The sequence below is a fragment of the Excalfactoria chinensis genome, chromosome 22, assembly GCF_039878825.1.
Source record: "Excalfactoria chinensis isolate bCotChi1 chromosome 22, bCotChi1.hap2, whole genome shotgun sequence".
Taxonomy (NCBI): Eukaryota; Metazoa; Chordata; class Aves; order Galliformes; family Phasianidae; genus Excalfactoria; species Excalfactoria chinensis.
The window spans coordinates 1,618,574-2,097,974 of record NC_092846.1 but is presented as its reverse complement, the minus strand read 5'-3'; the positions used below and the strand labels follow the sequence as shown (position 1 = coordinate 2,097,974).

Below are 479,401 nucleotides of genomic sequence, written 5' to 3'. Positions count from 1 at the left end.
CCAAGGCTCTGCAGTGCTGGGTGCCCATCTATGGGGTTGGAGCAGAGGAGGGGAAACCCATTCTGTGGGGTTCTTGGGGATGAGGTGGAGCAGTGGGGGCCGCTTTGTGTCCAGGTGTCCCTGCCCCCCCCCCACCAGCGCTGTCCCCCACCCCCCCTGTTGACTTTTCTCCCCTCCAAGTCCTTTCTCTGGATGGTCATGATGTGCAGCTTGAGGCTGGGGACTCAGCACGGCCATAGGGCTGCATTAATACATACTGCCAGGTCAGGCACTGTGGGGGTTTAGGAGGGAGTGAGGACCCGGGGGGGGGGTGGCACTGAGTGTGGGGGGGTAGCATGCTGTGCAGTGCTGGGACACAGCTGCTGTTTACCCACAGCAACATCAGCAGTTTTTTTCTCTGTCCTTAAAGGTCGGGATGCTCTGAGTTCGGGGGATGTATGAGATGAAGAGCAGCCCCCAAAACTCCCCTCCCTGATCCCAATGCAGCACATACTGATTTCAGGCTTTGCTGACCCCACACAGCAGCCTTCCCCAGCTCTCAGCTTTGGCTCTGCCCCCAAACACAAAGCAGACCCCCCCCCCCCCCATCCCCATTGGGTTAACCCCCACCCCTGAGCTTTGCATGGGGGTTAGGTGACCTAAATAATAATGGGGGAAAGATTGCAGCAGCGTTGGCTTCCCCACCTGACGCTGTGATCCTCCCCACCAGGAGCTGGCAGGCACTCAGCAATTAAGAGCAGCAGATTGATCTGCAGTGATCTAATGAAGCACTGAGCTGTGGATGCACCCGTTTATTTCTTGGGGTTTGCCCTGCTCTGGGCTGGGTGCTCACCCTGATGCCCCGTCCCCACATCCTCTGCATCCCATCCGTGCCATCCACACAACGGGACGGGCTTTGTGCTGCACAAGGGAAGCATCTGTATGTTTTCCAGCCCTCCTGCACTGCCCCCAAAGCAGCAGCATCCCAACACATGCACAGCCAGCACAGCACAGCCCGTGCTGACCCTACAGCTCTGCTTTGCTCCCCCTGCACCTCTGCCCCATTCCCCTGAGCTCTGGTTGAGCCCCAGCTACCAACATGCGGCTGCACCATCCGTCAGCCCCCCTGACTTCCAAAGCCAGCTCAGAAATGGCTCTTTCTGCATAAAACCCGTTACCCGCAGCGGCCGATTTGCTCCGAGTCTGGCAGGGTCAGCAAGGGGCAGGGCTGCAAACGTTAATTAATTGCACTCTGCAAAGCAGCCTGGCCGTGCAGGGGGTGTCATTAGGGACTTCACCGCTGCTGCTTGAGGATTGTGGCGCTGAGCTCCTGCGTTGTATGAGGGTGGGGGGGAGGGATTTGGTTTGGGGCTGCATTCCTGCGGTCCCAATGTCACCTGCTGGGCCGGCACCCACCTCGCTGCCCCTCCACCTGGCAGCAGGACGTGGCATTTCCCGAGGGCGGAGAGCTGCGTGCGTGCGGAGCGGAACTGCTGGAGAAGGGCGATGCGGAGCCGCGGAGCCTCGGGGGGGATCGTGTGCTGATGCTCTTACAGCGCTGCCGCCGCCGTGACTCATCCCGGCCCGCCGAGGATGCGCCTGGATAAGGAGGAAAAGAGAAGCACAAGGAGAGAGAATAATCGCTCTGCTCATAAGGCACCTCGGCTACGGAGAGGGAAAAAAGTCCCCCTGCTGCCTGCCCATGGATCCAGCCCCACGGCCACGTGCTGCCAGCCCTGGGCCTGGTCCCCCAGTGCCACCACCCCTCCCGGAGCAGCATCCAGAGCCTGACCCCTCTGTGTGAAGACTCTCTTCCCAGTGCCCAACCTCAGTCTCCCCCGGTGCGATTGGAGGCTGTTCATCCAGGTGATGGGCTGGTAGAGCTGTCCTATATCCATGGGTATCACTCCTGTATCAATGGGTACCACCCCTACACCCATGGGTACCACCCTTATATCCATGAGTACCACCCTAATATCCATGGGTACCACCCTAATATCCATGGGTACCACCCTTATATCCATGAGTACCACCCTAGTATCCATGGGTACCACCCCTACACCCATAGGTGCCACTCCTACACCTGTGGATACCCCCTTATATCCATGGGTGCCACCCTTACATCCATGGTTATCACTCTTGCACCTATAGATACCACTCCTAAGCCTGTGGGTTCCCATGGCTCACCCGTGTTGCTGGATGCACTGGAGCTACAAGAAGGGCTTTGCACGATGCAATGCAGCCTCCCCAAACTGCTGCTGCTGTTAAAGCCAGCCGGGTCTGCAGGTGCTCCATATTTGTTTCCAAACACAAATCACAGCCAAACACTGCCACGCTCTGCCTTCTCCCAACCACAACCCCATCGGTGTGGGGAGAACAGCTGCAGGCACATGAATAAATAAAGGGGAGAGTCTGGAGAGTGGGGTGGGAAATGGGATGGGAACGGAGAGCAGCGGGGATGGATCTGGGTTAGTGCTGACCTGAATTCCCCACATCAAAGCCCGCATCCCCTCCTTCCCCGGGGGAGGTGGGTGCGTGGGTTGAGGCTGTGGGGACCGAGGAGCCACAGCTGAGCATCCTCGTGTCTGGGCATTGAGGTGGGGAGGCAAAAAGAGAAGGGAATGCTTTGTATGCCTTCCCCTGTGAGCAGGAGAGGGGTGACCCGAGGGTCCCAATGCTGGGGGGCAGTGCTCACACCTACAAGTTCCATGTGCAGCCACAGGGAGACAGACACACGGCTGTGGTGGTGCCCTTTGGAAGCCGTGCCTCTGTCCCCCCTGGATGTCTCGCTGCCCGATGACTCACTCCATGTGAATGCTGCAACGCATGGAAGCAGTGCTGGGGGGGGGGGGGGGTGAAGAAGGGAGGGGGAGCATCCCCGGCTGCAGCTCCCCAAATCAGGGCGGCCGCTGCCAGTGTGCAATCAGAGCTCCATTGTCAGCCTGAGGGGGGGCTGAAAATACCAAAAATAAGCGACAATCAGAGAAAAACAAATCTCCCATAGGGACTGATGGGTGTGCGATGCTGGCAGTGCCTGCGAGCCGAGCGCTGGCCCCGCACCCGTCCCTGCTGTGGGGCCAGGCACGATGATGGGAGGAAGGGGGGGGGGGGGAAGGTTTGATACTCCTTCTCTGAAGCAACCACCTTCGTTTCAGGCTGTTTTTCATGGGGCGGGCTGGCACTGCCACCAGGAGGTGAGAACATCTTGGGGACACCGGCAATATCGGTGACCTCACCACTATCTGCAGCACCAATGCACCGGGCAGGGGTTCCCCATGCAACCCCCCGACGAGGGGTAACGCTGCCCAAAGCCACCGAGCGAGGCAGGGAAGGAGCTCAGCTGCTTTGGACTCCCCTGACGCCGGGCTTTGTTCTCTCCCAGCAGCTGCCCCGAGAGGTAGGAGAGCACTCAGAGCTGTTGACGTAGGAAAACAAACGGCGGAGCTCAGCCCGTGTTCCTCTTCAGGGCTGAGTGCCGGTGCTGCCGGTGCGGGAAGGGCTCAGCGTGTGCGGTGCTCCTCAATAGCTCCCCTGCAAACCTCAAAGCATCCCGAGAGCTGCGGGCTGTGGGGTGATGTGCTGCTCCTACCCCACGTCCGACCCACAAGCAGCAGAGCTCTGGGGGGAGCAAATATCCCCACCTAAAGGAATTGCACCCGCAGCTGGGCAGTGTGGGCTGCCTCCATCCCGCCGACCTCTGGGCTTCCTTACACCCCACGAGAGGAGAATAAGTCCCCCAGCACAACCCACTGGGTTCCCAGACCTGTTGGAGCCCCGATCCCATTTGCAGACCCGATCCCATTCAGAGCTTCCACACCATTTGGAGCCCCGTTCCCATGGGCATCACCGATCCCATCTCGGAGCCCCCAGCTTCCCTGTTGGGACAGGGGCTGTTTGCCTCCCCCCGTTCCTTCTCCCCTCCTTCCTGCCCCCTCCTCCCTTCCCTCCCCGCCTTCTTCCAAACAAAAGCAGACCGGATCAGTATCGCAGTGTGCACCGAACCCGATGTTCCCCAGCACTGAGACCCCCCCCGGAATGGTCGGGGTCCCTCAGTGGCTCCGGGGAAAGGCGGCAGGGAGTGGGATGGGGCAACAGGGAGCGGGCGTGGGGGCTCGGTAGGAAGAGTGGGAGATGCAGCAGGAACCGGGGGAGGTCCGGAAGGGTGGAGATGCCGTAGGAACCGGGGTCGGGGGCAACAGGGACACACTGTGGGGGTGCAGCAGGGATCGAGGTGGGGGCGGCAGGGACGGGGATGGAGCAGGGACCGTGGGGAAGGGTGGGCTGCGGCAGAGGGCAATAAGGACCGCGGAGATTCGTGCTGGGAGGGGTCTGGGATGCAGGTAGGGACCGGGGGGGGGTGCGGGAGGAGGCGACAGAAGGAGGCAGGGCCGCCCCCGGCCCCACGTGGCTCGGGGCACACGGCGGCCCTATAAGGAGACTGCGGGAGGCGGCGGAGCCGGGCGGGAGCGGGACTCGAACCCTCAGCGTTGGGTCTGCGCGGTGCGGGAGCGGCGGGGCATGGAGCTGAACACGGAGCTGCCCACGGAGCCGCCCGCGGCGTGGGATAACAGCACCGCGTGGGATGCCCTGCCCGGAGCCAGCGGCAATGAGACGGGGCCGCCGCGGGCCAAAAACGCCACGTCCATCCTCATCGCCATCGTCATCACCGCGCTGTACTCGGTGGTGTGCGTGGTGGGGCTGCTGGGCAACGTGTTGGTGATGTACGGCATCGTGCGGTGAGAAGGGGGCACGGGGCTGCGGGCGGGCGTGCAACGCGGTGAGCGTGCAGTGGGTGCGAGCGTGCAAAGGGTGCAAGAGTGCATGGGGATGTGAGTGTGCGCTGTGCTCGCTGTGCTTGAGGTGACCACAGGAGTGCGGGTGGGTGTGCACAGGGCACGGTGAGCCCGACAGGAGCGCTGAGCTGGGTGTGATGCAGCCACGTGTGAGCACACAGGTGTGTGTGGGGCGTGCAGGTAAGAGGGGACACAGAGAAAGCACAGGCTGTGCATGTGTGAAGCAACACAGCACTGCAGGACATGTTGTATGGGGGTCCCGTTCCCCTCCTTCCTGCGGGTACCCTGTAGGATCCCCTTGCTGCCCTTCATGGCTGGGGGGGACCACAGAGGGCCATGCATGTCCCACCCTGTTCATACAGAACAAGGCAGCTCTGTGGCCCACAGGAGCCCTGCCAGCAGCTGGGGGTTGTATGGGATTCCCCGTTTTGTCCCACTTTCCCCCCATTCCCAGCACTTCCATTGCACTGGGTCAGCGGTGTGACCTTCCTACCTGGCTCCTGGGGCCCTCAGAATGGGTGGTGAGAGAGGGAACAGCATGCAAAGCCAATGCCAAAGCTCAGAGGAGGGACGGCAGCTGCCTGGGCTTCGGTGCAGCATCACCTGAAGAACAAAGGCAGCTCCTTCCTGCAGCCCCGTGCCGGGCAGGGGAGCACAGACACAGCACCAGCAGGGGTTTCTCACCCACACAAAGCAGTCAAACAGCCGACCCTGGGGAGAAAACAAAGCAGAACTGTAGGGGAAACACCCAGTGAGGGATACACACCGTTTGACCCCTCCAGCTGCTTCAGCACGGCGAGCAAGGACGGCATTTTGAGATCGAAAAAGCCTGAATGTGGCAAACAGCATCCGAGTCAGCAAACTCAGACGGTCCGTCTGCTGCCCGTGCTTAACAAACGAGCACACAGCCATGGATTCTGGACCCCCACTTCCTGACCCAGATGCTGTATCTCTGATGGGGGGGGGGGGGGGATGTGCACTGTCCTCTGAGCCCCTCTGATGGTTCTTGGAGGGCTTCTCTGGGGTTTGTTGTACGAGGTGGGGGCTCAGCCTCCTGAAAGTGAAGGTCTCCAAGCTTTGGGCGTCTGTGTGCATTTGGCAGGAAGCAGGCTAAGGACGGAGCAGTTCGCTACATGGGTGGGTTGATCTGTGTTGGGTAGGTTTTGCAGGGGGAAAGCTGCATGGGATGGGGCTGTCAGTGGGGCTGTAAGCACAGTCTGGGTCCAGACCCCTCTGCAGGGGAGTTTGTGGCTGGGATGCACCAGCAGGGCTCAGGGAAATGGGGACATAGGGACACATGGACATGGGGACACAGGGATATGGAGACACAGGGACATGGGGACCCCATTCCCCAGTGTGCTGTGGGTGCTGGTGAGTGAGCCCATGCAGGACCCTTTGCACAGCCCAACACCTCCATCCCTCCTCCCTGGAGTCCATCCAACCCAAAACCCAAAGCCCAGAGCAGCCAAAAGGGGAGCCCAGAACCAGAACCCAGCCACCCCCCCAACAGATCACACCTTCTGCAGTGTTTAAGCCCCCCCTGCAAGCACTGGTGGCACTGGCAGTTTGGAAGGGGGGCTCACCACACTGGACCCCCGCATTGGGCTGAACCCTGTGCTGAATCCTTCCCAACACCCTCCAGAGGAGGGGGCACATCTGGCAGTGGATGCAGAAGTGCTTACCCAGCACTGCACGGCCCGAGTCACCCATTTGTCCCCTTTGTGCAAAAAGCAGAGATCAAAGAAGTGTGAATCTACCTGGAATGGCTATTTTTAACTTGGGTGAGCCAGAACAAAAACTGACAGCAAACAGAAACCCCTCCGGTTTTTGTTTAACCCTGAATTGTGCGTTCGCCAAAGAGCGATGGAAAGGGAAATCTCAAATTCATGTTGTGCTTAAAGAGCAAATCCAAGTCAAATGTTCTCCCCCCATCCCCCCAAGGCAACGGGTTGCAGCAGGAATGTGCTCAGTGCTGTGCAGAGCCCCATTTCTGCAGCTCCATCAGCACAACCCGGGGCTGCACCCCCCCCGGTGGGGTCTCATGACGGATGGTGGGCAAAGCCAAAGGAAATGCAGCCCCACCTCACCCCAATTTGCTCTGTGCATGATGGAGTCCTTCCCTAAGCTGAGCCCCAACAGCCCCAGGGTCATCTCCCCACAAGCCCCAGAGCCAAATCCATCATCCACAGTGCAGTACCCTCCCCCATTTCTCAGCCTGACCCCTGTGGATGCTGCAAGCAGCTTTATGCACACACATAAATGCTTTGCTAAGCAATTAGGGTGCACCTCAATGAGCTGGGGGCTGCAGAGGATGCCCCGAGGTGTGGGGTTGCCTGGGAAGGAGCACATAGAGGGGACAGAGCTGCAAGCACAGCCCTGACCCCAGCACCCCACAAACAACCCGGGGGTCCCCCCGAGCACTGTGACCTTGGGGACCTTCAGCTCTCAGCACCTGGTCCAGGCACTGCTCCTATCGCAATGTGATGAGGACCAGAGCTGGCGTGCCAGCAGCAGAGCCATTGTCCCTGTGATCCTTTGCCATGCAGGGGGCCAGGCTTCTCCAAAGGCTCCCGTGGAGCAGCTCTGGCCGTGCTGGTGGTGCTGCTCCCAGCTGGTCTGTTTCCGGGGTAATCGATCCAATTTCTGCAAGGAAACTCGACAGGGAAGCAGGCTGGATAATCACGATTTACTGGGTGGAAAATCAGATAGAGGAGGTTTCAGGAGGTAAAGGACATCGTGCAGCTGATTCGGGGAAATGGAGTAAATCGATTTAATTGGAAAAGAGACTTATTTGAAAAGCTCTTCAGAGTTGCTTTGATCTCCAAGGGGAGGAAGGCAGATGAATGAGGGTTGTTTCCCTGGCCAGGAGCGTAGGAGAAGCTCCTTTGGCTTCACTCAACACAGCAGCAAGTCTCCGGCCCTTCCCCAGATGGGCACATCCAATCATTACAGTTGGAAAAGACCACTAAGATCATCCAGTCCAACCTCAACCCATCCCCACCATCCCCACTCATAGAACCATGGAGTCATCCAGGTTGGAAAAGACCCCCAAGATCCCCACACTGACCACCCCCCTCAGTGCCACGTTTGCGCAGCGATTCTCTCCACCCTCCTTCATATTCAATAGGAATTCAAACCAGAAGCATTTCTGGTTCCCAGAGCATCCGCCAGCCCCCACCTCTGCCCTCCCCTTCAGGTACACCAAGATGAAGACAGCCACCAACATCTACATCTTCAACCTGGCGCTGGCCGACGCGTTGGCCACCAGCACGCTGCCCTTCCAGAGTGCCAAGTACCTGATGGAGACCTGGCCATTTGGGGAGCTGCTCTGCAAGCTCGTGCTCTCCATCGACTACTACAACATGTTCACCAGCATCTTCACCCTCACCATGATGAGCGTGGACCGCTACGTGGCCGTGTGTCACCCGGTCAAGGCGCTGGATTTCCGCACGCCGGCCAAGGCCAAAATCATCAACGTCTGCATCTGGGTGCTCTCCTCCATCATCGGGGTGCCCATCATGGTCATGGCGGTCACCAAGTCAAAAGGCAAGTGGGCTTCTGTGGAAAGGTCCCATCTGTGCTTCCTGGGGTCATCCCGCTGAGCCACTTGGTCCTGTACCATGTTTGTGCTCCTCGGTGCTCAGCTCTTTGTGATGCCCGTGGTGGAAAACCGGCATGGTGCTACTTTCCATTTTGGTTGTAGAGGTTGGGAACAGTCCCGGGTGTTCACTCCTGAGCTGTGAATCAGGTGCCAGTGCCCAGTGCTTGGGGTATAATGGGTATACTGGGTATATAATGAAGTCCGCAGCTGGCCCATGCCCATCTCTGCAGCTCCTGTTTGCTGGCTGCTGGGAGTGGAAGGTGTCATAGGGACGTGCCCACCACAAGGGCTGGGATGCTGCAGAAAGCTCTGCAGGGAACGATCCCCAGTTTGATGGCACCTCCCGCATCCTACAAAGCTCCATGGGAATCTGCAAGGAGGTGGCACTTGGGCATCCATCTCCTGGTGGTTGTAGCACGGATGGAGACGCTCTGCCACCATGGAGCAGAAACATTCAGCTCCCAGCAGACACCCCATCTGCTCTCCCTGTTTTAATCCGTCTCCTGTCTCTCTTGCAGCAGATGGAACGGTGCTGTGCACGCTGCAGTTCCCCGACCCTCCCATCTACTGGGACACGGTGACCAAAATCTGCGTCTTCATCTTCGCCTTCATGGTTCCCATCCTGGTCATCACCATCTGCTACGGGCTGATGATCCTACGCCTGAAGAGCGTCCGTCTGCTCTCGGGCTCCAAGGAGAAGGACCGCAACCTGCGGCGCATCACCCGCATGGTGCTGGTGGTGGTGGCAGCCTTCATCATCTGCTGGACGCCCATCCATATCTTCGTCATCGTCTGGACGCTGGTGGACATCGACAAGAAGAACCCTTACGTGGTGGCCAGCCTGCACTTCTGCATCGCTCTGGGTTACACCAACAGCAGCCTCAACCCCGTCCTTTATGCTTTCCTGGATGAGAACTTCAAGAGGTGTTTCCGGGAGTTCTGCCTGCCCTTCCGAACCCGCGTGGAGCAGAACAGCTTCTCCCGAGGACGGAACACCACGCGGGAGCGCATCTCCACCTGCGCCCCATCGGACGGCCAAGGCCAGCCTGCATGACTAGGCGTGGGAGAGCAGCGGGGAGCTGGGGATGAGCCACGTTCAGAGGTCACCCAGGAGACCAGCACCGAGCTGTAGCCCCGCTGGGACTGAGCACAAACTGACTGCAAAGAGAGTTTTCTTCTTGGTGGGGACTCGCTGAGCCACAAGAGGACGCTCATTGCGTGCGCAGGGTTTGGGTTGTCTTTCTGCTCATGGAAAACCCCGTCGGTGAGCAGTGGTTTATTGGAGGCCTGCAGGCCAGCTCTGGCCCCAGAGAGGACTTTTGAGTTGATGCTCTTGTTGTGCTATTGGGATCTCACCGGCAACTCTGCCCATGGGTGCAAAGCTGGCAATGCAGGCACAGCATTCCCATCCCAGTCCCATGGCGACGCTGCATTCCTGCATTCCACAGGGCAGCAGGTACTGCTCCCATCTATCTGCTGCAGAGACATCCAGCCCGAGGAAGATCTCATTACTGAGCAATTGGTGGGGACTTGAGGAGTTTCTCGCAGCACTAACACGATTATGGAGGCGCATCCATCCCTCGTCCTCTCCAGCACTGTCAGCTTATGCACTCACAGCCACGTGAGGCAGAGCCCAGTGCAGGGTTGGGGTTTTGTGCTCGGCACCACGCAGATGGATGCCCCGTTCCTCAGCAGCACCTCGATGAGAGCTCTCTAGTCTCACAGCAGACATCAGCCCCAGGGCTCTGCACTGCATTACTGCTGCTAAATGGGGACAGATGCGTCCCTGGTGCCGCTCGCTGACCTTCTGTCCCCTCCACCTCCTGCAGCAGCTCTGTGCCCACGAGGTCACACAGCCCACGGAGGATGGGGCTGGGAAGGAGCACTAATGGCCTTTATTGGACAAATTGATGGCTCTGGAGGAAGCAGGCGGGCAAGCGGGTGCACCTGGGGCGCGTGGGCTGGAAGGAGAGGCTGCCTCCTGGCTCTGGTTTCTTTCCAGTTGCATCAATTGAGCCTAATGAAGGTCATTACCTCTCCACACCAGCCTTACCTTGCTGCAGAGCTGCCGGGGATTGCAGCCTGCCCCTCTGCAAGGCAGAGCTGATGAGGCAGCCGAGACCGATTCCTTCTTCAAAGGGCCAAATGGGGTTGAAATTCCCATTGGGATCTCAAATCAAGGACCATTGGGGCACTGCAATGCTTTGTCTGCATGTGCCTCCCACTGGGCTGGGTGTCAGTCCCATGAGGAGTTTGGGGTGTCCTACAGGGTTGGGATGTCCCTGTATGATTGGACTGTCCTTGTATGGTTGGGCTGTCCCTGTAGGGTTGGGGTGTCTCTGGAGGGTTGGGGAACCCTACAGGGCTGGGATGTCCCTGTAGGGTTGAGATGTCCATGCAGGATTGGGATGTTCCTTTAGGATTGGGGCATCCCTGTGTGTTTGGGATGTATCTGTGAGATTGGGCTGTCCCTGTAGGGTTAGAATGTTCCTGAAGGATTAGGGTGTCCTACAGGATTGGGATGCCCTGTGGGGTTGGGGTGTAGTCCTGTGTTAGGACGAGTGTGTATCTGCAGGGTTAGAATATCCCTATAGGATTGGGGTATCATGTGGGATTGTAATATCTCTGTAGGGTTGGGGTATCCCTGTAGAATTAGGATGTCTTGTTGGGTTGGGGTGTCCTGGTGTGGTTGGGGTGTCTCTGAAGGATTGGGATGTCCCACGGGGTTGGGATGTCTCTGTAGGTTTGGGATGCCCTGTGGGTTTGGAGACATAAGACTGGGGTGACATAAGACTGGGGTGACCCTGCAGGGTTAGAATATCCCTATAGGATCGGCATGTTCCTGAAGTGTTGGGATGTCCCTGTAGAGCTGGGATGTCCTGTAGGGTCGGGGTGTCCCAGTGTGGTTGAGGTGCCCTGGGATCTGAGTACAGCAGCACAAGGGACACAGGGAGGTGACCCCACCACCGCAGCTCCATCCATGAGGACCGTTTCCCACCCCACGGGGCCCTGCTGCTCTCTCAGCCTGCAGGAAAACGTGCTGCAATGCCCTTAAAGTGGGTTAAAAGGCTCTGGGTCATTATTTTTTAAAGTCACCCACGCTCTGGCAGAGCTGGAGCCCAGGATGCAGACAGAGGAGCAACAGAAAGCAGAGGAAAAACTTAACCCTCCTTCCACCCAACTCAGGATGCTCACGGGGAGGGCACTCTGCACGCTCACCCATAGATATGTGTACGTGGCTCTATCTATAGGCAGACCCCACGTCCCCATCCCCTCCGTTGTGTCCCAGGGATGGCAATGGGACCCCGCAGCCCCCAGCCCTCATCACTCGGTGGCATTGCTGTACAGGAGCTGCACCTTCTGGGAAAGAAAAGAGAGTCAGGAGCTTCCAGCGCTGCTGCCATTCCCCAAAGCTGAAAACGAGAAGGGATGCTCTGGGACGGGGGTTGGGGGGGGGGTGGAGGGGGTCTGCGCCCCCTGGGGCTGCCATTTGGGGGCAGCGCAGGGATCCCAGCGCTGAGCGCACTGAAGCGATGGCACCGATGGGTCCGGTCCCTCCGTGCTCGTTATTGCAGCGGCGCAGCATCCAGCCCCGACCCGAGTAATCTAAATGCAAATGAGGATTTAACGCAGAAGCGGATGGGAAGGGGCCGTCGGAGCCGGCAACTCTCCTCGCGTCGGGGCTTTTTTCAAGCCTTTATCTCTTTCTGCCACCTTAGTGGGCGCAGTGATGGGGAGCAGCAGAGCCCGGCGGTCCCGGAGCGCTGTGGGGGGGTCGGGGGGGTCGTTGCTGGAGGAGCAGAGCGGAGCGATGCAGCGATGCCCCGGCACTGAACGGCGCTTCCCCGCAGCCCGCGTGCAGCCAGAAGGCAGTTCCAGGGACCGGCGTTTGCAACCCGAGGAGCCGTTTGCTATTAGAACGCTTCCCTTTTTCGCCTTTCTGTTGATGGATCCATTAAATAACGAGCCCTCGTGCAGCACGCTTCATTCTGATAAGTGTGATCGATGACGCGGCCGCCGGGTTCTTTGTCTGCAGCAATGCCTTAATTGCATTATTACGCACATGGCCACGACTTGGTGTGGATGCAGAGCTCCCCCCCCCACACCCCGAGCAGCCCAGGATGCATTTCAGCTCTCAGAGACGCTCCTGGCTTCACTTAGGAACCCAACTCATCGTGAATAATGACTGAGGCTTTCCATTTTGTCTCCTTTCCCAGCTGCAAACCCCGCACAGCTCCAATGCGCAACAGCACGGCCGTGTGCTGGATGTGATGGCTGCGTTCCCCCCACGCAGGGGGCTGATGGAGGTGATGCTGGATGTGCCCTGAGCGCCCTCCACCAACGCTAAAAGCCCACGGTGCAAAGGATGAACGTTTCTGCCTGTTATTGAGGGCAAACCCCAGCCGTGCACCAAACCCAGACCCCATTGCTGCTATGGGGATGGGCTCATCCCCACTCCATCCTACCCCAGTGCCCAAATTCCTCCTCCTCCATCCCCTTGCACACAGCAGAGCCGCGTTAATGAGACGTTTCCCTTACCTCAATTACGCTGTTTTCCTTCACATCCCTTCCCCAAATCCCACACAGCGTCCCATTGAAGTGTCACTCCTGCTCCCAAGACAACGCGAGTTGATTCATCGCTGCTGATAAATTTAAACTCTTTTATTCGTGCTATTGTTCTCCCCATCCGTGTTTTTCCTCTCTTTCTCAATAAAGCCCCCTCACTCTGACAAGTGCTGCAGGCTCCTCACTGACTGGGGGACGTTCCCTCCCCAGGAACAGGATGGGGATTGCTGGGGTTTGTTCCCAAATGGCTGCAGTTTGGCCCCAAACAGGGGCTCGGGGTTGTCCAAAGTGATGAACTCAAGGCCTCACCTTAAGAACACTTTCCAACTTGTCAAGAGGATGGCACCTTCATGGAGGCATTATCCAATATGGGAGGCATTCACACCACCAAGGAATGCATCAGGAATCCAAACACAGACTTACTGGCGACTTAACCCAACCTAACCCAACCCCAACCCAAATCCTGCCAACCATTCCAATCCCACCCAACCCCAATTGCCTCCCATTCCAACCCAAATTCCATTCAACCCCATCCCAATCCCACCCCCAACCCAAATCCCATCTGATCCCATCCCAATTCCAACCCCAACCCATTCAGACTCCAACCCATCCCAACCCTAAGCCCCATCCCAGTCTCACCCCTAACCCATCCCCAACCTAAATCCCACCCAAACTCAATCCCAACCTCAACCTCATCCCATCGAACCCAAATCCCATTCATCCCCATCCCAATCTCACCCCTAACCCATCCCCAACCTAAATCCCACCCAAACTTAATCCCAACCTCAACCTCATCCCATCGAACCCAAATCCCATTCAACCCCATCCCGATCCCAACCCCAAAACCCACCTCGACCTCCAACCTAAATCTCATCCCATCCCAATCCCAACTCAAATCCCATCTGACCTAATCCCAACCCCATCCCAACCCCCCAGACTGGAGCTCCCTCCTTCCACACACCCTCCTTCCCAGCGCAGCCCCCGAAGGATCCCCACGTCTCCCTCGATTACCTCCCTCCACATCTCTGAGCTATAAATAGGGGCAGCCAGGCGACGCGGGCAGACGCACATGGGAAGGATCCACCCCAACCCTGTGTCACAGCAGTGTTAGCGGGCACAGAGAAGGGCTGCAAAGCACAAAGCGTGTGCGTGTTGAGGGGGGGGGAAGGTTGCTATTTTTTGCTGGAAGGGGTATAAAAATAACAGCTCTGTTTTTGGAAATGAGCCCATCCTCAGGAATCAGGCCCAAGAAAAGGAGCTGCTCCCCCCACCAGGTCATGCTGGGTGATGGAGGAGCACTGAATGGAGGGTGATGGTCTCCAGGTGCAGCGTTAGGTTGGGGTGAGCCCGTGCTGATGGTGATCTGCAGGGAATGGGCTCCTTGCTGGGCAATAAGGGATGATGTCTGGGTCCAGACACCAACCTGCTCTGTGCTGGTGGGAGACGAGCAGCAGAGCTTCATGCTCAGCACTAATTGCACCTCCGAGCTTGTCCCTACCAGCCTAAAACATGCAGAGCAAAGGGCTGTGGGCAGCAAACCCCAACCAAACCCCTACTCCAAGCCAGAGCCTCATTAAGGAACCTGCTCCCTAACACCAAACAAACACCTCCACGATGCAACCCGTCAGCTTCAACACTCAACTCCAGGCTCTTCCATTCTGCCTGAGCTCCCAGCGGCGACAGGGACAGCACAGGGTGAGCAGGACCCCATGGAGACCCTCCCCATCTCATTGCCACCCCCAGCACTCCTCCCACTGCTGCCACCCTGCGGCCGAACCCCACAGCTGCACACACACACCGCATCACTCAGCACTGTGACCCCCAGAGCAGCCCATCCTGCTCAGCACAGAGGGAAGGCCAGCACTTATCAAAACTCTTATTTATTCCAAACACCTCGAGATTATCTTTTCCCCCTCCCACCCCCCCCCGACCCTTCCCTCTCTTCTTCAATCAACCAAAATACTTTACATTTGCTTTAAAAAAGAAATCCAGCATCGGCTGCTGTACAGCTCCCAGCCTCCTGACCAGCCCCAAGCACACACAGCTTCCAATTCCACCCCCCCCACACCCCCTACTATTGCTATAACTTAATGTATAAAATCCATCCTCGCAGCACCTCCCTTCCCAGTGCAGGTACCTGGAAGGCAACACAGAAACAGAAGACGGGGCACCTGAGAAGACACGGCTCTGGGAGCCCTCGGCCTTTCCCCGCTGTGGTTTGGGGCTGGGAAGCAGCTGCCCGAGTTGGGGCTGATGGCAGGAGGAGGCACCCGTGGGCTCCACGATCCCACTGGGCCCCAATGGAGCCATCAGCTCCGTGCCTTGTCCTTGACCAGCAGGGCTGTGTGTTGGCCTCCACTGGACACAGCCAGGACCAGGCGGTTCTCCAGTTGTTTCCCTGTCATCTCCACGGGGCTCCAGACGTCCTCCTCTTCGCCGGTGCCCAGCTGGTGGTTGGTGCCCATTCCCCATGCGAATGCCCGTCCTGCAAAGGAGGTGATGTGAGTTTGGGCAAGGGGGGTAACCAAAGGCTTCCAGAGGGGTAGGTTGGGTAGGGGGGAGAGGAGGAAGGAGGCATCTGGGCCTCCCACAGAACGCTGTTTTATTGCATGGGCTGCCTTAAAGCCAGCGCTTTGCCCCCAAGGAGCAATGCAAACACACCAACGTGCTGCCTGTCCTCACACCAAATCCTTCCTGCAGCTGCAGGCACTGCATACAGCCCACAAGGAGCTCCCATGGCAGTAAGGCCATGGCTCAGTTCTCTGAGCAGCCCCACTGGGCTCTGCCCATAAAAACACATTGAGCAGCTGCTGCCCCTGGGCTGGGGGCTGCCTGGGGGCAGAGCTGAGTCCCAGCCCAGTGTGTGATGGAGCTCTGGGAAGGGATGGGCTGGGAGAGGTAGAAGGCCCCCAGCACTCACCATCACTGCTGACAGCATAGCCCACCGATGCACCGCACGCGACAGAAGAGATGCTGGGGAGGTCTGGGATGACGGTGGGTGTGCTCTTCTCCTCTGCCCCTTCCCCAAGGCCCAGCCGGCCGTACTCAGCCCTGCCCAGGCTGTAGGCTTTACCTGGGGAACGACAGAGAGCAGGAGTGGTGGAGTGAGGAGGGCAGGAACCACAGGAGGCTGGAGGGCTGCGGCCAGATCCTTCCTGCCCCAGGTCTGGCAGCCCCTCCATCCCACTTGTACTCACCCTCTGAGTCCACGCAGATGGTGTGGTGCTGCCCACCAGAGAACCCGATCCAGGACTTGGTGGAGTTCTTAAAGGATGTCAGGTTCTGTGGGGAGAAGCAGGGCTCGGTGTCCTGGGTCCCTGCAGGGTGAGATGCACAAAGCCCAGCATATAAGGCACGGGCACCGAGCCATCCTCACAGCGCTGACCCCACTCACACAGCCCAGCAACTGAAGGGGCTGGGAACCAAACCCAGAACCTCAAGTGTGATTTCCAGATCCCTTATGTCCTGCAATGGGCACTGGGGATGCATAGTGGGCTCAGGGCCTTCTGGAGCCCCACCAAAGGAGGGAGAACTGCAGGGATGCAAATGAAACTCACCCAGCTGGTGGTAGTTGGAGAGGCCGAACCCATAGATGTGTCCTTCCCGTGTGATGGCAAAGGTGAAGTAAGCCCCACAGAAAGCATCTTGGAAGCGCATCTTGCCTTTGCCTCTGACAGGGACACGTTGGGGGACCAGCAGGCGCTCTGGGGACAAGAAACAAGGCATCATAAGAGAGCTTCCTCTGCCCAGAGCCCATTGACACACAGCCTGCTCGCTGCAGCCCCCAGTGTTTCTGAGCACCAAAACCACTCACGCAGCCCCTTCCGTCCTCCTCGGTTGGAAAAGAGCGCAGGCACCCTGCCCAGCTGGCCCTGCTCGCCGCAGCCACACGTGAACAGCTCGCCATCCACCGTCAGCATCACCAAGTGGTCGTTCCCTGCAAGGAGAAGCAGGAGCTGAGCGCTGCAGTCACCCCCCAGAGCCCACCAAGGGGACACCCCACGTCCCAGGTCCCATCTGTCCAAGCTTTGCAGGATTCTGTGGCCTCTGGATCACTGGACACACCTACGATCTCCTCCTGATGGAGGTTCCCCATTGGAAGCTTTCACTGCGTGGTTCAGAGGAAGCCCCCAACCTCACCTGGATCCTGGGCAAACTCCCTGGTTGCTCTGTTTGGCTTCCCCACATCTAGACAGGGTGAGTGCCCTGACCCCGTGCTGTGCCAGGGCAGGAACTGCAAAGCGTTCTCAACCAACCGGGAAGCTAAACTGTATAGAATAACTCCTAACTAACAGTAAAACATGTTAATAATCCACCCTATCTGAGTTTAAACCACCACAGGGGCTAGAGCAGACACAGAAGCCCATCGTTTCACCCAGCTCAGCACAGCTAAATAGGGAAGGAACTCTCCGGACCTTCGCCCCTCACCCAAGGCAGAACAGCCTCCCCCGTGTGAGCCCTTTGCTGACCTGAGGCAATCTTAACAACGGGTACATTGAGCTGAAGCAGTGCAGGTATGGTGCTCTTCTTCATGGGCTCCAGCAGCCCGATCACCCCGTTGTTATCCTGGGTGGAAAAGAGACGATGGGTGCACACATATGAGTCGCTGATGTCATCCAGCAACCAGCAGCACAGCTTCCAACACACACACAGCCAACGTACCCGGAACGAACCCCAGATGAAAACCCTGCCGTCGTCCGTCAGCGCGGCCGTGTGGCTGTCCCCTGCAGAGACCTGCACCACGTTCTCCTGCAGCTCCACGGCTCCAGGGCTGCACTCTGAGCCTTCCTCCGAGGTGTCTCGCCCGAGGGCGCCTTCGTCATTGCAGCCGAAGGTGTAGATCTATAAAGAGAGGGATGTGGTTATGATGGGACACGGGAACACCAAAGGATGCACGCGAAGCCAAGGAACCCACCAGGCTGAATAACCTCCAAGGTCCAAAGCATCACAGAGACCATCCAGGTGCTCTGGGGAGGGAGGCTGCAGCCCCACACGTGCAGAGCGAGGCATGATTCAAGCCCTGCTCCTGGACACAGCCGAGCTCCCTATGCTTGCAGGGGACCCTCAGCCCCCCACCCAGCTCCCCAGTGGCCCCCATAGCGCACTCACTCTGCCCGTCTCGCTGAGGCACACGGTGTGCATCCCTCCTGCCTCCACCTGCACCATCAGCTCCGGCAGCTGCACCAGGGCCGGCTTCTTCCTCTCCATCACCTCCTGCCCCAGGCCCAGCTGCCCGACGTCCCCCTGACCCAATACGAGCACCAGGCCGGGCTGAGTGCGATGAGACGGGTGGCTGACTGAGGGCAGAAAGGACAGATGGAGCCGGAGGGGAAAATGGAAGAGGGATGATGAGGAACCTGCCACGGGGTTGGTGTTACCTTTGAGCTTCTTCCTTTCGGGAGATGGCTCCAACGCGAGGCTTTTCTTGGCAGCACGTTTCGCAGACATGTCGGATGGGATCTGAGCAATGAAAGCTGCTCTGTTCAGGCCTTGCCCAGCCGGCAGGGCAGCTGTTGCTCGGCTATCCTGGAGACAAACCCTGCTTGTCCCCAGCCCGGCTCTCACTGTGTTACAGCACCGCGGCTGGAATCAGCCTCCGATCTCCACTCCAGCCTTAAGAGAACACACATCACTGCTTCACCTTATATCCCACCCTGCAGAAACACACCCGGCATCCCAACCAGCCCCACCACTGCACGGCTCGGGAGGTGGAAGCTCCATTGGGGCAGCCTGCACCCCGTTCTCATCCAGCATCCCATTCCCATCCCGCACCCCGTTCCCATCCCGCACCCCGTTCCCGTCCAGCACCCCGTTCTCATCCAGCACCTCGTTCCCATCCAAGCACCCCGTTCCCGTCCCGCACCCCGTTCCCATCCCGCACCCCGTTCCCATCCAACACCCCGCACGTCCCGTGGCTGTATGTTTCCAGCCCCGCTGTCCCCACCCCGCAGAACTTAGCCCAGACTCCGCAGGCTCCGCTCCCAGCCCCGTAACCCGCGTGTGGCCGCGGATTCGAACTTCCCGCTCGCCCTCCCCCCACCCCAAACTCCAGCACTTCCCCACCCCACGTGGTGCCGCGCAGGCCCGGCCTTCTCCGAGCACGAGCGGACGGTCCGAGCGGCTCCGGGAGCGTCACGGCCACGCGGAGCCCCCCCCCTTCCCCTCCTTCCTCCGACCCCCTCCCCCAGCCCCTCTCCGTGCCCCCCCCGCCCCCTTAGAGCCGCGCACCCACCTCCGCCGCTCCGCCGCCGCTCCCGGCCCCGAGCATGCGCGGAAGCACGGCGGGCGGCACAGCGCCCCCTGGCGGCGACGGGATCCGGGACCGCCTCCTCGGGACACGGGAGCGTCCCTCCCATCCCGGGGCAGCTGGGGGGGGATCTCAGCATAGAGGAGCCTAAAAAGCCCCCAGACCCCGCGCTAAGACGCTCAGTGCCCGGCCGGTACTCGCACTTGATCGCCCCTTCCCCCCCCCGGCCGATACAGCGCTCCATAGGGGTCGGTTCCCCTTCACCCCCCTCCAAGCGGTTTCCCATTTAAAGCCCACCGCATCCCCCCCCCCATTACAGTACCACAGCCGGGCTGCTCCCCGAGCCACGTGTGGAAACCTTCCCATCAAACAAAGCTACTTACGGTCCGGTTCCGGACGTTCAATGGTCCAATAAAAAGCAGCCAACGGGTATAAAAGCAGCCGTTAAGTCCTTCACTTAACAGAGGGAAACAAGGCCTAAGTACGCTTACCACGAATCGCTTGTTATCCTTAGAACAGGCCCAACAACCCCCCCCTAAACCCCCCATGGCCCACTCAGCCCCACAGCAAGCAGCACTGCTTGCAAAGGGCACCGAACCAGCACTTACCGGGACCAGAACACAGGTAGCATTAAACACGGCACAGCCATGAGCTCCCAGTACCAGCCCCCATCATCTCCTAAGGAGGGGGGTGGGCAACCCAACCACACGGAGCCCAAAACAACCGCTTATTCAGGAGCCCCCAGAGCATAGGAAATAACCACACAGCAGCAGCGTTTTCAAGTCATTTATTTGGCAGGCACTGATAAAAACACATTAGAAATGCAGATCTCCCCATGTGGACACACAGCACAACATCCCCCCCAGCTGCAGCCCCTCATCACTGCTCCTTCCTCAGCCTCCTGGTTGGCTGGAGGAGCACACAGGCGTTGCTTAAAGATCTGCTGGTCCCAGCTGGTTTAACGAGGCACCCACCTCACACCAACCCCAAGTGCAATGAGAGGCACCTCTGGATCAGCGCCGCTTGGGAGGCCACGGAGCAGGAAGGGACACGAAGCTCATGGCCTGACAGCCCTGAACAGCCCCTTCCACGCTGCTTTAAACTCCATTGAGCAGCCTGGATGTCACACCTCACATCCAGCCACCTCTGGCCACTCACGCTGTGCTCAGTGCTGTGCTCAGTGCATACTCACCTCACTGCACAGACTCAGCTGCTGCCGTTCAAACTCCGGATCTCCAGCGTCTGCACCGACAAAAGCATCAAGAAAACTTCATTACTTTAAAGCCCCAAATGGGTTTTACACCTTTTTACACGGCAAGAAGCACACGATTTGTTCGGCTATCCCATTAGAGATGTGTTCATCGGTTACAGCACAGCCACGTGCTCCCATTGCATACCTACCCCCCCCCCAGCATTCCACCCCACAGCGCTATGGGGCTGACCCACAGCAAACCCCCCTTAACAACGTGCCCCATGGCTGCTCAGTACGGATGTTTCCTGCATGGTTTATCTCCTCTGTCACTGCCCGAGGGGCTCAGAGAAGCAGTAGGAATATGCAGGCTGCAGACACGAGGCCCGGCTTGTTCTCCAACGATGTGGAAGGGGAATATACGTCTCGGGCCCGAAGGCCTACGCTCCCGTGCGCCACGCGGACAGAGCCGAGAGAGAGCTACTTCTCCGGATGCCCTCGTTGGGTTGAGGCTGTTTTCATGTCCCCCCCTCTCCTCCCCAGCCCCGTTTCCATCCACATAAGCGGAGCGCAGCGATACTCACAGCGGCAACAGGCGGGGTTAGGCCGCAGGGCAGCACGACCAGCCGGCCTAGGGGAGAAGAACGCTTGTGAGGGCCAGCTGAGCCAGGAGTGCGGGCCCTCCCAGCCAGCATAGCCGCCACAGCGCACAATGAAGCAGAAAATAGGCTGAACATAACAAAGAAAAGCCAGGCCAGCCTAGGCCGCACCCCGCCCCACCTCCCCCTCCCGCTGACCTGCACACGCCGCCGCCCGCCGCCTGAAGAGAGCGAGCACCGCGCGGCGCCGCTATTTATAGAGCGGGAGGGGGCGGGGCCTAACCGCGCAGGCGCGACGAGCGCAACGCAGAGGGCCGTGTGCAGAGCGCGGGGATTGGCTGCGCGGCGGAAGCGAGCGTGCGCGTGCGCAGTGGGAAGGCGGGAACGGCGGTTGCGTTCCTGAGGCGGCTCCACACACGCGCACAAAGATGGCGTCCGAAACGGAACCGAACCGGCTGTTTAAACAAACAATAAAAAACCAAACTCCTAAAATACTTTTATTCAATAATTAAAATCTGTTTGAGGAGACAGATATACAACGCGAATGATTGTAGTCTACAGCCGTACTGTACACGGGGAAGCTGTGAGGGCCGCGGCCTACCGTAGGCCTTGGCACCGTGAGGCCCTGCCCGGCCCAGGCCTTCCCCTTCCCACGGGCCTGCAGCGCTGCGATCCTCCCTTCATGCCCAGTGCCGTCAGGTGGGTTTGTGTTGTGCACGGTAACAACGATTTTAAGGTCACTTTTTGAAAGCTCCCGCCCACACAGTGATAAACCATCAAGTTTCCAGTAGGTTTTTTGTTTTTTTTTGCTTGTAAAAAATGAGACAAGGCAAATATTCAACCCTGATTTGGGAGAGTAAAAAGAAACAACCAAACGTCTGAGAGGAAGCTGCAATCAAAAAGCACTGACTGCTATCACAGCTTCCCCAACTCAAAGAGTTCTTAAAAGGCAACAGTCATTTCCCGGTTCTGTGAGCACAATTACCTCAATAAGATCCATTCGCATCACAGCGAGTGTGAGAGAGTGGGGAGGGAACGTTTCCTACCTCTGTGTTTTCTTTTTTTGTAGATTTTTCTCTTTTTTTTTACAAAACAAAACCAAAAAGACTCAGCATATGTTAATTTCTATACAATTCCCTTCCAGGACAACAAACCGTTGGTCAGTAGTGATTCAGGACATGAAAAGATAACGACAGACGGAAGCAAAGCCATAAAACAACGAGGCTGATGTCAGTTGTCTGCCAGGACAGTGTCTGCACGGGGCTCTGCACCCAGCAAATCTATACACGTGCCCTCCTAGAACATCTGCCCTCCGTTCCTCGGCTCAACGGCACCAGAGCTGCCAGCTGGTTTTTCTCCTCTTGCTAAGGAGGAGGAAACAAAAGGGTTGCTCCCAATACGTGCAGCTGAGAACTGGGCCTGGCACAACAGGAAGGGAGCTGGGGGAGGAACCGTTTGCTTGTGTGTGCACGGTCTGGCAGGGATGCTGGAGCCAGAAGAGAGGCGTATTGCTGAGCTGCACGAGGTATAGTGTTCAGTTCCAGCCTGATGGCACTCGAGACGTGTTTGTTCCAGTGAAATGCTACATTCAGACAGGATCCCCCTTTCCCTGGCTGAAAGCCCTTTTCTGGATACGTTTTGAAGGCAAATGTTGGAAGAGTCGAGGTTGTGCCCTCGCTGTATTGCCCAGGTGAGGGATGCAGAGAACTTCCAGTCCTCTTGGGTCTCTTGTTCCCTCTTGGAAGATTATGGTCGGTGGTACCTAAAAGCCAAGTGAAAAAGCCAAGTGTCATCCTTGGAACTTGGGTTAAGCACTGATTGAAGGCATTACAGACTGCTAAAAAAGCTGTTACATCCAAAGTTTTCATCTGCCTTACAAAGCTCTTGGGCTCTGCTAACACAGCTCAGCCATGGGGGGGGCACGATGCACATATTACTTCTATCTTTTTCCTAGATAAGCTGGGCATATGGAGCCTAAAAGCAGAATCTCAGCATTCCACAGTCCTTGAGGAGGTGCAGCACACCCTGCTAAGGTTGGTACTATAGGCGCTGTAATGGTATGTGCTCACTCACCGTGTGAACTGCTTGCTCTCCTCATGGACTTCCATTTCACAGCTCTTAAACTCGTTTAGCTCCTTCCTGATGGCAGCCTGAAAGAGAAGAGTGAGAGCTGTTATCTCCTGTTATCTCCTATCCCCCATTTTAAGTGAGCTTCAGACATGGCAGGGAGGTGGCTGTGGCTCCAGCATTCCTGCTCTGGGCTGACCTGTATCACCTTTTGCTGGTAAAGTGAAGAGTTACAGCAGATCTTAAACATAAGCCTGAATCCCTCAGCATCTTTTTGGTAGAGGAAGGAGCTCAGATTGCAGCAGCCACTCCCACCTTTCGCAGTCACTTCACACCAGGCTGTTTAACCTGCTCCACCTCCTCTGCAACCAGGGCTGGGCAGTCCCCATACCAGCCAGGGAAGGTGAGAACAGGTATCTTCCCTGCCAGCTTGTCTAAGCCTCCTTCAGACTGTGAGGAACCATTCTCCTCCAACCAACACCCCATACCCTGCATCCTCTTATATCATCACTCAGAAGCCACTACAGGGCAGACGTGAGGCTCTGTGTCCCCTTGGAGGGGACAGGAAGCAGGGCTGAGTCCAGCACACAAGGACGAAGGTGAACTGGTGGTAGAAGGTGGGGGTGCCAGAGGTGGAAAGAATGGAACAATTCACCTTGGCTCTCACCCTTTTGTCTGGGACATCTGCTCTAACTGCCCTTCCCCGGGGCCAGGGCACTCCCCATTACCTTATCAGCAGGTGTAAGCTTTGTCCATGGCTTATCTGCTCTCCGGTCATAGTCTTGAGCATCAGTTACTTCCACATACTCGTTGAACCTCAGGATCTTCCTGGCCTGCAGCTCTGCTACTGTAGGCCTTTGGCTAAGCTGAAGACAAGAATGAAAATAGTTTGTTTGCCTTGTCCCCAGAGCAGCTCAGGACCAGTCACACCATGCACAGCAAAGAGCAGCTCCCTCACTGGTCCTGGGCCACAGAACTGAGCTCCTGCTCACTGTGACACTGGCATTCATGGGAAGCTTTTCCCCAGCAATGAGTAACAGCAGTGTGTAACCTAGGCACCATAGCTAAAGCAGCTCTGCACAACTTCTCTCCAGCTGTTGTTACTTTGGAAATGGATTTCGAGGAGCCTGATGTGAACATCACAGCCACTGAATGATGGTTCTATGGGCAGGCCTGCATCCCTTTCAAGTACCAGGTGCCAAATTTAGTTCTCATCTAGCTTGTTACACTTGATGCCAGCTCAAATCTGTCAGCGCCAAACCTGCTTGTGGTGCCAAGAGCTCTGACAACCCACATTCCAAAGTCACCGCGGTCAGAGGGCGCTGGGGACAATTACACAACAGCCTCGTGACTTCAGCCCCAGCCAGGCACCTCACGGCCACCACCAACCCCGACAGCTCTGCCAGATGGCCATCGCAGCACGAGAGCCAGCAGTACCTTTCTGGTCAGCCTGCGTTTGATCTCTCGCTTCTCAGCCTGACGGTCAGCTTCGTTTTTCGCTGCCAAGTGGAAAAACAAACAAACAAAGGTTGTTTTCCTGTTAGCATCACAGGCTTTGAAAAGTGCCTTCCGTCAATACCTTTCCTCAGCAGCAGCCCACTCAATGAGAGTGGTCTGGTGGGCCTTGACACAGCGTGAATGAGTCATTCTCTCCAGCTCTCTGTGTATTTAAGATTAATGGCCGTACCCTCAGAACCACTCTGCAGATTACTCCTCCCCAAAGCTATTATAGGAAGAGTTTTGAAGAGAAATGCAGTGCAGATAAATATGTAAAGCTTCCTGAACCGACGTTTCCCTTTCCCCAATATGTTTATTTAAAGCTTTTGCAGTAGAAGGTATGGCCAAGAGAAACAGCGCTCACTGAACAATGAACTTTTTGGATCATGAAGTACAATGCTGTAATGTCTGGGCCACAAAGACAAGTCCGGTCCAAACAAAAGCTTTGCTGTGCCATTTCAGAGCAGTCTTAACCAACCTGCACACCTTTCCCTGAGGTGTCAGGCAGAGGATGGGCAGCCCTTCCATAACGGGATGCTTTGAACTGGACTGTGTGCTATCCCTGCTACGGCTTTAGTACAGCGATGTAAGCAAAGCGCAGACCTCCATGGCTACGTTTCAAGCAAACTCCATGTACACTTGGACTAAAATGTCAGATGCAAAACAAGGCAGCTTTTATTTTACCACTCGGAGCCACTAGGGCTGTGCTACTCACGCTGAAGTATGTTCCTCTGCTCCAGTTCTTCTGCTGTGGGCCTCTGACTCAGTCGCCTAAAGAAAAGCATGACAAGTGCATAATGTGTTATCTGCTCATCCATCAGCAGGGGACAAAGACCACCAGCCACTGCTGTCCTGCTTTGGGCTCAACTCCCCTCCACTCCAACAGCAGGTCACTCACAGGTCTAAACCAGGAAGGTGCTGTGGCCTCTCAGAAGCTTAGGGACAACTTCTCAGTGCAGACAGACAGAGGCTAGAATATCAACAGCCCAAGCATCAGCACGCAGCCTGCAGCTGTTCACATCTTTATATGTCAACTGTATTTTACAGTATTTAGCAGTAATATTACTGTAGTCCTTGAGATTCTCCGCTCCCAATGCATTTAACATCTGTAAACAGCCCTGTTAGGAGACATTGCTCAACTGCTCTGCTCCAGGTGAGACTTCCAGCCTTGGTAGCTGAGGGAAAAGCAACACTGAGCCTCCAGCCCTGACCCAGAAGCACTGCCCAACCACCTGCCATGCTCCAACAGAGGCTGCTAAGACAAGCAGCAGCTTGTGCCCATGGTTCACACACACAGCACCCTCCTCCATTCCTCATACCTGATCAGCGTCGTCCCGATCTGCTGCCGAATTTCATTCCACTCCTCTTTGCTTTTCCGAGGGAAGACAATCTTTTCTTCCTGCACTGTGGTGGTGTTCCCCAGCTTTATAGCTAGCGTGTCTTTCCTCTTCACTTTGTTAGCCAGCGTGCCTGCGGAGTGGGAGAGAGGTAGGATGGGACTGAAGACTGCAGTGCCTGAGAGCAGTGAAGGGAGCCACTGGCAGTTGTGCTCCCCCTAAGGCTTGCTTTCCCAGCTTGCTACAGCTCCCAACTTGCTGGGTCTGATCACTACAGCAACAGCCAGCATCCCTGTGCAATGCCCCTCCAGCTGAAGGGGTGGGACAGCACAGGTCACCTGCAGCTAGATGGGGATCAGCAACCTGCAGCTGGTGTGGGAGCATCTTGTCAGATGAGCGTACAGGTTTGGCTGCCACAGGCTTTGAAAAGGTAGGAGAGAGGACACGTGATGCATCATGAAACCAAGAGCCAGCTGCTTTGAAGCACTGTGTGAACTGCTCTTTGATACTGAGCTTAATACAGCCAGGCACGAGCTCAGCAGAGGAAAAAAAAAAGGACAGCTGCAATGTCAAAGCCTTACTGTTATGGCTTTCATCTTCTTCCTCATCCTCCTCATCATCTTTGTACAGGATGGGCCCCTCCGAGTCAGAGTCACTCATCCCTTCCTCTCCCTCCTGCTCCTCCGGCAAGACCTGGGGTACCAGCATTGGGATGACGGTGATGGACGGCACGTCCCCGATATACACACGTGGGCCTGAATTCTGCTCCTCTTCCTGGACCTCCTCTTCCTCTTCCTCATCGTCTGGACTAACGAGAAGCACACTATTACATTTCTTAGCATGCCCCACTGGTAATGCCCTGTTGACTCCACTCAAGCCCAAGAAGCTGAGCAGGAGGAGCAGCTCCAGCCTTGCAATCCCCCACCATCCCCTCTCCCACAGCACAGAGTAGAGGCCAGCAGCACTGCAGAAAAACAGCCCTCTCAATACCCAGCCCAGGGACTTTCGAGTTCAACTCTGTTATAACACAGGACTTCTCCCACTTCTGTTTGGCAAAAGGAAAGACTAAATAAGCCACAAAATGGATTAAATCCAGGACCCTGTTTTGTCTTAGTGCAATTAAAGACAGGCCAGATTCCTGGCATCAGCCTACGCTTGTACTCTGGAATACATTTCCCTTTGTGAAATTCCAGAATCAGGGTTAATTTCATGAGAAGATGTATCAGGTTCCTAAGAGACCGAAATGGATTCAGCCAACAGGCAAAATGGCTGCGAACGAAGCAGCCAGCCCAGCACACAGGCTCTCACCATCACAGCCCCATGGTGAGAGCAGTGTGCCTTGCTGTGAACCATCACCATGCAACAGAGCTACTCACACTTTCAGCATCTCGATGGTGACCGGCAGGGACCTCGTCCTGCCCAGCGTGCCGTTGTCCTCCCCGAAGCCATCGTTCTCAAAGAGCAGAGAGTGAGCTCGATGGGAGCCCTCGGCAGGGGGGGTGACGGGCAGGGGACTGGCCAGGGCCTGCTGGATCCGGATGTGCAAAGGGATCTGGGGCAGCCGGGGCAGCCCAGGAGGTTCGCCAAAGCCTTGCTCTGCCGTCCGCTTCGACACCTCCAGGGACCTGAAGTCTTTGGGAGGAGGGGGGGCCTCCTTGGGCAGGTCCAGGGAGCGGGGGGCATCCAAGATAGGGGTGGAGTTGGGCAGGGGCATGCGTGGAGGCTCCGGAGGGATGTGTGTGGGCAGCGGTGGGGATGGTGAGGGCGGTGGGTACGTGGGTGCCATGTGCATCGGCAGCAGTGTGGGACGGCTCGCTGTCACTGTCCGGTCACCTGGGGGCTTGGAGGGGAGGGCTGCCTCCGGTGGGTTGGTAGGCAGGAGGCCTCTCTTCGGTGGGAGAGGAGGGGAAGGCTTGGACAAGCCTGTGCCACTGTTTATTGCTTGAGAAAGTTCCGCTGAAAACAAAAGAAACACAAAGGGTGTTTTTGCTTTGCTAGCGTGGAACAAGCACAGCAAAGCACTCGGGTGCCAGAAATGAGCAGATTGCAAGCCTCTAGTTTGTCCTTGCAGCAAAGGTGAGAGTTGGGAGAGCAGCCAGAATCAAGAAGGCTGGGAGAGGTCTGGACATCCTGCTGCTTCGGGGAAAACAGCAGCAGCCCTCCAGTGACAGCAGATGGAGCTCGACCTGATCCAGCTCTGCCTCAGCCAAGGTACGCAGAGCACTTTGCGGCTGTATTCACAGTGCTGTTTGCAAAGGGATCTGAGACAACCACGGCACCACAGGCTCCACCTGTGTTAACACAACCTTCGCACATTCAACAGCTTCGGGGAAATCTCACCTGAAGGCAACAGTCAGCAGAACTGCGGGCAGCAAAGCGCTCTCCTCCTGTCCCCTCACCTGCCAGACCCAGCCCAGGAGTACCATGCCACCTGCAGGTGACACGTCGGAGCGGTGGCCCTAAGAAGGGGCTGGAGGAACCACAAGAGGGTGCTGCGAGCAGGGAGCGCTGCGCCGAGATAAGGCTGCATAGCTGCAGAGAGGTGAGCACATTTTTGGGATGTTTTGCATTTTTAGACTTTCCTCTTGTAGATTAAGAGTCAGATTGTGCAAAACACCGAGTGCCTTCAGCTCCCATCAGCCTCAGCTCAGTGGGTTTCAGGATCCCCTCAGCAGTGCTCCAGGCTTGGTGGGACCAGGCTCCAGTCTCTCTTAGGAAGGGAAAGACTGGTTTTGAAAGGGATGGAGCGGTTGGCAGAAGGAAGAGGAGATGGAGAAGGGTCAGGTGCCACTCAAAGCATCCCCTCCATGAGCAGAGCCCCCTGTATCGACCGACACAGCTGCTGCCCCAGCCCTAAGCCTTGCTTTCAGCTCCTGCATGCCTGGAGTCACAGCGTGCATCAGAGACCAGCAGAGAGCTCTCAAAGCCAATTCTACTGCTGCTGTTGATCCACAGCAACATAACAAGGCTTGCACTGCAGTGACAGCACACACGCTGCAGTTCCTGCCCATGATGCAGGGAATGCACAGCCCTGCAGAGAGCTGCAAGACCTCTCTGCATCTGCATTTGCACCCAGGGCCAGTTGCTCCCCTCCTTGCCTCTGCAGCCCATGTGTGGGAGAGGGCTGGGGCTGAGCACAGGTTTGACAGACTGCTGTCTTCAGCCACATTTTTTGTACCACAAGAACCTCCTGCAATTAGCACCGGGGCATTTCAAATACCACCTCTGATGTGTGCAAGCAGCTTAAAGAAAACAAGAAAGTATTTCATCAAGCGCTCAGGCAAGGTCAGACTAATCAAGCTGGTCTGGCATACAGGAGTGTTTAATACCATACCAAGGTTGCTTGCAAAACCTGCTAGAGCAAGAAGCCCCAAACAGAACAGAGGGATGCAGCCCGTGCTCTGAGCAGTGGCTCAGGCTACTTGACATGAGGCAGGCTCCCAGCATTGCCTCCCCAACCACACCTGGGTAACGCCTCCAGTTTCTGTGATAGCAGTGCAGATGTGTCTCACTGATTGGCCCAGGAGCCTCCCTGCTAACCTGCACTAGCTGACCCAACCCAAAGGTCAGCAGGGCTCTGACACACAGCAGCTTATCGCTCAGATTGAAGTTGTCTCATCCCAGCAGTGCTGGCTGCACCTCTAAGGCCTATAAAACTCCTGAACAGAGCAGGACCTTGCTCTGCTTTAAGAAGCCCTCCCCAAATCATCTCCTTGGAAAGCTGAAGAATTAAAGAGCTCAAAGTGTGAAGATTCAGCTCGAATTGCACAAGAGCACTCAATGGTGGGACAGGACACAAGACTCGTGACTGACATAGCAATACCCTGTCACAGACCTTAAAGGAGGAGCCTGAGTATAACCATTAAGTTTGAACCACCCCAGCCAGCACCTGGCACACCAGCTATAGCACACACTGCTCAGCGTGCAGTGGATTTTCTTTTCATTGATGCTAAAAGCATTGATTCTCATCGACTACAGCCCTGCACAGCACAGATCTCACATGCCATCCACCACTCCCAGCTGTCCACAGATGAATCCCAGCCCTGAGTGAAGCATCAGTATTTAAAGACAATCTTAAAACGCCCTCTCCTTGCACCACCCCAAAGCAGGCAGGGATTCCCTCCTGCAGGTAATGCTGGAGGAGTGCATGTTTGACACACTGGATGTCTTATGGCAGGATGCTCTGGTAATGACACTGCTCCAGCACATGTGTTAAACCCTTTCAAGTTCAGGCTGGGCTGTTTTGGGAAAAAACTGCCCGACATTCACGATAAATCATCCTCTGCACCATAATAAAACACATTCCCTCACAAAAGGAAGAGATTCTCAGAGGGAGGGCTTGAGAACGCCCACTGCAGCAGCTTCAGAAGCACTTACCTATCACGGAGCTGCTGTTCCTGTTGGTGGGTTTGGGTGGGGGGACAGGCGGCTGTTTGGCAGGGGCTGTGCTGGTTGTACTCGTAGGAGCAGTAGTGTTGGCACTGGTGAGAACAGGGGGCAGAGTCCTGGGGGCTGGGGAGGGGGCAGCTGTGGAAATGACTGTCTTTGTCACAGCGGGGGCTGCGGTGGAGGGCTCAGTTTTTGCAGTGCTGCTGGCAGGTGGGGGATCCTTTCCCTGCGGTTCATTTGCCTCCTGGGAAGTGGAGGGAGGTCTTTTGGGGGGAAGCAGAGGCTGGCGGGGAATGTGTGGCTCCTGAGGTGGCTCTGATTCAGAACCAGGCTGGCTGCTGGACGAACCTGCAAAGACATTTGGTGTAAGAGACCAGAAAGCAGCGAGGAGGTGAGAAGAATCAGATGAGAATTCATAGGCAGCACTATAAGAATCCTACTTGGCATACAGCTGGTTTCTTACCGTGTCTTTTCTTCGGTTCCTCAACCAGAACAGACTTCCTAAGGCTGGAGGACTTTGTGGCCTCCTCTTCCTGGCTGTGCAGGTTACCGACCCCAGGACCACCGATGGGCACCGTGTGGCCATTCTTCAGTGCAGACGGATTCACCTTGTCTGGCTCTTCACCATCTGCAAGGGGTGGGAGGAGAGAAGCAAACAGAAAACATTCAGAAAGCACAAGATAGAGGAGACACATCCGAGGTGAGCTGGTACTGATCTGCACTGATTGCTCCCTGGTTTCAGGAACAGCAGATCTTCAGTCTGCCTTCTGCACAGGAGAGCACAGCAACAGCAACTGGAGCTTGAGCTGAGGGCTCTTTGTTTCATTAGCAGCAAGCAGAATGGTGCAGTACTGCACCCCATCAAGCAGGGCTTTCTTCAGCCTTTAATCTCCCACCTTATTTAGAAAGAGTGCTACCACATTTAAAAACCAATGGACTAAGAAGCTGCAATCACTGTTTGCTTCCAGCAGCTTCCACACCAACTCACCTCAGGAGTAATCACACATTCTGTGCTGCAGTCCAAAATCCAACACGAGCCAAGACACCCACTGTACATCAAACAACAGATGCTGACAGTACCTTCACATGTGCTGAAGCACCTCTATTTTCTTTATGATTCCAGCCCTCAATTCAGCACAAAGATCACGTTTTGCTCTATGCAAAACATCCCACATCCACTCTAATGGGGCTGCGCCTGTTGTGGCTGTTGGATGCCTGTCTGGCTGTTGTACTGGGGGATGTGGGTCAGTGGGGAAATGGTGGCAGCAGGTTGGATGGGATGATCTTGGAGGTCCTTTCTGACCTTGTTGCTTCTGTGATTCTACGACTGCTTTCCTCCTCAAGAAAAATTGAGTCAAAATGGGTCTGATTATAAATCCTTGGCATTTTTCAGCCCGCCATCTCTCAGACAATTACAGTTCAGCATTAAGTGCCTGCCAGGTGTCAGACCTCGCTTGTGCTGTTGTTCCAACTTCTGACTGATTCCCCGGACCTCCTCTCCTTCCCCACACCGAGGTGTTATGCGGGAGCTGAACACAAAGCACCGAGCTGAAAGCTCTCCAGGTTTCCTTTTCTGCAACCAAACAGCATTGGTTCCTGCAAGGAGATGCAGAGCAGCCCTGCCCTGAAATGCAGGAAGCGCAGATGGCAGCAAGAGGGAGTTTCCTCCTCAGCCAGGGCTGAAACTCAAGAGATGAGCTGCAGCTTTTTATAGCAGCAATTGCCTCTGGCAAGCTGAAGCTTTCAGCAGGGGAAGCAGACCAGCAGGATCTTGCTTCCCCTTAGTCATTCACACCTGGCATGCCCTTCTCAGGCAGAGCAGGGTGTTCCTGCTGCCCTTCTCACACCATTTCACCCCAGACTCCAATTCCAAGGCCACCACCAGGCTCAGCAGCACAGGTTTCCTCCCCAGAGGTTTCTGGATTGTTTTTTGTCACTACCAACTTACCTAAGAAAATTAACCAACCTCCTAAGAGCAGGTTTTGAACCAGCAATTAGAATAACCTGCCTCCATCATCATATGACTGCCCCGGTGTCTTAAAATCATCATGGAAGTGAGGGATTAAGATAATGTGCTTTCTAATCTAACCCTCCTGACAATATCGGTCGCTCCCTCGTACCTTGGGTTTGTGCTTTATTCAGATCATAATCATCTTCTGTTTCTTAAGCCTGATCAGATGACTGAAAGCAGAAAGAACCCCCCCCCCACAGCCACGCTCCTGTTCCACCCTCACAGTTTGGAGGACCTCTCTTCCACCACCACTGGCTGGAAGTTTGTTGCACAAAGCCTTTGATCTCTCTTCCAGTTTCACCCCATGACCTCACATGCTTTTGCACCGCAGTGAGTCCTTCCTGCAGCCCATCACTTACACCCTCGTGTTGCTGTAGGTGGCTTCTATTACAGGGCAGCTGCAAGCAACCCTGTTGGTTTTAACTCCAGCATTCAGCAGCTTCGACTGGAAACCTCTTTTTCACTTCCACTTTGTATCTTCCTTATAAGAACCCTGACATTTGCATTAGGTTAACTCTACAGCATGGCTTTCGAGGTAGTTATAACTGCTCTACTCCACAGCCCACATTGCCACCCAAAGCAATGCCCAACACCCCCCAGCACTGCCAGGTGGAATCCCAACAGTGTGGCCCCAACTCAGCCACTGAGGACAACAGAAAGCAGGGAAAGCTTCTCTGAGGGCAGGGAAAGCTTAGCTGTGATCAGCTGTAATACCACACCATGAAGGTTCCCATCTTCAGCCCCTGGAGGAAACTCCCCTACCCATGTGGCTCACAGACATCAGATGGTTTCTTTTTCCAGGCCTGGAGCCTTCAAATCTGAACTGTGAGGTTTGCATCTCCCGCAATGGATGGAGGGCAGCTTGGAGCAGACTCAGAACAAACCAGAGAGGGTGAGCCTGTTGTGTGGGGGGCTTGGAGCAGGACAGGCACGAGAGGGATGGGGGGACACAAGGGCCAGCCCTGCCCTCCCCATCAGCAGCAGGACAGGTGCTGCACCCTCCTATCTGAGCACACTGCCTTCCTTACCAGGACAGTCAGATGAGAGAGAGTATTTGAAAGGGTAAGACAGACAGGAACCACAACCAGCAAAGAGCCCTTAAATTCATCTCCCGGAAGGGCGGAAGGGTGAGGTTTTGCCAGAGGAAGGTGAGCTACACAGAACACAGACAGGTGAGGATAGGTTTGTTTGTAGACTCACCCTGCTCAGGGTCTTCCAATAGAACCCCTCTTTTTACCAGCTCCTCTCTTGGCTTTCGCATTGAAATCTTTCGTTCTAAAACTGGTGTTAAATTGAAAAAAAAAAGAAAGAAAAAAAAATAGCACTCAGAAAGCAGGGCAGGATGGGAGGTCAAAAAGATACGTGGGGTTTTTTTTTTAGAGGGATCAATCCTGCAGAGGAAATAAAAGGGCTTCGGATTTCATTGTATGGCACAGATGGATGAGAGGGCGGAGGGACCTCCTGCTCAGGCCTGAGCGATCCCTCCCTCCCCACGGCAGCCTGGGGAGGTTCCTTCCAGGAAGGAATTTGTTTGTCTGAAACTCCAGCTCCATGGCAAGGTGTTCCGGAGAGATTGCAGGTGCCGGCTCACCACCGATTCCTGCTCTGCTTCTCACACGTGCCAGCCCTCAGGCCTCCTCACTAGCTGCAGGTCTCCCAGGTGGAAGAAGGGACCCCACCCCCCACCCCCCGTTTACCTTCTGAAGTCTCTTTAAATTTATCACTGCTTTTCTTTTTCCTCCACTTCCAAGGTTTGAAGATCTTGCCGAAGCCTGAGAACTTGCTTTTCCTCTTGGTAGGAGGCGTGGTGTCACCCGATTCCAGCACGTCGACCCCCATCCCCGCATCACTCGGGGGGTGATCCACCTCTTCAGCTGCAGGGAGAGGAGCACAGCAGTTACCCAAGGCTGCATGCGGCTGCTGCCAGCTCCCAGCCCTCGTGCACAGGGAAACGGCGACGCGCTCATGCAAAGAAGGTAGTGAGGTTCCATGCCTTCATGTAACCATCAGCGATTGGCGTTAGCTCGGGGAGATAAAGGGGTTTCCCAACTTAACAGCACCAGGGTGACTGACAGGCAGCTTCCTAACAAAACAAGGACTTGTGTCTGTCAGCAGCCTGACAGCTTCGCCCCAGGAGCACGCATTGCTTTGCTGCGGTTGCAAACCTGGTGCGATACACACACAACAACACAAGCACGGGTACCTCGAAGCCCATCTCTATCAGCACACAGTAAAGCCAGCAGCCCCACTGCACCAGCTGCCGGTGCTGGGACTGAGCCTTGCTGCTTCTTCCTCTAGAAACACAGCCAGCACTGCTGGCCAAAAGCAGCAGCTCCACAGGAAAGCAGCACAATGCAGCCTGTGCTCCACCTACGGTGCTCGAAGTCTCTGGAGAGCACCACGAGAAGGACACACAGGCGGGAAGGGATGCACACAAAGGAAAAGCCCAACGCTCTGCAGCAGAAAGCTCCTAAAGAAACAACCTGCAAAGCAGAACCAGAGCACAAAACCCTGCGCTGGCGGCTGTTAATGGGGTGTCTGATGCACCATAAGGGACTGCTTGCAATCAGCAGAACCCAGCGCTGCCTGCAGCGAACATCACAGTGCACACAAGCAAAGTGAAGCCAGCTGGTGGCCTCAGTTTGCAAAGTGAGAACCCCAGAGCTTCAGCACTGCAGGAGCACCACACTCCATCCAGGAGCACTTGTGGTTTGCAGAACAGACTGGGTCTGACTGCACTTCTGCATCTCATTTCAGAGCCTTCCAGCCAAATGCTCTGCAGTTTCCAAGCCTTTTGGGATCACAAAAGCCCTTTCAGTCGGTCTCAGGCAAAGCCTGCATGGCGTGCTGCAGAAAAGACAACACCCCCTGGGCCACATGGTGAGGTCAGCCAAGAATCCCTTCTCCCAGGGCTAAAAGATTGGGAAAGGAATTGTAGGGGAAAGCCGTGCTGCATGCAGGACAAAGAGCTAGAAACGGATCTGTTGTATCACATAAATATCCAGCACGGAGATATGAAAAGGCAGCTCCCTGTCAGCGCAGGGAAGAGCAGGCCAAGGACAGGAAAGAAACCAGGAAAGCCCCAGTGCTGACGTCTGTTGGAGCCCTATGTGCAGCTCAATGTGGGATCTGGGGCCCTAGAGGAGACCCTACGCACACCATGCTACAAGCACAGCTGAAATGAAGGTGGGGAACAGAGGAGCAGCATGAGGAAAAGCAGAGTGAATTTCAACACTGGGATCCAGATCCCGTGTGAGCAGCACAGCATTGAACCAAACGGCGGAGCAGAAGAGGAAATCCAGCCCAGGATGCAGGTTGGCAAGGAAGGGCTCCACTGCTGTGCGGACTGGAGGGGAAAAAGGACCTTCAGAGCCGACTGCGACCATTTCAGACTTCACCTACAGCACTCAATGCTGCCCAGGTTCCTCTCCTCCAGCTCCACATTTCCCGCAGTGACAGCTGAGGGCACCTGGGGGAGAACTTTTCTTTTTCTCTGCTTTTTTTCTCCTCTTTTATGATGTTTTTTTTTCTTTTTTTCCCAGCTGGCCCCTTTCAGAGCTCACTCAGAGGTGGTAATAAACCAACGCCAGCCAACTCTTACTCAAAGAAAGATGACCAATGCATCGCCTGAACTGAGCCTTAAGAGAGAATCGAGGTGGAAAGCAGCACGCACGATGTCAGCCCCAATCCAGGATGTTCTGCAGCTCCACCCTAAGATTTTCCTGCTGGGACAGAGGGTGGGAAGAAGGAAGGACACAAAAAACGCACCCAGGAAACCAAGAGGAACCATCCAGATGCTAAGAGGCCCAAATACCATCCATATGGTTGCTGAGCATACAGCCTATGCCACAGAGCTCCCCAAAGTGCAGGAGACCCACGCAGCAACAGCACCAGGAGCAGCTGCACTGAGGGAAAAAGCCCCTGAGTAAGTTTAATCCCAAGGGAGGAACCTGCTGCTGGACTGAATGCCAGCTCAGGGTGGAGCTTCGTGCCAGGTGAATACAACAGCCAGGTTTTGCTGTGATGTTCAGCACTGATATCCAACACCTTGGCTCTGGCCTGCCTGCCACCAGCTGCTGGGGTTGCATTCAGAACCAGCTCTCAAACAACATGAAAACAGGGGTTTTTGGTGTTTTGTGCTCTGTGCCTAACAGCAGCAATGCATGAGGAGCAGAGGGGCAAACACTGCCGGTGTAAGATCACAACCATTGTTACGGCACCTCCAGCCCATGGGGTGACACAGATGCCCCCCAAACCATCCTCCTAACTCTATAGGGATGCATTCTGCCCCATGCCAGGCTTCCAAGAGGACCCACAACCCACCATCCCTTCCACTCTTCCTTCTACCATCCCTTAATTACCACGCGGACACGGGCGTTTAAAATAGTCTGTTATGATGCAATTATGAATTAACATTCGCTGCTAATTAGCAGGCAGATCAGCTGCTGTAGGTGTGCTTTTAGTGATCTGCCTGTTAAACACCCTCATTGTTCAGTGATTGCTCACCGCAGTGCTCACGCTGCCCTGCAAAAGGACTTTTGTGCCAACCACAGCCCATTTCCAGCTCAAATTCCCACCAAGAGCTGCAAAGGGACGTGGTGGGCCTGGCTCTGCTCAGCACCCGGGCTGAAAGAACCTGCCCTACCGCCGTCCCAGGCTGGTAAACCTGTTTTACATTTCTTACAAAGGTTAAATGAGGTCTTGGAGGGTGAAGCTGGCAGCCCTCATTAGAAGGTCAAGAGCTTTCCAATAAGCGGGTCTCAGTGTGTCCCCGTGCTGCAGAACAACCCGGGTTAGCCTTTCTGCAACAGCTACATGGAAGCGCCCATTGCAGGAACACAGCCCTGGAGCTGGGGGAGCCCCCTGGGCACCCCCATCCTGTGCAGGAAAACCTTGGAGTAAAGTCTGTTGCAGTGATGCATCAGGCCCAGCACTGCCAAGGAGGGGACTGGGCGCTGCTCTCAGCCATAGGTGGTGCAGTGTGGGGCAGGGGTTGGGCCTGGTGGGCCACAAGAGGTCCCTTCCAAGCTGGGGAAGCCTGTGGTTCCACGCCTGCCCCAGCCCATGGCTCACAGACCAGCAGCTCCCACCTGCCCATCCAAAAACAACCTGCCCACATCCTCCCCCACCAGCAGACCCAGCAGGTGGATGGGAGCTGTCCAAACAGCGGATTGGGGTTAACCCAAACACTGAGACTGAAGCAAGCTCAGGATCCATCACAAAACCTGGCATTGCTGCAGCTTTCTGCCTCTTCCTGCATCCCTGGGCCGTGCCAACACGGAGGGATGCAGCTCTCAGGCATGGAGCGGTCCAAGGGCTGCCCAGTGCCAACCCCCCCCTGCACACTGCTACACGCTTGTGCTCCACTCCTGCAATTAAAATGTCATTGGAGGAAAGCTCTCCTCCTGCTGCACCCCAAGCTAGGTGTGAGCTGTTGTGCAAGGCTGCTCTGCTGCAATGCTTATCCTGGGAAGCCGTGTCAGCGGGAGCAGCTGGAGCCTCACAGGTGGGCTGCAACACGTCATGGTCAGCAAGGTGCCAGCCATTCCCAAAGCTGCCATCGGGCTCAGGGCAGTGAAACCATTGAGGAGAGTGAAGCGTTTCCTCCTGCCATGGCACACACAGGCAGCTCTCACCAGGCTGCAGTGGCAGAGCTGTGATCTGCAGGGCAGTTGGGAATGCTGTGTTGTTCACGTGGGACACAACAGCAAGCAGTGATGGGGCCAGCCTTTAGGAAACATGTACGATGAGCTGATGGCCTCACCACCATCCCAGCCAGAAGGAGATGCTGCAAACAGGCAGAGCTGATCCTCACCTTTCAAATCAAGCCCCAGAAGAGCCTTTGGCACAGAGCAGGGCACAGAGCAGAGCCCAGCACAAGGCACAGCACCAAACAGGGGCTGCCCCTCTGCAGCTGGTGGAGAACAACCACAATCAGAACCAAGCTGTGCTGAAGGGCAGCCACTGCAGAGCGGGTCCTGGTGGGTGTTCAGACTGCTGTAACTTGGGACACACACCTCCACAAGCAGCACGGCCACGGAGGAGTTGGTGTTCTCAGCTGCCGCACCACGACATGAGCCGAAAATCACTTCAAGACCTGAACAAAGCATGTCTGAAGGATGGCAGGAAAACAAAGCATCGCTAACCAGATTCATCCCAAACATCCCAGGGGGAAGCTGCTCATTTCAGGAGCAAAGTGGCACAATCCTCCTTCAAGGAGGAAGGGTCAGCAAGGCCTGGGACAGGGCTGCAGGATGAAGCTGCTAGGAGGAGGCTGAGAACATGCTGCTTTCCTTCCCCAAACAGAGCCCTGAGCTGCTCTGCCCCCATCCATCCCAGCAGACACTTGTGATGGAAACGCTGCTAAGGCTGAAGAATAAAGAAGCTCTTTGGCTAAACGATGCTAGCTTCCTGAAAAGCTTTGTGCCCACTGCCTGAATGGCCCAGGGAAGAGGAGAACCCCAGCCTTAAAGCACTACAGTCACAGTCACGGAGCAGCCTCAGGCAATGCAGCAGCCGAGGGTTGGGGCATTGCTGATCACTGAACCCCACAGCACAGCTTTCCTTCCAACAGCACCCTGCCAGAAGGAACACAGGAACCACCTCCTTGTGCTCACAGCAGGAGCAGCTTTGGGCAGCCCACAAGCAGCAGCAGAACCCCCAACCTACAGTCCCATACCAGGAGACCCCCTTCACCTGAGAACCACCAATACTCCGGTGTTTGGGGGAGGGAAAAAGAGCAGATGGGGCTCCTAACGGCCCCCAGACCCAAGGGGATGCTGTTAGCAGCTCCTGACAGCACGGAGGAGGCTGAAGTCCTATTTCTCCCTTCCATTCTCCCTCAGCACCACTTATTTTTAGCAGCTCTTGAACACGACCGGCCGGAGCGACCCGGGGGTGGCAAAGAAAAAAGGCACCGGTTTCATCTGAGCCCTAAACAGCACTTGGGAGGTTCAAAGTTACAACAGCAAAAAAGAAAAAAACTAAGTCCCTTGGGGGCGAGAAGGGGGAATTTGGCCGTTTCAGTACAAATATCAGCAAATTCCACGTTAGGGATCAAAGGGAGGAAGCAGCTCAGTGCGAGGTGACAGCATCGTCCTCAGTTCTGTGCATCACAGCCCTCCGGTGAGGCTGACAGGCATCCACGTCGGACAGCAACCCCCGTCCACCAAATCTCATCCCCTCAAACTCGGAGATGCAGAAATCAGCAGGCAGCCGTCGAGGCCCTTCTCCCCCCAGCACTGCTGCAGCTGCCCCCCAAGGGCTAGGAGAGCCCGCACTGAAGGAAGCAGCCCTGCAAAGCCCCTGGGGTCCATTCCCAGCGTGACACTGGGGGAGTTTCAGCACAGCACAAGCACTGGGCAAACCCTAAGCCATGCAGGTAAGGGACGAGCCATCCCAAACACAGCGCCTGCAGCCCAGCGCTGGGGAACAGAACGGAAGGAAGCGGAGCTATTGCTGCGGGCTCTTCCCAGCCCCACGTTCCCCAGCGCCCGGTGTCCCGTCCCACCTGCAGCCTGCCTGCCTGCCCCGCATCTCCGCTGTTCCCTCTCCCTCCATTACTCACCCACAGCAGCTGGATGGACCGGTCTGGAGAAGCGCGGCTGCCCCATGAGATCCCGTCCGAAGCCGCTCTCCGGGAGGCGGCGGAAAGAGAAAGGAAGGAACCCAAACCCTGGGAGAGCACCGGGGTCCTCCCAATGGGTCACTGCACACCCGGGGGGTCCAACGCGGCGTGAGCGGAGCTGCCGGAGGAGAAGCAGCCACAGGGAGGCCCGTGGGCCACGCGGGTCCTGCTCCCCGTTCCCCAGGCACTTGATTCTCATAAATAGGCGCCCATGCCAGCTCCCCTGGCGCAGGAATGCCTGTCATTCCAGAGCTGCGCTGGCTGGGGCTGAAGCTCAGGAAGGGGAGGAGACAGCCACGCTCCAGCCACTGAGCTGCACAACCCAAAGCATCAACACCCCTCGCTCCTTCCTCACCGGGAGCATGGAGAGCTGAGGGCTTCACTACAGCACAAACCCAAACCGACCCACGTTAAGTGATAAAGCTTGGCACCCTGAGCAATGGAGAGACTGCGCTGCTCTGAGTTTAAAGGGGATCTCATAAGGAGCGCCGGAGCTGTGACCTACAGCTGGGAGCAAGCAGAGTAACCCAAAGGAGCACCTGACCCACGTGAGGGGTGGGAGCTGGTTCCAAAATGAAGAAGGAAGGGGACAGCTGTGACATCCGACATCTCCACCTCAGTGACAAACACACCCGGCAAACACCGGCGCCTTCAGCCCCTGTGCTGCCATGCAATGTGCCGGCACACAGCGCCCTGCTGAAGCACAGCTGCGACCACACGGGAGGCCCCACAACTGGTGGCCCCACACCTCCAACCAGCAGCGGGGCAGCAGCAGCAGGTGGGGGAGCGATGGATCAGCTCACACCGGGTGGGCGGACCAGCAAATTCCACCATGCAGAGCTGAAGCGACGCTCCCAGCACGGCTGCTCTTCTCACCCACCCACCTCCGGCCCCATCTCTGTGCTCAGATAGCAGCCCGATGAGGACAGATGGACTCTCTCCGTCTCATTTCAGGGCTCTTTGCTTTGACACAAAGGAAGAAAAGCCATTTTAGGGCCATTTAAATCCACGGCCAGCTGGTGAAGGTCCACAGAGCTCAAAGAATGGAGGCTGGATGCCTTCTCCAAACTGCATCAGCTGCACACCCTGGGAGGAGGTGGGAAGAACCTCCTTGCTGCAGGGCTGTACCCTCACTCTGTAGCTGCCTGACTTCCAGAGAGCATCAGTGCATTCTATGCTGCATTTGTAGCGACTGAGGAGCACACAAAGCTGACACAGGACAGCCTGCTGAAGCACAGCAGCGTATCAACACCCATCCTTACTTCTGCCTCAGTAAAACACCATCAGGTTTCAATGGGAGGTTTAAAGCACTGTTTCCATTCGCAGTGGGGCGGCCCACAAGCTGGTGCAGCCACAGAGATTCGGTGCTTCAATGACTCTCAGGGCTGTGAGTGCACAGAAGCAGGCAGCAAACCACGGCCACATCCCTGCATCACCAATGAGGTCTCATGAAGCATCAGCGAGACTTCGCCAGTGCTGCTCACTGATGCTTGCAGAGCTGTGATGCTCAAGGAGCAAAGACCTGCAGACCTGCAGCTTTGGTTTGAGCTTTAGACACTCAAGAGAGCAGCTGCAACTCTTCTTTCACAGGGAAGAACACCAGGAGGAGGACAGCAGAGCACAGAACAGCAGAAATTCGACCCAAAAAGCAACGTCAGCTTTTAATGTGGACACCTGCCTCAGCACGGCATGGGAGCAGCCCACTGCTCCCCATTTAGTACAGGACACATCAGTGGCTGCCCATAGACAGAACCACGCAGGGCCTGCACAGCTCAGCCCGCAGCCAAGCACATCCAGGTGAAAGAAGAGCCACGCTTGGAGCAAGGATACATCACGTAGGTGCTCCCCTCTGAAGTTTCCTTTCCTGCCCACCCAGAGCAGCAGCCCATTAACCCAGCAGTGCAGCACTCCCGCTCTGCCCATACCCACTGCAGGAGGAACTCTTCCTGATTGTTTCACTTTAAAAATCGAACGAAACCCGTAATGAGCACAAGTATTATTAGCTGCTCTAATAGAGACACTGTTGTTCACACTGCAGTTCGCACCCGACGTGAAACACCGCATTCATCTCCAGTGACTCAGGCACTGACGTCCCATGATTCAGCCATGGGCACATTAAGGACTCTTGCATTATCCCACCCCTGCAGACGGAGCCGGTGGTGTGAGCCCAGTGATACTGGGCGTTTTCCTTCCCAACCCATCAGCAGTCACTGCAGGAAGCCCAAAAATGCTCCTGTTTGAAACACCAACGGGAATTCCCAATGCCCACGGGAGCATCTCACCGGGGCTGAAAGGAGGAGAAGTGGGGACAGCCAACTCTGGATGCCCTCCTTCACAATCTGCTCAATCTCAGCAGGTTGGCAGAGCGAGGAATGAGAATGGAAACAACACGTTGCTGCCCACAGAGGTGACCATTCCTGTGCTGGGAAGGAGATGTGGAGGAGTTCTCCATTACAGCCCGATGATTTGGGCTCAAAGGTCACAATCCAACAACGTGACGCTCTTCCTTTCCCCTCATGCAGCATTAAAGCCATCCCGGAGTGGAAACGGAAGCGTGTTTATTTATAAGCCAGCTGGCACTGCATTGTTCGGGTCCTGCATGCTTTGATGGAAGCTGCTGCGTTGGATGAGGCAGAGCAGTGAGGTAAGTGCTCCCAAGCCGTGTGATTTCCTCCGTGCTTCCTGAGACGTTTCCAAATGGGAAACTCCCATGTTGCAGAGCATTCCCATCCCCTCGGCCCCACCGGTGGGTCAGCGAGGTGGCCATGGGGCTGGCACACCAGGCAGTGTCCTGATGCGCTCCGTGCCAAGGATGGTCCATCCCACAGCCAACGTGGTTCTACACTGCCCAGCAGCTAAGCTAGACCAAGAAGAAGCTCAGCCAGAATCCTCACGGTGCAGAGGAACAAAAGGAGCACCCACCTGTCCCAGGGAGCAGGGAGATGGACAAGGATGCGAGCTCAAAGCCTTGATTCCCAATGGAAGACGTGGGAATTGCAATGGGAGCACACGTTGGCCAGCACTGAAAACACACCTTCAATGCCTCCTCATCGTTCACCCTAATTACTTACCACATATGCTAAATATTTTCCTGTTTACAGATGAGGGAATGCTAAGGAATGCAGTCCTGGAAATTAAAGATTCGGTCCCATCTCTGCTAACTCGAGGGCTGTAGTGATTCATGGCCAGGCTGTCCTTCAGCAAGGGAACCTCCAAAGCCAACAAATGGCGTTTTGGAGCACCTTGAAGCAGCACAAACAGGAGCCAAAGGAAGCACAGACACAGGACGCATTCCAGCAAAGCATCAGGCATCAGCAAAGCAACAGCGTATTCCCAACAGCAAAGCACTCGGAGGCGAGATGCCCATCTGTCACTTGCAGCTATATTATTAGGAAAATGTCCAGCAAAAAACATAGAGGACATTACATTAATTATCCCGTTGCTTAGGGAGGAAATGGCATTTAGCTTAATTTTACCCATTAAAACAACCCTCTCCCTCAGACAACAAAAACAAAGGGAAGAACCTACACCAACCAACATCACCCAAGGCTTCCTATTGCAAAGACAGGCAGAATGCTGCAGCTCCAGTGCAAACACAGCATATCCCCCTCCTATCAGGGGTTGCATGGGGTCTGCTCTGGTTCAACGCCTCCCACACTGACCCAGATGAATGCACACACTCAGCTGGTTGCCCTCCTGGGCAAACCCAATGCACTCAGCATGCCCTGCTCCAACACCTCATGGCTTTACATGGATGTTATGGCAAGCAACCGAGCCCCCTGGCAAAGGGTCACCTGTAAAGCAATGGGATGGGGTAGGCCCTGTAAAGCACTGCAGGCTGCAGATGGACAGGAGGGAGCTCAGCTCACACTCATCACAAGACTCGCCATCCCAAAGCTCTTCTCCTACCCCTAATCCTTGCAGACGTGCCAGAGAGCAGGGCAGGAGGATCACCATCAGCCTCCTTTCCTCCTCTTAACCTACGGTAGAAGCCTCAGAAAGCAAACTCACCCCTCATCCCCCAAAACCCAAACAGCAGCACGGCGTTTCAGCACATCCTCCGCCTCACAGGGCTCGCTGCAGGCACCAAGAAGCCCAGTTACCCTTCAACACCTCCAAGCCACGCTCCAAAGTCACATTTTTCCCCCCAGTTACCAACAGGCAGCACCGGTGCCTGAGCATCCCACCGCCCCTCGCTTGGCTCTGCCCTGGGAGGCTCACAAAAGCCCCATGGTTCTGCTTCTGGGGAACACCCAACAGCCACCGCACCTGCTCTGCCCTCGTTATCCACCGGGCCAGAAACTCCTCATTAAAATGCAAGGCGAGTTTGGCACACAATCTCAGCTTCTGATCATCTCGAACTGATTCAGTTTGGAAGAGAAAACCAAGTTTCCTGCCACGGTGAAGGAACTGGAGGGCACAGCGGGCACTTTTGGCTTCGGTCCCTTTGAGCCAACAAGAAAAGAAAGCACTGATGTTGTTTTGCACCCATGCAGCTCAGAGCTCTGGTACAGCTGGCGTTGCTTCCTAACACAGCAGCAATGGGCGCAGAAGCTCCCTCTGAGCACAGCGTGCCTCTGCAAGGCGCCTGTAACGACAGGCCTGACCTCCGACTTGCACCAATCTGCCTTCACGAAACAACGCGGATAAATATTTGCAGCACACAACAAGACAGCTCGGAGAGGAACCATTCCAGTTTATCAACTTTGTGATTCACGTTGATACAAGCTTTGTTCTCCATTGAAGCACCCAGATAACGCGTAGGGAGTTCAGTCCCATAGGGCTCCCAGGGGCTGCTCATGGCTCAGAGCTACGGATCACCCCCCCCTTGCTCAGCCCTTTTGAACCTGTTTGCCCAGAGGTGAAGCTGGATGTGAGCTCTGTGTGCACAGCCCCACGGCCTCAGCTTTGTGCCAGCACAAGGCAGGGCTGGCAGCACGGAGCAGCCGTGAGCGTGTTACACACAGCCCAGCTCTGGTCCCCAAACCCAACGCTGGCCATGCGTCATCTTTGACTCACAGCACTGCACAGACAATGCCATGGCAATTGTTTACAGCGTCAAGGACATTGCATAGAATTAAAGGAAACGGCCCAGGATTAGATAATACCAACAGCCCGGGAGGCACAGCTCGTCATCACCTTGCAGCAAGCCCCCACTGCAAGCAGGACCCCTCACACTCCTGATGCTGCTGTCGGGGGCCAACACGGCCATCCAAAACAGCAGCCAATAATCCCAAGCAGAGACCACCAAGCAGCACTCCTGCACCGCAGGTGGGACAGGAGGATAAATGCAAACAGGGCTGTTTGCCACGGCCCACTGGGAACGCCTTTGGTACAGCCCAGCTCCAAGTGCAGCCTGAGCCACCAGCCCTGCAAATATTTGCTCACCTTCTCAACTCGTGCAGCGTTAAGAGTTACAGCACGCTGCTATGCCAGCTATGTGAGATGGGGAGCTCGCAGCCAGGCAGGCTTAGTCATTAGGGCCAGTTTACTCATTAGGGCCAGTTTACTCATTAGGGCCTTCCTCTCCTCGCTGCTGGATCATCCTGTGCTCTCCTGCACTGAAGGTCGATCAGTGCTGATCAATGCAGAGCAGACAGGGGATGCCGGGGGTGCCACTCGCTGCAATAATCCCATTACAGAGCTATCCGGAGCAAGCAGTTTCCTCCATATTTGCAAGATAACGGGATTAAGCTTCGTGTTCAACATCATTTCAGCCTAATAATTGCAGCATTGCTTCCTTAGGCCCTGCTGCCACAGACTCAACAGGGGATTCCCACCGCCCCAAACAGCCCCAGCTTTGAAAGCCCTTCATTAGCAGCGGCATCTTAAGTTCATTACTTGGAGACATTTTCCATCCCTCCCCAAGGTGAAATGTAACTCACCCCCCTGCAACACAGACAGCTCAGACAGAGCCAGCTGCCGCGTTCCTTACAAGAAAGCACACGCTGCATCCCCCAAAACCTCCCCTTAATATCTCTGCCCCCCCCCAGCTCCTCGCAGCCCCGATTCCCCCATGATTTCCCCCATTATTCCAAGTACCGCCCGCAGTTCCGCCGGCCGCCTCCCGCCCGACTCACGCTCGCCCCCTGGCGGCCGCACCGCAGCACTGCAGCGCCCAGCCGGGAGGAACGGCGCTGTGCCATCCGCAATAGGCAGAACGGAGCTTCTCATTTGTAACGCACAGAGGAACGAAACATCCCCATAACCCAGCTGGTAAATCCTTTAGAAAGCCAGCAAGGACAGCCAGGATGGAGGCCCGCTTTTCCCAAGCTTTCCTCATTAACCTGTGGTTATCATCTGGCCCACACCTGCTCGAAGCCACCACCAGAAAGCAGAGACAGGCTCCTTCCCAATGCTGAGCCAAGAGCAGCTTTATTCAGCCAATCCCACCTGCAAGGGCAGCAGCATCAGAGACAGCATCCCACCCCATAGGGCCGGGTTTGCCATTCACCATAGGAAATGCTGCTGCGTGACCCAAAAAGCACTAAGAAATGCTGCTGCGTGACCCAAAAAGCACTAACAGTGTTGGCTTGGTTTAAATGGAGCCCTCATACCTTTGCTTCCAAGCAGGCTTCTCTCCCAGCCCCAGCAAGATCCAGTACTGAAATCAGGTGGCAAATTACAGCAACCAGCATTGCAGAGGGTGATGTGAGCCTCAGGCCTCCAGCAGTGCCCTACTTACCCAGCGAGTCGGCCCGGATTGATTACACGTCCTACATGGCCTTATCTCTCAATACAAGGAAACCGTTCAGCTCAATCTGAGCACTGCAGCAGGTGCAACACCTCTTGCTCAGTGCCAGCCTCCGCCCCTACCTGGCTCCTGCCAGCCCATCACGCCAGGTATCCCATTCCCACACACCCACAGTGCAACCAGCGGAGCACGACGAGCTCTGCTCTCCTCCAAGCAGAGAAAGCTGCACAAACGAAGCACCCACAGCTTCACAACAGCCCGGTAATGGGGTGCTGCAGTGCCAAGGTCACCTGCAGAGCAGTGCAGGCATCCCATGAACCGCCCCACGCACCATGGGAACGGCAAGCTGAAGAACAAAAGAGCATCAGGATTGTGTCCCAAAGGGTTCTGCTAGCCTGCCAAGTGCACTCACCTACTTACAGTAATGCTTTCAGGCAGGTTAGCCAGCGTTCTGTGCTGCACCTCATTTAAAAGTCAAATGGTCCCAAATGAGATCAGCACAACCCTGCGGTAAACGCGTCTCAGGCACGGTCAGGTTTGGCCTCTCTCTTAGCATAGCACACTCCAGCCGTAATTAAACCTTTAATCTCAGGCACTTTGGCCACTTTGGCTCTTGTATTGTATGCACAAAACAGTTATACTGCTGTATATGTAATATATGGCATCTCACGAGGGAACTGCGGCTCGTGCCTTCCTGGAGGACAAACCCACCCTGCAGGGCATTACCCAAAGGAGCAGTGTGGCTGTGCTTTGAACCAGAGGTGACCTGCAAACCCATCTCTACCTGCACGTGTGATGATCAAGCACTCATTTCCCAAACTCCGGAGCATCTGCTGGCATTTGTTCAGCCATGCATCCTGCTGGGAGCGAGGAGCAATGCTGATGCACAGCAGCACTCCCAGCTCCAGCCCCTTCCTCTCCTCAGGCTCCATTTGGAGCCCCAGTGTCCAAAAGCAGCAGATCCACACCACACTGGTTTCCTTACGAGGCTCCCAGCCCAGCAGAGATGCTGAAACAAACTGCTGCTTTGTCTACACAGAGCTTAAGAACTCGAGCAGCATTTCCTATCTTCGGTTGGAAAAGAACTGGCAGAAAAAGCAGCCCAGCAGGAGACGAAGGGGATGAAAGTCGGTCTTGAATAAAGAACGAGCTGCAGAATATTCCTCCAGCATCCATAAACTCTGAATGTCCTCCTAGAATGGCACGTGCAAGAGAAGCTGCTCACGTTTCCCAGTTCTCTCAGCAGCTGCCTTCAGTCCCAGTGCCACCAATACAACTCCTAAGTGGAGCAGTGAAGGCTGAAGGAGAGCAAAGTCTTCCTTGGAGGACGGCACGGAGCCTTCTGGACCAGCAAGCTGCTTGTTGTGGAGCTCTAGGCCTGCGTCCTCATTAGATCACTGCATCCCTTCCATGAAGGGCTGTGATAGTTTGTGCCACCCTGAGAAAGGAGCAGCCCCTGGGAGAGGGCAGAGCCCGAATCACTGCCAGCTCACAGCACCATCACACAGCACAGCTGGCACTGAAAGAACCCGGCTTTGCTCAGTCCATCCATCCCAGAGAACAGCAGCCCTGCCATGCAGCTGTGGCTGCAACACACGCACGTCCAGCTGGAACCACCTACAGACGCTCACTCAGGGCCACAGCCCAAGAAGCTGCTCCGTGCTCTCCTCTGCGCTTGGAAAAACAACTCAGGGGAGAATTGAGAGCAAATTTTCAGCCGCATACCTGCTCTAAAATGTGCACCAACAAGCTTTGAAGCCTCCCTGCAGCCTCACGGAGACCGCGCTTCTTCCACCAGCCCTGGGGGGCGAGCAGGAATTAAAGTCTGAAGCCAACAGCACGCTTCATTTTTAATTATCCGGGGCATCCAGCCAAGAGGAGCTCCCCCACCCACTGTGGGCAGCGAAGCCTGACAGCTAAAAAGGATTTCTGCTTGACTGTGCAGTCCCAGTGGCCATTCGAAGCACACCAGCTCTGAACACGCGCCAACGTGGTTAAAACAAAAGCCAGCCATGCAGCATTGGGAGGGCGGTTAATATACAACCAGGTTAAGGACAGCATCAGAAAGCACCAGGCTCTGCAGGAGCAAAGGGCACGGGCTTCAGCTCCTGCACGTAGCTCTGCCTTACCTCATCTCCAGCCCCAGTGCCCGGAGCAACCCCGGAGTCCTGAGCTTAGCAGCACCTGCAGAACGAGCGTCCTTAAAAGCAAAGTAATTAAAAATATATATACAGCAATAAGAGACTCGTTTGTTCGCTCTGCTCTGAGCACGGGGCTCTCAGCTCCCAGCATGAAGGACACAAAGCTTCACTGTCAGCTCTGAGCGTGCAAAGATTGAGCCCAGGTTCTCCATCCTGAAAGGGAAGCGGTTCTACTTCAGCTGATGAGACGTAAGCAGAGCGTAAGGCCTTTCACATCCCAGGCCCCTGCACTGCTCCCATCAGCAGGCAGAGCTCCCGGCAGGCTCCAGCACAGCAACACACAGAGCAAGGAGGGATGTGAAGCTTTGTGACACGAACGCAGCCAGCCACGGGCAGCCCCAGCAGAGCCCTCAGTGCTGCTCGAAGCCACAAAGGCTGGAGGGATGGAACAACTCGCTCTGCTGCTGCCTGCACCCCAGGGCTGAGCAGGGAGCTGCCATCTGCACAGCCACCGCTGCCACCTCCCCAGGAAGGCTTCACCCAGGATCAGTTTGCCACAAGCAAACCGGAGGGGAAACACCACCGCCAATTAAACGGGCACCTTGCACGCCAGCAATTAGAGGGCACAGCAGACATGCTTGCCACCAGGATTATAAGCCTGATGTGTCTTCAGCAATGCGCACTTGGCTCCCTCTAAGCAGGATGCTGGGTTCCAGCCGAGCAGCTCTGCACGAAGGCAAAACCTGGCACCCCGAGCACACCTCACTGCTGTCACACACATCGCTCCTGCAGCTGGAAGGATGGCATCACCTGATTGCACTGCAACAGTCTGGAAATCACATCTGTGCTCACAGAGCTGCACAAGGTGGGAGTCATTGGCTGCCACAGCATGGTCTGAAGTTGCCTAGGGGGATGATGGGCTGCCCACCATGCGAGAACCACCTCAGCAGGGGTGGAAAAAAGGGTAATGGAAAACACAGTGCCTTTCATGGCCCTTCTTGGCATGTGGCTGGAATGCTCATTCAAGAACACTGAGCCAAAAACCTGCCAGTTTTAAAGGAAACCAAATTCTTGCATTGGTTAAAGCTGAAAGGAAGGAGTTTGCTCGCCTCGGGGCAAGCGGTAAGTAGTGCCTCAAGCAAGAGCTTTAAAGCCAAATCCCAATTAAAAACTTCACATCTTCTGCAAGACACAGCAGCCCAGGGAAAGAAATACAGCAAAATCAGGAGCTACCAGGAGCTGATTCCTCCTCCTGACTTGTCATTGCCTTGCTCCAATCACACCAGCCCAACACTCCTCCCTATTAAGAAAGGGGATGCTGCTTGTTTCCAGGAGCCTGGGATATTCAAGAGACCAATTGCTTCTTGCAGGGAAGGGAGATTTCAGAAGAGATCCATCGGTTCCGGCCCACACCATTGGAGCAGCTGATGCAAACCATCCCCTTTGCTAATCATCCACCTCCAATTAAAGGCTCAAAATGACAAGGTTCACTGCAGCGCTTACCCAAGGAAGAAGGAACAGGTTCACAGCCTACAGTGCAGCACCAAGTACTCACCAGTGCTCTCCTCCATTCCTGCCCACCACTGATGGTCTGAGCGACTCCTATAGAAACAGGAAACAAAAGTGACACACACATTAGAATTCCAAGTGTGACCAAACCCGCATTTGATTTCACTTCCTCACCAGCACCACGCAGCTGTTGTGCATAGAACACAGGGCACAGATCCTCCCCGGGACACCCAGACAAGAGTGTGGCACCATCCCTCTGCCTCGGAGATGCACCCATGGGGAGGAAAAGCAAGACAAAGCACTCACAGAGCTTTGGTTCTTCACGTCTGCAGCTCCACCAGGACCCACATGCAAAGGGAACGGCACGTGCATAGAGAGCAATGAGAGCAGCACAAGGAGGAACTGGGGTCGTGGTAGGAAGCTCAGCTGTTATCTGAGGGACAGTTCTGAAATGAGCTGTGAGAGGAACTGGGTTTGGGGGAATGGGGACACGCCTGGACACCAACAGCTGCAGGACACCCAGATAGGGAGAACGCCTCAATAAAGACATCAATGCTCAGAGCATGGCTGGGAACCACAGCCTGTAAGCAGCTGAGCAAGGGGAAGAGTGTGATCTGTGAGGACTCTGCGCAGCAAATCACCACCCTGGCTCTCATTTCAGAGGCAGCTCATCTTGGAGTCACTGGAGAAACACCCCGAGAACCCCCCCCTTTAATCCACGAACGCTGCTAAAACACACACATGTTTCAGGGGTGTGATTTTGGCACGTGCATTCAATCAGACCTGCTCTAAATGCTTACACGAGCAAAGACACCACGTGCAAAAGCCACGAGTGCTCCTTGTTGAAGGCCGAGAGCTCCATGCATCTCCAGGCACCAACACAGCACCTGCACACAAACCCCCCTCAGCAGCCCCACGGCACGTCTGCAGCTCACACCTTTTGGGAAGGGGAAGCACAGGAGAAGCAAAAGCAGACACCTCAAAACCTACTTTGTCCTCAGCAGAGATGACAGCAGCCCTTGCTGCTCCCCAAAGCCACCGGGGAGTTTGGCTTAATTTGCCTTTCAAGGGCATTCCTGCACAGTGCCGAGCTCTGCATGTTAGCAGGGCTGTGCTTGTGCCTGGAATACTGATGCTGGCAGCGTGCTCAGGGCCAGGCAGCAGCTGTGTGCAGAAAGGACATGTGTCACCGGGGTACAGTGTCACCATGGTACAGCACGGCTGGAAGCATCTCCACCCCAACCAGGAGGGATCCCTCCAGCACAAGGCTAAACCCCAGCACCCAGTTATTAACCTGGTTAGCACAGAGCGAGCAACATCAACGCTGCTGCTGTTCCCAAAGCAGGCACGTGCATCCCTGCCATGCTGGGAAAGCTCTCAGCAAGGCAATGGGTGCTGCAGTGCACACCGTGCTGCAGTGCTAGCTAGCCAGGAGCTGCTGATTTTGCAGCCACTCTGCAACAGACAAGGACAACCTGCCCTATAGGATGGGGACTCACTGCCATCCATCCCCCCTGCAGCCAGCAGGTGTGCAGGCCTGGGAAAACCCAGATGTCACCCCTGCCTCCAGCACAGCACACACTGCAGGTCCATCACATATCCTTGTATGATCCCTCTGCCATGTGCCAGCACTGCCCTGGGATGCTCACAACCCTCTGCTGTGCCACCACCCAACTCCTTGCTGCTGCCATCCCAGCCTCGGCTTGTGAGTCCAAACGCTGCTTTTTGCCCTTTCTTTTTCCAGCTTTCTGTACCAATCTAAGAACACATCTTTGTTTTCCACTGGCCCCGCTCTGCTCTCGTGATGAGGTGATGGCTTTTTTCCAGCTCTGCAGCAGAAATGAGGCACTGCCACGCTGCATTCTCACGCTGCATTGGATCCTCCATATGCCATCAGCTGCCTTTGCAGTGCAGCACATTGGCTGTGCCACTCTGCCCTCATGCAGGTTCTGATCTCAGGCTGCTCCTCTCTGCTCCAGCACCAAACAGCATCTTTCAAAAGACCGAGGGATGCTTCCAAGTCCAGCCAGAAGCAAAGCAGTGTGGGGCCTGTTTCCATTCCCAGCTGTGACGCCCCCAGCTGCCCTCTGCCAGCCCAGCTCCTGTCCCTGTTCCCAACACGTCCCTGACAGCATGGCAAGGCTCTCCTGCAGTGAGCCAGAAGCGTGCCTTTCCCCCTGCCTTAGGAAAGAAGCACAGAGGGGAGAGCCAGAATGCCCCTAGAATGGTCCCAAACTACACCCGCTGTGTCCCCATAGCAGGGCAGAGGGTTAACCCACACCCAGCAGCCCAAGGAACAGAATCCAGCACTGATAAATCACCCACAGAATGAAAGAAAACAACACGGGGCCCAGAGCAGCTCAGAGCTGAGTTGCAGATAAGAGTTTAAACCCCACAAGGGAAACCTGCCTGGGCTGCAGTCGCTGCAGTGTGCTTTGCTCACATCCTTCACTTATCACCCTTCCATCAGCGTTTGCTGCACCACGATGGACATCCCATTGCCTCCACCCAGGACATTGCTTGCAGCTCTGCAGCTGCTGGGATGGATGGGTTTTGTGTTAGAAGGGATGAACACAGAGCTGCAAACGACAACAGCGCGTGCAATTAGCGCAGCCAACAACCCAGGTGGGAGAAACCCTCATAGAGCAGCTAAGGGAAGCAGCAGCTCCTTGCTGCAGATACAGCATTTGATAATGGACTCCCTGAGGAAGCAGCAGATATCTGCTCTGTGCTGTGGCAGCTGCCTGCGGGTGGCACAACGATCCAACACCGCCAGCATGGAGCTGGGGAGCCTTTTAGATGGGAGGAAGACATACATGAGTGATTGCAGGGGGCTGAACCAGGTGACTCCTTTGAAGAGATCAGAGATGAAGCAAAGCAAAAGACGAAGGGGGAAAACAACACCAGGGATGACGCCTGATAGAATTAAAAGAGGATGTTAATGAGGGTCTGGTCATCCATAGAACGAGAACACAGCACTTTATCAACACATACACATCACCAAGGTGTGTGGTAATGAATTGAGATAGCAAAGAGTGCAATTCCCTGTTGCTACCCCAACAAACCGACCTGCCCACCCCCCTGCAGGCAGCACAGCACCAACACAACCCCACCATGTTTTGGAATGACAAATTCCCCCATAGAGAAAAGCCCAACCCTTTGCTGTTCCCATTGCAGCACGTGAAGCACTGATGCTGTGCCCACCTGGACCCAACCTGCACTGCTGGGCCTTCCGTGGGGGCTTCAACACGAGCGGATGGTGCTGCAAGCCCTGCCTTTCTGCTCAGCTCTCCCCTGTTGCACCGCTGCGTCCTTGGATGTGAGAGCAGGTTTGCTGACCCCCCCCCTTCCTCCCCCCCCAGCAGATCAAAGCCGGTGCTCTGCTTGGCACACACAGCCCCCTGATAGGTGCCAGCACCACTTACAGACGTACCCATTTCCCCTCCTCCCCCCAAAGTGGTGATCCCAGCCAGCAGCACACTGAAAGGTTCCTATCCAAGCCCTGCAGGACCCCAATCCACAGCGATCCATAGGAACCAGAACCAAAGGGAAAGCACTGCACCTTCTCAAGCTCCAGAGGCAGCTCTGTGTCCACCCCAGGAGGCAGAACCCCGGAGCTGCCTCCATTGGGAACGCAGGGCTATTTGCTGGGAGCTGTGGCTCTCCATCCCCTGGGAGGGGGCAGAGCTCAGGGCGCTCAGCTGCAGCACTTCCATTGCTCCTCCTACATGTTTGCAACCGAAGGGAACCAAGCAACCACTTCTTCTCCTGGCTCTCTGTCACTGAGGCTCCCCTGCAGGCTGGGTTAGCTCTGGGTATGGGCTATCTTACTGCAGAAAGAGCTAGCTGGGGGGGGGCTTTTATCACAGCCTTAACACACGAGGTCTGTGCCCTATACCTGTGCATGCACAGCAAAGAGCTGCGACAGGAACCAAAGCCCCCCACTTCTCTGCTGCCTTGCAGCAACATCACACTAATGAATGTGGACAGCACGAGCTTTGTGATGCATCCACCTGGGTGAGCCAAAGCAAGGAGCAGCTTCCCATAAGAATCAAGAATCCATAGCAATATGGGAGCATCCATAGCAATATGGGAGCATCCATAGCAATATGGGAGCATCCATAGCAATATGGGAGCAGGAGACACAGCCCAAAGCCAGGCCCAAGGAACCCCAATGCCTTGCTTAGAAGGAAGCAGAGCCATGGGATCCATGAGCCCTTCCACAGCCAGCCCAGGGCAGTAGCAGCTGGCTTCAGTCCAGTCCAGTTCCTCAATCTGCTGGCCACGTGGCCATGAGCAAACACTTGCTCAGTGTATGAGAAGGGAGTGAATGCACACGGGGCTCCTCCAGCACACGTAGTGCTTTGGAGGTGTTGTACAGAGCTGAAGGGAGCACCAGCTGCAGCCACATGGGGGTTACCAGGCATGAAGGGCTCTGCTTCCCCATCCCACAGCCTCACCTCACCCTGAGCTGCCCTAAGATCCCCCAGCATCCAACATTTGGGCTTCCTTCCTCACGTTTATAGGATGATTTCAGGTCTACTTCCAAACTGCTATTTAAAGCAGTGCCAACAAACAGCAGCCCAGCTCCCTGCAACCCCCACAGCCCGGCATTCCAGTTCTACCAGTTCCCTCTGCCCCTCGTTGCTCCCATTTCCCTGAGAACCAGCAGCTCTGTGAGCCGTTCCATTGCACTCCACCTGCACAAGGAGAAGCATTTCCAAGCTGCAGCTCCCATCGATGACACAGACAGATGGGCGCAGGGGGCAGCTCTGCTCCAAGCACTGCCTTTGTGCTGCAGGGCCAAGGGTGCAGAGCAGAGCAGAGCACAGCCTGCCTGCACAACAGCTGTGCTGCCAAGGGACTGCAGCACCAACTGCAGCCACCAGAACTGCTCCAGCCCACTCACAGACCAACTAAACTCACAACCTGAATCTCAACATGCAATGGTGCACCAACGCTGCAGCAGCTGCTGTGCAGTCTCTGCCTTTCTTGCACTCCTGCTCCAGGAAGGAAGCAATCCTTTCCCAAAGGAAGCAATAGCCTGGAGAGTGGGCAATAAAGCACTCAAGCAAGGAGCCCACCTGGGGCAGGTCTGGCTCTCAGCACCATGCAAGCAGTGCCTGACTGCCCACCTTCCATCTGCCAGCACCACCAAGGCAGAAAAGCAATGCAGAAGGTGATCCCTGCCATGCCATCCCACCCCACAAAACCCAGCTGATCTGCCCAAGAGGCAGCAGGGCACTGAAGGAAGCTGCCTGCCAAGCAGCTGCAAATACTCTGCCCCAAAGGGCTGCTTTGAACACAACTGAACAGCAACTGCAATGCAGTGCAGCCCTTTCCAGCTGGTAATTGCTTCTGAAGGCAGAGCTTGTGGAGGACACCAAACTGAGGAGCCTTTGCTGTGACAGCGCTGCAGCAGCAGAGCTTTAGGAGAGCTCACACCTTCTCCAAAGCAACTGCAGGGCTGTTTGCTTGGCAGGGCAGCCACCCCGAGGTGCTAACGCTGCTCTCCAGCACCGATGTGGTGCTCTGAGGTCAGGCACACACTGTGCTCTGACAGGGTGTGAGAGCAAGAAGACAGGAGGCTGGAAAGGCACGGAGCTGCTGTGCTATCTCCGTCATGCAAATGAAACCCCTCGCTGCTGGCACTGAGATGGGAGGTTAGGATGGCTGCTGCAAAGTCACCTTGGGAGCACCAAAGAGGGATTGCAGTGAGGTGGGGGGTCGAAGCAGCTTTGCTGTGGCCAACAGAAGGCAAAGCCCACCAGGGTGAGCAGCAGGGAGCGCTGGAAGGACGCAGCACCATCCATCCATCCTTGTGTGATCACACAGCTCTGCTGTCCTACCTGGCAATGGGAAGGCAGGGAGCTCACACCCACGTGAGGAATCCTTCTCCTTAGATAAGCAGGGCAGTAAAACAAGCAAACAAGCCGTCACGCTCGTGCTGAGCTGCCACAATAAGCAGCAGCCCCTCTGTCTGCAGGAATACCTGATGTGTATCACACTGAGCCGTGTCATCACAGGCTTCGGATGCTGGAGGTGCAGCACTCCATCCTCCTGCTTTCCTGACCCGATGCACTCACATCACTCTCTCCCCATGGGTGGCCACGCATGGAGTTTGCCAATCCAGGCACCTCTCTCCATCACCAGAAAAGAAAACAGCCCAATATTGACCAGACAAGCAAAACAGGACAAGAACAGCAGCAAAACCCGCTGCTGGTGATGCTGGGTGTCAGGCTCAGTTAGCAGCTATGAGTCTCCCGTGTTGGTTCTCTATCAGCCTTCCTCCCTGCATGCTGAACAGGTAACCAAAAAGCAGATGGCCTCGAGCCACGGCTAATTGCTGAACTGCTGCAAAACAGCACAAGCCCAGACAGCCTGACAGCACTCATTGACAGCACCACCCCTGAGGTGGATGTTGCTCTGAGATGGTGCAGCTGAGCAGAGAAACGGCCTTTAACGATGCCCGCAATCTCCTCAGAGCCTTCTGGGGTCGGTTTTGGCTTTTCTTGGGGGAAGGTTGATAATGAAGGAGCTGTGTGGTCACAATGGGTTTGGAATACAAGGTTAAATCAATTAGGAAACCTACGACCTGGCTCAGCTGCACGGCGCAGCCTGGAGCAGGATGCTCTCAGGGCCAAATAGATGGAGCCCACAGCTGTGCCACTTCTCTCCTGCCTCTCATCAGAGATCTAAGGGACGACGACTCAGCTTCTCATTAGTTGTCCTCTAACAGCATCATACAAGCACCATCCAGGGGAACAACAGGCCAGCAGGAAATGACACCACGCAACAGATGGACTGCACTGAACATCCCAGCGACCTCACAAACACGCTCAGCCAACCCCTCCTTGCACTGATCACTGTTTGCTCCGGGTCCCTGCAGCACAAAGGCAGCTGGAAGCGCACGGCTCTGTCACTGTGCCACCAGCAGTGCTGCAGTGCATCAGCTCATGGTGACACATTGCCCATCACCAGCTCTGAACCGTGCAGCAGCTCCTGGCTGCTCTGCCATCAGCACACTGCGAGCACGGAGCTCACCTGCTTCCTGCCCTCCAACGGACTGGGAAAAGCAGACCTTGTTTCCAGGACACCCGTTTGGAACCTCTGCCAACCCCTAAGCACGGCTCTAACACAGCCGCCTCACCTTCACACAGCCAACACGTTCACAACGAGCCTCAATCCGGGGCCATCAGCCCTCCCGTTGTGAATTAAACACCATCAGGGATGGGAGGCTGAAGTTGGAGGGCTGATAAGTGGGGCAGCAGCAGCAGAGCAGCACCTTCACGTTATTAAGGCCCTCCTACATCCCTGCACGGCCACCTCGATGGGAACCAGCGTGTGACAGCAGCACCAGCACGGCTCCATCCCCGTCAATGCGAGGGGCGAATCCGGAGAGCAATAGGAGCTCAGGGCGATACAAAAGGCCGAACGGGCGGGAGGAGCCGGCGGACAAAGCGCGGCCCGAGAGCCGCTGTGAGGGGAGGAGGGGGACGGAGCGGGGGCCGGGCACGGCGCTCGGGCCCACCTCGCCGCCCCACAACCCCACACAGCCCCATAACCCCACTCAGCCCCACAGCCCCGCTCCTCGCCCGGCTCCCAGCTCACACCGCGCACTCCCGGCCCTCACCTGCTGCCCGCGGCCGCCGGCTGAGCTCCGCCGCTCCCCAGGGCCGGCCCCGACGGAAGCCGGGTGGCACGCAAAGCATACCGGGAGCTGTAGTCCACTTCCGGGTAAGACCACGCCCCCACCGGTTAAGCCACGCCCCCACCGGTTAGGCCACGCCCCGCTCCTACGTTAGGCCACGCCCCTCATTTGCGTTAGGTCACGCCCCCTCATGGATCACACCACGCCCCCTGCGTTAGGCCACGCCCCCTGTATGCATGAGGCCACGCCCCCCCCGCCCGGTTAGGTTCCGCCTTCAAGGCGATTTTAAGCCACGCCCCCCAAATAGGCCACGCCCCCTGGTGGTTGGGGTCAGGGGATGGGAGCCGGGGGTTGAATGGGGGCTTGTGAAGGGGCTGTGGGCTAAAGGGAGCTGCGGGTTGGGGTGAGGGTGGGCTGGGGGTGCTTGGGGGGGGCTGTGGGGTCCGGAGGGGTTTTGTGTCCCGGGGTTCAGCGGGTCCGCGCTGGGGATGGGGGCGCTGTCCGTGTCCAGCGAGTGTCGCTGCCGGCCCAGCAAAGCCCCGATCCTCGGGGAGCAGCGCAGCCCCCATGGCGACCCCCCCCCCCAACCCCCCCAACTGCCCACCGTTCCCTCACCCCCATCATCCCCATCATCCCCCTCCTTCAGGACCCCCATTCCTGTAATCCAATACGATCCCTCAATACAAACCCTAACCCCCCCCCCCCTTTGGGACCCCCATTGCTCCCCCCCATTGCTCCCCCCCATTGCTCCCCCACGTTACCCCAGCAACACGCAGCCCCCCCCCCACTCTCAGGGCTTCCCCTGCACCCACAGAGCTCGTGCAGCTGCTCGGTGCCCCCCCCAGCCCTTATCTGCAGCTCCCAGGGGCTGCTGGGTGCTGATAAGCACTGGGTGCTGCTGCACACTGACCCCCACCCCATAGCACAACATAGAGGGGGGGGGGGGGGAAGGTAAAAGAACAACACGAGCCATCCCATAATAATAAAAAAGAATGTATTCCTTTCCTCATATGAGGGCTGCAGTGAAGCCCCAGTGGGGGCTCCGGGCCCACGTAGGAGTCCAAACAACAACCAGAAATAAGTTAAAGTGGAGCTGGGACGCAGCAGGAACAAACTCAGGGTGGTGCTGCAGCAATTGGGGGGGGGGGCTTCCCCATGGCTCCCCCAGTGACCCGCACTGAGGGGAAAGGCACATGGGGGGGGGGGGGGGGGTGAGCATGGAGACCCCATATCCCAGCCCAGCAGCGCTCCAAGGGAACCCCCCCAGGCAGTGTGCTGTGCAATAAAGTGCAGCAGGGGATGGGGGGGGTCTTGGGGGTCCCTTGTGCTGCAGGGGGGTCACAGTTGCCCTCCTAACAGCCCCCAACACCCCCCCCTTTGCTTTGGAGTGATAAGCAGGGATAGAAGTGCTGCCCTTCTCTTGGCACTGAGCTCCACAGTTCCAAAGGGAGATGGCGGGGGAGGGCAGCAACCCCCCCTTGTCCTCAATAAAGGGACTTAATGGTTGAGAGCTGAGGGAGCACAGCTGCAGCACCAAGCATCCATGGGGGGGGGGGGGCTCGGGCTCAAGGCACTTCCAGTCCCCAATTGCAGGGGGGTGCAAAGGGGACACCAACAGCTCTGTGCCCTCTGCAGGAGGACAAACCTGAGGGTCAGGATGGGGCCGGGGGGGGGGAGGCACAGCAGCATCATTGCTAAGGTCACAACAGGGACAGGGGCTGAGCTCCACGAGGCTCCCCCCACACAAGGCACACGGCAGCCCCGCTTCCACCACCCCACAGAGGCACGTTGGGGGCACTCAGAGACCCCCCCCTTATCCCAGGATAAGAGGCACAGATACCCCATCTCATATCTCTACATCCATAAGGCAGGAGGCGACATCCCAACACAGTCCTCACAACGTCGGCTCCCCACGGCCCCCAGCATCCCCCACCCAGCAGGAGGAGGATTTGGGGGGGGGGGAGCAGGGGGCTGTCAGGTCATGTAGCGTGTGACGGCGCGCAGGGCGTACAGCAGGGCAGCCTGCAGCCGGGCCTCCAGCAGCAGCAGGTTGACATGGACCTATAGCAGGATAGTAGGGTCAGGGCATGGAGGAGGGGGGAAATGGAGGGGAAATGGAGGGGAAATGGAGGGGAAATGGAGGGGAAATGGAGGGGAAATGGAGGGGAAATGGAGGGGAAATGGAGGGGAAATGGAGGGGAAATGGAGGGGAAATGGAGGGGAAATGGAGGGGAAATGGAGGGGAAATGGAGGGGAAATGGAGGGGAAATGGAGGGGAAATGGAGGGGAAATGGAGGGGAAATGGAGGGGAAATGGAGGGGAAATGGAGGGGAAATGGAGGGGAAATGGAGGGGAAATGGAGGGGAAATGGAGGGGAAATGGAGGGGAAATGGAGGGGAAATGGAGGGGAAATGGAGGGGAAATGGAGGGGAAATGGAGGGGAAATGGAGGGGAAATGGAGGGGAAATGGAGGGGAAATGGAGGGGAAATGGAGGGGAAATGGAGGGGAAATGGAGGGGAAATGGAGGGGAAATGGAGGGGAAATGGAGGGGAAATGGAGGGGAAATGGAGGGGAAATGGAGGGGAAAAGGACCTTTTCTGAGTGCTTGAAGTGCCTCCAGAACTGCGCATACATCCTCTTGGTGGTCTTCTCCGGGTAGCAGGCCACTGTCTTGATGTACACCTTCAGGCTGCGCTCCAGCAGCTGGTTCACCTCTCCATAGTCATAGTCATCGTAGCTGGGGGGTGATGAAGCCAACACATCAGCCCTATGCCACGAGCCCTGCCCGTCGGGACACCCATATCCAGACCCTCATCCCTTCAGCTGAACCCAGGGGCTGCTGTAGGGGTTGGGGAGGCACAGCAGGGACCCACCGGATGCCGAAGACGCAATGCACGTAGTTCCAGATGGCGCGGCGCAGCATGGAGGTGTCGACCCCGCAGTGCATGGCGATGGTGTTGTAGGTCAGGTTATAAACCACCTGGAACTTCTCATCCAGCAGCTGCCCCACGTCGGGGTACAGCCGGTTGATGAGGGAGAAGCCGTGATCCTCCCACGTGTAATCCTACAAGGAGAAGGGGGTGGGGAAGATGCTCACCCCTCCATCCCCAACCTGCCCCAGCTACCGGCCCTGCTGCTTTGGCTGCAGCCCATTCCCAGCCCTCAGCCCCTATTGTCGGTGCTTGGGGGGAGCGGGACCCACCTGAGCACGGAAGGTGGGGGGTGCCTGCTCGCCGCGCCGCGTGAAGTCCTTGTAGCCAAACTCGGGGTCCTCCACGAAGCACAGCAAGCCGGACTGCAGGGCATGGTCTGTCACATCTGCAAGGCATGGCTGTGAGCACCGGGATGGGGCCGTCCCATGGCCCAGCAATGGGGACCACCGCCCCCTTTAGGGACACCAACACCCCCCCCCTTCTTACCCGATGGGGCCACCAACAAACTCTCTGTCTTCTCCATCTCGAAGCGCGTGGCCATCTCCTCCTGGGTGACGCCCTCCTCCTCCCTCTGGCTGTCCCGCAGCAGCTGCATCCTCTCCATCAGTGCCTCCACCTCACGCACAGCATCCCTGCCCTGCAGAAAGGGGGGGGAGCAGGCTCAGTGCTACTGGGGGGCTGCAAGCACTGTGTGTCCCCCCCCCCCGACCCCCATAAACCCCCATACAAGGGGCCTGCCCACGCTCCATCCCTTGGGTGTTATGGGGAGACCCCAGCAGGATGGCACCCCCCCCCTCTTACCCCTGAGCACCCTGTGCTGTCCTCGGCTGTGGGGCTGCTGTCGCTGTGGGGTGAGGGGGGTCTGCAGCCCTGCCCCCCATCCTGCCCTGCCTCGGGGTTGATGCCGCAGCCAAACACAAAGGAGGCAAGATAATGGTAATGGGTGAGCAGCACCAGCGCCTGCACCAGCTCCGCCAGCGACCAGCTGTGCTCCCCTGTCTTCAGCAGTGCCTGCAGGGGGGAGATAGGGGGACACAACCGGGGTCAGGCCCTGTGCCCCCCCCATACATCATGTGCTCCCAGCCACTTTCCTTCCCCATCCACCCACCCGACTTATGGCCCCCAAAGGGTTAAATCCAAGGAGCGATGTGGCCCCCAGGACCACCAACTCCCCCCTCCCCATTTCAACCACGACTGCATTTCGGGGTCTCCCACCTCAATGTGCTCCTTGGTGATGAGCCAGGGCCGGTGTGCCAGCAGCTTGTTGATCTCATTCAGGTTCCTGAGCTTCTGTGGGGCACAGTGCAGCCCCTGCAGCCACGCCGGGTTGCCCCCCGCCTGCAGGAACTCCCCCATGTGCAGCCCCACCAGGTAGGTGCACTGATGCCGGGCTGCAGCCTGTAGGGACACCTGGGATCAGCCCCAACCCCAATACGAGCCTTTGGAGAAGCCACACAGGGACCCCCCCCCAACCCACCCCCACCACCCAGAGGGGTTTCTCTTGGGGCAGCGCTCAGACAAGGGGGGCTCTGCATCCCAACATCAGCCCTCAGGCTGTAAAGGGCACCGGGTACCCCATAAGTGACCCCAAAGTGGCTCTTGGGGGACGGCATCAACCCACTCCGGGGGGTCCCACGCTCACCATGATGGCGATGTAGTGGCGTTTGTGGTAGGGGAGGGGTCCGTCCATGCGCAGCAGGAGATACTGAGTCTTCCAGAAGCTGCTCAGGTACTGGGGGTGCAGCCCCATCACCATCGTGATGTTGTCCACGCGACCAGCAGAGACGAAGGCTTCGATCAGCTGCCGCCGGCTGCTCTCAATGCCCTCCTGCAGGATCTGGACCCCACAGCTTCCATTTAGGGCCGCCTCCCCCAAAGGATGCTCCCCCCCGAGCCCCTCTCACCCAAAAGGATACTCTCCCAGCCCCCATATAGGGACACTTACCCCAAAAGATGCCCCTCCAGCCCCCATTTAAAGCCATCACCCCAACCCCCATATAGGGCCATTCACCCCAAAAGATGCCCCTCCAGCCCCCATTTAAAGCCCATCACCCCAACCCCCATATAGGGCCATTCACCCCAAAAGATGCCCCTCCAGCCCCCATTTAAAGCCCATCACCCCAACCCCCATATAGGGCCATTCACCCCAAAGGATGCCCCTCCAGCCCCTATTTAAGGCCGCTCACCCCAAAGGCTGTGCCCAGCCGCCCTCCTGCTGCCCGGAATGGGCACCTCCGACCGTGCCCACCGCCTGGCCCCCCATCCTCACGGGGTGAATTGGGATCAGGGGACCCCATGGCAGCCCCCCGCAGCCCGCTCAGCACCGGCTTGTTTATGCAGTGGGAAGGAGCCGACGCTCAGCACTAACCCCCCCCTGGTGACGGAAGCACAGCGCTATCTCTGCCCGAGGAGGAACCATCTGTGTCGGCACCCGGCGCTGCGATAGGGCTGCAGGGATCCCCGGCTTTGGGGTGGGAGGGAGCCACGGCCCCAGTCCTACACGGGGAAGCACCGTTTGGACAAGCAGAGACTCCCTACCCCAGCATCCCACCCCCCTTCCAGCCGGGTACCACCGCTAAGAGCCCCCACCCCTATTAGCTCCGTATCCCCTCCACGCACGGGGGTCGCAGCGGTGGCCCCCTCTTTTCTTACCTCCTCCACAGGGATGAAGGCGCTGGGCCCCCTCCCCAGCTGTGGGGGCACCGGGATCCTTCTGTCCTATAGGGAGAAAAGAGCAGCGGTGTCAGCGCCGGGATGGGGCTGACGTGGGGCTGTTACCGGATGGTGACTCAGGGCCGTGGGATGAGACGAGCCGGACGGACCCCCCCCCCATCCCCGCCCCCTCCCCAGCCGGAGCCATCGGCGGCGGGTGTTGCATCAGGATGATGAAATCACAGCCGGGTGTTGCTGGGAGGTGACAGCGGGACGGGAAGAGCCCCAACCTGCACGGCTGTGCAACCACAGCCCTCCCTGCAGTGCTGGAACACAGGGATGCAGCAGAGCCTGAACCCCCCCCCCAACACCCCCATCCTATTATTGCACCGGTGGGAGACACGCACAGCACTGCTGCTGCATTGGGGGGAGCACCCTGACCCCAGCAATAGGGACAGGCTGCGCTTCACCACCTCCTGCAACCAGAGGATGCAATGGGACACCTCGCACAGCACACATCCACACCTCGTGGGGATGGGAAGGGTGGGATTCAACCCATGCAGAGACCCCACAGCCCTGGGTGGGATCCCTGCAACACCACCCCAAAAAGCACAGCTGTGTCCTTCAGCCCATTGACACAAAGCTCCCCCCCCCCAGCAGCACATTCACCTGTAGGATGTGGGACATGGCACAGCAGGACAGCACGTGTGTCCCCCAGCAGCATCAGCACCCAGACCCAGCACTGCTCTGCCAGCTGAGCCCACAGCACTGCAGCAGGACGGGGGGGGGACGGCACCCATCCCAAATAGGACGATGGGATTAAGGGGGGGGTGACACGGGGCAGCCAGGTGGCAGCTGTCAGTGCGGCCACGCGCTCCCAGCGTGATGGGCAGTGAGTCACCACGGGCAGCACAGCCCTATGGGCACCCCAACCCCATGGGCACCCTATGGGCACCCCAACCCTATGGGCACCCAACCCCATGGGCACCCAACCCTATGGGCACCCCAACCCCATGGGCACCCTATGGGCACCCTATGGGCACCCCAACCCCATGGGCACCCTATGGGCACCCCATGGGCACCCCAACCCCATGGGCACCCCAACCCCATGGGCACCCTATGGGCACCCTATGGGCACGGCCCCGAGAGCATGGAGAGCTCCTGCCCTGAGTCACGGCGGAAGCAGCAGTGTGGGGTGACAGCAGGGTGAGTGACAGCAGGGTGACAGCAGGGCCAGGCTCGTGCCGTGGGTGCTGAGCTCTGATTCACAGCAGCCAAACCAGGCTCAGCTCAAAGCAACAGAGAAGCCCCCATAACACAAAGCTGCAGCCCCTGAAAGCAGCCGGGACTGAGCGCAGCCCTGTGACAGCTCAGGGTGACCTTTGGAGGTGGCGTTTTATTCATTGCTGTCATGTTTTGCTGTGGGAAGCAATGCTGCTCTTAACCCACACCGTGCTGCTGTGGGGCTCAGTCTGCAGGTGGGGAAACTGAGGCACAGTGGGGATGCACTGAGCCCAAAGCACATGGCCGGGCTGTAAGGGGGACGGGGGGGGCTCAGCCTCAAATAGAGAGCTTGGGGAAGGAGTTAATGCCTGCAGAGCAGTGCCAAGCTCTGCCCCGTGCTGCTGCCAGGGCTCGGTCAGGTGTTGGAAAATCACTCCCGATAAGGAGAGCTGAAACAAATGCCCTGCAAAGACCCTCTGAAAACCATCCCACAGCTCCGGGATGGGGGCTCAGCTCAGCCCCATTGATTGCTGCCCCCACATACAAACAGAGGGGACTCCCAGATGTGGGGGAGATGCAGCAGGAGGGCTCTGCGGGGCTGTGTGGGCACCCCAGGACTCCCTCAGCTCTGTGGGACCATCCCCAGCCCTTTGAGCTGCCCCAGGCCTCACATGGGACCTGGAGGGCTGCTGCCCTACAACTGTATGGCCGCCCAGACCTGCCGGGATGGGGACTGAGCTGTGGGGGGACTCAGCTCAGAGTCACATCAGGCAAAGCAGCCCGACCTCAGCACCCCGCGGGGTGGGATGCAGCCCCGGGCAGCACACGGACATCCCACCGCCGCCATCCCAGCCTCAGTTTCCCCTCCAGCCCCCCCCAAACAAACCCCAAACCAGGGGGTCCGAAGGGCGCTGCGGACCCCACGCAGCCACCCACCATCCCCTATAGGTGCGGACCGCCCCGTTCGTCACAGCGGGCGCTTCCCATACAACCGACCCCTCGGCCCAACGACCCCCAGAGACACACCGGGAGGAGCCCAAACCCCAAACCCTAAAGCCCCGCACGACCCCACGGTGCCCCCCTCCTACCTCCTCGCCCTGCAAAGCCCCGCATCCCAAACGCTCCTCCAGCCCCGAAGGGCAGCATTGAGAGCCGGCCACCAGCATGGCACCGCGATGGGGGCAGAGTGAGGGCGGCTATAGGGCGCTCATAGCCACAACAGCGCGATCCGGGGCCGCTTTTGGGACCGCAGCGCTTTTTAGGGCCGTACCGCTCCTTTCTATAGGGCCGCCGGAGCTCCCTTTCATAGAGGGTGTGAATGGCGCAGGCCACGCCCCCTCCCGTCGTCTCCACCAATGATATCGAGGGGGCGTGAACGACGCCCGCCCGCCAGCCAATCAGCGATGAGCTTCGCGGGGCATGCTGAGAGTTGTAGTTAGTTTCGCTCCTCTCGCAGCCCCCCCCCAAATCCCACAGCTGATAATGGGGGGCTGCAACAGAGAACGGGACCGGCCGAAATAACAGCAAAGCCCTTCAAAAACGGCATAAGAAATCACGAAATCACGGCACTAACAGCCCCCCCCAGCAGCCCTGCTCACAACCTGCTGCTCCTTGACGGCTCCAACACGGCAAAGTCCAGCCAGCAGCTCCGGCTGCACAAACAGCTCCGGCTTTGCCTGGTAACAAACCCACCCCCCCCCCCTTCCTCCTCCTCCTCCTCCTCCTCCTCCCGCTGCCAATTAGCGGCGATGCAGCCCGGCTCGTTGGCGACCTGCCGGCCTCGGGAGGGGTGAGATGCTCCTTTATTATCACGGAGCATTGGGGGGCTGCAAAGAGCTGGTTGGGGCTGTGGAGTTTGGGGGTGGGAATCCGTCAGTGCAAAGGGGGGATTTAGGGACCAAAATGGGACCCGGTTCAGCTCTGCTGGGTGCAGCAGCAACAGCTCGTTGAGCAGCTGGGGGCTGGGATGCGGCGTCATTAACGGGCTGAGCAATTAGGGGCTGTGCAGGGCTGGATGCAGCCCAGGGCACTCCTGATCCCCACCCCATTGATGGAGCTGTGGGGTGCCCAAAGTTCCCTTTCCTCTCCCCCAGCACTGAGCAGCTGGGATCCCAGCCCTCCCCAATTGAGCCCCCTCCATCCCCAGCCCTAAACCTGCCGGATGGAAGCAAGGAAGGGAACACACAGAGAGAGGCTGCAGCCCTGGGTGACCCCATGCTGGGAGTGTTTGGGTTTGCCCCATGTGGCGGAAGGGGGGGTTCCTCTTCTTCCCCCTCCCCAAAGCCCTGGGCATGGGCTGGAGCGCATTGGGCACACAGCAGGCAGGGCTCAGCTGTGCTGCCAAGCAGTTAAGCTGAAAATCCCCCCTCTAAGGGCCACGAGGGCTGCAGCAGGAGGCAGCTCCCCCAGCGCTGGGCCGTGCTGTGTGCTGTTGGTGCTGTGCCGTGTGCTGTTGGTGCTGTGCACTCACTCAGCAATAAGGAGCCGCACATCGTTCCCCATCTGCTCTGCAGCTCCGGGTCAGGCGAACCCGGCCTTCCCTGCAACCTCAGCACTTTTCCTGCTCTGTTTGTGCTTCTCCTTCCCACGCAGCAGCCGGTGTGGGCTGGCAGCAGCTTCACCCCCTTAAGAGCAGCCTGGCAAAGCAAGCTGCCCTGTGGGTATATCTGCCCTGTGGGTATCTCTGCCCATGGGGGCTCCTTCCCCAGGACCCCAGACAACACGCAGGGCTCCCTCACTGCCCACCCCACGAGCTGCTGTGGAGCACCCAGGCAGGGTTTGATCCTGCTTTCTCATTAAAGCACCTGAGAGCAAACAGGGGGTGGGCTGAGCTGCTGCCCTCCGGGACCCCAAGGATGGGGAGGGCAGAAATGGGGCTGTTTGAGGAGCAGGGGAGCAGCGCAGGAGCACAGAGGGGACCTCAACCAAAACACAGTGCTCAGCCCTGCAGCAGCACAAGGATTAACACGGGGAGCCTTTGGACTCGTGCAGCTTCCTTTGGGAGGAGGCAAAGGGCAGTGAGTTGCCTCCCTGGGTCAGGAGCAACCCAACTTGCTGATGCTTTAAAGGTGCTTTAAGACACAAACCTGCTGCCCCCAGGACATGCCACAAAAGCCAACGCTCCCAGCAATTAGACAAGGAGCGTGTTTGGGGTTAATTACTGGCTGGGGAAGGCAGTTCACTTCTGCAGCGGGTTGACTTCTGCTGCAGGTACGTGTTGTCAGGCTGCACAACTGTTTATTCATTCCCGAATACGAGCTGCAGATCCTCGCCGAGGGGCCTGCAAGGTTGCCAAGGTTGGTTTGCTGCAAGCAACTACTTGAAAAGCAAACAAACAGCACCCAGCCTCTGGGTTACACCTGCAGAAATGCTTTGCAAGAGGTTTTTCATCGAGCCCTGAAGCTCCACCTCCAGCTGCACAGCTCAGCACTGCTGGAACTGCAGCCCTTGGGGCTCCCAGGTCTCTGGGGTAGGGCTGCTGAATGCCTGCTCAGCTGAGACCGGGCTCAAATGGAGCAGCACCGCTCCACAAGTCTCCTTTCTACCCCCTGTTTCAGCTGGCAGAGATCAGTACGTAACACCCTTTTCAACCCTCTTTTCCTCAGGCTTTGAAACAGAAACGGAACAACCTCGGCCCCAGATAATAAAGATACACGTGCAGATACCCTTCTGCAAGCATTCCCAGTGCTTCAGAAGGAGCAGATGAAGGCAGGAGCCACCGGTTGCTCAGCACGGCGTTGCTGGGCATTGCACACGTTGGCCCTTTGAAAGCCTCTGCTGGAGGTGCAGAGCTGGGGGCACGGAGGCTGCAAGCACCGAGCCTTGGGTAAACTGAGCTCTTATCTGCCTCCCTGCCTGCTATAAACGGGGCTAAGTGGGCAGGCTCAAGGATACGGGCAGGTTTGCGCTGCGCTCAGCAGAGATAAGGTGAAGCCCTACTGGCACACTTCTGCCGAGCTGCCTGGTATGGAAACAAGCCCAGGTTGCTCCTCGTGCTCACACCCAGCAAAGCTGGGCTGAAAAACATGAGGAAAGTGGGAAAAGAACCACGGAAACAGCTCAAGGATTCCTGAGAGAGGAGAAGAGCCTGTATCCAACCTTGCCACCTGCCTTGCTATGAAGATGCACCCATAGGGCTGAGGAGGGGGGTGGCATCCACAGCCTCCCCAGGCAGTTCACATCTGTTTCCTATGGAGTCTGTGCTCTGTCTCTGTTGCTGTGGTTGTGGTCTGACAGCAGCAGTTCGGTCCTGGGAAGGGGGATGTAATATAACCAAGTAGCACCTCAGGTCAGTGCTTTGCTTGAAGGCAAAGAGAACATCAGACACACAGCTGGGCATCATGGAAAACGCTTTAACATCTGTCAGAGTTTGGTACAAATCAAAGCATCCCTTTTGAAAATCTCCCTTATTACAAACATACAAAGGAAACGAGGTGGTTGTTACTACAAATCAGCCACTACTCAACTTCTCTTTGTCACCACGAAAAAACAAACCCCAAACAACAGAAAACCTCAATGGAACTCACAGGGCCTCCCTTCCCCAAGCAGGGTCTGTTTGTGGAGGGAAGCAGAAAGAAAAGCAGAGTCCCCCCCCCGTTTAAAAACCAATCCCACCCATGCACCTCAGCTTCTAAAAACGAGTGTAGTATAAAATCAGGTGAGGGTTTGGCAGCTGTTGCTCTCTGGCAAAGCCTAACAACCCTTCTGGGTTTTGTTTTCCCCCTTTTCCCTCACCTCAGAAATCTCTTGGAAAAGAAAACAGAGAACCAACCCACCCCCCCCCCCTTTTCCTCCCTCCCCCCCCCCCTAAAGATGTGGCAGTGTCTGATGCTGCAGCGCGTGCTCCCCCCGCGGCGGAAGCCAAACACCATCAAAAAGTGCCTTTGAGTCAAATCAGCTTCAGGAACGACAAAGAGCAGGAATCAAACCCTGGCACCAAGTCTGGTCCAAAGCTGAATTAAAAAAGCCTGGCAGAGCAAGCAGCCCTGCTTCTCCTTTTCGCTACCTGCCCTCAGTGCTGCTCCACACTAAAGGGGGTCACCCCCTCCTCCTCCGAGCCCTGAGCTGTTTCTTGACGCCCTGCATTGAGCTGGGATGTCAGGGAGCAATCTGCTGCTTCCTCCCATTGCCAAGTGCTTCTTTGCCCCCACCCTGAGGTGCCCGGGGAGCTCCCACCCCTTCAGGTCTCAGCAAAAGGGGCTGTGGGCTCTGCTCGCCCCATCTCTGAGAAGCACTGGGAGCTTTCGTAGCCCTTTTATTCTGCTGGCTTTGGGTTGGCAGTGAGAAACGTCCCCAGAGAGCCCCCAGAAATGCTTCCTGCCTTGGGACGCTGCCTCGGTAAGCACTTCCCTAGAGCCAAGCTGGCCTCTGCTTCTACAGCTGGAAGGGAGGGCAGGGGAAGGAGGGGGGAGAGGGTGAACTCAGTGCAGGGTCTGAGGGAGGGCAGCAAACAGCCGAGCCTCGAACCGTCCTGATGTAAAGAGATGGAGTAAAAGCTCAGTCACATCGAGCCCCACAGGCCACAAAGCAACCGTGGCACCAGGGGATGAGGTGGGTCTGGGGAGGTATCGTTACCCTCTGGCTCATGACCCAAAAGCTACCGTAACAAAACCCCAAACCAAGCAGTCGAGTGTGTCAAGCAGACATCAGAAAAATAAAAGAAGGAAAAGAAAGAAAAAAAACACACAAAATTCCTCCCTCCTCCCCCCTCCCCAAGATAAATACAACAGCCCCCATCTTGGAAGCGTTCTCAAAAGGATGGACGAACCGTTCTCAGCAGTGGCACAAGCTTCCAGGCAGAGCTGTAGGGCTGGTGATGCATCGGCTTCCTTTCCAAGAGGGAACAGTTCAGAGAGATCAAGCTCCCAGCACACAGCTCCTGTCTCATCTGCAGAACGACTGGCCATGGCTATCGCCTCACAGCAGCAGGTCTGAAACCAGCAAGCAGTCTGTAATGCAGCAGGTTCCTGTTTGCTAATACAAAGAGTTGGCAGTGGTAGTTAACTGGTCAGTTCTTCCAGTCAGCAGTACTTTGAGGTGGGGGGATATTTGGGGTGCCTGGGACCTCTCCCCACGGATCGCCATGATACAGCACAGAATTCAGAGAGCAGACACACTCAAGCATGCTGTCAAAAGGCAACACACCCCAGGCGTTTCCATCGAGTCCACAGCAGTGGGGTAGTGACAACACTGAGGTTTTGGCTTCCAGCGATCAGGCGGGTCTCCTAGACTCCTTGGCTAATGCTGGGGAAAGCTCCCACACTGTGGGGTTTGGTTTTAAGGGGAGGTTATTGCTCCCGACTTCTCAGGCTTTTTGCCCTTGGATAGGGCAGCTGCTTGCTTCAGGAGTTCTCTGTTCTTGGCCTGAAAACACAGTGAAAATGGGTGTTTAATGGAAGGGATCACCGTCAGTTCTCGGGGTCCAAGCAACGCCTGGACAGAACTGCTGGCAGGGGAGGAAGGAGGGAAGTGCTGCTGTGCGGCACCACAGCACGCATCGAGAAGCTCACTGCTACCACTCCGAATGGGCCCTTCCCACCCCTTCCCCCTCACATCCCCCTGCTGTAACTGAGACGTGGGCTGGACCTTAACAGCTTCCATAGAGAGATGTGACAAAGGCGCCGAGCCAGCCAAGGACACTGACCAAGGTCAGCAGGGCTGCCTTTCCTTCCTTCCCTTCCCACCAGCCGCTGCGCTTTGGCACAACAAGAAGCGGTGGAGAAAAGCTGAGAGTGACTCAAGCTCCCACCTTGACTCTCATCTCAGCAAGTCAAAGGCAAACGTCTCCTATCTCACACACTCACCCACATCCAGAGGGTGAGGAGGAAGAGCTCACCCTGTTCTCCAGTTTTATTTCACCCTCAGCTTCTTGAGGTGCTGCCAATGTCCTACCGGGATTCAGCGCTGAGTGCATCCCCACAGGGAGCCTTCCGAACACACCACAGCACCAAAACACCACTCTCTTGTTTGAAACAAATCCCAAACGATGGCAGTTCACAAACAAGGCTCTGCAGCCTCTCTGACCAAACCTCACCAACCTGAGCTCACCCACCTGCAGCCTACACGGTACATATATGCTATTTCAGCAGGAAAAGGGGAGAACCCATGCAAAACCAGAGACAGCCCTTCTGCACTGGTTTGATTGGACATGCAAACGTTATTAGAGCAATTAAACCCTCAGCTCCAGTGCTGCGTGTGGTAAAGCAGCTTCTTTTGCCTCCTACGTGCTGGAAGAACACAGCCCCCATTGCTTCCCTCCCTCAGCACCCCCCATGAAAAATAAACCAGGACAAAATAAACCATGAGCACATTCAAGAAGTGAATGATGTGAACACTCTGAGGCACCTCCAGCACAACAAGAGGATTCGAACTTTTATTTTGGAATCAGTCAGGAAAGTTTCCAGAGCCTCAGTCAATAGCAGCTGAAATAGAACATTCAGACAGCAGAAAGGAGGAGGTCAGGGCAGTCCCACCGAGCTAAAGACAGGACAGCACCGTGGGGACAGACATGCAAACCCCTCTCCAGCCAGCAGAGCAGGGTGGCAAACCCGCTTGTGGATCTGATGCTTCCTCTTTCTGTTCAGAACTGAGCATGTTTAAAGCTGTTGGAAGGTGTCTGACAGCCTTCAAGACAGATATGCTCTTATAACTGCAGCAAAGGCAGCATCAGGACATATTCCTCCCATACACAGGGTGACCAGCATGCCCTGCCTTGGAAACACTTAGGAAAAGTGTTCAGAACAGCGTGCCATCCTTTGCAGGTCACCCAAAGATCTGAGATAGGAGCAGCTCTAGGCTGAAGCAGGCAGCAAAGGACCAAGGAAGCAGAACACAGAGCCAAGGCTTTGGCTGCCATCAGTCCCTGAATCCCCTCCCAGCCCCCTGCACACCACGCAGCCATGCTAGCTTTCAGACAGGCTCCACGGTGTGCACTGTGATGGGTGCCAGCTTCCTGACAAAAACTGTCGCCTCCAAAACCTGTCGTCTTCTCTAATAATTAACTTGGGTGTGTGCTGATGGAGGAGGGGCTGTTTTCTCAGCAGGAGCATAAGCCTTTTGTCTTATCCCCTCCCACCTCTCATTGCTAGGGCTTTAGATCATTATAAACCCCGGGGTAATTAAAGGGGTGCAAAGTTCATTTCTAAGTCTGACTTCTTCCCCGTAACCAGCTCCCCTTTGACCCCATCTCTTCAGTGCCTCGCAGTGTATTCATGCTGATAGTCTGTCTAGTGTTTCCATGGCCGTGACAAGAATCCTGCTCTCCCTGTTCCCTCCAGCTCAGGGACTTCTTTATTTGGACTACAGATAGAGCGCTGAAGAAACCGCCAGTTGTTTCTCGATCTTTGTTCCCTTTGGTTACTGGTCACATAAATCACACTGAGAGCTACGTGGTGTGAGGAGCTGACAAAGGTTCTGCAGTCTGGAGGAACAGGTTTAAACCTGATTTTGGCAATAAGTCAAAGGAGTTTGACAGTTCTCATCTAGCCCGTAGGGGGAACAGCGCAGCGCTTTACAATGCAGTATAAGGCTGAGCCCAAGTAGAGAGCAAGAAGGATGTAAGTAGGGGGTAAAAGGCACTGCAGCCTGGTGTAGAGCTGGGGGATGGCTTGCCAGGCAGAGCAGAGGCTGGAGGACAGGGCTGAGGAGCATTAGCAGAGCAGTGTGTGCAAAGGCTCACGGTTTGTTCCCGTCAGGAGTGTCCTCAGTCACTCCTGGGTGCAGCACAGCTCAGCAAATTAAAACAAAAATGCTGTCACCTGTAACTGCTCCATGACCTCCTTGTGCGTCTTCTCCATTTGGTTCATCTTTGCTCTCATCTGTGACTCCTGGTACTGCAAGTCAGCCTTCAGCTCCGTGATCTGCAGGCACACCAACAAAGAGTGCATGAGATACAACAAGTGGCTGCTCTCAACCTACACGGACTCAAAAAGTGCCTCTACAGAATCTGCCTGAGACTGGATGAGTTTGGAAACACATTGAGGTAGCAGGGGGAGAGCAACAGGACCAACAGGGCACAGGGCAGCACAGAAGCACCCAGGGTGCTGCTCTTGTTCTGCACAGAGCTGTAGGTTTTCTCTGGGTCTTGTCCCCACGTGGAGGTTTGAGAGAGTGGCTGGAAAATGACCCTTTATGAAACGTTTCCCTCAGGTGGGTCCTGAAAGCCTCTTCAGCTTTGGAAGAGAAGGCAGAATGGAAGCAGCCAGAAAGCCTTCTGCTGACTACAGTATGAAAAGCCAGACTTGGTTTGAGTGTGATCTGTGTGAACATGCCAGCTGTCAGCGTGCTGGGGGTGGGGGAAGCAAGCCAAGGGCTGTACCTTCTTTTCCTTCTCCAAAATCATCTGATCTTTCTGGTGCAGCATCTTCTTTAAAGTAGCCACCTCCTCCTTCAGCTGGGCAATGATAACGAAGTGGTCAGTGCCAGGAGAGTCCAGGGCGAGGTCTGGAGAAAAACTGCAGCAAAGAACAGGGAATAGCTCTCATCACAACCCCTTCTCTTCAATAAGGCAGAGGGATTCCCACACAGACTGCACTCAAAGTAAGAAAGGGAACTGCTCCAGGACACACATTGTGCCCTGCAAGCGTGGTCTGGAGGTGTTACCTGCACCCCTGCCCTGAATGCCACGGGGAGTTTGGGAAGTGCTTACAAAGACAGGCAACAGTGTGATAAACTGAGCTGTATTCTTGCACAATCAGCAGGGACACGGGGCTGCTATGGTGCACACCAGTTGGCACCTGCAGCAATCAAATGGTAATGATCTATTTTCAAACCAAAGAGCTGAGGACAGCAATCAGAGAGCTCATGAAACGTTATGCAATCACTTAGGAACTCTCTTAGCTCACAGGCAGTCCTTGGATGTCCAGCAATACTTCTCACTCAATGTAAACAAACACGTTGGCAAGGAGGGAACACAAAAGAGAAACAAACAACCTCCAAGTTCAACAAACAAAGCCAAAGCAGACACCTAGATTAAAGTCAGCGCTGTCCTCAGCAGGGGGAAAGGGAAAAAGACACGCTGGACTTTTGTATTTTGATCCCTCCGTGATACAGCAATGTAGGAAGAAGCCTCGTTACCACTGCAGAGCAGACAGGACTCTCTCCAGGAAGACAGAAATAGCTGAGGATCTGCTCAGAGACAGCCTAGGCTAAACTTAAGCAACAGCTGAAAACCCATCTGGATGTAAATCACCCTGCAAAGGTAATCCGCACATCTCCCAGCCAGACACCCAGCCATCAGGGCAGCCATCCACAGCCTCGCACTACAGCTGCATTTCAGATCGTAAGATATGATAAGCTGCAGCCACAGGCCCAGAGAGCTCACCTGATCTCTGCCTACCTTTTGTTCCCCACCGCTGTAATGGTGAGCTTGATTTTTATCTCCTGGCACTAAAAGGGCAGCGCGCTCCCAGCCCCACACACTTGAACATTGCCATGTATAAAAACATAACAGTCATAAAAGCGACAACAAAGTTCCACCTAGAAGGTTACATAAAGTCTGCCCCGTTATCAGACGGCACCACTGCTGCAAACAGCCCGGGATACCTGAATGCTGACATCTTCTGAAAGCCTGCAGAGATCAACACACGTCCTGTAGCTCACATTCAGCACTAAAACTGGGAGCTGCAGCATCTGGAGGAAGGCACTGCAGGTCTGAAGGCAAACACAGCTCCCCCAGTGCTGCCTCCCAAGCACCCCCAGGCTCCCAATCCCCAGCTATACAGCAGGACGGAGCACTGGTTACTCACACAGAGGTTTCCTCCAGCATCTGGAAAGAATCCATTTTCTAATTAAAAGCACAGCCTACACTGATTGGATTGGAAAGCAAGAATGTAGCAGAAAAACCTCTTTCCATCACTGTGCTGAGGGTTTACAGAGGGGAACTAAACATGGGCAGCAGCTTCACCAACCTGAAAGCCACAGCTCAGTTCTGCAGCACTGAGAGAAAGCTTAGCAAGGGGAAAGCCAGAGCTGGGGAGAGCTGTCTGCAGGGGACGGCTTGCTTTGTACAGCTGCAGCATGCTGACAGCAGAGCCCATTAGGATGTTGCAGGTCTCTGGGTTTGCTATTGGCTCGTCACACTGCAGCTCTTGAGCGCAGATGTCCATATGTGCAGGCGGCACCTCTGTTTTGAAACCATGCCTGAGTGCGGCTCCCTGAAAGCAGAGGCTCTGTGACACGATGGTGGGTGCTCCAGTGCACCCACCATCTAACAGTAGCTTTCATGTCCCACTCAGTGCAAAGGGAGAAAAAGGAGGATTGGGGGGGAGAAGCAGCCTGCACAGAGGGCAGAAAACCCTCAGCTCTTCCTCAATGAATTCTTCCAGCCCAAAACAAACTCTGGCTTGCACCAATCCCTTGCCCAGGCAAGCTTCCCTGCTGCCATGTCCTGGGGTGATGCAGAGTGCTGGGAAGTGCTCACGTTTCCCTGAGCAGCTCAGGCAGGAACAGTTCACTCCTGGGCAGCTTCTATTGCAACAACAGAGCTATGGAGTGAGAGTGGCCCTGCCACCCAGTGGAGAGAAGGGACAGGAAGGCCACCAGCCTCCTGCAGAGGAGGAGGAAAAATGCCAAAGGCTCATCTCTCCCCTCCTTTAACTATCAGATTAAACATTAAACCGACCGACCGACCCCAGACACATTCTCTCTGTAAGTAGACTCCTGGAGATCAGGGTTGCAGCCCTTTAGGATTGGTTGGAGGGATGTGTGCTCTCCACATGTGAGCAGCCTAAAATTCATGCCTCTAATTAAAGCAAATTGATGAGCTCCCATTGCTTTCGTTGGAGACGGAGTTAAAAATGGAGCCCTTCCAAAGACACCTGCCTCTTTCCATTGAGTGGAATAGGAAGCAAACTGGCTGCCTTACCCTCAACACCTGTTAAATGAATGAAATTAGGCAAAATAAATGCCAAGATTAAAGGTTCTGCTATTCAAGGGGCACAATGCAAGCTGACCAAAGCAGCATCCAGATTTCACCAATGACAAAAATACACTCAGTTCTCAAAAGTCCATTCAGGAATCAGCACAATGGGCTGCAGGTGAAGTTGGGGTGCTCGTGCACATATGGGGAGTGCAGGGCTGAAGGGCATGGGCACAACAGTGAGGTTTATAAGGTAGGATCTGCTGGGAGCTGCACCCAGAGCTGCTGTTGGAGAGCTGCTATGAGCGAGGCAGGGCTGCTGCTAACTCACAGCCCACCCAGAATCACACAAAGCCACCCATTAAACAACTGCTGGAGAATGCTCAGCCCCCTGAACGCTGGCAATGAGAGCATCTTCTACTCAGAAACATGGGAACACAAATACATAGAGCTCAGAAGGACACAGAACAGAAATTCCCATTGCATCCACAAAAGAGCAACAATCTGGGGTAAGCTGGACCTTGCTGAGGCCGTTACCACAGCTGAGAGCCCAGGAATGCCCAGATTTGGTCTGGCTGAAGGCTGCACCAGGTTGGCTGGAGCCAGAAGCTGAGGCACACTGTAAGAACGGTGCTGTAACAAAGCCAGCCCTGAGCTCCATACCCAGCCTGCAGCTCCAAGAGGGCTGTGGGGTGGAAGCCCTCACAGAAAATGGTGCAGGGATGGGGGCTGCTGGGGGCTTCGTTCTCTGCAGCTCCACAAGCATAGTCAAGCACCATTATTATTCCACTCGAGAAATAAAGCCAGGGGTCTATTTAAGGCAGCTGCAGCATTTTCCACAGCATGTTGCTGGAGCTCTTTAGGAGTTGCTAAAATTACCCACAGTTTGTTACTGGGATTCATCAAGAAAAGTCTGTGGCAAGGAGCACAGCCTTGGCAGAAGCCGCGCTGACAGCATCTGACACAAGCAAATAGAAATAAAGGCATTTGGTTCTTCTAATTCATGCTCCTGATTGCAAACAAACGACTGAGCAACTGATGACAGAGCACAGGACTTTCTGCTCCCTGGATATTTTCAAGCCAGCAGTGGATTTGTCTCACCCCAGGCTTTAGCAAGCAGGTGAAATCACCTGGTCCTGTCCTACAGCCCGCACTGCAGCCTCAGGAGGGGAGCAGGGGGATAACAGGGCTCCAGTCCCTCCTCCAGCATGAAAAGCAGTCAGATGAATTCTCTGAACGCTTCATGCTCAATGTGGAGCTCCTAAGCCACAGTTAACTCTGATTGTTTTTTTTCTTCCAACTTTTAACTGAAAATTCTGTTCAGGTGATAAATGGTCTCGCAGATTGCTCAGCGGGAACCACTGCCTCATAAAATTACTCTATATCACATAACAGCATTTCGTATATTAACAGACATTGACTAGATATCAACAGGAGAGACGTAATGTGTGACTGTGGAGAAAAGATCTCCAGTTACCAGTGGTTTAACAGACCCCTTGGCACTGAGAAGCCTGCACCACGCTCCCATCTCACTGCTGTTTGGAAGCAGATCCATTCAGAGGGACAGTTTCCATGTGTGAGACAGTTCCCAGGACGGGAGGGCAACAGGGGGGGAGAAAACAACAGGTGATCTCACTTCAGGATGTCAGTGCCTTGAGAAACAGGACAATGGTGGGCACCGAGACTCTGTTGGGAAGCAGCCCACTGCGCCAACGTGGACGGGGCACTCTGGATAGGGGGGCAAAGCATCTCGGGAGAGGAAGGAACGCTGAGAATCAGAGAGGAAAGGGAGGAATGAAAATATGCATGTACAAGACCATAAAATAAAATAAAAAATAAAATCCATCTCAATTTCCTGTTTCTGCTAGTGCCTCCCATTCTGCTGCACGTGCAGTCAGCAACTACAGCACAAACTGTGACAGCAGAATGGGATTGGCTGCTTTCAAGCAAAGCCTGATTGCTTGTCCCACCCCCAGAAGGCAGGAGGGGAAGTAGGAGGTGGGCTCTGATCCTCTCCTCTGAGGCCATCTCTCCTCTGAGAGCCCAGAAAGCACAAAAACCACACAGCTCAACTGTACGGTGCAGCCAACAGCCAGCCCTGCCCTGCAGCTGCAGCGAAAGATACAGTTGATCGGGTTGCAGTTTTTGTGTCTGCTGGGGAGCTCAGCCAACAAGCAGCTTCTGTTCTAACAGGTACAGGCACTGGGTATTATTTTCCTTTCCAAAGCTGTCTAAGCGCTCACTAACTCTGGCCTGTCAGATTCTGGAAGCTGCTAAAGCAGCCCCTTGACATCCCAGAGCCCAAGATCCTGCTCTAAGCATCAAGTTTCCCACTGTTCACACAGAACTCTTCTATAAAACTTAGCAAGCAAGACCACCCGCCCACCCACAATCTCCCCAGATAACAGGCTCACCTGTCACCATTGGCAGATATGGCATCAAACTTGGCTTTCTTCTTTGGGATTTCATTCTGAATAGAAGAGGTGGATAAGGTTTTCTGGCTAGAAAAACAAGGAAACGGTATGTCAGAGCCTGAATGACTTGCAGTCAGAGACAGAGGAGCAAATACAATTCCCACCCACTTTCAGCCTATTAAAATGAGATTTCTTAGTGCAAGAAAAAACAAATATCGCTCCTTGAAGAGCAGCTGAAGACTAAAAATAAACAGAAAACAACGCGTCGGTGCAATCAGCAGGCAGGTGAGGAACTCATGCTTAATATCTGTATTTCAATTACAACCCAGCTTAGCTTGAATTGTATACAAGGTGAATCACTGAGAACCGTCAGGTCACAAGTCTGCACCACAGTTGTTTACAAAGGAGTGAGGCCTGACTCAGCCACATTCACCCCAACAGCAGCCAACTGCCAAACTGCTGCTGGTGGCCAAGGTGCTGCTCCCTGTTACTTTGAGGCCAGGCATTCTCTTTGCTCACCCCAGAGAAAAGCCCTACACAACATTACAGCCTGTGCAGGCTACCTGTTATAATGGCTGCTGCTGCTGAGCCTGCTGTACTGTTCCTTCTCTTGCAGGCTGGCTCGGGAGGAGCTGCTCAGGTGCTTGCACTGCTCTTTGGTCTTCTGTAGGACCCGTTTGTAGGACAGTGTGCATAACCAGCAGAGCAGCTTTCCATCCACCTGGAGGGCATGAAAGAGAGACATTTTTGTCTTGCTTCCTGCCCGCAAACAAAGCAGAGAAGACAAGAAGCACCTTCAGGCTTGAAGATCACATACAAACGAGCAGCAATTCAAAAAGGATCCCTTGAGTGCTTAGAAAGCCACTTGGCGTGGCTGGTGCAACGCACTCATTAACAGCAGCTAACTCATCCTAACTTCAGTCTCATTCAAGCTTTGCTTACAGACTGTCTTACAACATCCAGAACATCAGCAGGACAGTCTAACTCCTCTGGGATTTCTGTCCAAGGAAAGCCAGGGAATGGCAGACGACAGGGCAGTCACTGGAGTGCACAAGAGCCACAGTTTCTGCTCAAGGACCATCAGCAGCGGGACAGGATTCCAAACAAACAGTAGATCTTTATGGCCTGCGGAAAGCAGGCTTTGGAAATACACAAGCAAGAAGCTCTGATGTTGTTTAAATAAAGGATGTGCAGGAGCCACAGGACAGTTGTGGAGGAACACGCTTCCAGCACCTCAGGCTACAGCAGCAATACTGCTCCTGCTCCTCCACCCTGCAGGCACTTTGCTCAGAGGCCCCTCCTCCTCTGCCCCCTCACCTGCCCTCATGCCAAATTCAAGAGATCTTTCTCAGAAGATCTGGCAATGGAACAAAGGGGCACAAGGGCTAAACAGCTCCAAAATACGGCTCCCAGAGCACAACTCAACTCCAAAAAGCATTTTACAGTCAAGAGGCATCCCCTTTAGAAACACCACACATCTGTGAAAGGAGGGAAGAAGCACTGTGATCAGCCCCTTTACCTTTTCAGCCTCCTTTAGCAGAGATACTGACCTTCTTTCTGTCATCCTTCCTGTCAAAGGCACACTGCTGCTTGCACTGCTCACAGGAGTGTGGAGGTCCATACTTCTTTTCTGAGTTTGTGCAACGCTGACACTTGTTGCCAATAAACGCTGCGATGATGTTGCAGTACTGGCAAGGTTTTGGCTTAAAGAGACAAGACAGACCAATATAGCAGTGCCTTCTGATGACATTATTGGCAGTGCTTTTTCCCCTTCCCCCCAGCTCTTCTAAACGTCTATCTCCCTATACCAAGCTAAGTGTAACACTGATCCAGGAGACATAACTGCATGCAGACCCCAGGTCTCTAGCCAAGTTTATTTAGGTACAACAACCTACGCCCTTTATCAAGGGTTAGGAAATCTTCAGAAATATCACCAAAACAGAAACAATCAAAATCTCTGCCTCAGATTTCACACAAGCAGGAGAACAGATCTATCACTGCTCCCAGTAAGCAACCTCAGTTTGTACGACCACGCTCTTGTTTCAGTTGGATATGGAATGGTTCGTTTCGTGACCTAAAATGATGCACAGCTGCTCTTCTCCATACTAAAAGGTAAAAGCTTCATGCTTGAGAGATCTGCATATATTGATCAATCATGCTATTACAACAGAGCCAGCCCATAAACTGCTTTGGAACTCAGAAGCATAAAGGTGAGAAAGATGAAAGCAGAAGAGGCTGGTGAGCCCCACTCACTTACTGTGCCATAGAGCTTCACATTCTGAGCACACTTCTTGCATATTGTGTTGGTTTTGCTGTGAAGAAGAAGGACAGACCACGTCATTAACACCTCCCCAAAGAAAACCACATCTCTGTGGTTAGGATCCCAGGCTCCCCCAGGCTCTCTAGTGGCAAGACTGCATTCATCTTCACTAGGGACCCTGATACCAAAGTGCATTTCCTGTTCCCTTCTGGTTGAGGATAATCTGGCAAAAAGTGGAGGTATCTTTTAATGAAGGCATTCCCACATGACGTCAGTTTTTTGTCCTGACAAATGCATGTGTCTGATCACTGCCTAATTGGCAGCAGGCATGATTCAGCACTGGTGACAGCCTTACTTCTGGAGGAGGTCTGTGCTCGATTACAAGGTTAAGGCAGGTCAGGCACAGAGGTATATTTGCCTAACAAACACAGGAAAGAACAGCCCCACGCAATGTCTGCACAAGTTATGCTCATCAGCTCCTGGGTTCACCTACCCTTCCTCTGTAATCTACACGACTTGCAGAAGGCAGGATCACGGCTAAAGGAAGCACATCCGATGATTTTTAGATACCAGAATCAGGTAGGAGAAAACTCAGGGGAAGATTCCCCTCAGATCCTTCATTGGAAGATGTTGGTGAGCGCTGACCAAACCCAAAACCAAGCAATAGGTGCAAATCTAAGGACACTGCACAGGCACACTGACTCGCCCAGCAGACGTTTAAGGCCAAAGGTCTCCCACAACAACAATCAGGCTCAGCCATTAAAGGTGTGGAAACATTACGGTTCACCAGGTGCATCCGTCCTAAGGAAACCATCAGCCTGCCCAGCACAGCAGTCATTTACCTTTCCTGCTGGAATTCAGTCCTGCAGTAAGTGCATTTAACAATGGGATGTGCAATCCGGCACTCCTGCAATAATACAGCAGTCTGTGAGGTGCAGTGCTTCTCCCATGTGCTGTTTCCCCGATCCCCAGCTCTCCTGCTGACCTCCACTCCCCCCCCACACACACACTCACACTCATCAAACTCACAACGGTTCCTCCCTGTACAGTCACTCTGCTCTTAGAAGGGCTGAGAGCAGAGGAAGGGTGACAGGAATGCCATGTGTCACGGCTGACCCAGAAGTAAACCGTGCTTTGTAACAAGGGCTATTTGTGCCCAACGCCCACAGACAAGGGTCACAGCTGGCCTCACCTCTGGTGCAGAACACTCAGTCCTATCAGTCATTCACCTCCCTGCTCTCCAAAGCTTCCTGTGCCCAGAATGCCTCCAGCCCAGCTCTCTCCCCTCCCCAGCACGCTCAGGAGGTTCCTCTCCACCTGCCTGCATTGCCCCATTTCCATCACCCACCCCGGGCTGCTCCATTTCCTGTTCTCCCCCTTCTCAATCTCATCGCTGATCTCGTTCTTCCCCACTCAGGTTGCCCCCCAAGACTGATCTCCCCCTTCAAGATACCACAAAAGCTGCCCCTAAATGTACCCACGCTCCCCTCAAACACCCTGAGACCACCCAGCTGCCCCACACCTCCCCTCTTGCTATGAGCCACCCTCACAAGAAGCCCTTCTGATGTCCCCAGGTCTTCTGACTCAATGCACAGCCCCTCATAATCCCCCAACACTACACCCCCCCCCAAGCCCCTCAGGCTCTCCCAACTGCCCCCTCACCCCTATCATCCCCCAAATGCCCCCAGGACCCCATCCCTGAAGCCCCCCCCCCCCCACCACCACCACCTTCCATTCACTCCCCAAGACCCCTCAGTTTACCTCAGCACCTCCTCTCTGCTTCAATACCCTCCCACTTTACCTCGGGACCCTCAGACCTTTAGACCCCAATTTACCTCAGGAAACCCCCTTCAACTCAGGGACCCCCCTCTGCTCCTTCAGAGGTGCCTCTTTATCCTCAGGACCCCCAATTCACCCCAAGACCCCCAATTCACCCCAGGACCCCCCCCAGTTCACTCCAGGATCTCCCAATTCACCCCAAGACCCCCAATTCACCCCAGGACCCCCAATTCACCCCAGGACCTCCCCCCAAATTCACCTCAGGACCCTCAATTCACCTCAGGGCCCCCCAGTTCACTGCAGGACCTCCCAATTCACCCCAGGACCCCCCAATTCACCATAAGACCCCCCCCAATTCACCTCAGGGCCCCCCAGTTCACCCCAGGACCCCCCAGTTCACCCCAGGACCCCCCAATTCACCCCCATTTCCCTCTCAGCGCCCCCTCCACCAAAAATCCCACCCACTTTAAGTCAGGACCCCCCTTTTCCTTCAGCACTCTCCGACTCCACCTTACAGGCCTCCCCTCATCCCTACCCACACCCCATTTTACCTCAGGATCCCCCTTTACCTCACCCCCCCTCCCCAGCAGGCCTTCCCTCAGAGGCCTTTACCTCCGTGACCCCCCGTGACCCTCCGCAGTCCCTCCCCGCACCCTCAGCCGCTCCCCCCGCTGCCGGCCGCCCCCCGGACCTTGCAGAGCTGCTGGCCCTGGCTGAGCGCTTCGAAGGGGAAGCGCTGGTGGCACTTGGTGCAGGCGTACAGCGCCGCCATCCCGCCGCCGCGCTGACAGGCGCAACCCAAACCGCCGCGGCCGCCCGCCTGCTAGCTCCGCCCCCCCACCGACCGTCCCGCACCTCTAATTGGCTGCCTTCCGCATCGCTCACAAAGAGACGATTTTTCATTGGTTCGCGCAGACGCCGTTCTAGAAACGGGGCGGGGCGGAGCCGCCTGCTCCCCTCCCTCCGCCCTTTCCCTTCCGCGGGCGTTGGGCGGAGGAGCGATGACGTCACGCGGGGCGCGTTCCTGTGATGTAACCGCCGCGGGGGCGCGCGCGGGGCGACGGGGAGGTCGCGCGAGAACGCGCCGGGCGGGGGCGGCCCAGAAGGCATTGCGCGGGGTTGGAGTGGGGGGGGAGGGGGAACCGGAAGCGGAAGTGGGGCGGGTTGGGGCTGGGGGTAGAGGCAGGGGAGGGCATGGATGGGCTCAGGGCTGTGTGTGGGCCGGGCTGGGCCGGCTGTGCGGGAACGGCAGGAGATGGATGGGCTGAGTGCGGGAGATGGGCCTGGACAGATATCAGTGAGGGCAGGGAACAGGGCCTGGTTCTCTACATGGATCTGGGCCTGTCCAAAGGTGAAGGCAGGGCCAAGACTCGAGCAAAGGCTTTGGCTTGGGCTGGAAGATGGAGAAAGGCATCGCCAAGCCAGGAGAAGGCACAGGGAAAGTCTAGCTGTCCTGTGGGAGGGATAATGGGGGCTGGAGGAAGGAGAGCAGGAGGCTGCAGGGTTGCTCAGGCTGAAGGCACAGCCAGGAGGTGGCTGATGGATGCCAGAGTGCAGCACAGCTGTGCATGAAGGCTCAGAACTGGAGGATAAGGAAGGGAGAGCGGGCAGGAGGTCTGCAGCAAAAGGGGAACTGCCTCCCAGTTGTTTCCTTTTTCGCTCCAGCTGGTGGTTGCTGTGAGGGCAGTTGCAGGTTTGCAAGCTCCGGGCGCAGCCGAGGCGAGCTGTGATCTGCAGGGCTGGATCTCCTCACGTTTTGGGGCAGGATAAGCCGTGCAAATTGCAGCTGGCTGTGTTTGCACCGCGGGTTGGTCGGGTGCTGCAGTTTGCAGCTCACGCTGTTGGGAAAACTGCCTCCATTTTGCTTCGGGTGTGAGGTTGGGCTGCAGAGAGAGGTGAGGGAGAACCATCCGCTGTTTGCACAGCGGGTAATTGCTCGGCTTTTTAAATGGAGCCTTTGTCATCGTTACAGTGTGACATTCCCAGGTGCCGTGAAGGCGCAGCCTTGTTTGTTTGGGCAGGCAGCAAGGGAATTGAAGCACTTCGGAGTTAAAAGTTCACTCTGCAAACCCAAGACAAAGCAGCAACCGCCGCTGGTTGTGCTCATGATGGCACAGCGCTGTGTCTGCATTGCCTGTCATTCCTGAGTTCTCAAACCATTGGGCTATCGGGGTTACCTCGAAACCTTTGGGAACCTTTTATTTCCCCACCTTTCGGGTTGGGTTTTTAGTCTGTGCAGTGGATGGCGGAGTATTCCCAGCCGTGGTTTGTGTGAGTGGTGGAGCTGAAATCCGAGATGCTCACCGCAGTGCTCAGCCTTTCCAGAGAAGGACCGGGGGAGTGTCTTGGGTTTTTAGTAAGGCTGCGTGGGTGTGCATATTAAACTGAAATTCTGCTGTGCTTGGCTACCTCGGGGACTGGTTCTAATCACCGGGCAAATATGCTGTGTGTAGGAGAAAGGCTTAATTTCGTGAAATTTGTTGCATTGTGCATGGATGGTGATTGGGAAATAGCGGTGGGTGAGAGCAGAAGGCAGAGCTTGGCAGAGGCGGTGGGTAGAGTTAAAACAAAAAGCCTTCCTGGTTGCTCAGGGGGTTGGGATGCACCGAGAACGGTTTGGTAGGGAAATAGAGTTGGAGGTTGGAGGACTTCTGGTTTGATGGCACACCTGGAAAACGTAAACGCCGCGAGGAGTTTGTTACAAGGAATGAAACCTCCACAAAGTCCTGGGAGAGGGAAAAGGGGGGTGGGTTGCGAATCTCTGGAGCTGAGCAAGAGGAGCTGTTTCGTTTCAGAACAACAAAGCTGCCATGAGCAGTCGCCAAGGGAAGGACGTTTGGCTGAGGAAGAGCGTTTGCAAAGCTGCTACTGAGGGAAGTGTAAGAAGAAACGTTTCGAAAGCCGCTGCCTCAGTGATTTTCCAGGGTAGCCTCGTTAGCAACAAAGCAGCTTGGAGCAAACTATCTTGCAGAGGTCATGTGACCATTTAGGTCTTTCTGGACGCGATCACTCGTGCCCCAAAATCGTTGTGGTTTCTATGATGAAGAAGCAAGCTTTTCAGCCCCGCATCGTCCTCTTTGTCATCGTAAAGGCTGTGCAACGCATGTCCTCCTGTCCACAGAGCGACCCGAGGAACCCTGACCCCAAACTGGGAGTTCACGACAGCCCCGCTCGGATGGAGGCATCTGGGAGCCAAGGAATTGCCAAACCCGCTTTGATCCAGCTGCTGTTCTCCGGCTCTGCCTGTGGTTCTCTGTAAATCACTCACAGATAATATTTCCATGTGCTGGCTCTCTCCGTGTCCCCCTGCTTTCTGAATAATTACCTTGTTTTGTGCGAACCCACCAGAGGTTTTTCACAGATAATTCATCCGGCGCTGAAAGGCAGCCAGCTTTGGGGCTGGAGTCAGTTTTGTGGCCACCTGGCATTGCTGCACTGAGCTCAGTGTCGGAGCACAGCTGTCTCTAGAGGGAAATGCAACATCCAGCAGAGCCCAGGGCAGGGCGCGAAGCAAACCCAGCTGAAATCCCCGCCGCCCTTCCTCAGGGGATGGTTTACCTTGGCAAATGCAGCCTGCCCCGAGTTTCTGGACGTGTGGACAGATTGATCCTGCAGATCTGGATGCTCTCACCCGCAGAATGCACATTTTGCTGGAACAAAACGCCTCGGGGTGGGGGGTGGGGTGTTGTTGGAGGGCTGCACTGTCTCATCTCGCTCCATGTCTCAGCCAGCACAGAGCTCGGAGCATGTGGGTCAGAGCCCAGCATGGAGCCAGGGTTGTCCCCCCCCCCCCCCTCAGGTTTATGTCCTCATCATGGGGACGCTGCGGTGGCACAGGGCCTGGGGTCACAGAGGGGCAGCCAGGAGGCTGCCAGCCCTGCTGGAATCACACCACAAAGTCCTGCTCTGCTTCTTCTGGCTTGGCAGAGTGGAAACAGTCCTTGCCGAGATGAGTGGAGAAGCTCAGAGCCCTCTGCTCCCCATCCGTGCACACTCACGTGGCCGGGCACGTGAGGACCCCCCCGTGCCAAAGAACAGCCCCTCACCCCCAAATCACACCTTGTGCTTCTTCAGCAGTGCCGTTACAGGCAGCAGGTAATGATGTGGGGCTGGGATGGGGGAGGGAGGGAGTGCTCGCTGCCTTCTGTTTCACCATCCAGTACCAAATCTGGGGCGTTTCCCCCCCCCCCCAGAACCACTCTGGGCTGGCAGTTCTGCAGCTGTTCTTCTCAGACATCTCCATCCCTGAATCCTTTTCCAAAGAAAACAAGCCGACCTTAATTGAAAGTCCCATCCCTGCTCAACAACCCCCGCTTGGAGCCTCTGCTGTCCCCAGTGCCACAAATGCAAACTATTCTGCTCCTGATAAATGCTTCTGGGGGTGCACAGCCTGCAGCTCCCGGAGCCTCCTGCGTGTTCAGCAGCAAATTCACAGCATCACCCATCCAAAGGGAGCCTGAAAGTCACGGTTCCCTGAAAGTCAAAGCGTGTTTTATTGACTGCAGCCAAGAGAATGAAAGATCTGGAGACCCCGGACTCCCACGGAATAAACCACATTATTCCTGCACGGTGATCGTTTCTCTCCCAGACGTGAATTCGAGTCAGCACCCCTGCTGGGAATGATTAAAGACCACTTCAGAAATCAGTGCAGCAAATTGTAAAATAAGCAGGTGAAGAAGGGAAGGAAAACAAGAAAATATTATGACCTGCCACCCTCAATCGGGAGCAATCAGGGAAGGAAGCTGCTCCACGGTGCTGCTCCGTGGTGAGGGAACACAGCAACCCCCCCCCAGCTGTTTGCTGGGCACAATGAGGGTGTAGCTGTGGGGCAGGGCTGCTCTCTGCCACCACAGCCTGTTTTGGGGAGGATGCAGCCCATATATACACACACAGATACAGGGGGATGCTGTCAGGTGAGGAGCACACCCAGCAGGACGGATGGGATCACTTCTCTATGGATGTTTATTGCTGTATTGATAAAATACCTCAACAGAGCATGGGCTGCCCTCCTGGTAGTGCTGCCCTCCTCCACCCCACAGCCAACTTGTAGGGCCTGTGTCCCTCTGCTATCCCTTCACCTGCTTACAGGGACACAGTGGGGACAGTGCCTGCATGGGGCTGTCCCATCAGGCCAGGATGGGGAAGGAGGCAGCAGTGGCCACACCGCAGTTGTTGTCCTTCATGGCCATGAGGATGTAGCCGTCATTGCCCCAATAGGTGGACCAGGAGTTCTTGATGAGCCAGTAGCTCTTGCCATGCAGGACACCATAGCCCACAGCCAGCACTGCATGGTCCAGCTCTGATGTCTCATTGCCTGGGAGGAGAACAGAAAAGAGACATCCCCATCTCCACCCATTGCCACCCATCAACTGACCTCCATCATCCCCATCTCCATCCATCCTCTCCACTGGGTGCCCCAACCCCCCTCACCACAGTGGGGCTCCTCGTAGACCCCATTGGCGTAGAAGGTGAAGGACTTGTGTGAGGCATCAATGTTGACAGCTATGGGGCCGTGCTTGAACAGGGCAGCTTTCAGAGCTTCAGCATTGCCTGGCTCCACGGTGACGTAGCCGGCGAGTGGGGCCACCAGCTCCGACTGGTTGTAGTGGCAGTAGCCATTCTGGGAGGGGACATTGAGGTGACTTCATGGTCTAGGGCAGGTTTGTAGGGGATCCAACCCACCCCAGGTAACCAAACCAAAGGGGAGCATCCATCCACCAACAAAGAGATGATGGCAGCTTCGGAGGAGTCTATTCCTGCATCCCATAATGTTGGTGGGGAGGATGAGGTGTGTGCACCCCCAGCACCCTCACCTGCCCCAGGTAGGGCCCATAGGACTCGGTGCTGGCGATGCCGCCGTGCTTCTTGATCCACTCGTAGGCTCTCCACTCCTCACCCCCATCACACGCGTAGTTCCCAAAGCCCCAGGAGCAGTCAATGAGGACTTGCTGGGACAGCGGGGTCAGCACGCCGGTCTGTGGGGGGACACATTGTAGGGACATGGACGGGAACTCTCTGACCACCCCAAAGCGTTGGGTCCCCGCTCCCACCTTGAGGAAGAGGGCCCCCTCCATGGCACCCGTGGTGGCGAAGCTCCAGCAGGACCCGCAGACAGCCTGGTCCTTCACGGGGGTCACCGCGCCTGGGGACAGCGGGGCAACCAATGGGGTGTGAAGGGGAACTGAGGCAGGAGGTGAGGGCTGCCCATGCTCCCAGCAGGGCCGGGTCCCTCCTCACCATACAGCCTCCAGTCCAGGCTCTCGGGCAGGACGAGGCCGGCATAGAGCTGCATGGAGAAGGGCAGCCCATGGTTGGGGTCCCCGCTCCGGCGCCGTCCCCGCATTGCAGCCATCTCCTGTGGCGTGCGGTCAGCCAGGTGGTTCAGTGCCAGCGAGTAGGAGAGCGCGGCACGGTTCTTGGAGTGCACAAACCTGGCCATGGGGAGAGATGCTGTGGGTTCAGAGGAGCCCCACTGAGCCCCCAGCTCTACCCCACTGCCCCATACACACCGCATGTTGTGGATGAAGGTGTGCTTGCGGTGCTCGTGCTCCTCCTCGCTGCTGTAGCGCTTCCCAAACCTCTCCTTATAGTGGTGGAAGAGGCGGTGGTGGACGTGCTCTGTGTGCAGGGTGGTCCCCACAAACTCCTGCATGGGGTTGGCCACGATGCGGTGCTCGGGGCCAGCTGTGGGCCACTGCTCACACTGCACACCTATGGGGCACAGAGCGGGGCTGCGGCCTCCAGGCATGGACAGCAGCTCCTGACCCCACAGCAGGGTGTATGGCACCTGCAGGCCATGGGGTACCCACCCTATATAGGGGTCTGCATGCAGGGTCTACGCCTAGTGCCCACCCCATACTAGGGGTCTGAATGCAGGATTTGCATCTGCAAGCAGAGCTGGAACATCCCTGCAGTGCACCAGAATGGGGTTCCCCAACACTAGGATCACTACAGTTATCATTTGCACTAAACCTATTGACCCAGATTAGGGAATGCATGCAACTTAAAGCAAGTTAAAGAGGAGGACACAGAGCTGCCTTCCATGCAGGCACATCCCCGGGAGGGCTTTGGGGTGGCAGCAGCTGCTCACCGTGTGGGAGCTGGAAGATGCTGGAGGCGAAGCGGTGCCCGAAGGCGCTGTACTCGATCTCGTATTTGTCATAGTGGGAGCCCAGCAGGCTGTTGTAGCCCTGCACCTCGTAGTGCAGAGGCACGGGGCCGTGTGCCGAGCTGCCCACCCGCAGCGTGTAGATGTTCTTCTTATGGCCCCAATAGGAGACGTTCTGCCACACGGCGCACTGCTGCCCATGGAACTGCTCCTCCCGCACCCACTGGGCATGGAATGGCAGCAACACCGCGCTGCCACCGCATCCCCAGCTGTGCACTGTGCCCACAGAGTGCCAGGCCTGGACCTGGCCTCTCATGTACCCCATTCCCAACCACTTCTGCCCTGTCTCTGGGAGCTCTGGTGGGAACCACCGTGTCCCTCTCTGTCCCATCCCCTCCCCTGTCTCACTCCCCATCCCCATGGCCGGGGCTCACCCTGAAGTGCTCCAGGTTGGGGAAGACGCTCTGTGGGGTGATGAGGTCCCCGTCGGTGCCGTTGATGCGGAAGCACTTGCGGACGTTCACCTCCGTCTCCGTGGTCTCCGGTGTCACCTTGAAACTGGCACCAAAAGGTCCCATGGAGCCGAACTGGAAGGTGACCACTTGGCCTGGGGATGGCACAGCACCAGGTTCCAGCCATGGTGCTGCCATTGGGGTGGCTCCATGGGGAGCAGAGGAGTGGGGTGGCTATGAGCTCTCTGCACCCACCGCCGTAGTACTCGATGCGGCTCTTCCCCCCGCTGAGGTTGTACCAGGCTTCAAAAGGCTCCCTGATCTCAGCATAGGGCAGGCTGATGGCTCCTGTGGGCAGCCCGCGGTGTCACCCCACCGATCCCACCCACAGCAGCCATGCACTAAGCAGCACCCAGAGGTGCCAGACCCCCCAGCAGTACCTTTGACATGGTAGACGTCTCCGAACGTGGGTCTCTCTGGAGGAGCTTTGCTCTCTGCTCCTGGAAGGATAAAAGGGAAGCGATAATTTTTAAAGCCCTTTAAAACGCTGCTTGCCCACCTCTCCAAGGGCAGGGCTGGCAGCTGAGCTGGTCCCTGGCTCAATGCCTGCATAAAACCCCAGGAAGAGGGGACAGAATTGGGGGAGGGGATGCAGAGGAGGACTCCCACCCTGCCCATCCAGGACAGAGGATTCTGAAGCTGGGGGGCAGTAGGGAAGGGGTCCCCACTCCTCCCTGGCCATGGGGACAGAGCAGAAGCTCAGCAGCACCCGGGGGGCATTTCCCCATGAAGAGGGCACAGCCATCACCCCCCTCCCCAGAACTGGGCACTCACCCAGCAGCACTGCAGCCCCGAGCACCAACAACCACCTCCAACCCTCCATCCTGCATCCACCCACCCTACCCACTGCCCTGCTTAAATAGGACCACTGGGTGGGCAGGGAGCTGAAAGCAGCCAACAGGCACAGCCCTCCCAGAGCCAGGATGGGACCATGTTGGGGGGGTGGGGGTGGAGTGTGTGGCTTTGGGTTGCCCCACCATGAGCACCTGGGGGTTGGGGGTTCCCCTGTGCTCCCTCCCAAGGCTCTGCTGCCTGTAGCTTGCAGCAGCACTTACAGCAGTGCAGGAGCTGCAGGTAAACCTCGTCAGCTGCACCAGGAGAGCAAGAAAGCCAAGTCCCCCCCAGGTGCTCCCACCCTCCTGGTAGAACATCCCCACTGAAGCCATGGGGACTTCATGTTCCTGCATCCCTCTGGATAAGCCAGCAGCACAAACCCAGGCTCTGCAGTTATGGGAGTTAATTGGGGGGAAAAAAACAAAGAGAAAAAAGAAAAGGAGGAAAATATAGATGACAACTCAGGAGCTACATGGGAAAGAAGGACCCAGCAAGGAGTGCAGCACAGTCCCTGCGGCGGTGGCCTTCACCCCTCCTGCCTGCAGCACATCCAGCTGGAACCCTGCCCAAGGTGACAGCGAACCCCAAACAAGGCAGATAGGAGCTGGGTGCAGGAGGGCTGCATGCGCTGCTGGGGACATGTGTGGGTCGTGCCCCCCGTGCTGCGGCGTTCCCCAAATGCCACAGCCCTATAAGAACAAAGGCTTGCCCTTTGCAACCGTCTGAGGGTAAAGCAGAGACCCCCGCAGAGCAGAGCAGCCCCCCAGGGTGCAGAGAAACACAGTGCTGCCCTGAGTGCCACCACCTCGCTGAGCCCCAGCGCAGCCCAGGCACTGGGGCAGAGGGTGGCTGCTCCCCCCGTGCATCAAGAATGTCTCAGCTCAGCAGAAATCCTGGAGTTGTTTGTGCTCCACCTCGAGACCGGGCTGCAGGAGCCTCACCCTGAGCAGCTGAGGAGCTGCAAACACCACTTGTCCCATCCCCAGGAGAGCCCTGAAGTCCCACAGGGCTGGGAACAAGGAACTGCGATGATCCAGGCAGCCACTAACTGAATCCCTCCCATAGAAACCAAATGGTGTTTATCCAGGGTCTTTATTGGCAAGCCCATGGCTGCTTCTCCAGCACCCCACTGTCCTGTCCCACCACGTCCCCATCTTCATCCTCCACCAGGAGGTCCCACCGAAGGTTATGATCCAGGGATGTGTGCTGGGAGCACCGTCAAAGGCTCTGCTCTGTTTTAGGCCAGGATGGGGTAGGTGGCCTCGGTGGCCACACCGCAGTTGTTGTCCTTCATGGCCATGAGGATGTAGCCGTCATTGCCCCAGTAGGTGGACCAGGAGTTCTTGATGAGCCAGTAGGTCTCTCCCTGCAGGACGCCGTAGCCCACAGCCAGCACTGCGTGGTCCAGCTGTCCTGTCTTGTTTGCTGCAGGGACAACAAGGGAAATGGTCTTCTGGGGAGAGCAGCCCTGGGGATGCTGTCACGTATGTGATCTATGATCACAGAGCCATTAAGGTTGGAAAGACCTCCACTAGCCCCAAGTCTGACCCCAACGCATCCCCCCTAACCATGCCCTCAGTGCCATATCTCCATGGTTCTGGAGTGGTAGTCACCACCTTCCCGAGCAGCCTGTGCCAATACCCGACCATTCCTTTTGAGTATAAATTTCTCCTAATACCCAACCTGGCCTTCCCATATGGGGCTGCTCACCTCCTCCAGCCCTGCCAAAGCCACTCAACAACATAATGGGGGACCTGGGAGTCTTGGCATCACTTCGAGAACCCCAATCCCTTCATGCCACCCCACTCACCGCACTTGGGCTCATAGTAGATCCCATTGGAATAGAAGGAGAAGGTCTTGTGTGAGGCATCGATGCTGACAGCCACGGGGCCGTGCTTGTAGATGGCAGTTTTGACTGCTGTGATGTTGCCCGAGGTGACGTTGACGTAGCCCGTGATCTTGCCCAGCATCTCAGACTGGTTGTAGTGGCACAAGCCGTTCTGCAGCACCAGGGGAGGCTGCATCACCAGGGGGCACCCACATCCCCTTGCTGTGCCCCTGGCTGCCCCCTTCTCTGATGCAGGGATGGATGCGGGGTTGGGGCTGTGCCAGCATCTCCGCTCCATCCCCTCCTGCCTCCTGCAGGGACCCTGTCCCAGACACTGCACCCAGCCCCCTCGCTCTGCCCTGTCCCTGTCCCCAGGCAGCCCTGCTCCATCCCTGTGCCGCGGGGATGCAACACTCCCATGGGCGGAGGAGCATCGTCCCTGTTTTGCAAGAAGAGAAACTGAGGCAGTGATGAAACCTGGCTGAGCCGCAGGGCTTGGCTTCAGACTGCATGGAACCATGGGGACTCTCGTGTCCTGGGGCAGTTTCCCCATCACCAGAACCTGTGAGCATCTGATGGGGACCATCCCCAAGCAGGGCTCACAAGGCACATCCCCAATGGCAGGGAACCCAACAGGGGTGTGGGACCACCCTCACCTGCCCCTTGTAGGTGCCATAGGACTCGGTGCTGGCGATGCCGCCGTGCTTCTTGATCCACTCGTAGGCTCTCCACTCCTCACCCCCATCACACGCGTAGTTCCCAAAGCCCCAGGAGCAGTCGATGAGGACTTGCTGGGACAGCGGGGTCAGCACGCCGGTCTGTGGGGGGACACACTGTAGGGACAGGAACCCACTGACCACCCCAAAGCGTTGGGTCCCCGCTCCCACCTTGAGGAAGAGGGCCCCCTCCATGGCGCCCGTGGTGGCGAAGCTCCAGCAGGACCCGCAGACAGCCTGGTCCTTCACGGGGGTCACCGCGCCTGGGGACAGCGGGGCAACCAATGGGGTGTGAAGGGGAACTGAGGCAGGAGGTGAGGGCTGCCCATGCTCCCAGCAGGGCCGGGTCCCTCCTCACCGTACATCCTCCAGTCCAGGCTCTCGGGCAGGATGATCCCAGTGTAGTGCTCAGCAGGGAAGGGCAGCCCATGGTTGGGGTCCCCGCTCTGGCGCCGTCCCCGCATTGCAGCCATCTCCTGTGGCGTGCGGTCGGCCAGGTGGTTCAGTGCCAGCGAGTAGGAGAGCGCGGCACGGTTCTTGGAGTGCACAAACCTGGCCACGGGGGTGGTACCACTCAGCCCCCAGTAGGGTGGGGGTCTCCCCTATGGGTTCCCCCTTTACCCGTACCTCATGTTGTGCACAAAGATGTGCTGCCGGTGCTCCATCTCCCGTGCTGAGCCATACTGCTTCCCGAAGCGCCGGCGGTAGTGATGGAACACCTCGTGTGCCCACGGTTGGTGCCTCCCCACCAGGTCCTCCATGGGGTTGGCCAGCACACGGTGCTCTGCCACGCTCCCTGGCAGCAGCCCGCATTTCTTTGTCTCTGGGGTATGATGAGGTGACACCGTCAGCCCAAGTTCTCCCCAGCACTGAGGTGGGGTCCCAACCCCACTCACCATTCACCGGGATGTCAAAGACGGACGGAGGGAAGCTGTTGTCGAAGTCAGTGTAGGAGATCTCATACTTGTCATAGTGGGAGCCCAGCAGGCTGTTGTAGCCATGCATCTCGTAGTGCACCGGGGCCACCCCGCAGCTGGAGTTGGTCACCCACAGCGTGTAGACGTTCTTCTTCTGCTGCCAGTGGGTGACATTCTGCCACACGGCGCAGTACCGGCCCTGGTAGTACTCCTCACGTAGGAACTGGGGTATGGGGGTGAGTGTTTGGGGTGCCATTGGGGTTCTGCATGGACCCCAAAGCGCATGACTCCCCCGGCACCCAACATCGCTTTGGGTATCCATCATGGCTTTAAACACCCAGCATTGCTATGGGTATCCATCATGGCTTTGGGCACCCAACACTGCTATGGGTATCCATCATGGCTTTGGGCACCCAGCATTGCTTTGGGTATCCATCATGGCCTTGGGCACCCAAAGCTTCTTTGGGCACCCAATATTGCTATGGGTATCCATCATGGCTTTAGACACCCAACATTGCTTTGGGTATCCATCATGGCCTTGGGCACCCAACATCGCTTTGGGTATCCATCATGGCCTTGGGCACCCAGCATTGCTTTGGGTATCCATCATGGCCTTGGGCACCCAAAGCTTCTTTGGGCACCCAATATTGCTATGGGTATCCATCATGGCTTTGGGCACCCAACAGTGCTATGGGTATCCATCATGACTTTGGGCACCCAACACTGCTATGGGTATCCATCATGGCTTTGAGTGCCCAACAACACTTCGTGCACCCATCATTGCTTTGGGGACCTAACACTGCTTTGGGCACCCAACCTTGCTATGGGTATCCATGATCACTTTGGGCACCCAACGTTGCCTCTGGCACCCAGCCCATGCCAGCCTCCTGGGACAGATCCAGCAGCCATGCCCGTCACGTTCCCCACACGGGATGTTGTTGGTGCTGCCCCAGAGCCTGCGGACATCAGGAGCAGAACTGCCGTGCAGCAACTTGCCTGAGCCATCCCGAGACGCCGGCATTTGTGTGGGCTGCGGCACGTCCCAGCATTGCTCAGGATTGGGAAAGGACTCGGGAGTCCGGCCCCGATGCAGGTGGGGAAATGACCCTCCCTGTGCCCGTGGGTGCAGGACGTGCTGCAGCCTGCCCAGCACCCTGCAGGAGTCGGTGCGCCGTGCAGCTCCCATCCCGAGGGATGCTCCAGGCAGCGGCTCCAGGCTGCAGCACGTCCCACCCCTCACCTTGAAGCCATCCAAGCTGGGGAAGACACTCTGAGCTTTGACCACGTCCTCTTTGGAGCCGGGCAGCTGGAAGCATTTCCGGGTGTTCACCTCCTTCTCGGTGGTCTCGGGGGTGATCTTGTAGCGCATCCCATAGGGCTTCACCCCGGCCAGCTGGTATGTGATCACCTGCCCTGCACCAAGCAGGGGAAACTGAGGCACGGCAGTCCCACCTCAGCCTTCTGCACAGGGACAGGCACAGCATGGCGTGGACTGTTGCACCCAGAGCACTTACCCCCATAGTACTGGATCCGGCTCTTGTTCCCTGTCAGGTTGTACCAAGCTTCAAAGGGCTCCTCAATTTCAGCGTAGGGCAGACTGATAACCCCTGCAGGACACCCAGCTCAGCCCCAGCACCCAGCATCCCACCCCAAGCCCTGACTGCACTGCATGCATCAGAGGATGCAGAGGGTCTTGCAGCCAAATCCAGCTGCAGATCCCTGCAGTCCCCCCCCCCCCAACACACACAGTGACCTGCCCCATTTGGCTCAGCTCTGAGCACCCTCCTCTCCCCCCATGGCGCTGTGGGTCCTGCTGTGGGGCTGTTACCTCGCACGTGGTAGATGGAGCCAAAGTCGGGGTGTGGATGGGAGAGTGCATCATCGTGCCCTGCAAGGCAGAGTGGTGGGGTGAGCACAGCCTGTGGGGCTGCTGGAGCCACGCTTGGGGCTTGAGGCTTGTGCAACCCCACACCAACATGCCCCATTGCCTTCCCCTTCACAACACCTCCAGGACCTGGCAAGGCTCTGTTGCTGCTGCACCCAAACTCGGGGGCTCCCCACTGTGCCCTGGGCAAACAGTGCTGGAGCTGTGGGGAGCAGTGATGGAGCCAGGGGGCGCAGTCCCTCTCAGAGGGGTACAGACCCTTCCACCCTCCCCTTTGCCCTCCCTTTGCTTCCGGCAGCAACCTGCCTGCCTCTCTGCAAAACAGGGAACCAGCTGGAGTTGCAGCAGCCTGCCTCAGTGCAGCCCTATTTTCACACTTCCCCCTTACCGAAGCACTTTGCCACCCCACAGCCCTTAAGGGCTTTGAATATAGGAAACCCCACAAAGCATGCAGGAAAACCCTTTCTCCCCTCCCAGCAATGAGGAGATGCCACCCCCGGCTCCCACCCATGGGTGTCCCCAAAGGGCACCGACTCACCCCGCATGGAGCTGCCGAGCACGGCGGCCACGACCCAGCCCAGCACACCCATCATCACAGCTCCTCATAGGGATGAGCTCGGCTTTAAGCCCAAACCTGGGCCCTCCCCAGGGGAGGGAAGGAACCAACATCATGTGGTGCACGGGACCTGCTGGCAGCAGGGTATTGTGTGCTGGGATTGCTGCTGGCAGCAGGGTGCTGTGTGCTGGGATTGCTGCACCATGCTGGGGGTGGGCGGCACAGCCAAAAGGTGGTGCAGCTGGGGGAACAGAGAGCACTGGGGTCCCCTCTGGCATCCCAAGTGGCTTGCAGGGATGGGGGCTGTGGGGCAGAGGGAAATGCTGGACCCTATGGTTTGGGAACTGGGCTGGAAGGGGGAAAACTGAGGTACCAGTCAGCATGTGGAGTGCAGAAGCCTCTCACCTCCCCGTGTCCCTACCAGCCTCCAAGGGCTCTGAGGTCCCCATGTGCTGCTGGGACCCCCTCAGAGCTGCCTCGTCTCCCTGTGCTGGCAGCACTTACCCTGCACCAGAGCACCAGAGCTCCTTCATGGGTGTTAGGAGAGCACCTGGGGCTGCAATGTGGTGCCTGGGTGCGTTCATGGTGCTGCAGGGGACCACTGTGAGCAGCCACCATCCTGCAGGGCTTCGTCCCCACTTGGGGCTGAGCCCCTCAGGACAGCAGTGATGGGGCCACGTCCCCATCCCAGTGGTGGTCAGTGAGAACAGGAAGAGCTCTGGGGCTGGACTTGGTGTCACACAAGAAAGCAGCCACCCTGCAGAGGTTACTGTGAGAGGGGGGGGGAGGGAGAGAGGAGGGAGAGCAGGAGGAAGGCTCTGGAGGGACAGCGAAGGGCCTCCATCCTGCAAAGCAGCCCAAGTGGGATGCAGCAGCTCAGGGCTGAAGCTCCATCCCCTCCCCATGCACCATCAGCCCTTGGAAGCACGGCCCCATGGCAGGAAACTGCGGCGGGGGTAAAAATACCGGCAGCCCCTTGCTGAGATCGGCCCGTCCTTGGGGTCAGGCCCAGGCAGAGCTGCACTCCAACCACAGAGGCTATTTATTTCTAGCCGGGCAGGTTCTGCTTTTAGCAAGCAGCCTCCCTCTGGGTCAGCTCTGCACCCCATCGGGACCCCATAGATGCAGGGGTCAGATTGCCGAAGCTCTGAGCTGTCTCTGTAAGGAGCATCCCAAGCTCAGAACCCTCATGGAGAGCCTGGGCTGGGTGAGGGGTGTGGGGATGTGGATGGGATGCGGGGGTCCCAGCAGGGTGTGTGGGACTGGGTTGGGTGTGGGGTCCCTGCAGGGTGTGTGGGACTGGGTTGGGTGTGGGGTCCCTGCAGGGTGTGGAGGTCTCAGCCGAGGTTTGTGCTGTTGTAGGGTTGATGCCAAACGTTGGGTTCCTCCCACCGGCACCTTCATCCCATAGATAACGATCCGCTGCACGACCCACAGGGGACTTTTTATCCCACCCCATGGTCCCGGTGTCCCCACGCTGTCCCCTGCCCCGAGGGTCTCAACCCCCCGGCCCCACACACGCCTCCTTTGGGTTGGAAGCGGGAGGGCGACCATCCCACCCTATACTCCCTATAAGCATTAAGCAGACCCCGAGCAGCGTGGGCCAGCCCGGTGCCACCACCCCGTGTCCCCCCGTGTCCCCCCGCGCCTTACGGACCGGCGCCGCTCAGTTCTAACGAAGCATCATCTCGGGGAAGGGGGGGTGGGGGCGAGGGGAGGGGAGGGATGAGGAGGGGAGGGGAAGCTCCGCGAGGCGGATAGAGCCGCTCAGAGGCAACGGGGGAACCGCACGCACCGCTCCGCCTCTCCCCGCACTGTGCCCCGCAGCGCTGTGCCCGGCCCCGGTGTGGGGAGGGGGGCCGGGTCGGGGCGCAGCTCCGGGGGGCTCCATGCGAAGAGGGCTGACGGTAAGAGGGGGGAGAGGGGTGAGGGGGGGGGGGAGGCAGGTGGGGGGCACGGCTGCTTCTATTTGAAGGGGGGGTTCCGTATCTTTTTGTGCTTTAGGGGGAGGCTGTGAGCTGCCCCCCACCCACCCGGTGAGAGGTGGGGGCTTTGTTGTCATTGGGGGGTGTGTGTGTGTTGGGGGGGGTCATTGCTCCCGTGGTCCTGCGGTGAGGATGGAGGTGTGTGTGTGTGTGTGTGTGTGTGTGTGTGTGTGTGTGTGCAGGAGACCCCCGGCTGCTGCTGTCTGTGGGGGGGGGGGATGGTCAGCCCCATCTCACCCATCCGCATTGATCGGCCGCGGGACAGCCGTGCAGGGGAGGGGGCACGGGGGGGACCCCTCCAATGTGGGGGCGTCCGCACCCCCCAAACAGCCCCGCAGTGCTGCGCGCTCCATCCTGCCCTCCCCCCCCCCCCCCCCATAGCCGGGCTGGGAGCAGTGTGTGCACGCAGCCCTCACACGTACGGTGCCCCCCCCCGCGCCCCCCATCCCGCGGTGTGTCCCGGGCAGGAACTGGCCGCTTCCTGCCCGCACAATTCCCTCCCCGCCCGGCTCCTCCCGGGACATTGTATTTGCAGCCCTGGCAGGGCCTTCCCCCCCCCCCCCCTGCAGCCCCCTCGGATCCGGGAATTGCTCTTCTTCCAGCGGAAATCCTGCTCTCATTGCCAGCCGTGGGGCTGGGAGGTGGGGGCACAGCTGTGCCACAGGCATCACCTTTGGGGTGGGGGGCGAAAGGGAACCCCCAGCTATGGGGCAGGGCAGGTGGGTCTGCTCAGGGCCAAACGCTTTGGGGGTGGTTTGTCTCATTGCCTTTTGCCCCAGGGTATTTGTATTGGGTGGGGGGCAATGCAATGCAATGCAATGCAATGCAATGCAATGCAATGCAATGCAATGCCCCATTGCTTCCTGGGGAGCACACACTGTGTGGTCAGCAGCCCCCACAGCCCCCACATAGGGGTGGGCAGGAGAAAGGACTTCTTGGATGCTTTTTGGCTGGAGAACATCGCATGCAACCATGTCCCCATCCGTGCCGCACATTGTCCCCATTCAGGTGTCACCATAACCCCACTGGAGTGCCACCCTGTCCCCACTGGGGTACCACCCTGTCCCCATTGGGGTACCACCACGTCTCCATCCCCATCACCCCACTGGGATGGCCACTCTTGGGCCATGGCTCTCATGCTGTTGCATCCTGGCTGCATCCCACCCTGCCATCTCTGTTGCTGTCCCCACATCCTCTCATCCCCCCCCTTCCTCCACATCCACCTGCTGTGCCGGTCCCACAGCTGGGATTGGGGCTGTGAGCTGTGAGGTCCAGCCCTGTGGGTGCTGTATGTGCTGCAGTGTTGGTTCCTCTTCTCCAGGCCGGGCTGCAGCACATTGCCCAGCACCTCTGGGGCTGTAGGGCCGTGCAGAAGGACGTGAGAGTTTGGGGTATGGGGGTGTCATGCAGCTTGGGGTGCTCAGCCCCGCTGGGGTCCCTGCTCTATTTCCCACCCCAAAGCCTGGATCGGTGCCGACCAGGAGGTTCCCTTGGAGGCTGCAGCTCCTTCCCCTTCCTCCCCTCCTCCTCCTCATTGCTGCACTCACCAGCCGCTTCCTCCTGCCCCAGTCGAGGTGCTTGTGGGGCTGACGTGGTTCCTCCTGCTGCTGCCCACACGTTCCCAAGGGCTGAGGCTGCCACTCCGAGCCCCTTTGGCCCCATTCTCTCTCCCAGTCATGGCTCAGCCCTTCGTGTTGGTCACCACAACGTCCCCAAGGCTCACCCCCCGCTGTGGGTCCCCCCTACTCAGGATACACCACAATCCCACAGCTCTGAGCTCAAACCATGGGGCCGGGGCTGGCGCAGCACCCTGTGTGTGCCTCTGCTGCTGGTGGCTGTCACTGCCAGAACCTCCCCGTGCCATCAGGCCCTGGAAATCAGAGCAGATGGATGGGATGCGGTGACGATGCTGGACCCGCGGCGCTGGGGGTGACAGAGGGCACAACGCTGGCAGCACGGTGGCAATGGGGCAGGTGGGGCCACCGGGAAGGGCTCGGTGGCCATCTGCTATAGGGCTGGGTGCCAGCACAAGGCTGTGGGGCGCAGGGATGAGCGCATCCCCTCCCCAATGATGGTACCGGAGAGCTGAGCTTTGGGGTGGGTGCAATGCTGTGGGGCAGCCCTGTGAGCGCAGGGGTTTGGGGGTAGGGGAGGAAGGAGGTGGGTGCTTTCCTGGTAGTTTGCCTTTGCTGACCCCAGATTCTGTCAGTTCAGCACAGCCATGGAGTGAAATGGGAAGCTGCTGTGAAGGGGTGGCTGCTTCCCATGGCGGGGTTAGTGAGAGCTGGGGGTGCAGATGTCCTCGGTGACATCTTTGCTGCTACGTGGCTCTGGATGGAGAAGCAGGGCCACAAGCACAGACAGTGAGCAGAGCCCTTCCTCCTGCAGCCACCTGACCCATGGCAGCTCTGGGGGCAGAACTGGGGGCTCTGGCTCACCCTGCCCCGCTCCCTCTGGCCCCTCTGCTCGGGTGGGGGTGGTCTCTTTGTTGGGGACACGACGGGATGTGGTTTCAGCACACGTAGAAGTGCTTCAGCTCCCGCAGGGCCGTTGCAGCGACCTTTCAGCCCTTGCAGGAGGATTGCATCCTGTGCAGGGCTCCTGGAGACGCAGCAAAGCCCTTGTGAGCTTTTGCAGCCTACAGGAGGTTTTATACCCCATGTCAGGTCCTGGTAACCCACACGGGGGTGTTTTAGGCTGTGGAGGGGTGTTTCAGCTCATGGGGGGGTACAGGAGTCCATGCATTGTTGCAGCACATGCGATGTTGTTGCAGCCCATGCAATGGTGCTGAAGCCCTTGCACAGACATTGCAGCCAGTGTGGGGGTATTTCAGCCCATGCAGGGTTGGGTTAGGCTATGCAGGGGCACTGCAGCCCCCAAAAGGGGTATTGCAGCCCCCCATTCATGGGCATTGCAGCCCCACACACAGGGCTCTGCCCCCCACCTGGTGCCTCCCCCAATGTCTGCAGGTGCCTCCCCTCCTCCCCGAGCTGACATGGAGCAGCTGAAGTGACCCGAGGAGCTTCACAGTGAGTGGAGGCACCCATGGGTGCTGGGGGGGGACACGAAGCCCCCCACCAGGGCTGGGCAGGGGTTGTGGGATCTATGGGGGACACAGCATTGCAACCTTCTGCCCCCACAGGCCGTGCCAGGATGGGCTGTGTGCACTGCAAGGAGAAGATATCCGGCAAGGGGCAGGGGGGGAGCGGCACGGGGAGCCCTGCACACCCCCCCTCACAGTACGACCCCGACCCCACGCAGCTCAGCGGTGCCTTCACCCACATCCCCGACTTCAACAACTTCCACGCTGCGGCCGTGCCTTCCCCTGCGCCCTTCTCAGGGCCGGGCTTCTACCCCTGCAACACGCTGCAGGCACACAGCAGTATCACAGGTCAGTGCGGTGTATGGGGGGGGTGGGCTGCACCCATGGGTGCCGGGTGGGCTCATCCATATCCCCCCTCCCCCCCTTACTGTGTCCCATAGGTGGGGGTGTGACGCTTTTCATCGCCCTGTACGACTATGAGGCCAGGACGGAGGATGACCTGAGCTTCCAGAAAGGGGAGAAATTCCACATCATCAACAACACGTGAGCTCCCAGCACGTGTCACGAGTTGGCCGCTCTCAGCAGAGCAGGGTTCTTGGGGGGGGGGGTTGTGCTGTGTGTAGGGAAGGGATGCACAGGGCAGGTTTGTCTGTCCATCCCTCCTCCTCACTCCTGTTCCTCCTGTCCCAGTGAGGGTGACTGGTGGGAGGCACGGTCGCTGAGCTCAGGTGCCACCGGTTACATCCCCAGCAACTACGTGGCCCCCGTGGACTCCATCCAGGCAGAGGAGTGAGTATGGGGGGCAGTGGGGGGGGGTGGGCGATGGAGATGTGGGGCTGTGGGGCTGGTAAGGGGAACTGGAGCCCCCGTGGGTGACAACAGCCCCCGGCAGGTGGTACTTTGGGAAGATCGGGCGCAAGGATGCGGAGCGGCAGCTCCTGTGCCACGGCAACTGCAGGGGAACCTTCCTCATCCGTGAGAGCGAGACAACAAAAGGTATGGGGACGGCAATGGGGCCCAATGGGGCCGGGCCTGCGTCCCCCCCCGCCCCATTCCTGACCCCTGCCCCTGTGTAGGTGCTTACTCCCTGTCCATCCGGGACTGGGATGAGGCCAAGGGTGACCACGTGAAGCACTATAAGATCCGCAAGTTGGACAGCGGGGGGTACTACATCACCACACGGGCACAGTTCGACAGCATCCAGCAGCTGGTGCAGCACTACATCGGTATATGGAGGTGGGGAGGGGTGGGAGGGGGGAGGGGGGATGGGACCCCCAGCTGGTTTGTTAACTGGGTGTAACTGGAGAAGGAAGGGGGACCCCCAGGTGTGCCCAGTCCTCTGTTGGGAAGGAGCACCCGACCTCTCCGGAGCAGGTAAATGGCCCCCGGGTCTGGGTTGGGTGTCGTTGGGGCTGGTGGGGATGCAGGGCTGGTCCTGCTTGGGGGGAGCACCCCACGTGCATCACAGGGCTGAGTGCAGCTCTATGGGGGTGGGGGGAGATGGCACGGACCCCCCCCACATCCCCTCCTTGCTGACACCTGCCCCCTCGGTGCGCAGAGCGGGCGGCCGGGCTGTGCTGCCGCCTGGCTGTGCCGTGCCCCAAAGGGACCCCCAAGCTGGCCGACCTGTCGGTCAAAACCAAAGACGTGTGGGAGATCCCCCGCGAGTCCCTGCAGCTGCTGCAGAAGTTGGGCAACGGGCAGTTCGGGGAAGTGTGGATGGGTAGGGCCTGCGTTCCCCCCGCTCGGTCTGCATGCTGCCTTCATCCCATGGCATCCCCCTCCCTCCCTCCCTCCTTCCCTTCCCCCCTCCCTGCGCCCCTGCAGAGTACAATGATGGGTTGTGCCATCTGCTAACCCGCCCGTGCCCCGCTATGAAGCCTCAGACCCTGGGATTAGCTAAGGACGCCTGGGAGATAGAGCGGGAGTCCATCAGCCTGGACAAGAAGCTCGGCATGGGATGTTTCGGAGACGTGTGGATGGGTAAGGGGGGGGCTGGGGGCAGGCAGAGCCCGGTGCCAAGGCAGGAAGCATCACAGGGACCAGTTGGTGCCCACCATAGGGGAGACCCCAGCATCGCTGCGGTGTGGATGGATGGGGAATGGGGTAAGGCTGTTAGCTGAGCCCGTGGGGTGCCTTGTGTGGAAGTGAGGAAGACTCCTGGCCCTGGGTTGGGTATGATGATATCACGGACCTTTCTTGCCCTGCCCCGATGCCCTCCAGTCATCCATCCATGCATCCATCCATGCATCCATCCATGCATCCATCCATGCATCCATTCATCCACCCATGCAACCATGCATGCCCCCATGCACTGCTGCATCCTTGCACCCCTCTGTCCTGGCCCAATCAGGGCCAGCTGTCCCCAGGGCTCCAGGTGACCCCATGTCCCCAACTCAGGGACGTGGAATGGCACCACCAAGGTGGCAGTGAAGACGCTGAAGCCGGGCACCATGTCCCCCGAGGCCTTCCTGGAGGAGGCTCAGATCATGAAGCGGCTGCGGCACGACAAGCTGGTGCAGCTCTATGCTGTGGTGTCGGAGGAACCCATCTACATTGTCACCGAGTTCATGAGCCAAGGTGAGGGACGACGGCACCTGCAGAGCTGCTCTCCCATGGGCATCACCCAGCACGGCTGAGGTGTGCAGGGACCTGGTCCAAGGGCTGCGTCCCTATAGGGGTGGGCACCCCCAGGGGGGGACACGGCACTCCCAATGCCACCCTCTGCCCACAGGCAGCTTGCTGGACTTCCTAAAGGATGGGGATGGCCGCTACTTGAAGCTGCCCCAGCTGGTGGACATGGCTGCACAGGTACTGGGGGAAGGGCTGTTGTGGGGTGGGGGGGACCCATAGGAGCAGGAGGGGTCCTCAAGGCCTTCCCCACCTGCAGATAGCAGCAGGCATGGCTTACATTGAGCGGATGAACTACATCCACCGGGACCTGCGTGCTGCCAACATCCTGGTGGGTGACAACCTGGTGTGCAAGATTGCTGACTTCGGCCTTGCCCGCCTCATCGAGGACAACGAGTACACGGCGCGCCAGGGTGAGCCCCATGGATGTGCTGCTGGGCTGGGGATGGCTGTCCTGTCCCCACTGTGCTGTGTGATACCCCAGACCTACAGCTGGTCACCCCTGGTGCTGTGTGCCTTCGTTGATGGGTTCTGTGGATGATGGGTAGTGATGGGTACCTGAAATGATGGGTATCCAAAGCTACGGGTGCCCCAAGTGGTGGGTAGTCCAAGTGATGAGTAGTCCAGTTTATGGGTACCCCAAGTAACCTGGGTTACAGGTACCCTGGGTTATGGATATCCCAAGTGATGGGCTGTCCAAGTTTCAGGTGCCCTGTGTTGCAGGTAGCCCAGTTTGTGGGTACCCCAAGTGATGGGTATCTTAAGCGTACACCAAGTTATGGGTACTGTAGGTTATGGGAACTATGGATGATGGGAGCCCCAAGTGAAGGGTACCCAAAATGATGGGTACACCTCAAGTGAGTGGCACCCTGTGTTGCAGGTACCTTGGGTTATGGATATCCCAAGTGATGGGTTGCCCAAGCGTTGGGTATCCTGGGTTATGGGGTCCTTAAATTATGGGTACACCAAGTGATTGGTGCCCTGCGTTATGGGTACCCCACATTATGGTTATCCCAAGTGATGGGTTGCCCAAGCGTTGGGTACCCTGGGTTATGGGGTCCTTAAATTATGGGTACACCAAGTGATTGGTGCCCTGCGTTATGGGTACCCCACATTATGGTTACTCCAAGTGATGGGTTGCCCAAGAGATGGACACCTCAGGTTATGGGAACCCTATGTGAAGGGTATACCATGGGTTATGGGAACCCTCTGGGTACCCAGCCAGGACTCATCTGCCTCCCATCACCTCCGCAGGTGCCAAATTCCCCATTAAATGGACAGCCCCGGAGGCAGCCCTCTTTGGGAAGTTCACCATCAAGTCCGACGTCTGGTCCTTCGGCATCTTGCTGACCGAGCTGGTGACCAAAGGCCGAGTGCCCTACCCAGGTACAGCCCCCCCTCCCCATCCACACCCCAACGTGCCTCACTTCTCCCAGCGCTTCTCACTGATGGCAATGGGGTGTCCCATGTTTGGCAGGGATGAACAACAGGGAGGTGCTGGAGCAGGTGGAGCGGGGTTACCGCATGCAGTGCCCGGGCGGCTGCCCCCCATCCCTGCACGATGTGATGATGCAGTGCTGGAAGCGGGAGCCTGAGGAGCGTCCCACCTTTGAGTACCTTCAGTCCTTCCTCGAGGATTATTTCACAGCCACTGAGCCCCAGTACCAGCCTGGGGACAACCAGTGACCCCACGCTGGGAGGGCTTGGGGAGGAGGGGGGCAACCCTCCCCTTTCTGCAGGGGGTTTGTTGCTCTCATTACCTGCATCCCCTGTGAGTGCCTTTGGGGCTGTGCAGGGGGTGTCCCTGGGGGGCTTTGCACAAGGATTTAGGGGGCTGCGCCGTGCCCAGCTGTGCCCCCCACCCCCAGCACCTCTCTCCTTGCCTTCACACCCAGCTTTGAACCTGAGAAGTGCTTTGGATGGGGGAGGAATGTGCCCCCCCCCCATAGCATACAGGTGTCCTAAGGGTGCCCCCCTCCCCGTGCCAGCCCCATCTCATTGCCCAGCTCAGCTCTGTGCAGCTGGGGGGATTCAGACCCCAAATCCTGGGGAAGGTCATCTCACCCCCTCCCAGTATTGTCTTTAATTTATAACCCCATCTCCCCCTCAGGGACCCCTATATTGGGGGGGGGCTTGGGGGTGGGGGGATGGTGCTCCTTGCCTCACCCACCGCTTTTTTCTCCTCTCCTTAAAGCAGAACCAAAATCCTGAAAGCCATAAAACTGCACTGAAGGGACATAAGGGGGGGCTGGGGGGACCCAGGGCAGGTCTGTCTCAGGGGCTGTTTCTTGTTGGCCCCATTGCCTTATATGGGAACAGGGAGGAAGGGAGCATGGGGCAGGTTCACCCCCATAGTGCCTACAGGGGCTCATCTCAACCCCCCTCCCCCTTCCAAATCCCTGCAGCGAGCATTAACTGGGGTGGGGGGGGGAAGGATGGAGTGGGAACACGGGGCACAAAGTGAATGTGATGGCACTGAGGGGGGTTGGGGGCCTTTCTCATGGCCAGGAGCCCCCCTACCATATGGGGCAGAGCTGTTCACTCAGGCTGTGCCCCCCCCCCTCCCGGTGGGGGTCTGGAGGGGGGGGGGATGGGAAGGTTTTGTTGTTAATTTTTTTTTTATATAGAAAATTCAATCTGTAAATAGAGAGAAATAAAACCTTTCTAACAAGCGTTTTGGGGGGGGCTGGGTCCTTCTGGCCCTACCTGTGTGAGGGTAGAGGGGGGGTCTTGTGTGCGAGCCTGGGGAGGAAGGGGTTAATTTCCCCTGCAGCTCAGCCCCCCTTCCCACTCTCCCCCCCCCCCCCAGGGCCCAGCTGTGGCCGCTAATGAATTCCCCAGCACTGATGGAAGGGGCCTTGTGCCCAGCCCCACATGGGGGGCTCAGGGTTGGGGGTTGGGGACGTGCTGCCATCTCTATGCGCCTCTCATCTCCTGGGTCACTGCTTTGCACCCAACGGGGATGTCTGCACCCTGCGGGCATTGCAGTGCCTCCATCACCACCCCCCCCCCCTGCTGCCTGCTCTGCCCCCCGGCTCTCACTGCACTGTGCACTCGTGATGCCATGCATGCAAGCTGCCTGGCCCCGGGCTGAGCGTGCAAAGCGGAGTCGGTGCACACACGTGTGTGCAAGGAGCAATCCTGCCTTACCTCTGTGCACGCACCTGCACGTGTCTGCATGCTTGCACACCCTGCTGCACGTGCACGCACACCCACCATCCCCAAACTGCTTGCTGGGAGCAAACCCCACACCCAGAGGATGTGTCCCTCGTCCCCATAGTGACAGCTGGGTTGTCCTTTTCTACTCCCACGGGGGGCTGATGCACCCCTACATGAGCAAGGTGCCCACAACACAGTGCTGGGTGGAGCCCATCTGCAGCTCAGCCCTAACAGAAGAAGCCTCATTTGGCGGTGAAGGGGTTAAAGGGTGCAGCGTGGCCCAGCATGGCTGCAGGCTGTGGGGGGGGGCATCGATCTGATGTTAATGCCATGCTCCATCGACCGGAGAGCGGTGGGTGGAGGGACAGACACCAGCCCCGAGGTGGGGAGAGCAGAGCGCAGCATCCAGATGGGGGCTACGAAGTGGCCCCTCCTGGCTGGCCGGATCCCTGCAGCATCTTCTGGAGGGGAAGGAAAAGAGCTCGGCATCACCTCCTGTCCTTACATCCCACGGAAGCATGGCATGGTGTCTCCCTGGACCCCCATCTCCCCCTACACCTCCTGGATGTGCCGCCCTGCCCCAGGAGGGGGTGAGGGGGTGTTGGGTTGGACTAGGGCTGCCCACACTGTGCCAAGCGCCAGGCGCAGGTGTGAGACCACTGCAGATGGCCAACAATGCAGGCCTGGCACAACGGAGCCGCAGTGCTGCCACCAACCCCCACCGTGGGGACCCTCACCCAAAGCTGCCACCACTGAGAGCTGCTGGGAAGGACCATCCCCACCCGGCACAGTGCTGGGGGTGGGGGGTGGCTTTGTCCCCTCGGGGCTGTGCTGCCCAGGGCTGGCAGCATTCAGTGCTCCTGGGTCGTGGAGCAGATCCGCGTCCCCATGGCGGTGATGACCAGACAACAGTGGAGAGCGGCCAAGAACGCAACGCAAGGCTTGGCCGGGTGCACCAGAGCTGCTCCAGCCCTATGGAAGCCGTGCCCATAGGGGAAACCGAGGCACGGAGGGACCCATCTGCAGTCACCCCACGGCTCAGCAGCAGGCGTTGGGAGGGGACGTGTTTTTCCATGGATGGAGTGGATGAACAGCCACGCACCGGCCTGTGACCGCAGCTGGGGAGCACGCCAGGCTGTGCACAGCTGCTCGCCTCCTGCCTGCGTTAATGACGTGGCCTCCTTGTCCCCACCTCTCCCCACAGCTTCAGCTCTCCAGCCCCACGGCCCCATTGATGGGGAGGGATTGGGGCTGGGAGGGGGGATTTGGGGAGCCAAGCAGAGCGTGGGGATGTTCGGGGCTGCGGGGTGTCGCGGTGGGAGCTGTGCTCAGCCGGGTGACGCTCAGCAATGTTGGCAGCTGAGCCAAAGCCGGGGTGGTTTTGCTGCCTGGGGAACGCCCTGCTCTGCCATTTCGGGGCTGGTTGAGTCTCTTCCGCTGTGGTGAAGGGGGCAAAACCAGGACGGCCCCACAGCTGGAAGCCCCCAGCCTCAACTGGGGCTGCAGGACCTGCACTGCTCCCCAAAGGCAGCTCACACAGCCCTGCAAGCCCCTCTCACCGCCCCCTCTTGCCCCCACCTCGCTGTCCCCAAACCTCCCCCGACCCTCAGGGCCCCTCCGCGGCGATCTGAAGCTGGTTTTGGGGGTCCCAAGCGCTGCCACCAACCACAAACCAAAAGGGGGGGAGGGGGTGGGCGGTGGAACAACGTGTCACCCACCGCCCCGATGTTTAAAGGGTTGGGGAGGGGGCTCGGAAAGCGGGACAGCCGCCCACCGCCACGACACGAGGACACCCCCACGGCTCGGGGACAGCGGTGGCCCCGCGCGGCTCAGCAGCCGCTAGATGGTAGCGTAAGCCCAAGGCACCGCTGCTGACACAGCACTGTCTGCGGGAGGGACAGCGCGTCCGGGTGACCCGGCTGGCCCTGGGGAGCCGCCTCCTCCCTCCCCCACTCCGCCGCCAGGAGGGGCCACGAGGGCTGCGACACGAGCTGCCGGCGCTGCTCTCCTCCCCGACGACCCCCCAGCACGGCCCGCATCCGCGGTTCTGGACCCCTCTCCACCCCCCCCCCCTCCCGCATCCTCTCACCTCCCAGCCCGACTCAAACCGCAGACCCCGGGGTGACCCACCCGGATGCACATGAGGGGTGCTGCCCCCCTTCCTCGCCCCCCCTCAAGATCCGGGCAGATCCCACCCGTGGGGACCCCCCTCCTCCCCCCCCTCCACTCCCAGCCCAGCGAGGGCTCCGTGCCAGACTGATATCTATATATATTTTATGATAACTATAGAGATGCACTTCAAACCTGACAAAGGACTTTGACAGTTTTAAGCATCTCTTTGATTAATACATGACCTTTTAATGCTTGGGATTAAATGAATAAATCTTTTACATTCTAACCCATCCTCTCTTGCAACGGAATGTTTTCCCTGCGACCTTCTGTGCAAAGCAGCTGACACGACCCTCCGTCCCAATGCATGTGCAGGGCAGGTGCAGCAGTATATATAGGGGTAGGTACAGCAGTATATATAGGGGTAGGTACTGCAGTATATATAGGGGTAGCAGTATATATAGGGGTAGGTACAGCAGTTTATATAGGGGTAGGTGCAGCAGTTTATATAGGGGTAGCAGTATATATAGGGGTAGGTACAGCAGTATATATAGGGGTAGGTGCAGCAGTTTATATAGGGGTAGGTACAGCAGTATATATAGGTGTAGGTACAGCAGTATATATAGGGGTAGCAGTATATATAGGGGTAGGTACAGCAGTATATAATAGGGGTAGGTACAGCAGTATATATAGGGGTTTTTACAGCAGTATATATAGGGGTAGGTACAGCAGTATATATAGGGGTAGGTACAGCAGTTTATATAGGGGTAGGTACAGCAGTATATATAGGGGTAGGTACTGCAGTATATATAGGGGTAGGTGCAGCAGTTTATATAGGGGTAGGTACAGCAGTATATATAGGGGTAGGTACAGCAGTATATATAGGGGTAGGTACAGCAGTATATATAGGGGTAGGTGCAGCAGTTTATATAGGGGTAGATACAGCAGTATATATAGGGGTAGGTACAGCAGTATATATAGGGGTTTTACAGCAGTATATATAGGGGTAGCAGTATATATAGGGGTAGGTACAGCAGTATATATAGGGGTAGGTACAGCAGTATATATAGGGGTAGGTGCAGCAGTTTATATAGGGGTAGGTACAGCAGTATATATAGGGGTAGGTACAGCAGTATATATAGGGGTAGGTACAGCAGTATATATAGGGGTAGGTGCAGCAGTTTATATAGGGGTAGGTACAGCAGTATATATAGGGGTAGGTACAGCAGTATATATAGGGGTTTTACAGCAGTATATATAGGGGTAGCAGTATATATAGGGGTAGGTACAGCAGTATATATAGGGGTAGGTACAGCAGTATATATAGGGGCAGGTGCAGCAGTATATATAGGGGTAGGTACATCAGTATATATAGGGGTATGTTCAGCAGTATATATAGGGGTTTTTACAGCAGTATATATAGGGGTAGGTGCAGCAGTATATATACGGGTAGGTACCGCAGTATATATAGGGGTAGGTACATCAGTATATATAGGGGTAGGTACTGCAGTATATATGGGTCAGGTGCAGCAAGATATAAAGGGCAGGTATAGCAATAGATGGCCTGGAGATATTCACACGGTGCAAAAGCCGGCGAGGTGAGGACGGAGGGATCCTCCTCGTGTCGGAATCAGCCCTAAAAATAGCAAGAAAATTCAAAGCTGACATTCAGGGCGAGGGGACGAGGAAGCCTGCAAAGTTGCTCACTCAGCCACCAGCGATTGCAGCGATCCTGTCTGCGTGTGCAGATTCCTTTGCTGACCGGGCTGGAGTGCAGGCAGGGCTGCTCCTCTCCGCGTGGTTTCCAGGAGGTGGGAGCGATGCGTGCGGGTCTCTGTCCTCTCTCTGTCCCCCATCCCTGTTTCCCTCCCCCCTCCATCCCGTTTGAGGCTCTGGGATGGAGCTGATGGATTTGGGGCTGTGATAATTCCGACCCCAGCAGCTGACCCCCCCTCCCCCCCTGCCCGGCTTTGGGGTCATTGCACGCTGCAAAGCCCGACCCTGAAGGAAGAGGGCTGCTGTGCAGTTGGGTGCTGCGTCTCTCCCTGCACCCATGTGTTATTCTGGCTGTGACTCACGTGTTATTAGCAGCCAGGCTGGATTCCCAATTCCCTGGAGTTAACCCTTTGCTTGTCACTCACACAAACAGTGTCACAACAAACAGAGGCGGCGTTATCTGCTTTAACGAGATCGAATCTACCGGGCTCTGGGAACGTCAGTGCTGGAGGGGAAGCGATGGGGAGATGCTTGGGAAGGAATGGTGGTGTGTTGGTACAGCTGCCCGGGGGTGTGCAGGGGGGTCATTGGCCCTTGGGGTGCTCCAGGACCGTGGATGTGGCACTTAGAGTGGTACTGGTGGGGATGGGTTGGGGTTGGACCTGCTGGTCTTGGAGGTCTTTTCCAACCTCAATGATTCTGTGCTTTTCAGGAGTTAGGAAACAGCGGGGAAGTTTCCCGCACCGTCAGAGCCTTGGGACAGCATCCAAGTTAAATCATAATAATAATAATAATAAATAATAATGACAATAATAACGATCATCCTTAGGAGATTTTTAAACTAAGGGGGGAAAAAAAAAGGGTGCGCTCATGGGGCAGATGCGCACAACGCGTTGTGCGAGTGCAACCCAGGAGAGGGCAGCAATGCCCCATACATCCCGCTGGGGGGGGGGGGGGGAGGGGGGGAAATCCCGGGGGTGCAAAGCACCCGAAGGGGGGGATCACCCGCCCACCCACCACCCCCCCACCGCTTAGAACCCCCCTCCCAAAATCGAGCGCAAAAACCGCGCACCCATTTGCGCCCTTCCCCGCCTCCTTCTGCGCGCTTCGCAGCAACGGGGAGGAGAAAAGCGAGGCGGGGGGAGGAAAGGAAGGAGGGAAGGAGCTGAAGGGGGGGGGGGGGAGAGGAAGGACTACAAGGCCCGGCATGCCCCGGCGGTGCTGCGCGGCTCCCCGGGGTGCCGGATGCTGGCCGTGCCGCTGACAGCGGAGCGGAGCGCGGTCCCCGCCGCGCACGGAGAGGGCAGGGCGCGCCGAGCCGCCGGCTGCGCTCCCCCCGTTCCCAGCCACAAAGCCGGGAGCGGCAGAAGGCAAGAGCGAGGGAGGAGGAGGAGGAGGTGGAGGAGGAGGAGGAGGAGGAGGAGGAAGGGGGGAGGCAGCGGCAAGCAGGGCTCTGCTGCGCTGTGTCTTTCTTTGCTTTCCGCAGGCGGCTGAGCGGCGGAGGCGCAGAGGGGAGGTCGGTTCCCCTCCGCCTCGCGCTCCGCTGCCTTTTGTGTGTGTGCGAGGCGAAGGGGGGGGGGAGGTTTGAAGGGGGGGGGGGGGAAGAGAGAGGAGAAAAGGAGGAAAAAAAAAGCGGAGGAAAAAGAAAAAAAGAAAAAGCGAAAAAGCCGAACGCAACGGGGAGAGAAAAGCCAGGAAAAATCACATCGAGAGGGGTGGAGGGGGGGGGAGAGGAGAGGGAAGGAGGAAAGCAGAGAGGAGAGAGCAGGCAGGGGGACGGAGGAGGGGGCGGGCTGCAGGAGAGGAGTTGCCTTGGGGAGAATGTGAGCAGGAGGCGCTGGAAATGCTCTCGTTGAAGGTGGCGAGCGGTGCCGAGAGCTCCGGGAGTCCCGCGGGCGGTCAGGACGCAGCCCCGGCGGACGGCGCGGGGCTCGGGGCGCTGCAACCGACGGGTGAGTTACCCCTTTGTGCGGGGCTGGGGCGGGGGTCGGGGCGGGAGGGGGCGGGAGGGAGGGGGTGTGGGTGTGTGCGTGTGTGTCTGGGGTGGCGGTGGGGGGGGGGGGGGCGCCCCGCTTTGGGGCGAGGGGAGGGGGGTGGGAGGAGGGCAACCCCCCCCTCCCCCCCCAAGCGTCGTCCCCTTCGTCGAAGTTGCGCGGCGAGTTGGTGCCACGGCGCGGAGTTTAATGGCACTTGGGGAGGGGAGGGGGGGCCCCCCGCGAGCCCCCCGCCGTGCGCCGTGCCATTGCCATGAGTTCAGCCTGTTCCCCCACCCCCCCCCACCGCCTCCCCCCCCGGGCTGCGAGCGCTGAGTGACAGCTGTCAGAGCCGGCTCCGTCCGCTAGAAGGCGGAACGGAACATGTCAACAAAATTTGGGGTTATCCTCGCAGCCCGGGGGGGCGTGCGGAGCTCCCCCCCCCCCCCCTCCGACCGCCCCGACCCCCGCGGCTGAACCGCCCCCGGTTGCAGCAGCGCGGGGAGCTGCGGGATGGCACCGGGGCGGGGGGGGGTTGGGGGGTGGACGAGGGGAGGGGGGTCCCCATCCCCGTTGCCAACTCGCGTGGCGCGCCGTGCCTTCGCTTTGCACTTGTGCCGCCCCAAAACGTCGTCGGGCGTCGGATGCTCGGAACCTCCCCGCCGCCTTCCAGCTCGGAGCCCCTCGGTGTGCGGCGTGGGGACGGCAGGACCTCGGGGAGACCCGGGGCTGCGACCACCCCATCGGGTCACCCCTCTGCCGACCCCCAAAAGCTCCCCGGGAAGGAGGTGTGGGGAGAGGGGGGCAGGTGGAGGCACCCCCGGGTCGCTGCTTGTTTACTCGCCGTGGGAGGAACTGGCCCCGGCCGCGACCAGGTGGCCTTGTGCATAAAGCCACTTGGCCGGTTGCTGTGAGAACAGCAACCAAAAGCCACAGGCTGAGCTCATTGTGTGCTGGTGCGAGCCCCGGCGCGCTGTGGAGTCACTCCAGATTTATCCTGGCGTGACAGAGAGCAGAAGCGAGCCCCGAGGGCGCGGGCATGCATCCTGCCCGGCTGGGGGGGTTATGGGGTGCCTGGCCAAAGCGGGGCCCCCCGGCCCTTCGTGTCCCCCCCCCCAGGTGTCCCCTTACACTGTTGCTCTCAGGAATGTGCAGGGGAGGTGCTGCTGGTGCTGCTGGTGCTGGTGGTGATGGTGGTGCTGGTGGGGAGGGGAGGAAGGGGAGGAAAGGGGGGGGGGGGGTAGGAGGGGGGGGCTGGAGAAGGGATGGCGCGGCGCCAAATTCCGCTCTGCCATGTCTCTGTAACCTGAATAGGGCCAACTCCATCCCCGCTCTGAGTCCCCCCGTGGCTCCGCCGCGCTCCGATGCAGTTGGGAGGGAGGTGGCATGCTGTTAAACCCCCCCCTACACACACACACACCTCCTGCTTTCCCCCCCCACCCCCGGGTCCTAGCCCTAAAGCTGTGCTGGGGGGGGGGGGGAGAGGCTGTGGGCTGGCACGGCGTTGGGGACGGGGGAGCCAAGGACACGCCGGGAGCGGGCGGCCGGAGGAGGAGAAGAGATGGAAGCCTATGGAAGGTTATAGGGAGCCTGGGGGGGCCGCGCTGCCCTGCCCTCCTTAGAGCAGGCTGCAGGGACCTGGGGCGGGCTATTTCTGCTGAGATCCCGAGGAAAGCTCTGGGAGAATTGTGGGCTTCTATAAATAGTGTGTGTCAGCCGAGTGGAAACAGGGCCTTGAAATGCTCCTGCTATTCTCCCGAGTGCTTGGAACCAGCTCTTGGTAAACAGGGCAGCGCTGGGGAGGGCTGTTTCCTACTTCCGGGCTCGCGACGGGAGTGTTTTGGGGGGAGCAGGAGGAACAAGGGGGGGGGTTTGGCACGGCGATGGAGCTGGGCTCCCCACGGGGCCGGCCGGTGGCTGCAGGGCTATGGCGGGGCTGTCTGGATGTGGGGCAGCCCCTGGTTGTGTTGAGACCCCCCCCCCGTCCCCTCCCCAGCATTGGAGCTGTGGTGTGTTGCATAGTGCTGGGGGGCTGCAGGTGCCATCGGGGTGGGCTCGGCTCTTTGGGGGATGCTCTGTAAGGTCATGGTGGCTGTGCTGGCTCCGTCCCTTGGGGTGCAGCCCCTGTGTGAGCGCAGGGTGCTGTGCATCGTGGTGGGCGCCGTGTTTGGCTCTTCCTCATGTAGGTTGGTGTTAGTGCTGCTGCACCTGGGATCAGTGGGACGCTGCCTTGCACCATGCCTGGTGCAGCACGTGGGTTGCAGGGCAGGCATTGCATCCCTGTTGCACTCTTCTACTAGAGGCCCCATCCCACCGGAGCCTTTGCATGCAGAAGGGGTCTGGGGAGGTTCACCCAGCTGCAGGGCTGCATCCCATCGTGGTTGAAGCCCCTCTGTGCACAGCAGCTCAACTGTGTGCAGGGCTTTGCTCCTGCTGCTCATCCCTAGGCACTGCATGGGGACCCCGCTGTGCTGGTGCATCACACCTGGTGTGCGTCCCTGCAAGCCAGCATTTCCCTCGCTCTGCAAAAGGTGTCAGAAATCCCATAGCAGGAAAACAGCCGGGCTGCTGCTGGGTGCCGGCCCTGAGTTTCTGATGCTGCGCACAGCGGTGCTGGGGGGGCAGCTCAGCATCACAGAGTGGTGCAGCTGGACCTGACCGCCTGGGTTCGGGGCGAAGAGCAAAGCAAGCAGCGCCGCGTGGGTGGGAAGGGGCGAGCTGAGCTGAGTCCGTTTTGCTCTCTGCTTTGCTTCTTTTCTTCTTCTTTTTTTTTTTCCCCTTTAATTTTTTTTTATTTTTTTTTATTTTTTTTTTCTTTATTTCCCTCTCTGTGGGTTGAGCGTTGGGGCGACAGACAGGGAAAGTCTGAGCAATGGTCTCCGCGCTGGTGCTGTCTTCAATCACCGCGTCCCAGAATCCCTCGCTCTGGGCCTTCTAGGCACAAGGGCTTACAGCGAAAATCGGCAGCTGCAGCTGCGAGTGAAAGCACAAGAGCCCGGCTGGGTCTTTGGCATCGGCAGGAGAGCAAAAAGCTGGGGGAGGCGGGGAAGGAGCGGGGGGAGAGCAATGTGCCCTGTGGTTTTTTTCCAGCCCTGCCACCGAGGGGTTGTGTTTCAGAGCGACGGTTCCCGGGCACGGGAGGGGGGTGCGCGGCGATGCCTCCGGGGAGCTCATTAAATCTGCTTTTTCCCCCACCCCCCCACATACACACACACAACCCCCTCCGTGCTGTGCCTCACCGGCCGAGGATGTGGCGGGGAGAGACGTGCCGGGTGGAACAGCACCGTGAGCCCGCTGCCCGGTGGGGACACTTACTGGCCCGGGCAGGAACGCTGCCCTGGGGGCTCACCTGTTGGAGCACGTAGGGCGGGTGTGTGCCAGCAGGGCCGTGACAAAGGCAGCCGTGTGCTGAGGATTCCCTTTGCAGTGGGGTGAAGCCTACGGGGACACCGGAGTGACTTGAGGGCTTGGGGGGAACCGTGGGGCGGCAGGAGGGGTCGGCGTATGGGGCTGGCGTGTAGATCACAGGGAGCGAGGTGGGTGACAGCGGGGACACGGAGCTGCGGTGGAGAGCATGGGGACCCCCGCTCCCACCCTGCACAGGCGTGAGGGCTGCGGCGGCCTGGCGAGGCGGGAAGTCGAAATGTGGTATTGATCCTCGCGGAGGGAGAGCTGAGTGGTTCTGGCATCCGCCAGCCCCAACCTCTGCCCTTCCCGCGGCTCAACGAGCTCCAGGCCGGCAGCAGCATCCCTTCCCTGCGCCGCCACCCCCGGGGCCCCGAGCCCTGCGCACGCTCCTCGCCTCCTGCTGACTTCAGCGCATCGGCTTGGGCTCGGCGCCTGTAAATTCCTCGCAAAACCTGGGCCTAAAATATCTGGAGGAGGAGGACGGAGCGCCTTGGGCGAGGGAGATGAGATCTTCAGCTGCGGGAGAGAGGGAGGCAGCTCCGGGCTCCTCCAGCTGCCGGCCCCCGGGAATTCGCCGGGAATAAATCTCACCCGGAATAAATCTCACCCGACCTACTCGGTGGTTGGGGTTGGGATGAGGAGCCGGGGGCACCCGGGGCGGTGGCATGGGAGAGAGCTGAGGAAGGACAATAATGAAATAATAAACGCCGAGAGGGAGGTGCTGGGCGGGAGCCGTGTGAGAACCAGTTTGCGAGGTCCAGATTGGCAGCAGATCCTGAACCAGGAGGAGCCGAGCATCCATACGGCCCCTGCCGAGATCAGACGAGACGACAGCGGCTTGGTTTGGGGGAAGAAATTGGAGGCGGGGGAAGCTTTTTTGCTGAAATGAAATTTGAACCCCGAAGTGGGAGGGAAGTGGAGGTGGGGGGCACGGCTTTCTCCACATGGTTATTACTGCTGTTTTCCACCCAGCTGAAAGGAGAATGTAGCTTAATATGGACCCGTGGGGAGGAGAAGCGGTCGGGAGCAGAGATTTGTCAGAAGGGAGCTGGGAAGCGGCGTGCAGAGCGTAGAGGTGAGAGCGGCCGGCGGCGTGCCCCGAGGTGATGGCTGCCTGGCCACGGGCACGGGGCTGACACAGGGCACCATTGTTGGCAGGGACCAGCTGTGGCCTCCCCAGAGCTGTTGCCCTCAGCACAGAGCTCGGGGTGTTGGCGGGAATGGAAGTGGTTGTCATGGTGGTGTGAGGGCCTGGTTGCGGCCTGGTTGGGGTGTTTGAGGCCTGTGTGGGGCCTGGTTGAGGCCTTCAGGACCTGGTTGGGGCATGGTTAAGGGCTGTCAGAGCCTGGCTGTGGCATTTGGGGCCTGTTTGGGGCCTTCAGGTCCTAGTTGAGGTGCGGTCAAGTCCTGGTCAAGGCCAGGTTAGGGCCTGGTTGAGGCCTAATTGAGGCGTGGTCAAGGCCTGGTCAAGGCCTAGTTGAAGCCTAGTTGAGGCCTAGTTGAGGTGTGCTCAAGGCCTAGTTGAGGCCTGGTTGAGGTGTGCTCAAGGCCTGGTTGAGGCCTAGTTGAAGCGTGCTCAAGGCCTGGTCGAGGCCTAGTTGAGGCCTAGTTGAGGCGGGCTCAAGGCCTGGTCAAGGCCTAGTTGAGGCGGGCTCAAGGCCTATTTGAGGCCTAGTTGAGGAGGACTCAAGGCTTGGCCAGGGCCTGGCCAGGGCAGTGGGTGGATGCTGTGGGTAATTGCAGGTGAACCTGTATGAGGAAAGGGTTGAGTGAAAGCGATGGCAGCAGGGTGAGTTCACCTCTCTGGGTAGCCCCTCTTGCCTGTTAGTTTCCCCGGCGTGCTGCTGTCCCCATGTCGCCTCAGCCAGCCCCGCCATTGCTGCCCCTATTTTGCTGCTCTCGTTGCACAGAGCTGCTGGCTGCTGGCGTCAGCCCCTGCATTGCTGCAGCTGCTGGCTGTACCTCAGGCCATGGCGGTGCTTGGGGATGCCCCAGGGTGCTGCAAGCACTGGGACTGGGAGATGAGGAGGAGGAGGAAAAGGAGGAGGTGTGTGGTGGGGGGCTGTGGCCATGATGGGCAGTCCTTGGCGTTGTCTGAGCCCTCTGTGCTAGCCCCATGGTGAGGGGCAACCCAGGTCATGTGGTCCCCCCAGGCCCAGCTGGGGAAGAAGAGAACACCCTGGCATTTGCTCCCCATCCCCCACATTCCCACCTCAACTCCTCTCTGATGCTTCAAACACAGAGATGCCCTAAAGGCAGCAGAAGCACCTTAGCAAGTGCACACTAAATATTTGAACACGCATGGGTGGGTTTGGGTTTGCCGCTGCTCTTGCCCTTCCCCAGTTGTGACCCTGTTGCTGGGAGTGGTGTGTGCTCCTCCAGAGCCTACAGATTTGGGGTACCCATGGGTAACAGGCTTCTCCTGTTTCAAGGCAGGATGTGATATTTGCTTGGCAGCTCCTGCTCTCAGTTATTATGTCTGCTCCAACAGAACCAGCATGGTACTGCTGTGCCACCATGATTGCCATTGCATCCACTGTGAGCCACGCCGATGCCGCTCACCTCCCCAGAATCACAGCCAGACCCTCATCCTTCATCCCCACACCCTTCTCTTCCTCCCTGCAGCAGCAAAGCACCCTGCAGCTGGGCCCAGAGCCCATCGGGAAGGGGGAAAGCTGTGCTCCCCTCCCCTCCCCGGCATTCCTCGGGAGTGAAACACAAGAGCTGGCAGGGCACTCGCGCTTTCTCTGGCCTCCGCTCCTCCAGTTCCTGAACAAAGCCTCCTGCCTCTCCCGGGAGCTTGAAACAGGAGAGGTGGTTGCTGCCTGGACAGGAAAGGCGAGCTGTCCCCTTCTGTGTTGTGTCAGGAGACAGGAGATGGGATGTGGGTGGGTGGTGGTGGGCACGATCCTTGCAGTCTCTGTACCACCCTGCAGCATCACTCCAATGCTCCACCAAGCAGCTAAAGCCCACTGTTCCAGTGACCTCCTCCTCACCAATGTGGGTGACGGTTGAAGGACTGGCCAAAGGCTTTCCCATTCCCTTTGGAACAGGACGCACATGATATTGCTATGGAAACTGAGTCCTGGATGGGACCAGTTCAGACCCAGAAGGAACCACTTTAACCCCACAGAGGACTGATTTATCCCCACTCCAGTCCCAGCTTGGTCCAGGCTCCCGCTTGCTGTGCTGGTAATGTAGGTTGGAGCATCCATGCCAGCTTCACTCCCATGAGGCAGGTGATGGATCCAGCAGTTGAGTCCCCATCCACCTTCCCAAAAGTCCGACCCCTTCCTGCAGAACAAAGCTCTCCCTCCCCACCGCCCCCGGTGAAACAGGCCCCTGTCGGAGCGCAGTCCCCGACAGTGAAGGTTATTTTAATGGATGCATTACTTTAAACGAACCCTCCACCATCTGTTCCACCCCCTAATTACGCATGCAAAAAAAGCCCATCTCACAGCCAGCGCAGGAGAAAGTAAAGATATAAGTGATTTAAATGCATGTATCCCCAGCTCCGCTAGCAGCTGGGATGGGCTGCGCTCCCCTCCTTCCTCCTGGCTGCCAGGCAAATGGTGCAAGTTGCAGGGAAGGAGGCAGAGGGATGGCTCTCCTGGGTTTGGTGGCGGTCGCTGCAGATGAGGAGGAGGAGGAGGAAGGGGAAGAGGATGGAGGCTCTGATGCTGGCAGAGGTAGGGGTGGGAGTTTGTCAGCAGGCTCCCCCCCAGCAACCCCTACAGGTTGTCCGAACCTATGTGGAGGTGGAGGCTCAGCCTTCAAAACTGAGGGGGCTCGTGGCTGTCGTGGAGGTTGGTGTGTAACTGGGGGGATGCTGCAGCCTGGCTGTGTTTGGTGACGTCTTGTGTGAGTGCAGGGTCCTGCAGTGTAGGGTTGGGCTGTGTGCAGTCCCCATGTGTGATGTTGAGGTCTGTGTCCCACCAGAGCCTCAGCTGGGGACATAAGGGTGACAATGGGATAGCACTGGGGTGACAGCAGGGCCAAGTCCCCGGCTCCGTGCCCCATGGTGGGGCTCATCCTCACAGTCCTCGGATTCTGCCTGTGCTTGGAGGGGATGCTGAGGAGCACAGCAGGGGTGGCTGGGGTGTGCTCAGCACCTGCATGGTGCCTTTTCCCACCATAGTTGCATTGCACGAGCTGTCCCAACATCCATGGCCCCAGAGTGCCCCCAGGCAATGCTCAGATCTTGTGTTCCGTTCCTCAGCGCTGCAGGGAAGCAGAGGATGAGTGCAAAGGGGTGATCAAGAAGCCTCCAACAAGGCAGAACCATCAATATCTGGGAGAAAAAACCATAAATGTAGGTCAGCCTCCTGGTGATGGGGTCCAGGCATGGCGTCAAAGGTGGCCACAGCCATCACATCCCCGTGGCTATCCTGAGGGTGACCCAGTCTCCCTCATTCCCAACACAAACCCTCTCTGGCGATGGGTGGCCCCGAGGGACATCCTTGGGGACAGGGACACAGCCACAGAGCAGTGCTGCCACATCCTGGGTGCCGTCTCCCCTCTCCCTCCATCTCCTTCTCTCCGTGTCTGACTGCAGCAGATGCGCCAGCTCTGCAGGAAGAGGGAATTAAGTTGGGCTGGAGGAATTTTAAAGATTGCTGCAGGCCTGAGGGTCTTAGATACCCCTGTGGAGATGGGCAGTCATGCAGAATTAATCCTATCGGCAGCCTGGCTCGCCTTCAGCCGGTGCAGATCTCCAGGAGAGCGCAAGGGAGCGCGGGGGGCGATGCTGGGGGCAGCTGGGTGAGCACCGGCGCCTCTCGGCGTCGATGGGAAATTAATAATGAAAAATTAAAGCCCGAACTCAGCCTTCCCGCGGCCCAGAGGTGGGACTGGAAGGGGGGAGGAGGAAGCAAGCGAATGCTGCTAGGCTTATGGAAGACCTGTTTGCTGTAGTATATGGAGCTTGATGGCACGAGCGGGATGATGCTGGGGTCACATCCTGATCTGGGGGGCTGCGTGGGGCTACGCGGGGCTGGCTGGGCTCTTGGCTGGACCCAGAGATGTGTGCAGCGGGTTCACCCAGCAGCTCGGGGTGCTGCAGTCATGGGGGGGATGTGGGGACGCGCTGGATGTCCCCATGTGCCGCAGTGGCCACGTGCCGTGCAGGAAGGTGGCATCTGGTCACCCCGTGGCTCTGCCAGCCCCACAGGCACTGTCATCCCCATTGTCCCTGCCGGTCAGCAGGGCCGCAGTGCCACCAGGCCGCCATGCTCGGTGGCTCGGTGACGCCAGGCGGGGTGGCAGCTGCTGCCGAGCCCTCTGCTCCTGTGTTTTATAAATAATGCACCGCAGAGGCGTGTTGGCAGCGCTGCACACACCGCCTGCAGCCCAGCAGCCTGCAGCGCCGGGCATTTCGGGTGCTGTCACCACGGCTGGGTGACACCAGGCCAGCGCAAGCCCAGCAGGGAGAAGGTGACCCCCAACGTCCCCCTCATCCCCCGGCCCCAAATAGCTCTGTGGGGCGGTGGCTGTGCCGGGGGGTCCGCGGTGACCCCACGTGCCATTCCTGCGCCTCGTGGCGGTGGCGCCGATGGCGGCGCGCAGCTTGCATGGTTGCCATGGTGATGTGCTGGCGCTAACGAAGCCGAGTAAACATTAACGAGGGAGCCCCGCGCAGGTTGGGGCTGGGGGCTGTGGGAGCAGAGGGGGGAGCTCGGTGCCATCCCAGTGCTGTGTCCCTCGGTCCCTGAGCTGCCTCCCAGTGCGCTGCACGGTTCTGGTGTTGGAAAGGTCCCCAGGGGTGGGACATCTGGGTCCCTGTACCAGCTTAGGAGCACCGTCCGGATGGACCGATCCCCAGGATCCCATACAGGGACATCACCGTGGTGTCACCCTGTCTCTGCAGTGCAGCACCCATGGGTGCGGGGTGGCACTTTGGCAGCCGTGTGTCCCCAAGAGCTGCCCGGTGCTGGCAATGAGCTCAGGGCGTTCCTCGGCAGCTGCCACCACTGCAGTTGTCACTGTGACTCAACTCCCCGCGTCCCTCCCTTCCTCCTCGGCCATGGGGAACCCACACTGCAGCTCAGATAGGGGGCAGCCCCCACGCCGTGGCCCCGTGATGCCGCAGCCCAGGGCCCTGTGCTGGCGTTGCAGCTCATTAGAAGGAGGTGCAGGTGCCCCGGGTACCTTGGTCCTCCCCGAGGGCTCTTAATGAGCGGCCGCTAACGAGCGCCTCTGCTCCCCATTCTCCTCCTCAGCCGTGGGAAGAGGCTGATTGGTGAGCAGGCGCTGGGGAGCTGCGCGCAGGCTCTTTTTGGGGGCTCTGTGGGGATGAACGACCCAACCTGCTGCTCCATCCCTATATGCATCAGCACTGTGCAGGAAGGCCTCGCGGTCCCCATTGCCTCTGCTGGGTTTGAGCACGGCTCTGTAGGTCTTTTACCCCGGGAGGTGTTGCACCCTTTCCAAGTGCCACCCTCCTGCCTAGGGACGGGGCAGTTCCACATCTCTCCTTGCCCAGCAGGCTGTTGCATTGTGAGAACTGGGTCCCTGTGCCTCAGTTTCCCTTCCCAGGCCCTGGGGGCAGGCACTGGGGCTGGATGTGGATGTGAGGAGATCAGGAGCCTTGTTTTTCTGCACTGTATGAACCTCCGTGAGGACGCCTGTTTGTGGAGGCCTGGAGGGTTGGGGAGCTGTGCCTCCCCTGCTGATGCCCCAAAAATTCCCCACTGCTCTTGGCATCAGTGCAGCGATGGGGGCAGATCAGCGAGTGCCGCATGGGGCTGCATGGCCGGGGGGGGCCCTGAGGCTGTAAGAGAGCATCTCATCCCCCCACTCCTCCCCCCCCCCAGCTGCTCTAATCTCCTGCCAAACCTGCTCTTCCTGCAGGGCCCTCAGTGGGGCTGCGGCCACGGGTCCCAGCTGCTTTGGGGGCTGCAGGGAGCTCAGCCCACCCCATCCGGGCCCATCACCCCACTGGGGCCGGGTCCCCCACCTCCCCGCCGAAGGGAGCCCTAATCCTGCATGACACGGCGCCCGGCCCCGCGGTGGCTAATTGCAGCATCCCCAGCTGAGGATTATGGTTTAAAGCGGGGAAGGAGCAGCGGGAGCAGATGAGCTCCTGAGCAACAAAGCTCCCGTTTTCCCGCAAGCCACTTTTATTAGGGGCGTAATTAAAAGCCGACAGGAGGCAAAAATTATGGGGAGGGCCAAGGCGATGGAAGGGGCCACCCAATCCCCGCGCACCCCTGGGGGCTGCCTGCTCATAGGATGCTGAAGTGCAGCGGGGAGGTGGGAGCGCGGTACCCGGTGCTGCCCCACTCACATCCCAAAGGCCAGGACAGGACCGGGCGCCCGTCCCGCTCCCACCGCAGCGTTCCTCCCCGCCTCGCTGTGCTGGCAGGGCAGGAGGCAGCGAGGTGCCGGGCTGGTGGAGGAAACCCAAACTCAGCTCCCTATGAAAGGGGCTTTGTGTGCCCAGGAAGGAGCAGCCCTTCTCCTCCTCCTCTTCCTCCTTCTCTCCACGTCGCAGGAACGTGGGCGAACCTTCGGCACTGCTGAGTTGGGACTTCAGAGGGGGTGCTGGGAGCTGCCCTTGCGCTGCCCACTGCTGGCACCACCACCCCATAGGCAGGGAACACCCTGGGTGCTGCAGGGAAACTGAGGCCCCGAGCAGCCAGGCTGTCAGCCTCCCAAGAGGGCTTGTATCCATTGCTACTATGTGTGGTATCAAGAGGGGGAAAATGAAGTGTGTGACCCAACCCCCAGGGCTGTGTGGCTGTGCCAAGCCATCATGGCACCGGTGTCTCAGCTGGTGCCATCCCAATGTGGTCTCTGTGGCTGGAGCTGGCTGCTCTGACACTATCACAGGTGACAGACACGAGGACATTGTCCCACATCCTCGCACTGCCTCCAGCCTTGCCCACACCCCTGCACCACCACCTGCCTCAGTTTCCCCTTTAGGCACGCTGCAGGTCCAGCCCGGCAGACCCACGTTGCCCTCCCCAGCAGTGCCCAAGGAGGGGACACAGCACAGCACTGGGTGCTTCGTGGTGCCCCATGGGGACTCCCACACACCTGTGGTTCCCAGCAGGGCAGTGGGGTCCCCCAGTGAGTTCCTGGCCCTGGCTCCCGCGCCCCGGCTCCGGCAGGGGGCTTGTTCTCTGCCTGGACAGGAAGACGAATGAATTCCATTATGGGATCGCGATTTTATTCCACGTGTCAGGGAGCCTGAGATTAACTTGCTCACCAGGCTGTGACAAACCCAGACATCCGCGTGCACGCGCTCGGGCGCTGGGGCTCTGTGTGCTTGCGGGCACAGAGCTGTCTGAGACCCCACCGGACCCCCTGCAGACCCGGAGGGCAGCGGGGCTGTGTCTGTCCTGTCTGTCCTCCCTCCTTCCCGGCTCCTGGGGTGGGTTTGTTTGTTCTAGAGGCCCTTTGGCCACCCAGGGATTCAGGTCTGGAGCCAGGTGGGGAGCAGAGCATCCTCCTTGGACACGTCTCTATGCCAGGATGTCCGTGCGCCTCCAGAAAGCAGGCGGGGAGCAGGGAAAGGAGAGCTCAAGTGGTTTGTGGGGCAGAGTGAGGCCTCTTGCCAGAGCTGGGGATGTGCCAACCTCATTTCAGTCCAGTCAGCCCTGGGAGAGCAGGCTGGGGCCATGTGCATGGGGCTGTGCTGCGCCGAGCTGTGCCGTGCCATGCGGCACCGCACCACAGACCACTGCGCTGTGCCATGGTGCTTTGTGCTGTGCCATAGTGCTTTTTGCTGTGCCATGCCATGCAGGACCATGCCACGCCGTGCAACACCGAGCTGTGCCACCCCATGCTGTCCCACGCCGTGCCGTGCCATGCTTTGCCATGCTGTTCCATGCAGCACTGCGCCGTGCCATGCTTTGCCATGCTGTGCCACGTGGTGCAGCGCCGTGCCATGCTGTTCCATGGCACTCCGTGCCGTGCCGTGCCGTGCCGCGGGGCCGGCTGCTTTCCCCTCGCCTTCCCCCCTCCCTACGCGGGCGCAGGCAGCTGGCTCTGTTTGCTGGAGGCTTTGCGCATTCCAGTTCTTGGGTCACTCGCCTTCGAAACCTCTCCGGGGACGGAGGCAGTTGGGAGCTGTAACAAACAACCGAAGGGCTCCGATGACGCCCGCGCCCAGCACTGAGCGCCAGCATCGAGGGGACCCGAGGGGGAAGGCAGCCCCCCGCTCCCCCGACCCAACAGAACGGAGCAGCCCGGGGAGGTCCCGCCGCAAACACGCGGTGCTGGGGCGGTCAGGGAAGGGGCGGCTCCTTGCAGGACGTGGTGACTCGTAGGGGAGCGGCGCAGCGCACAGCAGCGCTGCCACAGTCCCCAACACGCGGGGCACCAGGCTGCATTTGTGCAGGGAGGGGTGACGGAGCCCAGCGGGCCCAACACAGCGGTGGGGCCAGCGAAGGTTGGGGCTGGTTAATGTGTCTTGGAATGTGTGCCGGAGCCGGCCCGGGGAGATCAAGGGTCCGTGCGGGGCTGCGGGAGCGCGCGGCTCTCGGGGGCTGCGGGGCCGCGCGTCGGGAAGGCTGGGCGGCGCGGGAAGGTCAGGCTTGGCCAGATGCAGCCACTCCACCCTCCTCCAGTGCTTTGCACATTAATGCAAATGCACTGGCCTGAGTGGTTCATTAGCAGCATGTGGAATGGAATAATGCATCCGCATCCCATTAGCCTAATGAAAAAAAGGGAGCCGGCACCTGGAACAAAGCTGCCGACTCTTGGCGAGTGCTCTGGCTCGGCCATGCTGGGCCGTGCCCCCCCCCCCCCATCCCCACCCCCCCTTTCCTCCCCTTCCCTTCCTTTTCCCTCCGTCGCCGCTGCCTCCGAGCATCCTCCCACCCCAGGGGTACAGGGCTGTCCCCAAGGCGGGCGCTGGCCGCCCCCAGTTGGAGACCCCCGGGGTGGGGGCACTGCCGGTATTGGGGGTTTAGCGGCCCCCGGTGCCGCAGCGGCGCTGCCCGGGTGTCGGTGCCGGGCGGAGCGATGTCCCCGCGTCTCTGGGGCTGGGAGCGCGGAGCCTGAAGGATTAGAGGAAACATTGCCAAACAAACCAGGCTGTGCCGGAACCAATTAGCCTCCAGCAGGCAGAGTTTCAGATGCTGTTATTTCTGCCTCTTCTCTTTCTCTGCCTCCTTCTGTCTCCCTCTCTCCCCCTTTTCCCCCTCCCCGGCCCTCCCCAGCCCCTCCTGCCCGCCCCCAACATCTCTGCCGTCTCCATTCCTCTCCGTGTCGGAGCTTGTTTTGGGCACTGGCTTTGGAGTGAGTCATGCCGCGCGTAGGGGATTTTAAAAGCTTTCTGCTGTCGCTGGGAGCCGGTTTGGGCTGCTCTGACACTGGGGGTGGAGCGCGGCGCGGTGCAGACAGCCCTCGTCTGGGGAGCCCAAAAATCCCCCCCGAACCGCCGGGGTCCCGCAGCCCCACAACGGGGCCAACCTCGGCCAGCCCAGCCAGAGGCTGAGTCACAGCCGAAAACTTTCGGAACCGTTGGAGCTTCCTCTGCGAGGCCCCCGGGCCAGGAAGTGGCTGCCGGGGCGTCGAAGCTGCGGGGCTGGGCGCTCAGACGCGAGATGTGGGTGCCGGGGCTCAAAACGGTGGGAGATTTGGGTAGATTTTGGAGACAGAGGTGGGAGATGGTGGAGATTTCCACCCTCCGCCAGCCCCGGGGTGGAGACCCCACGGCGTGACCCTCCCTCCGGTCTGCAGCTGGCTCCCTTCCTCCTCCTCCTCCTCCTCCTCGCCTTGAGCTGTGCTGCTGAGGGACTGCAGCTCCCGTGGATCAGGAGGAGATTTAGGTCAAGCGCTCGACTGAGTCGAAACAGCCATCTGTGTGCGGAGGAAGCGGCCACCCAGAGCCCCGGAGCGGCTGCCCGATTGCCGTCCCGTGCCCATGGCCGGCACGCAGAGCCACCTTTGTCTGCAGCAAGGAAATAAACGGGGGACAAAACAGTCACCCCCTTCTCCCCTCAACCCCCCACCCTTCCTTCGCCCTCTGCTCGCATCGTCCTCCACCTCTGCCCGTTGGCGTGGCTGGCAAGTGAAGGGGAAAGCTGGCAGGGCGCGGGGCCGAGGTCGCGGTGACCGGCTGCGGGACGCGGTGCGGGTGCGAGACCGGAGCCGATCCCAGCGCCGTGTGCGGGTGGGAGCGGCGGTGCTGGCGGTGCGCCCGGCGTTGGGGCTCGTGGGTTCCTGCAGGAACAGGGTGGAGCGGGACGAGTCGGTGTCATCCCGGCCACAGCGCTGCAGAGGGCGGGGGAGCGGAGCCGCCCCCTCCGTGCCTCAGTTTCCCCACGTGGGGCGCGTGTGGTTTGCAGGCAGCGCCTCAGCACCCCCCTCCTCCTTCCCCTCCCCGGGTTGGGGGCGGCCCCAAGCTCTCCTGCTCCCCACCTGCGCCGCTTCTTCTCGCTTTCACTGTTTCCTTCCGGAGCTTTTTTGCTCACCGGTGTTTCCCGGTGCCCACACCCAGCGTGCGGGGAGAGGAAACGGCACCGGGGAGGCCGGGGGGGGCTCCCAGCTCTGCGGGCTGCACGGTGCAACTGTGAGAGGGGGGGTCCCGGCCCCTCGCACCTCCTTAAGGAGCTTTGCCCAGCCCTGCCGCCCATTAATCCAGCCTTGGTTATGGGGATTATGCGTGGGGTGAGCAGCTTTTTGGAGGTGGTGGTTGAGCAAGGTTTGTGCGCGTTGTGCCGCGCAGCGCACAGCAGGAGGAGCAGAGCAGCCGAGCAGCCGAGCTCAGCCTCTCCTCCCTCCGCTCCCTCCCCTCCCAACCACGTGCAGCCACCAGCAGGGCCACGCGGCGGCACCGGGCTGAGTGTGGGGACGAGGCGTGTGGGTCCGGGGTGGGCTCCAATCGGGGGTCCCGTCCTCATTTCCCCACGGCCCCGCGCTCCCCGGGGGTGCTGGAGGGGGCTGGCGGATGCCGGGAGCTCGTCGGTTCTTTATGGTCTCAGAGGGCTCCATTAATTCTTTAAATATCCAGCCTTTCCAGGTGGGTTTTGTTGAAAATTAATTTCCGGAGCTATTTTAATTTTGCTGTATTTAATTTGCTGTTTATTTTAATTAATTAACGTCGGGAAAATCTCTTCTCCCGAAGCATCCTGCAGCCGGCTGGGGTGGAGGTGAGAGCAGGGGGTGCCGGGGGAGCCCCCACCCCATCCCCACAGCGCCCACCCCATCCCCGCAGCACCCACACATCCCTGCAGCACCCATGGGGGCCGCCAGCACGGCACTGCATGCCAGGAGGGGGTGGGCAGCACCAGGCTGTGCGTTGTGGCTGAGCACTGTGGGTATGGATGTGAGGAGGTGATGAGTTGGGGCCCTGCCCAGCTCCATCCTGGTGCTGGGGGCCTTGCTGCTGGCTCCCCCGGGATGGTTGGGATAGTTGGGATGGTTGCTGTATCTCATGCATGAGAGGTGGGCTGGGGGCAGCTTGCTGCTGCCTTCCTCCCCTCCCTGCTCACAGCCCACCCTGGGGGTGCGGTGTTGGGGCACCCATTGAGTGGCACCGTGACCGTGCTGTGCTGATGCTTCCAAAGCCCCCCGGTGTGTTGGGATGTGGGGCAGAGCTCAGCCTCATGCTGAGCATCCCCGCACCCAGCCATCCCTGCTGGGAAAAGAGGCATTGAACCCCGTGCCAAAGCTGGGAGGGGGACGGGGAGGGGGGGAAGGGACTGAGCCGCCTTCCTCCAGATCAAGGCCTCTGGTCTCTTGCATGTCTAGACACTGCCACACACACCTAATGTGGTTCTTGGCAGCGGCCGCGCTGCTCTCCCGAGGTTAATTGCTGCGCACAGCAGTGCAGCGGATTGCCGGGCTGTGCTCTGCCCCGGGGACACCCAATGGGCTGCAGGGCTCCGTGCCCACCCCCCAGACCCCCAGGGGGTGCCAGGAGATGGGAGGGGGGCGTGCAGTCGCCCACAGCGGGGCAGTCAGGATGCAGGGGTGAGGAGGAGCGGGGCGTGTTGGAGGGCTTTGGGATGGGGCTGGGCCAACGTGCACAGAGCAGAGAAGAGTTAACAGCCCCAGGAGATGCCGCGCGGCCTCTCCCTGCTCACAGCCTCGTGGTCTTGGCAAGGCGGCCGGGCTAGATAAGGGGAAGCACGACGGGGGGAGCCGGACAAAGGCAGAGCCTTATTCAGCCTGCATGGCCGGATCCAGGCTCCGGAACGGGAGCTGCAGAGCGGGGCCTGGGGCGGGGAGGGCCATTCATCCTGCAGCAGAGCATCTGCTGTGAGCACTGGGTGTGCTGGGGGGGGGGGGGTGCTGTGCTGGCACCCTGGGACGTGACACACAAACCTTGCACGGGAGCTCAGGTTGGATGGAAACCGGACAGAAGCCCTGACTGTCTGGGTGTGATGTGTGCAAAGCAGCCCCTTCCCATCCGGCAGTGCAAAGTGGGGATGCATTGGGGATGGGAAGTGGCGGCGGCACCCAAAGGCACCTGAAGGGGGAAGCATGTTGGTGGGTGGAGAGCTCCCCACGCAGCACCCAGCCCTGGGCCCTGCCCTGCACGGCATCCTCGGGGAACTGGGCGAAGGTTTCGTTCCGAGCTGTGTTTTGGTTTGGGGTTTCGTCATGTTTTCATGGCAGGGAATTTCCGTTCCTAACCAAAGACGGGGGGGGGGAAAGAAAAAGAAAGAAAAAATAAAAACCTGCCTTGAATTTTGGCCAGAAAAATGGGATGTTTCCATTCTTGTTTTGGCTTTTGGCAGCCCCAAACTGCAGCCAGTGGAAGAAACTATCTTTGTGGAAACGCTGCTGGTCTCCTTTGCGCACCATGGCCATGGCACAGCCCTTTCCTGCCCCTGTGGCCAAGCAGTGTGGGGTGTCCGGGGGGGGGTTTGGGTGCAATGGGGGGGGTTTGCAGAGGGTGAAACTCCCAGGGAGTGTGAGAAGGAGCTCAAACCTTCCTGAGCAGCGCAGGGAACCGTTCTCTTTGGGTCCACCTCTCTCCTCCCCACGGCTCCGCTGAATCCGCCGCGCGTTGCTCTCTGCCTGTTCTGCAAAGGACATTGCCATGAGAACGGGATCTTTGTTTGGTGGGGAGCATCGACATGAAGCAGGAGAACGGCTGCAAGGACACCGGTGGCACGGAGCGCTCGGTTCCCACTTGTCCTTAGCAGTTGGTTGCTCTCTCCTCCCCAGCTGGCGACGGAGCCACGTTTTGCTGTGTATCACCATGCACTGCTGTGCATCACCTCCCCTCCCGGCACAGCCGTTCTCGTGCCACCCTGCTCGTGCTCCGGCTTTCGGGTCCCTCTTGGGTGGGATTTGCAGAAGCTGCAGCCTCTGCAGTGCTTAAATGAGTTGCCTTTTTTTTCCCCTCCCAATCCACGCTAGAAAGAATTACAGTAGCCCAGGCATCTGTTCTGGCAGAGCCCAGCTAAAGAGCTTGTCCTGGGCTTGGCAACCCAGGCAGCGCAGCCGGCAGCTCTTCCAAGGGCAGCCTTGAGGATGCAGAGCAGTGGGCTGACATTGCAGGAGGAAGAGGAGCCCTGCAGTGCCAGCCCTGCGCCCCTCTCTCCTGCCACACTGGTGCTGGGTGGGTGATGGGCAGCGGGGAGCTGCCTGCAGCCCACAGGCACTGTGCTGTGGTGTAAGGGGCTCAGCGGGATGTGGCTGTCCATGGGTGACAGTAATGGGGGGTGAGGGCAGGTGCTTGGCAGCCCCAGCTGACCCTGGGTGGGCATGGATGGTGGGGGCTGGGGCAGCTTCCCCTGCTCGGAGGGCAGTTTGGCCCACATGTGTGCGTGCTTACAGGCATGGAGGATGGCCTGTGCAGTGCTGTGCCTCGGGCAGAGGGAGAGCCGGGAGCCGTGGGGGACGGGAGGGTTCCCATTGAGTACTGGGGGACCCATGGGGCTCCTCGGTGACACCCAAACCTGCATCCCCCGTTCACCTCTTGGTGCTGTTCCCCGCTGCAGTTATATTTCACGCTGTGAACACGGCGACAGAGCGGGGCTGAATCCCCGGCACCGCACACCCCCTACCCCGCCGTGCCCACCCCCCCCCTCCATGCCCAGGCCTGCGAGCACAACTGCGGCGCGGGTAATTAGCAGTAAATCTCCGTCTCTGCTAATCAGCCGAAGGGAGCTGGGCTTGGCGGCGGCACTCCTGCAGCACAGGGGAGGGTCGGGGGTCGGAGCAGCCTTCGCGGAGCTGCGGTGTTTGCAGCCGGTGCGCAGCGCGGCTCCGTGTCACCGTGTCACCGCGTTGGCTGCAGCATCCTCGTCCCCGGAGCGGCCTCGGCAGGGCAGAGCAGAGCCGGGCGCGGAGCTGGAGCGTGGCAGCCGCGTATGGGGTCGTTAGCGGTGCTAAAATCACCCGACCCTATTTGAAAACCCGGCGCAGCTCCGCGATGTTCCCTGTCCTTCATCAGCCAGGACAGGGCGGGGTGCCCGGAGTAACCCCGTGTCACCCGACCCCCCCCCCCCCCCCCCCTTCGAACCATGGCTCGGGTTCTGCCCCCCGTGCACCGACCCCACAGGGTTCTCCTTCCCCGGCACAGGGCGCGCCCCAGCCCGGCCCCCGCGCCGCAATCCCTGCGATTTCCTATTTCTGTCTCCTGTTTGCTTTCTGAACTGCAGTAACCACAAGAGGGAAGTTGCAGAGCGGTGCACCGGGAAGGGGAGCGGAGAAGGAGCAGCACCGCATCGCCACCGGGGGCTGCGGGCACCCCGTTCCCACGCCCGAACCCCCCGCAGCCCGATTCCCCGCACCCTGTGTTCAATGTGGCCGTGAGTCGGGGGTCGGGTCGGAGCCACCGGAGGGGCTCGGGCCCCCAGCGCCGATCGATCGCTTTTCTCGCTCCCTTTCTCTCTCTCTCTCTCTTTCTCTCTCTCTCTTTTTTTTTCTGTTTGTTTGCAGCCGCTTGAGGGCTCTTGTGATGAATCCAGCCTGGACAGATTTCAAGAGCAGCTGAAACGCAGCCCGTTGTGGGGGTGGGAGTGGGAGGTTAGCAGGGCCCGGTCAGCACCAGAATGCAAAATGGTGCAGCGCACCGCGGGGACCGCAGAGGGGACAGCACCGCGTCCCCAAAGCTGTTGGCACGGCGCGATGCAGCGGGGGCCGCGGCGCGGGGCTGGGCTCGGCTCCAAGCATCCCATAATGACAGCCGGCCCGGTGGCCTCGGCGAGGTCACACCTGCGCGGGGCTCCAGGTGCCGTCCGTCGGGGGAAGAGGGCGGCCTTTGAGCGCCGTGAAATGGCGGATCTGTAATAAAATGAGGAAGGGGAGGAGGGAACCCTTCCGAAAAGCAGCGGGAGCCGCTGGAAAAGGGGGGAAAGGAGCCCCGGCGTCGCCCCGCGTCCCAACGGCACCCACCCGGCTACCAGCCACGGCACCCAACGGGGGTCCCACGGCCGTGCCCAGGGAAGTGGGCGGCCATAAAGCGGAGCCTGGGCTGTGCTGGGGCCGGTTGGCATCGCTGCTGCCGTGGTGCTGGGCGCTGCGCTGTGCTCTGTGCAGCTGCGGTGCCGGGAGGCAGCAGGGCGCCTGCGCGCGTGCACGCGTGTGCGTATGAGTGTGTTGCGCACGCAGGAGGAATAATTAGTTCCTACTCCGGCACTTCTCACTCAAAGTGCTTTTTAAAAGCCTCCATTCATTAGGCTGCACGGCTCCCCTGGGGTGCCATGTCCTGCTTCTCTCCTCGCTCCTGCTCCCCACCACCTTCCCCGGTGCCAAAATGGGGGTCCTGAGGCGGGGGGCTGTGGCGGCGCTGGGAAAGCCCAGTTGGGGCTGCGGGGCTGCGTGCTGGGGCGGTGGGTGTCTGTGGGGTGGGATGGCTCCCAGCAGCACCGCGTTGTTGTGAAGTTCTCCATAGGGCTGAGCTGAGAGCCAGGAGGGGATGCGGCTCAGTGGGGTCACCTCCACCTCCCTGCGCCGCTGACCGCGTCGCACACGGCGAGGCCGCCGAGGCTGAGTGTGGCACCGTGTGTCCCCAACAGCCGCCGAGCTTTGGGCTCCCAAGGTGGGAGCGTGGGGGATGTCAGAGCACACCGTGCCCTGCAATCACCATGTGTGTCTGTGTGTCTGTGTGTGCCCACCGGCTGGGGGGCGGCGGGCGCTGGCAGAGGGCCCCCATGCAAACCCTAACCTTATTTTCCCAGGTCCGACGCCAGTTTCCATGGAAACAGCCGGGAGCAGAAATGGGAACCAGAATCCAGAAATGCGAAGCCTGGAGCTCCCTGCTCGCCTTCCTGGATTCCTGCTCCCGGCAGCCCTGGGCTGTGGGATTTGGGGCATAGGGATGGCTCGGGGTGGGCACGGGGGGGGGCTGAGGTCAGGGTGCTGCCGTGGGATGCAGTGTGGGGCAATGCTGGCGTTGTGTGCAGTGCCCGGGCGGTGATGTGCAGCACGGCGTGCAGGCAGGCTGGGACAACAGCTGTGCACATCTGCACGGCAGGACGTTGCACGCTGCTGCACCCACGTGTGCACCGTGTGGCTGCAGAGCGGTGCGGTGCTGCATTGCTGTGCTGTGCTGCTGGCACACGGGGGGGGACCCCAAGACTGCAGACATTGAGGGTCCCCTCGAGCTGGGGACCAAGCAGCACTCACAGCTCCGGGGCATGGCGTGGGGGGCTGCAGGCACAGCCAGCACTTTGCTCATAGGGGGGGCTCTGAGCCCCTCGAACGCTCCATGGGGTGCATCCCCTCACCCCACACTGTGCAATGTGCCCGGGGAGCACCGAGCTGCCTGGCACCGTGTGGGCATCACCGCGTCCCCAGGGCCGGCCCAAAGGGGGGGGGGGGGTCTGAGCTCTGCCCCACTGCTTGTAGGGTGGGACGGTGACACGGCACGGCAGCATCCCCCCCACCCAGCCCCGACACCATTGTGTGTGCGCCGTAATACATCATTTACAGACGGACAGGTATTAAGATACATTATGGATAACTCACAGAGAGAGACGCTATTAATAATACAGACACATACAGAGGGAAGAAAGTGCACACTTGATTTCCATGCTGCTACCAGGAGTTGTGAGGCTGCTCTGGCTGCCTCTTCCCACACGTGACTGCAACACAGTGGGTAGCTGACAGCCCAGAGAGCCTGGCTCGGGGCCAGGAAAAAGCAGCAAACACAATGTCTGTGCATATCCTCTCTCTTAAAATAACACTCCAACACCGTCTGAGACGAATTAAAATAAGATCAGGAGCGGTTCTACGCGGAGAGAGGGAGACAGAGAAGGGAAAAGGCAGGAGGGGAACGGCCAGGGCTGGGCTGCTCAGCGCCGTCACCGCCAGCGCCGGGTGGGAGGAGGGGGGGGGGGCTTCACTTTGCAGGAGCTGAAAGTAAAAAGGGAGAGAAGGAGAGAGGAGAGCGGAGAGCAAATCCCCGGCGGCTGCGGGGAGGGGAAGAGATTCCTGTGCCGTCGTGTGTGCGCGGGATGTCCAGCACATGTCTGTCCTTTGGAGGGGAGCCTTGGCAGGGCGGGGGATGCAGCCTGCATGATGGAGAGCATCAGGAATTTCCTGCAGCTGAGGAACACAGCAGCGAGCAGAGTGCAAGGGAGAGCGGAGGGGAGCGGGGTGCCGGGGGGAGCGGGGCGGGCAGCGGGCAGGGGGCTGCGGGCGCAGGGCTAAGAAGGGACGGGGTGGTGGGGGGGGGGGGGAGGCGGGATGGATGCTGCTGGGGGGGCGGGGGTTCCATCTGCGTGCCTGGTGTTGGGTTGGGGTTTGTCGTCTTTTCCGTTGGCTGTTGGGAAGCTGATGGTGCCCCGCCGAGCAGCCCCGCCGCCCTGCCCTCCCCTCCCGGCGTGGCTTAGGGATATTTTGGGGCTTTTTACGTCTTTCCTCCCTTCTTTCCCCTCCGGTTCTCTGGCGCGGTGCCGGGGGACGCGGGGTCGGCAACGTCGGGGCGTGAGGACGGGGCTGCATCCCACATCCCATCTCCTGTAAACCACATCCCGCGTCCCCTGTCTCGTACCCCGTTACCCCACATCCCTCAGGGTCGGATCTGGGGGTCGGGGCGCACTTGGGGGGATCAAAAGCGACCGTCACACGTGCGGGCGGTTTGCAAAGGAGCCCTTCGTCGCTCTCCCTCCTCTTCCTCTCTCGGGTCGGGTTCACCCCGTCCCGGTGAGGCGCGGCGGCCAGGTGCAGGCTGACCTCTCCCTCCCGCAGCTCCCCCCGCAGCCATCCAGCCCGGCTCACACTCCCCGGGGACGCTGTGGGGCCGGAGGGGAGGAGAGATCAGAGGGGGCATCGAGCACTGCCGGAGCCAGGTAGCCAGAAGGTCGCACTGAAAATCTGGAAGTGGAGTTCGTAGCTCGGCAGAGCGGTGCGGAGCTGCCTTGGTTGAGGGCAGAGAGGAGGAGGAGGAAGAGGAGGAGGAAGGCGCAGCGTGGGGAGGTGTTGGGTGCGCGGCTCTGGGCATCCCCGTGCCCCATAGCGGTGCTGTTTGTGGCTGTGCACTGCAGAGCGATGCTAACGAAGCGGATGGGGGGCAGTGGGGGTCGGGGGGCGATGCGCAGTGCTGAGCATCACCGGGTTCCTCCCGTCTGCATCCACTCCGTGCCACGCGGACCCCCCCCCTGCCCGGAGTGAGCCGTGACCCCACACCTGACGGGGCTGCGGGGCCTGGGGCTGCGCTGAGCTCATTAGTGGGCTCCAACCTCCCCAGCTCAGGGGTCAGGGAGCACAGCCCGGGGCGGGGGGCGCGGGGCCGCGGGCGCTTTGTGTGGGCCGCTCCAGGGGCCCCCCCGGCCCTCCTGCCCCGGCACGGATGAGCTCTCCCGGCCCTTTGCGTGACGGGAATCTGTCCCGGCCCCACTGACGGCCCTTTGATCTCCAGCACTGGGGCCATGGGTTGCGTGGAGCGGCCCCGGTGCCCCCACTGTGGGACGCGGTGTCACCTTACCCGGGTGCGAACCGCGTGCTCGCCCCAAGCGTGGAGTATCTCATTAGCCATCTGCTAATTGTCCCCTCTGCAAAGTCAGTCCGCGGGGGGAGGAGGGGGAGGGGGTCCGTTCTGCCCGCCGTCCCCGCGCCCCCCTCCCCGCCGCCCCCTCTCCCTGTGCCGCTTTGCAGGGCGGGCTGCAGCGAGCCCGAGCCTGGCATCTGCCGAATGTCACCTTACCCAGGCAGCCCGTGCTTCCCTGTCTCCATACCAACCGTTCTGCTCCAGCCACCTGCATGGGGGGGGGGGGACGGAGGCGGGGGGGGGTGGCAGGGAGCGCCTTTGGGGCGGAGGCGAGCTCAGTGCGAGCTCACAGCCTCCCCACAACTCACAGCCTCCCCACAACTCACAGCCTCCCCACAACTCTTCCCCCCCACAGCTCTTCCCCCAACCCCGGCTATAAATCCGCTCCGTGCTCCTTGACCCGACCCGAGGCACGTGGGATGTGCGTGGGATACAAGCTTGACCCCAAAGCACATTCCTGCGCTGCGTGCCTCAGTTTCCCCACTCCCCCAACCCCATCCCGCTGCCCCCACTCCCTGCTGAGCCCCAGCACAGCTGCAGCGTTTGGGGTTGGGGGGTCAAAGCTCTCCCCCCCCCCCCCAGTCTGCACATCCAGGGCCCGTTCCAGCAGCTCTGCTCATCTTCCCCACCAGCAGATGTTTGCAGCTTCTTTCCCCCACCCCCTTCATGGCTGCAGCCATTGGGACATCGCCGGCCCCATCCCACACCTGAGTGCCGGCGCTGCTGAGCGCTGCGGGGTCAGGGATGGGGAAGGGTCCGGTGCTCAGCCCCCATCCATGGCATCCCCCCCCCCCCTGACCCCACACAGCACAGAGATGGGATTCCCACGTGTGTGTGCAGGGAGCTGCCTTGGGGCCGGGCTGCAGCGCTGGGAGCTGTGTGGGTTGGGGTCCCGAGGATGTGGGATCCTGGAGGATTTGGGATCCTGAGGATGTGGGATGCTGGAGCATTTGGGGGTGGCAAGGGTTTGGGGTGCTGGAGCATTTGGGGACCTGGAGCATTTGGGGACCTGGAGCACTTGGGAACCTGGAGCATTTGGGATGCTGGAGTGTTTGGGAATCCCAAAGGTTTGGGATGCTGGAGGATTTGGGGATGCTGAGGGTTTGAAAGCCAGGAGGATTTGAGATGCTGGAGCATTTGGGATTCTGGAATGTTCGGGGACCCTGAGATTTGGGATCCTGGAGGATTTGGGATGCTGCAGCGCTTGCGGTGCTGGAAGATTTAGGATGCTGCAGGATTTGGGGATCCCAAGGATTTGGGATGCTGGAGAGTTTTGGGATCCTGAGATTTGAGGCCTAGGGGGATTTGGGATGCTGGAGAAGTTGGGGATCCCAGGGATTTGGGATCCTGGAGTGTTTGGGATCCTGAAGGATTTGGGATCCTGGAGGATTTGGGATGCTGGAGGATTTGGGATGCTGGAGGATTGGGGGATCCCAAGGATTCGGGATCCTGGATCATTTGGGATTCTGAAGCATTTGGGAGCCCCGAGGATTTGGGATCCTGTAGGATTTGGGATGCTGGAACATTTGGGGTGTTGGAGCACTTCAGGGACTGCTGGAGCCTTTAGGAGGTGCTGGGACATGCAGGGAGGTACCGGAGTGTTTGGGATGCTGCAGGGTTTGGGGCAGCTCTGCACTGTTTGGGGTCGCTGCGCTGTGTGGGTGACGCTGGGACACTGAGGGGACACTGAAGCATTTGGGATGCTGCAGGAGTTGGGGATGCTGAGGTTTTTTGGGGGGATGCTGCAGCGTTTGGGGACTCACGGTGCTGCACTCAGAGCCAAGGGTGGGTGGAGGGGATGGGGGGCAGCGTGGCCCTTGTGTGTGCACACGTGTGTGCAAGGCTCAAACTGAGCCTCGTGTCCATGCATTGGGATGGACGGACAGACGGACGTGTCCCTCCTGACCTGGAATTTCCCCACTGAGCCTGAAGGAGGGACAGGAGCGAATTGACCTTCTCACCCCTTTTCCTACAGGGGGTTGGGGTTGGGATTAGGGGCTGCTTCCTGCTCTGTCTCTCTCAGCACGGGTTCCATCCTGCGCTCAGAGGGGGGCACCCATCCGAGGGGCCCTGCTGCAGCCCCATCCCAGCCCCTTTCTCCCCCTCCTTCCCCTTCCTCATCCCCTCTCCCCATCGCAGCCTCCGGGCGCAGCGCCGCGCGGGGAGGAAGGTGGAAAATCGCTGGGAGGAAGGAGCTGAAGGCGGGAGTGATAAATATTGAAAGGGTGGGATTTCGATGTAGGCTGCAACAGCTGTGCTGGTTACAGTGTCACACTATCTCTCCACAGGTTTACTGACCCATTTCCATTCACACGGCTGCCAGTATCTTAGCAACTGCAACAGTCCCCCAAGAACAGGCGTATTGCCTGCTATTAGCGACTGCTGCAACTGTGTCAAGGTTAGCTCTCTCCTCCAGCCCTGCAGGGTCTGCGGGCTGCCCACCGCCCCGCCAGGCTGTGCTGGGACCCCCCTACAGGCACCCACCCACTTGCTGGGCAGCCCCACACGGCGCAGCCCCCAGTGGGGTGGAGGTGGGGGGTCCCATGGGTGGGCGCTGGGGGGAAACTGAGGCACGGCGGCACTTGGATGGGGATCTGCATCCCTCCATCAGGGCGTGGGGGTGCAAAACTGGCCTGTTCCTTCTTGGCAACCCCCAGTGTCGGATCCTGCAGCCCTCCTGCACACCACACGGTGAGGGAAACTGAGGCAGAACCCCCTCAGCACCCAGCTATGGATGCATGGGGTGCAGCCGGACCCCCCCACCCTCCTTCATCCCACCCCCCCCCCCAGCAGTGCTGCAGACAGCCGGCTCCACGCGAGCGCAGCCGCGGGGACGGCGGAGAGGGAAGCCACAAAAATGATTTAAGGGGCTGGCGGGATTGATTTATTAAGAACAATTAAAAGCGCTAAATACGCTTAGCTCAGCCAGACGCCGAGCAGAGAGCATTGGGGGGGGGGGGACAGCAAAGGGGAGGGGGGGGAAGAGACCTGTCTGATGTATCCGGAGGGTGAGGCTGGCAGCAAGGGGGGGGGCTGGGTGGCACCAGAGCAGACAGGCAGGGAGCTGGGGGATGCAGTTGTACCTGGGGGGGGGTTGCATTCAGGGATGGGGTTGCATTCAGGGATGGGGTTGCATTGGATGGGGGTTGCATTGGATGGGGTTGCATTCAGGGATGGGGTTGCATTGGATGGGGTTGCATTCAGGGATGGGTTTGCACTGGATGGGTTTGCATTGGATGGGGGTTGCATTGGATGGGGTTGCATTTAGGGATGGGTTTGCATTGGATGGGGTTGCATTCAGGGATGGGTTTGCACTGGATGGGTTTGCATTGGATGGGGGTTGCATTGGATGGGGTTGCATTTAGGGATGGGTTTGCATTGGATGGGGTTGCATTCAGGGATGGGTTTGCATTGGATGGGGTTGCATTCTGGGATGGGTTTGCATTGGATGGGGTTGCATTCAGGGATGGGTTTGCATTGGATGGGGTTGCATTCAGGGATGGGTTTGCATTGGATGGGGTTGCATTCAGGGATGGGTTTGCATTGGATGGGGTTTGCATTCAGGGATTTTGCACCCTGTGCTGGGTTTGCATCCAAGGATGGGTTCACAGCCAGGGCTGGGTTTGTACCCAGGGATGTTTGAGCGTGGTGAGATGCAAGGAGGCAGCAGATCTCCAGGCAGTGCCTAAAATGAGGCGTTGCTTCCAGCCACTGCTGGCTGCGGGATGCCCAGTATGCCCAGTATGCCCAGTGAGGTGTACTGGAGATGCTTTGCTGTCTGCAGCACTGACCTGCTGTGTGCAGGGATGGAGCAGGGAACGTTGCAGCAATGCAAATGCGTGTCCCAAGGCTCAGGAAACCCCAGCCTGTAATAGCAGGGGATGGGAGAGTCCCCGGTGCTGCAGGGCCCTGCCCAGGATGCCCATCTCTGTGTCTGTGTGGGGTGGAAATGCAGCTTTATCCCCATTCCTGTGTCGTCTCCCCCCGAGCTGTGTGTCCCCAGCATGACCCGGCCTTGGTGGGGTGGCATTATTTGGGGTTGTGCGGTGACCGGTGTTCTCCTATCCCAGCAGCAAGGCACAGGGCTCACCCCATAGAGCTGCACCCCTTGGCTGGAGGGCTGGGACACAGCCCTGTCCCACCTGCAGGTCAGCACTGCTCTCCCCTTCAACCCAATGTCACCTCCTTGACGCTGTGCAGAGCTGGAGCCCGCGGGGCAGTGCCCCAAACCACAGACACCCCCTGGAGGTTGGGGGGGGGGTTGTCTCCCATCATCCCCATGATCTTCCCAGGGTGCTGCCAGTGAACCCCACACCCCCATCAGCTCTCAGGTGAATGCCCCCCCCCCCAGCTCCCCACTCCAGCATGGCGCCGGCTGCCCAAGGGTTAACGAGACTTTGCTGCTCCTGCAGACAAATTAGTGACATCTTTGCTGACAGCAGCACACTCAGCTGCCCGCCGCCTCCCCCTGGCGTTGCCCACGTCCCCCCCCTCAACCCCCCCCCAACACCCCGGCATCTCCCGGCCTTCGCCCCTCGCCCTGCCGGCTGTTTCGGCTGCGGCACAACCGCAATCCGGCGCAGCAGCCAGCTCCCCTCGCTGCCCTCTGACCCGCTGTTGCTGTGGAAACTGCATCCGACGTAGGATTATGGTGCCTCAATTTGCAGGCTCCAAAGTCTCCCCCCTGAAAGCCAGACCGTGGTGAGGAGGATGGGGAAGGGGGGGGGGGGGGCTGGATTTATACACCCCCCTTCCTTGATACCCCCCCCGCTCCAGACAGGTACATTCACTCCATAAAAGGAGGCAGTTGGGGTTGGGAGCTCAGGGCTGGGTGATGGAGGAGGGTGGCACGTGGTGATGGTGCCAAAGGTGCTGTGACATCACCACGAGGCTGTTGGTTCCCCCCTCTGGTACCCGTGAGCGTCACCTCCCCATATCCTCCATCCCCACGTCCCCCCTCCCTTCAACCCAATCCCTGCGCTCCCCATGCCTGCATCCCTTCAGCCCCCATATCCCTGTGGCCCCATCCTCACATCCCCCATCCCTCAGTTCCCATCCCCACACCCCCCATCCCTTCATCCTCCATCCCTCATCTCCACATCCCCCATCCCTGCACCAACCATCCTTTCATCCTCCAACCTTTAGTTTCACATCCCTGCATGATCCATCCCTGTGTCCCCCCATCCCCGCATCCCCCATCCCTACGTTCTCCATCCCTTCTTCCTTCATCCTGGTATCTCCCATCCCTGCATCCCCCATCCTTCCACCCCCCGTCCCCGCATCCCAAGGCATTTGGGTACCAGGGGATGAGCCACACAGAGCCGCTCTGCCAGCTTACCCCAGAACACCCTGAGGAAGGAGCTTGGCCCCAAGGACCCGGCCCCAACCCCAACCGTGTGTCCCTGCCACCTTTGGGGTGGCACCCAGAGGAGCCGGGCTCCCAGCACCCCATTTCCCCCCATTGGCACTGGAAGGACGGATGGGTGCTCATCCCCCCCAGGCTTGGTGGAAGGGGTGTGTGGGGGAGAGCACAGCCTGATTTGGGAGCTCTGTGGGCTGCGTTTGTGTCTCAGCATCTCTCCCTGCCACCCGGGGAGGTTGGAGCTGAATTAATCGCGATCAATTAGTGCTGCTCTCAGTCACTCCTCCCTGCACCAGCTTCGTGCCGGCACCGGGGGGCCGGGAGGGACCCTGCACAGCCCACGTTGGGGACAGGGGACACTTGGGGACAGCGCAGCGAGCCGTGGGGACGCTTTGGAACGCGGCCACGGGTGCGCATGGAGGGGGTGGTGATGCGTGGGGACGTGTGGGGACGCGTGGGTCCCTCACAGCCCCACAGCTGCCAGCCCCATAGCGGGGCGGCGGGGGTCCGGATCCTGCAGTATACTGCAGCAAACGCCCTGCAATCTGCATCCGAATGAGTCCCACCTTCCTTCCCCCGCAACGTGCTGCCCTGGGCTACAGCTAATCTATTGTGCGCTGGGCTGCAGCCAGCACAAGCTGCAATACAGTAAATCCTTCTGCAGTATCCTGCAAGGGGACCGAGCCCAGCCGCAGCCGCTGCTCCTCCCAGACAAAGCCGGGGGCCCAGGCAGGGCCGGGGGGCAGCGCTGTGCCCTCACGGGGTGCAGGGCCGCGGGGTGGCACCGGGTGCCCGTCGTGCCGCTGAGGGATGCGGCCGCCTCCGCCGGGATGGGAAGTTCCCCAGGGACTTTTGCAGGGACTTTTGGCCCCGTGGGATGTCCCCGCAGCGCTGCGGTCCCTCTGTGCTGTAATGCAGGGCTCGGAGTTCCCGCCCCGTGCCTCAGTTTCCCCACCGGGATGGTCTCCTGCCCTTTGCCCGTGGCTTTGCTGCGGGTTCTGCTGTGGGTGCCCGCCGTGCTGTTGTTGTTCCTGGGATGCTGCGGGGCTCTGCGGCTGGGCCGGACCCGGCTTTGGAGAGCGAGGCATCCTTCAAAAGGAAGGCGCTCCGTCACCGCCCCGCAGCAGCTGCGTTCTCCTCAATTAGAAGAGGTAATGAAGCAATTTATGGGCATCTACAAAGTGATGTGTGAGTGACAGGCTGTGTACGATCCGCGCCGGGGCTCTGCCGGCAAGTTGCGCTCCTCCAATTTTAATGGAACGCTCCCAGTGAGGGTTGAAGGTGGGGGGGGGGGGGGCACACGTGGACGGAGGCGTGTGAGGGGTGATGGCTCAGAGCGCCCCGGGATGAGGATAAAGGTGCCTGATTCCCATCCTTGAGGGGCTCAGCCCCACGGCACCACCCTGACCCTGACCCCGTGCCACCCCTCTGTCCCAGTCCCTATGTGGGGTGGCACTGGGCTGCGGGGCCCTGAGCCGCACTCTGTGTGCTGGGGGGTTCCTTACACAGCCAGGCACAGCTGGGGGGGCATCACTGCCTGCCTCAGTCCCCACCCCACACACACAGCCCAGCCCTGCGCCCACCCCTCTGCCTGCAGTGCTGATGCTCTGATTTCACAGGGCTGAGCCTCCTCAGTGCCAAGAAGGCTCAAGAAAGTGATGACCAGCAGCAGCAGCAAAGGGTTCATTGCACCTCAGGGTCACCTGCTGCGCTCAGGCCCAGAGGAGCACACCTGGGGGAGGGGGGGCAGCCGTGCTGGGGGGGTCCCAATGCATTGGGTGCTGCCTGGGTGCGCAGAGGGGTGCAGGTGCTGCATCCTGGGTTGGGCACAGAATGCAACGTGTGCAGGGAGGGAGCGTGCAGCTCGGTGTGTGTGTGCATACCTGCGTGCAGCCGTGCGTGCACACTTGTGTACCTACCTGTGTGTGCACCTGTGCGCTCCTGCCCTCGTGCCACACGCAGCCCCATTGCTGACCCGGTGCTTCCCAGCTCAGCCCCACGGCCCCACACTGCCCCATGGCCCCACACTGCCCCCACATCTCCCAGGAAACGGGACCCAGCGCCAGGAGCTTCCGCTGCTCTGTGCCTCCAAAAGGGAAAAGGCAAAAAAGAGAAGAAAAAAAACCTCCCGAGAAGAAAATAAAGCAGCACCCCCCCCTTCCCCTTCCACCCCCCCCCCCCTCCCCGCCACCAGCGCGGCCGTAAATCCTGCCCGGCCCTCTGCCTTTCTTGTCTAGCCAGTTTCTATAATTGGCTGAGGGAGGCAACTGGTGGCTCCCCCCGTTGTGGACCCCCGGCCCCACCGGGGCTGCACACACCTGGCTGCTCCCCATGGGGCTACAGCACTCCCGGGGGGGTGGGGGTGGGGGCAACGGGGTGACCCCGCACACCTGGCTCCCCACCTCCCCTCTCCCCCCACCTCGGGGGTCCATAGTTCCACGTTGGGTGTTGGACACGCGGGTGGCTGCGAGTGTCCCGCCGCCCTCTGGGCGCCACCCGGTGTCCTGCAGCCCCTCGTGCCCCCCCTCCCCGTTGCTGCAGGCAGCCCCCAGGCCCGGCTCTGGGGGACATGGGCTGTGCCGCTCGGCACGGGCACGCGTCCATCTGGCGCCTTCCAAATGTTGCTGGCCTCGCAGCATCCCGGCCCCGCTCGGCGTTAACCCGCAGCTCTCCGCGGCCCCGCAGCTGCCTGGGGGCGATGGGCAAAGGGGGGGGGGGGGGGGGGGGGAGCTTCGTCCCCAAAGACCCCGCTGAGGCCGTGGGGGTTTCTATGGGGCGCGGGGGTGGCACGGTGTGACTTGACCCAGCGTGGCCGGGCGCAGGGCAGGGCTGTGAGTCATGCTGGGCTATAAGCGGGAGCGCAAAGGGGGGGGGAAGGGGGGGGGGTAAAGGCGGTACGCGGGGCGGGGGGCTACGAGGAGCCGCGTGGCACCGGGGGTGGCACCGCGTGGGGTCGCGCCTGCAGGACCCGCTGCAGCACCGGGCACCCAAAGGCCGGGGGTTGGGGTGTCCCCACCACCCCCCCCCCCCACCGGGCAGGGGGCCGAAAAGGGGGCTTGGGGGGGGGGCAGGCCGGCTGCTGCCTCCCGCGCCGGCTCAGCGGGGCGGGGGAACAAAGCTGGCACCGAGGGAAGCGGCTAAATTTAGCCCGTTTCCCTGCGAGCGCTGAACCGCCGCGCTCCGCTCCAGCCGGCCGAGGTGCCACCGTCGCTGCCGTCCATCTGTCGAGAGACACGCGTCCCCAACACCCCCCAAACACCCCCCTCCGACACCCCTCGGAACCCACCACCCAGCACAGCCCCACCGTTCCCGTCCCCGGGCTGCAGAGTGGGACCCCTATGGGGCGAGGGATGGGGGGCAGAAGGATGGGGTGTGGGAAGCACTGCCCCGGGCTGGGGGATGCCGTCGGGGTTTGGGGCTGTTGGCCATCGGGGGGGGGGTCCTGGGAGCCTGAGGGGGGGCAGGGGGTGCGTGCAGTGCGGGCATCAAACCTGTAGGGCACAGGGAGAGGGTTTGTGATGGGGGAATGGCTGCTGTAGGGAGGCGGGTGGGGATGGGGTCTGTGGTGCACCCCTGTGCCAAGGCCAGGAGAGGGGCTGCATCCACACCACTGCATCCACACCACTGCATCCACACCACTGCATCCCCACGGCTGTGTCCCCACGGCTGCGTCCCCATGGCTGTGTCCCTAGTGGTGTCCCCACGGCTGTGTCCCCCAGTCCTGCATCCCCCCAGCTCTGTCAGCGGTGCCATCTCTGCCCCTGGGCTCCCTCCTCTGCATCCCCTCCGTCTCAGAGATGTTTTGGCACAGGGATTTTCCCACCATGCCTTGCAGCAGCGGGGTGTGGTTGGGGGCTGCCAGCAGCCGCAGGTACCCAGCCTTGATGTCCTGTGGGTCTCACAGCCCCCCAAGTTCTCGAGCCCCCCGGGATGCCTCATGCAGGGCTGCCCCCCATCCCATCCCGGAGCTCCTTGCTGCCTGTGTCCCCCAGCAACCAAACCCTGTGCGGTGGTTCCCTCTCCCTCCCATAGCATCACCAGCCCCGTGGTGGGGGGAGCATCCCCTGGCAGCCCCCTGCTTTGGGGTTGCCCCCAAACCACTCCGGTGCCCTACAGAAATGGGGACGGGCAGTGGAGCAGCTCACTGGACCCGTTACCTAAGATGCAATGCAGGCACCATCTGCTCCGTCTCCTAATTATCAATGGAGGGGGTGAGGCAGAGGGGGGGGGTGGGATTGGGGATGAACGGCATTGCACGGCCATAGGAGCACCCACCCCCCCGGCACACCCGGCCCCAACCTATCACTGGTGGCACCGGGGATGCTCTATGGGGGCTGTGGGAGCCGTGCACTTTGGGGAGGGGGCTGTGATGATGTTGGGGTGGGAGTGGGGTGAAGTGGGGTCTGCCCGACCCCCCCTGTGGTGTGAGCTGGGGGTGGATGGGGGGGGGGCTGGCCAGGGAGCACGGAAACCCTCAGCAAGTGGCTGCCAGGAAGCTGTCACTGGAGGGGATTTTCCATTGGTGTCAGCAGGAGCAGGATGGGCTGGGGGGGGGGATCTGCAGGGCGGGGGGGTCCGGGTGTGTGTGAGAGAGCAGCGTGAGTGTGAGAGTGTGTGAGGGATGGGGGCAGAGCAGGGGACACATGGGATGGGTACCCACATGGTGCGTGTGCAAGGGAGAGCCCCCTGTATGTGTGTGTGTGTGTGTGTGTGTGTGTGCAAAGCCCCCATCGCATCGCTTGTGGGGCAGACGTGACCCCCAGCGCACAAAGCGTGTGTCCCCATGTCCCTCTGGGGATGGGGGGGGGGTGGATTTGGGGCCGGCTCAGCCCACCCCGCTGGGAGATGTGGGGCCGCCGCGTCCCCATCTGTGTGGCGGTCCCCTCCCGGTCCCCTCCCGGCTCCCGGTGGCATCTCCGGCCCCACCCCGACATCTGGGTGGCCTCGGAGCCGGGCAGCAGCAACCCACGTCCGCGTCCTGCGGGGCCGCAGCGCTGCCAACCGAGCCCTTCTGGGAGGGTCCGAAAGCCGGCAGCCCCCGGCAGGGGGCGGCGGGGGGTGTGAGGGGGTGGCAGGAGGGATGCGGTCCCGTCCTCCCCCCCCCCCCCTCCCGGTGCCACCTCTCCCGCCCCAGGGCTGTGCCACCCTGCCTGCAGCCCGCGCCGAGCCCGAAACCGTTAAACTAATTAAAGCTTTGCAGCAGCGGGATTAAGGCCGGGCAGGGGAGGTGGCAGCCCAGGTAGTCGATTAGTTCACCAGGCGCGGATATTGGATTTCTGCACGGCGAGTCAGCAGTCTTCGGGGGCTGTTATCTTTGCGAGGCTCCAGGGGTCAGGAGGTGGATGCAGGGGTGGCTGTGAGTCCCCCCCCCCCTTTGCTCTCCATCTCCCCCCCCTCCCCTTTTTCGCCCGCCGCAGCGCCGCTCCCATCCATCTCTCTCCCTCCATCCCCGCTCTCTTGTGTGGTCTCGGATGGTGTTTTGTAACCAGCAAAAAGGGAAAAAAAAAAAGAAAGAAAAAGGAGGAAAGCGGCCCTACCCCTGGCTAGCAACCCAGGAATGGCGAAGTCCAGAGCGCCTAATGCGAAACATGTGGCAGCTGCCTGGGGCTGAGCAGAGGAGGTGAAAGTGAGCGCGGCGGCGCGGCGAGCATCCCGTCCCGGTGCTGCTGGGGGCTGCTGGGGGCTGCCCGGCCCCACGGCTCGGGGTGGGGGGCTGCAGGTGGGTTTGTGGGGTGGGCAAAGCGTTGGCACTGTGTGCGGGTGCGTCGCTTCGTCACCGGCCACGTGGCTCAGGGCAGGACGGCAACGCCGGGCAGCGTGAGGCTGATGGCACCAAAGTACCGGCATAGGGAGGGCTGTGCGCCCCTGTATGTCAGGGTACCCCGTGGAGCCCTCGTGGCACCCGGGGTGCAGAGCGGGGGATGTGGGGTGGGATGGGGATGTGGGACGGGGTGTCGGGACGCGGCTGTGCCCCGTTGTCCCCACGGAGCTGTGAGCAGCGTGTGCGGCGAGGACCGGCTCCCAGCGGCTGTTCTGGAAAGCCTCCTGTTTGCTTCCTTCCTGCCTGACTCCCCTCCAACAGCTCTCAGCTCCGGGCACATTAGCAGATTCATCAGAGACTCGACCGGTCTTTCTAGCACATATTTTCCTGCTCCACATTGCCCTCGGTGTAACTCTACACCCGGCAGCAACAGGGGAGCGTTTCTGCGGGGCTGCGCCCGGTGCCAGCGCTGCGAGAGCGGGGAGACGGGAGGGGGCTGAGGACGGCCTGACAGGTTTGAATTCTCCTTCCCTGCCTTGTTGATAAGTTGTCACGCTAATCCAGACACCAGGAACAGCCTGGATCACGGCGAGGGAGTGTGTGTGTGTGTGTGTGTGTGATGGGGGGAGGGAACAGGCAGAGCTTCACGCAGGGCTGTGGCACATGGCACCGCGCTGGGGGGCTGCGCCTGCACCCCTTGTGCCAACAGGGTCCCCAAGCAGCAGCTTATGGGAGCAGCACAGATCCGCACACACACACAAGGGGAGACGTCCCACCCCGCACGGACAGACCCATAGTGCCCTGGGTGGGGGTCTGCGGGCTCTGTGGGGCCGACGGGCTGACACGTGGGGGTCTCTGTGCTTGCTTGGCAGATGGGAGCTCGGTCGCCTGCCAGCCCGGCGCACTGGAGAACGGTGCCAGCCCGCCTGCAGAGTGGTTCCCGCGCGCCCAGGGCCCCCGCCAGCCCAGCAGCGACGGCCCCGAGCGCGGCTTCCGAGTGAACCTGCACTGCAAACACCCGCGGCCCAGGTAGCATGGGGGGGGTCCTCGCCCCGGGGTGGGGAGCAGAAGGGCTGCACCGGGTTGGGGGGCGGCGAACAGCACCGCTTTGCTTGGCTTTGCTTCAGTGGGATGGGGATGGCGAAGCGTGGCTTGGTGGGTCGCTCAGCTTGGGGGATGTTGGAGGGGAGTGGGGGGTGATGGGAGGGGGGTGTGGGGTCTGGGTGCCCCTTCACACTGCTGGCTGCCGGAGCTGTGGGTACCCCCACGGTGTCCCCGTGGTGCCACCGACTCACAGCAAAGGGAAACTGTGGTGGGGGGATGCTGTGGCTGCAGTCACCTCGTGTGCTGCCCCACTGCAGCTGGCTTAGGGTAGCAGCTGTGCGTGGGGTGGCCTCGGGGGGGGGCAGGGAAGGAAGTGGGGAGGGGTACGGGGTGAGGGGCCGGGGGGGGCAGCGCACAGCAGTGCTGGGCCGGGGTTGCCAAGGAGCTGAGCTCACTCTTTCCAGCCTCGACTTTCCATGAGCTGTTTGCAAGAGGGGGGATGGGGTGTCAGCCCCCAGCTTTGGGGCGTCCCGCTGCCTCACCTCCTCGGCCGTCCTTCCTGCACGTGGCTGCACCACCACGTGTCCCCACGTCGCCTCTGCTGTTCTGCCACGAGGGGAAGGCCCTCAGCCCCCCCATGGCACCCCCTGGGCACCCCATCCCTCCTACCGGAGATGCACCAACAGCTTCCCGCCTCCCATCTGCCCACCAACAAAGAACTTCCCTCCTGCCCACCCCGACTTTCCCCCTCGGCCCCATGCCGTGCCGTGCTGAGCAGTGCTGAGCCGTGCCGTGCTATACAGTGCCGTGCTATGCAATGCCGTGCTATGCAATGCCGCGCTATGCAATGCCGTGCTATGCAATGCCGCGCTATGCAATGCCGTGCCGTGCTACGCAGTGCCGGGCCGTGCCGGGCCACGCTGAGCCGTTCCGTGCCGTGCCGTGCCGGGCAGCTCTGCGGGCGGGCAGCGCGGCTCGCCGGGGACACCTAGCGGCAATGCGGCCGCAGGGCCCCCGCCCGCCCCGTTCCCGTCGCCCGGCACCCCGGGGCACGCCGCAAAGCCGGGGCTGCGCGCGTGGGGTGGGGCTGGGGAGGTTAAACGAGCATCCTCGGCCCCGCAATCCGTTCCGGCTCCGCGGAGGGTCCGGCCAACCTGTCCCCTCTGTCCCCAGATCGCAGGCGGCCTCCCCCAGCCCCTGCCCCGCGCTCAGCCCCGACGCCAGGGTGGTGATGGGCACCGGCTGTGCCGGCTCGGGAGCACCCCGGGGAGGAGCAGCCCCTGGTACGGCCCTCGCAGGGACTGGCGCTGGCACGGGGTGGGCGGGGGGGCACCGGGGTCCCCCTCACCGGGGGGGCTAACCCTCTGCACCCCTTCCTTTGCAGAGAGCTCAAGTGCAATAGCAGAAGCAGCAGCAAAGCCGAGGGTAAGCCGTGGCCGCGGCGGGGGGCGGGAGGGCGCGGGCGGTGCCGCGGGATCCTCACCGTCCCTCTCTGCCTCCCCCCCCCGATTCCCCCCCAGGTCCCCGCCTCACCTTCCCCGACCCCCATGTCAGCACCTGCTCAGCCCAGCGGCACGCGGGGGAGGAGGAGGTCAGGATGCGCGTGAAGCCCCCGGGCCCAGTGGTAACGACCAGCGTTGTGCGAGGCTCGCCCGACTACGTCCGAGAGCCCAAATTCTACCCTCCGGGGCACCCGGCACAGCAGCCCCCCGCGTGCCCGGCGGAGAAAGCCTTATCCTGCAGCGTGCTCAGCTTCCCTGAGGGCTCGTGCCCGGCGCTCGGCCGGGAGCACCAGGCGGGTTCGCTGCTGCACGGCGACCCGGCCGACCGGTGCCAGGGCGTGCACGGCGGCACCAAGGAGGCCGAGGAGTTGCTGGGTTGTGCCGGAGAACCCCGGATCCTGGGGGGCAGCGCGGAGGAAGCAGCCGCCCGCGATCGGGCGCCCGACACCTTCCCCAACGCGACGCTGGCCTCGGGCCGCTGCAACGTCGACAGCATCGTCGCGCTGCTCCGGAGCAAGTGCGGCAACGGGCACATCAACCTTCACCCCGTGGTGCAGCTCATCGACATCATGAAGGACCTCAACCGCCTCTCCGAGGACCTCAAGAGCAGCGGGGTGCACCTGGACTGCGGCAGCCTGCGCGGCAGCGGCGGTGGCGGCGGCGGCCAGGAGGATGGTCGGCTGCTGCCCGCCGACCGCGACCTGCAGTACAGCTTCTTCTCCTCGCCCTCCCTGGCCAACAGCATCCGCAGCCCCGAGGAGCGCGGGGTGCTCTGCAAAGCCGAGCCGCCGCGGCACCCCCGGCCTCCGGCCCACGACGGGGAGGGTGAGGGCGGTGGGGGGAGCGCCCCGCAGCCCCCAGCCTCTGGCAAAACACCCGCCGAGGAAGCAGGGTGCTCGCAGCCCGATGCTGGTGACTACTCCGAGCTGGCCGAGGCGGACATCCTCAACGAGCTGGCGTCGCTGGCGTGCCCGGGGACGCAGCTGCTGGAGTCGCAGCCGATGGAGCCGCAGCCCCAGTTGCTCCCGGCCCAAGAGCTGGACTCCCAGTCCCGGCTGCTGGATTCCCAGTCCCTGGAGTCGCAGCCCCAGCTGCTCGATGCGCAGAGCTTGGAGCCGCTGCCGGAGTCACTGGAACTGCAGAACCTGGAGCCGCTGGGGCTGCAGTCGCTGGAGCCGCTCTCCGAGTCCTTGGAGCTGCAATCTCTGGAGCCTCTTTCCGAATCGCTGGAGCTGCAGTCTCTGGAGCCGCTGGCCGAGCCGCTGGGGCTGCAGACGCTGGAGCCGCTGCCCGGAGCGCTGGAGCCGCAGCTCCTGGAGGCACGTGCCCCGCTGCTGCCCTCCGAGCCATCCCTGCTGCAGCCGCAGCCGCTGGGCCCCGTGCCGGAGCTGCTGGAGGCGCAGCCGGGCGCCGGGGACCCCCTACGGCCCCACAGCCTGCAGCCCCGCCTGGGGGGCTGCCCGCTGAGCGGCGTGGTGAAACGCGGCCCCTGTGGGGGTCGGGGGGCCGGGAGGTGCGGAGAGGACCACCGCAAGTACGCGCTGCGCCGGACTGACAAACCAAAGATGCTGTGCCGCCGGAGGAGGGCAGGGCGAGGGCGGAGGGCTGATATCGTCCCCGAGAGCCGCGTCCTGCCCCTCGCCCTGCCCGCCGAGCTGCCCCCCGGGCCTGAGGAGCCCGGCACCCCGCTGCTGGGCCCCCCGCCACCCCCCGAAGCCCTGGAGCCCGATGAGGTGCCCAAGACCCCCACGGCGGTGGGGAAGAAGAACAAGTGCCGGGGGGTGCGGAAGATGGTGGTGAAGATGGCCAAGATCCCGGTGTCGCTGGGGAGGAGGAACAAAACCACCTACAAGGTGTCGTCGCTCAGCAGCAACCTGAACCTGGAGGGCAAGGAGCTGGCGGCCAGCAGCTCCATGGAGCCCACGCCGCTGCTCAAGATGAAGAACAACGGGCGCAACGTGGTGGTGGTCTTCCCCCCTGGCGAGATGCCCATCATCCTGAAGCGCAAGCGGGGCCGGCCCCCCAAAAACCTGCTGCTGGGCCAGGCCAAGCCCAAGGAGCCGGCCCCGGAGGTGAAGAAGAGGAGGAGGAGGAAGCAGAAGCTGGCCTCGCCGCAGCCCTCCTACATCGCCGACACCAACGACAGCAAGGCCGACTACTCGGACGTGTTGGCCAAGCTGGCGTTCCTCAACCGGCAGAGCCAGTGCTCGGGGCGCTGCTCCCCGCCGCGCTGCTGGACGCCCAGCGAGCCCGAGTCCATCCACCAGGCGCCCGACACGCAGAGCATCTCCCACTTCTTGCACCGCGTGCAGGGCTTCCGGCGGCGCGGCGGCAAGGCGGGCGGCTTCGGTGGGCGCGGAGGGGCCCACGCGGCACGCGCCTCCCGCTGCTCCTTCAGCGACTTCTTCGAGGGCATCGGCAAGAAGAAGAAGGCGCCCACCGCCCTGCACGCCGACCCCGTGCACCCGCGCAAGAGGGGCCGGCCGGAGCCCGACCCCGTGGGCAAGCCCAAGCGCAAGCGGCGGACCCGCAAGAACGGGGTGCTGTTCCCCGAGCAGAACCCCGGGCAGAGCTTCAGCGACAGTGCCTCCGAGTGGGCTGGGGACAAGGGCAGCCCCTGGGCCCCGCACCACGGCCACGCCGCCGGCCAGCCCGGCCGCAACTGCGGCTACCAGGGGGCCGAGGCGCGGCCTTTCCACGCCGCCGCGCTGGAGTCGGGCTCCTCGGGCCGCGCCGGCTTCTACGCGGGCAGCGCGGGCTCCTCGCAGGCCGAGGTGGGCCAGGAGCGGCACAGCCTCTTCACGGGGTACTTCCGCTCCTTGCTGGACTCGGACGATTCCTCCGACCTGCTGGACTTCGCCCTCTCGGCCTCGCGCTCCGAGTCCCGCAAGTCGGCGTCCTACGCGGCCCCACCTGGCGCCATGGCGGCACAGCGTGGCGGGCTGGCGGCCTACCCGGCGCGGGGCGGCAAGGTGCCGGCAGCCACGGGCCCCGGCGCCGAGGCCTTCCACGCCGCCATGCAGGCCCGGCAGGCCTTCCCTCCCGGCCGCCCGGCCGCCGGTTACGGCGTCAGCCAGGCGGGCTCCTCGGAGTGCCGCGGTGCCGAGGCCTTCCCCAAACTGGTGCCACCTTCTGCCGTGTCCCGCTCGCCCACCGCACACCCGGCGGGCACGGCCGGCTACCCGCAGTATGGCGGGTACAGCGCGGGGCAGAGCGTGACCCCCGCCAGCGTCTTCCCCCCGGGGAAGCAGTACCCCCCGGCACAGGAGTGCCCCACCAGCAAGGACTGCAGCTTCGCCTACGGCAGCGGCAGCAGCCTGCCCTCGTCCCCCAGCAGCGCGCACAGCGCCGGCTACGCGCAGCAGACCGCGGGGCCCAACCTGCCGCTGGGCAAAGCCTCCTTCTTCAACAGCGCCGAGGGCGGACAGTTCTCCAGCGCCGCGCACACCCCGCTGCGCTGCGACAGCCGCGCCAGCACCGTGTCTCCTGGAGGCTACATGGTGCCCAAAGGGTCGGCCTCCTTCCAGCCCTCCCCTGAGAACTGCCGGCCGTTCCCCAGCGCGTCGCAGTGGGCGTTCCGGCAGGGCTACGGCGGGCTGGAGTGGAGCTCGGAGGCGTTCAGCCAGCTGTACAACCCGGGCTTCGAGTGCCACCTCAACGAGCCCAATGTCATCCTGGACATCTCCAACTACACCCCGCAGAAGGCCAAGCAGCAGACGGTGTCCGAGACCTTCTCCGAGTCGTCCTCCGACAGCACGCAGTTCAACCAGCCGGCCGGATACCGGCGCGCCAACAGCGAGGCCTCGTCCAGCGAGGGCCAGTCCAGCCTGTCCAGCCTGGAGAAGCTGATGATGGACTGGAACGAGGCGTCCTCGGCCCCTGGCTACAACTGGAACCAGAGCGTCCTCTTCCAGAGCAACTCCAAGCCGGGCCGGGGCCGGCGGAAGAAGGTGGACATGTTCGACGCGTCGCACCTCAGCTTCTCCTCCTCGTCCTCCTCCTCCTCCGTCTACCCCTCCAAGCGCAGCACGGGGCCCCGGCAGCCGCGGGGCTCACGCGGGGCGTGCGCCTCCAAGAAGGAGCGGGGCACGGGCAAGGCCAAGTTCCCCAGCAAGGCGCAGGCGGTGAACCCGCTCTTCCACGAGAGCACGGACCTGGGCTTGGACTACTACAGCGGGGACAGCAGCATGTCCCCACTGCCCTCGCAGTCGCGGGGCTTCGGGGTGGGCGAGCGGGACCCCTGCGACTACGCCGGGCCCTACTCCATGAACCCCTCGACGCCGTCGGACGGGACGTTCGTGCAGGGCTTTCAGAGCGACTCGCCCGGCTTGGGGCAGCCGGAGCTGGAGGGCAAGCACTTCCCTGCCCTGCCCCACCAGCTGGCAGCCCCCGGGCAGCAGGCTGTCTTCGAGGCCGGCCTCCAGAAAGCCTTCTCGCCCAACTGCTCGCCCACCTTGGCCTTCAAGGAGGAGCTGCGGGCGGGCGAGCTGCGCAAACTGCCCGCCTGCGACTCGCTCAAGCACAGCATGCAGGGGGGGTCCCTCCCGCACGGTCCCCACGTGGCGTGCCGCGACCTCGCCATGCCGCAGCCGCACTACGAGTCCCCCAGCTGCAAAAACCCCCCGTATTGGTACTCGCCCACCGCCAGCACCCGCAGCCCCTCCTCGTACGACGGCAAGGCGGGCGCCGGCATGCTGGTGGACTTCATGGGCAGGACGGACCCCTCGTGTCTCAACCCCCATTTGAGCAGCCCCGGCGGCCCCCACCCCTCCAAGGGCGAGAAGGAGCCCTTGGAGATGTCCCGCGCCCACCACCGCGGCCCCTACGCCTGTCCCCTGATCAATGACTTGAACATCTCCCCCGTCCCGAGGGACTCCATGCTGCAGCTGCAGGACAACTACAGGTACCCCACGTTTGCACCCCAGGGGCACCCCGTTATGGGCCCAGCCCAGAAGAGCGGGTTCTTGGGGCCGATGGTGGAGCAGCACCCCGAGGACACGTTTACGGTCACCTCATTGTAGTGCCACTGACGTGCCAAGCGGACAGCGAGGTTTTCTTACAGGGTAGGTGCGGGGCGATGACTGGGGGGGTGGGAGGAGGGAGGGGGGGGGCATAGGGGGGCACGGGGCCCTTCTCACCCCCCTCCTTCTTTCCCCTCCCCCCCCCCCCCCCCCGTGTTGTGTTTCTCTTGCAGAGGTAATTTAGCCAGCACTTTTTTTCTGGAACACTTTTCAAGTTCTGTATTTAACTGGGATTGGAGCCGTTTGTTTCGTTTTCTATGAAAAAGAGGAAAAAAAAAAAAAAAAAAGAACAAAAAAAAAATTTAAAAAAAGCAAAAAAAAACCAACAAAAAACCAACAAAAAAAGGCCAAAAAAAAAAAAACAACCAACCAACCCCACAAAAAAACCCCAACAACGAATGATCAGATACGAGGGGAAAAAAAAACAAACTCAACCCAACCAACCAAATGGAAGAAGAGAAAAGGAAGAGACAAGCCCAGCTTGCCCTCCCCACCTCCCACCTCCCACCCTCATCCCAAACCCTTCATACTCCGACCCGCTCCGTCTCACCCCAACCCGGCGCTGCTTTCCGGGCTGCCCCACAGAAGGACAATCGGATGATGGATGCACATGGGGGGCAGCGGCCCAGACCCCCCCCCCCGACCCCCTACTCCTCTCCCTGGTGCCGTGGGGCCCCTCGGCCGCCCTTAGAGGGGGGGGATCTGGTTTGTTGTTTTCTTTCCCCTCCCGTTTGCTCGGTGTTTCTGTTGTGCCGGATGGTGCTGAGCGCGGAGAGCTGAGCGCCACCAGAGACTTGGGCTGCTGCGCCGTGGGTCCCCGAGATGCAGCTGTCACCCAGTAAGTGCCGTATGGGGAGGGGATGGGGGGCATTGTATATGTGGGGGGCACATCTGGGCTGTGTGGGTGCTGGGTGGAGGGGAGCGGGACCCCAGAGCCCTGAGTATGTGGGTGCCAAGATAAGGTAACAGGGACCCCAGATCCCCAGTAGTTGGGCACCAGGCTATGTGGGTGTTGGATAGGGATGAAGAGGACCCCAGACCCCCAGGCATGTGGGGGCCGGGTTGAGATAAACAGGATGCCAGACCCCCAGGTCAGTGGGCACCAGACCCCTGGGTATGTGGGTGTTGGATGGAGGTGAGCAGGACCCCAGAGCCCCCTATATGTGGGTGTTGGATAGGGGACATGCAGGACACCAGAGCCCTGGGTGTGTGGGTGTTGGATGGAGGTGAGTGGGACCCCAGAGCCCTGGGTAGATGGGCACCAGACCCCCGGGTATGTGCATGATGATGTGGGATGTGCAGGACCCCAGACCCCCAGGCATGTGGGTGTTGGATGAGGGATGTGCAGGACTTCAGACCTCTGGGTTATGGGCACCAGCCCCCTGGCAGTGTGGGGGTTGGATGGAGGGGGACCAGGACCCCAAATCCCTGGGTGTGGGAGTGTGACAGATTCCTGGGTACTTGAGGTGGGGGTGAGCAGCCCCTGGGTGAGGGGAGAGAACAGGACCCCAGAGCCCTGGGCATGTGGGTGTCAGACCCCTGGGTATATGGGCTCCATACTGGGCTGAAGGGGACCCCAGACCCTGAGGTAAATGGGTGCCAGAGCCCTGACTATGTGGGTGTTGGATGGAGGGCACCAGGACCCCAGACCCTCGACTATGTGGGTGTGAAGAGAACCCCAGACCCCCGGATATTTGGGTGCCAAACCCTTGGGTAGGTGGGTGCCAAACCAGTTTGTGGGTGGACCCCACACCCTGGGCATTACGTGGGTGCCGGGTGGGGGCATTCAGGACCTCCCCCCATTACATGGGTGCAACCCATTGGTGACCCCCACCCACCCACCCACCCTCTCCTCTCCCCACAGCCCCCCCAGCAGCGCATCCCGTGCCCTCCGCCGGCCCCAAGAGAGCAGAGAGGAGAGGAGAGAGGAGGGGGCTCCGCTTCTCCCCGCCGCCTCCCCATCTCAAAGACCCCCCCCCCACCTCCCCATCGACCCTCCCACCTCCCCCCCCCCCCCCCCCAACCGGAAGCAGAGGGGACTCATCGCGTTCGGAGCTGCCGATTCTTTGGGCTGTTTTCAGTTCTCGTTTGGATCCCGTTTCGTTTTCTGCACACAAACACAAACACACACAAACGAAAAGCAACCGGACCAGCAGCTGTAAATACTTTTGAGGTAAAAAAAAACAAGAAAAACAAAAAAAAAAAAGGAGAAAAAAAAGAGAAAAATAATAAGAAAAAAAGGCAAAAAAATTCAACACCCCCCCCCCCATAAAAAAATGGTGTTGGGGGATGGGGGGGGGGGGGAACAGGAAGAGTAAAGGGGGGCGACGTGGAGAGTGGGATCCCAATGGTGTGCAATGAGCAACCGAGGCAGAGAGAGGGGAAAAAGCATCCAAAAAAAGAGAGAAAAAATACCCCAAAAAAACAGGAAAAAATAAAAGGACACCCCCCCCCCAACTCCCCCCAACCCCCCCCCTCAAAGAAGTGACAATAACCTATTTATTGTATATAATGTTTTATTATAAATCGTGTCTTGTATATTGCAGCCCCCCGCGCATCCGGCTCTGCTTTTGTGGCGTGCGGCTTCTTTAGTGGGGTTAGAGCTGGGGGGGGAAGGATGGGGGTCAGCCCCATTGCGGCCTATGGGAAGGGTTGGGCAGTGAGTGGGGTCGGCTGGAGCATCTTGACCCCCCCCCCAAGGAGCACGGTGCCCCCCCCGCCGTTACCAGCACCCATGGGTGCCCCCCTCCCCTTCCACTTGTAGAGATGGGGCTCAGCCCTGCAGCCCCCTACGGCCTTTGGGGGGGGGGATGGGAGGACCCATTGGATAGCAGTGCTCCGTGCCCATCCTGGAGGGCACCATCCCTCTGCTTTGCCCCACTGCCATTTTGGGGGCACGGTGCCACCTGGGGGTTCTGGACACTTCCAACCCCCCCCCCCCCTTTTCTCCCCCCCCCCTCCCATTCAAATTAATGGCATTGCCGTGAAGAAAATTGAAGCCATTATTCTTCACTCCCATCCTCCATGCCCACCAAGCTCACCCACTTGACATGCTGATCACAGCTCACGAGGGAGGGAGGCCATTCCCCACCTCAGCCCGGCACAGCTGGCATCACCCCATTGAACCTCCCCAACCCCCCCCCACTGAACCCCCCCCCCCCAGCTCTCATCAGTGCCAGCCTCACCCCTGACCCCACTGCAGCACAGGGATGGGGGCAGGGACTGACAGAGGTGCCCCCTCCCAGCAGTGACCCCATTGCAGGGAGGGCCTCAGCTGCACTGCTGCTTTTCCCATAGGAAGGGCCGGGCCCTGGGAAGCTATTTCCCCCCCTTCATAACCCCCCCACCCCGTGCTCCTTCCGCTCCTCCTGCAGTGTCCGTGGCTCTGGGTGGGATGCTGAGCGCAGTGTTGAAGGACCCCCCCCCCCCACACCCCAATTTGGGGTCCTGCTGAGCCCCGACGCACTCATTGCACCCACCGAGCTGCAGCTGCACCCTTTGGCCTCATCCACGTGCTGGACTCAGCCCAGCCGGGCAGAAAGCTCTGGAGCCCATTAACATTCCCCCGAGCCATCTCGTCCCCTCTCTGCCCTGCCTTATGTTTTAATCAAGCCCAGCCTGGCGCCGTACAAATAACCGGGGCGGTCGGCACCCTGCGAACCCACAGCATCGCTGGCGCCGGGCATCGCTGCCCTGCTGTGTGCCCACAGCCCTCAGTGTGCGCCCACCTCCCTGCTGTGTGCCCCACTATGTCCCCACGGTGCTCAGGCACTACATGGTAGTGCATCCCCACGTCTGCAGTGCGTCCCCAGCACCCCAGTGTGTCCCCATGTCCCCATCATGTCTCCATGTCCCCAGTACACCCCCATGTCCCCAATACACCCCCATCTCCCCATCATGTCTCCATATCCCCAGTACACCCCCATGTCCCCGGTGCCCCTCCGTGCCCCCCATATATCCCCACGACCCCACTGTGTCACCACATTCCCCACGACTTCTCCCATATCCCCAGAGCAGTCCCCAATGTGTTCCCATGTTTCCAGTGCACCCCCATGTCCCCGCTGTGTCACCACATCCCCAGTGCCCCCCCATGTCCCCATCACATCCCCATCACATCCCCGTGTCCCCAATGTGTCACCATGCCCCCCAAGCTCCCCACCATGTCCCTAGTGCCCCCCACTGCAGCCCCCTGTCCCCACCATACCCCCAAGTCCCCCAGCCATTACCAACGTGCCCCCATACCCCCACCGCATCCCCCTGTCCCCAGCACGTCCCCATGCCCCACTGTGCCCCACATCCCTGCACATGGCAGCACTGTGGCCGCCCATCCCAGGGGGCAGTAGTGGGGGCTGTGTGGCCGTGGTGGGGGGGGGCAGAGCCTCACACAGAGCTTCACTCTCCGGTAATTTTCACATCCGCGTTGGAGCCGGAGGAGCTGAGATCAGCACAGAGGGGGCCAGGAGAGCAGGGGAGGGAAGCGAAGGCTCTTGCAGGGCTGGCAGTAATGTCTGTTGGCTGATAGAGTCGGGGGGGGCTGCGTGCCCAGCCCAAGTACAGCCCTCAGTAGGGCAGGGGGGGGGTTGGAAGCTGGAGGTTTGGGCTCCCCCAGACACCCAGGAACTGGGATGGGGAACCCCACATCAGTGTGTCCACAGCCTGCGCAATGGGGCGGGAGGCAGAGCTCTGTTTGGGGGTGAAACAAGGGATCCTGACCCCATAGGGAGGGGGCACTCAGGGCACACGGCCAACGCTATGGGGAGCAGGGGGGTGCTCTGCCCCTGGGGGGGCTTCTCTGCAGGGGAAGCAGGAGACATTGATGTGGTGGGGAGGGGAGGGCAGCTGGGTCCTACAAGGGCAGAGCTGTTGGGGTTATGGCAGCGCTGCCCTATAGGAAGCAGCCAGGAGAGAAGCCAGGAGTGCCCACCCGGGGCTGGCAATGGGTTGGGGTCTGTATGGGGTTTGGGTTGGCAATGGGTTGGGGGCTGTATGGGGTTTGGGTTGGGAGCCCCTGGGCACGGTGTGGGGCTGTATGGGGTACGGTGCCAACCCCACAGCTTGTTTTTCCAAGGGCCCGACTGCTGTGAGTTATCAGCGGTGGCAGAAGCGCGGCGCTTCCTGTCTCGGTGTGCACGGCGGCTCCTCGGGGAGGGATTAAGGGGATTATATTATTATTTGTTATCACTGAGGGGGGAGAAAAAAGGAGAAGAAACCTCCATTGCTGGGAACTGTGCCTAATCGGAGCAGAGATTCGCTCCCATCCTGCACCAACCAGCCCTGGGCTGCAGGCAGGGGGAACATTGAGACCTGACCTGGCATGGGGACCTGGGGGGGGCTGCCCCACGGCTCTTGTGTCCTTCCCATTGGGGTAATGTGGGGCCAGAGGTGAGTGATGCCCCACTGCCAGCTCAGCCCTGCAGGAGTGGGTCAGAGGGAGCAGCAGGGGGAGGTGCCAATGGATGTGCCATGGATACACAATAGATGTGCCATGGATACACAATAGATGTGCCATGGATACACAATGGATGTGCCATGGATACAGAACAGATGTGCCATAGATGTGCCATGGATACACAATAGATGTGCCATGGATGTGCCATGGATACACAACAGATGTGCCATGGATGTGCCATGGATACACAATAGATGTGCCATGGATGTGTCATAGACACACAATAGTTAAGCCAAGGATGTGCCATAGATACACAATGGATGTGCCATGGATACACAATAGATGTGCCACGGATGTGCCATGGTTGCACCCACAGATGCACAATGGACACGCAGTGGATTTGCCATGGCTGCACTCATGGATGTACCTGTGGCTGTGCCATGAATGTGCTGCCATGAATGTGCTGCCATGAATGTGCTGCCATGAACGGATGCACCACAGATGTCACCACCCTCTCCCTGCGTCCTGCTCCATCCTCATCCTCCCAGGGATGAAGTCTGAGCTGAGTCAAGCTGCTCCAGGCCATAATACAGCCTGTAGGGCCAGCGAGGGCTCTGCAACCCTGCCCAGGGAGAAGAGGATGCTCTGGCTGAGCCGGGGGCGCACAGCCAGCAGAGCACAGCAGAGCACAGAGCACAGCAGAGCACAGCAGAGCAGAGCACAGCAGAGCACAGCAGAGCACAGCAGAGCAGAGCACAGCAGAGCACAGCAGAGCACAGCACGTCCCATCCCGCTGTCTCTGAGTGCTGCTCCCCGCCTTGTGGGGCTGCCAGCATCCACCTGGGGAGCAGAAACCCCCTCCAGCCTCAAGGCACGGGGCTGAGCAGCCCAGGTAGCAGCAGAGCGCAGGCTCTGAGCCGGCAGCTCCCTGTGCAGAGCTCTCTGGAGATGGGGTTGGCTTTTTCATCCCTTCCACAGCTCTTCCTGCCGGCCAGGAGCTCCCCAAGGCCAGCCTTGCTCATTACATTGCAGCTCACCTACTCCTTCTCACCACAAACAAGCACACGTCTCTATTTATTGTTTCCCTCTTTCCAACCCCCCCCCAATATCCCACCCCCCAGTTCTAAGCAACCGGAGGCTGATCCAGGTTCAAACATAGGATGTGGGGCAGCCCCATCTCCAAGCTCACCTGGGCTGCGATGGGGCTGGAGCCATTGAGAGCACACAAAGCAGAGCTGCCTCTGCTCACCCTTTAGTGAGGGACCACGCTATTTTCTTTAGTCTTTTATTTACACTTTATTGCTCTTGTTTTTGCACCGGCAAGCGCTGCTGGAGTGCACAGAAATCCTTCAGATCTCGGCTGGCAGCAGAGCTCTGCCTAATCATAGTCATTATCTGGAAGCAGGTAATGGGCATCTTTCCCATGTTAATTTGAAAACAGAACCGGAGAGAGCAGGACGGCGGCGGCAGAGCGGGCTCTGAGCTTTGGGGTGGGGGCACAGGGGGGGCACCCCATGCACGGCTGCTGCCCCTGGGCTCTGTGAACCCACCAGGAAGGGCTGCACAGCCCACAGCGGTGCTGCTGCAGCCGAAGCATCCCCAGCTCTGGAGGAAGCCGCTCGCCCTCCTCCTCCTCCTCCTCCTGCCTACCCTCAGAACTTGCCCTCGGCTCGGCCCAGCAAGGCTCAGCCCTTCGTTAGCAAGGCCTGGTCCCTTTCATCCCCAGCTGCAGGAGGGGATGGGATGCGGGGCGGAGGGAGGATGGCTCCCATGGGCGATGCTCCCCCTCGCCGGGGCCGGGAGGGGAAGGCTGGGTGGCGTTGGAGTTTCGTTTGCTGAGATACCATTAACGAGTGAGCAAAGGTTGCGGAGTCTCCATGGAGACAAGACAGCAAGCGAGACGAGCGGGTGTGCAGTCGAGGTTAGAGCTGATTAGTAAATGTCAGCAGCACAGCCACTGCCCGCTGCTGAGCTGCCCAGCAGCACCCTGTGTGTCCTGTGTGTCCCATGCACCACTGACACACTGTGCACCCCATGTGCTGCATTGCATCCCATGCACCACTGATACACTGTGCTGCATTGCATCCCATGCACCACTGCACCCCACGTGCTGCATTGCATCCCATGCACCACTGACACACTGTGCACCCCATGTGCTGCATTGCATCCCATGCACCACTGACACACTGTGCACCCCATGTGCTGCATTGCATCCCATGCACCACTGCATCCCATGTGCTGCATTGCATCCCATGCACCACTGCACCCCATGCACCACTGACACACTGGGCACCCCATGTGCTGCATTGCATCCCATGCATCACTGACACACTGTGCTGCATTGCATCCCATGCACCATAGGCACACTGGGCACCCCATGTACTGCATTGCATCCCATGCACCACTGCACCCCATGTGCTGCATTGCATCCCATGTACCACTGACACACTGTGCTGCATTGCATCCCATGCACCACTGACACACTGTGCTGCATTGCAACCCATGCACCACTGCATCCCATGTGCTGCATTGCATCCCATGCACCACTGACACACTGTGCTGCATTGCATCCTATGCACCATAGGCACACTGTGCACCCCATGTGCTGCATTGCAACCCATGCACCATGGGTGCCTCATGCATTGTATGTCCTCCGTGCTCCCTCAGTGCAGCACACATCCTGTGCATTTCATGCATCCCGTATGCATCAAGCACCCTCAGTGCTGCTTGCACCCTTTGCACCCTGGGCACTTCATGCACCCTGTGTACCCCAGCTTCCCAGTGCAGCCCAGACTGATGCTGGTAAGGCTGCAACTCAAAAGAAGCAGAGAGGCAGGACAAGCCCAGAGCGTGTCATTGTGTGTCTGTTTCCAGAGCATCTCTGCAGCTCTGGTGCTGCCAGCCCTGGCTCCCTTCCTGCAGGGCTGCAGCTGGAGCTGCTCTGCCTTCATGCTGTGTTCTCTTCAGCCATTTTGTGTGCAAGGACAGCACAGGGGCAGCCAGCTGGGAACAGGCACCCAATGCTTCCCCTTCCCCCCACCCCCAGCATCCCTGGGTGAGGACGTGGCCATGGCCCCATGCAAGGCTGGGCAGCACAGCACAAGATAAGCTGGGAGCTCAGCCCTTCCAGCCAAGGATTTCTGCTCATCCCCGTCTGTGGGGCGAGGAAAGACGAGGCTGGATCTGCTGGATGCCATCTGATTTTAATGAGGAGCAAAGCCCAGGCTGAGGAGAGCAGGGGCTGGGATGGAGCTGAAGGGGCAGCAAGGTGGGGAAGGGCCCTTTTAGGGTGAGCAAGGGTTCGGATGTTGTTGGAGCCCACCCAGAGGAGAGGCAGGAGCAGCCTGGCTGCCTGGCCCTGGCCCCCAGAGCATCATTTCTCTCCAGCAAACAGCACCTGGCAGGCGAGAGCATCCCTCTTGCAGAGAAACAAGTGTCAGGGGGTACGGCGGGGGGGCTGGATCCTGCAATTTAGCAGGTATTATTCGGCAGCTATAAACAGAGCCTCTCACACAGGCGGGGAGAGATAAAGGTTGCAGCGCAGATACAGATTAGGTGGTTCCCTTGAGGCTGTGACACCTTGAGATAGAAGCAGATCTTCTTCAAGGCAACGGCTGGCTGGCAGCCTGGAAAACCTGGAGCCAACGGCCTCCAGCTGCGCCTCGAGGCCCCATCTTTGCTGCCACCCCCGTCCTTGTACCTATGGATGGGGCTGGTGGGTGAGGGCTGCAACTGAGCATCCCATGGCAGGGCGCCGTGCATGCGAGAGGTGCAAAGCAGGTGAGAAGCAACACGTGCAAATCTCAAGCAGGAGGTGTGAAAGGAGGCAGCGGTGGAGGCGAGACCCCGATGTCCAGCCCCAGGTTGGTTGGTTGGATTTGGGAGCAGCCCGTTTCAAAGCCCCCCCAGCTGAGCTGCCTGCACACAACACCATTCATTTCCCCTCCGGCTTCTCCAGGCAGAAATGAACCCGGCGTTCCTGTTTGTAATCAGGCAGGAGGAGGAAGATTTAATGCTCCAGGTGCACAGACAGAAGCGCAGTGGCAGCGGAGCACCGCGCTGTTCATTTTTGATCAAGTATTTGCTCCTGCAGCTCGGGACAATGGGAATCTTTGTTCTTCCTTTCCCCCCCCCCAGGGTGTCTCCTCCAGGCAGAGGATTACTGCTCTATAGCTATATAGCAACCCATAGCTGTGTGCAGACCTACCAGGGGGGTCCCCAGCATTACCCCCTCCCTGCTGAGGATGGGCTGATGGCGACCAAGGCACGAGGGTATCCCTGTGCTCAGAACCCCCAGCACCCCACTGCCCACTATCCCCATTCTGGGCCACCCTGGGCTTGTTACCCCCATGCTGAGTAGCCCCAGGCCCCCAATAACCCCAAGTCCAGGCACCCCAGAGCCCTGCACTCCTAGTGCTGGGTATCTCTGTGCCCTGGACCCAAAGGTTGTACCCCGAGGGCCAGTACTCCCAGTGCTGGGTATCCCCAGATCCCATACCCCTATGTACTCCCAAGCCTGACATTCCATACAGGGTACCCCCAGGACCCAATAACCCCAGAACTGGCTGGTCCTGGGCCTGATACCCCCTGTGCTGAGTACTTTAAGCCTGGTATCCCCAATGCCACGTACCTTCAGGCCCAGTACCCCCAATACCAGGTACCCCCTGTGCCCGATATCCCCATGCTGGGTACCCCACGTCCCATTAAGCCCATCCCATGCACCCCCAGCTCCCAGCACCCCCATTCCCTATTCCAGCTCCCAGTGCCCCCACACTGGGTACTACCAGGTACCCCCACACCCTCCAGCCTCGTCCCATGGCCTGCACAGCGCATGTGGCCCCAGCCCCCCCCTGACATGACACCCCCGCTCCCCCAGGTGGAACTTTCCTCCCAGGACGTCAGACCATAGAGGCGAAAGGCAACACCCAAGTGCGGACTCTCGGAGGGAGCGGGGGGGGGGGGGGGAAAGGGTGGAAAAGAGACGCTTTTCTTCCAAAGTCGCACGGAGTTTTGCCGTGGTCTCGCCATTCAGAACGCAGAGACGTGCTTTCAAAGTGCTGTAACTGGTCGTGGTGTCGCGACTCTCCCTTCTGTCGCGGGGAAGCGACCCAAAACCTCCTGTGCTCCCCCGTCCAGCCCTCCCTGTGGTACGTTCCGCCCTGTTTACTCTTTTTGCGCGGCTCCTTGGGTGGGGTTCCCCTCCTGCTCCAGTTTCGTACGTAAGTGGCGCAGGGCGGCTTTGATGGACAGCCGCCTTCAGCCAATGGCGTGGCCTTATCGCTGGGCGGTGATCCAATGGCGCCGCGGGCCGACGGCCTGGAGGAGGCGGGGTCAGGCCCGGTCAGGGCAGGGAGGGGGAGCTGTGGAATGGCGGACGGCCGGGCTGGCCCGCCCTGGTGATAAGGAGCCCGGCGGGCCCGAGAGAGCAGCACCGGAGCGGGGTGAGTGCGAGAGGGGTGAGCGGCGCCTCTCCGTCCTCCTTCGGCCGCCTGGTCCCGCAGGAGAGCGGCAGAGGCGTTGTGGTGGGCCGCTGGGCCTTTGCTAAATAGTGAGCTATTGGGTTGGAGCGGTCAGCGTTTCCTGCCACATGGTGAGCAACGGGCCTGGCCAGCCCCGGGAGGAGAAACGGCTCCGGTCCGGCAATGATCCCGAACGGCACCTCCAGGGAGCGGCGGGGAGCGAGGCCTGGGCAGGGCCGGGCTGGGGGGAGGCCGGGGCTGTGCGTGGGGCTGTGCGTGGGGGTGTCCGCAGGGCTGTCCGTAGGCCTCGCTGGGGGCCTTGCTGGGGCTGGGAGCGAGGCCTGGGGGCGTTGTGGGGTTGGGGCGCTGCTGGCGGTGCTGCCGGGCGGCCTCCTGTTGTGCAGCCTCCTGTTGTGCTGCGTGGCTTTACAGCAGCCCGAGGGAAGAAGCGTGCGTGGCTTTTCCCCGTGTCAGAGCCGCTGGAAATGCCCTCCTTTTAGGAAGGAAGCTTTGAAGGGCATAACGGGATCTGGTGGGGAAGTTTGGTCGCAGGCACTGACCCGGCTGTGACCTCAGCCCGGGCTCCTCTCATAGAAAGAATAAGTTGCTGGAGAATGTCCTCAGGGTTGCACCTTGCTGGCAGTTAGACTTGTGTTGGAGCTGCTGCTTTGGGGTACAGGTAGCAGATGCCCTGTGGTGAAAGGTAAGGGATGGCAGCTCTTCCCTCTGAGCTGTTGTTTGACCCCAGAGACTTCCTTTGCTCCGTAAGTTTCACATTTGGCACTGCTGTGCTGCTTTCATTAGCAACAGCAGCAGGACCGTGTGCCTTCCCATTGATCAGACTGGGGCCATACAGTGGGTTAAGAGAGCAGGCCTGTTCGCCTGTAACAAAGAATGCCTGCTTCTGAGCACCATGTTGGCCTTCAGGAGTTTCATTTGTCCATTAACATCAGGCCATTCGTGGACGTAAAATAAGATCAGTGATAATAAAGCGGTGTTAAATCCACCTGCTGTGCTTTACACACCCTGACACTCGTGTGTCCTTTCCTAGGACTTGTGAGAATGGAAAAGTTGGGAGGGAAGGACGTCACCAGCCAGCTGTGTGTGTGTGTGTGAGCTTCCCTGTGGCAAAGCTGGTGCATAGCATTACTTTGTGGGAAGTCCTGAAGTGTGTGAGCTGGGTCACATGAGGAGGGGGATGGTTTTGTTTTCCCTGGCTGTGAGATGTCTGCAGAATTGGGTTGCTATGAAGTGCTGCAGAAGTTGATAGTGCTGCACGGAGGCGCTTCTCGCTCTGGTTTGCCTCGCGTTGACCTCGAGTGGGATTTTGTCATCCGAACTGATAGAGTTTCATCCAAAGCTTAGTTAAAAGCAAACCAAAGCTAACATCGACCCACCGAAAACACAGGCAGTGCGTTGATAAGAGCGGCTTTGACAGTCTGCTTGCAATCACAGCCAAGGACGAGCTTGATCCCTGAGCTGGGGTGCAGTGAGCAGAATGCTTTTGTTTTCTTTCCTTTGCCAAAGTTTGGAGGAGAGAGTGTTGCCTGTGCTTTAAAGGCCACCTAACCCTGGTGTTTGGTGATACCATCCCTGGGAAGGCTGGTGACTGCAGGGATCAAATGCAGCACTTCTGCCTTCTGACCCATCGCCTTGTATTGGTGATGGGAGGTTTAGGTTGGACATTAGGAGGAAGTTTTTCAGCCAGAGGGTGGTGACGCACTGGAACAGGTTGCCCAAGGAGGCTGTGGGTGCCCCATCCCTGCAGGCATTCAAGGCCAGGCTGGATGTGGCTCTGGGCAGCCTGGGTTGGTCATTGGCAACCCTACACATAGCAGGGGGTTGGAACTGGATGACCACCATGGTCCTTTTCAATCCAGGCCATTCTATGATGATTCTAAATCCTGGCTGTGTTCAGGGTGAGAGCAGGTTTCCCTTGCTGTACATAATGTAAGTTGTAATGGGAAAGCCTTCTGTCTGCAAACTGAATGCCAGCTTTTCCCCCGGGAACCACTTTAAAACCTAAATGTGTTTTTTTTTGTTGTCGTTTGGTTTTCTCCCTTTGCAGCAAGTTCAAAAAGCAGACACCCCAAATCCTTCCCTATCCAAGCTCTCTCTGCTGCTGCTCAGGCTTTCCCAAGCTGCTGCAGGGCGATGCTAGCAAAAGGTCCTGCTGTATTTCACTGTTCTGATCCTCTTCTCCCACCCCTATGAACCCAGAGGTGCAGCAGGATGCTTTTCGTCCCCTTGGCCCATGGGCTCACCCTTGCTTTAGCTGCGTGTTCTTTTGGAGCAGCACGTAAGGCTGGTTCCTTAGTGAGTAACGCAGCACACTGAGCAGAACGGTGCCTTTTGGAGTCGTGGTTCAGAAGGTATTTGCAGGCAGTGGTGATTCATGATGAATAATAGAAGCCCTGTGATAAGTGCCAGCCCAGTTTCTCAGCATATTTGGGATGTATCTCATTCTTCTGGGCTGGTCTAGGAAAAGCTGATTTCATTCACAAAGCTTAGATAATCACAGAGTGTGGGCGGAGGGGTTCAAACTGCACTGATTGCCTCATGTGCTCGTGGTTACGTCTGTAAACCCATCTTTTTTTAAGTGATGATGGGTGACCAAAGGTGAAGACGAACGCTCCCACCACCGAATGAGGTTTCCTGATGGGCTGTAATAAGGAAGGATCCGACAAGGTGCTGCTTTGATCCTTCTGGGTTGCTGCTCTCTGTAAGCTTTCCAGGCTCGTTCTCAGTGCAGGGTTTCTGTGTTGGCAATGGGTTTGGTGGTGCTTAGCCCTGGGTGATGCAGCTGTGTGACCGTGGTCCCTCTGGATGGGGTGCTGTGTCCAACAGCCCTCCTGTGGGAGCCCTAGGAAGGAGCTGTGTGTCTATAGCAGCTGCGCAAGGGTAAATATTTGTGAGATCGGGCCCTTGGTTACAGCAGATTAACGTTTATTTAAATATTTGGGGTATTTATAAATGCAGTGGAGGTGGCTTCTGGGTAATAAGCAAATGACTGCTCGGAGCAGAACCACCCTGGTGGCATTTTTTTAACTTCCTTTGTATTTCTGCAACCCTGCGCAATCAGGGCGCCGAGCGTTTCCTCTGTTTGGAGGGGAGGGTTTCACACTGCAAAGGGCACAGTGTGAGCAGGAGCTTCTGCACAGGGCTGGAGCGAGGCCTGCTCCTGGTTCAGACATGGTTTGCTTTTCTGGCTGAAGGTCAGCAGGATTTTTCTCCTCCCAGGAGGCAGCAGGTCTCAACATCAGTGTTCTGATAAGGCAGAGCATTCAGCCGCACGCTCAGCCCTGGACCTGTGTGTGGGAGAAGTGTGGGGCTTTATGGGATGCTGTGGTACAGGAGAGTGGGATGGGAGCTGCCTGCAAGGCTGCAGTGCTTGGCACCTGTTCTTAAGGCTTAGTTTCTGCATGGCAGGCTGCTGCTGCTGCATGGCTGTGGCTCTGAGATGGCTGCTGCTGGCTGGGAGGTTTTGGTTGTGCATGGTGAGGTGTGCTGCAGAGGGTGGGAGGGACGGCACACACTGATCTCTGTGCTAAGAATTACTCCTCCGTGCTCCACCAAACCTGAACCGTGGGCCGGTCACTTTGCTTTCTGCTGGGAAGTCTTCAGTAAGAGCTGAGACCTTCCCTTGCGTTGTCTGCTGCAGCCAGAGGACCTTCCTCTTGGAAGGCACTCGTTTCATGTGCACGGTGATGCATCCATGTGGCCAGTTTCCATAGGAAGCAAAGGCAGCATGTGGATCTGAATGGCAGCATTCCTCCCAGCATGGCCTTCAGGTGGAGGAGGTCAGCAGGGAGGACTGCTGCTCTGCACTCACCTTGCAGGTCCATATCCCAGCACTGGAGTGGCTCTCGGTGTCGGTTCTGTGTCCTGTTTGCTTGCTGATATTTCCTGCCATGTTCCGGAGCAACCTTGCCAGCTCCTATTCCTCCTCATCAAACTGGGCTAATGACTCTGACCTTTTGTTTGTAAAGCAGAAGGAAAAGGCTCAACAAAATACTGGAGCTTATTTACTATCATTACCGCAATGATGAGCAACGCCACTTTGCGCTGCTTCAAAGAGGATTCGCTTATAAGATGCTGGAAATCCCCAGAGAGAGAAAACGTTTCAGATGGAGGAGGAGGGGGAAGGTTCCTCCCGGCCCAGTGCTGTTAGCATACATGAGGTAATGCCTGCAGCCCTCGCCCTTCCATCTGGCTCCATGCAAGAGCCTCTCACAGCCTTTGCTTCCCTGTGCGACAGCCAGGCTGCTCGGTGTCGCTGCATGGGAGCGAGCTCTGCCTAAACCTGCCCTCATTCATCCCCGCAGAGCTCTTGGTTGACCTCTGCTATCGGCGCTAATAAGATTGAAGGCGGCTTTAATTTCTCGTTTCCTCTTTCATTGGCTGCCCTTTCCTTCCTTCTGAGAGCCTCGCTTCAAGTCCGCGCGCGGCCAAAGTCTTTTTCTGTTGCTCAAAGAATGAATGATGCTTTGCTTTCAGGCGGCTCCGTGCTGGAGGGCTTGAAGTGGCATTCAGTGAAGGCTATCAGCCACAGTATCTGCTGTATTGGCGGAGCCCAGCTTCATGCATGGAGTGCAAAAAATGGGATTTAATTGAGAGGGAGGGGGAACGGCCGCCTGGCTGAATGGCTGGGTGAAAGTTCCCCGACCACCCCTTAGCCCTGCACGGCGTGCTGAGTGCTTGCTGGAGCAGAAGGAGTTCCCTTTCAGACACCCTCCTTTTGTGCACTGGAAGAGCCAGCTCACGTGGAGGGGTTTGGCCTTGCAGCTGCAAAAAAAAAACCCACACACATACACACAAAAAGAGAGAACGGTGCACACACCCAGATCCTGTTCTTTCAGTGGCAACAGCTGCCGAGCCAATGGTGTGCTGGAGGGAGGCGTGTGGCTCTAAGCACTGCTTGTGTCAAACCTTTACCTTCTGTAGCGGCTGCTTCCCTTTCCAGGTGGAGCTGGAGATGCATGGAATGGCCCTTTGGTTGCTATTGAGGATGAATGTTGTGTCAAGGTTACGTGTAGGATCTGCCTTCAGTTGGAGGGCTCCATAAAGCAGCTTATCACAGAGCTTTGATAGAAAGACTTGCGTCTTCAGCATCCCTTATGCAGCCTCGTCTCTCCAACAAAGATCAGCTCAATAAAGTGATGGTTTCAAACTCTTTGCAATAGTTTGGGGCTGAGGCAGAGCCCAGGGTTGCACAGGTTGGCCACTGCTGAGCTGGGAACACAGCATGGAAGCAGTGATGGTTACAGGGCTGTTCTTCAGGCTGTCCCAACATCCCAGGTGCAGGAGGTGGTACCCAGGTAGGCAGACCCATCCCTGCCCTGCTGGAGCAGCCATTGGAGTGGGGAAATGGAACCCTGGGATTGGGTTTTGGGGCCTCATCTCCCCATCACACCTACAGCGGTGGCCATACTCATTGCCCTCCCTCCATCTGCTGCCTCCATCTCTCCATTCCTTACACCCTACTACCCCATGAGGGCTCTGCATGCAGCATCACACCCAGCCTCCTGCAGTCACAACCCCCCTCATATGTTCCCTGCCTTTCCAAAGGTGCTTTCTGCAAGCCGTTTGGATCGGGCTGCTCCAGGCTGTCCTCTTGGTGTTGTTTTAGTTGGGCTTTTCATGACAGCAATCCCAGCACACACAACAGGCCTAGAGAGCATCAGGGCCTCTCTTTATTTTTGCTCGTGTCAAAGGTTAACTTAAAATATTAATGCCGCAAAGATTCGGTTAAGATATTTCAAACCGTTCAGGCAAGGATGCGTGTACATATTGTAATTACTTCCTTTTTCTTACAATTAAAGTAATTGGATTATATTTAATGAGCTATTTACATTTAATAATTAAGAAAAGACTTATCTTTGCAGTATTCCCCAAGTGCAGCAGAAGGGTGGGGGCACTCGGAGCTGTGATATAATTATCCAGGCGTGAGTGGAAACCGAAAGAGCAGTTGAGCTGTATAGAAAACACTTGGAACTGGGTTGTTCCTGCGCTCCTTCGTTAACCCACAGAGCCGAGCTTGTGTTGAAGGAGAGGGGCTGAGGTGGGGTTTGGAGTTTGCATGGCTGCCTCTGTGCTCCTGGGTAACTGAGCACCTCAGAGGGGCTCCTCTAGCCCTGAGCAAACCAAAGCTACCTGTTGATTGAGGCCATGTTGCTGCTGATTTTGTGTCCTTGGCAAAATCCCTGCTAGGTTTAATGGGGACTGCTGTGCTCCGTTTGCTGCTCCTGTTTCCTAGGAGGCAGCAAAGCCGAAGCGGTGCATGCTGAAGGAGCCCCGTCTCCCTCTTGACGTGTATCCTCCCAGCAAAGACCTTGAAACCTTTCTGTTTCTGAGCTTTAATTCCTGTTTAATCAATAGTTCCGTATTCCGAGAATGAAATCCCTGACAGCTCTCTTTAATTGAACCCAACCGCCTTTCTCTTGGCACATCTCTCCTAGAGTTCCATTTCGATGCGTTCGTTCTGCCCCACTCGGGCATTGATGGGAGCACTGGGTGACCTTCTTTGTTGAATGTGTTGGTCAGCTAAAGGAATGCAAGCATCCATGAGGACAACAGCTTGGTTTCAGGAGTGAAGAATGTCGAGGTCAGCCAGCTGGCTCTACTTGCAGCCGGGCACAGGCTGTGGGGGGAGGTGGGGGGTAAAGGAGGGCTGTGTGTTCCCCAGGTGCAGCAGCACCCAGCAAGCCCCTTTCCAGCAAAGCAACATGGCTGTTTGTTGCCCCAGGGGCTGCATGGCATGCTGTACAATGCTGTTACTCTGTGAGAGCAGAGCTGATGCTTCCCAGTGTCGGAACATGACCCTGGAAGAGTGCAGTGCTGCTCCTGCCTCGTGCCATTGCCCAGATGGCTCTTTGGTCACACGGCCTCAATGCATCCCAGGGTTGCTGGGGTGGGTTGTCAGCACATGGCGGGTGCTTTGCTTTCTGCTGCAGAGTGAAGCTATGCTTTGGGAAAGGAAGCAGCCCATGCATTGCAGTGGTAGGAGATGGTGGGGATTTACCCAGGGAGAAAAGACCACTGTGAAAGGAAGCAGCCCTGCAGCTGCCCTTCACTGCTGACTGCTGCTCAGCTGCTGGCAGGCTGGGCCCTTAATGACAGATGAGCCCGTGACGTGTATTTGGGAATGAATACTTGTTACAGCTGGCAGGATGGAGTTTGTGGCATCGCATGGCAGTTTGCTCTATAATTTCGCTCCCTATTGCTCGGATGCAGCACTGATTGCTGGGTCTCTCTCTGAGTGTGGAAGCGCAGCCTTTCTGATTGCTGCATCCCACTTCTGTGTGGCTGCATTGTGAGCTTGGATATCGCCCTGAGTGTTCAGCACAGCCTTGTGCTGTGTGTGTGTGTGTGTGTGTGGCTGCTGCTGCTTCCCTTTCTGCTCGCCTTTTGGGGTTACATAAAAGCCAGTCTCTTTCTGGCCATTACAGCTGCATGGGGGAGTAGTTACTGCTGAGAGAAGCTTGAAATTTGAGGCAGAGTTGTCACAGACATTAGAAAGAACAGTCAGTCTGCGTTGGCAAGCTCCTGAGTTAAGTCTCATTTCATACTGATGGGAATTTCAGATCTGATTATCTCCTTCCTCCCTCATTCCCAAGCCTGCTGCTGCAGCCCGTCCCCCCATGGGCACTCCGGAAGGCTCTCTCCAAGGCACTTGCTGTGCTTGCCCTCACTGCCCGCTCGTGTCCAGGCTGTGGCTGTTGTGAGCCCCGCTGTGTGCATGGTGAGCGCTCACCCCCACAGACCCCAAAACCCAAGCTCTGTATTCCTCCCCTTCCCCAAAACTGGGCTCTGTCCTCCCTAGGTGCTGCTTTGTGCCTCACCAGACACTGTGACAGATGATATCACTGCCGGGGTCCAGATTTATTTGCAGATGGTCCCTGCTCTGAGGGGTGGTGTGTCACATTGAGCAGGGAATTACCCAGGTGACTCCCACTAACGCTATGCTGGCCGGTCGGATACGGGTGGGGGGAGCCTTGCCAGGTCTCTGTGTTGAGCTGGGCTGTTATTTACAGCTCTTTGTGTGCACCGCACACACATCTCACCTTGCAGCCCTGCCTGCCTTCCCTGCACTGCTGTGCTGCCTGTGCTAGCTGCAGAAAGCAGCTCCCCTCTTGCTGTGCGCTGCTGTTTTCCGCTCGTCTCCAAACTGCTTGTTAAGGACTATTTGCTCTGAGTTGCTGTTTTCAGTTGACAGAACTCGCATTGGAAAGCAAATGCTCAATCCTAAACCATCCCTGTATTGCTCCCCAATACTCGTAATCAAAGTCTGTCTCCTTTATTGTTTCTAACAATGGTCCAATTTTACTGTGCCAGCCCTCTTTATTAAAACTAGTCAATAAGACGTGGCTTTGTGCGAGGGCTTTAGAGAGCGGCGGCTCGTGTGCGAAGCAAACCAATTGTGCTTGATTCTAATCCAGAGCCAGGATTCCTGTGTGATCTGCTACAGCAGAGCTCCTGGGGAGAGCAGTCAATGAGAAACCCTACAGCAGCGTGCTTGTCTTAAATGTACCTTGTGCTTCCCTCAAAGTGCTGGATTAGGAGGAGCAAAAACTGCACGCCGCGGTGTTGTTTTTCCCTTTCCAGGCCCGTGCTTTGCCACACTTGTTCCCCAGCACCCCAAGAGTGTTTGCAGGAACAGCTGCCACAGTCAGAGAGTCAGAGTGCACTTAAAATGCAGTGAGCAAGGCGTTATAATGCAGTGAGCAAGGCGTTATAATGCGGTGAGCAAGGCATTCCTGCTTGCTGTGCGGGGTGCCGGGACTCAGATAGGCAGCGATGTGCACAAATCCTGCTTTCATGCAGCAATGCAAAGAGGCCGGAGACTTCATGCACGCAGCACAGGTGCTGAGGGGAGGGCAGTGAGGTGCTGCTGTGACTGGAGGATTGCTAGGAATGTAGGAGCGAGGATCTTGTTGTGCTCAGCAAACTTTCCGGGCTGGCTGAGGGCTGAGAGCAGCCTGGTGCTCAGCAATGTGTGTGTGAGCGCTCTGGGGGAGAGGGGGAAGGGATGAGGAATGCTGGCAGTGCCATGCTGGACGTGGGGGGAGGCCAAGGGGAAAGCTGCGGGGCAAAGCTGGGCTCTGGGTGCTTTGGCTTTTAGGCAGTGCTGTCATAACAAGGCTCGGAGCCTTCTGTGATTCAGGCTGTGGCTCGGAGACTGGAGAAGAAATGCTTGCCCAGAGCAGGTAGGGACGTTTTGCTTCTAAAGAGAGAGAGAAACAACATTGATTAACTCGAGCAAAGCCCTTCCTTCTTATTGTGGAGAAGGTGAGCAGCACAGCGGGTGGCAGGACGGGCATTTTGAGCATCTCTGGGTGCCACAGCGTTGGTGGATTTGGCACAGGAGCAGCCGTTCCCTTCCACTCTGCTTCCTCACTCCCAGCTCGAGCTGCTTTCACTTTGACGCCTTGCTTCTCTTTTCCCCCTCCATATTCATTACAAATGTGTTGCAGATAATCATGTTGCATAGAGGCACTCGTGCCATACTCTGTGTCCTCCCTGCTTGCAGCAGTGTTGGGGAGGTGCTCGGTGTCCCCTGCAGCGTGTGCACCCCAAACATGACAGCAAACCAGATCCTCAGCGTTAACGAGCGAGTGGAAAGGCTTATCTTTACCCAAAAGAAAAGGGTTGGTTTATTATTATTTATTATTATTATTATTGGCCTCGCAATTCATTTGACTCGCTCCTGAATGGGAGGATTTAGTTATAATATACGGTCTGCAGTGGTTACGTGACAGTGACTAATGCCTGATGGCCACTCTGGCTGGCTGGGGTGGAAAACTGCTGTGCTGTCATGCCCTGACTACGGAAAGGAGAGCAGCTCTGGATGGCCCTTGCTGGTAGCGTGCTGTCACTCAGCTTCCTAATGACTCTTTTAAAGAAGAAAAGCGAGAACCTCCTGGCAAGCTGTTTTTCTGCCTGTCCCTTCCTTGTTCCTGTGTCCCTGCCCTGCCCCCAGCTGCACACCTCGTGCTGTCTGCAGCCTTTGCCTTCCTCTTTCTCCCTCTGCTCTCAGACCTTCTCCCTTCTCCACGCTTTATTTCCTGCCCCTCCTGGCTGCTGCTTTCAAAACACACCACTTATTTTCCAATCCAGGCTATTAATCTTTGTCCCACCTACTCGTGAGGCATGAAGGTGTTACAGGAGCCCATTAGCTGTTATCTCTCTACCTCCCCACCAAAGGCTGATGGGGAAAAAAGGAAGTCCACCAGGGAAGTGCCTTCTTGTGGGGGCCCTGCTCTCATTGCCGGCGCTGCCTCTGGGCTCAGTGGGTCCCAGATTTCCCCTGTCTGTGCTGTAAACACACCTGAAATCTCCAAGCCGAGGGGTCACCGAGTGTTGCTTTCAGTGCCTCTCATCCCAGCGCTGCTGCAGGAGCACAGGGCTGTCTGCCTGCTGCCATCCCGTCCTTCCCAGCGCTCTGCAGGGTTAATGCCTTCACGTCTCACTGCTGCTTGCCAGCTCCTGGCTGGGGTTAGGGGCAGCAGGGCCGGCCCCGTTGCCTTGGGAAGAAGCAGCGCTGCCGTGCTGTGCTGTCGGAGCCATCACAAGGGTGAAACTCTTGATTCTGCAGTGGAGTGTGGCAGGCTGTGCTGGGAGGGTGGGGGTGGCTGCCAGGATGAGCGAGGCTATAAAGGGAGTGTTTTTTCTTAGCCCTTATCGCTGCTGGCTGTCTTGCACCGGTGCAGATTGGTGCCGTAGTGCAGTGCAGTTGTAAAGAGGCGATTTGCACCGCTACTCATTGCCTTTAGTTGCAGAACAGGCTTTGAAGCCAAAGACGAGGTACTGCTGTAGGTGTATTTCAGGCTGGTGTTTGGGGTATTTGGGGGGGGTAGTCCATCTTTCTGCCCTCCACATACATGCAGCAATGAGCGCTTCTCTCTGAGCCAGCACACCTACCATCTTTTGTGGTTGGTTCTTTGTGGCAGTGGTTTATTTTGCTTCCCTTCATTCCATACGCACACTTTGCATCTCTCCCGCATACAGCCCAGGTTTGGTGTCTGTCCCGGCTCTGCAGATCCCACCGAGCCCTGGGGAACACGAGGGAGAAGCTCGATGCAGGCAGCCTGCAAATGCTGCCTTGTTTATGAGAGCTGCAGACTGCAGTCTGGGGGGAGCTGGGAAAGTTTGTCTGGCTTAAAGCGCTAAAGCTGGCAAAAGATTGCAGGGCTTGGGCTGTAATCAATAAAACACGGGGCGTTTGGAAGCGAAGGTCAGAGTCCTTCCTTGGTTCACCCTGTTCTTTATATATCTCAGCAGTTACAGTGGCTGCTGCAGCGCTTGGACACGGCGAAGAGCAGCGCAGACCTCAGTCCTTGGAGAAGCTCAGCTTTTATTTACCTGAAGGCAAACCCTGCTCCCTTCTGCTCCGAGGTTTATGCTTTTGGGGCCCTGTCCCTGGTGCAGGGCTGTGCGCATTCAGTCCCTAGCTCAAAATGGCATCCTCCATCTGCTGGGCCAGGAGATAGCCCTGCGCTGCAGCACTCCAACTCCTCTGCCTTAATGGGTCACATTTAGCAATTCAAAATCTGGCTTGTGAGGTAATTAGGAGGGATAATGCCCACTTCTTCCTCTTAACACCCTGATAGAAAAGCATCCAGGAAGGACTCCTGGACCTCAAAGATAAGCTGCCAGCTGCCACAGAGACTATCAAAGGGTGGCTCAAAGTCAAGAGCAAACAGCTGATTTTTTATGGTTCTTGGTTTTTTGCTGTTGGTGACAGGAAGCCATGTTCCCCAAGCTGTTAGCTTCCTGTTTTATTTTTACACCCAGCCCGAGCAGATCAGCATGCCTATCACATGGGAGCTGGCTGCTTCTCTTGGGCTGCTCCTCAGCTGACCTAGAAAAGTGATTCTTTCCCCTTCTAAATTAATCACCAAGTCGGGCTGTATTTGCTTTCGCTGAGTTTCGAAGGTTTCAGGCCTGTGCTCCCAGCTCTGCTTACCGAGCCATCCCTCCATCTCAGGGCTAGACATTACAAGAGGGGTGTTTGTTGTCTGGACGCTTCGGCCTGTTGGCAAAGGAGAGTTTTGTCCCTTGGAAGGGCTGAGCAGCTGAAAGCTCTCGGTCCTGCTTAGGGTTCCTTTACCAGCACAAAAACAATGGCTCAGTGTAAACCTGAGCCCTGGGGGATTTCCTGAGGGCCGCTGGGTGCAGCCTGCAGGATGAGGAGCAGCCAGCAGAAAGTTTCCTGGTCAGCTGCGAGCGCTTCCTGTTGTTCCAGCGGAGGAGCCGCGTTGCCGCAGGAGGAGCCGTGCTTTGTTTTACCCCCCCACCCCAACCTCCTGCCCTCCTCTGGTTGAAGCAAAGCCATCGCTCTCCAGTTGAACGTGTTCCTGAAGGAGGGTTTTAAGGCTGGCTGAGATGCTGTGTGTGAGCGGGGAAGGAAGGAGGCTGCGGATGGGTAGGAAGGGAACGGCGGCGGCGATGCCGGCAGCACCTCGCGTGTGGGCGAAGCTGTGTAGTTTTCCATCTCTGCCTCCATACCTGAGCTGGGGGGACTTTGCTGTCACTGAGAGTCACAGAACAGCGGGATCTTTCTTTCTGAAGAACCAGTATTATAAGGTCGGGGAAGGGAGGGGGAAAGGAGGCTTATAAATAAAGCCATTTGAGAGCAGGAAAAACGAACACCATGGCTCTGGTGTGCCTGGAATTTGCGGTTGAGTAATCCTTTCCTGTTTCTTTTTTGGGTTGTTTTTCATCTTTCAGAACAGTGCCTGAAGCAGGTCCACCATGCCGTTAGTAACGAGGAACATTGAGCCAAGGCACCTGTGCCGTCAGACGTTGCCTAGCGTTCGAAGCGAGCTGGAATGCATGACCAACATCACCCTGGCAAATGTCATTCGACAGCTGGGCAGCCTGAGTGAGTACCATGGCGAGCCTGCGCGTTGCCCTCAGGAGTCGCTAGTGCTCTTTATTTAGCTCCCTTTCTACTCTTGTGTTCCTATTTCTCCCCCATCTGCCTTCCCCGGGTAATGCTAAAATGTTTTCCTAAAGAAATCCGATGCTAATTTCATATCCCTGGTCCCACTGCCTTCCCCATCTAGAAGAAACTGGGGAGGGGGTGTGCGCATGTGTGTGCGTGCGTGTGTGCAAGGCTGCAGCAAAGCTGCAGATGGAAGGATGGAGCACAACTCAGGCTTGTAAAATGGGAGGCTCTCGGAGCAGCCAGGATCTTGTGTCAGAGAATGTGCCTCTAATTGCGTGCGCTACTAAATGGAGCTTGACTGTGCCGAAGCTACGGCGTGTAAGTAGTCTTCTTTTTAATGAAAGATAATTAAAGCGCCTGTGCAGAAGCAGCCTGTTTGCCCCTGCTGTACGCTACCTTGGAAGACCCAAAGTCCCCAAGCATTGCCTTTGGAGCACCGGGGGGCTCAGGGCTGCTCGCACAGACGGCAGCACCGAGCTCAGCTCTCCGGTGAGCTGCCCCGTAGCCTTGGAAAGGCAATAGGGAAAACATGGGCCTGCATGCCGTGGGAGGAGAAAAGAGTTAATTGTGGTCTCTGTGGGATGGCTCCGTCCTCTCTTGAAATGCTCTGGCTTCTGATTAGCCGCCTCTGCCCTTGAAGCAAGTCTTTGAGAATCCAACTCGTATATTGTTGAGCTTATTGGTGGTGTCTGCAAGCACTTCTGCTTGCTCTGCAAAGTAAGCCCCTTGCCTCATGTGGCAGGAGAGCCTCAGCTACAGTCTGTTTCCAGCAGTGAAAACCATGACTGCAACTGAAATCGGGGCCTGTGATGGCTTCCTGTCGGTGTCACATTCTGTTTTGGGCTGTGGAAATGTCACTGCACGGGCAGGACCTGTCCATCCGCTCACATCCCACTGACCCCTGTTGGTCGTTTGGTGGGTCTGGTAGCCAAGATGGTTGTGGAATGCGAGGAAAATCCATCTCGTGCATGTGAAATGAGAAGGAAGGAGGCAGTAAAGCCGTGCAGATCTCAGCTGCAGAGAAAGCTAATCCCAGTCCAAAGGCATGCAGCGGGTTAGTGTGACAGAGCCCTGGTGAGATCCTGCAGATTTAGGCCGTCTTTGCACAGCTCAGATATTCAAAGCTTCTCCATGTCTGCCTCAGCTGGAGACAGCGAAGCCAAATTGCAGCCAGGTTCCTTTCCTGGGAAGGTGCCCTGGGATGGCTGCGTGGTGCAGGGAGGGAGGTGAGCACAGCCAGAACCTGGAGGAGAGATGGCTCCAGCCGACACTGTGCGCCAGGGAGCAGGACATGCGTGGGGGGGATAATGAGCACCATCCCTTATCCGCATCCCCGGGGTCAGCGGTGCTTTAAATGAAGCTATTTAGACTCACTGCTGCACAGCACTCGCACCCAGGTGACCAAAGTCCTGCCTCCCTCCTTTACCTCTCTTACTTTAGAGGAAGAAATCCACTCCTACTTGGTACGCTGAGCGTTGCGGGAATGCGAAGCAGGTTCAGTAGGCTGTGACAGCTCTGTCAAGTGAATAATCAGCCATGCCTGCTGCTCCACAGTCTCTTTACAAAGATGCAAACATAAATCTTGTCAAACTTTCATATTCCAGTGAGTTTACCCTTCGTTACTATCACAGCTGGTAGCGCTCTGTATAAGCCGGCTGTGCAGTGCTATGGAATGCACGAGCTAAAGATGGAGAGACCTATTGAATCACACCGCCTGTCTTCCTGCCAGTGCGTGACAGAGATCATTCTGATTGTGAGTTGCACTTTTGCAACAGTCAAAGTAATGAGACCAAAAATGAATCTCTGCCTTTCCCCATCTGAAACCGCACGTGGAGCACCGAAGCGTGTGCCAGGTCCTGAACGTTAACTCAGGACTGCTGCCCTTACACAGGTGAGGGAACGCAAACCATCCCTGCTCCTTATGGGGTTAAGGACACCACGTGCAATGTGTTACTTTGTGCTTGAAACACGCCGCTCAGCACCACAAACTTGGTATCTTCCCTTCGACTTGTTGCAGTTCCTGGTGAAATTTGGAACTGATTCTCTGTTCTTGTTAACATGGAACCAGATTACAACTTTGTGGGCTGTTGCTGGGAAGGGCAACTAATGATCACATAGGTAAGTGTGCGCTTCCTTTGGTCAAACAGGAGAGCTGGTGCTGATGGTGAGCACAAAGTGCCTCCTGAAACCTGGCTGCAGTGAGAGCTATCCAGCCCTTAGATCTCCAGGGCTGTGATCCTCCCCATGAGATTGGGGAGAGCTGGCTGGGCTTGTTAGCAGAGCATACGTGGAGTCAGTGCTGTCCAGGTGAGCCGAGGGAGGAGGTCAGCTGCAGTTCACATCCAGCATTTACCTTCTGCAGGCACTTGAAGCTGGCACTGCCACCAGAAAGGGTGGAGGAGGTTGATTTTTAACCTGCCTCGCTCTCCGTGCTTGGCGGTGTAAGGAGAGCTGCGTGGCACTGTGAACGAGTCACTGATAACGGGGGGGAATGAGCAACCTCTGCTATGGGTGTCAGCTCAGCCCTGCTGCAAGGCTTTGCACAGGCACTACCGGCTGCCATTGCTGTGCCTCGTGGAGGGGATCTTTCCACTGTGACTTGTTGCAGGCAGCCACATTTTCCAGCATTGCTGTTAAAATCAGCCTTCCCACTGCTTATCCTTCCCTGAATGTCGGAGAGGATCTCTGGGAGTAACAGATTCCAGAACAAACTGCTGACCGTGTGACGATGCTCTTACAGAACCAGACGGCTGCTTGGGAGCAGCCTCGTGCTCAGCAGCCGTGCCTGGAAATGTTTCCCATCAATGGGAACTCGGTGGGTCTGGCTGCTCTCAGTGCCAAGTCTGTTCCCACCCCATCAGTGCTGCCCTCTGCGTGGTTATTTGGGGTTCCCACTTTCAGGTTGTGCTGGAGAGCGGAGCTTTAAGGACGATGCTCCTTTTAGCTTCTTCTTCTGTGAGTTCACCCATCTCTGTTCACCCGTCATCATCTCTCCTTGCATATGTAGATTTTAAGCTCTTCAGGACAGGGGGCTTCTTTTTGTTAGGCTTGTAAGCGGTGCAGCAAGCTCCTGATCCAAGCCTCAAGGCGCTCTCACCATCCAAACGATGGATGGTGTTTGTCATCGCAGCCCACTGGGCAAGCCAAGCTGTTACAGAGAGAATATTCCTGTTGGAGAAGTTCCCTTTTGGTTTTGATTTAGAATAAACGTGAACGCATCAATTTTTCAGACACTGCCACCTGAAGGAACAAAAGGGTCAGTGCTTTTGTCTGTGGTTATAGCTCAGGCTTTAGGATCAAGGACTGGGTCTGCTCTCTGGTTCCAGAACTCTTTGAGCTTGTAAATATGTGCCAGTTACCCTGGAGGCAGACCTGCTGGAAACCAGGAGCCTTTGAGCTTCTCCAGAGCAATAAAAGTCTGTGTTGTCTTGTCTAATAAACAGCAGCAGTGAATCTTAAAGGACCTGCAGACCCATCCGGATTCAGACCGCTGTTATGTTGTCAGCCCTCTTTTTCATTACTTTAATACCGGCTTAAAAGCACGTCTCAGTTGTTTAGTTGTGGCCCAAAGATCCCTCTGAAATGTCAGGTGTTGGTGGAAGGGGATGTTGTCTTCCTGGATGTTGCACCCAACCCTGGTGTGGTTCATTCATTCTTTCTTTCTTTCTTTGAGAAGACAAGGTGGGAGTCGGATTGTGGTTTGATGTGGCTCGTGATGGTAACGCGGTCACTTTAATATTGCAGGTAAATTTGCTGAGGACATATTTGGAGAGCTGTTTACTCAAGCCAACACTTTTGCCTCCCGGGTGAGCGTTCTTGTCGAGAGAGTTGACCGCTTGCAAGTCAAAGTCACTCAGCTGGATCCCAAAGAGGAGGAAGGTAATGGAGTGCAGCACAATCCCTGCAGACAAAGCGTGGTAAAGGTTCTCTTGGAGCATGGATGGTCTGTGGCCCTACAATGAGCACGGTGCTATGGTTGGTGTTAGAATGTCTTCTCTTGGACTAAAAGGGACTGTTCCACCCCTCCCAAAGAAGCCCGGTGCTGCCATGTGAGCATCCATCTGGCTGGGGAGAGATTTGCTTGTTGCAGGTCTCCGTGTGGAAGCTCATCCTTCAGCAGTTGGGTGCCCATAGACTTCCCAAGTCTTGGTTGCAGGGGTTTGAAACCATGCTGGCGGCTCTCAAGCCATGTCTGTACAGCAGCATATTTTGTCACAGCACTGTGTGAGATTTGCTGTGGGAAGAGGAACCTGAGCTTAAGGAGTGCTGAGAGCAGCAGGAACTCCAGCTGAAATCATGTTTGCTGCTCGATCCTCATTGCCGTTGGCCTGGGTCAAGCTGCTCTTCACTCGCTCTTTTCTCTTTCTTACAGTCTCCCTGCAAGGCATTAACACCAGGAAGGCCTTCAAAAGCTCCACAACTCAGGACCAGAAGCTCTTCGACAGAGATTCTTTGCCAGTGCCTGTCCTTGAAACCTATGGGACCTGCAATACTCCTCCGCCTCTCAACATTCTTTCCCCTTATAGGTAACACCACAACACCTCCATAGGCACTTGTTCCCTTGCAGAGGAAGCTGCTTCCTCGCAGCCAGCCGAGGTCATTTCCCATCCCCTGCTGTATTGAAGTAGCCATCTTCAATAGGAAATAGAGCTGGAGATCCACTGGGAAATCTCCATCCTTTGGATTACGTGAAACTTTGCTTTTGAGGCTGTACAAATGAGCATAGCTAGAAAATTACACGTTTGGTTACCTGCTGTCACTTTTGTGACCGCCTTGGGGCAAGGCTTGGCTTGCACTGCATAAACATGCTAGGTGTTGTGCAGGTGATGCATTCTTCTTATGCTTCACTGTAGCCCCGTGGCTTCTTTCCAGAAAGCTGCAGTGCAAATTGCAGAGCATCCATCTGTGTGTGGCTCTCACCCCAGTGGGCACAGCAGGCTCCCGTAGGTGTGGGGATGCTTCTATGGCCTCCCACGCCTGGCCTGAGACATCCAATGTGACCTGGGTGGGCTGTGTGAGCCGTTCTCCCGAGCCGTCCTGCTGTGCCATTTCATCTTGTCCATAGCAGAAGCAAGGGGGTCAGAATGCAGAGACTTAGCCCACATCCATAAATATCTCCTGAACAGGTAAAAAGTAATTACAGATAGCTGGAGGCAGCTGTCTTCTGCCAGACGCAGCTGCACTGCAAAGTAGGAGAGTGAGTGTGTGTGCACACACGAGTTTCAAGGACGCTGCCGGTCTGATTTAGGGTTCCCAAGCTGGAGAAGATTTTTTCACACCAAAAATACAAGACAAACAAGTGGGAGTTGGAGTGAGAGACCTGCTGCTCTCCTGGTGGTTGCTCAGAGCAGCCGAGCTCTGAAATCCAGAGTGTGTGTGAGGGTGAACGCGATGGCAAGGGGGAGTGCTGGGACAGGAGGCTGCTGCTCTGGGTCTGCTGCCTATTTTTGAATGGTGAGAGCAGAGCGTTTGACCTTCTCAGTGCAGGCTTTTAATCTGTTGACTGGGCTGGTGGCTCTTATTTTTCTTTGGGCTGCAAACAGTTGCATGACTTGGCCGCTTGTTTGTGTGTGTTTCCTCCCCCCTGTTCTAGGGACGATGGCAAGGAGGCGCTTAAATTCTACACGGATCCTTCCTATTTCTTTGACCTTTGGAAGGAGAAAATGCTTCAGGACACCAAGGATATTATGAAAGAGAAGAGGAAGCACAGGGTGAGGGAATGGGAGATCTCTGCCAACAGCAGCATGTCGGGGTGGGAAAGGAGGTGGAAAGCGTTAATGAACTGCGGGCTCCAAAGTTACTATCCGAAATTGAGGTTTCTTAAGCTCTTTGGGGATCAATTCGGAGAAGTTTTGATCTGCTTTACTTTCATCGCTGTTAATTAAAAAGAAGACAACAAGGATAGCCTTAATCTGTTTTTCCAAATGCCATCTTCTTTGTGTTGTTTAGGAGGGTTTAATTTGTTGTCTTCCAACACCGCGTCGATGCAGCCGGCAGAGCAGGGCTGTGCCAGTCTTTGTGCTTGTGGTGGTGCACGGGGGTCTGCTCAGTGTTGAAGCAGTGCAGGTCCCACTGCCCAGCTCTGTGCTTTGCCAAGTGCTGCAATGAATTCTACTGTGGGAGAGGGTGCCAGAAGAGGCCGTGATGTTAAATGAGCGGCCATTGGGAGGCTTGGCAAAGCCATGCAAGCTGAAAGCACCGGGTGAAGCTCCTGGTTTGGTTACTGGGGGACTTGAAGCAATGCTGAAAATGACACCACAGAAGCTTCAGTTTGAGTGTACTTTATTTAGCTTTGGGGTAACCAAAGTCCTAAATATCAAAAGAGTAACAAAGGACGGAGCCAGGACGTGTCAGAACACAGACACCGAGGCTCACAAAAGCACACGTCTTTGTGGGCAGGCTCACCCAAAGCACTGACACCACCAAGTAGGGTTTGGCAGCCTTGACACATGGGCCACAAGCAGAATGGATGTGGGGAAACGGAGCTCTCGCTGCCCCCAAGGTGGTCGTGCCAGGCTGTAGCCCTGACGTCATGCTGGGAAGATGGGTGGCGTCTTTTTGCTGCTCTCTCTGCTCCATCTTCTTTGTCTGGGAGGACGTTGGAGCTTTCAGCAGTCAGGAAAATGAATGACAAACCCCGGCCCTCTTGTCTTATCCAATCCCTTCCTGTTCCCGGTGAGTTTAAAGCAAAATAAGGCTTTTGTTTGATTCCTCCTCCCTTTCCTCCCTTAGAAAGAGAAAAAGGAGAATCCGAACCGAGGAAACGTGAACCCCCGGAAAATCAAAACCAGGAAAGAAGAGTGGGAGAAACTGAAAATGGGGCAAGAATTCGTTGAGATCAAGGACAAACACGGCCCTGCTGGGTAAGCAAGTCCAGGGGCTGCTCTGCTCCCCAGCAAGGGGTAGCGGGCGGGCGGCGTTGATTGTAATGCAGTTCACCCTGCTCTGCAGCTTCTCCAGATCCGCTGCACAGTGCGGATCGATACTGCCACTAATCAGATTCTCCAAAGTAAATCCATCTGCGGATTTAGAATTTGCTAAATGAATCAGGGAGCCGCACGGCTTGAACTGGGTGGCAGGAACAGCCTCGGCAGCACGGCTGCTCCCATCTGCCTGCCTGGCGGGCACGCAGCGCAGCAGGCTTTGGCTCCACAGCCCATGGCGATGCCCTTCCATCACCCCGAGCTCTGGGGCTGCTGCTGAGGAGCGGGGTGGCATCTCGGTGGTGTGATGGCTTTGTTACATCTCACTATCGGCTCTTCACGGCCTGGAGTTGAAGCGGGGGCAGTTCCCATCCAAGTGTTCCAAGCTACAGATCTCTCTTTAGTGCTTTTGGCTTGGGAATTCATTTAACTTTTGACACCAGCTAGGCTGGAAGCAGACTGAATTCCCCACAATGCACCTCTCGCTTGCTTGCTCCTCGCAGCTTCCTTTCATACAAGAAAAATCTCTCTTTAAATCACACTCTCCAGCTAAAAATAAAACTTGCTCTTACTTTAATAGGAGGACAGGTTTGGTTTCTAGCAGAGGAATCGAGCAGCACAACAGCACCGTTCCCTTGCTCCTCTGTTTTCTGGCATCAATGCGTGCAAGCATTTGAATGCCCCCGAGGAGAGGTTGCAGCAGCTCACCCCATAGTGAGATGAGCCCTCTGAAACCTGGACGGCAGCAGTCCCTTGCTTAGCAGTGCTTCAGCTTGGGCTGCTTGCTTTGAATGGCACGTCCTGTCTTTTTAGGAGCTCTTCTTTTGTCGCTGATGCTCTCTTTTATTTATTCCATCATCAAATACTTCAAAGGTGGTTTTGGTTTTCTTGTTGTTGGCTAAAATACGCCATCGTGTTCTGATTTGTGACCGAGCAGGAAAGCATCCAGCAAAAGGATTACGCAGAGTGAACCGTACGTGATTCTACATGTAGGATGCTCTGAGCAATGGAGACTTGTTGTTTTTAACCGCTGCTTTCAGGTTTTGCTCCGTGTGTCCTGTTGTGGTGGTTGATAAGGTCCCACCTCAAGGCAGGTCCAGCTGTGCTGGTTAAAGCCTTCCTGCTAGGAAACCTAATTTCTGAGCCTTGCGGGTTGATCCATCCACCTGGTTAATATCACTGGTGCAACTGCCGCACAGTTGTAATGCTGTAACCCTCCCGGGAGGCAATGCTCTTGTGGGCGAGGGGGAAAATGAGTTTGAGATGCTACTTTGAACTCTTTAAATGCAGTTCTTGCCTCCCTCTCTCAGGTACCCCTCTAACATGGTGTATCAGAACGGCAGCATCGGCTCCAATGAGAGCATGGATGTGAACTGCTACCCGCCACCGCCGCAGACTGACTCTATTGTGCCACCACCTCCTTCGTTCCCAGATGACAGCCTGCCTCCACCCCCGGTGGAATTTAGGTAAGCCTACGGGATCCCTTCTGTCACCGGGGAGTAGGAGGTGGTGTAAAAGGATGACAGGAGACAGGCTGAGATGGCACAGCACAACTTCCTGACGGGCGCTGTATGGGAAGCTGTGTGCTCCTGTCTGCCTGGAGGTGCAGCAGCAGAGCGGGGTAGAGCTGCAGTCAGCACAGCCGTTCTCTCTGCTTCTCATCTGCTGTTGTTGTTCGTGTGCAGGAGGGGAGGATGGATTTGGAGCAGGGCTCAAGCAGAGTTGTTCTGCTTTCTAAAGGAGCAGGGTCACGTTTAATGGTCTGGCTCCATGACACGTGTCAGATCAGTCCCCCTTTTCCAGTACAGTTCTTCCAATAGATGCAGGTTTGCATTCCTGATAGACCTTTGCAAAGAGCACTTTCTCTCATGGTTTTCTTTGCTGTTGCCTTTTGCCCTGTGATTTTTGACAGACTCATGATGTGGGCGCTGAAGATGTAGATGTAATAAAATGGGAAGGACTGGGACACACCAGCTGGCTCCTTCGCAGCACAAGTTCAGTGTTGCTGCTTTGTATCACATGAAATGGTGACTCCATTCACCTCCAGAGATGAGAACCGTGGTCCGGCGGTGGCTCGAGACACGGGTTGAAATGAGAGAGCAGCTCTTTGTTTCCTCTTGAAGGCGGTGTGTCTGATAGGCAGGACTGCGTTAGCTTGTCTCCATCTTATCCAGAGGCAGCAGTGCTGCAGAAAAGGCTCTTCTGATGTGTCAGGGAGACCAAGCACTCCGCTCTGCAGCGTGTTCCTCTAGGGCAGAGCAGAAATGAGCTTTCAGATGAAGCTTAAGCTGCCTTATGCAGTTCCTCAGATCTCTGCCCAGCCACAGAGATCTTCTCCTCTCTGGTTTTGTTTTGGTGGTTTGTTTTTAAAGGATCCCAGCAGCGAGGTTTGATCTCCAATGGCCTGTCATGGATCAGTGGTTGTGCACTGCCAAAAGCTGTGACATTTTTGTGGCGAGCAGACCAAACCTCTTCTGCCTTGCAGTACAAGATGTCGTCAGTTTAGGGCTTCCTTTACACACACGTAGGAAACTGCAGCCTCTCCTGGGTAGGATTGTTCTCTGCTATAGCACAGCTCCCACAGATGGGAACTCAGTGTTCTCCCTAAGAGCGCTCTGGGTGCTCATCCCTTCAGTCCCCACGGTGAGCTATGGGACGTGGTTGCTGTTGCTCCAGCTCTGAGCCACGGAATCCAGTGAGGAGATCTGTCCCTAGCAGGTGTTGAGAGCATATGTTCTCCTGGCAATACCCACCAGTCCCTGTGCCATTGATCACAGTACATGTCCCCGCTTGGCGTGTCAGAAGTCTGACCTCAGCATGGAGGGACAGCAGCTAGCAGTGCTGCAGGAGCTCTCAAGCCAAGAGGCTTCTCTGAGCTCAGATGTGACTCCTGGCCTCTGGCAGGGAGGTGAGATGGCTCGTGTCCTTGTCAGACTGGGAGATGGGACAGATGATAGCATTGCTGCCAGTCCCCAGAAGCTCTTCTTTGTTCTGGTGGTGGCAGCCAAAAGAAACCCTGCAAGAAAGCTAAAACCCGGGGAGCGTGGAAACACCAGCTGAAGCTGGAAGTTGGGTTTTGTCTGGACTGCAACAGACACACATGATTCTCATTAACATGGAGACTGTATGGTCTGACCTCAAAGCTAACAGCCTTATTTGTCTCTCCTCCTTTTGCAACAGCTATCCTGTAGACAACCAAAGAGGTTCTGGTTCTGGAGGGACCAAAAGATCCAGCCTGGTTAGCCCAAGCCACCCACCACCAGCTCCTCCTATTGGATCCCCCGCTGGGGCCAGGCCGGGCTTTGCTCCCCCTCCGGCTCCGCCTCCACCACCACCGCTGATGGGCAGCACCCCTCCTCCACCACCCCCCGTGGGATTCCCATCCCCGGGGACCCCCCCTCCACCCTCTCCCCCCTCTTTCCCACCTCACCCCGAGTTTGCTGCCCCGCCACCACCGCCGCCCCCTCCGGCGGCCGAATACAGCAGCGTGCAGCCCCCTCCTCTGCCCCAGCCGGGCGGTGGGAGCGCGCCACCCCCTCCTCCTCCCCCCCCACCCCCAGGCCCCCCACCTCTGTCTTCCAGCGGCCTCGATGGGCCCCCAGCACCGCCTCCACCCTCAGACACCTCCAGCTCCAAGCCCAAGTCATCCTTGCCCGCGGTTAGCGATGCCAGGAGCGACTTGCTTTCAGCGATCCGTCAAGGTAAGGTTGTGTTCCAGCTCCATCTTTCCCCACAGCCTGTGGGGTTCCCACGATGTGCTGGGTGGGAGCGTGTGGGTGCTGCCTCCCGAGCAGGGCAGTCGCAGCCCTGCTGTTGGAGGTCGTTTGCCGTGGGCTCTCCTCGTCTGCCCACCCAGATGATGGCCTCGATGGCTGTGTGCCTCTGCCTGCTCCTTGGAGACGGCAGTGCCAGAACTGCCACGGTCCAAGTTTGCAAAGTGGATTGAATGACAGTGGTGTAACCCTTCAGAGGAGCACAGAAACGATTCAATTCCCATTCCACCTGCCCACCCAGCCTGTCTTGGCTGTCATTCACCATCACTGTTATTCCATAGCGTGTCCAATACTTGCTGGCAGAGCACGGGCTGTCTTGCTCAGAGGATTTCATCAAAGGGATGGCTGCCTTGGGGATTGCAGTGTGACCAAAGCCTTTGAACGATCCCCTCCATTGCCTTCTTCCCTTTAGGCTTCCAGCTCCGCAAGGTGGAAGAGCAGAGGGAGCAGGAGAAGCGGGACGTTGTGGGCAATGACGTGGCAACCATCCTGTCGCGCCGCATCGCTGTGGAGTACAGCGACTCTGAGGATGACTCTTCAGAGTTCGATGAGGACGAGTGGTCGGATTAACCACGGTCCCATCCCCTCGGTTCCCTTCCCTCCTGGGTTAACGGCTTCTTAAAGAACCAGGTGGCCAAACCTTCCACCGTTTCCTTTTCATCCTGTAACCAAAGATGTGCCAAGGGTTTGCAGACGACCACCAGCAGATCTCCCTTCTGCCTCCCCCCTCCCCCAGGCTTTGGCAGGACTTGGTGCTCTGCCTTTCCTAAAGGTCCCCTCATGAGCAGTGAGGGTGACGGTGGTGGGATCTGTCTGCAGGGAGTGCAACGGTTGCTTATTTAAGAGAACTGAGCCTCCAGATTCTCGATGCCACCAGGCAGAGCACACAAAACCCCTCCGTCCTGAGGGATTCCTAAAGCAAAGATGGATGATCCTGTTGTGGCCGCGTGGCCTTTCAGATGAAGGACGTTTTCAGCCAGTTTCCTCATTGCAACAGCAGGCAGTTGATCTCGTGGCTCTTCCTTTCCGCTGAATGCTGGTAGTGCTGCAAGAAAATGGGCTTTAAATGTCTGTTCTCTGCCGCATCCCGCTGTCACATCATCAGTTTTCGGCAGCAGTGCACAATTCTTTCCCCTCTGACCCTCCTTAGTATTTCCAGACTTACCCCTTTCCCCCCCAGGGTGCACTCCTGGCTGTAGGGCTGCAGAGTGCATGGGCTGCAATGCAGGGAGGGGTTTGTTCTGTTTTTTAATGCTGCCTTTTTTACCTTCCTCAAAAAACCCTCCAGGACTGCTTTGCCACGAGAGAGCCTTGCACAAAGGGATGCAGAGCTGCAGCAGGGACGGCTGCTTGGCTTCGTGCTGCAGGGAGAGCTGAGCTGATGGCTCCGCTTCGTGCTGGGAGCGTGCCTAAAAAACAAAGCAAAGCCCAGAAGTGCCTACAGCAGGGAGGAGGTGGGTTGGGCTGCTCTGAGCACCAGGCCCCTTTTTGACCCACTGGAACAGCTGCTTTCCTACTGCAGGAATGGCTGGTGTTACCCTTGCTTCCTCCTCCCTTCCACCTCAGGACTGGGGGGGGTTTGTGTGCCTAAAACCACCTCGTGGGTGTGAGCTGAGTTGCCCATCGGTTACATTGGACCTAAGCCGTGTTGTTCCCTTTGTTATTGTAGTTGATTAGTTAATTGTTAGGAACGTTTCTTCTCCCAGGTAACCCTACGGATTCCTAGGCTGCTCACTACAGGCAGGGGGAGAAAAGGGAGAACTTGAACCAGCTGCCCGAGGTGTTAGTGCCGTTTGATATCACACAGAATATGTGAGTACCGTGGAAATGTAGAAGCAAATATCCCAGTGCTGCTGCAGGTGTGCTCCTTGTGCTTTAATTTGAGCACGACTGTCTCAGAAAGCCATTCCAAAGCCTTGTGGAGACCACAGCTCGGCCTGCCTTGGGCCAGGACCATTAAGAGCGAATCTCCAACCTCTTTGCCTTTCTAATTGTAAAGTATTCTGCCAGCCCGGGCCTGTTGTTCCCTCTCCAGCTTGCCTTGTTTCATAGTGTTGCTGATAGCTGGGATGCCAGGCTCAGCTGGAGGCCGCTGGGTTGCTGCAAACCCTTCTTGGGGCTTTGATTGATGATTTCAGTTGGTGCCATCGAGTTCTTAGTGATTTCTCGCGTGTGTGTCGGTGCATTTTTAATGTGGGCCTGGAGGAGGGGCTCTGCTGGGCTGCGGGTCGGGCTGAGATCCGGCTCAGCCCTGTGCACTATCAGGAGAGCTCCAGCAGGCTCAGCACCATTATATCTCTGTGTGCGGATGGGCTGCGCAGAGCAGGATGCAGAGGACACAGGCATCCCAGCGGGGCTGGGAACAGCTGAGCAGCACTCGTTCCAGGATCTGGAAGAGGGAAAGAAACCCCTCGAGTGCCATCGTGCAGCGGAGGGACTTGGAAATGCAAAGTGATGAGTGCTGCACGCCGAGGGAGGGGGGCTGGAGGAGAACCGCTGCCTGTTCTGCTGCTCCTCCTGTAAGCATCCTCCTCTGGCTGCTCTTGGAGACAGGATCCTGGGGAAAACAGACCTTTGAGCTGAGCCAGGCTGACAGTGTTATCACACAGGGAAGAGCGGAGCTCACAAATGCCAAACCTGGCTTAATTTGAAATTGCCTTAAGTAGACTTGGCCCCCTGTTGGGAAAGGGGAGCGTGTTGTTGTGTCGTGTGAAATGCAATGAAGTGCCACATTCCTTGCAGCCCAGCATGTGGGGCAGGGCTGTGCCTCAGGGCGCCCCGGATGCGGTCGCCCCACACCTACGGCACAGGGATGCTGTGTGGGTGAGCGCTGCAGCTGCAGGTGTTGCACTGTGTTCATGTGCCTTGCCTGCTATGGAGCCCTGCTGGCAGCAGGAGGGATGCTGCTTTGGCTGTGCAAACCTGCTTGTACCCACGGCTGCTTTCAGAGCCGGGGTGAGAGGCAGAACTGCAAGATCCCGGGAGGAGGGACTGCAGATATGATAAAGCTGAGCGTGGAGATCCCTGAGAGACAAAGAGTGCGAGGGTCCATCTGTGAGCAGTGCTGCAGAATCAGAGCCAGCCTCGTGTTTCTGAACCCAGCAGGGGCAGAGGAGAGGTGCCACAAACAACCTTTGCAAAGCAGAGCAGCCGTGCAGCGCCGCAGGGCCCTGTGCTCTCCTCTTGCAGAGAGCCTCGAGCGTTCTGCATGGCCAAAAGCAGGGCTGGCAGCCGTGGGCCTGCATAGAGCTGCATGGAGCTGGGGCAGCCGCTGCCCTCCTGCCCTGCTCAGACATTCTCCTGCCGCCTTTCCCTGCAGAGCTCGGCTGCTGCTGCGGGCAGCCGCTCCCCCACTGCCCCCCATTGGCACACAGGGCTGGCTGTGGCCCCGCTCCCCGGGTTCAGCCCGGAGCCTCATCTGCAGCCGGTGACCTTCACCGCTTTCTCCTCCCCTTCTCAGAGCCGGAGCTGCATCGTGGCTGTGGGGAATGTGCTGTGAGGTCCCAGCTGGACGCGGAGCCGCGCCGTGTCATTTCAGGGAAGGGATATTGCGGTCCATGAGCTCACACACAGTGATGCTCTTGGGGCAGGGCAGCTGCTGCTGCCCCATCTCAGCTCTCGGTGCTGCTGCGTTTTGGGGCTGCTCGTTCCCCTCCGTTTGGATTGCTTTAAACAAAGCCTTGAAGCGGGGAAGCGGATTCGCTGGGTTTTATTACCGTATTAACATCCATTTTAAATCCATTTCAGCAACTAACTCCTCGCTCTTCCTGCTTCGAATGTCTTAGGCGAGCTGTAACCCTTCCAAAGTGCCTTATTTGTCCTATACGACATAAAGATATTTATGAGAGCTGTGCTGTGTGTGTGGCCGGGGTTGCGCTGCAGAGCAGAGCCCAGTCGGACCGATGCTCTCAGGGTGCCGGGGTTGGGGGTGGAGGGGAATAAAACAGCGCCTTTCTATCCATCCCTGCCTTCCTGTGTTCTTGTGGGGGGCCGTGCTCTGTGCCCAGCTCTGTGCCCAACACTGTGCCCTGCTCTGTGCCCTGCTCTGTGCCCTGCTCTGCCCTTGGCTTCTGCCTCCATCTCAGCTCCACGAGGTCCCTCTGCTCTCAGTCGTGCCTCCTGGGCTCAATGTGAGCCCGTTTCTTGCTGCCGGATGGAGAGCAACAAAAGGAGAAGCTTTGCCCGCATGCTTTGCTGTGCCAAATCCCTTCGGCTTCCCAGAGCCCCCCGCGCTCTCGCTCTGCAGCTCTGTGCCTTTCCTGGCTGACAACGGTCCCCGGCTGCAAAACCTCATTAGATTAATTGGCCTCAGCAGCTCCTGAAGCAGCGAGCCCTCTGCCGTGCTGGGGCAGGGAGGGCAGGGAAGGAGCAGCGCTGGGCTGTGCGTCCCAATGGCTGCGGGCTCCATCTCGTGTCTGCAGGAGCAGCCGTGGAGCTGCGGTGCGTTGGTGATGGTTGGGGTTGCCTCGGGGCTTTTGCTTTGCAGGGCTGCAGGTGGCAGCGGGGTGTGCATGTGGTGTGGGGCAGCATGGGGGGAGCAGAGGGGCCTTCCAGCAGCGCGGGGCCGAGCTGTGCGCGGGGAGCAAAGCCCAGCAGTGAAGATGAACGTTGTGTTGGTGCCCTGCAGCCCCGAGCCCTTTCTGAGAGCTGCAGTTTGCTATGGAGGAGCCCCTGTGGCCGTCTGATGTCTGTGTGTCCTCCTGCCATAGTGCTGGGCACCACATCACAGCTCCAAAGCAGCTCTTCCTTCTCCCCTTGGAGGTGGTGTGAGCTGCACCCCATTGAGCTGCCTGTCCTTCCCATGGCTGACGTCAGCTCCTCTCCTCCATCCCCCCTCCGGGACCGACGTGCTGCCAGCTCCCATCAGCGTTCATCCCCACTGCTGGCACTGCCAATGTCACCCCGGCACGGCTGCGGCTGCCGGTGTTCCCTATGGAGGGCCTAGAGCCGCAGGGCTGTTGTGTGAGATGGCAGCTCAGCCCTGCACTAATGGCCGGCTCCTTCCTCTCCCTTTTCTGCCTTTCCTTCTTCTTCCCCCCCCCCTTATTATTTGATTTCTTTCCCCCCTGCCCACGCGGCGCTGAGCGGCTCCCGTGCTGGGGATGGCTTTATCTGCAGCTCCTCCATCTGCTCACAGCAGCTCACAAATAACCACGGGGTGCCAGAGGAATTATGGATTTGGAGCTCTGGTTCTGCATCCTGCCAGGGCAGCCGCTCCGTGCCGGCAGGGAAGGCTCCATCCCATCACCCAACACCATCATTGGGGGCTGCTCAGATGAGGGCAAAGCCTGCAGCTCACCCCGAGTCCCTGCTGCACAACCTGGGCTCCGAGCTGCTGGAATGGGGGATGCTGCAGACCCCAGGCCCACCAGCACAGCTGCTCAGCCTCTGCATGGCATCCCGCTTGGGTTCCCACCCCCCCGACCTCTGCTGGGGCTTTGGGGGCTGCATGGCCTCCCTCCTTCCCTCCTTCCCTCCCCCCATCCCGTTGGCCTGGTTTTGGGGTGGAGGCCGTGCTGGGGGAGCAGCCCTGCCTTTGCCATGGTTACTGCCAACCTGGTGGCCTTGCTGCTGGCTACGTGCAGAGCAGAGCTGGGGAGCACAACCCTGTGCAGCCCCGGGAGCAAGGCTGGGGGGTGCTGAGGGGCTGCCCATGCTCACAGCCCTGCTGGGTGCCAGATGTGTGCACAGCTGGAGCAATGCGTGACCATCCTGATGACTGCAAGCCCTGCAGCCCTGAGCTTCCCACCCCTCCTCCCCCCCCTCCCCATCCCCAGCACCACGGGGGGGCTGTGGGGAGCTCAGTGCTTCCTCCCACGAGCAGCAGTTGGTATTTAGAACCCCCCCACCTCGCTGCAGGGCTCACACTGGGCATCCTCTGTCTCAGGGCTGGGGGGGGGTCCCAGCATGGAACTGTGTGCTGTCCCGGTGTCCCCATACTCAGAGAGGTGGGGCGGGGGGGGGGGGACACCACTTGGGGTACCTGCGCCCCCCCAAGCTTTGCTCCATTCTCTTAGTTGTGATGGGGCCAAGGGGAGCTGCCCTCCCCCCAGATGCTCTCTGTGTGTCCCCTTCACCCCCAATGGAGGAAGGACCCCTCCTCTTCCTCCCCCTCCTCGAGGTGCCGCATCCCCACGTGCATGGAAGTGACCCAGGAGGCACCAAGGGGGGGGGGGGGGAGCCCTGCATCCAGAGGGGACAAGCTGCCCTAATTAGCGCTGTGATCATTAACCCCATCTGACCCCCCCAGCATCACACAGCCACATCTCGTATCACAAATCGCTTTTATTCCCCCCCCTCCCCACCCCAGAACGGCTGCAATCAGCACCCAAACCCGACCCCCCCCACCCCAGAAAAAGTGCAACTCCACCCCATTGTGCAAAGGAACGCTTCGGTGGGGATGTGGGGCAGCCCCGGATGCTCTTATGGGGGTCTCGTGGGGGCACCCCCCCATCCGGAAAGCAGCGGCAGCAGCGGGAGTGACGCCATCAGGTGACGGTAACACCTCATTGGGCACAACCGGCCCAACCGGGTGCCAACCAGCAGCACCGGGTGCCACTCACGGCTCCCCTGGGTACCGTCAGACGTCGGTGGGGCTCCGGGAGCGGAACGGCATCGTGGTGTCACGGCATCCGCAGCACAGCGCCCATAGAACCTTCCGGAGCTCGCGGGTACGGAAGGCGTAGATGAGCGGGTTGAGGACGGAGCTGGCGGCTGCGGGCAGCAGCGGGAGGTGGGCGGGGGGGCGGCGAGGCGACAGGCAGAGCGCGGCGAAGGGCAGCCAGCACGACGCGAAGGCTCCCAGCGTCACCAGCAGCGTGGCCGCCCCTCTGCGCGAGGTTTGCTCGCCCCCCTGCCCGGCCAGCTGCCTCTGCTGCGCGGCCACGAGCCGAGCGTGGCGCCGGGCGATGCGACAGACGTGAGCGTAGAGCTGCAGCAGCACCGCGAAGGCGGCCAGGATGGAGACGGAGAACGCGGCGAGGTGCCGCCCGCTGAGCGGCCGGACGGGCCCGCAGGAGGATGGATCCCGCACGCAGTTCCAGCGCAGCGCCGGCAGCAGCCCGCAGCACAGCGACGCCCCCCAGGTGAGCAGCACCGTCAGCCGGGTCCGGCCGCCCGCCCGAGCCGAGCTGTAGGTGAGCGCGTTGCGCAGCGACACGAAGCGCTCGGCGGCGATGGCCAGCACGGTGCAGACGCTGGCGGTGCAGGCGGTGAGCAGCAGCCCCGCCGTCCCCAAACGAAGCGGCTCCGACGGCGCCAGGTAGATGGAGGCGAAGCGCACGACGAGGCTCAGCCCCACCAGCAGGTCGGCGGCCGCCAAACTGCCCGTCAGGAGGAACGTGGGCGCACGGAACGACGGAGTCACCATCAGCACCGCCAGCACCGCCAGCACCGCCGCGTTCTCGCAGCTGATGACGGTACCGGAGACGCACAGCACGACTTCCCACGGCTCCAAAGGGGAAGGTTGGAGCGCGGACTGCAGCTCCCAGGAGACAACGCTGCCATTCTGCGCCCCGAAGCTGCTGTGCCGCCCCGTACTTGCGTTGGGGGCTCCCAGCTCCATCATGGTGACGGGGTTAGGAGGGGGGTCACCTATTGGGGGTAAAGCCAGAGGCAACTCTCAGCGCCCACCTGCGGGGCAGCACCCGCAGCACGTGGGGATCTGAGTGACGTGAAACGTGGTGGGTAAATCCTGCCCCCCCCCCACCCCAGAAGTGAGGAGGGGAGGTTATGGGGCAGTCCCACCGCATGGGTTCGAGCCTGCGCCCTCGGCACCCTTAGATGAGGGAGAGGGGGCTGCTCTGGGGTTTGAGGGGGCACTGAGTGGGCAGCACAGCCCTAAGGGTGCGGGGTACCCCTGGTGCCCTTCCCGTGGCCATTTACCTTAATGGGTTGGCAGCCCTTCCCCAGTATCCCCCCCATCCCACTGCCTTCCCATCCCAGTGCATCCCAGCACCCCCCATCCCAGCACCCCCCATCTCAGTGTCCTTCATCCCAGCTCCACCACCTTCCCCAGTATCCCCCATCCCGTTGCCTTCCCATCCCAGTTCATCCCAGTGGTCCTTCATCCCATCAGCCCCCATCCCAGTGCCAACCCCAATCCCAGTGCATCCCAGTGTCCCCCATCCCAGTGTCCCCTCCAATCTCAGTGTCTTCCAGTTCTCCTCCATCCCAACACCCCCCCATATCAGCATCCCCTCATCTCAGCGTCTCCCATCCCAGTACCCACCCAAGTCCCAATGCATCCCAGTCCATCCCAGTCCATCCCAGTCCATCCCAGCGCATCCCAGTCCATCCCAGTGCGTCCCAGTGCATCCCAGTGCCCCCCACCCGTGCCAGACACTCACCTGTCGTCCTGCCGGCCCCGGGCTGTGCTGTGCCGCCCCTCATCCATGTGCGCTGCCGAGTTATACCGACCGAACCCCGCCGCGTTGTTGTTGTTGGGGGGGGGTTTGAAAAGGGGGTTCCGAGTTGTGAATCACCGCCTCCCCCCCCGCAGCCCCCGCTCACCCTCCCGTGACGTCAGCGCACGGCGGAGCCAATCAGCGCTTCGCGAGGCAGCGCGGGCGCGCGCGCGCGCCGCATCGTAATCGCAGCGAGGCGGGAGAGCCCCATTCATAAAAACAGCCCCCTCCCCTCCCCCCCCCCCGGCCCACGCCCGCATCCCCCCCCCCCCATCCCCACCCCCACCCCACGACCCGGGTTCCCCTCACCGCATCGTTGCCGGGGGGAGCCGGGAATAATTAACCATCATCATAAACCCGTAATAATGAATGACCGGGAGTGCCGGAAACCGCCGGAGTGGGGCTGCGGGAAGGGCGGGGGGGAGGGGGGGGAACCTGCGTGCCCCCCCCCCCCGCGTTGGGACCGCCTCAGAGCTGGGATTGGACGGCGGGGGGTCGGGGGGCTGCGCTGTTATAGCGCTGAAGGTTCCCCCGACGGCGCTGCCCCGAAGGGAGGCGGCCCTTCCCTGAATGGGACACGATGGCTCCGAACACGGCGATGCGTGTCCGCCGCACTCCGGGTGCGCTCCGTCCCGCAGCCGCCGCTTTCCCACGGGGCCCCCCCGCAGAAAGGAGGGGGTTGAGGGGGGGGGAGGCGGGGCAGAACGAGGCGGGGCCGCCCCCCCCCCCCGCTCTCCCTTCCCACCCCCGAGGGCGCGGACGTTCCCGCTCCGTTCAGCTCCTCCCGGGAGCTCCGCAGCGGGACCGAACGGGACGAACCGGGCCGGGCCATGACCCCCACGTGCTCCGGAGCGCTGCGCTGCGCGGTGTTTTGCGCGGTGCTTTGCGCGGTTCTGTGCGCTCAGGGACCCGCCGCCACCCGCGCAGGTGAGGAGCGGCCCCGCGGGGTGGGGGGGGGCTGGAGGAGAGGAGGGTAAAGCGAACTTTGGGGGTCGCCTTCCGACGGCCCCCCCCCCTCCTTCCCCCCCCTTCGTGCCCTCAGCGCGGTGCCCGCCTCTCCCCCCTTGGCAGCGCTTTGGGGCCGCGACCCACAGGTACTGGGAGGGGGGGGGGCACCCAATGGGGTCCAAGCGCTGAGAACCCACAGGGGGAGCGAAGCGGCTCTTCCTGCCCCCCCCCCCCCTCGCATCCCCCCCCCGCGTGCAGCTCAGCATCAATAATGCACAGCCCTTCTCCCATCCTCCAGCTCCGGATTAGCGGCTCATCACAAAACCCCCGGGATGGGCTGATCACCCCCCGCCCCCCCCCCAGGCCCCGCTGACCCCCATGAGAACGGCTCCGGGTCCCATAATGAGGGTGTGAGAACGCTGCTGGGATGTGGGGTGTGGGGGGCACCCGGAGCGGGGCCTCATTGCTGACATTGCCTTTAATTAATGATGAGTGTGTGTGTGTGGGGGGGGGGGGGGAGCTGTTGGCACAGCAGTGACTCACGGTGGTGGGGTGGTGGGGCTGCTATGGGGCAGAGAGGCACCGGGATGGGGCAGCCCCCAAAGGATCCCCGTCCTATGGCTGTGGGCAACGTGGTGAGCCCTGTGGGGTGCTTTGGGGTGAGGGAGGTCCGCCCTATGGGACTCTGCTCCCCACCACGAGGGGTCAGCGGTCCTTCCCACTCGGAGCTGTGGGTCGGACCCGGCCCTGACCCCATTTCTCCCTTTGCAGAATGCAGGGAGCTGCTGTCCTGCCAGCTCTGCACGGCCGCCCCTCCAGCACCCAACGGCACCGGCTGCCTCTGGGGGGGCTGCGGGGCACCAGGTGGGCGCTGCACCCCCCCCCCCTCCCGCTGCCCTTCGTCCTTCAGCCTGGGGTGGGGGCTCCGGGCCCAGATGGGTCTGGGGGAGCAGCGAACCCCAGAGCCCCCATGGGAGCCCCCTGCCCCCCTTCCCTGCAGAGACGTGGAGCTGCATACACAGCGGGGCGGCTGCGCGGGACTCGTGTGTGCTCTACAACAGCAGTGCCCTGTGCCCAGGTAAACCTGCAGCCACGGGGCTGCAATGGGGATGGGACCACGCGTGGCTCTGCCCCCTGCAGCCCTCCTGCCTCCTGTCCTCTGCTTTGTCTCCAGCAGCACTGAAATCCCCCACCAAAGAGCCACCACGGTTCCCTAGCAAGGAGCCAGCAACGCGCTCCCCACGTGAGTGGGGTTGGGGTGGGATAGAATGGGATGGGATAGAATGGGATGGGATAGAATGGGATGGGATAGAATGGGATGGGATGGAATGGGATGGGATGGAATGGGATGGGATAGAATGGGATGGGATAGAATGGGATGGGATGGAATGGGATGGGATGGAATGGGATGGGATGGGATGGAATGGGATGGGATGGAATGGGATGGGATGGAATGGGATGGGATAGAATGGGATGGGATAGAATGGGATGGGATGGAATGGGATGGGATGGAATGGGATGGGATGGAATGGGATGGGATGGAATGGGATGGGATAGAATGGGATGGGATAGAATGGGATGGGATGGAATGGGATGGGATGGAATGGGATGGGATGGAATGGGATGGGATGGAATGGGATGGGATGGAATGGGATGGGATAGAATGGGATGGGATAGAATGGGATGGGATGGCATGGGATGGGGTGGCATGGGATGGGGTGGCATGAGATGGGATAGGTAGGGATGGGATGGGTGGATTGGGGTAGGATAGCATGGGATGGGGTGGCATGAGATGGGATAGGTAGGGATGGGATGGGATGGGATGGGATGGATGGGATAGGTAGGAGAGCATGGGATGGGATGGGTTGGGATGAGTTGGGATGGGATGGGGTTGGATAGCATGGGATGGGATGGACCAGAATGAGATGGCACGGTGTGTGATGGGACGCCATTTCCTGTCCCCGTGGATGAGCAGTGCTGTGCTCTCGGGGTCACACCAGTGGGCTTTGAGCCCCAGCTGTGCTCACGGTGCCAGCCCTGCCCCAGCCCCACAGCTCTTCACCCCACACCGCAGCACTGTAGGATGGGCTGGGGGGCCCCGGGGAGCAGCAGCAGATCCTGTGTGTGCAGCAGAGGGGGCGGGCAGCTGGGATGGGGCCGGGAGTGGAGCCTCTTCCAGGAAACGGGAACTGGAGAGCACCGGGCTAAATGCGGCCGTAACCGGAGCCGCGGCTCTGCATTATTGATGCCCCCGCGCTGCTCCAGCAAAAGGGGCCGAGCCCTTCCCCCCTGCTGGACCCCATCCTTCGTGGGGGAAGGGGGGAGGGGGTGTCAGCCATGGGGCCGTCAGCCCCCGTAGCCCCACGCTGTCCCATAGGGAGCAGCACCACGCATGCCCCGCTGACGGGCAGCCCCGAGTTCCAGCCTCCGGGCTTCGACACGGCCAGCTTTGTGGGCGGCATGGTGCTGGTGCTCAGCGTGCAGGCCGTGCTCTTCTTCATCCTCAAGTTCATCAAGTCCAAGGACAGCACCTACCAAACGCTGTAAGGCTCCTCCGTGGGGCACTGATGGAGGGGGGGGGTCACACCGACGCTATGGGGCAGCCCCACCATCCCACCACGTCCCGTCTCACCATGGGGTGCTGCGTCCTGTTTGTCCGTCCCTTCCCATGGGGGTGGGGAGGATCAGGGGGTCTGGGGGTGTCCTCCCTTGTTTCCATGTGGTTTGAACCCTTTCTGTGTCCGTGTGCTGCTGCCCCGCTGCTTCCCATAGGGGCCGTGCAGCCCCCAGACCCACCCATAGGGGTCCAAAGCTCCCCCAGCCCCTCCCCGTACCCACCGTGGGGCTTCTAACACAGGGGGGTCGTGCCCCTCTCTTTCCTTGCACGCTGCCAGAGAGGACAACCAGTAGGTGCCGAGTGCTGCCAGAGGATGGGGAGGGGGCTGCTCTTCTGCCCCACAGCTCCCCCTGGGGGAAGGGGCTCATCCCCACCTTCCTGCTCTGCACGGCGGGGGGGTTCTCTGCTGTTTGCTGTGCAGTGACCCCACACCCCCGTCCCTTCTGCCGTGTCCCCAAGGAGGCGGCGGGCAGCCCCCGTCCCATTGAGCCCCTCGCTGGGGTGGGGGCTGCAGCCCTATTAGAGAGCGCCCAGCAGCGTGTATCCCCCCCCCAACCCCCACTGTACCGTGTGGGGGTCCCCTCTTTGTTCTGGCTCCAGCATCCCGGTGCCATCGCATCCTGCAGGGTCCCGGCCCCACATGCTGTCCCCTCCCAGCCCTGAGACCCCGCTGTCCCCAGTGTCCCCCCCCCCCAGCAGCAGAGCCGGGACCTTGCTGTGTGCTGTTGTTGTGCCTTTGTGTTCCTGGGTTGGGGGGGGGGGACACGATGGATACGGAGGTCCCTGTGTGTCCCCCCTCCCTCTGTGTGCTGTTTTGGGGAGGGGGCTGCGTGCTGTGTGCTGTGGGATCAGGTTTGTTGCTCCCGTTGCCCCCATTAAACTCTGCCGGGTGGTGTCCGTGTGTCTCGTGTCGGGGGGCGTGGAGGTGGGGGGGGGGGGTAAAGCCTGCAGAGCTCCTGTGCCCCCCATCCCTCCCCTGCAGCAGCTCCCATCCCCCTCACATCCCAGATATGGGACGCCCCCCTCCCCCATGGGTTGTTGGGGGGCAGTGGGGTGGGTGCTGTGCAGTGGGTGCTGTGCAGTGGGTGCTGTGCCCCCCCCGGCCCTTCCTGCAATGCACTCTTCTCTACCTGCTGCTTCAGGATCTGAGCTCAGGGCGATGCCCCCCTCACTCCCCCAGGGAGGTGGAGAAGAGACCCCCTCTGTGTCCCCATCCCACACCGGGACCATCCCAAAGCCCCCCCCCCCCCTTCCAGCTGCGGGACCCCAACCTGCACCACAACTATGCAAAGCTGGCTCTGCTCGGGGGGGGCTGCACCTGGGGATGGGTCGGGGGGTGTCAATGGGTCTGATGTCCCCAGTGTGGCATGAGATGCTGCTGGGGTGTTCCCAGTGCTCCCCAATGGCATTGGGGGGGGGGGGGCTCATCCAGCCCAGCTTTGCCTCCCACACAACCCCCCCCAGGAGGAAGCAGTGTGGGTAGGAGGATGGGGGCTGTTTGCCCCCCAACCCAGGGCTGGCACAGCAGGGGCAGAGACCCAATAAAGGACTTTCCTCCCATGCCTGGTGTCTGTGTCGTGGTTACCCCCTTCCCATGTCCCCTCTCCCCATTAATGTCCCTTAACTGGCTCTGGGGGGAGATGGGGGGGTGGGAGGTGATGAGGACGTGATGGACACACCGGGCACTGCCCACCCCCAGACCCAGGAAAACCACAGCTTCCCCTCACCCCACCCCTGTGTGCCCCACAGCAAAGGGGGAAGGAACTCGCTGTGGCCCCACAGCTTCCCCTTTCCTCAGCACCTACTTTGTGACTGGTGCCACCAGGATGGGAGCAGCACCCGCTGCTGTGGGTCTCGTCCCATCGGGTCCTATAGGGTTCCATCCCATCAGGTCCTATAGGGTTCTATCCTATTCCATTGGGTCCTATAGGGGCCCATCCCATCGGGTCCTTAAGGGTTATGTCCTGTCCCATCAGGTCCTAGAGGTCCCTTCCCCTGGGGTTCTGTCTTGTCCCATTGGGTCCTATAGGTCCTGTCCCATTGGGTTCTATAGGGTCCCATCCCATTCCACAGGGTCCTATTAGATCCTGTCCCATCCCATCAGGTCCTATAGGGTCCCATCCCATTCCACTGGGTCCTATTAGATCCTGTCCCATCCCATCCCATTGGGCCCTATAGTGTTCTGTCATATAGATCCTGGCCCATTGGGTCCTATAAGGTCTCATCCCATCCCACCAGGTCCTATAGGGTTCTGTCCCGTCCCATTGGGTCCTATAGGGTCCCATTCCATCCCACTGGGTACTTTAGGATCCCATCCCATCAGATCCTATAGAGTTCTGTCCTGTCCTATTGGGTCCTATAGATCCCATCCCATCAGGTTCTGTAGGATTCTGCCCCATTCCACTGCATCCTATAGATCTAATCCCATCCCATTTGGTTCAATAAATCCTGTCCCATCAGGTCCTGTAGGGTTCTGTCCTGTCCCATTGGGTCCTATAGGTTCCATCCCAACCCATTGGGTCCTAGAAGGTTACATCCCATCACACTGGGTCCTATAGGTCCTGTCCCATTAGGTTCTATAGGGTTCTGTCCCATCCCATCAGGTCCTGCAGGGTTCCATCCTATTCCATCAGGTCCTACACAGTCCCACCCCGTCCCATTGAGTCCTAAAGGGTTTTGTCCCGTCAGGTCCTGTAGGCCCCATCCCATCGGGTCCTGTAGGGTCCTGTCCCATCCCGTCGGATCCTATAGGTCCCGTCCCGTCCCCACGCGGCCGCGCTGAGTCACTCCGGGACAGGCGGAAGCGGTGCCGGTGCCCGGGGCGGGGCGGGGCGGAGCTCGGTGCCGTGGGGGGGGGAACCGGACCCAAAGAGCGCAGCCGGCACGGAACCGGACCGGTTCGGCGGTGGGGAGCGGGGCGGAGCGGGGAGCGGGTTCTGCTGTGCGGGGCGGGGGGCGGGGCTGTCCTGGTGCGGGTCTGGGGTGTCCTGCTGTGGGTTTGGGGGTGTCCTGCTGTGGGGTTTGGGGTGTCCTGCTGTGGGTTTGGGGCTCTCTTGGTGCACGCTTTGGGTTCTCTCTGTGCGGAGTTCGGGGCTCTCCCGACGCGGGTTTCGTGCTTCCTCAGTGCGGGATTTGGGCTCTTGTGGGTGAGCGGTTCGGGGATTTCCTGGGGAGGGATTTGGGGCTTTCTGAGTGCAGGGTTGGAGTTCTGCCTGTGCAGGCTTGGAGCTGTCCTGCTGCGGGCTTTGGGGCCGTCCCGGTGCAGGATTCGGGCTCTCCCGGTGCAGGATTCGGGCTCTCCCGGTGCCGGTGTTGGGTCTGTCCTGCTGTTCAGTTTGAGTTCACCCAGCGCAGTTTTTGGCCTCTCCTGGTGCTGGGTTTGGGCTTTTCCCAGCCCTCCATTCCTGCTCTCCCTGCTCAGATTTCGGTGCTCAGCATCACCCCGAACCCCCCCCTCCATCCCCATCCCATGGCAGCCCCCGGGGCGGGCAGCTGCTGGCAGGACCCTCTGGCTGTGGAGGGCACGATGTGCCTCCCGGTGTGCGGGACGCGTTGCGGGCGGCCGCTGAGCGTCGTGTGCGTACCGAGCTGTCAGGACGCTCCGTGCCCGGCGCTGCGCTGCCTGCGGGCCGCCTGCCGCCAGCTGCGGGGCCGCCTGCGCATCGTGCCCTTCGGCCTCCTGGCGTTGGGGGACACCGCAGCCCTGGAGCGCTTCTACAACGCAGGTGAGGAGGAGAAACGCTCTTCCCCCCTTCCCCCCTTCTCCCCGCTCTGTGCTCGTTGCTCGGTTTCCCAGCTCGGGGCGGTGCTTGATGCCATCGTGGCCGACAGATGTGGCCGTGGTGGAGCTGAGCGATGCCGTCTGTCAGCCGTCGCTTTTCTATCACTTGGGGATCCGCGAGAGCTTCGACATGCCCCACAACGTGCTGCTCTGCCGCCGCACCGCCCTGCCCGCCCTGCAGGTGAGTGGGGACGGGCACTGAGCGGCACCTGGGCCGGGGGGCTGGGGGGGGAAGGGTGGGCATCTCGGTGCCATTGCCTTCAATCCCCACCCTGAGCCCGAGTGGGTCCCGTCTGGTGCCCAAAGGGAGGGGGGGCTCCCTGTGTGTCCCAGAGTCCCAGCTTGCTTTCCTGGGAAGCATCAAATCCTCTGGAGCCGATGGGGCAGCTGGGAAGAAGTGCGGAGGGGGGGGCATCTAAATGGTCCCCAAAGGGCTCTGCGACACCAGGGAGCACAAGGACCCCCCTTTTCCATGGGGGGAGGGCGGTCTGTGGCCCTGCCTGGGGTGGGGGCCATTCCGGGTGACTTTGACCCCGGATCTCGCCATCAGCTGATTTCTTTTGAGCCAGAACTCCTCATTAAGTCCCTCCTCCCTCCCTCTCCAGGAGGACATCTGTCAGAAGAACTCGGTACGCTTCTCCGCTGCTCTCACCGCTGCCATCGTGCTGATGGGGGGGGTTGGGGGAGGGGAGGTTGAACTCCCCCAGCCTCAGAGGGGTGGGCAGCGCATGTAGGGTGCGAGACCCCCAACCCCAGAGCTGAGTTATGGGGCAGCTCAGAGCAACACATCCAGCACAAGGATGGTTTGGGACAACAGCAGCACAAGGATGGTTTGGGAGCAGCCCCAGAAAGCCAACGGGACCGTTCACTCTGGAGCGTAATGACGGCAGTGGGGCCCAAAGCCCCAAATGACGGGGGTTGGGGGGCGGGGAGTGAACGGGGACGGCGCTGCCATTCAGCCCTACCTCCCCCCACCCCCCTTCCAGGACCTGTGCGGCAGTTACACCTTCATCCCCTACACGGTGACGGCCCACGGAGAGGTGCTGTGCAGCGAGGACGGCACTGAGCAGCGCCCCCCTGAGCCCCCCCAGCCCTCCGGCCACACGGAGCCCTTCACCCCGCTGACGGCGCGGCTCGTCCGGCTGTTGGAAGGCGTCCCCACCGACTCCTGGTACCAGCAACCCGGCCCCGCTGCCAAACTAACTGCGCTCACAGGAGGGCAGCCAGCCTCGTGCCGGAGCACCGCCCAGCCCCACATCTCCGCCCCCCAACAGCGGGTATTTTCGGGAGACCCTCCGCCGTGATGTTCGCCGGGCTCGGGAGCTGTTTCGGGGCGAGCAGCTGAGCCGGGAGTTGAGGCGCATCCAGCAGCGCCTGGACAGAGTGGAGCTGCTCAGCCTGGACATCGTGGTCAGCCTGCTGCTGTCCTACCGCGACGCTCAGGTGAGAAGCCGGGCTCTGCGTTGCCGTCCCCGCTCCTCATCACCCCCCCCCCCCGATGGGCGCACGGGGGACCCCCGAGCTGTGGATGAACTGAGGAAGCTCGTCCAGGCTCAGCTCTAGGGGATGTCCCCGCAGGATTACGACTCCATCATCTCCCTGGTGGACACCCTGCACTCCCTGCCCACCTGCGACGTGGCCGAGCAGCCCAACGTCCGCTTCCATTACGCCTTCGCCCTCAGCCGGTGAGTGCCGGTCCCAACAGCCCCACAGGGCAATAGGGGGGGAGAGCGCGGCCCTATTGCTCAGCACCATCCGCAGGCGGAACCGTGCTGGGGACCGTGAGAAGGCTCTGGCGGTGCTGCTGCCCGCCGTGCAGCACCAGGAGACGGCGGCACCCGACCTGCTGTGCCTCTGCGGCCGCATCTACAAAGATACGTTCATCAGCTCCGGCCTCAGCGACACCGAGATGAGGGACCGAGCACTGAGCTGGTGAGGCTGGGATGGGGCTGGGATGGGGCTGGGAAGGGGCTGGGATGGGGCTGGGATGGGGCTGGGAAGGGGCTGGGATGGGGCTGGGAAGGGGCTGGGATGGGGCTGGGAAGGGGCTGGGATGGGGCTGGGATGGGGCTGGGAAGGGGCTGGGATGGGGCTGGGAAGGGGCTGGGATGGGGCTGGATGGGGCTGGGATGGGGCTGGGGACCCCCTGGGTCTCACTTCTCCCTCTCTTCACACATAGTGTGGGTGGGCTGGGAGATCTTAGAGGTCTCTTATCACTGGAGCCCTGTATCACACAGAGGGCTTATCCTGGGAGGTGGGACCCGCTGTCCCCATTGCCCAGCTGGGATGATGCCTCCTGCTCAGGTACAGCAAAGCCTTTGAGTTGGAGCCCAGCCTCCACGCAGGCATCAACGCCGCCGTCCTCCTGGTCGCCTCCGGCCATCGCTTCCACACCTCCCCGCGGCTGCAGCACATCGGTGCGCCCCGACCTGCACGGGGAGCCCCTCCAGCATCAAGGAGCTGATCCCTGATGGCTCACAATCCCACATCCAGGAGTGAAGCTGAGCTGCCTGCAGGGCCGTCAGGGCAGCCTGGAGGAGCTGCGGCACTACTGGGACGTCGGCTTCTGCCTGGGGGCCGGGATCTTGGCCAACGACCTGAGCAAAGTCATCCAGGCCTCCGAGAAGCTCTACAGGCTCAATGCACCGGGATGGTGAGCAGCAGGATCACGGCTGGGCACAGCCAACACTCACCCCCTGCAGCTGGTGGGGATTATGGGGTGTCCCCATCCTCACTGCCCGCCATGCAGGTACCTGGTGTCCGTCATGGAGACCTTCCTGCTCTACAAACACTTCCAGGAGAGCCCGGCGGTGCCGTCTGCGCGGCAGGAGCTGGCTGACTTCTGGCTGGGTTTCCTCCTCACCTCCTGCCAGCCCTTCGTGCCTGAGCCACAGTGCCCAGTAGGGAGCAGCCCTGGGGAGCTGGGGATGGGGAGGGGGATGCGGGGTGACCATGTGTGCTGGCTGCAGGTCCTCATCCTGGAGCACGGCAAGGTGCTGCAGCCGGCACGGCTGGAGGTGTGCAGTGCAGCAGAGGAGCCCGCTGTGATGCTCACCCTCGTGTGCCCCATGGAGGAGGTAGGGCCGGGTTTGGGGTCCTGGGGGGGGGGTCCTGCAGGCCGTTTCCCACCCACCCCTTCTCCTCCTTCCTGCAGAAAGAGGCGTCAAGCTGGAATTTCCCACCCGCATCCATCCGGGGCATCAGGTGAGCGCGTCCCCCACCCTGAGGGCTGCACCCCAACCCCACTGTTTGTGGGGAGGTTAACAAGGGGGGTCCTTTCCTTTCCTCACAGCATCTGCAAGAGCGATGAGCGGGGCTGCTTCCTCTACGTGCTGCACACGGAGGAGGATTTCCAGCTGTACTTCCCCTCCCAGCAGCACTGCCAGTGGTGAGAGAGGGGCACGGGGACCCCGCGTTGCTTTTGGGGTGTGGAGGAACCCCCAGACCACCCCTATGGGAGCGGCAGACTGTAACCTCGGGAGGAAAAGGGACGAACCGAAGTGGCTCCAGCCCTTGTGCTGGTGTGGGGCGGGGATGTGGCTCATGGTGGGGGTTGCTCGGTTCTATCGCTGCGACTCGGAACCGCCCCCGCTCCGCACGCAGGTTCTGTGCCCGGATCCGATCCTTCCTATTGAAGCAGGGCGGTGAGGAGCCGCCCAGCAGCGCGCAGCCCATCCTGGAGGTGAGGGGGGCGCTGCGGGCGGTGCGGGGCACCGGACGGTCCGGCTGCCACCCCACGTCCCCCCCCCACAGTACAGCTATGAGTACAACGAGTCGGGTGAGCGCGTGGTGCTGGGAAGGGGCACTTATGGGGTCGTCTACGCCGGGCGTTGCCTCGGCACCCAAGTGAGGATCGCCATCAAGGAGATCCCAGAGCGGGACAGCCGGTGGGTCCAGCGGTGCCGGGGTGGGGGTGGGGGTCTCCGTGCAGCCCATCACCCTGTGCACCCCCCCCCCCGCATGCAGCTACTCGCAGCCCTTGCACGAGGAGCTCGCCTTGCACAAGCGCCTGCGGCACAGGAACATCGTGCGGTACCTGGGATCCGTCAGCCAGGATGGCTTCATCAAGATCTTCATGGAGGAGGTGCCCGGAGGTGGGCGACACTACGAGGGTGGGAGTGGGGGGGAGTTGGGGACCCATAGGGTGAATGTGGGTGCTGCCCCCTCCCCAGGGAGCCTCTCGTCCCTGCTGCGCTCCAAGTGGGGTCCCCTGAAGGACAACGAGCCCACCATCGTCTTCTACACCCGCCAGATCCTCGACGGGCTCAGCTACCTCCATGATAACCACATCGTGCACCGGGACATCAAGGTGGGGGGCTGAGGAGGGGGCTGCCCTCCATACCCAGCCCCATTTGGGGGATATACAGCTGGAGGCTGCAGGGTTTTATCGTGGGGTTTTATGGTGGGGTTTTATTGTGGGGTTGCAGGGGGACAACGTCCTCATCAACACGTACAGCGGCGTGCTCAAGATCTCCGACTTCGGCACCTCCAAGCGGCTGGCGGGGATCAGCCCCAGTGCTGACAGCTTCACGGGTAGGGGCAGCCTGTTGGGGGGCAGGGGGGGCTGTGGGGTGTCTGGGTGACAAACAGGGGCTTCGTTTCCCTCCCCCCCCCAGGCACCCTGCAGTATATGGCCCCCGAAATCATCGACCGAGGGCCGTGGGGTTACGGGAAGCCGGCGGATATTTGGTCCTTGGGCTGCACCGTCATCGAGATGGCCACGGGCAAACCGCCCTTCTACGAGCTGGGCAGCCCCCAGGCGGCCATGTTCAGGGTACCCACGGGAGGGGGAGACAGGGGAGGGGGACAGGAGGGCTCCCCAGCCCCGAAGTGCCCCCCTGGGGTGGCCGTTCCCTGTGCAGCCCGTCCTGCAGGTGGGCATGTTCAAGGCGCACCCGGAGGTGCCCGGCTCCATGTCGGATGAGGCCAAGGCTTTTCTCCTGCGCTGCTTTGAGGCCGATCCAGCACAACGGGCCACAGCATCTGCGCTGCTGCAGGATCCATTCCTGGCTGGTGCCAGCCGTGCCCGCAGCCAGAGGGTGCCCACAGCGAGGGGTGAGATGGGGGGCAATAGGGGGGGGGTCCTGGCGTGGCTGCCCGCTGACCTGCCCCCAACTCCTTCCTCTCCCTGGCAGGTGGCTCACCCCGCTTGCAGCGCCGCGATGGGGACGCGGTGGGGACCGACGGCACCGGGGGGTGTCCTGCCATGCAGGGGGTTGGGGCGGGGGGCACAGCGGGCAGCACCCCCCTACCACACTGCCATGGTGAGATGGTGCCAGGCCACAGGTGTGTGGGGTGGTGGCATCCCGGGGTCCCATGGGGTTGGATTTTGGTCTCCCGCTGGTGAGTGCCCCACAGGTGGCCCCACACTGTGCTGCTGGCACAGCTGTCCCTGTTACAGGCTGGGGGGGGACAGAAGATGCTGTGGGGCCCGACACCCCCTGTGCTGATCTCCCCATAACCCCATAACAGCTTTTGGGAAGGCCGAGCTGGGGCGGCTCCTGGTCACCTTCAGTCATTCCCCACCCCCTCCTGCGCTGGGGATGGCTTGGGTGGGCACCGTTCCACCGTGCCACGTGTGCCGTGGGGCAGCCCCGACCCACCGTGCCCCACATTGCCCTACACTGCCCCACAGCAGCAGCAGCTCCGACCTCACCCTGCGCTCATCCTCACCCGAGGGGAGCGGGGACGGCTTCGTGCTGCAGAAGGACATGGAGCATCGCAACGCCCTGCTGGGCATCCTGAGAGCCGAGGCACCGCGCATCACCGCTGCCCTGCAGGACAGCCAGGTGGGCTGTGGGACACACAGTGTGGGGTGGGGATGGGATGGAGCTCAGGGCTCATCTCACCCATGCAGAGCGCGGTGGGACCACGGCTGAGCTCGGAGCACATCGCCCAGCTGCTGAGCTGCCTGCAGAGCTACATCCAGTGCCCACAGCAGCCCCGGCTGCACCGCGACCTCCTGCAGCTGCAAGCAAGGCTGCGAGAGGATGGGATCAGTGCACAGCGACTGCGGGCACCACTGCTCTACTTCCAGGCCGTGGTGAGCGCCTGCTGCATGGTGTGGGATGGGGCTGCTCCTGCACGGGGTTGCTTTGGCATGGTGACACTGTGCCCATCCATGTTCCCCCCCAGGTGACACGGCTGTTGCGGCAGCACCACATCAGGCCTCACTGGGTGTTCGCTCTGGACGCTGCCATCAGCCAGGCAGTGCAGGCGGCCCTGGCCGTGCTGGTGACAGGTGGGTGGCAGCAGGGGACATACAGCATGGACATGGCCCTTGGGGCGGGCTGTGCCAACAAGCTTTGCCCCCTGTGCCCCACAGAGCAACAGCAGGATGGCACTGAGGATGCAGCTGATGCCCCCACGGAGCGCAGTGCCAGCTCGGGGTGCTCAGTGCTGCTGGCACAGCTCCGCCGCCTCCGCGCACAGACGGGCAGGTGGGGCCGGGCGTCCTTTGGGCACAGCTATGGGGCAGCGCCGTGTGCCCCACAAGTGCCGACCCCCATCCCTACTGCCCCCCAGGCTGCTCCGGCAGCTGGCTGAGAAGGAGCAGGAGTGGCAGCGGTTGGCACGGCGGGCGCTTTGCTCGGGGGGCACCACGCTGCCCCATCTCCCCACACTCCGCTGTGGGGGGGACACCGCTGTGGGGCAGGGACCCTCAGCCCCATACCCTGAGTGCAGCCCCGGAGGCCGGGCTGACCCGCTGCTCCTGGAGTGGCTGCAGCGACACGGCACAGACCCGACCACCACAGCCACGGTGAGACCCGCAGCCACACGGAGCCCCACCACGGGGCTGCGTCCCACTGATGCCGTGGGGCCGGGCCTCCTCACCGCCACCTCCCGCAGCTCCTGACCCACGGCTTCACCCTGCGGGACCTGCTGGGCGCCGCCACCCGCGACGACCTGTTCTACACGGGGATGAGGTGCCCGCCGGGGGGGGGGGGGTCGGATACGGGGTGAAACGTCCCCGTGCCCCCCCCCCATCCAGCCCCATATCCGCCCCCCCAACAGGCGCGGCTCGGCGTACCGCCTATGGGCAGCCATCGCGCAGCACCGCAGGGAGCACCGGCACGGAGCGGACGGCGGAACGACGCGACCGTCGGAGCAATAAACAGCGTCCAGGAGAGCGTGCGGTGCTTCATTGCAGCCCGAGGGACCCCATCCGTGTGGGGCACATCCCGACCCAGCCCCCAAAGCCCCCCATCCTCGTGCCGGGGGTCGCGCTGCGCTCACGGTGCGTTGCGGGGCACCAGGTCGGTGCGCAGCGGTAGCAGCGCTTCCACCCAGCGGCCGGAATCCCGCAGCACTCGGCCCCACAGCTCACGCTCCTCCGCCGTCGAGTCCATCCAGCCCACGGGCAGCCCGTAGCTGCTCCCTGCGGGGGGGAGGAGGGAGGAGAGCCCGCTTAGTTATGGGGCCCCCCAGACTTCTTACAGACCCCCCTAACTCCCCACAGACCCCCTCAGGATGCTCATATACACCCACAGAGCCCCATATCTCCCCCTTAGACTCCTCTTAGACCCCTATAACTCCCCATAGACCCCCCTCAGGACCCCGCAGAACCCCCCCCCAGCTCTCTGTCCCCATTCCCACCTTACCTGTGCCCAGGCTGAGCCGCAGCCCCCCCAGCTGCCTCTTGGCAAAGGCATCCCGGTGCCATAGGGTGCACTCGGCACAGGCCTGGGCCAGGTCGTGGGGCTGGAAGCCATCGTACACCATGGTGTGGTTGAAGATGGGGCTGAGGCTGCGTTTCACCACCCTTGTCTTCTGCCGGCCTGCCTTGCTGTCATCGGGCAGCACAGAGCTGGGGGGGGGTCAGCAATGAGTGGGGAGGGGGGCTGTACACCCCCCCCCCCCCTAAAGCCCTCCGTGTGCTGCTATGCAGCCCTCCCTGCTTACCACTGCACAAAGGCATCCACTGTGCTGCCATGCAGTGGGACCAAGCCCTGCGCTGCCTTCACCCAGATGTGCAGCTCACCTGTAGGAGGCTGCCCCGATCCTATGGGGTGGGGGATCCGGGTCAGGGCCTGGGGGGGCTTCACTGCCCCATCCCTACAGCCCCCACTCACCTTCAGAGCCTGCGGGGATGAATTTGAGCGCCAGGTTGAGGTGTCCTCGGTTGGGGAGGCTGTCTGGGGGTATGGGGGTCTGCGGTGGGGAGGGAGAGGGGTTATGGGGGGTGTGGGGCAGGGAGCAGGGCTATGGGGAGCGATGGGGTGGGGGTGGTCAAGGAGAGAGCAGGGTCATGGGGAGCTATGGGGCACAGGGTTATGGGGTGGGGAGGGAGCAAGGTTATACGGGGGTATAGGGTGGGGAGGGTTAGAAAGGGAGTGGGGTTGTGGGGGGACGTGGGGCAGGGAGTAAGGGTATGGGGTGAGGAAGGCCAGGACTCACGCGGGGCTGCAGGTTGAACCACTCCGGCCGCGTGTTGGCCCAATCCCACTCTCCCAGCGGAACCTCCACCTCCCCCAGGAAGAGGTTCCGACCCAGCGCGTCGTGGTGCCACACGGACAGGTTCAGCGTCCGACCCCGCAGCTCCGCCTTCCGCACGTTGTACTGCGAGGGGGGGAGGGGGAAGGGGCAGCGGAGTGAGCGGGCGGGGGGCGCACGGCGGCCTGCGGGACCCCCCCCCCCCCCCGCTCCAAGCCCACCTTCAGGGTCTCGTTAAAGACGGGGTCCAAACTCCGCTTCCGAACCGACGTCTTGCGCTTGCTGCGGTTGGACTTATCGGGCAGCAGGTAGGTCTTGATGTACCTGCAGCCGACGGGGATGGGGTTCGGAAGGTTGGGGGGGGGGCACACAGAGAGGGTCGCGGTGCCCCTCCCCCCCGGTGCCGCACTCACGGGTCGGAGCGTTGCCGCTTCGCTTCGGCCAATTGCCGGCAGCGCACGACGTGAACCCGCAGCTCCTGAGCGGCCGCTTCGTAACGCAGCGAGAACTGCACGCAGCCCCGAACCGGAACCCGGAGCAGCTCCGAGTCGCTGTAGAGGCTCAGCAGGCTGCCGCTCAGCTGGAGGGGGGGAGGATGTGGGTCAGGGATGGGGGGCGGAGCGCTGAGCGGCCGCACGGACCCACAGCTGGAAGGTTCGGGAGCGCAGCGCACCGTGGAGGAGCTGAGGCTGGAGATGGACGAGCTGCTGCTCAGCGCAGCCACCGGCGGAGAGCGACCGTCCTGCGGGGATGTCCGACCGCATGGGGGGGGATCTGCGTCCTGGGGGGGGAAAGGAGAGGGGTCCGCCTGGGGGGGGCAAAGGGAAAGCATCCATAGGGCTGCATCCACTGTGAGGGGTCCCTCGGCACGCTGCTCCCTGTGAGCGGCTCGGGTACACGGCCCCATTCAGCCCCATACAGACCCATATGGAACCCATAACCCCACAAAGCCCTGCTCAACCCCACCATCCCCACTCAACCCCATACAGACCCATATAGACCCCATAACCCCACCATCCCCACTCAACCCCATACAGACCCATACAGACCCCATAACCCCACCATCCCCACTCAGCCCCATACAGACCCATATAGACCCCATAACCCCACCGGCCCCACTCAACCCCATACAGCCCCATACAGAACCCATAACCCCACCATCCCCACTCAGCCCCATACAGACCCCATAACCCCACAAAGCCCTGCTCAGCCCATACAGACCCATATGGAACCCATAACCCCACACAGCCCCACTCAACCCCACAGAGACCCATATAGACCCTGTAACCCCATGCAGACCCCACTACCCCACACAGCCCCACATGCCCCCCCCCGCAGCCCCCACCCCACCTGTCCAACACCAGGACTGCTGTGTGCAGGGCTGGGCTCCTCCTCATCTTCCTCCACACTGGAGGTGCCAAAGGGGTTCCCATCCACTCTGTCACCTGCAGGGGCACAATGTGGGTGGGGGGTCCCAACACAGCAAGGAATGGATATAGGAAGGAGGGAGTCCCCTATTTCCCTGAACCCCATTGCTTTTCCCTGCAGCCCCACATCACCTGGCTGTCCGGGGCCGTCCTGCTCCCCTGCTGGGACATCAGCTTGCTGCAGAGATGGTGACACCGTCGTCCCCTCCGGGGCTGTGGGGTCGGGCTGTGGGTGGCACAGTGGGTGAGACCGGGCCCAGCACCGCAGCACCGCGTGCCGGCCCAGCACCCACCTGCAGCTCCGTGTCTGCTGGGACTCCATCCTCATTGGGGCTGCGAGGAGAAGCGGTCAGCAGATCCCGGTGCAGCCCTGGAGCAGCATCAAAGCGCAGCCCCACAGCCACCCGCACCTCACCTCTCCTCCCGGGCACCTTCCTCATCCTCCTTGTCCTCCAGCAGCCACTCTCTGATGGCATCCAGCTCATCCCGGCTGAGCCCGCACTCCAGCTCTGCCACTCCTGGGGACAGCAGGGACCTCAGAGGGCTGTGATACTGTGTGCCCACCCCACATCCCCCACCCACCCACCCATCATCCATCCATCCATCCATCCATCCATCCCTCCTTCCATCCATCCCTCCATCCATCCATCATCCATCCATCCATCCCTCCATCCATCCATCCACCCATCTATCCACCCATCCATCCCTCCATCCATCCCTCCATCCATCCATCCATCCATCCATCCATCCATCATCCATCCATCCATCCATCCATCCATCCATCATCCATCCATCCATCATCCATCCATCCCCATCCATCATCCATCCATCCATCCCTCCATCCCTCCATCCATCCATCCATCCATCCATCCATCCATCCATCATCCATCATCCATCCATCCATCCATCCATCATCCATCCATCCATCCCCATCCATCCCTCCATCCATCCATCCACCCATCTATCCACCCATCCATCCCTCCATCCATCCATCCATCCATCATCCATCCATCCATCCATCCATCCCTCCATCCATCCATCCATCCATCCATCCATCATCCATCCATCCATCATCCATCCATCCCCATCCATCATCCATCCATCCATCCATCCATCCATCCATCCATCCATCCCCATCCATCCATCCATCCCCCATATCCCCCCATCCTCCCTACCCCATGGTCTCCTCCTACGCCGGATGGACGCACGGACCAGCTCAGATCCCAGCAGGTTCCGATGGCGCTGGGCCCGGACGTCACAGAACCATTCTCCCGTCAGGGTCCGCAGCAGAACCGGGTCCGACACCGACTGGCGCAGTTTGCTGCTCACCCATGGGAGCAGCGCTCAGCTCCGGAGCCCCTCATCCATCACAGCTCCATGTGGGGGGGGACATGGAGCGGGTGGGGGGCAGGGAGTGGGATGGGGGACATGGACTGGGTTGGGGATGGGGGTCGGGTTGGGGACAAGGACCAGATGGGGGACGTGGATCAGGCTGGGGGGCACAGATGAGGTTGAGTGGACATGGACCAGGTTGGGGACGTGGATTGTGATGGGGACAGAGATCAGGTTGGGGACATGTGGACCATATGTGGGACATGGATCGGGTTGGGGACATTGAGCAAGGTAGGGAACGTGGACCAAATGGGGGACACAGAGCGGGTTGGGGATGTGGGTCAGACTGGGAGGGGGACGAGGATGAGGTTGAGGGGACACAGAGCACGGTGGGGATGTAGACTGGGAGAACACAGGTGAGTTTGAGGGGACATCATAGACCAGGTTGGGGGGACACAGATGATGTTGGGGTCACAGATCAGGTGAGGAACATGGATGAGATTGGGGACACAGACCAGGCTGGGGGGGGATACGGATGAGGTTTAGGGGACATGGACCAGGTGGGGGACACAGACAAGGCTGGTGATGGGTCAGAATGAGGGAACACAGGTGAGGTTGAGGGGACATCAGGGACCAGGTTGGGGACACGGATCAGGTTGGGGTTTGTGGCCCAGGCTGGGACAGCCGCCATCTCCCATCGTGTTGGGGACCCCCCCGGGCTGCCCCCCCGTCTGTCCGTGCCCACGGGCGGTCCCTGCGGGTCCCACCTGACTCTGCCCTCCTCGGTGCGGCGCAGCAGAGCGTCGCGGTGCAGCACCTCCGCGATGGCGCAGCGCTCCGCCTCGGTCAGGAAGCTGAGGTCCAGCAGCGCCTCGGGGCCCGGCTCCGGCTCCATGTGTGCTGCGGGCTCGGGGGGGGGCTGTGGGGGTGGGCAGGGGGCTGAGCGCGGCTCGGTGGGGCCGCAGTGGGGTGGGCAGCACGCGGCATCCCCACCCTCCGCAATGAGATGGGGGCAGCTGGGAGCAAAGACCCCCCCAACAACCCCACCGACCCCCCCCCAGACCATGGCACGGACCCCCCCCCCCCTTCGTGCCCCTCCCGGCTCCGTGCTATCCCGGCCGCTGTTTACCAAAGGCGTCCACTTCTGCCCCTCCCGCTGCCCGCAGGGCTCCCAGGGGACAGAGGGGGGGCACAGAAGGGGGTGCAGGTACCCACCCCCCCAAAGGGATCCCACTGGGATGTCAGCACCACGTGGCCATGTGCCCCCTGACCCTGAGCGCTTGGGGGGGGGGGGCGGTATGGCTGCCATCCCAGCCCCTCGTGTGTCCCCATCCCAGCCATGGGGGGGTCCCTGGTGTCCCCAAGCAATACGAGGTGCTGGGTGGGCAGCACAGGGACTGTGCCCAGCAGGGACAGCAGGCAGTGCTGTGAGTGACACTGCAGCACGGGCACCACCATGGCACACTGGGAGGGGGGGACAAGATGGCATGGGGACCGTGATGGCACAACATGGGGACCACAATGGCGCACCATAGGACCTGCAATGGCACAGAGACCACGATGGCACACGGTGTGGTCTGCAATGGCACACGGTGGGGACTGCGATATCACACCACGGGGATCACGATGGCACACACTGAGGAGCCCCCCCCCCCAATTCCCAGCCCTCCCCCCCCCCCCATATTGCCCCACCTACAGAACCCACTGCTGACCCAATGTCACCCCACGCCCCTCCTGGTGACCCCACACCGTGCTGTGCTGCTCAGGGGTCTGGCAATGCAATGGGGCCCTACCCCTCCCTGCCCCCCCCCCCAACCCCACGCTGTCTCCATATCCTGTTTACATGCAGGCCTGGCCCATGGGGGTGTCCCATCCCCCCCTTAGAGCACAGCAGCACCCACAGTGTCACCCTGTCACCCAGGGTCAGCCCACGCACACCCGCGGTTCCCCCCCATCCTTTGGGGGACACACAGTGTGGGGGTGGCTGAGGTTGGGAGGTGGGAGGGGGCGAAGCTACAACCCGCCCCCCCCCATATGCGTGCAACCGGCCCAACCAGCCGCAGCTCCCAGCAGGACGGGGCTGCACAGCCCTGTGTGGGAATGGGGCGACGGGTGGTGTGAGAGCAAACATCCCCCCACCCCAAACACCCCTGGGTGCCCCCCAGGGTGGGCAGCCCCCCCCCATTGCTGTCTTGCTGTCCCCCCGCACCCCTCAGGGCTTGCAGGCAACTCGTGCCCAAAGCTGAGCTCAGGGCAGAGCGCAGCCCCCAACCCAAAGAGCAGGAGGACCCCCCCCCCCCCCCCCCACGTCTCCCCCTTTGGCAGTGGGTCGGTCCTTACCTCGCCCGGGGCTGCGGGGGGGCCATGGGCCGCACGGTGCCCGCTCCTAAGGCTGAGTCAACCCCAGCAGGGCAGGAACCTCCGAGCACGGCGCTGCCAAAGCTGGGAGTGGAGCCAGAGGAGCACAGCGGAGCGGACTGGGCTGCACTGGGCTGAACTGGGCTGAACTGGGAGGCGTCAGGCGGACTGGGAGGGGAATAGACTGAGAGCGGTTGGTGGTGGTTGTGGTTGTGGTTGGGGGGGCATTGCCAACACTGGGGGGCAATGGGAGGAGTGATGTGTGCCAGCCCACCCTGCCAGCTAAACGTGGGGCAGTTTGGGGCCTGGGGGGGGGGGTGAGTGAAGGACCCCCATCAATGGGTGCAGCCACAACCCCACGGCTCCCACCCCACTGCCCCCCCCAGCCAGGACAGCCCCACATGGCAGTGCTGCACTCCCCACCCTGCGCCCCACTTTCCATACTGGGGGGGGGGGGGGGGTTGAGAGGATGGGGGGGGGTGCAGCCCCTGCTGAGATAAACCCCCCCCCCAAAAAGCAAAGGGTGATTTATTTTTAGCTGTTTCTAAGGAAATGAGGCTTCAGCTGCAGCCTGTCTGTGTGTCTGTGTGTCTGTCTGTGTGTCTGTGTGTCTGTGTGTGTCTGTGTGTCTGTCTGTGTGTCTGTCTGTGTCTGTGTGTGTGTCTGTCTGTGTGTCTGTCTGTCCATGTGCCGCCCTCCCCTTCCTCTCCCCATGGGTCCATGTGGAGCCCCCCCCAGCCCCACAACCCCCCCCCACCCCCATTCCTCCCCCAACTGCTTGTCTTTGGGTGCAGCAGAGATGCACTGAGCACGGCCAGGACTCTGCTGGGGCTCAGCACTGCAAGTGGGTGGATGCATCGGGGTGATGAGTTCGCCAAGTCTCAGCCCATGCTGGAGCTGAACTCTGTTCACTGCAATGGTCGGAGACGGCGCAGGCCAGGCATCCAACATAGGAGCATCATCAGTGGGTGCCGAGTGTAGGATTCTGAGCTGTGGGTATGGGATTGTGGGTTCAGGTTATGGGATTGTGGGTTCAGGTTATGGGATTGTGGGTTCAGGTTATGGGATTGTGAGCTGTGGGTGCTGGCAGCCGCCCCGCGGGCACCCAGAACAGGTTCTGCCTCATTTCTGCACCGGGTGTAGGGAGCGCGTGGGCAGAGCTGCAGCTTTGGGAGCTGATCCCAACCCCACACCCACCCCACTGCCATCATTCGGGCCTCAGCGCTCCTGGGGTGGGGAAACTGAGGCAGGGAGCACAGGGCAGCTCATGGCTCAAGGGAGGGAGACACCGTGGGGACCCCAGGAGGAGCCGGGGGGGGGGCATGGAGGGATAAGGAGGCTTTTAAGGTGGCTGTGAGGGGTGGGCACACAGGAATGGAGCCGTGCAAGTGCAAGTGGGGGATTCCAGTGCACTTTTAGCTGCTATTCTGCCTCTGGGCAGGACCTGCTCCCCACACACGGGGCCATCCCGGCTGGTTTTGGGGTGGGGGGGGGATAAACTGGTTGAGCATCCTCACGGCTCAGGGCAGGGACGCAGTTCTGCTGCTCCGCAGCTTCTGAAGGCCTGGCACGGCAGCCCTGGCACAGCAGCTGGTTCTGCCTGCACTGCAGCAAAGCTTTCCTGCTCTGCAGCAATCAGCTCCCTGCGCCAGCCCTGCTGCTCCCAAACCGGCACCGCAGGGCTGGGTTTGCTGCTGCCACCGGTACGGGCAGCTCCGTGCAACGGAGGGCGATGCGCTCCCGAGCTGCGGCTCCTCGTGGTGCCTTTGGGTCGGAGCTCAGCCCGCCCGTGGGACGGACGGCATCGGTTCGTCTGAAAGAGAGAAACCTCGATAACAAGAAGGAGAAGCGATGGGACACATCCACTGACGTTTATTATTATTTCCCCCACCGCCGGGATTATTGAAACCACAGAAGCAGAGTTTAAATATTTACAAAGTCATCCAGCAGCCCCACGGAGATCAAGGGAACAAAGGAAGGGGGGGATGGAGGGATGGAGGATGGAGGGATGGAGCCCACCAAAGAGCAGCTGCAAAGCAACAGAGCTCTGCGATAGGGGGGTGAAACTGGAAGGGATGGAGCCAAGGTGAGGGATGGGGGCACAGCAGGAGATCGGGGACGCTGTGAGGGGGGCACAGCTCTTGGCTGGCTGCCCCTCTGCCCCCCCATGGCTGTATGTCACAGCAGCCATGTGCTAAAGCAGGAAATGGGAGAGCTGCGTTCTGTCCCTTCATTCCCATGGGGCAAAGGTGGCTCCGTGTGCTGGGTGAGGGCTGGGGCAGCGATGTGGGACCTCTGCTTCATCTCAGCCCAACTGATTGCAGGGCTCTGCTGATGCTGCAGGGGAAGAGTCTGTGTTCAACGACACTCAGATCTGGTACGGAAGCACCAGGAATGGCACTGGATGTTGTCAGGGATCCCAGCCTCCCCCAGCAGCTCCAAGGCTCAGCTTTGGCGATGCTCGTACAGCTTATCTCTAACACACGGGGACGCAGCCCTACGAGTCTGTAGGTTATTGCTACTGCAGAAGATGGGTTGTTTGGCTCCAGCCCCACGGCTCCTTGGAGGGTCTCAGACTTGCATTGAGAAGTGGGGCATGTTGGGACTCATCTCTCCCATCCATGGAGGGGACATTGAAACAGGAAGAAACGTGGGAGGAGATCCAGCAAGAGACACCCAAAGGGAGAGAGCCTGTGTGGGTGGGGAGCACAGAGGTGGAAGCAGAAGGGAGGCACAGGGAGCCAGCAAGAGCCTGGAATGGGCTTCCACACCAGAGGAAGGCACAGGGATGGGGTGCAGCCAAGAGGAGCTCTCCAAGTATTCCTCGGGGCTGAAATGCAGCGGGCAGTGGGAATGCAGTGTGGAAAAGCCAACCCTCCCTCTGCCATCAGAGGGGATCTGCTAATGGCACATCACATCCAGCAGAAAGCCCCATGGAAAGCAGCACCTGCAGGTCAGCACCTCCATCCAAACCCACCACGCCAGGCCCTCAGCCTCTCCTTAAACCTCCATCAGCCCCACAGAGCTCAGGGCTGCCACTGGAGGCACGGATGCTATCACAGCCCTACACACAAAGCCTTCTGTCCCAGCAGCCACCTCTGCGGGCAGGAGCTCCATGGCACACAAAGCATGGAGGCTTAAAGGAAAGTGAAGGAGCTCATGAGAAGTGCAACAACAGCCTCGGGCACTCCGAGCAAAGGGAGAAGCAGGGAAGCTGTATTTTCTCTGGCAGAAGCTAAAAGGGATTTTGGCAGCAGAGTCCCAGCTCTGCCATGGAGCCGTACCCAAGCCAGTCCAGCTACTTCCTGCTTTTCTGGGCTCACCAGCAGGACCAGATGGGATCCACCCTGCTGCAGAGCGACCCTCTGTGTCTCCAACACCTTCCTGTCACTGCTGGGCACCATCAGGCCGTGCTGTGGCTGTGCACACCCCACACCTCCAAACGTGTGCTACGGGAGGGATGCAGCCCTTCCTTGGAGGCTGGGAATCAAAGGAAGCATCTGATAAAGTGTGGCAGGAAGAAGGAAGAGGTGATAGAAGCCCAGGAGGTGTAACCACTGGTGTTCCTCAAGCAGCAAGGAGGGCTTTGCCTTGAGGCTCTGCCTTGTGCTGAAAGCAAAGTTTAGCCCACACCTCTCCTTTCCCAGCTGCCAAACTGCAGAGGGAACACATGGAGGGAGAAGTCAGGAGGCTCCGGGAGCCCGGCATTGAGACACAGCAGCGACAGAACAGAAACAGAAGGGGAAGAAGGCAGATCCAGGAAACGAGGATGAGCTGTTAAGAGTGGAGTGGAATTGCAGCCTCCCGGAGTGCCGTGCCTCTGTCCCACTGAGTCAAGCAGCCCCAGTTCCCTCCTTGGTGTGCCCACGGGATGGGGAGCTCACGGCTCTTATCACCGCAGGTGAAGAGTCAGAACGACCGTCAGGATCGCCCCCAAGAAGAGGACAAAGGGAAGCCAGGTCTTCACAAATCCCCCTATGCTGCAAGGCAAAAAGCAAAGGAAATAAAGGATTTAAAGTCAGCAGAGGAACACGGGAGGGACAAATAGAAGAGCTGATAAATGAGAAATCAGAGGGAGGTGAATGCTTTCCTTATCCATTGCTGCTGCAGATCGTGTGCAGATTTTGATATGACACGGGGTCCATAAAGAACCACAGGGCTGAGCTCTGCTTCCAGCACAGATCCCACTCACCGTGTCACATCTATGCAGTCAAACACCAGGATGCCATCGCAGTCAGTCTCACTGATGGGGCTGTTGGTGTATTTACCCAGCACAGCAGGGAGCACAGCCCATGGCAGCTGCAATTGCTGTCTGAGAACAGGCCAGACCCAGCAGAAGGGAAGCAATACAAAAGCATTATGCAGGGCAGCTCTCCGGGCCCAAGGAATTGAAACGGAGATTAAGTGTCCATCCTTTATAACAAGGAAAGCTCAGGATTTCCCTCTCCGCTCAAGTTGGAAATCAGTTCTAATGGAAACAAGATGCAAGAGGGAAGAGACACCAATGACCCTTGGAGAGCAGCCATCCTGTGACCTTCTGTTCTGCCCTGACCCAGCCAAAGGACAGCACAGGGGGAGATCTGCCCCAGCTCACATTTCCCAGATTCCTGCCACCTTAAATGAGTTTCTAGAGGCAGAATTTTGGGAGCACCGCCCAGAGCAACCCAGCAAACACTCCTGGTTCCTCCCCTATGAACAAGCAGCAGGCAGTGATGGCACCAGGACCTCTCACCCATGTGTTAAGGGGGAGGGAGATGCTCCTCCCTGTTCCAAGGGACAGGCAGAAGCTCTGGAGGGATGGGAGAATGAAAGAAGAGGATTCAGCTGCCTGCTCCTCAGCTCACCTTACGTACTTCCCATAGAGGAGTGAGAAGAAGCAGAGTTTGACCATGTTCCAGGAGGTGCTGTTGTCGTACCTCATCAAGTTTAAGGCCAGAGCCACGTGAGAATGGCAGTTATCACAGCAAAGGTTGTGCTGGAACACAGAAAGGAGCACAGCGTTAGAAACGTCGTCCTTGAAGCTCCCCACTCCCACACGCTGCACAGGGCCAGCCCCTACAAGGGCCACACAGAGGGGAGAAACCACACAGGGACACACAGGGACACACAGCCGTACCATTCGGTGCTTGTACTCCTCCGAGGCGTCGTGCACAGCTGTGTCCCATGCATTGGGGCTGCTGGAGTACACTTTGCCAGGATCCAGCTTCCAGTACCTGGAAAGAGACAAGGACAGATAGGACCCCTTTGCTGCTGCTGCTCCTTCACAACAGGTTTACAAAGCCCCCCAAAAACAGTAATGAGATGCCAGCCATGGCACTCGATCAGCACAGCACAGGCACCACGTGGAACACCTGTTGCTAACATAACCTTTCAGCTTTTGTTTTCTTCCTTCCTTTTAAACATGCTGCATGCAGATAGAGCTATTAACACCGCTACGGGGCTGTTACACCTCTAAGAAGATTCAGCTTAATGCGGTTCCTTGAGAAGCACGACATGCAGCAGAGGTCTGTGTGAATGAGGCGACCTGAACACGAAAAGCAGCACTACAGCATGTCCGTCTCCATGGACTAAAGGACATCTGCAGGTCAGCTGTTTGTGTAATAAGAAGTAATGGGAGCACTTACTTCACTGGCTTCCCAAACGCCATGTTGTCTTCCTGCAACAGGAGGGAAAAGGGGCTCATGAGGACAATGCTGTGCAGCATTCGTGGCTGAACAACCCCCCATCACCCAGCAATGGAACTGCCACGCGGCCCTAAGCAGTGTCAGGATGGCAGATGCAAAAGGATTTAGGCCCTAAACTCACAGGCCATGAGATTCTTTCCTCCTGCCCACAAACCTAAACCAACCTTTGTTTATCTAATCCTCCCAACAACCCACAGGGTAACAACAAACATCAGACACATCCAACAGCACTGCTTTGCAGAACTCCGTGCTGCAGGACACAGGGGGTGGCTCAGAGCTCACTGAGATGCAGACCAGATTTTGGCTTAGGCACCAAGACCCATCTTGTACTTACTGAGACAAAGTACGGCCCCGCGAAGTCCCGAATGACTCCCGTGGATGTGCAGATACCCATATGGCCGATGATGGGGAAGAGCCATCTACAGAGGGAATGGGATCACACTGAGAGCTTGCAACGTGCTGCCAGGACACTGCTGGAGCGGCCACATAACAGACAGCATGGTGAGGACGGGCAGGGTTGGTGCATGAGGCAGCCAGGAGGTGACAGCAGGTCAGTGCTGCCAGGTAGAGATGCAGGAGTGATAGAAACAGAGGAAGAGCATGCAGGGAACACCCAGAGCCGTGCTGTCCTGACACACAGAGCCAAGGTTGGCTCTTCCATGTGGCACTCAGGCTCCATCAAAGGGTCGGATCCAGAAGAAGGGATAAACCTGGACTTCTTGTGAGGGATCAGAAGGTGGTCCTGCCCGGCTGCCCACCCAACACTGCAGCCTTTCACTGCAAACCTGGCACTGCAGATAGGAACATTCACAGAGAGCAGCAGGCCTCAATCCCAGCCCATCCACCATCGCGGTGATGATTCTGTGCCCTCCCACAACCTGCGGCCTCCCCAGCTCTGCTGAGCTCTCCCATTCCTCTCTGCTTTCTCCACACCAGGCCGTGCCCAGCGAGTCACATCTCAAACATCGCAGCAAGGAAGGGATTCTCAACCACAGCTCAAATAGAGAGATCCTACAGCGATTGAAACGGGGAGACAAACCACACGTGGCTGATAAGCACAGCCGGGGAGATACAGAACCCATTCTGTCCGGTCAATAACGGAACCCCACAGCACGGAGCAGCTGCAAAGTTGGATCTTCTGTGCTCTGTGCCGCTTCACCCCCCTCCTCTGCCTTTCCTTTGGCACAGAGCAGGGCAGGCAGCTCCCTGTGTCTGCATAGAGCAGCTTCTGTCAGCCACAAGGAGCTCAGTGCCGTCCCAGCATCAAAGGAGCAGGTTTCCCATCCAGCTCTCAGCACTGCCGGCCTCTCCAGCTTCCGAACCCGAGGAAACGTCAGCGGGAGAAAAGCGGAGCGATGACGCAACCTGCAGAGCTTCGGCCTAAGGACAAGGCTGGGAACGGAACAACGGGAAGATGCTGCGGGAGGAACCCACGGGCGAGCCGAGCTCGGAGCCCTGCGGTGAAGGGGAACGAGGCGGGGAGGTGCCAGCGGTGCCAGGCGCTCCCGCTGTGCCGTTCCCACCCGGCTCTCACCGCTCCGCATCTTCCGCCCGTCCCGCAGCCCGGCCCCGCAGCGCTCCTCATTGGATACGGACGGGGCGCAGCCCTCGGCCCGGCCCGGCGGAGCGCGACCGTCAGCCCCGGGCCGCCCTCCGGGCCCTGCTGCCCCCCCGCCCTCCCTTGCAAAGCGGCGGCCCCGCACTCACGTCAGCACGGGGATGGGCGTCCACACCACGCAGTACGGGAAGCGGCCGCGCTCCGCGTCCAGCCCGGCCCCGCCGCCGCCATTGAACTGCTTCATCTTGGCCTCCGCTTCCGCCATCACCTGGGCCCGCCCCGCGCCGGGCCGTCTGGCGTGACGTCACTTCCTGGAGACCGCGGTCGCTTCCGGTTGCGGTTGGTAACCAGGAAGTGGGAGAGGCTTCTCCATCCAGCCCCCCGACCCCGGGTACCACGGGGGAGAGGAGCGAGCTGTGCCTATGGGCAGGTCCAGGCCGCACTCTGCTCTTTAGATCCTCCCCTCGTGGGAGCCAGATCTACAGACCAACCCTGCTAATGAGGAGAGCCATGTTCCCAACAGGCATGATGAGCTCACGGCCTTCACATTACAAGAGAAAATGGGGCTGTAATCTCCCTCATCAAGCAATCCTCTCATCGCTACTTCATGCATTCTGCTTCCCAGCCCCTGCCGTAGCTCACAGATGGAGCTGAGCCCAGCCCTTCACATTCATCAGCACATCCTCCCCCATGAGCAGCACTGCAGGGACACAACAGTACTCACAGCATCGCAGCCTAGTGAAGCTTTCAGCGTGAAAGCACAAGAGCTCAGGAAGATCCAGCCCTGGGAGATGGACATCAGAGGGGACCCCAGTCTGGATCTGCTCTATAGCAGGAGACAGCATTGGCTAACAGCCTAGTTCAGAGGCAGCCTACCTGCCCCCCATACACACTAAGGTCACACGAGCACTCCATCACCTCAAGCAGTTCAGTGGTGCAGTGCAATCTGTGTTTCCTTACCCAGCCCTCAGGAGCTCATCTACCATTAGATCCCAGTCTAGACCACGTTTTGGAACAGACCTTTCCAGCAGGGAGGGCTCCAGCAGAGCTACCCAGCCCAGAACTGGCAGGGAACAGCATCAGCTCAGCATGACCTGTCAGTGCATCAGAGCTGATCAAGAGCCTGAGCCCATAATGTGATGGTGAAGGGATTCACAAAACAGCCCAGGTCCAAACGAGAGAAAGGGGTAAAAAAAGAAACCAACCCAGACACTGTGGAGAGCAAAGCCTGGAGCTTTGGTTTCTAAAATACCCGTCCTATTTTGGCACTGTGGATAGAAGATACACACAGAGGCTCTACGTGTTCCAGTGAACACCTTTTGTTCTACAAAGGACAAAATATTGGCATTGATCTGCTCCAAGCTAACGTTAAGTACCAGAGATTGTTGAAAGCCACGAACCGGGCCCAACATTCCCATCAGCTAACGCAGCCCCGGCACGTCTGTCAGATCAGACAATGCATTTGCTCTTCCTGCTGCTGGCTCACAGGCTGCTAAGCAGCGTATCACCAGGGACCAGTTCTCTTGGCTAAGCCACACACGAGGGACAGCACTGACAGCCTCCGTGGGCCACGTGTCCCTGCGGTGCCACCGCACACCTTCCCTCCCAGGCAGGGGCCATCACAGGCAGCCCCAGTTCATCGCCTCTTAAATGCAGGAGGGTGAAGCCAACTGCTGGAGCACAGAACACCATTTTCCCCAGGCTGGATTTAAAATCAATCAATACATCACTCCTGTACTGCGCGGCTTTCTTTGTGTTCATCAGGCGAGCAGAAGGGCTCTCCATCCCCAGCACCGCGCCGGCAGAAAATGGGTGAGCAGTAGCTGACAGCAGGGTCTTCCTAGTGACAACTGGAAAGCTGCTGCTGTTGTTCTGCTATTGATCTAAGCAGAATACAAAACACCTGAAGTCAGCAGGGAAAAATAGCTGCAGTTGGAAAAGAAACTGTAGGGGGGTGGGGAGCAGGGGTAGAGCAGGTAAGAAGTTTTCCCATGCATCAAATGAACAGCCGGGCATTTTGTTGCAGCTATCCTGCCCGACTACAATAGTGGGTTAACGCAGGGAGCAGGAACGGTGCCACCATTGTTTCTGCAGTCTCTCGTTTGACAAGAAACAAAAGGTTTCGTTCCCATTTCTGCCAGCAACTTGCCACCGCTGGCTCCTCTCCTGCTGTCAGCGTGGAAGCAGCTCTACCTCCTGTGGGCCCAAGATGTCCTCACGACAGCAATCTTTGCCTGCTTACTGCAGTACGGCGTGACACTCACACCCTGGGGACGCCCTGTGGACACAGAGCATCCCGGAGAGCGTGGGAAGGAGGAGCTCAGACCCCACACCACCCTGGGCTTGCCCCAGTGCATGCCAGCACTGCTGCAGCTCAGCCCTGGGTTACTTCCCCTTTCTACCCTGGCTCATCTCTGAGCCTGAGAGAAGCAGGCACCCAGCCAGCTCTCGTTCAGCAAGCGGCTTCCTTGGGAACCTTCCCTGTTGTGACAGCTCAAACATTGCAGGGACTGCCAGGACCAAACCACTCAAGGAAGAGATCCCCTCCCCCTTCTGACATTGACAACCACAGCAGCAGCAGGCAAAACCGCGTGCAGGAGCCCATTTAAAATGTCACCGAGACACAGGCTGATGGAGGACACCAAGGCGTCCTTCCCCCGCCCTGCAGGTGATGCTGGGGTGGGCTGCTCGGCGTCTCTGTTGTTCCTCTCCTGTGGTCTGTGCCTGCTGCAATCTGACAGCCTCTAATCACTCAGCGTGAACCAGAAACGTCACTCTCATCTGTATTGATGATGGTGCTACTCACCAGCGCAAGAACATATGCAGGTTCAGCCACCCACCCCCAAAAGCACACCTCGAAGCCATCTCACCCCTTGGCTTTAACCTTCAGGTCTTTTCTGCCTCCCTGTCACTTGAGAGCTGCATTTTCCTCTTCTCTCCCTCTCCTACAGACGCAACTTCTATCTTTAAAGGGAAAGCCAGCAGCTTCTCAGGGACGCGGGGTACAGAGCAGAGCAGCTCTAAGAGCCACGTGCAGGTCACAATGATTTCCCAGCTGTGAAATCCACAATAAAAACCTCACCTTTCCTCCTCACCTTCCCTAGAGGGGTCGCCCATCAGCCTCATCTCCTGCAGCAATGAGGCCTGGACGAGGTACGAGGAGCATAACATGCAGAGGACTTAATTCCCCGCTGTGGCAGCAGGCAGTTCTCTGACATCCTGCTCTCATTTTGCTCTGAGACAGGAGCCATCTTGAGCCCTTTGCAGACTTGTTCCTGGCACTGCAAACAGTTACAACAGAGAAGAGTGAGCTCATCCACAGGGCCGTTGTTCCACTCCCCCTCCAACCCAATCCTCTTACTCCAGTTACAAATCAAACCCATTTTCTAGGTCCTTCTTGCCATTTCCACCCACAATTCAACCACACGGCTTCCCCTTCCATGCCTCCTCTTTGTCCCACCATTCAGGCCCAGAGCTGACCTAATTAGCTGATTGCCCATTCCAGCTGTGGATGCACACCGCTTTGTTAGAGCACAGCCCTCCTTTGAAGTCATAATTTTTATCAGGCAGGATTTGAAATGAAGAGGCCTGAAAAGGCCTGAAAGGTGTCTAACAGGAATTGCTGAGAGAGGACTTCAAATGGATGCTGAAAATAGCAGGCTGGCTTTCTAACTCAAGGCCCAGCACCACGCTCGGAGGGCAGGGAAGTATCTGGGAGGTGCTGCAGCAGGGGCTGAATGCCGGATGCTTTAAAGCTTCTTGCCCCAGTGCTCCAGAGATCAGCACTGCTGCACACAGCATCCATGGAGGTGCTCAGAGCCATGGATGGGGACCAGGGGCAGCCCGACCTGTAGCAGTCAGCAGCCCTGCCTGCAGTAATGGGGTGGATCTGGGTGATCTGTGAGGTCCCTCCCAGCCTGCTGTGATTTCATTAATTTGATCCTGTACCCAAACAACTCCATGACGCAGCCGTTCATCTTCCTCTCAGATGTGTGCAGCACTTTTTCTTCCCATCCCGCTCCAGGCAGCCCCTCTCACCCTCATCCCAACGTTCACAGCTTCAGTTTCAAGCCAAGCCAGAAGCAGACTCTGCTGGCCCTCACTCACAGGCAGCCCGGAGTCCCCACACCAGGGTGAGCTGACACCAGCACACACAGCACCTGCACACACAGCACCTGCTCACGTTTCAGGCTCCCCAGCCCCTTCCCAAATGAGTTTGCAGGGAGTTTTGTTCTCCCCCACAACAGGCAGGATCCAGCCCAACCAGAACAACCCCCTGCCCCAACAAAACACACCAAGAAAGAACTAGAACAAAGAACTGTTTAATTGCTTAACCCTTTCTCTTCCAGGGACCAGAGAAACAAGTTTTCTGCTCCTTCTAATGAGGGCAGTAAGGCTTGTGTGTTACCTCTACAACCGCAGGGGCAAAGTTGACGAGATGATCATCTTTAGTACTCGAAAAGGCTACAAATAATGGTCATTGCAACACTAAGAGAATCCTAGAGTCTCCTTACAGAGAGTCCATGGCTAGAATACAAAAATAAAGGAGGCATCCCTGTATATCCCAGGCTAGAAAGAGTTAACCAGAAAGAGCAGGAAGAAGCTTTCCCGAAGAGGGGGTCGAAGTAAACAGCAGAGGTCAATAAAGCAACATCTTCTCCCTACTTCCCCAGCATGTTTTTTTTTTCTTTCCTTCACCAATAAATACAAATTCCTCATTAACAAGCGACCGAGCAGGCGATCCGCCCGCGACAAGGGGGAAAAGGGGCTACAGGCAGAAAGATTTTTCTCTCCCCTTCTCTCCCATTATTATTTATCTTTTTTTAATCACAGCAGCCATTAAGAAAAAGCAATCCACTGCAGAGGCAGGGAATCTTATCGCTCTCACACTGCAACCGGCAGGTAAAAAAAGAGCTGCGCTGTCTCACCAAGGTAAAAACAAGGAAAAATAGCTGCCACAGCAAAAGGGGGAACGGGGAGGGACGGGTCTGTTCTTTTCAGAGCTTTCCTTCTCAGTCCCTGTTTAAAAATCCAGTCTGGAGACATTGCCTACCGAAAGCTGGGGGTGAAAATAAAGAGTGTGACTGGGGTGGGGGGAAGCCTTAAGCGAAAAAGAAAAGGCCAGACCGCATCAAAAAGACACTCGAGTGAGAAGAATTTTCTGCTGCCTCTGAGGTTTGAAAAGCACTGAGTGCCAGGGCACACCTGGGGTGGGGGAAGTAAATAAGCAGCCAAACAGGTAAACTGAGTAACAAGTTGCATCTACTGCACTCGAACTGCTTGAAAAGAAGCAGACGTGCCCTCAGCAGCCAAGTGGCAGCGACCATCCGTCCCACGAGAGCTCTGCTTCAGCAAGAGAAGATGGAGGGTGAGCCTGATTGAACTGAAACACAGAAGTCTGCCATCCCAGCTCAGCAGAGCACGAGGGCAGCCAGTCGTTTCCTGGTGGTAAGGGGCACGCTCCCACAAGACCAGGGCTTGCTAAGGTTCTGCTTCAGCCACACGTGACAGAGCAGATGGACATCTCTGTCTGAGGGTAGAGATCAGATCCCAGTTAGCTTCACTGCAACTGCAAGGAGAGAGTGGGGGGAGGTATCTCTCTGCAAGGAACAGCAAGCATCCTTTGAGAGATGCTGCCAGCTATGAGACTGTGACCTCCTTCCCTCCTGCACAAGGCTCACTCATCTCATAAAGACTGTTCTGGAAGGGAGAAAAAGCCAGTTACCTTGATCAGTCAGCAGTGTGCAGTCTCTCTCATCAACACCTGGCAGCCAGAAGCAGCCAGAGGAGGAAAGGGAGGCCTCTCATCCTTCCACAGCAGGAACAGGAAGACCAGGGATTGCACCACATGGAAGAACAGCCCTAATGCAGCACACACACATGCTCACATACTCCCAGACACACATCTCACCCCTGGGACCAAGGCTAGCATGTTCAGACCTTCAGCAGTAAGAGACACAAGACAGCGCAGAGCAGTTAAGATCTCCAGGGGCTCTTTGGTCTTAGTTGATAGTCCTAGAAAAAAAAAGCAACCTCTTCAGATTCGGTTGTAGCACAGCTGTGTAAGATCTATTTGATATTTAGTGTTTGGCAACTGCAAGAGGGGAAAACAGAGCTGCATGTTACGTGAGAAGGTAAGGAATGGAAGTACAGTGCTGCATTTCTAGGTGTACTCCTGGCCTTGCAGCCAGAGCCAGTGTGTGGAGAACGGGAAGAGGAAGGAGGTTTTCCTGAGAGGACTGCTAGTCCGTCAGATGTTACACCAGAGCAGGCCCACCTTGAGCAGCCAACTGCATAGAAACGCTGCCGTCTAAAAGCTCAGAGCATTGGGTGCAACACACACATGGTGGCAACGTTCTCAGCTCCAACACTGGTGACAAAGAGAGTAGTAGAGGGTGAACACGGCTACACATGTTTCAGGCAATAGAGAGAGAGAAGCTCTGCAACAGTGCTGTTACCAGCCCCTTTCCTCAGCAGCTTTAGCTGCACAAGTCCTGGGCCTCTGGTCAGACCTGCTCCCATCACTGTCACCTCTCTCCACAGGTTCGCAGACCACAGAAGAAATTATCAGAGCTGGGCAAACACATCCTGCCTTGCTGAGCTGCCCTCGCTGATTCATCAACTAAGATGGATGCCCAGGGACAAGACAGGCAATATCCAGTCCTTAACATAACACAGCCACATATGATGGCAACACGTTAGAGATGGAAGCCAGAAGACAGACGTTAAGGGTCAAAACAGGTATTTCGTGGCCAACAACCCTAAACCAGGGGCCTCTAGACAGGCTGGTAGCATAAGAGCAGAGTCAGGCGTTCAAGACCAAGATCACTGCAGTAAATTCATTCCATAACCCCTGCCCTAGGTTTGCATTTTATTCCGCAATTTAACATCCCTTCTGCAAATGCACGAATGCAGGCAACACTGCTCCGTATCAGGTCATACGGCAGCTCTGGAGAAAGTCACCAGCATACACTGCTTACGGACAACTCAAAGATCCCCGCTGGGACTACGTTCCACTAAAGGCAAACCCCAGACTGCACTGCCGTGCTGCTCAGCAGCGTGATGGGAGAAGGAGGAGGTGGTGGTAATGGTTTAAGGAGACGGCCGCTCCTGCCCCTGCCAGTTTGTCCTACTCTGTGCATAGTGCGATACAGTGCAGTCATTCATCAGAGAAAGTTCAGGACCAAGGAAACTAGGTTCCCTTTCAGCCAAACAATTAGAGGGAGGAGAGGCAGTTCTGTTTTAGCTGGGCCGGCACTGGACTTGCCCCTCTGAGCTGTCTTCATCATCTGAGCCTCCAGCCCCACCACTGGTCAGTCCTGTAATCCGGTACCCCATGTTCAGCAACATCACCTCCAGCGGGTCCGCATTCATTCGTCTCTGGTTAGCTTGGGAAGCACCTTCCATGTCTACTACCACACGGCCATTAAGGGTTTCACTCTGCAAGACAAGAAAGGAGGGAACTCAACAAGGCAGGGATAGGACCAAAGAGGGGCTGCTACAGCTGCTGCAACCATCAGGAGATCCCAGTAGGAAAGATGAGGTCTGTGTTACCTCTCATGTCACCAAGACAGTCCTTTCCTACAGCTTACCTCTGGCCGGGGATTCCACAGTCGTACAACTGGGTCAATGCCACTGGTGGCCAGGAAGCAGTAACTGGGATGAGGCTGGAGACAATTCACAATCGACTCGTCTCCCTGCAGCACTCTGACGAGGTTGGTGGTTTCTTTCTCCCAGATGAAGAAGGAGCCATCGTCTGACCCACTGACTATGTACTGAGCATTGCTAGGGCAAAAGGAGCAGAGACTGGAGATCACAGCTCAGAGCCAAAGCCATTCTCTAGCAGACATGAGAATCCCAGCTGGCTTCTATAATCAGTAGGCTGCTACCCTGATGCCTGTGGATCCAGATAAAGCTTCCTGCATTGGTTCCCTCCATCCCCAGGATTCATGTTTTCAAACCCAGAACGGCCTTTCTGAAACACCAGCCCAACTGAGTCCTCTGTGGACCTGCTACTGTACCCATTATTGGTGCAGCCACACAAGGATGAGAGCTTGTCACCTTTCTCAACCCTGTAAACCAGGGCCAGTGCCACTTAATGAACAGTCACTCAGGCCTGGCATGAGGCTTTATCCAATGGACGAGAACATCCTGCTGCTGCTCGTACACTTGTCCTGCATCCCTATTACGCTCTGCCAACATACCTGCCAAAGAAATTGGCCTCTTTGATGTCTGTCGTAGTGTTACAGTGGCCGCAGTATCGGAATTTGTAGTCGTAGCTGCGCTCCCTCAGCACCATCTCATCCTCAGAGATGGAATCCTTGCGGCCTGTGGCTCTCAGCCGGATGGGGCCACCCCCTTTCTTGTCCTCAGCTGGAAGAAGAACAGATTTCCCTCATCACAATCTGGGGAGGAACACGTTCTGCACAACAGAAAGCATCCTGGAACAGCTCAACAGTTTCATCAGGGAAAGGGCTTAGAGCACAAGCTTCCTTCCACATTATCTCCTAGATACAAAAGACTACCGTGTACCGTCCTCTCACTTAAGAACAAACCGGGACCAGATGCAAGGAAAAAAAACAGGCAGTTCTTGTGCACAGTAACAACCTCTCAAAACTCAGAGCTTTACCTCATAGAGGCAGGTGAAGAAAACTCCTCCTCAGTTCGTTAGATTTTACAGTGACCTTGAAGAACCCCAAGGAACAGCAGCACTCACCATTATCGCTTTTAGAGAAGAGGGCTGCGTTGATGTCTCTGTCCAATGCATCGCAGGCACTGCTGTGTGCTTGTTCTGGGAACTTCCCTTTAAAGTCATCCAGACACTCCAGTGCTTCCGCCACGTACTTGAGTTCAAAGAGACAGCGAGCAAGACGGAAATGGGCCTTCAGGTGGCATGGATTCAAGGATATGGCCTTCAGGCAGTCCCTTAAAGCGTCATAATGGTCCCCATCCCTGAAGGAAAGGAAGGGGTGGGTTAGATAGCCCAGGCAGAAACAGTAGGCACTCTGCACTGCCACCTCCGAGCCCTTGCTTCACTCCAAAGCTTGCTGTTTCCAGCACTCTCTGCAAGCAGACACACCACAAGCTCACATGTTAATGGCATTTGCTGCGTCCCAGGGGCACCATCTGACCGAGGCCAGCTTCTTGAATCACCTCCATGCATATACAGGCAGCCCTGCAAGTGACCACACAGGCAAGCCTGGCAAGCCTTGACCTGCCATTTTAAATCCGGCAGAACAGAGCTCACTGATACAACACATTTAGGGAAGTCCTTTGAAGATGGAGGATGCACAAGCCCTCTGGCCAAGCAGAGGCAAGGTCTCTCCCGCATGGTGAGCGGGGCTGCTCAGAGCACAGCAGCTCACGCGTGCCCCTTTGTGGACGCTCAGCATGGCAGCACTTTTCCTGCCCAAAGCCACTCACAGTCCTTGGGGAGGAACTAAAGAACCACCAGGCTTCACAGTCCTGGTGGGTACGTATCTAAAGCAGCAGTCTTTTCCCACTTTTATAAGGAAAAAAGACAAAAAAAACCTTGTAGTATGGGAAATAAGCATTGCAGCAGATTGGTAACGTAACCGAATTTTTATGTCCTATTTACTGTTACTGGTGCCCATGCCTGATATCCCAATGGTGGCAGAAGCACAGGCACCTCTGCTTGTGCTCTTGAGGTCTGTATCTACCTTTGCAGTACTGTGTGTGAAGCCAGGAGACCGAATGCACAGCAGCACGCTGCTTTTATTCTAATAAGGAGGGAATGGAGTTTATTGTGGTGGGGCCATTCACTGCTTTACCACCCTCAAAAAGCCCTCAAACTGAACTACAGCCGCAGACAACCCAACAAGCTGCTGAAAGCAATCTGGAGAGGGATGCATCTGGCTTCTATGAGCAAGCTTTTGAAGGACAGTCTTGGAAGTGCTGCAGAGTATGCAGAGCATCTTAAGGAAGGTGAGCAAGGGGAGGTTAGGAAGTCAGAGCTTCTTCCTCCTGGATCTCTCCTGCTACTCAGAACGAGACAAAAGCAAGAGCTGCAGCCATCTGCAGGGCAGCACTATGGCTGTTCCTGCCCTGAACATAAAGGACACCTTAGAGATTCGGGGTTGTTCAATGTGGGTCACAGTCCAATTGCTTCACTCTTCTCCTCGGTGACATCCCAGCCTTCCTCTGCCATTTACTAGCAGAAAAACACATCTCTGCACCTGAGAAGGTATCAGCTCAGCACTATTCGCATTCTAATCACTGCACGCCACAGAAACCCTTTGTGAATACATTTTCACATCATCCTGCTACTGAAAACTGTAGCAAGCGCCAGCTGACAAGCAGAAAGGTTCAGATCTGTCAACAAACTTTGGGGGGAAAAAAAAGACACCTATAAGAAAAACACCATTTGCTAAGATCAGCACTAAGCTCCTGCCTTCCATCCCTTAACTCCAACCTACTGGTGTTCTCCCTAGGAACATGGAGGTCTTTTTGAGGCATATCCCAAATCTCTGCTATTGCAAACCAGCCAGGAGGCCAGTTACCAGCAGTCACAACAACTGCTGGCTGCTCTTTATCTTGGCAAGAAGATGGGAAAATTCAAACCAGGGACTTCCTCCTTGTAAAGCAAATGTAGATGAAGGACCTTGGTTATTTTAAGTATGTTAATAGCGAGCCACACTACTCAGTCTTACTCTGCTCAAGGGGACAGATATTAAAACAACTCAGCTGTACCTTGCAGATGCAGCTCCGGCTATTGGTCAGAAAGGACATTACCCACTGCAGAGGCTAACAACAATCGAGACAGAACCTCTCCCAGACTCTGAGGCACCAGTTGCCACCTTGCCTAATCCCTCAGAGAGGTCTGCATCCAGCTGAGAGGAACGTGGGTTAGCTGGGGTAACTTGGGAACAAGCAGTAGCGCCTCCAACTCCTGGGTCAAGCAGCAACCAAAGCAACTCCAGACAGTCCCACAACAATCTGATATAAGGACATGTTATAATATAAAGTAACCATTACCTCACCTGTTGAGAGCAAGTTTACAGACACACTCTAACACAGAGCAAAGCTATCAAAAGAAACATCATCACCCCGTGAGACATTCCTAATGCTGCTGTTCAGAAGTGGATTTATGGTTTCCCTTTAAACAGAAAGGAACAGAACATTACTCATCATACCAGAGGGCTAAATGATGAGTTACTACCAGGTGTGCTTACCTGCACAGTATCTGTGGCCACAGTTTCTCCAGCACACATTGCTGTACAATCTCCTTGTTCTGTGCCAGAAGCAATGCACACTTAAGGCTGGATCCAATAACCTGACGCATAAGGAAGACCGGTGCTTCCCAGCAGACAGCACAGCATTTGTGCTACTTGGAAATCAAACACCAGCACTGCCTGCAGCACTAAGCTCTGCTATTCCATGTCCCACACAGCTCTGCTTACTTACCACTTGCGCTTCATGTAGGCAGCAGCTCTGTTTCCATACAGCATTGCATTGTTGGGGGCTTTCTGGACTGCTTTGCTGTACAGCTGGATGGCTTGAGTCCACAGCTGGCAAGCAAAGGCCTCATTGGCTTGTTGCTTGATTCTCTCCAGGTATGGAGGCAACTCCACCTGGGGACTGAAGGAAAGGAAGAAAGTAGTACAGGTAAGTCTCACTTGCTAACGCTCCAGCCCAGTTAAATACCTGAAGTGTTTTGTTCTAGCTTAGCAGATGCCAGCAAGCATGACCTCACACTGGAAGTTTCCAAGAACCTGCACCCAAATAACCTGAACTCAGGAGAAAGGCTCCTTTCTGACCATCCTTTGACAGTTTTTCTTCATGTACAGAAACATACTCGAAACTTAACAGTGGGTATTTCAAGCGTCTCATTCTTCAGACTTCACAGACACATCTTTGCTTTGACTGCTTTATATATATGCATGTCCAAACTTCCTTCAGCAATGTACAACAGATTGCAAATTCAGAAGGAAACCAAGCATCTGAGACCACAAGGCTGCACAAGGCCCATGCTCAGCAAACCGAAAAGAGCATCTCTGCTGCTGTAGTGGAGGGGCCATCTAGAGGAAGCAAGCTGAAAACATTCAACAAAGTGACTTTGGTAGAACCTAGACGATCCATATATGGTATCAAGCAACTGTGCCTTGACTCTTAACCACATCTCATCTGCTAGAGGAAAGCCAGTCAGCAAGATGTGCTGCATGTCTGCTTCTGCTACACCCCAACTGCACCTAAGGGGCAAAAAAAACCAGCAGGGGTGGTAAGAAGGAGGAATGCTCCATCTATTCCTAGCTCACATGCAGACTGCAAGAGCGAGCACACCACTGTCGTTACTGTAAAGCCATTGTCAGCTTCAGTTTGCAGCACGTCGGCACCAAAAAATAAAAGCCAGCCAAAGGAAGCAAAGCTCTCTCAGCCTGACAGCCACTCCCACGTATCTGACCACAGTTCCTGTCAGCCAGGAAGTAAAATTGCTCAGGCCAACTAAGAACACCTTGCTTTCAGGCTCAGAAAGGCACTCTTCAGTTTTGTCTGCAGTAAGAGGTGATGAATTCTAGTAGACCATGCTCCTCCTAGGATGCTACAGCCTGATTTGATTCCTGTTCTTTGCCCACGCACCAGGAGCAAATACAGCCCCTAAGACAGAGACCGCCTGACAATCAAGCCAACAAAGCAAGTGGGTTTGCACTTCACACCTTGTTGAGGAGCACCTAACTCTGCAAAAAGGAAGAGGATGTGACCAAAGCCTCACGCTTTCATTTAGGTAGATCTATTGCCTTACCTCACGTGTGCTCTTCCCTCTGACAGGCGGAAGCCATTGCTGTGTAGATGGATGCCATTCGACACTCCATTGGTAGAGGTTTTCCCATTCTGCACTTCTAAAGGTTAGGAAAGAAAAGATACAAACATGCCACACATCGACGTGGATTATACAGACTAATCCCTGAAACTCTGGGGTTTAATTTTACAGCACGGCAGAAGCAATGCCACAGCACCATTCAGAGCAGAACCAAACAGGCTTCACAATTCCACACATCCCTGCCTTCCAGCTGCTTGGATTTGATTTGTCCTCTTATATTTACCACAACATCTCCACAGAAATAGAACACAGAGGATGAACGGGACTACTGGAGAAGTCCACTGAGGGAGTTCCAGGCACTTCTTCTTTCTTTCCTCACCCTACTGCTCAGGGAACACCTTCAAGCTGAAGCACCTTCTAGTGATGCAGCCAAGCTCACTTTCCATTTCTATAGAAAATATTCAAGTTTTATACACTGCAGTCTGTGCTGCAGCTGGGAGTTGCAGCCACTTCAGAGGCTGGGAAACTGAGGACACCATCCAACTGCTCAGTGAACAGCTCAGAGCTTTCAGTATGCAGAGACGTGCATGCACATGAAGTACACGCACTGCCTTCTCACAGACCTTGCCTGAACTTTCTGTACCCAAAAGGGTGGAGTATTTGCTGAAACCGTACCACTACAAACCTGTTCAAACTTTTTCCTGCCATGTAAAGCATGACCTCGCTAGATACCACAAGTACAGATCACCTGCAGGCATTCAGGACAGAAGAACAGCAAGCAGGGCATCTATTTGCTACCAGGATGTGAGTGCCAGATTAAGGCCCAAGGCGAGCTGAGTACACAGACCGAACCCTGAGAGCAGAGCTGGGCAGGGAACGCTCCCTGATAAGAGAGAGTTGGCCTCTGCCCCAGGGATAGAGCACTAGATGTTCACTGCGTAGCGCATGCAGGGTCTGTGTACCAACAGGCCCTGTAAGAAACAGGGCTGGGAATAAAAAGGCTCTTGGATTTACTTATTTGTCAAGTAAATGGCTTTTTGAACCAACTAGCTTACCAGCAGGAGGGAGATTAATGCCAGGCCACATTCTTAGACCAGGAAAGAGATTGTTCTGTTCTCCTTCGTAATGGGTGCTTAAAGGGATAACAGCTGCATTCTACGTTTTATATAAAATCAAATAAAAACACTGCACTATTTTTTATGTCTGTCTGCATAAAAAAGTTTTTCCCCCGTAGTTAAAGGCAAGGCACTAAGACTTCAATCACTCTACAAAGTCTGCCTTACCCTTCACGTACAGCTCTAAGAGTTCTCACAGCTCATTTCTCCACTCCAGACACACATTTTCACAGAGCTTTGTCACCATGTGTAAGAGTTTTAGAGCTCAGAGTATGAGCTGCAATGCAGATCCAGCCCACCAACAGCCATGCCCTACTTCCTTCCCTTCCTGCCTGCCCAAATGAGGGCTGCACAGTACACAGTTGCATGTTGCCTTCCACTTAATTCACAACAGCATCACTTACCCCCTGAAGTATGGCATTTCTTTGGGAGGAGGAAAGTGTATGGCCGCTGTTTGTATGTGAGATCAAACAAATAGACCTAAGAAAAGAAGAAAGAAGTTGACAACAAAGTCAGTGATACACGGATGCTCAAGGGACAGAAATAAAACAAAGCTAAATGCTTTCACATTGGTGTTTGTAACATTGCCCATTTTCTATCCTGTTTATAGACATGTGCCCATACAATAATGGCAGTGCCAGTGTCTTGCTGCATTCCAGCACTGCATTTATAAAGGACACCACTGAGAAACAGGAGCCTTGTCTTCTTCACAAGGTTCAAACCAACCCATTCACAAAGTTCAAACAAGAAGATATTTTAACCATTTAATTAACACAGCGATCACAAACACGTACAGGTAGGTAAGCAGCAGTCCACCAGAGCTTGGGTCAGCGGCGAGCCAACAAACACAACTGCACGTGATGCTTCCTGCCAAACTCTCCCCTACTTCTTACCTGCTCCCCTCCCATGTTGACTAAGAGCTCGGTGCCATCAGGACTGAAGGTGACATACGTAGCTACAAGAACCCTCAGCCGGTTGTTGTAGTCTGGAAGCTTCACTGGAAGGTGTCCTGCAGAGGGAAGAGGTCCGCAGGATTAGAGTAACTCAGAACTGTTGTCTTTGTCCTACCCCAGCCCCATGCTTTTACAAGAGGTTGTTAGGAGAGCAAGAGCATAAAGCACATGCAGCAAGTGATTTCATTTCCTATCACTGCCTGCTGAACCTTCCACTGGCAACCCAAACACTCAGATGTACGAAGCTGCCTTTTCATGTGTTGCACGCGCTATTTCTGCAAGGCTATTTCCATGAAATAGGGAAGACCAGATTTCAGCGAGCCTGCTAACTGAAGTCTGCAGAACCCAGCACATCCTGGTTTTATGGATTCATTAAGGATTTAGCTTCTGCGATTTGTGGCCAGCCACGAACAAACAGCTCCATTTCTGACTGTCCAATCAGGTTTCCTTAATAAAGCCCTTAGCACAATCAGACCAAGGCTCCTAAATATTCAGCTCACACAAGGGTTCTTTTGCTTCAGACAGCAGATGTGTTGCATGACCAATTCAGGGGACCTACAAAATCCTCTAGTGGGACTCATCAGAAGCAAAGCTGTCAGCACTGGTCTGTTGGACGTGTTGGTCTAAGATATTAATAAAAAAACAACAACAACCTACAGACATTTTGGGGAAAAATCATATACAATGAGCACTGGAGAAGAATGCCTTCCACACTGCCCAAACAATGCATCCCTGACTCAGCTGCAGGATGAAGACAAACCACTTCTGTGCCAGGAAGATTTTAAACAGCGCCCTTGCTGGAACCCGTTCCAGAAGGATGTCTAGACTCCTCAGGTTATCCAGTCCTCGACTTTGCAATAAAACTGACAAAAAGACACTGAAGACTTTTATACTAGACAAAGAGGAAGGCCAGCTCACCAACACACATCGCTGCCAAGATGGGGAAAGCAGGCTGGTAGCATAAGCAAGAATTCACAGCACAGAAGCAAAATAATCTGCAATTCTGTAGAACATCCCTCTATTAGAGAAGCGCTCTTTCAAGCAGTGGCTCCTCGTGTGATGGGTAGAAGTCAGGCATTAATCTAAAGCCCCATCAGTCTCCCCCAGTACCTGCCACGTAGTACTGTGCTGCGCCATCCGGGAGAGGCTTCTGCCGGTCACAGAACGTGTGCACTCCAGCTGAAGGACACTGCTTCATGCTTTTTCTAGCCAGAAAGAAGACCAGTGTTACAATCACAGCACTCAAGCTGGAAGCCTGAGCCCTGCTGACATACATAATTCTTTCATACATAAGCAGAAGCCCTCACACCTGTGCAATCACAGACCTGCCTCACACCACCCCATATACTTGCCCAGATGAAAAAGACTCCGGGTGACAGAAAAGACTGAGTAAAACAGCACGCTGAGACTAGCGTGAGAGAGATCACCGCAACTCCTCCTCCCCACCAAAGCCTTGCACAGATTTCTGTACCACCCAAGTCTGCCAGGAAGGACCACAAAAGTCAGCTGCTGTTACCTGTGGTTGTGGATCATGCGTATGTCATAGAGCCGCACAAAGGGTCCGCTTGCCCCTACTGCTAAGTAGTTGTTATCTTGGGGGTTGACTGTGAGGCATTTGGCTTCCACCAGCTGCCCGCAGTACTCTGTCAGGTCTATCAGGACTTCTGAACGCTTGCTGTTCTCTCGTAGATCGTACTGCCTGCAAAGGGAGGAGAGAGTCAGGCAATCCATGCCACCAGAGAACGACAACAGCAGGAAGAGGAGTGTAGCTTTCCACGGTGACCAAGCTGAAGGCCTCTCAAATCACCACAGTGGTGCTACCTGCCTTCCTCCTTTCCATTTGATGCGGCTATTCCTTCCCTGGGCTCACTTTCAGAGGAAAACACACCAGCTGGGTAGCATATGTACATATGCATATATACATCTACATTTCAAGATGATTCCTTTCAGTTTCAGGAAAGAGAGATGAGCTGGAGCTCATAGTATTGAAACTGTCTGCCTTTCAATTTATGCCTAGTACACACTGCAGTGGATTATTATCCATTTCATTTCAGGGCAGAATGAGTTCTGTACCTGATTAGCCCATCTTCTGCTGCACTCCAGAAGGTGTTGGGCCACATGGGAGCTGTGGCAATCCGCTTAACTCTGTTGGTGTGATCTCCAAACATGTGGATGGTCTCCTTGACAGTCAAGTCATGGACATGCACCTTGGAATCTGCAGCTCCTGTGATGAGGATCCGATCCCCTGAATGTGGCAAGAACTGGGGAAGACAGATGTGACATTCAAACTATATTCCACATACGCTGCTATGCACTTTCAAGAGTCCCCACTGACTGTAACACACAAAATGGTTTCTTCATCACGTATCTTTAGCTCCTGATTAGATCCAACCATTCCCTCTGACTTCACAGAGATAAGGAGCCAAGTTAAGGAGCTGCGTGAATTAAGAAGCACAGGTAACAGATGTAATGCCATTTTTCCTCACGTTAGAATTATTAAATGACTGGGGGCAGGGGAATGGATTGCCTGCATTAAAGTACTTCCCAGCAGCTTTTAAAGAGCTCCTCTCTTGCTTCTCCGGTTGCCCATTCTCTTACCCATCTAGTCCTCCTTACCACGTACCTTGACAGAAAAGATGTTTGCTGTATGTCCTGTGTGCATAGAAAGGAGTTTCTTGTGGTGCAGAGGATCCCAGACAATGGTATGCTGGTCATCTGAGCCAGAGGCCAACAAGCTAAAAGAAAGAGAAAAGAAGGGTGCATCCCATATTCTTCTGTTCTGAGCTGTGATCAGTTCCTAAGATGAGCACAGGCAGTCATTAAGTCAATCCAGGTCTGAGAAAGCCCCTCTTCCTCCCTCTTTTCACAGCTATGTTTTCTTTATGCTTCCCACATACCAGCCATCTCAGGAAGCTAAACCAGCCAAATAGCAATTCCACAGAAAATAAAGCAAGGTTGGCTTTTTATCTTCATTTAGCATCTTAACTCAGCTCACCACAGGTTCAGATGTCACAGCAGAAACACCAGGAGCATTTGGTCAACAATGAAACACAGGGCCTCTGTTTTCATTATCAGCCTGGCTGCATTAAGTGCTCCTACAGCATGGCAGAACTCAAGCCAAGCTATTCATCCCCGGACTTTGGATGTGCCCAAGCAGCCCCAAGGCAGGGCTCAGGTAGTGACTCATGGACTGCTTTTTAAGCACAGGGTGTGGCAGCAATATTACAAGGCATTTGTACATCTATCTGTGCCTTATACATCTATCTTCTGGTGAAGCAAAGGAATCTGACATTTGCACCCTGGGCTGTCTTAAACTCATTTCCTTGGAGCCAGAGCTCTCACAAGCACACGAAATTTCCACTGGTAAATCATTTTGAAGACTAGCAGAGAGCAGGCTGGGGTTTTATAAAGAGGGATGTCAGGAAATACAGGCTCTTCTTTCCATCCAGTTATTTCTCATGCAGATACTCTTTATTCCACTCAGCTGAAATGCTCAGTGTTGCCCTAAAAGTGCAGGGAGGGGCAAAGGCTCTGCCTCCTTTCCTGATGTATGTGCTCCCAGCAGCAGCCTTTACCAGCACGGTGAACAGGGGAGGGAAACATCACTTCAACAGCTGGACAAATCCTAAAGACCCATTATAATCTATAATACCACTTAAGAGCAGAGAAGCGGCCTTCAATCTCTCCATTTTAGTCTGACCATTGCCCAGACTAAAGGGACACTTCCAATAACGTACAGATATAGCAAATAAAATTCAGCTTCTCTGATGCGTGAGCTCCAAAACAGATCAAAACTTGGAGTCTGAGCCTCCATCCATTTTACCAGGAATGGGAAGCAGATGTTTATGATAACAGGACCTACATCCAGCTCCTGGGAGAACCTGGGCTGCCAGATCCCCCCCCAAACAAGTCATATACTTACTCTCCTTTTTCGTTCCATTCTAGACAGTTGACACACCCAGAGTGACCCTGAGTAAAAAAAGGGAAGACAGAATTACACAAACTTCAGAGCTGCTCCACAACAACACGTAACTTCTTCTGACACACTCAGCCTTTTATTCCAGCCCTGCTAAAGAACACCCACATGAGCACCTCTGGAAAGGACAGACTTGCTACAAGCAGCTGGAGCAGAAAAGGCAAAATGAAACAAAAGAAACAACACAGCACTGAATATAATGGCAGTTCAGTCTGAGAGGCTGCTGCTGATATCCTGCTGTATGCACAGAAAGGTGACTTTGCTTCAACAGCCCTTGGCTAGGCTGACAAATTACACGTGCAGGTTCTCTGGGATTGCAAGGAAAATGCACTTTTGATAACTCTTGGAGAAACACCTTGCTGCTGGGTGACTGCATCATACATCTTCAGCCAAATTAGCTCACAACTGCAACAGGAAAGACTCAGAGAGCACTGAGTAGCACTTGATACCGAAGTTGTGGTTGAAAAGGGAGACCGAAGAATTCTTTCCTCCCCCAAATCAAGACAACCCTAAGATTTGTGTCAGGCTGCAAACCCTTTAGACAGCACTACGCTTCAGCCTTACAGCTGAGTATCTTGAGCAGCTGACAGCTGCCCACTCCACACACCACTGCTGGGGTTAGCTGCTGCACATCAGCTGAAGGCTCTTGCAGATGCACTATGCAATGCAGAAAGCTCACACAAGATTTTACAGAGCTATTCCTGCTTTTAGTACAGTTTAAGGGACTAAGCAGTCAGCATCCCTCTCTCACAAAGTGGAGAATTCCATACACTCCAGCACGCTGTGCTTTCACTAGTAAGCTGAATAAGTAGCTCTATTTGCTCCCTGGATGCTGCCCACTTACCTGCAATTCTGCTTCGAGGCCCAGGCGTCGAATGAACGGATCGGTGACGTGATAGTGCCGCTCAAAGCCCAGCGCACCGCGCTCCTGCATGAAGCAAAGGAGTGTTACACTGATCACAGCAAGCAAAACAGTCATTATTATTATTATTATTATTAATTTATGAGAAAAGATTCAAGCATAGTACAGATCACGTTGGGGCTCTGCCAGGTATTGGGGCGTCCATAGTACTGAGACATGTCCTGTTGTAGGAAGACATCACGCACATCACCAGGCACGTTGTTTGTAATCCTTGTTCCTGGAGCGGTTTGAAATGATGTCTATTGAATTGCCAGCTGGGAAGCCAAGATGAGGATTGAAGGTGCCCACACCAAGACAAAGCTGAACACTTCATGCCAGAAATGGAAGATAAAGAGGTTGCCCATCTCAAACCTTTGGCAACCGTTCCAAAACCAACAGACTCCTGAGTCCACAGCACTGGGTTATTGCTGCTGAGAAGTCTGTCGTCACACAGGATCTGTCCTGAAGCACAAAACATCACTATGCAACCTGAGTCGAGCCCTTGTAACCTCAGCAATTCCACGTCATCCTCACTGCTCATCAAGTCTACCACCACCAATGGGAAATGTACTGGGGAATGTCACCAGACAGCACCTGAGATGGTTTATTTCATCAGAGACGGGGCAGGAGCACAGAGCTGCAGCACCACAGCACCGCCTGTTCTACTGGGAAGAGAACAGCTGTCACAGAACTGCGTCAGTACAAATGAAGGTGAAGAAAAGCAGGACAGTTGTTTCCCCTGTGATCCCCCAGAGTTCACAGATGCGTTAGCAGATGGCTTCAATGAAAGAAGGCCAACCGCAGAGGCAGGCGTGAAGAAAAGGGAACGCAAGTCATATTTTGGATGGAACACTTAAGGTCTGAGGACAGCAGGACAGCTTCCCTCCCAGCACCCAACTCAGCCTCAGTCCCCATCATGAGACGCTGCAGTCAGGTGAAGATGACCTATCCCTTACTTATCACCATCTACAGGTGACAACACTGATGTCAAAGTTTGTACTTATGGTGCTGGGAACACAATAGCAGTTGTAGAGTGGACACAAAGAATGAGTGTGATACATGGCAGCTCTGCAGATCACTGCTAATAATGAGCTCCACTCACTGCCCCAAAATGGAGATAAGCATAAGGATATTGGAAACAAACAAATAAACTCGCATGGGCTTTTGTAGTAACTTCCACGACAAACTTCAAACCCCTGGACGTATCTGGAAGGACAGCATTCCCAAAACACTCCCAGGTCCAGTGCGAGGTGCTGCAGTTATAATTGCCTTGTTATTGTAACCTCAGGAGCTTTGTGAGCTCTGTGCAGTCGGATATTGCTTTTTCTACAAGGAACTGTCAGACTTAGCAACCTTCCCAAGGTCACACATGAAAGTCTTGCAGAGCAGTCGGTGTGAAGAAGTCCCATGCTAACACTGTAAGCACAGAACCATCCCTTCCTCGTTAGGCAGCAGAATATATCTTTGCACGTGGATTAAATTACAGGCTTATCATGCAACGTTTGGTACCAAACTGCACAGCGAAGCGGGGGATGCAAGCTCCTGGTGCCTCGTTCCAGTCACTAGCAGTCCATCTTCATGAATGCTGATTACCAGAAAAGCTGCAAAGGCTTTAAGGCCTCCCAGTTTGAGCAATAATTGCCTATTGTGTCTGCTGGAGCTGGTCCTTTCACGTTAGGAGATATTTCACTAATGCAGCCATCAGATGACTGATCTGACCACAGCTGAAGTTTTTTCCTACACAAAGGAAGCAAACACACCACTTCTTTAAAGAAAAAGAAAGGCAGCAAGCAAGGGAGACAGAGATAGAGAGAGATCATTAGCCTTACTACAGTCAGAAAACACCTTTGATGGCAAGATCACACAAAAAGAACACAAAGAAGTAGGCATAAAACTCATGGGGGAAGCTAGCTAAGGGTCCTTTGTGTTGCTCAAACACAAGTAGCCAGGTCTCTCTCTTCAGTGCTGCACTCTAAAGGAAATGATCTGCTGATGTTGAGCCAGTTTGGTGTGCTCCTTCCAGGGAGAAGAACCATATCCTCATTATGCCATACTGTGCCCCAGTGCCTCATTAAGGAGGATGACAGGCCTCGTACATTTGTTCTGTTAAGCTTCTTATGCGGCTTATCAATATGCAAGTAGCAGAGATCCCTTCAGAGCTGAAGGCAACACGGGTGCTTCACAACCCGGCAACAGTGCTGACTGCCGCGTGCTCTGCACCCAGCGCAAGGAACACAGCTCACACGCACCTTGATCTGCCTGTGGATGATGTCTCGAGTTATGTTTGCTTTCGCCATCCTCTTGCAATGGGGTGGGTGAGAAGTTACTGGAAGAGCCGCTGTGCAGCCGAGCATGCCAACAGAGCGAAGATCCACACTACGGGCATTTAATTACCTGCAGAACAAAACAGGGAGGGAATAAAGACAGGCAGACAAACATATCAGGTCACCCATATACAACAACAGACAGTATCAAGCACTTCCTTGCCCTCCCCGAAACCAGCAGTGGCCAAGAACTGAAGCGTTCAGTGTACAGCCTGTTGGAGAAACTCAAGGATGGGAAGAAGCAACACAGGAGTGAGGAACGCCCAGTTCAGGGGTCCCCTCTCTGGACTGCAAACAAACTCAGCCTGAGCACAACTCCAGACTAGAAAAGCCACACTGCTAAGCCTGCAAAGACCCTATACATCCGTACCAGTGCTGTTTCACAGCCTCTCCCACTTCTGTCCAATTTCACTCCTCTCATTACACCCTGAACTCACAAAGCACTGACATTTCTGGCAGCTTCTCCTCTCTTATTCGCTCTGTTTGATCACAGTAACTGTTCTGGTGTAAATAATCAAACACAAGTGCTCCTTAGAAACCCTAACAGCTCATCATCAGGTGACACCACCACCAGAACACCCCAGCACACGAGCAATAGAAAAGGGGTGATCTTTTTAAATGGTGTAGCTGGGAGAAATTCGAGGTCTCCACGCCGGTTTGCCCTACATAAGCCAAGGGCTCTGAATTCTCTTTCAACGAGCACTCACAAGCAGAACAAGCCAAAAATGTTCTTGAACAAGGAAATGCTGATTCACTGAAACGAGACCGTTTTGCCCAAGTGCGGTGACAAACAGCCCTATGACCCTGCAGGAGCATCACTGAGCCCACAGACAGCAAAGGAATGGCACACGAGCAAAGCAACAGCCAAGTCTTCTCATGGCAGGCCTCTAAGTAGCATTTGCAGGGCTCTCAAATACGATGCTGATAAAGGCAGAGCTGTTTGCAGACCGGCCCCACAGACAACGAGCAGCTCTCATGGTTGCATTAAGCCCTGTTGTGCATTGCTGCAATGAGCTGAGCTTCTGCTGAATGCCATCAGCTGCTGAGCAAGGGGCACTCAGCCAAGGCTCCCCCAGAACCCACCAGGCAGCTTGAAACTGCCCCTGATCACCAGCTACCACGTGTCTGTCCAATCTGCCATCGCACGCGTGTTTAATCCATGCTTCTCATACTCCAGAAGCAGCACCAGCAAGGCTGGCACATACACACACACAGGAAGAGACCTCATGTTTTAAGCATCCTTAGCATTATTCACTCCTGTGTTAAGTAATAGTTGCTCCATTCTCGGGCTTAATAGCAAGAGGCAGCACTGTGAGTGCATTTCCTCATCAATATTTCACACTGATCCTTGTAGTGGGATGACTGAGCTGTCAGATTTTGATACCTGCTATCTAGCTTGCCATGCAGGCTTAGAATTGGGTTTGTTCTGTGTGTTCACGGAGACCAAGGCTACAAGGGGACAACAGCAGCAGCAATCAAGCAGGACTCCCTTTCTCCTGCAGCCCAAGCCAAGGCAGAACCTGGAGCACAGTACTTCACAGGGCAGGTGGATCCTGCTGCTTGCAGCACAAAGGTTAAATGGGAAACCAAGACAGTCCAGCAGATTCTTGTGCCCAAGGCCAGCTTGCCACAACCATACCAGCCATGCAAAACAAGCTATGCTGCTGGATGCTACTGGCAGAACATGGTTTCCAGACCCTTCCCTGCTAAGCTCTGCAAGCAGAAGAGGACTGCCAACTCAACAAGCAGCTCCACACCCAGGCAGGCTGCAGGGATGAGTGCTATCTGCAATCTCTCACCTCTGTTCTCCCCAGACACCTTTCCATCAGGCCTCCATCCGCCCTCCTCCCAGCCTGGGTCCCCCACTGGGCAGCCTCACATTGACCCTCTGGGATGCACAGGGCTTCCTCCACCTACAGGCAACAGGGCAGCCACCTCCCACCCCTCTGCAGCACAGGACACCGGTACTTGCTTACACCTGAGCTCCCCTCCTCCTCCACACAACCCATGGAACACAGTGTCTGCACGCAGCGCTTCCGCAGGAACCTGTGACCAGGGGCTGATGACAGTGAGATAACTTTCCAGAGAGGTGAATGATCCACCAGCAGCACAAAGCACAGCATAAAGAGATGGGAGGGACAATATTCCAGTAGATCCCAGTGCCTCCACCTTGTTGGATGCTTCCCACCCATCTTAGCGTTACTAAATCAGGCAGTCTGAGCAGCCCCTCCTCTCACCCTCTTAAAGCACAGCTCAGCTTTCCATGGATCTCTGGACACCCAGCAGAGCAAGGAGCAAAGCAGGCCGTCACCTTCCCAGTGACAAACACCCAAAGCTCTCTGAAGAACTTTCCATAGCCCTGGGAGCACTTTGAGCAGATCTCTTAGCTCTAGTCCCACTAGCTTCTAAACAGCTTCCTACTCAACATGTATCCGCCACAGAAGTTCAACAAGGGACCCAAAGGATGCACACAGCAACGCAGGACACACACAGAGCCCACACCAAGCAGTCCATTTGCTGCTGAAGAGGCTACAGCAAAACCACCAGCGCAGCTTATCTGCTCTCTGTCTGTACGTGCAGCTCAGTCAGAGGAAGATACGAGCATCAGCACAGCCCCAAAAGCACTGCTCCTTAAGACAGATGCCTTTGCTTTCCAATAGTGCTGTCACAGCGACGTGCATGCTCTGGGATTCTGAAGCACAGCAATGCCCTGCAGTTTGGTACCCCTCACAATGTGTTTGGGATTACAGCTGTGTTGTGGAGCATCCCAGCATCGCTCAGCAGGTCTCAGCTTTAGTTCTTAGGAGGTAAAGGTCAACAAAGCCAGGGATGAAATCGGCCCTTTGGCTGACAAAGTGGAATGAGACAGAGCTTTAAACAACATATCCAACTCAAAACTGACTTTAAACATGTTATTACCAAGGCTATGGTAATAACTGCATCTAACACACCTGAGATGCCAACACAAGCTTTCTAGCATTTGACCATTAAAAACAACTTGATGAAAAAAGGGGATCAAGGTCCAATGGCGAGAAACAACTGGGGATAAATCTGTGCTGTCGCTACCAGCCATGATCACACGAGCAGATTCACTTTCCTGTGCCTCAGAGATCACCACAAGCTCTACTGGTCCTGTAGCAGACGACTGCTGGAGCAACGTTTCACCATCACCTTTCAGCAGTGCCCCCATGCCCAGTCCCAGAGGCGACCTTCACTGTCACAAACCCCCTGGGGATACCCGACTCACAGCTCATCCACCCAACAGCCTTTCCTCCATAAGGAGGTCCGTCCCACCTGTGTTGAGCCACAATCCTCTTGTCAGACTCTCCTGCTCCAGCCACGCGAAGCTCCAGAGGACAAAATAAAACCAAAAAACACCCCAAAACTTTCGCAACACTTGGCCTCGAAAACACGCAGTCAAAAATTAACGAGCCCCAGATTTCCGCAGGCTGCGATCCCAAGATCTGCTGGGCTGTATTTATACCAGCAGCAACCCCAGAGCCCTTTAAGCTCCTGGTAAAGTGTTCTTTCAAAGACCGCTCCGAGGTGCTGGGAAGGTGAGCAGATTCTCTCGCTTTCCCCAGTTGGCTCTTCTCATTTTCCTGAAACGCTTGCTCACATTCTAGGAACAAAGTGTCAACGTTCACAATGCAGACAATTCAGCTGCTCTACTATTGACCTGTCCCGATGCAGCCAGAATTTGGGGGGGGCTGCTCCTTTGCTCCAACACGTTTTCCTTTCACAGCACCCCCCTGCAAAGTCCAACCTCATTCAGCAACGCAACGACACAGACAGGTTACACTTCCAAATCCAAACCACACGACCACTGCCCTTCTGAAAACAGCAGCAACGCAGCATCTCCACCAAGCAGCTTAACGAGCAATCTGCTTCCACACCGTTTGGATGAGCCCAAGTTTTTCAGTCTTCATGCTCAAGGTCATCAAAAAAAAAAGCAGCACTTTGTGCACGACGAGGCTTTGCGGATCCGTGATTCATCCCAGAGGAAGATTCCTATGACCCTCCCCTTTAGCATCTATAAATTACTTCACGCATCCAAACACCACCTGCAACCCAATCCCATGACCCAGCAAGCTTCTTTAGACTCACAACTTACTTCCTCTATACCTTGACTTCCCAAGCGGCCACGGGTCAAATTAGAACATATGTCTACAGATTTATTAGCAAACCTAGAGGAATGAGAGGAGGAGACAGCGAGTAAAAGGAAGGTTTTGCTCCAGCTGAAGGTGCTGCCAGGAGCAGCGGTCGCTCCCCAGGACAGACAGCACCGCACACAGAGCCAACAGCAGAGGAGCTGCTTATAGAGGAGCACAGGTAAGAGCTGAGACCTGAAGGACCAGGAGTGGAGAGCAAACTTTCAGTTGCATTACAGGCTGTGCAGATCCACAGCAGCCCTCTGCCCTCCCTCCTGCCATGCACAGCGCTGAAGAGATGCTGCAGGGCAGCACAGGAGCAGCCGGTGCCAGGCCAAGGGGGAGGGGAGCAGCAGCGGGGTGAAGGCCGCCCCACAGCCCCCTCTTTGCGGAGCAGAGCAGCAGGGAAGGAGAAAGTTCCCACCTCGGGGAGGGAGAGGTGAGGGCAGGAGCGCACAGCGGGGCGGGTAATGCCTTTTGGGGGGGGGGGGGGGGGCAAGGCCGGGGCTGTGGGACAGAGGGGTGGGGGCGGGGTGTAGGCCAAGAGCTGGGGGCTGTGGGCAGGGCCTGGCTGGGGAGCGGCTGCTGACAGCACAGAGCGATACCGGGAGGAACGGGGAGGGGGGGGGGGGCTGGGTCACTGACAGCAGAGGAGCGCGGGGGGGCGGATAACGCCGAGGGAGGGGGCAGGGCCGGGCCCGTTACCTGTCAGGCCTCCCGGCCGCGGGCCTAGCGGGCGCTGCAAGTTGTGAGGCTCCATCCCCCGCTGAGCGGGGCCGAACGCAGGGGGCAGCCCGAGGGGCCCCGCAGGCGACGGGCGCCGCGTCCCGGGCGCGGGGAGGCTCGGGGAGGGCCCTGAGGCGCAGCCCTGGCCGTGCCCCCCCGGCCCGTGCCCTGTTTACCCCCTCAGCTGTCCGGGGCTCAGCAGCACCCCCCGCAGCCGCTCGCCCCGCGCAGCTTCGCGCATGCGCCACGCTAACTGCGCCACCGCCTCTCGGGTACCCGCAACGATCTCGGTGTCACGCAAACGGCGTAAGTCGAGTTCGGGAATACTTCACCCCGGCCTGCCTTCGCGAGCGACGCCGCCCAGTGATTGACAGCTCGCTAAGCCAACCGGGAATGGGGAGAGCGCTTAGGACAGGGATCGACCAATCGGCGAAGGGAGGGGCGGGTTGCCGGGAGTTGTAGTCACGGCGGAGCGCCGGCCGCCTCTTCGGGCCTAACAGCGGCTCCCGCAGCAGCACCGTTATTACTGAGGGAAAAACGGGAAGAAGCCGGGCGGTGGCGGTGTTGCCTCGGTGAGAAGAGCCCCGCTGCTCCCCCTGTTGTGTTAACGGCACAAAAGGGCCCTTTTTAGACAGCAGACGCGGTGTGGGGATGGAGGGATTCCCCACACACCCCGCTTTGTGAAGGCCAGGCCGGCCTTTAGCTTGAACCATCGGCCTCCACAAGCCATTAATTTCTCCGGCTGCGGTCAGAGTTCTTACCGCAGATCATTAATTGTTGCCTCTGTGTCTGGCCAGGCTCTTTTCATTAAACAAACAGCAATCGGGATCCGTTGCCGCCACCCCTTACAGCGGGGCTTTATCTGCCTTTCTCAGATGCCATCCTCACGGGGACACGGAGCTCCATGCAGACCAAGCAGGCTGCGGATGCCCTTGACATGGAAACGGAGAGGAAACTGGGGCAGAGGAGGCTTCGTTTGTGCAGAGCTGGTGACAGAGATAACCAACGTGGAAGGGAGCTGAGGGGAACTGCTGCTCCTGCATGGAGGTTTAAGGAGCAGGCTGCAGTCACTGAGGGAACTGGAAGCACTGTGGGGAATGTAAACAAGGCGTTGTCCTCCCAGAGCCCTATAAACAGCACCTCAGAGCACCGTCACGGCACAGGGCTGCTGGGCCTTCGGTCTGAAGAGAGCGAGGGATAAAACTGCCGGCCAGCTGCGCTTGTTCTGCGTGCAGCACGTAAGGGAAAGCAACTGAAGGCTGATAGAAAGCACTACTTAATGCTGGTAATAAACACAGAGCTCCTTCAGGTTACCCAAAAAAGAAATGCAGGGTGTACACACACACACACACATATATATATATATACATATATAAAACTTTAGCAAAGTAATGAGAAAGTTAAGTTTACACTGCACGCTGTAGTGAAGGAGTCAGAGCACACGTGCGTGCAGGTGCACATGTACCAGCCTTGCTCTGTGAGAGCTGCATGATATGCTACAGACAGCAGCTGGAGCTGGACCAGGATTTGTTCTAATAGAGCAGCTGAAATGCAATGCAATGGCATGCATTCTTTATTTCCCACTTCCCCATGCTGGTAGATCAGAAGAAAAGAGAATCACACGGCAGGGAAAGCCTGATGTGCATCCATTTTGCTCAGCCATGTGTGAGCTGGAAGTGGGGGCGAGGGAACAAAGTGTAAACACAGAGCTGGTGCTGCTGAGTTGGTCTTCATCAAATAAACACACAGATGAGAAAGAAAGGGCTGTCTTTAATAGAGAAATAGACTACAAGTGTATGAAAAGGCCTTTGTAGCCCACGTGGCCTTCAGCCAGCAAGGTCTGCAGTCCTGGCTTCTTTGTGAAGACCTCCAGCAAATGCTTTCCTTCTTCTTGTGTGCCTGTCTGGGTTTACCTCCCCGCACAGCATAAATGAGGTTTGCCTTTTGATGATTACTGTCTGCTGGAAAATCTTCAGATCAAAGGGACGATGGAAGAGCAGAGCTTTGCTGCAGACTCTGTCAATAAGAGAACTGAATTCTGCACGGCTTTTGTGTCAACGCAACTCCAGGCATGTGCTGGGTCCTGCATTGGGCTGTGATGTGCTATGCAAGTGTGGGCTTCCATAGCCTGGAGGAGATGGGGTCAGAGCCAGCAGGTACCCATTGCAAGGCTGCTTGGAGGAATGGGGAATGCATTTGCAGGGACGTGCTTGTCTTTCCAGGGGAGACAATGATGACGTTAGATATGGAGGCATATCTTATATCCACAGGGTGTGATTTTGCTCTCTGAGGTACAACAAGCTCTGGTGCATTATAACTTATATAATTTGCTTGCCTGGACATCTTTAAAGCTCTGTCTGCCCTCTCGTGCAGCTGTACCCTTTGCAGGCTAAGCAGCTAAAGCCTTGTTATGCTGTTTGTGCAAGTTCCATGACTCACATAGAGCATCTCAGCTGGGCCATAGAACTGCAGGTAAGCGGGCTGAAACAAAACCCACTGGGGCTGGTGGGTATTCGGATACGTGGATATTTGTCAACATCACAGCACTGCAGTGTTGGCTGATTTACTCCGGAGCACAGATTGAACTGGATGTCTCCAAACCTTTGTGTCCTGATGGGGGGAGAAGGAGGGACATCTTTCCTCTTTGTTGTGAATTTGCACCAGTTTCTATCATTCCCAGGGTTCAGTTAAGCTGAAAGGCCTCTGTCTGCACGATGCAGCCAAGCAGCACAGTAGCAAGCAGTCCATTTGATGCTGCATCATATAAGAGCTGTGTGCTGGGCAGCGCGTGCCAACCCACCACGAGTGCTGCTCAGTCCAGGCGTGAGGAGGTGGAAGAATCAGACCCCGTTATTTCAAGGCAACGCTGTACCAGTTTTAGCTTCTCTTAGCTGTTGGTGGAAGAAAAGCAGGGCCAGTGTTTGCTCCTGAACAAGTGTGTGGTTGTGTGTGAGCTCCTGGTGCGGTCCTGCTCCAGTTGAGACACATTAACTGCTGCCATCTCAGCCAGGCCTCTCCCCCAGATATAAAGAAGCTCTCTCAAAACGAGGAACGTTCCAGATTTCTCACTTAATTGGTAAAACAGATTAATTTGCCTACGGAGACCTGGAAGAAAGGAACTGACACACCTAGCTGGTGATTCACATTAATGGGTGGCTCGCGCTGATTATTTCCACCAGCACCATTTCCGTGCTCCATCTTCCTGCCCAGCTCTGCCAGAGGACAAACGTCGGTGTTTCCTGCAGCCCTCCCGGAGTGCTGCCATCAATGGGAACGTAAAGCAGCAAGTGGAACCTCCCAAAGCTCTTGGGTTTCAGCTGCCGTGCCAACACTCCACGTGTTTCCTGAGGGTCAGGGGGTGCATCTCTAACAAAAGGCTTGTTGCCTGTTTTGCTGTTAAATCAGCTCAAAGCTCCCGCCAGCTCCAAGACTTCCAGTCCCAGCAATGATGCTCAGGAAGAGCTCAGCACAGCCAAGAAATCAGGGCGGCAGAGCTGAGCAAACGCCCCCTGCTATGCCTGGGGGTTTTAGTAGAGCCTTCTCAGATTTCCTGGTGACTCACACTGTGCTGCTGACCAGGACGAAGGGCACCAGCAAGAGCAGATGGGGTTACAGCAGCGTGCTGGCCCAGAATAGCAGCCAATGCCCACCAGTTCTGTCCTTGCTGGAAGCAGCTTTGCATACCCCACCGCCTTGTTCCCCTCTGTGAGCAGCTGCTGCGCTCTCCCAGTGCTCTGCAGTCCCCAGAGTCAGGCATTCTCTCTCTGCAGTGTCTGCAGCCACTGCACCCTTCCAGCAGCACCCCCTGGACCTGCACCCAGATCCCCTCCTCCCCCTTCCTTTCACACTTTGCATTATGGCCCCTTGGAGCCCTTGCACCCAACACAACCTCAGCACACCTTGCCTCCACATCCATCCCCTTTGCTCTGCACCCCAGCACCTCACCTTGCACCCCACCTCCCCCTGATGCTTGCAGCACAGCACGCCCACCTTGCTTTAGCACTCCCCTTGTCCCACAGCAAGGGCTGCCTGCACGCCCAGCACCCTAAAACCAACGAGCACACCGAGCTGAAGTGCACCGCTGAACTTTTACTTCAGGTCTTTGCAGAGTTGGGTGGCAGGCAACAGCTCTCAAAGCAAGCACACCCAGAGCTGGGTGCCAGCCTAAGCACGCATGGGATCACCCATTGGTTCTCTTTTTGTTACTTAACTTGCTCAGTAGCACGCGTGCGCGAGCTCAGTGCCAGCTCATTAACCTCAGGTGGTTGCTCATTATCATGTCAGATCTCCACCCAGGGCTTATCACTAATCACGCACAGCTCAACCTAGAGAACATCCTTGCTGCTTTTTTTCCTTTGCTATAACATTCGTGCAGGCTCCTGCTGAGACATCTGCACTTCCTTGTCCTTGCACTGGTTCACCATAACTTTTTGCTCTGGGTCAACCACAGCCCCCCACATCCAGCTTTGCACTGCACCTCTGCACCCCTCTGCAGTTGCACCCAGCTTTGCACTGCACCTCACCCCTGTGCAACCCTGCTCTGCAGTGCAACCCTAGGCCCCTGTTTGCAGTTGCATCTTGCTCTTCAACACATCCCACCTTGTGTTTGCACCCCTCACCCTCCTCTTCGCAGGTTGCAACGCTCTTTGCACTGCACCTCGCTTTGCATTTGCACCCTGCTTTGCACCATGCCCCTCATCTCCCCATTCCCACTGCACCCACTGCAGTTACACCCTGCTTTTCAGCACCCCCCTCTTTGTCCTTACACCATTTACCCCCTCCTTACAGTTATACCCCACTTTGCACCTCCCATTCCTGCTGCAGCCTTTGCAGTTACACCCTGCTTCTCAGCACCCCCCTTTAGTCCTCGCCCCCCTCTGCCCCCCCCTTAAAGTTATACCCTGCTTTGCACTGCACCTTGCTTTGCACCACGCACCTCCCATTCCCACCGCAAGCAACCCTTAACAGCTGCACCCCACTTTGCATTGCACCATTCTGCAGCTGCACCCCGCTCCCATTCCCATTGCACCCCTTGCAGTCGCACGCCGCTTTTCAGCACCCCGCTTTGTCCCTGCACCCCTTTCCCCCCTCCTTGAAGTCACACCCTGCTTTTCACCTCCCCTCGCTTAGCAGTTGCCCCCCGCTTCACCCTTTACAGCCGTACCCCGCTTTACCCCACGCACCGCTGCTCCCCTGCCCCCCTTTACCTCCCCCTCCATTCCCGGTGCCCCCCGTTTCACCCCGCCCCGTCCCCTCCCAGCTCTCCGCGTTCCGCCCCCGCCTCCTCCCCGCTCCCCCCTCCTCCCCCCCGGCCGCCCCGGGATGTACCGGCGCTCCGCGGCCGTCCCATCTCCTCGCAGCGTCTCTGCGGGGCGGCCCCGGCTCCCTCCGCCATGGGGGCCGCGGCCCTCCGAGCCCTTCCCTGGGCTCTGCTGCTGCTGCTGGGCCCGCTGTTACCCGGCCAGGGCTTGCAGGCCAACGCCTCGCACGGCCCCGAGCCCACCGAGGAGCAGCCGTGGGGAAAACTCGGGGGTATCACCGCCGCCCCCCCGGCCACGGCCCAGGAGGTTCACCCGCTGAACAAACAGCACCACAACCATTCGGCCGAGGGGCACTCCAAGCCCCGCAAATCTTTCCCCGTGCTGGGCATCGACTACTCGCACGTCCGCATCCCCTTCGAGATCTCGCTATGGATCCTACTGGCCTGCCTGATGAAGATGGGTAGGGGCTGGGGGCTGGGGGGGAAGGAGGGGAGGGGGGGCGGTCGGGAGCGCCGCGTGGTTGGAGACCCCCGGGAGGGACCCTTTGCGTGCACGGGGTGGGTGCTGTGAGCATCCCGGGTGCGCCCGCTGAGCACCCTGCAGTGAGTCCTGAGACCCCCTGATTGACTGCAGCCCTGTGAACACCCCATTGGAACCCCCCCCCCCCATGCAACCCCCTGGGCTTACAAACCCCGAACACCCCATTGCAGCCCCCCTGTCCTCTCAGGGCAGCCCCTCCGGTGCATCCCGGTGCCGATCCCCCCGCACAGCCCATATTGAACCCCCCCCAACCCCACAACAGCTGTGGGCATCCTTCTCTCTCCCCACGACCTTGTGTTTGCCGCAGGCCTGGCAGTGGACGCAGTGCCCCCCAACCCCACAGATGGTTCCAATGCCACCCGACAGCAGATCCTCCCTTGCACCCTGACGTTTTAGTTTTGCTTTCCCCACCGGCGGGGAGGAAGCTTTGTTCGCTGCTTTGTTTCCTTTCCAAACCCACCTTGTGCCTTTCGTAACCTTGGAGAAATCCTTTCTAACAGCTCCGTGCTCCCCTCCCTCCTACCCCTGCCTGCAGCACAACCCGCTGGGCAGCTCAGCGTGGCTCAGGGTGGTGGGACACAAAGTGGCCGCGGTTACCTGAGTGCTTCCCCAGCTTTGATAGTGGGGGAATCACCCCAGAGAGGGATGCAGTGCAGCAGCCCTGGCTGTGAACAGTGCCCAGCTCCAAGGGCTTCTCTGCGCTGTTACCATCTCCAGGTTGGAAGGGGGGGAGGGAGGGGGAGCAGCTCTGCATTCCCATGGGTTTTGCACCTCCATTCCCATCGGGTTTAACAGCAGTTGTTCCTCACGGAGTGCTGTGACTTAATGGGAACGGTGTGCTTTGGGCACTGAGTGCTCCGAACCCTGCTCTGCTCAGCCCAGAGGGGTCCAGGTGACCCCCATGCACACCGTGCCCCGCCGTACCCCACCCCATTCCATGTGCACTGACTGGTTAAACCCCATTTTCCTTCCTCTTCCTGCGTGCTTGATTTACAAGGGAAAACATTCCAGCCCCAGCAGCTCGCTGCATTTCTGGGAGGGAACAGAGCAAAGCAACCGAGCAGGAGGTGCAGCTCCATCCTTCATGGCTTCAGGGTGCCTAAAGAGGAACCGCACACCAGGAAACATCAGATCCCCGAACCACGCGGCCTCTGCTGGGTGCTGGGGGTTGTGGCACTGCCTTGGCTGTCATCCTGCTCGGAACAGAATGAGTGATGAAATCTGGAGTGTCTGTGCGGAAGCTGAAGGAGAAAGGAGGAGCCAAAAGCAACGGGCGCACGCAGGCTGTGAGCAACGCTGCAGCGTGGAGCCCGGCAGCTCGTGGAGCTGCTTCTTCCCTTTGTGCCTCTGGGAAGTTATTCCTGGTTGTGAGCTGAGCCTCGGTCCTTTTGCACCGAAAGCGTTATGCAAGGAGGGCTGCATTGCTGGAGGGCTGCATTGCTGGAGGAGCTGCTTTGCAACTTCACAAGGGGTTCTGTTGGGGACAAACATCTCCCCTGGGGATGCTGAGGGAGCCCAACCCGTCCCTTGGCATGCCTGCACATCCAGCATGGCTTTGCAAGGCAGCTCCCTCAAAGAGGGGAACGGATGCATTGTGGTCTGGGAATTAACAGCGTGGCTCTAATTGCAGCTCGGTTCCTCCTGTTGTCCATCTCTCCCAGCTATCCCAGCAGTGCAGCAGCTTCCTGCAAAACCACAGCAGTGTTCTGTGCCATGAACAGCATCTGGGCTGGCAGCGGGGCTCAGTGCAGGGGCATCCCAGAGGTTTGTGCCTTCTTTTTGCTGCTGGCTGATGGGCGCTTCTTTCCCTTCCTGGGTGCACAGCACTGATGTGTGACCGATGCATGTCCCACAGGCTTGAGCTGCTTCTGCTTCCCCTCATCCCACACGGAAGGGGAGGCTCGTGCTGAGCACTTCCCTTCGCACCGAATGGTATTTTAAGGCTGTGTAGGAGAGGGGAGGGGGTGAGGGACAGACTCAGCAGTGCTGTTGCAGCTTCCCCAGCTCCAGGCAATCAGCTCCCAGCACTGGCTGTGCTGGTGGATGTGGAGCAGCATCAGTTGGAGCAGCTGGGAGCACTGCAGCCAGACTTTGTCCCAGAACCGTCACAGTGCAATTTGGGTTCGGTTGTAAATGTTTTTCCTTTGCTAGGGGGGGAAGGGAAAGAATGAGCCAGCAATGTGCCAGCAGGCTGCAGTGTGGTCCCTTTGCTGGAGTGCTATGCTGGGGCTGGTGGTTGGAGCTGTGCTGTTCAGCCCCTGCTCCCAGCTGCATGCTGCTGACCTTGGGGAGGGGTCAGGCTCAGCTCCATCTCCAGAGCACCCCTCAGGCTCTGCCTGTTAGAACCACAAAGCACAGAGGTACCGTTTCCATCCTGCTGGAGGACTGGGCTGTGATGGAGCCCAGCCCTGCTGCATCGCAGAGCTCCATAGCCCCACTTCAGGGAGCAGCCACGCTGCTGTGCCCTGCAGTGCAAATGGGTCCTGGGGATGATATTTCCTACAGGGTGCTGTGGGGGTCCCTGCATGGCCCTGAGCTGTGCCATCCTTTTGCTCATTGCTGCGTGTGAGATGTGAATTCAGAGCCCAATGCAGCGCTCAGGTTCTGCTTGGAGCCTGAAGTAATTACTGAGTCATTGCTCCAATGTCTCTTCCCTGCTTTGCAGCGCTCGCTCTGTCCCTGTGTCTGAGGTCCCTGTGCCTCCCTGCAGCCAGCACTGCCCCTGTGCAGGAAGATCTCCATCTCAGCGCGGTGCAAAGCAATCTGGGCAGTGCATCCCTGCAGGGCAGCAGTGCTGGCAGAGCGGTGCACCCTGCAGGGGGACGCAGGTCTGCTGTGGGGACACTGCTGCTGTCTGGGGAGCAGAGGGATGGAGGAATTCCCCAGGGATAGGAGCTGGGAGAAGCAGAGCAGAGTGTGGGGGCTGCAGGTTGGGCTGTGTGCCCTCACGATGCGCCGCTTCCGTTGCCAAAGGACCATTTTTAGAGGCTGACAGCTGCTGTCTGACAGCCAGAGCTGGGTGCTAAAGAGCCCGAGCGCTTCCCAAATGCCACCCCCTCCAGTTCTTCGTGTGGGTGGGGGGTGAGGATTTGCTGGGAGGTTCAAATGGTGACACCTGGGGATGCTGCTGGGACAGCGATGCCACCTGCAGGGCTTGGGGAGGAGACAGTGAGGAAACAGCCAGTTGTGCTTCCCCAAAACCTGCATCACCGTGCTGGAAATGGGCCGTGGTGTGAGCACAGCAGGGAGGGAAGGAGGGCCAGGGCAGCTGCAGGGCCTGGGCTCTGAGTCCATGGGACTCTTTGATGTGGGATTCCCACATCCTTCAGGCTTCTCCGGGCTGTAGATACTGGGTGAGATCACCCCCAACCACAGCACGTGTTCCCTTTGGTATCAGCTGGTGGCTGTTCTGTCATTGGGAACAACAGGAAAGGATTTGGAAGCACTGATGCAGCTGGTGCCACAGAAGTGTAAAATTGTCGTGCTAATTAATTGAAACAGTCCCTGACTAATGCAGACTTGCTGTGTTCCCGTTGCCTTATGGGGGAAGGATCTAAAGGCTGTGCTTTGCTTTCCCCCTCTGCTTTGCTGGCTCAGGGAGAGCAGCCATGGCAGGCAGTTCTCCTTGCTCTGCCTGTTGCTGAAAGCTGAGCAAGAAACCACCCAAAACTCGAGGGGAGCAAAGCTTCTTATCTGCAAGGCAGGGCCAGACATGGCATGGAACCACGCCAGGGGCTGCCCTGCTGTTGGGGCTGCTCTGAGAGCATCGTTCCATGTGCTGCTCTGCAGGCAGGTACAGAAAGGGGGAACATGAAAGGAAGCAGTGATGAATTGCTGCAGCTGCCTTGTAAATGCTTGAGTTGTTCTTTTTTCTTTTGGGTCCCCAAGGCTTAATTTGTTCCAATGAAAGCTGAAATCCATCAGGAATGCGCTGCCAAAGCACTGAGCATCCCCAGACAGCACCTATCCCTGCTGGTCAGGTCTGTTGTGGCTCTGCCATCTCGGCTGCAAAGAGCAGCAATGGAGCAGAGCTCAGGAGTGGTTTCTTTGGCCACGTGTTGGAGCTCAGTGCTGCTCGAGGCAGGTTGTGTGACTGCCATCTGTGCTGGCTGAGATCTCACTCAGCCCTCTGATTTCCCTCTGGTTTTCCGGCATCTGTGTATTAATTGAGAGGTGAGAATCTCATGGCTTTCTGTTCTGCTCTTTCCTCAGGCAGAGGATTGCACGCATGCTTCTGCTTGGGAACAAGGACACGGAATGCAAACCATTGCAGGCACACACGTGTTGCTGCGTGTCGGTGGGAATGGGGCAGCTTTGCTTTGGGTGCCTTTGGAGAACCCGACCCGCCCGCAGGGCTCCATCCCATGTGCCTCAGTTTCCCTGGGGAGCTCCCATCAGGAAGCATTGATGCAGGCTGACTCTTCCCAACTCGCTGCCGTCGTGTGCTGCAAATCAAGTCGCTTTGTTTCAGCTGGTAAAGCCCGGTAGTAATCAGGGCAATATTGTGGCCACATCCTCCTTGCAATCACAGCGGACACCATCAGGTTATTTCCTGAAAGGCTTTTGTTTGTCTTTCCTGCCCGTGTTCCTGCGAGGAAATCTGCTCTTCCTGCAAAGGGTGATTGGTGTGGAGGGCTTTGCTCACCTTGGGCTGCCCTGGGGTTCACCCCTGAGGCTCCAAGGGCCTCCATTAGTTCAGTGCTGCTCTGTGTGGTTGCAGTGTGGTTTTAGGCATCTCCTTCTCTGGAGCAATGTGGTGTAAAGGCTTGGTTTTGTCCCACAAGTGGATAACAGTGCAGATGGGGGCTGCTGGTTGGGCTGGGTGATCTCAGTGCTGTTTGCCACCCTTGGTGATTCCATGCAGGAGGTGATGCAGGCAGTGGTGCTGCACTGAGCCCTCCCAGCCATCTGTGCCATCTGTGTGCACTGCAGCAGCTGAAGAAGTGGGCAAAGTGCAGCTGTGTGCAGTCCTGCTTGGCTCCCAGCCCTCTTCTGTGGGGCTGGAGCTGTTTTTGGAGCCCTTCCTTTGTGAAAGCCATCTCAAAAAGCCCAAGTGCTGGAACCTTCCTGATGTGAGGGCTGGGTGAAGCACTGCATGGAGCTGCTGCAAAGCCATCTTGCTTTGGTGCTGATCACAGCTGCAATCCAGGAGTGGCTCTGGAATGTGCCTGAGAGAGGAATGCGGTCATTGAGTCAACGGGTTTGCAGTTCCTGGAGCTGCTGGGGCTTTCCAGCAGCGAGTTTGGCACGTGATGCATTTACAGCATCCCAAACCCTGCCTTGGCCCCTTGCAACAGCTCTGTACAGCAGCCCAGCCCTGCTGCTTGGGGTCCCCGTCCTTTCCTCCCCAATGGAAGTCCTGGAGCTGTCGGGTGCTGTTCCAGGGCTCCCATAGGGTTCTCCTTCCGAGGTGCTGTACTGAGGGATGTGGGTTAGCAAGGAGATGGTGCTGCTGGGTAGGCAGTTGGCTTGGGTGACCTCAGAGGTCTCATCTGACCTCGCAAATGGATCTTCCTTCCAATCTGCTTTCCTTGTGGAGTGTCCTTGGCTTTTCTTATCTAAACATAGGGCTGGAAATTGGGAGCTGTGGAGCCGCTCACACGCTGTTCACTGGGGGACACAGACAAGTGCATTTAATGCCCTTTGTTTCTTCATTCCTCTTTACAGCCGGGAGGAAATTAATACCAGCTCTGCAAAAGACTCCCAGTTGATCTGTTAATTTCTTGTGAGTGCTTTGGAGATAAAACCAGGGGACGAGCCTTTTGTTGCATCACCTCTCCCTGCTCTCCAAAGAACTCACAAGGCTCCTGCCTGCAGATTGCCATGCTTTGCTGCAGGGATGCTTTTTGCTGATACGGTTCCCCCTGCACTGCCCGTGTGCTGCAGCAGTGCTCAGCTGGGGCATGGCTGGAAGGTGATGCGGACCTGCAGTGCTGGGGGCTGTCCCGTGCCCTCCTGGAGGCCAGCTCTGCTCTATGCTGACTTCTTTGTGCACCGTGTGCTGCTTGGGCATCAAATCCCACACACAGCAGCTGGGCTGAGCCACATGGAAGTGTGCAGAGTGCTGCAGCAGGAGCAGCATTGGGTCCCTCCCTGCTGCAGGACTCCTGCATGGCTGCGGTTTGCTGCCGAGTGCAGTGGGGCACAGCGTTTCATTTCAGCTCATCCTGGTTAATTAGCACTGGGGAAGCGCTGCGGGGTGAGCAGGTTTTAATTGGGATGAGGGCACCGTGAGTTTAACAGCAGGAAATCCTCCTGGGCTCTGGGGCCTGCAGACGTGGGGAGGTTCAGCCACAGATCTATGCACCTCGTTATGGCCGTTCTGTGCTTTGCATCAGCTTGTTTGTCAGCACAGAGCAGCCCTGGCAGGCTGGCATGCCTGCTGCCTGCAGATGATTCACGGCTCTCCGGTGTGCTGGGGACTGTTGCATCCTCCTCCTGTTTTGCAGCACTGCAGCAGTGCTGTCGGGGTCCCAGGGCAGTGCTGCGTCCTCCCTCCTGCAGGGCTCTGTGCACAGGAGTGGGGCTTTGCCCAAGGCAGGAGGAGATGGAGCCACAACCATTTGCTCCAGATCAAACATTGTGCTCAAACCTCGTTATTTTCTCGCTGCTAATTAGGAAGAATAGCCAAGGAATGGGAACGTAATTAATTGATGCTGCTTTTGGTGACTCGGCACCCAGGGCTCTGCACAGAGCAGGGCAGTATCCATGTGCACCAACAGCCCCCAGCTCCTTGGTGACAGCCCTGCCAGTCAATGGCTGTCAATAGCCATTAAGACCCGTTGCTATTTGCCAGGGATCCAGCCCTTGTTATCTTTCAGAGCTGATTTCCCACTCACATTGCCCTCGAACAGAGCTCAGTCTGCTCCCCCCCACACACTGAATCACCCCTTATTCCCCTTCCCTGCCCCTCGTGCTGCAAACAAATGAATGGGAGGCGGTTTGGATAGGAGAGCCATGGCTGCCTGGCACAGCCCTGTGTGTGCAGCAAGGCAGGTGGGCGTGAGAAGGTGACCGACCCCAAGCTGCTGCTGTGCAGGAGATAAGAGCGGTGCTGATAGCACTGGGACGGCCCCACTGAGTCCAAACCCGAAAGGTGCAGAGCAACAAGCAGACACTGCCAGGTACAGCTCAACCCAACCCCCTCCCCTACTGCCTCTGCTCAGCACAGCCCTTCCCCCTGCAGCGCAGCGTTGCTTGCTCTGAGGTGCAGGTTTTGGGGTCACCGGAGAGGGCAGGCTGAGCAGCACCCTGGGCAGCTGGAGAGCTGTCCCCAATGCCCCTTTTGTCCCTGTTTTCCCCCAGCAGGACCCTTCCAGCTCCGTTCCTCAGGCCCAGCAGTGCCCCAGTGCTGAGGCTGTGCTGTGCCATGGGTGGCTCTGTGGCACCCAGCAGGGTTCATGTGGCTTTCAGAGGGACCCTGCTGGTGCTGAGCCACACATGCCCCCCTACAGCCCGCGCTCCCTGTAGTGTCCTTCAGAAGGGCATGAAGGGTGGACATGAAGGCACAGCTCCTTCCAAACATGGGTGTTTTTCAGGTCTTGGGGGGGTTCTTTGGCTCCGACTCGAGCGCAGCCCCAGGGCTGGGAGCAGAGAAGTGCATAAAGGCTTCACTGCTTTTTCTTTCACCATAAATGAATGCTCTTGGAAAGTATTTGATTAAAATGTTATTAAAACGCTCTTTTCGTGCTGCTCAGGGAGAGGTCTTTACATCTACCAAGTGCTGCCAGAGCGATGACTAAGCTGACCTTGGATGCCGTGCTGGAGAGCTGCACTGCAGCACTGGGGTGATGGGAAGGGGGGAACTCGGGGGCTTGGGGAAAGGCAGCCCAGGCCTGATTCTCAGCACATGGATGGACCTCTCGCTTGTGGCAGCTCATGGTTTGCCATCAGCGTTCACCTCTCTGTACCTGGGGACCTATGGAGGCTCAGCGTGATGGGGCTGCACTTGGATGTCTTCTTTGAGCATCTGAGCAGCAGCAAGGGGAAGGCAACTGCCCTGCAGAGCTGCTGGTGCGGGGAGTTGAGCTGTTGCCCCGTGTTGGCTGTGCTGGGGTTGAAGCAGCCCCATGCAAATGGTTTGAGACCAAAACGACAACACCCAGTGCTGGGGAGTCGCAAGCCAAACTCCTGTACAGTGCAGGAGATGCCTCACAACAGCCCCAAATCCCCACAACAGTGATTTCACCCCCTTTGAAGCTTGGGCTGCACTTGACCTTGGCAAGCCTGCAGGCTGCAGAGCCGGTCCCACCGCCTTGCCCTGACCCAAAGCTCAGCCTGCACTGCAGCCCCATGCTCACCCCGCAGGGCAGCAGCCTTCCAGCCCCGTGCAGCCAGGCTGAACCCACCAGCTCACACGTTTCCTTGTTTGCTCTCAGGGTTGGTGTTTACCCAACCGTTCTTGCTCTGGGTACACACAGTGTTTGATAGCAGAGGAGCTGCTAATCAAAGGCACGATTAACATGCAGCCCGTGTGAGTGTGTTTTTAGGGACCTTAAGCACCAAATTCACACCAACTCGCGACTGTTCTGGTTTGATGGGATCCTGGGGGCCCACGGGGAAGCAGTGAGGGATGCTTAATTGTCAGCGCTTGTGTTTTATTCACAATGGGATGTGCTTGTGAGTGAGCACTGGTGAGCTGCAGGCTTCATGCTGCTTGTGTAGCTTCCCATCTGATTGTGGCCAGGGCTGGCTTATGCTGAGCTGTGCTCCGAGTGCCATTTGCAGTGAGCTCTGTGCTAGGGGAAGGGATTATCGTGCACCGTGCTGCTGCACCTGACGTCTGTGGCACCTGCAGAGATGGTGGGAGCCTGGAGCAGCTCCTGATGGGGACAGGCTGGGAGGCCTGGAGCTGTTCCCTGCAGAAAGGAAGGATCTGAGCAGCACTGATTGATATCCGTAGGGTGGGAGTGAGGGGAATGAGGCTGGGCTCTGCATGGTGGTACCCAGGGTGCTCTCCCGCATGATGTGCTATAAGGAACCTGCTCTGAGGGGCTGCTCCTCTGCCATCCCCAGGCTTTGCTCTGGCAGTGCTGCTGCAGCAAAGCCAGCACAGAAAGCAGGCTCCTTGCCCCCTCATCTCAGCACCTGAGACCTTCCAGAGCCACCAGAGCCCCATGGGGCCGTGCCAGACCCATCCAGGGCTTCGTCTTTTGAGGAGCCCCACAGCCACTGCCGTGCTCACAGAGGAGCAGTTGGAGGCTTGCTCCATCCTGGGAGCCGGCAGCTGATTCACTGCTGGTCCGGGGAGGCACAGGGGGAAGCGTTTTGCTTTCCAGACATGTTTGTGCTGCACCAAAGGAGGGAGGGACGAGCTGGCAGTGTGATGGTGCAGAGCCGCCCGCGTCGCCGCCGAGGGTTTGAGTCCACAGCGTGCAGATGGCACGGCCAGAAGGAACGATGGAACACGGCGTCAGCGGTGCCTGATGGGAAAGCCATCCCTTTGCCAGGGAACAAATGTGCCTTGCTTCAAAGTCGTCATTCTAAATCCCGGGAGACGATCCAGGGAAGCCCCCCCTGTGTCTGCAGCCCTCTCAGAGAGATGGGTTGGAGGAGGTTGTGTGGACTTGGGGGCTGCAATGACCCCGAGGTGTCCTAAGGGTGGGACATTGCCATTGGGCACAGTGTGAGCCCCGTGTGGGTCTGATGGGAGGTAATTGCAGCTCCTACATGAGGAAGTGTTGGGAAGAGCTGGAGCCGGCAGCTCCTTGTGTGAGCACTGTGTGTGCTGGCACGGGGCTGAGGGTCCACTGAGCCCCTCCTCACTGACCTGGGCTCTGTGCTGTGAGGACCAGCAATGGCTCTGAATGTCAGCCCAGCTTCCAGTTTCCAATTCACAGCTTGTGAGCACAGAGTACAAGGGGAAACTGAGGCGAGCAGAAGGTTTTAAAGACCACAGGAAGGGCTGGGAAGCGGTCCCTCATTCCCACAGCCTGCGTTCCCATAGCCAACGTGTGCTCTGCTCTCTCCTCTCCAGGCTTCCACGTGATGTCCTCAGTGTCCAAAGTGGTTCCCGAGAGCTGCCTGCTCATCGTGGTGGGCCTTCTGGTCGGCGGGCTCATCAAAGCGGTGGGCGAGAAGCCCCCCATCCTCAAATCAGACATCTTCTTCCTCTTCCTCCTCCCTCCCATCATTTTGGATGCCGGCTATTTCCTCCCCTTGAGGCAGTTCACCGAGAACTTGGGCACCATCCTCATCTTTGCCGTGGTGGGGACGCTCTGGAATGCTTTCTTCCTGGGCGGGTTGATGTACGCCGTGTGCCAGATCGGTGGCAGTGGCCTCAACCACATCGGCCTGCTGGCCAACCTGCTCTTCGGCAGCATCATCTCGGCCGTGGACCCCGTGGCCGTGCTGGCCGTCTTCGAGGAGATCCACATCAACGAGCTGCTGCACATCCTGGTCTTTGGGGAGTCGCTGCTGAACGACGCCGTCACGGTGGTGAGTGGAGATGGGGGGCAACGAGGGGTTGGGGTTTGCTTTGGGGTGGCACCGGGTTTGCTTCCATCTGCCTGTGGGATGCTGCTGGCGCAGGCTGCGGGGCTGCGGTGCTTTGCTTGCTTCTGAAGGTGCAGAGGAGCTAAATATAGCAGCTGAAAACACTGCAGAGGTGCTCTGAGGTGATGTGCTTCACTTGGCGGGTTGGGAAGGCCAGGAGCACGAGCTCAGAGCTCTGCTCCATCTCAGGGAGGAGTGCGGAGCGTTGCTGCCTCCCTCTGCCCCCCAACCCCATCCCACAGGGATATGGGGACGCTGCTTTCTGGCCCTCATGCTGAGCTCCTGCTGCTCGTCCAGCAATGAGGAGCACGGAGGGTCCGTGCTGTCCCCAAAGCACAGCTGTGTCCAGGTGCTGGCAGGGCCATCATCCTCCTCCCTGCAGTGCTGACCTCCACATTTACTCCCAGCCCACTGCTTTTCCCTGGCCCTGCTCCCACTCCCCATCTGCTGTGCTCCATGTGCTGCAGAGGGCGAGGAGGAACGTGCTGTCCCAGCACAGGGCTTTTCCCAGGAGCTTTTCTCCCTTTTTGAGGGCTGTGTCCTCGCTCCCCTCCCTGAGGAAAAGCTTTTGCCTTCTGCTTTCACATCTGTCCCAGCCCGGGCCCCGGGAACCAGCTCTGGTATGCTGGGCCTGGCACCCTGCCCTCCCACTGCTCCAAGTACCCTGCGGGATGCTCAGAAGCCAGATTCCCCTTCCTGCTTTAAAATCTCTCCAGTAAACACATCCAGAATTGAGGGCTGCAGCCCAGGGTTGGGCTCCTTGCAAGGCTGCCCCGTCAGCTGCAGAACAGCATGAAGGTTTGGGCTGCGCTCTGCGCTGAGCAGGGGCAGCTGCTGGCTTTTCTCCCCACGTGGCCATTGGGTGCCCTCACTTATCCATTGGGAAGTGGGAACGGTCTCGTGCTGGGTTATCCTTGCCTGAAGCCCCTCCAGGAACAGCAGCTGGGACTGTAGTGGAGAACAGAGCAGTCCTGGATGTGCGTCCAGCTGTGTGACAGCAAGAGGGGATCCTTCCCCTCGGAGGTGAGGGGATCTCTTACCAGCGGGGCACTTTGAAACCCCCTCTCCCTTCTCATTCCCAGGTCCTCTACCACCTTTTTGAGGAGTTTGCCAACTTTGAGCAAGTGACCATTACCGATATCGTCCTTGGCTTCCTCAGCTTCTTCGTGGTGTCTCTGGGCGGCGTCTTCGTGGGCGTCATTTATGGCGTGATTGCTGCCTTCACGTCCCGCTTCACCTCCAACATCCGCGTCATTGAGCCCCTCTTCGTCTTCCTCTACAGCTACATGGCCTATCTGTCCGCTGAGATCTTCCACCTCTCGGGCATCATGGCGTGAGTTGGGTGTGGGTAGAATGAGGATCCCACTGTTATGGGTTTTTCTCTCCATGGCAGTCCCAGCATGGCCAGCGCACACCCAATGAGGGCCAGGGCTGTTTGGGCATGAAGGTGGTGGGGAGAGAGCCTCACTTGTGCTGCCCCACAGATCCCAAACCACTGACGGCCTATTTCCCACTCCAGGCACATGGTTTGTGCTGCCTGCTTCCAGTGCTGCCTGACCAGGGGGACGAGCAACCCTTATGTTGCTGGAGCTCTGGTGTTGCATGAGCCCCATACTGCAGGGTCAGGGCTTGGAGCTGCCCCCCACGGCCGCTGAGTGCCCCCACTTTGCCCATAGGCTCATCGCCTCCGGTGTGGTCATGCGGCCCTACGTGGAAGCCAACATCTCCCACAAGTCTCACACCACCATCAAGTATTTCCTCAAGATGTGGAGCAGCGTGAGCGAGACCCTCATCTTCATCTTCCTGGGTGTCTCCACCGTGGCTGGTCAGCACTATTGGAACTGGACCTTCGTCATCAGCACGCTGCTCTTCTGCCTCATCGCGAGGGTTTTAGGTGAGATCTCAGTGTGGTGGTGGTTCCTGGGGCTGCTCCTGGCTTGTGGGCTCCTCTCAGGGCTACCAGGTCCCACTTTGCCTTGATGGGGTGACCGTGGTTGGCTGGGGTAGCACTGCTGCTCAGCAGGCATTGGGCTTTGCTGGTGGTTGGCTTTATGGGAAGATGGGGGTGAGGCCACGTTTGTGCTGGGGTTGGAATGAGCCTGCACACAAGGGTACGAGGAACGTATCCCTTGTGTTAAAGGGTGCAGCACTGCTCTGGGCTCTGGGGGGTGGTCTTAAGGCCTGGGGGCTTCCTACACCATCTCTGTGTGCTGCCCAGGTGTCCTGGTCCTCACCTGGTTCATCAACAAGTTCCGAATCGTGAAGCTGACGCCGAAGGATCAGTTCATCATTGCCTACGGGGGCCTGCGGGGAGCCATCGCCTTCTCCCTCTGTTACCTCCTCGACTACGAGCACTTTAACATGAGGGACATGTTCCTCACGGCCATCATCACCGTCATCTTCTTCACTGTCTTCGTGCAGGTTGGTGGCATGTGGGGCCAGGGGGTGTAGAGAGATGGGGGGGGGTGTGGAAGTGCTGAGAGCAAGGGGCTGCTGCTCATAGAATCATACAGTCATGGGAGGGCTGGGGTCGGAGGTGACCTTAAAGCCCACCCAGCCTCAGCCCCATGCCCTGGGCTGGTTGCCCCCCACCCACCACATCCATCTGCCCACGGTCTGACCTTCCTGCCCCGCTCCATAGGGCATGACCATCCGGCCCCTGGTGGATCTGCTGGCTGTGAAGAAGAAGCAGGAGACGAAGCGCTCCATCAACGAGGAGATCCACACGCAGGTAACGCCGCGCTCCCGGCCCTTGGCACGCGTCTCTTCGCTGCCTTAGCCCTCTTCTTTCTCTGCTTCTGCCACCTCCACCGCTGTACCCAGGCGGGTGCACGGAGCGGGAGCTGCCCCTAAGTGGTGCCCAAGGTAAGGGGGGACGGAGCGAGGGCTCTCCCCTTCTGTGTCGTCCGATGCCCGCTCCGACCCACACCTCTCCTCTCTGCCTGAGCTACGTAGGACTGCTCACCCTCCCGAGGACCCCCCGGCCCCACAGCCCTGATGTCACACCCTGCTGAATGCCGTCACCCCTTGTCAGTGTGGGGTGGGAGGGGGGAGAGGTGGTGGCAGCCCACCAGCTGCCCATACCCTGCGCCTTCTCTTGCAGTTCCTGGATCACCTTCTGACGGGGATCGAGGATATCTGTGGTCACTACGGGCATCACCACTGGAAAGACAAGTGAGGGGGGTTGTTGGGTGGGACCTGTGGGGGTGGATGGGGCTGAGTTGCCAACTGACAGCCCAGGATTGGGGTTGGGGTTTTTGCCTCCCACTGGAATGAGGTGTGGGGCTGCACCGCTTTGCCACGCTGCATGCAAAGGGAGGGGACTCCTATAGGGTGCCCCATAGCAGCTCGAGGCTGTGAGCCGTGGGGTCTGCCTGGCTCCGGAGGGGGGTCCCAACTTGTGCCCAATGGAGATGACCTGCAGGGGAGCGGGTGTGCTGGGCCAGATGTGATGTTCTGCCTCTCCTTCTCTCCCCGCGTCGTCGGGAAGGTTGAATCGCTTCAACAAGAAGTATGTGAAGAAGTGCCTGATAGCAGGAGAGCGTTCCAAGGAGCCGCAGCTCATCGCTTTCTATCACAAGATGGAGATGAAGCAGGCAATCGAGCTGGTGGAGAGCGGGGGTTTGGGCAAGATCCCCTCCACCATCTCCGCTGTCTCCATCCAGTGAGTTCCCAGCCGCTCCCTTCTCCCTGCTGGTGGCTGCAGGGCAAGCAGCCCCGCTGTGTAACATGGCACCGTGACTCTAAGTGCTGTCTGTCCATGCAGGAACATCAGCCCCAAAACCCTCCCCTTGGACCGTGCCCTCCCAGCCCTGTCCAAGGACAAGGAGGAGGAGATCCGGAAAATCCTTCGCACCAACCTGCAGAAAACCAGGCAGAGGGTGAGTCGTGCCCCGTGCTGTGCCCTCACCCCACGTTTCCCCTTTGTTTCCCTGGTGTGGCCTTCGGTCTGCAGCCCTCAGCACCAGCTGTGCCCCTCTGCCCATTCTGAGCAGTGTGTTCCCAGTCTGTGTTCCCTCCCCAAGAGACACTGGGATGGTGCTGGGGGGAGGCTGGCTTGTTGGCTGAGCCCTTCCTGGGCTGTGTTAGGTGGGTGAGATCAGGCATCCCACGGGATGAGCCGCAAGGGAAGGGCTGTGCTGTGCCCACGTGTGGCTGTTTCATCCCGTCTCCAAGGCTGCTGGTGCCGCGACCTCCCTTTGCCTTTTCATTTCTCAACCCGTCTCCTTTTCTTGGCTGTTTTCACAGCTGCGATCCTACAACCGGCACACGCTGGTGGCTGACCCCTATGAGGAAGCCTGGAACCAAATGCTGCTGAGGAGGCAGCAGATGCGGCAAGCGAATCGCCAGGTCAGGGGATGCTGCTGAGGGACGGGGTGGGCATGGAGCTCAATGGGGCTTCCAGCCTGGGACGGGCACCGCTGTCCTGCATGGGGCTCCACCACAGCTGCTCCTGCCCTCTGCTCATTGCAGCACGAAGGCAGACGCAGAGCAAGTCCTTGCAGCACAGCTGGGAGGATGCGTTTACCCTCTGCATCCTGCTGCTGCTTCTTGCTCATCCCTGAGGCTCAGGCTCGATTCCCTGCTGCCCCCGGGGCCGTTTGGCTGCAGGCAGGCAGTCCCTCATGCTGCTTTCCCTGTGCTCTGGTTGCAGAACGCCTACCTGACAGTGCCAGCTAACAAGATTGATTCTCCCACCATGTCCCGGGCTCGCATCGGCTCAGGTAGGGAGGGACAGAGCTGGGGGGGCACACGGGTGTCGGTGTCACTCTGAGCATCCCTGGCTGTGCCGGCACTCAGGGGTTGTGCTGTCCCGTTCCCCTCTGCTCTCCTCTTTCCCCTCTGCTGTCCCACGTCCCTTCCACTGTCCCCTGTCCCTTCTCTTGCCCTCTATCCTCTCTGCTGTCCCGCATCCCCTCCGCCTTGTGCATCCCTGGGGACAGCAGCTAGGCGGCAGGAGAGGACCCCGAGCAGAAGCAGCTCGGCGTTGCTGCTTGCTGGAGCAATGTTTGCTCGGCAGAGGGCAGCTTCGCCCCTCGCAATCCGTGCAAGCAGAGCCGGGCCGCTTCCTTCCAAACGGGATGCGCAGATCAGAAAGAGGCCGGGGGATGCAGACCCCAAAGACCTGCAGCGCATTAACCGGGGATCCCCCTCTCTGCCCCCCCAGACCCGTTGGCCTACGAACCCAAGCCGGACTCGGAGAACGTCCCCATCATCACCATCGACCCGGCCTCCCCGCAGTCCCCGGAGTCGGTGGACCTGGCCAACGAGGTGCCCAAAGGCTGCGGCGGCCTGCCGCCATCACCCGAGGAGGATGAGGAGGGTTTGGTGATGAGGACCAAGGAACCTTCCTCCCCCGGCACCGACGACGTCTTCACCCCGGGGACCAGCGACAGCCCCGGCAGCCAGAGGATGCTGCGGTGTCTGAGCGACCCGGGGCCGCGGCAGGAGCCAGAGGAGGGGGAACCCTTCATCCCCAAGGGGCAATAGTGCTGCACGCTCCTTCCAATGGTTTCTCTCTCTCTTGGTTTTCTTTCTTTGCTCCCCCCACACTTTCGGGTTCCTCTATCACTACACACCGGGTTTGGGAAGGGGGGGGACGACCGTCCTGGGTGGATGGGAGCTGCGGGGCCGGCTCTGCCCTGCCGGCCGTGGAGCGGCGCTGAGGAGCAGGATGGAGCCCCGGGTGGGGGACACCCAGCCCTGGGGTGAGGGCGCTCCCTGGGCTCCAGGACTGGTGGTGCTGTGGGGCTGCACTGGACCCCGACCCACAGTGACTCCATGGGGCTGCAGAACTGGGGGCACCCGTGGGGCTGCACGGCTTCACCTCCTTTTGCTTGCTGCGTCTGCACCCCACAACCCCGGGGTACAGCACGTGGAGGTGGGAGCCACGATCTGCATCAGCACCCCCCATCCATGGCTGCGTTCCCAACAGGGCCACCCAGTGCTGCACCCACACAGGGCATCGCTCAGTTCATATCCTATAGCCACGTGGGGGTCCTATAACCCGCTCCCCTACAAACCTGCTCCCTCCCGGACGCCCCCAGCCCCGTGCATGTCCCCTTCCTAAACCCCACGTGGGGGTTGGAAGCAGCGCTGCTCCTTAACCAAAGACAGCCCCGGGTTCGGCTCAGCACCAGATGATGATGGTTGTATTTCCCACTCGTGCCCTGCTTCCAGGAGGGGAGCAACCAGCAACGACAAATCTCATCCTATAGGAAGGAAAGGAAGAGAACAAGAAACGCCACACGTCTAAAAGAGATTCTCTCTCTTGGTTTTGTTCTTTTTTTTTTCATGAATATTCTAATAAATTAATGTTAATTTGTCGTGTCGTTTGCGTGGGTTTCTTTCCTGGACCCCCCCCCCCCCCCGCCATGTCCCTCCTGTGGGTTTCATTTGTGCTCCCAACGTCGCTGCTTCTTTAGTTGATTAACAGCTGGGAGAGGGAAATGATGGCATTGAGATGGGAATGTGGTCAGCCACCCGTCAGGCTGGTCCCTGCCTCAGCTGTGCTTCGTGCTGGGGTGGGGGGAGAGCTCCAGGCCAGGGTGGTGGGAAGCCAACATGGCTATGGGGACACCAACACAGCCATGGGGACACCAGCATTGCCATGGGGACACCAACACAGCCATGGGGACACCAGCATTGCCATGGGGATACCTGTATTGCTATGGGAATGCCAGCATGGCCATGGAGATACCAGTACAGCTATGGGGACAGCAGTATGGCTATGGGGACACCAGCATTGCCATGGGGACACCAGCACAGCCACGGGGACACCGACACAGCTATGCGGACACCAGCACAGCCATGGGGACACTAACATAGCTATGGGGACACCTGTATGGCTATGGCAATGCCAGCATGGCCATGGGGATATCAGTACAGCTATGGGGACAGCAGTATGGCTATGGGGACACCAGCATTGCCATGGGAACACCAACACAGCCACAGGGACACTAACACAGCTATGGGGACACCAGCATTGCCATGGGGACACCGGTGTGGCCATGGGGACACCACCGTGGCTGCTCAGACACCACCATGGACACCAACCCAGCCATGGGGACAGCACCATGACCCAGGGGACACCACGAGGCCATTGTGCAGGGTAAGGGTGTCCTCTGCCCCCCCATGCTGCTGTGAGCCAAAGGTGGGCACACATCCCGTGCCCTTGGCCTGGCTGGACACCGGGGTCTATTCCTCCATCCCCCACAGCTTGTGGGGCTGCAGCAGCCTTGAGCCCAAACCCCACAGCCCGCAGGGTGCAAACAGCCTCCAACCCGCAGGGCAGAAGCCCCAAGGAGCAGCGCCCCTCTCTTGGAGGCATTCATCAGCAGAGCGTGTTCCAGAGCTGCAAATTAAAGCTCTGATTCAGCCATGCTGTGACTCACCCCTCTGCCATCCCATAAGCTCATAATGGCTGGCGTTGCTCATCTGCTTCAAATACCTGAAGCTCCAGTTCCCTCCCTCCCCCCCCCAGTGCCCTCAGGATGGGTTCGACCCCCAGCTCACCTCACTGCCATGTGGCTTTGGGGGCTGTGGGTGCCCGGGGACCCCAGCAGTGCCAACCCAGCCCAGCAGCACCGACCCCCAACATAGAGTGTGTCAGCCCTGGGTGGTGAGACCAGCATCCACGTGCAGGGCAGCATCACGTGCAGCCGCCCTCCTGGCTTCGGTCGTCATCTGAACACACCACAAGTCCCCAAACGGAGGCATTTCCAGGATATTCTCGTGTCTGTCTTATGGGGTGAGTAACTTCTGCTAATGAGGGAGGACTAACGATGGCTCCAGGGATGGGCTGGAGCTGCTGAGCAACCAGCGAAGTGCACGAGGCCGTGGGGTGGATGGATGGATCCCAAGGAGCGTCCTCATGCTCCTTGTGCCCCCATTGCAATGCCACGTCCCTATGTGGTTTGTGCCCCCAGGCTGTGCAGCCATACTGCCAGCACCAAGGCCAGGACAGAGATAGGACAGCAATGGGATGGCAATGGGACTGCGGTGGGATGCCAATGGGGAAGAGGTGGGGTCAGTCTTGGGACAGCAATGGGATGGCAATGGGTTGGCAATGGGACTGCGGTGGGATGCCAATGGGGCAGTGATGGGGTCAGTCTTGAGACAGCAGTGGGATGGCAATGGGGCAGTGATGGGTCAGCAATGGGGCGGCAGTGGGATGGCAATGGGATAATAGTGAGATGGCAATGGGTCAATCTTGGGATGGCAACGGGGCAGCAATGGGATGGCAATAGGGTAACAATGGGATGGCAATAGGGCAACAATGGGATGGCAATGGGGCAGCAATGGGATGGCAATGGGGCAGCAATGGGATGGCAATGGGGCAGTGATGGGATGGCAATGGGATGGCAGTGAAGCAGCAATAGGATGGTAATGGGATAGAGATGGGATGGCAATGGAACAGGAGTGGGGCAGCAATGGGACCATGATGGGATGACAGTGGAGTAGCAGTGGGATGGCAACGGGGCAGAGATGGAATGGTAACAGGATAGTGATGGGATGGCAGCGGGATGGAGATAAGCTGATGATGGGGCAGTAATGGGATGGTGATGGGACGGCAGTGGGGTGGCTGTAGGGCAGTGCATGCCAGCAGCTGGACCTGCACTCAGGCAGATCTGGGGTCGCCGTGGGGGGTTGTGGGACAGAGTGGTGACACCGTCACTGTCACCGGATGGGGCTCAATGGCTCCCAGCAGTGCTCCGGGGCTGCTTGGGGCTGCAGGGCTGTGTGACATGCATGACATGCAGCCCGGGGAGGTGACAGTGCCATTCCCCAGCTCTGTGTCACCTGTGCTAATAACACCCTGTGCTCTCGCACTGCCTTTCATCTCAGGCCCTCGGTGGTGGCCCTTGGTGGCTCACAGCACCTCCCTGGGGTGGCATCATGGCCGTCATCCATCAGTGTTATTTCCGGAAGCCAAAGGGGCTGCAGGAGCCACACGGGGACCCCCGCATGGGGAGGGGGTCAGCCTTACCTTGGCTGGTGTGGGGACACCCTCCGTGGTGGTGTCACTCAGGTGTCACTCAGCCAAGGGCTGGGAGCAATGGCTACAGCTCATAGGTGGGATAAGGCCTTCCTCCTCATCATCCTCCCCTCCTCGTCATCCTCACCTTGTCCTCCTCATCCTCCCCACCTCATCCTCCCCATCCTCCCCTTCTCCTCATCCTTACCTTCTCTTCCTCCTCCTCACCTCTTCCTCCCCATCCTCTCTTCTTCCTCTTCCTCACCTCCTCCTCCTCCTCATCATCTCATCCTCCCCATCCTCACCTTGCCCTTTTCATCCTCACTGCCTCATCCTCCTCATCCTCACCTCATCCTCCTTTCCTTCACCTTCTTTTCCTCCTCATCATCATTGTGTGGATGGACTGGCTGATCCTGTGGGTCTTTTCCAACCTTGGTGATTCCACGATCCTCAATTCATCCTCCTCATCCTTACCTTGTCTTCCTCCTCCTCACCTCTTCCTCCTCATCCTCACCACCTCCTCATCCTCACCTCATCCTCACCTTGTCCTCCTCATCCTCACCACCTCATCCACCTCCTCCTCACCTCTTCCTCCTCATCCTCACCTCATCCTCATCGTCACCTTGTCCTCATCCTCACCACCTCATCCTCCCCATCCTCACCTCCTCTTCCTCATCCTCACCTCATCCTCACCCTCACCTTTCCCTCCCCATCCTCCCAGCTCACTCCCCCCCCAGCTACACACCATGGAGCTGCAGGGTTCCAGCAGTGCCACCACTGCACAAATGGTGCAAGCAGGAGGCGGCCGGGAGCCGTGTTTGCTGAAGGAGGTTGCAGACACAGCTGGGATCCACCTCCTAAATCCACAGCAGGCGTGTGCATGGGGACGGCGGGCACAGCGTGGGGATGGTGACCTGCAGGTGAGCACCTGGAGACAGCTGGACGTGGGATATAGGGGAGGGAAGGGATGCGCTCCTGATTTCCTTTGAAGGGCTTGGACTCGTCCAGCAGCCTCTTAGGAAACTCCTCGTGATCAAACTCTTCTGCTGGTGCCACCAAAAGGGGGTTTTGCAACAGCAACGTGTGCAGAGTTCCATGGAAAAGCCCTTTCACTCCCTGCACCCCACACCCCACACCTGCATGGGGGCCTCACAGTGCTCCTGCCCTGGGGTTCACCCAACACACCCAGCTCAACCCAATGTCCCCCCCCAGCAGCTGTGGGCACCCATTGGGCTGTTATGGGGCGCACTCTGAGCCCAGTCCTGGCTGCCCCACAAGTTGAACATCTGTCCTTTCTTTCACTTCCTCTTGTAGCTTTCCAAGGAAGCACCCAACACACGCGTGGCACCCGGGCTGGGTCCTGCTTTGGTGACACCCTGCTGGCACCAGCCCCGTGTGCACACACACAACAGGCCGCAGCAGCAGCAGAGATGGCCCACAATGGGAGAGCAGGGTGCTGAGGGGGGGAGGGGATTTGAGGGAGACCCCAGGGCTGGGGAACCACTGAGGACTGGGACATGCTGTGGGGTTCAGCAGCATCACCCGACCTGCTGGGCTCCATGATGGGATACCAATGGGGCATCAGGTTGGTTATCAATTGGGTATCTCTGGCTTATGGAATATCAATGGGGCATCAATGGGATGTCAAGCAGGTATCAGTGTGACACCAGTAGGGTATCAATGGGGCATCAATGGGATGTCAAACAGGTATCAGTGTGACACCAGTAGGGTATCAATGGGGCATCAATGGGATGTCAAACAGGTATCAATGTGACACCAGTAGGGTATCAATGGGGCATCAATGGGATGCGGGTGAGATGTGAAAGGGATGTTAATGGAGCATCAGTTTGGAATCGATTGGAAAGCCAGGGTTGCCAATGGACCATCAAAAGGGCATCAATGGAGCATCAAAGGAGTGTCAATGGGATACCAATAGGGCGCTAAGGGGCATCAATTCAGTGTCAATGGGATGCCAATAGGGCGCTAAGGGGCATCAATTCAGTGTCAATGGAGCATCAACAGATGTCAATAGGAGGTCAATGGAGTATCAACAGAGTATCAATGGGACACGAGGGGTGTCCATGAGCCATCAGCGGGACGTCACTGCGGTATCCGAGCTATCCCGGCCGGGTGTCCCCACAGCCGCCAATTCCGGTTGCGGTCCCTTTAAGGCGCCGGGATCCCTCCACGCCGTACGCCGTGCCGGGGGGCGGGGCAAGCCGTCGTAGCCCCGCCCCCTCTCCCCTTCACCCCGCCTCTTTCCCTTTCTCTTGCTCCTATTGGCTCTCCGTCTAGCCTCGACCTTCCCCTTCCACCAATCAGAGCGCAGGAGGTGCAGCGAGACCCGGCAGCGATTGGCAGCAGTGCCGGGCCAATGGGGGGGGCGCGACGGGACGCCTATATAAGAGCGCGGTGGGGGCGCGGGCGAGCGCAGTGCTGAGCGCAGCCGGCGGCGGGCGGGAGCTGAGCGGCGCGGAAGGTTCCCTGCAGCGCCCCCCGGGGTCCGCCTCCGCCCGCTGCTCCCCCCGCTCGGCACCGGCTTCGTCGTTTCCTTTTCCCCTTTATTTCCCCCCTTTTTCCTTCTCCCGACCCGGATATTTCCGGGTAGTGAAGCTGCCGGCGGGGCGATGCTGGAGGCTGCGGGCGGTTCGGAGCGGTTCAGCGTGCTGACATGGGAGCAGCTGCAGCGGCTGGATCAGATCCTGGGGGAGACCGTCCCCATCCACGGCAGGGGGAACTTCCCCACGTTGTCCGTGCGGCCCAGAACCATCGTGCAGGTGAGAGCCGGTACCGGGTTGGGAATAGGAGGATCCCCGTATTGCGATACAGCAGGTTCGGTTCGGTTCTGTCCCCTCCCGTGTCAGCTCGGTGTGATACCGGGACTCGTTGTTGGTTTCGAAGCCGTCGTAACCGAACCAATAACCTGGTTGTAGGTTAAACTGACAGCGGTGCGTTCGAATAAGAGCTGCTGCTGCATTATTCATGTTTGGGGAGGTAACCTTCATTCCTCGGTAATGACTCATCAAATGGAACATCGGGCATGTTTGGCTTCTAATTACAAAGGACATTCGTTAAGCCGAACCCCGGCCGGCTCAGCACGGAGCTCAGATGGGGACCCCCCCTTTATCCCCTCCCCCCCCCCCCGGGGTGCCCCTCCGTGCTGCTGTGCTGCTTTCCTTCTATTCCCGTTGTCTTTGGGTTCTGGAGCTGCTCTAGTGTTGCTGCTCTAGGGTTGGAGTATAGCATCCCCCTCTATGTCCATACGGGATGCTGCCCGAGCTCCTTCCCGCAGTGTTTGGGGCTGAGTAATCCCTCGGAGTAACCCGAAAGGCACTCGTTGATGGTGGGGAGCAGCAGGTATGGGCTTGGGGTAGGGCTGCCTGTCAGAGCCAATTAACCCAAACCACAGTGGAGGTGAGGCACGGCTTTGGGAAGCAGGTCAGCAGCTGTGTAACCCTTCAGATATCTGCCCCTATGGGGAAAAGCACATTCCTGCCCCCGATGGAGCTTCCTTGTGGGGGAGGGGGGGTCTGCTTTGGGCTCAGAGTGGGGTTGTGCCCCCCTCAATGCTCAGCTATGGGGCTGGAGCTCTGTAGCCCCCGAGCTGGGTGTAGGATCGAGCAGCCCGTCCTTGGGTTGTGTCTGGGAAGTTAAACTGGGACGAGCCCCTCTCCCAGCTCTGTGGTCTGTATCTCACCTCACATTGAGCCCCACTGAGCTGCATTGCTGGGAGCTCAGCGACCATCACTTACAGCAGCCCATGGGGAGCTCATGTGGGTTCAGCTCTTTGTAGGTAAACCCCTCCTGGATCTGAGGAGTCAGTTCCTCCTTTAGAGGACAAACGTGTTCATGTGCTGGTGGGGACTTGGGACTTCCGACGGCGAGTGGCTCCTGGTTTAACTGTTGCCCAGCATGTGACCATTGCCGTGGGGCTGGCATGGAGCCCGGGCACCTCTCCAGCCCGAGCAGCAGTTCCTAATGTCAGAGAGCAGTGGGGAAATGCCAGCAGTGCAGCTGCATCAGGACAGCGAGCAGCCTCCCGGGGTTTGGGATGGAACAAGTTGTGGGGCGGTTGTAGGAGCCTTTTTTCATAACGTATCTCCCTGCAAGGGCAGCTCAGGGTCGGTGCAGCTCAGGGTCAGTGCAGCTCGTTATCTCACTGTGCTCCTGCACCCCCCTGTGCTGCTTCCTAACCACAGGACGGAGCTGCGGGCTGTCCCTGGCAGGATGGGGTGCCTTGCTGTGGGGTGGCTGCTTTATCTATACCCTAAAGTTGGGCTCTTCCAAGCTGGCTGCTCACTTCCAGCACCAGGCGGAGGTTTGCAGGGCTCTGTAATTGCAGGAAGGAGAAATGAAAGGGATGGAGGAGGGTGAGGTTTGCATCTTCCTTCAGCAGCTCATCCTGATCTCTGAGCCCTGTTCGATGACAGGCCGTGTCCGTGGCAGTTCATTGTATGGTCTTGGGGTGATCCCAGCCTGCTGCCTGTTAAGTAATCAAGCCAATGATTCAGCCTCGTACTCAATGAACAAAGCTGTGCAGGTAGGGGTGGGTGTGCCAGGGCTGAGCATTAACATTGCTGGAGTAACAGCCGTCAGATGAAAGCTGCCTCCTGTGCTTGATAGCACGCCAAGTTCAGCACGAAGCTCTGACACACTGGAAATTGTTAGGATACACTTACTAGTTAGGACACGAACCTGCGTACACCTGGCCAGGGAGCATACACCTTCTGGCATCTCGATTTGCCTCTAATTAATCTTGACAGGTAAAAGGGGGGGGGATGGTTGGAATGAGAGCAGCAGGGATGGCAGCCACTCTGTGTCCACAGCCCTTGGGGATGGAGCAGAGCTTGATGCCCAGGAGCAGCTGGGATGGCAGGGAGGGGAAGGAAGGGCGCACAGCATTGCAGGGAGGGGAAGGAAGGGCGCACAGCATTGCAGGGAGACCCTCTGATGTGAGGGAGCAGTGCATGAGACCCACCCCAGCTGCTGGCACAGCTCTGGATGCCTCCCAAAGCGACCTATTTCTGCTGGGTTAGCTCTTTATTTTGCTTTCTTGCACTGGGGTGACCCATATAAGCAACGGGGAGCGGATCCCGGTGCTGGGCTGTCTTGGGGATGGGTGCTCGCTGCTCATCTCCTCTCTTTTATCCCTCAGGTCGTCCGCAGTCGGCTGGAGAAGAAGGGGATCGTGGTGCACAACGTGAGGCTGAACGGCTCGGCTGCCAGCCACGTGCTGCACCAGGACAGCGGGCTGGGCTACAAAGACCTCGACCTCATCTTCGGGGTGGATCTGAAGAGCGAAGATGTCTTCCAGCAGGTGAAGGACGTGGTGATGGATTGTCTCCTCGACTTCCTCCCCGAGGGGGTCAACAAAGACAAGATCACCCCCGTGACCCTGAAGGAGGCCTACGTGCAGAAGCTGGTCAAGGTGTGCAACGAGACGGACCGCTGGAGCCTCATCTCCTTATCCAACAACAGCGGGAAGAACGTGGAGCTCAAGTTCGTGGACTCTCTGAGGAGGCAGTTTGAGTTCAGCGTGGATTCCTTCCAGATCATCCTGGATTCCCTTCTGCTCTTTGGGGAGTGCTCGGAGAACCCCATGGCTGAGAACTTCCACCCCACGGTCACCGGGGAGAGCATGTATGGGGACTTTGAGGAGGCCATGGAGCACCTGCGGAACAGGGTCATCGCCACCCGCAACCCGGAGGAGATCAGAGGCGGGGGGCTCCTGAAGTACTGCAACCTCCTGGTGAGGGGCTTCAAACCCAAATCCGAGGTGGATATGAAGGCTCTGCAGCGCTACATGTGCTCCAGGTTTTTCATAGACTTCTCAGACATCGGCGAGCAGCAGAGGAAGCTGGAATGTTACCTGCAGAGCCACTTCGTGGGCATGGAGGACAAACGGTATGACTATCTGATGACCCTCCACAGGGTGGTCAATGAGAGCACGGTCTGCCTTATGGGACACGAGAGGAGGCAGACCCTGAACCTCATTGCCACGCTGGCCGTGAGGGTCCTGGCTGAGCAGAACATCCTCCCCACTGTCACAAACGTCACCTGCTACTACCAGCCGGCCCCCTACGTCAGCGAGATCAACATCAACTACTACGTGACCCACGTGCAGCCCTTCCTGCCCTGCAACCAGTCCTATCCAACGTGGCTGCCCTGTAACTGAGCCGGGATGAACTTCAGGGGCTGCCCCTCCAGGTGTTCTGTCATTGGGGGGGGGGGGGTGCCAGGACTGCAACTAAAGGAAACTTCACTCTTTTTTTTCCCCCCCCCCACCCAAGCCTGTGTTGCTGCTGGGGGTGTTCAGAGCCCGGCCTGCACACTGTGATGGGATGTGCAGTGCTGTGGGAGCTCGGATGGGAAGGTGTATTGTAGGCAATGGGGGGGGGGGTTGGGGAAGGTGGGGGGGTTGGGTGGGCTGTGAGGGGAGATTGTAGAGTTCCGGTGAGGTAGATCTGCACTGCCCTGAGATGGATCTGAATCTTTGTTTTCCTTGTTTTTTTTAGTGCAGGGGGTGTTGGGCTGTGTGCAGACTTGTGGTTTCTGATGAGAGAAGCCAGAGTGGCGAATTCCTGTGAACGGACCAAAGAATCCTGTTTAAGTGCCTGTAAACAATATAAACACAACTGTACTGTAAACCTGAGCTAGAGAGATAGAGAGAGATTTATGGCAGGGGTCGACATCCTGAGAGCTCCGAGTGGGGATGTCCTGCGTGGAAAGTGTTTCTGTTGTATGGTGGGGTTTGGGGGGAGGGGATGGGGGAGGGGGGTCGTGAGATCATTTCTAGTAGCCTCGTTGGAGGAGGGAGAGTGGGATTGCAGCCATGTATTGCCGGGGTTCTGGCTTGGATTGACTGCGTGTAAATGCCTGAATTGGGGGGGGTTGATGCTGAAGGGGGGGGTACATGGGTTGACTGAAGCTCTCCATCCTGCAGAGCCATAAGGTTGGATTTGTCTTAGTGGGAGCCCCAGGCTGTGCAGGGTGCTGTGGTTTGTTTTTTTCTAGGGGAATGGGAAACGCTGCTTTTCTTGGCACGCGGCGTCACGGTGGGGGCTCTGTGGGAAGAGCAGGGCTTGTCCTTGGAGCACAACGTGCTCAGGAGCAGGTTATCTATCTCCTGGTGGGGGCTGCGTCCTTGCAGGGGGGATGCACGGCCCTCTCCCAGCACCCTGATCCTCCTCCACTTTGGGGCAGGTCCTGTTCAGCAGCAGCCGCCGTGATCCCAGCGGTGTGAGCCATTGGAACTCATCCTCTAGCTGGAAGCTGAGCTGGTTCCGTATGAGGGCTGGTTGGTGTTAGGAGAAATCCCGTCTTCCAAACAAACCCCATCTTGTCTCGAGGGCTGCGGGGTGGCTCTGTTGGGTGTGCAGAGCCTTTCCCTGAGCTGCCCCTTCTCACCGAGCATCATCTCAGGCCATCAGTGCGTGGATGGGGCGGTGGGAAGGCAGCTGGCTGCTCCCTCTGAGCCTAACAGTATCTCTACTAACCCGTTTGCGTCCCTGCGATGACTGTACCAGGCGGGCAGACCTGCTCAATAAAGTCTGAAGACTTGCATTGTGTGTAGCCAGATTGCTGCCTTCTCTGGGTTGCAGGGGCGATGCGGGGTGGGGATGCCATGGGGGCTTTTGCACTTAACACCAACTAACCCAAGTTTCCCATCGGTGCAGCTTTGCTTCCTGCGCAGTAAATCCCATGCAGGAAGCACTGATTGGTACCACAGCAGCTCTGGGTGTCACTGTGGCTTTCCCACGGGGCAGCTTTGCTTTCATGGGCACAGCTCACCAGCAGCCTGCAAACTGCTTGGTGCTCTGCTCCATGCAAAGCTGCTCCAAGGGCGGCTTTGAGATCCTGATCACCATCTCCCATTTCAAGCTCCACGCAGTGCGCTCTGCTTCTCTCCATCCTTACAGCCTCTTTACTCTACCCACAGAAACAGAGATGCACTAAACTGAGATTTACCCCCCCCCTTCTCCCTATTACAGATGTGATTCCCTACGGCCGACGGCTCGACTTAACGTTGAGGTTGCACTTTTGGTTTGTGGCGTGCGCGTGGTGGGACTCTTCTGAATGGGATTGAATCTGAGTTTTTTCTAGACCTTGCAGTGATTTCTGTGCTGCCTCCTATGAGGGGGGGCTTCGGGAAGATTCCAGTAGCTTGAATGGCACTTGATTTTTTGTTTTAAGTGGTTGTTGTTATATTTTTTTTCCTACACCTGTATCACCTGTCATGCGATGGGCTTGACATAGACTCACTAGATTCTTTAGAATCTGTTCAAAAAAGAAAAATAAATACAGTGTATTCAAATCTGCTGGGTTGGCTTATTTCCTCGTCTGTCGGGGCTGGGGGGTGGTTCTGCTGCTGTCCTTATTGGGAAGGACCAGAACAGATCGGTGCTTTGGGATCCTGGTTCTGCTTTTATTCCCCCCCTTTCCTGCTCTGGGCTGCTCTGTCCCAAAGCACCGGCTGCATGTAGCTGGGAGCTTTCTCTTTGTAATGCTGTCCCATGAGTGTCCTGGTTCATTGGTCACCATCTGGGGTCCTGTGGGATGGTGCTGGGTGACCCTCCCTGCTGCCTTCCCATGAGTAGCACCCCTTGCTTGTGGTCACCAACACCACGTTGCTTCTCTGATGTCTTTAAGGCAGCACCCCCAGCAAGGTGCTTCCCCTTGGGATGGGAGGGCTGGGAAGCTGGAGGGGGGGGGACCTTATTCTCTAGCAAAGCCCTGTGCCCAGCTGGTTTCTCAGTGGCGGCTGGGAGCTGGGTGTGAGCTCCTCGGAGCCTGGCTGCCCTCCAGCCGGAGCTGCAGTTTCATTTCCCCTTGCAGAGCTACAGGCAGTTCTGGTTCCACCGCCACAATCGAGCTGACAACATGCCAGTCCTTGTTTGGGACAGACTCACTGGCTCTGCTTCTCCAAACTCTGGCAGTCGTGGGGCTGTGAGCTTCCCTCTGACATCAGCCCTGGGCTGGAACAGGGATCATCCCCAGCAGCCACTCAGGTGGGATGGGATGGGATGGGATGGGATGGGATGGGATGGGATGGGATGGGATGGGATGGGATGGGATGGTGGCTCCTTGCTGGTGCTGAGCTGCCTTCCCCGAGCATCTGCTGGGCCTGTAAATATCTGCCAGGTCTGTGGGCTGCTGCAGTGAGCCTGGGCATGGCAGCAAAAGCCCTGACAGCACCGGCTGTCATTGTTGGGGTGGATCAGGAGACACAAAAGGACGCGGGTGGAAAGTACTAGCTGTGAGCAGAAAGGAAATGTTTACCAACCCGGATTCGCAGCTCTCTTTTGTTAACTGTCCAATAAAACCACATCCATCTTTATCTATTTATTTGCCCCTTGCAGCCTGTATCTGTCTTTTCTTGCTTTGGGTGGGGGGTGATGGTGCAGCGGGGTTGGACTGATGTGTGCTGGGTGCCCCCCTTGAGCTGGGGGTTGGCTGCATGCTGCTTCCCTTCCCACAAATGGGAGCTCATAGTGGTTTGGCTGCTGGGGTTCCCTGCTCTGTTGCATGGCTCAGGGCTCTCCTCCTGCTTTTGCACCCTGGCTGTGATGCTCTCAGTGACTGACGTGGTCAGGGGAGGGAGAGCTTGCTGACATCTGCATTCAGATCTGCACGGCGGTGAATTAGGATTGCACAGGTTGGAAGGGAGCTCACGGATCACCAGGTCCCAACCGCTGTGCTGCAAGCAGGGCTGCCAACCCAGGCCTGCAACTGGTGCTGCTATCAGGCAGCTCGGGCCCCCGGGCACAGCACAGTGCTCAGCCTCAGCCCTTTTCCTGGAAGCAGGTCTGGCCAAGCCCCGGGCTTGGAGGAACGGGAGGAATTTGTCTCAGGTTTCCAGAGTGCAAGAAGCATCTTGCTGCCACCTTTCAGCTGTCCTTAATCTGCTCTGCTCTGAGCACCATCCCTGTGCCTGCTGGCGGCTGGGTTAGGGTTGAGGCTGGGGTGGGGATGGGATGGATTTGGGCTGAGTTTGGGCTGGGTTGGGGATGAGTTTGGGTTGAATCTGGGCTGGGTTTGGGCTGGGCTGGGGCTGGGAAGGGGCTGGGTTGGGGATGGGCTGGGGATGGATTTGGGTTGAGTTTGGGCTGGGTTGGGGATGGGCTGGGGATGGATTGGGGCTGAGTTTGGGCTGGGTTCAGGCTGGGTTTGGGATGGATTGGGGCTGAGTTTGGGCTGGGTTCAGGCTGGGTTTGGGCTGGGTTTGAGCAGCAGTTCGTCCATCTCCAGGATTTCGGAGCTCCTGCATGCCCTCGGGCAGCGCGGGTGTTAACTGTGCTATTTGAGCTCATGCCGGCCGAGAGAACAGCCTGTCTGTGCGGCTCCTCTTTCCATTTATAGCTGTGTTTAGGCGATCCAGCACACGGACCCTCGCGCTCTGACGCCTGGTGCCAAGCACGAGACAAATGCTTCATTGATACGTGCATACCGGGAGGGCAGCGGGGCCGGGACGGCGCTGAGCGGGGTGGCACGGGCTGGGGCCGGGTGGGCTGAGCCCGGAGTAGCGCCCATGAGCAGGGAGGAACTCGCAGCACGCAGCTCGTGCTGCTCTGCTGAGCCCTGCTGTCTCACCTGCCGGTCCTGAGTGCGGTCTGAAGGGTCACAGATGGGGTTTCTGAGCACCTCAGATCACGGCAAACTGCTCCGAATTGGGAATGGAGGCGTCCCCTTTTCTCACTGATACCAGCTCAGCTCCCCACGTGCACCCACAGACCCACCATCCTCAGTAGAACCACAGAATATCCCAAGTTAGAAAGAACCCGTATGGATCTCTGAGTCCAACTCCTGGCAATAAGAAAGGGTTTTGTGCTTGGAAAGCCTGGTGCATCCTCAGGAGGCGCTGAAGGTTTGCTGGGTGGTGCCCAGCAGAGCAGAGTGCCTTTAGATGGGTGCGTGACTAAAGTGCTGAGCCCGGTGATGCACAGGGGCAGATGACACCCGTCACAAAGCACAGCGTGCCCTCTCACCCTTTTCTCACATCCCTTTTCCAGCATCGGGACCCCAAAGGGCCGCCCTCACCTCCCCTTCCTGCCCAGAGAGCGGCGTTTCCCTTTGCTTTGTGGATGGGACGTCTCCCCGATGAGGACAGCTTTGCCCACCCATCCAGGCTGGCTGATCCTTGCCCCCTGCTGCCACCATGGCAATGTTTACCCTGCTTATCTCACTGCTCCCAAACCCCTACTCCGACAGGAGCGGTGTCACCCTGCCTTCCCTGTGCCATCAGCACGCAGCGCTCCCCACGGCATCGGTGTGCCCTACATTTCAGCCTGGTGTTTTAATGAGGGGTGGCTGCATCACACCCCGACGGCCCTCCTGCCTCTCCCCGCAGCACGATTACAGCCAGCATCCCTCCCCTCCTGTGCAATTACAGCTCCATCCTGCCTAAATCCGCATGGCCGCGCCGTGACTCACCTAACGACAGCTCCACTAATGAATCCTGGGTGCATTCCTTCCAGGCTGGACGTGATGTTAACGTGCCATTTAGTAACCAGCCACCCTTTTTTCTTCGTCAGCAACAGCGAGTCGAGCCAGTTTCTTCCCCTGCCCCTCCTGTGCCACGGCAGGACGGGTGGCTGCAACCTGTCCCTGTCAGCACCCAGGGCGTCATTCCCTTTTGTGGAGGGGTTTCCCCACTGCTGCAATCTGCATCTGCATTGGGGAAGGAGAATTGCCCACGTGTGTGTGTCAGGTAAGCTGAAATGGAGCCTTGTGTCAGGTAAGCTGAAATAGAGCCTTGATTGGGGTGGCTGAGGAGGCAGGAGGGATGCAGTTGTGGAGGGGAGGACACAGAGCCTGGAGCTGCCTAATGCTGCAGCATGGGGCTGTGGGGTTTTCCTTCTGTTTGATTGCTGCATGAGGGTTTCTCCTTCACAGAGCCATCAGCAGGTGCTCCCAGATCCCGAAAGCAGCAGTGGAGGAGATGGTGATGGAGACAGTGCAGCCACGGGGCTGTGCTTCAGCATCGCATGCACTGAGTGCACCTGGAGCAGGACTGGGATCCCAGCACAACACCCCCAGTGGTTTCCAGCCACATCTGCCTGCACAAGGCACTGTGTTGGGCTCCCACAGCATGCCCAGCCACTGCAAATCCCCAACCCCAAACAGCCCTGAGCTTCACCAGACCACAGCTTGAGGAGGCTCCTTGTTGTGCCCTGCCCCACTTGGGGGTCAGCAATGCCCTATGGGCAGCTGCCTGGTGGGGCTGGGGGGAGCTGGAGCTGTCCTGGGGATGTGGTGTGTGTGTGCCCAGAGGATGGGGCAGATGGATGGGGCAGACGGATGCTCTGAGAGGGATGCTCGGGGGCAGCAGGGAGGCAGGATGGGGTGACAACAAGACAAATGTTTTGTGTGTCTCTCCCACGTGGAGCAGAGCCTGGACTCAGCCTGGAGCCACTCCAGCTCGATGAGCAGCGTGTCCTGCAGCTTCGTCCAGGGCTGTTTCCAGGGAGCACTTGGCTGTGGGACAGGACGGCACTGAGAGCATTGCTGTGGGTTTCCCCTCGCTGCTGGGGTCTCTCCCTGTGCTCTCCCCTTGATTCCTGCCCAGGTGTGCAGGCCACATTACAGAGCCTTCAGGAAGGATTAAGGAGTCCGTTCCGCTGTGTGATTTCTGCATGACAACTTCCAGCTGCTCTCTTGGTGACTGGGAGGGTATTCAGCAGCCTAGAGCATTAAAGGATGCTCTGAACTGTGGCTGTCACCTCTGGGCTGTCCGAGACATTGGCCTAGATGGCCGTAATTCAAGACAAAATGGGGAGCCTGGGGGGAGCCTGGGGTGCTACCAGGTACAGCCTGAGTGCCAGCATGAAGTTTGGGTGTTGGGAAGGGATGCAGAGCTCACGGCCCTTTTCCCTCCTGCCTGATCCTGCCAGCCCCAGCAGCTCTATGAGCACAAATGTGCCATGATGCCTCATCCCCTGAGCCCAGGGCTGGGCCATCCATCAGGCTGCAAGGCCGGGGGATGCCACCATCTCACCATGGTCCCAGTGTTGGGGACTTGTTAGCCAGCCTGGGGACAGCTGGGACACAACACCCTCCCAAACAGGTCTGTGCAGTTCCAGGAGTCCCCACGCCGTGTGTCACCCTTTGGGAAGACACTCATTGTGGAGCCGGGCGCTTTGTGATACCCATCTGCTCCTCTCCAGCAGATATGGCTCCAGGAGGCTGCGGTGCTGGAGCTGTGTGCTGGTGCCATGTGCTGGAGCCACGTGCCAGCCAGCGTGCACAGTGCTGCGGCACCAACCCTGCTGCAGTATGGACAGGTGAGATAAGGAGCTGTGCGTGCACCCTGTGCTCCAGCACCTCCCACTGCACCCAGGCTGGGGGTGATCGGCCTCTCCTGCATCCAGGCTTTGGGACACAGCAGCGGGTGGGCTGCATCCCTGTAGGGTGTTCGTACAGGTTCTGCTCCGTGCCCTGAAGCAGAGCTCAGAGCTTTGCAAGGCTTTCAAAGGACACCAGGAAAACCCCAAACCTGGAAAGCAGCAGCGATAAGGGGCCGGTGGGGCGGGGAAGGAGTGGCCACGGCCGTGCACTGTTTGCTCTGGGCTCACCGGCCCCAGCTGGAGCAGAGTGTGACAGCAGGTAATAAATGCAGCTGGCCATGCCCTGTTCTTCGAGTATTTCAAGATTACTGCAACCTTTGTGTCCCGGCTGCTTTCTCCCAGCACGGGCTGTGGGTGCAGTGCAGATTACAGCCATGCGGCGTTTGTTATGTGCGTAACTCCGGGGTTATCAGAAGAGCCTAAGAAGAGGGAGAGGGAGCATTACAACAGCTTGGGTTTGTAATGCAATTATAAGGCTCAGCGAGTGCAATACTGCACCCATTGCATTGGGCTAAGGGACCCCGTGATGTTGTTAATTGGAAGAAGGGGGGGGTTGTGCATTGAGCCCCATTTCAGCCCCCCCAGCAACACACACAGTGTTTGGGGGCTCACAGTGCCCATGGGGTGGGGGGAGCAGAACTGCCCCAAACCTCAGCAGGGATCGTTCCATCCTCTGCCCTGCGCTGCAGATCAAACCCCCGCTGACCTGCGGGGCTGACAAAGGGACAATGGTCCCTGGGCTTTGTTTAATGTCCCTGGGGCTGGCAAAGGACGTTCCCAGCTGCTCACCTCCCTTTGTTCCCATGTTGACCATGGTAGCACCGAGCTGTGGTGCCCCAGGGTTTGTGCCCACGGCTCCATATCCACACAGCCAGGCCTTGTCGGTGGGATGAAAGCCACTGACGTGGGCAGCTCTGGAAGGTTTCTGGTGCTTTTTAGGGTCGTGTCTGTGGAAGGGGGTCTGTTCTTCAGGTTATCACCCCCCACCCGATGCAGAAGGTGAGATGGTGGGAGCAGATGAGGGGCTGCCCTGAATGGATGCAGCAGGGTCTAGCTGGATGTGTCCCACCGTGTGGGCACTGGGACAGAGGAATCACTGCATCCCCCAAAAGCTCCCACCCTTTTCCCATATAGGAAAAGCCCACACCATGCTGGTTCCAGGGTGGGTTTATCAGCACTGCTGCCTTTTGGTCATGGGAGTAATGCAGGGGAGCAGCGTGCCGGGTGCCAGGGAAAGCAGTTTACTTTGCCTATCAGGAGGGAGAGGGCAGAAAGCAGCAGGAAGATAAATGCAGCCCAGGTGGCTCTGGCAGTGCTGGCATCAGGAGAAGTTTCCATAGGGGTTGGTGGCACTGGGTGACACTGCTTCACCCCACCCACACGTCCCCTGGCTCTCCTTACCTGCATCCCTTGGATGTGAGGAAACCCCACCAGCCTGGCCTGAAACCCACCCCAGGGGGCTGCCTATCCCCCTGCCAGCACTGGGCACAGCCTGACCTAGGAAGGTGGTGCTGCACTGCTGGCCACAGCTCTGCCCCTCAGATTCACTCCGTATGGGGCTGCTCCTGTAGGGATGTGGGTCCATGACTCCGTGTGCTTAAAGCCATGGCCATCCATCCCTGCAGTGTCCTGGTCCTTCTCCCACAGCACTGACAGCAGTTCCCACAGGAGATGTGGGTTAGGATCCCAGTTCTGTGTTAGGAATAAGCTCTTTGGGGATGCATCACCCCACAGCACAGCTTTACCCAGCTAAACCCAAGAGACAAATCAACATTATGTCATTTCTTTTATGAGGTCTCACTAAAACAACCCAGAAGGACAAAGCAAAGCCCCAAATCACAACCTATAATCAGATCCCATGGAGTCACACCAACAGATCACCCCTCCATCCATCCATCCATTCATCCATTCCTCCCTCCACCTCTGCATCCATCCATCCATCCATCCATCCATCCATCCATCCATCCATCCATCCATCCATCCATCCATCCATCCATCCATCCATCCATCAATCCATCCATCAATCCATCCATCCATCCATCCATCCATCCATCCATCCATCCATCCATCCATCCATCCATCATCCATCCTTCCATCCTTCCATCCATCCCTCCATCCATCCATCCATCCATCATCCATCCATCCATCCATCCATCCATCCATCCATCCATCCATCCATCCATCCATCATCCATCCATCATCCATCCATCCATCCATCCATCCATCATCCATCCATCATCCATCCATCCATCCATCCATCATCCATCCATCCATCCTTCCCATCCATCCCTCCCTCCCTCCCTCCCTCCCTCCCTCCCTCCCTCCATCCCTTCATCTCTCCATCTATCCCTCCATCCCTTCCTCCTCCATCCCTCCATCCCCCCACGTGTATTTCTCTTGGCAGGGCTGGCAGCCACAGTCAGGAATGTTTCCCTCTGCTGAGTGAAAGTGGAGGCAGGAATTGCTGGAATAGCGACAGGCTGAGTAACAGCACTAACTTTATTCTCTGAAACAAAGGGCAGTGTCCCAGACGCTGAGGGCTGTTCCAGCTCCCGGCGGCCGGCAGCACAGAGGCCAGGGCTGGGGAGTGCAATAAGCTGAGGCTGGCAGCATCCCTGCAGCCCCAAAGTTCCAGCCTCAAAACCACCCCCCTCCCACTGGTGAGTCCTTCCCTTGCTGCAAGGGGAGCTGAAAGTGTGTTGTAAAGGAGGAGAGTTGAAAAAAGCAGCCCCAAAAGGTGGGATTTCCCTCTAGGATCATAGGACAGTCCTCTGCAGGAATCCCTGGATTTTGGAGGGTTCCCCATAGGGTGCTGCTGTGTGATGGCCCTGAGCAAGCAGGGTGCAGCAGGAGGGGATCTGGGTTCCCACCACCCCAATCTCTCCCTTTCCCAGGGCTTCCTGGATCTGGGGGTTCTTTGGTGGTGGCTGAGGAGTGGAGGGTGAGGAGAAGGCAAAGGAGGAAGATGAGGAAGACAGTGAGGAAGAGGAGAAGGAGGAAGAAGAGGCAGAAGGTTTTCTCGGGGGGAACTCTGTGAAAGGGCAGATAACAGCAGGACAAGGGGAAATGGTCTGAAGTTGAAGGAGGGAAGATTTAAGTTGGATGACAGGGGAAGTTCTTTACTATGAGAGAGGTGAGGTGCAGGAACAGCTGCCCACAGAGGCTGTGGATGCCCAGGTTGGATGGGGCCCTGTGCAGCCTGGGCTGGTATTCAATGGGGAGGTTGGTGGCCCTGCCTGTGGTGGGGGGCTGGAGCTTCGTGGTCCTTGAGGTTCCTTCCAACCCAGCTTGTTCTGTGATTCTGTGGAGCTCTTCAATGGCACAGAGGTTTTAGCATCTCCTTGTCCCACTCCCAGCAAAGTCCTGGACCCTCAGAGAGCAAACAAGGGCACGAGGCCGGACCTGGGCTGGTTTCCTTAACCATGTGGTTCTGCATGTGAGTGGGATCCCTCCTCACTGCCCGGTGCTAGCAGCTGGGGACGGCCTTGGCTGTGGGGCTCAGGGCAAGGCAGCTCTTTCCAAAGCAAATATTTGAGCAGCACAACAACACGTGGGAAAGAGCAGGAGCATTCATTCCCCCCCCCCCCACCTCATTGCACAGCAGCGGCTCCGGGGAGCTGGACCCTGCCCGGGGGGGTTCAGCCATGCCCTGACCTGTGCTGGGCTGAGCTGCTTGCAAACCTTGCAAACCTCGTTCTGCTCCGTGGGTTTGCACAAAGAGGTTTTAATGTTAAAGGGGCATCGCTCTTGGCTGGCGCTGGGCAGCAGCAGGGCAGGCGGTGTGGGGAGGAATGGAGCCACAGCAATGCTGTCCGTGCCCCAAATCCACCCCCAAACCCATCTGTGTGTGAGGAGCACCGTGCTGAGCTCAGCAAAGGGCATCACTCATCACCTGTCCTCACTGCTGGCCGTTTTGGCTGTGAAACTGCTGTGCCACACAGCCAATCCCAGCCCACCCCTGCACGTACAACACAAAGCAACACAGGTCTCCACTGCTCCCTGCCATGGCTGCACCCAGAGCTGCTCCCTGTCACTCATTTCTCCTGCTGCACGTGCACAGATGGGCTTCACTGCTCTGTTCCTCTTTGCTCTCATCCTATTGGCCTCGACATCCCTCCCTCTCAGCATCGTTTTGTTTTGCTGCAAGGAGCACAACTGCTGGACACCCCAAAGCCCTCCAGGGTGGGAGCGAGAAGGGCAGCAGTGCTGGGAATGGCACAGTCCTCACCTGCACCAATGGATTTCTTGGAAGCCAGGCTGGAGGTGGGAGTTGCACCCACGGGAAAGGTGAAGGCTGATTCACAGCTACCAGCCCTGGCACGCCGGGCACCCAGCAGCACTGCTGCCATCTGCTCGTGCCCACGTCACCTTTGGCAGGGCACAGAGAGCCGGGGGTCAGCACAGAGATGGTGTCAGCAACTGCTCAGCAACCCCATTCTGCCTCCTCCTCCTCCTCCTGCTGCTCTCCAGGTGTCATAGGTTAACCATGGATTCGGTGTCCCCAGTACCACGTCCCCACCGCGTCCTATGGGGCCCTGCAGGGAGGCTCGTGCGAGCCAGGGCTTCCCCAGGGCTTCTCCATAACGGGAGCTGCTCCCTCCTGCTCCTCTCCATAAGAGGAGAGGCGGACGGGAGCACTGAGCTCAGCTTGGCTTCCCCCATGGATTCCTTTCCTGCCCGTCACTGACAGATATAGTGCCCACGTCAGCACCACCGCGACAGCCGGGTCTCGGTGCCCGGGGTGCCATGGGGTGCAGGTTCTCCTTGCCATCATCCCTCACCCCCCTTCTTGCTTTGAGGCAGCAGGGGATGAGCTCTCAGGCATCGAACAAGTGCAGTGAGTGCAGTGCTGCCCTTCACCTCTCTGCCTGGTGCCTGTTGGTAGCACGGCAATGCTGCTGGGTTCCCCCCGGGCTGCTGCAGTACTGCTGGGACAGCTCGAGCCTGCAGTGCTGCTTCAGGCATCACATCTGCCAAAGTTTGGGGCTTTTCCTCCTCAAATCCCAGAGCTGGGATTACAACCCAGGTGTTACGATGCTGTTTGGGTGCCACCATCCCACATGGCATATACAAAGACCGGGATGTGCCAAACCCCAGAGCACTGCCTCGCTGCTCCCCTCTGCCTCTGCAGAGCCCCGCTCCCTTTGTGCTTTGGGGCTGACATCCTCGCAGGTCACTGCAGCAGGGAAGGCAGCGCCCAGGGGAGCCATGAGAGCCGCCAGCAAGAGTCAGTGCTTTGGGCAATGAATCACTTTAAAACCCTTTAATGAAGGGTGATCAGGTTACAGGTCTCCCGTCAGGTCGGGTTGCTGTGCAGACAGCCCTCCTCCATAAGGCCCAGCAGCTGTGGGCTTTAACATATACATATATAGGGTGCATGGGAACCCGTTCCCACCACTGCCAGTCCCATGGGGACAGTGGGCAGAGCGCAGCCCCTCGGTGCACCCTGCCCTTTGAGGCCACGTGCTGCACACATGGCTGAGTTATTTTGGGGTCTTTTCACAGCAGGGGGCACTTCCCACAAGGTGCGGGTGCTGGGATGCTCTGAATCACTCCCCATTAAGGTCACATCTGATGGAGATGGAGATGGGGGCCAGGACCTTGCCCAGAACCTGTGGGAGTCGGGTGGGAGCTGTCTGAACACCAGCAAAGCACAGCATGGATGCATCCCACTGCTTCCCAATGGAGCAGGCAGAACCTGCAAGAGCTGATCCCATCAGTCCCACAAGGTGCCTCCAAGCATGGGAGGAAGGCGGCTGGGAATTGGCCTAGGGGCTGCTTGCAGCAGGAATGGGTTCCTGAGACCTGGAAACCTGCAAGGGGACAGCATGGATGGGGGACAGCATGGGTGGGGAACAGCATGGGTGGGGGGGACAGCATGGATGGGGGGGACAGCATGGGTGGGGGACAGCATGGATGGGGGACAGCATGGGTGGGGGACAGCATGGATGGGGGGGACAGCATGGATGGGGGGGATAGCATGGGTGGGGGACAGCATGGGTGGGGGGGGCAGGGATGTCCCAAATGGCCTCAGGAAGCAGCAGCTTTGCCCAGCGGATGAGGTGGCTGCAGACCCCATGGTGACCTCGAGTCTGGGGGTCTCAGACTCTCAGTTGTGGGTTGGGGGCAGCAATGAGGCTCTAAAAATGGGGTTTACTGATATTTCTCTGTGTGTCCATACAGAGGGCTGAAGCACGGAGGTGCGGCTGCCAATGGGAGGGGTGAGAGATGGAACTTTTCATGGGCTCAAGAAGAGCCCGAAGCACCACAAGGTGCCACCTCCGTCCCCTACCAAGGGGTAGGTAGCCAGGTACCCAGGTAGCAGGTAGCAGGTAGCAGGTAGCAGGTAGCAGGTAGCAGGTAGTAGGTACCACTTCTGGGCCTGGATGACAGAAAAAAGAGGCTGAGAACCCACTGTGGTGTCCCAAACAACCCCCCAAATCCTGTGGGCTGGACTCAGGTGCTCCCAGGGGTCAGTTGGGGATGGAGGGGGCAATTCCCACCTGTTTGGGTTGACTGGGGTTAACTGGGGCTAATCGGTTTTTAAGGGAGTCCAAGATGGAGGGCAGGGAGATGGGGGCGTGCTGGGAGGAAAGAGGCACTAATACAGGTGGGGACTCCGGGGGGGCACCTTGAACCACCTCACATCCCACCTCCCCCTCCTTTCAGCCCCCCCATGTCTTAGCAGCCCCCCTCCCCCATCAGCCCCATACCTCAACCCCCTGTGTCACACCCCCATATCAGCCCCATATCAGCCCCATATCAGCCCCACATCTCCCCCCACAGCCCTCCCCCAGCCCCACACCGAGCTCCGTCGGGCTGCAGTGCCCTCTGCTGTCGCCGCTCCGCAGCGTTACCCTCAGCCCCCACGCGTGTCCCCTCCCACGGCGCAGCCTGAGCCCGACCCAAAGGGATTCCGAAGGGAAAGCAGAGCTGAGCATCCCGCGGCGTTGGCCATAAAAAGGGAAACAGATGGAACGATCAAAGACGCTGCAGGAACAGAGCACGGCGGGGCTGGGATTGTACTGAGACCGAAAGGGCTCTGTATGATTTTATTCTTACCGACTGAATGGATTATTATTATTATTATTATCACCATCATCTCCTTTCTAAGGTCTCTCTGTGCCATTCCTGCTCTAATCAGGTCAAAAGCTGATTTGGAAATAATCACCAGAGAGTGTTTGTGTGTGTGGGAGGGGGGGGAACTGACCAGGAGAATTAAGCCCAAGCTGTGCGTTTCATACTATTAATTGAAAGCCTGGCAGAGATAACGCGTCCTTTCTCCGGGCTGAGCCCCATAAGCTGCTCCAGCAGCAGCTCTGTGGGGTGTGCAGGATTAGGGCTGAGGGAGGGCAGGGAGCATCCAGGGGGATGCAAACAGAGCAGCACAAGCACAGGAACCCGTCTGATATATGGGTTGATTGCAAGGTGTTGTTGGGGCTCGTTTGCTCATCCCTGCTCTGACCACAGCAAGACACGGCAAGGAACGAGTGCATTATATCAAAGTTTACTTCTGCATCGCCCCGCCAGGCAGGGACAGCACAGCACCTGCAGAGCAAAGCGCACACAACAGACCCGCTGTGTCACAGGAAGGTACATTCATGAGTCAGTGAGATCTCCCCCCTCCCCCCCAAAAAAAAAACAGAGGAGGTTTTTTGTTCTTTAAATTATAAAATCATCATCGAAAAAGCGACGCCAAAGCCGAGCTGTGATCTGCCGGCAGGAGGAAAGCTGCAGCAGGAGGAAGCGCGGTGCGGTGAAGCGGGAGCCCGGGTTGCAGCCGGCAGCGATTCCAGCTGGATGGGGACGGAACTGCTGCGCCCCAACCCTCCATCCCAAGGCCGGCTCAGGGCTGGGGGCTGCAGGGGGGGGGGGTGTTCCTATAGAAGCCTCCTGCTCGGTCCTGAGCTCATCTCCGAGCCTCCCCAGAGCTCTCAAGGACGCACTCCGCTGCAGGGTGACATTGGGACGCCTGAAGGATGCTTGTTCTCAACGCGTCCCCACGCTTCCAGTTCTGAGCATTGTCCGCCTGATGGCGACCGGAGCGGTCCCAGGCATCCCGCTGAGCCCCGCAGGATCCATATAGGCTCAGCAGTAAGGACCGCTTCTCTTTGCTCCCAGCCCTCCCAGGACGCACAGTCCGAAACCCAGCCTGGGGTTGGTGGCTGTGGGGTGGCCCCCAGCCCCTTCATGGGGCCGCACTCAGGCTGAATGTCAGCACTCATGTCCCGATGTGAGGTTCAGGTTCCCCTTCATTGCCCCCAGACCCTGTGATCCTCCAGGGAAACCCCCAGCCCTGCAGGATCCCCCGACCCCACAGAGCTTCCCAGACCTGCTGGGTCCCCCCATCACACACTCAAGGACCAAAAGCCTGCTGTGTCCTTCAAGCATCCCAAACCCCACAGAGCCCCTCAGGGACCACTTCACCCTCATTCTTCAGGGCACCCCAAGGTTCCAGACCCTGCTAAGTACCCTGGATTGCCCCAATCCCACTGAGCCCCTTAAGGAACTCCAAGCATCCCAGCCCCCTCCCCATTAAGCCACCCCTAAGGACTCCAGACCCTGCTGGATTTCCCCACCCACTCTATGGGCTCCCCCCGACCCCACAAGGTCTCCCCATCAGAGCAAGCCTTGCTGGACCCCAAAAGCCACAGAATCCCCCTAACATCCCCCCAACACACAGCACCCCAACCCATCGGGCACACTCACGGTCCCCAGACCCCGCTGGGTCCCCCTATACCACGCAGACCCCCCAAACCCACAGCGTTCCCACGAAACCCTCAGCACCCCAAAACTCCCCCCACCCAACCTCCCACCTCCCCTCTTTCTAAGCAGGGCTGCGCGGGGCAGCGGGCAGCCTCCTGCTGGGGGTGTGCACGGAGGAACGCCGCGCTCTCCCAGCCGCCCAGGGCACGCAGCTTCGGAGCGCTCGGGCCGCAGCCAGCAGAGCCCCGGGCCGGGGGCGAGGGCGGCGGCGAAGCCCCTTCTGCAGACGTTGCCCTTGTGCGGCCAGCGCCAGCTGAGCCTGTGCCACGCTGCTCCCCAACCGGCTCAGCGCCTCGGCTCGGGCGGCCAGGCGCAGCTCGGCGTGTCGCAGAGCGCAGTGCACCTGCACCACGCGGCCCTCCAGCTCCGCCGCAGCTCTCCGCCGGCACTCCGCAGCCACCAGGCGCCGCCGCGCCGCCGCCAGCTCCAGCGAGCCGCTGCCTCCCCCTCCTCCTCCTCCTCCTCCTCCTCCCGATGCTGCCGCTCGTCCTGCCGCTGCTGCTGCCGCTCCTCCGTCCGCCGCCGTGCCGGTGCTGCTGCCGGAGCGCTCCGGTTGCTGCTCGCCTGCCGGGGCCGGGGATGCCGCGTCCGCTGTCGCCATGGGGAGGGGACGGGAGGAGGGAGCGCTGCGGTGCGGGTATAGCGGCGGGGCGGGGTGATGCTGCACCGAGCGGCCCCCGGAGGCGGCACCGACAGCGGGGAGGGATGGGGCGGTGCCGGCGTCGGGGTGGGAAGGGGATGGGGGGGGTATTGGGGAGTAATGGGAGGGATAGTGGGGGTACTGGGAGGGGATGGATGCGATATTGGGGGTATTCGGAGGTGTTGGTGGGATACTGGAAGGTACTGGGAGGGGTTGGATGGGATACTGGGGTACTGTGAGGGGATATTGGGGAGCAGTGGGAGGGACTGGGTGGGAAGGTACTGGGAGGGGCTGAATGAGATACTGGAAGGGGATGGGGGACACTGAGGGGGTAGTAGGAGGTGATGGATGGGATACTGGGAGAGGATGAGTGGGACACTGAGAGGGGGACTAGGAAGGGATGAGTGGGATACTGGGGAGTAGTGGGAGAGTATGGGTGGGGTACTGGGAAGAGATGAATGGGATACTGGGAGTACTAGGAGAAGTTGGATGGGATGGGATGCTGGGAGGGGATGGATGAGATACTGGGGAGTACTGGGAGGGACTGAGTGTGATACTGGGTGTAGTGGGAGGGGATGGATGGTATCCTGATGGGAAGTGGGAGGAGTTGGATTGGATACTGGAAGGTACTGGGAAGGGCTGAATGGGATGCTGGGGGTACTGGGAGTACTGGGAGGGGAAGAATGGGATACTGGGGGTACTAGGAGGGGGTGGGTGGGATGGGAAGTAGTGGGAGGGACTGGGTGGGATACTGGGATGGGGTGAATGGGATAGTAGGGGCACTGAGAGGGGCTGGGTGGGATACTGGAAGGTATAGGAAGGAGGTGAGTGGAATACTGAAGGTGTAGTGGGATGGGATGAATGGGATCATGGGGGTACTCAGAGGGGTTGGTTGGGTATTGGGGATACTAGAAAGAAATAGGTGAGATACTGGGGGGGCACTGGGAGAGACTGGGACAGGATGAATGGGATACTGGGGATAATGGGAGGGGCTGGGTGGGATACTGGGGATTATTAGGTAGGGCTGGCTGGGCTACCAGGGCGATACTGGGAGGAGTCAGTTGGGATACTGGGGAGATTCTGGGAAGGGGCTGGCTGTGGAACTGGAGGTTATTGGGAAGGGTCAGGTGGAATAATGAGGGGATACTGGGGAAGGGTGGGTTGGGATGGGGTACAGAAGGGTTACTGGGAAGGGTTGGTTAGGATATGGGTTACTGGGAGGGGTCGATGGGGATACTGGGATTTTACTGCGAAGGAATGACTCCGAATAACTGCAGGGGTGCTCTGGGACAGGACACCTTAGGGACAACAGTCCATCGGGACAGGGATGCTTTGAGGTAAGGAACTCGGAAATGGGGATGTCAGAGATGGGGAACCTCGGGGATAGAAATCCTCGGCAATAGGGGATGAGGGCAGCTCGAGACAGAGACCCGTGGGGACAGGGACCTTTGGGGACAAGGATCCTAAGGGAGAGGGCACAAGTGCTGTTTGAGTTACAGAGCCTGTTGGACAGGAGATGGGGGCTCTTTGAGATACGGACTCTCAGGGATCTTCAAAACAAGGATCCTTGGGGGTGGGGGATGAGGGCTGCCTGAGATACCCTCGGGGACAGGGATCTTTGGGGACAAGAATCACCGGGGAAGGGGGACAAGTGCTGCCTGGGATACAGCCTCTTATGGACGGGGACCTTTGGGGACAAGGATCTTTGGGGACGGAAGGTGACGAGGGCTGCTTGAGACAAGAGACCTTTGTGACCTCGGGGACAGGGTCCTACAGGGACAAGGATCCTGGTGGGCAGCAGGGTGTTTGCGGCAGCTGATGAGCGCCCTATGGGGCACGGCGCGCTGCCGGCACCCACTCGGGCTCGGGGCGGAGCCGCACCGCGCTTCGCTCTCCCTTGTCCCTCTCGGCGCTCCGTCGGGCGGATCACGTGGGCTCACCTGGCCCAGGTGGGGCGGGGTCGGCGCCGCTCCCAGCTCGCAGGTAACGCCGGACCCCAAAGCGGCACCGGGCGGAGCGGCGGCTCCCGCTGTACCCGGCCTCGCTCTGCTTTGCTCCCCTCCGCACCGCGGTTCGTCTCCTCTCCCCCCGCTCCCCAGCCGGGATCGACCCCCCCCCAGGCCCCGCAGTCGCATCCAGGCCTCTTCTTCTTCTTCTTCTCCTTCCTCCTCCGGCCCCATTTGGGCTGTGTCGGGTCCCTCTGGGCCGGGCTGCGCTCCTCACCGGCACCGTGTCGGTATTGGTGTCGGTGTGTCGGTATTGGTGTCGGTATTGGTGTGTCGGTGTGTCGGTGTCGGTATTGGTGTCGGTGTCGGTATTGGTGTCGGTGTCTGTCGGTGTTGGTGGTGCGGGGGCTTTTCCCTTCGTCTCTGTGTTGGTTGGGATTTGGGGGGGCTGTAGTTCCTCCTCGTCTGAGCCCAGTTTGCACCCCCCACAGCCGTATCAGCCCATGCAATGAGGTCCCGCTGCTAACGGGATGCCCTGATATACCCCCCCCATCCCCCCCAGGTGGAGCTGCAGGGCTAAGAGAGGATGCTCACAGCTTCTTTTTTTTTGCTTTATTGAAACCCTGAAAGGAATCCCCCCCTTCTGCTGAACAATGACGATCTTAGACCCCGGCTAACCCTGCAGGCTGCTCCTCAGCTCCCACCCTGCTCCTCACAGGCAGATGGTGGAGTCCTCTGCCAGGATCTTCTCCATTCAAACCAGGCGCCTGTACGAGAAGAGGGAGAGCTGCCAGCTGCCCTGTGAGTATCAGCTTTGCTGTGGATTTGAGTTGTGTGTGGCTGCATTAAGCTGCTCTGTCGGTCCCAAAGAAGCCTGCTGAGTCCATAGGCTGAGCTCAGCCTGGTGTGCTGCGACACAGGGGGGTGTGCTGTGACCCAGAGGGGCTGGATGCAGCATTATGGGGCTGGATGCAGCATTATGGGGCTGGATGCAGCATTATGGGGCTGGATGCAGCATTATGGGGCTGGATGCAGCATTATGGGGCTGGATGCAGCATTATGGGGCTGGATGCAGCATTATGGGGCTGGATGCAGCATTATGGGGCTGGATGCAGCATTATGGGGCTGGATGCAGCATTATGGGGCTGGATGCAGCATTATGGGGCTGGATGCAGCATTATGGGGCTGGATGCAGCATTATGGGGCTGGAGGTGTTTGTGGGTGAGGATATCATCTCTGCAGGGTCTGGGTTGTCCTCTTCCAGGCACCGCAGCTGCTTTGAATGTTATGGATTGTTACATAAAGGATGGGCTGCAGTTCGTGTGTTGGATCTCGGGGGGAGAGCTGGGATTATTAAGGGAAGTGTCCCATGAAGCTGTGATTAGATCAGCTCAGATGGGTTTTGTTCATTGGTGGTAAATTTTGAGCCAGTGAAGCTGGGAACAGAGTAGAGCTGCTGTTGTGAAGTGAAAGCAATGCAACGAACTCCTTGCTCGTGCTCTGTCTGGAGAGCTCAGTCTCTTTGGCACTGGAATTGGGGCTTAGATTTAATACGTTGTCCAGGAATGTGCAAAGGAGCTCCAGAAACACGCGCTGCTTTTACAGACTGTTATAAGCCAACAGAGCCAAAAGGTTCCTGGAAAGCAGTGATACGATGCAGCTGCCTGGGGAGTGTTTTCCTACTCAGGGCAGTGGCACTGATTCTTTTTGTTTCCCTTTTTCTTTTATTCATTAAAAACCCCAAACAAGCAGTGATCTAACCGGGACAAGTTGCTTGAGTTGCCCTATAGAAAGTATACAGCAGGGCCAGCATTTAAGCTATGGCTGGGCTCTCACTGTTTATTAACTGACCTAATTAGTATTAAGAAGGATCTCTTGGGACCCAGCATAGCCTGGAATAAATGAAGCAGCAATGAAAGTAGAGAGCGACAGCCTTGACCCGACATCCCTCACTGCTGTGTGTGGTGGCAATGAGAGCAGCTTGCCTTAGGATTGGCTCTGGGGAAGCTTCGCTCTTGTGAGATGTGATTTGAGATGGGATCTTCAATCCAGATAGAGCTTTATTAGCAAAGCCCGGGACGTGACACGGCTGTGACTGGCAAAATTCATCAGTGTTAGTAATGCCATCGTTGCTAAATCCTCTCAGTGTGAATGGTGGCGAACGATCTGCGGCGTGAATTGACAGTTGCATCATTGATTACTTGTGTCTCCTCCTAGGCACCGTGTGTTTTGAAATGGCTGAGTGCTGTCAGGTAATTCCAAAGAATGCAAGGCAAAGGGGAAGCTGTTGAAAAGAGGATGCTTTCCCTTTGGAGCCTGCCAGCCAGCTCCCCCTGCAGCTGCACTGTGCATTTATTGCTTGGAGGCAGCAGCTCTGCAGCAGCACAAGGAGAACCTCTTCTGAAAGCTATGGGGATTTTGGTGCCTTAAAGGGGCCCTTCTGTAACACCTCTTTCCTGCTTCAAGCCTTGAGTGGAAGCAAGCAGTATGGTTTGGTAGTCAGGGGACTCTGAACTGCACAGCAGCCTCCCTCTGTGCAATGAATGTGCCCATCATGTGTGAGTCCTAATGCCAAATGGTTCTGTAAGTACACTGAGTTGGAGATGGAGCTTCACTGAATTTGGATGTTGGGTCCTTCTTGTGTTATTACTGGCAGGTTTCTAAGGTGGCAGATGCTTGGCTTGACTTGAAACCTCCTTGTCCTTCAGGTGTTTGAGCCATGCTGGGCCGAAAAGCAGGACACCCCCCCAACTTGAACAGCCACCGCCAGAAAAACCAGTCCTACCAGCAGGCTGCGCCCCCGAGGAGCCGACCATCCAAAGAAGCCGAGGTCGGGCTGGAGGTGTTGGGTGGTTTGACTCCTGAAATCAAACAGAGCCGCAGCAGAGCCCAGCAGATGCGGGACAGGAAAGGTCGTAAAGCTGACCTCAAGGACTCTAATGGGAGAGAGGCAGAAACCATTACCTTCATCTCTGGGACGGCGGAGGCTCCTGCGAACCGGAGCTTCTGCTGTTCCTCTCTGTCTCATGCCTGGAAAACGTACAAAGCTGTTCTCTGTTGCATAGTGACCTGTGGGGGCTGCTTTCAGGACTGCAGTGTCTGTATCCCCTATCCAGGCCCTGCTGAGACCTCCACCGACGATGGGAAGAATGGAGATTATAACGGGCGGCTGCCAAACAGCCCTGCCAACGTCTCTCCCACCGAGAAGAATGGGAACCAGATCAAAAAGTCCCACATGGGCAGCAGTTTCAGTTACCCAGATGTCAAACTGAAGGGTATCCCTGTCTATCAGAACAGGAGCCTGGGTCACCATGTGGAATCGGATTCGTGCTTCAAAGAGCCGCTGCCAGAGAAACCCTTCAGGAATAGCATAGAAAAGCCACCGCTCCCCAGCAGCCACCGCAGTTCGGAGGAGTATTATTCCTTCCACGAGTCTGACCTGGATATCAGTGAGCTGAACGGCTCCATGTCCAGCAGGGAGATCGACGTCCTGATCTTCAAGAAGCTGACAGAGCTCTTCAGCGTCCACCAGATCGATGAGCTGGCCAAGTGCACATCAGACACTGTCTTCTTGGAGAAGACCAACAAGATCTCGGACCTCATCAATAGCATAACTCAGGACTACAACCTGGATGAGCAGGATGCTGAATGCAGGCTGGTCCGAGGCATCATCCGTATCAGCACTCGGAAAAGCAGGGTCCGGCCCCACATTTCTGTCCCAGCCAGCCAGAGCCACGAGGAAAAGACCAGCAGAGGCAACGCACCAGACAGTGGGAACGAAACAATGCTGGAGTCCACGGTCATCAGCCAAGATGGTACGTGTGGTTTCCTTGCTGTTGCAGCTTCAGTACAACGGGGCTGTTCTATCAGAGCTCTGAGATGTGGTGATGGAGTAGGGTTGAAAACCGATGGCTGTCTTCAGGGCGGGCTGCTTTTCCTGCTGTGTGTCAATGCGGGTCTTTATGTTTTACCAGAGAGTTCTGCTTGTCACCAGTCCTGGCTTTTTCGATGGTATCTTTCACTGTTGGGGGAGTTTGCACTGAGCAATGGAAGGGCTTATTCTGCTGCTTCCTCTGCACCTCTATGCTAGGCAGAAAGACTGTGAGTCAAACGTAACTGGTATGACCAGACAGGCTGGCTTGTGCCAGAGGATGTCCAGTTACTGGCTCACTTCCCCATGTTCTAGCAACGTTCATGGCAATACAACCCTTAGACCACCAAGACAGAGTATCCTATTGGAGTTGAGGCTTCCCTCAGGGTGGGTTGAGGAGAAGCCAGCAAACAGCCCTGCAAAGAGGGAAGGGCTTTTGCCACAGTGTTGGTGCACACACTTATTTCAGGGACGCTGTCCTTGTCTGGAGCAGCCTGAATCCAGTGACCTCTAAAACAGGCAGGAAGGGTATTGTAGAAAGACCTGGGAAAGCTGAGTGTGGGGTCAGGAGACACCCAGCAGTCACAGAGGAAACTGGGTGGCTGTGGTGCTTCCTGGCCCAGCAGTGAGGCTGCTGTTGCTTCCTGGTATTTATAGCTCACATTATTAGGACAATGGTGGAAGCAATCTGAAGAATAAGACTCTACCTCTCGTGCTACCTGAGGGTGGTGCCTTCTGAAGGAGAGCGTTCCCTGACAGGTGTCTTTATTGAGTCATAACTGCCCGTCCTTTCCTGTCTCAGACCTTGGTTTTTGTTCCAGATTTGGCCGTGCAGATATCAGAGGAAACACCAGCAGATGTGCTGGCCAGGAATATGAGGCGGCACAGCAGCGCAGGTAACGTGCCTGGCCAGAGCTCTTTGCTGTGGGGGCATTGCAGGGAGATGGGGGGGGTCTTGTAGGAGTGAGCTGAGCACCCTGAGCTCCTCACATTGTGTGTGCCTTCAGTTTTCACCCTGTGCTGAGGTGACAGCTGTCTCTTTAGGGTACTGTAAGGTGTTTCCTTGGAGTGAAGGGGGCTCAGAAGGCTGCAAGCTGCCCAGGTTGGTGGGGTCGTTCTGAACGAGAAAGGAGCCCATGTGTAGAGCTCTGTCTGTGCTCAGCATTGCCCCAAAGCTTCCAGTCTCCAGGTATCTTGACAACGTCTGGGTCTCTGCCTGGGGTGTGACCACCTAAGGTTGGATCACGTGGGAACTGTGCAGAGGGAAGCAGGGGAGAGCAGCTGCCTGTCCCTTAAGCTCTGATCCTCGTGGCTTCATGCTACACTCCAAAGAGCCGCCCAGGGCTAAAAGACAAGTTTTCTCCTGCATAATAACAGATGTCTCCTAGAAGATGGCCACAATGCAGGCAGGGTTGTTCCCTGCCCGTGGGCTTTGTGTGGCTTTCTCCTCCCTCATGATACACAAAGTCTTTTGTGGCAGCTGCTTGCCGAACTGCCAGGCACTCGGCTGCTGTAGCTCATCATGTCTAATGTCACCATCTCTTCTTTTTCCTCTCCAAGGCTCTCCAACAAGCAGAGATTCCTCTTTCCAAGACACAGAGACTGACTCATCTGGAGCACCTCTGCTTCAGGTGTATTGTTAAGAAAAGGGACCCAAACAGCAGGCAGGCATTGCAAGGCTTTGCTGCAGATTCCTCCTCTTTCCATATGGAGCGTGTTATGTCACTTCTTGCCCCCCTCCCAGTCTACCCACATCGTTTGTTGAAGCCGAAGTTCTGTCTGAGTTTCACTGGGAATGTTTTTTTTTCTGCTTTGGACAATATAGAACATTAAGGAAGTGAACTGTAGAGCTAATGCACTTGGGAGGTGGAATGTGTGCCCAGGGAGGAGAAGATGGACAAGGAAGTACTCGATTTTATTCCCAGTCTTCACATTCAGTTTCAGCAATCTCAGTGACCCGGCTCCTTCCCTGCTTTGAGAACTGCTGTACATTTCTTGCTTGCTGGCATTGCGGGAGTTAACCTGGGGAGGGGATAATCAGATGGTGTTTGCCTTAGTGACAGTGCTGAGGTAAAGGCCAGGCACCTGCTCTCTAAGGACCCAGATCTCTGTGTAAAGAGCCTGGGTTGGTGCTCACAGAAACACAAGTCCTCTGTGGCGTTGCAGATCTGCCTTCGTCCTGCAGCCCTTAGTGTTGTTTCCCAATACCTCATAAGGAGAAGGTTCAGTTAATGTGGTTTGCTTCAACTTTGGCCTCTTGGCCCCTCTCCTAAGATAGTGCCACCTGCAGGGAGGCGATACCTGAACTGCTGCCCTCCTCGTCTCCCAGCTACTGCCAGCCTGCTGTGAGCTGCACGCATTGACCTGTGGCTTTGCATGCCAGTCTGCTCTCCTCACTCACCACCAAGCCCTGTATGTTTCCCCATCGTGCTTGTTGTCAGGCTGGCTGCTGGGTCAGCCCTGGACTGTGGGTTATGGCAGTTCTGTGAGATATGATCCCTTTGTTTTTAGGGTATTTTTTTCTAATGAAGAATCGAACTGTTTGACCACCCTACCAGAAAATCCCTTCAAAGTGTCTTACTTTAAATGAAAGCCTCCCTCCAAGAGCATCTCCAAAGGGCCTGGCAGGAGCTGCTTGATCCTACGTACCCCCTGTGAGTGCTCAGCACCTCCTCTTTCCTTTGCTCTTCTTTCACAGCCACGTCCAGCTGTGGCATTGCTACCCCAAGGGCATGGAGCCAGATGACCTTGAGGGCTGCAGCAGGAGGAAGCTGTATCTTGCTGCTTGTTGCCACTTGGTCGTTTATCAGAAAGTAAACACGTGAGGCCATGGGACTTGTTTATACGTTCAGATGCCCTTGGACATGACTAGAAAACGTTCGGTTGGATTTCCCATCAACGGAATCAACTCAGCCACAACTGGTTTCTGGGGAGGGGGAAACCAAGGGAGGTCCCGTGCTTTGGTGCTGTGTTTGTGTGCCTTAATTGAACTGAAACGTGCCTTGAGTTCACAGCCTGTGATTACTCTCCCAAAGGTTGGGTAAGGGGGGGAGAGGATTAAATTCTTTAGGTAAGCAGTCAAACTTATTTAAGTGGCCGAAGCCCTTTGAAATGTACAGTCCTAGTCCCTGTCAGAGCCTGTTTTTGTAAACTGCTCGCGTTTCCCAGCGTGATTTCATGAATCATGGGCATCACTGAGACCACACCTTGAGCCACCGACTGAGATATTGGCAATACAGGGGGCTGAGACATTGGTTTGGCATCCCCTCCTGGTGTTGTCATCGGTGCTGGCTGTGAAAAACCCTCACTATGCAAAGGAGAGATGCGGAACAAGGACAGCGTGGGGCTCGGATGGGCTGTGTTTGATGATGCTACATGGACCCACTCAGCTTCCTGCTCCTGAGTGGACGAGTTTCCTCACACCTGTGCACAGGGATGGCAGCACAGCTCATGCAGCTCGGAGTGCTTTGCTGTAGAGATGAAGGGTGAGAATCAACTTGCAGAGAGCTGCCAGCTGCTTCTACAGGTGCAATGGCACTTCTTTATGTTCAGTCTGCGTAGTGTGAGCAAACGTGAATGGATCGAGCTTGCAAAACACACCCCAAAAAGTCATCAAGTGGAACACTGTCCATCCGCAGGACCCTGCAGCTGATGCATCTGTGGTGCCTTGTGGGATCCGTCTCCATTCCTCACCCTTAACATCTGATTACGTTTATTTTTTTTTAATATAAAGCAGGAGACGTGCTCTTTATCTGTGCTGTCTCTCGTGTTCCTCCTTGCGTTGCTTATAAGGGAGCCTGGGCTTGGAAGGGAGACTGCTCTGCCTTCCCAGCAGTGGTTGTGTGTATGTGTTTGGGTGGGGGGCTTGCTCTGAGGGCTGAATGCAGGGTTGGTGTGTAGGGCAGCAGGAAGGAGGGTGCAGGTGGAGGATCCTCAGGGGAAATACAGGCTTTCCCCAGGGGGTGATGCTGAAAGTGAGCTTGGAAAACTGAGCCTGGGGGGAAAAGGTTTCCAGCCTGTTCCCTGGGGTGTGAATGCGTCTTGCTAGAAAGAGTCACGAGTGTCGGCTCTGTTTTGTTACACGAGGATTGCAGTTCAACCTGACCACCCTTGGCAGCATCTCATGGAATGGCTTTAAGCCCACGAATGGGTAAAGTGCTGCCTTCTCTCAGCTGGAAATGGTCTGCCAGAGCGGAGCTGCTGTGCCTGCAGTGCTGCCCCAAGGCAACGCAGCCAAGGCTGCCTGCAGTGCTATGCCGGGATGTGGTTGTGTCACTGCTGTCCCCACCTGCTCCTGAGCTGCCCTGCTAGTTCCTCCTGCAAGCCCAGGCCGTGTTTCTCTGCCCTCCCAGTGCCCTTTCTATGAGTTCCTGCAGCACTCTTCCTGGAAGAGATTGGTCTTCCTCCTACATGAATCTGGGCAGGGGATGGCACAGGGCATCAGTTCCTGCTATGCAGCTCCTGCTTCCCTTAAGGACCTGGGGAGGACACTGTGCTTCTGTCTGCTGGATGCAACGTATGCACAACACAGGATCTCATCCCCAAACCAGCAGCACTGCTGTGAGACCGCTGCCTGTTCTGGAAAGACTTTAAACCTTGCATTTAAAATGATGTACTTGCATCTTCTGCATCCCTGCTGTAAGCTCTGTGCTCAGTAACCTGCTTTGCATCGATCTGGGTTTGCTCACAGCTGCAACAGGGAACCGTCCCGCTGCTATTTTCTGTCTGCCGAAGGTCATGTTTGCTGTTGACCAAACCGAGTTGTTCATGTAGTGTTATTTTGCTCCGATGGTTGCTGAGCCATCTGACACAGTGGGCAGTTGGGATGTATGCCAGCCATTCACCCCAGTGAAGGTGCATGGACGCTTCCTTCTGGGAGTGTGACTCAGCACCGCTGTTCTCCTGAAGGCTGGGATGTTGTTGTGCCAGGCATTGCTGTGTCCTACAGCAGGGATGGGATTCCAGCACAGCTTACAGGTGGGAAAGCAGACAATCTTCAGCCCAACTTTACAGCCTGGTCCCTCATAGCAGAGGAGTGGTGGCTTTCCTTCATGGGATGAGACAGATCTGCTGCCTCTGTTTCTTTCCTTGAGGTTCCCAAAGCAGCCTGGGCCAGTTCCTGAGCAATCTGAATGGCAATCAGCATTAAAAAGAGCTACACCAAGAGCTGCTGTTGGGAAAAATAAGATTAGGAGACACTTTTGGCATAGGAAAGCCTCCATGGGTTTAAAAGCACTTTGCTTTTAAAAGGTGGGAGGGGGAGGATTTGGCTCTTCTTTGGGACTGGGACCAACTCGCTGGGCCCCACAGCACTGCTGGAGCAGTCCCCACGTGTCAGCCCTTCTAACAAGCCATGTGTGATGGGTGCAGGCTGTGTGCCCCCCAGCTTGTACCCTTCACCCCAGTGCAGAGCGGGGCCTCAGCTGCAGCTCCTGTGGGTGGCAGCACTGACACAGCTTCTGCAGGTGTAACAGGTGTGACGTGAGAGGGGACCTTTGGTGGCCGCCAGCCCCGAGCCTCCTCCGGGATGCAGGGATTTGCTGGGGATGAGGAGAAAGAACTGTTAGTTGTGTTTGGTCCCTGGTGTCCTTTGTCACTGTTATTTTCCTGTATAAATCACAGCTGGGAGCTGCAGACCAGACTAACGGCTCAGACTGAGGTTTGTGCTCTTTAAGCCACTTTTGCTGTCAGACCAAAGCTGTCCTGCCCAGCACTTGCCTCCAAAGCAAAACACTTTCGGGAGCCAAAGGGTGTTGGGTTCAGCTCAACCCGTGTGGCTGCTGGGTGCCACGCAGGGGACAAGGCCAGCAGGAGAAACACCTTCTGTTCCGCTGCCTGCAAGGGTTGAAGTCCAGGGGCAGCTCACAAACACAGCGCAGGGCATTCACCCGCCAGCAGTTCAGAGCAGAGCTGGGGCTGTTTCTCCCAGGGCTGTTTGTGTTTCCTTGACGTGTCCAACAGAAAGGCAAACTGCATCGTCTCCTTCTCCCCCAGCTCCCCAGGTCCCAAATTCCCCCAACAGCTTCCTCTGGGGTTGCTGCTACTGACTGTTCTTGGTGCTGTTTGCTCTTAGCTGCTCTAGTTGTGGTGATACCAGCCACTGCTTCAGGCTCACACCAGCAGAGACCCTGCAGGAGCTGAGGGCAGAGATGCCAGTTTTGGTAACAAAATGCAGCCCTACGTGGTGACAGTGACCCATTAGGATGCACCTGGGGGTGCCAGGTGTGGGTTAGTGGGGTAAGAAGATGTTGGGGAAGTGAGGAGGGTTGGGCTCAGTGGTGGTTATGAGCAGTCCCCAGGACCTGCCTGTGCTTGCTGTGCAGGAGGGGCCAGCTGCAGGTAAGGAGCCCAACCCCATCTGCTCTGGGAACAGCCTTACTGCTTTGCCACGGAACACAGGGAGAGCTCACTGCACTCCTCAGAACAGCAGCTCAGCCCCAAAGCTCACCCACCGCCCTGTATTTCAGTACAGGGTACGCTTACAGTGCAGGGACACAACACTCCCTGCTGTGTGCCACCAAAAGGAAACGAGTGCAGGGTTAGCAGCAGAACAGACCAGAAGGACCCAGAGCAGAGCAGACACATCCCGACAGGTGGTGACGAGGGCAGGCTGGAGGCAGCTGCCCCACATCCTCCCTTTCCCACAAGGTCACTGCTGAACTGGGTGGGTGCTGCTTTTTGAACCTGAGGGCCTATAAAACTGGGAGAATGAACGCACACAGCGTCCTGCTATTCAACATATAAAACCTGGTAAGTCAGGTGCAAGGCCAGGCTGGACTTTGCCCATGCAGGATTTTGTGCCGTTTGTGCCCACTCCCTCTAGCAGGAGGCAGAAATACTTTGTAGTGGCAGAGACAACAACCCCAACAGCAAAGATTCTGGGGTAGCCTCTAAAGGGCAGACAGGAGCGGAGGCTTTTGTCACACTTTCCTCATATGCTTGTCATAAAGCAGACCTGGGGCAAGGGTGGCTTCCTCAGTGCAGTCACGCGCTGCTACGTAGAGAATGGGGAGCCCGAAGCCATGAGCCTTGGTCAAGCCAAGTACCTACAAGTGTCAGCACTCCTGAGTAAGTCGCAGCTCCAGCTGTCTCCTCTTCTAAGCTGGGGAGCAAAAGTAAGGAGTGAGGAGCCTGAGAGGACCAAAGCAGCTGCAGAGTAGAAGCCCCAGCCCTCAACAGGCAGTCACCCCTCCCTGGTCACCTTTGTGCCCCCTCCCCAGCTCATACCCAAATTGCACAGCCCCTCCCCGAAGCCCTTCTGCAGCAAGAACCACACGCTATACCCACAAATTTGACACTTTTTTTCCTTTATGTTGGAGTTTGAACGAAGATATGAACCATGCAGAGTGATGCTGCCTGTCAGCAGGAGCTCAGAAGAGAACACAGCGATGCCTGTCAGTAAGCGGGAGGGAGAGAGGCTCTTGGAAAAGAGACAGGTGAACTCTCAGTAAAAACATTATCCCAAAGACCCCCACGCCCTCCCCTTGCCCACAGCCACAGACCCCAGCCTTCCCTTGCCATAGAGCAGCACATCATCTTCTCCAGCTGGAATGGGAGCCCTGCCTTGAGCTATATGGGGTCAGGTCTATTCCACTTCTGGCAATAGAAGCAGCAGCAAGAATGGAAGGCACCTCAGTGCAGCTCAGCCACGAAACCCTCTGTTCAGATGCAATTAAACCTAGAGCCTATTACAGGTGAGGAGAAAGGAACCAGTTTTATCCTTCCCCATTCAGTTTTTGGGCAGCAGCACAATGCTATCTGCTACCTTGAATTGACGGGTTACAGCAATGAGGAGGAGCAGTCTCTTTCTCTACTGCAAAAACTATTTTCTTTTAAGAATGCTGTTTTCCCTGCCCAGGGAGGCAGAAATGTAATTATTTCCTAGAATAAACTGGCCCTTGTTTCCACAGGAGAGCAGGAATGGCAGAGCAGGGAGCGAGTAAAAAACTCAGGAGCACCTGCAGCCAGAACTGAAATGGCAAAGCAGGGGTGAACAGCTCCAAAGTGCCAGGAGATTAAATACATGAAGGATATATCCCCAAATCTCTCAAGTCTGGCTCTTGAAACCTTCATGCCCTTTTTGCTCTAGCCCCTCCTTCTCTCCTTGCTGCTGCTGCTGCTGCTTGGGAATTGCCACAGATGGCTCTGACTGGAGTGCTGCAGGCTGGTTCTGTGGCCTTACGTTCTGCTCAACACAGGACAACTGAGGACGACTTCATGGAGCTCCCTCCACAGCAAGCTCAGATGGGGATGCTGCAAGTGTTTACTTGCCCTAAGTAAGGGATCCCTACTTATCTGGCAGTACATTTCTTGTCCCATTCAATGGGCTGCCTGACAGAGCAGGGAGAAGGGGAGGAATCAGTTGAATTTAGCCTTTGAAAAGTCCATTTCTGGATGCTGTTCCATGAACCTGCAAGGAACACAAAGACAACAGCTAGGTTATAAGCCAGCAGGAGCCACAGAAAGCTCTTCCCGGGGGGACACAGTGAGTACCTCAGAGGCTCAGCACCCGCCTCGACTCCATTTCAGCTCAGGCATTCAGCCTCTACACATTCCACTTTTCAGGTGCAAGGCAGCCCCTCTCCCAACGGGTGAGGCATCCCTTCTTCCTGCACTATCAAATTCACTTCCTCTCCACGCCCTCCACAGCAGGGATTGTTTTACTGAGCTCCCCAGGTCACGCTCCCCAAACTACACATGGTTTTTCCTCGGGTCAGTAATATCAGCAATACTACCAGTCACCAAGGTCAGAGAGCCCAGACACATGGCAGCTTTTTTATCAGCTACACACCCTTAACTGCTACCTCTCGGACAGTCACGTAGCTGCTATGACACTGATTGTGGGGCGGAGGGGAGATTATAAGGGTAGATTAGGATTTAAGCTTGAATGTGTTACCTTATGCATTACTGGAGACATAGGGAATATCTCCAGTGCAACCTGAGACTAAGCACAACCTGATTTCAGATGTACTGCAATCTCAGCAGATAGGACTATTTGGACACAGATTGCCACATCAGAAAGTTCTGAGAACTGAACTGTGCCTACAGGAGATCAGGAGTGGGGTATTAGGCACAGAGATGCCCCTGCATTCCTCCTCTGCCCTGCACTTCACCATGGGATTCAACACAACCACGTGGAGGGTGTATGCGTGAGGGGGAGGACAGGGCAGGCCCCCATCTCCCTCTGTTTAACATGAAATGTTACCGTAGCATTTCCACTTTCCATCTCCATGGAAACACGTGCTGTGAGAGCAGCATCCTTGTTGATCAACCAGGAGGAATTCACCAGTAGTTATCAGAGCCCACCTGGGTGTCACCCAGTCCACAGTCTAAACTTCCTATCCATTCTTTACCAGCCAATCAGCACGTGGGCAAAGCTTGCAGAGCACTGAACCAGTGCTCTCACTGAGATATCCTTTATGTGCACTTTCCAGCAGGCAAAGACGACACTGAGGAAATCTGGTCTTTAAGAGTCTCACCCTACTCTAAACTCAGTGCACTGTTCAGAGCAAAGCTTCTGCCAGAACAGATAAGCTGAGGAAGGAAAGGAGCCAGATGCAGAAGGAAGGCCTGCTACACCAATCCTCCCTCCAGCCCTGAGATGTGGGTTTGCACTTTCCAAGGAAGATGCCTGACTCAGAACTGCCTCCACGCCTCCCAGCCTGGCCTTGGGGGCTCCATGAGTAATTTCCCTGCCAAGGTGCGTTTGTGCCAAACAAGGCAATAAAGGCATAAAAGGACTATTGGCTTGGAGATAGCTGTCTGGTGACAGGTGTATAAGGGAGATTATCTGGGCTACTGAGTAGAGGGAGATTAGAAAACAATCAAGACCATGTTAAAGTTCACTGGAGTCAGTACTTCCATGCTCAAACATGCTTTCTGGACTTGAAATCAGAAGATTAAGACAATACCAGAGCTGGACTATTCCCAGAACTTCCCATTATGTTATCTACCCCCATTGGCTTTTATAGATGCTGGTGGTTAGCCAACAATTCAATGACTTTGTAACTGTAGATTTGAACTCAGGTAGAACTGAAGGGTGACCTGATCGTCGCTCAGTAACACCACTATATATTGGTGTGAAGGATGAAGAGGGGAGGGGTGTGGGAAAGCAAGCACCCACAGATCAATTAGGAATACCCACTTTTTCAAAATGCCTTGTTTCTTCTGTTCATCAGATGTGGGGAGGCCCATGGATTTCTGTCGCTGATCATACATCATCTTCTCCACCATACTGCGAGTCTCACTGTCCAGGTCTGACAACTGAAACCAAGGAATTCCATCAGAATTGAAATCACTTTGCTCAACACACACACACACACACACACACACACACACACACACACACATTCTGCTTGCACAGAACACGGGTATTCTGATACACACAACGCTGTGTCACTGACTAAAGGAATATCAGACACTCTAACTTATCTCAGCTTTGTTTAGTGAAAGTTTTGGGAGCACCCCTAAGATAGGAGGGCTTAATTCATTCAAACAGAGGGAGTTCTTACCTTTGAGTTTTCTGGATTGATTTTCTTGGTGTTGATCTCTGGGTCTGTGGAGACTAGTTTGTTCCACCATTCCATCTTGTTGATCTGAGGGAATGAAGAAGCAAAAGTTATTTCTTTTTCCTGGACTTGCTCTTAGCGTGCTATGTCTGGAATTAAACTTTATTCTCTAAGCATCAGCACAATCTGAACCTGGATAAAGGGCACCACTTTCATTTCTAACCACTTCAGCTACCCAGAATTTCCACAACTGGCAAACCCAAGAGTACGTTAGACGTCATGGCTGGCACAACAAAACAGGACTGCAATAAAAACTTGTCTGTAGGGGCCCAGAAGGGATATGAAAATCCAAGGACAGACCTTATTGCTGCTCATGTCACTAACAGATGTGAAAGAGTGGCATGACTGCACTAAGGAGCAACTTCAAAACATCTGATTTCCTTCAGATTCTCCTGTAGTGCTGAGAAATTACCTGGGGATCCTGGATTATAGCATGATAGAATCCTTAGGGTTGGAAGGGATCTTTAAAGGCCATCTGGTCCAACTCCCCTGCAATAAGCAGAGACACTCACGGCTCCATCAGTGCTCAGAGCCCTTCCAGCCTGACCCTGAGTGTCTGCAGGGATGGGGCATCACCACCTCTCTGGGCAACCTGTATCACTGCCAAACCTCCCTGCAGACAGGATCGAGTCGCAACACCCTGACTTCCAATAGCATCACTAACACTGCACCAAGGACAAGCACGATTCTTCTGTTCCAACTTTATAAAGCCCTGTGTTTGGTGACTCTGATTTCACCAGGAAAGAGGCAGACAAGTCTCAGCCCTCCCCGATTAATGCTGCTTTACCTTCTCCAGGTGCACAGTGACTGTTTTACCATCTTCAATCAGCCAGGAACTCTCCTCCACCTTCACTTCATTGAAAAGTTCTCCATCAATAACAGGGGGATGACCTTTCAGGCCAACTCTGAGGCGCCGTCTCTGGATATCCACCACCACATCCTTCCCCTTCAGACGAAAGGTCACCTTGAAAGGGATGGCCAGCTGGAACAGACAAAGGTCAAACATGAGGAGCAGAGCAATTAAGTCTCTCCTTGCCCTCTTGTGCTGCTGTTGTAAGACTCTTTGCCTTTTGCCAGAGTAAGATACGATAATACGATAATTCTCGTTGGTCGAGCAAGAGGTGAAAGGATACAAGTGTAAATTTAGCAACTGGGTGGTCAATGTATCTTTAAAGAAGGGAAGCAGATTTTCATGTCCTGTTCTAACTTTGTTTGCTAAAGCTTGGTAGAGCTAACTACAGCTTCTGGGAATTTAATTTAGTTACCAGGCTGCCCCTCAGCTACTGGAATGTTATCATTAAGTAAACTTGACAACCCTCAGGATCACTATTCTTACCAGCACCTACTCTTATTTTGTGGCTAAGATTCCTCAGACCCTGTATATAAGGCAGTACTTACATCCAGCTCTGAAAGAGTCTGCGTCCATCTGTAATTTGGGAGGTCAGCTCCATTGCCAGAGTTGGGTTTAAGTTTTCCTTTATCGTTCTCATCTTTCTCGTCTTCATTTGTTTCCTAACCAACCAATGTAAAGGGAAAGGAAGTTTTTTCAAGTCTCCAAATACCCTTCACAATTCCAGATTTTTATAAGAGTTTCAGGTCAGTTGAACATTATCTGATATTTGCATAAATTTAACCCAAAATGAAAAGGTGTTTCTGTTAAAATAAAATTACATTGGGAATTAAACATTGTTATGACCAGGATACAGCACAGAAGAGAAAATCAGCTTCAGTGCATCCTCTCAAAGAAAAGCAGGCTGGCCACCCCCTAATATTCACAGGAGTTCTCATGGTCATCCAGAATATATTTCTCTCAGTCCAAAATGAAATCACTGGATGAGTTTTACCTGTTCATTAGAATCTGAAGCATCACCATCATCCTCTGAGGATTTCACTGGGACATTGTTAACCTCCTTTTGTGCCTCTTTCTTCTGTTTAAAAAGAGAATTAACACATCAGGATAGCTGATACTTTTGTGTTACTTGCTCATCTGACACTAGGCGGCTTCAGCCTCTGCAGCAGAAGGTACTGCATTACTGAGACACCTTGCTAAGGGCAAATGGGCTCATGGGCAAACCCACAGCAAAATCTAACAGTTGTTCTAGATTGCTTTACTTCAGAAGCACTCCACCTGCTCTCATCTGGAAGTTCTGATACTGCAAAGGAGCAAGTCCAAGCCATTTAAACAACTCCCACTACTTGAAATGTGCACTGACAGATGGAGGATACAGCCTGGACCAAGCTGGTACCCATATGTGCCAAGCGAAGCTCTCACCTGATCGATTTCCAGCTGCAGCCTTTCTGCTTCTTCGTCCGTAAGTTCCTTAATCCTTGGCTCATTTGCTTCCTGTTTTGCTTCTTTGGCAAGCTTTGCAGCTCTCTCTGCCTTTTCCCGTCGTTCTGCCTCTTGACGAGCTTTCTTTTCCTTCCGCTCCTTCTGAGCCAGTTTGTTGTGATGGTTGAAGGAGTCTGTGATCAGCTGGAAGACAGGAACACACACCAAAGGGCTTAAAAAGAAATCACCTTCTTTTTTTCTTTTCTAAACGAAGCCAACTCACTGCATAGCAAGGTATTTTTTGCCTTTTTGTCTTCTGTGCTATTCCAGCTTTCCCAACCCAGCCATCTGACAGCTACTCCATACATCCAGGAAAGCTGGAAGAACAGAGACACTGGACCTAGTTTTTATACCTACTTCTGACCTCTCCCACAGCTGAGCTTTCCCCAGGTATATTAATGTCTGAATGAACTGCAGTCTGCTCCAGGAAACAACACAAACAGAATCTTAGAAAAGCAATCAGAGCAGAGAGAGCTCTCAGATGTAGGTATCAGGTACTTCTTCATGTACATCCCAGAAGCCCTGTGAGGAAACCAGCACCTTTCCAGAGAAACTCAAAGCAAACAGTTTTGTAACCAACCACCAGCTATTTCTGCTTTGTTTTTAAAGGGCAAAGTGAGCTTTATTTTACACGACCTGAGTCCTACATCTCCTAGGACACAGAACTCAAGACGTGCATCTCCTAGCCTCTCTTCCTAACTGTACCCACAGGGTGCAAAGCTATTTAGCTACATAAGGTCCAATAAGAGCAGCCATGATCCCCAAATCACCCATCAGAGTTCATCTCCCAGCTGCTACTCAGAGTTTCAGTCCCTGGGAACACAATCCCCAGGAATCTGAGATATGTCCTCTAATGCAAGGAAAATAGCACTAAACTTCAATTCATTCTTCCTTTGAAACCATCCATTTTCCCATCCCTTACCTGCCTTAATTCTGTTACTTTGAAGATTAGAGAGTATATTCTGCACTCTATCAGAATTAATGTCTTCCCTAATGCATTTACCATGGCAACAGCACCTGCTTTGCTCACAGGGAGTTCTAGTAGTCCAAAAAGTGCTTACAAGAGACATGCACTCTGGCTTTTCCCCTCTATTCCATACTGGCCATGGGATCTAGAAGTATCAGACCCTTCTACAACATCAGCTTCCCTGTAATCCCTGCTGCGATCACCCAGAGCTTGAATGCCAGGAGGGCAGAGAGTAACACAGCATCCAGCCAAGCATTACAAAGGAGTTCACATGCTAAATGCGGGAGAATAGCAAGTACAACCGAGAACCCTTCAGAAAGTCTGGTTAACTTCATGCTGGAACACTCAGCATGTCAATGAGGCAACCTGGAACCAAGGCATGCTCAGTCCTTACAGTTACAGCAACCCAGAGACAAAGGTGCAGCTGCTTGTGTGGAGACGTGGACTTTGAGCTTTTCCTGAGGTGAACAAACAAGGCAACATGCGGTTATCGGCACTGCAGTGTCTGTCACCGTTAAGTCAGTGTGTCTGGCAGATTTGCTTTCCAAACAAGCCTTTGGCCAGAGCATGGCAAAAACCTGCAGCACCAGGATCACCTGAGCAAGCAATCATGCCTCACCACAGATAGGGACAGCTCACCGCCACCTCGTTTCAGTGGTGTTTTATCACAGACCGCTCATCCCCAAATGCATTAGAGGCTTTGAAGATGTTCAGGAAAGGAAGGCTTAGCAAGGCATAAACATGGCTGACACGTAAATCAAAAGACATCACAACTGGCAGATGGTTTTTGTTACCTTCTCTGCTACGCCATCTTCTCCACCAGTGAAGAAATCTGTTTTACGCCTCAGGAAGCTAAAGAATGTGTTCACAAGCTGGTAGAGGGAACAGGGGAAGAGGACAGGGAAAAAAACAGAGCAATGAGACCAGATCATTATTCCAAGGCACCTCACGCCTAATGAAAAGTCTTTATTCTGTTCTTCCCGTCTGTGTCAGGATCATAATGAAACACTCTGTTTCCCAGAGAAAACATCCAGTGGATTGCTTGAAAATCTACCTCCTGGATCTGTTCTTCAGGGGAGGCATCTATGTGATTTACATTAACAGAGTGTAGGCACGAGATTCTCAGTGGACATGTACCTATATGTGGACATCCCAAGCTGCTATTTAGACCCTTCCCAACTCTACGCCCCATTTGCTTTTACAAAAGACCAAACTCCTATTGCTTCCCACCGACTGCCAAGTGTTACCACTGAATGGAAACAACCTCCCACAGAACGTGGCTTTTTTCCTTGTATTTGTGTCTCCCATCAGGAAATCACACCTTGTCGATATTGCAACCTGAGCTTTTGAGGATCGAACGAGACGTTTTTTAGCCCTTCTCAACACTTTGTGCTGCAGGGGATGCTCTCATACACCCCCCCTACAGCTCAGCTCCGGAACCCCAACGAGAGCAATCACGGCCAAGGATCCGCATGCTGGAAGCAGCTGCAGCCCGCCGGTCCCCATCAGCACCGTGTAGGCCCAGCAAAGCCGCTGCCGCCGCTACGGCCGGAAGTCACGCGCTGCCCCTCCTCCTAGGCCCGCTCCTCCCTCCCCCCCCCAAGTAACCACCGGCAGCACCGAAAGGCCTTGTCCGCCCCGAGAGCGGCCGTGCTACCTCGCACACGCCTCCTTGGTGCTGCTGGGCCATGGCCAGGAGGATGCCATCGAAGCGATCCTCCTGCTCCGCCGCTTCCTCCGCGCTCAGCCCCATCCTCTCCGCCACCGGTCTCCTCACGCTACCGCTAACCGGAACCGGAAGCAAGCTGGGTGGAAACGGAAAGGGAGGTACCTCCCCCAACAGCCAATCGCAGCGCTCGTCTGCACCGCTGCCTGCGCGGATTGGTCGAGGCCGTACTCGGGTTGGAGAGGCGGGAAGAGTGGCGCGGGGCTCGGTTGCTATAGCGACGGCCGGGCCTGGGCCTTTCCAGAAAGCTCCATGGGGTCGCTCACTTCCGGGTCTTTCCTGCCCTTCTACAGGAGTTGGCTTTTCATGTGTCCTCTCCACAGACTCCACACGGTTTAAAGAGCCTCCAGGCCCAAGCAGGGCAAAGGGCCTGCAGTGGGGAGAGGCTATGGCAGTCCCTGGTGGCTGCTGTAGGCCTCACCCCTCACGGCTGGTTTCACTCCGTTGCACTAAGAGCTGTGTGCCATTAGGGTGAGTTGTCCCATAGGGTTGCTTACTGCCCTCTGAAATCAATCAGCAGATGCTGCTTCTACCCCAGGCCGACTTGTGCTGGCCAAATAGCAGAGTGTTTTGTGGTGAAAACCTATAAACGTGGCCCTCGGTTCCCTCCTATTTGTGCACCAAGAGCTGCGTGCCCTTCAATCGCTTGTTCCCATCCTCACAGGGTTCACCAGACACCCCTGAGGGAGGAATTCCTCACAGGCCCCATTGAATCCATCACTGTGTGCTGCCACTTAACGAAACAGAGCAATTCAAGGTAAAAATCTATCAGCCCGGCTCTCACCTACCCAGCACATTGGCTGCTGCCTTCGGGTTTAGTCTTTCAGTTCACCAGCTTTCCTTAACTGCAACAGCACGAATCTCCTGTCAACAAGGTTAGGCAAACAGCTGCTGATAAAATGACTTCCAGGTTGCTCTTTCCAAGGCCGGAGCACACAGGCCATTTGCCATACATGGGGTCCTCGCTTCAGATGAGCACCCTGTATGTGTGTGTGTGTGAGTGTGTGAGTGTGTGAACTCCTTGGCAGCGACAGCTGCCAGATAGCACAGCCTGATTGCAGCGCGGGGCCTTGGTGCCATGGTACAGCCCGGGTTAATGACTTTGTTTATACTGTTGGGGTAATTGTGATAAGGCTGCCCAACCCGCTGCCCCTGCTGGTGTTTCATTGAGAAAACGGCCATTGACGCCATGCTGAGATCCTGCTGGTTCCAGCCAATCAGTCTGGGGACAACTGGGGTTGGTGGCTTTTTTTTTTCAGTTCTTTAATGAGGACCGCTTAATCACGGAGCGGTCAAGGCTGGGAAGGGGTGTTCCACTTGTGACCGAGCCTTATAAGAGCTTGTTTGAACAGCCATGTGCTGGCAGAGCTGGGAGGACAGGTCACTCCCAGGCTGAGACGGGGAGGAAACTTACAGGTTTCTCCCACCTGCGGAGTTTCACAGAGGATAAAGGCTCCCAGTTCTGCTCTGATGACCAGTAGCATAGACATGGACTGCGAGAGGTGTCAGTGCCAGCATGAAGACAAACACCCAGCCATTCTCTACACCCTCCTCAGCCAGAACCTGAGCCACAGCCCACCCCACCAACGCTGCCTGTGCCACCAGCGCTGGACGGTCTGCCTCCGGACACCCCATATCACCTGCCAGGCTGCCTCGGATGTGTTGGTGAAAACCATCAGCTTCGTGAAAAACCTCCCTTCCTTCCACCTGCTGCCTCGAGGGGACCAGCTCCTGCTGCTGGACGGCTGCTGGGTCCCCCTCTTCCTCCTGGGGCTGGTCCAGGAGATGGTGACGTTTGAGGTGATGGAGACCCCAGCCCCCAGCATGCTTGAGAAGATCCTCCTCGATGGCCAAAGCAAAAGGCAGGAGCCTGAGTGGACACAGCCCATGCTGGCTGCTGTGCAGTGGCTGCAGTGCAGCCTCAACACCTTCTGGAGCCTGGACTTGAGCCCCAAAGAATACGCCTACCTGAAGGGAGCCATTCTCTTTAATCCTGGTGAGTGCTCAACCCTCCCAGCCCTGCCTGCTGGTGGCAAGAGAAAGCCCTGCATGAGTTAGCATTTAAAAACACAGCTCTTTGGGCAAAAGTGTGTGTGAGAGCAGGGAGAGCTGCTCACATTATCATTAGCACCAACAGTGCAGTTTAGCTCTGGGAAGCAGGGAGGAGGGATACTGAATGCAGCGTTTAAAAGCAGAGACCTCCTCACCTTGCAAAGAACCCTGGGTCGGTCTGACTCTACACAGCTCATGTTTGCTTCCTTAGCTGTATTTACTCCCTCAAAGCAACAGCCCTGAAGTACATGTCATTAATGTGGCACTCTGAGTTTTTCCTCCAAGATACGGGGAGGGAGATGGGAGAAACCTGGAGCTGTTTTCCAGCCTTCCTCTTCACATGCCTTTCCTCCTTTCTCTTGGCAGATGTCCCAGGGCTGACAGCCTCCCTGTACATCGAGAGCCTCCAGCGGGAAGCCGAGCGAGCTCTTCAGGAAGTGGTGCAGATCCTGCACCCCAAAGACCAGGACCGTTTTGCCCTCATTTTGCTCATCACCTCCACCTTAAAATCCATCCCTCCTGCCCTCATCACAGACCTCTTCTTCCGGCCCATCATTGGCAACGCAGACATTGTTGAGCTCATCGTGGATATGCTGTATGAAATCACCAGCTGGCAGCCGGCTCCATCACCACGCGTGGCTCCGTGAGCTGCTGTGCTCTGCCACAGCCCCTGTGGGTGCTCTCCTACACAGAAAGGACTGAGGAGCAGGCAGTCAGGGCAGGCACTGAGCTCCACAGGGCTTTGTGTGTGCCTCTCTCTAGGCTGTAGGGCTCAGAGCACACAGGAAAGGAGCCTTGATTCAGCATGGCTGCTCCACCTCTGCCAGTCTGTTTCAAGGAGTGTGAGTGTGTGTGTGGCTGGTGATACCCAGCTGCTAGCAAGCAGGCCAGCCCTGTGACACAGAGCAGACTGAGTTAGAGCCTGCTCCAGGCTTTTTTTTTTAAATCTCAGTGAATCCTCAGTTCAATTTAAATCAATGTGTGTTTTGTTGTTAACTCCATGAGATGAGGTTGGACCTCAACTCGCTGCCCGTGACGGCTCAGCTCTGTGCTGATAGTGGTATTTAGGGGCGCTGAGTATCTTCAGTGGTATCACTTGTCGAGTACAACCAGGTGCCAGCAGTAAGGAATTAGATCTTTAAGTATCAGCCTATGCCTGCTGTGCATGAAATCTCAGAGACAGTCATAAGGAATCCTCCTCAGGCAGCAGGAGGGAAAAGCATCAAACCTTACAGGGCGTGCAGCCAGCCTAATTAACGCCTTCTGCCTCTCATCAGATCGCATCTCCTCTCCATGATGCCATGAGCTGCAACAGGATTGCTCCCAGAGCAATGGATTACCTAAGAGCAGTGAAACATATGGCAAATAACATGAACACCAGTTCCTCCTCCCTATACACCACAATGGTGCTTCTGGCAGCACTGGGAATGGCTCAGGCTGTGGGCTTGCCTCTGTTCCTGCAGCACTAAGGAACACACTGAGCTACAGACACTGAACAAACAGAGGTGTTGGTGGCGGAACAAAACATCCCTGCCTTGAGTTCCAGCTGGTTCGACACGCAGTAGGAAAGCTCGCTTCTCCTGCCTGCAGCTTTTGTTTAACTGATGTCAGTATTTTGTGAGCGGACCTTCGTTTGATTTGTACATAAGATGCAGTAAATTATTTTTTTAATAAAAATGTTTCACTTTTTGGTGATTTTTTGTTGTTGTTATATTTCTGGCATTTTGGACTTGTAGAAATACCAGTTGGAGGCCTGGTTGTGGGAAAGACACTTGAATGCAGGGACGGAGCCTTTCCCCACAGGGTCATCACAGGGGAGCATTGCAATGCAGTCACTGTGCTGTCCCAGCCCCATGGCACACACTGTGCACTGAGCAGAGAGAAACCTGCAGAGGCAGCAGAACTGCAGCCTGTCTGTAGCTGCACCTCCCCTCACGCACTCAACTGCATCTGGAGGTGCTGATGCAGGAGGTGGGTGCTGACTCACCTGGATGTGCACACAGCGCTCAGCAGGCACAGAGAACAGCCATGCACGGCCCTGCTGAGCTGCCTGCTGGCTCCACACCGCCCTGCAGCACAGCGTGTTCCAACAGCAGCCTGGTGGGAGAACGGCGTCTTCTGCCCATCTGTCCCTCCAGCCCTGCTGCCAACACACAGCAGGTCGCTTCCATGGAGATCTCAGCCCCTGACAGCCCTTTTCCAAAGGGAAGGTTAGTGTGACTCACCCAATGATTCCTGCAGGCCCACACCAGCCACGAGCTGCTCAGCACCGTGACACGCGTGTGACTCACTGCATGCTGGGCACACAACAGCCCCGTTGGCACAGTAACCCAGCAGCAGGCAGGCTGCACGAGGAGCAGCCCCCAATGCCTCCATATCACTGCTGCTCCCGGCAGCTCTTTGCGACATGCATGGTTGGGTAGCACCTCACTTCAGCTTATGATGACACAGCACCAACCCATTTCCCTGTCCTACACGTAGCAGAGCTGCTATTTCACCCAGCAGAAAGGGAAAAAAAGGAAAAAAAGGGAAAATGAATGAAAAGGAAAGGTCCCCCTCCCACCCACCCGGGCTGGGCTACACTGCACATAGGATCGCCCCCTGCCCCCGGAGCCTGCAGTACCCCTCCCAGCCACGAGGCGGCGCCATCTTCCCCCGTCATGCCTGTTGTGACGTCATCACCGCGCGCCCAGGCCTTGTGACGCACGGCTCGGTGGACAAGATGGCGGCGCTCAACTGCGAAATCCCTAATGGCGGCGCCGCCGCTGCTCGGTACTGCCTGGTAAGCGGCATCCCGGCTGCGCTGCGCTCTGCCCATCTCCGCTCCTACTTCAGCCAGTTCCTGGAGGCCGGCGGTTTCCTTTGCTTCCACTACCGTCACCGCCCCGAGCGCCCGCCGGCGTTAGGCGGCGATGTGCAGGCCGCAGCTCCCAGTACGTGCTGCTGCCCGGTTGCCGTCAGGCCCGGCCGCGCCCGGCGCTTCGTCCGCATGTACTCGGGCAGGCGCTGGGTCGGGCCCGGCGGCAGCTCGTTGCCCGGCCGCTGCCTTGTCCGCAGGGTCCGCCTCAGCCCCGGCACAGGTACGTCTGGGCCAACCCTGCGGCCCGTTGAGCACAAGGCCTGTCCCCCTTCCACCCTAATGGAGTTTCCTTAACACCTGACTCTGTTATGGAGCAAGCAGAGTCAGTCTGTTCCTCAACCCGGTCCTTCCTAGGGAGGCCCCGATTTGCCCCTCTCTGGTGTAGGTGTGTTTGCCCTCCCCAGATCACGCCTTCCCTCTTGCAGGCACCGAGACGCTTCCTAATGGAGTGGACGCGAAGGCTGAGGGTGAAACCGTGGCTGAAGCGGACTTGAAGCGGCTGCCTGAGTTCAACCCTCCTTCCTTTATGCCTTTTGGGAACGTGGGCACCCCTCTGAAAGTGTTTCTGGAGCTGATCCGTGCCTGCAGGCTGCCTCCAAAGATCATCAAGAAATTACAGCTGGATTTCCCAAAGACGGGCTCATCACGGAGGTACGGCAACGTGCCCTTTGAATACCAGAACACTGAGACGGTTATAGAAGAAGAAAGAGTTTACACCGCTACAGGGGATGAGATCACTGAGGGCGAGGGGCCTGTGGCAAGATCTGAGGTGACTGATCCAGCCAGTGCTGAGGAAGATGAGGTGGGGCAGGAAAAGGAGGAAGAGGAGTCGCACTCGGATGACGTAAGTGGAGTTTTGTGGTGCTGCCTGAGGTCAGACGTTGAGCTGCAAAACTGAGTTGATGTAACTCGTAGAGCTGATTTTTAATCTTTAATTGTATTGCAAAGTCAGCTTGTCTGGAAACGGTGTTAAATGTTTTCTGAGCTCCTTGGTGCATGTAGTGGTGCAGATGTTAATAATTCCAGAACAGCTTGTCCAAGTGAAACTTGGTGTCAGCACAAAGAGCTCAGTCCGGAGGATGGAGCCCAGCTGGTGGCTGGTGCTGCAGGAGGGGACCTCTGCCTGCTGCGTGGCAGGTCGGTCTGGCTCTGCTGTTGCTTGTAAATGAGATGGCTGGAGACTGGGGAGCACATCAGCGCTCTGGAAATGACATGCAGAGTCGTGCAGATGGTTGACCTTGGATGCTCCTGCAGTACAAGTTAATCATTCAAAAACGACTTTCTTGACAAAGACTTCTAGAAAGCTGGGCTGGTCTGGCTCTCCAGAGATTATCTTACTCCCCCCGGCAGACTCCTGTCTAGCCTGTTCTCCCAAATCAGTGTTATTACAGAGGCAGTGCAGTCCTGAGGCAAGCCATTCCCGTTCTTGGCTGTCCTGCCATTATACACCAGAATTAAGTTGTATTGTGTCAAATCTTTGCTGCAGTTTTATTCCGTTTAGATTCTCCCAGCAACAGCGGACACAGAGAACGCTTTGTTCCTTCCTTTAAGGACTTTTTATTCAACAGCTGCTTTCGGTCTTTTCCAGACTAAGCAAGTCTGCTCCTGTAACCATTTCTCATGGGCTGTTTCCCGGATCTCTAGCTCTTCTTTTGGACATTCTATAGTTGGTTAATGTCTCCCTTGAAGGGGCTGTGCCCAAAGCTGGGCAGACAGCAGTAAAGCTGTCAGTCTGATCTGTGGCTGTGCCAGCAAACTCCTTTTCTGGAACCCATGCAAATCTCTTTAGGGATCTACTTGAGTGGAATTAATTTGTGGCCAGTGCTGACTTTACGTACAACACGCCTGCTCCTTAAATGGACATCTTTGCGTTACGGATCAGGTACGCTGCTGCTGAAAGCATGTTGTGAAGTGGGTGTGATGTGGTATTTTTCACCACTTCTGTCTGCTGACTCTGGAGATGGCATTAGTCAGGGGAATGAGGTCATCAGCACTGGTCATGTCAGTGCCTGAGAACAGCAGGCTGAGACGAGCTCTGTTGACAAAGGTGTTCTATAGTAAAGGCATTGCAATGGACCGTGAGGGTCAGGGAAGTGAAAAGGAGGCTTTGTGCTGCTGCTGTCCCCCACCTCTTGCTGCTTTCTTTGCAGGACAATGATACCTGTGAGGAATGGGAGCGACACGAGGCTCTGCATGAGGATGTGACCAAGCAGGATCGTGTGGAGGAGCGGCTGTTTGAGGAGGAGATTGAGCTGAAGTGGGAGAAAGGAGGCTCAGGCCTTGTCTTCTACACAGATGCTCAGTACTGGAGGGAGGAGAACGGAGGTAACGTTGGTGTTTGTGTCACTGCACTACAGACTGACCGCCACAAACTGGGGACTGGGGGCCCAACCTGACAAAAGCAGATTAATCAAGTGTAACCCTTCCAGTTCAACTGCAGATATGGGCGTCTGGCAATCGATTTTTAAGCCTTCTCTTGATGACAAAACCTACAGAGGTTCCATCTGATGGCTCTGTTGGTCCTACTAGCAGCCTATTCTGTAAGCACTGTGGCTTGTATACCCTAATATCTGTTCCTTCCCATTTTGTTAGAGAGAATGGGGCTCCACCATTAGCTTACAGCTCTTCTGTGTCAGACTTCCACAGCCATCACCAAAGCCTGTTCTTTTCTTCTCTTGGCAGACTTTGATGAGCAGACTGCAGATGACTGGGATGTGGACATGAGCATCTACTATGACAAAGGTATTCGAGGTTGGAAAAACTTCATAGGAAACAGGGGAGGCTGGGAAGTTCTGAACCTGCAGAACTGTTGACGAGGGGAGCTCAGTCATCCTTTGAAAGCACCTGAGACGTCACTGTACTTGAAAGAACATTTTTTTGGCTGTGAGGGTTGCCAAAAAGAACAGGTTCTGCCTCCTTGCTGGGTGGTGCTCTGGGGGAAATCACAGCAGGAAATAGATTTCCTGAGCTGTGCTACTCTGACTCTTGCTGCTTTTTTTCCCTAGATGGAGGTGACAAGGATGCTCGTGACTCAGTCCAGATGTGGCTGGAACAGAGACTTCGAGATGGTTTGGAGGACGGGACTGCGTCAAGGCAGCAAATTGGCACCTTTGAGAGATACACCAAGGTGAGCTTTGGATATGGAGTGGATGGGGAAAGGCTGCACTGGTGATGTCCAGAATATGTGGGTCTTGGAGAGGGAGGTTCTGAGAAGATGAGGGTGGGCTTCATCTGACATCTTTATGACTTTATTTCTCCCAGGGCTTTGGCAGGAAGGTTCTGGAGCAGCAGGGATGGACGGAGGGGCTGGGGCTGGGGAGCAACAACTCTGGAATGGCCGAAGCTCTTGACAATGAGGGTCAGAATCCCAGATGCAAGAGAGGTCTGGGGTAAGTACCTTGTTGTCCCCTATGTTTGGAGCCTCTGCCTGGCATCTGCAACACACTGGCTTAAAAAGAGTGAAGTGTGAGCCAGAGCAGTAAGGCTGCATCCCAGGGGCCTCCACAGCACTCTAGATCTGACTGCTCTGCTCTTCCTGACAGTCCAATGCACTTGAAATGGCTCGTGTTGTTAAGCCTGAAGAACTGGAACCATTTGCAGGTTCCTGCAGCGCACAAACATAGAGGGAGAGCTGAGCTCAGGAATGAAGGGTCACCTACGCTATGATATTTCTGTCGGAAAAGCTCAAGTGACCCGAGTGAGATTTGTGTACCTTACTTCTGATTTCTCTGTGTGCTTTGCTCAGTGCTGTCTCACTGTCAGAGCTGCTGCTTGTTCCTGTCTATGAGGTGGCTCCAGGACAGAACACCTGCACCATTTCTGCCTGTTTCTCCTTTATAGCATGTGCTGAAGACAGCCTGGATCTACAGGGGTGTCCCACTCTGCCCCAGCACTAGTGGACCCAATGCTATCTGCTTCCCTCTAGGTACCATGGGGAGAAACTGCCAGCATTCGGCAAGGTGAAAAAGCCACGGAGAGACGCTCACGTCCTCATCTCAACCATCTACGATGACCCTGAGCCAATGGACAGTGGTGACCAGCTGCTCAGACGCCAGCCACCCACTGCCATGAAGTACAGACGGGACATGCCTTTCGTCCGGGCATCGCGTGGCACTCTGGGGAGCTTCAGCACTCAGTCACACTGAGCAGAGACTGACACCGAGCCTTTTTACTGGTGCTGCTCCTGTTGAGCACAGGCTGGTTCCTGCTGGTCTCAATCCTGGAGCACTTTGTCCATATATTTATTTTTGGAAGCAATAATTTGTAACAGAAATAGCCCTGATTGTTTTTTTTACAGCTATTAAAGCGAGGGGAGACATTAATGGTCCTATTCACTGGGAACGAGGTGGGAACTGCAGAGTTCTACCTGAGCTTTAAAGCTAATACTGCTGCCTGGATCAGCAGAGCTGCTGTGTTATGTCCGCAGCCAGCTCAGCCCACGGAGCAGAGCGCATCATTCACAGCTCCTTCAGACCCAGGGCAGGACAAGTACAGGCAGGGCCAGCTGTGGCAACTTAACTGTCCTGCTGAAAGTTTGCTGCGGGCTCCCAGCTTTGTCTTAACTTGGGTGTGACCATCCCACAGTCCCGGGAGAAACTCATTGGGATGAAAGACACGTCCTGGCAGCCTTCGGGAAGGCGTCTCCCTGTGGTCAGCTGTAGCAGCTGCTTCCTTCCATGCTTCCCTGTGACGAAGGCTGGGCTGCACAGAGCCCTGGGCTGAGAGCTTTCATCCGTGTGACCTGGCCTTGTGCTGTTACGTGTGAATTCAGTGTCCTCCGTGTCAGTGGGCTCCGGCTGCTTACTCTGCACTTCTCATTAGGTGTGGCAGAGACGACGTAGAGAGTCAGCTCTCTGTTTTTGGAGGAGGGGGGGGAGCTGGGTTTGTGCCTGGAGGAAATGGGCGGAGCGGGGAATCGAACCGACGCACCTTCGACACCCGCTGCGCCCTCCGACCGCCAGGGGGCGCTGTGCGGGCGGCTGTTACTCCGGGGGCCGGAACGCGATGAGCGGGGCCCTGCGGGCAGCCGGACCCAACGTTGAAACACCGGTGGTGGCGGTGAGAGGGATGGGGGGACACGTGGGGGTGTGGGGACAGGACGGGGGGGGTGTAGGCCTGGAGAGGGGGCGGGGGGGGGACACGGGGGGGGATGAGGGACACGGGGGGGGTGCAGGGTTTGATGCTCAGCGCTGTAATAAGCAGCCGCGGGCTCAAGGCCCAGCTGGGCGTGAATGAGAGCCTTGTGTTCCCTTTGCTCAGGAGGAGGAGATGAGGCGCCATGACTGAGAGCAGCAAAGGGAGCCCGCTGGCCTTTGGGCAGGCGGTGATCGGACCGCCCGGCTCCGGCAAGACGACGTACTGCCACGGCATGCAGCAGTTCATGGGCAGCATCGGCCGCGCGGTGGCTGTGGTGAACCTGGACCCGGCCAACGAGGGGATGCCGTATCCCTGCGCCGTGGACATCTCCGAGCTCATCACCTTGAATGACGTGATGGAGAACTTGAAGCTGGGACCCAACGGGGGGCTCATCTACTGCATGGAGTACCTGGAAGCCAATTTCGATTGGTTGCAGGAGAAACTGGCTGCTTTCAGAGGTCATTACTACCTGTTTGACTGCCCGGGGCAGGTGGAGCTCTACACACACCACCATGCCCTGAAGAACGTCTTTGCACAGTTGGCCAAGTGGAATTTCAGGGTGGGTTCGTTGCTCTGTGGGCACTGCAGCCATGCAGGGGGCTGAGGTGCTGTATAATGTGCAGTCGGGGCTTTTTGGTTGTGGATGTGGTTGTTTAGGGCTGTTTTCTTCACTATCCTCCTTGAGAAAGGGCTGCCCAAGGAGGCTGTGGATGCCCCATCCCTGCAGGCATTCAAGGCCAGGCTGGATGTGGCTCTGGGCAGCCTGGGCTGCTGGTTGGTGACCCTGCACATAGCAGGAAGTTGCAACAAGATGATCATTGAGGTCCTTTTCAACCCAGGCCATTTGATGATCCTATGCTTGGCAGGAGTAGCTTGTTCAGGATGTTTAACACAGTGCCACTCTCCTGAGCAGGAACATGGATGGCTCCATGGGTTCCTTCCTCCCAGAGTCTCACAGCTGGAAGGTTTGTCCTGTGTTTGATTTGGGTCAGTGCTGTATTTCAGGGCAGGGAGTTCGGTGTGTGCGTGCAGAGCGAGTGCAGCTCCTCTGCATTGCACTGTGAGAAATCCAGGTGTCATCTCAGGCCCTGCCTGCCTCTCCTGCAGCCAAACCAAATCGCTGTGCACGTCGTAATACGTGCTCTGTGCTTTCTTGCACAATGGAAGATGCAAATGAGGAAGCACGGGTGAGAAGAGCCCCACAACCACGCTAACTTGCCTACGTTGCATTTGCTTTGCATTCGGGCCAAAGCATGAATGTGCAAACCACACGGGGCGCGAGCAAGAAGGGCAAGTTGGTTTGCTTGAGAGTGTCGCTGGGGATCTGCACATTAGAATTCATCCTCATTCAAATAAACCTACACGAAACCTGCAGTTACTAAAAAAAGGCTGGTTACTCTCCTGTTCTGATGGGTGCAGGAGGGTTTGCACCTGCCTGTGAGCTTTGCTCCGGCTTCATTTTGCTTGCAGAAGCTCGGCTGTGACTCAAACACCCTCAGCTACAGAGCTGTGCCTGTGAGTGGCATTGTGCAACGGGCAGCAGCTTAGCAGCGATCTCAGACCAGGTTGTTACAGCGGTGTGAAACGCAGGGGATCGAGCAGCTCGTTAACGTCGTGATTCATCCTCATTTCAAACCACAAAGTGCTTCTCCTGGCAGAGCCAGGAGTTCTGCAGTTCCTGCCACCGAGTTGGCAAACCTTCCTGTGGGGAACGTGGAAACCTTGAGCCAGTTGTGTAGCTCGGAATGGGGACCACCCCCGGCACCCCCTAAAAGCCTGCAGAGTGCGGACAAGCTGGGAGCTGCTGCAGCAAAGAGAGATGGGCTCAGAGCTGTTGGGGTGGGAGGGTGTCCTGCAGTGCTGCAGCCTTCCCACAGCCCTCCCTGCCTGCATCGACCTCACTCTGAATCCCCCCACGGGTGTGAGGGTGGAGATGCTGGATCTATCCATGCATTGTATTGACTGTATATCCATAGGAGGCTGTTTTAGGATAGCTTTCCCCACGTAGGAGCCTGTGTGATTAGTTAGATCTGGGTGCGTTGTCCTTCTCAGCGTCTCCCAGGGTTATGCAGGAGGGTTTTCACCTTTGTGCCTTTGCTCCCCAGCTGGCTGCGGTACATCTGGTGGATTCTCATTACTGCACAGACCCTGGCAAGTTCATCTCCGTGCTCTGCACTTCTCTCTCCACTATGCTGCATGTGGAACTGCCCCACGTGAACGTCCTGTCCAAGATGGACCTGATTGAGCAGTACGGCAAGCTGGGTACGAGCCTTTCAGAGAGGGAGCCGTGGAGTCGGGTGGTGTCAGATGCAGATCAGCTGCTGTGGGACGGGGCTGTTCTGCTGGGTTGGGAAGATGGTGTAAATCTCACTGGGTTCTTGGAAGCGAGCTCTGGCCAAGGGCTGCTTACCCATATCTGCAAATGGTTTTCAGAGCCTCTTGGTGTTTCCCTACAGCTTTCAACCTGGATTATTACACGGAGGTCTTGGACCTCTCCTACCTGGTTGACCATTTGGCTTCTGACCCCTTCTTCAGAAACTACCGCCGCCTCAATGAGAAGCTGGTGGAGGTGATTGAGGATTACAGCCTGGTGTCCTTCGTTCCGCTCAATGTCCAGGTGATGCTGGGGGAGGAGAGGGGCAGAGAGAGCACAGAGTGCTGGCAAAGCATGTTTGAGAGCAGATGGGTTGTGCATGTGGGGGAAACAGACCTTCAAAGGCCGCTCTAGATTCCACGCTGCCTGTGCTGCTTCTCCATCGGCACCCAGAACTGGCTGTAAAAGTCAGAGACACGGGGGCTGTAGGGTTTTACAGTGGATGGGGATGGAGGAGGACGGTGAGATGCACCCAGACTTGCACGTGTTCTGTGGCAGCCGAAGGAGAAGGAAAAGCAAATGGGCTCGGAGCTATGAGGGCCTCGTGTCCTGGGGTGGGGAACCGAGACTCCTTCTTCCTTCAGCACTTGCATTTCAATTCCAAGCCATTACCTAAAACACGTTTAAATCAGGGAGCACAGAGTCATTTGGAGATGGGAGGGACGCAGTTGGGAAGCCAGGACTGAAAATGTTAATTTTGCAGTTTGCAGAAGTGTCAACAAAGGGAGATGGACCCAGATGAGCAGTGATGAAAGGGAGCGAGAGGGTGGAGGGTGTCAGCCCATCGTGTATTCAGACCCCAGGGGGAGCTCCTCCTTGTCCTGTTGCCCTGCGGGCTCAGGGAGGAGGCAGGCGGTGTCGTGGAGGCTTTGCCTGCAGTTTGGGTGGCCCCCAGCCTCGAAGAAAATGGGTGGTAATGGCCAGCGTGAGCTGTTGGCCCTGGGAAGGACCGTGTTCCCCATGTGTCACCTCTCTCCTTTCAGGATAAGGACAGCATGCGGCAGGTGATGCAGGCAGTGGACAAAGCCAACGGCTGTTCCTTTGGGGACCAGGAGCGGAGGAGCCTGGAAGCTCTGATGTCAGCAGCAGTGGGGGCAGATTTCCACTTCACTTCGTATCCTTCTCCATCGATCCTCCCTTGTGTTAAATTCCTCCTTCGGGGTGAGAGGGGCTGGAGGTGAGGCTGGCAGCTTGCAGGTTGTTCCTGCTGTTCTGATGCCGTGTTGTGATGCAGATGCTCAGCCCAGGGCTTAGCAGGCAGTTGTCCACACCGCAGCTACCGCATGCTTTGCTAATTGATGCCCTGCGTGTGGGAGGAAAATCTTTTGACAACTCTCCTTCACACTCACTTGGACTGTTTCTTTGCGCTCTGTCCAAACCATACGATTGATTCTCCTGTACTTGTCGGGTCTGGGATCAACCAGAGCCAGAAATAACTCAGGTGATGCGTTCAGCTGCCAGCACTGCTGCCTTCCTGCCAGCCTTCAGGCGCACGTTGGGGTTGGCTCCTGGCTGAGAACGTTAGAGCTCCTTGTAGAAGGGAGTGTTTGAGCCCTGCCCTGCCGCCTTGTTTTCCTTAATTAGTGCGTTATCAGCACGCTTGCAGTGCAGGAGAAGTATGTGCAATCTCAGGACAAGACGGTGGAGGAAGAAGTGATGGATCTGTAACACACCCAGCTGTGCTGCAGCCGCTCTCTGCTTTGACAGCTCTCCTTTTGCTGCTGAGAGTTTAAGGGACTCTCTGTGTTGTGTGACTCAGAGCGAGGGAAAGTCTCACCGGGCTCTGCCTGCTCCTTCATTGTGGAGATTTGAGCTCAGCCCCATTGAGCAGCATTGGGATGGAGGGGCTCTGGCTGTTGGGTCTTTGTGGAGTGGGAGAGATCTGGGTGGGGTTTGTGAGAGAAGAGAAGCGAGGGAGGCTGAGCTTTGCCACGTCTCCTCTTCCCCATTGTGCCCAAGGAGGATCTGGGGAAAGAAAAAACAGCTTTCCTCTCTAGTGAGACTTGAGACGTGAGTTCTTGGTTTACATCATAGGAGCAGCCTATGTGGCCCTTGGAATTATCCAGGCTCAGAAGCCTCCAGTCTGTCTCAGGGAGGACAGAGATGGTTGTTTTTCTTTCTTTTTTTTTTTTAAATAATGATGGACTCTTTCTTAATAAAACACTTTGACTCGCTTTCATCTTGGGGCTTTGCTGAACCTGAATGAATGAAACTGAGCGCTGCAAAGCCTGGGGCTAAAAACCCTCAGGTGGGAACGTCACAGTGAGGCTGTGTTTGTAATGCTGTGTTTGTAATGCTGTGTTTGTAATGCTGTGTTTGTAATGCTGTGTTTGTAATGCTGTGTTTGTAATGCTGTGTTTGTAATGCTGTGTTTGTAATGCTGTGTTCCTCTACCTGGGAACTGTGCAGGTCCTTCTGCAGCTGGAAGTGGGGCTGGGAGCCAACCTGACCAGAGCTGGAGATGAAGCTCCATCCTCATGCCTTGCTGGTGAGGGTTTCCAGCCCAATCTCTGAGCCCCGGATCTGATGCAGGAGGGGCAGATGATGTGCTCATTAAAAAAACAAGCCAATTTATGGCTGATTTTTCACGGCTCTGAGAGATTTGGTGGCTTAAAAGGGTGCTGTTGGGTCAAGCTGGAGTCACCCACGAGCTGCCAAAGCTTTTATAGCTGCTCGGCTTTAGCCAGTTCTACCCCTGCAACAGCTGCAGCCCCAGCCCTGCGGTGGGGAAGATGGAAAATCAAAGAGCTCTGAGCCCCGAGGGGAGCTGCCATATCCCACAAACCAGGTCCTTCTCTTGCACGTCCCCACGCCGGGAGGGGACGGCTCCTGGGGGCTGAGGAGGTGACACCCTGGCTCCCGTCGCTCCCGTTGAGCAAGTGTTAGGCATGGGGCCAGGATTCGTCACCAAGGTGCAGGCCTGGCCCTGGGGTCCTGGCTCTCAGCCCGCTTGGTCCCTCCTGCCCCCCCCACCCTCATCTCTGTGCTTTGTAGGGTCAGGGATGGGGAATGGTTGGGGATGGGGAATGGTCGAGGCTCTGCTCACCGCCCTGTGTGGGGATGTGCAGCTGCATCCCCCTGCCCCACAGCACAGCCCAGCCCTAGAATGGGCTCCAGTGCCCAGGACTGGCTTACTTCAAAGCAGTGGGCTCAGAGTGGGCTGATCCCAGCAGCAGCTCACGAGTGTGGGGCTGGGACCAACCCTGAATGGTTTCAGAGCCCCCCAGGCCGTGGTGGGCATTATCCCTGCGCTGCCTCAGCCCTGTGCTGTTCTCATTGCGTGGACAGACACACAGACAAGGAGGAAGGGCAGCACCCAACTTGGGCACCCCAAAAGCTGCCCTGCTGTGGCCACCAGCCCTTGGGATGGGGCTCAACCACTGTCACCCAGCCTGGGGACAAGGGACAAGCCTGGCTGTGTGTCCTGCTGCTCACATGTCCTGCTTGGGTTGTGCAAGCAGCGCCAATGGAGCAGCAGAGATCTATTCCAATAGCCATAAAGCCACGGCCACTGGTCACTGGGTGTGGGGCTGTGCTGGGACCTGATCCCAGTGCCCACCACCTGCCCCCAGCCCAAGGGTGGCTCTGAGTTGGGGACACTCCCTGGTCATGGGCACCTGAGTCCCATTGTGCTGCTGCTGCTGAATAACCCTAAAATCCACCTGCACAGCCCTGCTCTGCTCCTACTGTGGGAAGACAAGGATGGGGAGCCCTTGTGGGGATCGGAGGTCCCTCCCAGCCCCAAAAAGCCTCCGGGCTGTTTGTGAGGTTATGGAGCAGCGCAGCCCCAATCGCTGCAATTTGGGGCACGGTTAGAGTTGCACACCACCCACCGTCCCCTCCCCGTGTCCCCAAACCCTGGGGTCAGGCCCAGCAGGTGCCTGCAGCTCATCCTGCACATCTGCCAGCCCTGCGCTGCCCATAGGGCATGGGAGCAGCTCCCAGGAGGGGTGGGTGCATTCGGGGCAGGGTGAAGGAGCCCCTTATTTTCCCCTCCAAGGGAACCGATGGCACTGAGGGACCCCAACCCCATCCTCATACTCAGCCTCACGTTCTCTCCTCAGCTCTGGGTTGGGGGCTCCCAATGCTGCCCTGCAGGCTCTAAGCCGGCTCTGCCACGGGATGTGAGGCTGGGAGAGCAGGTTCTGCTCCGCTCATCCTCCCACAGCCGGAGCATTCCCACGGCCCCATCCTCCCCACCTCAGGGTCGTGCCTCAGTTTCCCCAAACCCAACATTGGACCGTCCCAAAGCACAGCTCAGCACAACGTCCCCGATGTCCCCAAGTAAAAGACCCCGCTGAACCGGCACACCCTGAGTCACGCCGCTTCCTCCTGCCACCCCATTTCCCATCAAAGCCGGGTCCTGCCCAGCACAGCCCAGCCCTGCTGCTCTCCATCTGATGAGCTCACGGCCCGGGCTGCCAGGACTGGATTTCAGTGTAATTAACTGTTCGTGTTGAAACTCGCGCTCCCAGAGCTGCACCCTTTGCTGTGGCTGAGAGCCAGGGCCAGAAGTGCTGAGCTTTCTCCAACGCCGGCACATCCTCACCTCCATGGGGATGTCCTCACCTCGGTGGGATGCTGTCACCTCCCCTGTGACAGCAACGTGTCGGTGCTGGAGGGGAAGAGCTGAACCATCCCTCTGTCTGCACGCAGCCCCAGTAATGGGGTTTGGGACACTGTGGGTTGTGTGGTTTGGGTGGGGACGCCGTGGGGATGGGGATATCATGGAGGTGGGGACATCAAGATGGGGATGGGGACATTGTAGGGATGGGGACACCATAGGGATGGGAAGACCATAAGGGTGGGAACATGATGAGGATAGGGACACTATGAGGACGGGGACACTATGGAATGGGGACACCATGGAACGGGGACACCATGGAGATGGAAACCCTATGGGGATGGAAATACTATGGGGGTGGGGACACCATGGGAACATCATGGGGATGAGGACAGTACAAGAATGGGAAAACCACAGGGATGGCGACACCATGGGAACGGGGACACACGATTGCAGGACTGGAAACCTGGGACATCCTCTGCCTATGGAAAACCCACCTAGGAAGCCCATTCTGGGACCTGTCCCTGAGGTCTGGGGCTGGCTGATACCCCCACACCCCACGGCGGGGCTGGGAGGGGCTGCAGGCAGCCAGACCGGTGCTTTGGAGGCTCCAAGTGCTCCCCAGCACGGCGTGGCACGCAATGGGACCGGCTGTGGGAGCTGCAGGAGCTGCCTGGGCTTGTGCACAACAGGAGAGATGAGGCGACCACAGAGGCAGGCGTGCACGAGATGGTTTATTGGAGCCACACAGAGGCTTCGGCAATTCGCAATCCTCCATCCGGGTGGGGGGCACATCGGACCCCCCCCCTCCCCTTTCCCCCCATCCCATCCCATCACCTCCTCCCATTGCCCCCAAGGGACCAGCGGCACAGCTCCAGCCCCCCAGGACAGTGGGTTAGGGCCCCCCCTAAGTTACGCTGGGGTATCCCCCAAACAAAATGTTAAAGGGGTGAGGGGAGCATGACAAGAACATGGGGGGGGGGGGGGGGGGGGCAATGGGGGGGAGGCCCTGCCAAAGGGCAAACATATGGACCCCACTCCCGGAACTGGAGGGGGGGGTGAGGGTGGGGGGAGCGAAATCCCTTCCCCACCCCTTAAAAAAGAAACAAAACAAAAGGAAAAGACACCAAAGGGCTTCGGGAAGGGGAAGGGGAAAGGGGGGAGTCTGGGAGGGAGGGGAGGAGGAAGGAGGTGGGGGATGGACCCCAGCCGCGTGGGGGCCATTCAGTTCTTGGGCTCTTCGCCAGCCTCGCCACCGTCTTCGCCCGCGCACTCGGCTGTCCATAGCGTCAGGTTGTCCCTGAGCAGCTGCATGATGAGGGTGCTGTCCTTGTAGGAGTCTTCGCTGAGCGTGTGCAGGTCCCCCATGGCCTCGTCGAAGGTGGTCTTGGCCAGCGAGATGGCCTGCTCGGGGGCGTTGGCGATCTCGTAGTGGAAGACGGAGAAGTTGAGGGCCAACCCCAGGCGGATGGGGTTCGTGGGCTGCATCTCCTTTTTGCTGATGTCCATGGCCTCTTGGTACGCCTTCTGGGCGCTGTCGATCGTCTCCTTGCGGTCGTTGCCCGAGGCCACCTCGGCCAGGTATCGGAAATAGTCTCCCTTCATCTTCAGGTAGAACACTTTGCTCTCGGCGTCGCCGGCCTTCTTGATGAGGTGCTTCTCCAGCAAGTCCAGCACCACGTTGCAGACGCCCTTCAGCTCCTCTTCCACCTTCTCCCTGTATTCGTTCACCAGCTGCGCTTTGTCGTCTCCCTCCTCGGTTTTGTGCTCGATGCTGGAGATGACCCTCCACGCCGAGCGCTGGCAGCCCACCACGTTCTTATAGGCGACGGAGAGGAGGTTGCGCTCCTCGTTGGACAGCTCGTCGCCGTGCTCCACCACCGCCTTCATGAAGTCCGCCATGTCCTCGTAGCGCTCGGCCTGCTCGGCCAGCTTGGCTTTCTGCACTTGGTGGTTTCTTGCCATGGCTGCGGGCGGATGAGGAGCGGGACGAGACGTCGGGGCGAGGAGTTGGGGCCGGGAGCCGTCGGAGCCTCTGCTGAGCTTCACCGCCCCGATTCGCTTTTGGCTGAGCGTCGGAGCCCCGAGCGAGAGCGGGAGGAGCCAGCGAGGCTGAAGGAGCCTCCTCCTCCTCCTCCTCCTCCTCCTCTGCTTCCTCCCCGCCGAGCCCGCCCTTAAAATCAAATTGCCGTGAGTCATCGCGCCCCGAGGCACAGGGGTGATGGGGAAGGGGTGAGAGGGTGGCACCCACCCTGCCCTGGATAAGGTGGGTGCCGGGAGGGAGAGGATATGCTCAGGGAGGTCCTGGGGTTCACGGTGAGCCCCCCCCTGTGTCAATGGGATGCCCCTCTGGATCCATGGAGAAGTCTGGATCAATGGGAGATCCTACATCAGTGGGAGACTCTGAATCAATGGGGGAGGGCAGATCAACTGGGGACCCCGGATCAATGGGAGACCCCGAATGAATGGGAGACCTGGAATCAGTGGAGGCTCCAGATCAGTGGGGGACCATGAACCAGTGGGAGAGCCTGGATCAATGGGATACCCAGATCCATAGGAGACCTGGAATCAGTGGGGTACCCAGATCAATGGGAAACCCCAAATACGTGGAAGACTTGGAATCAATCACTGGGGTCCCCAGATCAGTGGGGAACCCTGAGTCAATGGGGGAACCCGGATCAATGGGGGACCCCAAATAAATGGGAAACCAGGAATCAGTGGAGACCCCAGATCGATGGGGGACCATGGACCAATGGGAGGACCCTTCCCCATCTGCCAGGAGTGCTCAGAACAGGGAGCAATGGGGTCGTCACATTGGGGTGAAGCAGGAAAGCGGCAGCACCCGGTGCTCCCATCCCAACCACCCTTAGAGAAACAGCACGGGGTGAGCCTGGCTGTAAAAAATGGCCTCCTCCCCAAAAATCCTATTGCTGTCATTTTTATATGATGATTAACTTGCTGGTGATTGCGAGGGCTTGAAGGGCAGGTATTTATTCCCACTGGTGGGGAAATCGAGGCAGGAGGAGCAGCACCTTACCCCAGCACTGCCATAGGGATCGGGGCCAGGATTGGGACTGGGGCATTCCCAACTCCTCCACCCTGCCTGCTCAGGGGGAATTGCCCTGGCACTTGCACGTACTCAACCCCAACCCCCCTAAAAACACTGAACCATCATTGGACGTCCCCAAGCCCAGGGCAGCTCCACACCCACAAACCCCACTGGATCCCCATTAAGACTTCTACAGCTCTCCCCCCACCCATCCCCATATCCCCCACCCTCTCTGCTCATCCCACCGGGCTCTTTTCGCTCTCTTTATGCCTCACTGGAAGAATTGGGATTTTTATTACTTCTTTTTTGTCAGTCTCATTTTGACGTGAGCTCTGCCCAGCAGCGCTGGCGGCTCCGATTAGGATCTGAGCTCGGCGTTGCGCTGCAGTTTCGCTCTCAGCCTGTTCCCACACGCCGGCACAGGGCAGGGTGCGGCGGGCGGGCAGCACGTGGGGATGGGGCCAAGGGCTTCACCAACGCTGTGCCAGCACCCTCGGCCCCATCCCTGCCATCCTCTCCCCACTGGGGTTGCTCAGGGCTGGCAGCTCTTGGTCCCAAGCTTATGTGATCCCGGTCCCCATCCAGCCACACGGTGGGGGCTGTTGAGTTTGGGACCCAAAGTGAAGCCCACTGCTGGACCTCATGGGTGCACAAGGGCTGTGGTTTGGAATAGAAAGCACTTCTGCCCCCCCCCACCCCATAGGAGAGACCACAAATGGGGCCGTGTATGGGGGCAGGTCCCCCCCAGGGCACAGCGTGGAGCTCGTGGGTTCAGGTGCTGCCAGAAGCACCGAGCTGCTGCCAAATGTTGGTGGCGATGAGCTGCGCAGGAGCTGCAGAAATATTCTGCTCTACCGGTTTTGGTGCGAGTTGGGGGGGTGGTGAAGGGAAGAGCCCCAGCTCTGTGCCCTGCTGGGGGGGTGCATGGCCACCCACCACCCTCAGAGCACCCACGGGTGCCCCTGAACTCACACAGCTGCAACGAGGGATGTGGGATGGAGCCCAGCACCACGCAGACAGGAAATGGGAAAGTCTTTATTTTGTTACAAAAGTAAAAGGCAGAATCCTACCAGGCTCGAAGCCCTTTGCACATGGGGAAGGGGCCCATCCCCTCCATCAGAGCCCCATAGCGATGGACCGGGGGGTGGGAAGCTCATGGGGAGGGCGAGCATTGACCGTGCACCACCCTATGGAATGGGATGCGGTGGGCAACACGCTGCTGGCTTAATCCCAACCCCCCCCAGGTAGGGCTGGATGCTGGGAGCCCTGGCTCAGTACGTGGCCCTTCCCCATGGTGGGGGGGAGGCAGGAGGAACGCAGTATTGCACTCGGGAGGGAAGCTGTATGGCTTTTTGGCCCCTGCTGTGGGTGGGGGGCTCAGAAAGGCTTTGGCTTGCACACGGCTGCTCTCCCCCCTCTCTCCCAGCAGGAAGGGGGAAGGCACAGCAGAGCAGAGGCACGGGCGGTGCTGATGGCTGTCATCGTTGGGGGGTTCGTAGGGTCTTGGCTTCCCTGGGCTGCTCCAAGAGGGGCAGAGGGGCTGCCGGCCTGCGGAGCTCCGTGCTGCCCTGAGCACACTGCACAGCCCCGGGAGAGGGGAAGGAGGAGAAAGAACTCACCTCAATGGCAGGCACAGTGAAGGACAAATGTCATGTTACACACAGGGAAACTGAGGCACGGGGGGGGATGGAGGTGAGGGATGGAATCGTAACGTGCTCCCAGCTCAGGCAACCAACAAACATCCCTGCACCATGCAGGGCACCACTGCAAACAGCACGGGGCCGGGCTGACCCTCAGTTCAACTCCATCTCACAACACTGGGGGGTTGGAAGCAGCCTGCCGTGCTCAGCCAGGCTGCAGGAAGGCAGTGGGAGCATGCAGGTCTCAGCACAGCTGGAAGGTGATGGAGGGCTTCAGAGCCGGACATGCAGCGGAGATGAGATGGGCTGAAGGAGGAGAAGGAAGCACTTTCTTACCTTTCAGCCCCCAGAACGCAGGGCCAGGGGCAGAGCAGAGGGGCACATCCCATCAGGCTGTGCAGGAAACAGCGAAGTCCTGGCAGGCATCCTCCTGGGGAAGACACCAGAGTTACGTGCCGTACCGCCGACGGGCACGGGGTGTGTGAGCTGTGATGGATGGAGTGTGGGGCTCCATGCAGAACTGCACCAGCAGGGTGACACCCGGCCCTGCCCTGAGACCTGCAGGCAAACCCCATCAGCTTCTACAGGTGCTCAGTGCCCACCCCCCTTCTGCAGCCCCATCCTGGGGGAAGGCTTCCAGGCGAGCCTTGTGACTAAAGCCCCATCCAACATCAACATCCTCTTTTGTCTTAAAGGAATAAAATAATAATCCAAGCAATTAACTCTTTAAAAATAGAATTTTATTACAACGAGTAATCAAGGAAACTGGTTTCAATAAGAACAGGAAGGAGCCTGGGCCCCGCTGACACCCTGCACGCTGCTCCCCCAGCCCCAGTCCCTCCTGTTCAGCCTTTGCTGGCAGGGACAAACCCCTGGCACAGCTGTGGGGACGTGGAGGCACAGCAGCCTCTCTGGATGCCAAGGTGGGTTTTAGGCTTCCAGGCTGAAGCACGCAGCCCATGGGATGGCACGGAGCCGCTCTGCTCCCATAGCGCTCAGCGAGGGCCATCTGCTGGGATGCAGCAGAAGTGGAGCAGCTGCCACGCTCTCACCTGGACACCTGGGGCCAGCAGGGCTCTTTGCAGAGGGGAAGGCAAGCTGGCGGCCATGGCAAGCTGGCAGCCCTCCATGTGGGCTGGCTCAGTCACCTGCTGCGTACAGCACAGCCCTGGCTAACTCAGCACGACAGGCTGCCCCCTATCCAGGCTGAACCCCCTGCCTGCAGCTCCCAGGAAACCCAAGCAGGCAGCTTGACATAAAGCCCTGCAAGGCTCCGCCCTGGTGCTAACATGTCCAACGCTATCTACGTCGAATATAAAAACATTACATAGAAAAAAAATATCTACAAACTGTGCAAAATTATCCAGCAGCTTTTAGTAACACGATTCAAGTATTGCTAACAAGGCCTGTGACTCTCCTTCTAACCGCTCCTGTCAGCAACCTGCAGAGCTGGGAGTGCAGCCCGGCTCACCCAACACCTCCATGGGCTGGGAACACCAAGGCACACAGGGATCACTCTGAGTTCTCTGCTGGCCCCAAACCCAAAGCAATGTGAGGCTGCCAGAGATCAGAACCTGCTTGCTGTCCCCTCTGTGTAACCACCTGGGGCAGGCACAGCCCTTGGGAAGTCACCCTGCAGCCTTCCATTCCCCTACATGCTGAATGCAGCCAGGCTTCCCTGGCAAGTTAAGGATTCCAAATCTTACAGCTGGAGCTTCTCACAAGGAGAGCTGCAGGATGGTGTATGTTTCTTCTTCCTCACTACGAGGGTCCTCCTTTGTGCCCTTGCTGCAAAGCTTTGTCCTACAGCCACAGCCAGCACGCCAAGATCTCCCCAGCACTCCCCCACTGAGCAGACAGAACACAGGGCCAGCAGCAGCCTGGATGCCCAGCCAGCTCCCACAGCTGCACAACCACAACTCAGCAAGGCACAGCAGCTGCTGGAAAAGAAAAGCCACTCTGGCAGCGGGTCAAACTGAACACCTGGCCACTAAGACACACAACAACCCCTCTGCATTGGCACGGAGGAGCAAGAAGGATTCATGGATACAACAGCGGCACCAGGGAGCTTCTACCTGCAGCAGCCAAGCAGACAAGGCTCAGCAGCACAGCTCCAAGCAGGATCCCTCCATCAGCCCCATGCCCCATCCTCAGCCCCTCACCACCCAAGCAGGGTATGCAGCCACTCCCCAGAGCAATGCTCCAGGCTCAGGGCTCTCCCCAGACCCATTTTGCTTCCCAGGTGCAGGAGGGATCCCTGCTTCCTGGCACCAGGCAGCCCTGGGGGGTCTTGCATCAGTCGGAAGTCCAGGCAGGTCACATCACAGTGAAAGGAAGAAACAAAAACAATAAATAAATAATAACAATAAAAAAAAGGCAACGTATGGCTCGAGCGAGTCTTTGGCAGCTCTGCATCACAAGGCTGTCCTGCCTGAGGCCAGGGAGATGGTGAGAAGGGAAGGTACTGCTGGAGATAGGCGCAGGCATGGCAGGCACTGGGCTACATCCCGGCACTGCTACGGCACGCCTCCTACCATGCTGGTGTCAGGTTTGGCTCCAAAGGAAGGGATTTCGCTCTTTGGACTGGCTGGCGTCCCCACATCTGGCTGGATGAAGCCTCTTCTGTCTATCAAACTGGAAAACAAAAGGGAAAAGATGTAAGGGGAGGAGGGTTAAGATGCAGGACATGGAAACTGGATGCACAGCCACCGAAGCAAACAGGTTTCAGCGATGGTTTCTGCAGACCCTCTGCTGGCCTGGCCTGTAAACCCTGATCATAAAACCTTCCTGACGTGCAGGCAGCTGTTGTTAAAACAGAGCTGACGGCCCACAGGAGGCCTCCCACAGCTCCCTGCCCACCACACAGCCCACAGTGAAAGGTCTGGGTTGCCACAAAGCCGAGTGGGAGCTGCAAAAGGACTTTGTAACAGGAATACAAACTAAATATGGAAAGAATCCGTTTGAAACGCTGCTCTGCAGGCTCCCAGCACGCAGCTCGGCTCCCTGAAGCCACATTTAGCACTGCTGAATGGCAATGCTGGCATTTCAGCACGTCTGAGGTCAATGAAGAGCAGCAGGTAACGCAGGAAGCAACGAGGAGCTGCAAAGCATGCAGCCTAACTCTGCTCCCGTGAACCCTCTGGTGACAGAGCAGTGAAAGCAGCTGCTTGCAGGTCCCTGGACTAACACTAACACTAAGAGAATCTGGTGGGATGCTGCCAAGTGTTCTGGGTTAATCTGAGGAGAAAGGCTCTCACCTGGGATGGAATGGCCCGCACAGCACCGCACAGCAGTTTGTGAGGATACTTTTATGGCTGTAAGGATTGGCAAACTCTGAGCCCCTCTTATTTGACCAGGAACCTTTGATCTGAAAGGAAAGGACATGATGCAGATTAAGGTAGGAAAGAGGTGACGGAAGGTAATGGAGTGATGGGGGGCTTGGTTCAAATCCTCACTCAGGAGGTGGGAGGTTGGGCTTAATGCAAACCTCCTTGCTCTGTGTGATGAGCAACACGGCAGCATGAAGGCAGTGTGCTGCCCCTGCCTGGGCTCAGCCTTGCGATCAGAAGCTCCAAAGCAGTGCTTTATGCTGTGCACCATCAGCGCCACCGCCTGACCCTCACCCCCTTATTCTTTGCTAGGCTGAAAGCCCTTCAGAGCAGCGCTCTGCCTAACGCTCCCTCTTGTGCTCCAGAGGTGAAACAAACAGCAAGGGGACTCCCAGCTACAACAGGAGGAAACAATCTCATGTCCTCACCCTGAGCAGCTGTCACTAGGACTCTGATTTTGAAACTCGGGGCACATTCAGCGTAGGCACACGCAGGTGGGCAGATGCTACACCCAGCCTTGGGCCCCTGGCTGCAGTGAAACATTTACCACCCCGTTTCCTCCTTCTGTTTTTACTCCCCCCCCCTCCCCAGATGCAGCACATGACTGGGACGTGGGCAGCACAGCTGGAGGAGCCACGTGCTTTGGGCTTGGTGCTGGCAGGGCCGGGGTGTGACAGCCCGGTGCAGACCTGCCAACACAGCGAACAGAATGGGGAAAGGGGGAGAAATAAAGGGAGGAGAAAAAAAAAACAAAGAAAAAAGGGATGCAAACCTGCTGGGATGCAGTGCTGGAAGCTTCCAGCAAGGATTACAGGTACTTCTGGTCAGAAGGGTGAATTCTGATTCCTTCTGAGGATCAGACCAATCCTGCTTTTCCATACAATCTCAGGGCACTCGCTCAGCCCTTTGAGTCTGCACCACCCCAGCCTTTAAGGTACGCCTCCGCAGAAGACAGCTGTGTATGTTTTTTTTGCTTATTAGACACGAGGAACTAATAGAGACAAAGGGACTCGCCCAGGGTCTCTCAGGAAACCTGTGGTTAGACAGGATGCCCAATTAAGATCACCCACGTCCCAGGCTGACACCCAAATCTCAGGGACCTGCTTTTTTAACCACTGAACTCCTCATTTGAAGTAAAGCCACACACAGAATGGAAAATAAAAACCCCACACGTGACCCTTCTGACGTTTCAGTGCGCTGCCTCCCAGCCTGACACCAATGCTGTCCTCCCCCCATGCTGCTGCGTGCTGTTGTTCCCCTTCTCAGCTCCCCAAATAGGGAGCGATGCTGTTTCCTCCTCAGTGGATTATGGCAGAATGCCTCACTCAGGTCCTGCACTACGGCCAGGGGATCCTGGGGAGCCTCATCTCTTCTGAGAGAACAACAGGGCTGGCAGCCCCCTGGCAGCTTTTGGGGTGAAAGGATGAGGATTTGGCTACTCACGTCTTCATTCGTGGTCAGGTTCGAGGCAACTAAATAAGTGTGAAAACCTGAGAGGCCCAAAATAGACCAGACTGAGAAAAAACAAATCACCAGCTCCAGCACAGTGAAACCAGAGTCAAGGAATCCTCAGGAAACAAAGTCATCCTGCAAGGAAACGCGAACTGTTTGGGGGAGGTACTCACAGTTAAGACCACACCAACTGGGCCATGAAAGCACCCCAGCTACCTCTCCATCCCCATGCCATGCTGTGGGCATCCACCAAGGCACAACTTTCTCCAGATGTTCCTCTTCCCACAGAGCCTTGCAAGCTGGAATCAAGTTTGCTACCCAACTTTAGTCCCTGGCAATGAACTAGAAGTGGGAGTAAAGATGTAACCAAACTGGTGATGCCATCAGGCTGTGAGTGCCTGACACCTGTCTGCCCCAACCTAGTACCTGGGGACTGAATTAAACCATGGTAAATACATCAGGCCACCCCTACAAAGAGCCAGCTTCTCTTCTCTGTTACAGAGTTAACTGTTGCTGCACCAGTGCCCAATTGTCCAAGCAGCTATTGGCACCAAAAGGATATCTTGCAGGTGTTGTCTTCAGGGTGGTGAGGAATCCATCTCTCTGAGAGCCTGCAAAGCAAATAGGACAAAGAACCACATTCCACCAGCCAGCCTCATAACTCCAGGCAACACTTTACTCCCCAGCACACAACCAGCCCCTGCAGGCCAAAGGGATCTGTTTGGCTGCCCAAAAACACCTGCAGGCTGCAACTGTGCAGAGATGTCAGCAAGTGCAAGTCCAGGAGACTTAGAGCTGAAAGAAAGGTCACCCCCCCTGCAGGGCTAAGGGAAGACGCGCTCAAAGCCCACCCACTTGGGACAGCACCGAAGGCATTTGCTCTGGAGGGGGATAACTGTGTCACCAGCTCACAAGGTTTCTCTGCAGAGAGAAGAGAGGTGAGTCTGGGCTTCCCTGCAACATGAGCCCCTGTTTATTTGGGATACCTGCACTGGGAAGCCTGGCTTAAACCCACACTGCAACCTCATGCTGCCCCAGGGCCCCGAGCTGCTTGTCACCCAAAGCAAGGTGTGCTGCTGCTGCTGCTGCTGCCAGCCGTACTTACGCAGAGTGAGGTGGGTGACGACACACGCAAAGATGAAGGCTGTCAGGAAGGAGAGGGAGAGGATGAAGGCGTAGAAGTAGCGGTAGTTGCGCTTCCCCACGCAGTTGCCCACCCAGGGGCAGTGATGATCAAACCTCTCTGAAACACAGGAACACAGTGAGGGCTGCTGCTGCCCTCCACTCGCTGCTGAGTCTCTGACAACCAGCTGAGAACTGAGCTTGAACCCACTGCGCCGAGATCAGCAGCTCTCAGCACAGCATCGTTGCTGAGAAGCTCGAAGCAAGCCCTGCAGCCTGTTCATACACCCCTTATTAAAAAACATTTAAGGTCAAAACTTCCCTATCACCAAGCACTGCAAGCTTGCAAGCCTTGTGACCAGTAACATCTCCCATTACTAAAACTGAAAGCGAGCAGGGAAAGCGTGGCAGTTTCTCCAATACCCAGCAGCACTGGGTGTGTACAGGCAGCACTGCTGCTCTCCCTGTGTGTCTGTTTCCCTTGCAGAAAATAACACACAAAGTTATGAAAATATGGCTCCGCAATCCAAGAAACCGCCTGGGAACCCAAGGCAGGTGCAGCATGTGTGGAAACACTCCCATCTTCTAATGAAAGGGCTGGATTGCAGACTGAAGCACTGCTGTAACCCTGCTGCGGGGGACACCAACACAAACAAAACTCTGACACAAAGTCAGTGCGTGCCTGCTCTCCCAGACTGTTCCTCTCCAAATGCTGTCCTGCCTGTGGCTGCTTTCCAGGCAGCAGATCCAGCACAAGGAGAAGCCCTGGCCACCCACAGCTATCCCCAGACACAAAGCACATGGGAGCTTCCAAACATAACCAGAGCCATGGGGTTCTGCTGCTCCATCTGCCCCAATGAAGTGCAACGTGCAGCTCCAGGGCTCCATGGGGGACTACCAGGAGCCTCACTCAAGGAGCGAAGCCTCTGCTCATGCCACTGAGCCCTGTGCCACTCCTCTGCCCACTCACACTGCTCCTTGCATGGAGCCCTCGGGAGCTTTTCTTGTCTTCCTGCCCCACCACAGCCAGAGGGCACTGGGTGGGTACACAGGTGAGCTACACCACAACCTGCAGCAGTTTCTGTACCACCCAAAGGCCGGAGCCTGCTGCAAACCTTGTGCTTGGTGGGGCCTTAAGCACACATCATGGAACACTGCCCTCCAAAGCAGGGGAAGGAGACACGGAGCACTGGACATGCTGTGCCCTCAACCCGAGCCACTTCTGTTTAAATGGGAAGAGGACAGACCTCTTTCTATCTCCCTTTATAACCCCACGTGAAAAGCAAAAGCAATCAGCTCAGGAACATCAGCCACCCCTACAGCCATGGGATGGGCACTGCTGCAATCCGGACTCACCGACGCAGTTGTCGCAGACGCTGCAGTGAGAGGTGCGTGGGGGACGGAACATTTTGCAGGTGTAGCAATACTTGAGCTTCACCACATACTTGTTGATGACCACTTCCATCGTGCGGGCTGGCAGGCGGTACGTGGAGGTCCCCATGGCATCTGCAAGGGAGAGAAGGGACAGTCAGAGCAGTGCAGGGGACACCCAGCCACCCCAGTGCCCCGTGGCACCACAATCCGCTGCCAGGCACAACCCCATTGGCACAACCCCATCAGAGAGCAGCACAGCACATCTCCAGGCAGACTGCATTGACCCGTGCACATCAGTAGCACAAGAGGGTTCCTCATCCTCGTGGATGAAATGGGATTTGGAGACATGCTGTGTGTTTCAACCTGTGTGTTCTCCGCTTGGAGCTGACAGCTGGAAACTCATCATCAGCTCAGCAAAACTGAGGGCTGGAAAAGCTCTGTGCCATGTCTGCAGTGTTGGGTTATTCGGTTTGTTTCAGCCACTCTTGAAACAGCACCTTTCTCACTCTGGGGAAGGCTTTGAAAACGGAGATGAAACAGAGCAAGGTAAGAGGAAAATAAATGGGTTATATTACCAGCAACAGCTGGTGCAGCAGGCAGCATCTGCAGCCAGATTACTGCTGTCAGCACTTATAAATAGAAACACAGATAACTGCTCTGGGAAGATTTTCAAGCCAGTTTTTTAGTCAAGTGCAGAATTATCGCCTTGCAACTGCCTTCAGATGGGAAATGCTCCATGTCAGCTTTGCTAAAGCATTTCTTACTGGTGGTCACACAGACTATGGGTGCACACACCTTCCTGGGCATTGCATCAGTGCAAAGCAAGGAGCTGGGGGCTGAGCCCATCACATCGCCTCGTCCTCCTTATGGGGCTCAGGCTGCTCAGCCCAGCCCTCGCTATCAGGATGCTTAAGTAGAGATTTGTTGTGGTTTACCACAGGCAGCTCTGAAACCCACTGAAGCCTCCAGAAGGGATGGTCCCACTTGGAGTGAGTGCACAGATTAAGGGCTCACTTCCTTCTCATTCCAAAGCATCCCAGTACTGAACATCCCCCCGCTGCACTTCTGCTTCCAGGTTACAAACCCACAGTGCCTTGACTTCATCCCAAGCATGGATTCCACCTCCCAGATCCATCCTGCTCTCTCATCTCCTGCTGCACAGCCCCTCCACCTTCCCAGTGCTGACCAGAGCAAGGAGTGGCAGCTCAGTGCCCATCACAGTGAGAGATGGGACTGTGCAGAAGCACTACAGCCACAGAAGGGCAGCGGGGTGGAACTCAGGTAGGGCAGAACTGGCTCTTCCAAGAGAGGGAAAAGAAACCGAGGTCTGTAGGATCAACTGGAAACCAGATCCTCATAAATCCCAGCCTCAGATCTGAACTACGGCACAGACGCTGAACGCTCTGCCTGTCTGCCTCCGTGAGTGCAGCAGTGTGACTCTGAATGGGGACTTTGTGCACCCCCAGCTGCAGCACAGCTGCTGACAGCACCGCGTTCAGGATGCTGATGCCATGAGCTCCCCTTCATCTCAGCTCTGTACAGAGCAGCAGCCTGCTCTGCTGCTGCCCCTGTGCTACAAGCACACGGCTCTGCCTGGGAAAGCAATGGGGTAAAGCAGAAAGGAAAGCTCTAAGCAGACAGCGTGCAGAAGCACGGCAGCAGAGGGCCCAGCCGTCTCACCGATGCGCTTCTCCAGGTCTGCAGCCTCACTGGGGGTGGCTCTGGGCAGGATCCCGGGGTCCCTGCAGCTCGTCTGGAGGAGGCAGCTGATGACGAAGAAGAAGAGGATGGCTGCAATGATGGGGATGGCCAGGGTCAGGTGACGGGCAAGGAAGGGGCAGCTGTGAAATGACAAGAGACATATACGTGCAGTTACCAACCATCCCTTCAGAACCAGCTATCTTTTATGACACAGCACGCTGTAAATTACCCCTTGGGGAGGAGAACTGAAGCGGGGACCTCTAACACAGCAGAACCCGTCCTGCAGCTGCCCCCTCTTCCTCCTCCTCCTCTTCCTCCCCCCATCCTCCTTTTCCTCCTCCGGTCCCGGCCGCTCATTCGCAATACGGGAACGACCGAGGGGACGCGGGGAGGCAGCGGGGGCCGCTCGGACTCACTCGAAGGCGAAGAAGAGCCCGCTGGTGGTCAGGATGAGGCCGAGCGTGAGGGCGAAGACTCCGCTGTGCCCCGCCAGCATCAACCGGCCGCCGCAGTAGAAGCGGTTGCGGCCCGGGAATACTTCCCATTTCCGACGTGGCCGCGGGTTCTCGCCCGGACGATCCGGTACAGCGGGCGGAGGGGAAGCGGCGGATCCCGGAGCGGCGGCACCGGGCGGGATCTGCCGGTACTCGCAGTCCTTCATGGCGCCGCCCGGAGCCCGCAGCGCCCGGCCCGGCCCCGCCCCGCCTTACAGCGCCCCCTGCCGGCCGCGCCGGTGGGAGCGGGCTGGGTCCGCCCGGAGAGCGGCGCTGCGGGGCGGCACGGCTCAGCCCGGGGGGTCCGGATGGGGTCTCGTTGTGACCTCATGGCACCGCAAAGAGAAGCCCTAATGGGGGAGCAGGGCCGGCCTCCTGCTGCCGTGCGCTTCTCCTTTGTGGTAAGGAGAGAGCAGCTCTCCCTGCCAATTGGGTTTGAGTTTCAGTCCGGGAGGGGGTTTATTTTGTGAACGGAAGGTTTGGGTTTCCACCCTCCAACGAGATGGGAATGTTTCCTTATCACCTGCATTACAGTGGGAGGGAGGCACACCTCTGGCTGCCTGCCGGGAACTGCTGCTTTCCCACCTCGTCCCTTGCAGTGCCAATGGGAAGGTGGGAGGAGGAGAGAGAGGGCAGGAAGACCCCAGGAAAGCAAGACGTTGGGGAACAACCCCATGGGTATCGTCCTGCTGCTGCTTGGGGAGAGGAGCACACTGTGCTGACCAGCCCCTTTTGTTACAGCGAGTCTGTGAGCACCCAGAAAGCACAGGATGCTCTTAAAAGGAAGAGCCCTTGGAAGGCGAAGGTATAATTCACATCTCTTCAGTTACTGGTATCATCAATCACTGCTTAAAGGAAATCCTTTATTACAACACACATCGTGTAGCAGGAGGAAGACAAGGCACTGAGGTGCCTTTTTAGCTGTTAATAAACAAAGAAGTAGCTCTCCAGGTTCACACTGCATTCCTCAGATGTTAATCGAAGCGCAGGTAACACAACCAATTCAACTGCACGTTTGAGAGATGGAAGGAAATGTGTGTTTCGACGAGCTGAGCCTTAACTTAAATCATTGCAAACTTGGCTGGTGCTTCTGCTTAAGGTTTATCAATCCCAAAGAACATACGTGGAGGCAAGTTAATATCCATCAGTTTAATAGAGGCACTCACCTCAGCAGGGGCAGCTGGCCAGCAGAATGCCCACAGCACCCCTCAGTGCTGTATTTACGGCAAGAAAGCATCAGAAAGCAGGGAGAGACCTGCTTACAGCTGCAGAGCAGTCGCTCACAAACAAGTTTCTTCTTGCTACGTGCAGAAGCAAGTCTGTGTGTGTTCCCACGAGCCCTTTCTCATGGGCCAGACACCTGTTTGGGCCTTGAGCTGTGTTTATCCACGTGGGATCTGAAATGCAAACTCACCAAGACAAACACACGCGATACAAAGGTCTCCTGGGATCAGTGGTACCTGCAGACTTTCCCCCTTTCATTTTCACATTTTGTGATGGATCCTGAAAGAGAGAGAAAAATTAAACAGACGTTGATGTCTTTCAGTCCCCCCAGCTGGTCGGGATGGCCTTGTCACTTAACCCCTGTTCTCTTCCAGCTCTCAGCTGCACGTTGTGCCTTCACATTGAACAGCAGAGGATGCCAAAGGGAGCAGGCCAATGACTTAAGAATGAAGCCCAACAGATGGCTGGAAGCCTACAGTGCTCGCCTCGCTTCCAACACCATTTGTCATCCACCTTGATGGTGGGACGTCAAGTCCTAAGATGGCTGCAATAGCTCGTGACATGGACTGCAGGAAACAGATGTTTGTAAGCTTGCAGAAACCCTCTCTGACAAAAGAAAGCCTGTTTCCTTACGTATCAACCAAACTCTGCCTGTACAGGTCAAACCTGCATAGGTAAATCTAACGCTTCAGATGCCATCAAAGGAATCACACTATAAAAAGGAGGGATTCCGTATTCCATCAGGAAATTCACTGTTTGAAGTCTTGGTCATGCGGTCCTTTCCCATGCAATAAAGTATGCAAGTCACATGTTCCATAGGAAGGTGGACATGTTGGCACTGCGAACGTCCCTGTTTATTGTCTGTATGAGCTCAGCCATCCCTGTTGCTGCATTCATTTTGATAACGATAAGAGCTCTTGGTCTCTGTTAGGGCTGGACATGGAGTAGCAATATGGAGTAGCAATATGGAGTAGCAATATGGAGTAGCAATATGGAGTAGCAATATGGAGTAGCAATATGGAGTAGCAATACGAACATAGAAAGATAAAGCTTGACGGAAAAGTGGAAAGCAGCATGAATTGCCCAGCCTTGTTAAGTGGCACGTGGATCTAACAGGAGACATGGATGTCTTGGTTAGGAACACAAAACGAAGCAGCAGCACATGCAGCCTTTCTCCTCATCTACCTCCATGTTTTTCCTCATCTACCTCCATGTTTATCCTCATTTATCTCTGTGTTTCTCCTCATCCATCCCCATCTTTGTCAGTGGAAGGATGTTGGCTGGGCAGCACGATCTGCTCTCAAGGCAGTTTTGCTCTATGGGTAATGGGGTCATTGGGGACACTTGGGGTTAATGGGGTTAACGGAAGGGAACGGGGCTCAGCGGGGGGGACTGGAGGTGATAAGGTAGAACCGGGAGGTCACGTGGTCCTCAGCGGTTGGCGATAAGGCCGGATGGGCGGCCCTTCCTCTCGCCCCTCCCCCCCCCGTTATCCCCGCGGCTCCCCCCTCAGCCCTCACTCCCGGCCATGGCTCCGTGGCTGCTGCTGCTCCTCGCGGTGCTCCCGGTGCCGCTCCCCGCCTCCCCCCGCTGCTCCCCGCGGTGCCCGCCGGGCACTTACCCGCACCCAGCGGCCCGGACCCGGCAGCGCTGCGCTCCCCCGAGGGGCCGCTCGGAGCCCGCCCGGTGCCGAGGTGCGAAATAGGTCGCGGGTATTCCACTTCCGGGTTTAAGACGGAAGTGGAGGGTAAATTCCGGGCTAGGCAGGAAGTAGGTGTTCTTCTAATAGGGGCCGGGTAGGAAGCAGCAATGAAAAAATATTTTCCCGGTGCTTGGGGTTCCCCGCAACGGGGCATTTCCAAAGGAGTCCGCCGGAAATGAGGTCCGGGGGGAAACAGAACCCCGGGAGCGTTTTGAGGGGGGGGTTTCATTGCTGCCCCTCAACCCCCCAGCGCTCCGCTGCCCCGCGCCGCTCTCTTTCCCTCACGGCACCGTGGAGCCGCGACTCGCCGCCTACCCCTCCGGCAGCGTCCTCCGCTTCGCCTGCGATGACGGCTTCGTGCTGCGAGGGGCCGCAGAGCTGCACTGCAGAGCTGGGGGGGTATGGAGCGAATCCCCCCCTGTGTGCGACGATGGAGGTGAGTGGAGACCTAAAACCCACCTAAAGGGCCCGAAATCGACCCAAAAGGCCCCCAAACCTCCGGGAAATGCCCCAAAATTCGTTGGGGGGGTGTTAGGGGGGACAGAGTATCCCTGGGAGGCTTCAAAATCCCCCTTAGAGACCCCAGAAACCTTCCTCAAGGTCCCCATAGCCCTTAAAGTCTTCAAAATCCCTCTTATATGCCCAAAGGTTGATGGGGTTGGAGGGTCCTTATGGGACTGAGGGGGGTAAGGAACATGATTTGGGGGGGGTGGGGGTGTCCTTATGGTCGCTGGGAGGGGACTCGAGGGTCCCTGTGGGGCTGAGGGGAACGATAAATATCTGAGGGGGGTTGGGGTTATGGGGTGGGCCAATGTCCCTATATGGGCTTTAGGGGGGTGGAAAACAGGAGTTAGATGGGTGGATCCCAATGGGGTTGGGGAATCCCTATGAAGTGTGTGGGTCCCTTGGGGGTCAAGGGCTCTGTACCTCCTACTGATTCTCCCCACAGAAGGTGACTGTCCCCCCCCTGCAACACCAGCGGGGGGGGTGACAACAGGCGGGGGGCGGCACCATGGGGCCGAGGTGGGGGTGCACTGTGGGGCAGGACTGCAGCTACTGGGACCTCCCCGGCGCCACTGCATGGAGACTGGGAGGTGGTCTGGGCCTGAGCCCACCTGCCGCCGTGAGTGACACTGTGTCCCCATGTCCTCATATGTCCCATATATCCATGTCCCCATATTGTCTCCGTATCCCCAGATACCCCCGTGTTCCCCCAAATCCCCATGTCCCTATGTGCTGTATCCCCATGTGCCATAGCCTCACATCCCTAAATACCCTCCTATTGTTCCCTTTTTCCTGTGTTCTCAGGTCCCCATGTGTCCCCATGTTCCTAAGTCCCCAAGTGTCTGCATGTCCCCCATTGTCCCCATATCTCCACATCCCCACGATGTCCCCAAATGTCCCCACAGACCCCTACTCCTACGACCTTCCCGAGGACATCAGCAGCGGCCTCGGCTCTTCCTTCACCTCCATCCTGGAGCTGGCGGGTGCCCGTGCTGACAGTGGTGAGCTGGGGGGACACTGTGGTGACATCATCACAGTGACATCATCACAATGACATCATGGTGACATTGTGGTGACAGACACGTCCCTGGGGCGCCGCATCATACTGAGCCACAATGGGTCCCTCCATGTCTACGTGCTTCTGGATGCGTCTGGCAGCGTCCAACAGGACAACTTTGAGCTCTTCCGACAGAGCGCTGTGACCATCGTGGATAGGGTGCGAGGGGGACAACAGGGTGGGACCATGGGGAGACCACAGGGAGATGGAATGGGACCGTGGGGGGATGAGGAAGATGGGGTGGGATCATGGGATGAAGAGGTGGAACCATTGGGAGAACATGGAGAGATGAGGAGATGGGGTTACACCACAGGGTGAAGTTGAGACCAGGAAAACTATGATGAGATGAGACCAAGGAGGTAGGTCTCAGAGGTTGGGGGTCTGGAATGGGTGCTCTGAGCTATCCCCATCTCCCTGTTGCCCCACAGCTCAGCAGCTTTGAGGTGCCCCTCAGGTTTGCCATCGTCTCCTTCGCCACCCACACGCATGTCATCATCTCTACCACCGAAGATGACTCTTTGGATGCTGATGAAGTCATTGCGCGCTTGGAAGCCATGAAGTTTGGTGGTACGTCCCCAAAGTGGGCAACCCCAAAGTTGGGAATGCATTGAGGACACAATAACATGATGTTGTCCCTTTAGTGCACGGGAACGCAACGGGGACCAACATGTATGGGGCGCTGCTGGAGGTCTACCACATGATCCTCTTCCATAAGGAGTGGTCAACGCGTGACGGCCAACCCAACGTGTGGAGGGACACGCGGCATGTCATCATCCTGCTGACAGATGGTGGGGACAATGTGGGGACAGTGCTTGGGTGGATGCTGTGGGGCTGGGCTGAGCTCCATCATGCTGCTCTATAGGGAGGTTCAACGTTGGCAGACATCCCCGGGACGCAGTGGCCAAGATTGAGGACGTGCTGAAGATCAAAGAGGACCGCGAGGAGTTCTTGGGTGGGTGTGTGGGGACAGCAGGGAAATGGGGACACTGAGGTTGGTTTGGAGGATCTCTGAGGTGAAGTTGAGGATCTCAGTTGGGGGTTTGAGAACATCTGAGGTAGCACTGGGCACCTTCAAGGTGGTTTGGGGGAACCTCAGAGGTGGATTGGGGCCATGTGGACACCAGTGGGAACAGAGGGGGTGTGGGGACATTGAGATAGACTTTTGGAACCTTGGGAGTGGTTTTGAGGAGCTGAAGAATAGGGTTAAAGTGTCCTCAGTGGTTCTGGGGACCTGAGTTGGGTTTTGGGCATCTGGAGGCCACCCTGTCTCCACATCCCTGACCCAGCGTCCCTTTGCCCTAGCCTCTATTTGCTGTTGCTCCAGCAGTGGGGTCAATACCCTGGTTTCCTCCTATCCCCAGGGCCAGTGCCCCATTTGGTGCCTCTCGCCCTGTCCCCATGATCAGACCCCATGGCAGATGGCCCAAACCCTATTCTAGGGGCCCTTAACCCTGTTGTGGTGCCCTGACCTCTGTTCTACACACCCCAAGCCCCGTTTTAGGTGCTCGCAACCCTATTTTTGGTGCTCCAATGTTCATGTGAGACATCCAGACCCCACTTCTGATAACTTCAGCCACCTTCAGTGCCCTCAATCCCAACTCAGGTTCTCCAAACCCCGCTCCAGGTGCCCCCCACCCCCTTTCTCACCCTCTGACTCCTCACCCCCAGACATCTATGCTTTTGGGGTGGGGACCCTGGAGGTGGACATGGCTGAGCTGGAGGCAGTGGCCTCGCACCGCCGGGATGAGCGCCATGCCTTCAAGCTGGCAGATGCGTCGGCACTACGCCAGGCACTGGAGGGAGCGTTGGCTGCCACTGCCATTGGGGACCTCTGTGGTGTCATCATCCCTGCTGGCAATACCCGGCCACCGTGGCATGTTGTTCTGAGGGTGGGCACTGGGGAGGATCTGTTGGGGTTGGAGATGATCCACTGGGGGTGACTGAGGATGGAGGGGGTACCATCTTGGATGGGGGATCCTTTGGGGGGTGCTGGGTGTCAAAGGAATATTTATTGGGGATTCACTGGGGATGGAGAGGATTCATTGGGGATTGAGGGATCCAGTGAAGATTGGGGGAGGGAAATCTATGGGTGAGGGCCCATTATGGATCATTGGGATCCCTTAAGGATTGGGGGGAAGTCACGGAGGATCACTGGGGTTGGAGGAGTCCATTGGGGATGGGAGGACCCAATGGGGACAAGGGATTCCAATGCAGACCCTGTGTTCTTGCACCTCCCCCCCGGTACTCCCCCAGACTGGAGTGCAGCAGCGTTGTGCAGGGACCCTTCTGGGGGGCCGCTGGGTGCTGACAGCTGCTCACTGCTTCCTGGGGGGTGAGAGCCCGCACGCCTGGAGCGCCGAGCTGGGTAAGGCCCCAACATTGGGGACTCCCCTCATCCTGATCCCACCCCCCCCACCCCACTGGGACCCCAAAATCCAGGACCTCTCCACCCCATTGGGACTCCTTCAATTCCCATTTCTGGGGGGTCTGCAGCAGGGGGTCAGGAGATTTCCATCCAGGGGTGGAAACTCCATGAGGACTTTAACATCCGGGGGAAGGTGGCACGGGGAGTGCCTGAGTTCTACGACTATGATGTGGCCCTGGTGGAGCTGGTGAAGGAGGTGGGAGACACAGGGGCCCCCAGGTGAGTGGGACAGTGGGATGTAGGGGGGGGCAGGATGATGTTGACGGGGTCCTGAACCCCACTAAGAAATCTAATTCCCTCCCCAAAAAAGGCGCATCTGCATACCCTGCACTGAGGATGCAAACAGAGCTTTGAGAATGGCACCAGGGACCACATGCCAAAAGCAAGGTGGGGGCACCCAACATCATCCCCACATTCTCACCTCCATGTGTCCCTATACCTCCCTTCTCACATTGTCCTCATATCACCAAATGTCACAATGTCTCATATCCCTGTGTCTGTATTTCCCCCCTCCAATATTGTCACCATATCTCCTTGTCCCTGCATCCCCATTTCCCCATCTCTACATTGTCCCCATGTCCCCAAATGTCACAGTGTCCCATATCCCTGTTTCACTGTTCCCATGTCCCCAGAATCCCACGCATCCCCATATTATCTTCCTGTCTCCAAATGTCCTACAGAGGTGGAGCTGATGGGCCGCACTCGTGTCCCTGCCGAGTTTGTGTCGCTGGAGGGCAGGAGGTTGAACGTCAGGATCAAGGAGCAGGAAGAGGTGTGGGGCTGCCCCAAGGCGCAGCTCTATCCCATAGAGTGACCCACAGCCCCAAACATCCTCCACAACAGGGAAGAGTCCCAGCAGGACCCTGCCCCATAGTGTTGCTCTGCCCCACAGCGCGCCTCCTGCATGGGGGGTGCAGTGCAGCCCGGGATGCCCCATGCCAATGCCTCTGTGAAGGATGTGGTGACAGAAAGGTTCCTGTGCAGTGGGCAGGAGCGTGGCGGTGAGTGTGAGGATGCAGCCTGCAAAGGTGTGTGTGTGTGGGGGGGGGGGGGGGGGGCAAATATCCCCATCCCCACATTCCCGTACCCCCATATTGTCCCCATGTTCGCTTGTCTTTACATCCAAGTCCCCACGTCACTGTACTGTCCCCATATCCCCATACCCCAATATGTTCCCAGGTGAATCTGGGGGTTCTCTCTTTGTGGAGCGCCGACACCGTTTCCTCCAGGTGATTTTTATATGGGGGGGTCCCTAACTTCCTCCGCCCTGACCCCACACACACATTCATTATAGGGTCCCCAAACTCCCCCTTCCTGCAGGTCGGGGTCCTGAGCTGGGGCACCTTCAATCCCTGCCATACCGGGGGCCGCAATGCTGAAGGGGAGCTGCTCCGTGCCCCAGCCCCCCCCGGCCACCAGCCCCGGGATTTTGCCATCAGCCTGTTCCGCATTCAGCCCTGGTTACGGCGGCACCTGGGGGGGGTCCTGCGCTTCACCCCCCTTTGACTCCCTATAACAGTGGGGCTCCCCCCAAGGGTACACACCCCAAGGGTGCTCCCCATTGGATTCCTATAGGAGCTCAATGGAACCCCCACACCCCAATAAAGTGCCCCCCCAACACTGTGAGCACACGAGTGGCTGATAGGATACTGGGGGTGTGTGGGGCGGGGGGTGGCCGATAGGATAGTGGGGGTGTGTGGGGTGGGGGGACCTTTGGGGTACCACTGCCGGAGCTCATTAAGGGAAGGGGGTTAGACTGCGTTCACCCCCTCCCGTTTCCCATAGCCTGCCCAGGTGGGACAATACACACAACCCTTTACCCTCCCCCGGCTCCGAACCCCGACCCACAGACTGGGACCCACGGAAGGAGCTGGATCCGGGCCCGTGTCCGTTAGTGCTGCTCGCTCTCCTACCTCGGCTCCATCGTTAACGATGCGGTGTCTCCGACCTGAAGCCCCGTCGGATCCGCACTGAGCTCACACCGCAGCGATGCACTTCCGGATGCACCCGGAAGGGCTCACCCAGCACCCCCCCCGGTCGGCTATTTCCGGTCACGTGCCCGACGCGCCGTGCGTCGCGTCACGTGCGGCGTCACGTGCCGCCGTCCCGGGCCGCTGAGGTCGGCGGCGCCGTCACGTGATCCGTGCCTACGCGCGGCGGGGCCGAGCGCAGATGGCGGACGCTGAGGCCGAGGCGGCTCCGCGGGCCGAGATGGCGCGACTGGTGGCGGCGCTGCGGGGCCGGCTGTGGCAGCTGCAGACCGAGCTGTGCGAGCAGGAGGTCTCGGAGGCGTCGTCCCGGGCCTACTGCCGCGGCTTCTGCCAGGTACGGGCCCTCACGGCGCGGTGGAGCCGTTGCGGTTCGGTAACGGGAGCGCGGCGGGCGTTGGCGGAGCACGAGCGGGGGGAGCGACGTTCATCCGCACGGCGTGGAGCTGCGGCCGGGAGGGCGCCGGCGGTGCGGGGCTGTCGGTGCGGGGCTGTGGGTGCGGTGACGCGGGGCGCTGCGCCTCTGGGCCGCGCCAGGCCTCGGGGTGGTGATGGGGGGGACGGTGTGAGCTCAGCGCCGTGTGGGTGTTACGGGCAGTGAGCGGAGCTTTAATGCCGGTACGACGGTAAGGAGCCATTTGTGAATGGAAGCCGTTCACTTCTTACCCTTGGCTAACGGTGGGCATTGCTTCTTTGTGCCATAGTAACCCCTGCGGTTAGTGAGTTGTTGCTGCGGGAGCTGTGCGGTAACATCATGCTGTTGGATTTAAAACCCAACCTGTTAGCTGCTGCTCACACCCGGCCTTCCTTTCTGAATGGAAGGGCAGCACCAGCTGCTGACTGTGCCCAACAGCCTCATGTGGGTCTGGAATGTGTCATCCTCACAGGGTTGGCTTACAGCTGTAGGCTGTGTGCTCAGCCATGCTGTGTTTTGTTCTACTGCTGTAGGCTGAGTGCTCAGCCATGCTGTGTTTTGTTTTACTGCTGTAGGCTGAGTGCTCAGCCATGCTGTGTTTTGGGGGGGGGGTCGTAGGGTCGGTAAGAAAAGGCCTGTAAGATCATCCGGTCCAACCATCCACCTACCGCAGTGTTGTTGCCCATGGAGCTCAGTGCCACCTCCCCACGGTTATGGAACCCCTCTGGAGATGGTGACTCCATCACTCGCTGTGCAGCCTCTGCCGTTGCATCGCTGCTGATTCTGAGATCTTCCTAATGCCCAACGTGACCTTCCTTTGGTGCAGCTTGAGGCCATCACATCCCATCTGTTACCCAGGAGCAGAGGCCAACCCTCACCTCCCCACAACAAGGTAGTTGTAGAGAGCAATCTGGTTTCCCTTGAGCTCCTCCAGACGGACCCATCTCATTCCCTCAGCCGTTCCCCAGTGCTGTGCTTCAGACCCCTCACAGCTCTGTTCCCTTCTCTGCACACACTCCAGCTCCTCCATGTCTTTAACACAATGAGGGCCCAGCAATGAGCACAGCACTGAGGTGCAGCCCAAGCAGTGCCAGCACAGAGGGATGGTCTCCTGCTGGCTGCGCTGCTGTTGGCACAGCCATGATGCCATGGGGCTCCTTGGGCACCCTGCTGGCTCATGTTCAGCTGAGTGTCACCAGCACCCCCAGGTCCTTCTATGCACAGCTGTTGGCTGCTGTGCCTCAAGCCTGTAGCACTGCATGGGGCTGTTGTGCCCAAAGTGCAGCACTCGGTCTCATTGAAGCTCATCCCATCAGCCTTAGCCCAGCAACCAGCCCGCCCAGGTCCCTCCATAGCACTTTCCTGCCCTCTTGCAGATTGATGCTTCCCCCAACTTCAAGCTGTCTGCAAACTTAGTGAGGGTGCTCAGAATTTACCACAGCTGGAAAGGTTTGATAGGTTCTGCTATTCGTGCTTTGCAAGCTTCAGGGTGCAGTTCACATGTACTGCAGTTTATCTCCCAAGTTGTGTGCACTGAGATCTGTGACATGGAAAGCTCTGTAACATGTGTTACTTCTGCCTTGTTCAAGGCTTTGCAACAATTACCTCCAGTGCTGTTCATTGCAGCAGATATTGTCAAGGTGACCAACACATGTATTCATTTGCTCATCCGGAATAAACGTAAAGAGTGCTGTCATCAGTTTTGGATAGTTCTGACTGTCATAATTGTTCTCTTAGAGATCCAGGGGAGGACATGCAGTTGTTGGGCTGTCACCCAGTCACTCCAGTGGGGTGTGGGTTTGTGATGTTGTTGTGCTGTCAAACTGCTGTGGGAGGGTATTGATTTTCCATCATGGCTTCCCCTTCTAACTGGGGATGTCTGTGGATGTGGCATGGAGCTCCAGTGGTAAAACTGAATGGCTGCTTCTGAATTAAACCTAGTAGAAAGTTGAACTGAGGTATTTAACAGCTTGCAGGCCACCACTGATGTCATGAGCTCATCGAACTGCTGCAGGTCTTGCCTAGAGAGAAACTCGTTTCAGTTGTGTTTAAGTAGGGTCTGGAGGTGTAGCTGTGGTGAGGGCCATTAAAATACTTGAGGGTTTGTCATCCTGTGGGTACATCTGGCACTGTGGGAGCAACTGATGCTGTCAGGGCACAACAGATGGTGAACCAAATAGCATCCAGACAGCTCTGTGCAAAGGGAAGCAGTGTTGGCGACACAGAAACTTGTGCTGCTTTCCTGCAGTTCTTTCTGGGGGCAATGTCTGGTGATGTTGTCTTCTTGGGCAGGAGAGGAAGAGGAGTGTTCAGGATGACACAACTAAGTGTCTCGGCACCTAAATAGTGGGTTGGCTCTGCAGCTGTTGTGATGCACTGCACCTTATGAGGAACAAGTCTGTTGGGGTAAGTCTGTATGTACACAGACACCGAGTGGTAGGATCAGGTTGTGTGCATGAGGTTGCTCTGTTGTAAATATGGACCAGTATTGGTGAGCTCAAAGAATCTCATCTGCTGATCCTCAGCACCGGTTGGGTTGGTGAAAATGTTGGAGGACTTTCAGCTGTGATCAGGTCTGTTAAAGAGGAGATATCTTTCTTTATGTTAAACTCCAAGCTGTTGTAAGAACAGCTTTGTGAGAAGTGCACCTATGCCCTGCAGTGCTGCAATACCTGCTTGGGAATCAGTGCAGAACCGAGGGCTTGGGTCAGTCTGTGGGTTGTGCTGTAGGTGGATGTTTGTGGCCTCTGTTGTCTGCAGGGCACTCTGGTTACATCTATAACTGTAGTCAAAGGAAAGAGGATGTAATGATGGCTGCAGTGTATATCTGTTCCAGGGGAAGTTCCTGTCATTGGCTACTTAAGGAATTGCTGACTTCAGATGACCTCAGTTGTAAGACAGGGCTAACAGGAAGGCTCTGCTGTTTTCTAGTAAACTCTTGGGAAACATTGTAGAATGTTTTACAGGCCTTGTATTGCTGTAGAATCATAGTGTCACTGAATCGTTTGAGTTGGAGAGGACGTTTAAAAGCCATTCAGTCCAACTCCCAGCAGTGAGTAGGGACCCCCACAGCTCCATGTGATGCTCAGAGCCCCTCCAGCCTGGAAATGATGTACCTGCCTGTCATGGCCAAGTACTAAATTGGGTAAGCTGCCGTTAATGGATGTACTTTTAGACAAGTGCAGCCATCAGGATATTCTATTTCTGCAGTCACTATAACGATAGGCTCCTAGCAGGGTTTCTACATAGATAATTCCATGATAGTCATCAATCACTCGAGTATCTCAAGGAATTAAGGCTTGACAGCCTTTGTAATTCTTCTGATGCCTTATTTCATTTATTAAATCCCTCACCAGTTTCTTAGAGAGGCACTTACACTAATAAACAATCATTAGTAACTCATTGCTTTTCTTAATGAGTTTTGTCTGGTTTTTAAGGATGGCTTCTGTAAACTTTATGGCTTCTGTAAACTTCCAGCCTCTTTAAAGCATCGTGGTTTGGGTTAGTTTATACTTGAATTCAATACAGGGGTTATGCTACTGAGTTCTGGGAGAATAGCCTGCAAAGCAGTCTTATTTTTAATGCTTCCATAGATTTCATTGTTGAAGATCACATGTGGTTGTGCTGGTTGAGTGGATGCCTACGTTATATTTTGACCCTAGGACTGTTGAGGAATAGTTAATTACTGACACAGCACTGAGCAGTGCACAGAGCAGCATGGAGCTGGCTGTTTATTTCTTGCTCTGTTGAACTCTTTAGGACTTTCTGGCCACTGTAATGACTACATTTATTTTAGCATGCTCGCCATCGTTCCTGTTCAGCAATGTCCTGTCACAATCTAATGTAACCACGCATTGTCAGAGGCACAACCTGAAGTGATGGGACTTGACCAAACACCTCTACGACAACTGAACTTTTCCCATACAGTCTTGGCCCCGAGGATTGCCCAAAGCCCAGCAAGTCCAGCATCATTGCCTTTTTTTTTCTTCTTTGCATCTGACCTTCGTGTTGGTGCCTGGTTTGGGCTGGAGGAGGTTGTAGCTGATAAGAACACCAGTTGCATGGCTGTAGGGTGCCTGTTATTGGAGAGGAGGTGCTACCTGGAAGCAGGACTGTGCTGTCCTCAGCTCAGCCCACCCCGCCTGCTCTGTGTTATGTAGTGGTCAGTAGGAAAACAATGCAGCACTGATTGAAGGTTTAAGAAGCTGAGGAAATGAAACTTCATTGTTTTCTTAAAGCAGGCTGGATTTTAGGTGACTTCTTCAGTACTGTGCGACTGTGTTTGGAAGATGGGTCCATACTTGTGTGATCTGGACTCCATAGTTCTCTACTGATGGCCTCGTGTTTGTTGTTTTGGTATATGTGTGTCTTTAATATAGTACAGCTTGGTAGATGCTCTTAATCTCAGTGTTGGGATGTTCTACTGAGGGATGTGGTTTAGTGGGCAGTACTGGTGGTAGGTGGATGGTTGGATCGGATGATCTTGGAGGTCTCTTCCAACCTTGTTGCTTCTGTGATACCAATGTTACATTTGTGGATCTGCCCTTTGTGTCAGTTGTACAGAAGAAGCCCTCCTTTAGAATAAGAATTCACTCTCAGAACTCACCCACCATCCCTACCTGGCATTGCATGCCGTTGTTAAAGTGCACTATGAGAACTAATAACAAAAACCCCATTTTCTTTCAGACCCTTCTTCACTACGCCGGCAGTCGGGGCGCATCAGAACATATTTTACCTTTCTTGGAAGTCTATCGGATCTCCATCCAAAGCTTTGCAAACGCACGGCCTTACTTGACCACGGAATGTGAGGATGTTCTCTTGGTGCTGGGCAGGCTGGTGCTGTAAGTGTTAAGTTGGTACACTAATGTTTTAAGGTTAATTAAATCAAAAGCATAAACAGTACTTGACAAATGAGGTGTTGAAATACAGCGTTAAGACTTAAACTGACAGCTGTGTTTAGGATGTATTGTCTTGTTCCTCCATACCTGGGTAGGTGTTGAAGGTATTCAGAAGACTCAGTTCCTTCATAAAGCTTCTAAAAGTTATTTTTTTTAGTAGAAAAAGCTTAGTCCTCATTGAACACAATCTTTAATGCCAGACTTTCATGTGTAGATGAAGAAACCTGCATCAGTCTCTGTGCAGTTGCTGACTTTGTGTGTCCTCCTGCTTGTAGCGCAAGGAAGTTACAAGGAGATCCCTTTCTGAAAGCAGAATGATTCTTGCAAAGCAATTCTCCTTTTTAGTCCTGTCTTTACTGGTGGAAGCAAAGTTGGAAGTTCTTTAACTTCCTCACAGACACTTTCAAGTGCAGAGAAGCTGTTTGTGGTTGTGAGAATCAGTGTAAGGGCTCCCAGAACCATCAGTTAATGGCCTTAAGCTGAGAAGGAGAGCAGCACACTGGTTGTTCCTTGTTGATGAAGTTCCCTTCAGGGCAGAAGGACGAAGTTTCTGAACCTTGGCTCTAAAGTTGATTGTCAAATATGAGTAGTTTAGTCTTTCAGTAAGCGGACTTTTCTGTTATCAGTAGCTGGCTTGCTCTGTGATCTGAGGGCTGGTGTTCTTTTTGAGAAGGCTTTTACAGCACTTGTTTTGTAATGTATGAGCTTGCAATATCAGTCAGCATTTCAGAACCAGGTATGTCCATATGATGCTTCTTTTTTCTTTAATATTTGGAGTTAAGAGCAAATGTGAACTAGGTTTATTTTTTTTTCTCCTTCTGTCTAGGTGAGAAAAATACATAAAATCAGATTCCTTCTCTCCTGAATTACTTTGTGATCCTCTTGTTTAATTTAAGATGCTGACATGGAAACTGAAGGCTTCCGCTGCTAAATCCTTTAGCTCATGGCTGTCCAATCCAACCTAGGCTGCATTGAGTGAAGAGGGATTGTTTTGGGCCTCGCATATAATATCTCAATGTTGCAAAAAATAACTTATTTTCTAATATATGTTTTATTAAAACAAGAGCAACAGCAACACCTCAGCACTAGTGGGATATGTGACCTTGTAGCTGTGTAACCAAGCATCAGTGCCTGGTTTGATAGCAGTGGCTGCAGCTCTCAGTGAGCTCTCAGGGTGCTGACGGAGATTTCTCATGTAATTTTGCTCTTCCTGTGCTGCATCCATGAAAGCAGTTGCTGACAAATGGATGTACTGCCAAAAGGTGATGGCATGAATAAGGTGTGACTGTGAAGTGAGGGGTATCTTCCCATGCTAAGAGACATGATCAGGTTTTAGAGTTGATTTGCAACTCTACATGTTCCTCTTGAAGATTGGCAGGTCGTATATTAATGTCAACTGAAAATGGAGTCTCAAATATACCAAAAATTGTTGTATTTCTCAGCAATTTTGAACACTGTTTTCAGATTGCTTTATCAGAATGGAAAGCAGGGCTGCGTGTTTTCCTCTGTTCCAGCCAATGCATCAAAATGCATGAAATCATTTGCCATCACTTGAGCTTGCCATAATTCACATTAGTTTAAAGCTTAACACCGAGATGATTTTTGACCTCAAAGACACATTTCACTCATTTAAAGGAGAGATTAAATCCATCCACCATTTTTAAACCTCAAGTTCTGGCACGGAATTTCCTTCAGTTTCCATAAATGCTTTGATTTCATCCCCCGGATTGTAAGATCTTTTGAATGTTTTACCCCAACCCAGCCACCTTCCTTCAGAAAAACAAAGAATGGCCCATAAGCAGCATCAGTACTTGTAAGGAGCTCCACGAACTGGCAATGATTCAGTCCCTTGGAGTGATGCCATTCACAGCTTTGATGATGGTTTGCATGGCTTTATCCATTTTTATGCTTCTGCAGATACTTTTTCTTGGTGATATTTCACCAGACAGGAGTTGCTGTGGCAATGGCATCCTCTAAGTCCCACTGTTTTACCAACCACCATTGGGGCACCATCAGTAGCTCTACCAGATCTGCTGTCAAGGGTTAAAGAAAATGGCTTTAATGTCATTTTTACTGCTTTTGGGGTAAAAAAACAACACATCCTTTTGGGGTTTGTTTGTTGTTTTGTTTGTTTTCTTAGTCACTATTCTGCTGCTTCCTGCTCATTTAGCTTTAACAGTTTACCTCCTGTCTTTGTATGTGGGCTCAGTGGTTCAGCTTCTTTCATCTGTCGGGGTGTGGTTTGTACACTTGGCTGACTGTGTGGCTGGTGTGGTAGAATCACCGTGTTCTTGTTATGGTTACAGCTGAGAGGAATCTGAAGAATGGAAGAGACAACGTGTGAGGTCGTGGGTAGTTCTGTGTCACAGGTTGTTGGATGTGCTGTTTTCCTCACTCTGAGCTCTCCCATCATATCTCTATATAAGTTTAAATAGGAAGGAGAGTGGAGCTGAGGCAGGGAATTAGAGGTGAAAGTTAAGTTCTGTGAGTGAGGAGGAATATAACCTGGTTAGGGATATGGAAGCGTGCTGTTCTGATGGGGCTTCTGGGAGCTGTCATAGACACAACAGTGTTTTCATACTCCTTCCCATCATCTCCTTACAATTGATGCTGGTGCAGCGTGAGGATGTTCTGGTCCATTGCCTAACATTAGAAAATAGAAGGAAAGCTTGGAATGGTTGCGGTGCTGCTCATGTGGTGTGAATGTGAGGGAAAAGGAATGGTCTTTGCTGTGGCACTTGGATGAAGTAGGATTGAGGATGCTTTATTTCCACAGCTGCAAAGCACAGGATCATAGGGGTTGGGAGGAGTATCTGCCCAACTCAGTCCTTGCTGTTAAGGCAGTCACTTGAAGGGGAGTTCAGCATTTCCACACCTTCCGCAAGGTGTTTTATGTGCTTTTTCAACCACTGAAAGAGAGGAGATCTGAATGTCTAAGTAGTAATAACTATGGTTAGAGCAGTGAGTCCATGTATTGCTTCCAGGAGGAGAGCTCTTGCTTTTCATAGCACCTCTGTGAGCAGCAGGTGTGGTAGTTTGCTGTCTTTGCATGTCTAACACAGCATTATTCTGCCTAATAAACTGCTGTAATTTAATTCACTAACTCGGGTCTACCACTCTGTCCTTAAGGGTTAATTCAGCTCAGAACAAATGCAGAGTAACTTCTGGCTGCAGGTGGACTATACGTGCTGCTCTCCTAATGCAATTCTCTAATGCAATTAAATTGCTGTCTATAAAAGTGGTGATATAATAATTGTATGCAAATATGAAGTGTTGGCTTTATTTGGCCCGGAGTTGCTCTGCTGAATAAAGAAAGTGAAATTGGGGAGTACGTTATGGGTCTTTTAATTACCATTTGGGAGAGGAGGTATTAAGCAATAATTAACACGAATTAGAACTATTGAATGATGTAGGTCTAACTTAGAGCAATTATTCTGTTTGTTGTATGGGAGACCTGGGCTGATTTTCTTTCTCAGTATTGATGTGAACTGCGGGAGCTTCTTTGCTGTACGACAGCACTGTGGTGTCTCTAGGCACTGCATTGTAGTTGATGTACATAGTTTGGCCTGGTGACATTGTTCAGTGCAGCACTTGGAGTTTATGTTGTCCATGTGCTCAACGTGAGGTTAGATAACCCCAATTGTGAGCAGTGTAGGCAGCAGCCTTACTGCTTTGTCTCCAAAGAAACTGGCCAGTGTTAATCAGTCCTTTCCCCTGAAAGAAAAACGAATGTTCTAAATGTGTACAGTCATTTCCTTGTTGTTTTTTTTCTCCTTAAAAACAGGCATTAGCCTGACAGCTCACATGAAGGATCAGCAATTAGGGCTGACTTCCTCCTCCATTTCAGAAGAGTAGGAATTCTGTAGTATGAAGTCCCAAGCTGCACTGAACAGACTTCCTTTCTGACCACAGCAATCTTATCCCAGGCAGGTTGTGCACAGTGAGAAGGAATATTCCTCTGTATTGACAACTAATGCCTGATTCTGGGCCTGGTGTTGGCCTTTAATTGATTTATACAGCAAAATGTATTTCAGTGTCACTCCTCTGTTAATTAATGTCTGTCACAAATGTTATCTATCATAAGAACAGGATTTGTTTGGGTAACTTGCTCACTTGCCTCTTACTTTTCCAGGAGTTGTTTTGAGCTGCTCCTTTCAATTCCTGAAAGTGAATTGCCACATGAGGTGTGGTTAGAATTCCATCAGTCCATACAGGTAAGTGTTCTGGATTTCTTTTTTTTCCCAATTTTGCATATTTTATTAATATATATTTTTCTTTTTAAAAAAAAATCCTTATTCAGTCTTAACTCACGTTTGGTTACATATTTTAATAAGAAACACACACAGCACTCTATATACTTTGATCCAATTTAGCATGTGATGTCAGAGGTGAGTAGAGCTGTCCTAGAGAAGAGCTGCTGTTAGGGAGACACCCTGTTTGCACTGGTTGTTTGGATCACTGAATGTCATCATCTGAGGGCAACAGTCTGCTCAGTAGTGCAACTTCAGCCTTGCTCGAATTGATGGTTGTGTGATATTTTTGTGCTGCAGTTACATCTTGCTGCAGGGGAGGCAGCAGACGATGTGTGTTTATTGAGTCTAAGGCAGCGGCTTCTGGCTCAGATGGAACACAGTAGCAGGGAGGGACTTGGGATCAATATCACTAAGAGGCAGCAAACCTCAGCTACTGCAGTATGATGCTCAAAAATGTACCTGTATCTTTGGCACTTGTGAATTGGACAGTGCTTTCTGGGTGTAACCCATACCTGTCTGTAGATGAGTTTGTGTATTCAGGAGCTGTCTTTTGTGCTTGTGTGTCTTGTGGAACTGCAGAGCTCAAAACTCTGTAATGCAGGTTCTTTCTCTGATAAATAGTTCCCAGAAGGGATGTTTGAGTCACGCTGCTCTATGTAATGCATGCTGAGAACTAGTGCCTTCCTAAAGCCATCTCTTGCAGTATTGCTGCATTAAGCGTGTGTGATTTAAGAGGTTCTTCTTTGTCTTGTGTATGTGACACAATTTGTCAACAGTCAGAGCTGTGAACATCTTGAATTACATAAAAATCACAGCATGTCCTGAGGTAGAAGAGGCCCACAAGGATTACTGAGTTCAATGAAGGACTACCCAAAATCCAAACCATGTTTCTGAGAGCATGATCCGAATGCTTCTTGTGTCCTTGGGCTGTTATGTGCCAGGTGCATCACTTTGTGTTTCCCTGCGTGGAACTTGCTGAAGTCTTTGTCAGCTCCTTCCTACAGCTCCTCCTGAATGACAGCTCTGCTCTTCAGCGTGCCCGCTGACCTCCAGGTTTTGTGTGAGATACAGACCAGCAGAGATTATACTCTTCCACACTATTCAACCCATTAATAAAGATGTTGGAAATGTCAGCCCAGCATTGACCCTTGAAAAATGCCAGTAAGAGAAGCTGCTCTGCAGCCTCTGTGTAGTTGGTCACAAAGCTTCTGAACCTGGCAGCTGAGCTCATTTTGCCACCCACATTATTTTCCCCTTTTCCATGTTGTAACAAGTTAGTTGTGGAGATGCTGTGGGAGACTGAAAGCCTTTGTCTCTGTTAGCAACACTGCTCTCATGTCACCCACAGCCTTTTGTCACAGGGCATATTCAGGTTGATCAAGTATTACTTGCTAAAGTAAGTCCTTTCTATTTCTAGTCCCACTGTTGTTACATCCTACAGATGTAATGCTTTCTGTTACAACCCAAGTTGCAGAGCAGAGGGTTTTTGCTCATGTAAAATTACGCAGCTGGTGTGTTATGTGAGGAAGGTGATTGAAATTAGTACGTGCATCTTTCTGTTGTCCTTTTTCATTATTTCATGCAGTTCTTGCTGGGAGTGATTTTCTCACAGATTTGCACACGTTCTCTGTTAACTGACCCCAAATTGGCTGGATGCTCAGCCTCCTTGAAGAGCCTCGTGCTCTGAGCCTGTCAGTCACTAGGAAACAAAGCTGTCCAGGTGGTGAATGGGTCAGTATCAACTTAAAAGTGGGCACAGGCTTTGGTGGTGCAGTAGTACTTGTTTATCCATTATAGATAAGGCAGAGGGATGGAACTTGATCCTTGAGGTCCTTTCCAGCCCAAGTCATTCCATGTTGAGTATGCTGTGATACACTCAGAGCAGGTGTATATAATTAGAGGGGGAAGAGGTGAAGGATACCTGTTAGCTGTGTGTTTTTAATGTGGTGTCTCTTAAGTGGCCCGTGGAGTAGAATGGTTTCATTAGGAGTCCTTTAAGAAGCTTCTGAGACTGACAGAACAAAGATTTTGAACGATTTCTTTCCATTCTTTCAGGATTCACACGATGCTTTGCTGGAATTTGGGAACAACAACCTCCAAGTGCTGGTGGATATCACAAGGGAAGGAGTATGGAAAAACCCAGTTCTTATGAAAATCCTATCTCAGCAACCTGTAGAAACAGAGGAAGGTAAGCAGGAGGTGCTGGCAATGAGGTGGAGTTGTTAACAAGTAACCCAGTGCACTTTTGGTGGGGAAACAATGATTTGACCTCAGACATGAGTTACAGTTCCAATGGCTTTGTGCAGGATGTGTGTGTTGTGTATTCATGTGTTGCTCAGTTCTGTTTATGGTTGAAACTTTCTCCCTGGCACACTGAATAATGTGTCCTCACTGCCAGATCTGCACTGAAGCTATGCTACAAATGCCATTAATAGGAAATGCTTTCAAAAGGAATTCTTTTTTTCCGCTAAAAGAAGAGTTTTTGCTCCCTAAGTTGTTTGGCTGCAGAACGCTGAGTCTAATGTGTGCCATGCAGGAGTGTGTCAGCAATTCCATCACTTCTCTGATTCATCAGACAGAGTTTGTTCCTGGATTTGTGTGCATGATTATATGCAGTATAAGAACACACTTCCTTCTTATCACCATAGCACTCTGTAAGAGAGCTGGCCACGTTGCACAACGTCTTAATGAACTCTTGAGTGAAGGGAGGCAACTTCAGGGAGGTGTCAGCTGTGAATGGATGCATTCTCAAAGGCTTTTTTCTTTCCCTAGCTAATAAATTGATTACACGAGAAGGGCCTTCCTTTCTGCAGATGCGAATAAAACATTTGATGAAGTCCAACTGCATCCCGCAAGCCACTTTCTTGTCAAAGCTGTGTGCGGATTCTCCAGATATTGCAAATGTTGCATCTTTTCGCCAAGCCTACATCACGTGTGTGTGTTCTATGCTGCCTAACGAGGACTCCATTAAGGAGGTTAGTAAATCAGTCTCTCTTTATTTGGTGCTTATCTGTGCAGTACTGAGAACTGAAGCTGAAGGAGTGTAGCAACTGAGTTCCGATATATCCAATGAGTTATTGGAGGTGACAGTATTAACTGTCATCAAAGGAGGTAAGTCAGTGAGTTCTGTTTTAACTGTCACTGTGAAAGCTTGGTTTGAGAAGAAAGGGCTGAAGGAAGTCTCAAGTCTTCCTTGCCTTGCAAGCTGTCTCACCTCTATAAAATACCAGGTAGAAGTGTTCTGGTTTAGTGTCATGTTTGGGAATGTGACTGTTTGGAATTCATGCTTATGGGCAGAGGGTCCGCGGGATTGGCTTTTTCAGCAGGTCTGTTGACCTTTTTGGACCTGGGTTTTAATTGTCAAAAGGAAATAAATACAGAATGCCTGTAAAATGCAGAGCTGAGTGTTGTAGATAGCATTGCCTTTATGTTACATGTGTGCATTTTGCTAACAGCCCGAATGGAAGAGGGTCCTAAAGAAAAGTAACGCTGAGGAGGAATCAGAGCTCACTCCTACCAACTCTTGAGACTGTTCTGTAGCTGAGACGTGTGATGTGAACTCTGTGTATTAAAAGGAGACAGCGTTTTGTTTGTGTGCTTGGGACAGCTTCCTTTGACTGGGTAAACATGTATTTATCTTGTAAGTGTGCTCTTAATTTATTTTCTTTAGATTGCAAAGGTGGATTGCAAAGAAGTTCTGGACATCATTTGTAATCTGGAGTCTGAGGGGCAGGAAAACACTGCGTTTATTCTTTGTACAACATACCTTACTCATCAGCTTCAAACAGCAAACGTGTATTGCTCTTGGTAAGTCATACATATTACTGCTGCTTTTCGTTCTACTTTGCTTAGTGACTTTTGTGTGAGAGAATTAAGCTAATAAAGTACAAAAAGTACATAGTGGAAGTGGATGTATTTTTAACTTGAGAAATATATCAGGCTAAAATACTTGTTTAGATAATTTACGGCAAAATAAATAAAAACCACCATTACTGACAATATTGCTTATTAAACCACATCCCTCAGTGTCACCTCCTTGTGGTCCTGGAACATCCCTGGGCAGCTGTGCCACCGCTCTGCTGCCCTCCCAGTAAAGAAGTACTTCATATCTGTATGGAGCTTTGTGTTGCAGTTTATTTTCCTGGTTGCCTCCTGTTTTGTTGCAGCACACAACAGAAAAGAGACCAACCCCATCCATTTCCATCCATTTGACTCCTGAACTTCAGATATTTGTAAATCTCAGAGATTTAGAGTCTTAAAGCACCGAGGAAGAGTTGTATCATTGGAATGCAGATGTCAGCAGCTATGCTTCATGCCCTGCGGGAGAGCTGTATTGTGACTCATTGTGCCCAGATTGAGTTTCTGTCTAAAAAGTTAAGACTCTGCGATTGTGGTTATGGCTTTTATTTCTTTCTTGGCTATAAAGGGAGTTCAAACACTTTGTTCAACTCTAGATGTCTGTATTAAACAAAATAAATCCTCTTGTCTTTACCCGTTGAATAACGGTAGACAAACTGTTTTCATCCAATGCACGTATGGAAGTAAGGCACAGTAAACTGTTCTTGTCAGCATTTCTAGGAGATAAAGACCTGATGGAAGAGTGCAGTGTTTTTTGTCAACACTTAAATTATCGCGCCATCAACACTAAAGTGTGTAGACTCCATGCAGGTTGTGTATATCAGCAACGTGCTTATGTTCTGTTTTTAATTCTTTGCAGGGAGCTGACGCTTTTCTGGAGCAAATTGCAGAGAAGAATAGATCCTTCTTTAGATTCCTTCTTGGAGAGATGTCGTCAGTTTGGCATCATTGCCAAGACTCTGCAGCATTTATTTTTCTTGATAAGAGTCATACAGTCTGAAGTAAGTATCCTTTATTCCTGAGGCACTGGATGTGAATGGAATTGTTTCATTGGAGCAGTGAGAGGGGAGGGCCAAGCTGGATTTTTCACCACAGGTGTTTGGGCATTGAAACAGGCTCCCAGGGCAGTGGGCACAGCCTCAAGCTGTTGGAGCTCAAGGAGTGTTGGGTCACTGCTCTCAGATGCATGATCTGGTTTTTGTGTGGCTGTGTATAGAGCTGGGGGTTGGACTCAGTGATCCTTTGGGACCTTTCCAACTTGAGATATTCTGTGCTCTGACATCTAAACTGGTGAGTGTGACTCTTCCACAGAATGCACTAAATGTGAGATGGATCCCCTCGCTGAGCAGGTTCCTTATATAAGGTAGCTTAAAATATTGTAGGTGATGCTGGTGAACTCAGGCTTGCAACACTCAGAAGACTGAATACATTCTGAGTCTATTGGATGCTATTGTCACGTAGTTCTTTCAGAGGACAGCTCTGGAATGCATGTACCTATCAAAAGAAAGTAACGTTTGTGGCTGTTTGTTTTTAACAGGCAGAAGAAGCAGGACTTGCTGTGTCTGTTCTTCTGTGTGTGAGAGCCCTTCAGATCAGATCGAATGGAAGCGATGAAATGAAGACGTCGGTGTGTAAAACAATAGCATGCCTTTTACCAGAAGACCTTGAAGTTCGAAGAGCTTGTCAGCTTACTGAATTCTTGTTGGAGCCAACTTTGAGTGGATTTAATATGTTGGAGGAGCTCTACATGCAACCGGATCAAAAGTTTGATGAAGAAAATGCGCTGGTTCCAAACTCGCTCCGTTGTGAGCTGCTGTTAGCTTTAAAAGCATATTGGCCATTTGATCCTGAATTCTGGGACTGGAAGACTTTAAAGCGACATTGCCTTAAACTTTTAGGGAAAGCAGGTTCTGATTCTGAGGATGATGCAAGCTGTAATATGTCAATCAACGAAACGGACATGTTAGAAACGTTCTTCAGTGATTACGATGAGGCAAAAGACCACAAATATTATGATGGAAAAGACCCGATAAACTACCATAAAGAAAAAGCAAGAGTGAAAAAACCAATTGGTTCTTCAGAACGGTACCAGAGATGGCTTCAGTACAAATTTTTCTGTGTGCTTTGCAAAAGGGAGTGTATAGAGGCTAGAATACTGCATCATTCTAAGATGCATATGGAAGATGGCATTTACACGTGTCCGGTCTGTACAAAAAAGTTCAAGAGAAAGGAATTTTTCGTACCGCACGTAATGGAACACGTTAAGATGCCACCGAGTAGAACACACAGACCTAAAAAGAAAATCATACTAAAAAAAGAGAGATCACCACAAAAGACAACAGCTCCCGGCAGCCCCACTCCAACACCTCAGGAGAAGTCCCATCAACCAGAGCTCTCCGAAGACTTTGGCAATGATACACAGGAATACGTCACGTTCAGCCAACTGGAGAATTGCCAGCTACAAGACAGAGACATCTACCCGTGTCCTGGAACAGATTGTTCTAGAGTATTTAAACAGTTCAAATATTTAAGCGTGCATCTGAAAGCCGAGCATCAAAACAACGACGAGAACGCGAAGCACTACTTGGATATGAAAAACAGGAGGGAAAAGTGCGCTTTCTGTCGCCGACACTTCATGACATCCTTTCATCTGCGGGAACACGAGCGCGTGCACTGTGGACCTCAACCATATATGTGTGTGTCAATGGACTGCTATGCCAGATTTGGGTCAGTTAATGAGCTTCTTAATCACAAACAAACGCATGATGATCTTCGTTATAAATGCGAGCTAAACGGCTGTAACATTGTTTTCAGTGACTTGGGGCAACTTTACCACCATGAGGCGCAGCACTTCAGGGATGCTTCGTATACCTGCAACTTCTTTGGTTGCAAAAAGTTTTATTATTCAAAAACTGAGTTTCAGAATCACCTTGCAGTGCACAATATCGCGGTGTCCAACGGGGAAGTGAAGCAAAAGGTGAAACTTGAAGAGTCTCAATTGCTCGAGCAATCTGAAAATTCCCATCAGAACGAAACCTTAGATCCCACAGGATCAGAGGAGATCCCCCAGATTAAAGAAGAAGCTCTCTCTGATAGTGAGGATCTAGACAGCGAAAGTAACTGCAGTCTTCACTGTGGAAACCACAGCGGGACTGCTTCAGTGAATGAAGGCCAGGTCCCTCCTTTACTGATTGAAACACTGGCTCACGGTCAGACAGTTCCGAGCTTTCTCATGTCCCAGGAAGGAGTCTTCCATTCAGCAGACGTGAAGCAGCAATGTTCCGATGCAGCAGTTTGCTTTGATGAAAAGAAGTTTTCCTGTGGCTTCGAAGGCTGCTGTTCTGCACACAAGAACTCCAGAAGTATGCACAAACACCTCCGCAGGGCTCATCCGTATAACTTCAAAGGTAAAAAAGGTATGGAAGTGAAAACTAAAGACATTCTTGATCTGTTGAATGATGCCCCGGAAAGTCAATCCCCTACAGATGGTAGTACAGAGTTAGGTCATAAGTCAGACAGAAATACTGACTCTCCAGAAAGTTCTTACTGTAATATAAATGCTAAAGGAAACAACAGCTTCAAGGAAGAAACATATCCTTCTTCTCCAGAAACATCTTTTTATGACAGTTCTAAAGAATCAAATATTGAAGATAACATGTTGGAACTCATGTTAGGCTTAAAACATCTCAGTTTAAAAAACTCTAACATTCAGAGTTCCTCCAGAAGTAAGCATGTTTTGGGCTCATTGCAGTCCTGTTCATCTAGAGACTCAAGGTGCCCAGAGTCAGGAGTTGATGCAACTACCTCAAAGCTTCAGTTCCAAGAGCAGCAAGATAACTTGCCCAGCCAGTACCTTACTCAGCTGGCAGCTAAACCGTTCTTCTGCGAATGCCAGGGATGCACGTGTGAATTTGTGACGAGAGAAGCTCTCTTAATGCATTATGTTAGAAAGCATAACTATTCCAAGGAAATGGTTCTACAACTAAATATGTTCCAGCATCGGTACTCGCCTTTTAAGTGTCATATTTGCCAAAGATCGTTTACGAGAAAAACACACCTTAGGATTCACTATAGAAACAAGCATCAGATTGGCTGTGAGCAGGTGACTCACAAGGTGTGTTCTGGTGAAAAAATGGATCATGTTGGCTTGTGTTCGGACAGCGCTGTTCCAACACCTGGCTGTCCAACCAAGGTTGAATTTGTTGACCGATCGGAACAGCGGTGCCATCCTAAAAAGGAGGAATGTAGTTCTGAAACAGATCTGGAGTCCGGTGAGGAAACAGATGGTAACATAAGGAAATCATCTAAAATAGCAACTCTGGACGGCCATAGGGAAGAACTGGAAGCAAGAGAAGGGAGAGGAAGTAAAAGAACAGTTGCTAAAGGAAACTTATGTTACATACTGCATAAGTACCACAAACCATTTCATTGCATACATAAAAGCTGCAACTCTGCGTTTACCAACCAGAAAGGTTTGATTCGCCATTACAGGACTGTTCACCAGTATAATAAGGAACAGCTTTGCTTAGAAAAAGACAAAGCAAGAACAAAAAGGGAACTTGTCAAATGTAAAAAAATATTTGCATGCAAACATAAAGACTGTGGTAAGCGTTTTTTCTGTTCTAAAGACCTCGCTAAGCATTGTAGTGACTTCCACAATGAACAATTGGATGACCAAAAGCTGCTTGCTGGGACTGAATCTGCAAGGTTTGCTTGCAATCAAGCCCAGTGCCCTGCTGTGTTTTGTACCTTCAGTAAGCTGAAACAGCACCTCATAGAAGAACACGCCAGTGGAGAGAAAATAAACAAGGATTTTGAAATCCACTGCGACCTCAACGGCTGTAATCGGATTTTCACAAACTACAGCCACTATTCTCAGCACGTTTATTTCCGACATAGTGAATATTACAACGATCTCTTTGGGAATCAGAAAGAGGATCAAGACAAAAATAAAGGTGGGGGAGGTTGTGTGAAAGGCGGTTTTGGCCTAAACAAGCAGAATGGGAAGGGGGTGAAAGAGAAACCGAAAAGACCTAGCAGAAGTAAAGATAAGCATTTGCTTAGTTTCAAAACTAAAGAGGAAGCCTTGCAAATGTGTCAGGAGAATTCTAACCAGACCCAGTACCCGTGCATGGTGGTGGGGTGTCTGTCTGTCGTAAAGTTGGAAAGCAGTATATTGAGGCACTATAAACGCACACACCAGATGACCAACATGTACATAGAGCAGAGGATTCAGAAACTTGTTCTTTGCGTTAAATGTGGCACAATGACTGAAAAGCAGTCCTGCTCTGAGCCGGCTTCAGACCTGGATAAAAAAGACGTGGAAGTGAAAGAGGAGAAATCGGCCGATCCTGAATGTCCACAAGAAACGGAGAAGCCTCTTGTTTCAAACGCTGACTGCCAGCATCAGGATGTGAGCAGCGAGGAGCAAAATCGATGTCCGTCGAGTAGCAAGAGCTTCGATACGAGTGCCTTCATGCATTCGGGCACTTTAAACTGTAACCAGGGTTCCAAAAGCAGCTGTTTGGAAGAGCATAACGTCAGGGAGTCGGGCACGGGGAACACTGAAGAGCTTTCTGAAAACAGTGAAAAAGAAAATAGCTCTTATTTATCCGGTTTACAATTAGAACTGCCAAGGGAGAAAGAAGCAGAAGGATGCGATCATAGCGCGGTGAATCAGAACGCCAAAAGAAATGTGCTTTTTGCTGCAAAAGACAAATTTCAGAAGCCTCCCGTTCCCAGACCGTTTGATTTAAAGACTTATAAACCAATGGGGTTTGAGTCTTCATTTCTAAAATTCATTCAGGAAAGTGAGGGAAAAGATGACGATGACGACGATGATTTTGATGAGGTGGTGGAATGGGAGTCCCCCGAGCAGCTGCCCGTAGACACAGCACTGCAGAAAGAGGGGGAGGAGCAGAAGGACTCCCCACCAAATAGCTGCACAAGTGACGACAAAAGCGTCGTCGTACCCCAAAGTGATCCCGGGCAGCTCACAGAAATGCAGCCCTTGTTGGCAGAGCCCTCACCTGCCCCTTCTTTAGAAAACCTGAGGGCAATCCTGGACAAGGCGCTGACGGGCTGCGGAGACCTTGCCTTAAAGCAGCTCCATTACTTAAGGCCTGTAGTCGTTCTTGAAAGATCCAAATTTTCCACTGCCCTCATAGATTTATTTCCGACAAAAAAGGCAGACGAGCTCTGCGTGGGAAGTATGTGAGCAGTTCTGCTCGGAGCAGCTTGCCTGCACTGCTGCTAATGGGGAGAATTCACGTCAGAGCAGTAGCTGTCACAGTACACACTGTTTAGGTTAGTTTAGACTGTTTAATTACATGAATGTATAATATCTGTCAAAAGCATTGGCCAAGTTAATTTAGCTCCCTCCTCTCCCCCCCCCCCCCCCTTCCTTCCTTTTATTTTCTCTCCAATGGACTGCTGATTTTGGTGCTATTTAACACATCCGAGTACTGGAGGCTTCCTCCTGCAGCGTACATGTGCATGACTGTGTATGGAACAGTGCTGGGGTACCAGGGTTTGGGGCGATGGAGTTGACTTGAATGTGCACCCGAGGGTGCTTTGTGTAACATATTGTACACTACAGCATCTTATATTTTTTGAGTTATGAGTTTCAATAAATTACAATTTTTCACCCATTTATTTACTGTACAGTAAATCTTTAGTGTGGTCTTGTTTCTTCGACCTGGGGTCAGGGGTGTCTGAAGTAAATAAAGCATCCTCCAAAATGGTTGTTGGTAAACAATGTCCAAACAGATGCTAGAATTGTCCAGCAGGAAGAAGGGATTCTGCTTGGTGTGGATGGAGCTCTTCTGTGTGAGAGAGAAATGCATCACAAGAGTTTGCCTGGGGCTGTGGGACAAACTTCCTTATGTCAAACTTCCAAATCATTTATCATTTAAAAAATCATGATTGAGTTTGCATTTCTTATGTGGTTTATATGGGCATCGCAAATCCTAGAGATGGAATTCTGTCTCTGTGTGAGCTGATGGTGCACCAGGATCCCCTCGTTATGTCACTGATGGTGTTGAGCATCAGTCCCAGGCAGACCCCTGTTGGTACCATCACTGCCTCCACCTGAACGTAGGGCTGGATGTTAATGATTATAGAGAGCAGCTCTGTTGTACTTCGGACTGACTCAATACATAATTGTTTCCTGGTAGGGCTGGATGAAGTGAGGGGGGAAGGAGCCTTCTGTGGGCTCATAGGACTGAATGGACACGACTGGCTTCAGTACTGAAAGCTGCATTTATCCAATAGGGTGGGAATTCCCTTCAAGCTCTGCTGAAGTCACAGGAAGGAGCTGCGTGGGAGTTTCTGCTCCTTTGCATTTTAGGTTGCTAAGAAACTCCTCGCTCCTGCAGTCATGCTGCAGTGAAAGCAGCATCAGATGTCCATCAAATGCTACGTTAGTGGCTTCGGGCACCACGGAGAGCCCGGCTCAGTCCCTTCCCCATCGGGTCCGGTCTCGCTCGGCTTTCCTCCCATCCCTTCCTCCGCCCTCGCCGCAGAGCCGGGCTCACCCCGCGCCGCTCCTCCGCTCCGGCAGGGGGCGCTGCAGGGCAGGCGGCGGAAGGAGGAAGCTGAGCGCGGCGCGGGGCCATGGCGCTGCCCGGCGAGCTGTGGGCAGAGCTGCCCGCAGAGAAGCGCATCTTCTCCTCCGTGCTGCTCTTCTCATGGGCCGTGTACCTGTGGGAGGCCTTCCTGGCGCACCGGCAGGTCGGTGGGGCGGCGGCGGGGCTGGGCCTGAGCTGGGGCCGGCCTCGGGCGGGGGGCGGCGGGTGGGAGCGTGGAGGGCCCGGCGGGCGGAGCTCGTTTCCCTCCGCGCGGCATGGCCGGGGGTCGGGGCGGGCCGCGGGGCTGAAGGAGCCGCTCGGTGCCGGTGTGAGCCGGTGTGGGCCCGTCCGTGCCCTGCTCGCTCCTCTCGGTTCCGACCGGCCCGTGGGCTGAAGGCGCTGTGCCACGCCGAGGCCTCCACGCCGCGGTCCGACGTCCCGCCTTCCTCCGCCGTGTCGGTTCTTATTGCTGACGCGATGTCCTGCGCTGCGGGATGTCACCGGAGGGACCCGGACGGGACGAGCAGTGCGAACAGCGGAGCCTCAGGTTCAGTCCATGTACAAGGTCTGCATCTGGGGCACGGCAACGCTCAGTACGAGCTGGGGGTGTAAGGATGGAACACAGCCCTGCCCAAAGGGAGGCACTGGTGGATGGCAGCGGGATGTGAGCTGTGCCCTCACAGCTGGGCTGTGCAGATGGAGAAGGGAAGGCTGCAGGGAGACCTATAGCGGCTGTAAGAAAGGGGACAGACTCTTTAGTAGGGTGAAATGGTTTCAAACAGAAAGAGGGGAGATCTAGATTGGATATAAAGAAGTTCTTTACAATGAGGCACCGGGATGGGCTGCTCATTGGGGTGGTGATGCTCATCCCTGCAGACACCCAAGGTGAGGCTGGAGGGGCTGTGAGCACTGATGGAGCTGTGGGTGCTCACTGCTGGGCGTTGGACCAGATGGCCTTTAAGGGTCTCTTCCAACCGGTGACTTCTCTCAGTCTTATTTCTCCCCTTCAAAGTAATGGAAGTGGGTTTGAAGTTTCTTTCTCTCTTCTTCAGAGGCGGGTGTACAGAACAACAACACACGTGCCGTGGGAATTGGGACAGATCATGGATTCAGAAACGTTTGAGAAATCTCGGCTGTATCAGTTGGACAAAAGTACTTTCAGCTTCTGGTCAGGGCTGTACTCAGAGCTGGAGGGCACTGTAAGTACCGGAGCTGCTCCAGCATCAGGTGGTGATTTTCAATGTGGAGCAATGGTGAAATCCTTTGGAGCGATCCCGTGCTGTTGGCGCTGTGGCATCTCTCATCCAACTGAGATCTGAGTGGTTCAGGCTCTATTTGTGCCTATGTTGCCTTGTGAAAAGATTGGTCAGATAGCGTGTGATTTCTCCGTGCAGTGCTGAATAATTCTGCTCAGCTACAGCCTGAACCATTATGCGTCGGGGCACAGCTGAGCCAATTCTGCTTTCCAAATAATGAAGGAGTATTGGAGTGATTTTCAATTATTACAAATAAAGCCCCTTCCTGTGTTTGAAGGGCTGCAGCTGCTTTGATTTGTAGGTTCAAATGAAGCAGGAGGTAGAAAGACAAACCTGTGAGAACAGGAGGAATACCAATAGGTCCCTCTGGAGCTTAAGAGTCACAGCGGGCAATGAGTGCTCGCATATATGGAAAAGATAGAGCTAAGGTCAGGGGAAGAGGAGGGGGAAGAAAACCTCATACCTCATAGCAGGACGAGGTGACAGCCTGCTTCACATCTGTGGTTTGTGTTTTTGCTTTCCAGATGATTCTTATCTGCGGAGGAATTCCTTTTCTCTGGAATCTGTCTGGTCAGATTTCAGGCCGTGCTGGGTTTGGACCGGAATATGAGGTAAGCAGTCTTAAAATGCTACAGAAAGCCTTAAACATGGAGTCAGCCACATCTCAGCGCTGTTTCGGCTAGCAGAGCTGGCAGATGGGGCTTTAGGGCTTCTTTATTTTAAGTATTGTAGATGTGATCCGTCTGTGCGTGCTGTAAGCTAAGGGCAGAAAGGACCGTTCAGCTGGATCAGCTGCTTGACACAGTTTTCAAGCATCAAGCAGCAGCTCCTTTGCTGTGGTGTAAGGGTGGCTGCTCCAGCAGTCGGTAATCTGACACTCAGAAATGCTGTTCCTGTGAATGCATCTAGCTTTAGCTTCTGACCAGCTTCGGTTACACCACTGACATGGGATCCGTTTTGACAGCAGGAATAACAGCAGTAGAGCTCAGTAAACATCAGATCTTTTGTTTTCAGATTGTTCAGTCGTTGGTGTTCCTGCTGCTCGCAACGCTGTTCAGTGCCCTGACTGGTCTCCCATGGAGTTTATATAACACTTTTGTCATAGAAGAGAAACATGGCTTCAATCAGCAGGTACTACATGTATAGCGGGCAGTGCGAATACTGCTATTCCCACTGGGTTGTTTCATGATTTGTCTTATTTTGTTTCTGCTTGTTCAGTGTAAGGATCAGCTCATTGACTGCTGAGACCCATTGGTGTTTATGCTGTAAATGTCACTGCTGTCTTTCCTTTGCAGACACTGGGGTTTTTCGTTAAGGATGCCATCAAGAAGTTTATCGTGACACAGTGCATTCTGTTGCCAGTGACATCCCTTCTGCTTTATATTATTAAAATAGGGGGAGATTACTTCTTCATCTATGCCTGGCTCTTCACGTTAGTTGTGTCCTTGGTGAGTATGAGGATACGTTTGGGTTCCTTCCAAATGTGTGGCTTGATGTGCTGACCTGTACATAACGCGTGACTGAAAAGAGCTTAGGGGAAGAATCTTCATCTCGTGGGAGTTTTAGTGTCTGCAGTGTTTAATAAATAGTTTGTCGTGTTGTCACTGCACCTGCTCAGGAGTAATAGCTCGTATTAACTGCCCATGCCAATTTGATGTCTTAGATTTTATTTTGCATCAGTCTGCATCTGGTACCAGTGGGAAGAGATATGGTACCTCACAGCAAGGTTTTGTGATAAAGACCATCAGTTCCTTAGCCTGTAGTTCAGACTAAACACGATTTTGGCTTTTTTTCAGGTGCTCGTTACAATCTATGCAGACTACATTGCTCCTTTGTTTGATAAATTCATTCCGCTTCCTGAGGGAGAGCTCAAGCAACAAATTGAAGTCATGGCAAAGAGCATTGACTTCCCATTGACAAAAGTGTATGTTGTTGAAGGTGAGGGTTTTGAATACAAAGACTTCATAACTTGAAATCTGTGGATTTTTAGTTTTCCTGGCAAAACAGAGCGAACAGTTCCTTTGACCTGGAGAACTTAGTGGGATCAACTCAAGCAGTGTCTTCTGTGGAAAGAGATGGTTTTATTGGCCTACATTCTGTCAGTAGTAGAAAGAGCCTGTAGGTCCACCATTCAGGTAATTTAGATGAGAATAACTAAGAATTTGCCTATTTCAAACAATATCAAGGGACTGCCTGACCTCTGTCGTTCATCTCTTCATCTTCTCTTTCCTTATCTGCCCCAAAGCTTCAGAATTGTGAACGGTTTTCAGTCAGTAGAAGAGACAAAATGTACTTAAAATACGCTTCAGCCCATGAAATCATTTGCTTGAGCATGTCTGTGCTGTATCAGGACTTTGGCAATTCCTTTGAAAGCATCTGTTCTGTCTTAAGATTTCACGTATAAGCTTTTATGAGCAGGATGATCTGAATTATGGTCTCTGATCTGTTTTTCCCTGTCAGGTTCTAAGCGTTCCTCTCATAGCAATGCTTACTTCTATGGATTCTTCAAGAATAAGCGGATTGTGCTGTTTGACACCCTCCTGGAGGATTATTCTGCATTGAATAAAGAGCCAGTAGAAGGAGAAGAGGGTGAGAATGAAGAAACGAAGTCTAAAACAAAAGTGAGTTATGCTTCCCTACCCTCCCTTTGCTTTTCATTCTGTTGTTTAGCTCTACTTACTGGTGAGATTATCCCTTGTGTTCTAAGGGTCCTAAGTGGGAAACCTCACATTCCATCATCAAAGTATCCCTGAATCACTGTGAAGTGGATGCCAATAACACCAATGAGACCTCAGAAGTCCACAGGGCCTTTAGCAAACCATTGTTTTCCTGCACTTAACAAATAGGTCTTCCCTATGACTGGTGAAATGAGGGACCTGTTTGAGTTTTTAGCTTTTGTTTCTACTCTTGGGACTGCTGCAGCAAAGCTTCCCTTTGAAGGGAGTGCTTTTGCTTATCAGTGCATCATTGAAGTGCCTCTTACTGCAGGCAAAAGTGCTTTGGGGAGAGTTTGGAAGGCAAGTTTTCCAGCGTTGTTCCAGGTGTGCACAGATAGAAATAAGACATTGCTGCCTCATGGTAGAAAGACTGTTGAACTCCTAACTTCATTTTTTCTGTATATCATCTTGAAAAGGTCTTGCTAAGAGCTTGTATGTGTTGGTAGAATGGAAGAGCATGGCAGTGCTGGTCTTGGGAAACTTCAGTGCCTTAAGAAAACAATAAGTGAAAAATGGGTTCAGTTGTGCTCAGTTTGGCTTTCTTCTTCCCTCAGAATAAAAAGCAAGGATGTAAAAATGAAGAAGTTCTGGCTGTCCTTGGTCATGAATTGGGTCACTGGAAGCTAGGTCATACTGTCAAAAACATCATTATCAGCCAGGTAAGTTGTGGCAAACTGGTGGTGGTTGTTTCAAGTTGTTTGCAGACGTGTACGTTCACATGATATACTTGTGCTCCAGGACAGAATGTTGGTTTGTTGGTTTTCTTCTTTTTTTTCCCTTTTATCTTCATGTTTGTATCTTTACTGAGCATGCAGTACCCTGCCATCCTTCCCTTGCCCTATTTGGTTGATGGGTAGCATGAACCGGAGAATTGGTCTTGCTTCTTGCAGAAGAATGGAGGAACAGTTGCCAGTTATGAAATCTGACTCTATTTTATTCTTCAGATGAATTCCTTCCTCTGCTTCTTCTTGTTTGCTGTTCTGATTGGCCGAAAAGAACTCTTTGCTGCATTTGGCTTCTACGAGACTCAGCCAACCCTGATAGGATTGATGATTATTTTCCAGTTTATCTTTTCACCTTACAATGAGGTATGGTTTTGAACTTGCCTTTCAGATGTGGGTGCTGAAGTGCTGTCCTATTTAAATAACAATTTTATGTTGACTGTATTATTACTGTGGAGAGGAGCTGGAGGTTTCTAGGTGCTCTATCTGCTATTTCGTAGTGCTGCTGCTCCATGTAAGGCTCCCAGTTGTGTGTGTGGCCTGGATAAATCTTAGTGAGCTCAATCTACAGCCACAGTGATGTGTGGGGTGGGGGAAGGAAGGTACAGCAGTGGCTATTTACCGACAGCAGTAAATAGTGCAGATGGTTGGATTTTTAGGTAATTTTTATGTATTTCTCTCCACAGATTCTCTCCTTTTGTTTGACTGTATTAAGCCGACGGTTTGAGTTTCAAGCGGATGCATTTGCCAAGGAACTTGGAAAGGCTAAAGACCTGTATTCTGCTTTGATCAAACTAAACAAAGATAACTTAGGATTCCCCGTTTCTGACTGGATCTTTTCAATGTGGCACTATTCCCATCCACCCCTTTTAGAAAGACTTCAAGCCTTGAAAGATGCAAAGCAAGAGTGACAGGAGCCTGTGGGGCAGAGACAACGCTTCCATCCAGAGGTAAAGTTAGGAGCATCCTCTTAAAGACGGGTGTGATGTTAACAGCACGACAAATCTGAGAATCCTGAAGCAGTATTAAATTATGACTTTGGTTTTTTTTTTAACCAAAAACAAAGTGATGGAACTTACATTAGAATAACGTCTTGGGGGCCAAGGCCTCTTATGCTCTGGCTTTTATCTCCATATAGATTTGTATCACATATAGATTTGGCACCTGTTTCTTAAGTTTTACATTGGTTTTGATCCTTTTCCCCTTCTCGGTGCTCTGTGAACTTTCTCTGTCTCTACCTTCATTCACTGAAGAGGTTTTGAATGCCGTGGGTTTCTTACATCATAACTGTACTACCTGGTCACCGTGTTTAAAAAGAGTTTAATGCAAGTACGAGCTTTTCTGCTGGAGTTAAATCCATGTCTGTCATAAGGAAAAATGCTGCTCCTCTGAAATGTGGGAATACGGATGAGCCAGAGCCGAAGAAATAAATCCTGGCCTCCTTGAAAATGAGGATTATTCTGTATTCAGTATTGGTATTGGTTGGGCTGTCCTCCATTCTGCTTCTGGGGGTGCAGAAGAATGTTATGGAGAAGTGAAGTTCTTTGGTCTTCCCCCTCTTGCTTGTAAGCATAATGGTTAACAGCATTTCCACACCTCGGTTCCTCCGTTTCTGTCAACCTTTGCCTAATTTAATGGTGTAGATGGAAGTGGTCCGATGCTCGGGCAGCACATCCACATTGAACTTAAATTCTGAGGTCTGCAGGGGTTTTTTCATTCATTTGGACTTTACTGAAACTGTGGGAACACAGAAAATATTGCCTGTGGTCACTCTAATGCAAGTAATCCAAGATACGGTTTGTTTGTATAGGTTGGGGAAGGGCTAAAGGGGTAGTTGGAGAAGTGGCTTCTGCGTCTGTCATGGCAGATGAGATGTGAAATTGAGTTTACTCTTGTTGAATAAAGATGGAAGTCAAGCGTGGGTCTGTCCGTGCCGTTGGAGCGGAATAAATGCAAACACTTCATATCAAAATCTGATCTGCTGTATGTTGGAACTTGAAAAGATCCTTTTGAGTGCCTGAATGTTCTCCAAGGCTTTACTATTAGCTTAGATCTGCTTTTCTGATCGCAGGGAGAAACGCATTCTGAGATGGTGGGCATGATGATGCCTCAGGAACATGAGATGATGATGATGTATGCTTTGTGGAAGCTAAAGAACTACAGATGGGGATTTAGGACACAGTTTTACAGGAGGAGCCTATAATAGTTTTGAAAATGAAAAGGGTAAACTTGAATCATAGAATGGTTTGGGTTGAAGGGACCTCAATAAACCTCCTTGTTTCTAACCTTACCTCCTTGTTTCTAACCTTACCTCCTTGTTTCTAACCTTACCTCCTTGTTTCTAACCTTCCTTTAAGGGCTGTGGAGGCCTCCCAGGGCCTCCTCCAAGCTGAATACCTTTAGCTCTCAGTCCTTCATAGGGCTGCTCTCCATCGTTTCTCTCCCTCCACACACTCACCTGGGCTCACCCAGACCCAGGTGCAGCACTTTGTACACACTGAACCTCATCAGGTTCATACGGGCCCACTTGGCTGCCATCCCTTTCTTCTTTATCAGCCGCTCAGCTCGGTGCCATCAGCAAAGCGCTGAGCTGCGCTCCATCCATCACCGCTCCTGAGGTGAACCCGCCCGCTCGCGAGGAACTCGATGCGCATGCGCGGGCTGCGTCCGGCACGCGCGCCCCGGAAGTGACGTCAGGAGGCGGCGCCGTGCGCGCTCGCGGTTCCTTTGTGCGGTGCGGTGCGGCGATGCTGGCCGGGGGGAAGAAGGCCGCGGAGGCGGCGGGCAGTGAGGGCGGGACCGAGGCCCCGGTGCCTCCGTCCGCTGCCGTGGGAGCGCTGGGTTCCTCCTCTGAGAGCGGTGGGGCCGCGGAGCGCACTCCTCGTAAGAAGGAGCCGCCCCGGGCCTCGCCTCCGGGAGGTACGTCCGAACCGCCCGCCGCCCCCGCGCCCGGCGGAGAAACCACCGGCATCGCTGAGACCCCCGAGGGCCGCCGGACCAGCCGCCGCAAACGGGCCAAGGTAGGAGCGGGGTGGGGTGGGATGGGATGGGATGGGATGGGATGGGATTGGATGGGGGCGGAGCGGGCCTCGGGCCCGGCCCCCTGAGCGAGCGGGGGCGCTGTGCTGAGCGGGGCTGTGCCGGGGAGCCAGGCATCCCGTTGTGACAGCAGCAGGGTGGTTTGCAGGAGGTGAGCGTTGGGCCTTGGTGGCTCAGCCTTGGGCCCCTCAGTACAAAGAAAGACGTGGAGGCCCTGGAGTGTGTGCAGAGAAGGGAATGGAGCTGTGAGGGCTCTGGAACGCAGCACTGTGTGGAGCAGCTGAGGGAATGGGATGGGTCTGTCTGGAGAAGAGGAGCAGTGGGGGGACCACATTGTTCTCTACAGCTGCCTGAAAGGAGGCAGTGGGGGATCAACCTCTGCTTTTGGTCACAGTGATGAGAGGTGATGGCCTCAAGTTGCACCATGGGGTGGTCAGGATGGGTATTGGGAACAACTTCTTTAAAGCAGTAGTGATGCACTGGCACAATTGCCCATGGAGAAGGTGGGGTCACCATCCCTGGAGATGTTCCAGAACCATAAAGATGTGGCACTGAGGGATGCAGTCAGTGGGCATGGTGGGGGTGGGGCTGGAGCAGATGAGCTTGCAGGTCTTTTCCAACCTTAATGACAGCAATGTTTAGCTGTGAGGTGTAAAAGTCTCCAGCAGCTGCCAATAATTGCAACCTGCACTAGGTAACTCGTTTTCTTCCAAACATAAATGACAGAGTCACGCTGGTGCAGCTGCAGAGGGTTTAACTTGCTTTGTTAACAGGTAGGAATTACTGGGGTATATTTTGATGCTGCTTCTCTGTGTTGGCAGTATCCATTCCTTAAGGTTATGATATAGTGTTCCCAGAACTGCTTCCCACTAGCACCGGGTGGCCCTGCCTTGAGTCACTGTGTTTGTGCTGTGAAATCAATGGAGGTTATCCAGGTTGATTAATAAATGCACCCTGGGAGAAGCATGGTTTTTTGTTTGGTTTCATTGTGCTCTGAATGCTGTGGGAGCTGAAGGAGGAGGAGAGGCCAGAGGGCTTTGGTTTTAAACACCTGTGATGCTATAGGATTGCTGTGAGTTACCTTAGGATGGGAGCTCACAACAGATCCTAGAGGTGCTGCATTCACTCAACTGAGTAAAAACCAACAGTGCTGGACAGAATTGGGTGTAAAGAGTTGAAAATGAGCAAACAACTGCACGGGTTGGTGTTGTGCTGAATGTATGCCTTCCTGTGTGCAAGGCTCCCAGTGCTGCCTTGAATTGTGGCCATTAATGCATCTCCTTAATGAGGCAGATTTGATGGTAAAAGTGAAATGCGTCTCATTCTGTGGTCAGAAAAAGCACTTATTTTCATTGCAGTGTGCTTGGGACTGGCCTGCAGGGTGTTGGGGGGGCACCAGCTGCTTTCTTCTTCATTTTCCATTGACTGCCTATTTTGAGAAGTACTTAGTTTTATTTCAGTAGAAATCAGGTAGCAATAGGCAGGGAAATTTAATAGCAGCATACAGAACTTCCCTGTGTTCCTGTGGGGTTCTCTTGGGGTTCCTGTGTTCCTTTCAGATGGGCCATGCTTTTTTTTCTGAAGCTGGTAATATTTCTTTGTGCTGGAGAAATGTGGGCGTTGTATCTGCCTTGTTCCTCATGTTGGGAATGGGACAAGGTGGGGCTGGAATCTTTCTTCTCAGTTATTATGGGTTATTTTGTTTTGTATTGTTTTTTATCCTTGCCACTACTCTGCAAGTTACCTCTAGGGGCCATAGTGCTTCTAGGGAACTTGCAGGTGTGAAACTTCTAAGTTAGTGCATTGTAAAGTGTGAATGAAGAGGTGGCTGAATCTGGCAGGGGGTGCAGAACCAGACAGATGAATTGGAGTTATGGGTTGGGCTCTTGCAGTTTGTCATCTCTGAGTTTGACAGGGAGCTGAAGGCAGGGAAGAAAAGTGCAGAGATCAAATGATGATGCTGGCTTAAGAAATGTGCAGAAACTGGGCTAGGTATTAGGAGAAAGCTTCTCCTTTTGGGTGTCGAAGACAGGTTATGTTGTGGAGGTGAAAACATGGAGCTTGTGGAGCTGTTGAAGACCTGTATGATGTGGTGCCTGAGATATAACTCTGGCTGAGGTAGCTCAGGCCTCTTCTGTGAGCCTGGAAGCGATTTTGTTGCTTGCAGTGTTTGTTTTAGGGTTGGGACTTTGACAGCTTCAGTGTGTTGATAGTGTGTTGTGTTTTCTGCAGGTAGAGTATAGAGAGATGGATGAGAGCCTTGCAAACCTCTCAGAAGATGAGTATTACTCTGAAGAAGAGAGAAATGCTAAAGCTGAGAAAGAGAAGAAGCTGCCACCTCCACCTCCACCTGCTCCTGCAGAAGAAGAGAATGAAAGTGAGCCCGAGGAGCCATCTGGTGAGTGAAGAGAGGTGTGCTGTTCAAGTCTTTTATTGCCAGAGATAAGTGGTGTCCAGGTGCAGCATCACAGAACCCCTGTCTGGTTTTGAATGATTGTTCTGCACTTGTTTGATTGCTGGAAAGGAGGGTAAGAAAATGCAGGAGTAGCCTGGTGGAGATGTGCATCGACTGAATTCTACAGTAAGCTAAACCTCTCATCCAGAACCTTGTAGTCCTTACTGACTTGTCTTTGGAAGTGTATGGACTGGAGTAGCAGCTCCCTTCCTTTAGCTGCTATACCTGCTTGTGCACCACTGTTCTTCCTTGAGAGAGAAGAGGTGAGATGTATTGGGGGGTTGCTGCGCAGGAGAGTCCACTTAATTCCACAGCGATTCTCATGGATTTCAGCAATGAATCTGATCTTAATTTCTGGCTGGATGTTGTTTGTTGGAACTTCAGTGCCCTCCTCATTACCTTTCCCTTCTGCTGGGAAGGTCATTCTTCATGGAGCAGCTACTGAGAATCATGGGGTTAGCAGTTCCCTTCCCATTCTTCTTTACTTATACTGAATTTACAGCTGCCACCACTTCGCTTCGTGTTGGCGTAGCACTGTAGCAGCCACAGAATCACATTTTGGAGAGTTCACAGCTCGTCATGTTTGGTGATTTTAGAAACAACTGACTGGTTCCCAGTCAGTCACTGCCATGAATAACTGTTAGCCTTCTTCTCTGCTGCTCTTCATGTACTTCTTTCTGTCAGACACACCTGAGCATGCAGAAATGTCAGTTTCAGGATACTCACAGTGTCAGGAAATGCATTAAAGGCCAGCATTGCATTTTAGCTGTTAGAAATTGCCCCTCCAATCACTCTCCAGATGCAGGAATGCTGCAGCTCATGTGTGTGACTGGGATATTTGCAAAGATAAAAAAGCTCCCCATGCTTGTTGTAACTGATCTATTAAAAAAAAAAAATCAGATTTATAGTAGATGCAACTGGGCAGATGTGGGATTTACTATTTAATTTAACTAAAATCTTGGCTTTAATTCTTGAGTTACTATACTAAAACAATTTCCGTGTACTCCTCATGTGCCATTTTCTGCCCAGAATAGTGATTGTTGAGTTTGGTTTAAGATAGAATCAATGTGAAGGAGGAAATGCAGAAGCAGCAGCAGGCTGGTGATTCTGTGCACCAGCAGTCATTCTGTGTTCAGTCATTCAGCTAAAAGCAGTTTTCCAACAGGCTGTGTCTGCTCAGGTTGTGATATTCTGCCCAGAAATGCTGCTGGGGGCTGGTGTGGTGTAGGGTCAGCAGGTGGAAGGAGGTAGAGCGTTCCAGCTGTCACTGCCTAGTTGGGCTTGCTGTGTTTTTAGAGGGTCTGAAAGTGTGCACATCAGTGGCTCTTTTTGTCCTTGTCTTTATTTTCTAAAGCACAGACACCAGAGCATCAACTTGTCTATGTTGGCTGTTGAAGTCTTTCTGAAACTTGTTATTCAAACACCACTGATAGGAAAAGGAGTGGAGTCCATTGTATGTTCTTATGTAGGAGCAGCGCTGAAAAGTAGGGGAGATATGGAAGTTAGCTTTCACGTTACTGTTTGTTGGCAGTGCAGACCTGGGACCTGTTGGCAGTGTTTGAGATGGCTGCTTTTTGCGTAGAAAAGCCTAAATTGTACAGTCTTACAGAGGTGTAAAAGTAACAGCAGGCATTCTGTTGCTCTGAAATGATAGGAAGGTGATGTTAAAAGGAAATGAAATGTGGCACTTCAGGTCTTAGTGAAATGTTGCTCTAATTTGGACTGGGTTCCATTAACGTGTTCAGCTGTGGGGAACTTGAGATGTTGTGGGTGTGCAAGTCTGCCAAAGTTGCTGCATGCTAAAGCAGTGTTTTGTCATTAACAGAAGATATTCCCCTTAATGTCTGCTTCTCTTTATTTGAAAAAGTAGTTTGGCAGTACAGAACTCCCCAATTGACTTTCAGTGCTGGATGATATTTGAGTCCCTGTTTGCCACTATCCCTTTTGGCATTCAGGAGCTTGCTGCTTTTGTTTTTCCCCTGCAAGGATCATTTTTGTTGGCCTTCACCAAATCCAGTTTTCATCTTTGTACCTTCCTGAATCTCCTTTATGTGCCTTGTAAGCTCTGTTAGAGTTCTCACTTGGCAGTTCTCATGCCTGGCTGCTGCTTTCCAGAATTGGTGCAATTCAGTGCAGTCCTGATTTCTGTAAAATGAATGGCCAGACTTAGTAGTGCTCTCTCTGCCTTTTCATCTGGATTGTCTGTTTTCCCCATTCAACTCAGTTCTCATTTTTGGCTATCCTTTGGTGCTATTCATTATTTTAAAGCATCAGATGAGTTTTTGCAGTACGTTCCTTTGCAGACCTTATTCCTGTTCAGCTCCTGCTCCGTTCTGCCCAGTTCATCACTCTGCTCCTGCACAATTTGTGATCAAGTGCAGTAGTTTGCTGGATGGATCAGCAGTTTGCTTTCTGCTTTGTTCCTTAGCGGCTGGGATCTGACTTTCCCATTGGGAAGCAGGGAAAATCTGAGCCCTAGCGTGCCTTGTTTCAGCATTGCTCTATGTAGACTCTGCATAGTGCTTAGAGTTGTATCAAAGCAAGTACTACGTTTAGTAACCTAACATTAAAAACATTTTAGCTGTTATTCACACCAAGGAGATATTGTCTTTTTTGTAATGAAGCCAAGAGCAGTTTCATCCCCTCTATTCAGTGCCCATGCTAACTCAGGGATAGTGGGTGCTGCAGGCTGATGTCAGCATCTTTTTTGTTCACTTACTGAGGGCACAAGTGTAACTGTCAGTGCAAATTTATGGCTTATGATAGGTTCCAAATGTTGATGCTTGGCTTGTTATATTCTCTTCCTAGCGTGGAAGCAGGTCGTGTAATGCTGGAATATGTTCCCTGCAAAATAAAGTACTTACAATGCAAGTGAAGTTAGGAATTCCCTCCTGCTATTGCAGATGTGTTAATCCAGAGAATCCCAAACTGGGACTTCAGTCAGAGTACAAACATTGTCTCAATCTCTCTTTCCTGAACTTTCCTGTTAGGGGACTGGTGATAATCAAAGTACTTTTACTCCACTGCTGTAACTGCGTGAAAATGTCCTTCTTGTGTCAGAGCCGTATTGAGCAATGTGGCAGGCAGTTCTTTTAAAGCTAGTATTAAAATTGAGACACTCAATGAGTGAGGAATTTTAGAGTTTTGTTGAGACTTTTAATTACCGTGACTGTTCTAGTTCTATTTGTAGATGTCTGATGTTGTAGCATTGTAGGTATTCATCTGTATTGTCAAAATATGACAACGTTTGGTTTGTTAACTCCAATGAAATTCTTAAACTGTAGGAAGCTGCCATTCCATTTGTGTCAGTGGAGGTTTGTTTGGGCTCCGGAGGACACCTGGCTTGCTGAGCACTTGCCTTGAAGCAGCGTTTATGCAGGTGTTCATAGCCCAGCAGCACTCAGCAGTCCTGCTGTGTTCTCCTGTCCTCCAGAGGTGTTGATTTTAGATCAATATTTGAGGATTGCTTACGAGTTGGACTTGGAGGTAGCTTCTGTGAAGGTTAGCAGCTTGTGGAAGGTGACTGATACTGGCTTTGTTCCTGTAGACACTGCAGCTGTACTCATCTCTGTTCTAGACATACTCTGTTCCCAGTTGGGCTGTATCCCTATTCTGTGTAGTCCTAATGTAATTTTGAAACTTCTTCCAGTCTTTCAGATGAGTGCTTCTACTTTTCTCGTGTTTCCAGCTCTGGATACATTGACAGGCTGCTATCCTTCAGTGCTGGATATTGGTTATGTTGGCAATCTGTGGCTTGGCAATACTGGCACGTGCTTGGCTTCAGAGGTTGGTTAGTTTGTTAGGGCACTGTTGGTGTATAAGGGGCTCTGAGGCCCAGATAATTGTTCTGAAGCTTTCATGTAAAGTTCCTTTCATCATCCTTCAAGGAAAGGCTTATAGCACAAAAAGGAGGCTCCCTCTAATATAAGAGATTCAAATTAGAGGTTTGAACTAGAGGTTCAAACTAAGAGGTTTAAGGATGGTGCAGGCTATCCCCTTGTATACGAGGAGGCTCAGGAGTCTCAAGGGCAAGGTGATCAAATTCTTAAGGTTCTGATGCTATCCATCTAGCAGATCTTGGCAGTGAGAAGTGTAATCTTATTATTCAAATCCTAGCCGTTAATGAAGTTGGTCATAAGTAATTAGCTACTAGGAATGCTACATACTGTGTGCTTCTTTATTTCCCAAACAAGTCTGATGTAAAGGATCCAGTAACACAGATAACATCTTAGGAGACTGCAGAGTTTGGTGCCCCTGGACCTAGGTTCCAGGAGACGGGATTCTCAGAAAATGGGTTTAGTTAGTTGGTGACATTTAATACCTACAACTCCAACTGCCGGGCCTTTATGTCCAGTATGGTTTAACTTATGGAGTAAGGTCCCTGAGTTCTCCTCTTTCCTTCCACAGGGCAAGCAGGAGGACTTCAAGACGACAATTCTGGAGGGTATGGAGACGGCCAAGCATCAGGTGAGGGTGGCGTTTGATGCTTGCCACTTAGGAGCAAGAGCCGCCAAGCTAGGGAGCGATGCTTGCAAGTGCGCATGGGTGTGGGTGTCCCAAATATAGTGAGGTGCAGGAGTCGTGTACCCACCTGTTTCTAAAAAGAAAACAAGAAAGTGAAGGGTATTTTCAGAAAGCACTTGAGGTCTGTACCACCTCCAGAAAAGGGCACTAACCTATGTTGGAATGTTTCAGGCCGATCTCTCATCCCTCCTTTCTTCTCCATGTTCAGAGGAGTCCAAAGATGCAAAAAAGATGATTCTAATGTAGCCAGTTTTTCCCAGTTTAAATGACATGGGAAGCCCCGGGCCTCAGCTCTGATAGTCCTTTATTTTTCTTATTTGCTGGAGAAACAAAGCGTGTAGTACATGCTTTTTTTTTTTGAGGGGTTGAGTTGGAGATGTGTCCCAGTGGTTAGCCCAGGAGATCCATCTGTTGTGGACATCAGAAGTCTGCTTTTCAGTGGACTTGGTGACTGGTTGCACTCAACATCTGGTCCAGGCACTGATGCCAGCAGCATTTGCTGTTTAATTCACAGAATTGGTGTCTTCACTTGAATTCCTTTGAGTGCTACTGAAAATCTTCCTCTGACTGTGCAGCTTTCACCTTCAGGTGATGTGTGAGGATTAGGGTTGTAAGCCATGCAGTCAAAGGCTCCAGAACCAATCCTGGACCTTCAAGTTCCTCTTTTTGAAGCAAATACAAATTCAGGATGTTTGTCTGAGCTTGCATCCTTGCTTTTTCTGTATAAAGAAGTGTAGCTGTGTTTTGCTTTATACCACTTATGCAGAATTTCTGGATCTTATAGACTGTGGACTAGGAGGATGCATTGCTTACTGAGGTAGGCATTGAGTGTTGGGAAGTTTGGCATGATTTGCATTACATATGTGCTTAGGGGTAAGCTGTAGCAGCGGGCTGATCCCTTAACCAAGTGACTTAACCAAGTTCATCTGCAGATGTGTCAGTAAGTCTTCAAACTTTCCTTCAGTGGGGATGAAGATAATTAAAACTTGGGCACATTGTTTGCTGATATGGAGTATCGGGAAGTGGCGTGTGTGGGTGAATGTGTGTGAAGAGGAGATAGCAATCCAGTCCAGGAAGAGACATTTCTGCATTAAGTGGCGTGCCCCAGGGAGAGCAGTGTGCAGTTCTGAGCTTCTGTTCCCTTTACCACGTGAAGTAATATGGCAGGGTGATTTACCTTTGAGCTGTGTCACTGCCAAAGGAAACTCGAGGACATTTCCTTTGTTTAAGATCTGATGGTTGACTCAAAAAAACTCGACCAAACTTCTCTCTTCACCAACAGAACTTTGGCTGTTTCTGAATCGTAACATCAAGTCTTGTGTTTTGTTGTTTTTAAGTACGTAGCAGGGCTCACCTGGAGTGGTTTTAAAGTTTGGGTTGTAAGAGGTGTGGCTTTAACCAGTAAATACAAACAGCAGAAGAACCACCATGGGGTTCTCTCTCAAGCAGGAGTTTCTCTGGTGTTTCAGTTACAAACACAAAGCTTCTCAAAAAACTGCCATGTTGCTTGAAAAACCTGTACATCAGAGTTCCCTGCTGGCTGTCACTGCATGGCAGGCTGTGTTTCCTTAAAAGTACCCTGAGAATGCCCACTTACTTCAGCATGAGCTCGTAGAGGGAGCTGGGTAGTGAGTGTTCTTAGTCTGTGGCCAATCTGTGCCTGTCGTGCTGCTGAGACTCTGCCAGTGCTCAGCACGGGGCTGTGCCATCCTGCACTGTGCAGTCGGAGTAGTGGCTTTGGTTTGCCTGTTGTGTCATAGTAGGGAGCACAGGGTTCATCCCATGCATCCATTTGTAGATCTCCATCTGTAGTGTGTTTGGCACGGGGTTGGAGTGACAGGCAGCTGGAGGACCCAGAGTTGTGTGTTAGTGGAGGGGATGAAGCTAGCACTGCAGTGTTTCTTCCCCATGGCAGAACATTGCTGTCCAGAAGCATTATTGGTGTCTCAGTGCTTCCTAGTGTTAATTCCACTTTACTTCCTTGCAGAGCTTTATAGCCTCTGGTTTTAATTTCCTCTTGCAATTTCTTATAAGCAATCGGAGTGTTTTCTTTCCTGCTGCCCATTGTGCAGTTAGATCTTCTAATCTTTGCTTATAAATGGATTTTCTTTCTTTATTTTGCAACCATTCTCTTCCTTAATTTCTTTTATTGTAAGAGACGCTTGGAAGCTGTGTGTGGCTGCACCAGAACGAAGTGAATTCCTGGTTTTCCCCAGGACAGCACCGCAGGCATGTGGACTTAAGGCTTAAAAAGAAACATCTTTGTTAGTGGAACACAAGCTGCAAGGTTATAGTTTTTTTGATACTCGTTACCATTTTGAACAATTCCACTTTCAGCACGTAGCCTTAACCTTGCTGCATTATTGTTGTTCTTTCCCCCCCCCCCCCCCCCCCCCTTGGGCTATATTGCTTTGTATCTTTTGAGACCTCACTTCTGTCTTGTCTGAGGAACTGACTTGAGAACATCTGAGGTTCACAGAGCTTATATTTCACATCTCGGCGTTCTGTTCTCCTTGCTATGCCTGCAGGGTTCCCTCTCTGCACTCCTTTTGTGCTGTTGTGCTTCCTACAGCTGTGCCTTGGTTTGCTGCTTTATATAATGTCCTAATGAGGTTGAGGCACGTGGGGCACATAGCTGCACCAGAAGTTCCCTGCCAGCGTGTTTGTTTGGATCGTTAGGTGTCCGGGTGCCTTTGTGAGCAAAGTCTTTCCAATATCTCCTGTTTAACATTGCTCTTTTACACAAGGAGCCTTTCTAAGGAAGAGACCCAAATCTGTTGTACATGAGTTAGGGAGGGGGTGTCAGAGTAGTGTAAGTAGGGTTGCATTTCATTTCAGTGCATGTTATGGGTATGTAAAAAAATGGAAAAGAAGAAGCCAAGGTGGAGTCCTCTGGCTTAAGGAGGAGAAACTCAGTGCAAATGTCAACCTTGGAAAGCCTGTGAGAAGGGAAGGCCCTTGTGAGAAGGGCCGCTGTGCTCTTTTGGCGTGGGCCCTTTGGTTTGGAATGGCTCCAAAGTGTTTCTCATGCTCTGACAGAAAGTGGGAGCTGCTCAGATGAAGGGCAGCACCTGAAGCAGTTGCAATCTACAGATGCTTTGCTGGATTTGTGTTCTGTTGCCCTCCTTATTGCTCAGATTGCTTTTTGCAGTAGAGCAGCTTTTTTGTTAACCCCAGATGATGCCTGTAATTCAAAGAAACGTTGACTTGGAAAGCTGCGTGCCTTCCAGAAATAAAGAAAAACAGTAAGCAAAAGCCTGTCCTGAAGTCAGCCGCTGTGTCACCTTGTGGCTGTTCTAGGTACATTCACTAGGGAGTGCAGGCCAGAAACACTCCTGCAGCGGTTCCATTGCAGTGCTTGTAGACAACTTGTTTTTTTATTGTAGGTGTGGAGGGTGCAGCTTTCCAGAGTAGACTTCCACATGACCGTATGACGTCTCAAGAAGCTGCCTGCTTCCCTGATATAATCAGTGGGCCACAGCAGACTCAGAAGGTGTTTCTGTACATCAGGAACCGCACCGTAAGTGTATTGTAACAGTATTGATCAAAAAGATGCAAGGCACTTTGGTACCAGTTTTGGTGCTTACTGTGTCACATCATTAGCAGTAGATCTTTGCTTTTGTGATGGTGGTGTTTTATTCCTATTCCTCACATCCTGTTGTGCTCTGTGTGATCATCTGGGAAGTCAGCACACATTTTGAAAGGCTAACAGAGGCTTTTATAAGGGGAGGTAATCTTTAAGATCCATCTTATGGAGTCCTTGAGAGAAATCAGAAAGTGGCCTTTTTAAGTGCCTGAAAGTCAGAACTTTTACGGAGATGCCATTTGCTCATAGTAAGTTATTGTGGGTAATAGAACTGGGAGCAGCTTCAAAAAGGACATCTTTCCATGTATATTTTCTTTTATGTGTGACTAGGAGGTCACTAATTTGATGCATTGACATGTACTTTAAATGTTATAGGAGAGGAAAATGGATTGTATTGATCATTAAAGAATGCTGGAAGGTGAACTTTCTTGTAATGGATGCAGCACTGCAGAGAATGACTGTTACAGCAATTAATCTCCTATCGGTATTTGGTTACAAACGTGTGGAAAGTGCCTCTTTGGTATTGCTTAATAATGTGTCTTACTGTTTAACAGCTGCAGCTCTGGTTGGATAACCCAAAGATTCAGTTGACGTTTGAGGCGACTATCCAACAACTAGAAGCACCTTACAATAGTAAGTCCGGTCTTTTCCTGCCAAAACCATACTGTATGTACTGTTGTTTTTCAGCTTTGGTAAAAAGCTCTTCCATATCAAGAGAGGACTTCAGATAAGTCCTTCTGTTACATGGAGTAAATGCTTGATGAACAGTCAGGTACAAAGCAGGATGTTGCAGCATGCTCACGAGTTGCTAAGTTTGTTCCCTTAGTAAAGAAATCTTATCTGTAGCAGAATTCACATGAGCTGGTAAATAGATGAGTTGGTAAGGAAGCTTCTTGCAAAGAGAATTCACCTGCAGCTTTTCAGGTTTGCTTTAACTTCACAGGGACTTGAAGGTGTGAGAGTTTCTCATTCATGTGCTTTAACAAGTTGCATGTCAGTGGCCATAACAAAAGAAAGCAATACAAGAGCAAAGTGTTGCTAAGTTTCAGTCGAGGTGGTGTTCTATGCTGGATAAATAGAAGAGATAAATAGAAGCATTTTATACTCTGTACTGCTTTTCAGGCAACATTTGTAACTGCAGTGCAGCATGGAAAACAGTTTGTGGCTTCCAGAAGAATGTTAACCACTGCATACTTCAGGAAGGCAGATTTCTCAGTAGAACAGCAGTGAATGCTGTTAGTTGTGTGCTGCTGAACACACAGAATAACTTAAAATCATGACAATTTTGCAGGTGATACGGTGCTGGTTCACAGAGTACACAGCTATCTGGAGCGGCACGGACTGATCAACTTCGGTATCTACAAGAGAGTGAAGCCTCTTCCAAGTAAGGAACTGGAAAGCTGTTCCAAGTCATAGGGTTTCTTTTTGTTCCTGTTTATTATTATTATTCTACAGTTTATTAGGGCAAATCTTGGAGCACCTTTTATTATTTTTAGGATTCTACTTCTTTAGTAATAAAGGCTGGAAAGCCATTGCTGCATTAAGTTAAGCACACTTAAGAGGGCAAAATCTTTGTAAAGCAGTGGCTGCGGAATAAAGCATGCAGAAAGCGTAATGGCAGTTGACAAGTTCCCAATTGATGACTGATGGGAGATGATCACAAAGGAAATGTACCCTCATTAAAAGAGGTTTGGTATCAGCAGTACCTAACATCTGACGTCAATGAGATTAACAGTGGTTGTATGAAGTTTTATTCATCCAGTGATAATTGACCTTAGTGATCAGAAACTTCTCATGTCTTAACCATGGGTGAGTGTTCTTGTATTATAAGAGATGAGTGAAAGATGCTGGTCAGTATTGATCTAGCTCCAAAGCTTTCCAGGCTTTATTCTTCTGGGTCTGGAGGAAATAAAACCGTGATACATCATCTCCCAGTAATTAATGAGAATCAGATTCTTCAAACAATTTCCCTCCTGAAGAATTATTTTCCTTCCTTCATAGATAAACTATTGTCCAATTTTTCATTCTCATTAAAAATACACTTGTCTTGTTTTGCTGTTACCATATTACATATATACACATACATCAGCTTTCTCTCTGTGGTTAACTGTAAGAACTTTGTGCAGTCTGAACTGACAATGAGAAGGAAGCTGTTCTTCATTGCTGGTATCTTAGACACAACTGCTCATATTGTGGTTTGGTTCTACGTCTTATAACTTATTTTATTCTTTTTCCTTTGTTTAGCCAAGAAGACTGGGAAGGTGATCATCATTGGTTCTGGTGTGTCTGGCTTGGCAGCAGCTCGCCAGCTGCAGAGTTTTGGGATGGACGTCACTGTTCTGGAAGCCAGGGTATGAATTTCTGTGCTGTTTTACTTTGATACTGAATCATAAGCAGTAAAGCATTGGTGCACTTGATACAGTGACTGGAAGCATCTCCATAGCGTGCTCAGAGGTGGGTGCACTTGGCAGCCAGCTGGGGCATGTTGGAGTTCTGATCTTGTCTCAATGGGAGCAAGTCTATCTGCTCTCATTAGGAATGGATGAATGTTTTGTCAGGGTGTTCACCACTGGTAATGCTTGGAATCTTCTTCATTTGGTGATTAAGAACTGATATACTGGAGAGTGGAATGCTAGTCTGCATCCCAAGAGCTTGTAGGTTAGAATCATTATCTGGATTTGTGCTGTGTAGTCAGACAAGATGTTTTTTCTTGCTCTTTCGTATTCTGCATTAATCGTTCCTTGTTTATTACCATGTGCTTAAGGCATCACATATTGTAAAGTTATATAGAGCTTGGTTTCACAGAGGGTGGTGATGCACTGGAACAGGTTGCCCAAGGAGGCTGTGGATGCCCCATCCCTGCAGGCATTCAAGGCCAGGCTGGATGTGGCTTTGGGCAGCCTGGTCTGCTGGTTGGCGACCCTGCACTTAGCAGGGGGTTGGAACTGGATGAGCATTGGGGTCCTTTTCAACCCAGGCCATTCTATGATTCTTTGATTTTTCTTGGTGCATGAACGAGCTGCAAATTGCTTCAATAACAAGCACATTCCTTTTTTAAACAGTTTTAAGTAGAATCTCCTTAATTTGAAATTGAAAATCATTTTTCCATCAGACTTAAACATCTGGAAACAGCTTGATGCTAATCTTAAACAAAACAAATGAAGCTGGCATTTACTTGGCTTTACTTTGCAACTTGGTTTTGTTTGTAGATGTGCTTCTTACACTCTTTTAGCGCTGAGTGTGTGTGAGGTTTTCTTTATTGGAGTAATGCTTCAGACCTTCCTTTGTGCTGCCTGTCCTGAGAGGTGCTGTGTGGCTGTTTAATGTTTCCTGGTGGATCCTTGCATTATGACTTCAGTGACTCAGGTGTATCTTCATGTTCACTCACTTTCTTTTTTTAGGCCATTAGTAATGTTTACACACGTCTGAATTTCTGATTGGGTGTTGAAAAACTGAAATATACAATGTTATATGAATTGGTAGCATGGGATATTAGCGCCAAATTCACTGATCTTCCTCTTGGGTAGCATCCTGCTAACTGCACTGGGAATAGGAAAAGGGGTTTTTTGATTGTGGTTTTCTTTTGGACTGTTTGTTTTTTTTTTCCCTCTCCTATGTTTAATATGGCACGAAGAGAATAGTTGCTCTTAAGTTAACATATCAAGAATCAAAACCTTTTATCTCCATTTCCAACATGGGCTGCTGATTCGTGGTTGTCTTCTGGGTTTATAGCTGTGTCTGCTGAGCAGCATAAGAATTGTCCAATGGCCTTTCCAACACTAAAATCATTTCTCTTCAGCACACACGAATCATTTCCAATATTGGAGATGTGGTAGGAAGCAGTAGGAGGAAATACAGTACGTAATGTAATCTGCCTGTGGGCAGTGAAGGGATATTCTTACAGTCACAGTAAGTCCTACTGCAGGTGCAGCTAAATCCGTCCAAATTTACTTGGGCTTCTTTTTTTAATGCAGTTTCAATGTTTTATCCTTTAATTCAGGCAAATTAATTGCCAAAATTCATTTGCAGAGCTTCTTTACAAAAACGAATGTACATTATTCTGTTTGCTGAACCTTTGCCTGTGAGAGTGCTGGGCCTGTGTTCATGTCAAGTTTGTGATGACTTAAGAAGTGTTGCTGAACGTTAACAGATCTGTAATCTGTTGTGCTTTTGAAAGGACCGAGTGGGAGGAAGAGTGGCTACCTTTCGCAAAGGGAACTACGTGGCTGATCTGGGAGCAATGGTGGTAACAGGGCTTGGTGAGTTTTACAAAACGAGAAGGAATTGTGGGAGAGAAAGTTGCAGGTCACCATAATATTAAAAATAGGAAGCTTTGTATCATTCCCCTTCCTGGCCAAAGTAATTGTGTGTGTTTGATTATTAAGAACAAGATGTTTTGCTTTGGCCTCTGGAGTAGTTATCATTTGTGTCAGTGAATTTTCATAATCTCCTGAAGCTCCTTGCAGTTATTATGTAGCTGTGGAAGCTTTTATGTTTTGGGTCTGTAAAATAGCTCTTAGTGTGAAATCCTTATTTAATTGCAGATAGAGTACAGCTGAAATGTCTAACTGCAAGAAATGTTTTCCAGGAGGAAATCCCATGGCTGTGGTCAGCAAACAAGTGAACATGGAGTTGGCGAAGATCAAACAGAAGTGCCCACTGTATGAAGCAAACGGACAAGCTGTAAGTCTGATACTAGTTCCATAAATCCTTCAAAAATCAATAGTATACAGTATAAACAGTGTATTTGTTATCAGCCTACAGATCAACTCTGGGCACCCAGAGCTGCTTGCCCAGGTCTGTGTCCAGACAGCTTTTGAGTGTCCCCAAGAAGGAGACTCCACACCTTCTCTGGGCAATGTGTCCCATTATTCAATCACCTGCATGGCACAGAAGTGTTTCCTGATGCTCAGGCAGAACCTCTTGTGTTGCATTTTGTGCCCATTGCCTCTTGTCCTGGCACTGGCTACTACTAATGAGAACTGGGCTCTGTCCTCTTTGCACCCTCCCTTCATTATACCAAGAAATAATACCAAAGAATAATACCAAAGCTGCTGGTCATTACCATCAGCTTCTTGGTATTTCAGGCTTCAGGAGAGTTACCTTACAGCTCCTCATTCTGAACAAGTGTTATGGAATCTAACTGTTCAGTGGAATCTTGCTCCCTATGCCTCAGGAAGGTCTGTTTAGCTCAATAATAGCAAGTCCTTTATCTGCTTTTCACTGGTTTCTGTGGAACCATGCCGAGGTCTGACTACCATTGTTTGGAGGAATTCTTAGTTATGAGGTCTTAAGAGTTTAGACTGTACTGGGGAAGGTAATCTTCTGAAATTTTCTCTCTGCCACTCCAGTATTGTATCCCTGAAGCTCGGAGCTATGGTGACCTAGATTTTCTTTTATTTGTGAATAGAGTATTAAGAACAAAGTGTGTTCTTTTGGCTTGTAGGTTCCAAAAGAGAAAGATGAAATGGTGGAGCAAGAATTCAATCGTCTGTTGGAAGCCACCTCTTATCTCAGCCATCAGTTGGATTTTAATGTTCTCAATAATAAGCCTGTCTCCCTTGGTCAGGCTCTGGAGGTTGTCATACAGTAAGTGACTTCACTCTTCACCATAGAATTTTGTATTTTATGGAGGACTATAACATAAAGTACTATGAGATGGTTATGATGCTCTTAGGGTAAGCATTGCATGTTTAATGGATGCTTTGGTCTCTTCTAGCTTCTTGTTTGTGTGTGTATTTCCTATTTATTGAAGCACACTATGCCAAAGACATCTAAAGTAGCACATGTTTTTCTTGAATGCTTCCTGAAGGTCACTGCTATAGTAACTGATAGTGGATTATTGACTTAATGTGCGGGGGTGTACTGACTGTCCATTTACTGTACTGGAAAGGTAATGACATTTGTAATAGACCTTTTAATAATGCTAGGTAATGTCAGGCTTGTATTTCAGCTGCTCAAGTGTTCTTTGTTTACAGAGACTTGTATGAGTGTTTTCTTAAAATATCCCGTGTGCTTTTATGCATTACATCTATATTATAACGAGCTTTTTCAGTGCTGCTGGGCCGACTCTTACTCTTTGCCTCTTCCAGATTGCAGGAGAAACATGTGAAGGATGAGCAGATTGAACACTGGAAAAAAATTGTGAAAACACAGGAGGAATTGAAAGATCTTCTTAACAAGGTCAGATTTTGTCCAGTGATGCTGTTTAGAATAGGAAGTTACCACTGTGTTTCTCCGGAGAAAACCCAAACAACACCGAACAGTCGCTATTAATGCTGTTTTTAAAGATAGCCAGCTGTTCTAAAGCTTGCCAGCAACCACAGCTATGACGAAGGAGGCCTAAAAGAGCTATTTTGATTCATGCTGCTTTTCTAACCTTCAAAAGCTTCTTTTACTTCTTCAGAAATAATTAAGGCAAGTAACTCGTATGAAATCTATCTACCCCTGTTTTTCTTTCCTTTTCCTACTTCACCTTATATAGATGGTAAATTTGAAAGAGAAGATCAAAGAGCTTCATCAGCAGTATAAGGAAGCATCAGAAGTGAAGCCACCTCGGGATATTACAGCAGAGTTCCTTGTAAAGAGTAAACACAGAGATCTGACTGCACTTTGCAAGGTAATGGATGACATGCATGCAACACTCAATCCAGTGATCTCTGAAGACTTCTCCAGCCAAGTAAAATAATCTCATCTAAATGTTTCCATGACTCTCACTCAGTTCTAACACACTCTCAGAAGGCAATAGATTGTAACTCTGGATTGATGATATCTTTGTATTTAATGCCTTAGTTAAGGCAGAGTGTATTAACATGTTTAAGGTTTGGATTTAGCTACCTATGTGAGATCATTTCCTGTGGTGTGGCATAGGTTTCTGTATAAGAAACAGCAGAAGGGTACAGCATGCTGAATTAAATGGTGGAAAAATTAAGAGCTGTATTTAGGATTCACAGAAACCCCCGAGTCGTGCTGTTATTTTTCTTGGAGCCAGATCCAGCAGGATGCTGTGCAGCCTCTCTCAGTCCTTGTGAACATGAGCTGAGCTTAACGTGAGCTTTTGTTGTGTTTAGGAGTACGATGAATTGGCAGAGATGCAAGGAAAGCTGGAAGAGAAGCTGCAGGAACTTGAAGCCAATCCACCAAGGTAAGGATAGGAATGATAAAGATGAGTAATGAGGAAAGCAGGGCATTATTATAGTGTTACACTCTGTATTTCTGAAGGGAAGGTTCTAATTTCATTATACATGAGCTCCTCTTTGACTTGGCTGAGTTTGGTTTTAGTGTTTGCTTTGTGTTTTGTTGGTTCCTTTTCTCCCACTGAGGAAGAACTGGTAGAATACATTTTCCAAAGCAGTGTGTTTACAACGTCCTGCTGCAACAAGCTAAATGTCTTCTGTGTTACGTTCTCTTCCAGTGATGTTTATCTGTCTTCAAGGGATAGGCAAATACTTGACTGGCATTTTGCAAACCTGGAATTTGCTAATGCTACACCCCTCTCTACGCTTTCACTGAAGCACTGGGACCAGGTAGCTAATTAATTAATACATTTGTTCTGCAGTCTGCTTCAAAATCCATTTCATTCGCATGGAAGCTTCTCTATGTTAACTGTCTCAAAACTCTTGAGGGCTACCTGCTTTAATATAAATGCTGATCTCTTGGATGTTGTCATTCCATGATGAAATTCCAGGAAGCTTTCTCTGAATGTTGAAATAACCTGTAATAATACTGTCTCCTAAAACTCTTTATAGTTATGACTTGGTTAATGTAATAGGTTTTAAAATCCACTAGACTCATTCTTTTGAAAATGCTCTACAGAGTTGCTGATTATTCTCAATGGAGTGATGTGGCTGTTACAAACATAGACTTTCCTGTGTCTTCATTTTTAGGACGATGACTTTGAATTCACAGGCAGCCACCTGACTGTGAGGAACGGCTATTCCTGCGTGCCCGTGGCCTTGGCAGAGGGGTTGGATATAAAGTTGAACACAGCAGTTCGGCAGGTTCGCTATACAGCTTCAGGTATGGAAACCACCTCATGATAACAACTGCTCTGAGGGAGAACGATCAAATAAATTACAGCTCAGTGCTTCTGAAAGCAGGTGGATCTCATGGAATGCTCCTATCTTAAGTTTCAAGTTAGAAAAAGTCGCATTTCTTACTGTGATGGGTTATGTAGGAAGCAGGTTCATAAATCTTTAGTGGGTTTTGCTTCTTTCTGTAGCTGGCTTGACTCCACCATTTTCAGCTGTAATTACCAATTAAGAGGTTCACATTCATTCTCCAGTCTCTTCACGCTTTTGTAACTGAAGTTTTTGGAGTAAAAGGGCTTTGCTGCAGATAACACAGGCTCTACTGTTAGAACTCTGGGTATAAGATCCACAAGGAAGGAATACTGTTCTTCAGTGCGTTGATCTTGGGGAAACTCAGTGAGAAATTGATTCAGCGAGAAGCACATCCCTGCTGGCTGGGCAGTTATGCATGTATTTAAATATCGTGAACCTTTAGGCTTATCCCATTGTGTCCCTTCTTGGATGCTCTATCAGTTCCACATCTTGATATTTCTACAGTGTGGTTGCTTGCCTAAAAGTTAGGTTAACCTTGTTAAAGTTTTCTCTATAACCTAAATGGTTTGTGCTGTGGCTTTATGCTTTTATGATGGTCTTCTAAATTTTTGTTAACCCAGGGCTGAGGCCTTTATAACCTCTTTATAACCTCTTGCCTCATCAATTAAATGACAGTTTGTCACTTCCTTTTCCAGGCTGTGAAGTGATCGCTGTAAACACTCGATCTACCAGCCAGACATTCATTTATAAGTGTGATGCTGTGCTGTGTACCCTTCCCTTGGGTGTCCTGAAGCAGCAGCCTCCAGCAGTGCAATTTGTGCCACCTCTCCCTGAGTGGAAAACTTCAGCAGTGCAACGTATGGGATTCGGCAACCTTAACAAGGTCAGTCCTCATTGAGGGACCTGCAGTGGGGTGGGGGTTGTAGTAGATGGAAGGAGAATGTTTCTTCTGTTCCTCCTTTGCTAGGCTTTGGTGTTGAAAACTACCTGAAGAATTGTAGAGTCTTCTTTGTATCCTGTATGATTTTTAACTAGTTAAATTTCAGCAGTAGATTGACACAGTACATTTAGCATAGCTTGGTAAGCAGCAAGCAATGTGATAGGATGGGTATTAACCTATGTAACACAGTGAAGGTATATGCTTGCATGTCTGTATCCCCAGATTTTCCTTCCTGCGCCTTTTCAGTAATGAAAGTCAATTAATGTAATTGTCTTTATTTTGATTTCTATATATTTTTCCCCCCGATTTTATTGATTCTTTGCTTCCAGGTTGTGTTGTGTTTCGATCGTGTCTTCTGGGATCCAAGTGTCAATTTGTTTGGTCACGTTGGAAGCACTACTGCAAGCAGAGGGGAACTCTTCTTGTTTTGGAACCTGTATAAAGGTATTTGTGCTGCATGTCTATCTACCTCTGCCAATTTATTGTTTGAATAGATTCAGATCCAAAAGAGAGCACTGCAAAGAAGTATTTGTTGGAAGGCAAATAGAAGCAGAGGGTTGCAGTGAATTAGAACAGAACATGGGACAGTTTGGGTTCACCAGTGCTGAGTTTGAGGCTACATCTGTGAAATTACCTTGCTTCCCATTGGGTCAGATGGCTGAAAGGGGAGAAGTTAATTGCACTTTATTTGTGGATGCGTAGGTGAGAGTTAAAATGGTAACAGGTTGGTGGAACAAAGTAGAGCTGACTGACTTTGTGATGCTGCAATCATTTATTTCTGTTGTGTGTTGTATTTCTGTAGCGTTTTGAGGGAGACTTGTTTAGCTTAGAGGAGAAACTAGAGAGAAAATCCTTTTCCCTTTTCTACGTGCTGTCCCTCCTGATGTGTTGGTTTTCAGGATGTCAGCTTTCTTGATAATTCCAAGTATTACCCTCATGTACATTCATCTGTTTTCATCCTGGTAATTCAACGTGGTAGGGGATGATTGAGAAATATTATCACCTGTGGAATTTGTTGGGGTTTTTTTAGCCTTGTGATTTAGCTGCAGATAATAGTCAGACTTGTCTGGCTGGAATGTTAAGGTTTCAATAATTTGCTTATTTTTCTCTCTCTTCCTCCCTGGTTAGCACCCATCTTGTTGGCCTTGGTAGCAGGAGAAGCAGCAGGAATCATGGAAAACATCAGTGATGATGTCATTGTTGGGCGATGTCTTGCCATCCTCAAAGGCATATTTGGCAGCAGTGCTGTGCCGCAGGTTGGTATGGGTAGGTCCTCCACTGAGATGTCTGTATACCACAGGAGTATAACAAGTAGATGGTGAATTTAATGTACCAGTTGGCAGACCAAATGCTGGAAGGCACGAGCAGTATTTCTTATAAGGAGTGGGTTCCATTTGTTCTTCTTACTGTGGGGTAGTTGAAGAGCTGTTATCGAAAGCAGCTTTGTCATCCTTGGCCTTCTGCTGTTTTATGTATGATGGTCGACCACCCAAAGGAAGCAGCAGTTCTCAGTTGTGCTGAGTTCTCTTAAGTGCACTTTTACCTAACATGTTTGTAGTTTGGCAGCTTACATGTTGTAAGTCTGAAAACACCGAGCTCTCATCTGTGCTATCTGATGAGCTCTATAGAATGCAGAGCTTGCTGTGCAAGTACATCTTGTCCAAGTAGAAAAGTTAAACCAAGGCACCAGCACTTCACTGGAATGTAGTCCATCCTCCTTGCTGTGCTTTTCTTGTTAGTGCCTTCTTTTCTCTTTCTGGCTGGGTTTTCATATCCTTAAAATAGATGTAAATAGATGTAACGTGCACCAGCTTTCCTGCAGATCCCTCTTCAGTACTGAGGCCCACCACAGTGGCTCTGCCCAGAGCCTTCAGCCTCCAGGCTGAACAGCCCCTATCTCTCTCCCTCTCTCTTCCTCTCTCCCTCCTTTTTATCCTTCACTTTGCATCTTTTGTATTTGATGCTAAGTAAAGAACACGAACTGTGTCGGCAACTGAAGTTTCTCTTTTTCTCAGCCCAAAGAGACTGTGGTCTCCCGTTGGCGCGCTGATCCGTGGGCACGGGGCTCATACTCCTACGTAGCAGCTGGATCTTCTGGAAACGACTACGACTTGATGGCTCAACCAATTACTCCAGGACCAGCCATTCCAGGTGCTCCACAGGTGAGGTATTTCTTCATAGAAATGTGTCAAAATATGATGGGTTTGTTTCTGTCAAGTCCAGAGGGAGAGAAAGCAGAAATTCTCTCCCAGAATGGGAGTCAGCACAGTGAAGACCTGAGACAGGTTTGGTCCTTTGGGAAGATGAAGGTCTTGAAAGCAAAAGCAGAAGGGAGCTGTAGGGCTTTGGCTTTAAGGTGATTCTTATGGTGATACAAGTATAATAAACATTGCTATTGATAAAAACGATTCTCTATGGTATATTTCGTGAGATCAAACTGCTCCAATCTATGTGCATTGCTGAAGCTTTTTTCTGCACATATTGCCCTAGAGTTCATGTTCTAACATCAGACCTGGACATTTGTTTTTGACATGCATGTAAATTTGGCCTTAGAATTGTAGATATGACACTGAAATGCCTTTTCAGCATCCATCCCACAAGGCAAATCTCTATCAGCTTCTCCAAGTATTGCATCTGAAGTAAAGTTCTATTGCCAATGTATTTGCTTTGATGCAATGCTAAGTAACGGGAAAGTATTTTGTCACAGTATTTTTTTTACAGACGTGGAACTGAATCTGTGCAGAAGCCATAATATTGTTCTCTGTTCCTCTTTGCAGCCCATTCCTCGCCTGTTCTTCGCAGGAGAGCACACAATTCGCAACTACCCTGCCACAGTACATGGTGCTTTACTGAGTGGACTGAGAGAAGCAGGGCGCATTGCAGACCAATTTCTGGGGGCCATGTATACATTGCCCCGCCAGCCTACACCTGGGGTGCCCACACAACAAGCTACCAGCATCTAAGGGGATGAGGAGGGATCAGAAGAGGGATAACAAAGCCACGAAGCTGCTGCTGGGTGAACTGCTTGGGATGAAGGCATTCATGTAGTTTGGTCAGAGTATCTGCTGAAGGGACTCGGCCATCAGTTGCTGTGTTAGAATGGCCTTACAGAAGCCAGTTGGCTTGGCAACCCTTGACCAAAAACCTCAACAAGCTGTTTTCAAGTGTCAGCATAGACAGAATCCTTTACTATCAAATTGGGCAGGGAGGTTTATTTCCACTCTGGGTGCTTTCTGGAAGCCAAGCTTATAGTTGGAGTTTTAGAGGGTTTTATTCTACCTATTCGTGTCTTTACAACGCAGTAATTGCAGAAAAGGCCCTTTAGAAGTTGGTTTCTGTGAACTGTAGAGCTTAGTGTAGAATTAATGGAGACATTTTTGCTTAATTTTGTTTCGAAGAACGTTTTTGACCCATTTGTTGCCTCCCCAGCATTTGAGGCTTTGGTACAACCTTCCTTACCAGTGACAGAGCATCGCACCCCTCCGGAGTGTGCCAAGCGTGCTGCAGTGGGAAGTATTTTCAACAGGAGAAATGACCCAAACTGGATGTTCTCATGTTAAAAGCTAGGAAGAAGAACTTGTGTTTATGTAGAAGTAGGGTTGCCCTGACAGTGAGCTTACGAAGGACTTCATCTCTTGATCACTGTAGGTTGTGCCTGGTGGGTTTTTAACCCTTTCTTTCAAAGCCCAAAGGGAAACTCTTTCCTTTCTGTTGGGTTGAGGGGACAGTGTTACAGCTGCCAGGTTACCCTTAAAGTGACTCTTTTCTTTCCTTCTTCCTCACTCAGTGCACAGACATTCTTCTCATTGTGCAAGGTGCTCCTCTTTAATCAAGTAGGACATTCTTTCCCCTATCTCTGCATAGCACTGTTTTCCTTCTTGGCACTTTTCTCATCCATCTTCCTAGAGCTTTACTTACATCTCTCTGTGATCTCTCACACTTTTCTACTCCCTTTTTAAGCAGTTCTTTGTTCTCTCTGATGCTCTTTGTATGTGTGTGATCTGTCTTACCTTCTGTCCCACTGCTGGATTCATACCCACCCATTTCCTGCGCTTCCCTCTGCACTCTCACCTTATTCCTGAAGATGATACGCAGACAAACACGACTGCAGCCCCCATTTATTTATAGCCGTGTTGGTTTTGCCTGCAGGCTTTCACTCTTGGTGTCATTGCTTCCACTGTTTTCTTGTGCCTCAGTCTTAAAGCTGGAGATCGTTCTTCCATCTGACTGTATCTGTTTTCTTCATAGACAGAGCTTCTGATGGGCACTGAGAACAGGGGATGAACTCTGTTATGGGGGGACAATGGGCTGAATCAGAGCTGGTCATCCTTGCTTTCCCTTCCAGATGAGGACTTGGTGGTGCTTGGTTAGGAACTGGAAGTCCAGCAGTGTCCAAGGGAAGGTTCAGAGGGCACAGGCTTATTTGAGACTTAAAGCCTCCCCCCTTCTGTTCAGGTAGAAGCCTACCTGGAATAGGATCCTTGAATGGTTTGGTTTGGAAGGGACCTTTAAGATCACTTGGTTCCAACCCCCTGCAATAGGCAGGGATACCTCCCTACCTCCAGCCCATGTGATGCTCACAGCTCCATCCAGCCTGACCTCGAGCTCTCCCAGGGAGGGGGGCATCCACAGCCTCACTGGGCAACCCGATCCAGCATCTCACTGCCCTCATGGTGGTGAATACTACTGAGAGAAATGGTGTTCCATGGTGACAGTATAACAAGCCTCTGAAATCCATCAGTAGCTGATCTGTTTCCTTGGCTGTTGAGACAGAAGGTGGGAAGTGGGTCTGAGGAACATAGGGGAGAACATTTATCCTATGGCCAGCAGACCTGGATCAGATGGTCCAGCGTGGGCTGACCTCGTGTTGAGGATCAGCCCTGCCAGGCTGTGCAATGTAGCTTCCATCCCTCATCCAGGAGCTGGAGCTCTGTGCTCCTTACAGCTCCTGTGTGACTCCCAGCACTTAGCAGCTCTTTACCTGCAGCTTCTGTCCTCCAGGTGCTGCCTGCCACCTCCCTCTGCTGGTGGCTCCCATTCCAACTCAGGAGCTCTGCTCTGCTCTGCTCTTTTTGCCAGGGTCTGTTGGGTGGACCTTCATTACCACCTTTAATGGCTGTTCCTGTTGGACATTTTCCCACCACCTACAACATGCTGAGGAGCAGAAACCATTGCAATCAAACGGATCACCAGATCTTCTCCCTCTCAGCATCCTTCCTCACGGTGTGGTTTCCTTCCAGCCGCTGCCCTGCCTTCCCCGTCTGCTGCCTATTTGTTAGCACAGCTTGGGATTGAAGGCAGCCAGGCTCTGTCCCAAATGCATGCGATGGAGATTGGCTGCACCCTCTGTTTGCATCGCTCCCCATCTGTTCTCAGGGACTCACCGCTTCTCGCTCTGTGGGTACGTGAGCTGCATTTCTGAGAATAAAACTGATTGGTGCTGTGCTTTTGGGGCTGGTTTTTTGTTGGAGGGGGGGCAGGATCAGCAGGGAGGTGTGTGCTGCTCTTCGGCCCTCTGAGTATCTGAGGTTTGTCAGGTGCTGGCATCTATTTACATGGGGTCTTTGTGTTCACCTGTATGGAACTGAGGGTGCTTGCTCTGGTCCTGCCTGTAGTGAGAAATAGATCCCAAAGCAGTTGGTTGCAGTGCTCAGATCCATGAGACTGAGGAGAAGCAGCACCTCTCAGCACTGCAGTGTGGGATATGGCCGGGAGCAGCACTAAATGAGCAGCCATCTCACCGGGTTGGCTATGGGACAACGAGAGGGTTAGAGAGTCACATTGCATTGCATTAGGGCTGCAATGCACTGCGCCTTGCATTTGTTGGCAGGCAGTAGGAAGACAACGTAAAGGCAGCAAAACAAGATGTGATTGGCTGTCGATGATGGAGCAGCAAAGCTTCGTGGCTGAGCAGAGCAGTGCAGCAGCTGTCAGCCCATACTGTGCTCACACCTCCAACCACCCACTTCTCTGGCTGAGGTGGCAGCCCTAAGGGTGGGCAATGGGGGCTGCAGTGGGATTGGGTTTGGCTGCAGATGGTACTGCAGAAGGAGACGGCCCCATTGCAAGGCGCTGTATGGACCACACCACAGACAGGTAAAAAGAGAAGAGTTTTATTGGTTATATACTGTAGAGCTGACAGCGTTCGAGTCAGGAGAGACATGCAGAGCAGTGTGGTTACAAGGTGGCATGCAGACTGCGAGCACTGGGAGGGGGGAGCGGAGCAGGGGGGAGAGCTGCTCCCTTGGCTCTGTGGTTATGAAAACATTTTATTGCCTTATTGCCTTCTAACTAAGCCGCCCCAGCCCAAATCTATGTCTGCAAATACAAAAAAATAGATTATTATTATTATTTTATATATATATATATATATACTTTTCCTCTTTAAAAATACATTCCATGCAGCCCCAAGCGCCGTCCCCCCCCCAACCCGGGTCCTTTCCATCAGCTCCAGCAGCAAAGAACTTCACTGCCAGCAGAGGTGGCCCCGGGTTGGGACCCCGTGCTGTGCCAGGGGCCGGAGCTGGGGGCTGCTCTGCAATGCCTGTATGATCCTCACTCCATCCACAGCACCGGGAGCAGCGCCCCATCCCCTCTGCTCTCCTGCAGAGCTGCTGGCTGTGTGGGGATGGGTCTCCATCAGAGCGCAGTGGGGACGCTGCAGTGGCTCCTTTGCTGGCTCAGCAAATACATTTACACCTTTGGAATTGGACCCTGGGCTCCTCTAAAAGCCCGTCATATTTATATGCTAAAATTACAAATATTTCTTCCGTGGTGGCAATATTTACACATAGACTATTTTACAGGAGAAAAGAAAGGGGGAAAGGAAAAAAAAGTGTGCAATTTTGAGTCGCAACACGTCGTGTTTCCTGAAGTCATCGCCGTCCAGTCAGCTCCTATTGCACTCGCCATGTCGTGGGGCTGAGCCCCTCTCTCCATCTTTAGGTTCTCCTCCTCGAACCGTGGCACAATGAGGTTGGCTGGCACCTCTATATACAGAGCTGGGAGCCGGAGGTCTGTGCTGCAAAATGTAGGGCTGGCAATGGGGAGCAGCAGCTCGGAGCCGTCCTCCCCTTCAATGTGGTGCTGCCCTCCTGCTCCATCGGTGCATCATCTGTTTTTAGCATTTCAGGGCCAGCATTGCAGGCAATGGGAGGAGGAACGCAGCACATTGAACAGCAGAGCTGCTCTTTCTTTCAGTTCAGCTGTTGGGTTTGGGGCTGTTTTGCTTGCAGTCCTCTCCTCCCACCCCACGGAGCAGTAGGAGGGAGCACGTGATATAATTAAACCTAATTTAGGTCGATTAGAGCTGCCCTGGGACTCATTTAAAAGCCTTTTTTGCCTCATGAGGCGTCCTGCTGCATCTCGAAACAGAATAAACTGAAATGCTTCAAGAAAAACCAAACAGATTTGGGATAACATCTGTAACTGCTGGAAGGAAACCAGAAGCTTTTTGTGTGACCCCAAAAATAACCTTTTTTTCCCCCTCCAGCCCTGCTGGGAGGAGCAGCCCATGATGGGGAAGGAGGGGGCACAGAGCTGCCGTGGTGTGATATGTGGTTCCTTATGGCTGTGTGGAGCTGGGGGTGACCCCAGCACTGCTGCCATCTGAGCTTGGTGGCTGTATGAGCTGTACCCAGGTGCCAGGTGGGGGTTCCTGAGTGGTGGGGAGCAAGTTTGGGGCTGCCCCACAGCCACCTTGGAGCTCAGTCTGGGCTCCAGTCCTGCTGCTTTCCCTCTATTTGGAAGGAACAAGGACATCCTGCTTCTCCAACTAGGAGAAAAGCCTTCCTTCCTGCATCCCTGTATCTCAGCAGCTCAGAGCGAGCAGCGGATTTGTTGCCATGCAGCACGATGGCCATAAAGCTGTGGGTAAAAAGCGCCCCCATCCCCCATGGGGCCAAACCAGGAGCAGATCTGCTGCTGTGTGCGCTGCTGTGGGGTTGGTGCAGTGATCACTGAGCATCAGAGCTCAGCTGCTGTCAGCAGATCATGCGCAGCTCCTCGCAGGGACGGCAACAGGGGGGAAGCTGGTCCTAAAGCTGTTCTGCCCTCCTGCCCTGTTAGTGTGTCAAACAACCAGAGAGCACTTTTTGTCCCACCTACAGCCGGGAATGCAGGGGAGTGTGAGCAGAGGTTTGCACTGGAGATGCTGGGCTCCTGGAGGGGCCGAGTGCTGTGCAGGGCGGCCATCCCAGCTGCAGTCACAGGGTGCAACCTCCTGCATCTCATCTGTCTGTGGGTGACTGGCGAGTTCTCTCTGGTCCAAGGAGTACCTTCGTTCTGTTTGCAAGCATGGCTGGTACACAAGTCTGTGTTTCCATACGGAGACAGAGCTGTGTCCTATGGAGGAGGTGAGGATTGCAGGTACAGAGGTGAGAAGTGGGAGTCCCCTGAGCAAAGTCTCTGCAGCTGCCTCTTCAGCAACGAGGGAAGAAATTCACTGGTAAAGCTCTTGTACCTCACAAACGGTGTCAGAAAACTCTTTCCTGGCTGGCTGAAGCTTCTGGAGAGGTGACAAACAGAGGCGACACCCGTGAGCTCAGTACAGTCCTGTCTCTGTTACGCAGTGTTGGTTTGGTGGAAGGGGAGCACAGCTCATCTCCGGGACGTCGGCCGGCCAACACGGGGAGCACCCTGCAAATGAACCCACAGCATCACAACCTGCCAGGACCTGGGGCTGTGGGGACAGGTACCGCAATCACCATCAGCCAGTGGGACCGTGGGGCTGCAGTGGGAGGATGGTGGCAGGAGGAGTCTGGAAGTCATTGGCTCCCTCATGGGTTTACATTGGAATAAGCCCAAAGCAGACTGACCCATCGCTGCCGTCCCTCACATGCTTTCACCATCACCTTTTATTCATGTAAGCACACTCAGCACCTGTTGCTATGCTGGCAATGTGGGAAGTGCAATGAACAACCCCTGCCAGTGCTGCTGAGATGGAGCCCATCTGCCATGGGCTGCCTGCAGGGCACAGCACTGAGCGCAGGCAGTGCAACCAGCTGACAAATAACAGCGTGTTACACTGACCTGAGCTCAGCCAAGCTTTTATTTGCTGTCAAACCATGCAGTGAAAGGGAGTCCCTGGTTATCCAACACAATGACCCCTCGTTGCCTGTTGCAAACCACACTGCTGGGAATAACTCAGGGCAGAGCTTTTTATTCCCTGGCCGAATGAATCTAGAATAAGACACTACTTTTTTTCCCCATTATAGGCAATTAGTAATTAATTAATTTACTCCATCTCTGGGAAGCATTGCTCTCCAGAGAGCTTCACCCTGATGTGGACAAGCGGGTTGTGTTAGAGGAGGTCGGTTTGGCTTCATGCCTTGGAGCTCCCATTTCTCCCTGGATCTCACGTACCTGATCTTCTGCCTGGAGCCCTGCTGGGGTATTGGGGCTGGATGTGGGGTCCTGCAGCTCCGAGGGGAGGACTGTCCTTCTCCCCACTGTATCAGCCTGCGAGAGGAACTCAGAAGAGCCGTACTGTTTTCTTCTGGAACTGGAGACAAAATCCTTGCTTTCATCCTGCAGGAAATAAAACAGGAGAATTGGAACTCAATGTCTGTGGCTCTGGGTTCCCCAGCCCTGACCTGCAATATGAGCTCGTGTTTCAGTTCCCTTTGGCAGGAGGGCACCAAAGCTGCCAGCTCAGCTTGAGAATGTCCTCACCTTAAACGTCACCTCCCAGAGGCTTGTTAAATCCATCCCATAATTTACAGCCTCAACTTCTGGCTGCTGAACCCTCCGCTCGGCCATGAGCACACACAGGGCTGAGTTCAACCCCTGGGCCCACAGCACTGCAGGTCCAGGTGAGCCAGGAGGGGATGTGGGCAGCAGGAACCCCTCACGTGCTGACTGAAGCAATCTCTTATTAACTGTGAGTCTGAGCCCACAGGTGAGGGGCAGCCGGTCCTGAATCTGTTTTCTTGGCACAGGACCCCCATGGGACCCAGGTGCCCACAGTTTCTGCCTTGGGGCCATTTGGGGCAGCTGTGCTTTCTGCTGTGAGCTCCCTGGGAACAGCAGATGTCAGTGCCTGTTATCGCCACCACTGGGCTGGAAAACCTCGTCTGATGGCTCTGTCACACACAAGTTCCAGCACGTTGTAAGGCACGTCACAAAGAGCTCCCTGTGATGCTGAACTCACCTTTTGCTCAGGGAAACACAGCTGCACTCATGTGGGACAAAAGGCCGTGGGGGAATTGCACTGTGAGGGATGGAGGACAAAGCTCAGCCCTGCTCCTGTGTGCCTGGAACAGCAAGGAAGGGAGGCATCCTTTACTGTAAGGATGCTGATCAGCTTGATGAACCCAAGGGAATAACAGCAGGAGGTGATGCATCTCCACGGCCCTCTCTGGAGCTCCGGCTGCAAGCACCAGAGGGAGCAGCTCCTCCAGCTGCACCTCAGCCCCAGCACTGATCCTACAGCACTAACCCCAAGCAGACCCCCAAAGAACTGCTGCTTCTGTCTTGCTCAGAGCTGCTGCTGCCTCACACAGCTCCCTCAATGGCTTCTTTACATCAGCAATAGAAAAATGAAGGATGAAATTCAGTGAGGCAGAGCAGGAATCACTGCAAGGAGGGACCTACTGAGCTGCAAGGCAAGTTTGTGGTTTGCCACTTCTGGCCAGTGGGAAGCCCAGGGCTGTCATTATGCTAAAGGAGACCTGCCTGGACTCATGGAAGAGAAGTCCAATGTGCTTGTGGCACATGAGGAGCTATGGCCAGGGAGAAGATATCACCTGGAACCTCACTCCTATGGGTGGGATAGAAATGGGGCTGCACACACGTCTCCATCACCTGCCTCGAGCAGAGGGGGTGATGCCATTCCCCAGTGCTCCCTTCAATACAGCAGATTTGGGTTGTTCACTGAGGTTGATGAATGCCAACCACCATGTCTTTGTTCTCTGATGGATTAATGGCCAGATACATCTGGAAGGTCCAGCTGCACACTGCAACGCCAGGCAACAGCCACTGCCAAGCAAATGGTACAAATGCTTCTGTGTTTGGCACTGCCAAAGAAGTGGAACAATTTCACACGCTGCCACCACCTCGTCTTCCTCAGTGCTGCTGTCACCTGGCTGTGAATTTGCCCCCTCTGTCACCAGCCCTATCACATGGCTCCTCTTTGGGAGGATGCCCAGACAGCGCTTCCAGACCAGAGCCCAGCAGTTCTGGTTCTGCATGTGCAGCCCTTCCCACATGGCACTACCTGAGGGACACCCCTACTCACGTCTCATCTCCCCATCTGGAGTGCCACTCCAAGCTGACCGTGCCATGCAAAGCCACGCTGAAAAGCACAGCAGGACCTATCTGCTCTGATCTGGGCAAGACCAAATAGGTAATTAAGTCATTATCACAAGGCAAAGAGCGCGTAACGGGGACACTCACAGGTAACGTGGTGCGGTGCCATGGGGAAGCCGTGCTGGGATCACTGGTGTAGTTCCTGCGTGTCACCAGTTCGGATGCACTTAAGTTACTTTTGGTCCTTCGGGAGCCCATCTCAGGGGCGTTCCAGGAGTTGGGGGTGGCACCGCTCCTCGCTGAGCTCTGCTCCATGGAGTTTGTTCGTGTGCTGTTCCCTTCCATCTCTGAGAGATCCACCGAAGACCTGCATGCGTTTGTAGGGCTGGGAGCGGAGTTTTTCTCCACTTTTACTTGAGAGTCCTCCAGGGAATGTAAGCCTTGCCTTGTTCTCCAGGAACTTCTCAGAGTGACGTGTTTGGTTTCAGATGAGATGGAATCTGAAGAGCCGTGGCTCCTGGAGCTGGCTGTGTCCAACAGGAGCTCAGCGCTCTTCTCGGGGGGCTCAGAAGCTTTGATCACAATGCTGCTCCTGGAGACCATCGTTTCTGTTCTACTTCTCAGCACCGCGTCTCCGCTTCTGTCGGCCTCAGTTAATTTCAGGGCATTTCTATTCACTGAGACCTCAAAAGGTTGGGGGAGGCTGTTCGTGATCGGGGTGGGTTCATTTGGAGCAACCCTGATGTTGCTGGTGGTGATATGCCTTTCCTTTCCTGCCGTGTCCGTGCTGGGCCTTGGAACTGTTGGCTCAGAAGGGAAGATGGTGATACTGCTCGTCATTTTATTTGTGACCGCTTTAACAACAGACTTCTGCTTTTCTGACTCTGTCTCGGTGACGGCACCTCCCATGATGGCCTTCATGTCCTTCTCCACGATGGCGGGTTTAATGATGGCTTTGGATCTCAGAGCTTCTCTTGGGCTGAACGACCTTCTGGATTTCAGTCCTCCAGTGTCGGCATCTGATGGCTTTACACACTTGGAGGAGTCCTCGTCGTGTGCAGCACCTTTGTCATTGTCAAAGAGAGACGCTCTGAAAACTCCCCTGGAATTAGAGAACTGCTTGGAATTGGTTTTCTTCCTTGGCTCAAACTCCGACGGAGCGTTTGCTTTTTTACTCCTCCCTGTTTCTTCGTCTGAATTAAGTTTCTCGTGACTACTCCGGATGGTTTTGGAGTCTGCTTTTAAGCCAGCATTTACATGGCCTGCTGCTGCAGTCTGCTCTGCGTCCTCCTTAAGGATCTGCAGAATATCCTCCTGACTCCTGGAGCGATGCGAGCGCTTCGTTAGCGGTGACGCTTTCAAGCTTTCGAGTGACGCATCTGTGAGTTCCTTTTCCTGGGGGGCAATTGCTCTTTTAGCCCTTCCCTCCAAGGGCTGTCGGTGTGATGCAGTCGAAGCATTCGCTGCTTCTTCTGCCTTAGAGCCAACAGAGTCCGACTCTGCTGCCGTGATGTGGCACCTGTATGCGGTGGCCACGCCGTTGGGAGAGGAGCAGTGCCCCCTGGATGGCTGCGTGTCCCCCACGGCATCGCTCACCTCACCCTGATTTGCCTTCAGCTTCTCAGCTAACGAAGCCACCGATTCCCCTCTGCATGACTTTTCATCCCGTGTGTCTGCGCCGGTTTGGCAGCTGCCGCGGGTTGTCTGAGATGGTTTTTCAGCCTTGGATCTCAGGTCACTAACGGGTTTGGAAGGTGCTTTCCAAGATTTCTGCTCGTGAGCAGCAGGGGGGTAACGGCTGAGGACAGAGGGCTGCTCTTTGGATCTCTTCCCCTCGTTCTGCGTGAAGGAAGATTCCTTCTGACCAGACGAAAAAGTGGAAACCAAACATTTCTCTTCCAGTCTTTTCATATCTGTTGCAGCAGCATCTCCAAGAGCACCCGATGCCTTTCCTGCTTTCCTGCTCATTAAGCTCGGGCTGGATGTCTGCTTACCACCGTGGCCAGAGCTGTCATTGCTGAAGGAGAAATCTCTGTTTCTCACTCTCTCCCGGCGCTGCTGGGGCGAAACCTCCCTTGGTTTGTGCTTGGCAGCTGTGAAATCTGCTGCAACAACTCTGTATTTAGCTCTGTCATGTTTCCCCCTGCTAGAGAAACCTGCATCTTCATTTTCGACCTCTCCGTTCTCCAGATCTTTCTGTTTCTTTATCTGCATCTTTATTTCCTCCAACTGACCGGCGAGAAGTTTGTTTTTATTCTGCTCGCTCAAATAACTGTCTTGCAGGTCGTTGTTTTTGGCTCTCATTTTTTTAAGCTCTTCTTCTAAGGATTCAAAATGTTTGATCTGAGTTTTAAGCCTCTCGATTTCTTGGGTGAGATCCTTCACTTTGTTGTCTTCCTGGTTTTTATTCTTTTGGTTTTCCGCTTTATTCCTGCTTTCATTTTCCACGTGTTTCAGGTAATCTACGCTTCCCTTCCGCCTGGTTTCTTTAGAGGGCAATGCAGAAGTCAAATCATCTTCAATTCTCAGATCATTTCTATCCAGGAGATTGTTTGATGACCTTTCCAGCAGGTTGGATGAGTTTCTGGTCTGATCGGCCCTGTTCAGCTTATTGTTTTGCTCCAGTTTCAGCGTGAGCTCCTGGATTATTTTCTCATTCTGCTTTTCTCTCTCATTGAAATGTTTTCTCTCACTGATAAAGCTCAGTGCCAGAGACTTCAGTTTCTCTAACTCACCCGTTAAGCTCTGCTCGGTTTTATCCATCCTTTCTTCGGATGCTTCCAGTTCTTTCACTTTCACTCGGAGTATTTCTAACTCCGTAGATATCTTTTTGGTCAAATTCCTTTCTTCGTTGAGGCTCAGACACAGCTGCGTGCAGTCGTTCTTGCTCCTGCCAAAGGCCTCCTCCAGTTTCTCCAGCTCTGCCATTCTCTTCTGCAGATGCTCAATTTCTGCCTTCAGCTCTCGGGTGAGGCTCTCCTCCTCTTCCAGCTTTTCTTTCATTAACCTGCAAAGCTCTTCAGCCTTCTTAATTTCCTCATCCTTGCCTTCAATCTTTAACACCCTTTTCCTCAGGGCCTCGATGTCAGCCAGCATGCTGGAATTGCTGCCTTCTGCCTGGATCACTTTGTCCTGGAGCTCAAGCAGTTCATCCTCTGCTTTCTGGAGGTTTTTTGTTGCTTCTTCCAGTTCATCAAGGCGGCGGCTCAGACTCTGCAACTTGAACCGCAGGTGCCGGTTGGAGGTTTCCTTATACCCTGTAAATTCTGCCATGTTTATTTTCTGTTCCTCTGAGATGGAAGCTTGGCTGATTCCAAGTGCTTAACGCGCGTTTCCGGTGTGTTATACTTCCTTTGAAGAGAGGCAACTCAACCTGAAAGAAACAAAATGCTTAACGTGAATACGAGAGCTCAGAATACACGTATTCTCACTGTATAAATTAATTGCAAATGTGTTTTATGTCTTATTGAAACATGTATCTGAGTGCTAATTAGGGACAGCTGCTGCCAGCCAGCACTACCCATCACTTGCAGCACCCATCACTTGCAGCACCCATCACTTGCAGCACCCATCACTTGCAGCACCCATCACTTGCAGCACCCATCACTTGCAGCACCCCTCCTGCAACCCAGGTCACTCAGTATCCAACTTTACCTGAGCTGCAGTCACATCCCAAGGATGCTGTGTCAGTGAAGGTCTGAGTTTCTCCCTCCTCTTTCAGAAGCCATCAGTGCCCTCAGCTGCCACCCACTCATGCACCCAGGAGGCAGCAGCTGCAAGCACTCACGCTTTCTACTCCCTGTTGCCAGGGATAAGGAGCAGCAATTTCAACACATTGGCAAGAGGTGATGCAGTAAATGCAACTCTCTTCCCAGCTCAGAGCTGGCAGGGCAGGGTTACTGAGAGCTGAGGACAATGTGAGTGGGTCAGGACAGCTGATGGAAGGATAAGAAGTCCCCTCTGACTGCGGGCATTAACACTCAACCATCCTGGGCTTGAGATAGATCCCAGCTATGCACTGCACATACAAGGGCTAATGTAAGCACACAATCATCAGAGGACGGTTGGGTAAGAAAGGACCTCACAACTGCCCCAGCCCCTGCCATGGGCTGATTGCCCCCCACTAGACCAGGCTGCCCAGGGCCCCATCTATGGCCTTGGGTACCTCCATGTCTCTCTTGTACACAATACTCCAGATGGGGCCTCACAAGGGCAGAGAGTACAACCCCCTCCTGCCACTGCCACCGCTCTGCTGATGCAGCGCAGGGTACTGTTGGCTTTCTGGGCTGAAGGGGAGGTGAGTGCAGCTCTCAGACCCATGCCCTGGCTCAGCAGTCTGCCTCCAAGCAGGACGTGGCTCCAGCATTTCTGCTGAAACTCCCCGCAGAGGAAACACTCCGGAGTTTCCTATTTCACAGTGCCAAGAGGTGAAGAGCAGGATGTGGGGAGGAGACAGCGCCGGGAAAGGAGACTGCAGTGCCCCAGTACAAAACCTTTGATCGAAGCTGATTCATTTCCTGATGGGCAGAGGGGCCTGCAATGCAAACAGGGACCCTCTGCACAGGGTGGGCACCCACCAAATGCACCCCGAGCACCTCCTGTGTGTAGCACACAGCCTGTAGTCCTTCTGCTGAGGGACAACTCAGACCACAAAGGCCACGTGGCCCCACGGCTCTGCTGAGTGGCCGACTCCTTCAGCTGCAAACAGGAAAGGCTGCTCAGCTCCAGGCAGGATCCCAGCAAGAAACGTCACCGGAATGTCACAGGAAAGGACAAAGCAATTTCACAGTGCCCTAAAAAACAACAGTGTTCCCATCGTGCCTTGGAGCAGGGAGTTAATGGTTAACGCCATGCCAGGCGCTGGTCAGGAAGCAGCTCAGGCTCAGCAGCCGCCTTCAGGACGTGGGATTGGGTGAGGGACTCCCAGCAGTGCCCACGTGTTGACCTGGAGCTGATGGGAGTCTCCACGAGGAGGTTCTGGGCACAGATTGCTGGAAGGGATGTGCTACTGTAGGTGAGCCACCCTTAAACTGACTCAGTTCCTTCGTTAAACTGATTCAGTTCCTTGATGAGCTGGTTCCCGCAGAGCTCGAACCTCCTTCGGTCCAATTCTGCATTTGTTTCACCTGTGTCCTTTCTTCTCTCCTAGTCTGTTCCTCTTCTGCTCTTCCATCTGACAGTATCCGCTGTTCTCCTCTTCTGCTTTTCTCCCTTACCTGTATCCTCTCTTCTCCTTTTGTCTTCTCTATACACTCTCCCATTCTCCTCCTCTGCTCTTCTGTCTTCCAAGTATTCTCTCTTGTCTTCTCATTGTCATCTCTTGTCTCACCTATATCCTCCCTGCCTTTATTTTGCTACTCTCCTCCAGTGCCTATCTTTCTTAACTATATCCTCTCTAATCTTCTATTCTGCTCCCCCTCTGCATTCCTTTCTTACCCAAATCCTCACTTCTCCCCTCTTCAGCTCTTCTATTTTTCTGCTTTTCTGGGTCCCTGCATCTATTTTCCTCTTCTGTTGTTCTTTCTTACAAAGCAAGGATGTATCAGAGGTATACATGTACTGCAGTATGCTTCCCCATGGTCAGCAGGACCCTTCAGATCTCCAGCTACACTGGTGATGGGCTCTATGGGTTAAACAAGCACTAAGAAAATGAACCTATTTGGTCCTTCTAAGAGAAAAGCTGAGACTTCTTGGCTTTAACTCACACTACCACAAAGTTTATAGATGAGAGTTGGTCGCATCCTGCAAACAACAGCATATTCAGAGGCCATTCAATCCTTTCATTCTAAGAGCACCTTCTAGAAGGCTTCAGATAATGTGCCCCAGTTCCCTACACCTTTATCAGAGACCTTCCAGTTCTTTATACTGCATATATATATACTGCCCTCCTATTACTGGGAATCCATAGATCTCCACCTGCAAAACCCACCATCAAACTGCACAGTAGTATCACAGAATCATAGTAGTGCTCAAAGCATGCAGCAGAGCAAGACCTGCTTCCTCAAAGCAATCTGCAAAGCAACAAGTCAAAAGATGTACTGAATTGTAACATCCAGAAGGGAGGATACGGCACTGATACATGCAAATAAGCAACCAAAAAGCAAACAAGATTTACAAGACAGTCTTGCTTAAATCAACTGCAACTGAACTTAAATGGCACATTCACACCTTGAAAATATTATTTGCTGCTTAAACGTTCTCATAAATCTGGTCTCTGGCTGGTTTGGTCTGATGACATCCCAAGAGTAAGCAGTATGAGAAGGACACGGAGCCATCCATAGGACATGGTCCTTATCTATAGGGCCAGGCTGTGGTGCCCAGTGCCAGGACAAGAAGCAATGGGCACAGACTGGAACATCCTTAGTGTGCATGAGATTTAGCAATAGAATAAGTTGCCCAGTGGAGTTTCCTCATTAGAGAGGAGCTGTCACTGCTGGGCCAGCAGCTCTGGGTGACCCTGCTGGAGAGGTGAGGTTGGACCAGATGGACTCAGAAACGCCTTCCAATCTGCACCAGGTTTGGGTTCTGTGATGGCACATTAAAGATAATTCAGATTTAACTCACCTCGTTCCACTGCAAGTTGGTGCACAAGCATTTGTTTGGCAGAAAGCACCTCCTTCTGTGACAGAATCCTTACACTTTGTTTTAAAGCTCTGCCTTCTCCTGTTCACGCTGCCTTCAATGTCCTGAACAACCTGCCGAGTACATCTTTGAGCAACCTGGAACCTGAGCTGTATTTAAACGTGCAATAATGAATCCCTAGCGGCTGCCCTCGGGAGCTGACGGTGTTTAATGTCTTTCTAATAACCTAGATGATGTGACAGTGTGCTCTCAGCAGGCCCGTGGTTGATTGCAGCCTGGGAGGTGGGGGATAAGCTGGAGAGCTGCTGTCCATAGGACCAATTTATTGTCACCACTGGCCAAACACTGGCATTGGGTCCCTGAAGGGTTGTGACATCTTCATCACTGGGAGGTATATCGAGCTCCACACCAAGCCCTGGGACAACCAAAGCCCTCCAAAACTGATGCGATTTATTACCAATGACTCAAGAGGCTCGATGTGTTTACCTTAATAAGGGGAAGAAAAAGACTAAAAGCAACGTCTACGAAGAAATTCGTACCTGCCAGAGCTCTTCTACCATATCTTTAACTGCTTACAAAGCCTGGACTCACACCAGTGCCTGCAAACTAAACCTAAACAGAGGACAAGCACAAATAAATGCACATTTCTAAGTTTATTCAAAGTTTCTAAGGCTGATGGGAATTAATGGAGATAAAACGTGATCTGTAGGGCCTGCCTGAAGTTGGTCCTGCTTTGAGGAACGGTGAGAGACCTCCAAGCAGCACTGCCAGCCTGAAAAGGATACAGCAAAAATTGGAGATGGTGGCAAACACAGTAAGGACAGCTCAGTTAAACAGAGCACTATGAATCGCTCATAAACTGAGGTCAAACGCTGCTGCTAACACACAAATGGCCACAGCAGAATTGCTACCCACAGAAGCAGCCCATGCACTGCTGCAGCTCCAGGGACTGACCAGTAGGCAACACTCAGCAGATATATAGAACTTGTGTTATTTTGAATGCAATACTGAGCGATGTATTTACATCCCATGTCTGACGCACTTCATGAACTGGGAGATAACCGTGTTTCACGTCAGGAACTGCGACAGAACAACAGCTACCCAGACAGACACACTGCAAGTTAAAGGGCTCCATCATCTTGTATGAGCACCTCTGGCACTGAACCTCTTACAGCACCCACCACTGTGAGGCAGTGGCACATCCCATACCCCACATTTCAGGCTTAGCCAATCCTAAAGATGAGAGAGAGTTATTTGTGCCTCAGCCTGCAGCCTTTCATTCATTTCTCCTGCTCTTGAAGCTGGAGCAGCTTTCAGTAATCAGACAGCAGCACTCATCACAGGCAATACAAAGTCAACAGCTTCAAGCACAGCAATAACTGGAGCCAAGAATCACAATTCACCCCACTGCAGCTCGAGTCCTTGGGGGTACACCACGCTGGCAGACCTGAGCTCTGCTGCATTCCCCAGTTCACATGTGGTCCATTTTCTGGGGAGAAATAGCACAGGATTGTTGTCCACATTCTTCTGATGGAGCACACACCTGGTACTCCTCCCTCCTCCTCCTCCTCCTCCCCAGATGCTCAGGGTGAGCTCAGATCCTCCCCACTCTATTTTCTGCTCAGCTATTACTCAGAACACCCGTGGGAAGTGGATTTTTGCACTGAGCACAATGCTGGGAGTGTTTGTGCGCACCTGGGGAACGGGAGCCTCAGGCAACGCGAGGCAGCAGGCTGGGCAGTCTGCAGTCACTGCAGGCCTAAGGACTTCACTACAGACACATCAGCAAAACAGGGCAGTAAGCAGTAAGGGGATTCCTCTCTGCAGCCTCAAATGGCCAAACAGGTTCAGTGGGTGGGAAATGGATCAGACTCCACTCTGGCACATTTCTACCCAAAGCACAGGGCAGGTGTGTTTGCTGGAATCTGTGTGCATAAGCATCTGTTGTTTTAACTCAAGGGTTTCTGGTGCTGCATGCGTATGCAAGGGAGCGTGAACGCGACGTGCTCCTCACCTAACACCTCCCATAAGCATTAACCTAACTTACCTTCCTTCATTCAAATGTGTCACATTCAGACGTGGTAACACTTCTGATTGGTGTCTGTATATCACTCAATGTGATGAGAGCAGTGGTGGGATTTCTGTTCCCTGCCTCAGGGTGGGACAGGCTGGGAGGAGCGCAGTGTGTCATTTCTCATTTGTGAAGCAAAACATCGCTGCCACTCATACAGAAAAGGGACATGGGTGTCACCAGCTGCTGCAGATAAGGATACTATGGCCAGAGCCAGCTAAAGACGGAAGGGAAGTCTGCCTTAACATGATTTTGCCTTTTATGAGCTCCTTCCAGCGTCCAATTCCTGACCCCACAGAACAATATGCAGACGTGAGAACAGGAGAAAAAAAAAAACCACCCCAAAAGCAATATAAAATAAAAGATAGACTAAACAAGAACTAGTCAGAGCCCACCAGGACTGCGATGTGTCACTACTCCTGCACGCCAGCCACAAGCATCCAACACTGTGCTGGAAACCAGCAGATGATGTGTTTGCTCACACAGTGTGTTAGAGGGGCATCCCTGGCCCCATTGAACACAAAGGCAGAACGTCAAGTGACCTGTAGGGATGTCTGCATTTTGGGGCACCGATTGGTTGCCCATTGGAAGGATCTGCATCTGTTGGAAGAGGGAATTCTCAAAGCCACAGCAAGAGAGACAATCTGGAAGCGGTTTAACATTGACTAACGCAATGCTAGACATGTGAAATGATGAGACAGCAGCCAAAAATAACCACAGTGTTCAAGGAGACTAAAACAAAAACCCTGAACAGCATCTACAGCAAATGGTGGGGACTGCAGCACTGCGGCTGCAGAGAGGATCTGCTGCGTCACTGTCACGGCTCCTGCACTCACACTCCCATCTCCTTGCAGTGCAAAATGATTTCCCCTGCTCCAGGAGCAGAGCTGGCAGCCTGCAAGGAGCAGAGCATTGCAGCCTCCTCAGCTGCTCAACATCTGTAGGTGCTCAGAGCAGTGCCGGGGCTGGAGCACAGTCTCTGCTGCTTCCCCATGCCCAGCAGGGAACTGCTCTTCTCTGCACAGCTGCAGCTCTGCTTTTGCTCTCCTAATCCCCAGAACATCCATGAGTCAAAGCTCACTGCAAGCAGAGCTGAGCCTTCAGCCACTGAGTAAAGCACCTTCCATAATGCTGATCCTACACGAGCACCAAACCCAGCTGTGCAGTGTTCTTGCAATGGGAGCCCCACATCAAGGAATCTGGAGCTCCTGCACAGAAACAAAACAGGACTTGCAAATCCTCCCAGCGTGCTGCTCACTGCCAGGTATCAAAAGATGCCTCGCACATGAAGCAGGTAAGTTCTCTCTTTCAAGAAGCTCTACAATGCCCTCCTATTTCAATTCAGCAACAGTTCTTTATGGGCAGGCACAGAAGTTGATCGTGTCACACCGCAGGCCAAGCTGTCTTCCTCACAGCTCTGAGAAAACGCCCCTTAGTGCACTGGAGGAAGATGCTTTTCCTCTTGCACTCGATGCCCCATGCTGCTACTTGTCCTCACAAACAAACCTTACTGTCACATTTCATTTCACAAACACCACGTGGGCAACTCTCCAGCACTTCACAGACCTGGCAGTGCAGCACTCTGCATGGGGAAAGCGGCCCCAGCTCAGCGCTGCCTTCGGATACTCTGATCCAGTAGATCTGTCTTCTCAGGCTCTTTTTTGTCCCATTCTCAACAGCTATCCAGGTCAGATAAGGTCAGCCTTGCCCCACAGTCAGGATTAACACTGAGAAATGCCGTAACACATACAGGCTACAGTGCCCCAAAGCAGCAACCCAAGCAGTTTATCACCCAGCAGAGCTGGGAAAGGCATCCCTGCCACCATACACCAAACAAGATCAACACCGAGTACACTGCATCACTGTGCTCATGAGACACAGGCAACTTTAACCTCCACATTCTTAGCATTGTAGCTGAGAACCACACATGCAATGAAAGATCTCCACCGGCACGCAAATTATAGGGTGTTGTATGTTTCTTCACACATCATCTGAGCCGTGGTATACTCTGCTCTCCTGAAGGAGTGCTGGGGTCCTATCCAAACCAGCACCTCTGCAGAACCCGCTCCTTTCAGCTCCGGGAGCTCGACTGGCCAAGAGGCTCGAGATGTTTCCACACAAACTCTGTTGAATACGGGGATGACTGTGGTTTCCTCGCTTAAATCACTGAAGTTTGTCAGTAGTGAAAGGGAAGTTTTGTAGCTCTTTTACACCCGTCGCAGGAACAGCTTGGGGAGGTGCCATCGCTGCTGCCTGCGCTGCACTACAGCGTCTGCTGCACCATCTGCTTTATGCAGAAACCAAAGCACAGGCAGGCAGCCAGTGGGTGTGGGTGCTGCCCCTGGCACACAAATGCCATCCAACGAGCTGCCAGCTCCCAGTAAAGAACAAACACTGGGGAAGAGCAGAGCTCTGGAAAAAGGAAGCATGCAGGGCCATGCTCCCATGGAGCAGGAAGCTCCACGTCACCCCCAGCTTGTGTCTGAAGCCAGGACAGCAATGTGCCTGCAGGGTGACAGTGAAACACCTGCAACTCTGTTCTCTGTGCATCCATTTGAGAACAACTGATTTCAAGGATGAAGCCCAAGAAGAATGAAATTGCATCAGAAACCTCCGAGAACACCCTGAGAGCTGCAGCCACTGCCACCAAACCAGGCACTAATGCATCAGTTTCACAGCTACGGGGTCACACATCCCATTCCTCTTTTTACTCTCTTTTCTTATGTTTGAACATAAAAAAAATTAAGACATCTTGTTACTTATATACATTGAGCATAGAATATATTTTATATGCAGCCCAGGCAAGCCACAAGGTTGGAAAGCAGAGCCACCTTTCCCCTTGTCCTATCATTAAAAGACTAGGAAAGAAGTCGCTCTCCTCCTATCTGTAAGCTCTCTTTGAGAACTGAAAGCCCTCAAGGTCTCCCAGAGCCTTCACTTCTGCAGGCTGAGCACCCCCAGCTCCTTCAGCCCTTCTCCATAGCAGAGGTGCTCCTTTCCTCTGGATCATTTTCAGTGCTGTTCTGCATACACCACCGAAATAAAGGAGCATTTGGAACAGAATGGCAATGCTCCAGAAGGAAAACAGCACTTTGCAGGCTTTTTTTTTTCCAGCTGGTCCACCCAAAGAGGTACCGTTTGATAGTCTATAGCAGTTCTGGTCCCACAGAATCACAGAATCACAGAATTATAGGGGTTGGAAGGGACCTCTAGAGAGTTAAGATATATAACAGAGATCATTAAAAGTATAGGGATTCGCTGATAGATGAGAATTGCTTCGCCTGGAAAACGCAATGATTCAGGGGGAATATGACAGAGCTATAAAACGATGAATGGTCTGGAGAAGAGGGATAAGGATCAAATATTCACTGCCTTTGTAATCACAACAAACAAGAAGAGATGCTGCTCCTTGTGATGCAGATAATTGTTGGACTCTGCCACGGGGCACTGGGTGCTCCAAGTTTATATTGGTTCGAGGCAGACTGATAAAGCTGTATAAGAGACATCTCTTGAGGGTTAATAGATCTACAGAAGTAACACCCAGCTCTTTAATTGCCTGAGCCACAAAGAAGAGCACACGGCACATACTGCAGATCTGCCCTGTATCCACCCAGTTCCCCAAGGCCCTGATCTTGGCCACTGCAGAAACACTGAGCCAGATACAACTGTGGTCTGATCCAGGAGCAATGTAATGGCTTCAGGTAGGGAAGGTGAACCCAGCTAATAAAGACACAAGGAGAACATCTGTCCCACCAAATCTGCATTGGGCACCAGGGGAAACAAGGCTTAAGGCTCAGATGGGAGCCATGGGTAGTGGCCCTTCGTTGGTAGGTCTCTGCTCTCTTCAGTGCAAAGCAGCAGCTGTGCTCTGCTTCCTGACCTCTCCCAGAGGGAAAAGCCTTCTATCCCACATTGCACAACAGCACACTGTGAAGAACAGGCTTATCTCACCCACACACTGGCCACAGTGCAGGGAGAGCTGTAAAGTGAGGGAAACCACAGCCAGGTCTGCTGGTAGGTTCTCTGGTCCCATAGCTGTTACACGAGGTAACCCAGCTGACGTGCTCTTTTCCTTCCAATCCCAAGAGCACTGTGTGCAGCCAAACAACCTGAAAACACAATGTGAAGGTGGACATGGGCAGCTCCACACGCCTTTCCTTGTCATTCAGCATCTGCTGTGTCAGAAGGGCTCTGACTCAACACTTGCCTGAAGCACGGAGGCCCTACAAGGAGGCAGCAACACAACTTCATGGAGGGAACAGTCATGTCCCAACTCAAAGCTGTCAACAGGTTATTTAACAGCCTAATTTGCATTTATTTATTTATATACTAAGCAGTTTTATGCCAACCTCAATGAACAAGACTCTGCTTATCTGCAAGAGCAACACAAAATCCTGCTAACTTGCCTCAACATTCCCAAAGGAAAATGATTTGGAGCAAGGGAGCTTCTCATCTCTAAAACGATGTGGTGTTTGGCCTTCTGAAGTAGGAAGAACACACATTTGTTAAGACAAAGAAACGGGCCATACGAATTCAAAGCTGTGCTGACTACTTAAACTGGCATTCCCATTCATACATTTTCCTACTGCAACTCCTTTGCGGTGATCAGTTCAGCAGGCTCATTAATGGAGCACGATAAAGAGTGGAATGGAGACTGAGAAGGTAGAGATGCCACAAAGCTGAGAGGGATGGCAAGCCCAGAGCACATCACCCTGACACACAGGAGAAGTAGATCCAAGGCCAGGCTGAGCATCTCCCTGGGCCAAGTCTTGCCTTGTAGGCAAGGGGGGAAAGGGGTGGTCCCTTGGCACCCCTTCCAGCTCAGTCCCTTTGTCAGGTGTGAGGTTGGACTCTGGCTGAGCTCTGTGCTGGAACAGCCCATCTCCTTGGACAGCATTCACATGCCCAATGTTCACCCCTTTTAAAGCTGTGCCATCAGCATAAGAGTCCAGACACCCTTCACAGATTTAAATCAGTAAAAAAGTAGTGAAGGAATAAGAAAAAAAGAAAGAAAAAAGAAGCAGCCAGCACAGACAGAGAATTGTTCATCCCATGCCAAGCTGCTGCCTCAGGCTGTGGATGAATGGCCCCTCAGAGCGGCCGTGGTTCTCCTGCACACCAAAGAGGATACTGCAGGATACTGCCCCAAGGCCAAGTGCTGTGGGATGAGAACCCCAAGGGGAGAACAGGACAGTTTCCATGGAAATAAATAGGAGTTATTTAGGAGGACAATTCCTCAGCCCAGGTAGACCAGTAGGTTGGGCACCACGGGGCAGATCAGGCCGTGCCATGGGTAAGCACAAAGCAGCACTAACAGCAGTGACCCATAGCTCAGTACAGTCCTCCAGCACTCCTCAACACCAGCGGGGTATTCAACATTACAGTCAGAATTCAAAGCACATTCAAATCTCAGGTCTCCAGGAAGATGCTGTCGCTGGGGGTTTCCCTCTTTAGGGCACACAGTCCCCAAGGAAAACAGTCCCTGGCTGCCTGCTGACACCTGGTGTAAATCCAACACTCACAGAGCCAGAACGCATTGCTTTCACCCATTTAGGATACTGCACTGGGATGTCCAGACAGCACAGCTCCTGCCCCAACCTGCTTTGGCAGCTGGAATGTGTAGGCTGGATGAAGGCTGTAATCAGCAATAATTCAGGTGGAAGGCCATCCTGAAGAAGCCAGGGACGATGAATTAGGTGATGGGTGCAGCAGCTGTCACTCCCAGAGAGAAACAGAGTTTAAGACTTGGTTTGAGCTGTAACCTCCCTGCAGCGGGGCTGCCCTTATGGCAGCCTGCATCAGCTCACACATGTGCATCCACCTGACAGCACTGCACAGCTCAGCAGCACAAAGCTGAGCTCCTCAGCTCAGCCAGTGGAGGAACACCAGGGGTTAATGGTACAGAGAGAGGAGGAGGAAGCGGTCAGCCATTTGAAACTCCTCTGGCATGAAGGCTGGGTTAGGTTACACCACTGCTCCCCTGCACCAGCAGCATCCTTCAGCTGTGTCAGGGAGCCACCAGCACAGCAACAAGAGCTCTGCAGCACCGTCTTCTATCTGCTGCTCCTTTTGCAATCCACAAAACCTACGCTCCACTTTAATAGATCATTTTGGCTGCTGTTCCTAAATCTCCCCTGCCTGCTCAAGGGCTCTGCAGCACAGCCCAGAAAGCCTCATCTCCAACAGGACCATGCAAAGCAGTGGGTAATGCTACCAGAACCGTGTGAAACAGTCAGCAATGCCACTGTGACCACACAAAGCTGCAGGTAATGAGACCAGGACCACACAAAGCAGTGGGTGATGCCACCAGGGCTATGTGAACCAGTAAGCAAGGTCACTATGGCCACGTAAAGCAGTGGGCAATGCCACCAGGACCACAGAAAGCTGCAGGCAATGCCACCAGGACCAAAGAAAGCAGTGGGAAATGCCACCAGGACCACAGAAAGCTGCAGGCAATGCCACTAGGACCATGTAAAACAGCAAGCAAAGCCACTACAACCACACAAAGCTGCAGGCAATGCAATCAGGACCATGCTAAGCAGGAGGCAATGCCACCAGGACCACACCATGCAGCCTAACAAGATGGGGCAGGAACACCAAGCAGATTCTCAACTGCAGGCAGTGACTTAAACATGCTGCAAAGAAAAAAGAAAAAAAACCCACAAAGCAAACAAAGAGCAGCCATTCCTCCCAAAGTCATTTGTGCCAGGTTCACCTGATGCAAAAAAATACCCAACAAAACCAAAAAGGGTTTCACAGCTGTTCAATACAGGCTGGCTGGGCCTTTACTGAGACACGCCAGGAATAACCTCTGAATCCTTCACCATCACCCAACACAATTCAGGGCACGCTGTCCTCTGGCTGTGCCACACGTAATGACAACCCAGGACTTCCTTATGATGGCCCTGAGCTCACCCCCCACCCATAGGTTTATGATCCACCTTTTTTGTTCACTGGCAAAGAGTGAAGTCAAACAAAAGGAGGGATTCAGGAGCTCACGTCACCCTCTTAAATGTGATTTATGCAATGAAGGCAGCTGGGTAGATTGGGGGACTCTAACAGGAGTCTTTTGTATTCAATTTACTGCTGAAAATACCCTCAGGTAACAAGAAAACCAACTAAGTAAAATAACTTCTACAAACAGATGACAGTGGGATCTTTTGAAGGAACTTTTATGCCTCTGTGAGAGTACACTTGTAGCTGTTGTGACCTAAACAAATTGATCTCAACATTCATATTCAGATACTAATAAGATGAATAAGATGCTGCAAACAGCAGAAAAGAATGCAGAGAAGCACACTGAACAGAGCAGCATTTTTGGAGGCATGCTGGTGCTTTTCCAAAGCAATTTTTCTACTGGGGGGATGATGGTACCCAGCACATTCCCCACAGCTTGAGGCAAAAGGGGATCTCGGGGTCCCTGCCCCTCTTTGGAATGGGACTGCTGGGATTTTCCTTAATATAGGAGAGGACATGTGGCCTCTGATCCCTCTGTGCAGAAAGGTACCAGGGTTACTCTGTTAGCTTGCAGAAAGCGCATCCCCTGCTGCCAGGGATTGCCACTGGGGAGCCAGATTTACCCAGGGAAAAGATCCTCCCTGACATCCAGCTGTTTGCTACCATGAAGCTGCTCAGGTGCCAGAAACACAGGCTGCAATGTCCAGCAGGAAGGTGCCAAGTGGTATTTCTCCCAAAGGACTGAATACAACTTTAAAGCTCACCCAGCTCCTGTAAACCTCACATTCATAAAGCCAAAGCTAAAAGGGCTCGAGATGCTCTCATCCATTCATGGTTATCATAGGAAAACTTTGTTTCAAATTTGCAGTTTCTTGCAACAAAACAGTCCGGATACATCCTCTGGACAAGAAAGAGGCAGCTCCCAGGCAGTCTGCCTTTATGGCTTTGAAGCCCACTGGCATCTGATGGCCTGGGACAAAAGATGGACAAATTCTTTTGCTCTCGAAGCACTCACGCTCCTGCAAGCATTACACAAGATGCTAATGAGAGAACGGGCAGGCTTAATGCCAAGCATTAATTTCTCTGAATCCAATCCTATAAGACCAGAGCCAAGAGAGGACACGTGCTTTTCTCACAAGAAGCAGAGAGTGACGAACCAAACCTAATCCCAGATGGGAGCAGAGGGTCTCCTTCCAGCACTGCTGGGCATGGCTGCCAACCACACACAACTCCCACTTTGCTCTTTCGGTGTCCTCTTTCCCTTTGCACTGCCTGGGCTGAAGGACGGATATTCCACAGGAAGGAAGGACTGCCTTGGCTGCACTGAGATGGGACCACATGGCTTCCTGCCCTGAGCTGCTCCTTTCTACACAGGAGAAGTGGAAAAATCTGCATTTTCTGTCTCATTTAGGTTGCCAGTAACGTGGTGAACTTCATCCCAAGCCCCACATCACCTAGTCCAGCTCCTGCTCCAAAGAGTGCTTCTGTCAGAACTGAGAGGTGAGCAGTTGTCGATCCACTGGTGGGGAATGAGGAGGCAGTTCCTGCTGCAGAGAGCTTCAGGAGGGGGCTCACGGCCACTGCTGCTCCTGGAGGGATGGGCAGAGTGCAGGACCTTCCCCACCCCCCAGTGCCACCCCCTTCCCTGCTACAGCAAGGCTTCCCAGGACTGCAGAACAGCCACAGCAGACAACAGGAGGTGACTGTTTTTCTGCCCCCAGCAATTGCTGTCTGACTGCTCCCGTGCCAATCTCACACCCACCTTTCACTCCTGGCTGCCAGAAGCTCACCTTTGCTGCCTGAGTTCTGCAGCACATGAAGAGCCAGCCCCCAACGCCCCCCCCCCCAAAGCAGGCTGCAGCATTGCTCTCGGTCACCTTCACCAACTCACAGCTTCAGAGCTCTCTCACATTGCTGACAGTCATTCTGCACTCACCTTCCCCCTGCACAGTGGATCTGTAGCAATTTGTTACAGGGAGCAAGAAGCTCTGTTTCAAACCATTACTATGCTCTGCACAATGCAAAACAAAAACCCAAGCAAACCCAACTGAACAAAACCATCTAAATGAAGGCAACTCCAAGAGAATTTAAGAGCTTGTGCAGATTCTTTACACCACACTCTATAACCAAATCGCAGAGAAACTTGAGCACACAGCCACATTGTATAGGATACTTTCATTTCAAGCCACTAAACACATGCAACAACAATAAAGCAAAGCCAAACGGTGCCCATACAGGATGTTACACCAGCAGTGAAGTGAGAAGCTTCATGAGGATTTCTCCACTGCTCCCAGTCCAAATTCTCAGCCCAACGCAGCACTAACAGCCACGTATCAGCACACAGGAATCATCGTTCCTCAGTAACAACAGACATATTTCCAAATGATTCACACTACCTGAGCAATTAATGCTTTTTCAACTCCTTTCCAGCTCCCAGGTCAGGATTCTCCTTTCTATTCCGGTAAATTCCACCACGATATCACGTGTAGCAACAAGTTCTTGAAGCGGTTTCGTCAGATTTTTTCCTTTAAGGTAACCCTCTGCGCAGCCACGTGAGGCACAGGCATCTATCTCAAAGGCACTGCAGTGAGATCAGATGATGGCACAAGCGTGGAGTTCCTGCAGCCTCCTTCCAGCCCTGGAAACACAGCCCGTGATTCTCAAAGTCACCCAACAGGGCAGCCACAAGCCAGCGCTGTAGCTTATAGCCCAGGCAACACATAGAAAAGCATTCTACAGAAAATAGATGAGAATGGAGGTGAAAACAAAGCCTGACAGCTGCTGCTGCAGCACGGGAGGTTGCAGCACTGCAGCAAGAGCCGCCGTTCCCAGCTGTGCGGTGCTGCATGCAGAGCTGACGCCAGCAAGCATCACACCAGGAACCCTCCCTGCACCACCTTCAGCTGTTTCACCTTCCTGCAGGCTTACTGTGTGCTGTCAGGGGGAAACATGGTGAGTAAAACATTCAAGATAAAGACAATCATAGAAAGGCCTGGGTTGAAAAGGACCACAGTGATCATCTGGTTTCAACCCCTGCTGTGTGCAGGGTCACCAACCAGCAGCCCAGGCTGCCCAGAGCCACATCCAGCCTTGAATGCCTGCAGGGATGGGGCATCCACAGCCTCCTTGGGCAACCTGTTCCAATGCATTACCACCCTCTGGGTGAAAATCTCCTAAGATCCAACCTAAACCTCCCCTGTCTCAGTTTAATTCCCCCTTGTCCTATCACTGTCCACAAATACGTTTCCATTGAAGAGTTCCTTGAGCTTGTGTTCGCTGTAACTGGTTGTGTAGAAAGGCTCATTTTCAGCTTAGGACAGAGCTGCTACCTGAGAGATCAGCTGAAACAACTGCCCAGAGCTGGGAGTGCTGCTGTGACACAGGTCAGCCCTCCTGCATCGCCTCCTCCAGCAGCAGACTCCTTCCTCTCCTATCATGCAGGCTGACACATGAGCCCCAGGCTCCAGGGTCTGTAATATTAACCAGCAAAGCTCGCTCCTTACCAGGGCTAAGAAAGCCTCAGTGCTCACATCCTCCTCCCTCCGCTCTGCTTTTGGCAGCGTGCACCAAAGGATGCATCTGGTCTCAGCCCCTAAAGGTGCCTGCAGGTGTCTGAGTGAGAGCTGTCCCACTTCTGAACTGGCGACCACAAATCCAATCAAGAAATGTGGGTTTTTCATTCACCACCACATTCACCATCTGCCCCTCACAGAACCACAAAGGTCACAAATTAAAACTGCAAACCTCAGAAGCATCTGAAGTTAGTGATTTAAACTAGCTGAGGTTTGGATACTACAGCAGCCCGGGCTGTATGGGAGGTCAAACTATGTCTTCCTTTACCATTTAAAAATCAATTAGCAACATGCATGCAGAACGGTGCTGACATCAGCAAAGCATACAGCAAGATGGACGGGGCCTGCACTGTCCCCTTTGTGATGGGAAGGAGCAAAGGAGCAGAAGGGCAGCCTGCAGCTCACACAGAGCACAACATATGTGAGCAGCTGCCCCTCTCACCTGGAGTACCAGTGGGTTTTGCTGACCCAAATTCAGCACAGCGGATCGGACCCTGACTGATACGGCATTGAGGTTCACAGAACCTAAGGAAGCTCTGGCACGTTGGGCCAGGACTGTTGGGACCAAAGAGAACACAAGTCTGTACTCACACGCTCTAAACACGAGGCCTATCTCAGCCAAGAGTGGGCAGCACAGTTTGCAAGCAGCAGCTCCAGCAGCGCAGCCAAAGGGATCACGGGGTGGTGGTACAGATGCAAACACAGGCACACAGGTGGCAATACCACATGCTGTCAGGAACACCCTCTTTGCACAACTGGTCTCACAGACTCTGGATCAGATCCTCACTCTGGATTTTCAGCCACTTGGCATCATTCTTACCTTGCTCCATGCTGCCCTTCCCTGCCCAGAGAGCATCCCTGCAGGCAGGATGGGACCAGACAGTGATACAGAGATTGGGGGTGGGGGAGGGCTTCATTTCTGGATTGTGTTTCTATAAGAATCCCTAACATTTGGGAATGGGAACGTTAAACTTGCTGCAAAACCCCTGTGAGCCAGCACCAACATAACACCAGCCCTGTTTTACCAAGGAGGAAATAGGAACTGCTCGTGCACAGTGTGCGTGCTGCTGTGCACAGTGCCCAGGCAGGGCTGTTTGTTGCACCTGTGTATCTCACTCCACCCTGCTGAGGGTTAAAGAACAGAGAGGGCTGAACTGCCTTTCCAACCCCTAATCTCAGCAGATAAGGGCCCTGCAGGGCAGCATCACCACCAAAACCCACGGAGGCAGAGATAGAAGGAGAGCCAGGCCTAAACAGCCGCATTTTGGTGGCTAAAATGCAATGGCACACATTGAGCTCAGCCATCTCGGAACACACGCTGCCACAACTCGCCATCATCACATCAATCTCCCAAAGCAAAAGGCCTCCTAGACAAGATGATTTGCTTCGTTCCAGCTTAACACTGACACCCACACCATCCCATGCCGTGATGTGGCTCTGTTACACTGCATCACATTGGTTTTCTCACTGCCCACCGCCCCCAGTGGGACAGAGATGGGCACAACCACAGTGCCAGGGTAACATCACACCATCACCCGTGGGGAAGAACAAACCAACTCAGCCTTGGCTGACCCGAAATGAAGTGAGGAAGTCTTAATGCTTACAGGGTGATGGGAAAGCTGAGGCTAAACAGCCACTCAGACCCGAGCATGGTTACAGAGGACTTCCTTCCACATCCCATTGCCCTCATTTAGCCCTCCGGGAGCAATCCCAGCTCTGCATTGGGTTCTGTTGTGTGAGTACAGGACCCAGCTGGTCCCGGGGAGCACCAAAGCCATCCTCACACAGCAGCTCCAACACAAGAGGGGAATCTGTGCTTCTGCAAACCGAACCATGGGCTTCATCAACCACCCAACACAGGGAAGGCTGGCTTTGGGCTCACACGCACAGCAGAAAGGCAGAGGAATACTATCCCTGTTCACTATCCCGTGGGTAGAAACGTGTTTGCCAACAGGCTGCAGGCACAGAGTGAGGAACTGCACTCCTTCCAAGCCCCAAACGCCTGAGACAACTCCAGGGCCGTGAAAACATTTCTCCTTTTACCTTATTTCTGCTCTTCCCAGCAGTGCGGGGCTGGGATGCTGCCCAGCTCCAACTGGGTGCTGCAGAAGCAAGAAAAAACCCCACACCGTGTATATGACGAGTATCGTTTCCAATGATTTTAGCTATTACGTTCACGGCGCTCACACACCCATTAAGATCCGAGCCAAGTGCGCCTCGTCGGGACATGCCGAAGGAGTCGGGACGGTCACCTGAACGCGGGGCTTCAAGGCTTCAAAGGAGCGTTAGAAAACGAAATGCAATGAGAGCGCGGCCACCGCCCGACACAGCGGCACTGCGGCACGGCCACGTGCGGTGCTTTAATGCGCCTGGCGAAAAGGGAGCAGACTTTCCAGCGCTAAAGCAAGGAGTGGAGGAAGGGGCAGCGCTGCTTAACAAAGGCAGAGGGAAAGCTCACACGTAGCAAAGTAAAACCCAAAGGGAACGCTGTTAAACGACACAATAAAGGCGGGCGAGTTTTGGAAGGCGGGTGTAAAAGAAAAGAAATATGCAGAAACACCAACAATTGACGGGAAAGGAAGTACGAGGACTTGCCGGAAATAAAGGGAGCAAATAAATAAATAAAGGAAAGCTGGAGGTTCACTTCGCAGGAATCCCGCGTGCCTCAAAGCGTGCGGGAACCTCCGGACGGCTCCGGGCTGCTGCGGGACACCGGGCTGCGCTCAGAGCGGCGCCGGCAACGCCGCGTCCCGGCCGGGAGCGGAGGGCAGCGCGGAGGGCGGCGGGGCGGCCTCGGGAGGAAGGCGGCGGCGCCGCCGGGGCCGCTCCGTCTCGGCCGTGGCGAAGCGGCCGCTGGGGGAAGCTCGGAGGATCCGACGGAGCGCGGCCGCCCCGCCAGGTCCCGGCACGGCGGAGCGGTTCGGCCCGGCCCGGCCTCGCCTCTCGGGGTCCCCCCGCCGCCACGCCGCGGTTCCCGGCCCCGCGAGGCGCCGTGCTGGCAGCGCGGACAAAGCGGATGCCTCGAATTCCTCCCCACCCCGCAGCTCCGCCGGGCCGGGACCGCGGCACCCGTGTGCAGCCCGTCCGCACTTCCAGCCCCAACGCCGACCACACCGGTCCCCCTCCCGCCTACCTGCGCCAGGCCGGGGCCTCCGCCGTGCGGCCGCCGGGACGGGCCGGGCTGGGGCAGCCGCGGCGCGGAGTGGGGCGGCCGCAGCCCGCGGGGCCGAGCTGGAGCGGCGGGTCCGGGCGCTGACAATGAGAGGCGGCCCCGGCGCCGCTACGTCACAGCGAGGGGAGCGGGGCCCGGCGGGGCGGGGGGCGGGAGCGGCGCTGCCGGGCGGGGCGGAGGTCGGGGGGGGGGTTCGGCGGTACCGGCCCGACGCGGAGTTTCGCCGCCGTCTCAGCCCGATGATCCGCTCCGGGCAAGGCGGGATCCGCCGGTGTTGGGAGAAGCGAGGAAGGAGTTTCGGCCATTTTGGGGGAAAGACGGAGCGGGACGGAGCGGCGGCCGATGGGACGAACCGGGAGGAGGGGAACGGCTCGGGGCCGGAGCTCCGCGGGAGGAAGGAGCGGGGGGAGCGGCGGCCCTCGGCCCGTCCGGAGGTGCGGAGCTCCAAACAACGTGGAGGGAAACGAACGGATGTCGGAAAGTTTCTCCTCAAGGGCTGCCCTCCAACGTGCCGCCTGTGAGAGTTTGGGACGTGGCGCTGAATGAAGCTGGTCGGTGATTGAGCGGCGGCTGTGTGTGCCTGTGGGATGGGAGCATTGCAAGGGGACCCTCAAAGGGCCAACTCCCAGCAATGAGCACCCACAGCTCCATCAGTGCTCGCAGCCCCTCCAGCCTCACCTTGGGTGTCTGCAGGGATGGCCATCACCACCCCAATGAGCAGCCCATCCCGGTGCCTCATTGTAAAGAACTTCTTTATATCCAATCTAGATCTCCCCTCTTTCAATTTGAAACCATTTCACCCTACTAAAGAGTCTGTCCCCTTTCCTACAGCCCCTTACAGCTGCTATAGGTCTCCCTGCAGCCTTCCCTTCTCCAGCTCTCAGCCTGTGCAGGGACAGCCTTGTCTTCCTATGGGTGCCAAGGGTGCAGAATATAACTCACATGGGCAGATGTGAAAGAGACAGAGTAGGGGGAAGGGAGATCATAAACACCCATAACATCACGAATAATATGGGGAAGCAACAGGAACTGTCAGTGTTACAGTAGGGGGCCGTATGGGTGCAGCAGGCTGGAACAAACAGAAGTAGCTTGTGCTGGTTTTGCACAGCTTGATCACATGAGAAGTGCCTGGCCACAGGATGCCACAGACACCAGAGGCATGAGCATGGAAAGGGATTACAGAAGCTTACAGAAAACAGATTTCTCGGTGGCTGTTAAAAATGTTTCTGAGTTGTCTTCCAGGCCACAAAGTGACTTTTCTGCTCCATGCTCGCTCTGTTTCTATGGTCAGCTTAAATGAGGTACCTGAGTTGATCTAACAGCTTGCTGATGGTACAAGCAGTTCTGCTCCTGTTCTGCAGCTATTTGTGAGTCTGTGCTGCTTCTGCTGCACCACTTCTGGCGTTCAATCTGTTCATTAAGCTGGCAGAAAATTAAAGCAGAGTGAATACTGTTCTGCCAGTTTAGTCGGTTGAATCAGCCCACGGGTTTATGAGCCTTCAGCATCCATCAAATCAACACAGCTTGGCCTTATTGAGCCTCATGATGTTCACCTGGTCCCACTGCTTGGCCTGTCCAGGTTCCTCTGGCTGGCATCCCTTCTGCTGTATCAACTGCACCTCTCAGCTCAGTGCCACCAGCAAAGCACTGAGGGTGCTCTCGATCCATCATTGATGCCATGGGTAAAGATGCTGAAGAGCACCGGTCCTGAGATGGACCCCAGGGGGACACCACTCCTCACTGATCTCCATCCACACACTGAGCCATTGAGCACCACTCTGTGGCTGAGATCTTGCTGTTCTTTGCTCTCTGTTCTCATGGCAGCTGAGATTCTTATGTTATTACTCGATCGCAGGGATCTGGGCTTTAAGCATTAACATCAGAATATCACGATATCATGATAAGATCCTGATATTTATTGCACCGGCTTCTAAAAGCTAATGCCATTGCAGGAATGCTTTCTGTCACTTCTGAAAGGCGGTGGTGACTGGGGAAGAGTTGCTGGTAATTGATAAAAACAAATGTCTCCAGCTGACGGAATATCCTGCACTGAGATCTAATTGCAGGGTGCTGCAGGGAACACTCATGCTTTGGCTTTTATTTACCAAATTCTTCTGTTTTGAATAAATCCTACTTAGTCACTGCAATAACTATCTGCTGGGACAACCGCAAGACATTCTTCTATTACGAGTTAAAATGTGTTTTACTGTCCCCATGTGCTCTGTATTACAAGAGTTGCATCTGAGAGGCTCCTAGAAACCACTCAGCTCTCGTGTCTTCTGTGAGATGAGTTTGTACGCTCTTGACTGTGATCCACAGCCCATGAATGACACGGTAAATATGGACATTGATCTCTGACACGACAGCCCCCTCCTGTCAGCTGTGGGCTGTTCTTTATCTCATGTTTACGATGACTGTCGGCGTTGTCCTCTGCCAGTTCCATGTTACTGTTTGTTTTCAAATATGAATTCCTGAAGCACTGTATCCAATATTTACCGGCATTAAGAATGGTGTAATATTGGACCATGTGCCTATTTGAATAAGTTTAGAGAACAGGCAAAAAACAGCCTATTGCAGGCTTTTTAAATTAGCTTATAATTAGCCTAAGGTAATCTGGAGTGAAGAACCGTAATGGATCATCTTTCTGTGCTATGATATTTGGCCATTCTGTTCAACATCAGAAGTCTTAGACTAAGAGCAGCCAAGACAGGAGAAGTACAAAAGCATAACTGATGCAGATGAGGCCATGGGAGCAGAGCAGCTGGCCCCTCCAAAGCCCCTTTAGGACCATTATCTATGGTTTTATGATCCTCACATTGGGCAGATGAACCAGCAGGAGAAATGCTGTGGAGACACCTGAGAATTTGCCTTGGCTTTGGGTACTGCTGCCAACCCAGCTCCATGCAGGAAACGCCAACCCACTAAATCAACGACCAAAATACTCTTCTGGGAAGCTTGCTTTTAAACAGTGTCACTCCCCAGATATTGAAGGACAAAGTTCACCATTCCACCTGTCGAAGTAATTAAACAGTTTTTATATTGGGCATAAAACCATCATCTGCTACTTATTAGATAACAGATTTGACCCATTATCTTTTGCTTTCCAGCTGTGCTCTGAGTACTGGACTGAAGTGTCCTGGTCTGTTTCTCCTTCCCTCCTTGATTTGTGTATGTATGAAGAAGACCAAATGTTCTATTTAGAAACTATCACAGGGCTGGGGAAGGTTGAACAGCTCAGCAGTTGTAAGAAGGATGGCAGACAGAATGTTTCCAGGTGTCCTTCTGAATGTTGGGAAGAAACAAAGGACTGTTTGGAAAGGACACCTTGACAAAGGGCAGGGTTTGGTATGGCAGCAGAGAAAATACCTCTTAATGCACAGGGATCAGATGAACAGGAAGCTTCTTGCAGGATTCCTTAGCATGTGGGTTTCCAAATATCCCTTTTTCCATTTGCTAACTGGTCTTCAATCCATTTAAGCTACCACCTCAAGGACTGTTAGAGATAATGAAGGAATCTCAAGCCACTGACCACTTAGAACCAGATATAAAGGTAAAGCAGGGTAATATTTGTTAGAGCTCCTCACGTAGCAGATGTAGACTCTGACATCCCCTCCTTAATGACACTGTGAGCAATTTCTTCCTTATACTTCACATCCAACCCAACAACTTTTATTTACTATTTCTGGGCAGCTGTCCCTTCCCTATCTGAAGTCTTCAGTTTTCACTCACTCACATCTTTCATCCCCAAAAGCTCACAGTATCCACACGTCATTTGAAGACTCAATTCTCACAGAGGCTGAAAAAGAAACAGCTTTTTCCTGGCTCAATCTTAAGCATGTAGTTGCTTCCTAAGGGAGCCTGAGTGCCCAGGAATTAGACATAGCAACGTTCTTTGCTGAATTTACCTTCATTTTCTATAGTTATAGAATAAACACTACTAGCACCAAAGGCTGGTTCTTCTGGCTCCATTCTGAGGTCCCCATCATTCCACGCTGGCACTGAACATATTTTGTTTCATTTTGGACATGGAAGAAAAACCAAAAACGAGCCCAAACAACACAAATATAAGAGCAAGGTATTTTTCAATAAGGTTCATGCTGTTTATTTTGATATTGCACACATGATCAAGTGTGTAAAAATGGCTTCCAACAGTACGGCTTCTTTCTGCAGTTTACCAAAAGTGCAGCTTCAAATGCCCACCGAACTCACTTTGCTTGCCATGTCTTCATGCCCTGCTGCCTGCACTCAGTCTGCCACCTGCTTGCTGCCAGAGCTGTCAGCTTTATCAATTTCAGATGGAAATACAAACTCTAGATCCCATTCTCCAAAAACCTTCTCAGCCTACATGAACTGCTAGTAATACAAAGCAGAAGCACTGAAGTCCTCCAAATACGCCTAAGTTTTCCTCCCGTCAGGTTACAAAGACATGGCAGGCTTGGTAGCACCATTTGTCAGATTGCTGCCATGTGTCATACAGCAACAATATGTAATGGGACATCGGTGGGAAGGTTCAACTTCTACTGCCATCCCACCAACACCCACCTCTGGTGTTGTGGGCCAACACTATAAACCAGGAGGCATTACTTTCAGAGCAGCCCTGTACAAACTCAGCTTTCTGTTCTATCTTCCACCCGTTGCAAACTTTACTTTGTCTGTTGATATTACATGTTACAAATGATCACCGCAGAGACCACAGACAAGTTACCTTATGGTATACAGAGTTCCAGACGGAGAGAACCAGACTTGCAAGATGTTCCCTGTTTCCATGCACAGCACAGGGCAGCCACAGGGATGGAGATCACCACTCTGCACCCAGGAATCAAAGCACGGGAAATCTCAAGGGAGGCTGCAAGATTGTGCAAAGGTCAGTGATACAAGAGAAAGAGGATCAAGACGAGCACTTTTTGAAATGTATTAGTTTTTGGAAAGCCTGTTTAAATTCTTCATTAAAAGCTGTATAAATGACAGGGTTGATTAATGAGTTTAAGTAACCTAACCACGTGAAGAAGTCCAACAGGATGGGATGAAACCAACACGCATCCTGGCAGATGGGCAGGACAAGGGACATGACGAAGAACGGCAGCCAGCAGAAAATGAAAGCTCCTAGAATAATGCCTAAAGTTTTGGTGGCTTTCCTTTCTCTCGCGGCGGAAATTCTTTTCCTTTCCAGAATACTATCCGCAAGTTTTATTTGAACATGATTGATAAATATTGGGGATCCACCGGAATGGGAATGCCCTTCGTGAAGGCTTGCGTTAATGGAGCAGAAGGAAGACCCAGCAGAGCCGGTTATCAGGTGTGCAGTAGTGAATCGTTTCCCATACAGTGAGGGTGGCTTCAGGATCCTGGATCGAGCTGCTACATAAATTCTACCGTATAATATTAGGAGGAGCACAGTTGGAATGTAGAAAGCTCCACAAGTGGAATAAATTGTGTAGGAAATCTGATCCGTGTTCACGCTACACTTGGCGATTTCTTCGTGAGCTTTCACTTGCCTCCAGAAAAATGGTGGCACAGAAATACTAATGGAGATCATCCAAACCACGGCGATCATGAGCACTGCTCGGCCAGCAGTCCGGCGTTTGGCATATTCCAAAGCATCTGTGATAGCCCAGTATCTGTCCAGTGCAATAACACACAGGTGTAGGATGGAGGCTGTGCAGCACGTGATGTCTGATGATAACCAGATATCACACAGCACTTGGCCAAAGGCCCACGTGTGGGTGACAGTGTAAACGATACTGATGGGCATCACGAGGACAGACACTAGAAGATCTGTTACCGCCAAGGAGCCAATGAGGTAATTTGCAGGTGTGTGGAGCTTTCTAGTCAAAAAAATCGTAATAACAACAAAAACGTTTGCAAGGATTGTTGCCAAAGTGATGACAGACAGAAGGACTGACAGGGATATATTCAGCCCTAACAGTGTCCTTTCATCCAAAGCCAGCGGTGGTTCAGTAAAATTTAATGACTTATTTGCTGAGCTCTGGAGGGAGAGCTCTGCTGAAAGGTTATACTGAGTCATCCTCCGTCCTGATTTCAGTTTTCAGTGCAATCTTTCCAGGATGATGAAGAAAGATGCTCACCTTTTTGCTGAGTTGCAGCCTCTTATACTAGAGCCCAATGGCGAAGAAAAAAAACAACTCGTTGAAAACAGCAGCTGCATAAATCAATACTGGAGAATGAAAGGCTGAAATAGAAACATCTGGGTGTGTAACCTATGCCCCAACGTTTGGGACAAAGCTATCCTCAAGGGTATTTCCACTTCCACTCTAACACCTGAATGTCACACTTCTGGTATTTATAAAGATCTCTTCTGGTCGAGTAGCCAAGTGATAACACAGTACTGCCCAGATTCCTGATGGAAACCTAATTTCTGCCAGACTTGTAGATCAGGACCATTTTCCGAGCACTGCAGAGCTCTGTTTGTGTTTATTCCTCCAGATCATTCTGGCTTTCTCTTCAACAAACATCCAGTCTTCAAATGCTGTATTGGGAACCAGAACTCAGCGCGTTGGTGCTGAAGCTCAAAGAATGGTCCACGTACTGAGATGCTGCTGGTCACGCACACGGTGAATGACTGCAATGACTGATGGTGCTTCCCTCGAAAGAGGAAGAGTAGGGCTGCCTAAGGGGATCTGCAAAGAGAAAGTGAACGTTTTAGCACACGGCGGTGATAGAGGATTTGAGGGAGTTAAGCTGTGACAGTATACAGACAACAGGCTTTCTTTTGATTTACTTCACGTAACTGAAATCTTTGCAAACCTCAAGAGAACATCAGATTTCCTTGAGATCTTTTGGTCAGACCCACGTCACTTACATATGGCAGCCCATTGCCTTCTTGATCGAGATCCCAAATGCAGGCCATAAACAGCTCTAAAGCACATCCCCAGGGCTAACAACAGACATGCTGAACTTCACAAACGTAACCTCCAGGCCTGATTCCTCCCAACCACGGAGCCGCAATGCCTCTAACAACAATAACATCGACAAAGAACTAAGATTCACCTGGTGAGGAATCTGTACAGCAAGAGCATCCATCCTACATGAAACACCAATGTGTCCTACAGCTTCTCTTGAGCTCCTAACAGTGTGCACAGTGCTTTCTGGTTTTCTTATATATGTATATATATATTTTCTAAGCATCCATCTTCTATGATTCACAGCTCCTTTCACAGATGCATTTTCTCTGTAGGTGTATTTTTCCAATAAGGGACCCATAGTCATATATTACATAGTAAACTATTACTCTCTTCAGCCAGCTGCTCTTCTTAACATTTGTGACTCCGAGCAAAGGTTTAATGCATGGCTGTCCAACCTGTTGGCTTGCCTGGGCTGCATATAGGTAGGCTGCTCCAAAAGTAACGCCTCCTATTTATTTCAGTTGAAAATACAACTGAATTTCAACTGAAATTTCCCCATCATCAAACCGCTAATCTGACATTTCCACTAAACAGTTCCAATTAATATCATTGCAAAGGCATGAGAGGTAAAATCAGCATTTCCCCTCCCCCATGTGCTCACTTTTTGCACCTCCCTGTACTGAACTCCTTCTCCCACACCTTACCTAACATCCTTTGCAGCTCTGCACAGTCAGTCCTTTCTTTCAATACTTAAAATGCTTTATCTCACCTCAGTCCTCACACTTTCCAGATCACCGGTAGTCAGAGCTTCCCTTATTTACCTTCTTTAAGGATCTCTGGCCAAGAACCTTATCCAAAGTCACTTGAGAAATCCAAGTAATTGTATCAGTTGGACGTCAACCACTCCATATATTCCACAACTTCATTCAATGGTTTTGCGAGGCCAAACTTACCTTTACAAAAGCCATTTTCACTGTTCCCCAGAAGAAAGTATTCACTGTGTGTACAGTAATAGCACTGCTTATGATAATTTCTGCAAACCAGCCAAGTATAGGCTTCAGGTTTATGAATACGCAGTAACCCATCAGGCCTCTTTGGAAACGACATCACAACAGCTGTCTTATAGTTGAAGGGTGTAAAGGGAGTTTTAAGTATTTTAAATAGAGCTTGAATGCCCCTCTTGGTCCCACTGTACCTCAGATCCTGAGCTGCATTGAGCTCTTTGGCTTACAGCTACCTGACTGTAAAGATTTGTTATTCATTTTGGTCACAAATAAAGGTTCCATTTGAAAACTTACCCTGGATTCTCTTCCTCAGACAGGGATGCTAAACATCAACCTAGTTTCTCTGTGATAATTTTCCTTTACATTCTTGATTTCTTTTTCACTTCCCTATTGCCACCCCTTTGATTCTCTGACTCAATAGCTCATTTCAGAGCTGTCGCTTTTAGAGCCTAAGAAATCTCTTTACCTGAACACCAGGCTGATCACACATCCCACACAGGAGAAAACCTAAACCAGAAACATGAGACAGAACAATCAGCAACATTCATTTTTGTTCCCTACTCAGGACTTTATCTTGGGTATTCACTGTGCTGACATGAAAACATATTCCCTACGTGATAAATTATCACCTACTACAGACTTCTGCAAAACAATCAGCCAAAATATTTTTTCCCTAAGCAGCAGCCAAGTGCCACAGCAGGGAATAAATAACGTGCAGAACTGCAAAAGAGTTCTGTAATATCCTAAATAAACACACACTCACAGTGCAACACCTGAACAGAAGCTTGATCTGCTTCAATCAGTCACAATCTCCTGGGCTCCATAGACAAAACAAGGCAGTGCCTTGGGGTACCTGCATGGTCAAATAGGATGGCCATAAAACTCTGGTAAAACTCACAGCCCTGCTATTGCCAAGATTGATGTATTTGTTTCATGATATAAACTCGATTCAATGCAGTTCAATGCACTGCTAAGAACATGCACTCATGTATCTTGAGGAATCAGAGATTCTAAATCTACTCATAGAAGCTCCTTTGAATGTCATGCCCTGTGATGCCTATTTTGGAGACTTTGTGCTTAGTTTGTGTGAGTTGACAGTCAATACTGCTGGTGTTTCAGTTAAATTAGCATATTAATATATAAAGAACATCAGTTACCATCAACCTAAATTACTGTCTTCCCAATAATTTAATATTTAAGTTACCTTTTATTCAACTAAGGAAAATTCCCAAACAGGGACAAATGAATTTCCTGTTGAAAAACAGAGAAAGAAAAGATTAGTTTTCTTAAGCTACACACACTGGAGGTTATTATTATTAATTGGATAATAAACAATACAGTCAACCTCAAGGTCAAACACATTGCTACTTATTAAGGAAAAAAAAAGAACACAAAAGCATTTATAAGAGCTGCACATCCTGGAATACTGTGAGCCCAAAAGGATGATGGGGCCATGTGGCACATTCAGCTGAGAGCAATATTCCAGTGGGACGTGTTGCCTACATAGGGCTTATATGACATGTGGAGCAGGAGAAGAGAAGCAGTGGGTAGAACAGGAGTTGTTACCATCTCTAGATAGCATTCTTGTCTTCACTACGTGCAGTTTTACAGTCTGGGTAGCACATGAAGTTATGTTTGCAGTGCTGAGTGCAGCAGCCATGGTGATCCCTCTGGTTTGGTCTCTACCAGGCAGGACTCAATGTGTTTTCATTCACCATTCTCAAGATAGAAACCCTCTTGGATGAGGGTTCTTTGGCCACCTTCCTTGGGTGTCATCCCTTGGCCATGGGATGTGGGTATATTTTCAGTTCCAGGTACCTGAAAGGAAGGTGGTATCATAACATCCCATGGCAGTAGGTAGACCAGGGCTGCCCTCTGCAACTGCCTTTCTCCTTTACCAGAGCCATGAGCTGTGATAACTGCATCCCTCATTCATCCACCTCCAAAAGTGAAGAATGATGCACAGGGAGGGACTTTTTGCTCAGGTCCTTCACCCACACATCCAGTGGTTCCTAGGAGGATCCAGGAGGTGTGTTATAATGCTTTGCTATCCTGGAAAGATTTGAGGAATTCTTTTTAGTTCCTCACCAGAGGAAAAAAAATACTTAAATGGAGAGACAACATTAGGCAGTGGGCTGTTATTTAACTTCGCAGGCAAAGGGTAAGCACAGTTCATGGTCTTGAAGGTGAAGAGAGGTATATATTCAGAGTGAAAAAGCACTTTAACTGTCAGTGATAACCACTGTTACCATCAATAGTGTTAATAATAGCGTTATCACAGCCTGAGGTGCTTACCTAAAGCCAGACAGCTTTGCAAAGGCGCTTTGGTGCTTCAGCTCTGTGGTTGGAATAGGGAATGGAGTAGCAATGGGAAAGCAGCAAGGCAGGGCTGAGCTTCTTATGAAGCTCCATGCTCTGCTCCCAACGGCACACTGGCAAACACGAGGTTAATGGCACCAGAAGATGGTTGTGACAGAGTGCCATCGCGTGGACACCGCGCAGCTCAGTCCATTCTTTTCCCCCATAGCTGGGTAACAACATTTGCAAAGGGATGGCTGAGAACAGAGCTACATCAGGAGACGACTGAAGAGCCATCCGTTCTTCTGTCCTTTCATATCTGGGTTTAGTTTTTCATTTCAACGTTGAATCTGCTACCTTGCCAAAATAAGCGAGGTAGTTTCCATCACACTGAAACCTGGACAGGCAACGAAGACACAGTGTGACCCAGCGAACAGCAGATGGCACTGCTAGCAAGAACTGCATACTTGATAGAGACGTTCACACAAGCCGAAAGAGGGAGCAATTTCTGAGCCAGTTCTTGTAGATCTGAGACAACCGACTCCGGTCAATAGCATTCGAGTGCTCATAGAGCGCTACTTTGAGACCAGATCCCAGCATCTGCTCAAGAAGGAATTAAACAGTCCATAGACCACAGCCAAAGCAGGATGCAGCTTCTGGGAGTCAAAGTAATCCCACAATATACTGCCCAGAAAACTCAGAATCTGCCGAAGAGTTAAAGCTTGGCATGCATCAGTAAAAGGGGGCACGGCTGAATGGTTGGCATGCATCTGTGTGAAGAGTATGCTTCAAAGGTAACAGTAATCCTAACTAGAATCCAGGCTCTGGATTAGAAAAGCATACAGGAGAAAAATAACATTTAGCAAAAGCTGTAGATGAGAGAGAATAAACCTGACAAGAAAAGAACAGGCACACGTACCTTGCACAATAAGGAGGATTAGGCAGCACTGTGTGCTGGAACGGCTGCCAAATTGCCAGCATAAAGAAGATGAACAAATATGGGGAGGGATAGTTTAAGAGCAGCAACGTGAGTGCTGTTATTTGCTGTCCAATGCACATGAGCCAGCATACTGTGTGAATGAGCAGTCTGCACCTTGCAAAGAAAGTAATCTAGAATGGATTAAGTATGTTCACATAACAAGGAGCTGATTTCAACACTGGGTCCAATATCAAAACTAAGAGCAAAACAAGGGCAACCTGCAAACGTGTTGCTGGGAGAGAGGAACGAGCACAACTGCAATTGCTCATTTGTCTTCCACTCAAGCACGGATCATAAGCTGGAAGTGGACCGCAGGAACCCGATTTGCTCCACGTCAGGGACGTGTGTTAGCAGAATTAATGATTAAAACTTCTTTTAGACACAGAGCTCAATCAACAGCAGCATAGTTTGCCCCTGAATTTCTCATGTGCTTCAGGAACAGCACGCGGTGCTACTGGCTAGACTGGTTATTCTGATTTTTCAGGATGTTTCTGAGATCTCAGGAGCACTTTGTTTGCATCAGCGCCAAATTACTTTATATTATTTGCATACACTACCATATCCTACAAGCGGAAGCCAGAGCTAGTTTGCACCTCCCTGACCTCCTTAGATCAATCTCAATCCAGCATGCTGTTCCACAGACACACAATTTTGAATACTTTGCTCAGCTTTCAAGGTAATATCACTATTTTCTCTCTCCTCTCTACATGCACACGAGGTAACCAACCCGCTGCTGCTACACCTTGCAACTCAATGCGCCTTATGAGGGGGCTTTGGGCAACCTGATGTAATGAGAGACGTCCCTGCCCATGACCAGGGTCAGAATAAAGGCCCCTTCCAACCCAAACCATGCTATGACTCTGCAATTATCACAAAGAAAGGCTGGAAATTAGCAAGCAGTAAAGCTGGTAGATGCAATAGCACAGAAATATCCTCTAGAGTCCATCACCAAGAGCTTCTTTAGAGGAAGCAGAAGCCAGAGCATTTAGTTCTGAGAGCATTACCTGAACTGCAGCAGCCTTGCAGTGTCTGATGACAAACATATACAATGCAAAACCTCCAATTAATAATCTTTTCTCCCCTCAAATTTCCACTCCCATTATTACTCAATGTCATATAAGGAGTGGAATTGTGAGGGCTGATGAGATACGGCGCCGTGTGAGATTAAGCATGACAAATGAGATCCACACCACGGAGCAGCGCGCATCACAGACACATCAGCCCATCACTTGACTTCATGGGAGAAAAGATCATATTGATGCTTATGAAGCAATGAATCCAATTTCTCTCCTCTGAGGGAATTCCAGACCATTACTCAGATACAGGTGAGGGGCTTCTAAGCACATTTGGGTAACCAAACCTTCCTATGAAGCCCAGCATATAGAGATGAAGTTGTGTGAGCCCATGCCCCAGAACAGCCCACAGTTCTTCCCTTCACACCTGATGGGAGATCAGCACCAGAGGTATCCTGAGCCAACACACTGAAGGCCATTTAGAAAGGGATGATGTATCACTGTTACAGCATCCTATATGTGCATCCACCACCCCCCTGGGCAGCCTGTTTGACAACAGTAGAATGATGGTAGAATTGATAAGCCTAACTATAATCAATTAATCAGAGCCTCCTTGTGCCCCATCTGCCCCCATATTGCCCACATAGGGAATGAGGTGGCTTCAGAAGGCAGCACACTGACCACTCATGCAGCATTCCCCCACCTGATAAATAAAGTCAATGTGCACATTTGCAGAAGTACGGCCTTCCACTTCCCGGAATAAGCATTCATTCACCTTGTACCTCCTTAGCTTCCATGCTGGAAGCAATTCAGGAAGAAAATGGGATCAGCATTTGGCTGAATGACCTCATCTGGAGCACGCAGCTAGACATGCCAGACAGCACTCAAAGCCTTACCAACACCATGCAGAACACACCCTGCTGTGATGGGAACAAGGAGGGAAAGCAGTTGGCACTGCTTTCACTAAGGGCTTGGTTAATGAAGTGGACGGTGTGCTTCTTCCAGTGAAGCAAGCTGATTTTAGCATGCAGGAGTAAGGTTAAATTTGAGTTTAAGAAACAAGCAGCTGCCCTATTGCACGATGCAGAGTAACCAGCTCCACATTGTAGGACCAAGAGGTCCCGGCAGCAGCATCAGCAACCTGACACCCCTTCCAAGTGGCAAAGGCAGGAAGGACACAGCTGAAGGAAATGTTTAACAGTCTTTATACGCATGAAAGCCTGCTATAGACCATAAGGAAAAGCCCATTCCCCAAGGCTATGGCTGCTCTACTGAAGGGAGAGGCACGTAACTGCTGCTGGGGAAAGCTGGTAGAGCAGCAAAGCTCTTGCAGGAATTGTTTGGAGACACCATAAAAACTTCCCATGACAGAGATGTTAAGGACAAATTAAACCATCTTTCTTAAATGCAATTTCCAAGTGATATTGGGGAAGCAAAGTGGATTGGAAAGCACCTTTTCCCCTGAGTACAACAGTGAACAATAGCAATTCAAGGCAGTGCTAGTGCTACAGAATGCTACCACTCAGGTCTGGAACTGGCTCAGGACTCAGCTTTGTGGTACTGCGGTGCTCCATGAAGGCAGGGAAATTAAGGTAACTGTTATTTTCTTCAAGCACAGTCTGCTGAGGAATGCCACAACTGCTTCTAACAGCTGCCATAGGGAAGGCAGGGCTCCCAGTCCCCACCACTTTAGAGCAGGACCAGGAGGAAGGAACACTTCTGTGGCTACGCTTTGTAGGATGACTACCAAGATGTTCTCTACCTTGATAGACTGTTTCTGCACCAACAACAGCAGCTTTTTTCACATGTCCACGAATTCTCAGCCCTCACCTTTCACTGCACAACAATCTTCATTATGCTGCCTTATTATTCACTCCCTACCATACAGATGCAACGTCCCCAAATGTTCAGTCTTTGTTCCTTTTATTCCTCAACATCTGTAAGGCACCATGAAGCAGCATCCCCACGTATGACCAGCTAGGTGCTCATCAAACATAGAAACATTCCTTATTACAGCATTTACAGCAACAACAATTATTTCCCTCCCCCCCGATTTAGAATGAACTCCCCAAGTTACAATGAGCTCAGAGATGGTAAAGGTTGTAACCTCCCCTCAGTGCTCCTGGAGTGATGTGCAGGATGGGAGACACTGCGAGCAGCCAGACCCAGCACATCTTGCTGCATTTTGGCATGTTCCATTTAAAAATACACTTTACAGAACCCTAAGAAAGCTGCAAACCGGCATCATTCACAGCACAGCAGGCTGGATTTTTCCATCTTCTGATTCTCAGACGTTTATTCACACATGCCTGCACTACACAGGCTCTGTTTCTACCTCCTATCAAAGGAGTGACACAGGGAGTGACCATTGGCTGCAAAGAAGACACAGCGATCTGTGATCTCAGGGAAAAAGGAGAGTGATGTCTCTGGGAGGACACTGCTCTGAAAGCATAAGGACCTGGGAATAAAGCAAATGTTCCAGTCGATATGAAGAACAGCCCAGCTGTTTGATATTTGTTCACTTCAGTATTGAAGAAGAACTCATGGTGAACAACCTAAATCCTTCATTATCATGGCATCTTACTTTGGGGCAAACACAAAAAAACCAACAAAAGCAGAACCATCCTGAGAAGAAAGCTTAAAGATCATCAAGTCCAACCATAACCTAACCATACTACCCCAATCTGTCTATAGGGAGCACCTGATTAGTGGTGATGCTTTGCCACATTGCACCTGAGGCAGAGGCCGGGCAGCTGGGTCACTTGGGTCCACATTGGGATGGGGAGGGACAAGGCTGGGAGCACTGCAGTGTGACAGATCACTGAGCTCTCTCAGACCAATTCACACCAAATTAATCGGTTTACCAAATATGGGGGAGGAGATCCACAATAACTCAACAGGGACTGGTGCTCTTCAGCATCTTCACCAATAACATCAATGATGGATCGAGTGCACTCTCATTGCTGATGGCACCAAGCTGAGCAGTGCAGTTGACGCAACAGAAGGAAGGGATGCCAGCCAGAGGGACCTGGATAGGACTGAGAGCTGGGCCCACATAAACCTAACAAGGTTCAACAAGGCCATGCAAGGTGCTGCACCTGAATCAGGGTGATCCCAGGTGAAGAATTCCTTGAGAGCAACCATGCAGAGATGGCCTTAGGGAGTCTGGTGGAGAAAAGCTGGACATGAGCAGCAGTGTGCACTTGCAGACCAGAAGACCTGCAGTACCCTGGGCTGCATCAGCAGAGGGGTGGCACTGGGAAGCTGTTGGCCCCTCTGCTCTGCCCTCACGAGGTCCCACCTGCAGTACTGTGTCCAAACCTGGTGCTCCAAACACAGGAAAGATGTGGAGCTGTTGGCACAGACCAAGAGGAGACCATAGGGATGCTCAGAGAGCTCCTCTGTTGTGGTGAAAAGCTGAGGGAGCTGGAGGTGATCAGCCTGGAGAAGATTCTGGGAGACCTCACTGTGGCCTTCCAGTACTCAAAGGAAGAACAGCAGGAGGGAGAGTGTCGTTTTACACAGGCAGATAGTGACCCAACAAAGGGGAATGGATCTAAACTAAAAGAAGGGAGATTTCGTTTAGACGTCAGGGAGAAAATCTGCACTTAGAGAGCAGCGAGGCGCTGGCAACGCTGCCCAGAGCACAGGTGCCCCATCCCTGGAGATGCCTGAGCCTATGGACGGAGCCCTGGGCAGCCCGACCAGGTGGGGGCACACAGCCCATGGCACGCTGAGAGCTGGGAGACCCCACGGCCCCCTCCATTAAAACTCCAACCCGACCGCGAGATCGATGCATCCGTATGGGATAAACGCGCTCCCGTCCACGTCCGGCGCTCCTCACCCCTCCCTGCATCCCCCTCCGGCAGCGCGGTGCGCCCCGGGCTCCCGAGCCGCGGTCAGCGGGGAGCGAGCGGCCGCGGCACCGGCGATGGACCCCGCGGCTCCGCTGCCCTGAGCAGGTGCTGGATCCAACTTCACCTGCTGCCCGCCCCGTCGGCTCTCCCCCGGCCCCGCGCGGCGCTCACCTGCAGTCGTACCGTTCCTCTCCGTGCTGCGGCGGCTCCGGCCGCGCCCGCCCTAAATAGCGGCGGCCCCGACTCCGCTGCGCCAGCGCCGCTCCGCCGCGGGGCCCGGCTCTCCTCGGGCGCGGCGGTTCGCTCAGCCCCGGGGGCCGGGCCACAGCCAGCGCGGAGCGCTCGGGGCTGCCGTCCCAGGCTGCGAAGCGCCGAGCGCTGGGGCTGCTCCGCCATGGGCGGCGGGGAGGGGTGAGGACGGGCTTGGTCTCCCTCCCCCGGAGTGGCCCCGCACGGGGTTGCCCCGCACGAGCTCTGTCATAGAGTCACAGAATCACAGCTCATAGATACCCAGTTCCAAGGCTTCTATTGCGGGCAGGTCTGCCCATCCAGCACCCGGTCGGGCTGCCCCGTGCCCATCCGTGGCCCTGAGCACCTCCAGGATGGGGCACCCAGACCCAGGCGCAGCACTTTGCATTTATTGAACCTTATCAGGTTCACATGGACCCACTTGTCAATCCCACCCAGGTCCCTTTGGATGGCATTTCTTCTTTCTACTGCATTAACTGCACTGCTCAGCTCGGTGCCATCAGCAAAGCACCGAGGGTGCACTTGATCCATCATTGATGCCATGGGTAAAGATGCTGAAGAGCACCAGTCCTGAGATGGACCCCAGGGGGGACACCACTCCTCACCACCCCCACCTGCACACAGAGCTGCTGACCACAACCCTTTGGCCACCACCATCCAACCAATTCCTGACCCACCAAACAGGCTGCCCTTCAAATCCGTATCTCTCCAAATTAGGTGGTGTGGGACCACGCCAAAGGCCTTGCACAAGTCCCAGTAGATGACATCAGTTGCAATCCAGGTAGAGCCAAAGTCTTGAAACAGTAGTGATAAAGTCAAAGCTCCTTTGCTGTATCATTTGGCCTTAAGAAGATACTAAATTAGACACTGCCAACCAGCTGTCTCCATTTCCCTCTGGCAGCTCATTTACATATTGGATTCCTTTCAAGAAACAGCTAATCTCATGTTTTTTGAACACTTACTACCGCTGATAGCCGGGCTCTGCCATCTCCACCACCTTATCCCTGCGTGATGGGCTGAAACTCATTCATGCTTAGGAACTGTGTGACTTTGAGTACAAGCCTGCTGTAGCTGCCCTGAGCTCGGGCTCAGAAGGAATCTCATGCTCTCCAAACATTTTGACCCTCCTTCGGCACCTCTGATTGCTGGTTGTGCCCAGGAACAGCAGCATCCCATCCACCCTCCCTTGTAAGAATGCATTCTTAACACTGGAGGATGGAACAAGGCTGCTGTAGCTACAATAGCTTCTCTTCAAAAATCCCAAGAAGATGCCTCTCAGTTTATTCTCCTTCCAAACAATGTGGGTGTTGTTTCGTGGGTGGAAATGTGTTTGGTGCGATATAATGTGCAAGGAAAGAGGTTGGTCTTTTACATCTCCAGCTGAAGAACAAATTCTGCCCTTGGGCAAGAGAAGCTGACAGGAAATCTTGCAGAGCTCTGCAGCAGAACATGAGATGGTCTCATTGCTGTGCTGTCAGTCACTCAGTAGGAGCAGAGCATTCGCTTGCTGCGGTCATTGCTCTGCTGTGCCACAGCCCATAGGTGTTCAAATGTGATTCACAAGCATTACTTCCAGACAGAATAAGGTTGGTGGCTTCCTTAGAGTGATGTGGAAAAGGAGACAGGTTTGGGGTGCAAACCAATCTTCAGACATTCTCCAAAGGAAAGGAAGAAACACCTTTCTTCCTTCTCTGAGTTTGGTCACCCAGATGCTTTCTTGCCTTGTAACAGCTACAGCTCATTTCACTCGTGCTTTATAAGGTCGAAATCAGTGCCGTGTTTAATATCCTGTGTTGAATGTTCTGCTTAGAAAAATAACACAACTATTCTTTGAGATACGTTATCGTTTTTGGGGGTGGGAGGCAGGGAATTTGTGCACAAACCCAGGGATGCTATGAATGTGCACCAGTGAGGCAGGCAGATCCACAGATAAAGGAGCCTCTGAAATGAGTCTGCTTCTCAGTTTAACACTAGGGAAAAAAACAACATGTTGGTTTTGGCAAGGTTGACAGAGTCACAGAAGTGTGGTGGCGATGCTCAGCCTGCAGACTGCTGTGTCAGAGCTGTTGTAGCTGTACCTCAGTTTAGCTCAGGTACATCTGCAGCAGTTTGATGCTGTCAGACCTTCGAGAAGATCTGAGCTTTTCCTTGGGCTGTGGGACACAAAGGCAGCTTTGCTGAGCTTCCTCATTGCATCCATTTATTTGACTTCCACATGGCAGATTGCAGTTTTGCTTTTCACGTGGCAGGTACAAATCAGGAAGCTGAAGAGTTTCCAATAGCATGTTTTTGTGAGCATATCTCAGTTCATTTCAAAGCCAACATTTCATAGGAACCTAAATATCTGTTTTCCAGAGAAAACCATGTGGCCAGAACATCATTTGTTCAAAATGTCAGTTCTGTTCTCTCTTCCTCAAATTAAAGATGTAATCATTATTTTTTATTTTTTTTGGGTGCTTTTCTTTGGATACCTTTAGCTATGTGCAAAATGACTCTGCAAGCCAGTGATATACAGCTTCAAAGTATGAAGCAATTATTTAGTTGCTAATGTATGCAAAGGAAAGCTGGGAAATAACAAGGCTAAGTTTTAATCTGCTTGCCAGCTCAATGAGAAACCAAAGTCATGTCTGGCCAGGCAGCCATCGGGTGACCTCTGCAGCTTCCCTTAGTTCAGCCCCATCCCTGGAGGCATTTAGGGTTGAGTTGGATGGAGCCCTGGGCAGCACGATCTACTGCTTGGCAACCAGCCTACAGCAGGTGGTTGGCATTGGATGATCTTTAAGGTTGCCTCCAACCCAAGCCATTGTGTGATTCACTGACACCAACCCATCTAATTGTTCTCTTGGTTTTATACCTTCCCATGGCAGTGGGTTTTTTTTTACCCCCTGAAATCTCGTTCTCCATCTCAGCAGCCCCATCTCTCTGATTTTGTTCTCTATGATGGGTACCTCTAAGACTTTCTCACCCCTCTTTCTCACAATCTTTCTGCTGTCTGAGCCGAGGTGGTGATGCAGCTCTTCCTTGGGTCCTTGGCACATACATAGGCAGATGAAGCTCCAGAGGGGACAGAGGTAACACACTACAGAGAGAATTAAATCTCATTCTCCAGTATTGCACGTGAAAGTCTCAGCAGCATTGGCTGTATTATATTGTTGGTTGCTCTAAGGTGCAGCTTTTGGGTATTTGATTTCAAAGAGCTCAGGTTTCTATTCCATTGCTTTGGAAGATAGACTGAAACCTTGAGGTATTTTTGTTATTGTTATCCTCACCCTAAATCCAAAACACTGCACTGTACCAGCGGCTGGGAATGAAATTAACTCTATTCCAAACAAAACCAGGGAAAGATGGAATTATTTCATCGTTCTCATTGAAGCTCTCAAGAAGTTGGGAGCAGACACGGACCTGCCTCTGCTGGAGCAATGCCATCAGCCAGCAGATGGGAAGGGCAGCAGTCAAAGCAGATGAAGTGAATTCTAAACAACAGCGAAGCCACCATCTGAACTCATCCTCTTCAGAAGGGAAATGACATTAACGCAGCTCTGTCCTGGGTGGTGTCCAAGTAAAAATACCTCATTCCTCATCAGCAACGTGGCCCCCTGTGGATGTAAAACAGTCAGATCCACTTGCTTATATGAGTAAAGATAACGCTTTTTTTCCCCCCTCTATAAACCTTCTCAAACCCACAGGAGGAGAGGCTGAAGGAGCTGGGATTGTTCAGCCTGGAGAAGAGGAGGCTCAGGGGAGACCTTATTGCTCTCTATAACTACCTGAAGGGAGGTTGTAGTGAGCTGGGGGTCGGCCTCTTCTCTGGTGTCATTAGTGATAGGACCAGAGGGAATTCAAGCTACGGCAGGGGAGATTCAAGTTGGACATTAGGAAGTATTACTGCTCAGAAAGGGTGGTCAGGCACTGGAATGGACTGCATAGGGAGGTGGTGGAGTCACCGACCCTGGGGGTGTTCAAGGAAAGACTGGATGTTGTGTTGAGGGACATGGTTTAGTGGGAGCTATTGGTAACAGGTGAACGGTTGGACTGGATGATCTTGTAGGTCTTTTCCAACCTTGGTGATTCAATGATTCTAACTAAATAACGAGGTAAGAGGGAAGATGAAGTAGGACCCTTCTCAGATGTACACAACAGACACGAGTGGCAGCAGAGGAAGTTCCAACTGGGTAATATGGAGAGCGCTCATCAAACTCTCACTGTTTTCCAGTTGTAAAATAATACGATCAAAGTGAGAATAATCAGCTCTCATAAGCATCAGTCAGTACTGTGGTGAGGACAGAATGGTGCAGATCAGCTCCCTGAACAATGGAAGCCAATATCTCATCTTGGACACGTGCTGAAGTGCCCTTATCTGCAACCAGCCTTGTGTGAAACTCCGGTGCAGCAGAGAAGAGCATTATGACTGCTTGGCATAGCAACAATACTGAATGATTCATGACATGAGAGCAAATTCATGAGAGAGCTCCCAGACACGGTCCCTCTTTTGTGATTTTCCTTTTGCTAGCTGAAAATTCCAAGGCAAAGACAACCCACCTTGAAGCTCTCAGTCCCAGCTAAAGCAAAAATACATGAGCCACACTGCAAATGAAGAGCTGTTCAGTTTGATCCTGGACATCTCATGAGATTCACACAAGGATTTCCACTTGTCCTGTGATAAAACGCATTGGACAGAAGCTCCATACTCTCATGTTCAGTCTTGAAAAGCCTTAATGGGATTCTACAGAGTTTGAACTTGAACCAGGATCTCTGGAACTCACCTTGTCACAAAACCTAGTCAAGGCATTAAGGCTTCCACACCTCACTTTTAGTGGGATAGGAACTGCATGGGGCATCCAATGAGCTCCATGCTGCAAACAGACATAGAGCACATACAAAATGTCCACACAGAGTCTAGTTCTTGCTGTATCCATTACAGGCTGGCTCAGTGCACACAAAGAAATCATCAGTCACAGCATGGAAAGGAAAGGGCTGTAAACAGTCTGAGTCAACATTTATTCCTTTTGACAGTGATCCCTGCATACAGCAGCCAAGGATCTTGGATTCTGAGCTGACATTCAGCTCGGTGTTGTGGCGAGTTCTTTGTGGAGGAAACGTCCATTAATGATATTGACTAAATATTTGCATTATTGAATGAATAAAAGTGATAGATCTGAGTCTGTTATTTGCCATCCTTCCCCTGCCTTTCAGGCTACCAAGTGCATGAAGAGCAAGAGGAAATACTGAATACGGAAGCACAATATACTTTGATTTTACTTACAGAACTACTTGTGCCTGTCAACTCCATTTCCACCCCTAACAAAATGGTTTGCTAATCAAAATTCAAACATTCAAAACTGTGGGGGAAAAAAAAAGCAGTCCATGGGAAGAGCACGTTCCATTAATCTGCAGCCAACAGCTGCAGCACTCAGGACAGGCAATGTGAAAAAGCACGTGGCCAAACAGTGGGGATGTCCTCCATCATGGTGGAATGGAGGTTTGCTTTTGTAAACACCAGAGAGTCTGAAATAGCTGAAGGAAACAAGTCAAATCGCAGCATAACTGGAAGGGATCCCTGGAGGTCTCTAACCAAAGCTCAAAGCTGGGCCAACCCAAAAGCAGGTTACCCAAAGCCCAGCTGAGATCTGAATTTCCATCCCCAGCTGAGGATATCTGTAGATTACAATTTGTGCTCGTAGCAAGGGATGAAAGAGAGGAGGAAAGAGTTGTTTCCCTGTGGAAGCTGCTCCCCTGATGACAAGTGATTCCATTGGACCCATGGAATCACTGTGATCCAGTGGTCCCATTGGAGCATCCCAGGGGAGTGTGTTCTGACAGCACTATGTGGAAGCAGACAGAAAGATGGTTAGAGATGGTTACACAGGAAGGAGAGAAAGCAGAAAATGCAGAATAATGTAGTAAAAAAAAAAAACAAAAACACAACCAAAGATGGTGGTTTTATTATATAATGCATTTATCAACAGTGTTTAGCTGCCTCCGTTGCATAGAGTAGAACAGTGCAGAAAGATCAGCCCTAACGTTCAGTTCCCTGAATTCCTCTCCTTGAAGACAAATGTCTTCATGGCAAGATGTCTTAGATACAGTTGCCTTCAGGAATCTCCCCCACATACAATGACTGCTCAAGGATGATGGAAGAGTGGCCCCACAATGACATTGGTCAGATATCCCAGCAATATTGATAACAACCCATCAGGACCTACAGACTTGTGTATGTCCAGTTTGCTTGGATGCTCCTTTCAACATCTAACCGAGGCCAGTTGACACACAGATGGCAAAAAAAATCAGCCTGGAAGGGCCACATAGACCTCACTGCAGAAACTGTTTGCTCCAGAAGGAGGTTAAAAACCCAGACATGATATTTGCACATGGTCCATTTCGTATGGACTCATTCAGTTTCATAGTTATACTTCAAGACCCAGTCACATTCTATATATATATACACACATATATATACACACGCACTTAGAAGGTCCCCACATTTAGAATATATAAAGACACAGTGGGACCAGGATTTAGCAATAGTGATTTTCCCTGCAGGTCATCGCAGTAGCCACGAGGAATGATGTTACCACGTAGCATCCATCCTCTTCCTGCAATGGGAAACCACACTGATGGGCCACCTGATAACCAAGGCTCTTGCACCTGGGGTGAGCAGGGCTTTGTTCAGTTCATTAAACAGAGAGACAGCCAACACAACCAAGTTGTTTTTATTGTGAGATGAATGTTGACATAAGGACAGCAGGCTACTTACTGAGCTTCATATTATATTCATATGATATCCTGGATAACACCTGAGTCTGGGCTGCTTTCTATTGTTCATGCATGTTAATAAGGTGGGTTTTTTTTTCCCCCTATTACTAGGTCCCCTTTTGTGGAGCTGCTTTCATTTTTATACCACATTCAAATTCTGTTCTCTTGAAATAATTGCTCTGATATCTGGCATTGTCATTATGGGAGTATTTTGGATGTTTCCCCTGGGTCTGATCCAATTTCTTCCCAAGAACTTGAAGCAAGCGCCCCCAGCCACAGCGAGGCAGCTCACAATGAAGCTTCAACGTCTGAGGAGTTCAGTCATTTACTTCTTTTAAGGTTCAGGCAGACAGCTAGAGAAGGTAAATGCTGTGCTCACAAAGTCCAACAGATCATTTGCATTGCTCTGGATTAAAATAAAAACTTCAAGCACGGCAATTAAAACAATCTAAGCATTAAATTAACAGTTAAACAATATCTGCTTCTTTATTTGATGTTTATTCTGCCTCACGAAGGGAGATGCTTAGCCCGACAGCTTCTCAGACAGGGCTGTGGTTCCCACTGATGATAGCAGCTGGTTCTGCTCAGCTTTGGAGGGCAGCACCCAGATGAAAGGCTGCTCCTTATGGAAAACCCAAATGCTAAGCTGCTGGAGACAAAGCTGGGTAGAACAAGCAGACCCCAGATGCAGAGCACTGCAGAACTGCTTTGGGCCCCACTAGGAAAGGGAGGGCACAGCAACGAGGCAAGGCACAGAGCTTGTAACACCACCACACAACTGCCCGTGTTTGCACATTTCCTGCTGAAGCAGCCTGAGTTGGGTGAGGTTGATTAAAGCATTGTTGGCTCCAGGAAATTACTCTCCCTTTTTTGCCCAGCCTCCATCTTCCTGCCTTTCAAATTTCATTTTCCTGCATCGTTCCTATTCATTCAGGTCACATACATGAAGGCAAGGAACGCCTTTAATATTACAGGGGAACCTCATCCAGAATGGGGTCTTTGGGTGCTTCTCTCAGAGAACTGCAGCTGCTGAGCTGAACCTCACCGAGCAGCTCTCTGATCGTGTGAGCATTGCACAGGAGCAAGGTTAAATCCACAGGACAAATCTGAACTTCTTGCTGTTAGAACATCACCACGTGAACCTCCAGAGGAGGACTGATAGTTGCGACTTCCTCCTTGTAGCTGTTATCCCAGCATTAACACCTGCCTGCACTGCAGGAGTTTATGGGTGAAATCTGTTGGAAAAGTGGGTGAGCTGAAATAGCACTATAACTGCCTGCAGACCTCAGATACCCATCCCTCTCTCTTCATGCATTTTGAGGCTGCAATTATGCCTATTCAATGTCAGTTGGATTTATGCTACTTTCCTAGAGAACATTCACTTGGAAATCACTTTATACTCCCTGCAGGAACCTTTCTCAGCTACACCCCAATAGTCTATGGATGCTTATGATCACACAGTAGCAGATACTGGCTGTTGGCAGGACATTCTCCATAACCAATCTCCTTACGAGTTGCAAGCTCAGTAAAATAGTAGAGGCCCTCCATTCCCATTTCCAGCTAGGAACAGAGCACACAGTCAGTCCTCCTTTTGAGACTAGCACTGGTGTGTTGCTGCTGACTGATTTCTGTCAAGCTCAGCTCTCCCTGCTGAAGTTGTAACTCACCGTCCTTGCTGTGGGTGAAGTCGCACACGCTTTGCTTGTTTATCTTCACTTGTTCTTCCCTTTTTAGCTTTTCCTCATGAAGCGGGACTCACTTTAAGCCTCTATATTCTAGACGTCTGAGTGAGTCATCCTGGGAAGTCGGTGAGCAGTAAACTCTCCTAGGAAGTGATTAATCTGACATAGGACCTCCCTGGGTCTGGGCAACCACACCTGTGCATGGAGAAGTTGTGCAAATCATTCCAGGGTGGTTTCTTAGTTTGGGTTTCTTCCTATAACTGAGTCCTCTTATTAACTTCTGCTTCACCAGAAATAGCAGAACCACCACACCTCATTGCATTTTACACTGCATCCATAACAGATAGAAAAAACACCGTTAGGGCAATTAGAGACTCTAGATAAATGCTTATAAAATGTATATCTAATATCTGCTTTGCGGTCTTTCCAAATGCTTCCGTTTTCAGGATGCTTTTCATGGTGCCTACCTGGTTAGTGCTGAGATCAGAGAAGCAGCCTGTCCTGCCAGCCAGCTGCTGAAGGGGACCCTATAGCAATGCATGGAACTAGAGTGTAACACCATGAAAGTACAGCAGTGACAGCAAAGCAGCAAGATCACAAGCTACTACAAGAGAGAACACGTGCAAATGCAACAGCTGTGGGCACAGACACAGAAGGAAAAGTCTGCCTACCTTCAGAAGGCCTCAGGTACACAAAGATCTCCAGTGAGAGACCCTCACCTCCATTGCCAGCCCTTAAATGAGGTCTGAGAAGAGGTGGATCCTGGCTTAGGTCCATTGCATGCACCTGAGCTCCCCTGGGTTGGCCCTGCCTTCCCACCAGGTGCTCAATTACTGCTTCAAGCCATGACTTAACATTTGTGCCAGGAACCCACAACGTTTGAGCAAAACGCTGAGAAAAGCACGTTGTAAACACAACAGAGTCTGATCCTGGCCAAGATAAACATGCCTGCAGGGTTTTGGATAGTTAGAACTGAGTATTTCAGGTGGTCAGAACCTTCCCAGAGCCACAAGGCTGCCATGCAGCTTTTTCCTGGGTCACTTCCCAGAGGCCACGGTGAAAGCCATGTTTGGTTCCCTGATGTGATGGGAACAGGCAGCTCACGGTCACGTCTCAACTCCAAGGAGGCACAACTGCTTGTGTGTATGTTTGGTTTCATGTTGTGTGTATGTTTGGTTTCATGTTGTGTGTCTGTTTGGTTTCATGTTGTATGTATGTTTGGTTTCACGTTGTATGTATGTTTGGTTTCATGTTGTATGTATGTTTGGTTTCATGTTGTGTGTATGTTTGGTTTCATGTTGTGTGTATGTTTGGTTTCATGGCTCCTTTTGGTGAAACATGAAGAATCTAACAAGGTGTGCAGGTGAGAATTAACAGTTAGCTTGTCATTTTAGACACTCAGGAAGTGAATCCAGGACCTCATAGTAGCAGGGCAGAGAGTTAAGAACCTCACGTTGTGGGTTTTTATAACCCACTTCTCCTTTCAGGCCTTTTTCATGTGGTTTCCAGTGTCCCCACAAGGCCTGAAATCCCATTTCTATTCCTTCAGCAGAGATACAGCCGTGCAGAAAGCCCAGCCTGCAGCCAGCCACGCGTTCGTCAGAGTTCTGCTCTATTTTAAGGACTCATCATTCCAGAACAGATCTTCTTCCCAAAAAAGAAATGGTACGGGGTGCTGTGCAAGAGGGATGGGGGTGAATCCTTTGGGTGGGAAACTCCGGAGAGATTCTCAGCTTCAGCTTCTCTGAAACTGGTGAGATGGGAACAAGAGAAGAGTCAAGGAGATTCTTGCTGTGCTGAGCTGAGTGGGGTCACTTTCCTGAGCAGGCAGGGTTGCTGTCCTGTCCCTTTGGATTTGTTAAAGCGCACGGATGCTTTGAGGGTGGACAGATGATGCCATTAGCTGTAGGAATCATCTGCGCTTGCCTAAGAACACCTTCCTCTGAGGAGCAATTAGCAAGAAAATGCTAAACAGTCTGTTTTGTGTTACACGATCATTAGTTAGAACAAGGCTTAACAAGGCATGTAAATGACACTGCAAGGAACTGACAGCTCTCTGCTGCATCAAACGCTGCCACAGCTAAGAGAAGCCTTCCCACAATGTTAAAAGCTCACTGCAAGACTCCTGTGAGAAAAGTGACATTGTTCTGTATTTCACTGAATTTCAGCTCTTTAGCACGGAGCAGTTCGTGGAGCTTACCCCAGATATTTGCTCCATCAGCTGACACTTGTCCACATCTGGTGGAAGTAAATCATCAGTGAGCAAAGCAAATATCTGTAGGAGCACTGGAAAGCTACAAAGGTGCCCAGTGGATCCTGTGGGTGATTTCCATCATCCAAAGAGGTTTTCCCCATAAGGAATGGGATGGTTCAGTCCGGAGCAAAGGATGCTCAGGGGAGACCTCATCACTCTCTACACCTGCCTGAAAGGAGGCTGTGACAAGGAGGTTTTGGCCTCTGCTCCTGGGTAACAGCAATAGGATGGGAAGTTATGGCCCCAAGTTGCATCAGAGGAGGTTCAAATTGAATCTTAGGAAACATGTAGGAGTGGTGATATGTTGGCACAGGCTGCCCATAGAGGTGGTGAGATCACCAACCCTGGAGGTGTTTAAGGATGGAGGTGGCACTGGGGAACATGGCTCGTGGGCAGTGTTGGTGACAGGTGGACCATCGGACTGGATGATCTTAGAGGTTTTTTCCAACCTTACAGATTCTATGACTCTGTCATTTTGAGGTATTTCCTCAGGTTACAATGATTCCGGAGGTTGCTGTGGTTACCTGCTGCAACAGTTGGGAGTGTATGGAGAGGTTTCTTCTCAGCCTCATCAATATCTGCATTCTGATCTCATCCAGAGAGCACGTGCTGTCCCTTCCTCAGCAGTCTTGTTTGCTCCAAGTGCCTCCACGTGGGAGGAGATCTGAACATCACTTGGCCCCATAGAGCACCATCCAAGACCCCCCTCCTCACAATCACAGCCCACCCTCAATGCACACTGAGCACAACCTCCACTTGTTTTACACCACCTCTTTCAACCTCAGCCTGTGTGGACAGGGCCAGAATAAGCCATTTCCAGTGGCCATTATATATGTGTGTATGTATCATTTATTTATTTATTTTTCTGGGAAGGAGGATTCAAAGCTGATTCCCGAAGAATAAAACCTGTTTGCCTCTCAAGTAGCAGACAGAGTCTTTGCTGAGCTGCCACTAGCACAGCATGTAAATTACAGAGAGGAACATCCATGGCAGCACAGCTGTCTCCCTGGGAGGGTGGAATCGAGCTCTGAATCATCAGCTGGAAGCAATTCTCTTTTTTCCAGTGCCTTTGCTAACTTCAGTCCTTAAGCTGAGTGGCAGAGCAAATCCGGCCGTAGAGGCTTTGTTGTTGGTGCAGATGGTCCTTCTCCTGCCCCAGATGGTAACATTGAGAGGCAGAGCAAGAAAAAACCTCGCTGCTGTTAGCTGCTGGCACCCAGTTTCAATCTGAGTCGGACTACTTTGTTTATTTTAGAGGGTTACCTGAATATTCAGTAGTCAAGCCCACCAGGAGGATGATCTGTCCCTCTCTATATCAAAGAGATTCGATTTACACAGAAAACAAACACATGAAGACAGATGAGATTAACACCACCTGCTTCAGGTAGCATGAGGAACAGCCACACAAAGAATCACACAGAGATAAACCTGTATGGAAGCGATAGATCAGATCACAACATTTGCTTTTTCTGGCTTTGGAGAGATAAACCACAAAGGCTGAATGCATTTCATGGTGTTTCCTCCCTAAGCAGGTAGGAAAAAGAGCTGTTCCGTTTCAATAGATCTGGGGTTGTAGTGCCCAGAATATCATCCTTCTGCACACACACTCAAGCCCTAATCTGCGTTGGAGCCTCACTCCCACAAAACGTACTGATTCACTCCACTGCCAGTGGGGTGTGAATATTTTCTATGCAGTGCAAATGTTTTCCTGCAGTTAAGCCCGTCCTTTTCTCTTACAGAGGGTAAAAAAGAGAGGATCAGCTCAAATTAAATGTCAAACCCTGGAGTATCTCACTCTGAAACCAAAATGGCTCTAGTCCAAAAACTATCAGGCTGTGAGCTTCGTAGAGAAGGAAATGAAAACGGGGTATGGCTGTGATTCCTTCCCATATGCTCTAATTCCATCAGGCATTTAATTCCGATCAGATGGGAGATCCAAGTGCTGTATCATCCTACATAGTGCAGACAAGGCAGAGTTAGATCTAACAAGTACTGAACAGAATGACCACTTGAACCAGGGCAGCCAGGATGCTTCCTGATCCCCGTGGCTGCTCCATGGGACAGCATTGCTATTTAAATAGAAACTGAATTAGAACTATAGAAATAGAACGGAATAGTTCAGTTGGAAGGAATCTACATCAGGTCTAACCGCTTGACTACTTTAGGGGCTGATCCAAAGCTAATGTCCATTATTAAGAGCAATATCCAAATGCCTTTTAGTCACAGAAAGGCATGATATGTCAACTATCTCTCTAGGCAGCATGAAGTGTGATTCCTCAGACATTGTGGGCCCTTGTTACAATGACCCTGTCCCTCATATTGGTCAATAATGCTTTATTTATAAAGGCATTACAGCAGCCCACTGATATCTGTGGGTGTCCAATGGCCCTGTCTTGATCTACACAAAAGATGTTCTTAGTGCAGCGATGGGAGGTGAGCAAGCAAATGTTTAATGATGTAAGAGAGGCATCTCTGTCAATCAATCTGCTGCCCTTGGAGACAGCTATGGTCTGAACCAAACTGTTCTGACAAATGCTGTGCATCAGCTCACTGTTCTGGAGGAAAACATATAAAGTACCAATAATAGAACAGCCATTGATATTTTCCAAAGGCTGCCTCACCACAGATTTTTAGGACATTCCCAGTAACTGAGTTTGCACAGCAGCCCAGATCTCACTCTATGTAGTCCCACTGCACAGTAGAGCAGGCACCCATTAGGGCCCTGGCTGTATCCCACCAGCGCTGTCCTCACTGCACACCTGGCAGGGCCCCTTTTGCTGATCTCTGAGAACCTTATTGAACCTTGATAAAAGGTTCCTCTTATAATTACTGCTACAATCAGACCACGCACACACGGTGGTGTCAGTGTGTCACGGAATCATAGAATTGCTTAGGTTGGAAAAGACCCTCAAGATCATCAAGTCCAACCTCAGCGTAACCATCCTACCCTAACTCCATCAACCCAATGCGAAATCGCGTCCCTGGAAACTGCCATTTTTAAGCCACTTTGGCTGAGATATCGGTGGGTCCAAGCCCAGAGGTTAAGATAGAAGCTTTAATTATCCTATTTAAATATAGAAAAACTGAAACATAAGAGATGGAGTACAGTCATAAACGTCAACACGAGAGACTTGCGTTGTGGAAGACATGATAGCGTAGGATGATTATGCAATAAAAGAAGACATGCTTTGCCACTTACATGGCCCAGAGACCACTTGGTGGCATCTGCAGGATCCATTGCTTTAAAGAAGTAGGGTTCTCACCTCCACCTGACTTAAAATTTCTCCCTATTCTTAGAATTCATGAGCAGATGTCTGAGAAAAGAGGTGGGATTTTCACCTCTTTGTGAAACACGAGGCTGTCCTTGTTTTATCCTGAGAGGAGTCAGTTGGTGGGAGACCTGCAGTGCTTTAACGAGGGAGAATTTCTGCAGCATCCAGTTCTGAATCAAATGTTCCTTAGAACTCATTTATCTTCCCTCTATAGTTTTGCAATCTTCTTCCTACTGCTAAATGGAAAGATGAAGATGACTGCATCGTTTACATTAAAAATACACTGACCTTAAGCTTCCAATTATACAAAACCCAATTTACAGAAGTGTTGTATTTTAATTGCTCTTCACCATGCCAGGAAAGAAAAGAGAGATCAATTTTAAGTCAGTTCTAACTGCAGTTTTTAACAGTGGGAGAAACTCATGCCAACCTCCCCTCAAGTGTGCTAAGTTTCATGAAGAGAGAGCTGTAGATAACAACCACTTAGGACTCCATTGGACACTTGAATAGACAATTTATAACTGTTCTTCTTGCTATTGGTTTGTGAGTTGCAGAATTACAGAATAATGCAGGTTGTGAGAGACTTTTAGATGCCACCTGGTCCAACCAACTTGCATAATGCAGGTTGTAACCTTTGAAGTTGGATTAATTTGGAAATTAAACCAAATTACTGAGAACTTGCGTGCCAAATACCTTCAAGAATGGAGTCTCCACAACTGGAAGAGAAGCCCAACAACTCCCATCATTGAAAGCATTTATTTCTTATTAGCATTCAGAAACCTAGAGATGATCATCACCGAAGGATTGGACCTTTACAAGGCACTTGCAGTTGTTACTGACATCATTTCTTTCCATGTTTTGGAGGGTTTTTTTCAGCACAAACCAGATGGAATACATCCAAATTATTAGTGTCAGCTTTTTTTGGGGGCAGCACATGTTAGCCGGCACTTCTTGCTGTGTTCTCTGGAGATACTTGATATAGACCCGAGTCCATGTGCTATGACTCATTCACTAGAAGAGGCTGGGAGAGCTGTTACTTCTAGCTGCTTTGTAAGCTTCTTCACTTTAATTTATCACATGTGCCTGCGAGCTCATTTACATGCAAGATAAGTTATCCTTGATATGATTTCTGAAGGCCAGCCTTATCTGTAAAGATAGAGACCAAGAAGCCATTGAGTAGCTCAGCCTTCTCCCTAACCTCTGTCACCAGGTACACCTCCCCATTCAGTAGCATGTCCACATGCTACAGTCCTCCTTTTGTTATTGATGTACTTGTAGAAGCCGTTCTGGTTGCTCTTCACATCCCTTATTAGCTTCAGTTCCATGTGGGGTTTGGCTTTTTTAAGACATAACAGACAGGGATGGGCTTATCTCTATACTCCTCCTGGGTTGCCTGACCCTGTTTCCACCTCTCACGTGCTTCTTTTCATGTCTGAGCCCAGGCTTCCTACTGCCTTTTCTAGCTTTTCTTCTTTTTGGGATTGACCTTTCTTGAGCTTGGAGTTTATCCCCATATCAACCCTGAATATCAGCCATATATCTTAGAATTCTCGTTTCTACAGGGAAAAATCCTATGGGATTCTTCTAAGTGGATTCCCAAAGAGGCCAAATTGTTTAGCTGAAAACCAGAGCTGTGGCTTTTCTTTTTTGTTCTTCTTCCTCCACACGGGATCCTATTCCTTCCTCACCGGATTCCAAACTCCATCATCTCATGACCATTGCAGCCAAGGCTGCTTGTACCTTCACATCCCTGACCATTTCTTCCATGTTTGATTTCATCCAGCAAAGCACTTATCCTTGTTGCTTCTTCTATCCCCCATCCCAGGATGCTGTTAAAATGCACTCTATCCTGCTGGCAGATATGATGTCATACACATCCCCTGTGAGGACCATGGCCTGCAAACATGAAGCTTCTTCTAGTAGTTCAAAGAAAGACTTATCTACTGCATTACCCATAATAAGAACTACTGTGTGCACTACCAGCTACCCACACTAATCATAACTTACAAACCCTCAACTGGCTTCTGATCTGACCCTAGGCAGAGCTCCCTGCACACCCATTATTCTCATATAAATGGCAACTCCTCCTTGGTATCCTTTCCCGTCCTTATGGTGTCTGTGCCTACTTACTCCAGTCAACCCACCATGTTTCCATGACCCCAATGAAGTCACAGTTCCAGAATGACACTCAGATTCCTAACTCCATCTCTTGATTCCCTATGGTGCATGTATTAATGTAGAGGCATTTCAGAGAGGAACCCAAGCACACTGATCTCCTAGTACAGGCTTGAAAGCCTTATTTATAGGCCTTCATGTGTTTTACCAAGTACTCATCTTTTATAGAAGAAAAACATTTGGTTGATACCAATTCTTTCTTGGTTGAAATAAACCAATAAACGGGTATCTCCATTCCTACAGACCAAGCTGGATATTTCTATCACAAATCACTAAATCAGCATGTATTTCACAGCTGTCCAGACCCATCGTTTTCACTGTCTTGCTTTGACTCATCATGAAAGGGCAAAAGCCTCATGGCAGGGTTGGAAAGGATGTTGCCAGGAGGTCCTCAGAGAATTTCTGCTATTTGATTCAAAGCGGCCTTTACCCTTTGCTGTCAGAGTATCTCACATTTCTAATAGATGATGACAGCTGATTTCCAAGCACTTGGTCCTGGAGCAATTATTTGCACATCCCAGCAAGTTTTGCCTTCCTCTAAGTAAAAAGCAATGCTGTGATCTGCCTGATGCATTCCCATCATTTCTGCTGACAGCGTCCTCTTTTCTTCAGCATGAAGCCTGTGTTCCACACCTCAACAATTACAAACCAGTTATGAGACAAGGTTGACCCACCGACTCTTCTTACCCCCACTGGCCACGCAAGAAACACAGGGCAGGTATGCAGAGAGCACTTAGAGATCAGTGAGATTAAAGCACCAGGAATGTTTGAGCACTGCCCAGCTGTGCCCAGCTTTACAATCCTGAGCACTTCTGTTGTTCCAGGGGCTGCAGCGTTGGCGCTTTCCTCAACAAACAACACAACAAAACCATCACTGTGGCTGGAAAAGCAGTAAAGAAAAGGCACCTCCAGGCATCTCTGTATAGCTCTGCCACTTAAAATAGTTGCAATATAGGTTACCTGGAGCATAGCTTTGCTAAACTGATGCCTTATGCAGCCCCTCACTGTCTCCAGCAGCAAGTAGCTTTCCCCTCTCCTGGAAGAAAAAGACTTCCATGCATTCAGAACTTCATATCCTCATTAATTATTGCACCTGACTCTCAGCAAACAAAACCCTTCCTTGATGGTGTCCCTGGGGGCTGATATTTTGTGTTTATTGGGACTCTTTAACCACATTCACAGGAGTTCTCACATGGTTTAATTAATTCAGTGATATCGTAGACTTTCCAGGAAAGGATTCCTCATTTGAAACACTATGCTAATAATAAATGCAGCTGAATGTATGATATTAAATTGGGGTTATGGTTCATACAGATTGTGGCTTGGATGTGTGAAAGGTTTCCTCTGCCATAGTGGTTTCCCCTGCAGTGGTCACAGTGCCCTAAGAGTTATAACTGGTCCCTGTCAGCTCCTTTTGTCCCAAATTATCCTGCAATCCACTAAGCAATCCTTTATGGGTGGTAAAACAAACCTTCAGATGCTTTTTGCTATGGTTTCAAATGCTATCCAGCATTTGCAGCAGCCAAGTACTCATTAAAGCCAATTTTGGTGGGTATCAGAAAAATGGGAACGCTGAAACCTTGCAGGCAGAAAATGCTAAAGGACGCAGAATGCAAAACACGAGTGCTCAACTCAGAATGTACTGTGCTCTTCTCATGTAAAGCAGCACTTGGAACCAC

The 479,401-nt window shown here is 55.0% G+C and overlaps 32 protein-coding genes, 2 long non-coding RNA genes and 1 other non-coding gene across 76 annotated transcripts; 16 read left to right on the top strand and 19 right to left on the bottom strand.

Moving 5' to 3' along the window:
- The first annotated feature begins 4,352 nt into the window (after positions 1–4,352).
- Positions 4,353–13,104, top strand: OPRD1 (opioid receptor delta 1). 3 transcript variants are annotated; one of them, XR_011905766.1, is made up of 4 exons: positions 4,353–4,715; positions 7,969–8,318; positions 8,892–10,851; positions 10,949–13,102. XR_011905766.1 is itself a non-coding variant. In XM_072355522.1 (3 exons), the coding sequence occupies exons 1-3, from the start codon at positions 4,498–4,500 to the stop codon at positions 9,425–9,427; spliced, it is 1,104 nt and encodes a 367-aa protein (XP_072211623.1). In that variant the 5' UTR covers positions 4,353–4,497; the 3' UTR covers positions 9,428–13,104. The 3 variants fall into 3 exon arrangements, 2 of the variants coding, with proteins under 2 accessions (XP_072211623.1, XP_072211624.1); XM_072355522.1 differs by having other exon boundaries at positions 8,892–13,104; XM_072355523.1 differs by having other exon boundaries at positions 8,895–13,101.
- Positions 13,105–14,806: 1,702 nt separating this feature from the next.
- RCC1 (regulator of chromosome condensation 1) lies at positions 14,807–18,527 on the bottom strand. The gene is made up of 9 exons (XM_072355583.1): positions 18,318–18,527; positions 18,049–18,236; positions 17,602–17,781; positions 17,409–17,505; positions 16,754–16,876; positions 16,497–16,643; positions 16,137–16,256; positions 15,860–16,012; positions 14,807–15,424 (listed from the first exon to the last, which is right to left on the bottom strand). The coding sequence occupies exons 1-9, from the start codon at positions 18,385–18,387 to the stop codon at positions 15,249–15,251; spliced, it is 1,254 nt and encodes a 417-aa protein (XP_072211684.1). The 5' UTR covers positions 18,388–18,527; the 3' UTR covers positions 14,807–15,248.
- A 1,430-nt stretch (positions 18,528–19,957) lies between these two features.
- Positions 19,958–21,193, bottom strand: LOC140261802 (uncharacterized). The gene is made up of 3 exons (XR_011905772.1): positions 21,173–21,193; positions 20,960–21,006; positions 19,958–20,428 (listed from the first exon to the last, which is right to left on the bottom strand). It is a non-coding gene; the product is annotated as an uncharacterized lncRNA (long non-coding RNA).
- Positions 20,675–20,880, bottom strand: LOC140261866 (small nucleolar RNA SNORA73 family). Its single transcript, XR_011905779.1, has one exon. It is a non-coding gene; the product is annotated as a small nucleolar RNA SNORA73 family (small nucleolar RNA).
- Positions 21,194–21,788: 595 nt separating the features above from the next.
- On the bottom strand, positions 21,789–58,014 carry PHACTR4 (phosphatase and actin regulator 4). 8 transcript variants are annotated; one of them, XM_072355246.1, is made up of 15 exons: positions 57,880–58,014; positions 50,293–50,339; positions 48,726–48,796; positions 33,973–34,149; positions 33,476–33,556; positions 30,728–30,892; positions 30,253–30,612; positions 27,252–27,831; positions 26,457–26,683; positions 25,858–26,008; positions 25,254–25,309; positions 24,479–24,540; positions 23,770–23,907; positions 23,048–23,124; positions 21,789–22,736 (listed from the first exon to the last, which is right to left on the bottom strand). In XM_072355246.1, the coding sequence occupies exons 4-15, from the start codon at positions 34,112–34,114 to the stop codon at positions 22,721–22,723; spliced, it is 2,055 nt and encodes a 684-aa protein (XP_072211347.1). In that variant the 5' UTR covers positions 34,115–34,149; positions 48,726–48,796; positions 50,293–50,339; positions 57,880–58,014; the 3' UTR covers positions 21,789–22,720. The 8 variants fall into 8 exon arrangements, with proteins under 8 accessions (XP_072211347.1, XP_072211348.1, XP_072211342.1 ...); XM_072355247.1 differs by having other exon boundaries at positions 48,726–48,780; XM_072355241.1 differs by lacking the exon at positions 48,726–48,796 and having other exon boundaries at positions 57,880–58,007.
- An 856-nt stretch (positions 58,015–58,870) lies between these two features.
- SESN2 (sestrin 2) lies at positions 58,871–66,037 on the bottom strand. Of its 2 annotated transcripts, XM_072355342.1 has the most exons (10): positions 65,796–66,037; positions 63,484–63,549; positions 62,474–62,668; positions 62,047–62,229; positions 61,633–61,842; positions 61,318–61,468; positions 61,101–61,216; positions 60,772–60,962; positions 60,491–60,635; positions 58,871–59,958 (listed from the first exon to the last, which is right to left on the bottom strand). In XM_072355342.1, exons 1-10 carry the CDS (start codon positions 65,871–65,873, stop codon positions 59,872–59,874), a joined length of 1,422 nt encoding a protein of 473 aa, XP_072211443.1. In that variant the 5' UTR covers positions 65,874–66,037; the 3' UTR covers positions 58,871–59,871. The 2 variants fall into 2 exon arrangements, with proteins under 2 accessions (XP_072211443.1, XP_072211444.1); XM_072355343.1 differs by lacking the exons at positions 63,484–63,549; positions 65,796–66,037 and adding an exon at positions 63,018–63,202.
- Positions 66,038–69,039: 3,002 nt separating this feature from the next.
- FAM76A (family with sequence similarity 76 member A) lies at positions 69,040–83,846 on the bottom strand. Of its 3 annotated transcripts, XM_072355618.1 has the most exons (10): positions 83,709–83,846; positions 82,081–82,145; positions 81,236–81,290; positions 80,529–80,681; positions 79,542–79,699; positions 78,979–79,065; positions 78,201–78,332; positions 74,024–74,159; positions 73,464–73,565; positions 69,040–71,070 (listed from the first exon to the last, which is right to left on the bottom strand). In XM_072355618.1, the coding sequence occupies exons 1-10, from the start codon at positions 83,787–83,789 to the stop codon at positions 70,984–70,986; spliced, it is 1,056 nt and encodes a 351-aa protein (XP_072211719.1). In that variant the 5' UTR covers positions 83,790–83,846; the 3' UTR covers positions 69,040–70,983. The 3 variants fall into 3 exon arrangements, with proteins under 3 accessions (XP_072211719.1, XP_072211721.1, XP_072211722.1); XM_072355620.1 differs by lacking the exon at positions 78,201–78,332; XM_072355621.1 differs by lacking the exons at positions 69,040–71,070; positions 78,201–78,332 and having other exon boundaries at positions 72,045–73,565.
- A 3,314-nt stretch (positions 83,847–87,160) lies between these two features.
- Positions 87,161–91,470, bottom strand: LOC140261754 (digestive cysteine proteinase 1-like). Of its 8 annotated transcripts, none has more exons than XM_072355529.1 (12): positions 91,412–91,470; positions 91,018–91,077; positions 90,833–90,925; positions 90,560–90,732; positions 90,108–90,348; positions 89,527–89,728; positions 89,255–89,448; positions 89,068–89,159; positions 88,831–88,992; positions 88,448–88,637; positions 88,096–88,331; positions 87,161–87,627 (listed from the first exon to the last, which is right to left on the bottom strand). In XM_072355529.1, exons 1-11 carry the CDS (start codon positions 91,458–91,460, stop codon positions 88,144–88,146), a joined length of 1,644 nt encoding a protein of 547 aa, XP_072211630.1. In that variant the 5' UTR covers positions 91,461–91,470; the 3' UTR covers positions 87,161–87,627; positions 88,096–88,143. The 8 variants fall into 8 exon arrangements, 5 of the variants coding, with proteins under 5 accessions (XP_072211630.1, XP_072211632.1, XP_072211631.1 ...); XM_072355531.1 differs by having other exon boundaries at positions 87,161–87,630; positions 88,104–88,331; XM_072355530.1 differs by having other exon boundaries at positions 88,104–88,331.
- Positions 91,471–92,545: 1,075 nt separating this feature from the next.
- Positions 92,546–97,614, bottom strand: LOC140261689 (digestive cysteine proteinase 1-like). The gene is made up of 11 exons (XM_072355399.1): positions 97,356–97,614; positions 96,761–96,820; positions 96,447–96,539; positions 96,173–96,345; positions 94,912–95,155; positions 94,643–94,838; positions 94,374–94,567; positions 94,187–94,278; positions 93,956–94,117; positions 93,282–93,471; positions 92,546–92,896 (listed from the first exon to the last, which is right to left on the bottom strand). The coding sequence occupies exons 1-11, from the start codon at positions 97,408–97,410 to the stop codon at positions 92,709–92,711; spliced, it is 1,647 nt and encodes a 548-aa protein (XP_072211500.1). The 5' UTR covers positions 97,411–97,614; the 3' UTR covers positions 92,546–92,708.
- Positions 97,615–99,132: 1,518 nt separating this feature from the next.
- Positions 99,133–107,708, top strand: FGR (FGR proto-oncogene, Src family tyrosine kinase). Of its 2 annotated transcripts, none has more exons than XM_072355398.1 (13): positions 99,133–99,280; positions 102,328–102,387; positions 102,501–102,749; positions 102,842–102,944; positions 103,092–103,190; positions 103,294–103,397; positions 103,478–103,627; positions 104,229–104,384; positions 104,802–104,981; positions 105,136–105,212; positions 105,292–105,445; positions 106,287–106,418; positions 106,510–107,708. In XM_072355398.1, the coding sequence occupies exons 3-13, from the start codon at positions 102,512–102,514 to the stop codon at positions 106,716–106,718; spliced, it is 1,602 nt and encodes a 533-aa protein (XP_072211499.1). In that variant the 5' UTR covers positions 99,133–99,280; positions 102,328–102,387; positions 102,501–102,511; the 3' UTR covers positions 106,719–107,708. The 2 variants fall into 2 exon arrangements, with proteins under 2 accessions (XP_072211499.1, XP_072211498.1); XM_072355397.1 differs by lacking the exon at positions 104,229–104,384 and adding an exon at positions 103,960–104,124.
- A 5,495-nt stretch (positions 107,709–113,203) lies between these two features.
- AHDC1 (AT-hook DNA binding motif containing 1) lies at positions 113,204–158,535 on the top strand. Of its 6 annotated transcripts, none has more exons than XM_072355333.1 (7): positions 113,204–113,386; positions 113,875–113,968; positions 149,296–149,452; positions 150,852–150,892; positions 150,988–156,032; positions 156,164–156,828; positions 157,855–158,535. In XM_072355333.1, exon 5 carries the CDS (start codon positions 151,065–151,067, stop codon positions 155,988–155,990), a length of 4,926 nt encoding a protein of 1,641 aa, XP_072211434.1. In that variant the 5' UTR covers positions 113,204–113,386; positions 113,875–113,968; positions 149,296–149,452; positions 150,852–150,892; positions 150,988–151,064; the 3' UTR covers positions 155,991–156,032; positions 156,164–156,828; positions 157,855–158,535. The 6 variants fall into 6 exon arrangements, with proteins under 6 accessions (XP_072211434.1, XP_072211436.1, XP_072211432.1 ...); XM_072355335.1 differs by lacking the exon at positions 113,204–113,386 and adding an exon at positions 113,437–113,532; XM_072355331.1 differs by lacking the exon at positions 113,204–113,386 and having other exon boundaries at positions 113,611–113,968.
- An 8,156-nt stretch (positions 158,536–166,691) lies between these two features.
- Positions 166,692–194,443, top strand: WASF2 (WASP family member 2). Of its 3 annotated transcripts, none has more exons than XM_072355613.1 (9): positions 166,692–166,820; positions 179,568–179,721; positions 183,532–183,666; positions 184,160–184,313; positions 185,381–185,498; positions 186,520–186,650; positions 188,021–188,176; positions 189,891–190,411; positions 190,896–194,443. In XM_072355613.1, exons 2-9 carry the CDS (start codon positions 179,592–179,594, stop codon positions 191,051–191,053), a joined length of 1,503 nt encoding a protein of 500 aa, XP_072211714.1. In that variant the 5' UTR covers positions 166,692–166,820; positions 179,568–179,591; the 3' UTR covers positions 191,054–194,443. The 3 variants fall into 3 exon arrangements, with proteins under 3 accessions (XP_072211714.1, XP_072211715.1, XP_072211716.1); XM_072355614.1 differs by having other exon boundaries at positions 166,710–166,820; positions 179,573–179,721; XM_072355615.1 differs by lacking the exon at positions 166,692–166,820 and adding an exon at positions 166,834–166,969.
- Positions 194,444–196,849: 2,406 nt separating this feature from the next.
- Positions 196,850–199,101, bottom strand: GPR3 (G protein-coupled receptor 3). Its single transcript, XM_072355724.1, has 2 exons — positions 198,832–199,101; positions 196,850–198,076 (listed from the first exon to the last, which is right to left on the bottom strand). Exons 1-2 carry the CDS (start codon positions 198,872–198,874, stop codon positions 197,064–197,066), a joined length of 1,056 nt encoding a protein of 351 aa, XP_072211825.1. The 5' UTR covers positions 198,875–199,101; the 3' UTR covers positions 196,850–197,063.
- Positions 199,102–199,485: 384 nt separating this feature from the next.
- CD164L2 (CD164 molecule like 2) lies at positions 199,486–204,012 on the top strand. Of its 2 annotated transcripts, none has more exons than XM_072355727.1 (6): positions 199,486–199,815; positions 200,608–200,700; positions 200,837–200,914; positions 201,014–201,079; positions 202,214–202,379; positions 202,731–204,012. In XM_072355727.1, the coding sequence occupies exons 1-6, from the start codon at positions 199,719–199,721 to the stop codon at positions 202,744–202,746; spliced, it is 516 nt and encodes a 171-aa protein (XP_072211828.1). In that variant the 5' UTR covers positions 199,486–199,718; the 3' UTR covers positions 202,747–204,012. The 2 variants fall into 2 exon arrangements, with proteins under 2 accessions (XP_072211828.1, XP_072211826.1); XM_072355725.1 differs by having other exon boundaries at positions 199,490–199,815; positions 201,011–201,079; positions 202,731–203,981.
- A 1,301-nt stretch (positions 204,013–205,313) lies between these two features.
- Positions 205,314–213,348, top strand: MAP3K6 (mitogen-activated protein kinase kinase kinase 6). The gene is made up of 29 exons (XM_072355339.1): positions 205,314–205,358; positions 205,875–206,178; positions 206,285–206,415; positions 206,840–206,863; positions 207,221–207,405; positions 207,509–207,677; positions 207,813–207,919; positions 207,996–208,166; positions 208,539–208,651; positions 208,728–208,887; positions 208,984–209,134; positions 209,204–209,311; positions 209,389–209,438; positions 209,527–209,622; positions 209,838–209,916; positions 209,988–210,121; positions 210,201–210,328; positions 210,407–210,543; positions 210,662–210,767; positions 210,851–211,008; positions 211,109–211,289; positions 211,370–211,520; positions 211,870–212,023; positions 212,092–212,277; positions 212,370–212,475; positions 212,560–212,674; positions 212,760–212,994; positions 213,084–213,160; positions 213,249–213,348. Exons 2-29 carry the CDS (start codon positions 205,923–205,925, stop codon positions 213,346–213,348), a joined length of 3,768 nt encoding a protein of 1,255 aa, XP_072211440.1. The 5' UTR covers positions 205,314–205,358; positions 205,875–205,922.
- An 11-nt stretch (positions 213,349–213,359) lies between these two features.
- SYTL1 (synaptotagmin like 1) lies at positions 213,360–219,904 on the bottom strand. Of its 2 annotated transcripts, none has more exons than XM_072355337.1 (15): positions 219,767–219,904; positions 218,194–218,345; positions 217,270–217,415; positions 216,510–216,612; positions 216,388–216,427; positions 216,227–216,320; positions 216,018–216,112; positions 215,341–215,475; positions 215,081–215,247; positions 214,889–214,991; positions 214,632–214,793; positions 214,307–214,385; positions 214,137–214,236; positions 213,836–214,041; positions 213,360–213,612 (listed from the first exon to the last, which is right to left on the bottom strand). In XM_072355337.1, exons 2-15 carry the CDS (start codon positions 218,319–218,321, stop codon positions 213,467–213,469), a joined length of 1,704 nt encoding a protein of 567 aa, XP_072211438.1. In that variant the 5' UTR covers positions 218,322–218,345; positions 219,767–219,904; the 3' UTR covers positions 213,360–213,466. The 2 variants fall into 2 exon arrangements, with proteins under 2 accessions (XP_072211438.1, XP_072211439.1); XM_072355338.1 differs by having other exon boundaries at positions 215,341–215,448.
- Positions 219,905–221,631: 1,727 nt separating this feature from the next.
- TMEM222 (transmembrane protein 222) lies at positions 221,632–227,333 on the bottom strand. Its single transcript, XM_072355671.1, has 6 exons — positions 227,176–227,333; positions 225,803–225,887; positions 225,409–225,440; positions 224,901–224,997; positions 224,629–224,759; positions 221,632–223,764 (listed from the first exon to the last, which is right to left on the bottom strand). The coding sequence occupies exons 1-6, from the start codon at positions 227,289–227,291 to the stop codon at positions 223,677–223,679; spliced, it is 549 nt and encodes a 182-aa protein (XP_072211772.1). The 5' UTR covers positions 227,292–227,333; the 3' UTR covers positions 221,632–223,676.
- A 3,999-nt stretch (positions 227,334–231,332) lies between these two features.
- On the bottom strand, positions 231,333–259,403 carry WDTC1 (WD and tetratricopeptide repeats 1). 2 transcript variants are annotated; one of them, XM_072355623.1, is made up of 16 exons: positions 259,279–259,403; positions 248,999–249,143; positions 246,693–246,776; positions 245,795–245,841; positions 244,496–244,607; positions 243,946–244,133; positions 243,389–243,571; positions 242,983–243,077; positions 241,813–241,928; positions 241,324–241,399; positions 239,787–239,883; positions 238,451–238,624; positions 235,743–235,978; positions 235,231–235,399; positions 234,619–234,811; positions 231,333–234,466 (listed from the first exon to the last, which is right to left on the bottom strand). In XM_072355623.1, exons 2-16 carry the CDS (start codon positions 249,101–249,103, stop codon positions 234,269–234,271), a joined length of 2,073 nt encoding a protein of 690 aa, XP_072211724.1. In that variant the 5' UTR covers positions 249,104–249,143; positions 259,279–259,403; the 3' UTR covers positions 231,333–234,268. The 2 variants fall into 2 exon arrangements, with proteins under 2 accessions (XP_072211724.1, XP_072211723.1); XM_072355622.1 differs by lacking the exon at positions 259,279–259,403 and adding an exon at positions 253,930–254,067.
- On the top strand, positions 259,344–276,571 carry SLC9A1 (solute carrier family 9 member A1). Its single transcript, XM_072355624.1, has 12 exons — positions 259,344–259,671; positions 269,728–270,188; positions 271,328–271,578; positions 271,922–272,139; positions 272,464–272,666; positions 272,887–272,976; positions 273,349–273,419; positions 273,736–273,909; positions 274,012–274,126; positions 274,494–274,595; positions 274,900–274,969; positions 275,413–276,571. The coding sequence occupies exons 1-12, from the start codon at positions 259,344–259,346 to the stop codon at positions 275,733–275,735; spliced, it is 2,406 nt and encodes an 801-aa protein (XP_072211725.1). The 3' UTR covers positions 275,736–276,571.
- Positions 276,572–281,661: 5,090 nt separating this feature from the next.
- TENT5B (terminal nucleotidyltransferase 5B) lies at positions 281,662–287,516 on the top strand. The gene is made up of 2 exons (XM_072355686.1): positions 281,662–281,999; positions 284,378–287,516. Exons 1-2 carry the CDS (start codon positions 281,850–281,852, stop codon positions 285,395–285,397), a joined length of 1,170 nt encoding a protein of 389 aa, XP_072211787.1. The 5' UTR covers positions 281,662–281,849; the 3' UTR covers positions 285,398–287,516.
- A 12,289-nt stretch (positions 287,517–299,805) lies between these two features.
- Positions 299,806–302,025, bottom strand: TRNP1 (TMF1 regulated nuclear protein 1). Its single transcript, XM_072355458.1, has one exon. The coding sequence runs from the start codon at positions 301,930–301,932 to the stop codon at positions 301,393–301,395; it is 540 nt and encodes a 179-aa protein (XP_072211559.1). The 5' UTR covers positions 301,933–302,025; the 3' UTR covers positions 299,806–301,392.
- A 1,132-nt stretch (positions 302,026–303,157) lies between these two features.
- Positions 303,158–311,637, top strand: KDF1 (keratinocyte differentiation factor 1). 4 transcript variants are annotated; one of them, XM_072355737.1, is made up of 6 exons: positions 303,158–303,308; positions 303,738–303,954; positions 304,548–304,718; positions 306,626–307,732; positions 308,610–308,684; positions 309,349–311,637. In XM_072355737.1, the coding sequence occupies exons 4-6, from the start codon at positions 306,637–306,639 to the stop codon at positions 309,429–309,431; spliced, it is 1,254 nt and encodes a 417-aa protein (XP_072211838.1). In that variant the 5' UTR covers positions 303,158–303,308; positions 303,738–303,954; positions 304,548–304,718; positions 306,626–306,636; the 3' UTR covers positions 309,432–311,637. The 4 variants fall into 4 exon arrangements, with proteins under 4 accessions (XP_072211838.1, XP_072211841.1, XP_072211837.1 ...); XM_072355740.1 differs by lacking the exon at positions 303,738–303,954 and having other exon boundaries at positions 303,162–303,308; XM_072355736.1 differs by having other exon boundaries at positions 303,162–303,954.
- Positions 311,638–315,081: 3,444 nt separating this feature from the next.
- Positions 315,082–323,459, bottom strand: NUDC (nuclear distribution C, dynein complex regulator). Its single transcript, XM_072355672.1, has 9 exons — positions 323,313–323,459; positions 322,450–322,527; positions 320,629–320,832; positions 320,201–320,284; positions 319,755–319,868; positions 319,144–319,338; positions 318,300–318,383; positions 317,933–318,051; positions 315,082–316,198 (listed from the first exon to the last, which is right to left on the bottom strand). Exons 1-9 carry the CDS (start codon positions 323,406–323,408, stop codon positions 316,147–316,149), a joined length of 1,026 nt encoding a protein of 341 aa, XP_072211773.1. The 5' UTR covers positions 323,409–323,459; the 3' UTR covers positions 315,082–316,146.
- Positions 323,460–324,770: 1,311 nt separating this feature from the next.
- On the top strand, positions 324,771–326,080 carry NR0B2 (nuclear receptor subfamily 0 group B member 2). The gene is made up of 2 exons (XM_072355750.1): positions 324,771–325,377; positions 325,800–326,080. The coding sequence occupies exons 1-2, from the start codon at positions 324,852–324,854 to the stop codon at positions 326,078–326,080; spliced, it is 807 nt and encodes a 268-aa protein (XP_072211851.1). The 5' UTR covers positions 324,771–324,851.
- Positions 326,081–328,129: 2,049 nt separating this feature from the next.
- GPATCH3 (G-patch domain containing 3) lies at positions 328,130–332,816 on the top strand. Of its 2 annotated transcripts, XM_072355482.1 has the most exons (8): positions 328,130–328,513; positions 328,719–329,137; positions 330,444–330,618; positions 330,723–330,833; positions 330,976–331,035; positions 331,299–331,420; positions 331,555–331,682; positions 332,219–332,816. In XM_072355482.1, exons 1-8 carry the CDS (start codon positions 328,156–328,158, stop codon positions 332,436–332,438), a joined length of 1,593 nt encoding a protein of 530 aa, XP_072211583.1. In that variant the 5' UTR covers positions 328,130–328,155; the 3' UTR covers positions 332,439–332,816. The 2 variants fall into 2 exon arrangements, with proteins under 2 accessions (XP_072211583.1, XP_072211584.1); XM_072355483.1 differs by lacking the exon at positions 330,723–330,833.
- Positions 332,817–333,287: 471 nt separating this feature from the next.
- GPN2 (GPN-loop GTPase 2) lies at positions 333,288–337,977 on the top strand. Of its 2 annotated transcripts, XM_072355349.1 has the most exons (6): positions 333,288–333,351; positions 333,553–333,988; positions 335,535–335,691; positions 335,886–336,046; positions 336,787–336,917; positions 337,399–337,977. In XM_072355349.1, exons 2-6 carry the CDS (start codon positions 333,572–333,574, stop codon positions 337,469–337,471), a joined length of 939 nt encoding a protein of 312 aa, XP_072211450.1. In that variant the 5' UTR covers positions 333,288–333,351; positions 333,553–333,571; the 3' UTR covers positions 337,472–337,977. The 2 variants fall into 2 exon arrangements, with proteins under 2 accessions (XP_072211450.1, XP_072211451.1); XM_072355350.1 differs by lacking the exon at positions 333,288–333,351 and having other exon boundaries at positions 333,371–333,988.
- Positions 337,978–341,591: 3,614 nt separating this feature from the next.
- On the bottom strand, positions 341,592–342,523 carry SFN (stratifin). The gene has a single exon (XM_072355600.1). It carries the CDS (start codon positions 342,330–342,332, stop codon positions 341,592–341,594), a length of 741 nt encoding a protein of 246 aa, XP_072211701.1. The 5' UTR covers positions 342,333–342,523.
- A 1,908-nt stretch (positions 342,524–344,431) lies between these two features.
- ZDHHC18 (zDHHC palmitoyltransferase 18) lies at positions 344,432–363,464 on the bottom strand. Of its 3 annotated transcripts, XM_072355262.1 has the most exons (11): positions 363,354–363,464; positions 355,943–356,031; positions 354,014–354,174; positions 352,316–352,465; positions 350,943–351,080; positions 350,400–350,448; positions 349,829–349,931; positions 348,314–348,423; positions 347,591–347,690; positions 345,393–345,486; positions 344,432–344,993 (listed from the first exon to the last, which is right to left on the bottom strand). In XM_072355262.1, the coding sequence occupies exons 2-10, from the start codon at positions 356,008–356,010 to the stop codon at positions 345,445–345,447; spliced, it is 921 nt and encodes a 306-aa protein (XP_072211363.1). In that variant the 5' UTR covers positions 356,011–356,031; positions 363,354–363,464; the 3' UTR covers positions 344,432–344,993; positions 345,393–345,444. The 3 variants fall into 3 exon arrangements, with proteins under 3 accessions (XP_072211363.1, XP_072211361.1, XP_072211362.1); XM_072355260.1 differs by lacking the exons at positions 355,943–356,031; positions 363,354–363,464 and adding an exon at positions 354,451–355,088; XM_072355261.1 differs by lacking the exons at positions 355,943–356,031; positions 363,354–363,464 and adding an exon at positions 354,451–355,082 and having other exon boundaries at positions 344,455–344,993; positions 345,393–347,690.
- LOC140261631 (complement C2-like) lies at positions 357,281–363,315 on the top strand. 3 transcript variants are annotated; one of them, XM_072355256.1, is made up of 16 exons: positions 357,281–357,446; positions 357,705–357,890; positions 358,404–358,577; positions 358,864–358,959; positions 359,038–359,174; positions 359,444–359,582; positions 359,657–359,803; positions 359,878–359,967; positions 360,684–360,904; positions 361,269–361,380; positions 361,509–361,659; positions 361,751–361,827; positions 362,121–362,212; positions 362,333–362,468; positions 362,620–362,669; positions 362,761–363,315. In XM_072355256.1, the coding sequence occupies exons 1-16, from the start codon at positions 357,281–357,283 to the stop codon at positions 362,944–362,946; spliced, it is 2,160 nt and encodes a 719-aa protein (XP_072211357.1). In that variant the 3' UTR covers positions 362,947–363,315. The 3 variants fall into 3 exon arrangements, with proteins under 3 accessions (XP_072211357.1, XP_072211360.1, XP_072211359.1); XM_072355259.1 differs by lacking the exons at positions 357,281–357,446; positions 358,404–358,577 and having other exon boundaries at positions 357,760–357,890; positions 358,652–358,959; XM_072355258.1 differs by lacking the exons at positions 357,281–357,446; positions 357,705–357,890 and having other exon boundaries at positions 358,459–358,959; positions 362,333–362,441.
- A 54-nt stretch (positions 363,465–363,518) lies between the features above and the next one.
- Positions 363,519–383,513, top strand: RLF (RLF zinc finger). Its single transcript, XM_072355675.1, has 8 exons — positions 363,519–363,765; positions 368,530–368,684; positions 372,874–372,955; positions 375,050–375,182; positions 375,767–375,969; positions 376,665–376,801; positions 377,712–377,853; positions 378,390–383,513. The coding sequence occupies exons 1-8, from the start codon at positions 363,613–363,615 to the stop codon at positions 383,067–383,069; spliced, it is 5,685 nt and encodes a 1,894-aa protein (XP_072211776.1). The 5' UTR covers positions 363,519–363,612; the 3' UTR covers positions 383,070–383,513.
- A 907-nt stretch (positions 383,514–384,420) lies between these two features.
- On the top strand, positions 384,421–391,036 carry ZMPSTE24 (zinc metallopeptidase STE24). The gene is made up of 10 exons (XM_072355673.1): positions 384,421–384,583; positions 385,473–385,619; positions 386,201–386,287; positions 386,691–386,807; positions 386,972–387,124; positions 387,473–387,614; positions 388,137–388,297; positions 388,948–389,052; positions 389,338–389,481; positions 389,802–391,036. The coding sequence occupies exons 1-10, from the start codon at positions 384,467–384,469 to the stop codon at positions 390,024–390,026; spliced, it is 1,398 nt and encodes a 465-aa protein (XP_072211774.1). The 5' UTR covers positions 384,421–384,466; the 3' UTR covers positions 390,027–391,036.
- Positions 391,037–391,791: 755 nt separating this feature from the next.
- On the top strand, positions 391,792–417,167 carry KDM1A (lysine demethylase 1A). Of its 2 annotated transcripts, XM_072355222.1 has the most exons (20): positions 391,792–392,135; positions 394,387–394,552; positions 399,017–399,076; positions 402,520–402,653; positions 403,274–403,352; positions 404,011–404,103; positions 404,964–405,070; positions 406,897–406,978; positions 407,308–407,402; positions 408,166–408,308; positions 408,812–408,902; positions 409,204–409,338; positions 409,790–409,863; positions 410,134–410,245; positions 410,606–410,738; positions 411,478–411,665; positions 412,052–412,166; positions 412,851–412,978; positions 413,738–413,884; positions 414,500–417,167. In XM_072355222.1, the coding sequence occupies exons 1-20, from the start codon at positions 391,863–391,865 to the stop codon at positions 414,683–414,685; spliced, it is 2,541 nt and encodes an 846-aa protein (XP_072211323.1). In that variant the 5' UTR covers positions 391,792–391,862; the 3' UTR covers positions 414,686–417,167. The 2 variants fall into 2 exon arrangements, with proteins under 2 accessions (XP_072211323.1, XP_072211324.1); XM_072355223.1 differs by lacking the exon at positions 399,017–399,076.
- A 692-nt stretch (positions 417,168–417,859) lies between these two features.
- On the bottom strand, positions 417,860–445,400 carry LUZP1 (leucine zipper protein 1). Of its 2 annotated transcripts, none has more exons than XM_072355221.1 (4): positions 445,285–445,400; positions 423,117–426,342; positions 421,086–421,250; positions 417,860–420,359 (listed from the first exon to the last, which is right to left on the bottom strand). In XM_072355221.1, exons 2-4 carry the CDS (start codon positions 426,240–426,242, stop codon positions 420,321–420,323), a joined length of 3,330 nt encoding a protein of 1,109 aa, XP_072211322.1. In that variant the 5' UTR covers positions 426,243–426,342; positions 445,285–445,400; the 3' UTR covers positions 417,860–420,320. The 2 variants fall into 2 exon arrangements, with proteins under 2 accessions (XP_072211322.1, XP_072211321.1); XM_072355220.1 differs by lacking the exon at positions 445,285–445,400 and adding an exon at positions 440,976–441,427.
- A 4,685-nt stretch (positions 445,401–450,085) lies between these two features.
- HTR1D (5-hydroxytryptamine receptor 1D) lies at positions 450,086–451,474 on the bottom strand. Its single transcript, XM_072355729.1, has one exon. It carries the CDS (start codon positions 451,346–451,348, stop codon positions 450,212–450,214), a length of 1,137 nt encoding a protein of 378 aa, XP_072211830.1. The 5' UTR covers positions 451,349–451,474; the 3' UTR covers positions 450,086–450,211.
- Positions 451,475–467,554: 16,080 nt separating this feature from the next.
- Positions 467,555–470,726, bottom strand: LOC140261790 (uncharacterized). The gene is made up of 3 exons (XR_011905770.1): positions 470,693–470,726; positions 470,489–470,548; positions 467,555–470,349 (listed from the first exon to the last, which is right to left on the bottom strand). It is a non-coding gene; the product is annotated as an uncharacterized lncRNA (long non-coding RNA).
- Between the last annotated feature and the right edge of the window lie 8,675 nt (positions 470,727–479,401).

Coding starts and splice junctions, on each gene's coding strand:
- OPRD1 (XM_072355522.1), top strand. CDS start 4,498: ATGGAGCTGAACACGGAGCTGCCCACGGAGCCGCCCGCGGCGTGGGAT. Junction 4,716..7,968: donor GTGATGTACGGCATCGTGCG/GTGAGAAGGGGG, acceptor CCTCCCCTTCAG/GTACACCAAGATGAAGACAG. Junction 8,319..8,891: donor GGCGGTCACCAAGTCAAAAG/GCAAGTGGGCTT, acceptor TCTCTCTTGCAG/CAGATGGAACGGTGCTGTGC.
- RCC1 (XM_072355583.1), bottom strand. CDS start 18,387: ATGTCTGCGAAACGTGCTGCCAAGAAAAGCCTCGCGTTGGAGCCATCT. Junction 17,506..17,601: donor TCATCTGGGGTTCGTTCCGG/GTACGTTGGCTG, acceptor TTTTCCACCCAG/GATAACAACGGGGTGATCGG. Junction 16,257..16,496: donor CTCCAACTACCACCAGCTGG/GTGAGTTTCATT, acceptor CTCACCCTGCAG/GGACCCAGGACACCGAGCCC.
- PHACTR4 (XM_072355239.1), bottom strand. CDS start 40,101: ATGAGAATCAAGTGCCTGGGGAACGGGGAGCAGGACCCGCGTGGCCCA. Junction 33,557..33,972: donor ATTTAAAGAGACTTCAGAAG/GTAAACGGGGGG, acceptor ATTTAACACCAG/TTTTAGAACGAAAGATTTCA. Junction 24,541..25,253: donor GCAGAGGAACATACTTCAGC/GTGAGTAGCACA, acceptor TCCACTTGGCAG/CGAAAAACGAAGCTGACCGT.
- SESN2 (XM_072355342.1), bottom strand. CDS start 65,873: ATGCTGGTGGCCGGCTCTCAATGCTGCCCTTCGGGGCTGGAGGAGCGT. Junction 63,550..65,795: donor GGGCTTTGCAGGGCGAGGAG/GTAGGAGGGGGG, acceptor TTCTCCCTATAG/GACAGAAGGATCCCGGTGCC. Junction 61,217..61,317: donor TTTGTTGGTGGCCCCATCGG/GTAAGAAGGGGG, acceptor CATGCCTTGCAG/ATGTGACAGACCATGCCCTG.
- FAM76A (XM_072355618.1), bottom strand. CDS start 83,789: ATGGCGGCGCTGTACGCCTGCACCAAGTGCCACCAGCGCTTCCCCTTC. Junction 79,700..80,528: donor GGAAGGATGACAGAAAGAAG/GTCAGTATCTCT, acceptor CATGCCCTCCAG/GTGGATGGAAAGCTGCTCTG. Junction 71,071..73,463: donor AGGTCATGGAGCAGTTACAG/GTGACAGCATTT, acceptor CTGTGTTTTCAG/GCCAAGAACAGAGAACTCCT.
- LOC140261754 (XM_072355529.1), bottom strand. CDS start 91,460: ATGGAGGGTTGGAGGTGGTTGTTGGTGCTCGGGGCTGCAGTGCTGCTG. Junction 89,729..90,107: donor CATCTTCCAGCTCCCACACG/GTGAGCAGCTGC, acceptor TGTGCCCCATAG/GTGTGCAGTGTGAGCAGTGG. Junction 89,160..89,254: donor CCTGGACTGGAGGCTGTATG/GTGAGGAGGGAC, acceptor CGCTGTCCCCAG/GCGCGGTGACCCCCGTGAAG.
- LOC140261689 (XM_072355399.1), bottom strand. CDS start 97,410: ATGATGGGTGTGCTGGGCTGGGTCGTGGCCGCCGTGCTCGGCAGCTCC. Junction 96,346..96,446: donor CCGGATCCAGTACTATGGGG/GTAAGTGCTCTG, acceptor TGCTTGGTGCAG/GGCAGGTGATCACATACCAG. Junction 94,568..94,642: donor ATCTTTGTGCACAACATGAG/GTACGGGTAAAG, acceptor CCCCGTGGCCAG/GTTTGTGCACTCCAAGAACC.
- FGR (XM_072355397.1), top strand. CDS start 102,512: ATGGGCTGTGTGCACTGCAAGGAGAAGATATCCGGCAAGGGGCAGGGG. Junction 102,750..102,841: donor GGCACACAGCAGTATCACAG/GTCAGTGCGGTG, acceptor TGTGTCCCATAG/GTGGGGGTGTGACGCTTTTC. Junction 104,982..105,135: donor CACCGAGTTCATGAGCCAAG/GTGAGGGACGAC, acceptor CTCTGCCCACAG/GCAGCTTGCTGGACTTCCTA.
- AHDC1 (XM_072355331.1), top strand. CDS start 113,860: ATGCTCTCGTTGAAGGTGGCGAGCGGTGCCGAGAGCTCCGGGAGTCCC. Junction 113,969..149,295: donor CGGGGCGCTGCAACCGACGG/GTGAGTTACCCC, acceptor CTTGCTTGGCAG/ATGGGAGCTCGGTCGCCTGC. Junction 149,453..150,851: donor TGCAAACACCCGCGGCCCAG/GTAGCATGGGGG, acceptor CTTCCTTTGCAG/AGAGCTCAAGTGCAATAGCA.
- WASF2 (XM_072355613.1), top strand. CDS start 179,592: ATGCCGTTAGTAACGAGGAACATTGAGCCAAGGCACCTGTGCCGTCAG. Junction 179,722..183,531: donor TCGACAGCTGGGCAGCCTGA/GTGAGTACCATG, acceptor TTAATATTGCAG/GTAAATTTGCTGAGGACATA. Junction 186,651..188,020: donor GACAAACACGGCCCTGCTGG/GTAAGCAAGTCC, acceptor TCCCTCTCTCAG/GTACCCCTCTAACATGGTGT.
- GPR3 (XM_072355724.1), bottom strand. CDS start 198,874: ATGAGGGGCGGCACAGCACAGCCCGGGGCCGGCAGGACGACAG. Junction 198,077..198,831: donor CGGGGCCGGCAGGACGACAG/GTGAGTGTCTGG, acceptor TACCCCCAATAG/GTGACCCCCCTCCTAACCCC.
- CD164L2 (XM_072355725.1), top strand. CDS start 199,719: ATGACCCCCACGTGCTCCGGAGCGCTGCGCTGCGCGGTGTTTTGCGCG. Junction 199,816..200,607: donor ACCCGCCGCCACCCGCGCAG/GTGAGGAGCGGC, acceptor CTCCCTTTGCAG/AATGCAGGGAGCTGCTGTCC. Junction 200,915..201,010: donor CAGCAGTGCCCTGTGCCCAG/GTAAACCTGCAG, acceptor CTTTGTCTCCAG/CAGCACTGAAATCCCCCACC.
- MAP3K6 (XM_072355339.1), top strand. CDS start 205,923: ATGGCAGCCCCCGGGGCGGGCAGCTGCTGGCAGGACCCTCTGGCTGTG. Junction 207,920..207,995: donor TACGCCTTCGCCCTCAGCCG/GTGAGTGCCGGT, acceptor CACCATCCGCAG/GCGGAACCGTGCTGGGGACC. Junction 212,476..212,559: donor CCTGGCCGTGCTGGTGACAG/GTGGGTGGCAGC, acceptor TGTGCCCCACAG/AGCAACAGCAGGATGGCACT.
- SYTL1 (XM_072355337.1), bottom strand. CDS start 218,321: ATGGAGCCGGAGCCGGGCCCCGAGGCGCTGCTGGACCTCAGCTTCCTG. Junction 215,476..216,017: donor GCAGTCCTGGTGTTGGACAG/GTGGGGTGGGGG, acceptor TGCCCCCCCCAG/GCGGACCCCTCTCCTTTCCC. Junction 214,042..214,136: donor GTGGATGCCTTTGTGCAGTG/GTAAGCAGGGAG, acceptor ACCCCCCCCCAG/CTCTGTGCTGCCCGATGACA.
- TMEM222 (XM_072355671.1), bottom strand. CDS start 227,291: ATGGCGGAAGCGGAGGCCAAGATGAAGCAGTTCAATGGCGGCGGCGGG. Junction 224,998..225,408: donor GCGTTTGGGAAGCCAGTGAA/GTAAGTGCTCCC, acceptor GTCTCTTTCCAG/GTACTGGAAGCTGGATCCTG. Junction 223,765..224,628: donor CTCTATGGGAAGTACGTAAG/GTGAGCTGAGGA, acceptor TTTGCCTTGCAG/CATAGGGGGATTTGTGAAGA.
- WDTC1 (XM_072355623.1), bottom strand. CDS start 249,103: ATGCTCGGCTGCACAGCGGCTCTTCCAGTAACTTCTCACCCACCCCAT. Junction 246,777..248,998: donor TCATCCACAGGCAGATCAAG/GTGCGTGTGAGC, acceptor TGCTTCATGCAG/GAGCGCGGTGCGCTGGGCTT. Junction 244,608..245,794: donor GAATGGAACGAAAAAGGAGA/GTAAGTATATGA, acceptor TCTTTCTTTTAG/CTTGTTGGCCTCTGGCTCAG.
- SLC9A1 (XM_072355624.1), top strand. CDS start 259,344: ATGGGGGCCGCGGCCCTCCGAGCCCTTCCCTGGGCTCTGCTGCTGCTG. Junction 259,672..269,727: donor GGCCTGCCTGATGAAGATGG/GTAGGGGCTGGG, acceptor TCTCCTCTCCAG/GCTTCCACGTGATGTCCTCA. Junction 273,420..273,735: donor CATCACCACTGGAAAGACAA/GTGAGGGGGGTT, acceptor GTCGTCGGGAAG/GTTGAATCGCTTCAACAAGA.
- TENT5B (XM_072355686.1), top strand. CDS start 281,850: ATGCTGGAGGCTGCGGGCGGTTCGGAGCGGTTCAGCGTGCTGACATGG. Junction 282,000..284,377: donor GGCCCAGAACCATCGTGCAG/GTGAGAGCCGGT, acceptor TTTATCCCTCAG/GTCGTCCGCAGTCGGCTGGA.
- TRNP1 (XM_072355458.1), bottom strand. CDS start 301,932: ATGGCGACAGCGGACGCGGCATCCCCGGCCCCGGCAGGCGAGCAGCAA.
- KDF1 (XM_072355737.1), top strand. CDS start 306,637: ATGCTGGGCCGAAAAGCAGGACACCCCCCCAACTTGAACAGCCACCGC. Junction 307,733..308,609: donor CACGGTCATCAGCCAAGATG/GTACGTGTGGTT, acceptor TTTTTGTTCCAG/ATTTGGCCGTGCAGATATCA. Junction 308,685..309,348: donor GAGGCGGCACAGCAGCGCAG/GTAACGTGCCTG, acceptor TTCCTCTCCAAG/GCTCTCCAACAAGCAGAGAT.
- NUDC (XM_072355672.1), bottom strand. CDS start 323,408: ATGGGGCTGAGCGCGGAGGAAGCGGCGGAGCAGGAGGATCGCTTCGAT. Junction 318,384..319,143: donor TCACTGTGCACCTGGAGAAG/GTAAAGCAGCAT, acceptor TCATTCCCTCAG/ATCAACAAGATGGAATGGTG. Junction 318,052..318,299: donor TCAATCCAGAAAACTCAAAG/GTAAGAACTCCC, acceptor CCTTGGTTTCAG/TTGTCAGACCTGGACAGTGA.
- NR0B2 (XM_072355750.1), top strand. CDS start 324,852: ATGACCAGTAGCATAGACATGGACTGCGAGAGGTGTCAGTGCCAGCAT. Junction 325,378..325,799: donor AGCCATTCTCTTTAATCCTG/GTGAGTGCTCAA, acceptor TTCTCTTGGCAG/ATGTCCCAGGGCTGACAGCC.
- GPATCH3 (XM_072355482.1), top strand. CDS start 328,156: ATGGCGGCGCTCAACTGCGAAATCCCTAATGGCGGCGCCGCCGCTGCT. Junction 330,834..330,975: donor TCCTACTAGCAGCCTATTCT/GTAAGCACTGTG, acceptor TTCTCTTGGCAG/ACTTTGATGAGCAGACTGCA. Junction 331,036..331,298: donor GAGCATCTACTATGACAAAG/GTATTCGAGGTT, acceptor TTTTTTCCCTAG/ATGGAGGTGACAAGGATGCT.
- GPN2 (XM_072355349.1), top strand. CDS start 333,572: ATGACTGAGAGCAGCAAAGGGAGCCCGCTGGCCTTTGGGCAGGCGGTG. Junction 335,692..335,885: donor TGAGCAGTACGGCAAGCTGG/GTACGAGCCTTT, acceptor GTTTCCCTACAG/CTTTCAACCTGGATTATTAC. Junction 336,918..337,398: donor GCAGATTTCCACTTCACTTC/GTATCCTTCTCC, acceptor GTGCGTTATCAG/CACGCTTGCAGTGCAGGAGA.
- SFN (XM_072355600.1), bottom strand. CDS start 342,332: ATGGCAAGAAACCACCAAGTGCAGAAAGCCAAGCTGGCCGAGCAGGCC.
- ZDHHC18 (XM_072355260.1), bottom strand. CDS start 354,695: ATGAAGGACTGCGAGTACCGGCAGATCCCGCCCGGTGCCGCCGCTCCG. Junction 351,081..352,315: donor CGTCTGCGACAACTGCGTCG/GTGAGTCCGGAT, acceptor CCTGTGTTTCAG/AGAGGTTTGATCATCACTGC. Junction 348,424..349,828: donor ACCTGACCACGAATGAAGAC/GTGAGTAGCCAA, acceptor CTTTCCTTTCAG/ATCAAAGGTTCCTGGTCAAA.
- LOC140261631 (XM_072355256.1), top strand. CDS start 357,281: ATGGCTCCGTGGCTGCTGCTGCTCCTCGCGGTGCTCCCGGTGCCGCTC. Junction 361,828..362,120: donor GACCACATGCCAAAAGCAAG/GTGGGGGCACCC, acceptor AATGTCCTACAG/AGGTGGAGCTGATGGGCCGC. Junction 362,213..362,332: donor GGATCAAGGAGCAGGAAGAG/GTGTGGGGCTGC, acceptor TCTGCCCCACAG/CGCGCCTCCTGCATGGGGGG.
- RLF (XM_072355675.1), top strand. CDS start 363,613: ATGGCGGACGCTGAGGCCGAGGCGGCTCCGCGGGCCGAGATGGCGCGA. Junction 363,766..368,529: donor ACTGCCGCGGCTTCTGCCAG/GTACGGGCCCTC, acceptor ATTTTCTTTCAG/ACCCTTCTTCACTACGCCGG. Junction 377,854..378,389: donor TAAGAGTCATACAGTCTGAA/GTAAGTATCCTT, acceptor TGTTTTTAACAG/GCAGAAGAAGCAGGACTTGC.
- ZMPSTE24 (XM_072355673.1), top strand. CDS start 384,467: ATGGCGCTGCCCGGCGAGCTGTGGGCAGAGCTGCCCGCAGAGAAGCGC. Junction 384,584..385,472: donor CCTTCCTGGCGCACCGGCAG/GTCGGTGGGGCG, acceptor TCTCTTCTTCAG/AGGCGGGTGTACAGAACAAC. Junction 389,053..389,337: donor AAAACATCATTATCAGCCAG/GTAAGTTGTGGC, acceptor TTTATTCTTCAG/ATGAATTCCTTCCTCTGCTT.
- KDM1A (XM_072355222.1), top strand. CDS start 391,863: ATGCTGGCCGGGGGGAAGAAGGCCGCGGAGGCGGCGGGCAGTGAGGGC. Junction 409,864..410,133: donor CTTGAAGCCAATCCACCAAG/GTAAGGATAGGA, acceptor GTTCTCTTCCAG/TGATGTTTATCTGTCTTCAA. Junction 411,666..412,051: donor GATTCGGCAACCTTAACAAG/GTCAGTCCTCAT, acceptor CTTTGCTTCCAG/GTTGTGTTGTGTTTCGATCG.
- LUZP1 (XM_072355221.1), bottom strand. CDS start 426,242: ATGGCAGAATTTACAGGGTATAAGGAAACCTCCAACCGGCACCTGCGG. Junction 421,251..423,116: donor GGCACCGCACCACGTTACCT/GTGAGTGTCCCC, acceptor TATTTCCTGCAG/GATGAAAGCAAGGATTTTGT. Junction 420,360..421,085: donor GGCTCCAGGCAGAAGATCAG/GTACGTGAGATC, acceptor GTTCATTTGCAG/GGTGCTCCCCGTGTTGGCCG.
- HTR1D (XM_072355729.1), bottom strand. CDS start 451,348: ATGACTCAGTATAACCTTTCAGCAGAGCTCTCCCTCCAGAGCTCAGCA.